This window comes from Thalassophryne amazonica, chromosome 8 (assembly GCF_902500255.1).
Source record: "Thalassophryne amazonica chromosome 8, fThaAma1.1, whole genome shotgun sequence".
Lineage (NCBI taxonomy): Eukaryota > Metazoa > Chordata > Actinopteri > Batrachoidiformes > Batrachoididae > Thalassophryne > Thalassophryne amazonica.
This window is the reverse complement of record NC_047110.1, coordinates 51022382-51562484: the sequence shown is the minus strand read 5'-3', so window position 1 is coordinate 51562484 and position 540103 is coordinate 51022382. Positions and strand designations below refer to the sequence as shown.

General features: G+C 42.4%; 4 protein-coding genes and 1 long non-coding RNA gene across 18 annotated transcripts; 2 read left to right on the top strand and 3 right to left on the bottom strand.

Annotated features, from left to right (window-relative positions):
• Window positions 1–9437: 9437 nt before the first annotated feature.
• Window positions 9438–33918, bottom strand: galk2 (galactokinase 2). Of its 2 annotated transcripts, none has more exons than XM_034176233.1 (10): window positions 33758–33918; window positions 33588–33676; window positions 26471–26594; window positions 26272–26365; window positions 25998–26144; window positions 25274–25372; window positions 21802–21954; window positions 14838–15048; window positions 14384–14585; window positions 9438–9792 (listed from the first exon to the last, which is right to left on the bottom strand). In XM_034176233.1, the coding sequence occupies exons 1-10, from the start codon at window positions 33799–33801 to the stop codon at window positions 9585–9587; spliced, it is 1371 nt and encodes a 456-aa protein (XP_034032124.1). In that variant the 5' UTR covers window positions 33802–33918; the 3' UTR covers window positions 9438–9584. The 2 variants fall into 2 exon arrangements, with proteins under 2 accessions (XP_034032124.1, XP_034032125.1); XM_034176234.1 differs by having other exon boundaries at window positions 26471–26541; window positions 33758–33779.
• Window positions 33919–56695: 22777 nt separating this feature from the next.
• Window positions 56696–68069, bottom strand: LOC117515088. Its single transcript, XR_004562041.1, has 3 exons — window positions 68060–68069; window positions 65486–65490; window positions 56696–56801 (listed from the first exon to the last, which is right to left on the bottom strand). It is a non-coding gene; the product is annotated as an uncharacterized LOC117515088 (long non-coding RNA).
• Window positions 68070–72590: 4521 nt separating this feature from the next.
• cep152 (centrosomal protein 152) lies at window positions 72591–125517 on the top strand. Of its 4 annotated transcripts, none has more exons than XM_034176231.1 (28): window positions 72591–72802; window positions 73167–73268; window positions 84373–84473; window positions 84588–84648; window positions 84738–85031; window positions 85274–85424; window positions 87707–87847; window positions 88416–88555; window positions 89081–89281; window positions 94742–94889; window positions 95206–95297; window positions 95409–95572; window positions 95804–96005; window positions 104794–104898; window positions 105032–105162; window positions 106147–106275; window positions 106352–106467; window positions 107021–107199; window positions 107280–107540; window positions 115009–115140; window positions 115233–115874; window positions 115991–116066; window positions 116206–116373; window positions 116472–116556; window positions 122678–122760; window positions 123802–123958; window positions 124044–124147; window positions 124262–125517. In XM_034176231.1, the coding sequence occupies exons 2-28, from the start codon at window positions 73182–73184 to the stop codon at window positions 125050–125052; spliced, it is 4941 nt and encodes a 1646-aa protein (XP_034032122.1). In that variant the 5' UTR covers window positions 72591–72802; window positions 73167–73181; the 3' UTR covers window positions 125053–125517. The 4 variants fall into 4 exon arrangements, with proteins under 4 accessions (XP_034032122.1, XP_034032120.1, XP_034032121.1 ...); XM_034176229.1 differs by having other exon boundaries at window positions 106352–106487; window positions 107026–107199; XM_034176230.1 differs by lacking the exon at window positions 72591–72802 and adding an exon at window positions 73044–73058 and having other exon boundaries at window positions 106352–106487; window positions 107026–107199.
• A 12024-nt stretch (window positions 125518–137541) lies between these two features.
• Window positions 137542–166506, top strand: zgc:101540 (hsFATP2a_ACSVL_like domain-containing protein). Its single transcript, XM_034176227.1, has 10 exons — window positions 137542–138138; window positions 149779–149988; window positions 153934–154092; window positions 154178–154302; window positions 154380–154574; window positions 154667–154757; window positions 154836–155034; window positions 159159–159256; window positions 159364–159494; window positions 164101–166506. Exons 1-10 carry the CDS (start codon window positions 137649–137651, stop codon window positions 164275–164277), a joined length of 1875 nt encoding a protein of 624 aa, XP_034032118.1. The 5' UTR covers window positions 137542–137648; the 3' UTR covers window positions 164278–166506.
• A 337-nt stretch (window positions 166507–166843) lies between these two features.
• tjp1b (tight junction protein 1b) lies at window positions 166844–416487 on the bottom strand. 10 transcript variants are annotated; one of them, XM_034176217.1, is made up of 30 exons: window positions 416021–416487; window positions 369767–369908; window positions 238516–238572; window positions 237279–237403; window positions 237040–237142; window positions 236506–236821; window positions 236064–236170; window positions 235220–235388; window positions 233211–233355; window positions 229093–229220; window positions 228519–228624; window positions 224958–225108; window positions 223292–223400; window positions 222983–223202; window positions 222550–222734; window positions 221657–221752; window positions 221489–221571; window positions 221171–221381; window positions 220970–221070; window positions 220529–220879; window positions 219994–220221; window positions 218109–218972; window positions 214120–214211; window positions 213459–213674; window positions 213202–213338; window positions 211812–212280; window positions 211440–211657; window positions 205580–205723; window positions 167739–168044; window positions 166844–167208 (listed from the first exon to the last, which is right to left on the bottom strand). In XM_034176217.1, exons 1-29 carry the CDS (start codon window positions 416170–416172, stop codon window positions 167950–167952), a joined length of 5520 nt encoding a protein of 1839 aa, XP_034032108.1. In that variant the 5' UTR covers window positions 416173–416487; the 3' UTR covers window positions 166844–167208; window positions 167739–167949. The 10 variants fall into 10 exon arrangements, with proteins under 10 accessions (XP_034032108.1, XP_034032110.1, XP_034032111.1 ...); XM_034176219.1 differs by having other exon boundaries at window positions 205619–205723; XM_034176220.1 differs by having other exon boundaries at window positions 205640–205723.
• Window positions 416488–540103: the final 123616 nt, after the last annotated feature.

The window sequence follows — 540103 nt, the reverse complement described above, 5'->3', positions numbered from 1 at the left end:
TGTCAATCGAATTATACTGAGTGTTGGCCAAAAATTGATTGTATATATTACACTTTTTCTCAATTGCTAAAACACTAAACTCTATTGAACCAAATGCTCAGTTGCTTGAACCCACTGATTGAACCAGTCACTCTTTTGGCAAAACCAGAAGCACTTTTCACCTGTTTAGACATAACTTGCCAACACATTTTTATTGTGATGCACCTGTGTTGCATAATGGTGAGCACAGGTGGCAAATGTCAATCACAGTTAAAGCACTGGTGTCACCGGTTGAACACAGCAACTCAAAATTGATCACACTGGTGGTCAATGATGTGAGGGAACATATACAAGTCAGTTCAGAGAGCACTAGTTTGTGAGGCATTACAATGGATAGAAATCTGAGAGGAGGAGTTGGTGAGAGAGGTGGTCGTAGTGGTCAAAGAAGACAAAGAACAGTAATATCTGATGAAATCAGAGCTACTGTGATTGACCATGTTCTTGTCCACGGTATGAGCATGAGGGAGGCTGGACAAAGGGTACAACCAAAATAACCTATAATAACCATAATCTCAAGATTTAGAGAATAGAACAGATTTTTCTGACATTATAGTATGTAAATGTTGACAGGAATTACTGTATGACTATACTATATACTGTACCACAGTATACTGTAAGTAAATACATGTTTCAGTACATCACTGCGCCAATGTACTGTAGTATTGTAATGGAGGGTTAGTCTAACTGTTTGTAGGCCTAGTATTACATGTATATTTTTGTACTTTATTTTTACATAGGCTTACTGTATACAAGTGCTAAATGCACATGATTTCTGTTAGTTTTTGTACTGTACAAGTGCTACATGTACAACCCCAGTTCCAATGAAGTTGGGACGTTGTGTAAAATGTAAACAAAAACAGATTACAATGATTTAAAAATCCTCTTCAACCTATATTCAGTTGAATACACCACAAACACAAGATATTTAATGTTCAAACTGATAAACTTTATTGTTTTTGTGCAAATATTTGCTCATTTTGAAATGGATGCCTGCAACACGTTTCAAAAAAGCTGAGACAGTAGTATGTTTACCACTGTGTTACATCACCTTTCCTTCTAACAACACTCAATAAGCGTTTGGGAACTGAGGACAATCATTGTTGAAGCTTTGCAGGTGGAATTCTTTCGCATTCTTGCTTGATGTACGACTTCAGTTGTTCAACAATCCAGGGACTCTGTTGTCGTATTTTAGGCTTCATAATGCACCACACATTTTCAATGGGCGACAGGTCCGGACTGCAGGCAGGCCAGTCTAGTACCTGCACTATTTTACTACAAAGCCAGGCTGTTGTAACATGCAGAATGTGGCTTGGAATTGTCTTGCTGAAATAAGCAGGGACGTCCCTGAAAAAGAAGTTGGATGGCAGCATGTGTTGCTCCAAAACCTGGATGTACCTTTCAGCACTGATGGTGCCATCACAGATGTGTAAGTCACCACCCCATACCATCACAGATGCTGGCTTTTGAACTTTGCGCTGGTAACAATCTGAATGGTCTTTTTCCTCTTTTGTCCGGAGGACATGATGTCCATGATTTCCAAAAACAATTTGAAATGTGGACTCATCAGACCACAAAACACTTTTCCACTTTACATCTGTCCATTTCAAATGAGCTCAGGACCAGAGAAGGCGGCGGCGTTTCTGGATATTGTTGATATATGGCTTTCGCTTTGCATGGTAGAGTTTTAACTTGCACTTGTAGATATAGCGATGAACTGTGTTAACTGACAATGGTTTTCTGAAGTGTTCCTGAGCCCACACAGTAAGATCCTTTACACAATGATGTCGGTTTTTAATACAGTGCCGCCTGAGGGATCGAAGGTCACGGGCATTCAATGTTGGTTTTCGGCCTTGCCGCTTACGTGTAGAAAGTTCTCCAGATTCTCTGAATTTTTTGATTATATTATGGACTGTACATGATGGAATCCCTAAATTCCTTGCAATTGAATGTTGAGAAACATTGTTCTTAAACTGTTGGACTATTTTTTTTATTCAGGCACTTGTTCACTAAGTGGTGATCCTCGCCCCATCTTTGCTTGTGAACGGCTGAGCCTTTTGGAGATGCTCCTTTTATACCCAATCATGACACTCACCTGTTTTCAATTAGGTGTTCTTTGAACATTCATCAGCTTTCCCAGTCTTTTGTTTCCCCGTCCCAACTTTTTTGAAATGTGTTGCAGGCATCCATTTCAAAATGAGCAAATATTTGCACAAAAACAAAAAAGTCTATCGGTTTGAACATTAAATATATTGACTTTGTGGTGTATTCAATTTAACCCCTTAACGCCTGAATTTATATAGCTGTATATAAAAAAATGTTTTGTGTGTGTTTTTGCCTTTAAGTAGATGGTAAATAATGTTGAGATTATTAATTTCACTTTTGCACAAAAACTATATAGTAATATTGGGTATTCTGGTAATGACTTTATGTTATAATGTTATAATAATAATGATGGTATGTTGCAAATTTGCGACAACAGGCATACAGGTCAGTTTGGTAAGTTGCATATTTGAGTCAGAGATTAGAGCATATATGCGACGATGGTCGTTAAGGGGTTAATATAGGTTGAAGGTGATTTGCAAATTATTGTATTCTGTTTTTATTTACATTTTACACAACGTCCCAACTTCATTGGAACAGGGGTTGCAAATGCACAGGAATTCTGTTATTTGTACTTTTTTTACTATGTACAAGTGCTAAATGCATAGGTTTTTGTTTTGCAACATGCATTTAGCCTACAGTGAACAATAAACATTTATTTCTACAGCTTCATGTCCTGATCACTGTATTTTCTATATAGTGTTTAGAGACTGCTCAGTAGTGTTTTTAATTTTGATTGCCTTGGGGCACGATTTGACAACATAGTTCAGTTCTGAGCACAGATTGAACTGTTTTGACGTGAAAGTTTGGTTTTGCAAGAAGAATCTGGGGTTTTGTGAATGTATCTTGAAAACTGGGTTTTGTGTTCACAGTTTAGAGAAAAAAGAGAGCAGCATTCATGAAATGTGTCTTTGCAACTGAGAAAAACTGTAATTTCGACTCATTGAATTGTTGTCATTTTGGCCACTCCCGTTTTTGTTCAGGGTCACCACAGCAGATACAGCCAGATCCCCTTCCTGATGCAACTCCAGTTTACACACACACAGCCGCTGGTGTTCCGAAGAGGTCTCCCATCCAAGTAATAACCAGATGCTGCACTGCTTAGCTTCTGAGATCTGACAGGATCAGGCTGACACAGGGCACACCGCCTATGCCAATATCACCTCATACGCATTGAGAAGTACAAGTAAAATTTAAACCCATGTTCGACAGTTCTCACAGCAGTAAAAAGTAAGTCCCTTCAGTTTGTCCCTTTTTTTTCCAACTCAGGGTCTCCACAGCAGATCCAAGATGGATGCGCATGTTGATTTGGCACGTTTTATGCCGGACGCTCTTGTGAACTCAACATTACTATATTTATGGAGAACGGGCAGGGGTGAACCTGAATTCTAATCAATTACATTTTTTTTCCGCAAACCTGATTGGTTAATCATGTGAGATTTCAGACCGTACAATATGGGGGTAACGGTGGCAAAATATTCAACTGTTTCACATTTAGGGGTGATTCTTAGACTACGGGCACTTATTATGTCCTTTGATCATATTGTATGAAAAACAGAAAAAAGGGAAATTTCACACTTTTATAGTTATCTTTACAATGAAAGTGTGTTAAGAAATTTGTTCTAGTAGTCTATGATGACTTTTTCACCTTTTTTCAGCATCATTAGATGCAAATATTGCCATTTTGTGCTTGTCCCACACACAGACTTTTGATCTTCAATGATAAAAATGAACGGTAAAGAAACGTTTTTTTTCTAATGTTTTAAAATATCTCTGAATAAAATATCGGTAAAATAATCAAAACATAATTTGGGTATTCAGTGACATACAACTGTTGTGATTTTTTTAAACAAAATGTAGTTGTCCCACACTATTGCCGTAATTTCCACCACAACACTGTAATGTCCCTTTAAACAGTTTGTATGAAAGATTGTTTGGGTAGTTTCTATGGAGATAAACAGTGACATCAGAGCACATGTATATAGCGCCAAATCACAACAAACAGTTGCCCCAAGGTGCTTTATATTGTAAGGCAATGGTGTGGTGGAAATTACATTTACAAGGCCAAAGGTGCCCGTAGTTAAAGAATCACCCTTAGTTATATTACTCCGTGCCCTGACCGGTGTTCTGACGAGATGTCATTCCTGTCGACAGGCTAGCCCTCCGCGCAACTGCAGATGCATGCGCAATATTGTTGGTACGCGGAACTGTCGAGACACACAATTCGACAGAACATTGGCTGCATGCACTGCTACGCAGATGTCATAATGGCACTGTCAGCTGAGCGTGAGAGAAAGTCACGTACCGCCGCCACAACCAAAATGGGTGAATTTAAGCTACAAGTACTGATGTGGAGTCTGACACAGAATTACCATTTCACATTTGATGGATTTTCACATTTAATGGATTACTCCGTGCCCTGACTGCTGTTGGAGCGATGCTGCCTCACCATAAGCCTCGCCGACCGAATTACCTACAGAAAAATAAACCTTGCAAACAATGGAATTGGATTAGAATGGGAAAAACCCCCTTGTGTCTGATGATTTGCGGATGTTCACGCTGTTACACGGTCGCAAATATCTGTTTTACCGACTCTGCTAACGCGTTGCCTGTCAACCTCAATTTGCGACTGTATAACCAGCATGAATGTCTGCAAATCATCAGACACAACAGGGTTATTCCCTAAACAGGATCCTTCTGCTCTGGAAGCAAGAGCACTAACCACTTGGCCACCACGCTTCTCGTAAATCACACACACACACCAAAAATAAAGAAATAAATTAGCTTTACTCTTTAAATGAGTGAAATGCAAGTCACTAAAAAACCTTTATGCACGAGACATGACACATGATTAGAAATCAGTATTGCTGGATGACTACCCTTTTATTTGGTGCCATTAGCTTTTTTGGCACTGCAGTGTAAAAAAAAAAAAAAAAAAAAAGAAGTTAAATCAGTCTTAAACTTGGCCAGACTGAAGATATGGCTGTGTCTCAGGAATATACATGCATTTGACAAGTGGACTCGCAGGCATGAATAGAACCAGCGATGCAAATGGATTGTGGGAGTTCTTCCACAACCAGACCCCAGAGTTGTTGTGGTTTGTGTTGGAGCTGCCAGTGTCAATAGAAGTAGCTGTTTCATACCAGAGGACTCGTAATGCGAGACGTGATGACAATCTTAGGCTCTACAGAGTTGTAGCCACCAAGGTGGATCAATGTATACACCTTTTTCCAGGGAGTGCTGCTGTAGAAACAATTATGGGTGCAACTTCCTGCGAGATACAGGAAGTAGCAGTGTGCCAGTGGTTGCTAGCGGTTTGCATTTCCTGTACCATGTGAGGAGCTCAGCGTTTCCCCTGCCATCACTGCGTATGCATCACTTCGGAGCATCAGCAGCAATTCACCAATTATCGCCTCATTTCTGCTTAAAAGTGCACTTAAGTCATCATCTATCTCAGTGCCATATAACTGAAGCTTTTATACAATCATTTCCACATAAAATACGGGGGAGCGATCACAGCAGCACATCTGAGACTCTCTCTGAGTCTGACTCTCTACACCCAAAGCAATCAAATGGAATAATGTGATTATTAACCATCAGATGACAATGTAAAACCTCTTAAATCATCCTAAAATCAGTTTTAAGCAAAAACGAGGCGATAATCTGTTAATCGCTGCTAATGCTCCGCCACGATGCATGTGCAGTGAAGGCAGGGGGTTACTGGATCTAGGAGAGTGCTGAGTCCCTGACACCGATTTATTTGAAAGTTTGTTTTCTTCTCTAAAAACGTTGATCAGCTCCCATAGCATTTAAAAATGTCCTTACGCAGCTCGAGAACATGTTGTGCTGTTTGCGGTTGTACTAACAACCAGATGAACTTCCTACTTTTAAATTCCGATAAGACTGAAGTTATGGTTCTTGGTCCAGCGAGGTATCGGCATCAATTTGATCAGCTAGCATTTAGCTTAGGTTTGTGTGTTATACGGATAAAGTGAGGAACCTTGGAGTAATTTTTGATCCTGCGTTGTCCTTTGATCTCCACATTAGAGACATTACGAGGACTGCTTTCTTCCATTTACGAAATATAGTGAAGATTCGTCCCATCCTGTCTATGGCTGATGCTGAGACTTTGATTCATGCATTTGTCTCTTCTAGATTGGACTATTGTAATGCTCTGTTTTCTGGCTTACCACAGTCCAGGATTAGGAGTCTTCAACTGGTTCAAAACGCTGCTGCCAGACTTTTGACACAAAGCAGAAAGTTTGACCACATTACGCCGTTTCGGCGTCCCTGCACTGGCTTCCAGTTGCTGCAAGATCGGATTTTAAAGTAATGTTATTAGTTTATAAAATTGTTCATGGACTTGCACCTCCCTATCTGGCTGACCTGGTAAGCCCTTATGTACCAGCTCAGGCCCTGCATTCTCAGAGTGCAGGATGTCTGTGTGTTCCCAGGGTGAATAAAAAGTCTGCCGGTCACAGCTTTCTCCTACCGTGCCCCAGCTCTGTGGAATGATCTCCTGGCACACATTCGGCAGTCTGATACTGTGGAGACTTTTAAATCACATTTAAAGACTCATTTGTTTTCCCTGTTTTATCATGGTCCATAACAGGTGGAACTAGTTCTTTTAATTAAAAGTCTGGTCTGTAGATGCTTCAGTTACATTGTAAGGTTGATTGGTATAAAAGCACCACAAAAACATTATGCTTCATCTCCACTTGTTTATTGGCAAGATATCTCAAGCATTCATAATCATTTTAAATAGCAAGTTCATTCAGTTTTTCCCTTTTTCACTCAGGGATGCCACAGCAGATCCAAGATGGATCTGCATGTTGATTTGGTACGTTTTACACCTGATGCCCTTCCACATTACATAGAGAACGGGTGTGGGTGATCTTGAACCGGGAACCTTCTGCTTTGGAAGTAAATGTACAAACCACTTGGCCATTATGCTGCCCATTTACCATCATTGTTTTGAAAAACAAATTTTAATTTAAAAACATTCCTTTTTTTTTTTTCAAAACAAACGTCTAATGAAATCATTCGTCCCTAACAAAGCAATTGTCCAACATGAGCGCAGTGATTCAGAAGTTTGATTAATGGATGGATGGATACAAACTCATGTATGGAGAAGTCTGTACTGTGAGAGTTATGGCCCTGTCACACATTGGCGATTTAGCCAGTGTATGCCGACCATAGAAAAAGTGCTTGGATACGCGGGCGTATTAATAAATTATGCAGCTATCACACCTTGACAATTTAACCAGTGTATGCTGACAGTCCCGTTTCCACCGAGCGGTGTCAGAACGATGAAGTCTGGCTTGGTTTGCGTTTCCACCGCCAGCAGAACCCTTTTGTTTGGCAGGTGGAACACTTAAATACTGATGAGCACATTAGTGAGCACACATACGCTGCTGTGTGGCGTCTCTTCTCCAGAGGCAAAACAGAGTAGATTATTTTATGTTATTTTATTTTTGTCTTGATGGATCATGAGATTTATTTTTATCATGTGCAGAATGCTGAAGAGCCGAGTGATGTCTTTGATAAACACTGAAGTGAATAAATGAGGAGCTGTGACTCTTTAAACTTTTAAAATAAGTTAATTGTCTTGTGGCCATGGGCGCAATTTGGTGGGGGATAGTGGGGATATGCCCCCGCACCTTTTCAACCGGGGGGACAGAATATGGTATGTCCCCCCACCTTCTGACATATATGTGTGTACTTGAAACATGCTTTGCCAGTCTTATGTGCAAACCATGTCAGTCTTATGTGCAAAACCATGTCAGAATAGTATCTTTGTTTCTGCAAGTTTGTATTTTTAGCAGCATTGACTTGTTTACAACACCCGTTTCTTGTTTGTCACATTCTGAATTTTCTGGGACTGCATTTGCCCAGATTTGAAACCAAAAATAGTTCCCTCTAGGGACTAGTGTCTACACATAAGTATCAATGGACCATATGCTAATTTACTAAATTCTGAAAGTTAGAAAAGGAAATCAGAAAAGCTATCTGGGACCTCAGAAAGCTCATCTGCAATATTGCTTGATCTCCAAAATCAGTCTATGCGAGCGAAATTATATTCAGTATGAGTGTTGTCATTAGTGCTACTTCGAAAATTAAATTCATGATAAGTAATTTATCCTAAACTTATGATCTGTTGTTTTTTCAAACTTATGCAAAAACAAATCTTGAGAAAAAAAAATACAGTATACGATAGTTAATAATTATTAAGAGCCTGTTCTTTCATATTTATGAATACATTTTACCACATTGCAGTTGTTTTTTTTAATGAAAACTCAACCTATAATTCTTTTTGAGTTCTACACATGTGGTGATACCTTATTTACACCAGGATGTTAATAAAATCAATGCTGGCTATTCTCTGAATAAACTACTTATATCCACAGTTTCAAACTGCATAAGTCAAATGGTGTCCACTTTATGATCTCCTCAAAACATTAAAATTACTGTTCTGGATGCTCAGAATGCATCTGAGCTTATCTAGAAACCGCTGGTTTCTGGGAGCCTAAAGCGGCCCCCACACCCCCGGCCTATGGGCTTCTGCCCTGCGGACCTCGCACTTTGTCCCCCCCAATTTCTAGTTCTAAATTGCGGCCTTGATTGTGGCACAAAGTGCCACTGTTCTCTGGTTCAGGTTGACAAATGCACAAAACAGAGAGGGACTTCTTTCAAAAATGCTACATTTCTTCAACCACGACAAGGAATTCAATCAGGACGCTTTATGTGGATAAGCTTTCGTCAGGCTGTGATAATGAATCCGACTGAAATGAGCAGGTAAGATTAAGACTTTATATTTACTCCATGTGTGAATGGTTTTAATATTTGAAACAGTCTGTTTGCATGAGGACTGTAGCCTTGAGCCAATCAATGAACAGCATCAATGGATGTATTTCGACTTATAAGTTAAGAAATGTGTGTCAATAATTGCATAATTTACCTACAACTTATGTCCTGCATATGCGGAACGTATGAGACATACGCTGGCATATGTTGAAAATATTGTGCATGCCCAAAATCTTTAGAGGTACTCGGTGTATTACGAAGTGTATCAGTGTGCTTCAACGTGCTCTTAACTTATACAGCATTTACCCATAATTTATTAGAAGTATGCCAGCATTATTAATCCAGTCAGCATACGCTGGCTAAATCATCAAGGTGTGACAGGGGTGTAACATATTTTTTGATTAAAATTATATCATCTAAACTAAGTAAGCAAAGATAAAAAAAAAATTTGAGTTACAAAAATCAGTTCATGACAGAAATGCCCATATCCATAATTTAAAAACACAAAGAACATTCCATTAATTTTTGCCCCCTCCACTTTTTTTTTTTTTTTTTTTTGAGAATAATGTTGAAAATCAGTTGGATATCAGGTTGCATTCAATTTGGGTCACAGTGCTGTTAACTGCTGTGGACAATGCATTTCAACCCTCAACAAACACTGTAGCTCCTCCACCCGGCTTTGTCACAAATAAACTTTGCTTTTCAATTGCTGCCCTGCGTGAATCAGGATGGTAGAAGGCCTCTCTCACTGCTTGTAGGAAAAATTCCACCCTGTCACTGGGAACCATAGAAACAGCACATCCGCCCCAACCTGCTCCCGTCAGCCGGGACCCAACAGCCCCAGACCTCCTGCAAGGAAACAGAAAAAAACTGTGAACTACACTGTTTGAACTTCAGGTGGAGAGGGTGAAAGATGAACTGGACTGCCAAAGGAAAGGTGCGCTGACACTTGCATGACTTTGATGCACGCACTTGCACACCCCGTGTCCTGCAGGACAATAAACTCATCTTTAATGGGTGTCAACTGAAAGTGAGAGGGGCGTTGGCGCATGCAACTGCGCAAAGAGAATTCTGAAATGTTCAAAAAGTCTTTCACGCATAAATGTCGTGCAACGTGGCGTGATCTGCTCGCGAACACTACATGCAGCTCGTCGAGTAAAGAAGTGAACAGAGCGAGTGGTTGTGTCAACACACTGCATCAGAGCGCAGCTCATCTCAACGATTATAATGAGATGTTAAATCTATCATAAACATACTTTTACAGCTACACACAAGAAGGAAAGAACATGCAACTGTTTTACCAAGCCATGACAATGTAAACATGACAAATAATTATCTTTTTAGACGGCTCCAAAGGCTTTCTCCAGCTCATTCAGTGCGCGTGCGCGCACGAATGGCTCCGGCTGGAGCTCGCCTCTGTGATTGAGGAAGCGATTACAGCAGTTTTCAGCAGCAAACTTGCAGAGACAATGATTAATTCCCTATGAAATAATTATTTCATATATGCAGCGTCCAGCGCAGAGCGCATGGCAGCCGGTGGAACAAAGCACAGTGTCCAGCTGGGTACACAGCAGGTGGGATCATCACGACGACATGCGTGCAAGTGCCAGGATCAAAGTCGTGCAAGTGTCAGGGCACCTAAAGTCTTTCTAAATCCACCACAAAGAGCTACATAAAACCATGTACAACAGCCAGCAGATCTCTCAACAATGCAAAAACATTCTGTGAAAGGAGGGTGGGGGGTGGCTCTGCCACTTACTGGAAAAAAAAGTGTTATGCTGGTATTGGGCACCGTAGTCTTGTTTGAGGGTGGGTGATAAAGGGGTTAAATGAAAGAGCTTATGACGCAAAAGCTGGACTTCCGGAGACAGCCCCATTATCATTATTTACATTAAATCTCGTTAAAACTTACTGACACAACCTCTCCTATTTGCCTTGTCTTCCCTTCTCCACTGGGAACCGAAAAACCTGCACTTTTCGTGACTTCTTCGGTAGTGATGGGTCCAGCAACACCGATGCATCGATGCAAACGTCGAGCTCATAGAGCGAAACCCGTGTCAGTGTGCGTATCGCTTTGCGAAAGTCACGTGACCGATACAGGAACTGTTTTGAACTGACACTGACGTGCCAAAGTGGCCAAACTATGTTTATAAGGAAGAGTAACTGTCAACGGGATGCATCTGCCAAAAGGATCTTGGATCTTTTGTGGTGTATCATCAAATTCACCTTACGTCGTGGACAGTGATGCCGGTAACGCGTTACTCTAATCTGACCACTTTTTTTGTGGTCTTTTTTTAGTAACAAGTAATCTAACGCGTTAATCTTTCCAAATCAGTAATCAGATTAAAGTTACTTCTCCAAGTCACTGTGCGTTACTATTATTTTTGCATTGTGGGTCAATAGCAGCATTAAACTTGGTCTGTGGGCAGGAGGTCGGGGGTTCGACTGAACTGCCCACTTTAAGCGGGCTGCGAGCTTTTCATCCGTGGTTTTCTGCAACAGCTACGACTCGTCCTCACCTCTTAAAGCGCGGTGACAATAGCACACCTGCACTGAGCTTTACAAAGACATTTTTATGCTTTTTTTTTCTCCGAGCCGCTCCGTATCTGCTGCTAAAAACAGTTGATCCTCCGTGACGCGTCAACAACTAACACTATTTTCCACTCAAATGCACATAAACTCTTTGAGGACCACATGATGTGAAAACGCAATAAAACCTTCTTACCTGTAAATCTGCTCATGTTTTCTGCATAAATAAATGTTATCCATTCTTTGTGTTCAAATGCCAAAGCAGGGGCGAATCCAGATGGAATGGGGGTGTGGGGCAAGGATGTGCCCCCACAACACCCCTAGATTAAAGGTCCAGTTTTGAAGCCATTTTTTTACTACAACTACTAATACTACTTAAAATAATAATAATTTTGACAAGTAAAATGTTTAGAGAGAATTTAAATGTTAGAAAAATGTTAGAATGAATTTAATAGTTACATTTATAAACAATGTAGGTTAGAAATTGCAAGTTTTACTGTTACAGTGCTGTCAACAGTTAAACATGAGGTCAAGAAAGAGGTCTTTATTTTACTTTTTATAAAACAAGTATTTATTTTCATTGAAGCCAAGAAAGGGTGACTATAAAGTGAGTTTTGGCAAAACAGGCATCGTCATGTTAAGGTGGCAGAGGGTTGTTGTCGGCAGCTGGGGAAAGTAACTAAAAAAGTAACTAGTAATCTAACTTAGTTACTTTTCCAACTGAGTAATCAGTAAAGTAACTAAGTTACTTTTTCAAGGAGTAATCAGTAATTGGATTACTTTTTCAATGTAACTGTGGCAACACTGGTCATGGAGTAGCAGTAAACAAAAAGGAAAGTTTCCACCATGTGGGATCATTTTGATGTCATATCGGAAAATAAGGTATGTTTTAATTTCCTTGTTTCATCCAGCTCCTCTAAGAGTTTCCACTTGATCTGTCTGAATTCGTATTAATTTCAGAGTGACTCTTAATTTACTATTCATATTATTTTCTGCAGGTTAAATGTCGCATTTGTTCAGTAGACTGTTCCTATTTAAACAAAACCACCTCCTCAATGCCGAGACATTATAGGGCCAGGCATGAGAATGAAGTCCCAGATACACCCAGGATGAACTCAAGTATAGAGCCATTCTACAACTTACTCACAGTTAATTTATTGATAATTAATTCCTATTAATTTATTCTTTACCTCATTTTTAACCATCAAGCTTCCAGGAAGCACACGCTGGATGAGGCTCTGCTGAGTTTCATCCTGAAGTACTACCAGCCCCTCAGCACTGTGGAGAGTGAAGGATTCAGGGAACTTGTTCAGGTCCTTCAGCCCTCATATTCAGCATTATTTGTTTGTTGTTGTTTGGAAATCATGTACTAAATGCCACATTGTTGTTTTTAGATGACCTTAGGCAACATCTTGACATCGAAGGAGACAGGCAGACCAAAAGTGCCACAGCTGATGCCATTCAGGAGGTACAGAGGTACCTGGCAAAGGCCAATATTGTCAGGTCCCAGGATCTTCTAAGATACTGGGACAAGACAGTATATCCAAACCTCTTCCAGCTGTCATTACAGTTTCTCTGCACTCCAGCCTCATCTGTGCCCTGTGAGTGGATGTTTTTGAAAGCTGGACAAGTTGCATCAAACAAGCCTAACAGACTCAAATTCAAGACTTTGGAACAACTTCTTTTTTTGAATAAAAATTTGTAAACGAAATAAAATCCCAGTCCACAAGCATCCTCAATCACAACACGTTTACTTAGATTTTCACGTTATGATGCATGTTCACATTATTTATTATTAAAGATTTTAAATTTAACTGAAGATAGAAATTGATACAAAATGACATACAATGACTTAGATTATATTATTGTATACTAGGCCATGAAATCAGTGTCAGTTGAGAGTGTCAAAGCAGGTGCCTGTAGGGATTTTTAGGTCCAGAAGGTGTCAGTATTCAGTGACACAGTATCGACACAGTATCAATACAGTTTGGCAATGTGCTCAAACGCTTCATGACACCCATCACTATGCTTCGGTGATCGCAGGTGAAAACAGTACACTAGTTTTCCATTTAAAGTGATATTGTGTTTGTGTTGCACACTGGCAGGCTGTCCCCAAAAGTAATCAATGGACTAACCCATTTCGTCAAATATTTACAGGCTGCTTGTTCTGCGCACGCTCAGAGCTCGTTACCTTCATAGCACAGATCTGATATTAAACTCAAGGAGTTTGTGTTACGTAAAATTTTTATATCACTCTGTTCACATAAACCTAATGATACAGCCTTTGAAATCATGTGATCATGTTTGTGTCAGTGTCTCTCACTGATCAACAAATTTATTCCAATTCCTTAGAGTTAAAGGAATATTAAACTGGCTGTTCCTATCCAAACCATGGCCGAGTGTTAAATTATCCATTAAGTGTTGAATTAATTGACTCTTTCAGTGTGAAAATACTATGATTGGTCCTAAGCCACGTGTCTTTCAACAATGGGAGGAAGCCAGAGTGCTTCCACCAAGGCCTGATGAGAACTTGTAAACTCTACATGGAGATGCCACAGGCGAGGTTTGAGCCTACAATCTGCTGAATGTGTGACTGCAGCAGCACAGTGAACTCGGTACTGATAAATCTTAGTGTTTCACCCTGCAAGAGGAAGCCAGATAACACCATCAGACTTAATTCAAAAGTGTTAACTTAACACTCAGCCAGAGTTTACAAGAAACCTCTAATTCAGACTTCATTTAACTAAAACTTACAGTTTCCAATTTGCACTGTGCATCTTCTGTGACATGCATGGAAAGGCTTTCTGATTATAAAAAAGTGGTCCAATTTTGTTTATTTATGAGCATATTGTCTGTATTTAAAATCCAGGAGTATTCCACTAACACAGTAGTAACACATAGCTGTACTCACAGACAAATGTCCACCAGCTGGTCCAGTTCAGTGCAGCTGCACTTGTACAGATCTCTGCAGCTTGCGTGGCTCTGGTTCATCAGGTCTCCCAGCAACTGTACGGAATCAGCAGGTTCTGAATCACAGACCTTTTTAAACTGCAACACCCGCGCAGCTTCACCATAGACGTGTTTGGCTCGTTGGTACAGCTTAAAGTGCATCACTGAGAGAAGGAGAAAGAGAGACATGCTACACGCCAACCAATTCTTTTATGCAGACATTATCATAAAAAGTCTGTTTGGCTGTTTTTTTCTCAACCCTAAATATGTCAATATATAACTACAAAACATGATGTAGTAATGCATTTTTTTGAAAACAAAGAAAGCAACGAGTCATCAACCACCTTGTCTCACAATGTCTAAAAAATAATAGAATTATTTAGCAGACAAAAGTTTTACTACTTGCTGATGCTCACAGTGCTGAGTGTTGGAGCTCAGCAGATCTGTAGAAAACTTCTCTGAGCTGATGCCCAGGATTTTGCAGATCTCCTCTCGACTGTAGGGCTCAAGATGCAACTTCTCCTCCACGAGAGCCAACATCTCCTCCAGGGAAGCCTGCAGCTCCGTTTGAACATGGACCAGCTTGGATAATGTGCTCGGGTCCAGACCCCGTGCCTTGGCCAGGATCTGAGAACACACCAGCCAAGACATCATGCATAATCATTTATGTCATATTAGATTACAATCAGTGTTGCCACAGTTACTTTGAAAAAGTAATCTGATTACCGATTATGCCTGGAAAAATAACATTACTTTACTGATTATGTTATGTGTCGGACGCAGCTCGGAGAACCGACCAGCGTTTGAAGGACCCAGTATGAAATAAGCAGAGCACGGTACAAAGGCTAACTGAATTTAATACATAACAGTGATGTGATACAAAACAACAAAAGAGTGTGCGGTCTGGCGTGGTGGTGATACGGTGCGCTCCCAGCAGCGCTAACGGTCCGGAGCCAGAAGCTGTTCGGACCCAAGGACCCCGCCGACACCCCCCAGGTGGCCGCAACAAACCGAGTCTGTGAAAGAAGGAACCATTATGTGAGTCCACACTCTACACACAGAGAGACCACTCAAAGGTGTACATAAACAGCAAACACTTCCTGGCTTAATTACTAATCAGCTTCCCAACCTGCAGGCATGGAACATCCAGTTCACAAAACTCCACTGCAGTGGAAGCCGATACATGACTAACGTACAGCTCAATATAATAAGGTGTGAGGGACACCACATTTACTGACTGTATAAATGTTAGTCACAAAATCTAACGTACCTCAGGAAGTGTGCTGACGAGCGTGAGACCTCACCCCCTCCTCTTTCACAGACCGTGCATCAAACCCTGGACGTTCTCTGCATCCACTGATGATGAGATGGCTCCCGAGACGACGATCTCACCCGTCTGGTCACAAGGTCGAGTCTCTGGCAAATACACACTGTATACTCCAGTCTTAAATGCCACCATGTTCCAATCCATATAGATGCACCACAGCTGTGAGTCCTGACGAGCCGCAGGTGATCAGGGTGAGGTCCTGATAACCTCAGCTACACAGCCACTCAGTCCCAAATGCAAGCCACCTGGAAGGAAAACCAAAAGACAGAAACAAAAAGGCAGCCAGGCCCCCCCAGCCATACAACAGTACCCCACCCTCACGGGAAGCCTCCCGGCGACCACACAAACCTGGCCCAGGAGAAACACCCTCCTCCAGAGACCATGGCTGGAAACCGCATCTGCATTCGTCTTCCAACAGAATGGTTGATGTCCTCTCCTCTGGCTGCATCCTTGCCTTTGTTTCAGTCAGTCACTTAGCACAGGTGTGGCCAGGAGTTCTTAAACCTGTGCGGTCAGCCTTTATCCAACCATGTTCGGTCTTTAGTCATAAAACAAAAAAGACAAACACAAACAACCAAAACACCCCCCCTCCCCAGGGGACCGTCCCATCAAACCCCGGGAAGAGGAGAAAAGAAAAACCCCAAATTTAAGCTTACAAATAAAAGTGCTAAAACACCCCCCCCCCCCCCCCAAACGACATGTAGGGACCAACACCCCCCAGAGGACTTCCCGCCAGCTCCAGGAGTAATAACCACAGCCGAGGTCCCTCTGGGATCCAACGTCACCCACGGGGACTCCCAGCGCCTCCCAGAGGACCACTCGTCAACCCCAGGAGACGCCTCCCCTCATGACCAACGGACCCAGCCCCGGCCGTCTATGGCTAGATGGACCCACAGCCCTTTCCCCCCCAGAGGACACCACAGTCAAACCCTGAGGGCGGAAACTGGGGGGAAAAAACGAGAAAAAAAAAAAAAAAAAAAAAACATACAAACAAACCAACCCCACCCCCTTGGCGCAGTGGAAACTGGAAGCACGTCCAGTGTCACCAACCGTGACTATACCCCAGAAGCCAACCGGGAGGAGTGGAACAACGGTTATGGCAAACGGCACAAAACGGCGCCACTCCTCCGACTTCTACACCAGCCACTAGCTGCGGGTATATCCCACTGCCCCAAACCTCAGCCACGCCGATGGCAGACGGCCAAAGGCGTGCTGAAGCCGGAGGTGGAACAGGGAATCAAAAAACACCCCCCCCCCCCCCCCAGGTGCAGAGGTTACCTGGGAAACGCCCAGTATAACCAAACTGCACCACTCCAGCAACGCCGACACTACGGCTCACCCGGCTGGAGCCAGAGGAGAAGAGAGGGAAGAAGAAGATTCCTCGGCCTCCTTTAGCAGTAACGGTACTTGTAATAAGTGTAGCTTATTCGTAGCTTTGGAGGCCAGGCTGGGCGAATTGGAGACTCGGCTCCGCACCGTGGAAAATTCTACAGCTAGCCAGGCCCCTGTAGTCGGTGCGGACCAAGGTAGCTTAGCCGCTGTTAGTTCCCCCCTGGCAGATCCCGAGCAGCCGGGAAAGCAGGCTGACTGGGTGACTGTGAGGAGGAAGCGTAGCCCTAAACAGAAGCCCCGTGTACACCGCCAACCCGTTCACATTTCTAACCGTTTTTCCCCACTCGACGACACACCCGCCGAGGATCAAACTCTGGTTATTGGCGACTCTGTTTTGAGAAATGTGAAGTTAGTGACACCAGCAACCATAGTCAATTGTCTTCCGGGGGCCAGAGCAGGCGACATTGAAGGAAATTTGAAACTGCTGGCTAAGGCTAAGCGTGAATTTGGTAAGATTGTAATTCACGTCGGCAGTAATGACACCCGGTTACGCCAATCGGAGGTCACTAAAATTAACATTAAATCGGTGTGTAACTTTGCAAAAACAATGTCGGACTCTGTAGTTTTCTCTGGGCCCCTCCCCAATCAGACCGGGAGTGACATGTTTAGCCGCATGTTCTCCTTGAATTGCTGGCTGTCTGAGTGGTGTCCAAAAAATGAGGTGGGCTTCATAGATAATTGGCAAAGCTTCTGGGGAAAACCTGGTCTTGTTAGGAGAGACGGCATCCATCCCACTTTGGATGGAGCAGCTCTCATTTCTAGAAATCTGGCCAATTTTCTTAAATCCTCCAAACCGTGACTATCCAGGGTTGGGACCAGGAAGCAGAGTTGTAGTCTTACACACCTCTCTGCAGCTTCTCTCCCCCTGCCATCCCCTCATTACCCCATCCCCGTAGAGACGGTGCCTGCTCCCAGACTACCAATAACCAGCAAAAATCTATTTAAGCATAAAAATTCAAAAACAAAAAATAATATAGCACCTTCAACTGCACCACAGACTAAAACAGTTAAATGTGGTCTATTAAACATTAGGTCTCTCTCTTCTAAGTCTCTGTTGGTAAATTATATAATAACTGATCAACATATTGATTTATTCTGCCTTACAGAAACCTGGTTACAGCAGGATGAATATGTTAGTTTAAATGAGTCAACATCCCCGAGTCACACTAACTGTCAGAATGCTCGTAGCACGGGCCGGGGCGGAGGATTAGCAGCAATCTTCCATTCCAGCTTATTAATTAATCAAAAACCCAGACAGAGCTTTAATTCATTTGAAAGCTTGTCTCTTAGTCTTGTCCATCCAAATTGGAAGTCCCAAAAACCAGTTTTATTTGTTATTATCTATCGTCCACCTGGTCGTTACTGTGAGTTTCTCTGTGAATTTTCAGACCTTTTGTCTGACTTAGTGCTTAGCTCAGATAAGATAATTATAGTGGGCGATTTTAACATCCACACAGATGCTGAGAATGACAGCCTCAACACTGCATTTAATCTATTATTAGACTCTATTGGCTTTGCTCAAAAAGTAAATGAGTCCACCCACCACTTTAATCATACCTTAGATCTTGTTCTGACTTATGGTATGGAAATAGAAGACTTAACAGTATTCCCTGAAAACTCCCTTCTGTCTGATCATTTCTTAATAACATTTACATTTACTCTGATGGACTACCCAGCAGTGGGGAATAAGTTTCATTACACTAGAAGTCTTTCAGAAAGCGCTGTAACTAGGTTTAAGGATATGATTCCTTCTTTATGTTCTCTAATGCCATATACCAACACAGTGCAGAGTAGCTACCTAAACTCTGTAAGTGAGATAGAGTATCTCGTCAATAGTTTTACATCCTCATTGAAGACAACTTTGGATGCTGTAGCTCCTCTGAAAAAGAGAGCTTTAAATCAGAAGTGTCTGACTCCGTGGTATAACTCACAAACTCGTAGCTTAAAGCAGATAACCCGTAAGTTGGAGCGGAAATGGCATCTCACTAATTTAGAAGATCTTCACTTAGCCTGGAAAAAAAGTCTGTTGCTCTATAAAAAAGCCCTCCGTAAAGCTAGGACATCTTTCTACTCATCACTAATTGAAGAAAATAAGAACAACCCCAGGTTTCTTTTCAGCACTGTAGCCAGGCTGACAAAGAGTCAGAGCTCTATTCAGCTGAGTATTCCATTAACTTTAACTAGTAATGACTTCATGACTTTCTTTGCTAACAAAATTTTAACTATTAGAGAAAAAATTACTCATAACCATCCCAAAGACGTATCGTTATCTTTGGCTGCTTTCAGTGATGCCGGTATTTGGTTAGACTCTTTCTCTCCGATTGTTCTGTCTGAGTTATTTTCATTAGTTACTTCATCCAAACCATCAACATGTTTATTAGACCCCATTCCTACCAGGCTGCTCAAGGAAGCCCTACCATTATTTAATGCTTCGATCTTAAATATGATCAATCTATCTTTGTTAGTTGGCTATGTACCACAGGCTTTTAAGGTGGCAGTAATTAAACCATTACTTAAAAAGCCATCACTTGACCCAGCTATCTTAGCTAATTATAGGCCAATCTCCAACCTTCCTTTTCTCTCAAAAATTCTTGAAAGGGTAGTTGTAAAACAGCTAACTGATCATCTGCAGAGGAATGGTCTATTTGAAGAGTTTCAGTCAGGTTTTAGAATTCATCATAGTACAGAAACAGCATTAGTGAAGGTTACAAATGATCTTCTTATGGCCTCGGACAGTGGACTCATCTCTGTGCTTGTTCTGTTAGACCTCAGTGCTGCTTTTGATACTGTTGACCATAAAATTTTATTACAGAGATTAGAGCATGCCATAGGTATTAAAGGCACTGCGCTGCGGTGGTTTGAATCATATTTGTCTAATAGATTACAATTTGTGCATGTAAATGGGGAATCTTCTTCACAGACTAAAGTTAATTATGGAGTTCCACAAGGTTCTGTGCTAGGACCAATTTTATTCACTTTATACATGCTTCCCTTAGGCAGTATTATTAGACGGTATTGCTTAAATTTTCATTGTTACGCAGATGATACCCAGCTTATCTATCCATGAAGCCAGAGGACACACACCAATTAGCTAAACTGCATGATTGTCTTACAGACATAAAGACATGGATGACCTCTAATTTCCTGCTTTTAAACTCAGATAAAACTGAAGTTATTGTACTTGGCCCCACAAATCTTAGAAACATGGTGTCTAACCAGATCCTTACTCTGGATGGCATTACCCTGACCTCTAGTAATACTGTGAGAAATCTTGGAGTCATTTTTGATCAGGATATGTCATTCAAAGCGCATATTAAACAAATATGTAGGACTGCTTTTTTGCATTTACGCAATATCTCTAAAATCAGAAAGGTCTTGTCTCAGAGTGATGCTGAAAAACTAATTCATGCATTTATTTCCTCTAGGCTGGACTATTGTAATTCATTATTATCAGGTTGTCCTAAAAATTCCCTAAAAAGCCTTCAGTTAATTCAAAATGCTGCAGCTAGAGTACTGACGGGGACTAGAAGGAGAGAGCATATCTCACCCATATTGGCCTCTCTTCATTGGCTTCCTGTTAATTCTAGAACAGAATTTAAAATTCTTCTTCTTACTTATAAGGTTTTGAATAATCAGGTCCCATCTTATCTTAGGGACCTCGTAGTACCATATCACCCCAATAGAGCGCTTCGCTCTCAGACTGCAGGCTTACTTGTAGTTCCTAGGGTTTGTAAGAGTAGAATGGGAGGCAGAGCCTTCAGCTTTCAGGCTCCTCTCCTGTGGAACCAGCTCCCAATTCAGATCAGGGAGACAGACACCCTCTCTACTTTTAAGATTAGGCTTAAAACTTTCCTTTTTGCTAAAGCTTATAGTTAGGGCTGGATCAGGTGACCCTGAACCATCCCTTAGTTATGCTGCTATAGACGTAGACTGCTGGGGGGTTCCCATGATGCACTGTTTCTTTCTCTTTTTGCTCTGTATGCACCACTCTGCATTTAATCATTAGTGATCGATCTCTGCTCCCCTCCACAGCATGTCTTTTTCCTGGTTCTCTCCCTCAGCCCCAACCAGTCCCAGCAGAAGACTGCCCCTCCCTGAGCCTGGTTCTGCTGGAGGTTTCTTCCTGTTAAAAGGGAGTTTTTCCTTCCCACTGTAGCCAAGTGCTTGCTCACAGGGGGTCGTTTTGACCGTTGGGGTTTTACATAATTATTGTATGGCCTTGCCTTACAATATAAAGCACCTTGGGGCAACTGTTTGTTGTGATTTGGCGCTATATAAAAAAATTGATTGATTGATTGATTGATTTCATTTCATTATTTATGTACATCTTGATCATCTGACTGGAGTGCTCAGCCTTTTTGGGAACATCCATGTTTATGCTTCAGCATATTAAAATGTATCTGTAACTTCAGCTCATCGTTTTAGCAGTTTATCGGTAAAATATTATCACAGTTAACTTTTCAGTGAGTGGATTATCGGTTATTCCAGCTACTTTTAGGTTAGCTGTGTCCACTGAGTTCTCATCATATTTAGGGACACAGTACTGATGGTCACGGGATCCACACCGCGCTACAGGTCAGCAGTTCTTTTTTTTCTCCTGTTCCCTATACAGTCTTTCGTCCCAACAGAATCACATGGAATTGGGTGTAGGTGGACAGTACCTTTGTGGCAATTCGACACTCCACCACACGAATGTTGTAATGTGAAGATGCAGCTTTGTTCATCTCCACACAGCAGTTGGAGATCACAAAAACAGCCCCGTCTGGGAGTTTAACATCAGTAGCCCGCAGAGGCTGGAATTCGATCAGTTTAGCCTGAAGAAAAAAGGATAATTTAACAGAAATCAACATGACAAACTGTCAACTGATGACAACTACTGAATTTCCAACATGACCAAGGAGATATCTAGTTATGACCTTACAACAATCTAACATACACTTTTTAAGACTACGACTGATTTTTATTATCATTTATTCTGTAAATATTATCTCTGTTAACAGTTTACAGGAGTTACACGTCCCTGAGTCAATAAAGGCCTCAACAAACATTTGATAGTGATCAGAAACTTTTCCGTTTTCCTTATTGTGGATAGCAAAACAAGTTCTCTCTAATTTAATCAGGTTAGTTCAAGTCATGCAAATTCTATATATATATATATATATATATATATATATATATATATACACACACACACACATTATAAACTAGGTTAAATGTATTCAGAGATGTTTAAATGCTAAAATCAGTCTTTGGTGTGGAAAAGTTTGAAACCTGACAAAGCCAGTTTATCTCAAATAAAACAAAAAAGCAATTTTCCATTTGATAATGAGATTTTGTAAGCTATTAAAAACAAGGTAAGCCCATGAGCGTGCTCAAGTGTAAATCTCAAGCCGTTCGTGTCATATTCAGTACACTGACATGTCTCACCCCACATAGTTACCACATACATCCCACGAAAACACACAATCTACAAGACCCACTCAACAAAGATGCAAATTTACCAGCTCCCCGTCTGCCTGTAATATAATGCCACAGCTGCATCCACGTTGCTACTGCTGCTCAACCCCATTTACACTCCAGCATCCACCTGTGCGCTCGATTAGTAAATGGTAAATGGACTTCATTTATTTAGCACTTTTCCCTCTGCATCAGATGCTCAAAGCGTTTTACACATCAATGCCTCACATTTACCCCGATGTCTGGCTGCCGCCATGCAAGGCGCTCACTACAGACTGGGAGCAACTAGGGGATTAAGGACCTTGGCCAAGGGCCCTTTGTGATTTTCTGGTCAGGCTGGGATGCAAGGAGTGATGACGTTGGAGCCTAAATGCCAACTCTGCTGCCACAACAATTATGCTTCACTGTGAGTTGTCTGACTGAACTGCATCGATATATTAAAAGCCAAGTGGCCTCTGTGTACGTGTATGCGTGTGTATTTCTTCAATCTCAGAGAAACTGGGGAGAGCTGACATTTGCTGTTTGGTGTGTGAATGGACTGCATTTATATAGCGCTTTTCCATCTGCATCAGACACTCAAAGTGCTTTACAATAATGCCTAACATTCACCCCAATGTCAGGGTGTTGCCATACATGGCGCTCACTACACACCAGGAGTAATAGGGGACTAAAGACCTTGCCCAAGGGCCCTTCGTGATTTTCAGTCAGGCTGGGACTGAAACTGAGGATCTTCTGGTCTCAAGCCCACTTAACCACGAAACCATCACCTGTTTATGTATTTTGGGTCAAGGATGATCGCCGCAAAAACAAAAAGCTGATAGGACTAATATTTTTGGAGAAATTGTGGATATTTTGTAATAACAGTGAACAATGGACGTTGATAATTAAATTCTGGACTCGCATGCAATTCCAGCAGGGGGTGGTAAGTCATCTACACATTAAAAGCCAAGTGGCCTCTGTGTACATGTATGCGTGTGTTTAACTTCGATCACAGGGAAACTGGGGAGAGCAGGCATTTGCCGTTTGGTATGCTTACGTATTTTGGGTCAAGGACGAATGCCGCAAAAACAGAATGTTGATAGGACAAACACTTTTGTAGAAATTAGGGATATTATGTAATAACAGTGAACAATGGAAGTTGATATTGCCATTAACCAGTCTCTGGTAACCAGATAAGCTCTGAACAAAGGAAATATTCCAACCTTGCCAATAAAAACAAATAGTCACAAAACTTTCTCATTTTAATTTCCTGCACTTTCAATTAAAATCATTATAGAAACTTTGCATAATTTATTACCACCCTTGAAAAATGTCAGCTACCTATTTTATAAACACTACCCAATCTAGAGCCCGTGGATCCCCACGGGCAACACACCAGTTTTTATATAAATTCTCCAGCACTGTGTGAAGCAGTGGGATCGCCGCACTAATCCCACCTCTTACAAACCGTGATGTTTTAATTGACCTCGTTTTTGGACTCTGTGCTTCCACAAGTTTACAAACTACAAGTCACATGAAGCTCATCAACATTTTTACAGCGGCTGGATGTTAAATTTGTATGTTCACAGAGGTAAGGAGGGTACTCTCCTCTTTTTAAACCATTATCAAACAGAATGCAAAGCTTTTTTAGCAAAGTGGCTGTTTGTAATCGAATCACAAGCAGTGATGGCAACAGACAACAAGGACAAACTACTTTATCATTAATGATGAGGAGGAAAAAGCAGCAAGAGCGATGGCTTATTTAAGTGCGTCACCCGGTTTTAATGTGGTAAACGTTCTATAATTTGTTTGGCATTACAGAGAAGAATCAAGCTGCATTGTCACAAAAAAAACTTTAAGTAAATTGTCATATTGTTAAATGACCATCTCAGTTCTGCCACTGCAGACGACAGTAAACCTGCAATAATGAGTGTTTTACTACCACTAACAACTCTGGGAGCTTTTATGTGTGTGTGTGTTACAAGTGAACAGCAGAATAGCAGTCAGACTTCCAGCTCAGACACCTCTAATCTTGGTGAAAAATAGCTAAATGTATCCAGTAATGTAACTCAGTGTGACGTCACCTCCACAAGTTCTATTAACATGATGTAAATTACTGTAATTACTTCCAACATCAGCATGAATACAGTATATGATCCAACATGTGCCTGTGGTAATACTGTAGCTTGTCCAGTGAATCACAAATGAACACGGTCAACATTTGTCACTGATATAACCTCTAAAAAAAAATATGGTTTTCTTTACTGCATTTGGACAACAATGCATGAGAATATCTATTTTGTTGTAATCCCAGTGTTTCATAAAAAAAAAGATTGTTGTATAAACTAGATGCAAATTACAAATTCAGACAACCTTCACACAATGAAGCCTTGATTTTAATAAATATGACTCCATAAACACTTATTCTTTTGTTTGCCTTAACTTTTCCAATCCTGTGAAAACACAGTTGTTCAATTCAAAATAATAATTATTAATTTGAATATTGCTTTATAGTATTATAGCATTAAAACATGTTTCAAAACCAGGTTGCTGTATATATATATATATATATATATATATATATATATATATATATACACACATATACATACACACATATACCAAGCAGCCACATTATTTAAAAAAAAACAAACAAAAACACCCACTCACAACCAAAAAACTAATTTGAGTACATACAGTTCCCCTCTCTGCCAAGAATGAGATGGACTGATCCATGCCGCCTCCTTCTGTACCGATGTAGTGCTCACATTTTGCGCATATCTCAGCCAGTGCCACCTGGGGGAATTCAGCATTTTATTACAATGAAAAAAGTGCATTGCAATATCAAATTCTGAAGAGTTGTCTAGAAAAACAAACAGACAAACAAACTAAATAGGTTCATCATTTGAAAATGAGAGCCCTTGTTTAGATTAAGCATGTATGCCCTTTGCTTGAAAATTTTCTGCTGGAAGAATAATTCAGATTTTTCTATTACTACCTGGTTTATACAACCCAGTCTTTATTTTGTTTTTTTGTTTTATTTTTCTGTGCTTCCATCACAAAATGTCACATTCTCGTGATGAGTTGTTTTTTATCTTACTATTACTAACCCTACCCCTCCCCTAACCCGAACCATTACCTAACCCTACCGCTAATCATAACCACCCCCCTATATCACTTTTCATTTTGTGTTCCCGTCACAACATGTATTTGAATAAGTTTGTGCTCCTGTTACAAAAATGTGGCACTTTTCATGACAATATCATGAACCAACAGATTAATGTATATTTCGTGATGCTGTCGTAAGATATGGTAGGGTTTATGCCAGACATCAACATTATTACACCCCCCCACCCCACCCCACCGCCCCAAAAAAGAAAAATGCACATTAAATGATTTGAAATCAAACTAATTACTTTACCTTAGAGAGTGACTTCTTATTTGCCTCCATTGTTACGAGTCCAGCACAACAAACTAAAGCACTAGAACTTGAAAGACCAGAGCTCGGAGGAATGGTTCCATCAATGAGACAGGACATCCCAGCCAAGTGAGAAATCCCAAACTTCTCCTTGTTATAAAGACACAGCAGAACATCCAAAGCTGAATTCCACAGGGTTTCAGTATGTACAGTAAGTTACATTGTTATTCTTTCCAGACAATGCATCAACAATCAGTACAGCTGAAATGTGCTTCACCTGGATACCTTTAACCCCACAGAGAAAATAATAATACCACATCGGATTGTCTTTGTCTATGACAATGTCCTGTAAACAAGGAAGTGCGAAATCCCTGCAAAGTGAAAACAGTAAGCACAGTGAAATCACATGGTAAAGTCTGTAAATTAACACTCTAAAATAATAACAAGCAGATTTAGAAAGTGTGCATTTTTCTCACTCGTATTGTGGATTTATGTTGGCCAACTGGATCACCCCTGATTGGTTCACTGAGACGGCTGCAAGGATGTTCTGCTCAATAGCCATTGGAAGGACAGAATAGCCACAGTAATCAATATGCTCACCTGTCACATGTGAGGCAAGGAATAAAATGAATAAAATTATGTTTAAAAAAAAAGCAAACAAATTCTACTGAAAATTTGACCAAAAATATCAGAATCAAAATTGGAGTAGCCCAATATGGTTTTGAAGGACATTACTAGCATAAATTTTTAATTGTAGCTGTTTGTAGCTGGTGTTCAGTATCTTAAACAGGCCGCATTGTACACACTGTAAAACCTGATAGTTAATTAAAATACGGGAGTGACTATTCACCCAATGGCCGGGCACACACAGCCGAAGTTTGCTATTCGCCCAGCTGCTGTCTCTCTCTGGTCGGTGTGAGGGGCTCAGCACTCCCCTCACACCGTGAGTCACAGCTCCGTCCCCGACCACACTGACGGACAGTCTCTGAAATAAGAGCCTCTCAGCAGAAGTCTGTCACTCTTTCTTCTGTTTTGTGCTCAGACTTGCAGACTGAGTGTTTCGCTTTTTTGGAGAACACACAACACTTTACAGAGCTGCGTGTCGTCAGAGCGAGCTGCAAAAAGTTTGTACCTGAGTTTTCAGAGGTGGTGTTTGTAGTTGCCATCTGCCACGCCGGTGTTTGCCAACCCGGACAGTGGGAATACCACCTCAACCGGCAACTTAGCCCCGCGACTGGACAGCAACAACGTCCGAGGCCCGCCCAACGTGGTAAATTCACTGAGGCCGCGCGCTGCCTCATTAAAGCCGCGCGTCACGAGTGCCGCTTCCCCGAGGCCTCGTGCAGCCACCGCGGATCCATCAGCGCGGAAACACCGAGGCCGCGCGGCACCAGCGCAGTGCAGATCCATCCCGGTGACAAACAACGCAGGCTGTTAACATCGGCGATCGACAAGCTGCTCATAAGCCGACCATGGGGCCAAAGAAGGTTCTGACAGCGGAGGAAGGTGACGATATTAAAAAATCTCTGGACTTTCTATCAGAGGAGATTTCTGTTGTGAAGCAGCAACAGAAATCAATTATGGATCTGGTGGAGGAGGTGAAGGCATTACGGCTCCAGAATGCCGAGAAAGACCGGCATCTGGTGCAGCTGGAAAATAGAGTGGCTGAATTGGAGCAGTACACCAGAATTAACGACGTCATCATCACAGGTCTTCATATCAAACCACGGTCCTACGCACGGGCGGTAACAGATGAGAGCGGAGGGGAGCCCAGTGAACAGGAGGTCAGCTCTGTGGAAAAACAGGTTGCTGATTTCCTCCTATCTAAAGGTATAGAAATGGATTTAAATAACATTGAAGCGTGCCACCCTCTGCCCTGGAGAAATGACGGTGATAAACGAACCGTCATCATGAGATTCATCAACAGAAAACACAAAACAGCACTGTTAAAACAAGGAAGAAAACTGAAAGGGACAAACGTATTCATCAATGAACATCTCACCAAACGGAATGCCGACATCGCCAGGAAAGCACGCTTCTTAAAGAAACAGGGAAAAATCCAGCACACATGGACTTCAAACTGTAAAATATTCATCAAACTGAACGGATCACCAGAACAAGCAAAAGTCATGGCAATAAGGAACATCGAGGAGCTGGACAAATATGAACAATAGTGTTTCTTAAAGCGAGGATCTGGACAAATATGACCAATAAGGTATGAGGACACAAACACATCACAACACCATGACACAGACCAGAGGAACCTATTCATCTACTACCTATTCATCTACATCTGGAGACAAGAAGGATATAACTCAAAGGATTGCTGATCATGGAAAAGTAGAACCGAGAACATTTAAATACACAGACCACAATGTACTGGACTTGGAGCACGATATAGACCCGGACAATAATTTCTTCTCAAATATCAATGACAGTTGTTGCTATTATACAGATGAACAGTTTAATCGGATCATTAAAACGGATAACAAATTATCAATAATCCATTTCAACAGCAGAAGTCTATATGCAAACTTTAACAACATTAAAGAATATTTAAGTCAGTTTAAAAAAATATTTAACAATTGCTATATCAGAAACATGGATCAATGAAGATAAAGGAATGGATTTTGAACTGGATGGATATGAATTTAATTGTGTAAACAGAAAAAATAAGAGTGGAGGAGGAGTGGCTGTGTATGTGGATAAGAACATGGATTATAAAATAGTAGACAATATGACAACTGTGATTGATAACTTATTAGAATGTATAACTATTGAAATATGTGAAGAAAAAAGCAAAAATGTATTAGTCAGCTGTATATATAGAGCACCAGGATCTAGTATTGAAACATTCACTGACTGTATGGGAAAAAATGTTCTCAAAAACTAATCAAAAAACTGTGTTCATTTGTGGTGACTTAAATATTGATCTGCTCAATCCAAATAAGCATAAAATAACAGATGAATTTATCAGTATAATGTACAGTATGAGTTTATATCCAAAAATCACCAGGCCAAGCAGAATTACATCCCATAGTGCCACCTTAATTGATAATATATTCAGCAATGATATTGAGAATAACACTGTGAGTGGATTATTAATCAATGACATTAGTGATCATCTACCAGTTTTCATCGTTTATAATAGAAACCATCGGCGGAATCAGCCAGAGGAGAAAATAAAATACAGGCGAGTGCGGACAGAGGAAAACATGAACACACTAAAGAAGGATTTACAGGAGCAAAACTGGGAAAAGGTATACAGTGAAAGTGATGTTGATAGTACATATGAAACTTTTTTACAAATATTTACATCATTATATGATAAAAATTGTCCAATTAAACAAGACTACAGAAAACAAAAAATCCAAGCTCGACCATGGATGACGAAAGGGTTACGAAATGCATGTAATAAGAAAAATACACTGTATAGAGAATTCATAAAACTAAAGACTAAAGAGGCAGAAAATAGATATAAGAAATACAAAAATAGATTAACTAATATTATACGGGTATGTAGGAAGGAATATTACAGTAACATATTATATAATAACAAAAACAATATTAAAGGAATATGGGATATATTAAATAGCATTATCAAAAATGGTAATAAAAAACAGAGTTACCCTCAGTATTTCATTGATAATAATGTCAAGAAGGAAAATAAGGATGAGGTAGTCAACGGTTTTAATAATTTTTTTGTAAATATTGGACCAAGCTTGGCAGAAAAAATTCCCGATTCCCAACCTGAGGATTGGGATAATAATCTCATAGAAAGAAATCCCTGTTCAATGTTCCTCACAGCAGTGGATGAAAATGAAATTATAGACATTGTGAATAATTGTAAATATAAAACATCTACCGATTTAAATGAAATTGATATGGTGGTGGTAAAACAGGTCATTGAATGGATTGTAGAACCATTAACATACATCTGTAACTTATCATTTCAAACCGGTAAATTTCCCAATCAAATGAAAATAGCTAAGGTTGTGCCGCTGTATAAGACTGGGGATAGACACCACTTCACAAATTATAGACCTGTTTCTTTGCTTCCACAATTTTCCAAATTATTAGAAAAGTTATTCAATAATAGATTAGACAAATTCATAAACATAAATTACTTACTGATAGTCAATATGGATTCAGAGCACATAGTTCAACATCACTTGCATTAATAGAATCAGTTGAGGAGATTACAAACGCCATAGACCACAAATTACATTCAGTTGGAATATTTATAGACCTTAAAAAGGCTTTTGATACAATTAATCATGACATATTAATCAATAAACTTGAACAGTATGGGATTAGGGGGTTGGTGTTGCACTGGGTGAGAAGCTACTTAAGTAACAGAAAACAGTTTGTGAAGTTGGGGGAATATACATCATCATGCTTGGGCAATGCTTGTGGCGTCCCACAGGGGTCAGTATTGGGTCCAAAACTGTTTCTAATTTATATAAATGATATTGTTAATGTTTCCAAAATATTAAAATTAGTATTATTTGCAGATGACACAAGCATTTTTGTTCAGGGGGGGATTTGCAGGAGTTACTGAGGAGGATCAGTACAGAAATGGGAAAATTGAAAATATGGTTTGACAGAAACAAATTATCATTAAACTTAAGTAAAACAAAATACATGTTATTTGGCTATTGTAATACAGACATACAGGTTCAGTTACAAGTCGAGGGGGTAGATATTGAAAGGGTACATGAAAATAAGTTTCTGGGGGTGATAATAGATAAGATAAACTGGAAGACTCATATAAAACATATACAAAGTCTGTCAAGAAGCATTTCAGTTCTAAACAAAGCGAAACATATTCTGGACCACAACTCACTCCGCATTCTTTACTGCTCACTGGTTTTACCATATTTACAGTACTGTGCAGAGGTATGGGGTAATACTTATAAAGGTACAACACAATCACTATCAGTAATGCAGAAAAGAGCTATAAGAATTATTCATAATACTGGCTATAGAGATCATACAAATCCACTATTTTTACAATCCAAATTCTTAAAATTCACAGACTTGGTTCATTTTCAAACAGTACAAATTGTGTATAAAGCAATAAACAATTTACTTCCAGCAAATATTAAAAATATGTTTTTTAACAGATCAGGGGATTACAGTCTGAGGGGGAAATTTAATTTAAAGCATCAGTGGGCACGAACAACATTAAAAGGTTTCTGTATTTCTGTCTGTGGGGTGAGGATGTGGAACAGATTGGGAGTGGGGCTCAAGCAATGTCCAAGCATGAACCAGTTCAAACAGCGGTACAAAAATATGTTTTTTTCTGGGTATAGGGAGGAGGAAGGGTAATGAGGGTTAGGGTTGTTTTTGTTTTTTGCTTCGGCTTGTAAATATATAGTATTTTGTATGTAAGTAGGTATGTGTAGGTGTATATTTATGTTTGTGTATATATATGTGTATATATGTATATGTGTATATATGTGTATGTATGTTGATGTGTGTATGTATGTATGTATGTGTATATATATGTATATATATATATATTGATATCGGTTTAGGTGTGTAGGAATCTATGTGTATATGTGGCAAAGGGTATTACTGGTTGTGGGGAAGAAGGGGTAGGGATAAATAAGCTGATGCTTCACCCTACCCCTTTTCGGACATGTTGGGTACGCAGTAGGAACTTTTTTGTTGTTGTCTTTACTGATCTATCTTGTAATTGTTGTTGTATCAAATGTTCGAAATAAACAGTTTTCATTCATTCATTCATTCATTCAAACATGGTAACTGCAAAACAACAACAAAAAAAAAGTGACTGCAAGCTTGCTTGTTAAACCTCCGGCTGAAATGCATCTAGTGAATCACAGAGAACAAGGGATTAAAAAAAAAAAAAAAAATCACGAAGAGACCCAGTCTACCAGCCTTAAAAAAGAAAAGAAAAGAAAAAAAAAAAAAACTGAAAAATTGTTACATTTTACAAGTTGGGGAAAAAACAAAAACAGAATGCCACATCCCATCATCAATCAATCAATCAATTTTTTTATATAGCGCCAAATCACAACAAACAGTTGCCCCAAGGCGCTTTATATTGTAAGGCAAGGCCATACAATAATTATGTAAAACCCCAACGGTCAAAACGACCCCCTGTGAGCAAGCACTTGGCTACAGTGGGAAGGAAAAACTCCCTTTTAACAGGAAGAAACCTCCAGCAGAACCAGGCTCAGGGAGGGGCAGTCTTCTGCTGGGACTGGTTGGGGCTGAGGGAGAGAACCAGGAAAAAGACATGCTGTGGAGGGGAGCAGAGATCGATCACTTATGATTAAATGCAGAGTGATGCATACAGAGCAAAAAGAGAAAGAAACAGTGCATCATGGGAACCCCCCAGCAGTCTACGTCTATAGCAGCATAATCATCATTTCCATTCAGCTAAATGTCAAGACTCTGGCCAGACCATGATCGGGCGAATAGACTATTTGTGCCTCATTCAGCTGATGATCGGGCAAATAGACATTTTGCCACAGCTTTGCGTCCCCAGCCGCTGGGCGAATAGACTCAGCCTTAAAATACTGATAACTAATTTGCAGCATGACTTAGTTTCAAACAAGTGGAACATAGGTGTTGCACTTTTTGTTAGCAGGGAGACCAGCATCTATTCACTGGGCGATTTTTAATAACATGAACGAAGCAACGGCGTCACAGGCGCCAGCACGCTCTATAGGTAGAGCAATGCCAAAACCAGAAATGCCAAAATGTTGAGTCGATACTCAAACCAGAAATACCAAATGTTGAAATCTTCCTGGAGTGATAATAGAGATCTCGGGCGAATTCAGTGGACAGTCGATACTGAAACCAGAAACGCTAACCTTAGAGGTAGCGCACACCTCGACAGCCCTTGAAGTCAGTCAGGGACTTAGCGCGGTGCTATCCAAAGTATTCCAGAAAGGGCCAAGAGGGTGCAGGTTTTCTTTGCAGCCACTGACTCCAGCAGGTGATTTCACTGAGTCAGTGGCTGCAAAGAAAACCTGCACCCTCTTGGCCCTTTCTGGAATGGGTTGCTGCGGAGCCATGTCACTTCTGGCGAAGTGGCTAATCTGAAGGCGAGAATTCGTACTTACGTGACTGGCTGCCCAATGTAAACCATCTGGGGCTGCATTGATTGTCTATTGAAATCAGTTTTGTTTTGTCTCTAACTTGCTTCTAACAGCCATCTGACAGCTCTCACTGCCTGAAACGATGAGATTTGTACACCAAGCCGACCTGAAATGAACCATTGCACACTGACTTTATTGACGAGTCTGACCCCTTTGAAAAGTGACCAAATTACATATTTGCATTGAGCTCGGCGATGTTTTCATCGGCCAGAAATGACCACCAGAGGGCGCTCGGTGTAAAGTCCGCCGCAACCCATACTTTGGACACCACTGATGTAGAAAATAAGTACATTTCTGGACCCTGAATAATCAAAATTGATACTGAAAAAAGTCTGAAGGACTTAAATGCCATGGTGAGATGGTGAGGAGCTTCGCTCATTAATGTCGGCGACATGAAACATATTAATTAGTTGAATAAATATTTGAAAAACAATCTATGTGAAAGCTGAAATAAGCTTACCTATTAGATTTACCCGTCCAGGTGCACACGCATAGAACAAAGGAGACTCTCCAAACTTTGTTTCAAATGAAGTTTTCAAGTTTTGCAGCCTGTGGAAAGTAATGGAGAGAAAACATTTAACACCAATGACAGCGTCTCCTTAGAAATAACTGCATATTTTACATTCTCACCTTCCATCAGCAGTACACTTTAATTTTGGTGGGTTTGTGGCCATTTTTTGCCGGATTCAAACAAGCCCCTCAAAAACACCCCTGCCTCTCTCAAAGCCTCTCTCGCCCAAAGGTTTCATTTGCATATCCTGTTCGAATCAGATGATGGTCAGAAGCGCATCCCACTGAACTGAGGTCAGTTTAAAATCAGGAGTTGTGGACATAGATGTCTATGGTTGTGGAGGCCAACGTCACACCACCTGACTCTGGATCAGCTGACGAGAAGCACAAACCCGGAAGACTTTGAGGGCGGCATTAAACACAGCACGGTTCACTGTGCTCCGTGTGAACGCCAAACAACAATAAACAAAGTATCAAACGTCCTATTTCTGTGTGTGTATACAGTCTGTTGTGTTTTTGAAAATGGTTAATAAAGTGAGTTCAAAAAGAAGAAAAGCCGAGTATTTCGCATAATATTTAAACAGCCGAGTTGCCAAATCCTGTTATAATACGCAACTTTGGATTAAATGTGTGGTTGTTTGATATGACAATGTGAAAATCGACTTATTTTTTAGTTAATAATTATTAATGAGACTATCGTAATAATAACAATAATAGGGCTACGGCACAATCCCCCACATGCAGCCTCCTCCAGAGTTGCCAAATCCGATTCTAATTAGTTAAACAATTTAATAAAAAATTACAATTCAGAATGAATTTATTAGTGTGTAATAAAAATGAACATAAAAGCAAACACCATAAGAACAACTACATATAAACTAAAAATAAATCAGTGGTCTAGCTGTAGTCACCTGAAATTTAAATTATAAATAATATCCATAATGACAGTGGAAAGAACACTTTGAGGATATCCTCAACCCTACTGACATGCCCTCCGTCAAGTAGGCAGACATGGACGACTCGGGCGGTGACCTCCGATGTGCACTGAGCAGGTTTGAATGCGAGTGGGATGAGAATCAGCACCTCTAAATCTGAGACCATGGTCCTCTGTCGGAAAATGATTGTCTCCTCTGGGTCAGGAGAGCGTTGCTGCCCTAAGTGGAGGAGTTTAAACATCTCAGGGTCTTGCTCATGAATGGGGGTAAATTGGAGTGGGAGATCGACAGACAGATTTGGGCGGTGTCTGAAATTTTACGGATGTTGTACTGGTCCATTGTGGTAAAGAAAGAGCTGAGCCGGAAGGTGAGGCTCTCAATTTACCAATCGATTTACACTCCTATCCTTACCTATGGTCATGATCTTTGGGTAATGACTGAAAAAATAAGATTGTGGATACAAGCATCAGAAATGAGATTCCTCCATTGAGTATCTGGGCTTACACTCCTGGCCAGGGAAGCTTCACTATCTGGGAGAGACTCAGAGTAGAGCCACTACTTCTTTGCATCAAAATGAGCCAGTTGAGGTGGTTTGGGCATCTGGTGAGGATTCTCCCTGGTCGTGTCCCTAAGGAGGTCTTCCAGGTATGTCCAACTGGGAGGAGGCCCCGAGGAAGACCCAGACCATGCTGAAGAGATTATATTTCCCAGTTGGTTTGGGAATGCCTTGGGATCCTACAGTTACAGGACTTGGTAGAGGAGAGGGAAGTGTAGGTTGAGCTGCTTCATCTGCTGCCACCGCGACCCAGACCTGGATACGCAGCTAAAAATGAATGAATGAATCCATAATAACAATTTTTTGGTAATAATTCTTAAAGCACATTACACCTGGGGTTGTAACAATGAATTCTGGTAAGCTATTCTATGAACAAGTAACTCTATCACTGAAAAAAAAAAATCCTTGAGCCTGGTTCTGCTGGAGGTTTCTTCCTGTTAAAAGGGAGTTTTTCCTTCCCACTGTTGCCAAGTGCTTGCTCACAGGGGGGCGTTTTGACCATTGGGGTTTTTCCGTAATTATTGTATGGCCTTGCCTTACAATATAAGGCGCCTTGGGGCAACTGTTTGTTGTGATTTGGCGCTATATAAATAAAATTGATTGATTGATTGACTGTTACTTTAACTTGTAAAAAATATGACAATGACCAGGGGTGGATCTAGCTTCAGTTTAAGGGGGCAGGAGGAGGTGACTTTGTTTGTTGGTTGGGTGTGCCGAAGCCACGCCCCTATAGGGGTGTCCAGCACTGTTTATCAATCTGCCTTTGTTTATGCAAGACCTTTTCCATATTTTATCACACCTTTGGTCAGTGGTTCAACCCCCACTCGAGGTCTGCCACAGATGGCCTCGTAATCTCTGCTATCGCCACCTTGGAAAGTATCAAACTACTTTCACTAAACCAATGAAACCTCGTTTAAATCTCCCCTAATTCTATATTCTAGCAACATGGTATCCATTCAGATGCTCCTGATTCATTCGAGGTGTTGTGCCGAATTCAGCACCCCTGGCGTGAAAAGCACCCCCTTTGCGGGAACGCGTATTTGAACCTCGATCGTCACATTTAACAGAACAGATACACAGTTTGCACCGACAAAAACGTACACAAATCAATATGATTCTTATTCTACGAGGTCTGTCAATAAAGTATAGGTCCTTTTTATTTTGTTCAAAAACTATATGGATTTCATTCATATGTTTTTACGTCAGACATGCTTGAACCCTCGTGCGCATGCGTGAGTTTTTCCACGCCTGTCGGTGACGTCATTCGCCTGTGAGCACTCCTTGTGGGAGGAGTCGTCCAGCCCCTCGTCGGAATTCCTTTGTCTGAGAAGTTGCTGAGAGACTGGCGCTTTGTTTGATCAAAATTTTTTCTAAACCTGTGAGACACATCGAAGTGGACACGGTTCGAAAAAATAAGCTGGTTTTCGGTGAAAATCTTAACGGCTGATGAGAGATTTTGAGGTGATACTGTCGCTTTAAGGACTTCCCACGGTGCGAGACGTCGCGCAGCGCTCCCAGGCGCTCCCAGGCGCCGTCGTCAGTGTTGGGGAAGTGTAATGACACGGACCCACCACAGGGGGCGCAAATGAACGGTCAATGGGTAGTCAAATAAATACAATTTATTGTGACAAATGTGCACAACAGGTCGAATACTATTTTTAGACAGTCAATTACAAATGTCAACAGGTGACGTGTGGGCAGGTCCGAGGGTAGGAGACGCCTATCCAGAGAAGAGCCGGGGCCCACAAGGTTCCGCCGCCAACGAAGACCTGCAGCAAACCGAAGCCGCCAAGTCCCGAGTCCCCAGGTGGCCTCTACTTCAGCTGTCAGATCCGGTACTGCTGGCAGGAACAGAAGACAGGTTAATGGTGGGTGTGTGCACACCCAGCAGAACAATCAGCAATTCAGTTCAGTTCCTTTTGTGGGAGAATCTCCACCTCCGACACAAAAACACAGTAGTGCAGAGCCTGAGAGCTACTTATCCGTTTTGGCGTGAGGGGTGAAGAACGTCACTCCTACACAGACCACAAAACTCAGCACCAGCTGAAAGCAGTCACCAGGATCTCCTGCAAACACTCAGAAAAAGATCACGTGCGTACGGCACAGTCAAACGGCTGAGAGTTTACCTGAGTGGTAAACTGATATCTCGGCAGAGATGTGGTGTCTCCTCCAGTCTTATATGGGATGGGATGATGATGAGAGATTTCTGACAGCTGGTAGTCCTGGCTCCTGGGTGGTGACTGCGCCCTCTGGTGCCTGAAACCCGACTACAGGCAGGGCGCCCTCTGGCATTGGCCAGCAGTACCTCCTCTTCGGGCTGCCCACATAACAGTCAGCCTGTTTCAAGCTGAAAACCTCCACATTTCAGGCTCTATTGATCCAGGACATCGTGACAGAACAGGGAAGTTTCAGAAGAAGTTGGTTTCAGCATTTTATCCGGATATTCCACTGTTAAGGAGATTTTTTTTAATGAAAGACGTGCGGGCGGATTGCAGCGTCGGCTCGCAGCCGCTGCGACGCTCTGCCACAGGAAAAACACCTCTGTTGGAAGCCTTAAGGACAAGTTGGAACATGTCCAGCTGTTAAACAATTTCTCAGATGCTCACTCCACTGAAAGCCATCAAAAGCCGCCTGGATTTTACAAATGGTTATCAACACGGAGGTGTTTTTCCTGTGCCGCCGCACCGCGCCGGCTGCGTCCCGACGCGCGGACCCGTCCGCACGTCTTTCATTAAAAAAATCTCCTTTAACAGTGGAATATCCGGATAAAATGCTGAAACCGACTTCTTCTGAAACTTCTCTGTTCTCTCACGACGTCCTGGATCAATAGAGCCTGAAATGTGAAGGTTTTCAGCTTGAAACAGGCTGACGACTGTTGTGTGGGCTGCTGAAGAGGAGGCACTGCTGGCCCACCACCACCAGAGGGCGCCCTGCCTGGAGTGCGGGCTCCAGGCACCAGAGGGCGCTGCCGCCTCACAGGAGTAGCCGGGGTGACAGCTGACACTCATCACCTATGACAGCTGTCACCACTCATCTGATCAGCATCGGTATATCAGCAAGACGTCATCTCCACCTCTTTGCCGAGATATCGCTTTACCAGGAAGGTAACGTTCTCAGCTGGCTGTGAGATTTTTTTCGACAGTAACCTTTTGTGACCTTTTGTGTATCGTATAGCAGACTCTTTTTCCAACAAGAGGTGGAGTTGGTTTTCCTGCCGTGTGGATTGCTGGGTGCATACGCGCCCACATTTAATTGTTTTTTTTGTTCCTCGCCAGCAGTACCAGGTCCGACACACGGAGGCAGTGGCCACCTGGGAGTTCGGGACTTGGCGGCTCCAGTATTCCCGGGGTCTGGTGGCGGAGGAAATCGTGTGGTTCCGGTTCTGCTTTGGACAGACGTCTTCTATCTTCGAGCCTGCCCACACGACACCTTTGTGATTTGACCTTTTGTCTATTGTTGTAATCTGTTGTGTTTGTTGTGCCCTTTCACAACAGTAAAGTGTTGTTATTTGACTTCCTCCATTGTCCGTTCATTTGCGCCCCCTGTTGTGGGTCCGTGTACCTACACTTTCCCAACAGGATATCTCGGCCAACGTCATGGATCCCGAGGGGCGTCAACCGGCTGTTGAATGGCCAATGGAAGAACAGGGCGCACAGGCGTCCGCAGGAGGAATGATCGGTGAGTTGCAGTGGATCCTCACCGCTTTCACGGCTCGGTTGGATTTAATGACCAAGCAGAACGTCCTCCTTAACCGCAGGGTGGAGGCTCTCGCCGCGCAGGTGGAAGCGCGCCCTCAGGGCGCTGCTGCGGCTCTCCCTCCTGTCGACCCTGTGCGTAACAGTGACGTTCCACAGGTCGTTCAACGACCCCTCCCACCTTCCCCGGAAGCATACATAAGCCCTCCAGAGCTGTACGGAGGTTGTGTGGAGATGTGCGCGGACTTCCTTATGCAGTGTTCGCTCGTCTTCGCACAACGTCCTGTCATGTACGCGACTGATGCCAGCAAGATAGCTTATGTAATAAACCTGCTTCGCAGTGAGGCACGCGCTTGGGCTACAGCGTTCTGGGAGCAGAATTCACGGCTCCTTCAGACATATGATGGGTTTGTGAGGGAGTTCAGAACAGTGTTCGATCACCCAAATAGAGGAGAGACCGCTTCAGCTGTGCTGCTGTCAATGAGACAGGGGCGCCGGAGCGCAGCTGCCTATGCAGTTGACTTCCGCATCGCGGCTGCGAGGTCCGGCTGGAATAGCACTGCCCTCCGCGCCGCCATTGGTACTAAAGGAGCACCTGGTGGCTAAGGACGAACCGCGGGATTTAGATGGGCTTATTGATCTCATAATATGATTAGACAATCGGTTAGAAGAACGCCGTCGGGAACGAAACGAAGGGCGTGGCCGGGCACGCGCCGTCCCTCTCCCTTCTGGTTCCGACCGCGTTCCGCCCTCCCCACGCTCCACGGCCCCTGCGCTCCGTGTGGTTACAGCTCCCCCTGCTGACGAAGCTATGGACACGAGTAGGGCCACATTTAGGGCACCAGATAGACAGAGGAGGCTGGCCCGCGGAGCGTGTTTTGTTTGTGGCTCGATAGAGCATCAGGTAAGAGACTGCCCCGAGCGGTTAAACACCAACGCCTGCCCCTAGAAACTGGGCTAGGGGTGGGCCGAGACATTCACGTGGGACACACCCACATTGCCACACGACTCCCAGTTACAATCCTTTATGAGGATTAACCCTGAAGGCCCCAGCACTGGTGGGACACGGGCTCTGAAGGGAATCTGTTAGACAGCAGATGGGCCAGGGAGATAGGGCTCCCTCTGGTGGCGCTTACCTCACCTGTGCAGGTGCGGGCACTAGATGGCTCCCTACTCCCTCCAATCACACATAAGACACCACCTGTAACTCTGGTGGTGTCAGGAAATCACCGGGAGGAGATCGAGTTTTTTGTGACTCCTGCTACCTCCCGTGTGATTTTAGGGTTCCCCTGGATGTTAAAACACAATCCCCGGATCGATTGGCCGTCTGGGGTAGTGGTTCAGTGGAGCGAGACCTGCCATCGGGTATGTTTAGGTTCCTCTGTTCCTCCCGGTTCCCAGGCTAAGGAGGAGGTCAGAGTCCCGCCCAATCTAGGGACGGTGCCGGTGGAGTACCACGACCTTGTAGATGTGTTCAGTAAGGATCTGGCACTCACCCTTCTCCCCCACCGTCCGTACGATTGTGCCATTGATTTGGTTCCAGGCGGTGAGTTCCCGTCCAGCAGGCTGTACAACCTCTCACGACCTGAGCGCGAATCAATGGAGACCTACATCCGGGACTCTTTAGCCGCCTGGTTGATCCGGAATTCCACCTCCCCGATGGGTGCAGGTTTCTTTTTTGTGGGTAAAAAAGACGGCGGACTTCGTCCATGCATCGATTATAGGGGACTGAACGAAATCACGGTTTGTAATCGATACCCGTTGCCCCTGTTGGATTCAGTGTTCACGCCCCTGCATGGAGCCCAAATATTCACTAAGCTAGATCTTAGAAATGCGTATCACCTGGTTCGGATCCGGAAGGGAGACGAGTGGAAGACGGCATTTAACACCCCCTTAGGTCACTTTGAGTACCTGGTCATGCCGTTCGGCCTCACAAACGCCCCCGCGACGTTCCAAGCTTTAGTTAATGATGTCTTGCGGGATTTCCTGCACCGATTCGTCTTCGTATATCTAGACGATATACTCATCTTTTCTCCGGATCCTGAAACTCATGTCCGGCATGTACGTCAGGTCCTGCAGCGGTTGTTGGAGAACCGGCTGTTTGTGAAGGGCGAGAAGTGTGAGTTCCACCGCACATCTTTGTCCTTCCTGGGGTTTATCATCTCCCCCAACTCCGTCGCTCCTGATCTGGCCAAGGTTGCGGCGGTGAGAGACTGGCCCCAACCCACTAGCCGTAGGAAGCTGCAACAGTTCCTCGGCTTTGCAAATTTCTACAGGAGGTTCATTAAGGGCTACAGTCAGGTAGTTAGCCCCCTGACAGCCCTGACCTCACCAAAAATCCCCTTCACCTGGTCGGATCGTTGCGATGCCGCGTTCAAGGAGTTGAAACGGCGCTTCTCGTCTGCACCCGTTCTGGTGCAGCCTGATCCTAGTCGCCAGTTAGTGGTTGAAGTGGACGCCTCGGACTCAGGGATAGGAGCTGTGCTTTCCCAGAGCGGGAAGACCAATAAGGTCCTTCACCCGTGTGCCTATTTTTCCCGCAGGTTGACCCCGGCCGAACGGAACTATGACGTCGGCAATCGAGAACTCCTTGCGGTGAAAGAGGCTCTTGAAGAGTGGAAACATCTGTTGGAGGGAACGTCCGTGGCCATTCACGGTTTTCACTGACCACCGGAACCTGGAGTATATCAGGACTGCCAAGCAGCTGAACCCCAGGCAAGCCCACTGGTCACTGTTCTTCGGCCGGTTTTGACTTCCGGATCACCTACCGTCCCGGGACCAAAAACCAGAGATCGGATGCCTTGTCCCGGTACATGAAGGTGAAGTCAAACGGAGTTGTCGGATCCACCGGAACCCATCATCCCGGAGTCCACTATCGTGGCCACCCTTACCTGGGACGTAGAAGAGAGAACCGTCCGGGAGGCCCTGGCACGAAGCCCGGACCCCGGAACTGGGCCGAAGAACAGACTCTACGTCCCACCAGAAGCTAGGGCTGCAGTTCTGGACTTCTGTCACGGCTCTAAGCTCTCCTGTCATCCAGGGGTGCGAAGAACTGTGGCAGTTGTCTGGCAGCGCTTCTGGTGGGCATCCCTAGAGGCCGACGTCCGGGATTATATCCAGGCCTGCACCACCTGCGCCAGGGGCAAGGCTGACCATCGCAGGGCTTCGGGACTGCTCCAGCCGCTGCCCGTGCCCCATCGCCCCTGGTCCCACATCGGCCTGGATTTTGTCACGGGCCTCCCGCCGTCCCAGGGCAACACCACCATCCTCACGATAGTGGACCGATTCTCCAGGCGGCCCACTTCGTGGCCCTCCCGAGCTCCCGACGGCCCAGGAGACAGCGGACCTCCTGGTCCACCACGTCGTCCGCTTGCATGGGATCCCAACAGACATCGTCTCCGATCGCGGTCCCCAGTTCTCCTCGCACGTCTGGAGGAGCTTCTGCCGGGAACTGGGGGCCACGGTGAGTCTCTCATCCGGGTATCATCCCCAAACCAACGGGCAAGCAGAACGGGCCAATCAGGAGATGGAGCAGGCCCTGCGTTGCGTGACAGCCGCGCACCCGGCGGCCTGGAGTACCCATCTGGCCTGGATCGAGTATGCCCATAACAGCCAGGTGTCGTCAGCCACCGGCCTCTCCCCTTTCGAGGTATGTCTGGGGTACCAACCTCCTCTGTTTCCGGTGGTTGAGGGAGAGGTCGGTGTGCCCTCGGTCCAGGCCCACCTACGGAAGTGCCGTCGGGTGTGAGCGTGCCGCCCGTTCTGCCTTGCTGAGGGCCCGGATGAGGACGAGGCCCATGCAGACCGTCGGCGGACCCCGGCCCCTACGTACCGGCCAGGGCAGGCAGTGTGGTTTGTCTACTAAGGACATTCCCCTTCAAGTGGACTCCCCTAAGCTGCAGGACCGGTATATCGGTCCGTTTAAAATCATCAAGGTACTCAGTCCAGCCGCAGTGAGGCTTCAGCTTCCGGCCTCACTGCGGATCCATCCCGTTTTTCCAACGTGTCCCGGAATCAAGCCCCATCACACCTCACCCCTCTGTACTCTGGGTCCGGCACCACCTCCTGCCCGGATCATCGATGGCGAGCCGGCTTGGACTGTGCGCCGGCTCTTAGATGTCCGTAGGATGGGCCGGGGCTTCCAGTATTTGGTGGACTGGGAGGGGTACGGACCTGAAGAACGCTCCTGGGTGAAGAGGAGCTTCATCCTGGACCCGGCCCTCCTGGCCGATTTCTACCGCCGCCACCCGGACAAGCCTGGTCGGGCGCCAGGAGGCGCCCGTTGAGGGGGGGGGTCCTGTTGTGTGGGCCGCTGAAGAGGAGGCACTGCTGGCCCACCACCACCAGAGGGCGCCCTGCCTGGAGTGCGGGCTCCAGGCACCAGAGGGCGCTGCCGCCTCACAGGAGTAGCCGGGGTGACAGCTGACACTCATCACCTATGACAGCTGTCACCACTCATCTGATCAGCATCGGTATATCAGCAAGACGTCATCTCCACCTCTTTGCCGAGATATCGCTTTACCAGGAAGGTAACGTTCTCAGCTGGCTGTGAGATTTTTTCGACAGTAACCTTTTGTGACCTTTTGTGTATCGTATAGCAGACTCTTTTCCAACAAGAGGTGGAGTTGGTTTTCCTGCCGTGTGGATTGCTGGGTGCATACGCGCCCACATTTAATTGTTTTTTTTGTTCCTCGCCAGCAGTACCAGGTCCGACACGCGGAGGCAGTGGCCACCTGGGAGTTCAGGACTTGGCGGCTCCAGTATTCCCGGGGTCTGGTGGCGGAGGAAATCGTGTGGTTCCGGTTCTGCTTTGGACAGACGTCTTCTATCTTCGAGCCTGCCCACACAACACCTTTTGTGATTTGACCTTTTGTCTATTGTTGTAATCTGTTGTGTTTGTTGTGCCCATTCACAACAGTAAAGTGTTGTTATTTGACTTCCTCCATTGTCCGTTCATTTGCGCCCCCTGTTGTGGGTCCGTGTACCTACACTTTCCCAACAGACGACGGCGCGATCCGTGGGAAGTCCTTAAAGCGACAGTATCACCTCAAAATCTCTCATCAGCCGTTAAAATTTTCACCGAAAACCAGCTTAATTTTTTGAACCGTGTCCACTTCAATGTGTCTCACAGGTTTAGAAAAAATTTTGATCAAACAACGCGCCAATCTCTCAGCAACTTCTCAAAGGAATTCCGACGAGGGGCTGGACGACTCCTCCCACAAGGAGTGCTCACAGGCAAATGATGTCACCGACAGGCGTGGAAAAACTCACGCATGCGCACGAGGGTTCAAGCATGTCTGATGTAAAAACATATGAATGAAATCCATATAGTTTTTGAAAAAATAAAAAGGACCGTGACTTTATTGACAGACCTCGTATGTCACGTTGTCTCCAGATCTGTGGGAGTGAAGAGAATATGTTCACATTTACGAACACTGTTTAGTCGGAACGTCTGCTATTATCATATTTATTCTATGACGTTTCATCACACATAATTGTGTTTGTTTTCCTGTTTATTTGCTAAAATGATTTTAATTTTATTCATTGACGTTATGAATGAATATGCAGCTTGAATCACTGTGGAACATTTGAGGACCCTGTTGAAATTAGCGTCCATTCCTAGTTATCTGTATATGTATTATGTTTATAATATATTATATATATATTAATTTATTCAGAGTATCATAATCATTATCATCATCAGAATTATTGTTATGATTATTATTAGTATTAGTATTATTATTCTTATTGTTATAAAAATGTACACAAAACAATGGTTGTCATTCCATGTTACTTAATTTCCAAATACAACAATAACATACAATACAACAACATAAAATACAACAAATATTTTTGGAAGTGTGTGAATTTTTTTTTCTGTCTAACTAGCTACATGGAAACAGATTTATTGGCGGGGAAGGGGAGAGCAGTGGCGGTTCTACAATGAATTACTCCCCGAGCGAGACCCCCTTCAAGCCCCCCCCCAAAAAAACCCCACAAAATATTGCACAAACAGCGATTATTTTATTATTTTATTATTTTATATCATTATTATATTATATTATACTTTATTAATCTGTCTTTCAGGGAGGAACAATTAGCTCTTTATTAATATGCATATTTGTCTCAACATTTAGCTAAATATGTAACTTGATGTTTGTAATTATTCAGCTAAATGTGTAAATACTGAGCATTAACTCATCTAAAAAAAGTTTTAGGTTTGACAGAAATGTCATGTGACACTGTAGTGTTTTCCTTTTTGTTTCCCTAGTTTTTGGTCTTCATCTGTGGGTCAAAAGAAAATTTAAACTGAAATGTTACCAGCATTCCCATGTCAATGAAATCAAAAGTATTTCTTTTTCTCCATCAAATAAACCAGTCATTTATGAAGATAAGCCTCATTTTACATGTTTTATCTTTTACATGATAAGCCTCATTATACCATACATTCTTCTTCTTATTATTATTATTATTTTGCAGTGTCTTTTGGCTCCTCGGTCAAATTGTGAACATGGATTTTTACCCTCCTTAAAGTATATAAAACATAAAAAGTAGGTGTCATGTAAGATTTTTTTTTTTTTTGGGGGGGGGGGGGGTGCATTTGTGGTCAGACCTGGCTTTGCATAAAATTTGCAACAAAAAAAACAAAAAACCTGCACCCCCGAAAGTTGTCACATTGCTGAAATTTGCTGTATCTATCCGTATTCTGTGCTATGAATGCACTCCTAAAGCATTTCACGCTGGGACTAACAGAACAATATTTTTTAGTGGGGTGCATTTTACAGCAAGCCTGTCTGTGTCAGGACGGGCAGGTGGCAGGCACCTGAATTGTTGGACCCAAAATGCAACACTCTCGGACTAAGCTTGGATGTAGAAGAAATCTGGTCTTTAATTCAGGCTCTGGTTCGGTACACAGGTGATCAGTCAGTGAGGCAGAGGCACAAACAGGGTCAGGCAAAAACGCAGTCATGGTTAGCAGGGTTTCAGAGGCACGAGCAGACACAGACATCATGGGCGAGGCAAGAGTCAGAATACAAGGCAGGATCAGTATACACAGCAAGCAAAAACTGGACTGGAAACAGAGCTGGTAAGTGTACTAAGACAACAAACGAGCAAGGGTGTGGTGGCTGGGTGGAGATTAACTAAGACAGGTGTTAACAAGGTGCACATGAGGAACAATCAAGAAGGGCGTGGCTAGTGAACGAGGATACTACATTGTGCAAAACAGGGAGGGAGGACAACACAAGGTGGAGTGAAGAAAAGACAAAGATTAGTGAACCGGTGTCAAAGTGTGACTAAATGAAAAACACAAAGCAGATTCAGAGTTAAAATGAGAGGACGGGACACATGGCAGGTGCAGACAGAACTTAATCAACTGGCTGTGAGAGATGAAGACAGGAATGCAGGTGCAGGATGTGGAGTGAAACAGAAATAAGTACAAAGCTACAACTGAATATAATATTACTGAATAGGAATCAAACATGAACATGAGGACTAACTAAACAAGAACTGGCAACACGGACTAGAACACGAGACATGGAGCAAATACTAAAATGACATTAAACACAAACTGACTAAAGAAAACTAGGCAGTAAGACAAACCATAAGAAGAAGTAGCGAACAAACAATAATCAAAACAAATCCTGACATAACAGTACAACAAATATTATAACCAAGAGGAACAAGTGATAAGTAAATAAACAATGACTGAAAACTAGAACAGAACGAAAGGCCAAAGTAAAAGTAACAAAGAACACAAAGTGACAAAACAGAGAATACCATATGATGAAATGAAATAACTAGTGAATCATAAGAATAAAGTGGCAAGAAAAACATGACAGAATAAAACATGATGAAAATAATTACTAATAAATCAAGGCCGCAGCAGACGGGAAACCATGAAAAGGGGCAAAATAAGGGCTCAGCGCCCTGACCTGGCCCAATCCCTGACAGTCTGCCATCTATTATGTAACTTTAACAGGGATTTCATGTAAATCTTCTTGGATATAATCATAATTTAACAATGACAAAATGGGGATGATATAAGTCACAACTGTAAGTTATGCTTGTCAAGAGAAATTGTTGTCCTTCCATCCATCTGTGCGGCAAAACCTTCTGTGTCCTAAAACTCAAGAACAGGAATACTCTCTAAATCAAAATATCTATATTATAACAGCCAAGTGGCCTCTGTGTGCGTGTGTGTGTACGGCGTGTGTATGTTGTTATTATGGTTCATGTTAGTTTAACAGTGTTGTGTTATTGATTTATTGTGTTTTTGTAGTTCAGTTGGTTTAGGCAGCTTAGTTAAGTGTCATGTTGTCATTACCGTGAGTGAAAAGATTATTCCTTGTGATGTGTTCTGCCACCCTCTCTGTTTGTACATGTGTAAAAATTAAAAGCACCTGCTTGCATCATAATGCAGAAAAGACAAAAAGCTCTGCGTGCGTATGACTGGGGACAGCTGGCATTTGCCGTTTAGTATGCTTATGTATTTTGGGTCAAGGATAAACGGCACCAAAATGGAACATTGATAGGACTAATATTTTTGGATATTAGCTAACGTTGCTAATTACATTCTGGATTAACACGCCATTCCAGCAAGGGGTGGTAAATCATCTTTATATTAAAAGCATGAGTGTGTGAGTGAGTGCATGCATGATTTTATTTAGTAAGTAAATGTGTTAAAAACATGGATGACACAAGAAAACACTTATTTCCACGGGGGGAGGTGATTGGTCTAGTAGTTAAGCGTTGGGCTTGAGACAGAGGATCCTTGGTTCAATCACAGTGTTGTGTGGGCCGCTGAAGAGGAGGTACTGCTGGCCCAACCACCACCAGTCGGCGCCCTGCTTGGAGTGCGGGCTTCAAGCATGAGAGGGCGGCCGAGACAGAGAGTGACAGCTGTCACTCATTTACACCAGCTGTCACCAATCACCACCGTCCCTACAAAGCCGGATTATTACTCCACCTCCTCGCCGAGAAATCAGCTACCGTCTAAGGTAACCTTCTCTGCTGTGATTATCGTTGTATCTAACATTGTTCTGTGTGCAGCCGTGTTCCTGCGGGCTCTGTCTGAAGCTGGATTGCAGATAGTGGGAGGGCGACGTTCTTCGCTTCTCACTCCATCCAGGGACGAGGACCTAACAGGAGCTGCACGGGTGAAATTGTTTCTGGAGGTGGAGGTTTTCCTCCTTGAAGATCTGTAGGTGAAGGAAGTACTGGGTGTGTGGATACACACTCACCATTGACTGTTTTTCATCTTCTTCCAGCAGTACCAGGGTCTGCAACAGAAGACGGTGACCCCCTGGGACTCAGGACTGGCGGCTCCGGTGGTCTTCAGGCCGTTGGTGGTGGAAGCTGTGTGGGTCCCGGCTCTTCGATCGCCAGAGGTCTCCTATCTTCGAGCCTGCCCGCACGTCACCTTGTGTTTAATTGGCATTGTATCTTTGTCTGTATCCAGTTGTGCGTTCACACACATTAAATTGTTACTCTTTGTCTTATCCATTGTCCGTTCATTTGCGCCCCCTGGTTGCGGTCCGTGTTACGACACATTCCCAACAGGATTTCTCGGCCATTCTGTCATGGATCCCGAGGGCGTCAACCACAGCTTGAACAGCCAAGGGAGAACAAGGAGCGCAGGCAGTCAGCAGGAGGTGTGGTAAGTGATCTGCAGCAAATCCTTACCGCTTTCACAGCTCAGTTAAATCTGGTAAGCCGAGCAGAATGCAAGTCCCAATCGGAGGGTGGAGGCTCTACACCGCCAGAGTGGAATGCGCGCGGATCTGAGCAGCTGCTTGCCCAGTGACTCCTCCTGCTGGCTCTTGGGCCACCAGACAGACGTTCCACTGGCCGTTCAACAACCCCCCCACCGTCCCTTGAAGCTTACATAAGCCCTCCAGAACCGTCGGAGGCTGTGTCGAATGTGCGTAGACTTACTTAATTGCAGTGTTCGCTCGTTTTTGCACAGCGTCCAGTTATGTACGCATCAGATGCCAGCCGGGTGGCTTATGTGATTAATTTGCTTCGAGGTGAGGCACGCGCCTGGGCTACGGCGCTTTGGGAACAGAATTCGTGGCTCCTGACGTCATACGCTGGGTTTGTACGGGAATTCAAACAGGTGTTTGATCATCCCAACAGAGGCGAGACCGCCTCGAGCGTGCTGCTGTCAATGAGACAGGGGCGCCGGAGCGCGCTGATTATGCAGTCGACTTCCGCATCGCGGCTGCGAGGACGGCTGGAATAATGTTGCGCTCCGCGTCGCCTTCGTAAACGGACTGTCTCCGGTCCTGAAGGAGCATCTGCTGGCTAAGGAGGAACCGCAAGATTTCGACGGGCTTATCAATTTGGTTATACGCTTAGACAACCGGTTGAATGAACACCGTCGGGAGCAGGCCGGGGGGCGTGGTCGGGCTCAAGCCGTCCCTCTTTCCTCCGGGTCCGAAAGGGTGTCGTCGTCCCCACGTTCCACTGCCAGAGGGCTCCGTGTGGCTACAGCTCCCCCTGCTGACGAAGCTATGGACACGAGCAGGGCCAAATTAAAATCAAATATCAGACAAAGGAGGCTGGCCCACGGGGAGTGTTTTTTCTGTGGCTCTTGTGAGCACAGGTTAAAAGACTGCCCCAAACGATCAAACTCCAACGCCCATCCTTAGGAACTGGGTTAAGGGTGGGCCATAATATGTACACGGGGAAAACCCATAAATCAGCACGAATCCCAGTAACAATCCTGAGTGGGGATTTAACCCTTCACGCCCCAGCACTGGTAGACACGGGTCAGAAGGGAATCTGCTGGATAGCAGATGGGCCAGGGAAGTAGGGCTTCCTCTGGTGGCTCTGCCTTCACCATTGAAGGTGCGAGCACTAGATGGCACTCTACTCCCGTTAATTACACATCAGACACAGCCCGTGACCTTGGTTGTGTCTGGGAATCACAGGGAGGAGATTGTGTTTTTTGTGACACCTTCTACTTCACGAGTGATTCTGGGATTTCTTTGGATGGTGAAGCACAATCCCCGGATTGATTGGCCGTCTGGGGTGGTGACGCAGTGGAGCGAAACCTGCCACCGGGAGTGTCTTGGATCCCTCGGTTCCACCCGGAATCACAGCTAAAGAGGAGGTCAAAGTCCCCCCCAATCTGACGGCGGTGCCCGAGGTGTACCACGATCTTGCTGATCTTCAGCAAAGATCTGGCACTCACTCTTCCCCCACACCGACCGTACGATTGTGCCATCGATTTGATCCCGGCGCTGAGTACCCGTCCAGTAGATTGTACAACCTCTCACGTCCGGAACGCGAATCGATGGAGACCTACATCCGGGACTCCTTAGCCACCGGGTTGATTCGGAACTCCACCTCCCCGATGGGTGCGGGTTTCTTTTTTGTGGGTAAAAATACGGCGGACTCCGTCCATGCATTGACTACAGAGGGCTGAACGAGATTACGGTTCGCAATCGATACCCATTGCCCCTGTTGGATTCGGTGTTCACGCCCCTGCATGGAGCCAAAATGTTCACCAAACTAGATCTTAGGAATGCGTACCACTGGTTCGGATCCGGAAGGGAGACGAATGGAACACGGCATTTAACACCCCGTTAGGTCATTTTGAGTACCTGGTCATGCTGTTCGGCCTCACTAATGCCCCCGCGACGTTCCAAGCATTGGTTAATGACGTCCTGCGGGACTTCCTGCACCGGTTTGTCTTCGTAATCTGGATGATATACTCATCTTTTCTCCGGACCCTGAGACTCATGTCCAGCATGTACGTCAGGTCCTGCAACGGTTACTAGAAAACCGGTTGTTTGTGAAGGGCGAGAGTGTGAGTTCCACCGCACTTCTTGTCCTTCCTGGGGTTCATCATCTCCTCCAACTCCGTTGCCCCGGATCCAGCCAAGGTTGCGGCGGTGAGAAATTGGCCCCAACCAACAAGCCGTAGGAAGCTGCAACAGTTCCTTGGCTTTGCAAATTTCTACCGGAGGTTCATTAAAGGTTACAGTCAGGTTGTTAGCCCCTGACTGCCCTGACCTCCACTAAAGTCCCCTTCACCTGGTCGGATCGGTGCGAAGCCGCGTTTAGGGAGTTGAAATGCCGGTTTTCGTCTGCACCAGTTGTGGTGCAGCCTGATCCTACTCGCCAGTTCATAGTGGAGGTGGACGCCTCTGACTCAGGGATAGGAGCCGTTCTGTCCCAGAGTGGGGAGTCCAACAAGGTTCTCCATCCATGTGCCTACTTTTCCTGCAGGTTGACCCCCGCTGAACGCAACTATGACGTGGGCAATCGGGAACTCCTTGCGGTGAAGGAGGCTCTTGAAGAGTGGAGACACCTGTTGGAGGGAGCTACGGTGCCTTTCACGGACCATCAGAACCTGGAGTACATCCGGACCACCAAGCGGCTGAACCCCAGGCAAGCCCGCTGGTCCCTGTTCTTCGGACGCTTTGACTTCCGGATCACCTACCGTCCCGGGACTAGGAACCAATGATCCGACGCACTGTCCCGGGTCCACGAAGAGGAAGCCAAGGCCGAGTTGTCAGACCCCATCGAGACCATCGTTCCCAAGTCCACTGTCGTGGCCACCCTCACATGGGACGTGGACAAGACCATCCGGGAGGCCCTGGCAAGGAACCCGGACCCGGGGAACGGTCCTAAGAACAGACTCTACTTCCCACCAGAAGCCAGGGCTGCCGTCTTGGACTTCTGCCACGGATCCAAGCTCTCCTGTCATCCCGGAGTGCGTAGGACCGTGGCAGTGGTCCAGCAGCGCTTCTGGTGGGCGTCACTGGAAGCCGACGTCCGGGACTATGTCCAGGCCTGTACCATCTGTGCTAGGGGCAAGGCGGATCATCATAAGATCAGGGCCTCCTCCAGCCCCTGCCTGTGCCTCATCGCCCCTGGTCTCACATCGGCCTGGACTTCGTCACGGGCCTCCCGCCGTCCCAGGGCAACACCGTCATCCTCACGATAGTGGACCGGTTCTCCAAGGCGGCCCACTTCGTGGCCCTCCCGAAGCTCCCGACGGCCCAGGAGACAGCAGACCTCCTGGTCCACCACGTCGTGCGTCTGCATGGGATACCATCGGACATCATTTCGGATTGTGGTCCCCAGTTCTCCTCGCAAGTCTGGAGGAGTTTTTGTAAGGAACTGGGGGCCACCGTGAGTCTCTCGTCCGGGTATCACCCACAGACGAACGGCCAGGCAGAGCGGGAACCAGGAGTTGGAACAGGCCCTCCGCTGCGTAACATCCCGCATCCGGCGGCTTGGAGTGACCATCTGGCCTGGATCGAGTACGCCCACAATAGCCAAGTCTCATCTGCTTCCAGCCTCTCCCCTTTTGAAGCGTGTTTGGGGTATCAGCCCCCATTGTTCCCACTTGTGGAGGGAGAGGTCGGGGTCCCCTCGGTCCAGGCCCACCTGCGGAGGTGCCGCCGGGTGTGGCGGACCGCCCGTTCTGCCCTGTTGCAGGCCCGGACGAGGGCTAAGGCCCATGCAGATCGCCGGCGTTCCCCGGCCCCTACATACCAGCCTGGGCAGGTGTGGTTGTCAACTAAGGACATCCCACTGCAGGTTGAATCACAGAAACTCAAAGACCGGTTCATCGGACCTTTACCTATAGTCAAGATCCTCAGCCCGGCCGCAGTGAAGCTGAAACTCCCAGCTTCACTGCGGATTCACCCAGTGTTTCATGTCTCCAGATTAAAACCATACCACGCCATCACCACTCTGCACCCTGGACCGTACCACCCTGCCGTATCATCGACGGGGAGCGGCATGGACTGTTCGTCGGTCCGACGTCCGTCGGAAGGGCCGGGGCTTTCAATATCTGGTGGACTGGGAGAGGTACGGACCTGAAGAATGCTCCTGGGTGAAGAGGGCTCATCCTGGACCCGGCCCTCTGGCCGATTTCTACGGCGACACCCAGACAAGCCTGGTCGGGCGCCAGGAGCCGCACGTTGAGGGGGGGGTCCTGTTGTGTGGGCCGCTGAAGAGGAGGTACTGCTGGCCCACCACCACCAGTCGGCGCCCTGCTTGGAGTGCGGGCTTCAAGCATGAGAGGGCGCCGAGACAGAGAGTGACAGCTGTCACTCATTTACACCAGCTGTCACCAATCACCACCGTCCCTACAAAAGCCGGATTATTACTCCACCTCCTCGGCGAGAAATCAGCTACCGTCTAAGGTAACCTTCTCTGCTGTGATTATCGTTGTATCTAACATTGTTCTGTGTGCAGCCGTGTTCCTGCGGGCTCTGTCTGAAGCTGGATTGGCGGATAGTGGGAGGGCGACGTTCTTCGCCTCTCACTCCATCCAGGGACGAGACTAACAGGAGCTGCACGGGTGAAATTGTTTCTGGAGGTGGAGGTTTTCCCTCCTTGAAGATCTGTAGGTGAAGGAGTACTGGGTGTGTGGATACACACTCACCATTGACTGTTTTTCATCTTCTGCCAGCAGTACCAGGGTCTGCAACAGAAGACGGTGACCACCTGGGGACTCAGACTTGGCGGCTCCAGTGTTCTTCAGGCCGTTGGTGGTGGAAGCTGTGTGGGTCCGGCTCTTCGATCGCCAGAGGTCTCCTATCTTCGAGCCTGCCCGCACGTCACCTTGTGTTTAATTGGCATTGTATCTTTGTCTGTATCCAGTTGTGCGTTTCACAACATTAAATTGTTACTCTTTGTCTTATCCATTGTCCGTTCATTTGCGCCCCCTGTTGTGGGTCCGTGTTACGACACCTTCCCAACACAGCCTAACCAGAAAAATCACTAAGGGTGCCTGTCAAGGATTTTATACAGTTCATGCTCATATTATCATTATTTTCTTTAGTTTATGCTTATATTATATATTTTCTTATAGTTTATGCTTATTATTTTTCCTGTTTGTGAGAAGAGGAGGTTTTAGAAAGAAAGACTTGTTGTCTGCATTCTTCATGATTGAGCAAAGTATTTTTCATTTTGCCTTATCCTGCTTTGACGAGCCACAAGGCTCATGTTGCAGGAATGGAAGGTTTCAGCTGTCACCTTGCTTTGCTATCACCCTGTTGCAGACATGACTCATGTGTAACCTCTCCCGACTGTCCTTGTTTGTTTTTTCTCATGTTGATGAACTAAATAAAAGGCTGGGCCAGAGGAGGAGATTTTAGGAGAGCTTTGAAGCTGAGCACTTACAAGCTGTTTCTTGTTCTCCTCCTCTGCGCAGAGCAAAAAAATATATATATTTGTCTCTCCTGACTGGTTTCTTTTCAGTGTTTGTGCTCATTTCTTTAAAAACAGGGTTCAAACCCAACAGTGCCCTTGGGCAAGGTCCTTAATCCCCTAGTTACTCCCGGTGTGTAGTGGGCGCCATGCATAGCACCAACATGACACTGGGGTGAATGTGAGGCATTGATGTGTAAAGCACTTTGAGCGTCTGATGCAGATGGAAAAGCGCTATATAAATGTAGTCCATTTACCATTTCATTGTGGTCCATTTAAAAATCTAATTACAAAATAGAAGTAATAAAAATATGATAATAATAATAATAATAATAATAGTGTGTATATAATAACAAGGACATACACAATTTATAAATACATTAAGACAGTAAATTAACATTAAAAAATTACATTTAACAGGAAATAAAAAGGATGATTTCCTCTTCTAAAAACTGTTGAGGTCTAAGGTTCTAAAAAAAAAAAATCCTGAACTCACACGCCATTCCAACTCATTATATAAGCTTTGCTTAATTTATTACCACCCTTGAAAAATGTCAGCTACCTATTTTGTAAACACTACCCAATCTAGAGCCCATGGATCCCCACAGGCAACATACTAGTTTATACATTAATAGTGGGAGGTCAAAGCTACACCTGTCCCCCTCCCAAAAAGATTATGCATTTATGACATTTATAAATGCCTTTTCTGCTAAATTTGGGTTTCAAGTAGGAAATGTATAGAAGCCCTGAAATGCTCACATCACCGCGAAGATGGCAACAAAAACTACTCAAATCTGACTCTTTATTCTTTTGAAAAGTATACTTTTGGTTAAAATAAGATGGGCTGACAGCTAAAAGTCAGATTGCATTTGTGTCACTTGCCCCTATGGGCAATTTATTTGTTTTGTATCCTCTGTTAAAAAACAAAACAAAACAAAACAAAACAATCATGATGCAGAAATTGTTGCCTGCAAAACACTGTCCCCAACAGAAATCCTTGGGGAACACCTGTCAACCATGATTATTTTGTACATTCCGTGGACATGCATTCTCTCTATAAGAACATTTTAAACACAGGCACTGAAGTTTCTAAAAAAAAGAGAGACAAATCTTTCATAACTTCAAGATCACAAAAAACTTTTTTTGTCATTTGAATTTAAGTCTGTCATGAGAAACACCATCAAATGTTTTCTGAAAATTTTAAGTAAACATAAAAAAGCAGGTTGTTGTCCATCAATTTACAATACTCGAGTCTTTTTTGGTGTTGTCATTATGAGGTGTTGTGAGTACCCCAGTTAACATGTTTCTGAGGCCACAAGCAGCAATATGTTTTTGAGGCTGTGGTTACTTTTTTGTCTCGCGCGACATGGCAACACTGGCTCTCTTATCCATCCAGGAGTGAGCTGTGGACTATTGATGCTCGTACTGGTAGTTTTTCAACCGTTTTAGAACCATGCTTATTTCAAGTCTTTTCGAAGCTGAAATCTCTCCTATCAAACGTATTTTGCACTTAGAATTAATATTTTAATGTTCCATGAGGCGGAGGGTTAGCGACAGAAGCGCAGCGGTTTGGCGCTGCGGATACGCGCGACTTTTGAAAGTGCGCTGCTGCTGCTGTAAACATGTCGGCTAGCCGGTGTTAGCCTTTACCCGACGATGTTCATCGCTTGGCTGACATGAACGAACCAAAGGTACTTTTTGGGTGAATCGATATTTTCGATGTACTGTTTTATAAAGCATGAGCGGACTGTTTAGTAAGGCTGTGGAGCTCATTTGTTGCTAAACTGTCGTTAGCCAGGTACAGGCTAGCTGTTAGCTAGCTGCTCGGACTGGAATGCATTTAACTAGCGGGGAGCAAACATCACTAATGTAGCTGAACAAAGGAAACTGTTTCCCACGTTTTTCCAAAAGGTAATAACCACGAGTCTATTGAACGAATGTAATTGCTAGATTGCTAAAAGCGTAAAATCATTACAGATCCTGGTTGTTTCTAAATGTGCTTTTTTTTCTCCACGTAGACCTCATATATCAGCATGTCCATAGATTTTGACAGCGCTGCTCTTCAAACGCAACATGATGAGGAAGAGTACGACCAAGAGGACTATGCCAGGGAGCAAGAGGTACGCCAAACGGTGCACAGACAAAAGCTGACAACCTTACTGGAAAAAGAGACTAAAGCTCACAACTTTGGAAACAAATTTACTTCTTATAATGTCAAAATATGGAAATGACACAGTGACAAGTTATGTCAAGTGAATTATTGTACACTACTGGAGGCGTTTATACCACTCACTGTATCATCTGAGCCTGGTGTGATATCTGACTGCACTGAGAAAGTCCTCCATTGATCTGTGACTGGCCACAAAGTCCATGCACAGTGTCTGTAAATGCTTCTGCAACTCCTTGTAAGCTCTTCTCTGCCACTTCTTCATGGGCTGTGTCCCCTGCTGTGCTGAAGGAGCTGGGTCCTCCTGAAGCAGCCCCTCTGCTGCTGTCCAGAAAGAAGGATGGTGGTGACCAATGAGCTGGGAGAAAGAAGTATAGTAAAACTCACCCAAACTGTCATCGTATAAACCGAATATTTGCACTAAATGGACAAAAGCAAAAGTCTCAATGCTTTTGTATGGTTTTCCATATAATAAACACCATATATAATGGATTTTGCGTAACTGATTTTTTCTCGCATTTGAAAACGTTCCATCCAATCGCAATACATTTTCATTAAAAACCCTTTGCATATACCGGACAGAACAGTCTGGACGTGCCTAGTAACAGAGATATGAAATGAAATTCAGCACTTGCTGATTTGAGGAAAGTGGGCACCCAATTTCCATGATTAAAAGACTGGCCTTTATTTTTTCAAAATGTGCTCAGACCCGTTGCCTAAATGAAGCAGGGTGCATGTGCAAACATCATAGTCCATGGAGACTCCTGTATGATTTCATCCATCAACCTGTCCATCACCATTGCAAACAAGCAAGGACTCTAAGCTGACACTTGGTGTAATTCCACCTCCAGCTTGAATGAATCTGTCATTTCTACTGCGCATCTCATCGCTGTCACACTGTCCTTGTACATGGCCTGCGCTATCCTCACATACTACTCTGGGGCGATTCCACATGAGAAGGTAAAAAAAAAGGTTAATTTAAAAATTACTCAAAAATGACTGATGCATTGTGTGCTTAAATACTTAAGCTTCAAAGACCAAATAGATTTTTTCCTCCCAGTCACCAGGAATTGGATATTTTGGGGCAAAATGACAGAATTCTGAATTTTTCTCAAATTCTGAAAAATAAGATTATTGTAACTTTTTGTCCCACATTTTTTAACAGTTAATTGCTGCAGCTTTTTCATTGTTATTAGTTAATAGGGGAGGGCACTGGCTATATCCACCCCACCCCCTGATCATGTGACTTCACTGCATTTGGCAGGAATTGTCATATTCGATTTGGGACCATGTCCCGTACGTCATACAGAAATGTAAAAAAAAAAAATCCCCACATCTCATTTTTCAAGACCAAAGCTTACAACTACAGATTCTCTAACTTTGGCCAATAACTATTCATTTGACATAGCCTTAGTTAATTATTTTAATTAGTTATTGTATAATTGGTTTTTAAAAGATGTCCCGTATGACACATCACACTCTGTCATGGATTTTCAAGTCTTTGCAGAAGCAATTTCTCACCAATTCAAATACACTTGCAAAAGCTAACAGATAACCATGGGTGATGAGTAGGCCAAGCAAGGTAAGCATGCACATAACTGGTACTCATGGTGCTGGTACATGCTAAAAATAAAAGATGCGCAGCAGAAAAACAAGGGAAGCACTTCATAGGACAAAAGCAATGACAGATCCCTCTGTGTGCTGTCTGCTGTGCATCAGTGATTTTTTTAGCACACATGAGCATGATGAGTACCAGTTTTGTGCACCTGTCACACTAGGCCCACTTAAAGTTGCGTCGTGCGCATCATGATGACGCCACGTGGAAGCAACCCAGTGCTCAACACCAGAAGAGCGCGAGGGACGCAAAGGACGAAGTGAATCGGACGCCAGAAATTAAACATGTTTAATTTTTTCTGCGTCGCGCACAGGACGCAGAAATTAAGTGGTTTCAGCGCAAGTCAGAGCAATGCGACGGTACTCAAGATGACTGGTAGCCACACCCTCACAATACAATGTTACCTGATGCCAGTTTATGATTCCTGCTGTGTTCCATTATTCCCGAAGTATAAATAAGGCAGGATTGTTTTTATACCGTGTACACAATGCAGTGAAACTGAGCACAAAAAAAAATGCTGATTGCAGCCTAAGCTGCTGCAGCTCCTCGCTCTTCTCTCACAGCTGTGTTTAAATAAAGTCCATAAAAGTCTTCCTCACAGACTGATTGCCAGAGACAGGACATGTCCACATCCAGTAAAAAAAATCCAGACACCTCCAGTCCACTCACAGATGGTTCGTTCGCACGCACATGTGAACAATAAACAAAAAAACTGGCTGGCTGCCGCAGCTCCGCGCTCTCCCCTCAAACTCTCTCATAATTGTGTTAAATAAAGGACAAAAAAGGACATAAGTCCTGCTCACAGACTGATTGCCAGAGGACATGTCCACATCAACTATAACTCCAGACATCTCCACATTTACACACGGACGTTCGTTGACGTGCGCACGCAGCTCACGGTCATAGGAAGAAAGATAAACTATAACAGAAGTCAGAGCGCAGACCTGCAGCTCAGCACAAGAACATATAAACTAGAAGAGAAATCAGAGTGCACAGTTTGGCTGCAGCCAGACTGTGCACTCTGATTTTTCTGTGCAGAGGACCTGCAGGCTGCGTCCTCACCTCCTTTCTGCCCCCCTGCTGCGCACACCTCCTGCGTTGTGATGACGCTACATGAAGCAACTCGAAGCAGCCCCGTGTGAAAGGAGCTTATGTGTAGCTTTGACATACCATAATACCGGTAGACAATGGAAGTTGAGTTTTTCATAGATTTTTAAAATCTTGTTTGTTGTTCTCATGTTCACATTTTGTCTAAGAATTCAAGTTATAATTATCTGTCTTCTTACCAAAAACAAAGTATTTTCTATTTAAGTTCTAGACCATTGTATTAAAATGTACGTTGCTTGAAAACCTGCTAGGATTGAGGTCTTTGTAGCGTTGTAACATACATGTTAAGTCGTTTGTCCCATACGACACATTCTTATGTCCCGTACGACATACAACCTCAGTTTTTCCACACGTGGTAATAAGATAATTTATCAAGCACAAAATCAGTCACTCAGATATTCTACAGCATATGCTGCAACAACCTTAACTGAAATGACAGATTATAGAACTGTTTTGGGATAAACCGTATCATTTTTCAGAGCGTCTCGTACAACACATTGCCCTGTACTTTTGTAAAGTCTCTGCATTTAATAAAAAAATAGTATTATATGAGAAAAGGTTTCATTTGGCTTCTTTTCAGACTCTAGGGAACAATTCCAGCATGGTTACATGAATCTGTCTCCATTCAGCTCAGACTTTTTGTGTTGAATTTAGTGGAAAGAATTTTATCAGTTTTCTGTGTCCCGTACGACATTTTGATTTTTTTTTTTTTTTTTTTTTTCCCCTTTCGAGGTATTCTGGGGTACCAACCTCCTCTGTTTCCGGTGGTTGAGGGAGAGGTCGGTGTGCCCTCGGTCCAGGCCCACCTACGGAAGTGCCGTCGGGTGTGGCGTGCCGCCCGTTCTGCCTTGCTGAGGGCCCGGATGAGGACGAAGGCCCATGCAGACCGTCGGCGGACCCCGGCCCCTACGTACCGGCCAGGGCAGGCAGTGTGGTTGTCTACTAAGGACATTCCCCTTCAAGTGGACTCCCCTAAGCTGCAGGACCGGTATATCGGTCCGTTTAAAATCATCAAGGTACTCAGTCCAGCCGCAGTGAGGCTTCAGCTTCCGGCCTCACTGCGGATCCATCCCGTTTTCCACGTGTCCCGGATCAAGCCCCATCACACCTCACCCCTCTGTACTCTGGGTCCGGCACCACCTCCTGCCCGGATCATCGATGGCGAGCCGGCTTGGACTGTGCGCCGGCTCTTAGATGTCCGTAGGATGGGCCGGGGCTTCCAGTATTGGTGGACTGGGAGGGGTACGGACCTGAAGAACGCTCCTGGGTGAAGAGGAGCTTCATCCTGGACCCGGCCCTCCTGGCCGATTTCTACCGCCGCCACCCGGACAAGCCTGGTCGGGCGCCAGGAGGCGCCCGTTGAGGGGGGGTCCTGTTGTGTGGGCCGCTGAAGAGGAGGCACTGCTGGCCCACCACACCACCAGAGGGCGCCCTGCCTGGAGTGCGGGCTCCAGGCACCAGAGGGCGCTGCCGCCTCACAGGAGTAGCCGGGGTGACAGCTGACACTCATCACCTATGACAGCTGTCACCACTCATCTGATCAGCATCGGTATATCAGCAAGACGTCATCTCCACCTCTTTGCCGAGATATCGCTTTACCAGGAAGGTAACGTTCTCAGCTGGCTGTGAGATTTTTTCGACAGTAACCTTTTGTGACCTTTTGTGTATCGTATAGCAGACTCTTTTTCCAACAAAGGTGGAGTTGGTTTTCCTGCCGTGTGGATTGCTGGGTGCATACGCGCCCATTTAATTGTTTTTTTTGTTCCTCGCCAGCAGTACCAGGTCCGACACGCGGAGGCAGTGGCCACCTGGGAGTTCAGGACTTGGCGGCTCCAGTATTCCCGGGGTCTGGTGGCGGAGGAAATCGTGTGGTTCCGGTTCTGCTTTGGACAGACGTCTTCTATCTTCGAGCCTGCCCACAACACCTTTTGTGATTTGACCTTTGTCTATTGTTGTAATCTGTTGTGTTTGTTGTGCCCATTCACAACAGTAAAGTGTTGTTATTTGACTTCCTCCATTGTCCGTTCATTTGCGCCCCCTGTTGTGGGTCCGTGTACCTACACTTTCCCAACAGACGACGGCGCGATCCGTGGGAAGTCCTTAAAGCGACAGTATCACCTCAAAATCTCTCATCAGCCGTTAAAATTTTCACCGAAAACCAGCTTAATTTTTGAACCGTGTCCACTTCAATGTGTCTCACAGGTTTAGAAAAAATTTTGATCAAACAACGCGCCAATCTCTCAGCAACTTCTCAAAGGAATTCCGACGAGGGGCTGGACGACTCCTCCCACAAGGAGTGCTCACAGGCAAATGATGTCACCGACAGGCGTGGAAAAACTCACGCATGCGCACGAGGGTTCAAGCATGTCTGATGTAAAAACATATGAATGAAATCCATATAGTTTTTGAAAAAATAAAAAGGACCGTGACTTTATTGACAGACCTCGTATGTCACGTTGTCTCCAGATCTGTGGGAGTGAAGAGAATATGTTCACATTTACGAACACTGTTTAGTCGGAACGTCTGCTATTATCATATTATTCTATGACGTTTCATCACACATAATTGTGTTTGTTTTCCTGTTTATTTGCTAAAATGATTTAATTTTATTCATTGACGTTATGAATGAATATGCAGCTTGAATCACTGTGGAACATTTGAGGACCCTGTTGAAATTAGCGTCCATTCAGTTATCTGTATATGTATTATGTTTATATATATTATATATATTAATTTATTCAGAGTATCATAATCATTATCATCATCAGAATTATTGTTATGATTATTATTAGTATTAGTATTATTATTCTTATTGTTATAAAAATGTACACAAAACAATGGTTGTCATTCCATGTTACTTAATTTCCAAATACAACAAATAACATACAATACAACAACATAAAATACAACAAATATTTTTGGAAGTGTGTGAATTTTTTTTTCTGTCTAACTAGCTACATGGAAACAGATTTATTGGCGGGGAAGGGGAGAGCAGTGGCGGTTCTACAATGAATTACTCCCCGAGCGAGACCCCCTTCAAGCCCCCCCCCAAAAAAACCCCACAAAATATTGCACAAACAGCGATTATTTTATTATTTTATTATTTTATATCATTATTATATTATATTATACTTTATTAATCTGTCTTTCAGGGAGGAACAATTAGCTCTTTATTTATGTGCATATTTGTCTCAACATTTAACTAAATATGTAACTTGATGTTTGTAAATATTCAGCTAAATGTGTAAATACTGAGCATTAATTAATCTAAAAAAGTTACGTTTGACAGAAATGTGACACTGTAGTGTTTTCCTTTTGTCTCCTTAGTTTTTGGTCTTTATCTGTGGGTCAAAAGAAAATTTCAACTGAAATGTTACCAGCATTCCCATGTCAATGAAATCAAATGTGATTCTTTTTCTCCATCAAATAAACCAGTCATTTATGAAGATAAGCCTCATTTTACATGTTTTATCTTTTACATGATAAGCCTCATTATACATACATTCTTCTTCTTATTATTATTATTATTTTGTCAGTGTCTTTGGCCTCCTCGGTCAAATTGAACATGGATTTTACCCTCCTTAAAGTATATAAAACATAAAAAGTAGGTGTCATGTAAGATTTTTTTTTTTTTGGGGGGGGGGGGGGTGCATTTTGTGTCAGACTGGCTTTGCATAAAATTGCAACAAAAAAACAAAAAAACTGCACCCCCCGAAAGGTGTCACATTGCTGAAATTTGCTGTATCTATCAGTATCTGTGCTATGAATGCACTCCTAAAAGCATTTCACGCTGGGACTAACAGAACAATATTTTTTAGTGGGGTGCATTTTACAGCAAGCCTGTCTGTGTCAGGACGGGCAGGTGGCAGGCACCTGAATTGTTTGGACCCAAAATGCAAACTCTCGGACTAAGCTTGGATGTAGAAGAAATCATGGTCTTTAATTCAGGCTCTGGTTCGGTACACAGGTGATCAGTCAGTGAGGCAGAGGCACAAACAGGGTCAGGCAAAAACGCAGTCATGGTTAAGCAGGGTTCAGAGGCACGAGCAGACACAGACATCATGGGCGAGGCAAAGTCAGAAATACAAGGCAGGATCAGTATACACAGCAAAGCAAAAACTGGACTGGAAACAGAGCTGGTAAGTGTACTAAGACAACAAACGAGCAAGGGTGTGGTGGCTGGGTGGAGATTAAATAAGACAGGTGTTAACAAGGTGCACATGAGGAACAATCAAGAAGGGGCGTGGCTAGTGAACGAGGATACTACATTGTGCAAAACAGGGAGGGAGGACAACACAAGGTGGAGTGAAGAAAAGACAAAGATTAGTGAACCGGTGTCAAGAGTGTGACTAAATGAAAACACAAAGCAGACAGAGTTAAAATGAGAGACAGGGACACATGGCAGGTGCAGAGAGAACTTAATCAACTGGCTGTGAGAGATGAAGACAGGAATGCAGGTGCAGGATGTGGAGTGAAACAGAAATAAGTACAAAGCTACAACTGAATATAATATTACTGAATAGGAATCAAACATGAACATGAGGACTAACTAAACAAGAACTGGCAACACGGACTAGAACACGAGACATGGAGCAAAATACTAAAATGACATTAAACACAAACTGACTAAAGAAAACTAGGCAGTAAGACAAACCATAAGAAGAAGTAGCGAACAAACAATAATCAAAACAAATCCTGACATAACAGTACAACAAATATTATAACCAAGAGGAACAAGTGATAAGTAAATAAACAATGACTGAAAACTAGAACAGAACGAAAGGCCAAAGTAAAAAGTAACAAAGAAAACAAAGTGACAAAACAGAGAATAACCATATGATGAAAATGAAATAACTAGTGAATCATAAGAATAAAGTGGCAAGAAAAACATGACAGAATAAAACATGATGAAAATAATTACTAATAAATCAAGGCCGCAGCAGACGGGAAACCATGAAAAGGGGCAAAATAAGGGCTCAGCGCCCTGACCTGGCCCAATCCCTGACAGTCTGCCATCTATTATGTAACTTTAACAGGGATTTCATGTAAATCTTCTTGGATATAATCATAATTTAACAATGACAAAATGGGATGATATAAGTCACAACTGTAAGTTATGCTTGTCAAGAGAAATTGTTGTCCTTCCATCCATCTGTGCGGCAAAACCTTCTGTGTCCTAAAACTCAAGAACAGGAATACTCTCTAAATCAAAATATCTATATTATAACAGCCAAGTGGCCTCTGTGCGTGTGTGTGTACGGCGTGTGTATGTTGTTATTATGGTTCATGTTAGTTTAACAGTGTTGTGTTATTGATTTTTGTGTTTTGTAGTTCAGTTGGTTTAGGCAGCTTAGTTAAGTGTCATGTTGTCATTACCGTGAGTGAAAAGATTATTCCTTGTGATGTGTTCTGCCACCCTCTCTGTTTGTACATGTGTAAAAATTAAAAGCACCTGCTTGCATCATAATGCAGAAAAGACAAAAAGCTCTGCGTGCGTATGACTGGGGACAGCTGGCATTTGCCGTTTAGTATGCTTATGTATTTTGGGTCAAGGATAAACGGCACCAAAATGGAACATTGATAGGACTAATATTTTTGGATATTAGCTAACGTTGCTAATTACATTCTGGATTAACACGCCATTCCAGCAAGGGGTGGTAAATCATCTTTATATTAAAAGCATGAGTGTGTGAGTGAGTGCATGCATGATTTTATTTAGTAAGTAAATGTGTTAAAAACATGGATGACACAAGAAAACACTTATTTCCACGGGGGGAGGTGATGGTCTAGTAGTTAAGCGTTGGGCTTGAGACCAGAGGATCCTTGGTTCAAATCACAGTGTTGTGTGGGCCGCTGAAGAGGAGGTACTGCTGGCCCACCACCACCAGTCGGCGCCCTGCTTGGAGTGCGGGCTTCAAGCATGAGAGGGCGCCGAGACAGAGAGTGACAGCTGTCACTCATTTACACCAGCTGTCACCAATCACCACCGTCCCTACAAAAGCCGGATTATTACTCCACCTCCTCGCCGAGAAATCAGCTACCGTCTAAGGTAACCTTCTCTGCTGTGATTATCGTTGTATCTAACATTGTTCTGTGTGCAGCCGTGTTCCTGTGGGCTCTGTCTGAAGCTGGATTGGCAGATAGTGGGAGGGCGACGTTCTTCGCTTCTCACTCCATCCAGGGACGAGACTAACAGGAGCTGCACGGGTGAAATTGTTTCTGGAGGTGGAGGTTTTCCCTCCTTGAAGATCTGTAGGTGAAGGAGTACTGGGTGTGTGGATACACACTCACCATTGACTGTTTTTCATCTTCTTCCAGCAGTACCAGGGTCTGCAACAGAAGACGGTGACCACCTGGGGACTCAGGACTTGGCGGCTCCGGTGTTCTTCAGGCCGTTGGTGGTGGAAGCTGTGTGGGTCCCGGCTCTTCGATCGCCAGAGGTCTCCTATCTTCGAGCCTGCCCGCACGTCACCTTGTGTTTAATTGGCATTGTATCTTTGTCTGTATCCAGTTGTGCGTTTCACAACATTAAATTGTTACTCTTTGTCTTATCCATTGTCCGTTCATTTGCGCCCCCTGTTGCGGGTCCGTGTTACGACACCTTCCCAACAGGATTTCTCGGCCATTCGTCATGGATCCCGAGGGGCGTCAACCACAGCTTGAACAGCCAATGGGAGAACAAGGAGCGCAGGCGTCAGCAGGAGGTGTGGTAAGTGATCTGCAGCAAATCCTTACCGCTTTCACCGCTCAGTTAAATCTGGTAGCCGAGCAGAATGCAGTCCTCAATCGGAGGGTGGAGGCTCTCACCGCCAGAGTGGAAGCGCGCGACTCGAGCGCTGCTGCAGTGACTCCTCCTGCTGGCTCTGGGCCACAGACAGACGTTCCACTGGCCGTTCAACAAACCCCCCCACCGTCCCCTGAAGCTTACATAAGCCCTCCAGAACCGTACGGAGGCTGTGTCGAAATGTGCGTAGACTTCTTAATGCAGTGTTCGCTCGTTTTTGCACAGCGTCCAGTTATGTACGCATCAGATGCCAGCCGGGTGGCTTATGTGATTAATTTGCTTCGAGGTGAGGCACGCGCCTGGGCTATGGCGCTTTGGGAACAGAATTCGTGGCTCCTGACGTCATACGCTGGGTTTGTACGGGAATTCAAACAGGTGTTTGATCATCCCAACAGAGGCGAGACCGCCTCGAGCGTGCTGCTGTCAATGAGACAGGGGCGCCGGAGCGCAGCTGATTATGCAGTCGACTTCCGCATCGCGGCTGCGAGGACCGGCTGGAATAATGTTGCGCTCCGCGTCGCCTTCGTAAACGGACTGTCTCCGGTCCTGAAGGAGCATCTGCTGGCTAAGGAGGAACCGCAAGATTTCGACGGGCTTATCAATTTGGTTATACGCTTAGACAACCGGTTGAATGAACACCGTCGGGAGCAGGCCGGGGGGCGTGGTCGGGCTCAAGCCGTCCCTCTTTCCTCCGGGTCCGAAAGGGTGTCGTCGTCCCCACGTTCCACTGCCAGAGGGCTCCGTGTGGCTACAGCTCCCCCTGCTGACGAAGCTATGGACACGAGCAGGGCCAAATTAAAATCAAATATCAGACAAAGGAGGCTGGCCCACGGGGAGTGTTTTTTCTGTGGCTCTTGTGAGCACAGGTTAAAAGACTGCCCCAAACGATCAAACTCCAACGCCCATCCTTAGGAACTGGGTTAAGGGTGGGCCATAATATGTACACGGGGAAAACCCATAAATCAGCACGAATCCCAGTAACAATCCTGAGTGGGGATTTAACCCTTCACGCCCCAGCACTGGTAGACACGGGGTCAGAAGGGAATCTGCTGGATAGCAGATGGGCCAGGGAAGTAGGGCTTCCTCTGGTGGCTCTGCCTTCACCATTGAAGGTGCGAGCACTAGATGGCACTCTACTCCCATTAATTACACATCAGACACAGCCCGTGACCTTGGTTGTGTCTGGGAATCACAGGGAGGAGATTGTGTTTTTTGTGACACCTTCTACTTCACGAGTGATTCTGGGATTTCTTTGGATGGTGAAGCACAATCCCCGGATTGATTGGCCGTCTGGGGTGGTGACGCAGTGGAGCGAAACCTGCCACCGGGAGTGTCTTGGATCCCTCGGTTCCACCCGGAATCACAGCTAAAGAGGAGGTCAAAGTCCCCCCCAATCTGACGGCGGTGCCCGAGGTGTACCACGATCTTGCTGATCTTCAGCAAAGATCTGGCACTCACTCTTCCCCCACACCGACCGTACGATTGTGCCATCGATTTGATCCCGGCGCTGAGTACCCGTCCAGTAGATTGTACAACCTCTCACGTCCGGAACGCGAATCGATGGAGACCTACATCCGGGACTCCTTAGCCACCGGGTTGATTCGGAACTCCACCTCCCCGATGGGTGCGGGTTTCTTTTTTGTGGGTAAAAAATACGGCGGACTCCGTCCATGCATTGACTACAGAGGGCTGAACGAGATTACGGTTCGCAATCGATACCCATTGCCCCTGTTGGATTCGGTGTTCACGCCCCTGCATGGAGCCAAAATGTTCACCAAACTAGATCTTAGGAATGCGTACCACTGGTTCGGATCCGGAAGGGAGACGAATGGAACACGGCATTTAACACCCCGTTAGGTCATTTTGAGTACCTGGTCATGCTGTTCGGCCTCACTAATGCCCCCGCGACGTTCCAAGCATTGGTTAATGACGTCCTGCGGGACTTCCTGCACCGGTTTGTCTTCGTAATCTGGATGATATACTCATCTTTTCTCCGGACCCTGAGACTCATGTCCAGCATGTACGTCAGGTCCTGCAACGGTTACTAGAAAACCGGTTGTTTGTGAAGGGCGAGAGTGTGAGTTCCACCGCACTTCTTGTCCTTCCTGGGGTTCATCATCTCCTCCAACTCCGTTGCCCCGGATCCAGCCAAGGTTGCGGCGGGTGAGAATTGGCCCCAACCAACAAGCCGTATGAAGCTGCAACAGTTCCTTGGCTTTGCAATTTCTACGGAGGTTCATTAAAGTTACAGTCAGGTTGTTAGCCCCTGACTGCCCTGACCTCCACTAAAGTACCCTTCACCTGGTCGGATCGGTGCCGAAGCCGCGTTTAGGGAGTGGAAATGCCGGTTTTCGTCTGCACCAGTTGTGGTGCAGCCTGATCCTACTCGCCAGTTCATAGTGGAGGTGGACGCCTCTGACTCAGGGATAGGAGCCGTTCTGTCCCAGAGTGGGAGCCAACAAGGTTTCTCCATCCATGTGCCCTACTTTTCCTGCAGGTTGACCCCGTCTGACGCAACTATGACGTGGGCAATCGGGAACTCCTTGCGTGAGGAGGCTCTGGAAGAGTGGAGACACCTGTTGGAGGGCAGCTAACGGTGCCTTTCACGGACCATCAAACCTGGAGTACATCCGGACCACACAAGCGGCTGAACCCCAGGCAAGCCCGCTGGTCCCTGTTCTTCGACGCTTTGACTTCCGATCACCTACCGTCCCGGGACTAGGAACCAATGATCCGACGCACTGTCCCGGGTCCACGAAGAGGAAGCCAAGGCCGAGTTGTCAGACCCCATCGAGACCATCGTTCCCAAGTCCACTGTCGTGGCCACCCTCACATGGGACGTGGACAAGACCATCCGGGAGGCCCTGGCAAGGAACCCGGACCCGGGGAACGGTCCTAAGAACAGACTCTACGTCCCACCAGAAGCCAGGGCTGCCGTCTTGGACTTCTGCCACGGATCCAAGCTCTCCTGTCATCCCGGAGTGCGTAGGACCGTGGCAGTGGTCCAGCAGCGCTTCTGGTGGGCGTCACTGGAAGCCGACGTCCGGGACTATGTCCAGGCCTGTACCATCTGTGCTAGGGGCAAGGCGGATCATCATAAGATCAGGGGCCTCCTCCAGCCCTGCCTGTGCCTCATCGCCCCTGGTCTCACATCGGCCTGGACTTCGTCACGGGCCTCCCGCCGTCCCAGGGCACACCGTCATCCTCACGATAGTGGCCCGGTTCTCCAAGGCGGCCCACTTCGTGGCCCTCCCGAAGCTCCCGACGGCCCAGGAGACAGCAGACCTCCTGGTCCACCACGTCGTGCGTCTGCATGGGATACCATCGGACATCATTTCGGATTGTGGTCCCCAGTTCTCCTCGCAAGTCTGGAGGAGTTTTTGTAAGGAACTGGGGGGCCACCGTGAGTCTCTCGTCCGGGTATCACCCACAGACGAACGGCCAGGCAGAGCGGGCGAACCAGGAGTTGGAACAGGCCCTCCGCTGCGTAACATCCGCGCATCCGGCGGCTTGGAGTGACCATCTGGCCTGGATCGAGTACGCCCACAATAGCCAAGTCTCATCTGCTTCCAGCCTCTCCCCTTTTGAAGCGTGTTTGGGGTATCAGCCCCCATTGTTCCCACTTGTGGAGGGAGAGGTCGGGGTCCCCTCGGTCCAGCCCACCTGCGGAGGTGCCAGCCGGGTGTGGCGGACCGCCCGTTCTGCCCTGTTGCAGGCCCGGACGAGGGCTAAGGCCCATGCAGATCGCCGGCGTTCCCCGGCCCCTACATACCAGCCTGGGCAGGAGGTGTGGTTGTCAACTAAGGACATCCCACTGCAGGTTGAAGCACAGAAACTCAAGACCGGTTCATCGGACCTTTACCTATATTCAAGATCCTCAGCCCGGCCGCAGTGAAGCTGAAACTCCCAGCTTCACTGCGGATTCCACCCAGTGTTTCATGTCTCCAGATTAAAACCATACCACGCCTCACCACCTGCACCCTGACCCGTACCACCGTCCTGCCCGTATCATCGACGGGGAGCCGGCATGGACTGTTCGTCGGCTCCTGGACGTCCGTCGGAAGGGCCGGGGCTTTCAATATCTGGTGGACTGGGAGAGGTACGGACCTGAAGAACGCTCCTGGGTGAAGAGGGCTCACCTGGACCCGGCCCTCCTGGCCGATTTTCTACCGGCGACACACCCAGACAAGCCTGGTCGTGCGCCAGGAGCGCACGTGAGGGGGGTGTCCTGTTTGTGTGGGCCGCTGAAGAGGAGGTACTGCTGGCCCACCACCACCAGTCGGCGCCCTGCTTGGAGTGCGGGCTTCAGCATGAGAGGGCGCCGAGACAGCAGAGTGACAGCTGTCCCTCATTTAGCACCAGCTGTCACCAATCACACCACCGCCCTACAAAAGCCGGATTATTACTCCCCCCTCCTCGGCGAGAAATCAGCTACCGTCTAAGGTAACCTTCTCTGCTGTGATTATCGTTGTATCTAACATTGTTCTGTGTGCAGCCGTGTTCCTGCGGCTCTGTCTGAAGCTGGATTGGCGGATAGTGGGAGGGCGACGTTCTTCGCCTCTCACTCCATCCAGGGACGAGACTAACAGGAGCTGCACGGGTGAAATTGTTTTCTGGAGGTGGAGGTTTTCCCTCCTTGAAGATCTGTAGGTGAAGGAGTACTGGGTGTGTGGATACACACTCACCATTGACTGTTTTCATCTTCTGCCAGCAGTACCAGGGTCTGCAACAGAAGACGGTGACCACCTGGGGACTCAGGACTTGGCGGCTCCGGTGTTCTTCAGGCCGTTGGTGGTGGAAGCTGTGTGGGTCCCGGCTCTTCGATCGCCAGAGGTCTCCTATCTTCGAGCCTGCCCGCACGTCACCTTGTGTTTAATTGGCATTGTATCTTTGTCTGTATCCAGTTGTGCGTTTCACAACATTAAATTGTTACTCTTTGTCTTATCCATTGTCCGTTCATTTGCGCCCCCTGTTGTGGGTCCGTGTTACGACACCTTCCCAACACAGCCTAACCAGAAAAATCACTAAGGGTGCCTGTCAAGGATTTTATACAGTTCATGCTCATATTATCATTTATTTTCTTTAGTTTATGCTTATATTATTATCATTTATTTTCTTATAGTTTATGCTTATTATTTTTCCTGTTTGTGAGAAGAGGAGGTTTTAGAAAGAAAGACTTGTTGTCTGCATTCTTCATGATTGAGCAAAGTATTTTTCATTTTGCCTTATCCTGCTTTGACGAGCCACAAGGCTCATGTTGCAGGAATGGAAGGTTTCAGCTGTCACCTTGCTTTGCTATCACCCTGTTGCAGACATGACTCATGTGTAACCTCTCCCGACTGTCCTTGTTTGTTTTTTCTCATGTTGATGAACTAAATAAAAGGCTGGGCCAGAGGAGGAGATTTTAGGAGAGCTTTGAAGCTGAGCACTTACAAGCTGTTTCTTGTTCTCCTCCTCTGCGCAGAGCAAAAAAAAATATATATATTTGTCTCTCTCTGACTGGTTTCTTTTCAGTGTTTGTGCCTCTCATTTCTTTAAAAACAGGGTGCAAACCCAACAGTGCCCTTGGGCAAGGTCCTTAATCCCCTAGTTACTCCCGGTGTGTAGTGGGCGCCATGCATAGCACCAACATGACACTGGGGTGAATGTGAGGCATTGATGTGTAAAGCACTTTGAGCGTCTGATGCAGATGGAAAAGCGCTATATAAATGTAGTCCATTTACCATTTCATTGTGGTCCATTTAAAAATCTAATTACAAAATAGAAGTAATAATAAAATATGATAATAATAATAATAATAATAATAGTGTGTATATAATAACAAGGACATACACAATTTATAAATACATTAAGACAGTAAATTAACATTAAAAAATTACACATTTAACAGGAAATAAAAAGGATGATTTCCTCTTCTAAAAACTGTTGAGGTCTAAGGTTCTAAAAAAAAAAAATCCTGACTCACACGCCATTCCAACTCATTATATAAGCTTTGCTTAATTTATTACCACCCTTGAAAAATGTCAGCTACCTATTTTGTAAACACTACCCAATCTAGAGCCCATGGATCCCCACAGGCAACATACTAGTTTATACATTAATAGTGGGAGGTCAAAGCTACACCTGTCCCCCTCCCAAAAAGATTATGCATTTATGACATTTATAAATGCCTTTTCTGCTAAATTTTGGGTTTCAAGTAGGAAATGTATAGAAGCCCTGAAATGCTCACATCACCCGCGAAGATGGCAACAAAAACTACTCAAATCTGACTCTTATTCTTTTGAAAAGTATACTTTGGTTAAATAAGATGGGCTGACAGCTAAAAGTCAGATTGCATTTGTGTCACTTGCCCCTATGGGCAATTTATTTGTTTTGTATCCTCTGTTAAAAAACAAAACAAAACAAAACAAAACAATCATGATGCAGAAATTGTTGCCTGCAAAAACACTGTCCCAACAGAAATCCTTGGGGAACACCTGTCAACCATGATTATTTTGTACATTCCGTGGACATGCATTCTCTCTATAAGAACATTTTAAACACAGGCACTGAAGTTTCTAAAAAAAAGAGAGACAAATCTTTCATAACTTCAAGATCACAAAAAACTTTTTTTGTCATTTGAATTTAAGTCTGTCATCAGAAACACCATCAAATGTTTTCTGAAAATTTTAAGTAAACATAAAAAAGCAGGTTGTTGTCCTACATCAATTTACAATACTCTGAGTCTTTTTTGGTGTTGTCATTATGAGGTGTTGTGAGTACACCCCAGTTAACATGTTTCTGAGGCCACAAGCAGCAATATGTTTTTGAGGCTGTGGTTACTTTTTTGTCTCGCGCGACATGGCAACACTGGCTCTCTTATCCATCCAGGAGTGAGCTGTGGACTATTGATGCTCGTACTGGTAGTTTTTCAACCGTTTTAGAACCATGCTTATTTCAAGTCTTTTCGAAGCTGAAATCTCTCCTATCAAACGTATTTTGCACTTAGAATTAATATTTTAATGTTCCATGAGGCGGAGGGTTAGCGACAGAAGCGCAGCGGTTTGGCGCTGCGGATACGCGCGACTTTTGAAAGTGCGCTGCTGCTGCTGTAAACATGTCGGCTAGCCGGTGTTAGCCTTTACCCGACGATGTTCATCGCTTGGCTGACATGAACGAACCAAAGGTACTTTTGGGTGAATCGATATTTCGATGTACTGTTTTATAAAGCATGAGCGGACTGTTTAGTAAGGCTGTGGAGCTCATTTGTTGCTAAACTGTCGTTAGCCAGGTACAGGCTAGCTGTTAGCTAGCTGCTCGGACTGGAATGCATTTAACTAGCGGGGAGCAAACATCACTAATGTAGCTGAAACAAAGGAAAACTGTTTCCCACGTTTTTCCAAAAGGTAATAACCACGAGTCTATTGAACGAATGTAATTGCTAGATTGCTAAAAGCGTAAAATCATTACAGATCCTGGTTGTTTCTAAATGTGCTTTTTTTTTCTCCACGTAGACCTCATATATCAGCATGTCCATAGATTTTGACAGCGCTGCTCTTCAAACGCAACATGATGAGGAAGAGTACGACCAAGAGGACTATGCCAGGGAGCAAGAGGTACGCCAAACGGTGCACAGACAAAAGCTGACAACCTTACTGGAAAAAGAGACTAAAGCTCACAACTTTGGAAACAAATTTACTTCTTATAATGTCAAAATATGGAAATGACACAGTGACAAGTTATGTCAAGTGAATTATGTACACTACTGGAGGCGTTTATACCACTCACTGTATCATCTGAGCCTGGTGTGATATCTGACTGCACTGAGAAAGTCCTCCATTGATCTGTGACTGGCCACAAAGTCCATGCACAGTGTCTGTAAATGCTTCTGCAACTCCTTGTAAGCTCTTCTCTGCCACTTCTTCATGGGCTGTGTCCCCTGCTGTGCTGAAGGAGCTGGGTCCTCCTGAAGCAGCCCCTCTGCTGCTGTCCAGAAAGAAGGATGGTGGTGACCAATGAGCTGGGAGAAAGAAGTATAGTAAACTCACCCAAACTGTCATCGTATAAACCGAATATTTGCACTAAATGGACAAAAGCAAAAGTCTCAATGCTTTTGTATGGTTTCCATATAATAAACACCATATATAATGGATTTTGCGTAACTGATTTTTTTCTCTCGCATTTGACAAAACGTCCATCCAATCGCAATACATTTTCATTAAAAACCCTTTGCATTATACCGGACAGACAGTCTGGACGTGCCTAGTAACAGAGATATGAAATGAAATTCAGCACTTGCTGATTTGAGGAAAGTGGGCACCCAATTTCCATGATTAAAAGACTGGCCTTTATTTTTTCAAAATGTGCTCAGACCCGTTGCCTAAATGAAGCAGGGTGCATGTGCAAACATCATAGTCATGGAGACTCCTGTATGATTTCATCCATCAACCTGTCCATCACCATTGCAAACAAGCAAGGACTCTAAGCTGACACTTGGTGTAATTCCACCTCCAGCTTGAATGAATCTGTCATTTCTACTGCGCATCTCATCGCTGTCACACTGTCCTTGTACATGGCCTGCGCTATCCTCACATACTACTCTGGGGCGATTCCACATGAGAAGGTAAAAAAAAAAGGTTAATTTAAAAATTACTCAAAATGACTGATGCATTGTGTGCTTAAATACTTAAGCTTCAAAGACCAAATAGATTTTTTCCTCCCAGTCACCAGGAATTGGATATTTTGGGGCAAAATGACAGAATTCTGATTTTTCTCAAATTCTGAAAAATAAGATTATTGTAACTTTTTGTCCCACATTTTTTAACAGTTAATTGCTGCAGCTTTTTCATTGTTATTAGTTAATAGGGGAGGGCACTGGCTATATCCACCCCACCCCCTGATCATGTGACTTCACTGCATTTGGCAGGAATTGTCATATTCGATTTGGGACCATGTCCCGTACGTCATACAGAAATGTAAAAAAAAAAAAATCCCCACATCTCATTTTTCAAGACCAAAGCTTACAACTACAGATTCTCTAACTTTGGCCAATAACTATTCATTTGACATAGCCTTAGTTAATTATTTTAATTAGTTATTGTATAATTGGTTTTTAAAAGATGTCCCGTATGACACATCACACTCTGTCATGGATTTTCAAGTCTTTGCAGAAGCAATTTCTCACCAATTCAAATACACTTGCAAAAGCTAACAGATAACCATGGGTGATGAGTAGGCCAAGCAAGGTAGGCATGCACATAACTGGTACTCATGGTGCTGGTACATGCTAAAAATAAAAGATGCGCAGCAGAAAACACAAGGGAAGCACTTCATAGGACAAAAGCAATGACAGATCCCTCTGTGTGCTGTCTGCTGTGCATCAGTGATTTTTTTAGCACACATGAGCATGATGAGTACCAGTTTTGTGCACCTGTCACACTAGGCCCACTTAAAGTTGCGTCGTGCGGCATCATGATGACGCCACGTGGAAGCAACCCAGTGCTCAACACCAGAAGAGCGCGAGGGACGCAAAGGACGAAGTGAATCGGACGCCAGAAATTAAACATGTTTAATTTTTTCTGCGTCGCGCACAGGACGCAGAAATTAAGTGGTTTCAGCGCAAGTCAGAGCAATGCGACGGTACTCAAGATGACTGGTAGCCACACCCTCACAATACAATGTTACCTGATGCCAGTTTATGATTCCTGCTGTGTTCCATTATTCCCGAAGTATAAATAAGGCAGGATTGTTTTTATACCGTGTACACAATGCAGTGAAACTGAGCACAGAAAAAAAATGCTGATTGCAGCCTAATAGCTGCTGCAGCTCCTCGCTCTTCTCTCACAGCTGTGTTTAAATAAAGTCCATAAAAGTCTTCCTCACAGACTGATTGCCAGAGACAGGACATGTCCACATCCAGTAAAAAAAAATCCAGACACCTCCAGTCCACTCACAGATGGTTCGTTCGCACGCACATGTGAACAATAAACAAAAAAACTGGCTGGCTGCCGCAGCTCCGCGCTCTCCCCTCAAACTCTCTCATAATTGTGTTAAATAAAGGACAAAAAAGGACATAAGTCCTGCTCACAGACTGATTGCCAGAGGACATGTCCACATCAACTATAACTCCAGACATCTCCACATTTACACACGGACTGTTCGTTGACGTGCGCACGCAGCTCACGGTCATAGGAAGAAAGATAAACTATAACAGAAGTCAGAGCGCAGACCTGCAGCTCAGCACAAGAACATATATAAACTAGAAGAGAAATCAGAGTGCACAGTTTGGCTGCAGCCAGACTGTGCACTCTGATTTTTCTGTGCAGAGGACCTGCAGGCTGCGTCCTCACCTCCTTTCTGCCCCCCTGCTGCGCACACCTCCTGCGTTGTGATGACGCTACATGAAGCAACTCGAAGCAGCCCCGGTGTGAAAGGAGCTTATGTGTAGCTTTGACATACCATAATACCGGTAGACAATGGAAGTTGAGTTTTTCATAGATTTTTAAAATCTTGTTTGTTTGTTCTCATGTTCACATTTTGTCTAAGAATTCAAGTTATAATTATCTGTCTTCTTACCAAAAACAAAGTATTTTCTATTTAAGTTCTAGACCATTGTATTAAAAATGTACGTTGCTTGAAAACCTGCTAGGATTGAGGTCTTTGTAGCGTTGTAACATACATGTTAAGTCGTTTGTCCCATACGACACATTCTTATGTCCCGTACGACATACAACCTCAGTTTTCCTCCACACGTGGTAATAAGATAATTTATCAAGCACAAAATCAGTCACTCAGATATTCTACAGCATATGCTGCAACAACCTTAACTGAAATGACAGATTATAGAACTGTTTTGGGATAAACCGTATCATTTTTCAGAGCGTCTCGTACAACACATTGCCCTGTACTTTTGTAAAGTCTCTGCATTTAATAAAAAAATAGTATTATATGAGAAAAGGTTTCATTTGGCTTCTTTTCAGACTCTAGGGAACAATTCCAGCATGGTTACATGAATCTGTCTCCATTCAGCTCAGACTTTTTGTGTTGAATTTAGTGGAAAGAATTTTATCAGTTTTCTGTGTCCCGTACGACATATTTGATTTTTTTTTTTTTTTTTTTTTTTTTGCCTGTTTCCCCCCAAAAACATTTCTGATCAAAAGTATGCACAAGGCAATATTGCCCAGTGGTATCACAACCTATCTGCACCCAAATGTAGGTACTTGCTCTAACACTGTCTGACCAGGCTGGAAATGCATCTCTGAATGTTCCGTACGACACATATGGAATCGCCCTCTGCCACTCCAGACTTCCTCACACAATAAGCTTTCTTTAAATCTACAAACACACAATGTAACTCCTTCTGGCCTTCTCTATACTTCTTCATTAGTACTCTGAGTGCTCTTTCTCAGCATGAAACCGTATCACTGCTCACAGATCTTCACAACTTTTCTAAGCCTAGCTTCTACTACTGTCTCGTAACCATGCTTTGACTGATCAGGTTAATGGCTCTGTAATTGCTGCAGCTATACTTAGCGAGTACAAAATTTGTGATAATGGTGTATTTGCTGATCTATACAATACAAAATGGCAATGATTCCTAACATTTTATCAAACTCTTATGTCAAACACATATAATTGAGGTTTGATGTTTTACAATTTGAACATGAGCTTTATTATAAATAACTAACTAGAAATATAACCAACAACCAGCATATGTCACTCAGATTGGCAATCGCCATGTCACATCACTCATCATTTGCCTAAAATAGACTTCTTGTCTATTTTGGCACCGCCTAGCTGGCGTCACAGTAACCACTTGGCTGCTGTTGCTGTAAAACACCCAGTTTGAATGAATGAAAATGAACGGCAGCTTGTCACTTTGCTTCTGTCACTTGTAGCTAATGTGACTAAAACCTGACTTATGCTTCTACAACTCCGTGGCCATGCAATGACAGTGACGTGGGCGTGACCCTTTCGAAGCTGTCCGTAGTGTTGGTGGATGTCACAATGCAATTTACCACTGGAATAGTAGGGGGCACGACACGAGAACAAGGCAGGGACTTTCGTTTTACCTGCTCCGCCTGTTCCTGGTTGTGTTGTAGTTTCAATTTTGGGAGGTGCACGTTGGGCTACGGAGAGGGGCTCAGAGAGGGGATGTAGCGATGCAGTGCCTTCTACATAGCCACAGAGCTGACTAGACAGACAAGCATAAATCAGGCTTAAGGGGTGATAGGGGTTTCTAACCATGCTTGACAGATTGACACTCCCTCTGCTGGACAAACTGTGTAATGACACCATTTCCAACAGGCAAAGTGGTTTTCTGCCATGCTTATGCAGTAAAATAAAAGTTTTCATAACAAAAATAATGCAGACACCGATATGTTTGTGAAAGGTTCATGTTCAGGTTGTTCAGGGCTTGAGTTTTACTCTATGAACTTTCAAAACTATAGCACAATAAAGGTGAAAATAATAACATTAAACATGAGTAAAACCATGTTACTACGTAGACTCTGCACTCATGGTAGAAGCACAAAATTCAAGGAAAAATTACCAAATCAAGTACACAAACACTCTTATTCTGAAATGCTGAAGATGGGATTTAGAAAGCTGCACCCAGTGGAATCAGTGGGCTAGTCATGTTTTGAAACTTGTGAATTAAAATTTGGCTAAATAACAAACAAAACTTTTAATTCCGGTGTTGCCGATCAAACGGTCCCCCCTAAAAATCGGTCTGCCTTGCCTTCACTGCACATCCGTCATTAGCTGCGGTTCACCTCGTTTCCACTTCAAACTGCACTCCAGTCATCATCTATCTCAGTGACAGATATCTGAACAATCATTTCTGAACACACTTATTGTTCAGATATCTGAACAATAAGTGTAGCTTATTCGTAGCTTTGGAGGCCAGGCTGGGCGAATTGGAGACTCGGCTCCGCACCGTGGAAAATTCTACAGCTAGCAAGGCCCCTGTAGTCGGTGCGGACCAAGGTAGCTTAGCCGCCGTTAGTTCCCCCCTGGCAGATCCCGAGCAGCCGGGAAAGCAGGCCGACTGGGTGACTGTGAGGAGGAAGCGTAGCCCTAAACAGAAGCCCCGTGTACACCGCCAACCCGTTCACATCTCTAACCGTTTTTCCCCACTCGACGACACACCCGCCGAGGATCAAACTCTGGTTATTGGCGACTCTGTTTTGAGAAATGTGAAGTTAGCGACACCAGCAACCATAGTCAATTGTCTTCCGGGGGCCAGAGCAGGCGACATTGAAGGAAATTTGAAACTGCTGGCTAAGGCTAAGCGTAAATTTGGTAAGATTGTAATTCACGTCGGCAGTAATGACACTCGGTTACGCCAATCGGAGGTCACTAAAATTAACATTAAATCGGTGTGTAACTTTGCAAAAACAATGTCGGACTCTGTAGTTTTCTCTGGGCCCCTCCCCAATCGGACCGGGAGTGACATGTTTAGCCGCATGTTCTCCTTGAATTGCTGGCTGTCTGAGTGGTGTCCAAAAAATGAGGTGGGCTTCATAGATAATTGGCAAAGCTTCTGGGGAAAACCTGGTCTTGTTAGGAGAGACGGCATCCATCCCACTTTGGATGGAGCAGCTCTCATTTCTAGAAATCTGGCCAATTTTCTTAAATCCTCCAAACCGTGACTATCCAGGGTTGGGACCAGGAAGCAGAGTTGTAGTCTTACACACCTCTCTGCAGCTTCTCTCCCCCTGCCATCCCTTCATTACCCCATCCCCGTAGAGACGGTGCCTGCTCCCAGACTACCAATAACCAGCAAAAATCTATTTAAGCATAAAAATTCAAAAAGAAAAAATAATATAGCACCTTCAACTGCACCACAGACTAAAACAGTTAAATGTGGTCTATTAAACATTAGGTCTCTCTCTTCTAAGTCCCTGTTGGTAAATGATATAATAATTGATCAACATATTGATTTATTCTGGCTAACAGAAACCTGGTTACAGCAGGATGAATATGTTAGTTTAAATGAGTCAACACCCCCGAGTCACACTAACTGTCAGAATGCTCGTAGCACGGGCCGGGGTGGAGGATTAGCAGCAATCTTCCATTCCAGCTTATTAATTAATCCAAAACCCAGACAGAGCTTTAATTCATTTGAAAGCTTGTCTCTTAGTCTTGTCCATCCAAATTGGAAGTCCCAAAACCAGTTTATTTGTTATTATCTATCGTCCACCTGGTCGTTACTGTGAGTTTCTCTGTGAATTTTCAGACCTTTTGTCTGACTTAGTGCTTAGCTCAGATAAGATAATTATAGTGGGCGATTTTAACATCCACACAGATGCTGAGAATGACAGCCTCAACACTGCATTTAATCTATTATTAGACTCTATTGGCTTTGCTCAAAAAGTAAATGAGTCCACCCACCACTTTAATCATATCTTAGATCTTGTTCTGACTTATGGTATGGAAATAGAAGACTTAACAGTATTCCCTGAAAACTCCCTTCTGTCTGATCATTTCTTAATAACATTTACATTTACTCTGATGGACTACCCAGCAGTGGGGAATAAGTTTCATTACACTAGAAGTCTTTCAGAAAGCGCTGTAACTAGGTTTAAGGATATGATTCCTTCTTTATGTTCTCTAATGCCATATACCAACACAGTGCAGAGTAGCTACCTAAACTCTGTAAGGGAGATGGAGTATCTCGTCAATAGTTTTACATCCTCATTGAAGACAACTTTGGATGCTGTAGCTCCTCTGAAAAAGAGAGCTTTAAATCAGAAGTGTCTGACTCCGTGGTATAACTCACAAACTCGTAGCTTAAAGCAGATAACCCGTAAGTTGGAGAGGAAATGGCGTCTCACTAATTTAGAAGATCTTCACTTAGCCTGGAAAAAGAGTCTGTTGCTCTATAAAAAAGCCCTCCGTAAAGCTAGGACATCTTTCTACTCATCACTAATTGAAGAAAATAAGAACAACCCCAGGTTTCTTTTCAGCACTGTAGCCAGGCTGACAAAGAGTCAGAGCTCTATTGAGCTGAGTATTCCATTAACTTTAACTAGTAATGACTTCATGACTTTCTTTGCTAACAAAATTTTAACTATTAGAGAAAAAATTACTCATAACCATCCCAAAGACGTATCGTTATCTTTGGCTGCTTTCAGTGATGCCGGTATTTGGTTAGACTCTTTCTCTCCGATTGTTCTGTCTGAGTTATTCTCATTAGTTACTTCATCCAAACCATCAACATGTTATTAGACCCCATTCCTACCAGGCTGCTCAAGGAAGCCCTACCATTATTTAATGCTTCGATCTTAAATATGATCAATCTATCTTTGTTAGTTGGCTATGTACCACAGGCTTTTAAGGTGGCAGTAATTAAACCATTACTTAAAAAGCCATCACTTGACCCAGCTATCTTAGCTAATTATAGGCCAATCTCCAACCTTCCTTTTCTCTCAAAAATTCTTGAAAGGGTAGTTGTAAAACAGCTAACTGATCATCTGCAGAGGAATGGTCTATTTGAAGAGTTTCAGTCAGGTTTTAGAATTCATCATAGTACAGAAACAGCATTAGTGAAGGTTACAAATGATCTTTTTATGGCCTCGGACAGTGGACTCATCTCTGTGCTTGTTCTGTTAGACCTCAGTGCTGCTTTTGATACTGTTGACCATAAAATTTTATTACAGAGATTAGAGCATGCCATAGGTATTAAAGGCACTGCGCTGCGGTGGTTTGAATCATATTTGTCTAATAGATTACAATTTGTTCATGTAAATGGGGAATCTTCTTCACAGACTAAAGTTAATTATGGAGTTCCACAAGGTTCTGTGCTAGGACCAATTTTATTCACTTTATATATGCTTCCCTTAGGCAGTATTATTAGACGGTATTGCTTAAATTTTCATTGTTACGCAGATGATACCCAGCTTTATCTATCCATGAAGCCAGAGGACACACACCAATTAGCTAAACTGCAGGATTGTCTTACAGACATAAAGACATGGATGACCTCTAATTTCCTGCTTTTAAACTCAGATAAAACTGAAGTTATTGTACTTGGCCCCACAAATCTTAGAAACATGGTGTCTAACCAGATCCTTACTCTGGATGGCATTACCCTGACCTCTAGTAATACTGTGAGAAATCTTGGAGTCATTTTTGATCAGGATATGTCATTCAAAGCGCATATTAAACAAATATGTAGGACTGCCTTTTTGCATTTAGGCAATATCTCTAAAATCAGAAAGGTCTTGTCTCAGAGTGATGCTGAAAAACTAATTCATGCATTTATTTCCTCTAGGCTGGACTATTGTAATTCATTATTATCAGGTTGTCCTAAAAGTTCCCTAAAAAGCCTTCAGTTAATTCAAAATGCTGCAGCTAGAGTACTGACGGGGACTAGAAGGAGAGAGCATATCTCACCCATATTGGCTTCTCTTCATTGGCTTCCTGTTAATTCTAGAATAGAATTTAAAATTCTTCTTCTTACTTATAAGGTTTTGAATAATCAGGTCCCATCTTATCTTAGGGACCTCGTACTACCATATCACCCCAATAGAGCGCTTCGCTCTCAGACTGCAGGCTTACTTGTAGTTCCTAGGGTTTGTAAGAGTAGAATGGGAGGCAGAGCCTTCAGCTTTCAGGCTCCTCTCCTGTGGAACCAGCTCCCAATTCAGATCAGGGAGACAGACACCCTCTCTACTTTTAAGATTAGGCTTAAAACTTTCCTTTTGCTAAAGCTTATAGTTAGGGCTGGATCAGGTGACCCTGAACCATCCCTTAGTTATGCTGCTATAGACGTAGACTGCTGGGGGGTTCCCATGATGCACTGTTTCTTTCTCTTTTTGCTCTGTATGCACCACTCTGCATTTAATCATTAGTGATCGATCTCTGCTCCCCTCCACAGCATGTCTTTTTCCTGGTTCTCTCCCTCAGCCCCAACCAGTCCCAGCAGAAGACTGCCCCTCCCTGAGCCTGGTTCTGCTGGAGGTTTCTTCCTGTTAAAAGGGAGTTTTTCCTTCCCACTGTAGCCAAGTGCTTGCTCACAGGGGGTCGTTTTGACCGTTGGGGTTTTACATAATTATTGTATGGCCTTGCCTTACAATATAAAGCGCCTTGGGGCAACTGTTTGTTGTGATTTGGCGCTATATAAAAAAATTGATTGATTGATTGATTTCCACATAAATTCTGAAGCTACTGTGGTCCCAAGTGACGCATGCGCAGTGGAGGCAGGTGGACCGATTTTTGGGGGGGCCTTTGGCCTGCGACATCGGTATGTCCCTCTGGATTAATTTTGTTGTTGTTTGTGTGTGTTGTGTTGGTGGTGGGGTTTGAAAGGTGAAGTGTATGAATTGCGCAATAACTGTGCTTCAGTGCTACAGAAGCATGCAGTGTTGTTACTCACACCCACTCTTTATTGCACTATGAACCCGAGCTATTATTGGTTCAAGGAAAGACCTCCTTCTAGGTGTGTCACAGTGAAACTAACCATGCGCTGTAGATTTCCTACTTTCTCATTATTTAGGTTACTTTGGTTCTGAGATTGAATCGAGTTTTACATGAAGAGAGCTAGGAAAAAAATGGGCTTGTCACTGGATGCCTTTCTAATGAGCTACAACAGTAACAGGAAAGGGACTGGAAAAAACTAACAATGAAATTGATTTAGTATGCTTTTTTTTTGATGATCTTGTGTTGTGTGCAGGGGTTAGTCTCGTGGAAATTGTCTTTGATCGGTAATTGCAGCATTTCTGCTCCAGTTAACTTTTCTTTATGTTTTGTCTAAACAATGGAGCTTTTTGGGAGCTGAAACACAGTGGCAGGAAGCTGACAACATGCCAGGCATGTTTGGAATGTTTCTCACAGAAGATAATGTCTGCAGAATGGTTAGATGAGGTTGTTGGGCAGTTTTCACAGCGAAAGGCCAGAATGCTCTTCAGTCTGCAGTAAACCTGCTGTGAGGGGGATAATATGGGTCCTTTGGTTGTGGACACAGTGGATGATTTGAGGACAATTCAGCAGTCCTTGTTGGAAGTAAGTCCAGCTGATTTTGCTTATTCCATTACTTGTGGTTTATAAGGAGAAACTGGCAGTTTTGCAGGTGATGCATGAGGTTTTTAAATGTTTGTGTGTGATGTAAAGATATTAACTGTATTGACAGAGAGAAAGTAGACATTTATTTAAATTTTTGGGGGGATTATCTGCATTTGTTATGCAAATAACTTTTTCTTGAGCTGTACTGCATTTTATTCCTTACAATACACTTCTGCATTGTTTATTACCAACAAGCACTTAGTAGACTGTTCGTAGTAGCAACATGAGAAGTTGTCAAACATAAGCTTAAAACAATTTTGAAGAAAAATGTCTCTCATTTTTTTGCCTCCATGAATTCACAATTGTGTAAAAATATATGCAGCTTATATAGTGATGTTTTATCTAAATTCTTGAAATAAACTTTTACTATCGGATATCCAGTACATCCAATATCATCGCATCTGAACAAAATCCGGAAATCAGTTTCATAGCTGCACTTCTGGTCTCTTTTTGTTTGTTTGTTTTCAACATAGTTTGGAAAACAACTTTTTAATGTGGCAACAGGAGAAAAATCCAAATGAACCTCCTGACATTTTCTGTCTTGGGATTTAAATGATTGCTTCTCTGTGATGTTTTTTTTTTTTTTCTTTGTTACTTTATAACTCGGTTGTGAAGCAACGCAATGACTCATTTCCCCGTGCTGTTTTTCTGCAGCTACACAAACTGCTCACAGACCTGCCTGATGACATGCTGGAGGACAGCAGGGACTCCTCCCTGGAATATTCTACCTGCAGTAATAAACATATTGGCAATAGGTAACACATTTGTCTAGCAAGATGTAAGCAATTCCTGACAAAAAAAGTGAATGCATTTCAAACAGACAGACATTGTCATATATTTATACCTCTTCCACCCCCCTGCCTGCTCAGTCCACAGTCCACGTGGACGCATCAATGGACAGATCATCCAGGACCAAGCTCTTGTAAAGAGGTAGGCCATTAGTTTGTTTTCACTGACAGTTTTTGCTGTCTTGGCATGATTTAAAATGCTTACTAATTGTGGTCAACGTCTCTTTGAAGAACTATAATGCTGACTATGGCACTCATGAGGATCAAGCTGTTCAGGTCAGCGGACATGGAGGTCACACTCGGAGTCATCCTCTGCCGCACACCTGGAGTCAGCAGGCACAGGGTCACCAGTTCAACCAATATATTGGCACAGAAAGATCAGCAGAGACCAGTGATTTCTCCACACACGATTATGAATCTCAACAGTATCCTCAAAGTGCCAGTAACCCTGAGGAATATAACGGTGAAGTAGGGAGACGGGACAATCAAAGCTGTGGGGACCATGACACCAGGAACCATTTTATGGTAAGTGGAGTTATTTGATGTTTTTTTGTTGTTGTTATTTCGTTGTCCTGTTTTTAAAGAAACATCCTGGTGAAAGACATTAAATTTTTTGTTCTTTATGAAATTTGTCCCTTTTTCCCTCTTAACTGAATAGTGCTGATCTTATCTTGGTGTCTTAAATTGTGAGCAGATTTGTATTAGATCATTCTCATATTGTTGAACACAGCCACTTTCTTTTTTTTTTTTTTTTCTTCATTTTGAAGTCTACGGTAGCTGACAGAGGAACAGCTCAGTATCAGGCTGCCTATAATCCTCAACGCCCTGCCTGCCAACCCACAATGTTTAACTCGCAGGGCGCCCAACAAGAAGCTCAGTTTGATCACCTGCAGAGAGAATTTCTTGATTCAGCACAACGTGAGTTTTGCAGTCAAAACACATCATGCAAATGTGGCGGTCGGTTTCTTAACCCTTTTTCCACCAGTGCACCCCACTCTTTGGTTATTACCACCCACAAAGTGAGAGTTAGTATGTTTTCAGATCTGTTGCCAACTGATAACAATAACTTGAGAGCCATTCAAATTTTCAGCGCCACATTTACAACTGTGTACTTTGCCATAACATCTCAGATGAGTCTGCATATGAAGTCGTTAGAGGTTTTTTATGTATTTATTTTCTCATCTTTTGTAAAAATCTTGTAAATTGTTAGAATGGCCCGAGCAGTGGGTCACCCCTCTGAGTCTGGTCTGCTTGAGGTTTCTTCCTCAGAAATGCTGGAGGGAATTTTTGCTTGTTAGATCTTACCCACGTGAAGCACCTTGAGGCAGCAGTGTTGTGATTTGGCGCTTTAAAATTAAATGAATAAAATTGAAGTGACTGCCATGGTGACTTAGTGGGTTAGCACTGATGCCTCACAGCAAGAAGGTCGTGGGATCGCTTTCCACCCTTTCTGTGTGAAGTTTTCATGTTCTCCGTGTCTGTGTGGGTTTCCTTTGGGCACTCCAGTTTCCTCCCACAATCAAAAACATGCTTATTTAGGGTCTGTTCCTTTCTCTGCCCCTGACCAAGGCAGCATCTCTACATCTGGAGTTGGTCCTCGGGCACCTGACTGTGGCTGCCCGCTGCTCCTAGGGGTTGGATTGTGTCTAACTGTATTAGGTTGGGTTAAGGACAAACTTCGTTGTTTCTCTGTAAAAATCGTTGTATCAGCTCCATGAGCCCACGCTATTGAATAGCGAGACAGACGTGCTGTTGATGACAGAAAAGAGACTTCTTGCATATTTAAAGTGAAGCAGTGTGTTTTGTTTGTAGTTTGCGTATTTTTAAAAACTGTGTTTGTCCCTGCAGCAAACACTGGCTGCCCGCCCCACCTTACATATGAAGGGTGCACTGTTTTTTAGTGGATAAAGTTTAACTGGAAAAAAAAACTTTATTAGGCTGATTTTAATTGGATTCGGCCAGAGTTTTGAGCTACCTTCCTCAACAAGGTGCACAGTGGATTTATCATTGTGGTGTTTGAGGAAATCAGTGCAGAAAAGCTGCACTTCGCAGCCGTGGGCCTCAGAGTCGCCACAGCAGATTTGAGGTGAACCTGATTGTTGATTTGGTACAAGTTTTGCACTGGATGCTCTTCCAGAAGCAACTCAACGTTACATGGAGAATGGACAGGGGTGGCCTTGAACTCGAACCTTGCGCTCTAGAAACAAGCGCACTTGACCGCTTGTAAATTTGTTTAGTTATTTATTACTATAGCAGCCCTACAAACGTCACTCAGCCAATATCAGGTTTAAACATTAGCTAATTCCAGTTCAGTTTTTCTCATTCTAGACCTCAGTTGGGGAGCACCTTTGATTGTACAGAGTACCATAGGACCCCAGGTCAACTGGGTGATCGCCAGTCAGGTCCAAAAGTAGTTTTTCTGCATGGTCAGTACCACATTGCCCCACACCAGCAAATGCTCCTGGACATAGCTGTTTTATATAACCTAAATAAAGTTTGTCATATCTTTTCTGATGAGGGTTTTTTTAATGAGACTATCTTGTTTTAAATGAAGCTTATATGACACAATTTATATATATATATATATATATATATATATATGTATATGTATGTGTATATGTATATATATATATATATATATATATATATATATATATATATATATGTATATATATATATATATATATGTATGTGTATATGTATATATATATATATATATGTATGTGTATATGTATATATATATATATATATGTATGTGTATATGTATATATATATATATATGTATGTGTATATGTGTATATATATATATATGTATGTGTATATGTGTATATATATATATATGTATGTGTATATGTATATATATATATATGTATGTGTATATGTATATATATATATATATGTATGTGTATATGTATATATATATATATATGTATGTGTATATGTATATGTATATGTATATGTATGTGTATGTGTATATGTATATGTATATATATGTATATGTATGTGTATATGTATATGTATGTGTATATGTATATGTATATGTATGTGTATGTGTATATGTATATATATATGTATGTGTATGTGTATATGTATATATATATATATATATGTATGTGTATATGTATATATATATATATATGTATGTGTATATGTATATATATATATATATATGTGTGTGTGTGTGTGTGTATATGTTTTAGATACTGCTGATAGGGAGAAGCTTGCTCAGTTGCAGATCTTGAACAAGGCTCAACAGAGGCAAATTGAAGATTTGGAGAGAAAACTGGAAGACTCAAAGCGCAATATGAGATACCTTGAACATCAGTTTGCAATTGTCAAAGGTATGTTTGCAAAAAAAAAAAAAAAAAAATCACTTACAAAACAAGCAAATGCTCATTTGTGTTACTGCATCATTAAAGGTACCTGTGATCAGTAATAAGCAGTTAAATAGTCAAAGTGCTGAAGGGTTAACTGCAAATTTCACTGCTAGTTCCCACCTGAAGTTATTAATTTTACACCCTGCACCCACAGTCTCTAAATCACAATACCACTCCTACTCACATGGGCATGTTGGCCTACAGAGGGGGTTATCAAGCTCAGAACTGGCACGTTGATATTGTTCATCACTTGAGGACATTTGCACTTTACGCCATCAAGGACCATTAAGTCGAGCATTATACAATATAACTGTAAAGTGCAACACTCCTCACATTCACAGTAGGCATGCACTCTGCCTGGCTTTTGATGGGTGTATATGCCTCCTTGTGGAAGTTAAGCGCTATTGCAATGTACGTGTGATTTTTTTTTTTTTTTTTTTTTTTTTTTTTTTTTTTTTTTTTTTTTTTTTTTTTTTTTTTTCCCCTGAACGTGTTGCTCTTGTTAACATATACATGTTGCTGAATTCAATAGATGAAAAGGATGGTCTAGCAGTCAGCCTTAAGGAGTCAACCCGACTGATTGAAGAGGCCAAAGAAAAAGAGACTCAAATGCAGAAAAAATTTAAGTCAATGGAACAGCAGATACATGTCCTAAATGAACGAGACCAAGAGGTAAGTTATGTGCCGTTATGTGCTGCTTGCTGCTGTTTTCTCCTGAATTTAAGCAAAGTGCATAATTTGTTGCATCTCCCTCAGCTGCCAAACAACAGCTTAGTTCACATTAATTCACTTTATTTATAGACTGCCAAATTACAGCAGAGGTCCTCTGAAATGAGTTATTTTATGAATATAAGCACTTTAAATATATGTTCTCAAGCAATTAAACAGAGGTTGGAAACATGGGGTAGCTCATTCAAATGCACTTGCCTTGTTTTGACCATACAAACACTAATTTGACACATTTCGACCCTATAGACCACCTTCTGAACTTGTCAGTTGTTTATTACAAATACTGATACTTGCCATCATTGATTTGCAATGTCTTGAAACAATACATATTGTAATATAGTGAAATATGCTATTATTGTAGTCTTCTTGTCAGTCTCTGAGAATTAACTAATGAAGTTTTTAAGAACAGATTTTTTATTTTAATTTTATTTTTTTTTAATTTTGACATTTGATGTGTTTTGGTTGTAGAACTTGAAGAAGCAGCGTGTGGCAGAGGCTGCAGTCGACAGCATGAAGCAGCAGATGCTGGATCTGTGCTCCTCTGACACTCTGTCCAGACTGAGGCAGCAGCATGATAGAGACCTTGCAGTTACAAAGGAGCAGCATGAAGCTGAAGTGTTAGTGCTGCAGCAGAAGCTTGAGTCCAGCTCTGAAACACTAAAGGAACAGGTTAGTGTTACTGATGGCACAACCATCAAGAGATATTGAGTTTAGTCATCAACATTTATCATTACATGTTATAAATTCAGTCATAGCAACTGGCGACAAAGGAAAACCATGAAATGAGTGATAAAACATGGTCCTGTACAGTGTTTAATTTGAATTTAAGATACTATAAAACTGCATAAACAGTTTTGTCCTGCAGCTACAAAAGATTCTGCAGACGAAATGCAATAACACCTGTATTATTTCAGAAGAACTGAGGAGGATACATTTAAATAAAAAGTAAGTCCCTTCGGCTGCTCCCTTGTTTGCACTCTGGGTCGCCACAGCAAATCCAAGGTGGATCTGCATGTTGAATTTGCACAGGTTTTACACAGGATGCCCTTTGTGACGCAACTCCACATTACATGGAGAAATGTGGCAGGGGTGGGATTTGAACCCAGAACCTTCTGAACTGAAACCAGTGTTGGATGTTATTTATTTGTCTCCTGTCTTGTATAGAGTAGTCATAAGGCAATTCTCCTGACTGCATATTGTAAAAAGCAACCCAGAATGCATTGCCACATCAACATCTGGTTTATTTTTCCAGTCAGCCAAATTTCCTGTCCCATTATCTACAGTGCTTGACGTCCCCCTTTATTTTTCAGGGCTGTGAAAACTCTGTGGATCTGCGGGATTCTGCGGATTTCATCATGGGCGGGGGGTGTTAGTGATGTACTCTTTAATCGTGATCGTTATTGAGTTTTTAAAATGCTTATTGCAGTGTTCTTTTTTTTTTTCTTTTTTTTTTACGACATCGTGCAAGTTTTATAAGTCCGCGGACACTGATCTGTGTGTTACAGATACAAATCAGTTTCCTCTGATTCGCGGAGGAAAAATGGCACTCAAAGCCTGGCTGTTACGACAGTTGTCGTAAAGCTGGACTGGTTGGTTGCTGCGATGACACTCTGTGGCTCCTGTGCGAAGCTTAGCTAAATGTAGCATGTGGACATCGCACACTTTTAGAACTTTAAAGTTTTTAAAATAAGAATTTTGCAGCATGTCTGTGTCACGGAGCAACATCAGACAGAGCGAAGATGGCAAGAAAGACGGTTTGAAAAAGTCTGATAAGGACAAGAATCCGTGGAATTGTTGCTGGCTTCATGAACACACCTGAAAGATAAATGGGAAAAGTGAACTGGTAAAAATTTTTTCTCTCTGGAAAATAAACATTGTGCTGTTCAAACAGGATTTCAGAAAAGATTATGTGCTCTTTTTTCTTTTATTAATCTACACTTTCTTTCATTGAAAAAAGACATTGTGGCTTTGAATGAATTTAGGCTACATGAGTTTACGCAACAATGTAAATTAGTTTTTATTAATGTAGACTTTTTTCATGGGAAAAAAGACACTGTGGCTTTGAGTGGATTTACAGGAATTTACACAAGAATGTGTGGCTATTTTACTATAAGGTATGTTACTGATATTTTACCATGATTTTTAAAATATTCTACAATCTTTAGCTGTGGTTTTTGACATGGTTTAACAGTCTTTTCAGTCTTCATGAATTTCATGTAGTTTAATTGTTCTGAGTTAATGCATAATTTGGTTTACAATTAAAAGGAAAATCATTCCAGGTCCTACTTCCACGTCGTATTCTGTTATTTCAACATGGTCATTGATGGTTAAAATGAAAGGTTGAATCTAGGATCATTTAAATATGCACTAATTTTGAGATTTGTTCTTCCAGGAGATGTTGAAAATGTATCAGTAGATGAAAATTTAATTTGGTTTCTGGGGCCCCACAAGGCCCTAGACCCCCTGCAAATTTTCCTCGGATTTTCATTTCACAGCCCTGATTTTTACATGTGTCTAAGAGAAAACTGCACAAGGTTTTCTGAATTTACAACAGTGTGAACATGAAAGTTTGTAGAGGGAGCGACGCCTGGTTAACGATCTCGTCAGCTATGGTATGGATGCAGGACTTTGAAACCGTTAGCACAGCTACCTGTTAGCGATAGCTATGCTTACTGGCTTATTGACTATGACTGGACAAATGAAATAATTAAAAGACACAAAGGTGACATCGGTAATTGGATGTTTAATGACTGTCATGTACAATTTGTGGAAATTTATGTATTTATTATTTTTTACTTAGTTTGTCCAATCTGGTTTACACTTCATGGATGTACATTTGTGGTCGGACTTTTACATATACTTACTCTGGGTATGAATGTTATGGTAATTTTGGGGTTTAATCATTTCTTTGAATGGTTCTTTTGCCAGGGTGGAATGATTTTACAGCATACATCATTATTGACTTTAGAAAAACAAGAAATGGGCGCACAAGCAAGTTGCACCTTGACCAGATGCTTTCTGGCATAATTCTGGCTGGATATTTGAACACTCTTCATGGCAGAATCGGTCAAGTTCATTTAAATTGGTTTCCTTTTATAAACATGCCTTTATAAATGTAGTGCACAAATTTTCCTTTGGGTTGAGGTCGCGATTTTGGGGAGTCCATTCTAGAAGCTTAATGTTATCCAGCTTTATCCAACACACAGCCAGTTTTGATGTGTTTGAGATCATTGTCCTGTTGTTACACCCAGTTGTGGCCAAGTTTCGACCATCTAGCTGTGAATTTGAGGTGTCCTTAATGAATTTGGAGGTAGTCCTCCTTTGTTATTCTATCCACTTTGTGCAGTGCACCAGTTCCACTGGCAGCAAAACAGTCCCAGGTCATGATGCTACCAGCACCATGCTTGACAGCTGGTACAGTGTTATTAGGTTTGAAAGCCTCACCTTTACTCCTTCAAACATACCTCTGGTAATTGTAGCCAAATAACTCAAGCATTGTCTCGTCTGACCATAAGTTCTCCAGAAGACATTTGGCTTGTGCATGTAGGCAGCTGCAAATTTCAGTCTAGCTTGAAGGTGTCGATTTTGGAGCAGTAGCTTCTTTCTTCATCAGCACCCTCCCATTACACGACTATTTAAATTCGCTTCACTGTGGACAGTGGTGGTGGTGGGGATCTAGCAGTTTACAATTCATGGCAGGCCTGAGTCTTGTGGTTCCTGGTTTGTTCCTGAACATCCTAACCGACGTCCTCTCATGTGAGGGTGACCATTTGGGTCTTCTTCCAGACCTTGGCAAAGTAGCAAGGCCTGGAATTAAAGTTGCCATGACATTCATGCCCATGATGAGTGAATATAAACGTCTGAGCACAACTGTATTTTTAATGTTAGCTGTGTCAGTTTGAGTACAACTGAAAGAATGGCTAACTGTAAACCTTGTCAAATAAGGTAAATAATAATAATACTCCCCCTTTGGTGCCTGGATGTGACTACGAGTGGTAGAGAGAATTGAGTCTCTGTCTCCTTTTTTTCCTTCTTTTAAATGCAAGCTGTCATGTTTTATTTGAAACTTTATTTCCATGTACCAATAATGTACAAAAGTGCTGAATTACTTGACAAACAGAATTTTCAGTTTTCAGATTGCCTTTTTTTTTTTACAAATGAAAAAAAAAGACATTTACAAATACAGATTTATTTCTAAGAACCAACACACACGTTACAGTAACTTGTGTTGTTTTTTACGTGTATATATATATATATATATATATATATATATATATATATATAAACCAGTGGAGGGCAAAGTTCAGCTAATCTGATAACCCATGATTATCAAAGGTAATGTTTTTTGCTAGGGGATAAGCTTTTCAGATAACTTTTAAAAGCATCAGCGGACCAATTACCTTCAGATAAATTTAGTTCCAATAACTTTCAGTCCGCTAACATTTTTTTTTTTTTTTTGCCGGTAAGTGAGCAAAGTTTAATGGTCAAAAATGTTTGTAAACCCTAAAACCAAACATTTTAGTTGTGGCTGTCGCTTGCTGATGACGTCATCATTAAGCGCAAAACGTGATTGGCCGGTTGACGCAGCGAGCATTGTGGATAGTGTAGTTCAGGTTCACTTTGGATGTTACAGTGAGTGTTACCGTCCGCTCGACGCAGAAACAAAATGGACTAATTTTAAACATTTTATTTTATTTCTTTGTGGCTGACGGCATAATTGAATCGCCAAGACTCGGTGGAAGAGAGGAGATCTCACAGTGCAGCTGTTTTACACAGGGACTTTTCTTAGACACCGTGTTGGATAATCAGGATTATGTGGATTATTTCTTCAGAATTTAATGAACTCCACTGAATGTAACAGGTAAGAATTTATATTGACTATGTGTCTTTTACTCTGACAATCAATGCATTAATGGATGTATTTTGGTTGTTTAAGCCACAGGGTTCAAAGCGTGTAAAAAAAAAAAAAAAAACAGCTTTTAGTTCGTAAATGACGTTGTACATAATGCCAAGATAAACTGAGTTCTAATACTGTCTTACTGCTTTTAAAAGATGATGACAGTGTTTGGGGTTTTATTTATTTATTTATTTTTTAAATTCATCCATTTTTCGTGCATTCTGTTTGTGTTTGTGATCCTTGAATTTACCCAACAGCCCCTGCGGTGCTTAAAGTGAAACTGGTTTATCATAAGCTGACAGTGTAATCTGGTGTGGTCGCGTCCTAATCAATACTAAAAGTTATCAGTTGTCTGTAATAAAGATAATTTTTTTTTTTTTTTTTTAAGCAGTTTATCAGTTTAGCGTCATAAAAGGTAACATTTCAGTTATCAGATTAATGGTTATCGAAGCTAACCTTTTGGTTAATTGTGCCCACCACTGATATAAACTGAACAACCACTGATGACAGGGAGGTAATTTTCCCATAATGCCTTTTGGCATGTGTGTCTGTAAACGGTCGAAACCTTCAAAATTAGTGCATTACTTTAAAACTAAAATATGTAGCTGATATTTTCACTTTGTAAAAATGACAGTTAAATGACGTTAATTTCGATAACTTGTCCGGAATTTGTTTAAAATTTTAATCGTAAGTCAAAACTACCTTGCTGTGCATGTCTCCTGCGACAAGACTGTATGGCTGTGAAAATAATCTTTTTCTTTTCTCTCTCCTTTTTTTCCCCTCTCTGGTCACCAGGTCTCTTTTGCTGAGAGAAGGCTGATCTTAGACAGAAACGCTGGCTCTTTGTTTTTTGTGATTGCCTTTGAATTTACTCAGAAGTATCAGTAGCTGCCAGTGTACTGGAGCCAATACTAAAAGTTATCGGTTTAGCTTTTTGCTGTCACTTTCACTAAATTTTTTAGGGGTTTATCTGTTTAGCTTTGTAAAAGTTAACTTTTCAGTTAGTGGAAACAATTATTGAAGCTAACTTTTTGGTTAGCTGTGCCCACCACTGCACTTGCATGTGGAGGGTTGTTTCCATGGTGTGTCAGGGACTTCTGGCTGGTACAGTCAGCCAATCATAGGCTGAAAGAGGATTTCTAATATGTATATTTGTTTTTTCCTTTCCATAACAAGATGATTACAGTGAAGTGTATGGTAACCAGGGAGTGTTGTTGTTTTGGTGTTTCCAGACTGATGTTGGTCAGAGGTTACGAGAACAGCTAAAACAGCTGGAGCACCAGAGACAAGAGGAACAGCTGGAAAAGGCCAGAGTGGTCAATGTCCTGACGCAGCATCTGGAGGAGAGTCAACAACAATGTGCCAAGCTGCTGCAGACGAGTGAGTGAATCGTTTATAACTACCAGCAAAAAATGCACATTGGGGTCTGCTCCTTTCTCTGCCCATATGCAAGGCACCGTCTCTTGATCTGAAGTTGGTTCCCGGGCGCAGCACAATGGCCGCCCACTGTTCCTAGTGATTGGATTGTATCTTACTGTAATTACGATGGGTTAAGTACAGTCTTCATACAGTTGCTACAGAAGGCATTAACAGAATATGAAGAAGCGACTTCTGAGCACATGTACATAATTACTTTAATAGGATTATTTTTAATGTGGCCTTTCAGTCTTGACTGCTGCTGTTCTCTCTTGCCCAGGTTCAGTGCATGAGATGACTCAACTGCAAATCAAACTGCAGCAGGCTCAGTCAGCCAAGGCACTGAGTGAAAACATGAACAAAGCTTTACAGGTTTGTTTTTGCATCATCTGAGCACTGTATAACTGAAGGGAATTGGTTGTAAACATGATTAAACTTTGAGTAATTTATATCTCGAAAATGTTTTGACATTTTATCCTAAAGGAGGATCTGCTGGATTTGAAGGAGCAGATTAATCTGTATGAATCAGCTGTGAAGCATGGGGTCATTGCATTTGAACTGAGTGGTGACTCGGAGAACCAACTCTCTGACTCCTGCATGGATTTAGGACTAAAGAAGTCCAACTGGAAGAACACCATGATTCATTGGTGGGTCATAAATACGCAGCACAGCCACAGTCTTTATGTTCAATGTCAAATGTGATGATCACTCACATTTCAAGTAGCATGCAGTTTTATATATGCATATTCTGGTAATTTGTGGTGTTGTGTTTGCACTTTATTTTGTCACTGTACCATGGGCCACTTTTTAAATTTTTATTTATTTTTAACCAATTTGTCATTGCTTCTTAAAATTATGATCTGTCTCTGTTTGCTCAGTACTGCGCTGACAAACCTGTTGGACCCCCAGCTGCCCAAGGAAGAGGCTTTACAGCAGCTACGAGTGGAGATGCAACGCTGTCTGGCCAGCCTGAAGGGCAAGCGACAAAAAATTAGCCGGCTCCAGGAGGAGCTTCATTGCTGTCAGAACACAGTGCACGAGCTACAGACCCAGTTATCTGAAGCCCAGCTCAGCTCTTCTGTGAGGTTTTTCACTATTTGAGTGTAAAATTTTATAACATAAATTTACAGTACCTCTTTGATACAAACCATAGATAAGTTAGGAACCATCCATTCTATCTAGAAAAGCATCTTACCAGAAAGTACAAAATGTTTATGAATCCCGTAATGGGGTTTTCCTTCAAACCATTTATGTTTTCAGCCATTTTGCAACCTTAAAAGAAAAGATGAGGTTTAACAGAGAAGTGTAAGCCAAATATCACATGTATAAAAGCGCTGTTTTAGTATCTTCACTGCAGAAAAGGGGTATCTAAAAACAAGATAAAAACACTAAATCTGAGGGAAATTACACTATGTAACACAATTTTTGTTCCTGGCTTCTAAGTGTTGTATTTCAACTGCTTATGTCTAAAGTCTATGGAAAAATGACTACATTCAGCACAAACTTTGATTTTATTTTTTTCAACGTTCTAGAAAGTCATAAAAGTTTCTTGAAATTTCTAGATAATTCTGGAAACTTCTAGAAAATTCTGGACAGTTCTAGCAGTTCAAGAATATTCTAGAAGACTACTCAGTAGTAGTGAAGGTGAATCGAGAATTTTCTTAAACAGACACATTTCAAAATATCACTGTCCTGATCACAGAAGCAAAGTTTCTGTGGAATAACAGCTATTTTCTATTTATTTAAGGCATAACGGGTTAGGAAAACACACTGTGTACCCAGGAACAAAACAAAAATAAAAATTTGTTACATAGTGTTATCTTGCTGCATGGACAGATAATTTCACTTGACAAGATGTCTTGAATTAAGTTTGTTAAATCTAGAAAGAAGCATTCAAACACTTAAAATAAGAAATTATCTAACACTAAGAAGTATTTTTCCAGAATACTGTTTTTTTTCTGGATGAAGTATCCCTGACTTTATTCAAGTGTGTCTTTGGCTACCAAAATAAGGCTAAAAAATGGGTATAATTTTGCCTAAAAAGTAGGAACTCCCACAGCGGGCCCCAGACCCCCAGTCGAATTTGAAGATGCCTCATTGTTATAATTCTGAGTTAATTGGGAACCTTTGTCTGAACATGTAAGACTTGCGCATGACAACTGGGAACCTTGGTTGGTTTACGTGTTGGCATCAGAATTTTGGCTCTCTGTTGGGACTGTTTACACAGAGACTGCTACCTGCTGCTTTGGACTTGAATTAACAGTCTTTTTCAAGACTTTTTTTACTTTTTTACCTTTTTACTTTTTTTTTGTTTTTTTTACTGTGCTCCAACGCCTAAGGAAGACCTCTAACGGTCGAAACATCGCGACGGAGCACTTTTATCAGCTAACTTTCATCAGCGTTGGCAAGCTAACTAGCTTGCTATCGCTTTCGTTTTTATTTTTTTTATTTTATTTTTTTTTTCTCTTTTAGCACTGTTGTGCGTTATCTGTGCTGCTCCACAGCGTGTTTAGTTGATTTTTATTTTATTTTAGCACCGTTGTCGTGCGTTCGCTGTCGTCGTGCGTTGCCTGTGCTGCTTCATGGCCTGTTTGGTGCCTTGATTGGGGCACTCCTTCTGCTGAATCACCTTTAAATTATTTACACATTATTCACTTTGTGTGTTTTTAGGAATCCGCTAGGTTGCGTTGCTACTAGCTCTTAGCCGATTTAGCATGGCGGCTTCTCCTGTCTCTCCCGTACTTTTCTGCTCTGGGTGTGAAATGTTTAGTTATTCCTCGGCCTCCTTTAGCAGTAATGGTACTTGTAATAAGTGCAGCTTATTCGTAGCTTTGGAGGCCAGGCTGGGCGAGTTGGAGACTCGGCTCCGCACCGTGGAAAATTCTACAGTTAGCCAGGCCCCTGTAGTCGGTGCGGACCAAGGTAGCTTAGCCGCCGTTAGTTCCCCCCTGGCAGATCCCGGGCAGTCGGGAAAGCAGGCTGACTGGGTGACTGTGAGGAGGAAGCGTAGCCCTAAACAGAAGCCCCGTGTACACCGTCAACCCGTTCACATCTCTAACCGTTTTTCCCCACTCAATGATACACTCGCCGAGGATCAAACTCTGGTTATTGGCGACTCTGTTTTGAGAAATGTGAAGTTAGCGACACCAGCAACCATTGTCAATTGTCTTCCGGGGGCCAGAGCAGGCGACATCGAAGGACATTTGAAATTGCTGGCTAAGGCTAAGCGTAAATTTGGTAAGATTGTAATTCACGTCGGCAGTAATGACACTCGGTTACGCCAATCGGAGGTCACTAAAATTAACATTAAATCGGTGTGTAACTTTGCAAAAACAATGTCGGACTCTGTTGTTTTCTCTGGGCCCCTCCCCAATCAGACCGGGAGTGACATGTTTAGCCGCATGTTCTCCTTGAATTGCTGGCTGTCTGAGTGGTGTCCAAAAAATGAGGTGGGCTTCACTGATAATTGGCAAAGCTTCTGGGGAAAACCTGGTCTTGTTAGGAGAGACGGCATCCATCCCACTTTAGATGGAGCAGCTCTCATTTCTAGAAATCTGGCCAATTTTCTTGGATCCTCCAAACTGTGACTGTCCAGCGTTGGGACCAGGAGGCAGAGCTGTGGTCTTATACACCTCTCTGCAGCTTCTCTCCCCCTGCCATCCCCTCATTACCCCATCCCCGTAGAGACGGTGCCTGCTCCCAGACCACCAATAACCAGCAAAAATCTATTTAAGCATAAAAATTCAAAAAGAAAAAATAATATAGCACCTTCAATTGCACCACAGACTAAAACAGTTAAATGTGGTCTATTAAACATTAGGTCTCTCTCTTCTAAGTCCCTGTTGGTAAATGATATAATAATTGATCAACGTATTGATTTATTCTGCCTAACAGAAACCTGGTTACAGCAGGATGAATATGTTAGTTTAAATGAGTCAACACCCCCGAGTCACACTAACTGTCAGAATGCTCGTAGCACGGGCCGTGGCGGAGGATTAGCAGCAATCTTCCATTCCAGCTTATTAATTAATCAAAAACCTAGACAGAGCTTTAATTCATTTGAAAGCTTGTCTCTTAGTCTTGTCCATCCAAATTGGAAGTCCCAAAAACCAGTTTTATTTGTTATTATCTATCGTCCACCTGGTCGTTACTGTGAGTTTCTCTGTGAATTTTCTGACCTTTTGTCTGACTTAGTGCTTAGCTCAGATAAGATAATTATAGTGGGCGATTTTAATATCCACACAGATGCTGAGAATGACAGCCTCAACACTGCATTTAATCTATTATTAGACTCTATTGGCTTTGCTCAAAAAGTAAATGAGTCCACCCACCACTTTAATCATATCTTAGATCTTGTTCTGACTTATGGTATGGAAATAGAAGACTTAACAGTATTCCCTGAAAACTCCCTTCTGTCTGATCATTTTTTAATAACATTTACATTTACCCTGATGGACTACCCTGCAGTGGGGAATAAGTTTCATTACACTAGAAGTCTTTCAGAAAGCGCTGTAACTAGGTTTAAGGATATGATTCCTTCGTTATGTTCTCTAATGTCATATACCAACACAGAGCAGAGTAGCTACCTAAACTCTGTAAGGGAGTTAGAGTATCTCGTCAATAGTTTTACATCCTCTTTGAAGACAACTTTGGATGCTGTAGCTCCTCTGAAAAAGAGAGCTTTAAATCAGAAGTGTCTGACTCCGTGGTATAACTCACAAACTCGTAGCTTAAAGCAGATAACCTGTAAGTTGGAGAGGAAATGGCATCTCACTAATTTAGAAGATCTTCACTTAGCCTGGAAAAAGAGTTTGTTGCTCTATAAAAAAAGCCCTCCGTAAAGCTAGGACATCTTTCTACTCATCACTAATTGAAGAAAATAAGAATAACCTCAGGTTTCTTTTCAGCACTGTAGCTAGGCTGACAAAGAGTCAGAGCTCTATTGAGCTGAGTATTCCATTAACTTTAACTAGTAATGACTTCATGACTTTCTTTGCTAACAAAATTTTGACTATTAGAGAAAAAATTACTCATAACCATCCCAAAGATGTATCGTTATCTTTGGCTGCTTTCAGTGATGCCGGTATTTGGTTAGACTCTTTCTCTCCGGTTGTTCTGTCTGAGTTATTTTCATTGGTTGCTTCGTCCAAACCATCAGCATGTTTATTGGACCCCATTCCTGCCAGGCTGCTCAAGGAAGTCCTACCATTATTTAATGCTTCAATCTTAAATATGATCAATCTATCTTTGTTAGTTGGTTATGTACCACAGGCCTTTAAGGTGGCAGTAATTAAACCATTACTTAAAAAGCCATCACTTGACCCAGCTATCTTAGCTAATTATAGGCCAATTTCCAACCTTCCTTTTCTCTCAAAGATTCTTGAGAGGGTAGTTGTAAAACAGCTAACTGATCACCTGCAGAGGAATGGTCTATTTGAAGAGTTTCAGTCAGGTTTTAGAATTCATCATAGTACAGAAACAGCATTAGTGAAGGTTACAAATGATCTTCTTATGGCTTCGGACAGTGGACTTATCTCTGTGCTTGTTCTGTTGGACCTCAGTGCTGCTTTTGATACTGTTGACCATAAAATTTTATTACAGAGATTAGAGCATGTCATAGGTATTAAAGGCACTGCGCTGCGGTGGTTTGAATCATATTTGTCTAATAGATTACAGTTTGTTCATGTAAATGGGGAATCTTCTTCACAGACTAAAGTTAATTATGGAGTTCCACAAGGTTCTGTGCTAGGACCAATTTTATTTACTTTATACATGCTTCCCTTAGGCAGTATTATTAGACGGTATTGCTTAAATTTTCATTGTTACGCAGATGATACCCAGCTTTATCTATCCATGAAGCCAGAGGATACACACCAATTAGCTAAACTGCAGGATTGTCTTACAGACATAAAGACATGGATGACCTCTAATTTCCTGCTTTTAAACTCAGATAAAACTGAAGTTATTGTACTTGGCCCCACAAATCTTAGAAGCATGGTGTCTAACCAGATCGTTACTCTGGATGGCATTTCCCTGATCTCTAGTAATACTGTGAGAAATCTTGGAGTCATTTTTGATCAGGATATGTCATTCAAAGCGCATATTAAACAAATATGTAGGACTGCCTTTTTGCATTTACGCAATATCTCTAAAATCAGAAAGGTCTTGTCTCAGAGTGATGCTGAAAAACTAATTCATGCATTTATTTCCTCTAGGCTGGACTATTGTAATTCATTATTATCAGGTTGTCCTAAAAGTTCCCTAAAAAGCCTTCAGTTGGTTCAGAATGCTGCAGCTAGAGTACTGACGGGGACTAGCAGGAGAGAGCATATCTCACCCGTGTTGGCCTCTCTTCATTGGCTTCCTGTTAATTCTAGAATAAAATTTAAAATTCTTCTTCTTACTTATAAGGTTTTGAATAATCAGGTCCCATCTTATCTTAGGGACCTCGTATTACCCCATATTACCCCATTAGAGCGCTTCGCTCTCAGACTGCGGGCTTACTTGTAGTTCCTAGGGTTTGTAAGTGTAGAATGGGAGGCAGAGCCTTCAGCTTTCAGGCTCCTCTCCTGTGGAACCAGCTCCCAATTCAGATCAGGGAGACAGATACCCTCTCTACTTTTAAGATTAGGCTTAAAACTTTCCTTTTCGCTAAGGCTTATAGTTAGGGCTGGATCGGGTGACCCTGGACCATCCCTTGGTTATGCTGCTTTAGACGTAGATTGTGGGGGGTTTCCCATGATGCACTGTTTCTTTCTCTTTTTGCTCCGTATGCATCACTCTGCATTTAATCATTAGTGCTCGATCTCTGCCCCCCTTCACGGCATGTCTTTTTCCTGGTTTTTTCCCTCAGCCCCAACCAGTCTCAGCAGAAGACTGCCCCTCCCTGAGCCTGGTTCTGCTGGAGGTTTCTTCCTGTTAAAAGGGAGTTTTTCCTTCCCACTGTTGCCAAGTGCTTGCTCATAGGGGGTCGTTTTGACCGTTGGGGTTTTTCATAATTATTGTATGGCCTTGCCTTACAATATGGAGCGCCTTGGGGCAACTGTTTGTTGTGATTTGGCGCTATATAAGAAAAAAGTTGATTGATTGATTGTCATCCCTGAGAAATGTAGATTAGTCAGTTAGTCCATTCCAGCCAGCTTGTGTAGACAATATTCAAAAATGAATGTTATGTTCTTATAACTTAAATTTTGGCTATGTGGTGCATCTGTGCATGATCCAGCACATAGGTGCCTAAGTGTTGAGGGCTCCATTGGCTGGAAAATGCCAAGGGGACACCTATGCTTCACATAGCTGTGGCAGATAGATGGTTGTTTTAGAGCTATCGTCTGTCTGGGTGATTGCCATCCAGGACCCAAGGTGATAACATGGTGTCGTGGATGCAGCAAAGCACAGAGTCAGTGATGCTTCCAGAGTTGACTTGTAGCTTATGGTGTTAAAATAACATGAGGACAAACTGTATTGCATCTAATGAACTTTGATGCATTAGATCAATCGAAGGAGTAACTTTACTTTGCCTCAGTAATACCCTCGAAAAGTACTGCCACCTGCTGGATGCTTATTGGATGCTGAATAAATGATCAAAAATTGCAAACAGCTGCTGTTGGAACTCGCATGTAGTTTGTCTCCTAAACTCTGGGCATATCATGCGGTTATCAGTGTGTTCTACCCAATTAGCAAGCTAGCAGCAGGTGGGAGAAACATGACTTTTCAAAAGGAACATTGTTCCATATTCTGTATCAACAGTCATTACAAGCTGCGCTAAATGGAGACTGAATCATAGACTGTGTGTGTATACACAGTTGAACCCCATTAACTCGCGCATATATATATATATATATATATATATATATATATGAATATATATATATATATGAATATATATATATATATATATATATATATATATATATATATATATATATATATATATATATATATATATATATATATATATATATATATATATATATATATGAGGTCTGTCCAAAAAGTAATGGACCTTTTTATTTTTTTCAAAAACTATATGGATTTGAATCACGTGTGATTGCATCAGCCAAGCTTGAACTTTCGTGCGCATGCGTGAGTTTTTTCACGCGTCGGTTGCGTCATTCGCCTGTGGGCAGGCTTTGAGTGAGCACTGGTCCACCCCCCTCGTCAGATTTTCATTGTCAGGGAAATGACAGAGCGACTGCCGCTTTGCTCCATGAAATTTTTTTCAGAAACTGTTAGAGACAGCCAGTTGGAAACCATTCGAAAGATTCAGATGGCTTTTGGTGGCTTTTCAGTCGAGTGAGTATCCGAGAAATTGTGAAACAGCTGGACATGCCACAACGTGTCCTGTGAGACTTCCAACACGGAGATGTTTTTTTTTGTTTTTGTTTTTTTTGCGCGCCGTGAGCGGCTCTGTGCCGATGCGCGAAATCCTCCGCATGTCTTTCATTACAAAATCTCCTGTAACAGTGGAATGTGCCGCAAAAGTGCTATGTCCAGCTCTCTTGCCATTTCTGTGGTAATCACACGATGTCCCGGATCAACACAGTGTTCAGTTTGGAAATGATCTGGTTGTTCCAGCCTGTTGATGGCCGCTGCGTGCACCGCGCGCCCTCCGCCGGTGGTGGTTTTAACACTCCTTAATCCGTGTGACGCCGACAGAATCTTCACCAAAAGCCATCTGAATCTTTCGAATGGTTTCCAATTGGCTGTCTCTAACAGTTTCTGAAAAAAATTTCATGGAGCAAAGCGGCAGTCGCTCTGCCATTTCCCTGACAATAAAAATCCGACGAGGGGGCTGGACCAGTGCTCACTCAAAGCCTGCCCACAGGCGAATGATGCAACCGACAGGCGTGAAAAAACTCACGCATGTGCACAAATGTTCAAGCTTGGCTGATGCAATCACACATGATTCAAATCCATATAGTTTTTGAAAAAAATAAAAAGGTCCGTTTTGGCTTTACTCATGGTCGATTTGTGGACCCCAAACATTTAGACTACTGAATGTTTTTTGCCAACCTCATTAATTCATGGTTTCAGCTAACGTGCGGTTCGATTTTGTGGACCCTAACTAACGTGAGTTAACAAGGTTCATCTGTGTATATATAACCAAACCTTGCGTGACATCATCCATAGGTTTTCTGTAGAGACCCAGAAGAACAGTTTTGATACGCAAAAATTGCTGCTCTGGGTATCATCATGTTGGTACCGCTTACTCTGCCTACGTCATGATGAACCCATGAATGGATAAAGACGAGTGTGAGCGAGACCCTGTGTGACGTGGGAGGGATGAATGAAGCCAAAACACGCCCTCATCTTAGTTACCAAGCTAACTAAGCTAACAGGTTAACCTTGGGTTGGGTGTTTATTTAATCATATTTTTTGGGACTGTTCAGAATGGACAGACACAGTCCTCCACAACAACTAGTAACTGGCTAGCAGCCTCTGTATGACTAGAGCACTGAGCTTCACTCAGTAGTACACATTAGCTTTCACACAAAGCAGCCACAGCCCTTATTATACATAACTTTCTGGCTTAAAGTTTACTAAACTAATGAGTTAAAAAAAAAAAAAAAAAAATCAGTCCTTGGGGAAATGCTATAGAGACCAAAATGTTTTTGTACCAGGCTGTAAACGTTTTTCTGCTCTGAGTTTGGACATTTTAACGTCGGCTGCAATAGGAACCTGCTCCTTTTGAATATTTCACCAACTTATTCAAAACAAATTTTCAGTTGATTTGTGATCTCTGAATGAACAAGTATTTTTGAATTTCATATTTAAAGACTACAGAGAGTGCAGGGTCTGTATGTGCATGAGCACTTGCTTTGCTTGTATACAAAAGGAGATAACAAAATTTGTATGTCTGAGCTCACAGGTACGAGAGACCAGCCAGAATAAGTGTGTAGACATAAGCGGAGTGTCGCAGAAAGAGTTGATGAAACTACAGGAAGACAAACGACAGCTGGAGGAAAAAGTGGAGGTTAGTCACAATTTATCAAATCATTGATGTGCATTTTGTTTATACATTTTCTGTGGAATGTTATTGATGAACAGGAATTGATGAAATTTTAAAAAGCTGTTTTCTTTTGCCCCCATCCAAAAAACCCCCCCAGGAACTGGAAAATAAGATTCAATTGCTAGAACAGAGTGAAGAAAAGGTGAAGACTGCCAACTTAGAACTGTGCACAAAAATGAGGGAGATGATCCAGGAGTTGGACCAAGAGAAGCAAGAGACTGCTCAGAGGTAAGGTGGCAACTAATTTCAGAGTAGCACAAACCTGTGAAAATCACCAGAGTCAGGAAATGTTCCTGGAAAATCTTTTGTCAAACGCATTATCATAGGTATGCAATAAGTACAGTAAACATCTGATTTATATCTGAATAATTTTCATACAAATTACATCTTGAATTAATTATTATTTACTGCAGTGCTGATGATGATAATGTGCACATATGAAAAAGATAGTACAGCCAAGCTACTGAAATTATTTTAAGTACATAATTGTGGCAACTTGCTGTTTTCTACACAAAATGGCACATTACATGCAAAGCCCTACCTTATGGCAGTCAGGCACTGCTTGTGTTTAAATGTTAATCAATTTTTAATTGACTATTGAATTAATCTCCAACTATTTTTATTATTGACTAATCATTTTGAACCATTCAAATTCTTTGTTTTCAGCTTCTCAAATGTGAAAGTTTTCTAGTTTATTTTACTAGCTGCTTTTCTCCAATCTGGCAGTAGACTGAATATCTTCAGGCTATGGGCAAAACAAGGCATTTGAAGGCATCATCTTAGGCTTTTGGTGACATTGATGGACATTTTTCACAATTTTTGACATTTTATAGCCCTAACAACTAATTGAGCACTCGAGAAAATAATCAATTGATTATGAAAATAATAGTTGCGTCCCTAATGTCAGTGCGCATCATCAGTGAGCGCCAAAACAAAGCTGTCTGCAGTATGACATGGAAGATGGAAAAATGAAAGCAGCTTTGCATTAAATTCCATGCACCGATTTTTGCAAATAACCCGTGTAGGAAATGAGATTTTCCCAGTGCATCAGACCATAGTAGCATGAATCCAACAGTAACAATATCCAAGTAGGAGGTTTAATTACAAGCTCCAAAAATAATCCTTTTAATATAAAGATTCCATTTGTTTTTTGACATCTTTAATGAAGTATGCGTACTTAATAATTAATGTGTCCACATTCTGTTTGTTCAGGTTTGAAAGGATCCAGCAGCAGTACAGGGATGATGTGGTGAACCGGGTCAGAACGGAGCTCACGATGGAGCACAAAGCTGAGGTTGAACAGCTGAATACACAACACCAACAGCAGATCCAACAGCTCCAGTAAGTTGTCAGTACCCATCACTGAGCATTTAAAGTGTGTGAAATGTGCTGCTCGTTTACTTTGCTCCCTATGCAGAACCCATCTGTCTGAGGTTAGTGACAAGATGCTGGCTGTGCAGGAGTGTTACATAGCTGTCTGCAAGGAGAAGGACATGATTGAAGAAAGCATACGCAACAGAGACAAGGGAGAGACGCTGAGGAGAGAAAATGAGGTATCAACTTGAATGAAGATTCTTACAGCTTATAAATGCTTTCTTAATGACCATATTTCATAATTATTTTTTTATCGGTTAAATTGCACTTTTGAAAAGCCCAAAACCACAGAAGAAATAAAATTTAAAAGCATGGTCTGAACACTGTGTACATGTAACACTTAAATACTCTTTATTGCCATGAGTACACCCATGAGAAGTTGTGTGGAATTCAGATATGTTGAGACTTTCACAGAACGGTTGAGTTATTGCTGGTAATTTTTGGTTATAGGTTGAGGTGTGTATTTGCCTACAAGCATGAGCAAAATGCACTTTTTTAAAATGTCAGAAATGAAACTGTCAGTTTAATGAAATTGTTTTGATGTATAGTTGCTCTTTGTGATTGATTTTCCAGAATAAGTTATCTCTAGATGGTTTGTGATAATGGGCTGTTCTCATGGGAGTAATTATTCCACTTTGAATTGCAACTTGGTACTAAAAAATGCTGTGTAATTAAACTTGTTCTTGTTGTTAGTATTGTTGTTTTTATTGCTCCCAGGAAAAGATGAGGGAGGAGAATGATAAAGTTGTGAAGACTCTGAGGGCTGAACTGGAGGCTCAGCACCAAGCATCAGTAGAACAGCTCAAAGCTCTGTGGTCCAAAGAGAAGGAGACTGAGATCCAACAGCAGGTCTTATCAGCTCAGGCTGCCTGGAAAGAGGAGATGAAAAATGTACGATTTCTCATATCTGCTGCCCAGCTTCTTCAGCCCTCTCATTATCATTTTTAAAAGTTGTTACTGTTTCTGTACAGATGGAGAGAACCTGCACCCAGAGACTGGAGGAAACTAAGAACAGTAAATGCAGAGAGACGGTTGAGGCAACCTGTCAGACGGATGAGCTTCATATCAGCATTATGACAGTTACTGTTGAAGAGCTGGACTCCAGGCTCAGTGCCCAGAAACGACACCTGCAACTGGAAGCTGACAGTATCAGACAGAAGGCTGTGGAGGAAGCCAGAAAACAAACCCAGCAAGAACTGCATGAGAAACATCTGGAGGACATGGCCAGACAGGTCTGTGATCTTTTTTAAAATGATGCCACGTAAGTGGTCACGTGCTGCGCCTTTTCAGGAAGCTAATATGGGCCAGTGGAGGTTTTAATATTGTGACAGTTCTAAAGGCAAATTGCTGTTTGGTTACACCTGATGGCGTAGCCCCTGTACAGCCCCAGTTCTGTTAATAGTTCTGTACTTTAGCTGCAGGAGCTAACATTAGCCTCACACACTGACTGGATGCATGGCTGGGGATGAATTTTCAGAAATGTTAAGTAATGTTAAAGTTTGGATATTGGAACTACTCAGTTTCTACATGTCATGGGAGCAAATTGTGGGATTTTTAGAATCAATCAATCAACAACTTTATTAATCCCACAAGGGGCAATTTGCTCCCATGACATATAGAAACTGAGTAGTTCAGATATCCAAACTATAACAACAATAAAACTAATAAAAGGGTGTTTTTACCCTCTGGGGTTTCGAGTCTACTTTTTGTCTTATTTCTATTAATAAATTGATGTCAGATGAACAGAATGTCAGATTTTGTTTGACCACTTCCTGAAACTGCATTTCATCTTTTGTTTCTATCTCTGCTCTAGATTGTTTGATTTAGAGCCCATCCTAGAGGCTGGAGAATACCACATGCTCTGCTTTCCTTTTCCTCCTCTCTCCATTCCTTTCTCTCCTTTCCTCCTTTGTGTTAGACTTTATAGTTGTCAATTTCTCATTCTCACTGACAAAATAGACAAAGCAAAGCTTATAAACTCAAAAGGAGCCTCTGTGTAAAGACTAGACAAAACTTTAATTTGGATTATTTTGTTCAGAAAAGGAAATCATTGGGGAAGAACACACATTGAGGAATTTTTTTTTTTTTTCATGTAGATGGAGCTTTTTCCATTAGTTATTTCTGTTATATAAGTAAAGATCACTGATGAATATGAAGAGGAATATGGGTGATTCTACCAAAAAAAAAATGTAACAGGGTGGGGATGTCACAATACAACCCCTGGCAACAATTATGGAATCACCGGCCTCAGAGGATGTTCATGCAGTTGTTTAATTTTGTATCGAAAATCGATTCTGAATCGAATCGTCAGTTGTTGTACGATTCACATCCCTATAAATTAACCAATTCCATTTATGCTTCTAAAGTTTCTGGGTGGAATAATGCATTCGCTTGCTTCAAATGGCTGGTTCGCTGTTCCCTCTGTTCGACTCACACACAGAGGGCAGGCTGACAAGGTTGATCCCACCTCATCCTGTACAGATCATGAGATCAGAAGGATACAGTGCAGTTTGGTGAACTGACGGTAATTTGCAGACACAAATATGCGTGTGTGTACAATCATACTATGCAGAATCGTACCGTGTATTCTGTGTACAGTTCTGCTCACTGAAACACTGCGTGTGTGTGTGTACCATATGGTTCAATACAAATACATGTACAACCCCTGGCAAAAATTATGGAATCACCGGCCTCGGAGGATGTTCATTCAGTTGTTTAATTTTGTAGAAAAAAAGCAGATCACAGACATGACACAAAACTAATGTCATTTCAAATGGCAACTTTCTGGCTTTAAGAAACACTATAAGAAATCAGGAAAAAAATGGTGGCAGTCAGTAACGGTTACTGTTTTTAGACCAAGCAGAGGGAAAAAAAATATGGAATCACTCAATTCTGAGGAAAAAATTATGGAATCATGAAAAACAAAAGAACGCTCCAACACATCATTAGTATTTTGTTGCACCACCTCTGGCTTTTATAACAGCTTGCAGTCTCTGAGGCATGGACTTAATGAGTGACAAACAGTACTCTTCATCAATCTGGCTACAACTTTCTTTGACTGCTGTTGCCAGATCAGCTTTGCAGGTTGGAGCATTGTCATGGACCATTTTCTTCAACTTCCTCCAAAGATTTTCAATTGGATTAAGATCCGGACTATTTGCAGGCCATGACATTGACCCTATGTGTCTTTCTGCAAGATGCATTATCATCTTGGAAAATGATTTCATCATCCCCAAACATCCTTTCAATTGATGGGATAAGAAAAGTATCCAAAATATCAACGTAAACTTGTGCATTTATTGATGATGTAATGACAGCCATCTCCCCAGTGCCTTTACCTGATATGCAGCCCCATATCATCAATGACTGTGGAAATTTACATGTTCTCTTCAGGCAGTCATCGTTATAAATCTCATTGGAACGGCACCAAACAAAAGTTCCAGCATCATCACCTTGCCCAATGCAGATTTGAGATTCATCACTGAATATGACTTTCATCCAGTCATCCACAGTCCACGATTGCTTTTCCTTAGCCCGTTGTAACTAGGGCTGCAGCTATCGAATATTTTACTAATCGACGATTATCCGAGTAATCGGATAAAAAGTACTTCTGCGTTTTTAAACATCAATAGTCCAGAGCTCTCCCTAAGCAATGGCACAATGCCACTGCGCCAAAGTGTTGACATTTTGCTGAAATGGTGATGGGATGTGGCTTTCTGTTTTGTTTTCTCCAACTTGTAAAATGTAACCATTTGTAAGTTTTTTTTTTTTTTTTTTTTTTTTTTTTAATAAAGGTTGATGGACTGGTCCCTGATTTTTTTTTTTTATTTATTTTTTTTTTTAATCCCTCTTTCTCTGCAATTCAGCAGATGTATTTCAGCTGGAGGTTGAACATGCAGCCTCAGTCAGTTTTTTTTATTATTTATTATTATTTTATTTAAGTTACCGTGTTTGTGAAGTGTTGTGTGTTGCCCAAAAAAGCAAAAATTAAAAAGTCAAACACTCAGTGTAAGTCTGAGGGAAACACAGAAGAAAGAGTGGACTTCTGCTGTTTGTCAATGTAGCCGGGGACAGAGCTGTGACTCGCCTGGTCTGAGAGCCCCTCACACTGGGTCGTGAGAGACAGCAGCTGGCCATTGGGTCTGTGTGTTTTTTAAAAATACACAAACACACTGCTTCGCTTTAAATGCACAGTAAGTCTATTTCAGATGATCAGCATGGACCATCTTTCTCTTAAAAGGCTTTATTTTACTCTGTGTCACGTTGGAAAGCGGTAGCTATCGTTACTATTTGATTAGCTGTTATGCTCCAGTCTTCTTCTGTTTTTTCTTTTTCCTGCGGCCGTTGCAGCGCCACACACAGGCCTGGCATATGTACTACAACGTTAAACGAAGCTTCGAGGCACAGAATTTGCCTCGAACATTTTTTGTAATTGAATTATTCGAGTTACTCGATTAATCGTTTCAGCCCTAATTGTAACATTGTTTTTTTCTGTTTAGGTGTTAATGATGGCTTTCATTTAGCTTTTCTGTATGTAAATCCCATTTCCTTTAGGCGGTTTCTTACAGTTCAGTTACAGACGTTGACTCTAGTTTCCTCCCATTTGTTCCTCATTTGTTTTGTTGTGCATTTTCGATTTTTGAGACATATTGCTTTAAGTTTTCTGTCTTGACACTTTGATGTCTTCCTTGGTCTACCAGTATGTTTGCCTTTAACAACCTTCCCATGTTGTTTGTATTTGGTCCAGAGTTTAGACACAGCTGACTGTGAACAATCAACATCTTTTGCAACATTGCGTGATGATTTACCCTCTTTTAAGAGTTTGATAATCCTCTCCTTTGTTTCAATTGACATCTCTCATGTTGGAGCCATGATTCATGTCAGTCCACTTGGTGCAACAGCTCTCCAAGGTGTGATCACTCCTTATTAGATGCAGACTAACAAGCAGATCTGATTTGATGCAGGTGTTAGTTTTGGGGATGAAAATTTACAGGGTGATTCCATAATTTATTCCTCAGAATTGAGTGAGTCCATATTTTTTTCCCTCTGCTTGGTCTAAAAAAGTAACCGCTACTGACTGCCACAATTTTTTTTTTTTCCTGATTTCTTATAGTGTTTCTTAAAGCCAGAAAGTTGCCATTTGAAATTACTTTAGTTTTGTGTCATGTCTGTGATCTGCTTTTTTTTTTCTACAAAATTAAACAACTGAATGAACATCCTCCGAGGCCGGTGATTCCATCATTTTTGCCAGGGGTTGTACATGTACTTGTATTGAACCATATGGTACACACACGCAGTGTTTCAGTGAGCAGAACTGTACACAGAATACACAGTACAATTCTGCATAGTATGATTGTACACACACGCATATTTATGTCCGTAAATTACCGTCAGTTCACCAAACTGCACTGTATCCCTCTGATCTCATGATCTGTACAGGATGAGGTGGGATCAACCCTGTCAGCCTGCGCGCTGTGTGTGAGTCGAACAGAGGGAACAGCGAACCAGCCATTTGAAGCAAGCGAACACATTATTCCACCCAGAAACTTTAGAAGCATAAATGGAATTGGTTAATTTATAGGGATGTGAATCGTATACAACTGACCATTTGATTCAGAATCAATTTTCGATTCAAAGAGCTCTGAGAAATAGTTACATTACTTAAAAAATGTTTATGTTTAAGAAAATGCAGCTTTACTTGGTTAATCAAGTGATTCTAGATGTAAATTTACTTATCTGCTTTGGTCGTTTGGAGTTAGCTGGCAGTTTAGCGACGCGCTGGTCAGTAGTCGGCAGATAACGCTGCTCCCCTCTTTTAGCTCTGGGTGATGGCATAGCATGTGGGCTTGCGGATTTGAAGTGTTTCCAAAGTACTTGACTTTCATTTTGCAGATTTTGCACATTGCATAAGTCATGTCAAGCTCCTTCTTACGCAGCAAATAATAAAATCCAAAATGCGCCCAAACATTTGCCTTCAGCAAAGATGGTGCTGGCTGAATTAGCTTTTCCTCCGCCATGCTAAGCTACAGCCACTGAACTCTGGAGCTCATGAGTGTTTGACGCACGCCTCCCCCACCCCCGTGGGGACGCTGTAGTACAGAAGCCGTTGCATGACAAACAGTACATGCAGCGAGTAAGCAAGAAAATGTTTTTAAAAATGCTTTTTAAAAATCGATTCTTGGACATTTTGGATCGATTCAGAATTGTAATAAATAAGAATCGCGATTCGGACGTGAATCGATTTTTTTTTTTTTTTTTTTTTCCGACACCCCTATTAATTTACTTTTTCCTTCTGAAATATGAACCTAAAAGCCAAATGATACTGATGCACATTTTTGTTGAATCGATGTCCCCAGATGTGATGAGTCCAATCATTCAAGTTTAGAAGGAAACGGTAAATTAATATATACAGTATACAGTAGTGTTCAGAATAATAGTAGTGCTATGTGACTAATGTGACTAAAAAGATTAGTCCAGGTTTTGAGTATATTTCTTATTGTTACATGGGAAACAAGGTACCAGTAAATTCTCACAAATCCAACTAGACCAAGCATTGATGATATGCACACTCTTAAGGCTATGAAAATGGGCTATTAGTAAAAGAAAGTAGAATAATAGTAGCATCTGCTGTTGACGCTACAAACTCAAAAAAATTATTAGGGCCTGACTAGGACAACGTCCTACGAGGACCCTGTTGTAATGTTCAAACTGCTTTTTTAGCAATCCTGTGAATCACTAAACTAGTATTTAGTTGTATAACCAGTTTTCCATGATTTCTTCACATCTGCGAGGCATGGAGTCAGTGAACTTGTGGCACCTTTCAGGTGTTATTCCACTCCAAGATTCTTTAACAACATTCCACAATTCATTCACATTTCTTGGTTTTGCTTCTGAAACAGCTTTTTTGATGTCACCCCACAAGTTCTCAATTGGATTTAGGTCCGGGGATTGGGCAGGCCATTCCAAAACATTAATTTTGTTGGTTTGGAACCAAGATTTTGCTCGTTTATTAGTGTGCCTGGGGTCATTGTCTTGTTGAAACACCCATTTTAAGGGCATGTCCTCTTCAGCATAAGGCAACATGACCTCTTCAAGTATTTTGACATATCCAAACTGATCCATGATACCTGGTATGCGATATATAGGCCCAACACCATAGTAGGAGAAACATGCCCATATCATGATGTTTGCACCACCATGCTTCACTGTCTTCACTGTGAACTTTGGCTTGAATTCAGAGTTTGGGGGTCGTCTCACAAACTGTCTGCGGCCCTTGGACCCAAAAAGAACAATTTTACTCTCATCAGTCCACAAAATATTCCTTCATTTCTTTTTAGGCCAGATGATGTGTTCTTTGGCAAATTATAACCTCTTCTGCACGTCTTATTTAACAGAGGGACTTTGCGGGGGATTCTTGCAAATAAATTGGCTTCACACAGGCGTCTTCTAACTGTCACAGCACTTACAGGTAACTCCACTTACAGGTAACTTACAGGTATTCTTCTATCCATTTTGATGGTTGTTTTCCATTTTCTTCCACGCGTCTGGTTTTTTTTTTTTTTTTTTTTGTCCATTTTAAAGCATTGGAGCTCATTGTAGATGAAAAGCCTATAATTTTTTGCACCTGCGTATAGGTTTTCCCCTCTCCAGTCAACTTTTTAATCAAACTACACTGTTCTTCTGAACAGTGTATTGAACGTCCCATTTTCCTCAGGCTTTCAAAGAGAAAAGCATGTTCAACAGGTGCTGGCTTCATCCTTAAATAGGGGACACCTGATTCACGCCTGTTTGTTCCACAAAATTGACAAACTCACTGACTGAATGCCACACTGCTATTATTGTGAACACCCCCTTTTCTACTTTTTTTTTTTTTTACTATTAGCCCAATTTCATAGCCTTAAGAGTGTGCATATCATGAATGCTTGGTCTTGTTGGATTTGTGAGAATCTACTGGTACCTTGTTAATCTTTTTAGTCACATAGCACTACTATGTGACTATATATATACACAAAGCCAAAACCCACAAAATTTATAATAATTCCTACAAAGGTACTTAAATCCTACTTAAACTTCAGTCTGTGTACAGTCATTTCCCAAAGTTTCAGTTATTTTGGCTGCTTTGCATAAAAGTCATGTTCTTTCAAAATCATTCTCCAAATAGTATGATTTGTTGGTGAAATAGGCCTCCAGGTAAAATGTCTTTTCTGTGGTTAACCAAAACATGTTGTGGACGACTATTAGAATAATCATCTTCCCTGTTTGAAACTGCCAACACCTGTTGGGAGTGTCAAAGTGGTGGATTCGGTGATGTGCACCAATGAATGCTCCTTGACCTGACCTGTGTCACTGTTTGAAATGAGGGAATAATCATGCCAGTGGGCTTGGTAAAAGATTGTCATTTATTCATTATGTGTTTAACACCAACAGGGATTTTGTTGTTTAAAAGGTTTATTACAAAATTAATGTACTGCTGAAATGTTTGGGCTAACATAGACAACAGAACATCTTGTGGCAGATCCAAAAAAGGAGTTTATGGCATTTTAAAACATTTCCTGTCCACTCAATCTACTTCTCTTTTTAGAATTTCTTCTTCTTCTTTTTAGTTTTTTCCTCTCAATACTTGAGGCGGTTTTATTTTCTTATGATTTATTGTTGAGATGAACATGTGTCATAGCTGACATAAATGTGGCATTGTCACAGGTTGAAGGGGCATTAACCAGAGCCTATAGTCGCTGGATTGAAGAGCTGACTTCATTACCAGAGTATCAAGCTACTGTCCAAACAGAGAAGGAGAAATGGGAAGAGCTCCAAGAAAAATACATACAGCAGCGGGTGACCCAATCTTCCATCTTGTTTACTTCAAAATCACCTGACTGGTGTAGAGTTTTTGTGTTCTGATTGTGCGTCTTTCTTAACTCTGTCAGGTGTCACAGGCCTTGAAGGAAGCAGAGGAGCAGTGGAATAAGAGGGATAAGGAGCAGCTGGAGGATCAGAGCTCTGGGGCCCAGAGGGTGAAGATGCTCCAAGAGGAGGTGGTGATGCTTCAGAATCAGTTAGAAAGAGTGAGGAAAGAGCAGGCTGCCCTGCTGAAGGCTGAGCTGGCTGGAGCTCGAGCCGCCTGGAACCGAGACAAACAGCAGGAGATTTCCATCATCCAGGCCCGCAGTGAGCAGCTGTATAACACCAAACTGCAACAGCAAGCCAAGGCTCTGGAGCAGGATTTGCAGCAGGCTAGAGAGAAGGCTGAGCTCCAGAAGAAGGAGACGGAGGCTCAGCTGCAGCAGACTCTGAGGGTCCGACAGGAGGAGTGGAGCCGTCAGCTGACTGAAAAGGAACAGACCCAGACAAAGAAGATAAGGGAGGATTTGGTAGCAGAGCTTCAGATTGAGCTTGCAGAGATCCAGTCACAACTCTGCAGGGATTCCCGAAAAGATCAGCAGAGGGTCGAAGAAACCAGCAGGATCAGCAGAGCCTCCTCAGTTGGCTCATTAGCACCCATCATCCAGAGCTTCTGCAAAGACATAATCAGCAGGGCTGTGTCTCAAGCTAAAAAGGAGTGGAAAAAAGTGAGTTTTTGGGGGCGGGGGCTGCTGTTCAAAACTGGAATAAATCAGTTAGTCATTAATTCACTTACAGTTTTATGAGGTGCTTTTATGTTTGTGGCTGCGTTTTACTCTCATAGGTCACTGAGGACAGGATCAGCCGCATCTTAAAGGAAACTCAGGAACAGCATCAGAAAGAAGTTGAGAAAATTCAAAGTATGTCATCACAATGACTCCATTTACTCTCAGCACTGAACACGACACTGTTACAGCTCTCGACTTCAAACCATGTGACACGCACAAATAAGACATTTAAATGTCCACTGGAGGCTTACACTTTGCTGTCCTGTCACAGACTGTATCTCACGGAAGAGAGACGAGGACAGTTGCAAAACAGAGAATGCTGAGGCTGTAGCTAAACTCCAGAAAAAGGTCCAGGAGCTCCAGAGACATCTGGAAAAAGCGTGTTGCCAGCTGCAGAACAGCGTACGTGAGCACAAGGCTGCCATACAGCGTCTCAACGGTATGTTAAATACTTTGCTCAAGGGTATTCTTTTTTTTTTTTTTGGAGCGTGCACTGCATCTGTTCATATTCATGGGATGCATGACTATTTATTGCAGAGGAACATGAACGTGTTTTACTGAAGGCAAAGGAGGAGCATCTGCAGCAGCTGGAGGAAGTGAAGAAATCCAAACAGTCCTCAGGGTTTGTCTTTTTCTGTTGTTTCTCTGCTTAGTCAAAGCTCCCATAAAATATAATATGTCTGCTGTTCTAGTTTTTTACAGTGAGGAAAATAAGTATTTGAACATCCTGTGATTTTGCAAGTTCTCCCACATAGAAGTCATGGAGGGGTCTGAAATTTTCATCTTTGGTGCATATCCACTGTAAGAGACATAATCTAAAAAAAATGCGGAAATCACAATGTATTTTTTTTTTATAATTTATTTGTATGTTACTGCTGCAAATAAGTATTTGAACACCTACCAACCAGCAAGAATTCTGGCTCTCACAGACCTGTTAATCTTTCTTTAAGAAGCCTTCTTATTCTGTACTCTTTACCTGTATTAATTGCACCTGTTTGAACTTGTTACCTGTATAAAAGACACCTGTTCACACACTCAATCAATCACACTCCAACCTGTCCACCATAGCCAAGACCAAAGAGCTGTCTAAGGACACCAGGGACAAAACTGTAGACCTGCACAAGGCTGGGATGGACTACAGGGCAACAGGCAAGCAGCTTGGTAGAAGACAACAACTGTTATGATTATTTATTAGGAAGTGGAAGAAACACAGGATGACTGTCAATCTCCCTCAGTCTGGGATTCCATGCAAGATCTCACTTTGTGGGGTAAGGATGATTCTGAGAAAGCTCAGAACTACACAGGAAGACCTGGTCAATGACTTGAAGAGAGGTGGGACCACAGTCACAAAGATTACATTAGTAACACATGATGCTGTCATGGTTTAAAATCCTGCAGGGCAGCAAGGTCCCCCTGCTCAAGCCAGCACATGTCCAGGCCTGTTTGAAGTTCACCAGTGACCATCTGGATGATCCAGAGGAGGCATGGGAGAAGGTCATGTGGTCAGATGAGACCAGAATAGAGCTTTTTGGAATCAGCTCCACTTACCATGTTTAGAGGATGAGAACAACCCCAAGAAAACCATCCCAACCGTGAAGCATGGGGGTGGAAACATCATACTCTGGGGGTGCTCTTCTGCAAAGGGGACAGGATGACTGCACCGTATTGAAGGGAGGATGGATGGGGTCATGTATTGTGAGATTTTGGCAAACAACCTCCTTCCCTCAGTAAGAGCATTGAAGATGGGTCATGGCTGGGTCTTCCAGCATGACAATGACCCCAAACACATAGCCAGGTTAACTAAGGAGGGGCTTCGTACAAAGCATTTCAAGGTCCTGGAGTGGCCTGGCCAGTCTCCAGACCTGAACTCAGTAGAAAATCTTTGGAGGGAGCTGAAACTCCAAACCTGAAAGATTTGGAGAAGATCTGTATGTAGGAGTGGACCAAAATCCCTGTTGCAGTGTGTGAAAACCTGATGAAAAACTACAGGAAACGTTTGACCTCTGTAATTGCAAACAAAGGCTACTGTACCAAATATTAACATTGATTTTCACAGGTGTTGAAATACTTATTTGCAGCAGTAACATGCAAATAAATTATTTAAAAAATCATACATTGTGATTTACGGATTTTTTTTTTCTTTTTCTTTTAGATTATGTCTCTTGTGGACATGCACCTAAGATGAAAATTTCAGACCCCTCCATGATTTCGCTGTATGTCTGCTGTACACCTTTGCATGTCGAGAGTGTTTTAAGCATGTTTAAAGTGCCTTAAACATTAGCACAGTTATGGAAAAACTGCTAAATCATATTTGAATTAATCCAAATAAGTACAATGTGTGGCTACTTTTCACTTTCAAAAAGATATACTGGTTATTTGTGTTAGTAATTTCTTACATAAACTGTGGTCTTTCACCTTGATCAAAGGAAGTGCTTGGTTCAGCCAAGTGAGGCTCTCTTTTCTAGATTCTGCCCACCTGGCCTTTAGGTTACACATTCGTAGTTGAAATAAGATGGGTTGATTACATTATCTGTGAACTCAAAGTAATATACACATCAGATCAGTGAGGACCTTTTTTCTGATATTATCCTAATCCAGGGGCATTCAACTCATTCCAGAAAGGGCCGAGAGGGTGCAGGTTTTCTTTGCAACCACAGACTCCAGCAGCTGATTTCACTGATTAACTGAATCCATCTGCTCAAAATGATGATAATCAGTGAAATCACCTGGTATAGTGGCTGGTTGCCAAGAAAACTTGCACCCTCTCGGCTCTTTCGGGAACGAGTTCAATGCCCCTGTCCTAATCCATGCATCAGTGATGGGAGTTTTCTGTAAATTCCCAGAAATCCAGTTTTATACTTCCGTGGCGAATGTTTCCGGGTTATTTTTGATTTCCTGGCCTGCATTGGATTTAGTCTCTGGTCTGACTTCATAATGTTCATATTTATAAAAATCATTTGAAAATGTCTCTGGTGAGATGCCACAGTGGATATTAAGTCTCACATTTTCATGTCCTGATCCGAGACTGAAGGATAAATGCAACATCCCGTCACTTGTCCACACAGCAACCAATGAGAGACGCAGTTACGGATTTTACAGTGAATTCCACATCATGTTGAAACTACAAAGCAGATGGATGGAAATGTTCTGCTGCAGGGAGACTATTTAAAGTTCATCAAGAATAAATTGAAATGGGCCTGGTTTGAGCAAAAGGACCAAAACTGACCCAACTTTTTTTTTTTTTTTTTTTTTTTCTCATCGTTTGTAGAGAAAAGCCAACACTCCCAGTAAGTCTTTGATCTTACTATATCATGTTTTTGACGGAATTTGTTATTCAAGTTACTTCACACAAATCAAAATCGGTCTTTGGGATAAATTTACTTAAAACTGCCTCCATGCAAAAGTGATATGTTGGCCTTCTAAATCTGCATTTTATGGTTTCTTCTGTTAGATGGGTGTGAAATATTCATGTGGAGAGAAATATAATTAACATTTAACATGCTCGTAGAAGTCAAATGTAGATGTGAAAAATATTTGTGCGTCGTTTTGCATGACACATGATTTGTCAGTATCTCAGAAATGCTGACATCAGCACATGATCTGAAATCTGTTATTGCATTTCACAATCAGAATTGAATTTATTGCCAAGTAAGTTTTCACATACAACAAATTCCATCTGGTGTCATTGGTGCATAAACAACAATAAAAAGAAAAGGAAAGAATACTTCTGTAAGAGGTAATTGGTGCATTAACAACAATAACAAGAAAAGAACATAATACTTCTGTAAGAAGTAAAGGAGTCAAATAGGCAAAACTGTGTTCACTGCCAAGTAAATGGGACTGTGCAAAGGCATACAGATGTACAGACCTTTCAGTGCAGGGATGTTCAATCTGTACTTTGTGGGAGTTGGGGGTGCAGGGTAAATGCGGTCTCTGGCATTATTTATAAGTCTTCCTGTGGACAGAAAGAAGCTCCTTTTGTGTCTTGAGGTTTTAGACCTCAGCCGTAGGGGAGGGTGACAAAAAATTTGTGTCCTGGGTGAGAGTGATCATCCACTATCTTCCTTGCTCGCCTCAGGTCTTCGGAGGTGTACAGGACCTGTAGGGATGTCAGATTCCAGTCGCATTTGCATTTCCCATTTATATAACTGAATAATAATCAAATGTAAACCCAAATTGGTGTTCCTGGGAACTAAATGTAAAATTAGTAACTTAATGAACAGAAGCTTTACTTTACTTGGATCAAATTTTATGTTTATTAATTTTCAGAGACTATCGGCTGATATAAAAGCACAACTTGACGAAGTCAAATGTTTAGAAAATGTAGAGATGGAACAGTAACAGTCCAATGCAATTATGGAGTTTTCTGAAATAATAATTATACTGTATTCTAACCATATATTGTCATTTTGCCAATATGAGAAAATATGCTTTTTATGACTAAAATGAGCAAGAAAATTGGACTAAGAAATGGCTCTCATTTAGCTTATTAGTTGCACCAAATTGCATGCAATATTTCAACATTTTTTGGGGAGAGGTCCCTCAGACCCCCCACTGTGTGCTGCAGCCCAGACAACAAGCTATTTTGACATCTACTCCTAATGTATATATTTAGCGTAAAAGTTACTTTACTGACAGCTGCATTCTATAGTGTAGGATGAATGTTAAAAACACTTTGTCCTAATTTTCATAAGTTCCACTGGCTTTAAACAACTAGCTAGACTTAGGACTGACCACCAACCTGAAATCATCAGAGGAAAATTAACAAATTTAAAGTATTGTAATATTTTGTGTTATTAGTACTGTGTTGCATACTGATCATTAAGTGTTAGCTTGCGGCACATTCATGTTTTGCAGAGAAAATAAAACAGAAAAGTTTACATTTACCTATGTGATAAGGATTTAGAAATTGAACACAGAAGAAATGCAGTTGGGTTTGTGTGTTTGTGTTTTATGGAATCTAAATTGAACTGGTTCTCTTCAGCGGTCAGATTGGCAGTACACCCATCCATAAAGTGTTATACGAGGTCTGTCCATAAAGTAACGGTCCTTTTTATTTTTTCCAAAAACTATATGGATTTCATTCATATGTTTGTACGTCAGACATGCTTGAACCCTCGTGCGCATGTGTGAGTTTTTCCACGCCTGTTGGTGACGTCATTCGCCTGTGAGCATGCCTTGGGAAGGACTGGTCCCGCCCCCTCGTCGGAATTCCTTTGTCTGAGAAGTTGCTCAGAGCGCTGCGCGACGTCCCGCTCCGTGGGAAGTCCTTAAAGCGACAGAATCACTTCAAAATCTCTCATCAGCCATTAAAATTTTCACCGAAAACCAGCTGAATTTTTCGAACCGTGTCCACTTCGATGTGCCGCACAGGTTTTGAAAAAATTTTGATCAAACAAAGCGCCAGTCTCTCAGCAACTTATCAGACAAAGGAATTCCAACGAGGGGGCTGGACCACACCTCCCACAAGGCGTGCTCACAGGCGAATGACGTCACCGACAGGCGTGGAAAAACTCACGCATGCGCACGAGGGTTCAAGCATGTCTGACGTACAAACATATGAATGAAATCCATATAGTTTTTGAAAAAAATAAAAAGGACCGTTACTTTATGGACAGACCTCGTATTTATTTATTTATTTATTTATTTTCTGACAGTAAGTGCTGAGAAACACTTTATCAGCACTTTCTTAAAAAAAAAGTTCCTCATTAGACCCCCCCCCTTCTATGATAATTAACAGGTAACAACTATAAGATAAGATAATACCTTATTGTCACATCAGAGATCCAGAATTTGTCTTACGTATTCAGTAGCTCCATTACAACACAATGCATAAACAACACAAATAAGACACAGATATTTCACAAACAATCAATACAACAAAAATTTACTCGCATTGCGGCCTTGATAATGTTGCTATGGCTCCTTATTTAGTTTAAGTATCGACTGATGCAGAAAAGAATGTTTCAGTCTGACCTTATTAAACCATCGAACACTGTATCGGCATCCAGATGGAAGGACATATTCACTGCTCAGAACATGGTTAGTGTCAGAGATTGTTTTTTTGCCAGCCTTATTGTGTTGTTGGGATGATATCTGATAATGTGTAGTGAAATTTTTAATTGTGATAGATTATGTTGTGTGGCTGTCGGCTGACTGGACACAAACAGCAAAAGCGAAGCTCTCCTTCCTTAAGGGTTAAAGGTTTTGGTCTGTCTAACTGGTTACCTGACACAATGCTGCAGTAATGTCACAGCACCTTTCTGAAAAGTTCAGAGATTTTCATCTTAATGTGCTCTGTGCGCCCACACAGGAAAAAAAGGTAAAGCTCTCTGAAAAAACACAAAGATTACAGTGTAACTAAATGTGAAATCCTTGAGTCAGTTATCAGCATGAGAATACGCCACGAGTAAACACTTCCCAGTCAACTCACACCATAGTTTTAACTATACAGAAGTGTAAAAATACATGACTATTATTAAATAAATAAAAAACAGGGAAAGTACTTTTATGTTCTTTACATTCGTATCATGTTTTGTAAAGTGGTTTCCAGTGATGTAACCTGTGTGTTCATATTGAGCTCAAAGCTTAAAATGAAGAAATGATCAGTTACAGATGCATTTACATGACAGCTTTAACATGCCACAAACTGCTTTCCTGGGAAGGAAAATGAGGGGTTGTTATTGCTTTTAGTCACAACAAAATGTTAATGACCTCAGATTTGTTGTTATTGTTCTTTAAAGGAGTCCTGATCACCAGCAGAACCTGCAACTGGGTCTGGAGGAGATGACACAGCAGTACTTAATGACTGTGGAAAAGATCAGAGGTTTGTCCTGATGCTGTTCAATAATAGTGCAGCAGATGACAACAATCCTTCAAATGGTGATAAAAGCGCCAACTTTGGTACAAATGCTCCTGCCCTGTATGTTTTCCATGTCAACCTACTCAAGTCACACCTGTTTTTTTGTTTTGTTTTAAGTGTCTGCTGTCAGTTGTTGATTGGCTGAGCACACCTGATAGTTAATTGCCTGAGAGTGGATCAGGGAGAGTTCAAAAACATGCAGGGCAGGTGTCCTCCAGGAACAGGGTTGGAGACCCCTGGTTTGGACTGTCTGTGACTGAATGTTATGGAGTTATGGGGTAAAGACATCTAGAATGGTGACAAAGGTCCATTTCAGTTTGTACAGGGGTCAAAAGTTAAAGTTGCTCCAGTTTTGGTAAAAAGTGCAGATTATTGGTTGAACTAATAATTTGCTTCACTTTTACCAAAATGACCCCTGTACAAACTGAAACTGACCTTAGTCACCAGTGACTAGTGCAGTAATTAGTGCTGTTTTTACCCCATAACTCTATAACATTCAGTTACAGACAGTCCAAACTATACCTTTTTGGAATCTTTATGATCACACAAATAATGTGGTGCAGTTTTCAGTATGACTGGTGCATGTTTTAATTTTGACCCTGTGTAATTCTTCTATTGACCCCTACCTGACTGAAAATTCAAGTGGCTAATCTGTGTTTTCAAAAGGGGAATGTCTAAGGAGTATTTGTGCCAGATTTGATGCTTGTATCACCATTTGCAGTATTCCACTGTCAATATTCTTTTATCTGCTGCACTATAAATGTTTGTAATCCACAGTTTAGACAGTTGGTTGTTTTTGTTCAAGATTGTGTTCTAAAATACACAGACCTCTGAAACCTTTTGTGTATCACAAGCAGATGACTATTCATCCCAGCAGAACATTTAAAACTACACACTCTTGTTCTACAAGTTGATGTTAGTGTGAGATGGACTTCTCTGTTTGTATGTGCTTTCGTCTGACTATAGCACGTGCGCCTCGATCTAAGAATATGGTTTGTGTGGCAGGAGACATGCTACGTTACCTCCAGGACAGCAGGGAGCGAGCAGCAGAGATGATCCGTGTGGAGGTGCAGAGGGAGCGGCAAGACACTGCCAGGAAGATGCGGCACTATTATTTGACCTGTCTGCAGGAGTTACTGCAGGACGGAGAAAACGCTACAGGGTAAGACACCACATGTAACCCAGCAGTGTGTTTGCTTCAGCACAGTGCCTCAAACTGACGGTGCCCGTCTGCCTGTCGTCCTCAGGGCCGAAAAGAAAATCATGAATGCAGCGAGCAAGCTGGTGGCCATGGCCAAAGTGCTGGAGACGCCAATCAAAAGTAAATCTGGAAAGAATTACAGTTTACCAGGTGAGTGCTTGTGCAGGAATTGTGAGAAAGACATATCAGTGTGGGCTAGATTTACACACGCACGCACGCACATATAAAATCACTGCAGTAATTATGTTTGTGTTGTGTTGGCAGGTTGTTCTACAGCTGTTATCACGTCTGGTTGCACGCCGAGTAGAAAGGCAGATCTCAGTAAGAATGCGTCCACAGCGACAGCTGACATCAGACCAGGAGAGAGAAACCACAAAGAAAAGCCCGACTCGGGCCTGAATCCCGGCGCTGCAGTGAGGACTAAACCTGTGACTCAGACAGGCCACCAGAACAGTTCTACATGTGATGAGGGTTTAGCAAATATCCAAAAACTTTTCAGCACTTCCAAACCCGCTCTACACAAGGAAGTGCTGTCCCACTTGCAGTGTCACACAGTGTCTATTAGCAGTAAGAGCAGGGAGCGCTACCTGCAGGGGGGAGACACTAAGGTGTCAGAAAACCGTCCCAGGTCACAGCCCTTTCTCCTCACGGAGGCTCCCATCAGAGAGGAGAGGCAGGCTGACTGGAGCATAACCAGCAGCGACTCTGAAACAGGGTTCCATGTCCCCAGAGTCTCCTATTCAGGGAGGAAAGTGGAACCAGTGAAGCCGTTTTCAGTGTCAGGCAGGGAGTCTGGAGAGTTTGGAATCCTCACACCAAACCCGCCGGACATGACTATTTACGACGAGATCGCCAAGCTGTCTCCACACACTCAAACGTTACATTTTCCCGTGGTGAAGATGAGTGCCCACAGAGAGCCCACCCCTGGTTCTGAGGCAGAGACTCAGCGTGCAGTTTGTTCTGCGGCGTTCTTTGAGCTGAAGCAGTCGCAGCAGGACAGTGGCTTCGAAAGTCCTGTATACCGACTCAAAGGACAGAGTGAAGGAGAACTCTGAGCGCAGAGACTGACGTCTGATTGGAGTCGACAGATTCAGTCATCTTAGCAAATAGTGCCTTTAAAAAGTGTTTACTGTTTACGCGTTGGTTGACGTGCGTGGAGGGTTGTTGTCCCGTGTTAATCAAACACGGCTTGCTTATCTTAACCGTCAGTGCTGACGTGCTGATCTGTTAACCTCTGAGTACGTCCAGTGTTCAGACGTGTTCTGTGCCTGACAAGCAGTCAGTAAACAGCATGCACAGTGAAGAACGTCAGGCCAGATTTAGAATCTGCTCACAATTTCTAACAGTCACATTGTGAACTTTGTGGCCTCTGGATAAGAGCAGGGTTCCTTTTCTCTAACGTGACTCCATATTTAAAACATTTCATATCACATTCATAAGATGCTGTGTGTGCATAGTACAGATGTTTTTTTATATATATATTGTTTAAATGTTTTAATAAATCTTAAGTTTATTTTATGAAATCTGAAGGTTTATTTGTCATGAGCTAAATCTCAACAGCAATGCAAACTGTTGAGACAGTGAGAGCACTTAGAGTTCATACCTAGGCCAAAGTCCAAGTCATATTTTATCTGTGCTTAAAGCACAAGTGCCCTTTTTAATAACCTTAGTTATATTAAAACATTTAATAGCCACACCTCTGTTCCACTCAACCTTGATAATTGCATTGTATGAGAAATCATGCTTTCAAAAATATTGTTGCAAAATGAGAATCAATAGTACTCAAACAGCAGAGCTGTAAATTATACTCAAAATTCTTTGTTTGTACCTTAAAATTGCACCATCTAGTTTTGAATGTGTTGCATTTTATAATCACAGCATGTGCTGCTGGTGATGATATACTCTGGACAATAATTTACCATGTGCTGTATCTGCTGGAGCTAATTTAATTTAGTGCCAAATCACAACATAAGCCACCCCAAGGCCCTTCACAGGAGTAAATTCGAATCCTAACAACCCCTCTGAGCAAGCACATAGGCAACAGTGGTAAGGCGAAAAATTCCCTCAGGTGTTTTTTGAGGAAGAAACCTCAAGCAGAACAGATTTGGAGAAGTGACCAACTGCTTAGGCCATTCCAGCAGCAAATCTCAAACAAAATACAGCAAAGACTTGTCAAAGCAAAAACAAAAACATTCATATTGTAAAATGTCCATTTGCCATCGTGGCCCACAGTTCTTCACAAATGGTAGAGATCATCCTCCTGGAAATTCACTCCAGAACATCCTCAGACAGGATCACTAGATGGTTACTACTCTCCACTGCAGCCATCAGCAAAGGGTCCGATGATCACTTCGAACACAGGACGAGCCCAATTAATCAGCCGGAACAAACCACTCGCAGAACACTATTTCTCAGAAGAAAAATAGCAGCTCACCCTACAGTCCCAGAATTCAGATAGTGAGTATAAGTTCTCCATTATTCTCATCAATATTATGATGGAGGAGAAAAATAGTTAAGTACACTCTAATATATTTAGGTCATGGGTCACTCGTCTGGCGGCTGAGTGTGTAAACATCCCAAAAACACCTGGACCAGTGAAGCTGAAACTTGTTGTGCATGTGCCTACCCATGAGGACACCAAAGTTTGAGGTGTTTTGATCCAATCTCAAATATGGCCGCTCTGGTGGCCATCTTGAAAATCTCATATGCAACCGTTTGTCAGCCAATTTTGCAGCAATTGAACTGAAATTTGCCACATGGGTAGCAAACAGTAAGCCTGAAAACATATCCAACAAGTTTTGGTCTTGTTTCAAATATGACTGCCATGGTGGCTATATTGAAAATGCCACCTAGAGCCATTGATCAGCAGTTTTAAAGATAATTTGGCTGAAATTTGGTACAAAGGTAGCTAGTTGGTAGCTCCAAAACATATCTGATGGGCTTTTAAGATTGTGTGTGTGTGTCTGACCTTGATACAACCTTTGGAGTTTGGTCATGCCCATTTCTCCTATCTGAAACTGATGTGTCATCCAGGTGCGCTACAGTCCCTGTGGCACTATTTTTTCATGAAACTGAGAACAGGTGAGTCTTTAGTCTGGCCTTGAAGAATTTACTGGAATCAAACAGAATTTTATCTCAGCAGGCAGATTGTTCCACAGAACAAGTGCACGGCAAAAGAAAGCTCTGTGGCCTGCTGACTTCTTTTTAATCTTTGCAATACACAGTAATCCTACCTCCTGAAAACAGCACAGGCCAGTACAGCCAGATAGGGAGGCATAAGTCCATGGAGGACTTAGTATGTTAATAACAGAATCTTAAAATCTGACTTCACACAGACAGGAAGCCAGTGGGAGGCCAGAAGTGGGGTAATATTTTCAATGCTTCTTCTAGTCAAACCCATGGGAGCATCATTTAGAACCAACTGGAGACCTATGATGCTGGACTGCTGTAAGCCAGAGAAAAAGGATATTGCAGTAATCCAATTGAGGAGAGACAAAACATGTCTGTCAGCCACAGACGGAACAGGTAGAATAATTGCAGTATTACTCATGTATTTCTGTTGTTGGTTATAAGATGTTGGGATCAAAGGTTGCCCTGGGATTTTTCACTTTATCAATGAGATGATCTACAAGCCCAAGGTTAACATTAGCTGGTGAAACTGATGCCCTTGTCTCAGGGTCGATGACCACCAACTTGTAACACTCAGCTCTCAAGTCTCACTCATTTGGAGTGAGACTCACACTTTAAAACGGTCCTCTCAGGTCTCATGTATTTGGTGTGAGACTCTATGTTGTCATGCTAATGCGTGACATTCCACAGCTATGACCTGCAAGACAAGATTTGGTGGAAAATAACTCCATGAGCATATTTCAACTTGAGAGCTCAACACTGAAGGTTTGATATAAACTGTTATATTCACAAAATATATTCGGCTGACCATATATTTTTTTTCTTTCTGGGTGTTTTGTACCACTAAGGTGTGTTTTGTTTTGTTTTGGGTTTTTTTGTTGTTTGTTTTTGGTGAATTTTCTCCTTTAACAGTTGAATTGCAGGTGGGGGTGCTATTTAGCAAAGTGTAAGTAACCTGAAAATCAATGGGACACTTACAATTACTAATTAAATATGACTAGACTTGTTGAAAATTTAGAAACGTTCCTTAACCTCGCCACTGAATGTCACTGAAATTTGTGAGGTATTCCACTGACGAAAGAGAACAAATGGAAATTAAAACAATGGCTTTGACAGCGGTACTTATTAGTCCGAATGTAACTGTCAAAATGCATATCAAGCTATGTATCTTCATACAGTTTTAATGAACAAAACATAAGCATTGATTATTAAGATCTAAGTTGTGAACAGGCCTCGGCTTGTATTAAAGATAACGTGTGAAAACGGTGACAAAGCACAAGTTGGGGATGGACACACAAATCCAAAAGAGTGTAAATATCTTTCAGTTTAGTAAGAAATATAAACAACATGGCACACCTGAGGAACTGTAGCTGTATATGAAAGAGACGTGATAACTGAAGGAGTTAGAAGCTTCAGTGGTTGTAACTGGAGGTATTCTAATCTCAACTCTGAGCAGATGTGTGGATGTATAAGTGCAGGTGCATTGTGTCGTTCCAGGATGTACAGTGTTCAGCACCATGGACAGCACAGTCTGTGTTTAAACCCTGTCTGTTCCTCTAGCTCTTGTCGGATAACTTTGTCTGTGGAAGTTGAGTGGGTTGAGCTCCCTGCTGCACCGGTCACACTGCAGCAGCTTTTCTGTTGAAGCTCCATGTGTGACTCATCACAAGTAAAAGTGGCTGAGCAGCTTTCTTCAGGGTGCTTTGTGTGAGTGGACCAATGGCTGTTTGTCTTTTTGGACTCGCTCTGGTTCGCTTTCTTCTGTTGCCCAAATATGCAGACCAGTGGTGCAGCTCTTGTCCAACCTTGCACCTGCCAGGTTAAAATAAAATACTAATTTTAAAGCTTCACATAAAAGTACTACTGTACATTAAGTGACACAGAGGCAATATTATACAACTTTTTTGAATTTAACATCCACATATTTTAATATTCTCCATTTAAATATGTACACTGAACAAAAATATAAACACTTTTGTTTTTGCTCCCATTAGTCATGAGCTGAACTCAAAGATCTAAAACATTATCAAAATACACAAAATACCTATGTCTCTCAAATATTGTTCACAAATCTGTAAATCTCTTAGTGCGGACTTCATCCCACCTCGCCGGTATGGCAGATCAAGATGCTGATTAGACAGCATGATTACTGCACAGGTGTGCCTTAGGCTGACCACAATAAAAGGCCACTCTGAAATGTGCAGTTTTGCTTTATGGGGGGGCAGAAAACCAGTCAGTATCTGGTGTGACCACCATTTTCCTCACAACTTGAATTTTCGTTTATATAGCGCCAAATCACAATGAAATTGCCTCAAGGTGCTTCACACAAGTAAGGTCTAACCTTACCAACCCTCAGAGCAGGCACACAGGCGACCGTGGTAAGGAAAAACTCCCTCTGATGATTTGAGGAAGAAACCTCAAGCAGACCAGACTCAAAGGGGTGACCCTCTGTTTGGGTTCTCACGCAATGCAACACATCTCCTTCGCATAGAGTTGTTCAGCAGCCAGTCGCCATCGACTGTGAGCATTTGCCCACTCAAGTCAGTTACGATGATGAACTGCAGTCAGGTTGAGACCTTGATGAGGATGTCGAGCATGCAGACAGTTTCTGACAGTTTGTGCAGAAATTCTTTGGTTCTGCAAACCGATTGTTTCTGCAGCTGTCCGCGTGTCTCAGACAATCATGGAGGTGAACATGCTGGATGTGAAGGTCCTGATTGGTGTGGTTACACATGGTCTGCGGTTGTGAGGCTGTTTGAATGTACTGCCAAATTCTCTGAAACACCGTTGGAAATGGCTTATGGTAGAGAAATTAACATTCGATTCAGAGGCAACAGCTCTGGTGGACATTCCTGCAGTCAGCATGCCAATTGCACGCTCCCTCAAAACTTGTAACATCTGTGGCATTGTACTGTGTGATAAAACTAAACATTTCAGAGTGGCCTTTTGTTGTGGCCAGCCTAAGGCACACCTGTGCAATAATCATGCTGTCTAATCAGGGGCAGATCTAGGTTCCTCCAGAGGGGGAGGGAGGATGCTAAAATTAAGGGTGCATTTTCCTGCAGTCTTAGGTCATTCAAACGTATTTTTAACAATTTGAGATGGATGATGCATAAAAAAATTAATTCAGTTTCTGACATCAAATGTCACAATATTGTTTTATACTCTGTATAATGGTCAGGTTCCACACTAACAACCAGACAGGCAAGTAAAAAGTTGTAAATAGCACATCATTATTTGTATATATTAATGAGTCTTCACTCAAATGTGCACCTGTATTTGGCAAACGTGCAGGTGGGTTTTAGATTTGCCCATATAAGGTTAAATTTCAGGCTCTTTTCATTTTTGTTTTCATCTGCTTTGCAGATCCGCCAATGCTATCAGCATCTTGATATGCCACAGATTTATGAACAATATTTGAGAGAAATAGGTCTTTTGTGTATATGTAAAATGTTTTAGATCTTTGAGTTGAGCTCATGAAAAATGGGAGCAAAAACAAAAGTTTTGCATTTATATTTTGTTTAAATTGAATCTCAGTGAAGGTGTCAGAAGGTGATTTACAGCTTCATCGAGCCCAGAGTAAGAGTGATATTCAAAGGGCTCCTGTTCCTTCAAGAAGTTCTCACTGAAACCGAGAAGAGCCTCAGCCGGCTGATCCGGTTCCGGATCCTCTCCTGGAAACGGATCTGGTCCGTCCACATCAAACTGTTCATCCGCTTCTTCTACGGTCGCCATCACTTATGAACGCAACAGTGAACTCACTTTTTTTTTTTTTTTACATGTACAGAAACATATAAAAGTAGACTATAAAAAAATCTAATCACTTAACGTCTTTCAAACCAAAACTACTTCAAACGGTTCGGAGAACTCGGCGTGATGACGTCACGAACTGATTCATGGACACGCTTAAAAAAGTAAACGACCGAAATTTAATTAAACTTGAAAGTCCACAAATCTAAGTTTTTACCGAAAAAAGCTTCGCAAAAAAGTTTAAGTTTGTAAATAATATTCACAAGAAAAGTACATTTAGTATTAAATTCATTCCAGACAGCAAAAATATGCGTTAAGATAATATTGTTGTTCACTTTCACAATTCATGACTGATATGAAGTGTGTCTGTATACATGGAGATGTTTATTGTTTCTGTTAAATATTACTTATTTATTTGGAGCATATGTTTATCTTTAATTTTGTTTATTGTTTTTGTTCACATAAGACGTCTATGGCGTTTCTCATCCGCTTATATAATGTGTGTGTGTGTGTGTGTGTGTGTGTGTGTGTGTGTGTGTGTGTGTGTGTGTGTGTGTGTGTGTATGAGACCTCTGTTCCCCAGGTTGTGGCAATAGAAATCCAAATATGATGCAAGTTTTTAGTCAAAATACTCCTTATGCCTTGCACTAGGTGTGTTTATGTTTGTTCATTTTGTTGTAAAGTGCACTATGCCAACCAGGTTTTTTTTTGTTTTTTTTTTGGTCATCAGAACTTGCCATATCCAGTCAGCCAATCGCAGAGCTTTTTCCAAGTGATTTATTTATTTATTTGTTTTTCTTCAGTATGGTTGTCTATATGGGCAGTATAGTGGCCTAGTTGTTAGCTCTGTTGCCTCACAACAAGGAGGTCGTGGGATCAATTCCCACCTGAGGCCTTTCTGTGTGGAGTTTTTTATGTTCTCTCTGTGTTTGCGTGGGTTCCCTCTGGGTGCTCTGGCTTTTCCCCACATCCAAACACATGCAGATGGATTAGAAACTTTAAACTGTCTGTAGGGGTCCGTGCGGGGTGTTAATGTATGTATCTGTCTATATGTGGCCCTGCGACAGACTGGCGTCCTGTCCACATATCACGCCTCATGCGTTGTGACTGCTGGGATTGGCTCCAGCTCCCCTATGACCCTTACAGTCACTGGAGTAAGCGGGAATAGGGAATGAATGGATGGTTGTCGATGTGCCCACGCATTGATGGCTGCACCAGATTTTTTTTCTCCTATTTTAGTTGATTGTAAATGTGAAAATAAATTATGCTGATGAGACAGAGGAGCCTGTTGAATTGTCAAAAGTGAGTTGAAAGTGTAGAAGGCAGCAAAAGAACAGTCAGAGAATGGTGGTGGAGGGAAAATACCCTATCAATTCAGTTAAAAAAAATTACATATACCCGTGTCCTTTGGATCCTTTGTTTTAAAGTGGTATGCACATTTTATGTCTTTATTTGCTGGTTTAAATGTTTCAAGTTGTAAGTTTTGATGGTGAAATCCTGACGGCACCATTAGTTCAGTGTCAGAGCAGGAGGAGCAGGTTCATCCTGGATTTCAGGTTTTTGATCCAGTCTCATGGGTGTGAGTCCTGATCTCAGACAAAGTGCAGAAGCCACAGTTCAAACCCCATTTTTAGTTGTTTGTCAGGATCAGTTTGTCACTCAGAACAAAAACCTTGATACCTGATGCAGGACATCTAACACCTACACGGGGCACTCGCGTACGGTTTTTGGTCACTTCTTAAGTTTTTGTGTGTGTGTGTGTGTGTCCCTCCCACACACATAAATTTTGAGACACCATTTCTTGCATGCATGTGCCAGTTGACACAAGGTGTGAAATGACAAACAAAAATTAAGATAAATGTTTAATTAGACTTTTAATTACTCTTAAAAAAAAAAAAACTTATTTTATATCTAGAAAACTGAAAATGCAAGGAAACAATGTAAAAATTTTTTTTTAATAAAAATCTTGCCTAATTTTCCCATTCAGGAATGAAATGCCCCACAGGCTAAAAGAACTACAAGGTAAACCTGTGGCAAGTAAAACCTGACTGAAAATTGGTTATTGTTGCCCTTGAACAAAGAAAAGTGTCATGAGACGTGTCTGAGGGTCTCTGTGGAGGTGCTGTGAATCTGTGTTTAATAAATGCAAACAAACCTTTTAGAATGACAGATTGTACAGGCAGCAACTTACTTTAAGGCCCCGTCACATGGCAGTAATGAAGCCCAAATGAAACAAGAAAACTGGACATTCTGAGGCATCATTTAACCTTCGTTCAGCTTCGTTCCCACTGCTGGCACGTCGTCAGTTTTTAAACTGCTGAAATATTAGAACAAATATCGCCGACAACCTCAGTTCGTCCGTATTTTGCTTTGCTTTCGTTCTTGACGGTTTGTTTTTGTTTGCTTAGTTGTCCTATTGTGTTTTGTTTGACTTTAGTCCAACTTCTTTCAACCTCCCAAGTCTGATGTATTGAACAAAGTTTGAGAAATGCAACAATATCTGAATGAATCTGTAACTAAAGCTTCGAGAAGCTGAACAAAACATCCTTGTATCGCTAATGAATCGTTCATTTTTGGGACAAAATGCACACCAAACAATGGCGTCAAGAACGCTTTATCAACTACTTTAACTATTTACGCACGTTTCAACCGTTTATGTCTGGGTTTGCCAGGGTGTGCGTGAGTATAGCCTTCGTCTGACACACTGGTGGACAGTTCCCCATGGCTGATGCCATGGACGGTGATGATCCCCAGCATGGCGATGAGTTAGTCCACCTTGTCGACGAGTATGAGATGGCTGTTCTTCAGGCCAAAGTTGACGATGACAAACTCATGGTCAACACGTACCTGCAGGACCAGCAGTGGTGGCGAAGGGGACAGCGACGGAGATGGTGGACGAAGCCATGGATACAGCGCTGGAGACAGATTGGTTTTATACCCACTTTCGGTTCTGTGATTGTGAATGTTGCGTTTTGATTTCGTCAAGGTTGATGTTCGTTTCGTTTTTCTTACGTTAGTTTTGGTTTTGTTTCATTCAAACCTTCGTTGAATATTGTTCACCTTTTCTTGATGATCTTTCACTTTTTGACTTTTCATCCTTCATCCAGCTATCGCGGTTGCTGTGTTACCGGGGCATTAGCCTTAGCTTTTGCCTTAGCCTGTAGCCATTCAAGCTAAGTCTGTACAAATTGATTGTGAGTAAAGGGCTCGTTCTTTTGCTTATAACGGGAATGAGCCTTTCATCAACGATAGTGACAGACTACCCGTGTCATATCCAAAAGAGTAAATGTTTTACTCGCGTTAGTTGCGCCATTAGCTCGACTACACTAGCTGAGCTTATTTTGGATTTCAAACTATTTTTACTAAGGCTGTGGTTATTCATACGGCTGCTGTGGTTGTTCTCAGATTTTCTATGCATTCCGGTGAATGAAAGTACATAAGAATAGCTCACCACTTGCACATTGCAACAGTTATAGTCTGTAAAAACCTGTAATAAATGATGCTTCGGTACCTGATTCTTTGCAGCATCATTGCTCTTTGAACTTCAGACATGTAGAGTCACGAAATTTATCTTCTTCTTTTGTGCTGACACTGCAGAAAATGTTTCAAAATCAGAAGTACTGAGCCTTTGTTGATCTTTTCTGGGGTCATCTCAGTGTCTGCACATGAGCAGTCCAGAGGCGTGACAGTCTTGGACTGTGCACCCGCGACCGGAATCCCTAAGACCAGAAAATCAAACGATCGCAGTGGCTGCAAGAACAGACAATTTGTTTTCACTAACCTGAAAGCTACGCTTTCTACATGCTAACATTTATTTAATTTCATTTTTTAACTTTAGTCTCAGTGGTACAGTAATTTGTCACTGAACAATTTTTGGAACTTTTAAAACATGTAATTTAGCATTTACCTCTCCCCCCCACTGTGTGCACATTCTAAACTCTAAACTGATTGGCTGCATGTGCAAAGGTCAGCAGGGTGCACAAAGTGCACCAAATTCTGTCGGTCAGAATTGTATTCCTCTGTGCAAAACTGTCACAACGTACCAAGTACATAGTGAAACATGGAAAATATGTTTTACAGTGATAATATGTCATCTACGATTTTAGGTTTTTAATCCCACTTCACCTGCTGATGTAGGTGATTGAGATCATGTTTCACACTGAATACACAGAAGCTTTGAATAACATTTTAAATGATTTTCCATAGAGTTCCACTGTTTCACGCCCGCCACTGAAACACACATTTGCTTCAGTGTAGTTCTAGCAAAAGGGGTTTTAAAATCATATCTTCTTTGGCTTGTCTCACTATCTACAATGAAAAGTGTTTGCAGACTAAGTGGTAACAGAAAAAGTTTGGCTTTATGAAGAACTAATAATGTTTTTAAAACAACCAAGTCCTTCAGTTTTAATAGTTGTGACCTCAGAAACAGATCTGTTGTATGTGCTGTCGGAGCAGCTCTATTAATTATCCTTATAGCCCTCTTCTGTAAAATAAATAAAGTCTTTAAGTTAGTAACATGTATTGTCCCATGCCTCCAAACAATACGTCAGGTATGGCAAAATCAAAGCACAATAAAGGAGTCTCATCGCCTTGTAATTTAACATATACTTGACCTTGCTCAAAACAGCAATATTTTTACAAATTTTCTTTTTTACATCTGCTATGTGTGACTTCCATTTCAAGTTTTCATCAATGAGTACTCCAAGAAATTTAAATTCAGACACTCTCTCAATATCAATGCCATTAAAATTCAACTTAAAAATTATCAGGGCATTTATGATTTGTAAACAGCATATATTTTGTCTTACTCAAATTCAATGACAATTTATTTTTAATCAACCATTTCTGAAGTAATATCATTTCATGTTCAACAGTCTTCTGAATTGTTTTTAAATTATTCCCAGACACAAAGAAATTAGTGTCATCGGTGAAGAGGACAAAGCGTAATACCTTAGATACATCACAGAGGTCATTAATATATTAGAGTTTTGGCCCCAATACCGAACCTTGGGGGACCCCACAAGAAATTAGGTTTAATATAGATCTCTGGCCTGCATATTCTACATATTGTTGTCTATTTTCTAAATAACTAGTAATCCAGTTTAATCCAATACCTCTAATTCCATATGACTGTATCTTAACTAACAAAATTTTATGATCAAGAGTATCAAAAGCTTTTTTAAGGTCAGTGAAAACTCCTACTGTATGATTTTTATTCTGAGGTTCAGTAGTAATGTCCTCTGTGATTTTCATTAATGTCATAGCCATTGAACGGACCACAGCAGCTCGTCTGAGACGGAGTCTCTTCACCCAAAGCAATTAAATGGATTAATGTGATTATTAACCATGAGATGATAAAGGTAAAACCTCTTAAATCATTCTAAAGTCAGTTTTAAGCAAAAACGAGGTGAAATTCTGTGATGCTTTGAAATGACTGATGCGCAGTGCACGCATCTGATCACTTCTGCCGCCTTTTATGATTAAATAATGCTGAATTTATGTGGAAATGATTGTTGGGTGATTCTTAGACTACGGGCACTTTTATGTCCCTTGATCATATTTTATGAAAAAAAGAAAAAAGGGGAAATTTCACACTTTTATAGTTATCTTTACAATGAAAGTGTTTTAAGAAATTTGTCCTAGTAGTCTATGATGACTTTTTCACCTTTTTTCAGCATCATTATATGCAAATATTGCCATTTTGTGCTTGTCCCACACCCAGACTTATGATCTTCAATGATAAAAATGAATAGTAAACAAACGTTTTTTCTAATGTTTTAAAATATCTCTGAATAAAATATCAGTAAAATAATCAAAACATAATTGGGGTATTCAATGTCATACAACTGTTGTGATTTTTTTTTAAAGAAATGTAGTTGTCCCACACTATTGCCGTAATTTCCACCACAACAATAATGTCCCTTTAAAAAGTTTGTATGAAAGGTTGTGTGGGTAGTTTCTATGGAGATAAACAGTAACATCAGAGCACATGTATATAGAGCCAAATCACAACAAACAGTTGCCCCAAGGCGCTTTATATTGTAAGGCAATGGTGTGGTGGAAATTACATTTACAAGGCCAATAGTGCCCATAGTTAAAGAATCACCCTGTTGCGCAAAAGCTTCAGATATCTGTCGCTGAGATAGATGATGACTGGAGTGCAGTTTGAAGCAGAAATGAGGTGATAATCTGTGAACCGCATCATCGGGGGAACGATTTTTAGGGGGACGGTTCGGTCCGCGACACCGGTTTGGGAATTATACTTTCTTGTTCAGGAACATCAATTTTGGGATGGAACCCAAAGTAAGAAAAGTTAGAAATGCTGTTTCTGTTTGGAACGAACCAGCTGGGAAAAAAAATCTGGTTCAAAGTTCAGGTTGGAACACGTGACCTCCAGGGGGAGCAGGGCAGTGACTCCTGCTCCAAAGCCTGCACTCTTAGTGCCCCTGTGGTTTATTTCTGCAGTCAGCTGGTTGTTGAGGAAGTTAAACTATTTTTCACTGCAACATTTATTTGTTCCCTCAGAAAACAAGCAACAGCCACAAAAAAAAAAAAAAAAAAAAAGTGTGTGAAAACAAAGCCACGAGAGACAGGTGAGGAAATAAGGGAGAGCAGGTGTACTGTCACTCCGGGGGGTGGATTGGGAAACGCCCGGTGTGAGAGCCGGGAGGAGCCGCTCCGGTCCGGAGGAGGGCTCGAACACGAAACTTGAACTTTGTCTCCAGTCGGACAGAGACACTTTGTTTTCTGCGCCTCGGGCTCCGGCTGCACCATGTCTCTGTGGTGGACGGTTCCAGCCGGTCTGGTTGTGGTTCTGGTGTCCGTCCTGTCAGTTCTGCTGCCGCAGTTCTTCCCGTATTTTGGCGCAGACTGCGCGTACACGCTCAGGACTCTGCGGCTTGGCCTCCGGCTCGCCAAGTACAAGAAGGTACGGCCGTTCTACAGCATCCTGGACCGCTTCTTGGACGTCGTTAGGGCGCAACCCGGGAAGGTTTTCGTGCACTTTGAAGGCGAGCAGTACTCGTACGGGGAGGCGGACAGGCAGAGTAATAAAGTGGCCCGAGCCCTGCGGGCTGAGGTCCGGCTGCAGGAGGGCGACACCGTGGCCCTGTTTCTGCCCAACCAGCCCCTGTTCATCTGGGTTTGGCTCGGTTTGGCTAAGTTGGGCTGTCCGGCTGCTCTGCTCAACTTTAACATCAGGTCCAAGTCTCTGCAGCACTGTTTCTCCTGCTGCGGGGCCAAACTCCTCCTCACGGCTCCAGGTAAGACTTTAACCGGCTCCCAGGGCCGGAGCCGCGCCCAGGAGGAGCCTCCCCCCCCACCCCCCCCCCGTCAGAGAAAAACAACCCCAAAGAGAAAAATACATCTCAAGTGTTTCTAAAAGTACAGTGAGCTCAACAAGGGTTCACTTAGTCCCTGTCAGAATTTATTACCTCCGTCAAGGAGGTTATGGTTTCGGTCGCGTTTGTTTGTTTGTCTGTCTGTTTGTCAGCAGGATAACTCAAAAGGTTTTGAACGGATTTTGATGAAATTTTGTGGAGTGGTTGGAAATGACAAGAGGAACAAGTGATTAAATTTTAGGGGTGATCCGGATCACGATCCGGATCCAGGAATTTTTTTAAAGGATTCTTCACCGTTGTGGGATAGGGGGAATTTTGACATTCTAGTTTCTAACTCCACAAAAACAAGGCAAAAGGCTTGAAAAAAAAATAGGGTGTAACATAGTCAAATGTTCTATCAAACAACAAAGTTTGGTGATGATCGGATCCGGATTCCGGATCTGGTGATCCAGAATATGCAAAAATATAGGGAAAATAGAAAATGCGTCAGTGTGAGGTGACAAATGAAGCTAGAGATGCACAACTAACACCAAATTGTAGCTGAATCTGTACTGATTCAGTAAGGTGTCATCAGATTTGATGTAGCTTCAAATGTTATGGAGCTAGATCCAGAAGAAAACCGCCATTACTGAAAAATCGTTTTTATACAATAACTTTTCAACTAATAAAGACATAAAAGTGATTCCAAATTATAGTGGTATGTTTTCATGGTCAAGGATGTCAAATATAAAGGAAAGAAAAGTGTATGTATCATAGTTTTGGTTGTAACACTGAATTGTTGAATAGATCACTGTGCCAAGGAGGGAATCTCTTTAGGGTCAGTGACCCTATGGCCTTGTTTAGAGAAGTGTTTCATAAATGTTAAAAAAATTCATATATTTGCAGTTTAGTTGAATAATAAATTGAATTTTGTCTCATTTGTTTTTGTCTATAAGCACATGCAATATCAATATCAGTGCTCAGATGACAGTAGCTTCTGGGAAAGGTGCAAGTTGCAGTAAACTGTGATGCCAAGAGCTAAGAATACATGCTATCAGTCACAGCAGATGAAACTTTTTTTTTACTACTGAGCAAACATCATTGTTAGACTTTTTTAGGTTCAATGATTCCACGGCGTGTAGATGTTATGGCGTCAGTGACCCCATGGCCTTGGCGGAGGTTTGCACTCTCTGAGTGCTTCTAATTTTTTTTTTCATTGTTTTATTTCAACATTAATGAACAGCCTACATATAGTAAATAGCCTGATGACCAAAATGCAGGTATGTCTTATGCTTTTTTGTGCTATCCTCAGCAGTTTTATATACTGTATTGTTTTTACGTTCATGTATTTTATTGCAAAATAAATAAAATCAAATAGAGTATAAAAGACAATCAGGGGGAATATAGACATAATATAAAATACGTGAAACAAAGGACTTTCAATAGCTTATAGCATTATTAAGGTCTTTGGATCGCTTCCCAGTTCCACCTGATCCTTTCTGTGTGGAGTTTGCATGTTTTCCCTGTGTTCTCAGTTTGTTGTGCTTTGACCATGACCCTTGATTGGAGCTTGATCTCACTGCAGCATTCGATACAGTGGATCACTCCATCCTCCTGAACCGTTTAGCCCAGCAGGTGGGCTTTCAGGGTCCCGTGCTGCAGTTGTTCAAGTCCTATTTAACGGACAGGCACTTCTCTGTTTTCATCAATGGCCACTCCTCTTCTACCGCCCAACTGTCTTCTGCTGTCCCGCAAGGCTCCATTTTGGGCCCAGTTCTGTTCTCTTTACATGCTGCCTCTGGGTTCAGTCATCTCTAGCCATAATGTGTCTTTTCATATGTACGCCGATGATCTTCAAATCCATCTACCAGTCTCACCAGATTCTCCAGATGCTATTCAGACCATCAACACCTGTATGGATGACATCAAGCACTGGCTCACACAGAATTTCCTGAGTCTAAATGAATCCAAAATGGAATTCTGTCTATTTGGCACCACAAGCCCACTTGCCGCTGTCTCAAACGGTCACTCACTTCCTCACCATAACACCGTAATCAGAAACTTGGGAGTTCACTTGGACACTGGTCTAAATCTCCATAAACAAATTGACTCTGTTGTTAAGACAAGCTTCTTTCAGCTCCGCATTCTCACAAGAGTGAAACCCTTCCTCAGTTGTTGTGACCTGGAGAAAGCAATCCACACATTCATCAGCTCACGCTTGGACTACTGCAATGCTTTGTACATCGGACTCAGTCAAACATCTTTACACAGATTACAACTGGTACAGAATGCTGCTGCCCGGCTCCTCACAAATTGTCGTAAACATCACCATATCACACCTGTTCTGCGCTCTCTCCACTGGCTGCCAGTGCAATACAGGATCCAATACAAACTTCTCCTGTTTGTTTTCTGCTCCATCCACAGCTTCGCACCTGCGTATCTATGTGAGATTCTGACTCTTCACCAGCCCAGCAGATTTCTATGATCTGCACAGCTCTACTTGTTGGAGCAGCCCAGGTCTCGAAGCAAACAGTGGGGTGATCGTGCTTTCGCAGTAGCAGGTCCTAAACTTTGGAACTCGCTGCCCCTTGACTTGCATGCCATCTCGGATCTGCCCCTTTTTAAAACAAAACTCAAAATGTATTTGTTTAGATGTGCTTTTGATACTTAGTCTTTTTAGACTTGAGAATAAAATGAATCCGTGTTCCTCTTTTTAACTATATTTTAAATGCGATTTTTATATGTACAGCGCTTTGGTCAACTTAGGTTGTTGTAAGGCGCTTAACAAATAAAATTTGATTGATTGATTGATTGAGTAAGCGGGTGCTGATTTGTAAAATTACAGATCTGTCCAGCCATGCAAATCTTCTTACATATTTACAGATTCTTTTCACCTTCATTGACCTGATTGCACACACATGGATATACAAACCTCAGCATGCATTTCCAGACTCCGTCACACATTTACGAATCTGAGTATACACACACACACACACACACACAGACTGAGATGCAGTTGCCCAACTTTTCATACATATTTGTAAATAATTTGGCTACAACAGTGGCCCCGTACAATAAGACCAGTTCAGTCAGAGAATGAGGAAGATATGATTTTGAATGGTAGATATTTTTTTGGTGGGTTTTGTTGAGCTAATGAAACTATGGTGGCTATAGCCCCATCAATGCCCCCCCGCCCCCACCTCATGAGAGCAACCTATCTCAGGGTCAAGTCCAGCGTTCTAATTAGACCCCTAATTTGACCAAATCACACCCAAGTCAGGTTCAAATGTGTGTTCCGTGTGTCAGTATGTCTCATGATATGAGTGGATGTATCAGATCCAGATCTAATCATGTTTTGTAACAATGTGTGCAGTAAAACATTTGTTGCTAAAGTAGAGTGTGACCAGGTATTCTGACATCTCAATCTACAGCTTTTTCTTACATTACTAAATTTGTTGAAATTGAATGCAGTTTGAGTTGACTGCTTAGTTTATTTATTAATTTAAGAAATATATAATGCACCTTTGGTTTCAGTATGATTTATGTGTGTGTGTGGGGGGGTCATGTCCTGTCCACCTTTTAAATGTATTACGATAATTTTGTCCTACTCACATCTTTCTTTCTCTATATATTTTCCATAAGGTATGGAAGTAATTCTCTGTATGTTACAGTGCATCCAGAAAGTATTCACAGTGCTTCACTTTTCCACATTTTGTTTTGTTACAGCCTTATTCCAAGATGTAGTAAATTCTTTTTTTTTCTCCTCAAAATTCTACACACACCATACTGACAATGTGAAAATTTTCTTTTAGATTTTTTGCAAATCTAGTCAAACAAAAACAAGCAAAAAAAAAACCAAACAAACAACAACAAAAAAAAAAACAGGCAACTAGACGATCACATAAGTACATAAGTATTCACAGGCTTTGCCGTGAAGCTCAAAATTGCACCTGAATTGAACTGTGGGACCTTATATGTAGACAGGTGTGTGTGACTTTCCAATTCATGTCCAGTCAACTGAATTGACCCCAGGTGGACTCCAGTTAAGCTGTAAAAACATCTCAAGGATGCTCAGTGGAAACAGGATGCATCTGAGCTCAATTTTGAGTTTCATGTGAATACTTATGTACAACCCCCGGCAAAAATTATGGAATCACCGGCCTCGGAGGATGTTCATTCAGTTGTTTAATTTTGTAGAAAAAAGCAGATCACAGACATGACACAAAACTAAAGTAATTTCAAATGGCAACTTTCTGGCTTTAAGAAACACTATAAGAAATCAAGAAAACAATTGTGGCAGTCAGTAACGGTTACTTTTTTAGACCAAGCAGAGGGAAAAAATATGGAATCACTCAATTCTGAGGAAAAAATTATGGAATCATGAAAAACAAAAGAACGCTCCAACACATCACTAGTATTTTGTTGCACCACCTCTGGCTTTTATAACAGCTTGCAGTCTCTGAGGCATGGACTTAATGAGTGACAAACAGTACTCTTCATCAATCTGGCTCCAACTTTCTCTGATTGCTGTTGCCAGATCAGCTTTGCAGGTTGGAGTCTTGTCATGGACCATTTTCTTCAACTTCCACCAAAGATTTTCAATTGGATTAAGATCCGGACTATTTGCAGGCCATGACATTGACCCTATGTGTCTTTTTGCAAGAAATGTTTTCACAGTTTTTGCTCTATGGCAAGATGCATTATCATCTTGAAAAATGATTTCATCATCCCCAAACATCCTTTCAATTGATGGGATAAGAAAAGTGTCCAAAATATCAACGTAAACTTCTGCATTAATTGATGATGTAATGACAGCCATCTCCCCAGTGCCTTTACCTGACATGCAGCCCCATATCATCAATGACTGTGGAAATTTACATGTTCTCTTCAGGCACTCATCTTTATAAATTTCATTGGAACGGCACCAAACAGAAGTTCCAGCATTATCACCTTGCCCAATGCAGATTCGAGATTCATCACTGAATATGACTTTCATCCAGTCATCCACAGTCCGCGATTGCTTTTCCTTAGCCCATTGTAACCTTGTTTTTTTCTGTTTAGGTGTTAATGATGGCTTTCATTTAGCTTTTCTGTAGGTAAATTCCATTTCCTTTCGGCGGTTTCTTACAGTTCGGTCACAGACTCCAGTTTCCTCCCATTCCTTCCTCATTTGTTTTGTTGTGCATTTTCGATTTTTGAGACATATTGCTTTAAGTTTTCTGTCTTGACACTTTGATGTCTTCCTTGGTCTACCAGTATGTTTGCCTTTAACAACCTTCCCATGTTGTTTGTATTTGGTCCAGAGTTTAGACACAGCTGACTGTGAACAACCAACATCTTTTGCAACATTGCATGATGATTTACCCTCTTTTAAGAGTTTGATAATCCTCTCCTTTGTTTCAGTTGACATCTCTCGTGTTGGAGCCATGATTCATGTCAGTCCAGTTGGTGCAACAGCTCTCCAAGGTGTGATCACTCCTTTTTAGATGTAGACTAAAGAGCAGATCTAATTTGATGCAGGTGTTAGTTTTGGGGATGAAAATTTACAGGGTGATTCCATAATTTATTCCTCAGAATTGAGTGAGTCCATATTTTTTTCCCTCTGCTTGGTCTAAAAAAGTAACCGTTACTGACTGCCACAATTTTTTTTGCTGATTTCTTATAGTATTTCTTAAAGCCAGAAAGTTGCCATTTGAAATGACTTTAGTTTTGTGTCATGTCTGTGATCTGCTTTTTTTCTACAAAATTAAACAACTGAATGAACATCCTCCGAGGCCGGTGATTCCATAATTATTGCCAGGGGTTGTACATGTATTTGTATTGAACCATATGGTACACACACGCAGTGTTTCAGTGAGCAGAACTGTACACAGAATACACAGTACGATTCTGCATAGTATGATTGTACACATTGTACACATGTAATTATTGCCAGGGGTTGTACATGTGATTTCTTAGCTTTTTATTTTTTAATAAATTTGCAAAAAAAACCAAACAAACAAAAAAAAAACAAAACATTTTTTTAGGGATTCACCGATACCACTTTTTCCCCAGATCGAGTACAGGTACATTTGGGTATTTGTATCGATACAGAGTACCGATACGAATACTTAATGATACCGTTACAGTTTTATGGTGACTTTGGAAATGTTTTATTCATCAGTTGTTCCTTACTTTTTGACTGTAACTGCTACCAATATCATTAGCTTTGTTTTTATTTACAAACATTTCACTTAAATCATGTAACTTCACTTTGACTCTAACAAATTGTGCTTTAACATTAACTGTGTGTTTCTTAACAAACACACTGCCAGACATCTCAGTGAAATGTGACCTGTGAACTTCAGCACTACAAACTATACAACACCAGGAACAGAACTGAAACTGTCCATCACTAACTTTACTTTTGTCTATGAGCACCAGTGTTGCCACAGTTACTTTGAAAAAGTAACTTACTTTACTGATTGCTCAATTTTTTTTTATTATAAATAACTAAATTAGATTACTAGTTACCCTAAGCAGCTGCTGACAACACCCCCCGCCACCTCAACATGAAAATGATAACCAGTTTTGCCAGTACTCACTTTATAGTCACCCCTTGACTTCAATGAATATAAATACTTGCTTTATAAAAAATAAAATAAAGACATCTTTCTTGACCTCATATTTAAATGTTGACAGCACTGTAACAGTAAAACTTACAATTTATAATCTACATTTTTTTATAAATGTAACTATTACATTCTTTTTAACATTTAAATTCTTTAATTGGGCTTCATAGATAATTGGCAAAGCTTCTGGAGAAAACCTGGTCTTGTTAGGAGAGACGGCATCCATCCCACTTTGGATGGAGCAGCTCTCATTTCTAGAAATCTGGCCAATTTTCTTAAATCCTCCAAACTGTGACTATCCAGGGTTGGGACCAGGAAGCAGAGTTGTAGTCTTACACACCTCTCTGCAGCTTCTCTCCCCCTGCCATCCCCTCATTACCCCATCCCCGTAGAGACGGTGCCTGCTCCCAGACCACCAATAACCAGCAAAAATATATTGTAAGCATAAAAATTCAAAAAGAAAAAATAATATAGCACCTTCAACTGCACCACAGACTAAAACAGTTAAATGTGGTCTTTAAATATTAGATCTCTCTCTTCTAAGTCCCTGTTAGTAAATGATATAATAATTGATCAACATATTGATTTATTCTGCCTTACAGAAACCTGGTTACAGCAGGATGAATATGTTAGTTTAAATGAGTCAACACCCCCGAGTCACACTAACTGCCAGAACGCTCGTAGTACGGGCCGAGGTGGAGGATTAGCAGCAATCTTCCACTCCAGCTTATTAATTAATCAAAAACCCAGACAGAGCTTTAATTCATTTGAAAGCTTGACTCTTAGTCTTGTCCATCCAAATTGGAAGTCCCAAAAACCAGTTTTATTTGTTGTTATCTATCGTCCACCTGGTCGTTACTGTGAGTTTCTCTGTGAATTTTCGGACCTTTTGTCTGACTTAGTGCTTAGCTCAGATAAGATAATTATAGTGGGCGATTTTAACATCCACACAGATGCTGAGAATGACACCCACCACTTTAATCATACCTTAGATCTTGTTCTGACTTATGGTATGGAAATTGAAGACTTAACAGTATTCCCTGAAAACCCCCTTCTGTCTGATCATTTCTTAATAACATTTACATTTACTCTGATGGACTACCCAGCAGTGGGGAATACGTTTCATTACAGTAGAAGTCTTTCAGAAAGCGCTGTAACTAGGTTTAAGGATATGATTCCTTCTTTATGTTCTCCAATGCCATTTACCAACACAGGGCAGAGTAGCTACCTAAACTCTGTGAGTGAGAGAGATTATCTCGTCAATAGTTTTATATCCTCATTGAGGACAACTTGGGATGCTGTAGCTCCTCTGAAAATGAGAGCCTTAAATCAGAAGTGCCTGACTCCGTGATATAACTCACAAACTCGCAGCTTAAAGCAGATAACCCGTAAGTTGGAGAGGAAATGGCGTCTCACTAATTTAGAAGATCTTCACTTAGCCTGGAAAAAGAGTCTGTTGCTCTATAAAAAAGCCCTCCCTAAAGCTAGGACATCTTACTACTCATCACTAATTGAAGAAAATAAGAACAACCCCAGGTTTCTTTTCAGCACTGTAGCCAGGCTGACAAAGAGTCAGAGCTCTATTGAGCCGAGTATTCCTTTAACTTTAACTAGTAATGACTTCATGACTTTCTTTGCTAATAAAATTTTAACTATTAGAGAAAAAAATTACTCATAACCGTCCCAAAGACATATCGTTCTCTTTGGCTGCTTTCAGTGATACCGGTATTTGGTTAGACTCTTTCTCTCCGATTGTTCTGTCTGAGTTATTTTCATTAGTTACTTCCTCCAAACCATCAACATGTCTATTAGACTCCATTCCTACCAGGCTGCTCAAGGAAGCCCTACCATTAATTAATGCTTCGATCTTAAATATGATCAATCTATCTTTATTAGTTGGCTATGTACCACAGGCTTTTAAGGTGGCAGTAATTAAACCATTACTTAAAAAGTCATCACTTGACCCAGCTATCTTAGCTAATTATAGGTCAATCTCCAACCTTCCTTTTCTCTCAAAAATTCTTGAAAGGGTAGTTGTAAAACAGCTAACTGATCATCTGCAGAGGAATGGTCTATTTGAAGAGTTTCAATCAGGGTTTAGAATTCATCATAGTACAGAAACAGCATTAGTGAAGGTTACAAATGATCTTCTTATGGCCTCAGACAGTGGACTCATCTCTGTGCTTGTTCTGTTAGACCTCAGTGCTGCTTTTGATACTGTTGACCATAAAATTTTATTACAGAGATTAGAGCATGCCATAGGTATTAAAGGCACTGCGCTGCGGTGGTTTGAATCATATTTATCTAATAGATTACAATTTGTTCATGTAAATGGGGAATCTTCTTCACAGACTAAGGTTAATTATGGCGACATAAAGACATGGGTGACCTCTAATTTCCTGCTTTTAAACTCAGATAAATCTTAAGTTATTGTACTTGGCCCCACAAATCTTAGAAACATGGTGTCTAACCAGATCCTTACTCTGGATGGCATTACCCTGACCTCTAGTAATACTGTGAGAAATCTTGGAGTCATTTTTGATCAGGATATGTCATTCAATGCACATATTAAACAAATATGTAGGACTGCTTTTTTGCATTTGTGCATCTCTAAAATTAGAAAGGTCTTGTCTCAGAGTGATGCTGAAAAACTAATTCATGCATTTATTTCCTCTAGGCTGGACTATTGTAATTCATTATTATCAGGTTGTCCTAAAAGTTCCCTGAAAAGCCTTCAGTTAATTCAAAATGCTGCAGCTAGAGTACTGACAGGGACTAGAAGGAGAGAGCATATCTCACCCATATTGGCCTATCTTCATTGGCTTCCTGTTAATTCTAGAATAGAATTTAAAATTCTTCTTCTTACTTATAAGGTTTTGAATAATCAGGTCCCATCTTATCTTAGGGACCTCATAGTACCATATCACCCCAATAGAGCGCTTCGCTCTCAGACTGCAGGCTTACTTGTAGTTCCTAGGGTTTGTAAGAGTAGAATGGGAGGCAGAGCCTTCAGCTTTCAGGCTCCTCTCCTCTGGAACCAGCTCCCAATTCGGATCAGGGAGACAGACACCCTCTCTACTTTTAAGATTAGGCTTAAAACTTTCCTTTTTGCTAAAGCTTATAGTTAGGGCTGGATCAGGTGACCCTGAACCATCCCTTAGTTATGCTGCTATAGACTTAGACTGCTGGGGGGTTCCCATGATGCACTGAGTGTTTCTTTCTCTTTTGCTCTATATGCACCACTCTGCATTTAATCATTAGTGATTGATCTCTGCTCCCCCCCACAGCATGTCTTTTTCCTGGTTCTCTCCCTCAGCCCCAACCAGTCCCAGCAGAAGACTGCCCCTCCCTGAGCTTGGTTTTGCTGGAGGTTTCTTCCTGTTAAAAGGGAGTTTTTCCTTCCCACTATCGCCAAGTGCTTGCTCACAGGGGGTCGTTTTGACCGTTGGGGTTTTTCCGTAATTATTGTATGGCTTTGCCTTACAATATAAAGCGCCTTGGGGCAACTGTTTGTTGTGATTTGGCGCTATATAAATAAAATTGATTTGATTTGATTTCTCAACATTTTAATTGTTAAAATTATTATTATTTTAGTATTAGTAGTAATATGAAAAATTGTCTTCAAAAGTGGACCTTTAACCTAGGGGTGTGGAGGGGGAACCACGCTCCCCCCCTTACCATCTGGATTCGCCCCTGGATGGCTGTCTGAGCAGGAGGAATTGACCAGGTGTATTTATCGGAAAAGCACAACCAGATTGAGAGGCAGGAAATTTTTTTTCCGTTTTTCAGCATTTTTGTAAGTCATGTCATCCTCAGAAAGAGACTTTAGGTGCATTTGGGTAGAAAAAACAAGTGTTGTTAATGCGTGCAGATCCGAACTTGTTTTTAGCGAGGACCCACACGGAGCAGCACAGAGTTTTAAAGAAAAAAAAAGTAAAAATGCCTTAATAAAGCTCAGCGCAGGTGTGCTGCCATCAGCGCGCTTTGAGAGACAACAACTGTTTTTAACTTGGAGTCGGAGTTGCGCTGCAAGAAACAGGTGAAAAGCTCGCAGGATCAAATGCTTTGTGGGCAAAGTGGGCAATTCCGTCAAACATAAATTACAGGTTGACATCACGCTGCTTTAAAAGTGTATCGGGTGTCTGGTATTGCATCAGTTTTATGGGTACAAGTACAAGTACATACATACGGGATTGGGCTGATACCCGATACTTGTATCGGCATCGGTGCATCCCTAATTTTTTTCATGTTGTCATTATGGGGTGTTGTGAGTAGAATGTTGAGGGGGAAAAAATAATACACTGCATTTTAGAAAAAGCCTGTAACATAACAAAATGTGGAAAAAGTGAAGCACTGTGAATACTTTCCAGATGCACTGTATCAGTTGAGCGTCTCCAGCAGCTCTTTAGAAAAGATTTACTTCACATTTCAACCCAGTCTGCTCATATTTTTATATAAAACATCTACCATGGTTACAAATCCACACCAAAATTTTCCAGTATCCAAAGATCTCATTGTAATGTACATGCTGTGCTTTTATTTTGAAATACAAATCAGAGTCACTTTTACAGGTGTTGTTTAAATAAATAAGCACAAGTGATTAGACCCAAATTAGCACTGCAGTAAGTAGCCTGGCTGTGGGTTTTATTAGTGTCATGCCAGATGAAATCAATGTTCCATTCAAAGCATCCTGTCATCAGGATAAACAAACCCAGTCTATGTTTGTGCGACACACAACAGGCCATCTACCAGTAATAAAGATGATCATTTACAGTTATTTTAAGGATGATACTTGAGATAAATTTATTTGTTCTTATGTCACATGTTAACGCTTTATGCACATCAAGATGACCACCTCATCAAACTGCATGGAAGATTCTAGGTCCCAGAAGATATGATAAATGTATTGAATTACATGCCAAAGCCTCTGAATGAGTAATTAGTGTAATTCAGGGTTAATTGCTTTCTGCAGAGCTGCTGGATATTGTGGAGGAGGTTTTACCAACACTCAGAGAGCAGGGCATCAGGGTTTACATCCTGTCAGACACCTGCCACGTGCAGGGCATCAAACCTTTGTCTGATGAGATCTCCAGAGCGTCAGAGCAGCCGCTGCCTCGAGACCTGAGGGCCAACATTGGCATCAAGACCACAGCCCTCTACATCTACACCTCAGGAACTACAGGTAACACAGGAAGTGACACAGAAACCGAAGCATCTTTTAATACCGACACACACACACAAAAAAGATATATTCTATGCAGTTGGGTCCATTATATATTTGGATATTGATAAAGTTGTTCTTATAGCTGCCACAGAAAATGTGTTATGCCTCATTATGTCAGCAGATATAAATCCTAGAAATAATTTCAGGTGTTGCATAGCCTTCAGAGTTCAGTTATATATCACTTGCATGGAAATGATTGTGGGTCTTTGTAGAGCGAGATGTGCTGAAAACATAACCACCGTGCACAATGTGAGTCACTGAGGTTAGCCACCAAAAGAAGCATGGACATTAAGTTGCAAAATATGGGTTTTGTGGGGAGGATCTCCTTAGTCAAACAGTGAGAGCAAGGCATGTTCCAATCAAGTTTTTTTCTTTTTTCCTGGATCCAAGAATTTGAGTGTCTGCCAATACCAAGACTCAATCCAATAATTGTATCTTCCCCAGGTATTACACTTGCACAGGTCACACTGCAAACAGATTAAAGTCAACTATATAAAAGTATATGCTTATCAACTGAACAGCTCTCCAGTATATTTGAATAGGGATTAAGTATCTTGCTCAAGGGCACCACAGTGATGGTAATAAGAGTAAGACAAGTGTGCTGTCTACTTGACAGCAGCACAGACTTTAATATTTTTGACCATTTTATTTTGTTGGATAAGCGCTTTTATTTATTCATTTTTGAAGCCACTCTATTTTGATTTTAATCTTCTGTAAATCTTCTTCTGATATCATTAGTGCCCACGCATCATGAATTAATATGGCATCTGGTGTCCCACAAGGTTGCATTCTAGAGCTGTTTTTGTTTCCTTTCCGTGTCCCTCTTGGACAAAATAATCTACAGCAGTCACAGTACACATTATAGTGAAAGAAAACGCAGCAGAAAATGAATGAATTATAGCTACTGTGATGTTACATAAATCTAATAATAACACAATAAAACTCATACTTGAATATTATGGTGCCTTTGACTTTAGATTCTTGTATAGAACTTTGTGTGCATCTCTGTTGGATTAACCCTATATGTTTCACATTTTTATGTCTTAATTGATATTTTAATAATTACCTCCACCAAAGAGGTTATGTTTTCATTGTTTCTGATTACTTAGTTACAGTAGTTTATTAAAGATATTTCTTTCAATCCTGAATCGTTTGATCCTGATTACAGAATCAAAATAAGAGAGACACACTAGACGATATAGACTGAAAACTGCATTCCATCATTACCTCCGCCAAGGAGGTTATGTTTTCGTTCGCGTTTGTTTGTTTGTTTGTCTGTCTGTTTGTCAGCAGGATAACTCAAATGTTTTGAACGGATTTTGATGAAATTTTGTGGAGTGGTTTGAAATGACAAGAGGAACAAGTGATTAAATTTTAGTGCTGATCCCGATCTGGATCCCGATGCTAATGCGTTAGCATGTCTATGGCATTTTCAATGTTAAAAGTTAGCATTAAGCAGTTGCAGCTGTCATCACGTTCGGGTGCATTTGTTTTCAAATTGTAATATTTCTTAAATTTATTTTTACCTCTGCCAAGGAGGTTGGAAATGACAAGAGGAACAAGTGATTAAATTTTAGTGCTGATCCGGATCACGATCCGGATCACGATGCTAACGCGTTAGCATGTCTATGGCATTTTCAATGTTAAAAGTTAGCATTAAGCAGTTGCAGCTGTCGTCACGTTCGGGTGCATTTGTTTTCAAAATTGTAATATTTCTTAAATTTATTTTTGTTTATATACACTCACACAAAAATATAAACGCAACACTTTTGGTTTTGCTCCCATTTTGTATGAGATGAACTCAAAGATCTAAAACTTTTTCCACATACACAATATCACCATTTCCCTCAAATATTGTTCACAAACCAGTTTAAATCTGTGATAGTGAGCACTTCTCCTTTGCTGAGATAATCCATCCCACCTCACAGGTGTGCCATATCAAGATGCTGATTAGACACCATGATTAGTGCACAGGTGTGCCTTAGACTGCCCACAATAAAAGGCCACTCTGAAAGGTGCAGTTTTATCACACAGCACAATGCCACAGATGTCGCAAGATTTGAGGGAGCGTGCAATTGGCATGCTGACAGCAGGAATGTCAACCAGAGCTGTTGCTCGTGTATTGAATGTTCATTTCTCTACCATAAGCCGTCTCCAAAGGCGTTTCAGAGAATTTGGCAGTACATCCAACCAGCCTCACAACTGCAGACCATGTGTAACCACACCAGCCCAGGACCTCCACATCCAGCATGTTCACCTCCAAGATCGTCTGAGACCAGCCACTCGGACAGCTACTGGAACAATCGGTTTGCATAACCAAAGAATTTCTGCACAAACTGTCAGAAACCATCTCAGGGAAGCTCATCTGCATGCTCGTCGTCCTCATCGGGGTCTCGACCTGACTCCAGTTCGTTGTCGTAACCGACTTGAGTGGGCAAATGCTCACATTCGCTGGCGTTTGGCACGTTGGAGAGGTGTTCTCTTCAAGGATGATGCGAAGGAGATGTGTTGCACTGCATGAGGCAAATGGTGGTCCCACCAGATACTGACTGGTATCCCCCCCAGTAAAACAAAACTGCACCTTTCAGAGTGGCCTTTTATTGTGGGCAGTCTAAGGCACACCTGTGCACTAATCATGGTGTCTAATCAGCATCTTCGTATGGCACACCTGTGAGGTGGGATGGATTATCTCAGCAAAGGAGAAGTGCTCACTATCACAGATTTCGACTGGTTTGTGAACAATATTTGAGGGAAATGTTGATATTGTGTATGTGGAAAAAGTTTTAGATCTTTGAGTTCATCTCATACAAAATGGGAGCAAAACCAAAAGTGTTGCGTTTATATTTTTGTTGAGTATATTAATAATCTAATGATTATTATATACAATTTTTAGAGAAACAGACAAAAAGAAATAGATCACTGTGCCAAGGAGGGAATCTCTTTAGGGTCAGTGACCCTGTGGCCTTGTTTAGAGAAGTGTTTCATAAATGTTAAAAAATTCATATAGTTGCAGTTTAGTTGAATAATAAATTGAATTTTGTCTCTTATTTGTTTTTGTCTATAAGCACATGCAATATCAATATCAGTGCTCAGATGACAGTAGCTTCTGGGAAAGGTGCAAGTTGCAATAAACTGTGATGCCAAGCGCTAAGGATACATGCTATCCAGTCACAGCAGATGAAACTTTTTTTACTACTGAGCAAACATCATTGTTAGGCTTTTTTAGGTTCAATGATTCCACGGCGTGTAGATGTTATGGCGTCAGTGACCCCATGGCCTTGGCGGAGGTTTGCACTCTCTGAGTGCTTCTAGTTTTATGGGATTTTTTGTTGCAACAATGTAAATGTCTCACAGTACTTTGGCTTAGTCTGGCTTATGATGTTCAGGACTTTCAGTTGAGGGGAGGAGCTCATTAGTAAAACCACTTACCGATGAGCTCGGTTGCAAGCGAAACCTGCACCTCAGAAGACTGTTGGTGTTGGACCTTGGCGGGTATATGCACTCTCTGTGTGCCCTTCTTGTGTTATTAATATTATATTATTTTTAAGGATTCTGTAGTAACTGAGCTATTTTCTTGGATTCTTTTATCCACTGTGAACAGAGGTGTAAAACTCCAGCTTCAGAAAGTAAAAACCCTCCCATGTGTTGCTTCTACCTGTGCACCTAAAACAGGTGATTGCAATAATCAGCTCATCCACCTACTTGAAGAGTTGAATTAATTACAGTCAGCTGGTTTATTAGGAAATATGGAACAAATATGTGGCTGGACGTTTACTTTCTGAAGCCGGAGTTTTACACCTCTGACTGTGGAGTATTTTGAGTTGCCTTTTGTATGAAATTTGCTTTGTGTGGATTCGTATCTCAGACACTGGCATCCTTTGTTGGTTTATTCCTCATTTACAGGTTTGCCTAAAGCTGCCGTGATCACACATGAGAGGGTTTGGGCCGGTGCCTTCATCCAGGCAGTGTGTGGAATCACAGCTGAGGACGTCCTCTACATCAACCTGCCTCTTTATCACAGCGCCGGCTTCCTCATAGGGCTGAGCGGTGCCATTGACAGAGGTAACGGTTGTCTTAATTTGGATGGAACACACTGAGCGTGGTAGCTAATGTTTGCACTGACAAATGATGACGTGTTTGGTTGCAGGTATAACTGTTGTTCTGAGGAGAAAGTTCTCCGCTTCTCACTTCTGGGACGAGTGCAGGAAGTACAGTGTGACAGTGATGCAGTACATCGGCGAAACGCTGCGCTACCTGTGCAACACACCCAAGGTAAGCGGAATTTAGACTAACCTACAGGGAATTTAGACCAGTGCAGTGAGACCTGCCTGTCTATGTGGTGTCTGCAGAAAGACAGCGACAGGCACCACAGAGTGAGACTCGCCATTGGCAACGGTGTTCGGACAGACATTTGGACAGAGTTTCTCAATCGCTTTGGTGACATCAAAGTCAGAGAATTGTACGCTGCCACTGAGGGTAACATTGGCTTCATTAACTACACTTCCAAGATCGGCGCAGTCGGCCGCATCAATTTCTTGCACAGGGTGTGTAGACCAACATGTTCAAGTGTGCAAAACTACAAAAATGTCATCACAAGTGAGGATGAGCCTGTAAACGTTTGTTCTCTTCTTGGCAGCTGTTTCTTCCTTACAAGCTGATCAAGTTTGACATTGAGAAAGGGGAACCTGTGAGGAACTCTGAGGGTCTGTGCATCCAGGTCGCTAAAGGTGAGCCAAACTTCTTTTGTCTTCATTTAAACCAATAAATGGAGTTTAGTTCTGCATTGTTCTTTCTCTGCTTCCCAGCTGAGACGGGACTGTTGGTGGGAAAGATTACAAAGAGATCTCCTTTCATCGGTTACGCTGGCAACCAGCAACAGACCGAGAAGAAGAGGCTACGTGATGTCATGGAAAAAGGGGACCTGTACTTCAACACTGGCGATCTGCTTCGGATTGACCATGATAACTTTGTGTACTTCCAGGATCGAGTTGGTGACACTTTCAGGCAAGTTTCAGACCAGACTAGCAAGAACAAAGGGATGCTTTACCCCCCCCCCCCAAAAAAATGTGTAGCAACAAATGTAAAATTTTTTATGATTGGCAACCTCCCCCCCCCACACGGAAAATTGAAAAGCGATTCCCCGCACAGTTGACAGAAGCTTCACCTCCTCAATGATGTAGCACCTCAAACGTTAGATCTTAGATTTTATGCAGAAAAAGAAACTCTTTTCTTGCACATTGCAGCCTTTGTTCACCACCGCTGCAGGTTGTGCATCAGGTACAAGCAAGACGGCACACTTCCAAACAAACAAACAAACAAAAACATAATGTAAAACTCTACCAAAACCATTTACACCATTCCTTTTCCTGAACAACAATAAATGAACAAATTCTGAGATTTGTGATTGAGGCTCAAGTCAGAAAATTTTTTTGATAAACGACAATTTGTTATTGATGATTAAAATAGTTGCAAGTGTTGAAGGGCTTCCATGCTTGACTGCTTTAATAAGCATTTTATCACCTCTGGTTCCCTGTTCTCTAAATCTTCCCCCCCCAACTGTCTTACCAGCCTCAGGTCCAGTGCCCCCTGTTCCAGATGATGGTCACATACCTGTTGGTCAGCCTGTTTGTTTCACATTGTTCACAGTGGAAGAAGTTTATAGAGCTCTCCTTTCTCTGGATATTACAAAATCTCCTGGCCCAGATGGTTTAGAACCTTGGTTTTTAAAGTTAGCTGCTGATTTAATTGCTAAACCTATCCAATGTATTTTCAATCTCACAATCACCAATAATTGTATCCCTGCAATTTGGAAGGTCACTCATGTTCTTCCTCTTTTAAAAGGGGGTGATCCCATCTGTTTGAATAACTATTGACCTATTTCTAAGTTATGCATTTTGTCAAAGGTCCTTGAGAGGTTGATGACTAATCAGCTGAAGGACTTTCTCCAAAAAAACACATTCTCTCTCCATATCAATCCGGTTTCAGGAAGCAACATAGTACCATCACAGCCTCACAAACGACATTATAGAATCATTGGACAAGAAACAATTTTGTACAACTCTCTTTGTTGACCTCTCTAAGGCCTTTAACACTGTGAATCATTCCATCTTGAAACAACGATTGCTGAATAATGGTCTGTCAAAGCAAGCAGTGGGTTGGTTTGCGAACTATCCCACCCAAGGCGTTCCCAAGCCAGCCGAGAGATGTAGTCCCTCCAGCGTGTCCTGGGTCTTCCCCGGGGCCTCTTCCCAATGGGACGTGCCCGGAACACCTCTCCAGCGAGGCGTCCAGGGAGCATCCGGAAAAGATGCCCGAGCCACCTCAACTGACTCCTTTCGACGTGGAGGAGCAGCGGCTCGACTCCGAGCTCCTTCCAAGTGACCGAGCTCCTCACCCTATCACTAAGGGAGCGCCCAGCCACCCTGCGGAGGAAACTCATCTCGGCCGCTTGTACTCGCGATCTCGTTCTTTCGGTCATGAGCCAAATCTCATGACCATAGGTGAGGATAGGAACGTAGATCGATCGGTAAATCGAGAGCTTTGCCCCCCTACTCAGCTCTCTCTTCACCATGACGGTCCGATACAGTGATTGCATCACTGCAGATGCTGCACCGATCCGTCTATCGATCTCACGCTCCATCCGTCCCTCACTCGTGAACAAGACCCCGAGATACTTAAACTCCTCCACTTGAGGCAAGGACACTCCACCGACCTGAAGAGGCCAAAGCACCTTTTTCCGGTCGAGAACCATGGCCTCGGATTTGGAGGTGCTGATTTTCATCCCGGACGCTTCACACTCGGCTGCAAACCACCCCAGTGCATGCTGAAGGTCCTGATTTGAAGAAGCCAACAGAACCACATCGTCCACAAACAGCAGAGACGAGATTCTGTGGTTCCCAAACCAGACCCCCTCTACACCCTGGCTGCGCCTAGAAATTCTGTCCATAAAAATAATGAACAGAACCGGTGACAAAGGGCAGCCCTGGCGGAGGCCAACGTGCACTGGAAACAGGTTTGACTTACTACCAGCAATGCGAACCAAGCTCCTGCTGCGGTCGTACAGGGACCGGATAGCCCTTAGCAAAGGACCCCGTACTCCCGGAGCACTCCCCACAGGGAGCCCCAAGGGACACGGTCGAACGCCTTCTCCAGATCCACAAAACACATGTGGACTGGTTGGGTGAACTCCCATGAACCCTCTATCACCCGATGGAGCGTGTAGAGCTGGTCCAGTGTACCGCAACCAGGACGAAAACCATACTGCTCCTCCTGAATCCGAGGTTCAACCATCGGTCGAATTCTCCTCTCCAGTACTGTGGAATAGACCTTACCGGGGAGGCTGAGGAGTGTGATCCCCCTATAGTTGGAACACACCCTCCGGTCCCCCTTCTTAAACAGAGGGACTACCACCCCGGTCTGCCAATCCAGAGACACTGTCCCTGATCGCCACGCGATGTTGCAGAGGCATGTCAGCCAAGACAGTCCCACAACATCCAGAGACTTAAGGTACTCAGGACGGATTTCATCCACCCCAGGAGCCTTGCCACCGAGGAGCTTTCTAACCACCTCGGTGACTTCGGCCTGGGTAATGGATGAGTCTGCCTCCCCAGTCTCTGCTTCCTCTTCGGAAGACGTGACAATGGGATTGAGGAGATCCTCGAAGTACTCCTTCCACCGCCCGACAACATCCCCAGTCAGGGTCAACAGCTCAACCACCTGCACCGTAAACAGTGCTGGTGGAGAGCTGCTTCTGCCTCCTGAGGGTTCGGACGGTTTGCCAGAATGTCTTCGAGGCCGACCGATAGTCCTCCTCCATGGCCTCCCCAAACTCCTCCCAGACCCGAGTTTTTGCCTCTGCGACTGCACGGGCTGCGGCACACTTGGCCTGCCGGTACTTTTCAGCTGCCCCTGGGGTCCCACCTACCAACAAAGATAAGTAGGACTTCTTCTTCAGTTTGACGGCATCCCTTACTTCCGGTGTCCACCACCGGGTTTGGGGATTGCCGCCGCGACAGGCACCAGAGACCTTGCGACCACAGCTACGAGTGGCCGCATCGACAGTGGAGGTGGAGAACATGGTCCACTCAGACTCCATGTCTCCAACCTCCCCCGGAATCTGAGAGAAGCTCTCCCGGAGGTGGGAGTTGAAGACCTCGCTGACAGAGGGTTCTGCCAGTTGTTCTCAGCAGACCCTCACGATATGTTTGGGCCTGCAAGGTCTGACCGCTTCCTCCCCTCCCAGCGGATCCAACTCACCACCAGGTGGTGATCGGTTGACAGCTCTGCCCCTCTCTTCACTCGAGTGTCCGAGCCAAGTGGCCGAAGGTCAGATGATACGACTACAAAGTCGATCATCGACCTCCGGCTCAGGGTGTCCTGGTGCCACGTGCACTTATGGACACCCTTGTGCTCGAACATGGTGTTCGTGATGGACACCATGTTCGTGATGGCAGAAATGTCCCTGATGCTAAATTCCATTTTTATGCTGATGACACTTATTTACTGTTGTGGCTCTACCCTTGCTGAGGCCATTGGCTTTTTACAGTCCGCCTTTAACCTTATGGAACATCACCTTGTAAATTTGAAACTCGTTCTTAATGTTTCTAAAACCAAATTTATGATTTTTTTCAAATGGCAGGAAGACACCCAAGCCCGCCCTGGAACTCACTACAGAGATCTTTGAACTTGAGGGAACTAACTTCTCTTGGAGCATTTAAAAACATTATGAGGAACATAGTATCTGCCTCATATCATTCTTGTTCCTGCTTATGAAAGCCCCACATTAACTCAGTTGACCAGACCAGATTGTATTTGTCTGTTTTTTGTTGTCTGATTCTGTGTTCTCTCTTTGAAACTTTGTTTTTAAGCTGCTTTCTTGGCCAGGCTTCCCTTGGAAAAGAGATCTTTGTGTCTCAATGGGATTGACCCCGTTAAATAAAATTTTAAATTTAAATAAAAAACATCAATATATAACAATACAGCTTCATCCATCGTGCACAGACAAATTCTCATTCATGCATCATGAAACAAACACACGTTTCAGGTTTGGTCCAGTCAACAAATCATGGAATATGAATTCCAGACTTTAAGCTTATGAGTTTGCTGTTTTCTTACTCATGTTGCTGCAGATGGAAAGGAGAGAATGTGGCCACGTCAGAGGTTGCAGATATTCTCACAATGGTTCACTGCATTTTGGAGGCGAATGTCTACGGTGTTAAAATTGAAGGTAAATACTTCTGTTGGAATGCTTTCTACATTTACAGACACCACTTACACAAATATGTGGTGAATTTTAATATTTTCTATTTACCTTGACTCAAACATTCTGCTAAGGTCATGAAGGACGGATTGGCATGGCAGCTGTCACTTTGAGAGAAGGGGAAGATTTCGACTGTTTAGACACCTACAAGCAAGTCATCAACTACCTCCCGAATTATGCAAGACCGTATTTCATCAGGGTTCAGGTAAAACCAGCTATTTAGATAGGAAATGTGGAAAATACAGTAGAGCACATACATCTGCCAACACTCAAAATAGACCTTTCTCTAGTTAGATATCAAGAGTTTAAATCATTTGGAGCCTGTGCTTTTTGTTTATTGCATGGTTGCGCAGTTTCAAATGGTTTAAAGTGGTCAGTTTTTGAAAAAGTGGACATGGAGATGAAAGAAAACAGTTCTTCTGATTTCCAGTAGTTATTAGAAGATCATCAAACAAAAGCTGTGTCAGATTGTTTCTGCTCGGGATCCCCAGGGCAGATATCCACGAATTCCTCTATGTCAGGTTTGTTTTTGTCAGCTAGATTTACTGTGTAACCCTAATCTTAATTTCATTATGGATAGTCCAAACCTGATAGTTAACTAGACCCTTATAAGTTTGATACTGAGCCACACAAATTCCAGTTCAATACTTTTTGTCACATATTTCAGAAAGTGCAGATATTACATGTTCCAGACTAATTAAATATAAAATGTTTCAAGAATTTGTTTTATTTTAATTATGGTCTTAAAAAATAGAAAAAAAACCCATCTCAAAATATTAGAATATTTAATTTCAAGACACTATTTATGCAATATCCATACTATGAATTTCTGACTCTGGTTCATTACACACAACCACAGTCATGGAGAAGACTGCTGACTTGACAGATGTTCAGAAGGCATTCACTGACACCCTCCACAGGGAGATAAACCCCATAAGGTCATTGTTGAAATGGCTGGCTGTGTGCAGAGTGCTGTATCAAAGCATATTCATGGAAAGTTGACTGGAAGGGAAAAGTGTTCTTGGAAAAAAATGAACAAGCAACAGGGATAACTACAGCCTTGAGAAAATAGTTGAGCAAAGCCGATTCAAGAACTTGGGGGAACTTCACAAGGAGCGGACTGAGGCTGGAGTCAGTTCACAGAGAGAGAGCCACCATGCAGACATGTCCAGCAAATGGGAGACAAACGCCACATTCTTTGTGTCAAAGCACTCCTGAACCAGAGACAATGTCAGAAGCATGTTACCTGGAGTAAGGAGAAAAAGAAAGAGACCATTACTCAGTGGTCCAAAGTTCTCTTTTCAGGTGGGAAGTGATGTTGGTCCACTGTGTTGTAAGTCCAAAGTCAATGCAGACATGGAGGAGATTTAAGAGCACTGGATGCTTCCATCTGCTGACAAGTGGACTTGACACCTACCCACAGTACCAAAACTACTAGTATCTGGTTTGCTGAGCATCATGTTACTGTACATGATTGGCCCCACAGACAGTACCTCAAAGATTCTTTATGGGATATTGTCAAGAGGAAGGTGAGAGACACCAAAACCAACAATACAGACGACATGAAGGTTGCTAAAGCAACCTGGACTTCCATAAGACCTCAGCAGGGTCACAGGCTGATCACCTCCATCACACCCAGCATTAATACAGTAATCATGTAGACGGAGCCTCAACCAAGTACTGAGTGCATAAATTAACATACTTTTCAGAGGTTTTACATATCTGTAATATGAATCCTTTTTGTGGATTGATCTCATGAAATATTCTAATATTCTGAGTTACACGTTTTCTGTTTTTTTGGAGCTGTAAGCTGTAATTACCCCCCCCCCCCCCCCCCAAAAAAAAACAACCAACCAACCAACCAAAAAACCCCCCAAAAAAACCAAACAAAAAACCCCCCCACAAACAAACAAACAAAAAAACACTTGGAACATTTTAGTTTATATGCAGTCAATCTAGAAGATGGAAAATTTTCACTTTCTGAAATACTTAAACGTTATTTTACTTTTTCATGATATTCAAATTTTTTTGCACTTGTATTTCTGTGATATTCAGTAATGGTCGTGTGTGGCCTTGACATTTGATTAATTCTGTCTCAAACTGAAGCACTTAATCATTTACTAACACACAACCCTTTTGCCATGTTTAAGCTGTATTGGCTCCAAACCGTTTTAACAGTTTGGAGCCAATACAGCTTTGTTTTAATAGATTGGAGTTTGACCTTTAAAAGTCAACCCAAGGTCAAAGGTCATGTGACCAGCAGAAAGGTGATATAAGTTCACTTTAGTTTATCCTTTACAAATTACTCAAAGTAGCCATATTTCATGTCAATGCCACCTTTAGAAATACATTTACTGAGAAAAAATTATGATAACCTTGGCTGACCCAAAAATCTCTTCAAAAGGTTTGGTCCAAATTGGATTAAAACTCAGCTTATTTTGATTACACATGGACAGACACACAGGAAGAAGACAAGTCCTTGCAGTCCCTGTGTAACAATTACTTCATTCAGTGCCTCATTCACAAACACATGCCCTTTATAACGGGTATTTACAGTGGAAATGGTCAGCTGATTGTTGTTTGTAATATTTTTGGCTGCGGGAGAAGAGTAAGTATTCACAGCGCTTCACTTTGTCCACATTTTATGTTACAGTCTTAATCCAAAAGAGTAAATTCATTTTCCCCCTCAAAATTCTACTCACAACACCCCATAATGACTTATTTTATTTTATTTTTTTGCAAATTTATGAAAAATAAAAAACTAAGAAATCACATGTACGTAAGTATTCACACCCTTTACTCAATACTTTTGTTGATGCACCTTTGGCAGCAATTACAGTCAAGTCTCATTCAAGTCTTCTTGAATATGATGCCACAACCTTGGTGCACCTATCTTTGGGTAGTTTTGTCAATTCCTTTTTGCAGCATCTGTCAAGCTCCATCAGGTTCAAGCGTGCTCTGGAGCAGGTTTTCATCCAGGATGTCTCTGTACATTGCTGCATTCATCTTTTCCCTCAATCCTGACTAGTCTCCCAGTTCCTGCCTCTGAAAAACATCCCCACAGCATGATGTTGCCACCACCATGCTTCACTGTAGGGATGGTGCCTGGTTTCGTCCAAACATGACACCTGGCATTCACGCCAAAGAGTTCAAGCTTTGTCTCATCAGACCAGAGAATTTTGTTTCTCATGGTCTGAGAGTACTTCAGGTGCCTCTTGACAAACTCCAGATGGGCTGCCATGTGCCTTTTACTAAGGAGTGGCTTCCATCTGGCCACTCTACCATACAGGCCTGATTGGTAGATTGCTGCAGAGATGGTTGTCCTTCTGAAGGTTCTCCTCTTTCTCCCCAATTAAGCTGTAGAAACATCTCAAGGATGATCACTGGAAACAAGATGCACCTAAGCTCAATTTTGAGCTTCATGGCAAAGGCTGTGAATACTTAAAAAATAAAAATAAAAACGTGGAAAAGTTAAGTGCTGTGAATACTTTCTGGATACACTGTAGGTAACTGACAAAGCATAACCATATTTATACATTGTGCAATGTCTGTGCCAAAATCACTGACCAAACAGCAATCCACACCATCAATATTGGCCAATTTAAGTTGACATGGACATGCCTTACTGTCATCAGTGCTGAAAATGTTGCAGTTGTTACCGTGGTAACATCAATATTCTATATTTGCTGATCAACTATGATAGCTGCTGGTTGTAGTGAAGGACCAGATGTTACTTTCACTTCAGTTCACTTAAAACAGTTGTTCTAATTCGTCCGCCAGCGCCTCCTTATGTCATGCCGTAAATGTCAGTCAGGTCTCTCCTTGACTCATTGGAGGGCTGAATGTATAGCCAGACCCACAACAAGTGAAGTAACCTGAGATCTGGTGAACGATGAATAATATGGTCCTTACAGGTTAAGAGTGCAGAGCTCCGTCACCTTCAGTCCTTCATGAAAATGAGAAGTTTACATAACCTGGCTACTTGTTCTTTTTGGAGGGGATGGTCTAGTGCTTAAGTGTTGGGCTTCAGACCAGAGGTCCTCAGTTGAAATCCCAGCCTGACCGGAAAATCACTAAGGGCCCTTGGGCAAGGTCCTTAATCCCAAAGTTGCTCCCAGTGTGTAGTGAGCACCTTGTATGACAGCACCCTGACATCGGGGTGTTTGGGTGTATGTGAAGCAGAATTGTAAAGTGCTTTAAGCATCTGATGCAGATGGAAAGCGCTATATAAATGCAGTCCCTTTACCATTTGTTCTTCACCAAAACCAAAACTCAGGCACTGATATAAGCTGAACCTGCAGGCGCACAAAACATAAACCTAGCTGCCGGAAAAGGTGCTGAAAAAGCTGAAAATGGCCGTTCGAAGAAGAGTTTAAGGTTGACAGCAGAGATGAATGTTAATTATACTGGTAACAGGATGGATTTGACTACTGGCAGGCTAACTGGTTAACCCCAACATAACACCACGAGGCTACCTGCAACAGATGGTAACTGCAGTTAGTATTTCCGTTTAACGCGGCTTGTCAGCAGTCGGTGTAATTATATCAGCTGTGAGTAGCAGTACGCCTAGAAATAGGTGATTCTCTAAAATTGTTTATACTGAAAATGTGATTTTGTTTCCACTCAAAGACCAAAATCTTCCTCTAAGACTGATGATAAACTCGCTCATGAATATTTGAGTTTCTAAAGGTACAAAAAATATATCAGAGTTCAGGCTGGGCAGCCTGTTAAAACATCACAGGTATGGGTTAAGTGTTTTTATGCCATTAAACAAAAAAAACAAAAAAAAACTGTAAATTGTGTTTTGGCAGCCAAACCTGGAGATGACTGGGACCTTCAAGATGAAGAAAGTGAAGCTGGTTGAGGAAGGATTCAATCCAGCTCTCATCAAAGATCCTTTATACTTCTTACATCCTGAGAAAAAGACGTACGTCCGCCTCAGCCAGGAGCTGTGCAAAGAAATAACTTCTCACCAAATCAAATTCTAACACACAGCATGTTTGTAACTTTTTTATATATACAAAAGGTGTGTAATATTTAACTCAAACTTATCAATCAACCAATCTCAGGGACAAACATGTCACCACATTTGAAGAAGTGTTTTTCTAAATAATTATAGATTTTGTAAATTTATAATGCTGACAAGGTGTCATTATTCTTTATGTTTAGTATTTAAATTTTGCTGCCTTTTGCCTCGACTTTACTAAGTGCACTCGTCTGGGTAAACTGGAGCATTTCATAAAATTGTGTGAAGCTTTTCTGTTTTTAAAGGAAGATGCAGAAAGTGTCCTTCTGCTGCACAAACACTGAATGAATGAAGTATTTCAGTCAGACATAAAAAATGAATAAAGGTTTGAGCCTCACTGCTGCCACATGTCATACGGTTTATCAGCAAACTTTGGCACAGATACAAAGTGCAGCAAATCTGACCAATCTGTGCACTAAAGGCACATTCCGTCTAACGTACACACTCATCAAACAGGCTGGGTGAGTAAACGTCTGGTTGTGTTTTGATGGACAGATCCAACACGTTTCAGCAAGTCGAGGATTTTACGATCACTTAATACGTGAAATCAAATTCAAGATATCCAGACATAACTCAAAACTAGAACCATCAGAGAGCAAACTTTTTCAAAGTATCAACAGTCTTATTAAAAAGAAGAAGAAAAAAAAGAGCCTTTTTTTTAATGTCATCATTTGGAAACCACTTTGAATCAAGATTATTTACAGTGACGTCTATCAGCGATCAATCAGGTGGACAACTCAGCTGTGCAACAAAGTGCTCTCCAATTTTAAAGCTTTTGGGGGGGTTGATACAGGATTTTCTGCACAAAACTCATCTTCAAATGCTGATATCAAGAGAATTTGACCCAAACCTGCATCACAGAGCCCACCCTCAAACGTGCAAGTTCTAATACCCAATTTGATCACAATCCATGAAGACCCTGTGGTGTTCTCACATATGCTAGGTTTCAGCGACTCTACCCCCAGGTGGCCAAAATTATAATCAAAACACACCTAACTTTGAACTTGTCCAAGGTCTTGAGGTGACCTTGTGTGCTAAGTTACACCTTGGTATACAAAATCTTTGTCACATATCGTTTATGCACAAGATCTCAAAGACTGTACTCCCGTGGCTGAAATTACAATCAAAACACTCCAAATGCCCAACTTGTGCAAGTTCATAGTGACTTAAACTTGTGCGCCGAGTTTCACCTTGATACACAAATTGGATTTTACAGTTGTCCCACAGATGCACAAGTCCAGCAGTTCCTGGAGCACAAACCAATTCAAATCTGGTGAACGTTGTACCAAATAAACAATAAAAGCAACTTTGTTAATGCCTTTGTATTATGGCAGAGTGTTTGCCTCCTGCTGCATGGACAGTGGATGTTGGATTGATGATAAATTAGGAGCAGGTGTGGTTGTCAATGACAGACCATTTTCACTGAAAGGTACTTAAGAAATGTGAACCGTTTTTCTGATTAACATCGACAACTCCGTGGAAAGGATTTTGTATGGATGTAGCCAAAGCTGACATTCTGTCACATGCAGCTTGATTATTATTATTATTTTAAATAATAGTCCATAGTGGTGGCCACCGCGGCTCATCTTGCTAACAGACAAACATGGGCTCCATTTTGGAGGTGATTAGAAAAGGGGTACTGTTGTATTCAGTTCACAATGAGTGTGTGCTCCTGCTGACGAGTTTCAATGACACTGCAATGAGGAACAAAAGTAATTCCTCTTTCACTTTAACTAAAGTGGTTTGTCACAATGTGCTGAGCGACAGCAGATTTTAATCACATGACCATTATTAACAAGTTATTACAAATAAAACATTAGATTATTAACAAATAAAACTTGGTAACAGGCATCCTAAATGCAGCACACAGTAGCTGGCAAATAATTACAGTATGATCAGCAGATTGCTAAATTTACAGAATTACATGGGTGGGTGTGTGTGTGTGGGGGGAACTAAGGAAGAATGAATTAGTTTCATGTCCTTACAAGACCACCTGACTCAAAATGCTCAAATCCACAGAGCAGTTATTTCAAAAATGAATTTATTTATTAATACAGCTGTATATTTAGAAATATGCTGCAAAGAAACAAACAAAAAAGACAGAACTGAAAAATAAATAAATAATAACAATAAAGAAAACAGTCAGCCACACCGGAAAATAAAGTAGTGTTGGGATGAAGCTGTTATATCAAAAGAAAAATCGTACTGATGTGCCATAATAAATTGTCTATTAGTACAAAAATACATTTCAGGGCACACAATACAGCATCCAGTATCACAAAGGAAGAGCCCACAACTCAGAGCGGGCGCCTCAAGTACATCTTTTTAAAATCATTAAACCAAGCACTTATCTAGTTTGTAAATAAGAATAAAAAGTTTTCTGACTGTTAAAAATGCCTTAAGTAGTGTGTATGTATATGTTGGTAAAAAAGTCAGACTAATTACTGCTTATGTCAGTTCCAAGGCTCCAGGGTATCACCAGAATACAAACCCATGTAACTGCTCGTTCTCTTTTTAAACAAACATTTTTCTCTTTTATACAAAATAACAAAGATGTACAAAAGTTCATTTACAGTGAACCAAGGCCAGATGCTAGCAATATGTACAGCCACTATTTAAACGTCTTCTAATTTTTGTGTTTCCTCAGACTTCATATGCATAGCAATAAAACAAAAGCAGACCGTTTCTTCAGCCTCGGTTACTCTCGTGTGCTAAAAATCCACCGTTAAATGCAGAGACAACTCGTCCGTAGTGATCGCTACAACCAAAGGGTCCGACGACTTAAAAGTTAATATGCGGATAAGGCATCACTGCTCGCAGTGTACGATGGGATTTCACGTGTCGAACATAGTAGCAGGCTTCTGGACCTGAGTCATAGCACATGCATAGATCTCTAGACAGCAGGAGTTTGAAAAACAAAAAAACAAGTCATTATATTTAGCTACGATAAAACGTTGCTACAAAACATCAGTTTTAACAAACTGCATTTGACTCTAATACTTAACCTCGACTCTTCATATATAGATATATATTTTTAAATCTTCATGATGCCTAGATTACACCTCCATCAATATGTCTCCTCACAGAGCCTTCATGAGTGAAACACATGACCACTCACAGAACTCACAAATAGAGGTTTTGCATATACCAACTTCCCGGTTTGTGATTTTTTTTTTTTTTTTTTTTTTTAAACACTATGCAAAAATTGCACTACAGTATGAAATGTTTCCAAAATTCTCTTGCAGTGTTCTGATGTTTTACAAAAACTACATAAAAAAAAAAGAAAAAAATTAGATATATTGATCATTCAGTCTGTGGCACTGGTCATGCATTCCAACATCTCTTCCATTGACATGTTTTTTTTTGCAAGCCTTGAAAGCACCAAAAAAAAAAACAACAAAAAAAAAAAACAACCTAACGTACAGCGTTGGGGATGCTGGACTCCACCCACTTCTTTCTTCTGTGTTTTTTGTCTTTCAATTCCTCTTTAATTTTTTTTTGGGGGGGGGGGGGCACAGTAAATGTGTGATTATGAGTTCACACTTTGTTGATCCCCGAGCGCAGCGGCGGGATCACAGCAGGGCTGCACGGCCCCTGTTGATCACACTCAGTAACAGGCCAGCTGTTGCCCTCTTCAGAAGTGGTCAATGAGCACAGACACACAGTTTGCACCCACCAGGTAGTTCGGGTCTCCAGGGAGAGATTTGTTCTGCCAGGTTTTGGGATCACCTGCAGGAAGTACAGACAGTGTCAGCAGCCGTTAGCAACAAGGGTCCAAATGTGTCAAGACAATGGCTAGTGGATTAAAAAGAAAGGTGGGCAAATGGAAACAACACTTGCCTTAAATAAAAGGAACACTATTTGACAGTAAGTCTCAGAATGCATTTACTCTAAGAATATCATCAAACTAAAGCCTGGCTTGATTTAAACCAACAGATTACATATTTTGGCATTAAATAGTGAAGAATTTTCAAACCATCTCTCCTAAAGAAAGCTCAAGAGCTGTTTGGAAATGGCTCATCACATACCAACGTGACACTAAGGGCTCCAACAACATAAAGCGAAAAACAAAAACAAAAAAGCAGAGACAAAGCGACAGTTTGCCAGTGAAGCTGAAAAAGAGTCAAATGCAGAATCAGGAGCGGAATGACTCGAACAGCAGCCGTTGGACAATTAAATGCCCGACTTCCAGAAGATTACGAAAGTAGCGCTGTGGGCCGGTGAGACAGCGGCGGTAAGAGATGCAATTCATCAAGTCATTTAGTGAATAAGTAAAAGACCACAGCTCCTCAAGGAGCAATTAAAGGTTATCTAAGGGTGATTCTTAGACTACAGGCACTTATGTCCTTTGATCATATTGTATGAAAAACAGAAAAAAGGGGAAATTTCACACTTTTATAGTTATCTTTACAATGAAAGTGTTTTAAGAAATTTGTTCTAGTAGTCTATGATGACTTTTTCACCTTTTTTCAGCATCATTATATGCAAATATTGCCATTTTGTGCTTGTCCCACACCCAGACTTTTGATATTCAATGATAAAAATGAGTGGTAAAAAACATTTTTCTAATGTTTTAAAATATCTCTGAATAAAATATCAGTAAAATAATCAAAACATAATTGGGGTATTCAATGTCATACAACTGTTGTGATTTTTTTTAAACAAAATGTAGTTGTCCCACACTATTGCCATAATTTCCACCACAACACTGTAATGTCCCTTTAAACAGTTTGTATGAAAGATTGTTTGGGTAGTTTCTGTGGAGATAAACAGTGACATCAGAGCACATGTATATAGCGCCAAATCACAACAAACAGTTGCCCCAAGGCGCTTTATATTGTAAGGCAATGGTGTGGTGGAAATTACATCTACAAGGCCAGTACTGCCCATAGTTAAAGAATCACCCCTAAATGTCTGTCTGGGTGGGTGCCAACCAGAAAATCAGTACGGGTCCATATTCTGACAGATGCCTCAACACGTGACACCAAAGTACCCTCCCTCACCTGACCTGAATGTATAGACCTTCATGTGATCACCATCTTGGAAGACATGAAAATTTTGCTCCAATTCGACCAATTAAATCATTAATCCTGTTCTTCAATATTGTCATTTGAACCTTTTTTTTTTTAGTTTTCAAATATACGAAAACAGAGGGAAAAAAAACAAAAAAACAATAAAAGACAATGGGGAAGAGTGCTATTACATTTGGTCAGAAAATGAATAATCAGTATTCATTGATAAAAATATTGTTCAAGTAAAGTCCGATCTTGTATATTTCACATATTCTGTCCACTTTGTTCATGTTTCGTAAAAAGAGTCTCTTTGGTTCCGAATGATGGAGGATAGTTTTTCCATCTCATAGTTATCCTGGACTATTTCTATCCATTCTTCCACCGAGAGAGGGTCTGCCTTCAACCATTTTCTTGTGATGGCTTTTTTACTTGCTATTAATAGGATCGCCAGTAATTTTGTTTCATCCCTTCTCCAATTCTGAACATTTACATCTCCCAAATATAAGCATTCAAATGTAAACGACACTTTAGAGCCAAAAACATAATTTACATGATTGCAAATCTGTGACCAGTATGATTTGAGAATACTGCAATCCCAAAAAATGTGATAGTGGTTGGCCCCAGAGGAGCCACAGAGCCTCCAACATGAATCCCCACTCCCTCTGTGTCTTTTTTGAACAGGTGTGGTAAAGAACCTCATAATACTCTTCCATCCAAACTCTCGCCATGTATTAGATCCTGTGGTCTTCCACTGAAGATGACAAATCTTTTCCCAACTTTCAATTGAAATATTCAGATTGCCCTCAATTTCCCATTTTTTCTTAATGTACTCTGTGTTACCATCTTTACTTAACTGAATTGCTTTATACAAATTAGATATTATATTGTTCATAGAAATTGATTTTGTTAGAGTTAAAAAGGTGTGTATAAATCCTAATTCACTGTTTTCCCATAAGACTTTGATGTTTTGATCGAAATGATGTCGGATTTGTAAATATCTATAGAAGTCATCTTGACGAAGACCATTTGTTTTCCTTCAGTTTTTCAAAGCTCATGAACACCCCCTTGTGGATGAAAGAGTAGTACGAAGTTAGACCCTTTGAGATCCAAGTTTTAAACCTGTTATCTTGAGTATTTGGCAAAAAGTCTGAATCATACACTATCCATCTTAATATCCCAGAGATTTTCTCCAGTTTACAAATTTTTAGTACCCCATCCCAATATTTCAGCATAGATTCATACATAAAATCCTTCATGGTGTTAAATTTGTTTCTTAATTTTTTTATCTGACAATATTGCCATAATTGGTATTTTTTCTGTTTGTACCCTTTCAACTTCCTTCCAGCTGGCTGAGTTAGGTTGGGGAACCTAAACATATCAGAGGTCTAAGTTGGGCCGCATAGTAATATTCTTGAAGGCAAGGTAGCCTGAGTCCACCTTTCTCCTTCATCAACTGTAGTGTTTTATATTTAACTCTAGCTTTTTATTTACCCAACATTCTATCCCATTCATCAAAAATATTTCTGTGATATCCAAACTGGTAAACAATGAAATAAATACAGTAATCGTGGAAGGATGTTCATTCTGATTGATTCCACACTAGAGTGCAAGCTCAAAAAGGGGACTGTGCTCCACCTCTGTAAATCTGTTTTAATTTTTGAGATTAATGGACCATAATTTGCATCAAAAAGTTGATCAAAATCTTCTATTAAAACAACTCCCAAATATTTGATGTTATTTGAGTCCCATTTCCATTTATGGGTGATTCTTTAACTACGGGCACTATTGGCCTTGTAAATGTAATTTCCACCACACCATTGCCTTACAATATAAAGCACCTTGGGGCAACTGTTTGTTGTGATTTGGCGCTATATACATGTGCTCTGATGTCACTGTTTATCTCCATAGAAACTACCCAAACAATCTTTCATACAAACTGTTTAAAGGGACATTACAGTGTTGTGGTGGAAATTACGGCAATAGTGTGGGACAACTACATTTTGTTTAAAAAAAACCCACAACAGTTGTATGACATTGAATACCCCAATTATGCTTTGATTATTTTACTGATATTTTATTCAGAAATATTTTAAAACATTAGAAAAACGTTTCTTTACCATTCATTTTTATCATTGAAGATCAAAAATCTGGGTGTGGGACAAGCACAAAACAGCAATATTTGCATATAATGATGCTGAAAAAAGGTGAAAAAGTCATCATAGACTACTAGAACAAAGTTCTTAACACACTTTCATTGTAAAGATAACTATAAAAGTGTGAAATTTCCCCTTTTTTCTGTTTTTCATACAATATGATCAAAGGACATAATAAGTGCCCGTAGTCTAAGAATCACCCTTATATGTGTTTTTTATACTTATTGGTGGCTTATAGTTTAGTTTTAACACTTGAGTTTTATTTATGTTGATTTTATATCCAGAGAGAGAACCATATTTATCCAACACCTGCATTAGTTTGGGTAGAGATTGCGAGGGCTCAGTCAAAAATATCAGTATGTTGTCCTCAAAAAGGGCTAGTTTTTGTTCACCCGAGTCAAGGTTTACTCCTTTGATTTCTGTAGTCTGTCTTATAACTTGGCTCAAAGGCTCAATGAATAGAGCAAATAAAAGTACGGAGGCTCCACACCCTTGACGAGTGCCTCTCTCCAAGGTAAAAGTTTTGGTCAAATCCCCGTTAATTTTTATTCTGGCAATTGGTGTGTTGTATAACGCAGCAAAAGTGTCAATAATATTATGATGGAAGCCAAATTTAGCCATTATTTTATATAGAAATTCCCATTGTACCGAATCAAATGCGTTTTCAGCATCTAAACTTATCATGAGTGTTTCCAAATTACATTTTTTGACATGTTTCATAACTAATAATGTTTTTCAAATATTGTCCTGAGTCTGTCTCTGTCTAATGAAACCCGTCTGGTCTTTGTTTATAAGGTCTGGTAGAATTGTCTCTAATCTTTTGCATAAAATAGAGGTAAAAATTTTGTAATCTATGTTGAGCACACTTACAGGGCGATAGTTTCCACATTGCATTTTGTCTTTATTTTCTTTTGGGATTATGGAAATGATGGCTTCTTTCCAAGAAGGTGGTATACTTTTCTTGTCAATAATCCAATTGAACATTTTCACCAATGTTAAGACTAGATGTTCTTGCATAGCTTTATACCACTCTGAATTAAATCCATCAGCCCCTGGGCTTTTGCCATTTTTCAATCTCTTTATTGATGCTGAAACGTCTTCCTTTGCTATTTTTGATGTCAATCTCTTAGTTTGATCCTCTGGGACTTTAGGTAAGTTTAGGGATAATAAAAATGTGTCAATGTCTTCACTGCTCCCTAATTGTGGTTGAGAATACAATTTCCGGTAATATTCTTCAAAGCATTCTTGTATTTTTTCAGGGCTAGTCTCCACAGCATTTGTTACTGGGTGGTTTATTTTATGTATTGTCCATTCTGCCTTTTGTTTTCTTAATCTGTAAGATAAAAGCTTGAGTGCTCTCCTGCCTGTGTCGTAATATCGCTGTTTTGTAAAAAGGAGCTTTTTTTGAATCTCCTGTGTGTTTATAGCATCTGTCTCATTTTTCACTTCTTTTATTTTTAATTTGACCAAATTATTTAGTGAAGTGGAGTGTTCTTTCACAAGTTCTTTAAGTTTGGTTTCTAATTCTTGTATTTTTTAAATTTTACGCTTCTTTAGAGTAGCAGAGATTATTATCTTTCCTCGAATTACGGCTTTCAAAGCATCCCATAGTATTGCAGGGGAGACCTCATCAGTGTCATTGTATTCAAGATAAGACTGAATTTCCATTTTCAGGGTGTTTTGAATGTCAGTATCTTTCAAGATATTGGAATTTAACTTCCATAGGGTGGATCTAATCCTGTTGCTAATATTGACTGTTAAATACAGTGGTTCATGATCTGATATGGCACAAGTTCCAATCTCACAAGTCAATACTCTATGCATATCATTCTTGAACATTAAAAAAAAAATCTATTCGTGAATAAACATTGTGAGCTGAGGAATAATGAGTATAGTTGCGCACTCTATGGTTATTTTCCCTCCAAACGTCAATTATTCCCACTTCTTTCATAAAATTATTAACCATTCTATAAATATTTTTAGCATCTGGGCTGCCATTTGAGCTGTCAGTCTTTGGTTGTAATCGAATGTTGAAATCACCTCCGCATATTGGAATACCTTGCCATTTAGTTGTAAGTGTTTCAAGTACATGTTTATAATTTACCAGTCACTGCCAGGTGGCATGTATACATTTAACAGACTCACTAATGTTCCCTCCAGTTTACCTATGACCAAAAGGTATCTTCCTTCTTTATCCTTACATTCAGAAATACATTCAAAATTCACTGCGTTGGACAACAAAATTGCTACTCCTCTACATTTCCCAGAGCTGTGAGAAGAAAAATATACTTTAGAGTATCCCATTTTGTTCAGTTTGGCATGCTCACAATCATCCAGGTGAGTCTCCTGAAGAAATGCTATCTGGACTTCCTCCCTTTTCAATTGTGTTAATATTTTTGATCCCTTAATTGGATTGTGTATCCCATTTATATTTAGTGAAACAAATTTTACAGACCGGGCTGACATCTGAGTGTATTAGCAATTAACAAAGTCATTAAACATGGCACTCTTCCCCTCCCTGCAAAGAACAACAGACTGTAATACAACACAACAAAAAGAACAGAAATGAACATGACTCCCTATGTTGGGGTCTGTGCAATAGACCCTCTTGTGTCCCAGGGGGCGCTCTAAGACAATGACCCTGCTCCTGTTAACAGTGCAGGGGATCCTTATGGCTATGACAGTGTTATGTCATAGCTTATCTCCAACCTTCCTTTTCTCTCAAAAAGTCTTGAAAGGGTAGTTGTAAAACAGCTAACTGATCATCTGCAGAGGAATGGTCTATTTGAAGAGTTTCAGTCAGGGTTTAGAATTCATCATAGTACAGAAACAGCATTAGTGAAGGTTACAAATGATCTTCTTATGGCCTCAGACAGTGGACTCATCTCTGTGCTTGTTCTGTTAGACCTTAGTGCTGCTTTTGATACTGTTGACCATAAAATTTTATTACAGAGATTAGAGCATGCCATAGGTATTAAAGGCACTGCGCTGCGGTGGTTTGAATCATATTTATCTAATAGATTACAATTTGTTCATGTAAATGGGGAATCTTCTTCACAGACTAAGGTTAATTATGGAGTTCCACAAGGTTCTGTGCTAGGACCAATTTTATTCACTTTATACAAGCTTCCCTTAGGCAGTATTATTAGACAGCATTGCTTAAATTTTCATTGTTACGCAGATGATACCCAGCTTTATCTATCCATGAAGCCAGAGGACACACACCAATTAGCTAAACTGCCGGATTGTCTTACAGACATAAAGACATGGATGACCTCTAATTTCCTGCTTTTAAACTCAGATAAAACTGAAGTTATTGTACTTGGCCCCACAAATCTTAGAAACATGGTGTCTAACCAGATCCTTACTCTGGATGGCATTACCCTGACCTCTAGTAATACTGTGAGAAATCTTGGAGACATTTTTGATCAGGATATGTCATTCAATGCGCATATTAAACAAATATGTAGGACTGCTTTTTTGCATTTGCGCTCATGCATTTATTTCCTCTAGGCTGGACTATTGTAATTCATTATTATCAGGTTGTCCTAAAAGTTCCCTGAAAAGCCTTCAGTTAATTCAAAATGCTACAGCTAGAGTACTGACAGGGACTAGAAGGAGAGTGCATATTTCACCCATATTGGCTTCTTGTTAATTCTAGAATAGAATTTAAAATTATTCTTCTTACTTATAAGGTTTTGAATAATCAGGTCCCATCTTATCTTAGGGACCTCATAGTACCATATCACCCCAATAGAGCACTTCGCTCTCAGACTGCAGGCTTACTTGTAGTTCCTAGGGTTTTTAAGAGTAGAATGGGAGGCAGAGCCTTCAGCTTTCAGGCTCCTCTCCTGTGGAACCAGCTCCCAATTCGGATCAGGGAGACAGACACCCTCTCTACTTTTAAGATTAGGCTTAAAACTTTCCTTTTTGCTAAAGCTTATAGTTAGGGCTGGATCAGGTGACCCTGAACCATCCCTTAGTTATGCTGCTATAGACTTAGACTGCTGGGGGGTTCCCATGATGCACTGAGTGTTTCTTTCTCTTTTGCTCTGTATGCATCACTCTGCATTTAATCATTAGTGATTGATCTCTGCTCCCCTCCACAGCATGTCTTTTTCCTGGTTCTCTCCCTCAGCCCCAACCAGTCCCAGCAGAAGACTGCCCCTCCCTGAGCCTGGTTCTGCTGGAGGTTTCTTCCTGTTAAAAGGGAGTTTTACCTTCCCACTGTCGCCAAGTGCTTGCTCACAGGGGGTCATTTTGACCGTTGGGGTTTTTCCGTAATTATTGTATGGCTTTGCCTTACAATATAAAGCGCCTTGGGGCAACTGTTTGTTGTGATTTGGCGCTATATAAATAAAATTGATTTGATTTATGTAAACTCCCATAGTAGAACCTTCAATATTACAATATTTTACTCACCCAGTCATTTCAAACTTATCATATTTCAATCAAAGGGACATTTTCATTCAAAAGACCTCGCAGTCTTAAACCTTTACTCCGTGCTTGGGCTCGGGGATGTTCTCCGGAATGCGCGTAGCTTCTCCTTGTAGCTGGGGTCCCACTCTGAATCAGGTGCATTCTTCCTCGCGCGTCGGTCCACCCGGGTCCAGGTCATCTGTTGGATGCGTTCCACAAGTGATGTTGGTGTCTGTATGAGCTTGACTGCGTATCCCCGTTTCACCATATCCTCTGCTGCCTCCGCTGCCGTGTCATAGAAAATAACTTCATCGCCATGTCTCACACGCAGCCTGGCGGGGAAGAGTGTTTGAAACCGCACGCCTTTCTCTTTTAACACTTTCCGGATTTCAGCGTATTCTCGCCGCTTTCCAATAATGGCAGGTGGAAAGTCCTGGTCCAGGGTTACTTGTTTATCTTTCCACTTGAAACCTTTCATTTGCCAGGATTTACGCAGCACCATTTCCTTGGTTTGGAAACGTAAAAACTTCACAATACTGGAGCGGAGTGGAGTGCTTGGAGGTGGCATTGGTCCCAGGGAGCAATGTGCTCTTTCGATATGTAACTCCACGTCATTTGGCAGCTGAAGACCCTCACGAAGCAGTTTTTCCACAAAAATTCCCATTTCTGATGCCTCTTTCTCTGCATTTTCACTGACCCCATGGATCCTCACGTTTTCTCGCCTGCCATGGGCCTGCATGTCGGTTAGCTGTTCTTCTAACTTCGAGCATAGCTTTAGCAAGCCAGTAGCTATGTCCTCGATTGTTTGAATTCATTCTTCGACCTTTTCTATTTGGTTTTCCGTCGCCTCTAGTCTGTTACTGACTGAGGAAATGTCACGTTTCAACTCTTCAAATTGGCCCCTGCTTTCTTGTCGAAACTGTTTTAGCTCGTGTAGGATCTCAGAGTCCGCCATCGTGGGATTTGCTGAGCAGGTGTTAGTTAGCCTTGTCCATGGAACCCAAAATGTGCTTTTCTTTCCTTTTTTTGTGAAAAAATAGTATATGATGATGTCCGGCCCCCCTTTTAATACTTTATGTTTATGATATTTCTCATAAGAATGGGCCTTTTTATAAGATTTCTCGGGTCCGCTCAGGAGCCTATCTACTGTGCTGCCAGCGTTGCGGTGTTCCAACCGGAAGTCCTCATTTGAACCTTTTGACTCAAAGGCCACATAACACATATGGTGGCATCAATCAACATGGACAACAGGAGGATCGCTCATTCTGGAGATTTCTATCAGATGCAGAAACACAAGCTAAATGATTAGCAGCACTGTAGCAGGAGCAGCCACTAACAAGGAAAGTTCTAATTTGCTTAAATAGTATCAGACAATTTAGATAAAAGTGCGAAGGGTGTATTTCTAGTTCAACAGGCGGGACGAAGTTCCTCCAATCACAGTTACACAAATCTTTAACTCATTCAGAGTTGTCTTGGTGGCTTCCCTCATTTATCAGCCTCTTGCACAGTCACTCCGTTTTTTGAGAACTGCCTATTCCAGACAGATTTACTGCACAATACCAAACTGTATTTCTTAATCACTGATGTAAATCAAGTACAAGACATATTTAGTGTCTTGGAAATGTTCACGTGTCCTTCACCTGACATCACTTTTACACCCACTTTTCCTCTGAGGATTTGTTTTTAGCAATAATCCTGATATTTATTTTGTCTAATTAATTACTGTGTCTGAAAATTGAGGCACTACATATTATAATGTTCTTAATTCATAAGTGGCTAATGTTAATGGCCAAGTCTCCTGAATTGATGTCTACACTACAAGTACATTCTGATTGTTTCATTTTAAACACGACTCTGTTGTGGAGGCGTATAGAGGCAAAATTACAAAAATGGTGTCACTGTCACTGTCCACTTATGGACCAGACCATATTTTTGATCATTTCAATAATCTCAGTTTACTTTTGGACCAGGTGTCTATTTTTTTCCCACCGTTTTTTGGGGGGTTTAGAGTTTATGTACTTCCTAGCGTAGCTCAGTTCATACTTTGTTAGTTATGATGCACAGTGACAAGTTGAACCAGTTGTACTTGACTGTTGTGCAGTTGAAGTGTCTCAAACGGCAGATTCCTGTCTGTACACTCAGACTGTGATCATCTTATCTGTGCACCAAGTGAGCAAAATCCAGCATCTCTCTTACTCTCCAAATTGTCACCTTCAACAAAAGTCATATGACTGTATGACATCTACAACCCCTGGCAAAAATTATGGAATCACTGGCCTCGGAGGATGTTCATTCAGTTGTTTAATTTTGTAGAAAAAAAGCAGATCACAGACATGACACAAAACTAAAGTCATTTCAAATGGCAACTTTCTGGCTTTAAGAAACACTATAAGAAATCAGGAAAAACAATTGTGGCAATCAGTAACGGTTACTTTTTAGACCAAGAAGAGGGAAAAAAAAAATATGGAATCACTCAATTCTGAGGCAAAAAATGATGGAATCATGAAAAACAAAAGAACGCTCCAACACATCACTAGTATTTTGTTGCACCACCTCTGGCTTTTATAACAGCTTGCAGTCTCTGAGGCATGGCCTTAATGAGTGACAAACAGTACTCTTCATCAATATGGCTCCAACTTTCTCTGATTGCTGTTGCCAGATCAGCTTTGCAGGTTGGAGCCTTGTCATGGACCATTTTCTTCAACTTCCACCAATGATTTTCAATTGGATTAAGATCTGGACTATTTGCAGGCCATGACATTGACCCTATGTGTCTTTTTGCAAGAAATGTTTTCACAGTTTTTGCTCTATGGCAAGATGCATTATCATCTTGAAAAATGATTTCATCATCCCCAAACATCCTTTCAATTGATGGGATAAGAAAAGTGTCCAAAATATCAACGTAAACTTGTGCATTTATTGATTATGTAATGACAGCCATCTCCCCAGTGCCTTTACCTGACATGCAGCCCCATATCATCAATGACTGTGGAAATTTACATGTTCTCTTCAGGCAGTCATCTTTATAAATCTCATTGGAAATCTCATTCACTGAATATGACTTTCATCCAGTCATCCACAGTCCACAATTGCTTTTCCTTAGCCCATTGTAACTTTGTTTTTTTCTGTTTAGGTGTTAATGATGGCTTTCGTTTAGCTTTTCTGTATGTAAATCCCATTTCCTTTAGGCAGTTTCTTACAGTTCGGTCACAGACGTTGACTCCAGTTTCCTCCCATTCATTCCTCATTTGTTTTGTTGTGCATTTTCAATTTTTGAGACATATTGCTTTAAGTTTTCTGTCTTGACGCTTTGATGTCTTCCTTGGTCTACCAGTATGTTTGCCTTTAACAACCTTCCCATGTTGTTTGTATTTGGTCCAGAGTTTAGACACAGCTGACTGTAAACAACCAACATCTTTTGCAACATTGCATGATGATTTACCCTCTTTTAAGAGTTTGATAATCCTCTCCTTTGTTTCAACTGACATCTCTCGTGTTGGAGCCATGATTCATGTCAGTCCACTTGGTGCAACAGCTCTCCAAGGTGTGTTCACTCCTTTTTGGATGCAGACTAATGAGCAGATCTGATTTGAGGCAGGTGTTAGTTTTGGGGATGAAAATTTACAGGGTGATTCCATAATTTATTCCTCAGAATTGAGTGAGTCCATATTTTTTTCCCTCTGCTTGGTCTAAAAAAGTAACGGCTACTGACTGCCACAATTTTTTTTTTCTTGATTTCTTATAGTGTTTCTTAAAGCCAGAAAGTTGCCATTTGAAATGACTTTAGTTTTGTGTCATGTCTGTGATCTGCTTTTTTTCTACAAAATTAAACAACTGAATGAACATCCTCCGAGGCCGGTGATTCCATAATTATTGCCAGGGGTTGTACAGCTGATAGCATCAACCCTGAACCAGGGTGGGTTTTGGCTAGACAATGTGCACCTAACTGGAAAACTCACAATGTCTGCAAGAAAACACTGTAATGGACAATGAAATTAAATTGGGGCTTATTTTACGTGCTTTAAATATCTACTTATAAATATTAGAAATAATTGCCATTTATTTATTTAACTTACTTTTACTAATTGACAATAATGGGCCGCGTCACAGCGCAAAGCAGCCGATTTCCCAAACTGTTCACGACTGGCTGCGTTCAGAGCAGAACTGTCCTCGCCATTCTGCAAAAGTCAGGAAAACTTCTTTTTCAGTCTGAGACTTCAACGCATGACCATGCATCCCCAGGCAAGCGAAATCTTATATTAATTTTTTCTGTATTCTCCAACAAAACTGGACGCAGAGTTTGACACGGTCTGGGCTGCTCTGAGCTGAGCAGCAGCATAATATCTGTCTCGGTACAGTCTGCTGGTGTGCGCATTATCTTCCTGCCACATTTCAACAGTAGTGTAAGAAGAGCTGCTTGTGAAAATTTCAACAGAAATTTTTCTGGCTCCTCGCAACATGAAGGAGCGGCGGCTCTACTCCGAGCTCCTCACGAATGGCAGAGCTTCTCACCCTATCTCCATAGAAGCTCATGTTGGCCGCTTGTACCTGCAATCTATTTCTTTCTGTCATGACCCAACCCTCATGACCAGAGGTGAGAGTAGGAACAAAGATTGACCAGTAGATCGAGAACGTCACCTTTTGGCTCAACCCCCTTTTCGTCACAACAGTACGGTAAATGTAATGCAATACCGCCCCTGCTGCACTGATTCTCCGGCCAATCTCACACTCCACTGTCCCCTCACTCATGAACAAGAACCTGAGGTACTTGAACTCCTTCGCTTGGGGCAAGACCCCATTCCCTACCTGGAGTAGGCAATCCATTGGTTTCCTGCTGAGAACCATAGCCTCAGATTTAGAGGTGTTGATCCTCATCCCAGCTGCTTCACACTCGGCTACAAACCGATCCAGTGAGTGTTGGAGGTCACAAGCCGATGAAGCCAACAGGACCACATCATCTTCAAAAAGCAGTGATGAGACCCTGAGCCCACCAAACTGGAAACCCTCTTCCCCCAACTACGCCTTGATATCCTGCCCATGAATATCACAAACAGGACTGGTGACAAAGCGCAGCCCTGGCGCAGGTCAACACCCACCGGAAATGAGTCCAACTTACTGCTGAGCACCCAAACAAAGCTCGAGCTTTGTGAGTACAGAGATCGGATAGCCCTGAGAAGGGACCCCCTCACTCCATACTCCCTCAGCATGTCCCACAGTATCTCCCGGGGTACCCGATCATATGCCTTCTCCAAGTCCACAAAACACATGTAGCCTGGGTAGGCATACTCCCAGGCACCCTCCAGGATCCTTGTGAGAATAAAGAGCTGGTCAGTTGTGCCACAGCAGGACAGAACTTGCATTGTTCCTCTTCAATGTGACGTTCGATTACTGGTCAAACCCTCCTTTCCAGCACCCTGGAGTAGACTTTTCCAGGGAGGCTGAACAGTGTGATCCCCCTGAAATTGGCACACACTCTCTGGTCCCCTTTTTTAAATATGGGGACCACCACCCCAGTTTGCCACTCCTTAGGCACTGTCCCAGACCTCAACACAATGTTGAAGAGACGTCTCATCAAGACAGTCCCTCCACACCCAGAGCCTTCAGCATATCTGGACGGATCTCTTCAACCCCCGGGCCTTGCCACTGCGAATTTGTTTGACTACCTGGTGGTTGGCTCTCACTGCAGTATTGTATCACTTCCTGTTCCGGAGCACAGCGGTGTTTTTCTGTATCTGTTAGCTGTTTAATCTGCGCAGTTAGATTGATCTAGTTATCTAGATTACGATTTGTTTCCCAGTGTAATCTTTACGTGCCTTAACTAAAGCACTCCTTCTGCTGAATCACCTCTAAATTATTTACACATTATTCACTTTGCGTGTTTTTAGGAATCCGCTAGCTTAGCGTAGCTACTAGCTCTTAGCCGATTTAGCATGGCGGCTTCTCCTGTCTCTCCCGCACTTTTCTGCTCTGGGTGTGAAATGTTTAGTTATTCCTCTGCCTCCTTTAGCAGTAACGGTACTTGTAATAAGTGTAGCTTATTCGTAGCTTTGGAGGCCAGGCTGGGCGAATTGGAGACTCGGCTCCGCACCGTGGAAAATTCTACAGCTAGCCAGGCCCCTGTAGTCGGTGCGGACCAAGGTAGCTTAGCCGCCGTTAGTTCCCCCCTGGCAGATCCCGAGCAGCCGGGAAAGCAGGCTGACTGGGTGACTGTGAGGAGGAAGCGTAGTTCTAAACAGAAGCCCCGTGTACACTGCCAACCCGTTCACATCTCTAACCGTTTTTCCCCACTCGACGACACACCCGCCGAGGATCAAACTCTGGTTATTGGCGACTCTGTTTTGAGAAATGTGAAGTTAGCGACACCAGCAACCATAGTCAATTGTCTTCCGGGGGCCAGAGCAGGCGACATTGAAGAAAATTTGAAACTGCTGGCTAAGGCTAAGCGTAAATTTGGTAAGATTGTAATTCACGTCGGCAGTAATGACACCCGGTTACGCCAATCGGAGGTCACTAAAATTAACATTAAATCGGTGTGTAACTTTGCAAAAACAATGTCGGACTCTGTATTTTTCTCTGGGCCCCTCCCCAATCGGACCGGGAGTGACATGTTTAGCCGCATGTTCTCCTTGAATTGCTGGCTGTCTGAGTGGTGTCCAAAAAATGAGGTGGGCTTCATAGATAATTGGCAAAGCTTCTGGGGAAAACCTGGTCTTGTTAGGAGAGACGGCATCCATCCCACTTTGGATGGAGCAGCTCTCATTTCTAGAAATCTGGCCAATTTTCTTAAATCCTCCAAACCGTGACTATCCAGGGTTGGGACCAGGAAGCAGAGTTGTAGTCTTACACACCTCTCTGCAGCTTCTCTCCCCCTGCCATCCCCTCATTACCCCATCCCCGTAGAGACGGTGCCTGCTCCCAGACTACCAATAACCAGCAAAAATCTATTTAAGCATAAAAATTCAAAAAGAAAAAATAATATAGCACCTTCAACTGCACCACAGACTAAAACAGTTAAATGTGGTCTATTAAACATTAGGTCTCTCTCTTCTAAGTCCCTGTTGGTAAATGATATAATAATTGATCAACATATTGATTTATTCTGCCTAACAGAAACCTGGTTACAGCAGGATGAATATGTTAGTTTAAATGAGTCAACACCCCCGAGTCACACTAACTGTCAGAATGCTCGTAGCACGGGCCGGGGCGGAGGATTAGCAGCAATCTTCCATTCCAGCTTATTAATTAATCAAAAACCCAGACAGAGCTTTAATTCATTTGAAAGCTTGTCTCTTAGTCTTGTCCATCCAAATTGGAAGTCCCAAAAACCAGTTTTATTTGTTATTATCTATCGTCCACCTGGTCGTTACTGTGAGTTTCTCTGTGAATTTTCAGACCTTTTGTCTGACTTAGTGCTTAGCTCAGATAAGATAATTATAGTGGGCGATTTTAACATCCACACAGATGCTGAGAATGACAGCCTCAACACTGCATTTAATCTATTATTAGACTCTATTGGCTTTGCTCAAAAAGTAAATGAGTCCACCCACCACTTTAATCATATCTTAGATCTTGTTTTGACTTATGGTATGGAAATAGAAGACTTAACAGTATTCCCTGAAAACTCCCTTCTGTCTGATCATTTCTTAATAACATTTACATTTACTCTGATGGACTACCCAGCAGTGGGGAATAAGTTTCATTACACTAGAAGTCTTTCAGAAAACGCTGTAACTAGGTTTAAGGATATGATTCCTTCTTTATGTTCTCTAATGCCATATACCAACACAGTGCAGAGTAGCTACCTAAACTCTGTAAGGGAGATAGAGTATCTCGTCAATAGTTTTACATCCTCATTGAAGACAACTTTGGATGCTGTAGCTCCTCTGAAAAAGAGAGCTTTAAATCAGAAGTGTCTGACTCCGTGGTATAACTCACAAACTCGTAGCTTAAAGCAGATAACCCGTAAGTTGGAGAGGAAATGGCATCTCACTAATTTAGAAGATCTTCACTTAGCCTGGAAAAAGAGTCTGTTGCTCTATAAAAAAGCCCTCCGTAAAGCTAGGACATCTTTCTACTCATCACTAATTGAAGAAAATAAGAACAACCCCAGGTTTCTTTTCAGCACTGTAGCCAGGCTGACAAAGAGTCAGAGCTCTATTGAGCTGAGTATTCCATTAACTTTAACTAGTAATGACTTCATGACTTTCTTTGCTAACAAAATTTTAACTATTAGAGAAAAAATTACTCATAACCATCCCAAAGACGTATCGTTATCTTTGGCTGCTTTCAGTGATGCCGGTATTTGGTTAGACTCTTTCTCTCCGATTGTTCTGTCTGAGTTATTTTCATTAGTTACTTCATCCAAACCATCAACGTGTTTATTAGACCCCATTCCTACCAGGTTGCTCAAGGAAGCCCTACCATTATTTAATGCTTCGATCTTAAATATTATCAATCTATCTTTGTTAGTTGGCTATGTACCACAGGCTTTTAAGGTGGCAGTAATTAAACCATTACTTAAAAAGCCATCACTTGACCCAGCTATCTTAGCTAATTATAGGCCAATCTCCAACCTTCCTTTTCTCTCAAAAATTCTTGAAAGGGTAGTTGTAAAACAGCTAACTGATCATCTGCAGAGGAATGGTCTATTTGAAGAGTTTCAGTCAGGTTTTAGAATTCATCATAGTACAGAAACAGCATTAGTGAAGGTTACAAATGATCTTCTTATGGCCTCGGACAGTGGACTCATCTCTGTGCTTGTTCTGTTAGACCTCAGTGCTGCTTTTGATACTGTTGACCATAAAATTTTATTACAGAGATTAGAGCATGCCATAGGTATTAAAGGCACTGCGCTGCGGTGGTTTGAATCATATTTGTCTAATAGATTACAATTTGTTCATGTAAATGGGGAATCTTCTTCACAGACTAAAGTTAATTATGGAGTTCCACAAGGTTCTGTGCTAGGACCAATTTTATTCACTTTATACATGCTTCCCTTAGGCAGTATTATTAGACGGTATTGCTTAAATTTTCATTGTTACGCAGATGATACCCAGCTTTATCTATCCATGAAGCCAGAGGACACACACCAATTAGCTAAACTGCAGGATTGTCTTACAGACATAAAGACATGGATGACCTCTAATTTCCTGCTTTTAAACTCAGATAAAACTGAAGTTATTGTACTTGGCCCCACAAATCTTAGAAACATGGTGTCTAACCAGATCCTTACTCTGGATGGCATTACCCTGACCTCTAGTAATACTGTGAGAAATCTTGGAGTCATTTTTGATCAGGATATGTCATTCAAAGCGCATATTAAACAAATATGTAGGACTGCTTTTTTGCATTTACGCAATATCTCTAAAATCAGAAAGGTCTTGTCTCAGAGTGATGCTGAAAAACTAATTCATGCATTTATTTCCTCTAGGCTGGACTATTGTAATTCATTATTATCAGGTTGTCCTAAAAGTTCCCTAAAAAGCCTTCAGTTAATTCAAAATGCTGCAGCTAGAGTACTGACGGGGACTAGAAGGAGAGAGCATATCTCACCCATATTGGCCTCTCTTCATTTTCTTTGCAGTCAGCGCTGTGACCACGGATTGTGCTCCATAACAATCCCGCAAAGGCGGGATTTGTAAATCTTCATTGGCTTCCTGTTAATTCTAGAATAGAATTTAAAATTCTTCTTCTTACTTATAAGGTTTTGAATAATCAGGTCCCATCTTATCTTAGGGACCTCATAGTACCATATCACCCCAATAGAGCACTTCGCTCTCAGACTGCAGGCTTACTTGTAGTTCCTAGGGTTTTTAAGAGTAGAATGGGAGGCAGAGCCTTCAGCTTTCAGGCTCCTCTCCTCTGGAACCAGCTCCCAATTCGGATCAGGGAGACAGACACCCTCTCTACTTTTAAGATTAGGCTTAAAACTTTCCTTTTTGCTAAAGCTTATAGTTAGGGCTGGATCAGGTGACCCTGAACCATCCCTTAGTTATGCTGCTATAGACTTAGACTGCTGGGGGGTTCCCATGATGCACTGAGTGTTTCTTTCTCTTTTGCTCTGTATGCATCACTCTGCATTTAATCATTAGTGATTGATCTCTGCTCCCCTCCACAGCATGTCTTTTTCCTGGTTCTCTCCCTCAGCCCCAACCAGTCCCAGCAGAAGACTGCCCCTCCCTGAGCCTGGTTCTGCTGGAGGTTTCTTCCTGTTAAAAGGGAGTTTTACCTTCCCACTGTCGCCAAGTGCTTGCTCACAGGGGGTCATTTTGACCGTTGGGGTTTTTCCGTAATTATTGTATGGCTTTGCCTTACAATATAAAGCGCCTTGGGGCAACTGTTTGTTGTGATTTGGCGCTATATAAATAAAATTGATTTGATTTATGTAAACTCCCATAGTAGAACCTTCAATATTACAATATTTTACTCACCCAGTCATTTCAAACTTATCATATTTCAATCAAAGGGACATTTTCATTCAAAAGACCTCGCAGTCTTAAACCTTTACTCCGTGCTTGGGCTCGGGGATGTTCTCCGGAATGCGCGTAGCTTCTCCTTGTAGCTGGGGTCCCACTCTGAATCAGGTGCATTCTTCCTCGCGCGTCGGTCCACCCGGGTCCAGGTCATCTGTTGGATGCGTTCCACAAGTGATGTTGGTGTCTGTATGAGCTTGACTGCGTATCCCCGTTTCACCATATCCTCTGCTGCCTCCGCTGCCGTGTCATAGAAAATAACTTCATCGCCATGTCTCACACGCAGCCTGGCGGGGAAGAGTGTTTGAAACCGCACGCCTTTCTCTTTTAACACTTTCCGGATTTCAGCGTATTCTCGCCGCTTTCCAATAATGGCAGGTGGAAAGTCCTGGTCCAGGGTTACTTGTTTATCTTTCCACTTGAAACCTTTCATTTGCCAGGATTTACGCAGCACCATTTCCTTGGTTTGGAAACGTAAAAACTTCACAATACTGGAGCGGAGTGGAGTGCTTGGAGGTGGCATTGGTCCCAGGGAGCGATGTGCTCTTTCGATATGTAACTCCACGTCATTTGGCAGCTGAAGACCCTCACGAAGCAGTTTTTCCACAAAAATTCCCATTTCTGATGCCTCTTTCTCTGCATTTTCACTGACCCCATGGATCCTCACGTTTTCTCGCCTGCCATGGGCCTGCATGTCGGTTAGCTGTTCTTCTAACTTCGAGCATAGCTTTAGCAAGCCAGTAGCTATGTCCTCGATTGTTTGAATTCATTCTTCGACCTTTTCTATTTGGTTTTCCGTCGCCTCTAGTCTGTTACTGACTGAGGAAATGTCACGTTTCAACTCTTCAAATTGGCCCCTGCTTTCTTGTCGAAACTGTTTTAGCTCGTGTAGGATCTCAGAGTCCGCCATCGTGGGATTTGCTGAGCAGGTGTTAGTTAGCCTTGTCCATGGAACCCAAAATGTGCTTTTCTTTCCTTTTTTTGTGAAAAAATAGTATATGATGATGTCCGGCCCCCCTTTTAATACTTTATGTTTATGATATTTCTCATAAGAATGGGCCTTTTTATAAGATTTCTCGGGTCCGCTCAGGAGCCTATCTACTGTGCTGCCAGCGTTGCGGTGTTCCAACCGGAAGTCCTCATTTGAACCTTTTGACTCAAAGGCCACATAACACATATGGTGGCATCAATCAACATGGACAACAGGAGGATCGCTCATTCTGGAGATTTCTATCAGATGCAGAAACACAAGCTAAATGATTAGCAGCACTGTAGCAGGAGCAGCCACTAACAAGGAAAGTTCTAATTTGCTTAAATAGTATCAGACAATTTAGATAAAAGTGCGAAGGGTGTATTTCTAGTTCAACAGGCGGGACGAAGTTCCTCCAATCACAGTTACACAAATCTTTAACTCATTCAGAGTTGTCTTGGTGGCTTCCCTCATTTATCAGCCTCTTGCACAGTCACTCCGTTTTTTGAGAACTGCCTATTCCAGACAGATTTACTGCACAATACCAAACTGTATTTCTTAATCACTGATGTAAATCAAGTACAAGACATATTTAGTGTCTTGGAAATGTTCACGTGTCCTTCACCTGACATCACTTTTACACCCACTTTTCCTCTGAGGATTTGTTTTTAGCAATAATCCTGATATTTATTTTGTCTAATTAATTACTGTGTCTGAAAATTGAGGCACTACATATTATAATGTTCTTAATTCATAAGTGGCTAATGTTAATGGCCAAGTCTCCTGAATTGATGTCTACACTACAAGTACATTCTGATTGTTTCATTTTAAACACGACTCTGTTGTGGAGGCGTATAGAGGCAAAATTACAAAAATGGTGTCACTGTCACTGTCCACTTATGGACCAGACCATATTTTTGATCATTTCAATAATCTCAGTTTACTTTTGGACCAGGTGTCTATTTTTTTCCCACCGTTTTTTGGGGGGTTTAGAGTTTATGTACTTCCTAGCGTAGCTCAGTTCATACTTTGTTAGTTATGATGCACAGTGACAAGTTGAACCAGTTGTACTTGACTGTTGTGCAGTTGAAGTGTTTCAAAGGGCAGATTCCTGTCTGTACACTCAGACTGTGATCATCTTATCTGTGCACCAAGTGAGCAAAATCCAGCATCTCTCTTACTCTCCAAATTGTCACCTTCAACAAAAGTCATATGACTGTATGACATCTACAACCCCTGGCAAAAATTATGGAATCACTGGCCTCGGAGGATGTTCATTCAGTTGTTTAATTTTGTAGAAAAAAAGCAGATCACAGACATGACACAAAACTAAAGTCATTTCAAATGGCAACTTTCTGGCTTTAAGAAACACTATAAGAAATCAGGAAAAACAATTGTGGCAATCAGTAACGGTTACTTTTTAGACCAAGAAGAGGGAAAAAAAAATATGGAATCACTCAATTCTGAGGCAAAAAATGATGGAATCATGAAAAACAAAAGAACGCTCCAACACATCACTAGTATTTTGTTGCACCACCTCTGGCTTTTATAACAGCTTGCAGTCTCTGAGGCATGGCCTTAATGAGTGACAAACAGTACTCTTCATCAATATGGCTCCAACTTTCTCTGATTGCTGTTGCCAGATCAGCTTTGCAGGTTGGAGCCTTGTCATGGACCATTTTCTTCAACTTCCACCAATGATTTTCAATTGGATTAAGATCTGGACTATTTGCAGGCCATGACATTGACCCTATGTGTCTTTTTGCAAGAAATGTTTTCACAGTTTTTGCTCTATGGCAAGATGCATTATCATCTTGAAAAATGATTTCATCATCCCCAAACATCCTTTCAATTGATGGGATAAGAAAAGTGTCCAAAATATCAACGTAAACTTGTGCATTTATTGATTATGTAATGACAGCCATCTCCCCAGTGCCTTTACCTGACATGCAGCCCCATATCATCAATGACTGTGGAAATTTACATGTTCTCTTCAGGCAGTCATCTTTATAAATCTCATTGGAAATCTCATTCACTGAATATGACTTTCATCCAGTCATCCACAGTCCACAATTGCTTTTCCTTAGCCCATTGTAACTTTGTTTTTTTCTGTTTAGGTGTTAATGATGGCTTTCGTTTAGCTTTTCTGTATGTAAATCCCATTTCCTTTAGGCAGTTTCTTACAGTTCGGTCACAGACGTTGACTCCAGTTTCCTCCCATTCATTCCTCATTTGTTTTGTTGTGCATTTTCAATTTTTGAGACATATTGCTTTAAGTTTTCTGTCTTGACGCTTTGATGTCTTCCTTGGTCTACCAGTATGTTTGCCTTTAACAACCTTCCCATGTTGTTTGTATTTGGTCCAGAGTTTAGACACAGCTGACTGTAAACAACCAACATCTTTTGCAACATTGCATGATGATTTACCCTCTTTTAAGAGTTTGATAATCCTCTCCTTTGTTTCAACTGACATCTCTCGTGTTGGAGCCATGATTCATGTCAGTCCACTTGGTGCAACAGCTCTCCAAGGTGTGTTCACTCCTTTTTGGATGCAGACTAACGAGCAGATCTGATTTGAGGCAGGTGTTAGTTTTGGGGATGAAAATTTACAGGGTGATTCCATAATTTATTCCTCAGAATTGAGTGAGTCCATATTTTTTTCCCTCTGCTTGGTCTAAAAAAGTAACGGCTACTGACTGCCACAATTTTTTTTTTCTTGATTTCTTATAGTGTTTCTTAAAGCCAGAAAGTTGCCATTTGAAATGACTTTAGTTTTGTGTCATGTCTGTGATCTGCTTTTTTTCTACAAAATTAAACAACTGAATGAACAGCCTCCGAGGCCGGTGATTCCATAATTATTGCCAGGGGTTGTACAGCTGATAGCATCAACCCTGAACCAGGGTGGGTTTTGGCTAGACAATGTGCACCTAACTGGAAAACTCACAATGTCTGCAAGAAAACACTGTAATGGACAATGAAATTAAATTGGGGCTTATTTTACGTGCTTTAAATATCTACTTATAAATATTAGAAATAACTGCCATTTATTTATTTAACTTACTTTTACTAATTGACAATAATGGGCCGCGTCACAGCGCAAAGCAGCCGATTTCCCAAACTGTTCACGATTGGCTGCGTTCAGAGCAGAACTGTCCTCGCCATTCTGCAAAAGTCAGGAAAACTTCTTTTTCAGTCTGAGACTTCAACGCATGACCATGCATCCCCAGGCAAGCGAAATCTTATATTAATTTTTTCTGTATTCTCCAACAAAACTGGACGCAGAGTTTGACACGGTCTGGGCTGCTCTGAGCTGAGCAGCAGCATAGTATCTGTCTCGGTACAGTCTGCTGGTGTGCGCATTATCTTCCTGCCACATTTCAACAGTAGTGTAAGAAGAGCTGCTTGTGAAAATTTCAACAGAAATTTTTCTGGCTCCTCGCAACATGAAGGAGCGGCGGCTCTACTCCGAGCTCCTCACGAATGGCAGAGCTTCTCACCCTATCTCCATAGAAGCTCATGTTGGCCGCTTGTACCTGCAATCTATTTCTTTCTGTCATGACCCAACCCTCATGACCAGAGGTGAGAGTAGGAACAAAGATTGACCAGTAGATCGAGAACGTCACCTTTTGGCTCAACCCCCTTTTCGTCACAACAGTACGGTAAATGTAATGCAATACCGCCCCTGCTGCACCGATTCTCCGGCCAATCTCACACTCCACTGTCCCCTCACTCATGAACAAGAACCTGAGGTACTTGAACTCCTTCGCTTGGGGCAAGACCCCATTCCCTACCTGGAGTAGGCAATCCATTGGTTTCCTGCTGAGAACCATAGCCTCAGATTTAGAGGTGCTGATCCTCATCCCAGCTGCTTCACACTTGGCTACAAACCGATCCAGTGAGTGTTGGAGGTCACAAGCCGATGAAGCCAACAGGACCACATCATCTTCAAAAAGCAGTGATGAGACCCTGAGCCCACCAAACTGGAAACCCTCTTCCCCCAACTACGCCTTGATATCCTGCCCATGAATATCACAAACAGGACTGGTGACAAAGCGCAGCCCTGGTGCAGGTCAACACCCACCGGAAATGAGTCCAACTTACTGCTGAGCACCCAAACAAAGCTCGAGCTTTGTGAGTACAGAGATCGGATAGCCCTGAGAAGGGACCCCCTCACTCCATACTCCCTGTCCACAAAACACATGTAGCCTGGGTAGGCATACTCCCAGGCACCCTCCAGGATCCTTGTGAGAATAAAGAGCTGGTCAGTTGTGCCACAGCAGGACAGAACTCACATTGTTCCTCTTCAATGTGACGTTCGATTACTGGTCAAACCCTCCTTTCCAGCACCCTGGAGTAGACTTTTCCAGGGAGGCTGAACAGTGTGATCCCCCTGAAATTGGCACACACTCTCTGGTCCCCTTTTTTAAATATGGGGACCACCACCCCAGTTTGCCACTCCTTAGGCACTGTCCCAGACCTCAACACAATGTTGAAGAGACGTCTCATCAAGACAGTCCCTCCACACCCAGAGCCTTCAGCATATCTGGACGGATCTCTTCAACCCCCGGGCCTTGCCACTGCGAATTTGTTTGACTACCTGGTGGCTGGCTCTCACTGCGGTATTGTATCACTTCCTGTTCCGGAGCACAGCGGTGTTTTTCTGTATCTGTTAGCTGTTTAATCTGCGCAGTTAGATTGATCTAGTTATCTAGATTACGATTTGTTTCCCAGTGTAATCTTTACGTGCCTTAACTAAAGCACTCCTTCTGCTGAATCACCTCTAAATTATTTACACATTATTCACTTTGCGTGTTTTTAGGAATCCGCTAGCTTAGCGTAGCTACTAGCTCTTAGCCGATTTAGCATGGCGGCTTCTCCTGTCTCTCCCGCACTTTTCTGCTCTGGGTGTGAAATGTTTAGTTATTCCTCGGCCTCCTTTAGCAGTAACGGTACTTGTAATAAGTGTAGCTTATTTGTAGCTTTGGAGGCCAGGCTGGGCGAATTGGAGACTCAGCTCCGCACCGTGGAAAATTCTACAGCTAGCCAGGCCCCTGTAGTCGGTGCGGACCAAGGTAGCTTAGCCGCCGTTAGTTCCCCCCTGGCAGATCCCGAGCAGCCGGGAAAGCAGGCTGACTGGGTGACTGTGAGGAGGAAGCATAGTTCTAAACAGAAGCCCCGTGTACACCGCCAACCCGTTCACATCTCTAACCGTTTTTCCCCACTCGACGACACACCCGCCGAGGATCAAACTCTGGTTATTGGCGACTCTGTTTTGAGAAATGTGAAGTTAGCGACACCAGCAACCATAGTCAATTGTCTTCCGGGGGCCAGAGCAGGCGACATTGAAGAAAATTTGAAACTGCTGGCTAAGGCTAAGCGTAAATTTGGTAAGATTGTAATTCACGTCGGCAGTAATGACACCCGGTTACGCCAATCGGAGGTCACTAAAATTAACATTAAATCGGTGTGTAACTTTGCAAAAACAATGTCGGACTCTGTAGTTTTCTCTGGGCCCCTCCCCAATCGGACCGGGAGTGACATGTTTAGCCGCATGTTCTCCTTGAATTGCTGGCTGTCTGAGTGGTGTCCAAAAAATGAGGTGGGCTTCATAGATAATTGGCAAAGCTTCTGGGGAAAACCTGGTCTTGTTAGGAGAGACGGCATCCATCCCACTTTGGATGGAGCAGCTCTCATTTCTAGAAATCTGGCCAATTTTCTTAAATCCTCCAAACCGTGACTATCCAGGGTTGGGACCAGGAAGCAGAGTTGTAGTCTTACACACCTCTCTGCAGCTTCTCTCCCCCTGCCATCCCCTCATTACCCCATCCCCGTAGAGACGGTGCCTGCTCCCAGACTACCAATAACCAGCAAAAATCTATTTAAGCATAAAAATTCAAAAAGAAAAAATAATATAGCACCTTCAACTGCACCACAGACTAAAACAGTTAAATGTGGTCTATTAAACATTAGGTCTCTCTCTTCTAAGTCCCTGTTGGTAAATGATATAATAATTGATCAACATATTGATTTATTCTGCCTAACAGAAACCTGGTTACAGCAGGATGAATATGTTAGTTTAAATGAGTCAACACCCCCGAGTCACACTAACTGTCAGAATGCTCGTAGCACGGGCCGGGGCGGAGGATTAGCAGCAATCTTCCATTCCAGCTTATTAATTAATCAAAAACCCAGACAGAGCTTTAATTCATTTGAAAGCTTGTCTCTTAGTCTTGTCCATCCAAATTGGAAGTCCCAAAAACCAGTTTTATTTGTTATTATCTATCGTCCACCTGGTCGTTACTGTGAGTTTCTCTGTGAATTTTCAGACCTTTTGTCTGACTTAGTGCTTAGCTCAGATAAGATAATTATAGTGGGTGATTTTAACATCCACACAGATGCTGAGAATGACAGCCTCAACACTGCATTTAATCTATTATTAGACTCTATTGGCTTTGCTCAAAAAGTAAATGAGTCCACCCACCACTTTAATCATATCTTAGATCTTGTTCTGACTTATGGTATGGAAATAGAAGACTTAACAGTATTCCCTGAAAACTCCCTTCTGTCTGATCATTTCTTAATAACATTTACATTTACTCTGATGGACTACCCAGCAGTGGGGAATAAGTTTCATTACACTAGAAGTCTTTCAGAAAGCGCTGTAACTAGGTTTAAGGATAAGGACACAGTGCAGAGTAGCTACCTAAACTCTGTAAGGGAGATAGAGTATCTCGTCAATAGTTTTACATCCTCATTGAAGACAACTTTGGATGCTGTAGCTCCTCTGAAAAAGAGAGCTTTAAATCAGAAGTGTCTGACTCCATGGTATAACTCACAAACTCGTAGCTTAAAGCAGATAACCCGTAAGTTGGAGAGGAAATGGCGTCTCACTAATTTAGAAGATCTTCACTTAGCCTGGAAAAAGTCTGTTTCTCTATAAAAAAGCCCTCCGTAAAGCTACGACATCTTTCTACTCATCACTAATTGAAGAAAATAAGAACAACCCCAGGTTTCTTTTCAGCACTGTAGCCAGGCTGACAAAGAGTCAGAGCTCTATTGAGCTGAGTATTCCATTAACTTTAACTAGTAATGACTTCATGACTTTCTTTGCTAACAAAATTTTAACTATTAGAGAAAAAATTACTCATAACCATCCCAAAGACGTATCGTTATCTTTGGCTGCTTTCAGTGATGCCGGTATTTGGTTAGACTCTTTCTCTCCGATTGTTCTGTCTGAGTTATTTTCATTAGTTACTTCATCCAAACCATCAACGTGTTTATTAGACCCCATTCCTACCAGGCTGCTCAAGGAAGCCCTACCATTATTTAATGCTTCGATCTTAAATATGATCAATCTATCTTTGTTAGTTGGCTATGTACCACAGGCTTTTAAGGTGGCAGTAATTAAACCATTACTTAAAAAGCCATCACTTGACCCAGCTATCTTAGCTAATTATAGGCCAATCTCCAACCTTCCTTTTCTCTCAAAAATTCTTGAAAGGGTAGTTGTAAAACAGCTAACTGATCATCTGCAGAGGAATGGTCTATTTGAAGAGTTTCAGTCAGGTTTTAGAATTCATCATAGTACAGAAACAGCATTAGTGAAGGTTACAAATGATCTTCTTACGGCCTCGGACAGTGGACTCATCTCTGTGCTTGTTCTGTTAGACCTCAGTGCTGCTTTTGATACTGTTGACCATAAAATTTTATTACAGAGATTAGAGCATGCCATAGGTATTAAAGGCACTGCGCTGCGGTGGTTTGAATCATATTTGTCTTATAGATTACAATTTGTTCATGTAAATGGGGAATCTTCTTCACAGACTAAAGTTAATTATGGCGTTCCACAAGGTTCTGTGCTAGGACCAATTTTATTCACTTTATACATGCTTCCCTTAGGCAGTATTATTAGACGGTATTGCTTAAATTTTCATTGTTACGCAGATGATACCCAGCTTTATCTATCCATGAAGCCAGAGGACACACACCAATTAGCTAAACTGCAGGATTGTCTTACAGACATAAAGACATGGATGACCTCTAATTTCCTGCTTTTAAACTCAGATAAAACTGAAGTTATTGTACTTGGCCCCACAAATCTTAGAAACATGGTGTCTAACCAGATCCTTACTCTGGATGGCATTACCCTGACCTCTAGTAATACTGTGAGAAATCTTGGAGTCATTTTTGATCAGGATATGTCATTCAAAGCGCATATTAAACAAATATGTAGGACTGCTTTTTTGCATTTACGCAATATCTCTAAAATCAGAAAGGTCTTGTCTCAGAGTGATGCTGAAAAACTAATTCATGCATTTATTTCCTCTAGGCTGGACTATTGTAATTCATTATTATCAGGTTGTCCTAAAAGTTCCCTAAAAAGCCTTCAGTTAATTCAAAATGCTGCAGCTAGAGTACTGACGGGGACTAGAAGGAGAGAGCATATCTCACCCATATTGGCCTCTCTTCATTGGCTTTCTGTTAATTCTAGAATAGAATTTAAAATTCTTCTTCTTACTTATAAGGTTTTGAATAATCAGGTCCCATCTTATCTTAGGGACCTCGTAGTACCATATCACCCCAATAGAGCGCTTCACTCTCAGACTGCAGGCTTACTTGTAGTTCCTAGGGTTTGTAAGAGTAGAATGGGAGGCAGAGCCTTCAGCTTTCAGGCTCCTCTCCTGTGGAACCAGCTCCCAATTCAGATCAGGGAGACAGACACCCTCTCTACTTTTAAGATTAGGCTTAAAACTTTCCTTTTTGCTAAAGCTTATAGCTAGGGCTGGATCAGGTGACCCTGAACCATCCCTTAGTTATGCTGCTATAGACGTAGACTGCTGGGGGGTTCCCATGATGCACTGTTTCTTTCTCTTTTTGCTCTGTATGCACCACTCTGCATTTAATCATTAGTGATCGATCTCTGCTCCCCTCCACAGCATGTCTTTTTCCTGGTTCTCTCCCTCAGCCCCAACCAGTCCCAGCAGAAGACTGCCCCTCCCTGAGCCTGGTTCTGCTGGAGGTTTCTTCCTGTTAAAAGGGAGTTTTTCCTTCCCACTGTAGCCAAGTGCTTGCTCACAGGGGGTCGTTTTGACCGTTGGGGTTTTACATAATTATTGTATGGCCTTGCCTTACAATATAAAGCGCCTTGGGGCAACTGTTTGTTGTGATTTGGCGCTATATAAAAAAATTGATTGATTGACTACCTCGGTGACCTCCACCAGGGAAACTGCTGATGATCTCCTATCAGCTTCCAGCTCTGCCTCTACTACAGAGGGCACTCCAGTCTGATGTAGGAGTTCCTCAAAATGTTCCTTCCAGTGCCCGATTACCTCCTTAATTGAGGTCAACATCCTTACTGTATGTAGCTTGGATGGTTCCCCCTTTCCCTCTCCTGAGGTGCCGCATGGTCCTCCAGAAGTACCAAGGTGCTGACTGAAAGTCCTTTCCATGGTGGCTCTAAACCCCTCCCACACCTGTTGCTTTACCTCCCCCACAACAGAGGCTGCCCGCCTTTGGGCCTGTCGGTACCTTGCAACTGCCTGCGGATTACTCTGTGACAACATATCCTGGAAAAACTCCTTCAGTCTTCCCTGACCACCGTTGTTCATCATGGTGTTAAAGGGGTACCGCCCCCTTGAGGCACCTAAGACCTTCAGTCCACAGCTCCCTGCAGCAGCTTCAGCCCCTCCACTAGGATGCTAGACAAGCTCTGCTGGAGGACTGAGTTAAACATCTCTTGGGCAGTGGGCTTCTCCAGACGCTCCCCTGTTCACCTACACTATCAGTTTGGGCTTACCAGTTCTGTCCAAAATCCTCCTCATCCTCTGATCCAACTCACCACCAGATGGTTAGCAGCTGACAGCTCTGCCTCTCTCTTCACCCGAGTGTCCAGAACATGTGGCCTCAGATCAGATGATACGATCACACAATATAAATAGCTCATTGACCTTCAGCCTAGGGTGCTCTGGTACCATGTACGCTTATGAGCATCCTTATGTTTGAACATAGTGTTCATTATGGACAGTCCATGACTAGCACAGACTTCCAATAAACAAAAGCTCGGATTTAAAGCTACTCCCAGCAACTCACTTTAGAGACTCACTTCAGAGACCTTCATTCTTCTTCGTATCACAACCTATGTGAGGCATATGCACCGATGATATTCATCATCAGCCCTTCAATTTCCAACTTCACACTCATCACCCTGTGAGACACTCGCTTTACCTCCAGACTCTTAACATACTCTTCCATTAAAATGACCCCAATACCATTTCTCTTTCCATCCTTTCCATGATACAACAACTGATCTCACTGCCTATGCTCCTGCTCTTACTTCCCTTCCACTTGGTCTCTTGCACACACAATGGACCTCATGTATCAACGTTGCATACGGTGATATTTGAGCATATATGGGGTGTACGCCAAAACAGCTGCGCTACTTGGCATTTGTCAATGTGGTCGTTGGCGTACGCTGCGCTGAAAATATACACCAGGTCGAGAGGTGGTGTAAATTATACACCAAAATGAACCAGTGCTGGAATCCACATAAAAATGAAGATGATCAACATGATAAACAGTGCCATTATACAAATCAATGCATATGTTACATATATAACACTTTCCTGATTATACTACATAATAATCAATACAAATCCCGCCTTTGCGGGATTGTTATGGAGCACAATCCGTGGTCACAGCGCTGACTGCAAAGAAAACGCTGCTCACCCTTTTCTCCAGACTTCGAGCCTGGAGCCAGAGCAGCGCTGAGCTTAACTTTATGTGGTGTGATCGTTTTAGACAATGAAATTAATAATAACAACTGTAGTTTCGTCATTCCCTTAATTCGCCCGTGCTGCAATCAGGTTTTGTCATCTCCATTTGGTTGTCACAATAAAATCAATACAGAAATACATTTAAAAAATAAAGAAATCTGACAGATTAGGCGTGTCTTATTAATTGAGCGAGCAAATATCCACATGTCAAGAATTACTGACATGTGAAAAGAGAAGACAGTGGTCCCTCGCTATAACGGCGTTCACCTGTCGTGGCCTCGGAGTCTCGCGGAGTATTTAGTCCAATTTTGCATGCCTTTTTTTTTTTTTACAGTGTTCTGTGTTCTGCATATCTGTTTATAAGAATCTTGTTGCCCAGAAGAGAAAAGAGCGCCAACAACTACTCATAACTGTGTTTGTCACTTGGAAACAAACACCTGCTGCAGCGAGATGTGAGTGGGAAAAGGCGTTGATCGTTAAAATTAATTCGTTAGTTCTAAATGCCATCATAATTATTTATAGGAAAACGTTCTATTTTTATTTCTCAAACAAATATTTGGGCCTGAAAACAGTTTGGTATTATTTTCCTACTAAGGTTTGAACTTTGAGAGTGTTTACACACGAGAGAAAAGTGAGAAAATGTTCATGCCTGATTGAGAAAGTGTATAAACTGTGTAGTGAGGGGTTTTACAGCTTTGAAACGTCTATAATAATTGTAAAAAATAACGCTGACTACGTCGCGGTTTCGCGTATTACGGGCTATTTTTTAGGACGTAACTCCAGCAATTGAGGGACCACTGTAACACTTTATTGATTATATACTACAAAACAACTGATACGACGGCCGCTTTTGACGCTCTATTGGCACGCGTTGTGATTGGTGGAGTTCTTTTTCATTGCCGTCTCCCGGCTTCAGTGTCGTAAAATGAGGGTGTGTCTGAAGCGGAGTCTGAATATTTATGGGCGTGTTTATTATAATTACGATCGTTTCCACCTGCCGCATTTATCAAGATCACGTCAGGCGTACGCCAGAAATGGGCAGGTGCGCACTGCTTGATACATGTCACGGCGACTTTGGTGTATTTCAAGTTTACGCCGTAAATTTACGCCACAAGTGCGCAACATTGATACATGAGGCCCAATATGTCTACCTTTCTTCCCTCCATCATATCAGCCAGCACTCTCCTTTTACCAGTCAAAGTTCTGACTCTCACTTCCACCTATTCTAGTTTTCTGTCTGTGGACGCGTTATTCTCCTCTTCTTTACCGAGCGGTAGCCCAATTTCCTCCGGCACCCTATTGAGAAACAGCACCGGTGACGGTCACTGTTAGCACGGGCCTCAATCTATCGAGTACGGAAAGTCGATTTGTACTCTGCATGTTTATTTTAGCTTGTTTTTTGCTGGATGCCCTTCCTGACGCAACCCTCTTCATTTATCGAGACTTGGAACCAGCACTCAGAATATACTGGCTGCACACCCCATGTGGCTGAATTATGACTGGTCACAATATGCGCAGTTATTGTCAGCATATTTTTCCACTAGCCACAATACAGTTGATGATAAATTGATTGTTGACGGTGATATTATGTGCACCAACACATTAAGGTGCAGTTGTGATATTATTAACCTGGTTTGTTGGAATTTGAACTGCTTTAAATCAAGAGAGGAAATTCTGCAACATCAAGTTTGTATTTTAAATCCGGACAACTGAAGGTCACAAATGTGTCTTCCAGTGAGAAAATAATCACGAACCTACATCCAAGCCTGTGTAGTAGTTATTTAGAGTAAAGGTCACAAACTGCACTGTTTACTCATGTCCTGGATATCCCTCTAATACACACTGGTGGGTTACTGTGGATCAAAGGTCCAAGAGAGACATTGGCCAATTAAAAACAGCTCTGGTTTCTGTAGGAGAAATTCGTTGAGACTTACTCAAATTTTATTGTAATTATTATGAATATAAAAACACAGGACATACACACACTTTTCTAAATACCCACGTTAGCCAATACTGGTGATACACATATCCTGTAAATGTGTTTTGTTTTCTGTGCTACCTTCTCAATGATATGTCATTCCATCCTCTCTGCTGCAGTTTGTGTCACAGAGTTGCAGATGATTTTTTTTATGTCACACAAGTGTTGGTCTCAGTGGAGTCATTCCAGGCTTGCCAGTTATCATGAGGAGTGCAGAATATTTAGCTTTTAATGGAATCTGGATGGAGCAGTTTATTTTTGGTGGTTTATTAAATGAGATTTTAGATTGTATCAACTTTGATGAAATATTACTATGTTAAGCTTAGATCCCAGTATTTTTTTTTTTTTTGACAGAGTTTTGTGCACATGGCAAATTGAAGAGCCACTGGAATTTTTGGAAACTCCACAGGACACAGATGATACTGCCCTGACAGTACGGGGTACCAACGCCAAGGATATAGTGCAAGCACTCTCCTTGAACCTTTAATCCGGCATTAGACCTTACTTGTGTGAAGCGTCTTGAGGCAGCTTTGTTGTGATTTGGCACTGTATAAATGATTTAAAATTGAAATTATACCTGGTCACAGTCAGTCAATCAAGTATACGTAAACTTCAGTTTAACAGTTTTACTTAACTCCTATAGCAGTCAAAAGCCATCTTTGTTGATACAGTGCCCTCCAAAAGTATTCAGCCCCTTGGTATTTCACACATTTTAATTTATTTATGCCATTTCAAATACAAAAAGTATATCAGACTTCTCAATATAGTAATTTCTACAACCCCAATTCCAATGAAGATGGGACTTTGTGTAAAATGTAAATAAAACAGAATACAATGATTTACAAATCCTCTTCAACCTATATTCAATTGAATACACCACAAAGACAAGATATTTAATGTTCAAACTGATAAACTTTATTGTTTTTGTGCAAATATTTGCTCATTTTGAAATGGATGCCTGTAGCATTCTTCAAAAAAGCTGGGACAGTGGTATGTTTACCACTGTGTTACATCAGCTTTCCTTCTAACAACACTCAATAAGCATTTGGGAATTGAGGACACTAATTGTTGAGGCTTTGTAGGTGGAATTATTTCCCATTCTTGCTTGATGTACGACTTCAGTTGTTCAACAGTCCGGGGTCTCCGTTGTCGTATTTTGCGCTTCATAATGCGCCATACATTTTTAATGGGCGACATCTCTGGACTGCAGGCAGGCCAGTCTAGTACCTGCACTCTTTTACTATGAAGCCACGATGTTGTAACGTGCAGAATGTGGCTTGGCATTGTCTTGCTGAAATAACCAGGGACGTCCCTGAAAAAGACATTGCTTGGATGGCAGCATGTGTTGCTCCAAAACCTGGATGTACCTTTCAGCGTTGATGGTGCCATCACAGATGTGTAAGTTGCTCATGCCATGGGCAACTTACACACCCCATACCATCACAAATGCTGGCTTTGGAACTTTGCACTGGTAACAATCTGGATGGTCTTTTTCCTCATTTGTTCAGAGGACATGACATCCATGATGTCAAAAAACAATTTGAAATGTGGACTCATCAGACCACAGCACACTTTTCCACTTTGTGTCTGTCCATTTTAAATGAGCTCGGGCCCAGAGAAGGCGGCGGCGTTTCTGAATGTTGTTGATGTATGGCTTTTGCTTTGCATGGTAGAGTTTTAACTTGCACTTGTAGATGTAGCAATGACCTGTTTTAACTGACAATGGTTTTCTGAAGGGTTCCTGAGCGCACGCAGTAAGATCCTTTACACAATGATGTCGGTTTTTAAGGCAGTGCCGCCTGAGGGAATGAAGGTCATGGGCATCCAATGTTGGTTTTCAGCCTTGCCACTTACATGTAGAAAGTTCTCCAGATTCTCTGAATTTTCTGATTATATTATGGACGTTGAGAAACGTTGTTCTTAAACAGCTGAACTATTTTTTCACAAAGTGGTGATCCTTGCCCCATCTTTGCTTGTGAATGGCTGAGCCTTTTGGGGATGCTCTTTTATACCCAATCATGACACTCACCTGTTTCCAATTAGGTGTTCTTTGAGCACTCAACAACTTTCCCAGTCTTTTGTTGCCCTGTCCAAACTTTTTTTTTAAAATGTGTTGCAGGTATCCATTTCAAAATGAGCAAATATTTGCATGAAAACAACAAAGTCTATCAGTTTGTACATTAAATATCTCGTCTTTGTGGTGTATTCAAATGAATATAGGTTGGTCCTACAAATTGGTCCGCCCTGCCTTCGCTTCGCATACATCATTTGGGACCACAGCAGCACGTCTGAGTCTGACTCTCTACACCCAAAGCAATCAAAGGGAATAATGTTATTAACCAGCAGAAAATGAAAACCTCTTAAATCATTCTAAAGTCAGTTTTAAGCAGAAACGAGGCGCAGCTGCACGTCAGACGGCCGCCGTGCTGCTGCTGCGCTCTGATTGGTCTGCTGTCTTTTATTACTAAATGATACAGAATTTATGCAAATGATTGTTGCACAAAAGCTTCAGATATCTGTCGCTGAGATAGATGACTGGAGTGCACACACACACACCCACCCACCCACCCACCTTGTGCCTGCGCTACCAAAGAAAGACTGTGTATGTCCTCAGTGCAGCGGGAAAAAAAAAATCACGTCAGAAATGAGTCCAGCTTTCCTTCTCTCTTCCTGCTTACAGCCTCCAGGCAGCACAGTGGATTTGTTTTGTGTACGTGCGCGCGTGCGTTGTGCGTGCACAAGCATGAGTGCGCGCAATCACGTATGCGCGCGTGCACGAGGACATGTGCCCGTGCAGAGTGAAATGGTACCAAACGTATGGAACCAAATTTGCACTCTAAATGGAAACAAGCCACACTCTAAATGCAATGCAACACAAATGGGATGAATTAATCCACGTCATGTGACATACAAATTATATAACTCAGCCGTTATATAATTAGAAATGACGCATGCGCAGTGAAGGCAGGGGGGACTGATTTTTAAGGGGGACCGTTTGATCGGCGACATCGGCTACATCGGCACTCAGAATGTACTGGCTGCTCACCCCATGTGGCTGAGTTATGATGGATCACAATATGCAGTTATTGCATGCTATCAGCATACTTTTCCACTAGCGACAATATAGTTGATAATAAATTGATTGTTGACGGTGATATTATGTGCTGCAACATATTAAGGTGCAGTTGTGATATTATTAACCTGGTTTGTTGGAATTTGAACTGCTTTAAAACAAGAGAGGAAATTCTGCAACAACCAGCTTGTGTTTCAAATCCAGACAACGGAGGGTCACAAATGTGTCTTCTAGTGAGAAAATAATCACAAATCTACATCCAAGCCTGTATAGTAATTATTTAGAGTAAAGGTCACAAACTGTACTGTTTACTCATGTCCTGGTCATGGACATCCCTCTAATACACAGTGGCGGTCTACTGCGGATCAAAGGTCCAAAAGAGACATCAGCCAACTAAAAATATCTCTGGTTTCTTTTGGAGAAATTCGTTAAGTCTTAATGTAATTACACTGAACAAAATTATAAATGCAATACATACTATTCAGTGACATGGAAATGTTCATGTATCCATCCTCTGACTTGTCTGAAGAAAACTGGCAATAAAATTGATTTATAGGCATTGTACCAAAGGGGCCCATTACTTATGCAACCCATCATCTTTGCTTTTATATTTTTTATTAATTTATATCAAGTTGCAGAGATTTGCTTTGAGTTCAAGGAAGACAATTTTCTAAAATTTTATATTGAGAAGTCTGATTTACTTTTTGTATTTCAAATGGCATAAACAAATTAAAATGTGTGAAATACCAAGGGGCCCAATACATTTGGAGGGCACTACACATTATCAGTTTTAAATCCACTTTACAATCAACTTCAATTCAATTTATTTTTATTTATACAGCACCAAATCACAACAATGCTGTCTCAAGGCACTTCACACAAGCAAAATCTAACCATACCAACCTACAGTTTTTTATTTTGTGTTATCTATTTTTTGTTTTACAACTCAGGTTTATTTACAATTAAACTTTTATTTTGTTATTATGTTTTATTATGTTATTAGTCTTTGATTATTCTGGTAATTCTATTAGTGTTTCTGTGTTGATCATGTTATCTAGTTACTGTCCACAATAAGTGCTTGCACCAAGTGCTATCCATTAATTATAATATACAACGCCTAAATACATCCTTGTCATTTGTATGTCACGTGATGTTGATCATTCGTCCCATTTGCCAGAGTGTTCTATTTATCGTGGAATTTTGGTACCATTACCGTGCAAATTTGGTTCCATAACGTTTTGTACCACTACACGCTGCGACCACCGCGCGCTCACACTAGCGGTGATGGTGCTTAGCTTCAAAACAAACATGGCAGGTATGGTGCTCATTCTTCTAACACAAAAAACAAATACAGTACGTAAGCCATCTGGAGGCATTTGCAGTATTTGCTTGGATGTCTCTAGTTGAAAGTTGAAGCGCTGTCGGATGAAAAGCTCTACAAATTTATGTCACAATTTTTGATGGACTGAGGAAAACAGATGGCAGTCTATACACAAAAGTCAGTGCACGGCATCAGGTACGGACTACATCATCAGGATTGTTTTTGAACTATCTGACTGTTTTTGCGAGTTGACTGAGAACAATTTTGGATTGGATTGCTATTTAAAGTTTGTGTTGTACTGTTTGGAACCTCTTGACCTCAAAGGACCACTGATGCACACTAATATGTAAGGCCCTTTTCTCTTGTTTATAAACTAATAAAATATCAAATGACAAGGATCTATTTTAGGTGTTACATATTACAAATAATGAATGTATTTTCATTAGTGCAATATTAAAAATATTTCATGAGGTTGAAATATTCTTACCATTGCACGGATGAAAATACATGCATCATCATTATTATTGTATGTTGCATACTATGTCACTGTAATAATAAAAGACTTGAATACATTTTTCTCATGCCTCTTTTCCATTCCTTTCAGGGAGTGTGCCACTAAATGCAATGGTATATATTTCCAGGCAAGCTCTAACTCTGTCACAACTTTCATAGAAATCAGTTCATTAATTTTATCACAACCCTGATAATTCAACAAAGAGGTAAAAATAATCAAAACACAGACTAAAACAAAAACAAACAAATCTTTTAAGTTTTAGAATAGATCACTATTCTCAAACATGAACTCTATAAACTGCAAAATTGAGAAAAAAAATGTGTTAAACAAGATGTGCACTTGATTAGAAAGTGAAAAAGGCAGTGATTCTTCATTGCAGTTATAAACAATCACAGTATCCAAATAAACAAACTACCATAGTGGTTGTGATTTGTGATTGTTCTGGTGTTTAAGAAACAACACATGTATGCAGAAATAAAGGGAATACGAAAGCAGCTGAGAACAATTAAATGAGAAAGACATGCAGAAACTCCTTAATGACCCAACCACAGACCCAAAAGGACAGAGAGAGGACAGCATACCCGACGAGGAGTCGGAGGATTTTAGAGCAAAAGACCAACCATCAGGGGTCATAGACGCACAGTGAGGTAATCGCAGCTCCACCGGCTTCAGGAACTTGAGTCCATGAGGGCCGCACATCACCAGTGGGCTTAGCAGCGTTTCTCCTGCAACAACACAACAAGAATTCATCAGATAATCTACAATGACTAATCAGGACAATAAAGATCTGCCAGGGCTGCGCTAAATTGAACATGCCCAGGCACAGAACATGCACGTGGCAGTGCATTCATGCAATCACAGACAACAAACCCAACCCATCATCTGAGGTGTAGGATCATATCCTTTCTAATGGGCCTTTCACACTGAACGCATCAGACGTGGCAGACAACGCTTCCCAATGCGTCGCGCTGAATGCGGGGGGGGGGGGGGTTCTATGTCATACTCTGGCTTTTTCCAAAGCCCTAAAAAGCTGAGCAATCGCCATCTTGGATTTGCGTCTGTAGAACCACAAAAAAAAAAAGCTAAAACAGCAGTAGAAAGAGTCTCCCATCATCCTGCCGGGAGAAGCTTTTTTTCCAGCTACTTTTCGGAGTGACACCGAGCCGAGGGAGGACTGATGACTTGGTGGGGTATCAATCGAGCCGCAACAGCATGCAGAGCCGCGCGGAGGAGCCGGAATTCAGGCCTCATTCCATGGCAGAGCCAGACACACAGCCGTGGTGATGGAGCAGACCCCTCAAGCCGAAATTCCACACTTTTGGATATATACAAACACTCACTTTGACCAACGGAGCTTAATTCTGCATCTTAGTCTGAGGTGAGAATAATGTAAAAATAAAATGTGACGTTACTGCACTGCTGAAGGTTTAATGCTCAGCTAATATTAGCTTAGCCTTTTAGCACAGCTGAGCTGAGTGAATGCTTTAATTTGTAAATGGTTCAGTCTATTTTTATTTTTACCAAATAAAGCTACAGCATTTTTTGTTGCTTCTGAGACCACAAAAAACTCAACTTTAAAAAATAACTTAGATTATTTTTAATTTTCTTTTTTTTTTACTGCTTAGTGTTTGTTGATATTTTAAGATTTTTTTTTTTTGTCCCACAATCAGGAATATTTGCTCTACAGGCAACCTAAATACAGACGCACTTCAAAAACTTCCAGTGATGAGCTGAACACCATGAAGTCCAGTCAGAAGAAAACATCTCTGCTCTTCAAAATGGGAGACAAGTGTCTTCAAAAACTCCACCAGAGGTCAAAGCTGCAGAAGAAACCTTCATCTGGTTAAATGTCCTGGGAGTCCAGCAAACCAACATCTGCTTCTACGCTTGTAAATAAACCAAAGGGTCTTTAAACAGCAATTATTACTATTTTATTATTTTTAAAAAGCTGTTTCATTTATATTTTAACATTAAATGAATGGATCATGAAATATGTCCATGAAGTCAAAGTTCAGTCAAAAGACATTTGCACAGGCAGAAGCCTCGCCCCTGTTGTACACAATTTTAAAACATTGACAATCACTAGTCAAATTCATATTTTAGAAATTACTTTATCCTCATCACAACATTAAAGGCAATCACATATTCTGATGTAATTACAAGTTGAAATCAACTCAATTAAAAAATTATTTCATCATGAGGTTTATGTCACATTAAGAAATCCAACTTCACAATCACACTGCAGTCATTGTTAAATCATCTCCTGTTGCATTTGTAATAAACATTTGTATTTATTTACAGTATCTCTTTCTGGTTGAAATGCAGATAATCTCCCAGACTTAAAATTGTACACATTCATTTCCATTCTATTTTATATTCATCTAAAAATAAATGTCCAAGGGTCCCCATTTTAATCAAGAAATCATCAAATCTGAAACAACAGGTAAGTATGGTTTTAATTTACAGATGAAGAAAGGTTTCTAAATAATCTTTTACTATTTTAATTGCAAGTGTTCTAATGTAAGAAACTTTTTTTTTTTTTTTTTACAATAATCAGAAATTAATTTTGAGGTAAAACATTTGCAAGGATTTTCTTCAGAAAACTGCTGTGTATAAATGAGCAGTTCTGTAACATGTTTCTGAACTGTAGTCTTCCGTGTTTTGGCCTGATGCCTCGTTTCTATTGGACAGCATGAAGCTATATCACAGGTCACAGCGGCGAAAGTTGGATTGGGTAGAACTTTGACTGTGGCAGCTTGATGACAAGTGGCAACGAGTGCTCCCGGAGAAGCGTGGCTTTAGCTTGGCTTTTAAAAATGCAAAATATCGAACTGAAAATAATGCTTTTTAGACTGATCTGCAACGCGTCTAACACCGTCAGCGGTTGTAGTGTGAAAGGCCCATAAGAAGCCGAACTCTCTTTATGCGTGGTTTGGGGAGCCTGCTGCCCACTCATCCACTGGGACTAGAAGAACACCTACGTTAGGTCACCTGCTGCTCTTCCTGGCTTGGTACTCAACACAGTCATCCCACAAAAACCAACTATGAAGATATCTTATCTGGGCTTCAACCTGGATTGTGAACTTTTTCCGTGGTCAGACTGCAGGTTGTAAGCCGGTCAACAACACATTAAGCTTTGCACCAGATCTTCTTGAAGTTGTGTGCACTATGTCCTTATGACAAAAGACTGCTGTACAAGCTATTCTTTGACTACAAATTTTAAGTCTGCTGATGACAAACTGCAGTGGGTCTCATCAGTCAGGAGGATGAGAGGTGAGCTGGCGGACTGGTGCCGCCCCAAAAACTTCATTCTCAATGTTGCCAAAACCAGAGAGATAGTGGTGGACATCTGAAAGAACAAGTCTGACTCACCCACACCACAGATCAGCAGCTCTCTGTGATAGAAAAACAAACAACATAACAAAATGCCTAGGGAGCCAAACTGCCCACATCACCTTATACGGGTGAACATGCCACCACTCATCCTCAATACCTTCTTCCATGGCATCACTGAGAGCGTCTTTAAGCTACAGCTCTATTAGCCCATGAGCCAGTAGTCAATTTTGACCTTGATCAATATCACTTAAGGGGACTATATGACACTTATTATCCAGCCTCAGTGTACCATGGCCTTCACAAAAATGCATGATTGACATCCCAGGGTGGTAGCGATAGCCAGGTAGGGGTCAATGAAGAATTACACAGAGGTCAAAATTGGAAAATACCACATTATTTGTCTGATCATCCAAAAAGATATAGTTTGGAATATTATAAAGTTATGGGGGTAAAAACATCAAAAATGGTGACAAAGGTCTAGTGTTAATTTTGCCAGACAAAACTAAATATCTTCGTCAATGACCATTTTTTTCATATTGAAAATGAGATGATGACGATACTACGTCGATGTTCTAAGACACTGACTAAAATGAAATTAATATGCATTATTACCTACGCAAAAAGACCAGACTAAAATGTTTTGCATGAAATAAAAACTGAAACAAAATCTCTCTCAATTTTTGTCAACAAGCTCTTATGCTATGAAAATGTTTCCAAAATGTGTTGCATTCCAAACCAATCTCACAATGCTGTCCTGGGGGAAGTTTGATCATAGATCTGTAAAGGCCACTAGAGTGGACACCAGTGTTGAGAAAGTTAACCTAACCTTAACCCTAACCCTTTTTCTTACAAACCAGGAACCTAATAGCTAAAATGTTTGTGTTTAATAACAGCGCGTTTAAGAAGACAACGGCACTAAATTACATTACACGTCAGCGGATTAATAAAAAAAAAAGGAAAGAAAAAAGAAAAAAGATAAATGTGCTGCAGAGAAAATTTTGTCTCACAGTGTTAAAGTGTCTGATCAGATCTCTGAGGCTCAGATTAAAGTTACTGCATGTCAGATTAAAGTTACTGCATGTTAGTTTACATTTACTCTCTCTCACAGTGTTAAAGTGTCTGATCAGATCTCTGAGGCTCATATTAAAGTTACTGCATGTCAGATTAAAGTTACTGCATGTTAGTTTACATTTACTCTCACAGTGTTAAAGTGTGTGATCAGCTCTCCGAGGGCCAGATTAAGTTACTGTATGTTATATTACATTTACTCTGTGTCACAGTGTTAAAGTGGCTGATCAGATCTGGGGAGGTGATGGTCTAGTGGTGAAGCGTTGGACTTGAGACTAGAGGATCCTCGGTTCAAATCCCAGCCTGACCGGAAAATCACTAAGGGCCCTTGGGCAAGGTCCATAATCCCGGAATTGCTCCCGGTGTGCAGTGACCATCTTGCATGGCAGCACCCTGACATTGGTGTGTGAGAGTGTATGGGTGAATGTGAGGGATAATTGTAAAGCGCTTCGAGCGTCTGATGCAGACAGAAAAGGGCTATATAAAGGCAGTCCATTTACCATTTAGCTCTCTGAGGGTCAGATTAAAGTTACTGTGTGTATATTTTTAACACAGCAGCAAAAGCTACATTCATCCAATATCAATTTGTTTTTAACATTATTTATGACTAATATATAACAAATAACAGGAAATACAAAATGATACATGAAGTGTGCATTATATTTAAATTAAATTGGCTCAAGCTGTGGCTCTTACAATAAATAAAAACATTACAAGTCTTGAATTATTGATTTTATTTTATTCTGCTTTGCTTTCACAAATTTCCAGCCAATTCTGAACGTGCAAACAGAAAAACTAGATCCAACAAATAGTTAATTTAAAAAGACCTGCACACCTATAGTTCTGTGGATTTATAAGAAAACTGATTGTCTAACTGTATCTGAGGGGAAGCCTTTCTGAATTAAAATATTGTGGAAAAACACCACAAACCTTCATTCATTCAACAAGTGTATTTTGTCAGGTGATAACATTCATTATTTCAGATGTATGAAACACTATATTGACTGAAAGGTAATCAGAAATAATCTAATGTGTTTTTTTTAATCAAAAAGACTAAAATGTCTCAACTGAAACGACAATGAAATACATTCAGTTCTCTTTTGACTAAAACTAGACTAAAAATAAGACTTTTAGTCAACTAAAGCACAACTAAAAAATATGTGGATGACTTAAATATGACTAAATCCAAAACTGACATTTGACAAAAGACTAAATTAAAAACAGGTGACAAAATTAACACTACAAAAGGTCACTTTCAGTTTGTACAGGGGTCAAAAGTTACCAAAACTGGAGCAATTTTAACTTTTGACCCCTGTACAAACTGAAATTGACCTTTGTCACCATTTTTGCTGTTTTTACCCCACAACAGTTAGTTCAACCTAAACCTTTTGGAATTGTTATGATCAGACAAATAATGTGGTATAGTTTTCAATATCATTAGAACATTTTTAAATTTTGACCCCTGTGTAATTCTTCATTGAGCTCTACCTGGCTAAAGCTACAACACTGAGATGGCTAACATACATTTTTGTGTTAGTCATGGTACACTGAGGCTGGATTGTAAGCGTTGCTTAGTCCCCTTAAGTGATATGAAAAACCTGCTTGGCCCATGGACTGTATGTGGTTCAGGTCCTGATACTGAGCAAGAATAGACAGGACACGAACTGTGGAGAGGATCATTGGAGCAACCTCAGCCTGCTATCATAATGCATCCACAGGGGCAATGGCATGTAACTGACTCCTCAGAACCCACCTATCATCCCAGCAATGACATATGATATCTATCCGTGGTGAAAATTTAGTGAGAATGCGTGAAGTAGTTTTGATGTAATTTTGCTAACAGACAGACAAATAAATAAATGCTAATGAATTTATTACATCCTTGGCAGATGCAACAAAATCAGACAAAACAACAGGACAAACCTGGAGTCAAGTGATCATTTAAAATTTTCCTTTCACAAATTGAGCATTTTTTTTAAAGGTTTAGATCTTCTGACTGCCTGTTAATTGATGTTCGGAATACAGAGGAGAACTGACCTTTCTCCTTGTCAAGGGGAGGCAGGATACTGTTGTCCCGGCACACCTTGAAGTAGATCTCCTGCTCCACACTCTCTGGAATTGCACCCTGGGGGATAATAATGCTGACACCTGTCTCAATAGAGCTCAGGACTCCACCATTGCAGTTGAAGATCCCCCGGGCTGTGGCCACCACTGTGTGACCTTCATCTTCATCATCATCATCCAGTGCACCAGGGCTGAGGGATGGTGGTAACAACAGTCAGTATCATCATTCAAAATAGGTTATCTACTGCTACAGTTAACTGATGGTTAATAAAAAAAATGTGAGCACAAATAAACCTGTCTCTGAGAAACTATACTAAAACAATCTCCAGTTATAAAATACATTACCTTACAGGTATGGCCTTGGGGATAGCGTTTATATTATTGTGCTGGTATTTGAGCCTGTTGTCCATAGTGCGAGTGAAGGTGTCCAGGCCGCTGTCATGGTCCATGGGCTGTGGAGACAGGTGAGACTTTCCACCGCTGTTGCCCATCATGCTGGACTTGCTGAGGTGGTCCGACTTTACCTGTGTGTCATTAGGCAGCAGGTTGTGGTTGAACTTGGGGCTGTCAAACTTGCGCTCAAAGGGCCGAGCTGAGCTGGTGTAGGGTTTTGGAACATAACGGTTGTAGTTTATGGGAGCAGGAGCACTCAGGGCCTTTGGAGGTATGTCAGTTCCATTAACTGGCGACTTGTCAGGAATGATCCTGGGAGGTAGATATCCTCCTTGTGTTGACTCATCCCTGATGGCAGGTCTGAGTGCCACCAGCTCAGATTTAGGATTTGGCGAGTTCAGTGGATCAGGGATGGAGTTTGCTGCAAAAATTACGAGTTGGACACAAGCACTTTAGTACAGTATTACATAGTGACACTAGCATTTGTCTAATGTGCAAATTTTTTATTATCTGTTGTAAACAATCTAAAAGTCTTAAAATAATAATTGCCGGACCAGGCTGGAACAGCAGAAGTGACATACTGTTGTGTCCTTCGAGTGCAACTGTACACTTGATTACGACAAGATTCAATGTGAGTCCAGCAGGAAGAACACTGTGAAAGCTAGTAGGGGTGCCGGAAAAAAATTGTTTCACGTCCGAATCACGATTCTTATTTATTACGATTCTGAGTCGATCCAAAATGTCCAAGAATCGATTTTTAAAAAGCATTTTTTAAAACATTTTCTTACTTACTCGCTGCGTGTACTGTTTGTCAGGCAACAGCTTCTGTACTACAGTGTCCCCGCGAGGGGAGGGTCCGGCGTGCTTCAAACATTCGTGAGCTGTAGCTTAGCATGGCGGACAAATAGCTAATTCAGCCAGCATCGTCTTTGCTGAAGGCAAATGTTTGAACGCATTTTGGATTTTATTATTTGCTATTTCATCAGTGTGCAAAATCTGCAAAATGAAAGTCAAGTACTTCGGAAACACTTCAACTCCGCAAGCCCACATGCTACGCTATGACCCAGAGCTAAAAGGAGCGGAGCAGCGGTATCTGCCGACGACCGACCAGCACTTCGCTAAACTGCCAGCCAACTCTTAACGAGCAAAGCAGATAAGTAAATTTACATCTAGAATCACTTGATTAACCATGTAAAGCTGCATTTTCTTAAACATAAACATTTTTAAGTAATATAACTATTTCTCAGAGCTGTTTGAATCGAATCGTCACCCCAAGAATCAGAATCGAATTGAATCGTGAGTTGCTGTACGATTCACATCCCTAAAAGCTAGTATTTTTTACCATCACTGGGGCTGAGTTTGGGCAGCATATTGGGTGGAATGGCAGATGGTGGTGGCCCATACTGAGAGGAAGGGCTGATCTGAGGCAGGGGGTCATATCTTTTCTCCACTGAGCTCACTTTCTCTACAGACTCCACTCTGCAGTAGACAGAGACAGTACAGCTTCATCAAAAGAGAAACATTAACTATAAGAATAATAGAGCATTGGCATTAATAAAGCCAAAGTCAATGTACCCATAGTCACCGAGTGTTTTATACCTGCTGTAGGGGTATGACAGCTGAGCTGGTTTGGGCAAATCATGAAACCGATTAATGCCAGGGCTGGGTTGGCCCATGGCTTTACTGTCAAAGCTACGTCTATCAAAGTAGGATAATTGTTTCCTGTAATATTCTTCATCTTCATCTGGATCGCAGTGGTTGGAACGCACTACATCATCCAGAGGTTTTGAATGAGGTTTCTGTGGCTCTGGAGCCCTGCGGATAAAACAGGACAAGATAAAGCTCAGTCGAGATTCAACAGCAGGGACAAACAGGACCCATTGGACAACATACATGCGAGACACTTCCCATTATTACTGTAATTTAGTCACAATGTTGAAGAAGTCCCATATTCAAACTTGATCAATGACAAGGAAACATGAAACAAACTACAAAGCCACAGCTGCCCATTACACGGAAATTAGGATCCGGGGTCCGGTGTCACTAAGACACTAAAACAGGATTCAAGTTTGGTCATCTTAGGGGTGGTTGGCCTTTTGATGATAAAGTATCAAGTTTGCTGCATAAAGATTGGTGTCCACTAGGTGGAGCTCAAACAATAATGAATGAATCAAAAGTATCAAGACCCTTTTCAAGGATCTTAAAATAAGTCAAAAACCCCTATGCTGCAGTCTGGAGCAGTGTGACGAGGAATACGTACCTATAGGAGGACTTTTCCTTCTCCAGGTTACTAAGGGAATTTGCTTTCAGAACAGGGCCAGGTGCACACACAGGTTTAGGAATATCTGCAGGCTGAAAGCAAAGAGAATACACATTTAGCATTTAGAGTAATAAATCTAATTCAGAGCACATCCTTCCTATTTTTATATGAATGGGTTCCTTATGTATACTCTAACATCTACTGCAGGGCTTTTGACATCTCATAAAGCAGACTCAGACAAATTGGTCTTTGAATGAACTTGTTCCTGAATGTTTTGGGTGATCAGAAATGACCATTTTTTTCCTACCTTGCATTCCTGTTTTTTTTTTTTTTTTTTCACATAAGGTGGAAAAAGATGTAACATATAAGGACTGATGCTAATTATCAGTGTGTGATGAAATGACACTTGTGAGCGAGTCTACTTCAGTTGTACTGGCCCAAATGTCAGCAAATTTGGTTTATGCATTAGCATTACGCAGAGGGCCTATAAAAAAAAACAACAACAAAAAAAAAAAACAACTTTGTTTCCAGTAACATAAAAAATAGGGTATGTATGTAGGATTTTTTTATTTTTATTTGTGGGGTCTAGTGTGTTGGCATGAGTGGAGTCTGTATTGAATCTCAGACTTTATTTTCTGTTTAAAAATTTTGGGATGCGTCCAGTGTGTGTTAACATTATTTATAGCAACAGTTATTAACCTTACCATAGTCAAATTCAAATCGTGGTGGCTTTCCTCACTAGTCTCCTTATAGCATGATTACTCAGTTTTTGAGAAGTGCCTACTTGACACAGATTTACCATACAGTGCCATACTGTAATTCTTAAGTGAATGAAGTTCAAGACATTCATCCATCCATTCATTCATTTCTATTCCTGCTTACTCCAATTAAGGGGAAGATGTATTGAATGACTTGGAAATGTTCATGTGTTCATCCAGACTTGTCTGAAGAAGATTGGTTGTAAAAGTTTAGAATAAACTCCCCGTTCTAACATTTTTTGGACTGTGTAGCAGGCCTTAAATAAATGAGGAAATGGATTAGCAAATGAAGTTGACCACACAAAACATGAAATATCTTTGGTTCATAATGTGTGCAATGTACAGCCAGTCTGCTCTGTGTAAGCCTAATACTGCCAGATCTCGGAAGCTAAGCAGAGTGGATCCTTGTTAATAACTGCATGGAAGAACTCTTCGGAAGGCCAGGGGCTGTGTGTGTTTCTCCAAGTGAAAACTGGAGTTGCGTCAGGAAGGGAGTCCGCTGTAAAACTTGTGCTAACTCCCAATGCAGCTCTGTACTGGATCCACTGTGGTGATCCTGTACAACTGGGAGCAGCTGTAGCTGTTAATTTTAAAAAAATTTTATTTGCATTTTCAATATTGTGCCAATTTTTTCTGATTTGGGGTTGTATAATGTTGTACACAGGGTTTTTTTTTTTTTTTTTTTAAAGAATATTAGTACTTTCTTGTCCACACAACACAAAATCTATGTTTTCAAATAGTGTTCCATAAACATGCCTTGTTGTTTAATGCTGAAAAATTATACTGTATTTGTTGTCTTTCTGATGCCTGATTCTGTTTTTTTCCTCTTTTTTTGAGGTGCAGCTCCATCCAGAGATGGGAGTGGTGTCTTCTGTAACCCTCTCATCCTGTGCACCGGCAAAACTTCCTGATATTCATTTTGTAACTTGTTTTGTCAATTGTGTCTGTAGCATGGCCCAAGCAGAGGGTCGCCCTTTGAGTCTGGTCTGCTTGAGGTTTCTTCCTCAAATCATCATAGGGAGTTTTTCTTTACCACTGTCACCTGTGTGCTTGCTCTGGGGGTTGGTAAGGTTAGACCTTACTTGTGTGAAGCGGCTTGAGGCAACTTTGTTGTGATTTGGTGCTATATAAATGAAATAAATTAATTAAGATTTCAAGATCTATCTTCGTTCACACTAAAATGCTCAAATTGAACCCCCCCCACCCCAAAAAAAACAAAAACGCTGCAGTAGCTATAGTACATATGCCAGGCCTGTAAGTTGCGCTATGTGCTGCGTGAGTGCAAGCGCGACCCTTTTCCGTCATTCACTGAACTTTCTACAGCCGGAAAACAACAGAAGGAGAGAGACAAATTACCAGCTAAAAACAAGCTAAATATTAAATCTGGCGTGCCCAACCAATTGATTGCAATCAAGTTCCAGTCGATCGCATGACACTGGTGCTGTAATGGACAGTGCTGCTATAATGGACTGATGCAGAGGGTGGCAGCAATGCACCAATAAGGACACCTTTTAACCTGCTGTTAAATGCTATAAAACAAGAAGAGGGCTCTTCTTCTAACCCCCCCCAAAAAAACAAAAAACAAACAAAAAACATTTTTGAAGCAACATAACAGCTTAAAGAGCCAAAATAAGTTACAATGTGGACAAAAAGGGCATGTAAACAGTTCAAAAGTCAGTATTTTTTTTATTTATTTTTCGAGCATTTGTTTTGTGTTTGTGAACGTAAATATGGGTGAGTTGTTAACTGCCATAAACTGACTATTAATTCTGTGATTTACTGCTTTTGTTAAAGATGACTGCGTTTGGGATTAAATTTTTTATTTTTCATGCATTTATTTAGTGTAATGTTTACAAACGCAACACGGTTGAGGGGTTCCTAACTTGGGATTTAACTTTGATTTCACAAATCATGGGATAAAAGAAAACAGATGGTGAGTCCACATAAACTTTAATGTACCTATTAATATATTAACACGTTCCATGTGAGGTGTTTTGTGCAGGTGCTTCAGGCTCACGGCAGTTTAAAAAAAATGCACACGCCCATGATAAATCCAAACTAAATGCACTGTACAGAAATGTGGAAAAGGGATTAATTTAATATAGTTTTGTCTGCCGTGACGACAGCTTGCTAGGTGATACTACAGGTTGTTGTCCTAACAGCAATCTGGATTACTTATGGGCTGCTGTGGCTAGACAGGTGGTGCTGGGACATAATCCTTTCAGAAACATTCCGTATTGCTTGTGCACACGGAGATGCAAATTCAGCATTTTCAGATTTATCCACTCTGGGACCTGTTTTCAAATACTATAGTTTTCGGCTGCCCAAAACACTATTTATGTGTGGATGAATTGTCAAGGATACAAAACTTATGTAGATACACCTAAATCTGTTGCTGTGTGGAACACCCCAGTCAAGGCTACAGGTTTTTTTTTTTTTTTGGCTGTTGTGTTTTTTTGTAGTAAAACAGCTTCAGCCAGGCATGTGAAATAGGGTCGGTCAGGTTACTGGAAACAAGAATTTTTTTCCAGTAGGTCTACTGACCTCAAGAAACCCACTGATATTGGGGTCAAAAGGTCAAGGTCACTGGAGGATACTTTGTAAAAATCTTGTGAGTGCAATGGCGTCTTTTTTTTAACTGTCACCAAATGTGGTATGTGTTTTAGGTATATTTACCCCAAGAAGTCTATTGACTTTGCGGTCAAATGGTCGAAGATCAAAGTCACTGGAGCACACCTGTAAGTGCAATAGCTTCTTCCTAATTGTCTGATTGTCACAAAACCTGGTGTGTTAGACATGGTGACCCAATTCACTGAACTGGACTGTGCAAAATCATTTTTCTGAAATGTGCTACTTGTCAATGGTAAGCTTATCAATGTTTGTCACGGGTGCTGTGGGTTAGTTCAAAATATGAGCTTGTTATCTCTGTTGCTCAGTTTCAAGATTAAGAACGAATTTTACCATTTGGCCATCATGGCATTTGCGGTGTCACTACACTACAATCACTACATTTTGGAGCAAACCTGAATAAAACTGGAGCCAGGAAAAAATGGCACCATATTCATACATTGCATAATTGGGGGTTATGGATCCTGGAAAATGTATGGAGTTTCATATTAGGACTCTTCTACGGTTATTCAGTTCCTTATTCCTAGGCTGTAGTGAAGACTATTGCTGCTGGGGAGGAGAGCTTGTTTTCTACAAAGCTGTATACATTAATGAGGAACTCACTCGAATTACTGATGGCTCTCCTTCCTTCGCTCGATCCACAGAAACAGAACGCTTATTCTCAAACATCTTCACTCTGTTCAGAACTGACTGAGGTTTCATTGCTGGGTCCTCTTCAAGATCTTCCTGTGGTGGAGGAGGAGGAGGAAGAGACTTGGAGACTACAGTGTTTACCGTCTCTCCTGGGGAGGGCTGAATCTCTGGTTTAGGTGGGGGAATAGCGGGTTCAGCATTCATGATAGGCTCATGCATTCCAGGTTTATATGTCCGGTTCTGGGGACCAGGAATGTAGGTAGGCCTCAGCCCAGAGTCACCGTAATATTGCTTTGGTGGCTCTGGTGACCGAGGTGAGTTTATGGGGAAGCCGTGGAGTTCTGCCTCGTAAGGAGAGCGTGCATCATAGCCTGCTGGGGGTGGAGGTGGGGGCTCATCATAACGAATAGGACCAGGTTTACTGTGACGTGGCCTGCCATCATAGCCCACTGGTGGCACATCATCAAAACGTGGCTGAGGGGGGCTATAGTCTCTTCCTGGTCCATCCTCATAGGGGGAACGAGGGTTGTAGCCCATGGGTTGCTGGTGGCCTGGTTGGTAAGCTGCAGGCTGGGGTGAGGTTTGCTGGTCATAAGGGGGCCACTCTTCATTGTAATGAGGCACACGGTTGTCGTAGTGCAGGTGAGAGTCAGCGTTGTGAGGCTTTGGTTCTGTGTAGCCGCCATCTCCATCGTATCCATAAGGCGGATGGATGTATTCGTGGTATGGCTGCTTGTCCTGGTACGGTGGCTGGTGAGTGTAGCTCATAGACTGCTTCAGGCCATGGTTAACACGTACAGATTCCTCCATGTTGTACAGATCTTTCTTGTACATCTGAAGAAACAACGGTTGGCGAATAAAACAATTTGCACAATCACCATTTTGAGGCTAATCATATCAAAAGAACAGAAACTACTCAGGAAATATCAATTCCCAATAACAGTTTAAAAATAACTTTCAGATAATAGTCAATAATGGAAATTTATAGAAATTTTTAGGAATTAAACACATACAAGTCACCAAAGGATTAAAGTGCATTTACACAAGCAAATCTCTATCTATTGTAAAAAAGAAAAAAAATGTTCTGAATGCTTGTTTGACAAGGTGCCTTTCAAGAATGACATCAGTCTATATTATTTACAGTTAGCTCTTACACATTAGCAATTTCTGTGATTGGTGTACCATCAAGCAATTTGTACATTTCTGAAAGGCACCATTTCAAACTTGTGTGTAGCCTGTAGACAGCAAATACAGTTTCTGTACTTCCTATAGGAAGAAAGTTGACATCTGCTCAGGACCAATCTACTGTACTTGACAGAATATATAATGGGTGTGTAGATGTATTATTTTTCCATAGGGAGAATTACTCAATTGAAAATATCAAGAAGAGTACTGTCTGCAGGTTAGCGTTCATCATGCAACCAACATTCAGTTTGCGTCTAATGCAAATCCAACTACTGGCACTACAACAGACAACACGTCTACTACTTCAATGCCACTATAAGTGCGACTACTACTGCTGATCTACAGAACAATGAAAGCTGATGGAACCCATAACATTAGGAGCCATGCAAAGGAAGTAAGGCAAGAGTTAGGGCTGGCTGTGGAACTCTTCACCCTGGTCAAAGACTCAAATGTACCAGTCCTTCTGGTCTCCCAGCCCTCTACGATGCATGTGGACTAATCTGTCACACATTTGCTCTGGGAGCCAGAGGCACACAGTGGGCTCGGTAAGTCACACGGTGTGGGTATGTCATGCAGAGAGCAAGTGGAAAGCATGTGCGAAAAGACAGGCAGTAAAAACAGCAGGCTGGGGCCCAGGCCCGGTCCGAGTGGCTGGAGAAACAGCAGGTACCTTTGGTTCTGGACCAGGTGGTCCAGACGAGTGGGGTTCGTGTGGTGATGGGGGCTGAGTAAGCTCAGGGGCAGGGCTTGGGCTGCTAACTGAATCAGCCTGAGGAGCTGCAGCTGCAGCAGGCGGCTCCTCTAGGTGCATACCCTCTAGCTGTACAGGCTGCTCAACAGCAGGGGGTGTTACCATCGTCGGAGGCAAGGAGGGCATGGACAGAGCTGCCTCATTTTGCTGTGAAGTATTGTTGAGAGACATTTATAATACAGCCTGCTAAGGGCACAAACAGTACAGCTCCCCTCAATTCCATGATGTTCTTCCTCACACTGAACTGGCCAGAAAATGCAGTTGCAAAAATGTGTAAAACATAAAAAATAGCTTTGACAAGAGGTTTATCACGTAGCAAAGGACACTTACAGGTGAGGACATGACGATGAACACAAATACACTATTCTGCTGTTCTGCAGTCATATCTTAGCCATATATCCATGATAGGATCAGCCATTGGTATCCCACCTGAAAACCTCAATAGGAACGTTACCTGCTGGGGAGCAGCCATCTTGAACCCAGCCGGGTCTATGCGACTGGCTGGGTCAGTTTGTACAGGGTGATGGTATCCGGGGTAACCAGGGGCATCCTGAATTACGGGTGGGTCTTCTCGCACAGGCTCAGAAGAGCGAGTAATGGCGGGCTCTGTCGGCAGGCCCACTTCGTCGTTCAAGGTCTCATCCAATTCCTGGTCTGTATATGCTCCACCTTCTGTGTCTGTGTCCTCATAGTCAGAAGTATGGCGGCTGTCTGTGCTGTACATAGAATATTCACTTCCCGGAGCAGACAGGTAGGACAGACGGTCGTCATGGATATCCAAGTCATCCTCGGCAGTGCCATCCGCCTGAGCAAACAGAAGTTATTATATAAGTAATGATGAACAGGACAGTTCGAAGTTATGGAATTAAAAAAGAATGCAAGTGCTCAGTCTGACCTTGCCCTCTGACACCCACACTAACTGGTTCTGCTGTTGCTGGATTATCTCTTTCAGAGCCCCGTACCAGCCATCATTCATGTTGTTCAAGTTGATGGTTGCTAAAAGGAATGTTTGGGTTCAAATTTACAGAAACAAAACTACTTAAAAGTAATTTAATACTTTTTATTTACATTGCTTTCAAATTTTATGGCCACTCACTGGTAAACAGGTGATGATTATTTTTCCTCAGTTTGATAGCTCGCTCATACAGCTTCCTGGCACTCTTTCTGGACTCTGGACACAGTCTTGTCCTCATGTTCTTCACTCCCTGCTTATTGTCGGGATTTAGGAAGACAACAATCGGGTACCACTGAGCGTAGTTCAACCTGTCCACAGCATTCGGAGTGATGTCCAGCACAGCATGTTTGTCCTTTATAGGATAAAAAAGGGGGCAGAGAGTGGATGAGGAATAACTCTGTGATCAAATAATCACAGTTCACTATGTATTAAAGTACTTGAATTCAGATCATCACTAACTCGGTCAATGATCTGTTTGATGGTGTGAAGGCGAATGATTCCTGAACTACGCTGGTCTGTTCCTGCATCTCTAGGTTCACTTTCTGCAAAACATGGTTCATTGGATTTGTAAAAACTTTTCTGTACTAATATTTTGGCAAAATCTTTGTGATGAGATATACAACATACTTGCAAGCTCAAAAAGATCTGGCTCTTCTCTGGACAATTTCTCTCGAGCAACATCAGCGATGGGCCCAAATATCACAACAGGTCTCAAGAAACCAGCTACACCAAAACAGACAAAAATATTAACAGACTCAACACAGCGATGTTCTCACTCACATCAACCTACAGCAGGGGAATTCAAATTGTTCCAGAAAGGGCTGAGAGGGTGCAGGATTTCTTTGCAATCACCCACTCCACCAGGGCCCAGTTTCATAAAGCCGTCTAATCTTGTTTAGTCAAATAAACTCAGTTAGTGTACTAATTTTTTTTAAGTTAGTCGTTGCACAAAGCACTTAGTTGGCTAAAGTTTCATGTTAACTGACTAAAGTTTTTAGACTGGTCCAGTGGAGGCTAATATTTTAGTCAGCAAAGTTTCAGTGTCTTACCTCAAAAAATGCCAGTTATCAGGTACCAACACTTGATGGAACACTCAAGAGCACCCCATACGTCGCTTGTATGCCTTCAAAAGGAGAGCTTCCTCTGCTTTTCGCCATGGTTGTTACAACTGTCATGAAGTGTTTGTGACCGTTCTCACATTAGCCAACAGGTGTCGCTGTTACCCAGAGCAGCGTTGTGTGCACAAAACTTGACTGAAGTGTAGAAGAGGCAACTGAAGAGTGACTGACTAACCACAGTCGACTAAGTATGTTTAGTAGACTTAAACATTAGATTGCTTTATGAAACCGGGCCCAGGTGATTTCACTGATTAACTGAATCCATCTGCTCAAAATGATGTTAATCAGTGAAATCACCTGGTGGAGTGGGTGGTTGCAAAGAAAACCTGCACCCTCTCAGCCTTTTCTGAAACAAGTTGAATACCCCTGACCTACATGCACTCACAACCGTCAGATTCTCACCTTCTCTTAGTACAACTCTTTCATATGCTGGGAACTTTGTTTGGACCGGTTGGGAGGAGAGATCTTCTCTGCTCTTTCTTAGATTCCTCTTTGAGCTGCGCAGGCCGCGGAACCTCCAAAAATCAGCTCTGTCTCCTCCTGCTGTTTTCGGAAGCGTGTACTGCACACTAGAAAGCTGTTCCGCTCTGATGACAAATTGCAGGAACACAAAGAATATTTAGTATAATACAAGCTAATGGAGAGGTCACATACTTGGCACCACTAAACTCACTACTGCCAGCAGCTACAAATGCTCCACTGCAATGACCATAAGTGTGGCCAAAACAGCAGGACTTATCTAATGTTGTGACAACCTTTGTCCAGGGTGCAACTATTTCAGAAAACAATGGCAAGATTCAAGCCAAGCCAGGCATGTCTGTGATGGTGCTGTCACCTGTTTTTGTTAGGAATAATGCCTCTTTCCACCTCCTGGTGGTTCTTGCCAATGCGAATAGCCAACCAGGACCCCAACTTGCCATTGTAGAGGGTGTCCACCACCCGGAACACTTCACCTTTGTTAAAGCTTAATCCATACGGAGATTCCTTCTCGTACTCAAAGTGTGTACGGATGTAAAAGGAGTCACCAACATCTGACTCCACAATCCGCCGATACACTGAATAGGACAGAGTGGTGAGGGAGATGTATCCAAAAATTAACACACTTGTTTACCTCCAATTTCATCTCCTTGCTCATTTCACTTACCATCTTTCTTCTTCTGGGCAAGAATGGTAACCTCTTCACCCTTAGGGAGGTCTAGGAGAAACAGCACCGCCTCCTCTCTGATTATGTTTGCAAAATCTACATTATTTACCTGGAATGTGACAGAACACAGGTTACAGCTTTTGTAGTAATAGTAGTGTTAGCTTTAACAGAACTATGCTTCTCAGTCTTATCAATTTAATGCACACTGCCATTTAAAAGTTGGCCAACAGCAGACTTTTCGTTTATCTCTGCCAATGCCACATTTTAAGGAGGAGGAATGAAACACACCCTGTGCACGCACAAATTACTCTGTGCTGCATTATATTTTCAAACATATTTTCATAACATCACTCATACCATCTGATTACACATGATTTATGGACTGATCTGTCAAGGCAACTCCAGACAGAAACTGATACAAACTCATCTGACTGATACGAACTCATCTCATTTGCACACGATACTCATGATTACAGTAGTAGTAGTTCATTAGGCTGCTCCCGGTTTTGTTTGGGGTCGCCACAGCAGATACAGTCCGATCCACATTGGTAATTGGCACAAGTTTTACGCCGGATGCCCTTCCTGACGCAACTCCAGTTTTACCTGGAGAAACACACACAGCCACTGGTGTTCCAAAGAGGTTTCCCATCCAAGTACTAACCAGATCCTGCTCTGCTTAGCTTCTGAGATCTGACGGGATCAGGCTGACACAGAGCAGACCGATACTCATGATTACAGAGTTTTCAAAAATTCAATTCAATTTATTTCATTTATACAGCACCAAATCACAACAAAGTTGCCTCAAGGCGCTTCACGCAAATAAAGTCTAACCTTACCAACCCCTAGAGCAAGCACACAGGTGACAGCAGTGACACAGCTTGTCTTTGTGTTTTTGGTACACTGAGCAACAAACTATCTGTGGCTCTGAAGTCTTTATCAGCAAATTATCTAAGTGCATATCAATGATTTAACAAGGGTGAACTCTATGAATACACCTGCAGTACAGAAAAATATAAACATATTAAAATGCACCATTACCCTAAAAGGAAGCCAGCACAGAGACGCTACGAAAGGAAGCTTGTCAACGTTTTTCTAAGTGCTTGTTAAAACTCAACCAAATCCCTTTTGATGTGCTTTGCTTCTGTGGCAGGATTCCTCTTTTTTCTTTTCAAATATACACGTATTAACCATAATCCTAGATATGAGTCTGAGCTCCACTGTCACAAATTTTAAATTCCAACCAGTTACCAGCCGCACAACGTCCACAGGCTGAGGCTTGATTACAAGTAGCTGGGCTCTTCCCACTTTGCTCGCTGCTAATAAGGGGGATTCCCTCAGGACTGCGTGACGTCAGCCTGTGGACTCACTCTGACTGGTTGACTGACTGAGAATTTCTACAGTAGCAGCGAGCGAAGAGGAAGAGCCCAGCGCCAAATCCCCATCCAACAGGCGGGCGCAGGAAATGTGGTGTATGGAAGACCGCCGCTGGTCCACTGCAGCCTGGGGGCCTGAGTCCTTCTGATCAAGGCTTAGCCTGTGGACGGTGTGGGGCCGGGGTAGTCAGTCAGCCAGCCAGCTAGTCAGAAAGTATATCGTGCAGAAACGTAACATTTGCAACTCATCTATTCATCTATGGGGGAATAAATAGGAAATAAATAAATCTCACCCTGAGAATTTGGTCACCCTCCTCTAGACCTTCTTTAGCAGCTGGACTATCCTCCAGCACTCCAGCTACAAAGATGCCCACATCATTCCCCCCAGCCAGTCGTAACCCCACACTCTCCCCCTTCTTGAACTTCACCAGCTTCATGCTTGGCCTGAGAATAGAAGGGGTACAAACAACAGTTATGGTGATTTCTATGACCTGTACAGTGTTTCCATAGTTTACATATATTACAGACTTTCTTCCCCTCCGCATTGGTTCCATTTTGTTGTGAGAGCGTTCACTGTTGCCATTTCAACATTCAGTACTAATAATAAAATGCAATTTGTACACAAACACCTTGCACATAAACAGTCATATTTGTGAGTTCTATTATACACTCAACAAAAATATAAAGGCAACACTTTTGGTTTTGCTCCCATTTTGTATGAGATGAACTCAAAGATCTAAAACTTTTTCCACATACACAATATCACCATTTCCCTAAAATATTGTTCACAAACCAGTCTAAATCTGTGATAGTGAGCACTTCTCCTTTGCTGAGATAATCCATCCCACCTCACAGGTGTGCCATATCAAGATGCTGATTAGACTCCATGATTAGTGCACAGGTGTGCCTTAGACCAGTGTTTCTCAACCTTTTTTGAGTCGTGGCACCCTTTTTATATTTACAAAATCCTGCGGCACACCACCAACTAAAATAATATTATAATGCTATTACCTCTGGTTTTGCGCAAAACCCAATTATCGCAATAGAAAATCGATACAGAAAACATCGCATTTCAAAAATCCTCAAGCATTTTGCGCTCTGATCTCAAGTAGGGCTGTCACGATTAGAAATTTCTGGAGACGATTAATTGTCAGACAAATAATTGCGATGACGAATATATTGTCTATTTTTTTTTTCTTTTTTTCCCCTTCTTTATATTCTACTATTGTAGTATAATTACACAACTCTGGAAGAACGTTTGGCTTCTGTGAGTGGAGAAACTGGGAATGGTGCAACATTTTTATTTTTATCTTCATTTTACATACAGTCCCAACTTTTTCTGATTTGTGGTTGTTTCTGTTGCATTTCTGAAATTGTTTCTCCTCATCAGTCTCGTTTTGTGCTTAAACACTACATTAAGCTCAAGACTGAACAAATAAATACCTTTGGAAAATAACAGCTGTTAAAGTTCAGAGTTCTCACCTGCTTTTTGTGATCTGTGCGTCTGAACATTGGTTTTTTTTGTGTATCTCAGTTCATTCATATATTCTCATTTTTTTAAATATGTTTTTAAAGATATTTGACCGTTTATTTCATCTCATGATCTCATAAATTCAGCATATGACGCGCACATGGTGTGAACAGGACGGTAACGGCAGAATCACACCTTTAGAGAAAGTTCAGAGAGAAGTAAAAGCTTCACGTTTTCGTTTTGTTAACATGTTCACTCCATTTAAAATCCTCTCTCTGCTCAGCGCTCGCTGCGCACTGAACGTGTCGCGCCTGCATTCAGGAATCTCCCTCACCCACCCCCTCCCCTCCCTGACCCACCCCCTCCCTCGCAGTCTGCAGCCTGTTAACTCCGCGCGCGTGCACACACAGGCACAGACACACACACCGACAGCTCCGCATTTTAGACGGCTTTTGATGGAGACGGCAGTTTTAATTGGCCGTCAGCCTCCTTGTTATTGTCCCGCCTTAAGACGAGAGCGAGGCTGCAGCACAATGACGTCAGATTCTGAGTCGTTTTATGCTTTGTGGATAAAATAAATAATTCACGGTAATCGCGAATATGAAAAATACCCACGGCACCCCTGACCCTAGGGTGCCGCGGTACCCCGGTTGAGAATCACTGCCTTAGACTGTCCACAATAAAAGGCCACTCTGAAAGGTGCAGTTTTGTTTTATTGGGGGGGGATACCAGTCAGTATCTGGTGTGACCACCATTTGCCTCATGCAGTGCAACACATCTCCTTCGCATAGAGTTGATCAGGTTGTCAATTGTGGCCTGTGGAACGTTGGTCCACTCCTCTTCAATGGCTGTGCGAAGTTGCTGGATATTGGCAGGAACTGGTACACGCTGTCATATACGACAGTCTGGAGCATCCCAAACATGCTCAATGGGTGACATGTCCGGTGAGTATGCCGGCCATGCAAGAACTGGGACATTTTCAGCTTCCAAGAATTGTGTACAGATCCTTGTAACATGGGGCCGTGCATTATCCTGCTGCAACATGAGGTGATGTTCTTGGATGTATGGCACAACAATGGGCCTCAGGATCTCGTCACGGTATCTGTGCATTCAAAATGCCATCAATAAAATGCACCTGTGTTCTTCATCCATAACAGACGCCTGCCCATACCATAACCCCACCGCCACCATGGGCCACTCGATCCACAACACTGACATCAGAAAACCGCTCACCCACATGATGCCACACACGCTGTCTGCCATCTGCCCTGAACAGTGTGAACCGGGATTCATCCGTGAAGAGAACACCTCTCCAACGTGCCAAACACCAGCGAATGTGAGCATTTGCCCACTCAAGTCGGTTACGACAACGAACTGGAGTCAGGTCGAGACCCCGATTAGGATGACGAGCATGCAGATGAGCTTCCCTGAGATGGTTTCTGACAGTTTGTGCAGAAATTCTTTGGTTATGCAAACCGATTGTTTCAGCAACTGTCCGAGTGGCTGGTCTCAGACGATCTTGGAGGTGAACATGCTGGATGTGCAGGTCCTGGGCTGGTGTGGTTGCACGTGGTCTGCGGTTGTGAGGCTAGTTGGATGTACTGCCAAATTCTCTGAAACGCCTTTGGAGACGGCTTATGGTAGAGAAATGAACATTCAATACAGGAGCAACAGCTCTGGTTGACATTCCTGCTGTCAGCATGCCAATTGCACGCTCCCTCAAATCTTGCGACATCTGTGGCATTGTGCTGTGTGATAAAACTGCACCTTTCAGAGTGGCCTTTTATTGTGGGCAGTCTAAGGCACACCTGTGCACTAATCATGGTGTCTAATCAGTATCTTGATATGGCACACCTGTGAGGTGGGATGGATTATCTCAGCAAAGGAGAAGTGCTCACTATCACAGATTTAGACTGGTTTGTGAACAATATTTGAGGGAAATGGTGATATTGTGTATGTGGAAAAAGTTTTAGATCTTTGAGTTCATCTCATACAAAATGGTAGCAAAACCAAAAGTGTTGTGTTTATATTTTTGTTGAGTGTATTTACAACTGCTTATTGAAGTTTTCATTTACTCAGTGTGTGCCATCGGGCATTCATTACAAAACTGAATCTTATGCAGTGTAGCATGCCAAAATGGCCCTGCTTTGACCAGACAACAGAGGGCTGGATACAAATAGAAGCCTTTCAATAGTGTCAACTGCTATTTTAAGATGTGCTGCTGCTATGTGAACTACAGGATAATGCATTTTACTCACATTTTCCTTTCTACTTGAAAAATGTAACTTTTACACTTAATCACTCAAATAATTGCATTAGTTCTGCTTTTAAGGACTGAACAAGAAAACCGTACAAATCCTGTATATTATGCTCCTGATATTACCGTAGGATGCTGTCGTCATGGGCAGCACTTGGCACAGGGGCATCAGCAGGACTGACTGGGAGGTCTACATCTGGCTGTCCAGGCTGAGCATACACTGGCTTAGGCTCTATGGAAACAAAAATAAACAAGGATGCATAATGTGTAAAAACGCACACCAGAAACTCTTAAGACATTTTTATGTGCACGCACGCATGCACGCACAAAACTGTGCAGGGAGGTCAAACAGAAAGGCAGCAGAGTGCTGCAGGCTAAGGAGGAACGTCAGACTCAGTCAACTCATACAGAGTGTTTTCACTTGGCTGCAGGCAAACAAACTCAGCTAGACACAGCAGGCATCTGAATTTAACTTATTTTAGAAACCTCTGCTTTCAGAAAGGGCAAAAAAAAACAAAAACAAAAGAAAAAAAAAGAAGTGGCAAATTTCTACATTACTAATATGACGAGAATTAATGTTCTATACTGCTAATGAGGAACAAAGAAATGGCTTAATACTTAAAATGTTTGAAGAGTAAATCTCACAGCCACAGACACACAGAAAAAGATAATGTTTAAAGCTAATATTTGGAACTCTGACCTGGTAGTGGTGGAAGCTGCTTCTCCTCTCTGACTGACTCCTTCGGTTTTGGCAGAGGCACATCCTCCACGGCCTTCGCTGGTGTTGAAGCAGGCTTTGAGAGTCGTTCATCATCTCGACTTCCGTGACTACAGACAAAAAATGGTTTTGTATAAAAACAATAGCAAATGATCGTAAACTGTGAATTTTAGAGACGTGAAAGCGGTAGAACACTGTTGACTACATGCAAATGAATACAAAAGTCTGACGACAAGAAAACATTTCTTGCCTACAGCAACATGTGAGAAAGAAAAAAAGAAACAAACCAAAAAAAAAAAAAAAAAAAAAAAGTACAGCTTGGCTCTGTGGCGGCATCACGGTTCTGAAGGTCAACACTTTGTTTTTCTCTTCTTTTATATTCTTTTATTGTGCAGGAGTGGATTATGTCCTGCACGTGAATATTACTCTGTAGGCGTGGCTTAAGAAAAAGGAAAGTTTGACTTCATTGGCAGTTACAGTAAGGCCATGCAGAAAGTCCTGGATGGTTTTATGTGCCTACTTTTTGAAAATGCAACACCAGATCACAGGTTACTGCTCAGGTTCAGATAAAATCCTGTCCTAATAAGTAGCTTTTTAAATTTCCTTTATTTATCCTCCTGACTACCAGGACTGTGTGTGTGTGTGTTCTCCCCTATGCTTGTGTGTCATCCCGTCATGGTGCACTGGCTTCCTTCCACTTCCAAAAACATGCAGGTTAGGTGAACTGGAAAACGTTAAACTGGCCGTAGGTGTGCGTGTAAATGCATTTGTCTGTCAATATGTGGCCCTGTGATAGACTGGCGTCCTCTCCAGGGTGTACACCACCTCTTGCCACTGACTGCTGGGATAGGCGACAGCCACCCCCGACCCTTAACAGGTATAGAAAATGAATAATACATACATACATACATTTTCTTGATAATTAGCAAAAAGGATGGATTTAGAACAGAAACTGAAATTTTAACAAAAAGGCACAGCAAAGAGACTTTAAAATTTAAAATGTGACATTGCAGTTTAAATTATAATAGATTGTACAAATGTGTCAACTGCTGTTTATTTTATGCATCTTGAGAAGTATAAAGAATAATAACAGGCACAGAGGAAAAACTGAGGGTAAAACTGAGTGTCACATCCACAGACAGAGAGAGGCCCTTGCAAATGCTCAGCCACATGAAATAATGGAGGAATCTGGTGACGATGATCGCTGGTGACAGCCTGCTGCTGTCACACTGTTGGAAGCATATTGTCCTTGTGCAAAACATGACGCTTGCAAAACCAAAACAACAATAAACAGACAGAGATTATGTGACACTTTCAGAAAATTTCTAATCCATATCAGCTGTAGTATGGAATATCTGACGTCAAATAATGTAGCAATATATTATCATCAAGTAATTACCAATTTCTCTGGAATTCATTCCTCTAAGAGCTTGATGGCTTCGGGTATATAATAACACCCAGCATAACACCTAAACCTGTTTAATCTACTTTAAATACATTACTGAATAAAGAGCAATACAAGATTTCTGATGTCCGCCAATCCGGATCACCTCCAAAATTTAGTGGAGTCTTCCATGCCCTAATATCTATCTGTGTGCAAATTTGGTGAGAATCTGTGAAGTTCCTTTGACATAATCCTTCAAAGAATATATAAAATTAGCTCAATCCAGAATTCAGATCCAGATCGCCTCCTAAATTCAGTGGCGTCTTCCTTGCCCAAATTACAAATGTTAAATCAAGTAAACTCATTTTTATATTGCTCATCAATTAAACTTAGTCCAGAACTATAGTAAAACTTTGGCCCAGGTTAATAATGATTCAACATTTTAGTTGTTAAAATTATTATTATTAAGTAGTAGCAGTAGTATGAAAAATGTCTTCAAAAGTGGACCTTTAATCAAGGGAAACAATCAAGAATATGTGTACATGTCATTCATAACCCCCACTATGTGGATGACACCACACTGGTAGGCTGTATCACTGGAGGAGATGAGTCCACCTACTGGGATGAGGTGGAACAGTGTGGTGTAGAGAAAATAACCTGCTCCTGAACACATCGAAAACCAAGGAACTAATCATAGACTTCAGGAGAAACAAAACAGATATTCAGCCCATTATCATGGTTGGGGGGTGGACCTGTGTGGAAAGGGTCAGGGGCAGTGTTGTATAGTAACGAAGTAAAAATACTTCACTACTGTACTTAAGTACGTTTTGGGAGACTTTGTACTTTACTTGAGTTATTTAAATTCAGCTTACTTTCACTTTTACTTCACTACATTTCCGACCTTAATTGCATACTTCTACTCTGATACATTTCCTATGCACCATGCCGTTACTTGTTACAAACACACACACACACACACGAAAAAAAGTCGTGTTTTCACCCAGAGACACCACTGATTACTAGTGACTGCAACGAAGTCAGGCCTATTTGTCATGAGGCATGTCCGGTAGGCTTTTTTGCAGTTGCGCACTTGTGCCGTGTTTGTCAGGAAAATGATAATGTCTCTACATTGATTACAGACCTGCAGTGGGTCTGTAATCATCTTTTCTGCAGCGCGGCTTTGCTTTGAACCTTGAACCAATCGAAGCAGTGATTCACAGATCGAAGCAGTGCTTCAATCTACGATATACGATATTTCGCTTTATCCTAATTTTTCCCCACTAAAACCCTGAAGAGCATATGTCTGTGAGTAATATTTAATATTTTTATGTTAAACCGATCTGTTATGGTCTTCTGAAACAGTTGATAGATGTATTTTATAACTTAAAAACGGGACCGATGCTAACGCGTTAGCATGTCTATGGCGTTTTCAATGTTAAAATTAGCATTAAGCTGTTCGCATCAACACGTTTGTGTTGATTTGTTTTCTATATAATTAATGGCTCAGCGTTCGTTGTCATAAGAGTCAAATTGTAATTTTTGTAATTTATTTTTATTCATATATTAATAATAATAGCAAAAACAATAATAGTCTACATAATAGACAATAATAATAGACTAATAATGTTACAATACAATTTTGTAGAAAGAGACAAAAAGAACCTAATGAAACAAAACACAACAGAAAAGATAAAAGTGAGCCCAGCATCGTCTTGCTGTGAGACAACAGTACAACCACTAATCCACCGTGCGGCCACCCAAACTGATATGGTAATTTTATTTACCTAGGCCATCAGTGCAGCATTGCTTTAAGAATAGACACTGGATTTGATGGCAATATGACTGCAAAAGTGCAACATTTGCCAAAAGCATGTCAATTATAAATGCCATTGTATATAGACAGTATAGTCTGAAAATATTATATTTTCTATACACGGATTAATCAAATAACAGGAGCATTTTTCAATACAACAGCACAAATACAAAATTCTAATTGGCAGAGATGTAACTGTCAGTTTTGTACAGTACAGTTTATAACGTATGGCATATGCTTTAATAACTGTAGGCATTTGTTATGTCTATTTGTTATGCTTGACTCACCTTATTATAGCAGAGTGCACAATGTATCATATACTGATGTATCAAAATGATGTGTTCAAAAGGGTAGAAGAAACTTAATTTACAATAAGTACAGCAAAGTCTGACCTCTGGTTCAACCCTCATTCTGCCATTGTACAGCAACAAAAACAAAGGACAGTTGCCTCAGTTTTTTCATCTGACTTATCATTAAGAAAAACAGAACAAAATCTGGCACACTTAACAAGCCAGCTGAGCTGTAACTGCATGTGAACGTGCAAAATAAGGATTTATTTCTATTCTACATTAAATAATAATACTTTAATTGATTGAGTATCCTTCTCATACACAAATGTACACCGCAGGTTTTCACTGGCACATGCATGTGTCTATCCTAATCAACCTTTGACTTTTTATGGAAGTGGAGAGGACTCCTGTCTGCACCCCTGATTACAGTCTGGTGTAGTAAAATCTCATCTCTGATCCTATGTAGACCGATGCTGTGCTGTGTGTGATTTCTGCAGTTTAGACTGCATTGAAGTTAAGTATCCTCCACAAAACACTTCACACATTTTACAATGTTGTTTACTTATTATGACAGATAATTGCCTAAAACAACTTGTGGATTGATGATCCTTACCTGCCATTGCTGGTTTGTTGGGAAGAGTGTTTGGAGTGATCTGAGGGTTCAGATCGTCTGTCTGGGGAGCGGGAGCGGCTCCTACGATGTCTCTCATGTGATCGGTTGGAATGGTCGGATGCCAGAGAATGGATGTCTGAAATGTCTGATCAAACAGAAACCAATATTCATTGAGTGCAGTGTGAAAAACATGCAGTTATTACCTCCGCCAGGGCGGAGGTTATGTTTTCATCCATTTGTTTGTTTGTGAATTCATATTTGACACCATTATGTAGTATGGTATTCTTTGTTGACTGACAAAGTTTGATATGGATCTGATTCAGATTACGGATTTTGTGGCCATTTAAATTTAACACTGAAAACACAATTTAATGTATATTTTACGAGGTCTGTTAGCAAACTATCCGACCTTTTTATTTTTTGCAAAAACTATATGGATTTGAATCATGTGCGATTGCATCAGCCAAGCTTGAACCTTCGTGCGCATGCATGAGTTTTTTCACGCCTGTCGGTTGCGTCATTCGCCTGTGAGCACGCCTTGTGGGAGGAGTGGTCCAGCCTCCTCGGCGGATTTTCATTGTCAGGAAATTGGCTGATCGACTGCCGCTTTACTGCCTCAAAATTTTTTCAGAAAGTGTGAGAGACAGCCAGTTGGAAACCATTTGGAAAATTCAGATGGCTTTCGGTGAAGATCTTATGGGGATCACACAGATTAAGGAGTGTTACAGCCGGTTTAAAGACGGCGCACAATGGCGGAGGGCGCGCCACGCTCCAAGCGGCGATCGACAGGCTGAAACCACCAGATCATTTCCAAAGTGAAGGCTGTGTTGATCCGGGACGTTGTCTGACTACTACAGAAATGGCAGAAGATGTGGACATAGCACTTTTTCCGCACATTCCACTGTTACAGGAGTTTTTGTCATGGAAAGAGGAGCAGAGGAATGCACCACGGAGCCGCTAATGGCGCGGGACAAAAGCACCTCCGTGTTGGTCTCACAGGACATGTTCTAACATGCCCAGCTCTTGCACCATTCGGAAGATTCAGATGGCTTTCGGTGGCTTTTCAGTCGTGTGACTATCCGAGAAATTGTGGATGAGCTGGACATGCCACAACATGTCCTGTGAGGCTTCATCACGGCGTTGCTTTTTGTTGTGCACCTCCGTCCCGATGCGCGAATTCCTCCGCACATCTTTTCATGCCGAAAAAGTGCTGATGTCCAACTCTTCTGCCATTTCTCTGGTAGTCAGACGACGTCCCGGATCAACAAAGCGTTCACTTTGGAAATGAACGGCACATTCCACTGTTACAGGAGTTTTTTGTCATGAAAAGACGTGCGGAGGAATTCGCGCATCGGGACGTAGGCGCACAACAAAAAAGCAACGCTGTGATGAAGCCTCACAGGACATGTTGTGGACCACTGCTCCCATAAGGCGTGCTCACAGGCAAATGACGCAACCGACAGGCAAGAAAAAACGCACGCATGCGCACGAAGGTTCAAGCTTGACTGATGCAATCGCACATGATTCAAATCCATATACTTTTTGCAAAAAATAAAAAGGTTGGATAGTTTTCTAACAGACCTCGTACATTATATCTTAATCAAACATGCCCCGTTCACTCTCATATTTGAAAGCCAGGTGCAGACTGGCACTCACTATCACCTGACAAAGTTTGATCCAGATCTGAACCGTACTGCAGATTTAGCAGATATTTGATTTTAACATTGAAAAGTCCTTTTGATCTATATTTTGTATAATCAGAATCAAATTTATTGCCAAGTAAGTTTGCACCTACAAGGAATTTGATCTGGTGTTATTGGTGCATAAACAATAAGAAAAATAGATTAAAACACTTCTGTAAGAAGTGAAAGAGTCAAATAGGCAATACTATATTCACTGTTAAATAAATATAACTTAGTGGAATGGGACTGTGTCTATAATACTGTAGGCTTATGAAAAGCCATTTCTAACAGGACTTTGACCTTGAATCTACTTAATGCCACTCTCACCGTCTCTGTCAGAGGCATTGGCTGAAGGAATGCTGTCATCAAGGTCTGGGATGTTCAGCAGTGTCGCCCTCTCATCTCTTTGAACAACCATTTTTAGCTTGCCCTTTGATCTTTCTATCAGCTTCTTGGCGTCAATCAAGGAGAGGTTCTCGGTCACTGTGCCATTAATCTGACAGAACCAGAAAAACACAAAATTACAAAGTTTACATGAAAGAATAGTCTACAAAGCTAGCATCGGTGTTAGCAAAACAACAACAATCATTCAATGGAAATAATCGCATTAGCTTTATTTGAAGTTTCAAAGTTTAGATTGGATAAGAAAGAGACCATTTTATGCACAAAATTATATGCACATCTTGAACTACATTCTGATAATGTTGCAGTAAAATAAATTTATAAAGCCAAGAAGCAGTCTAAATGTAAAAATTTAATATGACGACCACTGATGTGAAGTTAATTTTCAGCACTAACACATGAAAATTCAAAATTGCAATAGATGGATACACTACTTTGGGAGAAATCACTGATGCCACTGAAAACATTTTATAGAACTTTACATCCTTCAAAATGTAAGAAAAGATGTGAGCTACATCAATCAGATAAACTTCACTAAAACACTGTTATGTAACACAGGATAGTGCGCTTTACCAAAGCCACATATAGAACTAAACAAAGAAAACATTAAAACTGCTATATTTATAAACATTAGTTCCATTCAGAATAATTTTTAATAGATTTCTATCAATATCAAAACGGCAAAATAACTCAGCATTGTCAGCTGGTTTATACACCTGCAACGCTATTAACATCAAATTTTCAGTATGTTGTTTATGCTCTTCCTCACCTTCAGTACAACATCCCCTTCCTGGATGTTGCCGTCCTTGGCTGCCAGGCTCTCGGGGGAAATATCCTTGACAAAGATGTGGCTGGCCAGGCGCAGGCCATATTCTGCTTACAAAGTGAACGACAGCAACAAAGATAATGTTAGCACAGACTTGATGTGATGTCACACTTAGCCTTCAGTGGCTGCACCCACGGGGATTAAGAATACCGATTAAAGAAGATTAGTTGAACTTCTGCTGAGATTTACTTCAGTTAACATGGATGTTTGTTGTAGCTGGTACATTTATTCTGGAAGTTGACCAGTGTTGATTTGGACATCTTTTTCTTTTCTAAACAGCTGGATAAAGCTGTAGATAAAATGGCCTGAGTACACTTGGATTGTCAGTCAAACAGAAAATACATTTTCTGCCCCGCGCATCTTTCCCCGACTTTGTGAGCCTCACCTTCATTTTTGCGTGATTTCACAAGTGTGACTTTGGCAGGACGAGGTGGCAGGTTGTGTGAGCGGCGGTCTGAACGAGGAGAGAGACTTCTCTCCCTTGAGCCACTGCGTTCCCTTTCTCTGTCTCTTCGCCCGTTGCTTCGACCACCACGTCTGCCCATGGCCCCACCTACACCACTGTAAGCACCACTGCGCCCACTCCGGGTCTCATATATCTCTTCATCAATGCTGTCCTCTTCCTCATCATGCTCCGACATGGTTTCCCTCTCCCCGAGGCGGCCCATGGGGACATGCACCTTTCTCTTTCGTCTGATTGTCTTCCCAAGGCAAATGAGTTTAGTATGACAACAAATCAATCAACAACAAAATATGTAAAATGCTTTAAGAACAACAGATTAACATGTCATACAATGAATGTTAAATTGCGAGTAACATGCATGTTACTAGCTCATTGCAGTTCCTCATTCTAGCTTCACTTTGAACAACTGACAATTTTCTACAAAGTTATACAGAGAATTTGAACAATTCAACTTACAATTTTGGCAATTTTCCCACTTTTCCTAAGCTGCTGCACTGCATACGCATGCTCCACGTTGTCCATGGAGACAGCATTGACCATAACAACTCGGTCATTTTCCCTAAAGAAGGAAGAAAAAGCAGGCATTGTGGAATCTTTTGGGGCAGCCAAAGTAATTTAATCCCTACAACTAGCATTCGGACCCAGCTGTCAATAATAATAATAATAATAATAATAATAAAAATAATTATTATTACTGTAGTAGGCCTTCTGCTGGGCCTCCTTTCAGCACATCAGAGATGACAATTGAAGTCTCCCCACTCTGAAAATGAGGGTTATCCCGCCCTCCTGATATGGCTATACCAAAGCCAAACCCTGGTGCCTGCAAAACATATATGTGATGAACACAGTGATGAATTTGTGTGCATAAAATGGTTCCATAAACCCATTTCTTAGCTAATTTAATGCAGAATGTGAAGTTGTGAGTGGATAGGAAAAACATGTAGTAGACGTCATGTTGCATCTCCTTAGAATGTAAAAAACAACATAATCTTTTTCAGGTAGCAAGTGCACAACCTGTACTAGCTATAGCCAAATTCTGTGTAGTTTCCTTCTCTAGAGAACACAATGGGTCTGAACGATTAATCAATTTTTGATTTTCATAAAGACTTTGGTTTCCACAGATTACTAAATAATGTAATCAAGATCAAGTGACTGTTTTGCTGCATTACGTTTTCCAATGATACTGTCCTTCTGCCAAATGTGATAAACCCAAGCAAGCAATTTCAGCACATTTGTGCTGTGTGCACCCAACAGTTTGGTGATGTTAGCTTCAACGATGGTGCCACAGTTACTGAGGAAATTTACTGGTGATAATTTTAAATATCCGTACTAAAGGCACCAGTTCTGAAAACCACTGCCCAGGCTGCCAAAATATGCATTAAAGTAGAGTGAGCCTGGTACAGAGCTTGCTTAATAACTACAAGATGGGGAATATGTTCAGGGTTTATTCAGATATTTTCTTGTTTTTCGGGGTTTATTTGATGAAAATTTTTCAATTTAAAACTGAAGTTATATAGACAGAAAATCCATGGTTAAAATGCAAGCAAGTTCAGTATAAGCAGGATAAATCTAAACTGAATGAAGAATGATTAGATTAATTTTGGTCAAAATAATTATGAGTTTTCCTTGAACACCAAGCAGCATCATATTCTGCATTTTTATTGTACAAATGTGAATTCTATAGCCAAAAAAAAAAAAAAGGACAAAAAATGATACAGGAGCAAAGCTACAATGACGGCTTAATTTGTTCTTCCTGAAAAGGTACACAGGTACCACAGTTCCTTAAGTGTTATAGAAAAGCTAGAAATGATAAAAAAAAAAAAGGGGAACAAAGATAGCCAGCCAGACATTGCACAGAGATAACGTGACCAGAGCCAAATTTAAAACCAGATTGTGGTCGAGAGTGTGTGAGAGGCGATAACAGATACGCACCCTGTGTAGTGTTACTGTGTGCTGTTCCCAAATGACCGTCTCCTCCATTGCAGCACTCTTTAAAGACAAAGAAACAAAACAGTGTTGTTTACATGACAACTTCAAAGCAGCTGTTTCGTAGACCAAAGAAAAGTAACAAGATTTATGCCTGGACTAACAATCCAGTGATGATCACATAAAGTTTCTGTTGACAGAAAAATGGTCCTGCAAGAGTTTTCATATGCTACCAGACAACTTTGTTATCAATCATTGTAGGTGTCAGCATGAGCTTGAAAATATCAATTTAACATTGATGCCATGTCCAATATCATTTCCAAAGGACCAAGCCACAGACCATACTCATTTATGTACACAAAATCTAATTGCTGGAGGGACAAGTTTTAGAAAATGCAACCTGTGTCAGTTTGCCTTTGAAATAAATGCAAATTTCTAATCGATCTGTTACTTTATCCCAAAGGTAACAACCAAGTTCACAGCATGGCTCATTTATTCCTCATTGTTTTTACCTCCTCAAGTACTTCCAACACAAAGCCTAAGTTCTTTGATTCACTCATTTTCTATACCTGCTTATTCTGGTTAAGTATCACGGACGAGGGGGACAGAGCACATCCCAACAGTGATCGGGTGAGAGGCAGGTACATCCTGGACAGGCCAACCGTCTATTGCAGGGCTGACACTTATAGACAGACAGACTCATTCACATGTATGGTCAATTTAAAGTCGCCAATTCACCTGATCTGCATGTCTTTGGAAGTAGGAGAATGCCGGCGCACCCAAAGGGTACCTACACAAACATGACGAAAATGTGCAAACTCCACACAGAAAAAACCAGATCAGAAGCGAACATGGGACCTTCTCACTTTGAGGCAACAGTGCTCACCACTAAGACACCATGCTGCCCAAAGGGTATGTTTTTGCTTAATTTTGTTTGCGTGTGGATAATGCCCACTTATGGTCATGGTAATTTACAATGTTCTGGATTTCTGTGAATTAGGCTCTTCTGAAAATCCTGTGGTAGGTTCAAATGGAGAGGCAACCTGGCTTCTCCTGGCTTCACTTATGCTGTATTCACCATCTTTGTCAAGGTGTAGTCACACTGTGACGGGCTGAGTAAACTGATTAGTCACGGACTGACATAATTTGTAAAGTGGCACAAATAGCCTAATCCATTGGTCTCTGGATTTGGGGCACTAATGAAATGAGTGGACAATCACCAAATGTGGGTGCACATCTGTTTGTCTTGAACAAGACAAACAGATAATGTACAAATAAAACTAATGTCTCCACATCCACTGGCAAGCTAACGAACAAGTACAGGACAAAACGATAAACAAATGTGCAACCACAGAGAAAGCTCTCCATCTAATATACAATCAAAGTTTTGAGCATGCACAAAACTTTCCGATGGCCTCGCCAGACATCAGCTGACAAGGAACACATAATTTTGTATCTGTTACTCATACGTGTCCTCAGTCCATCACAGTGCAACACAGATTGGCTGATACCTGATTCAGTTAGTTCTGTGTATAGGCCATACAACACCCCCCCACCCCCCAAAAGGCCTTCTTGCACATTTTGACAGGATGTGGCAGACTGTAAGCTTGATGCGCCATTGTTTGCACAAAGAATTTCACCACTACTGGCTGCGAGAGTAGCAGCTGTGCACTGCAACAGAACATGTGGAATAGTGGTACAAAATAAAAAATAAATGTTTTCTGTTTGTCACAGCAATACAAACCAAATTACAAATATACATTTACATTATTGCTTGATTAGCATGGATTAAAGAGTTTCCATGGGAAAATAGTTGTTCAGGTGGGGTTAGCTCCACTATTTTACTGTATCCACTGAGGTAAGAAGCAGCACTACATGTAAAAGTGTTTGCCCCAACTTCTTGGAACAATTCAGTCATTGTCTACCTCTTTTATTATTATTATTATTATTATTCATATTAAAAAAAGGTTAAGTTTTTTACTTAACAGCAGTCTATCCTAAATGCACTCCTTGTCTACTCTTGTCCCATGTTTTCCATTTCAATCTACTCTGCTGATCCAAATAGTGACTCGATGAACACACTTTACGCAGCTAATCAAGCATATGTAGAGCAGAAAGAAACGGAAAACCTGCAAGCAGGGGTACACAAGGTCCAACATTGGGAGAAACTGCTGTACAGTAGAAGCAGTGTCATTTCCTGCTAGCCCCAGAACCTACCCACTTAGTTTGGCAGGGTGACACAAGGGGCAAATGTAAAAACCACTGTTCAACAGTAATCTTTAAAGTGCACTGAGAAGATTAGAAGTACTGGTTTGGGTGACAGCTGGCCTTGATCAAGTCGGTTTTACATCTCATCATGGAAGGTTCTTGCTTTCAAACAAACTACCAAACTGTAAATCACAATTAAAAAAACAACAAAAAAAAAACTTGTTTGGCTGGACCTGTTAAAAATGATGGCAATATCTGCATGTGTGACAACTGAATGCAGATCCAGTGAACCCCTACTCGCACTCATTGTGTTTACACTTTGGAGGATAGCCGCAATGGAGGAGGACAGCTAAGGTAAGGCTAACTGTATAATTGGCTATTTCAAAAAGTTTTTTTTTTTTAAATAAACATTTAATGACGTAAACATGCATGTTTAGTATCGTATTGAATGGGTCTGAACATCCAGGCACTTTTAATTTCGTATTCACCGGTTTAGCGGTGAGAAGGAACAATTTACTCAGAGTTCTTTTTGCCTCGTAGAATAACATTAATTTTCCTTCTTGGTGCATGAGGTCGTTGGCACCAGGTTCCACAAACAAATGGCGCTTATAAGGCTGATGAGGCGCTCATACTTCATGACTTTTTCCCCCTTAACAGATGCGACTAATATTCCTGTGTGACATATCATCCATAAAATACAGTATGTGAAAAATGTGTGCATGCAGGGTGCCAGAGAGCTCTTTATCATTGTTAACCTTTGATGAGAGTTTGATACATGACAGAACAAACGACATGGATCAAAGCCTACAAGAATGGGGTTCTGTTATATGCATAGTCTTCAAACACTTTTTTTGTTTGTTTGTTCCAGTGTTGTATAGAAATTTTTACATGAAAGAAAATGCACATAAATAATGAACAGCAAAATGAGGAGAGAGGGTCACACACCTGACCTGACAGTTAAGTATCGTGCATTTGCAGGCAAGTAAGGGACAGTCAAAGAACCAACACGAGGTAGGACAGTTTGTTCAGTGAACAGTATGTGAAAGAGGCATAAATAAATATCTGAGTTCCTCCCCGCCACCCTTCTTTTCATCATACCTGCATTGCACCTGAAAGCAATTTAAAACAACAGACTAAGCCATATTCCAAGTCTGAATTGTTGTATTCAGTAAAATAAAATTACTGCGAGCAAAGTCACATGCTCTCGAAGAAGAACCACCACCACCCAAGGAAACCACTAATGCACATACAAAACTTGAAAATATAGTAACTTACAGTTTAATTATAACCCTTTACCACTTAATTTCCTCTAACAACTAAAAGTTTATAGTGAAAGGACAAGACGTGGTCAAAGTGTGTTTGGATTCTCTCAGAGGTGAAAACTTCTAGACTTAACTAGACTCTGAATTCTCTCACGTTCGACAATATAACAGAAATGTTGACACATGCCACACAGTTCTGTTCAAAATTATAAGTGTGTTTAATAAAGTGAGTAAAGCTCAAAATCCTTATAAAAGCTCTTATTTCAATACACACAAATGCATTGAGAACACTGCACATTCTATTCCAAATCACAACATGAAGAAAAATTTATCAGCTTCTTTTTACTTTACAGAAAGTGAAGAAAAAGTGATATTAGGCTGTTCAAAAAAAGAAAAGAAAAAAAGAAAATAGCAGTGTCTGCATTTTTCTTTCTGTGACCCTTATAGGTGGCCCTTATTTAAGGTAGAGATGGGTCCAATCCAATCCAATATCGTATCAGGTTCATATAGTAACATAATTCGTGGATCGGAAATTTCCGATACAACCTGCAGAGTATGGATGCACCAATCCACAATTTTTCACTTCCGATCTGATCCCGATACCTAAATTTGGATGTCTGCAGATAACGATACTTTGGCGACCCGATACCAGAGCTCTGTTTATTATTAATATTATCATTATTGTTGATTTTATATGAGGATTTTCTTAAAAAGGAGACCTTTTTAATGTTCAGCTACAATTTGCCAGAAGGTGTGTCTAAGATGAAAGCCTAGATTTGATGTTCTGGTGAAAGAATTAAGTACTTTTATTTTTTTATATCCTTAATTTTACAGAATTAAAGAGAAAAGACAGCACTCTCTGTCCTTCTCAGTTTTCCATTTCAATGGGGCTTTATTGACATGGCAAACATATGTTTAAAGTGTTAAGAGTACAAATTAAATTCTCTCTTCAGCACACATTTTCAGCAACAATTCAGTTCATTTTTTGGAAAATCCGCGCTCGACGAACAGACAATTTGAACCCCTAGAGCCGGGCGGAAATTTGTTGCTACCCGCAGCTAGAACACTGCAAAAGAGAGCTCTCTTAAATAGTTCAGCTTCAGAAACCTCCCAATGCTTGGCATCAAACAAAGCAGAGCAGAAACAGCAGCAGTTGAGAGGATTCACAGTGGCTCCTCCTGTATCGGAAAACATCACAGGTTGGATCGGTATTTTCCAATACTTGAATTATGTCGGTATAGGAAGCCGATCCAGACACCGTATCGGATCAGATGCAACCTCACTGCAGAGTTTTCCGATCCAGAGCCATGTCTGTGTGTGTCTGCTTCAATGTCTTGCTGGCTGCGGGGAGGTCCCTTCCATAGCTTGCAGCCAGCAGAACAGGGGACCATTAAACCTTGGTCCCACCAAATAATGAAGGATGAATAATGAGCCACGCAGCATGTTTTTTTTTTTTTTTTGCTACGAGAGGGTTTATTCAACTATCGTGGGAGAATGGTGGCTCTGAGAGGCATTATCTTCAGTTAACGAGGCTCCACTGTGAGCGTATTGCTAATTTCAAGATGTTCAAAATTTAGCAACAACAGCGTGGGGCAGTTTGTGTACGAGTTACTGCGACGACTAACAAGGATTTTAGAGGCATGTGCACGTGATGCTTACGAGGCTGCTAAAAGCCCATTATCCCAGCGCCTGGGAGCTATGCAGGACCTGAGAGGCTATTTTTGGAGTGGCTGCCCTCTTGCGCACACAATTCCACCTGCTCTGTGCTCCAGACGCTGTATATAGAATAATTATTCTGTAGCGGATTAATCATTTTCTGCCAAACCTTGGATGCTGAAAACATCTCTAATCGCTTCCGGAATCACAGATGACTGTTTCACCTGGCTGCTTTTTTCCTCTCTTTCCTGCTCCATGAGGAAAAAAGGGTGTGTGTGTGTGTGTGTGGGGGGGGGGTAAGGACCAAACATGTGCAATCGTGCACCGATGACGCGCTACCCGGCACTGCGTGGCTCTACGTGGCTGATACGAGCCATTTGAGGCTCTAAAGCCCTTTTCACACCGGGCCTGCTTCGAGTTGCTTCCTGTGGTGTCAAGACAATGCAGGAATATCTACATCAGGGTGCGCACAGCAGGGGAGCAGAGGGGAGGTGAGGACGCAGCCTGCAGGTTCTCTGCACAGAGAAATCAAAGTGCACAGTTTGGCTGCAGCCAGAATGTGCACGGTGACCTTTGACAGTGAGATTTGCGCGCGTGTGCGTGAACAAACCATCTGTCAGTAAATGTGGAGATGTCAGGAGTAATACTTGATGTGGACATGTCCTGTCTCTGGCAATCAGTCTGTGAGCAGGACATATGTCCTTTTTTAGCACAGTGAGTAGGGCTGTCACGATTAGGAATTTCTGGAGAAGATTAATTGTCAGGCAAATAACTGTAATTGACGAATATATTGCCTATTTTTTTCTTTTTTTCCCTTCTTTATATTCTACTATCGTAGTATTACACAACTCTGGAAGAACGTTTATTTTTATTTTTATCTTCATTTTACATATAGTCCCAACTTTTTCTGATTTGTGGTTTTTTCTGTTGCATTTCTGAAATTACCGAACTGCTATAAAGAAAAGTGTGAACATTTTATTGTGTTTTAAAACTTTGTGGAGCAAACGCAAACACCAAACTCTTATAAAGAAGGAAAAAACACGCGCCCACGCGCACACACACACAGACACACACACACACCCACGCGCGCGCACACACAAACACACACACACATCCCCATGCGCGCACACACACACGTGGCTCACTAGAGGCTGCTACGTGGCACATGTGGGGTACAGGCACATAGAGGCGCCTTAGTAGTGGGTATGTAACAGATGAAAACGTGAGTCATTCTTCGAATGCGTGGCTCAATATTCATGGCTTATTATTTGGTGGGATCGAGGCTTTAACCTGAGCAACTTTTCAACACGTCCGCTGGAAATATATTATACTAAAACCATTGCAAAGCAAGACAGTGACATGCAATGTTTGCAAAGCTGTTGTACCGAGAGGCGGAGGCGACCTACAATACAGCGAACTAAATCAGCATGAGGATTTTTTTTAAACCAGGACCAGAAACACAAAGTGAGCTGGGAGGAAGGCGCTGACAATTTACCAGACTTACCCAGACAGACTCCAAATATGAGGAAATAAAGTACTTTTATTTATTTTTTGGTGGTTTGTTGTGGCATTTTGGAAACGCGGAAATGCACTTTGTCCTAAAAAAAAAAAAAAAAAAAAGGTCAAAGGGACTCCACTGCACACCAGGCGGGTCTGCCATCTAGTGTTTAAGAGATGAAACTTCAGCCACTGACCCAACAATGGCCCCATTTTACTTGTTTACATAAATGTACATTTATTTCATTCTTTTTTATTTGCATGTGTTTCAGAGTTCTAAAGAGCTAATTTCTTGGAGAGAGAGACAGAGAGATGGGGGAAAAGAGAGCACTGTCATTTCTTTATAAAGTTGCATCTTAGATGTACATTCTGGCAAATTGTAGCTGAACTTTGAAGGTCTTCTTTTTAAGAAAATCTTCCTCTGTACAACTTCATCACGAAGCTGTATAACTGGGGATACAAAATATCCTCATATAAAATCAACAATGTCAATAATAATATTAATGCAAACACAGCTTTGGTATCGGAACAGTACTGGTATTGGCAGACATCCAAATTCAGGTATCGGGAACAGATCGGAAGTGAAAAAATGTGGAATGGTGAATCTCTAATTTAAGGACAAAGGCAACAAATGTTGTACATGCTGGTTGTTGTGCATTTTTCTCTGAAAATCTGAGTAAAATGGGTCATTCCAGACATTGTTCAGAAGAACAGCGTACTTTGATTAAAAAGTTGATTGGAGAGGGGAAAAAAAAACATAAAGTGCAGAAAATGATAGGGTGCTCAGCTAAAATGATCTCAAATGCTTTAAAATCACAACAAAACCAGAAAGAAGTGTAAAAGTACCCTGACACTTGCACGACTTTGACCTGCGGACTTGCACGCACATCGTCATGACAATCCCACCCGCTGCGTTCCCAACTGGATGCCGTGCTTTATTCCACTGGATGCTGAATGCTGCATATATAAAATAATCATTTCATAGTGGATTAATCATTTTCTGTTGGAGTTGGCTGTTGATAATGGCTCTAATCACTTCCGGAATCACAACGGACTGCTCCAACAGCAGCTTTTCCCTCTCTCGCACACATGCACTGAACGAGGTGGAGAATGGATTTGAAACTGTCTAAAAAGGTAATTATGTGTCATGTTTGTATTGTACTGGCTTGGTAAAACAGTTGCATGTTCTTTCCTTCTTATGAGTAGCTGTAAAAATGTGTTTATGATAGATTTAACATCTCGTTATAATTGTTCAGATGAGCTGCGCTTTGACGTGGTGCACTGACACAACCACTCACAGTCCCACAAAGTGTTTTTGACTTGTTTGTGCAATGTTCACTTGAAGTTCATGTCATTAATGCATGATGGAGATTTTGAACATTTCAAAATTTTCTTTGCGCACGTACATGAAGCCACGCACAGGTTACTCCGGTTTACAACAAGCTTTAGATGAGTTTACTCTCATACACGGCAGAGTGCATGCAAGTGCGCGGATCAAAGTTGTGCAAGTGTCAGGGGGCCTTAAGAAAATGTAAAAAACAAAAACCAAAACAAAACAAAAAACGTTAAAATGAATCCAAGAATAGCCAGAATAGCAAAGACTCAGCCAATGATCAGCTCCGGGGTGATCAAAGATCTAAAGTTACCTGTGAGTACTGTAACAATTAGAAGATACCTGACATGAAGCTATGAGCAAGAAGCCCCCAAAAAGTCAGACTTTTGGAAAAAAAAAACATGTGTTGAAGAGATTAGAATTTGCCAAGCAAGACACTGACTGACCGAAAGAGAAATGGCGCAATATTTTGTGGACTGATGAAAGAAAGATTGTTCTTTTTGTCTTTGTCCCTGACCAAGGCAGCATCTCTGCATCTGGAGTTGGCCCCCGGGCGCTGGACTGTGTCTACCTGTAATTAGGATGGGTTAAATGCAGAGGACAAATTTCATTGTATGTATGTATAAATGTACAATGACAATAAAGGCGCGCCTGCGTCATTAAAGATTCCAATGACTTTTAACTTGTATGAATGACCTGTAGAAGTTACCTCAAGTTATACTAATCGAGTGCGAATTCTCCATGTGGAATTGCGTCAGGAAGGGCACCCGACATAGAACTTGTGCCAAATCAACATGCAGATCCACCTCGGATCTGCTGTGGCAACCCCAAGTGAAACCAGGGAGAAGCTGAAGGAACTTACTTACTATACGAATTCGGTGCAAAGAGAGACAGACGTCAGTAAATATTATGAAACTGGTCTGAATTCTACAACACTTTTCCATCTGATGCACACGCTCAAAGTACTTTACAATGATGTCTCCCATTCAGAAACACACAGACACATGTTGTGGTCAGCATGGTGCTTTACAGGGCACTTAGTGAGAGTAGCTTGGAGATGGGAGACCTTGCCAAAGTGACCTTAGTGACTTTCCTGACTTGATGGGGAATCAAAACAGAAATCCTCTGCTCACAAGCCCATCTCTTTAACATCTAAACCAGTGGTGTGCATGAAGGGCAAAGACAATGCAGATTTTCCTTGCACCCACTCATCTGAGCAGGTTGATCAGGACTTTATAATATGATACTATAGAAATGGAGACTTCCAGTGTTTCCTTCTGTTAAGGATTTTATATATATATATATATATGTTATCACTGTTAAACATTTGTACCTTCGTCTTCTTTCTTATGAAAATGGTGTTGTGCTGTTTGCACTTCACCCTGAGAATGTATGTGTTATTCAACCTTGTTTTAGCTTTGTCTTCTTTCTCATGAGAACGGTGTTGTGCTGTTTTGCACCTGTCTTAACCAAGCCTGAGAATTCAATTTTGTTTTAGCACTCTGGGGTCAATCTGAACTGGGAATGAAGGACTGGATGTACTTATTGTTATAACATAACTTTGTTTTCGTAGCCGCTAACGACTGGGAGTAAAAGAACTGAAGGTTGAATTTTGACTGATTGTGATGCTTAGTGTTCCAGGCAGATGCAAAACAGCTGATAACTGCAACAGACGAACGAGATGTGCTGACCTGAAGTGTTCTTCCTTACAGCTGCACTTGACGTATGCGTTTATGTTATGGGAAGAAACTTGTCTTGCGTCATTACCCCCACCCTTAGGACAAGTTTCTTGTTTATGTGATGAGGGCGTCTCTTAATAAAAAGAGCGGAAAAGCAGGCCAGACTTTACTTTAGTGTAGCTTTGGTGTATAGCCTGGCCGCACTCCGCGCGTAATATTTGACTTTCTGTCTCACTGGTGTTTCTTGACTCTGTTTGTCTTGTTAAAGGTTTTAAAAATGTTTGGAGGAGAAAATACCCAACATTGACTGGGGGCTCGTCCGGGATCTCAACAATACCGGAGGTGTCCAGCGGAGGTCGTCAAGTCCAGACGTAAATCCTTGGCCAAGGTCCGATCGATTGATCGTGTCTGCAATTGTCGACCACCGTTGGCATCGTCTGGTTGACGAGATTTTCCCGAAGAAGACAGACAGGAAGTCGAGTCAGTGAGTAGAATTTCTTTGTAAATAGTACCGAGTGAGTGGTGATCAGATCACATAAACAGTTAAATTCCGCAAGCGATGATACAGAATCGTCTGTTAATGCAAAGCAGTTAAACTCTGTAAGGAGGGTGCGGACTCCTCTGTTTATATACGCGTACCGGTAGGGGATAAAAGTGATCACATAAAACAGTTAAACTCCGTAAGCGATGGCGTGGAATCGTCTGTTAATGCAAAGCAGTTAAACTCCGCGAGGAGGGCGGACTCCTCTACGGTTGCGAGGGACGCAAGTAGTTAAATTCCGGAAGGAGGATACGGACTCCTCTGTTTTAATACGTAAAGGAAATCCCGGGTAGAAATATGTGCACTGTAAAAAGTAGTTAAATTTGGCAGGGACGGCGGAGTCCCCTAATGCAGGACATTAGTTAAATTTCACGGGAGGGCGAGCTCCCCTGACATAAGAATGCGCGTACGATTATTAGGAGTGTTTCTATGTGTAAATAGTGTTTTGTGTAAGTGTAAATAACTGTGTGAAAGTGTAATACTTTGGACAACGTTAGTGACAACCGTGCGTGTGGAAGCAGAGGCAAGTGATTCCGCTTCCTACGGGGAGGTGAAAGGAATCAACCACACGACGGCAAATTAATTGTCACGTCCAAAGAAAGTGTGAAAACTTCAGATTTAGAACACCCTAGGTGTGCCCCCGTCTGAAGTCCAAATTATAACAAGGGATAATAAAAATGGGGGGTAAGACGTCTATAAATAAGGAAAATTTATCAACTGACGACTGGAAATTTATGGAAGCAAAAAAAAATCCAAAAACAACAAAAAATTGGAGACCTGGATTAATAAACATGACTTTGACGGACGACTGAACCTGATCAGTATACAGAAGCTAAAGAAGGAGTTAGAACAGCAACATAAAGGTGATGAGAAAAAGATGCAGAAAGTAGGGGCAGATTTAGTGGCATTTTGGGAGGAGGAAGCAGAGAACAGACAGAAGGGAGCAGAGAAGCAACGATTAGAGAAAGCAAGGAAAAAGAAAGCTGTAGGTAAGGCAGAAGAAGATGTGATAATTCAGCACAGAGAACCAGAACAGCCTCAACAATCACCGCTGGCTGGATCGTCGGTGACAACAACACCTTTATCTCCTCTACCAGAGGATGACGATGTACCGCCACCACAGTATGATTTAGCAGTAAAACCTAAGGTAAAAAGTGAAAAACCAGAAAAACCACAAACACGCAGTCAAGCGAAAGTGCCCACAGCCCCTCCCATGGTAGAACACAGTGACCAGGGAGGTGCCTATCCTATGATAGAAGTACCAAATCCTCGTGCAGGAACAGCAGGACAGCGATCAACCATGCTTGTATATCGAACATGGAATGCTGATGATATCAAAGCAGCAGTCGACATGATACCATCGCCACATGTCAATATTGAGGGATTTATGCAGGATATAGAAAACATTAGAAATTCTTACCACCTTAGTGGACCTGAAGTCCAACAGGTGTGGATGAAAGCATGTGGCCCTAAAATGGAGTCAGATACGCGGAGACTGGAATCCTGCAGACCAGGATGGCGTACCATTGCCACATGATGATCCAGTCTTGAAAACAAGAGTGGAAGCTATGATTACACGGGCAAAAGGTGTGTTAGGACCAAAGATAAATTATACTGAAATTACCAGGACAACTCAGAAAGAAGGAGAACCATGGATAGAGTTTAGATGCAGATTTGAGAGTGTATTTAGAGTCCATAGTGGCATATTGCCAGGAACACCAGTGTATGAAAACAAATTGAAAAATGTTTCACCTGTGAAGCTGACAATGACCGATTTGATTCATGATGGCAACTCAACAGCTGTCATAACAGTAACAGGTGCCACTGAAGATGTTTTAAAATTGAGATTCACAGGTATGCCATTACATGTGTCACTTTGTAAACCATATTTGACAGAATGGCAAGAATTGGGACTGACAGTCATAACAGCTTTGTCAGCCACTGATTGGAGCAGAGTTGGACCACGAACGGAGTTCAGTCCATCAACTAAATTGTATAAAGTGCCAGTTAATGTCTCATTGGTGCTGACAGCTGGAACACACATTGATGTGTCCGCTTCACAATCCTGAGTGTTTCAGTTGAGTCCTGAAGAGGATGATCTTCTCTCTTCTGTACCATCAGGATTGTGGACAACAGGTCCTTCAGACGTAGGACTGATAAAAAATGCACAACCTGTAGTTATAAGAACAAAAACAGAATACAGACCATGTGTAAGACAGTATCCATTGAAACCTGATGCAATTGAAGGAATCAGGCCAGTAATAGAGAATTTATTAACAGCAGGAGTAATAGTGCCATGTCCAGATTCACCATGTAACACACCCATATTTCCTGTAAAAAAAGGCTCCGCCCTCAGTGGGATGGAGAATGATTCAAGATCTGCAGGCAGTAAATGCTGCTGTAGTAAAAAGAGCTCCATGTGTACCAGATCCGCACACACTGTTAAGCTCATTGAGATTAAATTCTAGTTGTTTTTCTGTAATAGATATCAGTAATGCATTTTTTTTTTTCCGTACCAGTACACCCAGATAGTCAATTCTGGTTTACTTTTACCTTTAAAGGACAACGATATACATTCACCAGATTACCGCAGGGTTACGCAGAGAGCCCAACTATTTATTCTCAAGTCATGTCAGCATGCTTAGCCAATTTTGTTCCACCGGCAGATAGCCAACTATTAGTGTATGTCGATGACATTTGATTGCCTCTGACACACGAGAAAACTGCATAACTGACACAGTAGCATTATTATGTTTCTTATTTGATAATGGCCACAAAGTGAGTAAAAACAAAGTTCAGTTGTGTAGGGATAAAGTAAAATATTTAGGACATGAATTATCAGCCACAGGGCGCACGATCCTGTCTGACAGGAAGGAAGCAATTTTGCACGCTCCAAAACCACAAACCAAAAAGCAGATGATGTCATTTTTTGGACTGACTAATTACTGCAGGGCATGGATTCCCTGTTATGCAGAATTGACTAGTCCACTTTCTGATTTGATGTACAAGGATGATATTTCAATGTCAACCGTGTTGGAATGGAACAAAGATGCTGAGGAAGCTTTTGTAAAAGTAAAACAAACATTAGTGTCATCCACAGTTTTGGCACTACCAGATTATAGTAAACCATTCATTCAAACAGTTGATTGTAAGAATAAGTTCATGACTAGTGTTTTGGTTCAAGTGTATGGCTCCAAATTGAGGCCAGTTGCCTACTACTCATCTAAATTGGATGCAGTAGCAAGTGCTTTACCACCATGCGTACAGGCTGTTGTTGCAGCCTCTATGGCTGTTCAAAGTAGCAGTAATGTTGTTCTATTCCATCAGTTGACACTGAAAGTTCCACATGCAGTTTCTGCACTTCTGTTGCAGACAAACATGAGCCTTTTGTCCCCAGCAAGACATCTTTCGTGTATGTCCTTGCTATTATCACAACCACACCTTACGGTAGAGCGCTGTACAACATTGAATCCATCCACATTGATACCCTTACCTGAGGATGGTGAGCCGCACAATTGTCTTGATGTAGCTACGGTCTGTACGAAAGCACGCCCAGACCTCCAGGACACACCCATCCCAAACAGTACAATTGTGTATGTGGATGGTTCTTCCACTGACAAAGCTTATGGACAAACACAATCTGGATATGCTGTTGTCACAAATTCAGAAGTATTGGATTCTGCTTCATTGCCATCGTCATTTTCAGCACAAGCAGCTGAATTAGTTGCTTTAACTGCAGCTTGCTATCTGTTTAAAGGTACGGCTGTATCAATTTATACAGACAGCCAGTACGCTTTCAACACAGTGCATGTGTTTGCAAAACTGTGGGAGGAGCGTGGAATGGTGACATCATCTGGAAAGCCAGTGACTCATGCCACTCTCCTAACTGCCCTACTGCAAGCTGTGAAGTTGCCTCAACAAATTGCTATATGCAAATGTGCGGCTCACACCAAAGGCTCTGACAGTGTTTCAAAAGGAAATGACGTTGCTGACAAAACCGCAAAGGCGGCAACAGCTCTTTCTATTTTTCTCCTATATGACACCCCTCCGGATATGACCACAAAAGAAACCCATATTGCCAAAAAATATGTTTAAATGGGCAGCTATTATGAGCCATGGCGTGACGCATGTCTCATCAGGGGGTATGATATCGCAATTGCAATCTATTTTTTGTCTTTATGGGTTCGATGCATATGCAAAACAGCATTGTAGAGCATGCATGATATGTGCAAAACACAACTCACAAGGCAATTTGAGACCCCAAAGAGGCAAATTTCCAACACCACAATATCCCTTTCAAGTGATTCATATGGATTATATACAGCTGAGTAAACATGAAGGGAAGGAATTTTGTTTAGTCATAATTGATGCCTTCTCAAAATGGGTAGAATTGTTCCCTACAAAACATGCAGGTGCACTTACAGTGGCTAAGGCATTGTGCAAAGACATCATTCCATGATTTGGAATACCAGAAACAGTCTATTCAGATAATGGAGCGCATTTTGTTAATACAATAGTGCAATACGTAGGAGAAGCGCTACAGGTCAATCTCAAAAATCATTGTGCTTATCAACCACACAGTGCCGGATTAGTGGAAAGGACAAAGGGCACATAAAAGGGCGCAATAAAAATAAGATTAAGGAAATGTATAGAAGAGACAAAACAAACCTGGATTGAATGTTGGACCTAGTAAAATTGTATATGAGAATAACACCAACACCATCAGGGTTAACACCATTTGAGATACTTTATGGACGACCATATCGTCTACCAATTTTGACATGGATACTAAAACAGCAGATGAGGAACAAACATTAGCACATTTTATGAAAAAGACATTAACACAGAAAGAGATAACTTAAACACATTTACTGCCGAATAATTTTGATCTTCCACAGGACGGCCTTCCGGTAGTCTAGCCAGGAGACTGGGTGTTCATCAGAGTCCAGTCCTCGTTGGGAAGGTCTATACCGAGTGCTGTTAACAACACCAACTGCAGTAAAGATAGCGGAGAGATCAACGTGGATACATCACTGTAAGATACAGCGTGTGTTGGCGGCCTCCACAGTGTAAGGGGAAGTCTGGCTACAAAGGGAGTCTATTTAATTAGCAATAGATTGTCTCAATGCCAGTGAAGCAGGGAGATCCTTGCACTATTAGGTGAGGTGGTTAACAACACTGTATCCTAGCAATCATGACTGAACTACAGCAGACCCCGGAGCGGCGTGCTCAGCGCCGCCGCTGCCGGACTGTTGGTAGGGCAGCCGGTTGCGTTGTGATCTTAGTGTGTTTCGTGCTCCTCGGATTCCTGGCCTGGTGGTTGACCCAAGAATTGCAGCTCACTGTGGACCGAGCCAGAGAACAACGCAAGCAACGTCAGAAGAGGTTTATTCATAATGTGAACGAGACAGATGGACACCCTCATATATACCATACTAATATGTGGTACAGATATGTTCATTTATTGGCTATGGAATTACGTTACTAATTGTTATGTTTGTTCGCAAATACCTATATCCTCAACACACCCAGCTCTGACAGCTAAACCGTACCCTGCTAGGGTGACAGAATGTCTTATCATACGGATACATAATCAAACTGTATTTCGGGGGCAGCAGTTCTCAGCAAATCTGATAAGATGTAACACCACTTGCCTCAGTGCAACCACTTATATGATAGGGATTTCAACAGAGGACGTACAAGCGTGCCCAAGTGCTGCTCCATTGACTAGACTGAAGGGAAACGCAAAAATATCATCACGTTAAATTGTCATCACAACGGCCATTCCCAATTTGCTTTTACGGGACAGGGAATAAAAATGTAGGTAAAATTAAGAAACGTCTGTGTACCCAAACGTATGTTTTATCAAATAATTTAAGCCTAACCAAAACATAATATGTGGATGGTACTTATCTTCATCACATTGGATGGGGATGTAATTATACAGGCTCCTGTCCATGGGGAACGGATGAATCATGTGCTTATGTTAGTAAGTTTTTGCTACCACCTGTAAATGGTACTCCGGTGTATGATGACATCTATTGGCTTTATGGTTCCAGACTGTACATGAGTCTCCCACCAAATTGGGGTGGTGTGTGTGCACCTACCCAGGTGACTGACCATACATATGTGGTAGGACCTCCACAGAGAAGAATGGCAGCACCAGACGGAGGAGATTGATATACCCAGATGTGTTACCACATAATCACATGTGGGGCTCGGATGTACTAAAGGACCAAAAAAATTGTGGTCTGTAGGAGATAAAATAGCACATTCATTGTTCCCCTGGATAGGAGTGGGAAAAAAAATTCATTAATGATTGAAACTCTGAATTATTGATTGGGTCTGTTCATGAATGTAACTAAAAAAATAGTAGCAGCTCAAAACACTGAAATAGATGCTTTACGTACCATGGTGATGCAAAATCACATGGTTTTAGACTTGCTTACTGGTTCACAGGGAGGAGTTTGTGTTCTGCTGAACACAACATGCTGTACTTTCATCCCAGACTCCATTCATTCAGTGGATATGCAGGACGCATTGGAAGAGCTGAATAAACTTCGTGATGCAATGCATAAAGACACCCTAGCCGTGAACCGGTGGAATCCCTGGTCCTGGTTGACTTCAGGACCATGTTGGCAGTTACTATTGAAAATGGTGACACCAGTTATTATAGTCCTAATTCTGATTGGACTTTGCATGTGTTGTGTGATCCCTTATATCAAAACAATGGTTGGCAAAATGGTGTCAAATACATTTGTACAGTGTAATCTGGCCTTCCAACAAACTATGCCAAAATATCAAGCATTGAAACAGTCAGACCTTAGTGGAGAAAACTGTAATGACTGTACTGAGAATTATGATGATATTGAAAAGCTCACAACTCCAGTTCAAGCTTGAACTGTTGACGTGATGAGTTAACACACTCTTAGCCTATGAAGCTTTAGCTGAAAAAGTAATAAGACAAGTGGTGTAGTCGAATAATACAGAAAAAACAGTTCATTTATACCAGTCGGTAGGAGTGATGTATGGTGGTGGTGTGGTGATAACAGAATCTTTGACAGACTGCCACAAAATGTGTCAGGTTATTGTGCATTAATATTATTGTTACCCATGACCCCTGAAGACGTTACGACATATGCAGCCTCTCTTATTCCTGAGGATTGGCAGAAAGGCATAGCCAGACATAGAGTAAAAAGAGATTGGAAAGGAGTAGGAAATCCAACATATATTGACGCAATAGGAGTCCCCAGAGGAGTGCCTGACGAGTATAAACTGGTTGATCAAATAGCAGCTGGATTCGAATCTTCCATCTGTTGGTGGTGTTTAATTAATAAAAACGTGGACAGAATAGATTAAGTTAATAAACTAACTAACTAAGCTGGGTGATGCCTACTGTATGTTTAACAGGTGATAAACAGGTGGGAAATGTTAAGGATTTTATATATATATATATATGTTATCACTGTTAAACATTTGTACCTTCGTCTTCTTTCTTATGAAAACGGTGTTGTGCTGTTTGCACTTCACCCTGAGAATGTATGTGTTATTCAACCTTGTTTTAGCTTTGTCTTCTTTCTCATGAGAACGGTGTTGTGCTGTTTTGCACCTGTCTTAACCAAGCCTGAGAATTCAATTTTGTTTTAGCACTCTGGGGTCAATCTGAACTGGGAATGAAGGACTGGATGTACTTATTGTTATAACATAACTTTGTTTTCGTAGCCGCTAACGACTGGGAGTAAAAGAACTGAAGGTTGAATTTTGACTGATTGTGATGCTTAGTGTTCCAGGCAGATGCAAAACAGCTGATAACTGCAACAGACGAACGAGATGTGCTGACCTGAAGTGTTCTTCCTTACAGCTGCACTTGACGTATGCGTTTATGTTATGGGAAGAAACTTGTCTTGCGTCATTACCCCCACCCTTAGGACAAGTTTCTTGTTTATGTGATGAGGGCGTCTCTTAATAAAAAGAGCGGAAAAGCAGGCCAGACTTTAGTGTAGCTTTGGTGTACAGCCTGGCCGCACTCCGCGCGTAATATTTGACTTTCTGTCTCACTGGTGTTTCTTGACTCTGTTTGTCTTGTTAAAGGTTTTAAAAATGTTTGGAGGAGAAAATACCCAACACCTTCAAACATGGCAAGGATTTAAAGTGTATTTGAAAGACAATCAGCCTGGCAACAACAGAGATTTGACATTCACACTTTGGTTTCATTTATGCAAAATATCTGTTTTGATCCATTCACACATATAGAGCTTTAAAGTGTGATGTTGCATACCCACAACAACGCTCAAGCTGGTTTGAAACTATATTTCAAAATGGCTATTCTGCGTTTTGAAGAACAAACTAACGGCATTCATTTTTTCCCCCTACCAGCCATTTGTGTAGAACTATCTAAGCAGTTGACAAGGGCCTGTGACATCATTGCTTCACAGCTATATTACGACATCAGAATCTGAAATCATACCTCTTCAGCTCAGCACCACAACTGTGCTCCCCTACTGTGCATCTTCTGTAGCATGAAAATTAAAAACACAGTGACACCTTAAATACAATAAAGTCACTGGGATGGGATGTTTATTTAGAGCTTGTATGAGATGTGTTCAGACCACCTGCTCTGCTTTGGCAAACAGAGCTCACCTTTGCACACAGCGCAAACAGTCCACAAATACATAAATATAAAAATCATTAAGTGGAACAGGGAAGAAAAAACAAAACAACAAAACCCATTAAAAAATTATAATTATTAATAATCATTTTTAAGGCTGCAGATGGAGAGTCAGGCCTGTTTATTGACAAGCCACTGCCACCTCTTTGCTTTATACCAAGATTTCTTATCCCGTGCAAATCTGCCATAAATACTAGTCAACCTGTGGTAAAATTACATTACAATCTGGGGACAACAAAACTTTTGAAATGATGGGCCGTTGCCTTACTGTGTCTATTGAAATCATGACTTATTTGAAACAACGTGCCAAACTACTGCCAACATTTGGAAGATTGAGCAGATAAGTAAAGTACCATCTATGCATCCCAGACATTCCTGCCTTTGCAGTAACAGTCAGAAACATTTATGGTGGGTCTTGTGCAAGAAGAGAGAATATAAGTTTGACAAGCAAACTCCCCCTGGCCTTCTACAATGAATACAATGCTGTTGAGAAAAAGAGGGGAAACGAGCCAAGTGAATGTTAACGAGACTGCTGGAAAAGGCTACAGATTGTTTCAAGAAAGGTTCCTTTATGGGGAGGATAATTTACGTATGTTTGTGTATAGTCAGTTGGCACTGTGGAAGTGATGCCAAGAACTCTCAGACTTTGGCCCAATCCTCTAACTTTGCCCTATGGCAAAGTGGTAGGGCAAAGGATAGGGGTGCTGAAAAAAGATCGATTTACTTCAGAATCGCAGTTCATATCCTTAACAATTCACAATACATTCAAAACTTTCAAATCAATCAATCAATCATTTTTAAATAACATCGTCTCCATTTTGATTGAGTTTCTCCTCATTACTGTGAATGTAGAGTTGCTGTTGCATGTCCTTGGCTTCCATAAAACAGTTCGTGCTGAGTTAGCTATTTAGCTCAGCTCATTAGCATGGAACACCAACAAATTCATCCCACTCTATCAGTTAAAAGCTAACATTTGGACGCATGCACTTTGGATTCTATAATATTCTAGCCAAGACGGAGTTTCATATGATCAATACAATATGCAATATGCGCAAAATGAAAGTCAAGCATTTCGGAAACATACCAAATGACAAGTTGCATTTAGCATGTCATCAACCCGAGTTGTAATAAGTTAAACACTGCATCACTCTAGCAAACTCCTGGCGAATTCTGATTGTGCAAAAAACAAAGAACTAAATCTCTAGCTCTATCACCCATTTCATCTGAACAGACCAACACCCATACGGTATCACCGAAAATAAATACCTCTGTTCATAAATTTCCTTTTGCTCACATTGCCTTTTTCAAATATAAAACTGCATAATCTTAAGACACTACATTCATGGCAGAATTTTCCACACCAACTTTCTTAGCTCACTTGAAAAAAAATCCTGAAATTACCATGTACTGAATCAATTTTTGAATCCAAAATCAATTTTGGAATTGAATCATGACGTCATGAATCAGAATCAAATTGTGTAATACTGGAAGATTCACACCCCTAGAGAAGTGAGATTATGTGACTGGGCCTTCATCTATATACAGTAAAACGTGCATATAATGGATTCAGTTGGACCAACAAATTTTGTCTGTTATAATCAAAAATCCGTTATATGTATAAAATGAACAAAATCTCTCACTCACTCATCTTCAACCGCTTATCTGGGATTGAGTCTAAGGGGCAACAACTCCAGCAGGGGACCACAGAATTCCCTTTCCCAGGCCACATTGACCACCTCTCACTGTGGGATCCCGAGGCGTTCCCAGAACGAATAATCTATAAGTAATCCCCAGCACCAATTAGGCTTACATATTTCCTTGATTAAACACCTGACCTTCAATCAATCAATCAATTTTTTTATATAGCGCCAAATCACAACAAACAGTTGCCCCAAGGCGCTTTATATTGTAAGGCAAGGCCATACAATAATTATGTAAAACCCCAACGGTCAAAACGACCCCCTGTGAGCAAGCACTTGGCTACAGTGGGAAGGAAAAACTCCCTTTTAACAGGAAGAAACCTCCAGCAGAACCAGGCTCAGGGAGGGGCAGTCTTCTGCTGGGACTGGTTGGGGCTGAGGGAGAGAACCAGGAAAAAGACATGCTGTGGAGGGGAGCAGAGATCAATCACTAATGATTAAATGCAGAGTGGTGCATACAGAGCAAAAAGAGAAAGAAACAGTGCATCATGGGAACCCCCCAGCAGTCTAAGTCTATAGCAGCATAACTAAGGGATGGTTCAGGGTCACCTGATCCAGCCCTAACTATAAGCTTTAGCAAAAAGGAAAGTTTTAAGCCTAATCTTAAAAGTAGAGAGGGTGTCTGTCTCCCTGATCTGAATTGGGAGCTGGTTCCACAGGAGAGGAGCCTGAAAGCTGAAGGCTCTGCCTCCCATTCTACTCTTACAAACCCTAGGAACTACAAGTAAGCCTGCAGTCTGAGAGCGAAGCGCTCTATTGGGGTGATATGGTACTACGAGGTCCCTAAGATAAGATGGGACCTGATTATTCAAAACCTTATAAGTAAGAAGAAGAATTTTAAATTCTATTCTAGAATTAACAGGAAGCCAATGAAGAGAGGCCAATATGGGTGAGATATGCTCTCTCCTTCTAGTCCCCGTCAGTACTCTAGCTGCAGCATTTTGAATTAACTGAAGGCTTTTTAGGGAACTTTTAGGACAACCTGATAATAATGAATTACAATAGTCCAGCCTAGAGGAAATAAATGCATGAATTAGTTTTTCAGCATCACTCTGAGACAAGACCTTTCTGATTTTAGAGATATTGCGTAAATGCAAAAAGGCAGTCCTACATATTTGTTTAATATGCGCTTTGAATGACATATCCTGATCAAAAATGACTCCAAGATTTCTCACAGTATTACTAGAGGTCAGGGTAATGCCATCCAGAGTAAGGATCTGGTTAGACACCATGTTTCTAAGATTTGTGGGGCCAAGTACAATAACTTCAGTTTTATCTGAGTTTAAAAGCAGGAAATTAGAGGTCATCCATGTCTTTATGTCTGTAAGACAATCCTGCAGTTTAGCTAATTGGTGTGTGTCCTCTGGCTTCATGGATAGATAAAGCTGGGTATCATCTGCGTAACAATGAAAATTTAAGCAATACCGTCTAATAATACTGCCTAAGGGAAGCATGTATAAAGTGAATAAAATTGGTCCTAGCACAGAACCTTGTGGAACTCCATAATTAACTTTAGTCTGTGAAGAAGATTCCCCATTTACATGAACAAATTGTAATCTATTAGACAAATATGATTCAAACCACCGCAGCGCAGTGCCTTTAATACCTATGGCATGCTCTAATCTCTGTAATAAAATTTTATGGTCAACAGTATCAAAAGCAGCACTGAGGTCTAACAGAACAAGCACAGAGATGAGTCCACTGTCCGAGGCCATAAGAAGATCATTTGTAACCTTCACTAATGCTGTTTCTGTACTATGATGAATTCTAAAACCTGACTGAAACTCTTCAAATAGACCATTCCTCTGCAGATGATCAGTTAGCTGTTTTACAACTACCCTTTCAAGAATTTTTGAGAGAAAAGGAAGGTTGGAGATTGGCCTATAATTAGCTAAGATAGCTGGGTCAAGTGATGGCTTTTTAAGTAATGGTTTAATTACTGCCACCTTAAAAGCCTGTGGTACATAGCCAACTAACAAAGATAGATTGATCATATTTAAGATCGAAGCATTAAATAATGGTAGGGCTTCCTTGAGCAGCCTGGTAGGAATGGGGTCTAATAAACATGTTGATGGTTTGGATGAAGTAACTAATGAGAATAACTCAGACAGAACAATCGGAGAGAAAGAGTCTAACCAAATACCGGCATCACTGAAAGCAGCCAAAGATAACAATACGTCTTTGGGATGGTTATGAGTAATTTTATCTCTAATAGTTAAAATTTTGTTAGCAAAGAAAGTCATGAAGTCATTACTAGTTAAAGTTAATGGAATACTCAGCTCAATAGAGCTCTGACTCTTTGTCAGCCTGGCTACAGTGCTGAAAAGAAACCTGGGGTTGTTCTTATTTTCTTCAATTAGTGATGAGTAGAAAGATGTCCTAGCTTTACGGAGGGCTTTTTTATAGAGCAAAAGACTCTTTTTCCAGGCTAAGTGAAGATCTTCTAAATTAGTGAGACGCCATTTCCTCTCCAACTTACGGGTTATCTGCTTTAAGCTACGAGTTTGTGAGTTATACCACGGAGTCAGACACTTCTGATTTAAAGCTCTCTTTTTCAGAGGAGCTACAGCATCCAAAGTTGTCTTCAATGAGGATGTAAAACTATTGACGAGATACTCTATCTCCCTTACAGAGTTTAGGTAGCTACTCTGCACTGTGTCCTTATCCTTAAACCTAGTTACAGCGCTTTCTGAAAGACTTCTAGTGTAATGAAACTTATTCCCCACTGCTGGGTAGTCCATCAGAGTAAATGTAAATGTTATTAAGAAATGATCAGACAGAAGGGAGTTTTCAGGGAATACTGTTAAGTCTTCTATTTCCATACCATAAGTCAGAACAAGATCTAAGATATGATTAAAGTGGTGGGTGGACTCATTTACTTTTTGAGCAAAGCCAATAGAGTCTAATAATAGATTAAATGCAGTGTTGAGGCTGTCATTCTCAGCATCTGTGTGGATGTTAAAATCGCCCACTATAATTATCTTATCTGAGCTAAGCACTAAGTCAGACAAAAGGTCTGAAAATTCACAGAGAAACTCACAGTAACGACCAGGTGGACGATAGATAATAACAAATAAAACTGGTTTTTGGGACTTCCAATTTGGATGGACAAGACTAAGAGACAAGCTTTCAAATGAATTAAAGCTCTGTCTGGGTTTTGGATTAATTAAGCTGGAATGGAAGATTGCTGCTAATCCTCCACCCCGGCCCGTGCTACGAGCATTCTGACAGTTAGTGTGACTTGGGGGTGTTGACTCATTTAAACTAACATATTCATCCTGCTGTAACCAGGTTTCTGTTAGGCAGAATAAATCAATATGTTGATCAATTATTATATCATTTACCAACAGGGACTTAGAAGAGAGAGACCTAATGTTTAATAGACCACATTTAACTGTTTTAGTCTGTGGTGCAGTTGAAGGTGCTATATTATTTTTTCTTTTTGAATTTTTATGCTTAAATAGATTTTTGCTGGTTATTGGTAGTCTGGGAGCAGGCACCGTCTCTACGGGGATGGGGTAATGAGGGGATGGCAGGGGGAATCAGGACCTGCCATTTAATGACCAGGTCAAAACTTTGCCTGAAGAAAATATACTCAACAAAAATATAAACGCAACACTTTTGGTTTTGCTCCCATTTTGTATGAGATTAACTCAACGATCTAAAACTTTTTCCACATACACAATATCACCATTTCCCTCAAATACTGTGCACAAACCAGTCTAAATCTGTGATAGTGAGCACTTCTCCTTTGCTGAGATAATCCATCCCACCTCACAGGTGTGCCATATCAAGATGCTGATTAGACACCATGATTAGTGCACAGGTGTGCCTTAGACTGCACACAATAAAAGGCCACTCTGAAAGGTGCAGTTTTGTTTTATTGGGGGGGATACCAGTCAGTATCTGGTGTGACCACCATTTGCCTCATGCAGTGCAACACATCTCCTTTGCATCATCCGTGAAGAGAACACCTCTCCAAAGTGCCAAACAGCAGCGAATGTGAGCATCTGCCCACTCAAATCGGTTACGACGACGAACTGGAGTCAGGTCGAGACCCCGATGAGGACGACGAGCATGCAGATGAGCTTCCCTGAGACAGTGTCTGACAGTTTGTGCAGAAATTCTTTGGTTATGCAAACCGATTGTTCCAGCAGCTGTCCGAGTGGCTGGTCTCAGACGATCTTGGAGGTGAACATGCTGGATGTGGAGGTCCTGGGCTGGTGTGGTTACACGTGGTCTGCGGTTGTGAGGCTGGTTGGATGTACTGCCAAATTCTCTGAAACGCCTTTGGAGACAGCTTATGGTAGAGAAATGAACATTCAATACACGAGCAACAGTTCTGGTTGACATTCCTGCTGTCAGCATGCCAATTGCACGCTCCCTCAAATCTTGCGACATCTGTGGCATTGTGCTGTGTGATAAAACTGCACCTTTCAGAGTGGCCTTTTATTGTGGGCAGTCTAAGGCACACCTGTGCACTAATCATGGTGTCTAATCAGCATCTTGATATGGCACACCTGTGAGGTGGGATGGATTATCTCAGCAAAGGAGAAGTGCTCACTATCACAGATTTAGACTGGTTTGTGCACAGTATTTGAGGGAAATGGTGATATTGTGTATGTGGAAAAAGTTTTAGATCGTTGAGTTAATCTCATACAAAATGGGAGCAAAACCAAAAGTGTTGCGTTTATATTTTTGTTGAGTATAAATGCCTGCTTTAAATAAGCACCAGGCATTATGTGCATTAAAAAGATTACATTTGGTTGAGTCACTCTTTTCTAAGTCCACTGTGGAGTTTTACCTTAAAATCTTAAAGCCTGAATTATACTTTGCCAGCTCTGTAACTCTGTGGCCATGCAATGACCTTTTAAAATTCTCTGTTGCATCTTTATGCAATTTTCCGCAGGAACAGTGGCTTTTTCTGGATTAATTTGTCCCTCTATAAGCTCCACTTCTTTATACAATCATCAACCTCCAAACCAATGGCACGTTACGTGTAATTTCCTCCATGAGTTGTGGGTCATTTGAGCTTCTTGTTCTGACTCCGTGTTGTAAAGTTGGTCATATCTGCCAACTTTTCTACCTAACATAATTGATCCATGATCGAAATGTAATCAGTGTGCACACTGCAACAACTTTTAAAATATAATGGGAGAGGAAGGAGTGAAACTAAAAGTAACAAATCACAGCCCTTTGCAGCCTCTGTCATTTCACAGGAGTGCGGGTTCACAGCCATGCAGAGGGCTGGAATCTAAAGCGGCTGTCTTTGGTTTGTCACACCCAGAGATATGTGTGAAACTGAACACCACATTACAGTGCAGGTAGCAAACAGCATTTTGTTAATAATCACAGGCCTTGAATTACTCCCTGCCTTCTTTAGGTCCCGTGTCTGAGCACGGTTTGAAAAAAATTAATGCCCGGGCTTTTAATCAAGGAATTATGGAACCCAATTTCTTCAACTTTGGGAGTGTCAATGCTGACTGCTCTGTCCAGGACACACAAGGGCTTATACTGAAAATGCATTTGCATTGCAATCCGACAGGATGTTTTGTCCGATGTGAGTGGATAACCCATTTTACAAAATCCAGTATATATGGTGTTTATTACATGGAAAACCATACAAAAGCATGGGGGCTTTTGCTTTTGTCTGGTGAGTGGGAATATCTGGTTTATATGATGACGGTTTAGGCGAGTTTTACTGTATATATAGACTTTTGCTACTAAACGAAAGGTTCAACAATACAACAATGGGCAATTCCATGGAATATTCAACTACAAAATAGCAATCAAACTTTTATACGATTATTTTTATTTCCATGCCTAAGGACTGAAATTTAACATCGTTACATTACAGCCTTTTAAGGCAGTTGTGATTTCTATACTCCAACAGCATTATACAGCATTGGTAAATAAGTCCCTTCGGCTGCTCCCTCGTTTTTCACTCTGGGTCGCCACAGCAGATCCAAGGTAGATCTGCATGTTGATTTGACACAAGTTTTACACCGGATGCCCTTCCTGATGCAACTTCACATTACATGGAGAAATGTGACAGGGGTGTGGTTTGAACTGGGAACCTTCAGCACTGAAACCTAGCACACTAACCACTTGGCCACCACTTTATCTATGTGTTATCTTGAGACCTATCAATCAGTCTTTTCGACACCCTAACCTGGAAATTGACTGGTAATTTTCTGCAATGATGGGGTTCAATAGCGTACTCCCATTGGTCAGCGCTGGACACAGCATCCAACTAGAGTCCTTATTTCATACTGCAGCCTAGGGATGGGTATCGAGAACCGGTTCCTTTCGGTATCGTTACGAAATGATTCGATCCACCGACATCAATAAGCTTTGTGCTTAATGGTTCTGTTATAGGTCCATCAGAGTGGCCGTTGTTTTGGCGGGTGTCTGTCAGGAAAATGATCATTTCTCTACATTGATTACAGACCCTGCAGCGGGTCCTTAATCAACTTTTCTGCAGCGCGGCTTTGCTTTGAACCTTGAACCAATCGAAGCAGTGGTTCGCAGATTGAAGCAATGCTTCGATCGATTGCTTCCTTTATTTCTTTCTTTCGCTTAATTTTCCCCCGCTAAAACCCTAAAGAGCATACGTCTGAGTATTATTTACCTTTTCTATGTTAAACCGACCTGTTATGGTCTTCTGAAACAGTTGATAGATGTATTTTATAACTTAAAAACGGGAGCAATGCTAACGCATTAGCATGTCTATGGCATTTTCAATGCTAAAAGTTAGCATTTAGCAATTGCAGCCATCATCACGTTCGGGTGCATTTGTTTTCAAATTGTAATATTCCTTAAATTTATTTTTGCTTATATATTAATAATCTAATGATTATTATATACAATTTTAGAGAAAGAGACAAAAAGAACCTGAATAGAAACACAACAGAAAATATAACTAAAATAAAACTAACAATGAACATAAATAAATACATACAGAAATAAATGTTTCCTGTGAACACCTAGTGACTCTCACACCTCCATTTCATCCCTGTCTTATTTAAGTTTAATGACAGTTTGTTTCGGTCAAACCATATTTTCAGTTTGTTAATTTCTTCAGTGATTTCCTCCAGAACTATCTGCCAAACTAGAAAACTGCTACATCCTAGTAAGAGCAGAATACTACTGGAATGAATCTGAATAAGGAAAGCTGTATTTTTTTTTTTCTCACCTAAATGGATACTTCAGTTTATCGTCTAGAATAGTCCCAGATTGCATTTCAGAGCTTCTAGAATTGAAACATTTTCGTGCAGGTGGTGTTGGGGGTAATTTTGGGTTTCAGCTTTTTTTGTTTTTCACCACTTTCATCCCTGAATATGAGTTCTGATTCACTTTTGAGCGGATTAAAGTTACTAACTGGGACTCCTGTCTCGTTGTGAGAAAGAAACGAGAATTATCCTCCGTTCTGTTCACACAGCTCCAAACATTGAGCGGCTCTCTGACAAGTCAAGATAGAATGATAGAATACAGTCTGAATTAATAACTTCAAAGCGAAACACCGTTTTATTTTTATTTATGTCTAGAGATCAAGGATACAGTGACTAATTTCATATTTATTTACTTTAAGGCTCAAGGAAATAGATAGAAAACCTGTAAAGCCTACTTTTAGTACAAAATTCATGAGGAATCGATAAGGAATCTGATCAATAAGCAGAATCGATAATGGCATCGCTATCGATAAAATCTTAATACCCATCCCTACTGCAGCCAGGTTCCTTTGTACACCATGTTGTTGCTGAGGACACATTTTTGTGATGGTGATGCTATCCCCTGCTGCAAAGCAAGTCACGATTTCTGTTTTTTCAAGTGTTAACCACCCCAAGCAGCTAGATGTGGAAGGAGCACCTCCGGAGGACATCCAGCTTGCTGAAGATACTGATGTGATACAAGTAACTGTCTTATAAGGAAATGACAAACAGCATCTTCAATCAGGATCACAAATAAATTATTTCAATTTCAATAATAAGCCTTGTATAACTGAACAATATGGGTAGGTGGTTGCTCGTTTTGTTTCATATATGTGGATTGAGCAGGTTAGTCAGAGCTGCTGTTTCTGTTGTGTGGGCCGCCAGAAGAGGAGGTACTGCTGGCCCACCACCAGAGGGCGCCCTGCCTGAAGTGTGGGCTTCAGGCACGAGAGGGCGCTGCCGCCATGGACACAGCCGGGGGTGACAGCTGTCGCTCATTACCTCTTGACAGCTGTCACCCATCTACTCAACATCATCTCACTCCATAAAGACCAGACGTCATCTCCACCTCGTTGCCGAGATATCATACTTCATAGGAGGTAATACTCTCAGCCTTTTTGTGAGATTTGTAACTCTGTTATTGTGAGAATCTGCAGGAGAACCGGTCGTTTGTGAGGAGGCTGTGCAAGACGGCGCTCCTTTTCAGCTGAGACCGCTGCAACATATTGAATGAGAGGTGGAGGTGGCATTCCCACCGTTGTTGTTACTGGGTGTACACACACCCACACTTGACTGTCTTTGTTCTTCGCCAGCAGTACCAGATCCGACAGTCGGGGACGGTGATCACCTGGGAATTCGGGACTTGGCGGCTCCAGTATTCACCAGGTTCTGGGGCGGCGGAAATCATGTGGTTCCGGCTCTTCTCAGGACAGACGTCTTCTATCCTCGAGCCTGCCCACACGTCACCTCTGTGTATTGACTGTTATGATATTCTGTGATTGTCTGTATGTTCGTTGTGCACATTCACAACATTAAATTGTTACTTTTTGGCTCATCTATTGACCGTTCATTTGCGCCCCCTGTTGTGGGTCCGTGTCACTACACTTTCCCAACAGGATATCTCGGCCAGCGTCATGGACTCCGAGGGGCGTCACCCGGCTGTTGAACGACCAATGGGAGAGCAGGGAGCGCAGGCGTCTGCAGGAGACGTGATTGGTGAGCTGCAGCACATTCTCACCGCCTTTACGGCTCGGTTGGATCAAATGACTGAGCAAAACATCCTCCTGAACCGCAGGGTGGAGGCTCTCTCCGCACAGATGGCGGCGAGCGCTCAGGGCGCTGCTGCGGCTCGTCCTCCTGCCGACCCTGTGCAGGATATAAACGTTCCAGTGGTGGTTCAACAACCCCTCCCACCATCCCCTGAAGCATACATAAGCCCTCCTGAGCCGTACGGAGGTTGTGTGGAGACGTGCGCGGACTTTCTTATGCAGTGTTCGCTCGTCTTCGCACAACGTCCCGTCATGTACGCGTCAGATGCTAGTAAAATAGCTTATGTGATTGCTCTGCTTCGGGGTAAAGCACGCGCCTGGGCTACGGCGCTCTGGGAACAGAACTCACGGTTGTTATCAGCATACACTGGGTTTGTGGGGGAGTTCAGAACAGTGTTTGATCACCCTAACAGAGGAGAGACCGCTTCAACTGTGCTGCTGTCAATGAGACAGGGACGCGAGAGCGCAGCCGCTTATGCAGTCAACTTCCGCATTGCGGCTGCGAGGTCCGGCTGGAATAACGTTGCGCTCCGCGCCGCCTTCGTAAACGGACTGTCGTTGGTTCTGAAGGAGCAGCTGGTAGCTAAGGAGGAACCGCGGGATTTAGATGGGCTTATCGATCTCGTTATACGGTTAGACAATCGGTTGGAGGAACGCCGTCGGGAGCGAGGCGAAGGACGTGACCGGATACGCGCCGCCCCTCTCCCTTCCGGGTTCGATAAGGCGCCGCCCTCCCCACGCTCCACAGCCGCAGCGCTTAGTGGGGCAACAGCTCCCCCTGCTGACGTTGTTAGGGAAACGCACAGGGCCAAAATGGGGAGGCTGATCCGTGGAGAGTGTTTTCTCTGCAGCTCAACTGAGCACACACAGAGAAACTGCCCCAAACGGCCAAAACGACAACAACCGCCCTTAGAGACTGGGCTAAGGAGGGGTCAAACCATTCAAGTGAGACACACACAAATTGCCACACGACTCCCAGTCACAATCCTGAGCGGGGATTTAACCCTTCAAGCCCGAGCACTGGTGGACACGGGGTCAGAAGGGAATCTGCTAGACAGCAGATGGGCAAGGGAGGTAGGGCTCCCTCTGGTGGCGCTTCCTTCGCCATTGCAGGTGCGGGCACTAGATGGCACCCTTCTCCCTTTAATCACGCACAAGACACAACCTGTAACTCTGGTGGTGTCTGGAAACCATCGGGAGGAGATTGAGTTTTTTGTGACTCCTTCTACCTCCCGCGTGATTTTGGGCATCCCATGGATGTTGAAGCACAATCCCCGGATTGATTGGCCGTCTGGGGTGGTGGTTCAGTGGAGCGAAACCTGCCATCGGGGGTGTTTAGGATCCTCGGTTCCTCCCGGTTCACAGGCTAAGGAGGAGGTCAAAGTCCCTCCCAATCTGACGGCAGTGCCGGTTGAGTACCACGATCTTGCTGACGTCTTCAGCAAGGATCTGGCACTCACCCTTCCCCCGCACCGTCCGTACGATTGTGCCATTGATTTGGTTCCAGGCGCTGAGTTCCCGTCCAGCAGGCTGTACAACCTCTCACGACCTGAGCGCGAATCAATGGAGACCTACATCCGGGACTCATTAGCTGCCGGGCTGATCCGGAACTCCACCTCCCCGATGGGGGCAGGTTTCTTTTTTGTGGGCAAGAAAGATGGCGGACTTCGTCCATGTATTGATTACAGGGGGCTGAATGAGATTACGGTTCGCAACCGATACCCGTTGCCATTGTTAGATTCCGTGTTCACCCCCCTGCATGGAGCCAAAATCTTTACTAAGCTGGATCTTAGGAATGCGTATCACCTGGTTCGGATCCGGAAGGGAGACGAATGGAAGACGGCATTTAACACCCCGTTAGGTCACTTTGAGTACCTGGTCATGCCGTTCGGCCTCACCAATGCCCCCGCGACGTTCCAAGCCTTGGTTAACGACGTCTTGCGGGACTTCCTGCACCGATTCGTCTTCGTATATCTGGACGATATTCTCATCTTTTCTCCGGATCCTGAGACCCATGTCCAGCATGTACGTCAGGTCCTGCAGCGGTTGTTAGAGAACCGACTGTTTGTGAAGGGCGAGAAGTGCGAGTTTCACCGCACGTCTTTGTCCTTCCTGGGGTTTATAATCTCCTCCAACTCCGTCGCCCCTGATCCGGCCAAGGTTGCGGCGGTGAGAGATTGGCCCCAACCAACAAGCCGTAGGAAGCTGCAACAGTTCCTCGGCTTTGCTAATTTCTATAGGAGGTTCATTAAGGGCTACAGTCAGGTAGTTAGCCCCCTGACAGCCCTGACCTCTCCAAAAGTCCCCTTCACCTGGTCGGATCGGTGCGAAGCCGCGTTCAAGGAGTTGAAACGACGGTTCTCTACTGCGCCAGTTTTGGTGCAGCCTGACCCTAGCCGCCAGTTCATGGTTGAAGTGGACGCCTCTGACTCAGGGATAGGAGCCGTGCTGTCCCAGAGCGGAGAGACCGATAAGGTTCTTCACCCGTGTGCCTACTTTTCCCGCAGGTTGACCCCGGCTGAACGGAATTATGACGTCGGCAATCGAGAACTCCTTGCAGTGAAAGAGGCTCTTGAGGAGTGGAGACACCTGTTGGAGGGAGCGTCTGTGCCATTCACGGTTTTCACTGACCATCGGAACCTGGAGTATATCAGGACCGCCAAGCGGCTGAACCCCAGGCAAGCCCGCTGGTCACCGTTCTTCGGGCGTTTCGACTTCCGGATCACCTATCGCCCCGGGACCAAGAACCAGAGATCGGATGCCTTGTCCCGGGTACACGAAGACGAAGTCAAAACAGAGCTGTCGGATCCACCGGAGCCCACTATCGTGGCCACCCTCACCTGGGACGTGGAGAAGACCGTCCGGGAGGCCCTGGCACGGAGCCCGGACCCTGGAACCGGTCCGAAGAACCGTCAGTACGTCCCACCAGAGGCCAGAGCTGCAGTCTTGGACTTCTGTCACGGTTCCAAGCTCTCCTGTCATCCAGGGGTGTGAAGGACCGTGGCAGTTGTCCGGCAGCGCTTCTGGTGGGCGTCTATGGAGGCCGACGTCCGGGAATATATCCAGGCCTGCACCACCTGTGCCAGGGGCAAGGCAGTACATAAGAAGGCCCAAGGACTCCTCCAGCCGCTGCCGGTGCCTCATCGCCCCTGGTCCCACATCGGCCTGGATTTCGTCACGGGCCTCCCGCCGTCCCAGGGCAACACCACCATCTTCACGATAGTGGACCGATTCTCCAAGGCGGCCCACTTCGTGGCCCTCCCGAAGCTCCCAACAGCCCAGGAGACAGCAGACCTCCTGGTCCACCACGCTGTCCGTCTGCATGGGATACCCTCCGACATCGTCTCTGATCGTGGTCCCCAGTTCTCCTCACACGTCTGGAGGAGCTTCTGCAGGGAACTGGGGGTCACCGTGAGCCTCTCGTCCGGGTACCATCCACAGATGAATGGACAGGCAGAGCGGGCCAACCAGGACTTGGAACAGACCCTCCGCTGCATCACATCCGCGCACCTGACGGCCTGGAGTAACCATCTGGCCTGGATCGAGTATGCGCATAACAGCCAGGTGTCTTCTGCCACCGGCCTCTCCCCATTTGAGGTGTGTTTGGGGTATCAGCCCCCGTTGTTTCCCGTGGTGGAGGGAGAGGTCGGTGTGCCCTCGGTCCAGGCCCACCTGCGGAAGTGCCGTCGGGTGTGGTGCTCCGCCCGTTCTGCCTTGTTGAAGGCCCGGACGAGGGCGAAGACCCATGCAGACCGCTGGCGATCCCCGGCCCCTGCTTACCAGCCCGGGCAGGAGGTGTGGCTTTCCACGAAGGACATCCCCCTCCAGGTGGACTCCCCAAAACTTCAGGACAGGTACATTGGCCCCTTCAGGATCCTCAAAGTCCTCAGTCCTGCCGCAGTGAAGCTCCAACTCCCGGCTTCACTGCGGATCCATCCGGTTTTCCACGTATCCCGCATCAAACCTCACCATACCTCACCCCTCTGTGCTCCCGGACTGGCGCCGCCTCCTGCTCGGATCATCGACGGGGAGCCGGCTTGGACGGTGCGCCGGCTCCTGGACGTCCGTCGGATGGGTCGGGGGTTCCAGTACTTGGTGGACTGGGAGGGGTATGGACCCGAAGAACGCTCCTGGGTGAAGAGGAGCTTCATCCTGGATCCGGCCCTCCTGGCCGACTTCTACCGCCGACACCCCGACAAACCTGGTCGGGCGCCAGGAGGCGCCCGTTGAGGGGGGGGTCTTGTTGTGTGGGCCGCCAGAAGAGGAGGTACTGCTGGCTCACCACCAGAGGGTGCCCTGCCTGAAGTGCGGGCTTCAGGCACGAGAGGGCGCTGCCGCCATGGACACAGCCGGGGGTGACAGCTGTCGCTCATTACCTCTTGACAGCTGTCACCCATCTACTCAACATCATCTCACTCCATAAAGACCAGACGTCATCTCCACCTCGTTGCCGAGATATCATACTTCATAGGAGGTAATACTCTCAGCCTTTTTGTGAGATCTGTAACTCTGTTGTGAGAATTTGCAGGAGAACTGGTCGTTTGTGAGGAGGCTGTGCAAGACGGCGCTCCTTTTCAGCTGAGACCGCTGCAACATATTGAATGAGAGGTGGAGATGGCATTCCCACCGTTGTTGTTACTGGGTGTACACACACCCACACTTGACTGTCTTTGTTCTTCGCCAGCAGTACCAGATCCGACAGTCGGGGACGGTGATCACCTGGGAATTCGGGACTTGGCGGCTCCAGTATTCACCAGGTTCTGGGGAGGCGGAAATCGTGTGGTTCCGGCTCTTCTCAGGACAGACGTCTTCTATCCTCGAGCCTGCCCACACGTCACCTCTGTGTATTGACTGTTATGATATTCTGTGATTGTCTGTATGTTCGTTGTGCACATTCACAACATTAAATTGTTACTTTTTGGCTCATCTATTGACCGTTCATTTGCGCCCCCTGTTGTGGGTCCGTGTCACTACACTTTCCCAACAGTTTCAGCAATCTCAGCACACGTTTTCAAAGTGGTGCCACATTTTAAAATTACAATTGCAACACTCTCTCAGTGTCACTCTCTGTCTAATAAGCTCAGTGCTGAAGCAGTGATAACAGCCCACATCTGTTATCACTCAATGTCAGAGTTATGCAGTGAAGCACGGGGTATTTCATGCACAGAGAAATGTGAGGTGGCCACCTCAATCACATTTTGTGCCACCTCTGTCTCAAGCTGGCATCAAGTCAACACTGGGCTTTGCCTGACGTAAAGGTTCGGGCCCAAATAATTAAGTCTTCCATAAACACACACACACAGTAGGGCTACACGATATACAGGGCAATGACAGCAAACAATATTTTATTATTTATACATACATACACACACACACACACACGTATATATACCGTTTGAGGGTGGGCATTAAAGGGGTTAAATGAAAGAGTATAACTCTACTTCCGGGGACAGCTCTTGTCTGTCCCCATCAGAAACATGGCACTTTCTCTGAGTTTTTGGGCAATTTACACAGCAAATGGCAACATTATGCTCTGCCTTGTTTAGGTCCAGTGTCTGAGCACAGTTTGAAAAAAATTAATTCCCGGTCTTTTAATCACGGAAATACAGTACCCACTTTCCTCAATCGGCGAGTGTCAGCACTAAACTTCATTTTGTACCTCTGTTACTGGGCATGTCCAGACTGCTCTGTCCGGTATATGCGAGGTTTTTTTTTAATGAAAATGCATCAGACAGGATGTTTTTGTCCAATGTGAGCAAAAATCCATTAAACAAAATCTGTTTTATATAACGGCTGAGTGGATCCTTGTCATTTGATTGGTGCTTTGTAGGTCACTTGACATGGATTAATTCATCCCATTTGTGTTGCATTGCATTTAGAGTGCGGCCTGGTTCCATTTAGAGTGCAAATTTGGTTCCATACGTTTGGTACCATTGCACGCTCATGTGCACGTGTCATCATGCGCGCGCATGAGTACACACGCGCGCATGTTATCGCGCATGCATGTTTTGTGTGTGTGTGTGCATGCACGCGTGCAGGGGACAACTCTCCCAAGACATAATTTGATTGCGCTGAGGCTGCTAATTCACACACACACACACACACACACACACACACACACACACACACACACACACACACACACACACACACACACACACACACACACACACACACACACACAACAAATCCACTGTGTTGCCTGAAGGCTGTGAGCAGGAAGAAAAAAAGACAAGCTGGACTCATTTATGACATTTTTTTTATTTTTCTCACTGCACTGAGGACAGTCTTTTTTTGTTGTACACGCACGCACAAGTGCCGACCAGGTTCCGTGTGTGTGTGCGCACTGGACGACTCTCCCAAGACATAATTTGAACTAACTAAGGCTGCTAATTCACACACACACACACACACACACACACACACACACACACACACACACACACACACACACACACACACACACACACACACACACACACACACACACACACACTGTGCTGTCTGCAGGCTGTGAGGAGGAAGAAAGACGATGATTTGATTGAGCTAACTGACACTGCTACACACACACACACAAAATCCACTCCACTGTCAGCCGTCTGGATGCATGAAGACCTGTTCACATGATACGCTGATGTGATTTTTGGCTGGACTGAGGAATTACACAAAGTCTTTTTTTGTGGAAGTACGAAGTCAGTGCACAACATCACTGGACTACACATTACAGTGGAACACCAAAATGTAAGTCCCCTTTCTGTTGTTTATAAATTAATAAAATATCAAATGATAAGGATCTATTTTAGCCATTATATAAAACAAATAATGATTGTTTTTACATTCTTTCAATGGAACAAATATTTAATTTGGTGAAAGCTGAACATACCATTCAACTCAGCTTCACCTCATTGAATGGTATGCTCCAGCTTTCACCTCATGAAATATTCATACCATTGAACTAAAACATTCATTATTTGTATAATATACAGTGTTTATTACATGGAAAACTGTTATGTGCCGACGCGGGTTGAGGAGCGGACCTGCGTCTGACTGAACCCAGCGCTAAATAACCAGAAAGCGGTTCCAAAAAACAAAACAATTTTATTATCCCCCTCTTGTGCAAAACTCGGTGTACAACATAAAGTGCGTTTGTCTGGCGGAGTGAAGGACGGCGCGCTCTCCAGCGCCCAAAGGGATCGAAGCCCGGCGCTTCTGGACTTACATTCACCGCCAAACACCCCCCAGGTGGACACGACAAACTGACTCTGTGAAGGATAGAAGAGGTGAGGTAAGTCAACAGCTACAACTAATATCCTTCAAAGGCACACACTATCAGCAACACATTCAGGTCTGAATTTAAGCTTTATGTAAATGAGCAGCTTCTCACAACAGGTGGAGGATCATCTGTCCGCACGCCACGGCCGTGAGAAGCGAGCTGCACAACTCTCATCAATATTCACATATACTGCGTAACAAAATACCAAATTACTGTTAACACTTATTCAGACAATCAATCACCTCTGATATGTGCTGACAGCATGTGTCCCTCACCCGTCCTCCTTCACAGGCACGATGTGTCAAACCCAGGCGCGGTCCTCAGCGTCTCACAAACGAACGTCACAAGGTCGAGTTCCCGGCAATTCTGCTTGAATCACTCATGGCTTAAATGCAGAACGCCATCTCATTATCTGCTTCAGCTGAAAGTCTTTAAGGTTGCACGTGAGCATCATCCACAGGTGCTGCAAATCATGCTGATGAGGGTGAAGGACTCTTCTGCCAGCACCTTCTCCACAGACAAAAACCAGTTTGCATACCACCTGGAGAGCAAAGAAAAGAAAAGAACACCAAAATGTCCAGCCAAACCCCCCCAACACACAACAGAAAACCATGCAAAAACATTGGGACTTACACACACACACGCACACACACACAACCAGTCAAAAGTTTGGACACACTATTCCATTCAATTGAGTGGGGCAATTGCGCACCCCCCCCCCCAGGGCACCCTGCTGTTATAATGCCATCCAGCGCCACTATGCTGTGGTGTCATCTCACGATACTTTCGTGTAAGACTTGGTGGGAATCTAACTGCATGCAAACACATTTTTTAGATAAAATTTCACATAAAAAATTCCGCTTTTTATTTTATCCTGTTTACATCTAGACGACACAAACCATGACGAAACGCAAGTGTTACACAAAGCCCGATGATCAGAGGATGATCTCTGCATTTTTGTTTCATCTTGGTGGTGACCACAACCTGCATAGCAAGGAGGAGCAGCCAGAAAAACGTCCCAGCGTGCAGGGCGCTGTGAAAAAACTTAGTGTGAGTGCACATCCATTAATCGACTTAGCCTATAAGAAAAAAAATCTGTGTGATCAGACAACCTGAAAAACAGCAGAGAGGTCCACGTACATGGTGTGCGCTGCTCCGTTACAGAACGGACTTGCACACATCAAGACAGACTCTCTCAAAGTAAAATAAAAATAAAGCCTACCAGCTCCACTGAGCAGAACAAAATACAAAAGGGGAAAAACTCAACAGGGCACTCACCCACTTGTAGAATTATTTCTCAGATTAAATATATAAAGTCCATTCCACCAAAGAAGTCCCCACACATGGATCGCACGTGCGATCGCAACCCAATATCGCAGAGCTCCTCATAATGTTCTCTCATGATTCTGACACGTTAGATAGAAAATCCATTATGTAAATGGTAAATGGACTGCATTTATATAACGCTTTTCCACCTGCATCAGACGCTCAAGGCGCTTTACAAATAATGCCTCACATTCACCCCGATGTGAGTGTGCTGCCCACTACACACCAGGAGCAATACAAGATTAAAGACCTTGCCCAAGGGCCCTTAGTGATTTTCCAGTCAGGCTTGGATTTGAACAGAGGATCTTCTGGTCTCAAGCCCAGCGCCTTAACCACTAGACCATCACCTCCCCATTATCTCCTGAAACTAATGTATTCTGACTTTTTTTCCAATGAAAGAACTCCATCTGTGTGTTCAGGCAGCCTGTAAAAACAGCGCCGTGGAGACATTCTGAATGCACGGTCATGGTGGCAGTAAAATAGTGTCCTGTGATACGGACAGCAGCGGCCATACACATTAGAATCCAAAATCCGACAGACTCTGAAAAAATTAAAAGTTTTGGGGTGAAGTGTGTTGTCTACTCTATGGACATTCTACGTAAATCTGAGCCATCACTTTCGAATGAAAGCCCAGAAACTTCGTTTCACTCTATCAGCCATCAGGGTGTTTCTGCTTTTCATAAAATGTACATCACATGTTGATAAATGCCAAGTAAGATGTCTTCCAGAAATGCACCTGCTGACTTGCAGAGCAAGAGGAATAATTAGCAATGCAATACATCAGCGACCACTAATTATTACTGCATGTGTGCGGATAGACTTACAATCATGAATACTTTGATGCTGTGTTTCTAACTTGGATGTTAAAGGAAAAAAGAAACAAACAATAATAAAAAAAAACAATCAGCACATCCACAGCACACGGATTAGCTGTTGTTCTCTGCCGTGAGGAATATAACAGCCTCATTAATGTTCCTGCTCAGCAACACATATAGGTAAAATAATGTTAAATGCTTCTCATAACAAAATAACTTGCTTTGAAAACTGTCATTGTTACATCTCAAATTTGCGTGTGTGTGTGTGTGGGGGGGGGGGGGTGCCCAATTCTGACGCTGATTAGACTTTGGCAATCATTAATTAGCAGCCACAGAGTTCTCACAGGCTTAAAATAGTCTAAAAATGCTTGATTCATGATGTTTTTCATCTACATTTTATTGTTAAATGAGCAGATTTAAAAATGAAATGACCTTGGTTCCAATAATATAGTTATTAAAGAGGTCATACTGTGCCAAATCACTTTGCTTTTTTACATTTTCATGTGTTTGATAATTAATTATCAACATCTCTAAAGCCCCACAATTCTGAGTGTTTTCACAGATACTCGTGATTTAAGATAAATTTATGACTGACACAACTTGATTAACAAATCTGTGACAAAAGTAACAGAAATAACCACTTCCCAGTTCAGATGCGCTTATCTTACCTCAGATTATTAAAAGCCCCCCACACAAACACACTTTCTCCATAGCCCAGGTTGACAGCTTTATTCCAAAAATCACAAAAACCCCCGATGTGCGAAGTGAAAATTGCTACATCACACACCACCACCTTAGTTGAAGTGCTAAGATTTTTCAGAATACATTTTGTAGTGCAGCAGTAAATCATGTTGAGTATGTTCATGATGCGTCATTTTTGCAAAGTTTATAGATTGCAAATTGTTATACATTGTTTCCTTAATTTTTTCTAAGTTCTTTTCTTCATTGTTAATTTATTAGAACCTGTAAGTGCATTTTGAGGGGTGACATTTAAAAAAATAAAATAAAATAAAAAATTGTACTTGCGATTAATACGGGGTGCCCAAGTTCGGTCCTCGAGATCTACCTTCCTGACACTCTTAGTTGTCTCCCTGTTCCAACACACCTGAATCCAATGAAAGGCTTATTAAAAGCCTGCTAACGAGTTTTTCATTTTCATTTTTCAACAATTATTATAGACGTTTTAAGGCTGTAAAACCCCTCACTCCACACTTTATACACTTTTCTCAAACAGGCATTAACGTTTTCTCACTTTTCTCTCGTGTGTAAACACTCTCAAAGTTCAAACCTTAGTAGAAAAATAAGACCAACCTGTTTTCAGGCCCAAACATTTGTTTGAGAAATAAACATAGAATGTTTTCCTATAAATAATTATGATGGCTTTTAGAACTAACAAATTTAATTTTAATGATCAACCTACGAGGTTGGACACATAAGAAATTATTAATAGTGACTGACCAGCATTTCACAGTTCCTCTGATCGCGCCTCTTCCTCCTGGCGCCGTGCCACTGTCACGCCTTTTTCCACTCACACCTCGGTGCGGGTGTCTTTTTCCAAATGAAGAACACAGTTATGGGTAATTGTTGGCACTCTTTTTTTCTTCTGGGCGAGAAGATTCTTATAAACAGACACGCAGAACACAATGCGCGTACTCTCCCTTTGCGGTGTCGCAACAGGTGTCCTGTCATCTTGACAGAACACTGGCCTGCTTGATGAGGACACAGAGCACAATGCGCTGTAAAAAAAAAAAAAAAAAGCATGCAAAATTGGACTAAAAAGATCCGCGAAACTGAGAGGCACTATATTTTCTAGTATTTCTTTTTTATTTTATTTTTGATAACTCACATCCGAGGGGACGAGGTTGATGACATGAGGGGGCGTCGCCCCCAAACGCCCCCTCGTGGTGCCGGGTCCGGTATTATAACATTTGGAAAGAGGTGTCATTTGATTTAAAATAGCGTTATTAATTAGCGTTAAATTAAATTAAATTAGCGTTATTATTAATAATTATTAAAGTTATTAATTCTGACCAAATCTGCACAGTTCTTTGGAGCTGTGCACTTAGTCCCACAAAACAGACGATATCATTATTAGCAGTAGTATTTCCATTACCTGACGGACAACTTCAGTTTATGCACCGGCTGGTGCTCACACCAGAGAACCATCATGTACAACTCCACACTTTAATCCACACAAAGGTGACTCACGATTGACATCTTTAAATGGCTTTAAGAGGGGTTAATGAAAAAATTGCAGACTTGCCGCTTCTGAAAACCAGCGAAGCAGAAAATCAGTGAACAGCGGGTCGAAGCGCTGCTTCTTTGCTTCAAGCAGACCCGTTGCAGTCTGCAATCAACATAGAGAAATGATCATTTTCCTGATAAACACCCTCAAAAACAACGACCACTCCGGTGTCTCAAACTTAACCCCTTAACGCCTACTACATTATTTGACTCAAATATTGACTGCCTCTACTGGTGGTTGGCTCTCACTGCGGTATTGTATCACTTCCTGTTCCGGAGCACAGCGGTGTTTTGCTGTATCTGTTAGCTGTTTAATCTGCGCAGTTAGATTGATCTAGTTAACTAGATAACGCTTTGTTTCACAGTGTAATCTTCATGTGCCTTAACTAAAGCACTCCCTCTGCTGAATCATCTCTAAATTATTTACACATTATTCACTTTGTGTGTTTTTAGGAATCCGCTAGCTTAGCGCAGCTACTAGCTCTTAGCCGATTTAGCATGGCGGCTTCTCCTGTCTCTCCCGCACTTTTCTGCTCTGGGTGTGAAATGTTTAGTTATTCCTCGGCCTCCTTTAGCAGTAATGGTACTTGTAATAAGTGTAGCTTATTCGTAGATTTGGAGGCCAGGCTGGGCGAATTGGAGACTCGGCTCCGCACCGTGGAAAATTCTACAGCTAGCCAGGCCCCTGTAGCCGGTGCGGACCAAGGTAGCTTAGCTGCCGTTAGTTCCCTTCCAGCAGATCCCGAGCAGCCGGGAAAGCAGGCCGACTGGGTGACTGTGAGGAGGAAGCGCAGCCCTAAACAGAAGCCACGTGTACACCCCCAACTCGTTCACATTTCTAACCGTTTTTCCCCACTCGGCGACACACCCACCGAGGATCAAACTCTGGTTACTGGCGACTCTGTTTTGAGAAATGTGAAGTTAGTGACACCAGCAACCATAGTCAATTGTCTTCCGGGGGCCAGAGCAGGTGACACTGAAGGAAATTTGAAACTGCTGGCTAAGGCTAAGCGTAAATTTGGTAAGATTGTAATTCACGTCGGCAGTAATGACACCCGGTTACGCCAATCGGAGGTCACTAAAATTAACATTGAATCGGTGTGTAACTTTGCAAAAACAATGTCGGACTCTGTAGTTTTCTCTGGGCCCCTCCCCAATCGGACCGGGAGTGACATGTTTAGCCGCATGTTCTCCTTGAATTGCTGGCTGTCTGAGTGGTGTCCAAAAAATGAGGTGGGCTTCATAGATAATTGGCAAAGCTTCTGGGGAAAACCTGGTCTTGTTAGGAGAGACGGCATCCATCCCACTTTGGATGGAGCAGCTCTCATTTCTAGAAATCTGGCCAATTTTCTTAAATCCTCCAAACTGTGACTATCCAGGGTTGGGACCAGGAAGCAGAGGTGTAGTCTTACACACCTCTCTGTAGCTTCTCTCCCCCTGCCCTCCCCTCATTATCCCATCCTCGTAAAGACGGTGCCTGCTCCCAGACCACCAATAACCAGTAAAAATCTATTTAAGCATAAAAATTCAAAAAGAAAAAATAATATAGCACCTTCAACACTGCACCACAGACTAAAACAGTTAAATGTGGTCTATTAAACATTAGGTCTCTCTCTTCTAAGTCCCTGTTAGTAAATGATATAATAATTGAGCAACATATTGATTTATTCTGCCTTACAGAAACCTGGTTACAGCAGGATGAATATGTTAGTTTAAATAAGTCAACACCCCCGAGTCACACTAACTGCCAGAACGCTCGTAGCATGGGCCGAGGCGGAGGATTAGCAGCAATCTTCCATTCCAGCTTATTAATTAATCAAAAACCCAGACAGAGCTTTAATTCATTTGAAAGCTTGTCTCTTAGTCTTGTCCATCCAAATTGGAAGTCCCAAAAACCAGTTTTATTTGTTATTATCTATCGTCCACCTGGTCGTTACTGTGAGTTTCTCTGTGAATTTTTCAGACCTTTTGTCTGACTTAGTGCTTAGCTCAGATAAGATAATTATAGTGGGCGATTTTAACATCCACACAGATGCTGAGAATGACAGCCTCAACACTGCATTTAATCTATTATTAGACTCAATTGGCTTTGCTCAAAATGTAAATGAGTCCACCCACCACTTTAATCATATCTTAGATCTTGTTCTGACTTATGGTATGGAAATTGAAGACTTAACAGTATTCCCTGAAAACTCCTTCTGTCTGATCATTTCTTAATAACATTTACATTTACTCTGATGGACTACCCAGCAGTGGGGAATAAGTTTCATTACACTAGAAGTCTTTCAGAAAGCGCTGTAACTAGGTTTAAGGATATGATTCCTTCTTTATGTTCTCTAATGCCATATACCAACACAGTGCAGAGTAGCTACCTAAACTCTGTAAGTGAGACAGAGTATCTTGTCAATAGTTTTACATCCTCATTGAAGACAACTTTGGATGCTGTAGCTCCTCTGAAAAAGAGAGCTTTAAATCAGAAGTGCCTGACTCCGTGGTATAACTCACAAACTCGCAGCTTAAAGCAGATAACCCGTACGTTGGAGATGAAATGGCGTCTCACTAATTTAGAAGATCTTCACTTAGCCTGGAAAAAGAGTCTGTTGCTCTATAAAAAAAGCCCTCCGTAAAGCTAGGACATCTTACTACTCATCACTAATTGAAGAAAATACGAACAACCCCAGGTTTCTTTTCAGCACTGTAGCCAGGCTGACAAAGAGTCAGAGCTTTATTGAGCCGAGTGTTCCTTTAACTTTAACTAGTAATGACTTCATGACTTTCTTTGCTAATAAAATTTTAACTATTAGAGAAAAAATTACTCATAACCATCCCAAAGACGTATCGTTATCTTTGGCTGCTTTCAGTGATGCCGGTATTTGGTTAGACTCTTTCTCTCCGATTGTTCTGAGTTATTTTCATTAGTTACTTCCTCCAAACCATCAACATGTCTATTAGACCCCATTCCCACCAGGCTGCTCAAGGAAGCCCTACCATTAATTAATGCTTCGATCTTAAATATGATCAATCTATCTTTATTAGTTGGCTATGTACCACAGGCTTTTAAGGTGGCAGTAATTAAACCATTACTTAAAAAGCCATCACTTGACCCAGCTATCTTAGCTAATTATAGGCCAATCTCCAACCTTCCTTTTCTCTCAAAAATTCTTGAAAGGGTAGTTGTAAAACAGCTAACTGATCATCTGCAGAGGAATGATCTATTTGAAGAGTTTCAGTCAGGTTTTAGACTTCATCATAGTACAGAAACAGCATTAGTGAAGGTTACAAATAATCTTCTTATGGCCTCAGACAGTGGACTCATCTCTGTGCTTGTTCTGTTAGACCTCAGTGCTGCTTTTGATACTGTTGACCATAAAATTTAATTACAGAGATTAGAGCATGCCATAGGTATTAAAGGCACTGCGCTGCGGTGGTTTGAATCATATTTATCTAATAGATTACAATTTGTTCATGTAAATGGGTAATCTTCTTCACAGACTAAGGTTAATTATGGAGTTCCACAAGGTTCTGTGCTAGGACCAATTTTATTCACTTTATACGTTTCCCTTAGGAAGTATTATTAGACGGCATTGCTTAAATTTTCATTGATACGCAGATGATACCCAGCTTTATCTATCCATGAAGCCAGAGGACACACACCAATTAGCTAAACTGCAGGATTGTCTTACAGACATAAAGACATGGATGACCTCTAATTTCCTGCTTTTAAACTCAGATAAAACTGAAGTTATTGTAGTTGGCCCCACAAATCTTAGAAACATGGTGTCTAACCAGATCCTTACTCTGGATGGCATTACCTTGACCTCTAGTAATACTGTGAGAAATCTTGGAGTCATTTTTGATCAGGATATGTCATTCAATGCGCATATTAAACAAATATGTAGGACTGCTTTTTTGCATTTGCGCAATATCTCTAAAATTAGAAAGGTCTTGTCTCAGAGTGATGCTGAAAACTAATTCATGCATTTATTTCCTCTAGGCTGGACTACTGTAATTCATTATTATCAGGTTGTCCTAAAAGTTCCCTGAAAAGCCTTCAGTTAATTCAAAATGCTGCAGCTAGGGTGCTAACAGGGACTAGGAGAGCATATCTCACCCATATTGGCCTCTCTTCATTGGCTTCCTGTTAATTCTAGAATAGAATTTAAAATTCTTCTTCTTACTTATAAGGTTTTGAATAATCAGGTCCCATCTTATCTTAGGGACCTCATAGTACCATATCACCCCAATAGAGCGCTTCGCTCTCAGACTGCAGGCTTACTTGTAGTTCCTAGGGTTTGTAAGAGTAGAATGGGAGGCAGAGCCTTCAGCTTTCAGGGTTCCCATGATGCACTGAGTGTTTCTTTCTCTTTTTGCTCTGTATGCACCACTCTGCATGTAATCATTAGTGATTGATCTCTGCTCCCCTCCACAGCATGTCTTTTTCCTGGTTCTCTCCCTCAGCCCCAACCAGTCCCAGCAGAAGACTGCCCCTCCCTGAGCCTGGTTCTGCTGGAGGTTTCTTCCTGTTAAAAGGGAGTTTTTCCTTCCCACTGTTGCCAAGTGCTTGCTCACAGGGGGTCATTTTGACCATTGGGGTTTTTCCGTAATTATTGTATGGCCTTGTCTTACAATATAAAGCGCCTTGGGGTAACTGTTTGTTGTGATTTGGCGCTATATATATAAAATTGATTTGATTTGAAATATGCAATATATCAAATTGACCAGTATGCCTGTTGTCGCAAATTTGCAACATACCATTATTATAACATAAATTATTACCAAAATACCAAAATTACTATTTATTTTTTGTGCAAAAGTGAAATGAATAATCTCAACATTATTTACCATCTACTTAAAGGCAAAAACACACACAAAACATTTTTTTATATACAGCTATATAAATTCAGTCGTTAAGGGGCTAAGGACAGATAAGGGAATTGTTAAGCAAAAAGGTTATTGATGTCATCATGTTTGTTGTGGTAGAAATGTGCTTTCTGGCTTCCGTTCACGGTGTATTCAATGTGCCTCTGGGGAGGGGGAAAAAAAAAAAAAAAAAAAAAAATCGATGCAAGCAGGCAGCGAGCGATGCAATACGATTTCACGTGTCAACTGAATCGATGCACACTGAATGAATCGATACACTTGCATTGCGCACGTTTGTATCTACCAGGACTATGAAATGAAAATTGTGAAATCTGAGAAACATTTGCAGGGGGTCAAGCCGGGGTTTAGGGCCCAAACTAATTTTGTATCTAATGATACATTTTCACCATCTCCTGGAAGAAAATATATCTCAAAAGAAGTGCATATTTAAATGATCCTAGACTCAATCTTTCATTTGAACTGTCAATGATAATGTTGAAATAATAGAATATGACATGGAAGTAAGACCTGGAATGATTTTCCTTTTAATTGTAAGTAAGGATTAAACAACTCGAAGCCGTGCATTATACGGTTTGAATGCACGACGCGGAGTCTAAAACACTTTCCATTCCTCAAACATTTTATTTTGGCCAAAAATATTAAAATTCACTTGGAAATCCATGTTTTATCGCATTTCTGTCATTCACCTGTCAAAACACAGCTGATCTGTGCCAACTGATTTGCGCGTTGCTATGGTGACAACCTGAGTGGAGTGATTATAACAGTGACTTAACTCGCCGAGCTACGTGTGTGTGTACACAAAAATAATGCACGCCAATTAGACATGGAATTCTCACTGACCATGGTATAAACCAAATTATACATTATCTCAGAACAGTTAAACTACAAGAAATTCATGAACACTGAAAATACTGTTGAAGTATTTCAAAAACTACTGCTAAAGCTTGTAGAATATTTTGAAAATCAGAGTAAAATATCAATAACATACCCTATTGTAAAAATGTCACATATTGTTGTGTAAATTCCTGTAAATCCACAGTGTCTTTTTCCCATGAAAAAAGTCTACATTATAAAAAAAATAATTTATATCCTTGTGTAAATTCCTGTAAATCCATTCAAAGCCATAATGTATTTTTTCCAATGAAAGACAGTCTAGATCGGTGGTCACCAACCCATCGATCGCGATCGACAGGTACATCTATAAGCCTTTCCTAGTGGATCTCTTAAGTCTCAACTAATTTGGTTGAAGCTGTCGCAGCAGATCTATGAACATAGTTTTCATTCATTCAATAGGATGGGTTACAATGACCGAGTGGCGCTCTATGTGTTCATCAAGTCCAAAAAAGAGTGAAGAAGAATAAGTTAAAGCAAAAAAAGAAAAAAGAAAAAAGAAAAAGGCAATGTCAGATACCTCGCGAAAAAAGTCAAAGACCTACCATTTTCATCCAGAATAGGAGGAGGAATTTATTTTTACCATGGTGAAGGACAAGTGTGTTTACATGTTATGCCACCAACTGCAGGCGCTTTCTAAACGAGGGAACCTGCAGCGGCACCACGAAACCAACCACCCAAAGTTTAGAGAGCTACCCGCCAAAGAGCTGTATTCGTCTAAAAAAGGTTGGCAAACTGAAAACAGCACTGAAAGCCCAGCAGTTGTTTTTCACCAAACCTTCACCTCAACAGAAGGCGGCCACAGCTTTGTTTTGCGCGAGTCATATCTTGGCTAAACACAAAAAGCCGTTTACAGACATGATTTGTTTAAAGAAGTCATGCTCGCTACTGCAGAGACTATATTTAATGACTTCAAAAACCAAGACTTCAAGAAACAAATTCTGTTTCAGAATGCTTAAAACACCAAATTAGCTCATTGCTTCAGAAAACATTGTTTTCACTAATTCTGAAGCATTTGGTCTTTCGAGCATTCTAAAACAGTGAATTTATTTCTTGAAACAAATGTGTCATTTATAGTAGTATAAAATATAAAGCTTGTTAAATCTTTGTAAAATATTACACAAAACTATACCAAAAACAGAAAACAGTTCTCAATTCATTGAATTTCTGAATTGTATTCAAATAATATTCTCAAAAACTGTTAAAATAAAGAATTTTCCTTTTGGAAGTATTATTGTTCTTGTGTATTTTTGTTTACAGTACAGTTGGCAGATCTTGTCTTCTTCTCAGGCAGAGCTAGGGGATCTTTGGCTTAAAAAGGTTAGTGACCACTGGTCTAGATTAATAATAAAAAAGTCACATAATCTTGTCTAAAATCCTTTTGAACAGCACAATGTTTATTTTCCAGGGAGAGAAAAATTCTTACCGAGTTTTTTGATGGCACAGTTTGCTTTTCCCGTTTATTTTTCAGGTGTGTTCATGAAGCCAGCGACAATTCCACAGATTCTTATCCTTATCAAACTGTCTTTCTCGCCACTTCGGTCTGTCTGATGTTGCTCCGTGACACAGACATGCTGCAAAATTCTTTTAAAAACTTGGGAGGTCTAAAAGTTTGCGATGTCCACATGCTACGTTTAGGTTAATCGTCTTGCAGGACCCACACAGCATCACCGCAGCAACCAACCAGTCCCACTTTACGACAACTGTCGTATGCTATGCTATAGGGGTGCCGGGAAAAAAAAAAAAAATCGATTCATGTCCGAATCGCGATTCTTATTTATTAAGATTCTGAATCAATCCAAAATGTCCAAGAATCAATTTTTAAAAAGCATTTTTTAAACATTTTCTTGCTTACTTGCTGCGTGTCTGTTTGTCAGGCAACGGCCTCCGTACTACAGTATCCCCACGAGGGGACAGTCTGGCGTGCTTCAAACATTCGTGAGCTGCAGCTTAGAATGGCGGACGAAGAGCTAATTCAGCCAGCACCGTCTTTGCTGAAGGCAAATGTTTGGGCGCATTTTGGATTTTATTATTTGCTGCGTAAGGAGCTTGACATGACTCATGCAGTGTGCAAAATCTGCAAAATGGAAGTCAAGTACTTCGGAAACACTTCAAATCCGCAAGTCCACATGCTACGCCATCACCTGGAGCTAAAAGAAGCGGAGCAGTGGTCTCTGCCGACTACTGACCAGCGCTTCGCTAAACTGCCAGCCAACTCTGAACGAGCAAAGCAGAGAAGTAAATTTACATCTTTAGAATCACTTGATTAACCTTGTAAAGCTGCATTTTCTTAAACATAAACATTTTTTTTAAGTAATATAACTATTTCTCAGAGCTCTTTGAATCGAAAATCGATTCTGAATTAAAAATCGATTGATTTGAATCGTCACTCCATCGTCACTCCAAGAATCAGAATTGAATTGTGAGCTGTTGTGTGATTCACATCCCTACTACGCTATGAGTGGCATTTTAACTCTGCGAAGTTCCACGGATTCGAGGACACAGATTTGTATCTGTAACACACAGATCAGTGTCCACGGACTTATAAAACTTGGCGATTCATCTCCACACGCCTAGTACCTACCATTCATTAACAGTCACCAATACGACTTTCAGTTCTCAGCAACACTGATTTTGATTTACATTTTATTCTCATTCACATATAAGTAAGTCCCTTCGGCTGCTCCCTTGTTTGCACTCGGGGTCGCCACAGCAAATCCAAGGTGGATCTGCATGTTGAATTGGCACAGGTTTTACGCCGGATGCCCGTCCTGATGCAACTCCACATTACATGGAGAAATGTGGCGGGGGTGGGATTTGAACCCGGAGCCTTCTGAACTGAAACCAAGTGCATTAACCACTTGGCCACCACCCCCATTCTCATTCACATATATAGATGGGAAAGTTAGTAAGATTTTTCAGCCCAGTGCTGATGTAAGCATTTCTGAGGTAACTACAATTTAAGTGTAGTGCAAAACAGTGCATAAAATTTTATCACATCAATATTTGACTGCTATGACCATGTTAAATGTTTTTTTTTTTACATGAATATTTCATACACATATAACAGAAGCAGCCATAAAATGCATATTTTGGATGCTACGTTAAAACATAAATAAACATCTAATTTGCATCCTAAAATTAAAAACTTTGATAGATTTGTGAAATGAGTGATGTCAACTGAAAATGAATTTGTGAAGAATATTACCCCTGTGCCATCAACAATACAAAAAAAAAAAAAAAGCTTACTTATGACATCTAATCCAATGGAGAATATATTTGCTTCAAATATTCCACGAAGAATATGCTAATTTAAAAGCACTGAATTCAATTAACAGATTTAGCAAAGCCTTACAATATACAAGTTTGTTTCATCCTTCCTCTCACACAGTTTTTTCTTTGAAGGGATGTAATTTTGCTTTCTGCTCCTGTGTAGTTGTTGCTCTGGTAACAGAGCGGGAACAGTATGGTGTTGTTCAAATGGTCTGACATTTTCAGGCCGTGTCTGAAGCGTCCTCTCAACTGTGGGAATTTTATAAAAAAAGAAAAGAAAAAAAGAGAGCTGAACTGAAAATAAAGCCGCTTTGCCTCACAGATAAGCACTAAAAAGTCTGATTATGTTAATGCATTAAAAAGAAAGTAACTTTCAGAAATGTCACGTTTCTGCACACAGATTTTTTACTATTATTATTATTACTAGCATATAAAACAAGAGCAAACAAAACACCACTTTCAGTCTCTTAAAGTAGACATCTTGAAATGCCATTTTGTCTGACCAACAGTAGGACCCTCTGGGGTCTAAGGGCATTTTTTGGACAGTTCACTCGCCTGGCATAAATGTTTTATTATTGCTGTTAACAGCTCTCCCTGCATTCCACAATCGAGTTTTATGTCTTTTTTTCAGGACAACCTGTGCTTTCGGAATATATATGTTTTTGTTGTTTTATAAGTGTCATAAATGTTTACAATCAAAAATAGGCAAGGAAAAAATAAAGCGAAAAATAGTTTTGAGATATACTTTATTGATCTCACAGTGGAGAAATTATGATTACACTCCAGTTACAGCAATTAGTCCACAGTTATTACTTGTTTACCGTAATAATGGCACACATCAGAATTAAAGACAGCACATACACATTTGACATTGTTTATGTGCACTAGCTTTGAAGAAGTCCCTTATCCGAACTGAGGCAAGTGGGTGAAGGCCACGCAGCAACCCTGAGATGCGCCGCCGTCAGCTTGGGGGAAGAACATGGGCTGCAGCTAAAACTGCACCACCCTCGCCGAAGGGGAAAGGAGTGACGTTAAGCAGGCGCTGGAAAGAGGCGTGTTGCTGGGGGGTAGGAGGCGGGTGGGGGGAGGTAATGGAGCATGCTTCAGTCCTGTGAAAAGCAGTTTATTGTCTTTGTGAGTTGAGATAGGAAACAGCCAATGTTTTCCACACACATTTATTCAAAACACACAGCAAACTATAATAAACAACTGTTTTGACACTTTATAAAGGTAATTTGAGGTCTTATGTGAAAGACTGGACAACAGAAAGGTTCAAACAATAAACATAAATGCACATTTTGAACAATATATACAAAATGGTCTATGCGTTTTGTTGTCCATTGATATGGTAAACAGTGCTTTACACAGAGAAAGCAACAGAGTTATCCAGTAACATTCACATGCAAACTAGTGGAGCAATCCTGATAGTTACACACTCTTTGAGCAAGTGAGATTGTCATCAGAGGCTCTCCGTCTGCTCTTGCTTTCACTGATCACTGTGCGTAATGGCGCAGGGCACATTGAGTATGTACTAATAGTATGTACTCACTGGAGCACCCACGGGGCTATTCAAACGGGCCAACTAGTAACATATCACTCCTGAAAACGATCTTTGGCTTTTGACCTGAGGTAAATCTGCGCTATGATTGGATTTTGGAAAACCATGTGACGGTGAACCAATTCCGATTGGATATTCACATTGCGCACTTCATCACACAGCTTCTATGAGGAGTACAAAGATGGCTGATGGTTGGCTCGAAAGTCCGCGGAGTTAACTTTTCAGCAAAAAAAAAAAAAAAAAAAAAAAAGTAAGTTTCTATCTTTTATCATTCAAAAGTTATTTATAATTTAGTAAAGCTTGGTCTTAGCCGTCGTATACAATGGTGTCGGCCCCAGAGGGTTAGGTTATATAAAAAAATTAATTAATTAATAAATAATAAATAAAAATCCTCTCAATGTGAGAAGTTGAAACCAGTGAACACTGAGGAACACTGTTCAAAGACTTAATTAATCATTACTAGTGGCGCAAGGGATCACGGTTAATCCATGAGCTGTATGCCCCCGCCTCCCCCCATGGTTCAGTACACGTGGGAGCCACGGAGTAATTGCATAGTATACATAAGTGTGATTTCATGTCATGGTGACTTGTTTTCAATGTGATAACTGCATTAATTTTGATCCAGTTAGGGTAAAATTACAATGAATGAAAGAAATGCAGCTGCTCTACGCTCACACAGCCTGTTTAAAAAAGAAAAAAGCAGCCACACAGAGAGACTGGAGCTCCTGACATAGCTACACACTGCACAGCTCATGAAGCCTTGTGATCCACTATAAACAGGGTCAGGGCAAAAAGAAAGCACTAAGAAATAATCCAAAGAGGTTTCCCACCCCCAGTACCATGGCTCTCATTTATGGCTGATCAACTGAAATTGTCTCCACGACTATTTTCATGTTATTATGCATTGTGGTGCAGTGCTGAAGCTCATGTGGTTCATCCCAAACTAGTTCAATTAAAAGGAAGCGTGCATGCACAAGAAGTGAACACGGCATGTTTTCTGCAGTTTTGAGTGTCATCAAATCAGCAGTGTAACAAAGTTTCACCATTATCACAACACAGAATCCTGTTTTAATTATTCAGGCATGAGTACAAAGTGCATTACTGCAGCAGAGCCTGTGTGCACACACCTGTGCATCGTGATGAGGTGCACATAGCAGTTTACCTTTTACTTTGGGGGAGGTGATGGTCTAGTGCAGTGGTGTCCAAACTATTCCAGAAAGGGCCGAGATGGTGTAGGTTTTCTTTGCAGCCACTGACTCCAGCAGGTGATTTCACTGATGAACTCATCCCACCTGCTCAAAGTGATGTTAATCAGTGAAATCACCTGCTGAAGTCAGTGGCTGCAAAGAAAACCTGCACCCTCTCGGCCCTTTCTGGAATAGTTGGACACCACTAGACTCTAGTGGTTAAAGCGTTGGGCTTGAGACCAGAGGATACTCGGTTCAAATCCCAGCCTGACTGGAAAATCACTAAGGGCCCTTGGGCAAGGCCCTTAATTCCCTAGTTGCTCCCGGTGTGTAGTAAGCGCCTTGTATGGTGACTATGAGGCATTATTTGTAAAGTGCTTTGAGTGTCTGATGCAGATGGAAAAGCGCTATATAAATGCAGTCCATTTACCATTTATTTTCCTGGAGTGGTAATAAACCAAACACAGAGTCAATCACATATATGAACCCACAGTAACACAGGCAGTGGAAGCAGGTGGGCTGGGGAGGAGTGACAGCCCCACTGGGTTTTAGAATCAGTGAATACAAACCCCACCTGTGCAAATATGGCAGAGTTGTTAAGGAACGTATTGGAAGTGAATTCATTAGGGGCCATTACAAATATTTTGCTTTGAAAAATACCAAGTAGTACGTGGAGGAAAAAAAAAAAGAAAAAAAAAGAAATCCTGCATGTGTTGGGGAGGATGCATAAAGATTCATTGATAATCATTTTATAAATGAATCCTAGTCCTCTAAATCATAACTGAGTAGAATCGGGGTGCCTAGATATTCCCACCACTAACTACCCCATCCAACTGTATATTTCAAAAAGCAGTAGCTGCAGTTTGAAGAAATTCTGTGGCAAGATAGTCTGAATAATAGAAGAGTTCATTCAGCTTTTAAATAAACATACATACCTGTTTCGTTCTTTTTCAACATTCTAAGATAGGACATTTTTAGACATTTCAAAATTTAAAATGTTTTTTTTTTTTCTAGAAGCTTGTTTAAGCCAAGTTAGATGTAACAAATTCTGTATTGAAACTAGATAGTAAAGTGTGATGGAAACTGTTCAGCTCTTCAGCTTAGCTCTGTGGTGTACTTATTTATAGTCATTTTCATGCTCAGCATGTGATATTTTCTACACATTTGGCCAAGGATCGTCATCTGTGATGGGGTAAGACTACTAAAGTTTCTGTCTTTGTAGCAAACATGCAACAATATTGTTTACCCCATGTATAATTGCTCAGTCCTTGTGGATGTATGTGATCCTTAAGTGCCTTCTGTAATGAATAACAATCCCTTTTCAACAAGTTTATAATAATGCCTAGGTTACATGGCAAAATAATTAGGCCGATATCTGACCCGATCTTCACCTTCCGACAATCTTAAGGACACCCCAACTATCTTGATGGCTCTAAAGATATCTTATCAGATATCAGATATTTCTGCTGTGTGTAGTGTGTTAAGAGCACTCTAGTCTGCTCCGAAGGCTGCTGGGACCACTCAGACCTCAAATCGTGGATATTCAACAGTTTGGATTGTCTTGGCTCGATATTGCATCGTGTGTGGTGTCCCCCGAGCACACGGCCTGGTGGATATGATGTATAGCTAATCAGAAAGCAAGGTGCCAGACGTATGGATGGGAATCCAAAATCAAAATCACTGTTATGGCTTACCAGAAAGTCTGGTGGTTGCGCTGTCTCCACTCCTTTAACGAATGCCTCTTCTTTTTATATCATGTTTTCTCAGTTAGAAATAGTCCACAAACTATCTCTGTTGCTTCTTCCTTGTCCACCATGTTTGTTTACTCATTTGCTCTCGAGAGGTTTTGTGAGATTTCCTGTCTGACCTGGGAATGCTGGTGTGTGAGATTTGTTTGTGTGTGGTGTGTTGTCCTTACTGTGTGGCTACACACCACAGGGGTATCAAACCAATATAAGAGGAGTCCCCAAAATTCTGTAAACTGTTATATAAAGTAGAGATGTTAATTTATCCACTCCTGAAAATTTTGTTTAAAAAGGCTGATGGTGCGGGCCACCAGGTGGCGTAAAACTTTCTCAAAATTTGGCAAGTCGAGTACTTTGGTGCCCCCTGGTGGCCAGCGCCATCAAGACCCCAATGTTTTTTCAGTTGCATTTGATAGAGTAGGGCCTATATTTGTTGATAACATCTGGTTGGGGTCTTTATGGCGCAGAGGGTTATCAGCCTTTAAATACAGCCAATTTCGCAAAATGGCCAGACTTTGTGCCCCCCCTATATTCAGCACCATCGATCCCCCAACCTAATATGTATGTAAAATGAAAGAGTTTGCCTCCATAAGTCATTTGATAGTTAAACTGGCTTGGGGACTTGATGACGCCGAATGTTACACCACTTGGAAGATGGGGATCAGTTTTTATCAGAAATATCAGTTTTTGTGTATTTTTGCCTTGAAATTTGATGACCCCTGGCAAAGTCACCATTTGGTTTTCGGTCAAAATTTTTTGGGAAAGTTTGTTTCTTGGTAGGTTCGATCTCTGAGCCATGTTTTGTTGAAATCCGAGTTGGCTTGAATCACAGTCCGCCTGATCTTTAAAAAAATTGGCTCTTAAATCCTAATACTGGAGCACTGCATCATTGATGACAATCTTTTGTCATGCAATTTTTTGATGCATCTGGTGTGACATCTTTAAGAATTTGTATCCAGTTGGGCAAGCATGCAATGACTGAGAAGATTTTGTAGCAATTGTATTGTGTATGCCCTTTAATGCTACAAAACAACTGATGCCAACACAAGCACATGCTACAAACTGCAGCCAGGGCTGGCGACCTCATCACAGTAGAGCTGAACCGTGTCTAGTGGGTCGTGTGTGTGTGTGGGGGGGGGGGAGACAAGCAGGCAGATTGGGAACCAGCACTATGCAGATGGATCACACAAGTGAGAGCTAACGAAGAACAGGAAAGCAGCTCAAATGGACCACTCTGACTCCAGCCCAGTCTGTTTTTTGTGCTCCCGTTATGAAATGAGTAATATTTTCATGACACGTTTTTTTATTTTACCATTTCTAATCCTACCCCTACTCTTAACCTAACCCTCTCCCTACCTTCCACAGACCCCCTCGTGTCACCCCGCATTTCATGACACGTCACAAAATGAATCTGTGCTCCCATCATGAAAATGTGGCACTTTTCATGATGTGTCAGGAACTAATGGATTTACTTTTCATGATGCCATCACAAAATGGTATGAAATCGGGTCGTTGAATCATCGCACAAATAATAACAACCCATCAAACAATAACTTGTCAAAGTAGTTTTGCCATAACACAGCAACTTGCATATTATGAGTTCTCCTAATGACACTGAAATGCAAAATAACTGGAGCCAGGACACATTTGTGGCTAATATCAGGTTTTGTCATCACTTCAACATCATACCCAGGATTTAACATTTGTTTAAGAGTAGATCAGAAATTTATTAAGTTATAAAGATGTTCACTCACGGGGCTGCACTGCAAGCACTAAGATCCACTCTGCCTACCTACTCACTTTACATTCTCTAACCTGCACCAAAACCCCCTAATACCTGTAAAATTTGACTATAAGCCAACACGTTTTCTTTATTACTTATACATTATCCATATGTTGGAAAATATAACCCAAATGGATGTACAGTGCAACTGAGGACTCATCATGAAGCTTCAGGGTTTCACCACCAACATCAACGGATTTAGAAGAAAGATGGCATCCAGCTGAGTTGGTGACTGAAATCCTCTTAAAGTTGCATTTTTTTTCGACATGTAGACAAAATTTCAAATGACCGTTTTGTGAATGTTTGGTAAAGACGTGCGCAGCACAGAGCATAAGCTGATTTATCAGTGTGTCTGTCTGTTTCTGTGTTCGACAAGTGACTGTACAATAGTTGTAGTTTTTCAAAATGATCATAAATTCATAAATCCCTTTGTATTAGATATATGCGGTGTAAAGTCAACATAAGTGATGAATATGAACAGGAACATAGGCGATTGCCATTTGATCTAAATCACTCAAAAATTTGCTAATATATAGTAACACACACACACACACACACACACACACACACACACACACACACACACACACACACACACACACACACACACACACACACACACACAACAGACACACACCTTGAACCGCTTAGTCCAATTAAGGGTCGCGGGGGGCTGGAGCCTATCCCAGCAGTCATAGAGCTTGAGGTGGGGTACACCCAGGACTTTCACTTAATATGTGAAATTACATATTTTAATATTGTACATTTTCACTGATCTACAATAGATGGTCTGGAGTCCTACCCAGGGTATACCCTGCCTCTTACCCCATGACTGCTGGGATAGGCTCTCCCCCGGGGACCCTTAATTGGAGTAAGATGGATGAATGATTGACAATTTTCTTCATATATTACACTACTTTTGTGAGCTAGACTTTGGTGAACCCATCTCTAGCAACAAAACAATTCGTTTACATGAATAAAAGGTGTATTTTCAATAAAAGTTTGAAGAATTTTCTAATAAACCAAAAACAAACTACATTTTTCTGATATAGAGCCAAATATTTTTTCTATACAGTGTTCTAAACAAATATGTCACATTCTGAAAGCTAAGACTCTTAAGAACATTTTGATATAAAGAAAAAAAAAAACAAACACCTTTAAAAGGGGAATTATTGAAAGTATGGAGAAGGAAAAAAGAAGGGGGGGGGGGGGGGTAAACAAAAATCGAGAAAATACCCCTGGACCTCAGAGTGTTAAATACAGTGATCATTACAATGTGATCTCACATCACCCATAAAAACAAAGGCAATGATTGCCATTTCACTTTGCATTCACGTTAAACTATCATCAACAACTGCAGTCTCACCGACTCAGCCAGAATGAGAGAGGAAGACAAAAGTGGTATAAAAATAAAGATAATGAGATATTCAATCCCATGACTATAAGAATTAGTTTTATGCTGTAGTATGGTTTAGGCATGAGGCAGAACCTTATTCAATTTTGACAGCTCTGGGGCCCAGAGTACCTAAAAATAGTACCCATTAATTCTGCTGCTGTGATGCTGCAACAGAGTGATTTAAGGGAAACTTGCAGTACCCACGCTGGAGAAGGCTTAATAACTGCTTGTTCTTTTAAATGTCAAAGACTGACTGGAAAAAAAAGATGCAATACAGAAAACTAATTTGCTTTCTCTTGACCATATTAGGTAGAAATATCTTTAAGATACATTGAAACCAAAGCTTATACAGCTGTAGGGAAATGAAAATAAGGCTAGTACATGAACAAGCATTTGCTGGAAGTACAGTTTTTAAGTAAGTTAGTGAGATTTTTATTATCATTTCAACCATCGACTCAGTACACAGTGCAATGAGACGTTTCTCTAGGACTACGGTGCAACAATACAGCTTAATACATGCTCAATTAAAAAAACAAACAAAACAAAACAAAACAAAAAACAAACAATAAATAGGGCAGAGTATAACACGGGACTAGATAAATGCTGTATTTTTCCAAGTATGTTTCTCTAGTTTTATTTGTGGCATTCATTTGTGGTAGTCCAAAACTGTTTTCTGGAGGAGTCTTGTCTGGGACCCAATTGTGATTCCAAAATTCAAAGAGAAAAAATATAAAAGGTGAAAGGAGCTGCATGATCAACAATAAAAGACAGTCGTCATTTGTATCATGCCTTGAAATGTTGCAAGTAATCAGGAACCTTAATGCAGCCATCATCACCCAGGAAACACACTGACACAAATAATTAATCGTTTTTTGTGCAGAGTGTATTCTCTGTTTAAATACCATAAGGATCACACTCCACCATGACTACTGGCACTGAAGCAGCAAACAAGCAGAATAAAATGAATGATCAGTTCTGAAATAGAAAATGATGAGCCAGTATTGCTGACAAATGCCAAATCTCCCCTGCCTGGGAAATTGGAGTCGGCGACTAATGAGGGTCTATATACCATAGCACCAGTAGGGAAGTGGGGGATTCTTGAAAATTAAGTGACACACTGCACATACAACACGGTCAGACACTGTACTGCATAATTCTGACAGGAGACACGAGGAGAAATGTAGCAGTTCCTGACTGATAAGTACAAGAGATAAAGCCATTACAGCTGTAATTAAAAAATAAATAAACTGATCACAACTGTGAGCAACACACACACAAATATTATACAATGCTATAAAAAACATCTCCACCACATCACCATCATGTTTTGGGTACATTTCATAAAATCTTTGAAAAAAAAAGTATTCTGGATGTGCAGATACTTACATCAGTTCATGTTGGTTAACACAGAGAACACATACAAAAGCGGTTCTTCCACCGCCGGCTTCAGTTCTGTAAAATCAGCAGACTCCCACAGGCACGAATCAGCAGCTTCAGCACATGACTGCAACCATTAAGGCTGAGAGGCACAAACCCCTGCTTTTCATTTTTCTTACCTCTGAAACAACTCAAATCACTTCTACAGGTGAGGATTATGAAGCATCCCACAGCTACACTAATGGTTCTTCTGTCCCACACAGCTCTGTGTCCTCTTTTGACATCTTTGTTCAAGCTTTCACAATCCTTCCAAATCTATACATGCTTTTAAGACCCAAGAAAATCCCCTCTGGTGTGGCAGCAATCTATGAGGGAACTGCAGTACCACTACAGCATGGAACTCCTCAGTACTAGCGAACAACCATCTGCAGTGTAAACTGCTGTATAGTACTTAACTCTTTAGGTGCATTGTTGAACCATAGCTGTTTCCATCTAATCCCTCTCCATATGGGATGCTGTTATGCCCCTCCTTCACAGGTGCACTGCATTACGTGCATATATTAAGCTCATGATGTAAATGGCACAGCATCATTGACGGACCATTAAAATAACCAAAACATTTATGACTTTGTACATTTTTTTGTTTGTTTGTTTTTTTAAACAGCAGCTCATCACTGAATTAAAGGCAACAGTCAGTGAATTATCCCGACGGCATATAGACAGAAGAGGGGGAAAGAAGAAAGCTGATAAATGCACTTCCGATAGCATTTACGATGAATATGAATGATTATTTTCTTTCAGCAGCACCTAGCTAATACACTTTATTTTGTAATTATTTTTAGTTTTTGTATACTGTTCACATGTGTTATCCCCAAGTCTGTCGTCAAGGAGGAGCATGAAAATTTCAGGAATATGACAGCTGAAAACGTAACTCTCTGTAAGGGATGTTCCCTGCTGTGGAAAACTATGCCGGGAGCCACTGAGTCTCGCAGGAGAACTGTGACGTGGCTGCCTGCTGTTCATGTCAGCGATATGTATGTTTACCTGCTTATTGACTGTGGACGGACAAATGAACGAATCAAGTGTGATGGTGGTCATCTGATGTTTACTGACTAGCTTGTGGAACTCTGAGAACTTGGAAGTAGAGAAGGGGACACTGACTTTGTTTACATATGAAGCTGTGTGAAACCAGAGCAGTGCCAGACAGCAAAACGATATTCTGCATGACTGCTGTGTGCCAACACAGAATAAGTAAAATCAGAGATGTGTTTGTGTTTCAGGGTATGCATTTATTACAACTTTGTTTGTGCTTATCCAATCTTACTGGTATTTGATTTTTATTTATTTATTTATTAGCTATGTTAGTACTCGCTTTCTGAATACACCAAGGGTTACAAAGGAACCAGAGCCGTAAATACAATCCTCGGAAAAATTCAGGGAAAAACAAATAGTCAACCCCATACGGCGGTACGTAAGCACCTATATGCAGCAGTGAGATTTGTACCACTATCAAAAACCAAAAAAATTATTTGATGTTTATTACACCAAAATTGTACACTCAACAGGGCTACGGAAGAAAAAGTGGGAACTACAAGTTCTTGAAGATCCTTCAAGAACTCAGAAATGAAGAATTTGGGGTGGATTTCACTGTTTTCACCACAAAAAAAAATCCATATTTACCTTAAAATTTAAAATTCTGAGGATGAATTGTGAACAATGCTTAGATGAAGCAAATAAAACATCAGCATCAAAATCCACCAAGAACTGAAGGAGAACAAGCATTCTGAATGGATATCAGTTTTCATCCAAAAAAAGCCCTTATGTTCCCCAAAATTTAAGATTTTCTAAATTCAGCAAAAAAGAATTGTGATACAATTAAATCTGGAAAGTAATAAATTCATCATGAGGGCCACAAAGACTGTAATCAAATCCATTATCAACTCAGAATTTATCAAAATGTTAACAGCACAGACATGCATATTCCTACGCTTGGTGGAATCCCATTTTATTGAGTCTTTGAATGCTTAATAATCAAATCAAAAGAAACTAGTGATTCACAAACTTGCACCCCTTCTCTGCCATATAATTTCCTGCATGCAGTGTTCACAAACCCATTAAGATTAAATACCTGTATTAGCAAGACGTCAACCTCAGTATCGAAAAGTCCAACAGGTGTGTTTACACATGAAACTAAAGGCCCGGTCACATGGCACGTAATGAAAGGCAACGGAGCCCAAATGAAACAACAAATCTGGACTTTCATTGGCATCGTTTAACCTTTGCGCAGCTTTGTTCCTGCAGCTGGCGCTTCGTCAGGATTTTTAAACTGCTGAAAAATTTGAACTAATGCCGCCAAAAGCCTCAATTCATCTGCATTTCATTTTGCTGTAGTTCTTGGTGGTTTTTTTTTAATCATTTGCTTAGTTTTTGTAACGTTAGTGTTTAGTTTGACTTCGTTCAACCAGCTGAAGCCGGTTTGTAAGCGCTGCTACTGCCGCTGTGTTCATGTACCATCGGAAACTACTGGGCAAACAGCCTGTTTGCTTGGATTTTTTTTTATCTGGGTGGTGGATCAGCTTCACTGCGCTCAGGCACCTTATATAGGCCAGAATTAATATTTTGTGTGGATACACTGAATTATTTTACCAAAAATTAATGAAAACCAAGCTCCTGCCACAAGCAACTGCTGAATTTGAAACAACAAAAAAGTCATGTAATTTCCGATGGTATGTGAATGCAGCGTCAGCAGCAGCCATCACCTCCTGCGTGCACTTATTATTTTTTATTAAATATAACAATATGAGTGTAGGAATGACAGTTCAACCCTTCTGTACATGTGGCATCATCACTTTTTCTTTCCATTTTCACTTTGTTTGCCATGTAATTTGCTCAAAAACTCAGAAAAAGTGCCATGGTTCTGCTGGGGACAGACAAGAGCTCCAGATGTAAGATTACTGCGTCCTATGCATCACATTTTAACCCTTTAGCACCCACCCTCAAACGAGACTGTGGTGCCCAATTTTGGCTTTTATTGATGTCTTTGAACTGTTGTTTAGCCAGGGCGGAATGATTATACAGCATACATCATGAATGACTGGAAAAAAAGAATTAGGGGCAAAAATTTGAATTTATTTTGGATCTTCTCTAATCCACACAGGGTCAAAATCATACATACAGCCTCTAATACATAGCTACATTCACTCAAATCTTTTAATAAGTGGTGCTGAAGGTTCTACAGTGTCTTTTAACATGACACAGCCAAGGCCAATTAACTCCAAGTTAGTGATCATGATTGACTACAACTGGTAGTTTCTCTTTGCTAGCATAAAAAGGATGTGTTTGACAGCACTCATTGAACTGACCAACACTCAGAACAGCAGGAAAGCCCAAGGAACTCTGAAGATCTAAGAAGGAGAATTGTGGATTTACACAAGTTGGGAAGGTCTCTTGGAGCCATTTCTAAACAACTGCAGATACCAAGATAATGAGATCAAACAAATGTATGCAAGCTCAAGTTAGTTGGACCAAACTGTCACCTTCAGATAAGAGAAAATGTGGTTACAATGATACGGAACAACCAAGGAATCACCAAGGCTCAGGCCTGCCATGAAATGGAAACTGCATCACTGTCCACAGTCAAGAGGGGTTCGCATCACCATGGACTGAGCGGGTGCCAACCAAGAAAGAAGCCCCTGCTCCAAAATCAACACCTTCAACCTAGAATGAAATTTGCAGTTGCTCACATGGACAAGCCAAATGCCTTTTGAAGAAACGTTTTTTACAGTCAGACAAGACAAAGACAGAGCTATCTGACCACAATGACAAGAGAAATGGTTGAAGAAGTAAAGGTGAGGCTTTCAAACCTAAGAACACTGTACCAACTGTCAAACATGGTGCTGGTAGCATCATCACCTGGGACTCTTTTGCTGCCAGTGGTACTGGTGCATTGCACAAAGTGGATGGAATAATGAAGGAGGACTACATCCAATTCTTCCACATCACCTCAAATAAACAGCTAGACAGTTCAAACGTGGCCACAATTGGATGTCCAACAGGACAATGATCCCAAACACACATCAGAACTGATTATGGGTTGGATAAAGCAAGCTAACAAACTTCTGGAATGGCTTTCCCAAAGCCCAGACCACAACCCTATTGACAATTTGTGTACTACACTGAAAAGCCAGATCCATACCAGGAAACCAACCAATTTAAATGACCTCTACCAATTCTGTTAAGAACAGTGATTAAATATCCAGCCACAATTATGTCAGAACCTTGATGGCTACCATAATTGTCTGGTCAAGGTGCAGTGTGCTAAGGGACATTTGACCAAATACTAGGTATATGTATAATTTTGAGGCTGTATATATAATTTTGACTCTGTGTGGATTAGAGAAGGTCCTAAGTAAATTCTAATTTGTACACCCAATTCTTGTTTCTTTTTTGAGTCATTAATGTATGCTGCACAATCATTCCACCCTAGCAAAGGAACAATTCAAAGAGATCATTAAAAGCTTAAAATTACTGTAACACTCATGCCCATGATGAAAGTACGTAAACGTCCGACCACAAATGTACATTGCTCCACCTCCCCATATAAGAATAAACCTCTCCAAATAGAGCTTCACTGTCTTCCCTCACTAGTCTCCATTTTGCACACTCACTCAATTTTAGGAAGCTGCCTCCTCCAGACAGTTTTGTCGTACGAATGAAGAATGCAGTGCCACACTGTTTGCATTTACTAATGAATAATGTAAATGAAGTCCAAGACATATTCAGTCATTTGGAAAAGATCAGGTATCCATCCCAACTTTGCTAAAGAAACACAGCTGTAATAAAAATCACAATTTAATTATGTTGCACAAACAGGGGCATGTACATGTACATGACATTGTTTTGGCTTTGATTTGTTTTTTTTACATAGAATTTCTGTTGTGTTGTAGAGATTGGTTTTAACTGTGAGTTTAAAGGGGATTTAATATTTTGCTATTACCCATAATGCAATGGTGCAAAATCATGGTAAGAGTTTCCGTTAGGCGCTGTGCTCCAGGGTGGTCCTTATATTGCAGCATTTTGAAATGTAATACTCTGACCCCGTGAATAGGAACCAACTGATGAAAAACATGCTGTGTAAAATTTTGTTTGTATAAATAAATTTTTAGAGGTAGCGCAAAAGCATTGAAATACTGCTATTTTATGCTATATAAGGCTAAACAAACTAAGCTTAATGGTGCCCCAACCCATCCTAAACAACATATCAACAGGCCCGATGAACCCTCCTGGAACTTCCTTCAGAAATTCAAGATGGCCTCCACAGGTGATTTTCAAGCTTTAGTTAGTATAGCATTATATAGCATGAAAATAGCAAAGCCTCTATCTCCCACAGTCTGGTGAAGCATGGGTATGCCTTTGACCCTCTCAAGCCACTGGGGTCCTCAACACTCAGGCACCTATGCGCTGTATCATGCACAGAGAAACATGCCACATGGCCAAAATATTGAAGCTGGTGGTCCTTCACAATGCAACTGATACTCCTCATCTTAGTCTCCCTTAGTAACTTCTTCTTTGACACAAAGACATTCCGGCACTACCCTCCAAATGGACCAAGGACCAAGACATCCAGTCGTCGCCTTAGGTCACTAGTTAACGTCAAAGTCTCACATCTAAGGATGGGTATCGAGAACCAGGTTCTTTTCAAGAATCGTTAAGAAATAATTTGATCCACCGACATCAAAAGCCTTTGTGCTTAATGATTCCCTTATCGGCCGTTGTTGAGGGTGTCTGTCGGGAAAATGATCATTTCTCTCCATTGACTGCAAACGTTGCACCGCTATCTGCTGAGTCAAGTTAGAGTCCAGCGGGAATTAAAAACTTCAAAGTGAATCACCGTTTTAAATCAAATGACCCCTCTGTCCAAACACTGCAATACAAACAATAAACTACAACAAACTAAAGCATTTTTTTTTCCTCCCAAAATGAGACGTCCTGCGTTCTTTATGAATTACACTGATGCTGACGTGCAGCGCAGCCGGCTGAGCTCAGCTCAGAGTCTATGGAGTGACATTCATGCCATTAATGTCTGAAAGGAAATGCTTTTGACAAAAACTACAGATTTTGTTTATTTCTATTTATGTCCAGAGATCAAGGATCGAGTGACCAATTTCATATTTATTTACTTTAGGACTCAATAAAATGTTGTTGACATACACAACTTGTAAAGCCTACTTTTAGTACAGAGAAAATTAACAAGAGGTACTGATAAGGGAATCGATAAGGAATCAGATCGATAAGCGGAATCAATACTGATAAAATCTTATCAATACCCATCCCTTCTCACAACCATACAGTACGACAGGTAGCACAATGATCTAAAAGACTCTGACTTTCATTCTGCTGCAATGATATCACCATCGCCAAACACAATGACAATGTGACTCCATGTAAACAGAAACGCAAACTGGAACTCTTCCAATGACTTTGCATACATGCATAGTTGTGTACTGATATGTTGCCTTATAGGTAACAACAAAACAGACTAGCTAACTTTAGAAATATTATAAAGAAGCCTGAAATTCTTATTAAGGAAAATTTGATGTTGTAAAATAAATCTGAACATGTAAAAGCTGAAAGGAGCACAACTATAATGTTTATTAGTGTCACTTGAATGATAGTCTCCTAATGCCTTGATGCTGAATATAGGTGCTACTTCATAATGAAGGGCAAACATATACCAAACACGGGTGCGACGATTTACCCGAACTGACCCAGACTGACTCCAACAACGGACCCAAACTGACCCAGACTGACCCAAATATGACTAAATAAAGTACTTTTATTTATTTTCGGAAATGTGCTCCATTCTCAAAATGGTACATTAAAAGCAAATGGCACTCACCTTTGCAGATGTACAGTGGGACACACTGCTGCCTGCCTCGTCAGGGCTCATAACATCAGCTATCACAGTTCAGACTCCTATGTATGTTGCCCCCCCCCCCCCAAAAAAAAAATCGCCAGTACTCACAAATGTACTTTAACATCCCTTGTAAATGTTTCAGTATTCTGTCTAGTAATGTACCACTTTGAGAACGGAGCGCATTTCCAAAAACAAAAGTACTTCATTTAGTCATATTTGGGTCAGTCTGGGTCAGTTTTGGTAAATCGTCCCACCCCCAAACGGTACCGTCCCAACCAGATTTGCTACTGAATGTGCTGAATTTTGTTTCGGGTTATCCACTGCTGAGAAAAATGAGTGGAACAAAAACTACAAAGACAGCTACAGTCAGTTCCAAAGGGAAAATATATAATCTTTTGGCCATATTTTGAACATTTTCCAGGTGAAAAGCGCACTTAGTTCAAACTAAACAGTCCACTTGAATCAAACCTATTTGGATACCTGGATGACTGAGAATCTCCACAGATGCCACAGCTGTGCTAAGATGTAATCTGATAATTAACAGGTGATTTCTGTTTACCAAACTGTTAATTACAGTCAAGCAGTAATCTTAGCCAAAGTAGGCCCCCACCGTAAAACCACAGTGCATGTCATGCCAGTGTGGAGGACAAGCGGTTCATTTGTACATCACCATAACTATTTCATGAACTAACATTAGCCAGACAGCGTCAGCTGAGATCCACTTACTGACCAAGTATCACAACACAAGGCACCGCAAGACCTCTTCCACCCAGAAAACCAACGTCACACCTCCAGAAGCTGATCAAACGTTACCACGTCCTTCTCTCCTCCCGCAGTCTGACACTTCAAACATCTCCTCCTTTACACCCATCCGATAAAAACCTACACCAAGCCGGCCGACATTTTGTTGTAGCAGCTAAGCTAACCTAGCTCACCCGAGCTAACGTTACCTGGACGCTCTGCACCGCTCGGCGTGTGAACAACAATCCTTCCACTCGGTGACAGCTCGACAGCACGGTACGCTCTCATTTAATAACGCATCTTCTGTACGTCCCGCGTAAAATAAGGCAACATACATCATTATAACGGCTTTATTACTAGATAACTAGCTAGCTACCCGCTAATCAGTTAGCACAGCGCGTAGGTTTGCTAGCAGAGAAGTTCCCTCGGCTTGGACCGTTATCGCTCGCAAGGGGGGCGGAGGGAGAGACACACACACACACGCACACGCATCTACTCACCTCCCTGCGGCTACAAAACCTATTCACAGATCAGGCGAGAAATCCATTCACCTTCGCTAAATCAGCGGTCCACACGGTGTGCTTGTGCGGAGGAGCGGGGAGGGGAAAAAAGCTGCCAGTAAGATCTGCCTGGTGTGGGTCCAGAGCAGCAGCAGCCGCCGCACTGCAATGGCAGGCAGTGGATGAAGTCGCTCCTCTGTCTCCCTCTCTCTTTTCTCTCTCTCTCTCTCTCTCCCCCCTCGGTGCTCACATTTCGCCTGCCTTCTCCACCGCAACTCGGGCCGGAAGAAACCATTCGGCTGCGGACGCGGGGTGGTGAGAGAAGTAGGGATGCTGATGAGAGCAGTCGACTGCTGCAGCTGCAGTCCAACAGCATCGAGCGCCATTGCGCCGCCGTTCCTCCATCACACAGTGAAAAGACGTGTAAGGATGTAACACATGAAACGACTATTGCCCTAAAGTGGAAAAACGAAACACTTGAAGGCAGTGAAATAACTAGAAGAGCACTCAAACCAAACACCTCCATCAAGGTTGTCTGATTCCACCTCTGTTGATGTTTTCCTATAACCTCTTTCGTTGAGAAAGAGTTATCCGTTTGAACAGGAGTATTCTGACATTGTAACGTGACCGGCATGGTAACCTATGGTGATAACCAGACTTTAGGGCCTTAAAGCCATTTCGATGTACAGTGGGGGAAATAAGTATTTGATCCACTGTCAATTTTACAGGTTTTCCCACCTAGAATGGAGAGGTCTGTAATTTTTATCGTAGGTACACTTCAACTGTGAGAGACAGAATAATAAAAAAAAAAATCCAGAAAATCACATTGTATGATTTTTAAATAATTAATTTGCATTTTATTGCATGAAATAAGCGTTTGACCCCCTACCAACCGGCAAGAATTCTGGCTCACACAGACCTGTTAATTTTTCTTTAAGAAGCCCTCTTATTCTGCAGTCTTTACCTGTATTAATCGCACCTGTTTGAACTTGTTACCTGTATGAAACACACCTGTTCACACACTCAATCAATCACACTCCAAACTGTCCACCATAGCCAAGACCAAAGAGCTGTCTAAGGACATCAGGGACAAAACTGTAGAACTGCACAACGCTGGGATGGACTACAGGACAACAGGGAAGCAGCTTGGTAGAAGACAACAACTGTTATGATTATTTATTAGAAAGTGGAAGAAACACAAGATGACTGTCAATCTCCCTCGGTCTGGGACTCAATGCAAGATCTCACCTTGTGGGGTAAAGATGATTCTGAGAAAGCTCAGAACTACACAGGAGGACCTGGTCAATGACCTGAAGAGAGCTGGGACCACAGTCACAAAGATTACATTAGTAACACATGATGCTGTCATGGTTTAAAATCCTGCAGGGCAGCAAGGTCCCCCTGCTCAAGCCAGCACATGTCCAGGCCCGTTTGAAGTTCACCAGTGACCATCTGGATGATCTAGAGGAGGCATGGGAGAAGGTCATGTGGTCAGATGAGACCAGAATAGAGCTTTTTGGAATCAACTCCACTTGTCATGTTTAGAGGATGAGAACAACCCCAAGAAAACTGTCCCAACCATGAAGCATGGGGGTGGAAACATCATACTCTGGGGGTGCTCTTCTGCAAAGGGGACAGGACAACTGCACCGTATTGAAAGGAGGATGCATGGGGTCATGTATTGCGAGATTTTGGCAAACAACCTCCTTCCCTCAGTAAGAGCATTGAAGATCGGTCATGACTGGGTCTTCCAGCATGACAATGACCCCAAACACACAGCCAGGGCAACTAAGGAGGGGCTCCGTAAGAAGCATTTCAAGGTCCTGGAGTGGCCTGGCCAGTCTCCAGACCTGAACTCAATAGAAAATCTTTGGAGGGAGCTGAAACTTCAAACCTGAAAGATCTGGAGAAGGTCTGCATGGAGGAGTGGACCAAAATCCCTGTTGCAGTGTGTGAAAACTTGGTCAAGAACTACAGGAAACGTCTGACCTCTGTAATGGCAAACAAATGTTTCTGTACCAATTGTTAAGCTCTGTTTTTCTAGGGGATCAATTACTTATTTCATGCAATAAAATGCAAATTAATTATTTAAAAATCATACAATGTGATTTTCTGGATTTTTTTTTTTTTTTAGATTCTGTCTCTCACAGTTGAAGAGTACCTACGATACAAATTACAGACCTCTCCATTCTTTATAGGTGGGAAAACCTGCAAAATTGACAGTGGATCAAATACTTATTTCCCCCACTGTATATAAACAGTAGTGCACAGAGTGTCAGGGCAGTAGCGTTTTTTTGGTATGGGCAAACCGGGCAGCCACCCGGGGTGGCATTCATGGGGTGGGCAGCTGTGGGCATGAACACTTAAAAAAAAATCATCTACACTGCAAACCGGTTTTCGTGTCACTGTGTGTGGAATTGGCAAATTGATGCCCCCTGCAGCTGCACAGGTGCCCTTGCTGAGAAGGACGGTACACAGAAGCAGTGTGAGAAAGGGGAGGGGCATGCAGCAGCTGACCTCTGGGGGGAGTTAGTGGGCTACAGTCGTTCCAAATAACACACATCTCATTCATAATATTATAAATACAGGCTGTGTTGTGCTGGGTGGAAGATTGGGAACCAGGTTTGAAGATTCTGGTCCTTTCTGGTGTACTGGATAACTACTGGATGTCTCTCAGAATCTTTGTGTACCTTTGAAATTACTTTGTGTCAAATGTGTTTTTAATTTAAGGAGACCTAGTTGTGGCCTGTTACACTTTCCAATAGATCATGGTTATATAAATGTTTGGCTGGTCTTGTGAATTATATTTTGAAGTGACGTCAGAAATATTCTGCTCGATCATCTTTGGCCACAAGATGGCACCCTCCATATGCATGATAAATGAAGGCTTAATAAATCATGCTCTCAAAGGGAAAGTCCATGCTGTTAAATAAAGACAGGGAATAACCTTCATGCACTGTTGAAAAAATACAGGTAATAACTAGGGCTGCACCTATCGATTATTTTAGTCATTGAGTATTCTATCGATTATTCTGGCAATTAATCGAGCAATTGGATAAAAAGTATTTTTGCATTTTTAAACAACATCAATAGTCCAGGGCTCTCTTAAGCAATGCCACAATGTACCAAAGTGGGATTCAAACCCAGATCTATATATTAGCAGACAGTTAAGGCAGGGGTGGTAGCCAAGTGGTTAGGGCGCTTGGTTTCAAGCACACCAGCTTCTTACATTCTCACCCATCTGCATGTTTAACTCCACATTGACATTTTTGTCTGCTTAGTGGCAAGAAGTAGTTTACCCTTGAGTACCTTGTGCCTTGTATAATAAAAACAATTTGCTTGTTAGCTTCTGCTTGCAAATCAGTGTTTGAGTTATAAATAAATGTGTTGATCAAATTAATTTTGTTTCTTGTTGCATGAAATGGTACCACCATGTTTCAAAATAAATGTGTCTTGTACACCGCACATGTTTTTTTTTCTTCTTCATGGTGCATTTTTTGACATATGCAACTAATACACTGGTGCAACATATAGTCAGGAAAATATAGTGGTACTGCTTTTGTGTTGTTGACTGACATTTTAAATCTTAAATCATTTGTTTAACTTTGGTATGTTTATTGTAGTCTGGAATTTTATTCAAATTTAAAACGTAAACTGTTCAAACTGAAAACACTGAAAAACCAGAGAAGTTAATTTAACCAAAAATAAATAAATAAATAAAATGTTGAAACTTATTACATAAATGTTTTGACACCAACTAATTTTTAAAAGATGCTTAATAAAGGATGTTCCTTTAACTTAAAACAGTAGTTGGTGATGCTTACATTTTATTTATTAGTTGCAAGAAATATTTTGAGTTAAATGAAGGTATCGGGTTTTACAGTGTTGTCAAACTGAGAAACTGTAATGAGGATAAACTTGTAAAAGGAAATGTGGCAAAAACTCAAATACAATACTGTTTTCTGCTGACAGTCACCAGCAAGCCTATGGACCAATGTACATATGAAGCTGTAAAGGTTTTGCCTGTGCTGCATATGAACCAGGGGGTTCATATTGCATCTTCAAATAGCTTGTAACAATTATCTGACTCAGAGAGGTAATAAATTGGTATGACAGAGAGAGTTCTGGGATTGCAGTGACTCTCCGGTGATCGTAGCAGCTCTATTGAAGAATACAAAAACAAGCTCATAATGTGCAAAATGCTTTCCATTAATGTTCTATTAGCTTGACTGTAAAAGAAGCTTAATATCACTTTCATCAAACAAATACTGTAGGGTGTTGGGCTTCTTAATGTGTTATTGCATAAATCCATTTAAAATGCAGAAGGCAGAACAAATACCCACTGCACAGCCACTGTATTCAATAGCCATTCCCATGGGATATACAGATTTAATCAATGTACAATAGAATCTAAATTACTCACCTCATATGCTGTTTATTTTTGTGCTACTTATCTATAAGTTCTTAATTCTATATGCAGCAAAGCTTTCTGCTGTGTATTTTATCACTTTGAGCTTGTGTGACCGTTCTTGTCACCTCTACCTCTGGCACTAATGAGCGCAGGAGAAGATAGGGCCTGAATATAATACTGGAGGAGTGCAGAGGTCCCGCAGTGTTGGTGACGTAAGGAGACCTGCAGATCTCATTGGAGGACAGGAAGGGGGTGGGGGGCATCTTGAACGGAAGAAAGCAAGTTGGAGAAGGTCACAACAATTAGATAAACAAGGGCAGTCTTACAGGATATAATGAAAACCAGGATGTGTCATAAATACAAAAGAACTGTAAATTAACAATTCATCTCTTGTGTACCAATGACCTGTACACGGTTATGTTTTTGCAGCTTTGCTAATACCTTAGAATACATATAGATGAAAGAGTCAAGATAACAGCTCATCATCCTTCGGGTTAAAGTTATTTCTTGAAATCCAAATATGTTATTGCCATGTGATTAAACTGACTCATATTTTATGAGATTATGCTGCTTAATGCATTTCAGTTGAAGCCCTTGAAACACCCTCTGCCAGTGCTATGGCAGAGTTTCATCACTGACTCCAGTGGCACAGAGGGAGTTTCACATGCTGAGCAAAAGAATTATGCTCCCCCACACCATCAGCACATTTAGACAGAGACACCATCCAAAGCACGGGTGTGACTGCAGGAAAAAAATCACACGAGCGGAAAAGCAAATTAGGAATCCACAGCAGGTGGACTGTTAGAGTGCAATGGCTCTGATGGTGATGAGTGCGTCACCTTTTAGCTGCACAGGTCAAAAGAAGGGCGCAGTAAGCAAAGGTTGGCTTTAATGATTGCAGCTATCGAGTGGCATGACGGATGTTACACATAGACAGAGGAGGATAAATTCTATTATTTGATATCATCGCAAGAGAGAAATACTATTATGTGACCATGATACCAAAGCTACAGGATGACACATGAAACTACAGGTGTGCTTGGCATTCAATTGCAACAAACTAGAGTACCATCTTTTCTGGACTGTATGTAGCATTGGAGCATTAGTCACACCTGTCCAAAATTGTGTCACAAAGAGGACAAAAAATTCTATACATCACATTTATTTTTGGAATGTGGTGCTACTGATTCATACAACAAAAAGTGAAATGAATGGAATTGGTACAGTATTTATTTATAATGCAAACATTGTGTTAGCAAGCAGAAGCTAATGGCCTAATTATTGTTACTGTACAAGGCACAAAGAATTCAAGCATTAACTGCTTCTTGTCACCACTTAACAGGCAAAAACATGAAAGCAAAGCTAAACACATGCGTGTTTACCTCGCTAAATTATGCATTTTTAAATCATTATAGTTAGCTTTGTCTTAGCCTAGCCGTTCTCCTTGTTGTCCTTCAGCTGTTCCACAAAATGCAAATAAGTCAAACGCTGAACATTATGAAGGTTTATTCCCTCTCTTTATTCAAGACTGTGGTTTTTCAGTTTGAGAGCATGCATGGGCGCAATTTGGTGGGGGATAGGGGGGACATGTCCCCCCCACCTTTTCAACCAGGGGGCACAGAATATGGTATGTCCCCCCCACCTTCTGACATATGTGTGTACTTGAAACATGCTTTGCCAGTCTTATGTGCAAAACCATGTCAGAATAGTATCTTTGTTTCTGCAAGTTTGTATTTTTAGCAGCACTGACTTGTTTACAACACCTGTTTCTTGTTTGTCACATTCGGAATTTTCTGGGACTGCATTTGCCCAGATTTGAAACCAAAAATAGTTGCCTCTAGGGACTAGTGTCTACACATAAGTATCAATGGACCATATGCTAATTTACTAAATTCTGAAAGTTAGAAAAGGAAATCAGAAAAGCTATCTGGGACCTCAGAAAGCTCATCTGCAATTATTGCTTGATCTCCAAAATCAGTCTATGCAAGCAAAATTATATTCAGTATGAGTGTTGTCATTAGTGCCACTTCGAAAATTAAATTCATGATAAGTAATTTATCCTAAACTTATGATCTGTTGTTTTTTCAAACTTATGCAAAAACAAATCTTGAGGGAAAAAAAAAATACAGTATGCGATAGTTAATAATTATTAAGAGCCTGTTCTTTCATATTTATGAATACATTTTACCACATTGCAGTTGTTTTTTTTAATGAGAACTCAACCTATCATTCTTTTTGAGTTCTACACATGTGTTGATACCTTATTTACACCAGGATGTTAATAAAAACAATGCTGGCTATTCTCAGAATAAAGTACTTATATCCACACTTTCAAATTGCATAAGTCAAATGGTGTCCACTTTATGGTCTTTTGAAAACATTAAAATTACTGTTCTGGATGCTCAGAATGCATCTGAGCTTATCTAGAAACCGTTGGCTTCTGGGGGCCTAAAGCGGTCCGAGTCCCCCGACCCCGACTTTGTCCCCCCCAATTTCTAGTTCTAAATTGCGCCCTTGAGAGCATGAGTTATTAATTTAAGATCATTTTAATTACTGTTAATTGAATTTGTTCTTTAAGACCAAGCACATCCTCCTCATTCAGATCTTCTTCGTTTTCCTGTTTTATGGCAGTTTGCATCAAGCATTAATGCCACCTTCAGCTGCAGAGTGAGGATCAGTTCAGTATACAGCGGTAGCTTGTCACGCATTTAGATATTGCTATCTTTTGATCATAAAGCATAATGCAGTACTTTCTGACATGCACCTCACTCTGAAATATAATTTACAGGACCAGCAAAACAAGTAAAAGCAACCAAAAATGTGACTTATATTCCCATAATGAAGTGCGTTGCATGAATTTTTGTGATTTCTACATTGTTCTTTGTCGGTACTACTGACCTCTAATAGGAGAAAGCAGCACTTTAAGTATTTTTAACATCAAACCCATCAGTTGCAGACAGCACTGCCTTATATAGGGCTTTGTAATGTAACACAATTACTCGGCATAGCTTTGGCCTCTCCAGAGCTGACAAGAATCATTGCAACCTTGAACATTAACACCTTGTAAAGTGAGAAGTAAACTAGAAAGGGCACTCAGAGAGTGCAATACTCGTACCTTCCATGTCTGACAAGGATTCACGCAAAATACTACTTTGTGATTCAGTGATAAGGCGTCTGTCTAAAATTGAACCACTGTCTCATTGTTGAACACACAACCCTTCTACCATGATTAATTTATGTAGTCTCCAAACGGTTTAACAGATATGACCTTAAGTGTGACCTTTCAAGGTTATCCAAGGTCAAAGCTTATGTGACAAATAGAAAAGTGACATATTATTTCTTATAAGTATTTGGCCAAAATCCTCAAAATCCAATCACATTAGCTGATCTTCAGTCACCCCACCTGTCAGGATTTGCCACACCCGGGTCTGCTTTGTGTACTCGTCTCCTGGTTTTATCTGTCTCCCCTTCTGTGATCCTCTTTAGGCTCATTGGTTTTGATGGTTTGTGTTATATTATTCTCTGGTTTTGTTTATCTTGAATGTTTTATTATCTGGGTACGTTCCTGTTATCATTTGTGTTGTTCTCAGTTATCGTTTATCTTGTGTTTTGTCATTCACTGCATTATCTGTTTCACTGTAGGCTCTGGTTTTGTTTCTGTTCATTATTTATTTTCTGGTCACTCCATAGTTTGTGTTGCTATCTTATTTTCTATGTTGGTTTTACTTTTTTTTACTTCAGCCATGTTCATTTCTGTTCTAGTTTTGGTTACAGTCTTTTCTATTTTGTTTTCTGTTTGTTATAACGTTTATACTTCTGCCATGTTCAGTTCGGTTCTAGTTTTGATTATAGTATTTTACTGTTCTTGCTCGCTTTTTAGGTCTGACTCTCTAGATCATAGTTTGCCCTTTATTTTGTTCATGTTTCCTTTTGTTAGTCTTTGGGCACGTTATGTTTTCAGCATTGGTTTTTTCAGTCACTGATTCCTCTTGCTTCTGATCTGCTTTGTTTTGCACTTACTCATGCTCTTGCCTCTCTTCCTGTTTCTTTGCTTCACCAGACAACACCTCCTTCCAGAACCTTCGCTTACATGTGCATCTTGTTACATCACCTGTTATTTAAGCCCTTCACTTTCCTCACTGAGGTGCCAGCTCACTGATCTTTTGTATCCTCGTTCCAGCCTCGCTCTTGTCTCATTTTGCCTCTCAGTGTTTTTGACCTCCTTCTGTTTACCTGGATTTAGCCTTTGATATTGTGTCTCTCCGTGCCTCTTGATACCAGACTGTTTTTGACCACGTATTTTTGCCAAGCCCTTATCTGTACCTTTGCCACGCCGCCTGCCTTTCTGTGTACCGGTGTTCTGTCGAGATGAGATGCGCCGTCGAGATGAGGTGCCTTGCGGAACTGCATATATGTGCACTGAAAAAAATTACTTGACGAAGTTCGCTTATTTTGATGGGCAAGTAAATGTATAAATTGTTCATTCGAACATAGTAATGTATAAAATCTACTCACTATAAAACGATAAGTATTTTTAACCTGGAGTTAGCTTATTTCCACAGGCAAAATATACATATATATACATTTATGCTCCTAACGTAACATACAGAAAATGTTTTACTTACTAGGCTGTAAATACACTGAATACAATTAATAAATAAAAAAAACTTTGACGGAAAAGACAAAATGCGCATGTGCAGTTGCACGTCAAGCGAGTTACATCATCTCCCCATGTGCAGTTGCGCGAGGCACCTCATCTCGACGGGTGACGTCTTCAAGTCCAGGGTAGAGCGATGTGCGCATGCGCAGTAGCATGACGCACCTCATCTCGACGGGACACCGGACCCTGGACTGTTTATAAGATAAAGCTTATTTTTACCTCCTACCCTTTGTCCGAGAGTTTGCACTTTGTGCCCACCCACCTTCTGTGCCTCACAACCACGTATCCCGACACCACCAGGTTTTGTCCAAATCAAGTCAAATCCAGCTATGAACGCACAACATTTCATGACGCTTTTTTTGCTTTATTTTACTATTTCTAACCCTACCCCTGACCATAACCCTCACAGACTCCTCCCCAGTCCCTGCATCACCCCACATTTCATGACACCATCACAAAATGAATTTGTGCTCCCATCACGAAAATGTGGCGCTTTTCATGATGGTACCACAAACCATAGATTAATTTACTTTTTGTGATGCCATCACGAAATGAAGTGACATTGGGTTGGGAATAATATGGCTTGTTCTGTGGTGAAATGGCTGAATAGATCCCTGCTTCAGTATTCGCTCTGAGTGAAATTCTCATTTAATGTTGTATGCTAATGGTGTCAGCACTCATGGAACTATAGACCTAGAATGGATGTGCGTCCCTCAGTCTATTAGCGTTGCTCAAGACAGGAAGGCACCATTGCTAAGGGTGGAGATGTGCAGATCATAAATAATAAACTGACCGCTTTTGCACACTAGTGCTATTTCTTAACGGATTTTAATAAATGTGTGCTTGGTTTAAAGCCCTTTGAAAGCTCTTTCCAGTGAACCTATGCATGTGTGGGTGAAAAAAAACTTTTATGTAAAATGCAGAAATTTGGGGAAATTATGACAAACTGTGCTGCTTTTCTTGCTCTATTGTCGCTATTTGTTAACAGATTTTAATAAAATTTAATTAAATTTAATTACTCTTTCTAATGAACCCATACATGTCTGGTAGAAAAAAAAATGTTTTATGTAAAGTGTGGAAATTTGGGGCAAAATATGGCATTCTGTTCATTTACTGTGATGTCATCATAATTCTCGATGGATTTTTATAAATAAAGCCTTGTAAGTTGTATTCAAGCTGATTAAAAGCTCTAATGAACCCATACATGCCTGGATAAAAAAAATCCTCATGTATTAAAATATAAATCTGAAGTATGCCTTGCCATTGTGCTTATTTACTTTGCTGCATTTTCCACTGTAATATTATTGCTTGTCTATATATATCTCCTCTCCCCAATCTCCTGATGTTTTTTTTAATATTTATTGAAGTATGTGTATGGGTGAGTGTGTTTGAGGGTGGTCATTGTTTTTGAGGATGCACAAGAAAATTTCATTGTGTTGATTGCTGTGCAATGACAATAAAGGTGATTCTGATTCTGATTCTTATATATATATATATATATATATATATATATATATATATATATATATATATATATATATATATATATATATATATATATATATATATTCCGTATTTGTATGCATATGAATGCAGCTTAATGAAAAGAACTTATGGCGTTGACTTATAGTCTCAGTATCAATATCCTCTTCAGCCCAGGCAAAATTATAATCTTTTTTACACATTTTACAAACTTCATGTCTTGACAGTAGCAAGGCTCCCATTTTGACTTAAATGGGAATTGGTTGGTAATTCATGCAGATACAGTTTGTCCACATAGGTTCTGTGATGAATGATATGTGCACAACTTAATCATCGGTCTTACCAGACAGTTTCACCATGCAGCAAAGTACAGAAGAGTTGGGAGGGAGAGGATTAAATTGCGACATAACAACTTTAAAATAGACATTTGTTTTACATAATTACTCTACATTAAGGCTGTTGTACAGTTCATTTTAGTGCAGTTGATGGCGAAGCACTGGCTGCCTTTTTTCCTCTCATTTCGCTTCTGTTTAACAGGTGCCATAACTGGCTCAAGGTGCTCTCTCCACCCTTAGTAATGGCCGCCGTGCGACACGCCGCTAGTCACGTGATGACCATTCCAGGTATATATTTCCATGTCAGCACTTTTAGCAGCTATCGGTAGCCTGGTGCGTTGGGTCCATGTAATGCACAATTACTGAGAAAATAAGTGGCTCATAACATTTTATGCTCACACTAAAGCAAACCATTATGAGAACCACTGCACAATGCCCAAAAATATGGTTTAATAAACATCTGAACCGAGTTTAGTGTGTCAGTCTAGCTGGTTCAGACATGATGCAGGCTAAAACCAGTGGTCGAATAGCTGCTTCACTGACCGACTACTAGGGTTGGGTATCAAGCTCCAGTTCTTTTCGAGTATCGTTAAGAAATGATTCAATCCACTGATATCAATAAGCCACTTCAGCATTACAAGTACGCATGCACAGCGGTCGTTGGCTATCAAGACAAACATAGCCATGTGCGCAGCTGTCAGTTACGGAAGTGTATTGCATTCACTGGATAAAAACAACATTTGACCGCTGATCTCATAATTACGAGAAAAGATCTCATAATTACGAGATCAGGCTATTTTTCTGTTTTTTAATTTATTGTGTGTGTGTAATCACTTCCGTACAATGTGCTTCCGTACTTCCACTCCCTTGGTAAAGACAAGCGTGAGAATTCCCGAATCATAATGATGGACTACCCAGCAGTGGGGAATAAGTTTCATTACACTAGAAGTCTTTCAGAAAGCTCTGTAACTAGGTTTAAGGATATGATTCCTTCTTTATGTTCTCTAATGCCATATACCAACACAGTGCAGAGTAGCTACCTAAACTCTGTAAGTGAGATAGAGTATCTCATCAGTAGTTTTACATCCTCATTGAAGACAACTTTGGATGCTGTAGCTCCTCTGAAAAAGAGAGCTTTAAATCAGAAGTGCCTGACTCCGTGGTATAACTCACAAACTCGCAGCTTAAAGCAGATAACCCGTAAGTTGGAGAGGAAATGGTGTCTCACTAATTTAGAAGATCTTCACTTAGCCTGGAAAAAGAGTCTGCTGCTCTATAAAAAAGCCCTCTGTAAAGCCAGGACATCTTACTACTCATCACTAATTGAAGAAAATAAGAACAACCCCAGGTTTCTTTTCAGCACTGTAGCCAGGCTGACAAAGAGTCAGAGCTCTATTGAGCTGAGTATTCCTTTAACTTTAACTAGTAATGACTTCATGACTTTCTTTGCTAATAAAATTTTAACTATTAGAGAAAAAATTACTCATAACCATCCCAAAGACGTATCGTTATCTTTGGCTGCTTTCAGTGATGCCGGTATTTGGTTAGACTCTTTCTCTCAGATTGTTCTGTCTGAGTTATTTTCATTAATCAATCAATCAATCAATTTTTTTTATATAGCGCCAAATCACAACAAACAGTTGCCCCAAGGCGCTTTATATTGTAAGGCAAGGCCATACAATAATTATGTAAAACCCCAACGGTCAAAACGACCCCCTGTGAGCAAGCACTTGGCTACAGTGGGAAGGAAAAACTCCCTTTTAACAGGAAGAAACCTCCAGCAGAACCAGGCTCAGGGAGGGGCAGTCTTCTGCTGGGACTGGTTGGGGCTGAGGGAGAGAACCAGGAAAAAGACATGCTGTGGAGGGGAGCAGAGATCGATCACTAATGATTAAATGCAGAGTGGTGCATACAGAGCAAAAAGAGAAAGAAACAGTGCATCATGGGAACCCCCCAGCAGTCTACGTCTATAGCAGCATAACTAAGGGATGGTTTAGGGTCACCTGATCCAGCCCTAACTATAAGCTTTAGCAAAAAGGAAAGTTTTAAGCCTAATCTTAAAACTAGAGAGGGTGTCTGTCTCCCTGATCTGAATTGGGAGCTGGTTCCACAGGAGAGGAGCCTGAAAGCTGAAGGCTCTGCCTCCCATTCTACTCTTACAAACCCTAGGAACTACAAGTAAGCCTGCAGTCTGAGAGCGAAGCACTCTATTGGGGTGATATGGTACTACGAGGTCCCTAAGATAAGATGGGACCTGATTATTCAAAACCTTATAAGTAAGAAGAAGAATTTTAAATTCTATTCTAGAATTAACAGGAAGCCAAGATTTCTCACAGTATTACTAGAGGTCAGGGTAATGCCATCCAGAGTAAGGATCCGGTTAGACACCATGTTTCTAAGATTTGTGGGGCCAAGTACAATAACTTCAGATTTATCTGAGTTTAAAAGCAGGAAATTAGAAGTCATCCATGTCTTTATGTCTGTAAGACAATCCTGCAGTTTAGCTAATTGGTGTGTGTCCTCTGGCTTCATGGATAGATAAAGCTGGGTATCATCTGCGTAACAATGAAAATTTAAGCAATACCGTCTAATAATACTGCCTAAGGGAAGCATGTATAAAGTGAATAAAATTGGTCCTAGCACAGAACCTTGTGGAACTCCATAATTAACTTTAGTCTGTGAAGAAGATTCCCCATTTACATGAACAAATTGTAATCTATTAGACAAATATGATTCAAACCACCGCAGCGCAGTGCCTTTAATACCTATGGCATGCTCTAATCTCTGTAATAAAATTTTATGATCAACAGTATCAAAAGCAGCACTGAGGTCTAACAGAACAAGCACAGAGATGAGTCCACTGTCCGAGGCCATAAGAAGATCATTTGTAACCTTTACTAATGCTGTTTCTGTACTATGATGAATTCTAAAACCTGACTGAAACTCTTCAAATAGACCATTCCTCTGCAGATGATCAGTTAGCTGTTTTACAACTACCCTTTCAAGAATTTTTGAGAGAAAAGGAAGGTTGGAGATTGGCCTATAATTAGCTAAGATAGCTGGGTCAAGTGATGGCTTTTTAAGTAATGGTTTAATTACTGCCACCTTAAAAGCCTGTGGTATATAGCCAACTAACAAAGATAGATTGATCATATTTAAGATTGAAGCATTAAATAATGGTAGGGCTTCCTTGAGCAGCCTGGTAGGAATGGGGTCTAATAAACATGTTGATGGTTTGGATGAAGTAACTAATGAAAATAACTCAGACAGAACAATCGGAGAGAAAGAGTCTAACCAAATACCGGCATCACTGAAAGCAGCCAAAGATAACGATACGTCTTTGGGATGGTTATGAGTAATTTTTTCTCTAATAGTTAAAATTTTGTTAGCAAAGAAAGTCATGAAGTCATTACTAGTTAAAGTTAATGGAATATTCAGCTCAATAGAGCTCTGACTCTTTGTCAGCCTGGCTACAGTGCTGAAAAGAAACCTGGGGTTGTTCTTATTTTCTTCAATTAGTGATGAGTAGAAAGATGTCCTAGCTTTACGGAGGGCTTTTTTATAGAGCAACAGACTCTTTTTCCAGGCTAAGTGAAGATCTTCTAAATTAGTGAGACGCCATTTCCTCTCCAACTTACGGGTTATCTGCTTTAAGCTACGAGTTTGTGAGTTATACCACGGAGTCAGACACTTCTGATTTAAAGCTCTCTTTTTCAGAGGAGCTACAGCATCCAAAGTTGTCTTCAATGAGGATGTAAAACTATTGACGAGATACTCTATCTCCCTTACAGAGTTTAGGTAGCTACTCTGCACTGTGTTGGTATATGGCATTAGAGAACATAAAGAAGGAATCATATCCTTAAACCTAGTTACAGCGCTTTCTGAAAGACTTCTAGTGTAATGAAACTTATTCCCCACTGCTGGGTAGTCCATCAGAGTAAATGTAAATGTTATTAAGAAATGATCAGACAGAAGGGAGTTTTCAGGGAATACTGTTAAGTCTTCTATTTCCATACCATAAGTCAGAACAAGATCTAAGATATGATTAAAGTGGTGGGTGGACTCATTTACTTTTTGAGCAAAGCCAATAGAGTCTAATAATAGATTAAATGCAGTGTTGAGGCTGTCATTCTCAGCATCTGTGTGGATGTTAAAATCGCCCACTATAATTATCTGAGCTAAGCACTAAGTCAGACAAAAGGTCTGAAAATTCACAGAGAAACTCACAGTAACGACCAGGTGGATGATAGATAATAACAAATAAAACTGGTTTTTGGGACTTCCAATTTGGATGGACAAGACTAAGAGACAAGCTTTCAAATGAATTAAAGCTCTGTCTGGGTTTTTGATTAATTAATAAGCTGGAATGGAAGATTGCTGCTAATCCTCCGCCCCGGCCCGTACTACGAGCATTCTGACAGTTAGTGTGACTCGGGGGTGTTGACTCATTTAAACTAACATATTCATCCTGCTGTAACCAGGTTTCTGTTAAGCAGAATAAATCAATATGTTGATCAATTATTATATCATTTACCAACAGGGACTTAGAAGAGAGAGACCTAATGTTTAATAGACCACATTTAACTGTTTTAGTCTGTGGTGCAGTTGAAGGTGCTATATTATTTTTTCTTTTTGAATTTTTATGCTTAAATAGATTTTTGCTGGTTATTGGTGGTCTGGGAGCAGGCACCGTCTCTACGGGGATGGGGTAATGAGGGGATGGCAGGGGGAGAGAAGCTGCAGAGAGGTGTGTAAGACTACAACTCTGCTTCCTGGTCCCAACCATGGATAGTCACAGTTTGGAGGATTTAAGAAAACTGGCCAGATTTCTAGAAATGAGAGCTGCTCCATCCAAAGTGGGATGGATGCCGTCTCTCCTAACAAGACCAGGTTTTCCCCAGAAGCTTTGCCAATTATCTATGAAGCCCACCTCATTTTTTGGACACCACTCAGACAGCCAGCAATTCAAGGAGAATATGCGGCTAAACATTAGTTACTTCATCCAAACCATCAACATGTCTATTAGACCCCATTCCTACCAGGCTGCTCAAGGAAGCCCTACCATTATTTAATGCTTCTATCTTAAATATGATCAATCTATCTTTATTAGTTGGCTATGTACCACAGGCTTTTAAGGTGGCAGTAATTAAACCATTACTTAAAAAGCCATCACTTGACCCAGCTGTCTTAGCTAATTATAGGCCAATCTCCAACCTTCCTTTTCTCTCAAAAATTCTTGAAAGGGTAGTTGTAAAACAGCTAACTGATCATCTGCAGAGGAATGGTCTATTTGAAGAGTTTCAGTCAGGTTTTAGAATTCACCATAGTACAGAAACAGCATTAGTGAAGGTTACAAATGATCTTCTTATGACCTCAGACAGTGGACTCATCTCTGTGCTTGTTCTGTTAGACCTCAGTGCTGCTTTTGATACTGTTGACCATAAAATTTTATTACAGAGATTAGAGCATGCCATAGGTATTAAAGGCACTGCGCTGCGGTGGTTTGAATCATATTTATCTAATAGATTACAATTTGTTCATGTAAATGGGGAATCTTCTTCACAGACTAAGGTTAATTATGGAGTTCCACAAGGTTCTGTGCTAGGACCAATTTTATTAACTTTATACATGCTTCCCTTAGGCAGTATTATTAGACGGCATTGCTTAAATTTTCATTGTTACGCAGATGATACCCAGCTTTATCTATCCATGAAGCCAGAGGACACACACCAATTAGCTAAACTGCAGGATTGTCTTACAGACATAAAGACATGGATGACCTCTAATTTCCTGCTTTTAAACTCAGATAAAACTGAAGTTATTGTACTTGGCCCCACAAATCTTAGAAACATGGTGTCTAACCAGATCCTTACTCTGGATGGCATTACCCTGACCTCTAGTAATACTGTGAGAAATCTTGGAGTCATTTTTGATCAGGATATGTCATTCAAAGTGCATATTAAACAAATATGTAGGACTGCTTTTTTCGTTTTGACCGTTGGGGTTTTTACGTAATTATTGTATGGCCTTGCCTTACAATATAAAGCGCCTTGGGGCAACTGTTTGTTGTGATTTGGTGCCATATAAATATAAATAAATAAATTAAATAAATAATCGAAATTCGGTCAATTTGTAACCTCTGACACTGCACTGTGATCACACACCACGGCGCACAAGTGTGGATTTCCCCCTATACTGTTCCTGAATGAATGAAACTCCTCCAGCGAGGCGGGGCACAGGGCCCACAGACTTGCATGCGCCCGGGTGGGAGTGAGCCCCGCTGTGTCCCTCAGTGGTCGGTGGGGCTGTGTGAGTTAAAGCTGAAAGACGCCCCGTGCTCCTACCTGGACATTCATCCGGGAGCACTTCAGGGGAAAATCTACATTTTGTGTTTAATTGCAGTATGTTATCATTGGCTTAGCTCAGCCCACATCTTTACTGAGGGACTGGAAGTACGGAAATATATACATAAAACAATTTAGACACTTGATCTTTTCTTATAATTACGAAATCCTGATGCCGTAATTATGAGATCTTTTCTCTTAATTATGAGATCTTTTGTTGTAATTACGAGATCAGCAGTCAATTTTTTTTTTTTTATTCAGTGAATGCAATATGCTTCCGTAAAACACAGCCCAATGTACTGGGAAACATTTATTATGCTTACTTTTGATAAGAAATACCATTTACTGCATGCAGTAGTGAGCGATATTACGTTGAGTACGCATCCGCAGTCAAGCACATATATTTGTTTGTCCCGATGCTTTCCCATCAGCCCCTGTGCGCCCGAGATGCTGAAGTGGCTTATAGCCTTTGTGCATAACGATTCCCTTATCGGTCCTTCAGAGCAGCCGTTGTTTTTGAGGGTGTTTGTCGGGAAAATGATCATTTTTCTATGTTGATTACAGACTCTGTAGCAGCGCAACACCACTTTGAAGCGTGAACCAATGAAGCAGTGCTTCGATCCACTGGCTCGTTGGTTCTTTGATTCGCTGCTCTTCAGAAGTGGCAAGTCCGCTTCTTAACCCCTCTCAAAGCCATTAAAATATCATGAGTCACTTTTGTGTGGATTAAAGTCACTAACTGGGACTCTTGTCTTGTTGCAGCCAAGAAACAAGAATCGTCCTCCGTTCCGTTGACACAGCTCCAAGCGCTGCACGGCTCTCTGCTGAGTCTGGTCGGAATTAATAACTTCAAAATGAATTGCCACTTTAAATAAAATTACACCTCTTACAAACATTATAATACAGACAAGAAACTACAATCGACTAAAATTTTTTTCCTCCCAAAATGAGACGTCTGCATTCTTTATAAATTACATCCTGACGTGCAGCACAGCTGCAAGAGCTCAACTCAGATGTATGAAAAGACATTCATGCCAATAGTGTCTGAAAGGAAATGCTTTTGTCAAAAACTATAGATTTTGTTTATTTCTATTTATGTCCAGAGATCAAGGATCCACCATGTGAGTTTATTATGTCCAGAGTTTAAGGATCCAGTAACCAATTTCTTATTTATTTACTGTAAGACTCAGTAAAATGTTATTCAGTTTCAATTTAATCAGTGTATAAAGCTCCATATCACAACAAAAGCTGTCTCAAGGCGCCTCACACAGAACAGTTCAACATAGAAAATTAAAATAAATACCTAAAAATTAAAAAATTCAAATAAATAATTAAAAAAATAAAAGAATAAAACAGACAAAAAATAAAAACTATTCATAAGAAAGAGAATAAAAATAGGTTTTAAGTCTTGACTTAAAAATGTCCACGGACTCCGACTGCCTCACGGTCGCAGGAAGACCGTTCCACAGGGTGGGTGCACGATAAGAAAAAGCTCTTTGGCCCGCTAACAAAGAAAACCTGTAAAGCCTACTTTTAATACACAAAAAATTCACAAGAGGTATCGATAAGGGAATCGATAAGGAATCAGATCGATAAGCGGAATCAATAATGTTATTGATATCGATAAAATCTTATCGATACCCATCCCTACCGACTACCATTTGACACTTTTTGTGCTTGAAATCCTTCTGCGTTCTCTTTCTTTACTCCAAAAATTACCCGTGGCTCTCTCTCTCGCTCTCTCTCTCACACACACACACACAGACACACACACACAATGCATTCTGTGTCAATTGTAAATTTCTCTTCTTTCTTGCCTACTGTTTCCTGATTTAACCACCTGGCATGATTGAACTGTGTTTTGACCCTTTGCCTGTTTCTCTGGATTGTGTTTGCTGCTAGCCTCATGGACAGCGTTGCCCATCGGACTACCTTCCCATGATACAAAATTCCGCCTGTGTCATGGACTCTGCTATCAGTCTGTTTCCACACGGACCATATTGTTGATCGGACTACTGACTCTGTGTGCATTTGCTACATTGTTCCCATCAGCAGCAGATAAAAGCTGTTTGCACTATATACCAGTGTGGTTCTCTGCTCAGGGATTTTCGGAATACCCAGATTCGTTACATTCAAGTTTGGTTGAATTCCTGTTTTGTAATATTGATTCCATTACAGAAGGGTTTTAAGATGCATCTGAATGTGTGATGCTGTGCATATACAGGATTTCATTCACAAACCACAACTTTTGATTCATAAAATTTGCAGGTAGAAGAGAAATCCATGTTCAGCACAGGAAGTCTGCATTTTTTTCAAGATTCTCCAAATGGACCTCTAATCTTCATTTCATATCCACCGAAAGCTAAGAGCCCAGACATATCAGGTGACATGAAACAACCTCATATCCACAGTGTCCAGCTCACGTGACAACAGGCAGGCTGTTAATACGGGCCACCGACAGCCCAAATCCTCTGTGGATCAGCTCATGTGCAGGAGCAAAAGAAGCAATCACCTAAGTATGTTTATCCCAGGAGGCGTTCAAAACAGCTAATAAAGATGAACAATCCCAATCAGTTAATGCAGATGTGTGTGAGAGAGGCCTTTTGGATAATTTTGCTTTTGACCACCCTCCCACAACATGGACTGCAGCACTAAGCATGAAGCTGAATTCCTCAGGGTAATAAAAGCTTTTAGAGCTGCAGGAACCTGCTCAATCTAATTGTGATTTCACAGATAACCTGAAATTGGTGATGGCGGCTTAATTATCCACATTAATTAACCAGAAAGACTCTACTCCTAAGAGCCCGGAGAGACGAGACACTCCTTCTCCTAAAGGCAAAAAAATTATGAAATACTAACTGACATGTCTGAATTTTACAGCATCCAATGCTGTCATTATTTCATTTAATCTAGATTACTAAGGGGCTGTATTCATCGTATTTCCCAAGAGAGCACCCTCTGTCAGGATAACATTAAAGCATTTAGTGGGCTTGGAGACTTGGGATCAGGTGTTCGGTTTGGACCACACTGAGGGGGTACCGGGAAGGGCAGATGATGGGGTAATAGAGAGAGGAAGACAAATGGAGAAAAGTCACTAGAGGGTAATTTACCGCACTGCGGAATGAGGCCAGACTCAACTATAAATCTTTTCAGGTTGTCAGTTTTACAGGAAATTACTGTAAGACCCATTTGTAAAGCCACAAATGGAACCTGAAACAGACAGACAGAAAAGGGTAAAAACACACAAACAAACTGCTTCAAACTGGGGTAAATAATGGAGGCAGATTTCCACAACCACCCATTAGATGGCCAAGAATATTAAACTGATCTTTCCCTTCCTGTAACTGTACATTTGTTATTAATGTCAATTATCTTCTCAAACAGTATTCAGCCAAACAGACTATCCCAAAAGCATCCATGCTCTTCCTCTGTCATCAGCCGTGCAAACACAGATGGTTCACGGTGTTCCTTTACAATCAGGTAAGTAGTAAAACTCTGCCCTCTGCAGGACTTCAGTCAAACATTTGTAATCTGCCTGCGTGTGCACATAGAAATACACCAGGAGGGAGATTAATAGCAGCTACAGACAAATTGGAAAGGCAGGATTTTATTTAAACCTGTTTGGTGGATGAAGCACAATTCAAGCGATGGAAGGAGACTGAATACGTTGCTCGCCGTTGTGATGTTCCTTTAATATGTTCCTTTAAATATGTACGGTGCCTCCATCAGCATCCACGTACCTACACAGCATCACAGCAGGCTGCATGATAAAGAACAGATACGTCTAAAAATGAGACACCCTGTTGTGAACTAAGTATATTTTGCTATATTTTCCTCAGTTGTGTTGCATTTAATCCATGCTGCTGTTTTTATCATAAAACATAAAACATTTGATCATACTGTAAATGTTGCATTTTGCGACATGTTAAATCACCAAAGATTAATATTACACTGTGCATGATGTAGTCAGCAATTAAATGGAGGCTGAATCATCTCTGAATGATGACACCATTACTGCTGATTTTCAGATAACTTTGAAAACCATCATCGGACCACTTATCTTCAAATAAATTTTGGTCCAATCATTTTTAGACCAGTAACATTTTTGCAGATGTAGTAAACAAAGCTAACAGTTACAAATATTTATGAAGTCTAAAATCAGTTGAGTACCTACCTGTTAAATGTTTTGTAGTATGTGTGCAGTTCTATCCTCTACAAACAGAGAAGAGCTGGTTCTAAAAGCTGCTCTAGCCACTGAAGGGAAAGGAGAACTGGTCATAGAAAAGATAAAGCTCATTTCTTTTGACCCCATACTGATATGCTGGCAATATTACCTAAGTCATCCAGAGGCATACAGTTTTAACTTATGGTTAAAATTTTAACCAAACTAATTTTGGACAAGTTATTTAAATTAATGTCATGTCTGAAGTTTTATAAAGTGAAAATATCAGATATATGTTTTAGTTTTAAAGTAATGCACTCATTTTGAAGGTTTTAGTGTGGACATGCTGTACCCAGTGCATTATGGGTAATCTCAGTACATTCACAACAGAAGAAATGGATTTGAGACGCTCTGATCAGGCTCCACACTGACAGCAGCATTAAACTCTTTGTATACTGTGCCTAAAACTCTCGTGAACATATTCTCTGGGTTTATAGACATTGTTCTTGTGTTTTATGTAAAAATGCCAGAAGAAGTCCAGGTTGCTTCTCCATTATTTTCAGTTGGAATCATTGCAATCAATTCCTGTTTGCTCTTTAACATCGTGCTTATGTCAAACACTGTCTGTCGTCTTTGTTCCAGAGTAATATATATAAGATGTCTGAAATTCAGTTTGCATTTATAAAATTCCACTCACCTTAAATGTAGCAGACACGGATTATCTGGAATTTTGTTTTGGCAAGTTTTCCCGGTCTCTACTACCATCTACTGGCCAGTAGTGTTCATGGCAGTATTCACCCTAAGTACTGAGCGTCTGGGTACCAGTAGATGGCAGTGTTCTATTTATTTTGAGACCGGTTATCTAATTACAATTTGGCTTTTTTTTTTTTCAAATGCCTTTTTTTGTTTTACAAAATAAAAAATGGCATATTTTACAAAAGCACATTTATATGTAAACACCAGCACACACATCACATTAACGTGTCGGTTTTTACATAGAATGAATGAGTCAACCAATCAGTGTTAGTGGAGGCACATTTTACCCATAAACCCTTTGGCACCTGTCTGTGTTTGTTACAAAACTTCAGAATTAGTGCATTATTTAACATTAAAATGCTATATTTTAACTTTGTACAAATGGCAGAATTGACATTAATGGAGTTATTCTATTGGTATTAATTTTATTTATAACTCAAAACCATAAGTCAGCACTGCTTTATTTTCCAAGACCTCCACCTCACGATGCTGTTGTTGAGTAGAGAGTTGAGCTCTTCTCAACTGTGGCTCTGCTGGAAGCTATGTAGTAAATAGGAGCTTCCAGCAGTGGGCAGGGTGCTCAAAGACAGAAGTGCTGACTCATTGTTTTGGTCTGTGGTTTCCTTTGACGCTACCAGAAGCAATCGTGGTGTTAAAACTGAAAATCAGCTTGTTGCAAGTGTACCAGAGACAATACTGGAAGTTATCGGTTAGCTGTAGCTTCTGATAAATTTTTGGGTGGTTTATCGGTTTAGCTTTATAAAAGATACCTTTTCAGTTAGCTGATTATCTGTTATTGAAGCTAACTAAATATGCTGTATTGTAAATTATATAATGACTGAGTGGATCCTTGTCATTTGATTGGTGGCTTGTATGTCACATGACATGGATTATTCATACCATTTGTCATTGTGTTTCATTTACCGTGCAATAGTTATTTTTTAGCGTGCAATTTTGGTGCTACATGAAATTTGCTATTGCATGTCCCGACCACTGCACTCGCTCACACTACCGGAGGCGGTGTTTAGCTACAGATGGCGGAGTTTGTTCTGCTGATGGACGATGATTTACAGGAGCTAATTGATGGTGCTAATTTTTCTAACACACGCACACACATGCATGCATGCACGCACACACACATACACACACAAATCCAGTACACTGTAAGCCATCTGGAGGCATGAAGAGCTGTTAGGATGAAAAGCTGGACTAATTTCTGATGTGATTTTTCGCTGGACTACAAGTCTTTTTTTTTTTTTTTTTGGAAGTACACGAAGTCAGTGCATGGCATCACGGACTGTTTTTCCAAGTTGACTGAGAACAATTTTGGACTCTAAATTAAAGTTCATGTTGGACTGTTGACAACAAAACACCAATGGAACACCAAATGTAAGTCTATACTCTGTTATTTAGAAATTAATAAAATATCAGTGAATGATTAAGTTGTCTTTGCACAACCTTCCCAGTGTTTCATCGTTCTTCATGTTTGACGTCCCCACCATGGCCACCATCTCCAGTCCTACAAACATTACATCATCCTTCTGGGTGTCCTTCACTTTAATCCCCCCCTGAACTACACAATAACATGAGTAACAAGCCCTTCTCAAGATAAGATGATAATTGCAGACAATGGCTTATATTGTCAAATGAAATGATCAAAAAGGTATTTCTGGAACAGAAAATGATGTTTGCTGTGTCCTTGTGGTCAGTTGTGACTAATCCTCAGCAGCTGATGGTGCTTACTGTCAGCGTCTCTCCTCCTGCCATAAATCATAGGAGAAAGTCAATAGACTTGTTTGGATTTATGGCAGTTCGAGCCTTCCCTCTCTTAAAATGATTTGTTGCAGATGAGGGACACAGGACGGCCCATAAAAACAATTCAAAAGCACAACTCATGTTCTTCAGACCTCCCACTGACAGCTGAGGACTCTGCTCTTTAAAATATGTAGACCCAACAACAGCCTTTAAAGGCTAAAGTATTTTTGACACTATTCTGTCTCTGAGAACTGCAACAAATCCATCATGAGTATGATCACAACTTATGGATAGAGTATTACTGTGTAAAAATATTCAACCTAATTGAAACAATATATACAGGAAAACATGCATCAAAAATAAAACAAAGCTGCCATTTGAGTTAAAAATGTAATTTTAAGGAGGACTCATGTTGACCTACTCCTTATTAATTTATTATTATCTCCTGTTTGTTGACTCTGGAATTATGCATTGGGATTGGCACATATGAAGTATACGTAATCATGTGAATAAGTATGTATTCATGGGTCACGTTTTGGTCTCTGTGTTACTCTGATTGCAGTTGTATCACCTGTACTGTTACACCCGCCAAGGGCATAATAAAATCATCTGTGTTTATTTACGAGGTCTGTCCAAAAAGTATCGGACCTTTTTATTTTTTGCAAAAACCATATGGATTTGAACCACGTGTGATTGCATCAGCCAAGCTTAAACCTTCGTGCGCATGCGTGAGTTTTTTCACGCCTGTCGGTTGCGTCATTCACCTGTGAGCAGGCTTTGTGTGAGCAGTGGTCCACCCCTCTCGTCGGATTTTTATTGCGAATAAATGTCTGAACGATTTGGAGCTTTGCTGCATCAAATTTTTCCAGAAACTGTGAGAGACCTCCAGGTGGACACCATTCGGAAAATTCAGATGGCTTTCAGGGACCATTTTATGGGGATTACACAGATTAAGGAGTGCTCCAGCCGGTTTAAAGACCGCCCACAGTGTCTGAGAGCGCGGCGCACTCCGACAGGCTGACACCCCGCTGAAACAACCAGATCATTTCCAACGTGAAGGCTTTGTTGATCCGGGACATCGTCTGACTTCCACAAAAAAGGCATAAGGCGTGGACATCAGCACTTTTTCGGCACATTCCACGGTTACAGGATTTTTTTTCATGGATAAAGAAGCGGACGGATGCGCCACCGTGCCGCTCATTGCGCGGGACAAAACCACCTCCGTGTTGGTCTCTCAGGACGGCTTTGAGATGGATTTCAGACGGCTGTCGGTGGCTTTTTAGTCGTGTGACTATCCGAGAAATTGTGCATGAGCTGGACATGCCCCAACATGTCCTGTGAGGCTTCATCACGGCGTTGCTTTGCGCCATGCGGCTCCGCCGTGACGCGGAATTCCACTGCTCAACACTATAGGTTTATCAGGACTGAAGGTCAAATCGCCCGACTGTTTTCCCTCCAGAGGAATTTATTCGGTCTGCGGAACATTTGGCTGTTTCTTATCTCAACTCACAAAGACAATAAACTGCTTTTCACAGGACTGAAGCATGCTCCATTCCCATAAACAATGTCAAATGTGTATGTGCTGTCTTTAATTCTGATGTGTGCCATTATTACGGTAAACAAGTAATAATTGTGGACTAATTGCTGTCTGAGGTAACTGGAGTGTAAACATAATTTCTCCATTGTGAGATCAATAAAGTATATCTCATCTCTCTCTTATACAGGCTTTGAAGGATTACGTCAAAACTCCTTCACAGATTCTCACCAAATTTTCACAACAGATACATATTAGGCCATGGAAGACTCCATTAAATCTTCATGATCTGTTTCCGAATCCGGATTCTGGATCAAGATTTCACTTTATAGACTTTTTGAAGGATTATGTAAAAACTACTTCACGGATTCTCATCAAATTTGCACCACAGATAGATATTTGGGCATGGAAGACACCACTGAATGTTGGAGGTGACCCAGATCCAGATTGGCGGACGTTAGAAATCTCTGATTGCTCTTATTATTATTATTATTATTATTATTATTATTATCTTGGTGTATTCTTTGCTCTCTGGTGATTATTACTGTGTAAGATTATCTCTGTGTTCTCTTTATTTTGTCCTGTGTTACATTTTCTCCAGTGCTCTTCTTTCACTACATGCATAACTGTTTCTGGTTTTCCAGGTTCACATATCGCTGTACTACTGAGTTTAACTGTTTACTGGCCTCTTAACCCCTGTCAGAGTGTTAATCACCAGGCTGTCTAGGTTTGTACCTGTTATCTTGTGTTCTGTTTGCCGAGTGATTACCTTTGTGTTATTCTTTGTGTTGTGTGGTTTTCTGCATTGGGCTCTTCTATTTAAGCTGTTACATAGCATTACTTTATTTGATATACTATTCTTCTTGATAAAATAGGCAAAATTCTATAAAACACTTGATTATTTATTAATTTATTTTAAATTAACATTTGAAAATTTCGAATGTGATCTTTCATTGATACAGTAATACAAATCCATTTACACATAACCATTAGGTTGCTTTACGCTTATCTATAGTGCACTATAAATTTTGTTTGTCTCATTTTCCTCATATAAGATAGAAGTAAAACCCCAAGTTAATTTTATGTTTCTTGAAAACATTCACTTGATTTGTATTTTACTACTAAGTTTACTTGGAGAAAGTGAGTAAATCTGGTTCCCAATTTTTTTGAGTACCCCAAATTGAACACTGCTTTTAAATGCACAATCCTAATAATATAGTAATAAGTAAAATGCTACTTAGTACAATGCTGGTCTGTGTCTTTAATTATACTTGACAACTACAGTAATCAATATACAAACTATAAATACACTTAGAAGAAGAGTTCATTGTTCTGCAAAGTCACGTGATGATCATGTCACTAGTTTGTTTTTTGTTTTTTAAATAATTACCCAATAAACCAACAAACAGATGCAGATGAAATTAATTCCTTGGCTGAGGTCATGCGTTGATGTTGCTATGGTAACCCTTCCCACCACATGGAATGCCTATGTACTAAGGTTGGTTGCCTGTGTCCAACTGGCTCTGGGGACAGGGAGCTGCATCAAGGGCATGTCCTTTGCAGTGGGAGCAATGACATTCATTCACGTAGTATAACCCTATGTGCTACATGTACATAAGTATGAAGCTGATTCCAGTGCACAATTGAGTGAAATTGCATGGCAGCCTGGCACTGGTGTCTGCATGTAATGTTTTAAAATGCACTGAGTGTCTGCCACAGATGGAAAAATTATGATAGAAAATCTGGTTTTAAATACTACATACAGTCAGAACTGTTCACCCAGTATCAGGCTTGATGGTCAGGAATGGCTGGACTCAAGTGCAGAGCTCAGACAATAGAGGAATATGGTTAAAAGGCTTTACTGGGTAAACAGGCAAAAAACGGTACATGGTTAGGCAGTCCAAAATTAGCAACAGTAACAGGAACATAAGGCTAAGGCGTGGTCCAAAATGAGCAGCTAGTCAAAAACACAGCAAGGCAAAAACGGGTGAACAGAGCAAAAAACGGTGCTGGAAGCGAAGACACAAAGCACAACGATCTGGCGGGGAGCTAGTGCAACCATTGAAGCTTATATACACCCTGGTGATGAGCTACAGATTAGAAACAGATGTGTGGAATCTGGTTGTTGGCTGTTGTGTGGCTCTAGAATAGGGTGTGGTCCAAACAGTGTGCACCACCCACCACCAAGCACCAAGAGAGGCAGACGAGAGATAAAGAAACACAAAGCCCGAGCAGGAAAAACCCAGCAAGAGAAATCACATACAGAAAAACAACCAAACCTAAGTAAACAGAACAAACATAATACAAAAGTCCAAATCCTGACACCCAGACTATGCATAACATCTGGTGCAATGGGTGGCTTTAGCAGAAAGGCTGAAAGATTAGAAAAAGACTGACAAATATTTTAATGATGAAATCATTTTTAACATGTTGCATATAAAGTAAGATACTGCAGTTGTATTTCAATCAATGGATGGCTGTCGACAATGTAAAGTACATATAAAGTCAGTCTGAGAAAAAATGCTGGGTGCAAAACAGTATAGAGCTGGTAATGTGGGGGAACAATTTACAAAGCCACAGTTTAAAAATGCAGACATGTTGGAGTATCTGTAAAGCACTAGCAAAAAGTAAAAGTTCTGGTTGGTAATCACTCAAGTAGACAACTGGTTGATCTCCTCCTCTAGGAAGCAGCCACATATCAGCTGCGTGAAGCAGATGAGTCTGTATGACTTCCCCTGGGTCGTACACAAGTCTAGCTTGTGTCCTTAGATGGTACAGCTGGTTGGAATGTGACAATGCAAATGAAGTTTTATGTCCAAGGGCATTGACAGCCTTGAGCATGAAGTGCCTTGTCTCTGGAGGGTGGTGACTGGTGTGCTGCTGAGGGGCTGTCTATAATTATGAGTTGGCTCATGTAGATGGGCATCTGTAACATTGCTTCTCTTAGTAAGGATCTTCTCATAGAGAGTTGAATTAACACTCTCTGGGCCATCTATAACAGGGGCCCTCAACCCCCAGGTGGATGGTAACTGGCCATGGACTGGGCCAAACCAGGCCACAAAAATCTGTACACAGTAAAATCACCAGTTTAAAACTAACACCGTCAGTGTTAGTTTTACACTGGTGAAAAACTACTCTGGTCCCACTCTGACCAGAGTAGGATCTTATGTACACTGGCAGTGTTAATTTAACACTGGTGATTTTACTGTGTAGAAAACAAGACGGGGATTAAGTGCATTGTCCTGCATTTTGTTGTGTTATTTATTTTCCTGGAAATATCAAACTACATTCAGAAGTCAAATATTTAACAAATAGATTTCATTTAGTTAAAGGATTAAATAGGTGAAACATTGAGAACATTTAACTGGTGTCATCATGTGAGGATCAAGGTCACAGAGATAAATAAATGTTGGAGAGGACATCGTCATAGCAGCCAGTAGGGAGGAGCCAGGGGTTGATTGACACCTAGCAGATCGCGGGTTTTGGTGTTATGCATTAAATGTATTTGATGGATGTTGACTTGAGTGTTGTGCATCTTGCTGTTGCTGTCAGTACAGTGATGAGTCACATAATCTTGACAATCCCTCTCTCAAGATGTTAGCTCCAAAAAAAAAATTGAAATCTCTATGAGCAAAGCGAGTTTAGCAGAGATGAAGTTAGCTGGCTAGTGAGAGCAAAAATGAATAACGAAAAAAAAAAAAAGAAACAAAGAACAAACTTTTTTCTGCAGGGAAAAGACTCAGAGACAGTGAATATTCATTCCTATCAATGGAAAGGATTCATCTCTCACATGAGCACCAGAGGTCAAAGTACTGGAGTTAAAAAAAAGATGGAGGAATAAAGAATTTTAACCCAAGTTACTAAAGGAGAATACCTAGAATTTGCCACAATAGAATTACTTATGTCTCTCTCTCACACACACTATGACCACTTTGTCTCTGGAAAAAGTCAGGGCTGCACTGATGGTAAATCATTGATTTTCATGTGTTTTGTTTTGCACAGTGGTTAAGGTTCAATTATACTTTTACTATACTTTAAAGGATATCTTAATGTGACATTAGTACTAGATTACTTTCATGTCTGTAGTGCCCCCACCCCACCCAGACTGGCCTATCAGAAATATGGCACCAGCAGTCAAAAAGGTTAGGAAACCCTCATCTAAAACAAATAATGTATTTTCAAAAAAGAAAAGTGGTCACGCATTTCATTAATTTTTTGTTGTGATGGTCAAGTAGTTAATGCACTTGCTTCCTGGTTTGAGACCACCCGTGTCCATTCTAAATTTAACATGGAGTTGCATCCAGCATAAAACCTGTCTGTGGGAAAAAGAAGAGAAGCCAAAGGATAAAGTTATTTAGCAAATTTTCATGATTTTAGCCACCCACATTTTGCAGAATACTCTTTATCTGGGGTCACACCACCTGTGCTGATGGAGATCACCTGCTGTGCATGATTTCCAACTTTCTCTGTTCCACCCGATGCCAGTTAACTAAGTCAGGTGTGCTCTGCTAATCAAGATCTAGGAAACACCAGTGGGTTGAGCGGGTACACGTTTAACAGGTGATCTCCATTTAGTAGGGTTGGACAGTCCTACCTACTCAGTCATGGTTGGGGGATTGATCCTATGTTGGTGTACACTACAGATCACCTGCTCAGAGGGTCTCATTCTGTAAATCACATGCCTTTTAAGAAATGCATTTATTTTGTTTTAGGACTTAAAGGAGAAAAACAAAACATAAAGCACTGATTCCTGACTGCAAACATTTGCAATTAGATACGTGACATGGTGGTAGACACACATTGCAGAGGCAGACAGCGATCTCCCATATATCTCATCAGACACCACAGTCACAGCCTCCAGAAACGTACTGAACATCTGTCAGCACCGCCACGCAGTGCAGTCGCAAACAGCCTTCAGGCAGAGTTATACATGACGCATGGCCAGCTTGACTTCTGCACCACAAGCACGAATCAAACCCTGACTCTTCCTCAGTGGTGTAGTAACTTTGGCACAGGGCCCCAGTGAAAGATATACTGACAGTGCCTATGTGCATGTAGTTATTAGGCGTATGCATGCAATCACGCACATGCACGCGCCCACCCACACTATGAGGTCTAGATAAGATAAGATCAACTTTATTTATCCCAAAGGAAATTATTTTGCCAGAGTACTGAAACAGTTGATTTTTAGATTTTTACCAACAGTATTTTGGATTTTATCAAATAATCAAATAATTGTATTAGAAACTTTTTAAGAGGTCAAGAATCTAGATTTAACACCTAGCTCTGAATTGCAAGTGCGCAATCTGCAGCCAACATACCTCATCATTGCAGGGGAGGAGCTGTCTAATTTATGGTGGTGCAGAAATGACTACAAAATCATTGTTCTTGCAAAGTCAAGAGTGAACCCCAACATGATAAACCTGAAGGCAAGAAGAGATAATAAAATGAAGCCTATAGCATGACACGAAAGAAGAGAGATATTGTTTTATTTTTTTGACACTTTATTACGTCTGCCAAGGACATAATAAAATCACCTGCGTTTGTTTGTCTGTTAACAGGATAACTCAAAACGTTTTCAACGCATTTTCAACACAAATATGTCCAGGATCAATCAATTAAAATTTGGTGATGATCCGGATTAAACTCTGGAATATAGCATAATGTATTAGTTTGCCCTTTTGTGAATCCACATCCTTCAATATTGATATGTGTTGTGGCGGAGATATGCACTCTACAGAGTGCCCTTCTAGTTTGTCTGTCTGTCTGTTAGCAGGATTATGTCAAAACTGCTGCATTGATTTTGACTACATTTTCACCGCAGATACATAGTAGGCCATGGAAGACTCCATTTTGGAGTTGATCTGGATCCGGATTCTGGCTCAAGTTTCACTTGATATAGGCTTTGAAGGATTACTGTTTGCAGGATTGCGTCAAAACTACTGCACAGATTTTGACAAAACTTTTAAAACATATACATATTAGGCCATGGAAGATTCCATTACATTTTGGAGGTGCTCTGGATTCGGATTCTAAATCAAGTTTAACTTTATATAGTCTTTGAAGGATTATGTCAGAAGTACTAATTGGACAATGACATTTTTGTGACAGTGTCTTTGTGTGCCCGCACAATGGAGTTGAAATTAAATCAGAATGATGTGCCTGTCAAATTCAATGGTTTAACAAAACATTGTGTTAACATTTAGGAATTACATCTTTTATTTATGTATTTATTATTAAAGTAGACCTGCCTTGAAATAAATGTGGTCAGATTTCAGAAAGAAATAGCTGATATGTATTTATAAGACCCTTGTGAATGCAGTAAAGTAAATCTGTAAACCCAAATTTGTAATTCAGCGGAGAAATCTTCGTTTAAAAATGACAAATTTGCAGCTAAAATTTAGCCCTCTGTGAAAACAGTTTGTACAGCCGGATCATTTCCATGACGTCGGGGACAAGACGACGCGCTCCCGCCTTCAGTCCGATCCCGCATTGAAATTGATTTTATCTGTTAGTAATGTTACTTATACACATCCTGGTTTCAACATCCAAAAGTAAGCTGCAATGAATGTGAGATACAGATCTGTGTGCTCAGATCAGCAATGACATTGACAGCGGGCGCCGTTCTTCCTCTCCCGCTCTCTGCCTCCGCTGCGCTTATTAAGTCTGCGGGCTCATTAACAAGCTCGTTAACCGCCGACGCGGGCCACTCACACCGCCCGTGTCTGCTTTGCAGCCGGTTTTGTGCCAGATTCAGCGCACAACACCGGCATCACCTCTCTGTCTACTGAATAGAGCTGCAGCACACTTGGCACAAGTCCTGAGATTACGCTCGCTGTTTTAATGCGAAGCGGCCGGTACACCTGTTGCTGCAAGGACAGACTTCTTGCGGCAAAATCCACAGCACCGCACGTCTCGGCAATCGGAGCCCCAGAGCTCCATGGATGCTGAGAGAGGTTTATATATTTTTAATGACTGGGATTCTTTGCGGGTCTCGCCTCCATATCCTGCGATGGTACCGGAGGCGAAAGACAGTAGATTTTCATTGCGACACCACTCAATCAAACGGGCGTATGAAAAAGTCCCCCAAAATAATTTTCAAGCACAAATAAAAGAAATGTGTACTCACCAAACGTGCCGCAAGACAATATGAAGTTTTAAAAAAAGTAGATCCTTCCGTATAAGACAAGAAAAAGGTGCAGATGCAAACTGACATAAATCCACAAATTACATTTGGTGCAATGCATGCTGGGAGAGGGTCTTGTCCGTGACGTCTCGGCAGCGTCCATGATGAGAGGTACAATTTGCGGAGGGCTAAATTTTAGCTGTAAATTTGTCATTTTCAAATGAAGATTTCTCCGTTGAATGACAGATCTGGGCTTGCAGATTTACTTTACTACATTCAGAAGGATCTCATGTGTAAATGTAAGTCATTTTTTGTTCAAAAAATCTGACTGCATTTTTTTCAATGCAGGTCTCCTTTAAGAAAGTCCCTCCAGTTTCAGGGCCATGAATAACTGGAGGAACTAAATGTAAGTATTATTGTGAACACAAACAATCAGTTTTCTAGCCAGTTTTCTTCAGACATTGTCTGTCCAATGTCTAAAGAAAATTCTACGTAAATGTGATGATTTGTTTTAAAAAAAAAACCCCATTTATATTTAGTTTCTCCAATTACTTATTCCCTCTGTAAATAGATGGACTGCATGTAAAAATGGCTGTAATCTCCCAGTGGTTATGGTTTGTATGCCTGTAATCCCAGTGAGTGTGTCAGTGAGGGTATCTGCTTTCTTTCAGACATGATAACACCAAAATGAAGAATGCCAGCATCTTTTTATTCACTGTGTCACATGCTGGCATGTAAGAGATGATGTGATTAACTTTTTATTAGTATAGATGTTGGGTATCATGGTCAAAAAAATTGATTGGTTGCTTTTAAAAGCACCTATTTCCAATCAAACCAGATTTGGTGCTGCCAATAATTTAGGCCTATATTACATGTACTTAACTGTCCTGAATTATTATTGATTTTATATGATCAATCAAGTCATCAAAGTTTATTTATATAGCCCTTTCCACAGCCCAGAGGGTGAACAAAGTTCTTCACAGTCAAATAAAAAAACATAGAGAATAACCTAACACAATAAGCAAATTTAAAACATACCATACCATATACCATACCCTTTATTTATATAGCACATTTCACAAACATAGTTTCCAAAGTGCTGTACAACAAAACACACACACACAGAGGACCACACACTCATGTGGTGTTAAAAGCCAAAGCATAAAAATGGGTCTTTAGACTTAAAACACTCTACAGTGGGGCTGTTCGGATGTTAAGGGGCAAAACGGACACATCAATAAAAATATACATCCAAAATATTTGCAGATAAGAACTGAATAAAATGTCAGAGCGCTGCTGGTTGTGCGAAAGCCATTCTAAAAAGGAAGGTTTTTAATTTAGATTTTAAAAGACCCAGGTCAGTGGTGTTGTAGATCTCATGTTGGGGGGCAACAGAGAAAGCCCGGTCTCCCCAGTGGCAGTATCTGGACCTTGGAACCTCTAGTGCACACTAGAAGATCTCAAAACTCTGGTTTGGTCCCTATGTGTCAGCTCGGCAAAGTATAGTGGGGCCAAACCATTCAGAGCTTTAAAAACGAACATAAGAACTTTAAAATCAATTCTAGCCCGAACTGGAAATCAATGCAGAGTGCAGAGGACTGGGGTGATGTGGTTGTGTCTACGTGTGTTAGCTAACAGACGTTCTGCAGCATTTTGGACCAGTTGAAGTTGACTAAGGGAAGACTGGGAGACTCCAATGTGAAGCCCATTGCAATAGTCCAGCTGAGAACTAATAAAAGCATGAATGGCTTTTTCCAGATCTACTTCTTCTTCTTTCAGCTGCTCCTGTTAGGGGGTGCCACAGCAGATCAATCGTTTCCATCTCACCCTGTCCTCTGAATCTTCCTCTGTCACACCAACCACCTTTATGCCCTCTCTCAGCACATCCATAAACCTTTTCTCCTCCTACCTGGTGGCTCCATCCTCAGCATCCTTCTCCCTATATACACTGGGTTCCTCCTCTGCCCATGTCCAAACCATCTTAATCTCACTTCTCTGACTTTGTCCCCAAACCGCCCCACCTGAGCTGTCCCTCTGATATGTTCATTCCTAATCCTGTCCATCCTCATCACTCCCAAAGAGAATCTCAACATCTTCAGCTCTGCCACTTTGCTTTGCTAAAAGCTGTAGTTGATAAAAGCTCGATTTGAAGACAGGGTCAGTTTGTTTGTCAAAGTTAAAACCACTGTCAAATATCACCCCAAGATTTCTGGCCATCCAACCAACCAACAATCTCCCAACGTCCATTCGTCCACTCAGTCTTGTCTTCATTTAGGTGTAAGAAATTCAAAGACAGCCACTGTTTTATTTCTGTGATACAGCAGAAATAATTACATTACATTACTTTGATTTTATCAAAGCCTGTAAAGTGAAAAGCTGTGTCACTGACTCTAAATTCTTGTGTACCTGACTGTAGTACTTCTGTTCTTACATAAAAGTGACCCGAGTCCCCTAAAGTACATCATCTGCTGCACCCTCTCCCTGAACGTCGACCCTCCGCTCCCCCAACCTCCTCCCTCCCTCGCAGCCTCATACTGTATCAATTATGGTAAATCTGCTGCGAGCACCTATTCTTTCCTTTTCTCTCCCCCAGTCCTTGTTGTGTGTCCCATTCAGGTCCGGACCCCCACCCCCACCCACATGCTGTTCTCCAGTTTCTTCATACAAGAACAGTCTCCGGCTAACTGGCCCTGAATATGCAGATTGCTTATTTCAGCTGCAGTTGCTGTCTCTGTAAATGCATCTGCAGCACTTTTCAAAGACTGAGCAGCGAATAAATGCTTACACTGTTTTTTTTTGTTTTTTTTTTGGTGGTGGGGGGGGTGCCTCTGTCCACAGCAGACTGCAGCCTAAAATGGGATTTTAGGAGTGGGATGGAGGAAGCGGAACTAATAAGAGATTAGGACTTTGACTAAGGCAAAGGCCCAGTTAGTGACTGATCTGGATTTAAGGACTAATTAATTTAACTGCGCCCTTTATCTGTGTTTAGTCGCATCTGCTTCTGCTGATGCTCCCCCAGTCTCTCTGCAGCTCACCTGCCTCTGTAGCAAACATTTGTTTAACAAAATAGCTGAGATGGCAGGAAAAATACTGCTTTCAAAACAGATTTTTCCACAATATCACTGCATGTGAAATGTTTGCAGGAACAAAAACCTCAGTTTTGGAAGTGTGATTAATTAGTGGTGGGGTGACTGAATTTGGTGCAAATGTGCCGATATGTATTTTATACTTGATTTTAAGTGCTGACTACATTCATCACTGTTAAAACCCACTGACAAAACAGTAGACTGAATATTAGCAGCAACTGGTGTAAAACCATCATCACTGCACTTTTGTGAGGACAATCATTGGGGCCAGTGGTCACAACAAACCCAGTATTTAGCTTCAATAATTGCTGATCCACTAATTTAAAAGTATAATGCTAACTTGATAAACTGATAAAACATCAGCTCACTGCTAATTACTACCATTTACGGTATAACTTTTAGCTTCCGCTTTTTTGGGGGGGGTGGGGAACCGTGAAAAACAGCTACGTAAAGCAAAAATTTTAATATGTTGAAACATAAATATGGGGGTTCCCAAAGTGTTTTAGAATGCCAAGCTCAGATGATGATCTTGAGTACATAAATAACTAAATGAAGAATTAAATGTTATTCACAGTACAGACAATATCAAATCAAAAAGATGTAAAAATACACATGGAAAATTATTTTAATAATTGAATTAATGTACTGATTCGGCTTGAACTCCTGCTGCTCCATCTCCTTGAGGAGATGTTTGTTTCCTTTATATGATATGTCTTATTGGATAAGTGTGTACAAATAAAATACATTTTTATGGCCATTGGGAATTGCAAAGATTTTGCATCCATCTGTCCGTCCGCCTGTGTTCAGCATAAGTCCAGTGTTATTAGTGTCACAGTCTTCAAATTCACAAGGAACATTCTTGGGACACAGATCTTGGATAAGTTATAAGTTGGCTAACCTTGACCTATTTTAAGAAGTATTTTCAGAGGTTAAAAAGTCACATTCTGTTTCATACTGTTCATACTGTTTTGTTTTTTGTTCTTTCTTTTTGAGAGGCGGGTGTGACAGCTAATCAGAGTAGAGCGACAGTGACATCAGTAGCTGGTCTAGCGAGCTGCAAACTCTGTTTCGTTTGTGTGGAAATATAACCTCTTTCTCGTATATTATGTAAAGCTAGTGAGAAACAAACACTTCTAAAACTGAAAACGCTGTTTTTGTAACCTGATAACATCTCTGGAGTGATTTACAAGACATTTCGTGGACGTCAGCGTGCACGCTAACTTCTGCAAAAGCTCAAGTATGCACACACATGCCCTCCTAGAGGCTGTTAGAATGTCAGTATTGTTTATGATTGATTGATTGATTGATTGATAGAGGGCTTTATTGAACATGTATGAATTGTATGTAAGACAATAGGATCTTAATAATTAATGTAAGATATATATATATATATATATATATATATATATATATATATATATATATCTCGCTTGGTTTCAGTTCAGAAGGCTCTGGGTTCAAATCCCACCCCTGCCACATTTCTCCATGTAATGTGGAGTTGCATCAGGAAGGGCATCCGGCGTAAAACTTGTGTCAATTCAACATGCAGATCCACCTTGGATTTGCTGTGGCGACCCCGAGTGCAAACAAGGGAGCAGCCGATGGGACTTACACACACATATACATATATGTTTTTACTAGACATCACACTGCCCCAGTTGTTAATTATTAGTCTGACATTCAAATTTCAATTTAGTTCACGCCTATATTGATCATAGACTCCAGACTATTTTTAAGGCAGAGGTGCCACAAAGTTACACTGTCACACGGGAGTTCAGTTTGGAGTTATATTACTTGAATGTACAGTAAATTCGCCTTCGCACACACTCTAGCATCACCAACCTATCCCAAGGACCTAGACCTTCCACAGGTCTAGCTACCCAGAAAATTGGCAACTGCAGGTGCAAAACTGATATATATATATATATATATATATATATATATATATATATATAAATGACCTGGGTCATGACCCAGTCCCAGTTTGTAATGCTGACCGAGATGTGGTCCAGGTGGAAGTGTTTCAGCTATAAATGACAAATCAGCGGTGGCTTTGAATCTGTGTTCCACAGTGAACATAAACCTTAATCTGTGTCGACCCGCTGTCTTCTTATACCCTGTCTGTCCTGTAAGCTGTGGAAGGTGACTGAAGAGATCCTGGTCATTTGTCTTTATGGCCTGTCACTCAGGGGACATTTCAAATGACTCAGAAGGCCTCTATCTCACAGGAGACTGAGCGCTAAGGCCTCCTGGCCTTTCCACAGCATATTTCTTTTGTAGAGCCTGTGTGTGCACTACAGCAAAACTTGCTGACGTGCTCGAACTCAAATGCAGCTGATGGAAGTAGCAGTCCGCCTTACAGTGAGTGATGAGACTGCAGGATGCTGAGCTCGGGAGCAGCTTCCATTGCATCCTACTAAAATGTCACAACACACACAGGACTGGTGTCGGTGAGGTGTAGTTACATTCTCATAAAATCTCACCTGATCACTTATTTTAAAACAAATGTAAACATCTTAATCTACTGATTGGATTAATTTAGGCCCATAACTATTATTTGCCATCAGTGTAGAGCTAAATAATCAATAGTAGTTAAGACTTTGTTTATATTGATTCTTTATTTTGATTGCTTTTCCCTCCTGATAGCCAGCGGAGGACTTTGGCGCTCAGCCCATACCCGCTGTCATTTGTGTTGGCAAACACAACTCTTGTTCGCAGAAAGCTTGAATCACATTTTAGTGCTAAGGCTGCAGAAAGCACAGCAGAGATGAAACTACAGTATTTTATCCACCCTGTGCCTTTTGTGCATACCAGGGGTTACCCCCGCCCCAACACACACACACACACACACACACACACACACACACACACACACACACACACACACACACACACACACACACACACACACACACACACACACACACACACACACACACACCTGCATTCATCAACAAAACATCTTCCCATTTCAAAAGAGAATCATATATTACATTTTGTGTGTGTGTGTGTGTGTGTGTGTGTGTGTGTGTGTGTGTTTCAGCATGTATTCGTCCATCTGTTCTCTCCTATTACACTTGCTGTTGTCATTACTTACACAATTACTCTCTGGTGTCTGACAGCACGTTCAGACATTTTTCCACAAAAAAAAAAAACACTCAGGAGTCACGATATTAAATGCTGCATTGATAGATAGATAAACTTTATTGATCTCACAGAGGATAAATTCACGTTACATCAGCTCTTAAGACAACACAAGGTGGGTGCAAGTAGAGGAAAATGTTCATCAAACAGCGTGTGCAAGGATAAGCAATAATAATACTTGTAACAGTACAAGACATAAGAAATGAGGTAGAAATAGAATATGTATGTATATATATATATATACACACACGCACTCACGTGCGTATGTATATGTATATATATATATATATATATATATATATATATATGCGTGAGTTTTTCCACGCCTGTCGGTGACGTCATTCGCCTGTGAGCACTCCTTGTGGGAGGAGTCGTCCAGCCCCTCGTCGGAATTCCTTTGTCTGAGAAGTTGCTGAGAGACTGGCGCTTTGTTTGATCAAACTTTTTTCTAAACCTGTGAGACACATCGAAGTGGACATGGTTCGAAAAGTTAAGCTGGTTTTCAGTGAAACTTTTAACGGCTGATGAGAGATTTTGAGGTGATACTGTCGCTTTAAGGACTTTTCACGGTGCGAGACGTCGTGCAGCGCTCTCAGGCAGTGTCATCAGCCTGTTTCAAGCTTAAAACCTCCACATTTCAGGCTCTATTGATCCAGGACGTCGTGAGAGAACAGAGAAGTTTCAGAAGAAGTCGGTTTCAGCGTTTTATCTGGATATTCCACTGTTAAAGGAGATTTTTTTAATGAAAGACGTGCGGGCGGATTGCAGCGTCGGCTCGCAGCCGCCGCGACGCTCCGTCACAGGAAAAACACCTCTGCTGGAAGCCTTAAGGACAAGTTGGAACATCTCCAGCTGATAAACAATTTCTCATATACTCACTCCACTGAAAGCCATCAAAAGCCAACTGGATTTTAACAAATGGTTATCAACACAGAGGTGTTTTTCCTGTGCCGCCACGCCGCGTCAGCTGCGTCCCGACGCGCGGACCCGTCCGCACGTCTTTCATTAAAAAAAATCTCCTTTAACAGTGGAATATCCGGATAAAATGCTGAAACCGACTTCTTCTGAAACGTCTCTGTTCTCTCACGACGTCCTGGATCAATAGAGCCTGAAATGTGGAGGTTTTAAGGTTGAAACAGGCTGATGATGCCGCCTGAGAGCGCTGCACGACGTCTCGCACCGTGGGAAGTCCTTAAAGCGACAGTATCACCTCAAAATCTCTCATCAGCTGTTAAAATTTTCACTGAAAACCAGCTTAATTTTTCGAACCATGTCCACTTCGATGTGTCTCACAGGTTTAGAAAAAATTTTGATCAAACAAAGCGCCAGTCTCTCAGCAACTTCTCAGACAAAGGAATTCCGACGAGGGGCTGGACGACTCCTCCCACAAGGAGTGCTCACAGGCGAATGACGTCACCGACAGGCGTGGAAAAACTCACGCATGCGCACGAGGGTTCAAGCATGTCTGACGTAAAAACATATGAATGAAATCCATATAGTTTTTGAAAAAAATAAAAAGGACCTATACTTTACGGACAGCCCTCGTAGCTGCAATTACTAAATGGATAATGTGAGAATTTTGTGGAATTCCTTTAATTTGAGATGAAAATCTACACTTCAGTTAGATCTTTGTTTCTTTTCAGTTCTGTTGTGGTAGTGTACAGGGTTAAAACAAGAATTGTGCCACTGTCCAAAAATTTATGGATCTCCCTGTATCCAATGACAAGATTCTGAAAAAGTGCATTCTCAATGTGTGTATTTTGTTATCTGACGTGGAAAACACACGTTGTAGTTGTGTTAGGATGAACATAACCACAGAAAAAATTTAAACCTGCCATTTAAAATACTGTTAACTTCTGTTTCTCATGTTTTCTCACTGATCTGATGCTGTAACACCCACAGTTACAGTCTGACATTGTCTGTAGAGCACAATGAGCAAAGGGTGCCCAAAAGTCAGCACCATATTATAGGTTCTTTTTTCCTCACGATAGTGGACCGGTTCTCCAAGGCGGCCCACTTCGTGGCCCTCCCGAAACTCCCGACAGCCCAGGAGACTGCAGACCTCCTGGTCCACCATGTCGTGCGTCTGCATGGGATTCCATCGGACATTGTCTCAGATCGTGGTCTCCAGTTCTCCTCCCAGGTCTGGAGGAGTTTCTGCAGGGAACTGGGGGCCACAGTAAGCCTCTCGTCTGGGTACCACCCCCAGACGAACGGGCAGGCAGAGCGGATGAATCAGGAGTTGGAGCAGGCCCTCCGCTGCGTGACCTCCGCGCACCCGACGGCCTGGAGTGACCATCTGGCCTGGATCGAGTACGCTCATAATAGCCAAGTGTCATCTGCCACCGGCCTCTCCCCATTCGAGATATGTTTGGGGTTCCAGCCCCCATTATTTCCGATGGTGGAGGGAGAGGTCGGGGTGCCCTCGGTCCAGGCCCATCTGAGAAGGTGCCGTCGGGTGTGGCGTACCGCCCGCTCTGCCCTGCTCAAAGCCCGGACGAGGGCCAAGGCCCATGCAGACCGCCGGCGTGCCCCGGCCCCTACGTATCAGCCCGGGCAGGCGGTTTGGCTGTCCACTAAAGACATTCCCCTACAAGTGGAATCCCAAAAACTAAAGGACAGATATATCGGACCCTTCACCATCCTAAAAGTCCTCAGCCCAGCCGCAGTGAAGCTGAAGCTGCCAGCTTCACTGTGGATACATCCGGTTTTTCATGTGTCAAGACTCAAACCCTGCCACTCCTCTCCCCTCTGTGCCCCCGGACCGGTGCCGCCGCCTGCCCGGATCATTGACAGGGAGCCGGCTTGGACTGTGTGCCGGCTTCTGGACGTCCGTCGGAAGGGCCGGGGGTTCCAGTATTTGGTGGACTGGGAGGGGTATGGACCCGAAGAATGCTCCTGGGTGAAGAAGAGCTTCATCCTGGACCCAGCCCTCCTGGCCGACTTCTACCGGCGGCACCCGGACAAGCCTGGTCATTGGGGGGGGTCCTGTTGTGTGGGCCGCTGAAGAGGAGTTACTGCTGGCCCACCACCACCAGATGGCGCCCTGCTTGAAGTGCGGGTTTCAAGCACGAAGGCGTCATAGCAACCAGGAGTGACAGCTGTCACCCGTCTTCAGCACCAGCTGTCACTCATTCACATCATACCACCACCACCATAAAGGCCGGACTGCAACTCCACCTCCCCGCCGAGAAATCAGCTACCTTGGAGGTAACTTCTCTGCTGTATTCAACTCTGACAAATAGTCTGAACTCTTTTTGCAGCCATTTTCCTGTGGTGTTGCCTTATCTGGGGAATTGGCGTTTGGTGTGATCAGCGACGGCTTCGCTTCACACTCCAACCAGATAAGTGGTTAAACAGGAGCTGCACGAGTGTGTGATTGGAGGTGGAGGTGCTCCCTCCCCAAAGAACACAGACGGTGGAATTACTGAGTGTGCGAACTCACACTCATCTAAACTGTTTCTGTTCTCTGCCAGCAGTACCCAGTCTGACAGCTGGAGACGGTGACCACCTGGGGCTCCAGGACTTGGCGGCTCCGGTGTTCTTCAGATCCGTTGGCGGTGAGGGCTGTGTGGGATCCGGCTCGGTTCTAGACGGACGTCTCCTATCCTCAAGCCTGCCCACACGTCACTCAACATTTAATTGTCTGTGGTACCAAAACTGTGTTTGTCTGTATTCCATTGTGCACTTCACAACATTAAATTGTTACTGTTTGGCTTATCCATTGTCCCTTCATTTAGCACCCCCTGTTGTGGGTCCGTGTTCCTACACTTTCACAACACACTCATACTTAGATATAGAGTTGAGCATTATAGATAGACAGTTTAAAACAGCCGTTTTCGGCAAACGGGATGATTTTAACTTTCATATTGTAAAACTTCCTTGTATGAGCAGTAACATACCGAGTAAACCTAGCTACATACGGTGTTTACACCTCTTAATTAGTCAGAATTGGTCACATCTGTGATAATTACCAAAGTTTTTCCACTAGACACCATAAACTTACTAGTAGATTAGTTAAACGAGGGTTTCTGTATAACAAATTGGTTCTTCAGTTCAAAAGATTTTCTAATAGACATCAAGAAATAATGTCTAAGTTTGGGGTTCCCATTAAAAAACATGTAGAAGATGGAATTTCTTCTACCTAGATTAGCTAACCATAACCTAACAAATAGGGTAAACCTCAGATAAAACCTATAACATATTATATCTGAGCCTTTGTTTTTACAGTTATACTGCTACAATTATAGCTTAGCCTATTAGCTATTGATTATCTAATAGGCTGCCTCACCATCATTCACCTTATATATATATATATATATATATATATATATATATATATATATATATATATATACACATTACATGTGTTCCCACACGAGGGCGAAGCTACTGAATACTGTTTTTTTTCTCTACTACTGAATAGCTACTGAATACTGTTTTTGTTGCCGTTTTTCTGCAAATATATGTACTTATGTCTCCATATACATTTCTACACGCTTTACTTTTTCTTGTTCCCCCCTTTTTAATATTATTATATTTAAGTAAATATTGGAGGAGTGGGGTATAATTAGTTATACCTAACAGCTAACGTTACCTTATCTAGCCGGCCTTAGCAACGTTCATCGTAGCTTACAAAATAGTTGGTTCCTTTGTGTTTGATAACAATCTTCTCCTGTGATGTCTTATCCTTCTTATGTCTTATTACTTATTATATCATATATACCTTTTTCTTGAGCAGAAAAACAACAAAATATGCATCCTTCAGTATTTGCTTTGTTATATGCTACTGTTTCATTCTGCAACAACTTGAAAAAATCTTTCAAAATGCCATTTTGCTGTACGCACTCAAATTTTCATTTCACTCATCACAGAAGAAGTGTGAACATTCTCACTGTCTACATTTGAAACAAATTATTTTAAACCACAAGCTTTCATTGAAAATGCGCATGTGATGATTCAATGTTTCACTGGGTTTTTACATTCTTCTAAATTCAAGGTTAATTAAAGTTTTGGTGAGATTTCAATTCAGTTTCAATTTATTTCATTTGTACAACAACAAATCACAACAAAGCTGCCTCAAGGCACTTCACACGCAGAAGGTCTAACCTTACCAGCCCCTAGAGGAAGCACACAGGCAACAGTGGTAAGGGAAAAACTCCCTGCAAGCAGACCAGAGTCAAAGGGGTGACCCACTGCTTAGGCCATTCTAACAGTTGCAAGGTTTTTACACATTTTTTACCAAGCTGAAGAAACAGGAAGCAGAAAAAACAGGATAGCATCAAAACAAAGTGCATTATTGAGATGAGCACAGTTTCCTCCAGCACCCTGGGATGTGGGGCCAGCATCCATCCATCACATCATCATGTAGTTGTATATTCTAAAAAGTGTTTATTTTGATAGTAGTCAGAAACGTATCCAGTCCAAATGAATAGCCGTGTGTTCAGTGGAAAACCTGTACTTGATAACGAAAAGACAGTGACAAACACAACAAAGCTGTGATGGCATCCAGACAGCAAATGCAGTTCGAGAAGAATTGCTATCTACTATTTTTGTCGGTCAGAAGGTGCATATTAAATGTGAAATATAACACCCCCCTCACCCTTCTCACACTGAATGCCATCCGAATGAAAATTCTATGTACGTGCACCTCCACTAGATCCCATTTGGGGTTTGCAAAGGAGATATATTTTATGTGCAATGTCTGTGGCACACATTTATCTTGTGAACTACATGTGGACATTGCGCAATTAAACCGAAGCCACGGTAGGTCCTTGCAGGTCAGTGCGTCCCACAGTCACGGAGCACAGCACACCCATCTGACTGGGGTATTATATCCATAATAAACCTCAGATTACAGATACATTGTCATGCCATCTCATGAGTTGGATAATGTATGTGGATTATCATGATCATCATAGCTGTAACACCATGTGGAGCTGCACGGCGCTGCGTTGCTGCCCCATGGCCAGTCATGAGCATAGCCAGTCACTGCATTCCAGAGGCTCTGCACGGCACACCACAGTGCAGCTGACCGAGGTCACAGCTGCAAAACACATATTGTGACGTGAACACCATCTACCTCTGTACATGCCACGACAATGCACCTGTGTGGGCAAGCCATTATATAAAAACTCACTTTTGGAACGCCTACAGCTACGTCTAATGGCGCAGGCTGGGCCATGTGATAAAATCTGTGTCATCCTATGATAAGTCAACTGGCGACAGCAACTGCCACATCCACCATGAAATATATATTCCATATGACACGCCATGCCGTGGCACAACACGCGCCATCCAGCTGGACAGCGTGACACACAGCCCTCCATGTGCCCCGATTCCTCACATCGTCGCTCTGCTGCGTGCACCTTGTAATGTCCGATGGCACAGTGCTGATATTCTGTCATGTGTGGGGCGCACATGTTCATTCTGAGTGTCCTGCCAAAAGGTCAGTGCGCACAAGGGACGGAGTAAGAGAGCGAGGCACTGAGTGAGTGAGTGAGTGAGTGAGTGAGTGAGTGAGTGAGTGAGTGAGTGAGTGAGTGAGTGAGTGAGTGGGTGAGGGTATGTGAAAGACAGCTTTGACACATGTGACATGAATCAAGTCCTTAAGTTGGATGTACAAGGTCTATTAGAAAAGTATCCGACCTTATTATTTTTTTCAAAAACCATATGGATTTGAATCACGTGTGATTACATCAGACATGCTTGAACCCTCGTGGGCATGCGAGAGTTTTTTCACGCCTGTCGGTTATGTCATTCGCCTGTGGGCAGTCTTTGAGTGAGGAGTGGCCCACCCTCTCGTCGATTTTTCATTGTTTAGGAATGGCTCAGAGACTGCTGCTTTGTTTGATCAAAATTTTTTCAAAACTGTAAGGCACAACTGAGTGGACACCATTCGATAAATTCAGCTGGTTTTCGGTAAAAATTTTAACGGCTGATGAGAGATTTTGGTCTGGTAGTGTCGCTTTAAGGACGGCCCACGGCGCCTGACGGCGATCTGTGCTTCGAGGCGGCAGCGTCTCGCCGTTTCAAGTTGAAAACTTCCACATTTCAGGCTCTGTTGACCCAGGAAGTCATCAGAGAACAGAGAACTTTCAGAAGAAGTCGGCATGAGGAGTTTATTCGGACATTCCATTGTTAACGGACATTTTGTAATGAAAGAACGTGCGGGCAGAGTCGCATGTCGGGCCGGACCCGACCGCGGGGGGTCGCGACAGGAAAAACACCTCCGTTGGAAACCTTAACGGGCAAGTTGGAACATGCACAAGCTGTTAAACAGTTTCTCAGTTACCCACTTGTTGAAAGCCATCAAAAGCCGCCTGAATTCTACAAATGGTTTTCAACACGGAGGTGTTTTTCCTGTCGCGGCGCACACAGATTCGCCGAGTCGTCACGGAAACGACTCGACGAATTTGCGCGCACGTCTTTCATTAAAAAATGTCCTTAAACAGTGGAATGTCCGCATAAAGTCCTCATGCCGGCCTCTTCTGAATCTTCTCTGTTCTCTCACGACGTCCTGGGTGAATTAAGCCTTAAATTAGGATGTTTTCAGGTCGAAACAGGCCGACGACGGCGCCTGGAGGCGCTGCACGACGTCCCGCTCCGTGGGAAGTCCTTACACCAACAGAAACACCCCATAATCTCTCATCAGCCGTTAAACTTTTCACTGAAAACCAGCTTAATTTCTCAAATAGTGTCCACTCAGATATTCCTCACAGGTCCAGAAAAAATTTTGATAAAGCAACGCGCCGTCTCGAGCAGCGTGTGAAACAAAGGAATTCAGCCGAGAGAGCAGGACCACATCTCAGTCAAGGCCTGCCCACAGGGAAATGACGTCACCGACACGCGTGAAAAAACTCACGCATGCGCACGAGGGTTCAAGCATGATTGGAGTAATCGCACATCATTCAAATCCATATAGTTAAAAAAAAAAAAAAAAAAAAGGTTTCGGTTTATTATCTAATAGACCTCGTATGTCCATATCCAGTATGGGCAGGTCTTGTGCAAAGGACGGACACAGTGCTGGTGTTTGCCCTCCAGACTTTTAGATATCGGGTGGCAACCAACCGCATTCGTCTGGCAGTTGGAGTGTTTTCTTTATACAGTTGTAATCTTAGTGCATTCTAACAGCATTCTGTGTATTCGTACTGTTCTCCAACTATGTTTGGACTGTGAGGTGTGCAAGAATCAGTTGAAGCGGGATCTGCCCACATTCTAAGTGGTCATATGTCATTCATACACAGCTGTCCGAATGTCTGTCCCTCCCAACTGCTCCCATTCGGCCTGATTCGCCTTCATTCATGCTAAGTGTGACGGGGCTCTAATGTTCATATCATATATTCATGTAATGTATACTTTCAATTTTAAGAGAGAAAATAAATTCATGAATGCCATTTAGTATTCACTGATACATACTTTAGTATACACTGATGAAAATGATGAAGAGTTTTATATAATTGCATAAATATATAATCAATCAATAAATAAATAATTAAAGAATTATACATAAAAATGCTAAATATTTGAAAATCATGCAAAAAGATAGCTTATATTGAAAGATACATATTTTCCCAGACAAATCCACTCTTTAACAAAAGTATTTTCTGTTTTAATTCATGGCTACATAATTAATTTGATGCAATAAAATGAGATTTAAAAGGGTCGAGGGTGGGTGTTTTTGAGACAATTTTAAGGAATGTTCCCTTAGCTATATTTTTCTATACTTTTCATATGTTCTAGTATTTGAAATTTTGCTCAAGATGCAACAATTGGGAAAACTTGTGCAATTAGTGGTAGGTTGACCCCCAATTTTACAATATATTTACTGGACTATGTATGGGAATGTGATGTACCTGGATGACATTTGGATGATTCTGTTCCACACCGCTGGCATGGCTTGGCTCAAGGTTGACTGGCACACTCCTGACTGACTGGCCAGCACAAAACCTGTGTGGTGTATATGTTGTTCTCTGAGTGAACTTTAGTGATACTTTCTAAGTATCTATTACACTTCTTTATGCACTGTGTAAAATATTTATGGCGTAATGACAAAAAATTCACAAAGCAAAAATGTTGCAAAAATAGGGCTGGGCAACGTTAACGCGCTAACGTTGCGTTAATTATTGAGGTCATTATCGCCGACAATTTTGTTCCTCCCCTTAACGCTGCGTTTTTTTGTTTTTTTTTTAGCCTTTTATGACTGTTGCTCGTTGCCTTTTATTTTGAAAGCATCAGTTGGGGGTGAGCTTATGCTGCTGCTTCCTGCTCACACAGAAACGACACGAGGATCGAGAAAAGTACAGGCTATGCAATGCACAACAAAACAAAATGCAGAAAGACGCCGAACTTTTGAATGGACATTTTCGGTACAAAGTTCTACAGGATCAGGCCCGGATCCAGACCGGTTTGGACTGATGCAGCTGCATCGGTCAAATTTTTTTTACGCATCGTTCGTCATCGGCAAAAAAAAAAAAATCTTGAATAATCTCGAATAGCCGAACGTGTCCCCGCGGTGAACACAGCTTTTCGGTGGTTTTCATGTCAACCTATAGTCCGTAAATTATACGGATTTTTCCGAGTTTCAGAGTCATACGGACGTACAAATAAAGTCGGATATTCAGGGTTTTTTATGTTTGCCCACCCCTATGCAAAAATAATGAAAAGTTTCTCAATATAAAAAAAATAATGATAAATCTTTCTAAGCATTAAAGATTAAATAAAATAAATGTCCAGAATGAAAGGCATCAGAGGGCTGATGCAAACCCTGCGTACTCTGCACACTAGGATATATGCATGTCCGATTGTTCATGTTAATAGTACAAGCAAACTGTACACAGCATTTTGATTACAAAAACCTCTGGTGATAATTTGATCCTTAAGCCCCGTTTACACATAGACCAGGGGTGGGCAATCATGTGCCATAAAGGGCCGAGACACTGCAGGTTTTCCGTGCAACCAGTCACCTCAGCAGGTAATTTCATTAATGATCAGGTGTCTCAGCAGGTGATTTCATTGACAACCAGGTGTTTATGTTCAGAGGAGAAGCTCATCAGCAACCCACCTGCTGAGGTGAATGGTTGCATGGAAAACCTGTAGTGTCTCGGCCCTCGATGCCCACCCCTGACATAGACGGTAAGAGCTCCTGGAAGCCTCCCGGAAGAGTTTTTGGCTCCTCCGGGCCGTCTTAGGGATCAAACGCCGTTGTTAACGCCGGCGCTAGGGGGCGTGGCTTAGTTCCGGCTTCACCGGGAATACTCGAAAAATTATTCAACATGTCGAATAATTCCGGGAGCACTCCCGGAGAATTCGCGTGACGACAGAGACAACGCGAACAACTGTGTTTGATACTTTTTAATTGCCTTTTCATCCTGTCCCTTCCTGTAGTGCCGCAGTTTACACCGCCGTTATTCGGCGGCCGGCGTTGTATCCCTAATCAACGGCGTATAAAATGGAGATAGAGCCCACATCGGCGTACACAACAGCGTTTTAACTGGCGACAGAGGCAGACAAAATGGCGGCGCTAGCGGACAGTACGCCGTTCTACACGCCACCTCGCGGTTAAAACGGTGTTCCAAATGGCCGATAGGCGGCGGTCAGTATAAAAACGCTAGCGCACTGCATGCAGGCCTCTCACTCGTGGCCAGCTCCAGATATTTTTGCAGAGAAGCTCCAGTATGCCTCCTAAAAGAAAGTTGGCAGCGGCAAGGACTTAAAGAAGAAGGAAACCAAGAGGTCTGGTTCAGAAGCAGAGGGGAGGCCTGTGGTGGAGACGGAGCAACATGTTGAGGAGGGGAAAGGAAGGAGAAGAAAAGGCTGAGGATGATCTCCCTCACCCTACAGTGACAGAGGCATGTATTCCTGCTGTTTCAGCCTATTATACTCTGGGGGCGGTGCCTATATGCAAATGATCCTGGAGTAACGCAGGATTTGCCTGGATAAAAACCTGGGTATTAACCAGCGGTACACAGGGCATTATCGGTGGCAGCAGAACACCGCTGTTCTCACATGCGTATTAACCTGCGATTGTAAAGGATAGAACTGAGTATTAACCCCCGTTGCCTGACATGTGCCGGATGCTACGGCGTCAAAACGCCACATTATTCGGCGGATTTAGCGGCATTTTATCCACCTATTTGCGGATAGTACGGCGGTCAAAACGCCGGCGAAATGCTCCACCCCTTTCCACCGCGAAAACAGCCGGAACTTCAGTCTACGTACTACCTGCCGACAAAACCGTCTATGTGTAAACAGGGCATTAGAATCCTCCAACCTTTTGTTGAAAGGTAACGCAATATCCACTGTTTATTATCCTTTCACTCCAAAACCACTCATTTATAAGCAGGGAACATGGTAACCTCAATGAGAGGGATTGCAAATCAGCTCGATCTAACACTATCTAATGAGCAGCATTGCCACAGTAACTTTGAAAAGTTACTTAATTAGTTACTTTATGCAGTTACATTTTCCAGTTACTTTATACAGTTACTTCATTAGTAGTTGCAGCTGTAACTAATAAAGTAACTAGTAATCTAACTTGGTTCTTCTTAAGACTGAGTACTCAGAAAAGTAAGTCTTAGTTACTTTACTGATTAGTTACTTTACTGATTACTCAATCTTAAGAGTAACCAAGGTAGATTACTAGTTACCTTATTTGTTACATTACTTATTAATTACAAGTTGTCAGCAGCTGCTAATAAAGTAAGTGCATAAAGGTGCTAATGAAGTAACTGTATTTAAAGTAAGTAATAAAGTAACTTTTCAAAGTAACTGTGGCAACACTGCTAATGAGGATATTTTCTGTATACATGAAAAATACAATTTAGTGAACAAACAGGACTTATTTTTCTAACTTCCTTGTGACTTCATCATGACATTACTTATACCAATTAATCATAAATATTTTGCTGATAAATATAAACTATATACCAGGCGTCAGTGTTCTAGTGTTCTTCTGACTCGCACCTGCCACAGTGCAGACTGCAATACAGATCACTCACTAGTATGCACCAAGGTGAGAATGCACTTGAAGAAGTGGCACCACTCAAAGAGGGAGGCAGTACCTCGAATTAACACTATTAGCTGCAAAGATCCAGCTAAAGTTGATGAATTCATTGATAGCTTGCATCATGCCTTTACTGCTAAAGACTCTCAACATGACAACGCAGCTCTCGAGTGGGAAGACATCAGAAACATTACTTACCAATCTGCACTGAGGGTGTACGGAAAGCAAAAAAAAGAAAAATGCCGACTGGTTCAACCACTTCTGGCCAGAAATGAACAAGGTGATAGAAGCAAAAAGAGCTGCTCTACTAAAGTACAAACAATATCCTACAAAACAGACCCGGGAACATCTCAGATCAGCCAGGGAAGCTGCGCAGTGCAGTGCCCATCAGTGCGCCAACAAATACTGGGTACAGCTATGTGAGGGCATTCAGTCTTGTGCTGATACAGGAAACATCAGAGGGATGTTTTGTTTGAAGGTATAAAGAAAGCCACCAGGCCATGCCAATCCAAGACAGCCCTCCTTAAATCCAAAAGTGGTGAGCTCATCACTGGCACAAATGAACAAATGGATCGCTGGGTGGAACACTACCTTGAAATATACGGTACTGAAGCGCTGTGTTGGAGGCTGCTCTGTGTGCTATTCTAGAACTCGATGTCATGGAGGAACTGGATGTTGAACCAAGTCTCAGAGAATTAGAGAAAGCCATTAACTGTATTTCCAATGGCAAGGCCCCAGGTAGTGACGGCATCCCCACTGAAGTAATAATAAAGAGCGGTGGATTAGTCCTCATCCATCACCTGCACAACCTACTGACACTGTGTTGGGCAGAACGCTCAGTTCCCCAAGAAATGAGGGACTCTACCACCATCAAGCTATTCAAGAACAAAGGTGACAGAGGTGACTGCAACAACTACAGGGGGATATCCTTACTGATAACAATTGGGAAGGCATTCGCAAGAGTTATTATTGCTGACTGCATATACCCAGAATCACAGTGTGGATTTAGGTCTTGCAGGTCAACAACAGACATGATCTTCTCCATCAGACAGCTTCTGTTGTGGGCTGGGGTGTTTGGCTGGCTTTGTTTTTGTTTTCTGTTTCTCCCACCAGGTGGTATGCATTCAGGACTGAGTGGCTGAGTATTAAGACCTCACCCTGAACATCTGAGGCTTGTTTTCACGTGCAGGTCATCAGGACTCACAGCTGTGGTGTATTCTGTCTTGATCAGAGATTGCTGCACTTAAACCTTGAATGCACAGTGTGTGATTGCCAGAGAATCGACCTTGTGAGCAGACGTGTGAGATCGACGTCAGGAGAACAATCTCACCATTACGGACGCAGAGACCGCTCCAGGTTTGACGCCACAGTCTGTGAAGGAGGATTGGGTGAGGTCTCACGCTCTTCAGCACACTTCCTGAGGTAATTTGGTTTTGGTGACTTTTATGAAGTAATGACAGTGGATTTGGTGTCCCTCACACCTTGTGTTATTGAGCTGTCACGTTATGCTAATTGTCTAATCAGCTTCTGCTGCAGTGGAGATTTGAGCTGAGTTGTTCCGTGCCTGCAGGGTGAGAAGCTGATATACGAGGGCTGTCCATAAAGTATAGGTCCTTTTTATTTTTTTCAAAAACTATATGGATTTCATTCATATGTTTTTACGTCAGACATGCATGAACCCTCGTGTGCATGCGTGAGTTTTTCCACGCCTGTCGGTGACGTCATTGGCCTGTGAGCACTCCTTGTGGGAGGAGTCGTCCAGCCCCTCGTCGGAATTCCTTTGTCTGAGAAGTTGCTGAGAGACTGGCGCTTTGTTTGATCAAAATTTTTTCTAAACCTGTGAGACACATCGAAGTGGACATGGTTCGAAAAATTAAGCTGGTTTTCAGTGAAAATTTTAACGGCTGATGAGAGATTTTGAGGTGACACTGTCGCTTTAAGGACTTCCCACGGTGCGAGACGTCGCGCAGCGCTCTCAGGCGGCGTCATCAGCCTGTTTCAAGCTGAAAACCTCCACATTTCAGGCTCTATTGATCCAGGACGTCGTGAGAGAACAGAGAAGTTTCAGAAGAAGTCGGTTTCAGCATTTTATCCGGATATTCCACTGTTAAAGGAGATTTTTTTAATGAAAGACGTGCGGACGGGTCTGCGCGTCAGGACGCAGCCGGTGTGGAGCGGCGGCACAGGAAAAACACCTCCGTGTTGATAACCATTTGTAAAATCCAGGCGGCTTTTGATGGCTTTCAGTGGAGTGAGTATATGAGAAATTGTTTAACAGCTGGACATGTTCCAACTTGTCCTTAAGGCTTCCAACGGAGGTGTTTTTCCTGTGGCGGAGCGTTGCGGCGGCTGCGACCCGTCCGCACCTCTTTCATTAAAAAAATCTCCTTTAACAGTGGAATATCCGGATAAAATGCTGAAACCGACTTCTTCTGAAACTTCTCTGTTCTCTCACGACGTCCTGGATCAATAGAGCCTGAAATGTGGAGGTTTTCAGCTTGAAACAGGCTGATGACGCCACCTGAGAGCGCTGCGCGACGTCTCGCACTGTGGGAAGTCCTTAAAGCGACAGTGTCACCTCAAAATCTCTCATCAGCCGTTAAAATTTTCACTGAAAACCAGCTTAATTTTTCGAACCATGTCCTCTTCGATGTGTCTCACAGGTTTAGAAAACATTTTGATCAAACAAAGCGCCAGTCTCTCAGCAACTTCTCAGACAAAGGAATTCCGACGAGGGGCTGGACGACTCCTCCCACAAGGAGTGCTCACAGGCGAATGACGTCACCGACAGGCGTGGAAAAACTCACGCATGCGCACGAGGGTTCAAGCATGTCTGACGTAAAAACATATGAATGAAATCCATATAGTTTTGGAAAAAAATAAAAAGGACCTATACTTTATGGACAGACCTCGTATATTTAAGCCAGGAAGTGTTTGCTGATTGTGTGCACCCTTTGAGCTGTGTCTCTCTGGGTGGAGAGTGTTGGACTCACCTCATGTTTTCTTTCTTCACAGACTCAGTTTGTCGCGGCCACCTGGGGGGTGTCAGCGGGGTCCCTGGGTCCGAAGTGCTGTGGCTCCGGACCGTTTGCGCTGCTGAGAGCGCGCCGTGTTTTCACCTCACCAGACCGCTGACATTTTTGGTTGTTTATCATTGCACTCATTATGATTATTAAATTCTGTTATCTTTTGAACCGTGCTCTGCTTATTTCGTGCTGGGTCCTGTCAAATGCTGGGTCGGTGCTCCGACCGCGTCCGACACATAACGGCTTCAAGAAAAATGCCGGGAGCAATGCCAACCACTCCTCATCGCCTTCATAGACCTCACCAAAGCTTTTAATTTAGTCAGCAGGGATGGGCTCTTCAAAATTCTAGAGAGAGTGGGATGTCCTCCTACCCTCCAAACCATCATTAAATCCTTCCATGAAAACACCCATACTGTGATCAGTGCAAACAGCACCCTGTCAAAGCCTTTTCAAACCATCAGTGGAGTGAAACAAGGTTGTGTTCTGGCACCCACCCTGTTTGGAATCTTCTTCTCTGCAATGCTATCATTTGCCTTCCAAGATTTAGTACAGAAACAGCATTAGTGAAGGTTACAAATGATCTTCTTATGGCCTCGGATAGTGGACTCATCTCTGTGCTTGTTCTGTTAGACCTCAGTGCTGCTTTTGATACTGTTGACCATAAAATTTTATTACAGAGATTAGAGCATGCCATAGGTATTAAAGGCACTGCGTTGCGGTGGTTTGAATCATATTTGTCTAATAGATTACAATTTGTTCATGTAAATGGGGAATCTTCTTCACAGACTAAAGTTAATTATGGAGTTCCACAAGGTTCTGTGCTAGGACCAATTTTATTCACTTTATACATGCTTCCCTTAGGCAGTATTATTAGACGGTATTGCTTAAATTTTCATTGTTACGCAGATGATACCCAGCTTTATCTATCCATGAAGCCAGAGGACACACACCAATTAGCTAAACTGCAGGATTGTCTTACAGACATAAAGACATGGATGACCTCTAATTTTCTGCTTTTAAACTCAGATAAAACTGAAGTTATTGTACTTGGCCCCACAAATCTTAGAAACATGGTGTCTAACCAGATCCTTACTCTGGATGGCATTACCCTGAGCTCTAGTAATACTGTGAGAAATCTTGGAGTCATTTTTGATCAGGATATGTCATTCAAAGTGCATATTAAACAAATATGTAGGACTGCTTTTTTGCATTTACGCAATATCTCTAAAATCAGAAAGGTCTTGTCTCAGAGTGATGCTGAAAAACTAATTCATGCATTTATTTCCTCTAGGCTGGACTATTGTAATTCATTATTATCAGGTTGTCCTAAAAGTTCCCTAAAAAGCCTTCAGTTAATTCAGAATGCTGCAGCTAGAGTACTGACGGGGACTAGAAGGAGAGAGCATATCTCACCCATATTGGCCTCTCTTCATTGGCTTCCTGTTAATTCTAGAATAGAATTTAAAATTCTTCTTCTTACTTATAAGGTTTTGAATAATCAGGTCCCATCTTATCTTAGGGACCTCGTAGTACCATATCACCCCAAAAGAGCGCTTCACTCTCAGACTGCAGGCTTACTTGTAGTTCCTAGGGTTTGTAAGAGTAGAATGGGAGGCAGAGCCTTCAGCTTTCAGGCTCCTCTCCTGTGGAACCAGCTCCCAATTCAGATCAGGGAGACAGACACCCTCTCTACTTTTAAGATTAGGCTTAAAACTTTCCTTTTTGCTAAAGCTTATAGTTAGGGCTGGATCAGGTGACCCTGAACCATCCCTTAGTTATGCTGCTATAGATGTAGACTGCTGGGGGGTTCCCATGATGCACTGTTTATTTCTCTTTTTGCTCTGTATGCACCACTCTGCATTTAATCATTAGTGATCGATCTCTGCTCCCCTCCACAGCATGGCTTTTTCCTGGTTCTCTCCCTCAGCCCCAACCAGTCCCAGCAGAAGACTGCCCCTCCCTGAGCCTGGTTCTGCTGGAGGTTTCTTCCTGTTAAAAGGGAGTTTTTCCTTCCCACTGTAGCCAAGTGCTTGCTCACAGGGGGTCGTTTTGACCGTTGGGGTTTTACATAATTATTGTATGGCCTTGCCTTACAATATAAAGCGCCTTGGGGCAACTTTGTTGTGATTTGGCGCTATATAAAAAAATTGATTGATTGATTGATTGATTTCTACCAGGATGTTCTACTCAACAGTAGATTGAGTGGTAAGCTGTTCAATCTATCCAGACTCTGTTCCAAAACCAAAGTGCGGCAAGTCATGATCCGCAAGCTCCTTTTTGCAGATGATGCAGCCCTTGTAGCTCACTCAGCAAAGGAACTCCAGAGTCTTCTGGATAGATTCTCTTATGCTTGCAAGGAATTTGGTGTTACTATAAGCACCAAGAAGACCAAAATTCTGAGTCAGGATGCCTCACAGCCACCTTTACTAAAAATTCACCACAAGCCACTGGAAGTTGTCAACTCCTTCACATACCTTGGCTCCACCATCACTAGCAACATAGCACTCGATGAAGAAATCTGCATGAGAATTGCCAGAGCTTCAGCCACAATGTTCCGGCTAAAGAAAAGGGTATGGGAAAACAAGAAGCTCACCCTCGATACAAAGATTTGAGTATATCGCTCTTGTGTTCTAAGTACCCTACTCTACAGCAGTGAAGCATGGACGACATACACCAACCAGGAGGCTAGGCTCAATACCTTCCACCTTCGTTGCCTGAGATGCATCATGGGTATATTTTGGAGTGACAAGATCACCAATACCGAAGTCCTCCTGAGAGCCAAAACTTCAAGCATGAATACCACACTGTCCCAGCGCCGCCTCCACTGGCTTGGCCATTAAGGAGGCTCGAGGATGGTTGAATACTAAAGGGCATAATGTATGGTGAATTAGCTCATGGATCAAGACCCAGAGGTCGTTCCAGACTCAGATACAAGGATGTGTGTAAGAGAGACATGAAGCTCTTTAACAAAGATTCTGGAAACTGGGAAGAGATGCCGAGGATAGAGTAGCCTGGAGAGGTGTAGTGAGAGAGGGAGTAAAGCTGGCAGAGAAAACCAGGTCCCTGATGGCACAGCATAGGAGATCACTGACAAACTGACAAGCAAACCACAATCTAAGTGCTTCCATATTCCTCTGTCAAGATTGTGGGCATGACTGCCATTCTAGAACTGGCCTCCACAGTCATAGAAGACACTGTAAAGCCCGGAGTGTCGACTTGTGATAATCCATCGTCTCCTGGGATGGACGGATGCCATGAATGAATTTTGCTGATAAACATAAACTCAGATTGTGTCTCCAGCTCTATTGGCTGTGGAGATATAGTAGAAAATAAGTTTTTCGCACCATGTTTTTGTTGACATTGACCTTTGTTGATCCTCTCCAAAAGTTAATCATTTTGAGATATCTGTCCAAGTAATATTCCCACCATGTTTGGGGAAAACAGCATAGTTTGATTAAAAAGTTGTTGGAGAGGGGAAAACTTATACGCAGATGCAAAAAATTATAGGCTGTTCTACAATGATCTCCAATGCTTTAAAATGGATGTGTGGAAGAAAATGGAAAACAACCATCAGAATGGATAGAAGAATAACCAGAATGGCAACGGTTCACCCACTGATCAGCTCCAGGATGATCAAAGACAGTCTGGAGTTACCTGTAAGTGTTGTGACAGTTAGAAGACGCCTGTGTGAAGCTAATTTATTTGCAAGAATCCACCGCAAAGTCCCTCTGTTAAATAAAAGACATGTGCAGAAGAGGTTACAATTTGCCAAAGAACACATCAACTGGCCTAAAGAGAAATGGAGGAATATTTTGTGGATTGATGAGAGTAAAATTGTTGTTTTTGGGTCCAAAGGCCGTAGACAGTTTGTGAGACGACCCCCAAACTCTGAATTCAAGCCACAGTTCACGGTGAAGACAGTGAAGCATGGTGGTGCAAGCATCATGATATGGGCATGTTTCTCCTACTATGGTGTTGGGCCTATATATCGCATACCAGGTATCATGGATCAGTTTGGATATGTCAAAATACTTGAAGAGGTCTTGTTGCCTTATGCTGAAGAGGATATGCCCTTGAAATGGGTGTTTCAACAAGACAATGACCCCAAGCACACTAGCAAATGAGCAAAATCTTGGTTCCAAACCAACAAATTAATGCCTTGCAGATGTGAAGAAATCATGAAAAACTGTGGTTATACAACTAAATACTAGTTTAGTGATTCACAGGTTGCTAAAAAAGCAGTTTGAACATAATCGTTTTGAGTTTGTAGCGTCAACAGCATATGCTACTATTATTGTTGAACACCCCCTTTTCTACCTTTTTTTTACTAATAGCCCAATTTCATAGCCTTAAGAGTGTGCATATCATGAATGCTTGGTCTTGTTGGATTTGTGAGAATCTACTGAATCTACTGGTACCTTGTTTCCCATGTAACAATAAGAAATATACTCAAAACAAGCCCGGCGCCAGAAAAAAAATATTAAGGGGGCGATGAGTTTATCACAGGTGGCGGGGTCGCCCCCCCCCCCCCCCACAAAAAAAGTGCGCACCGGAGGGGACGTGCCTCTGAGCATGCGTAATGAATTGGGTGCGCTCCTGGAAAGCTCATGTATTTAGGCTACACCGTTGTAAGAGACTGACTGACTAAGAGTAAAGAGTGATGACAGTATTTTTTTATTATTATTTGAATGTATAGACCCTCGGTCAAGTGATCTCCTGCATACCACAAAACCAAACCAACAACTGATCTGAGAAATGACACGAGACAGTAGATTAACCCCACATACAGACCTCCATCACAAGCGCAAACACAGCGCAATTGGGCATGTGCGTCACTCCATGGCACAGAGCCCAACTGCGCATGCAGTCACAAAGTTCTTCTGAAAAACTGGAGCGATCTGAATTCGGATGGATGAATATGGGTGTGTGTGGAGACAATTCACCTTGTTCACAACGTGACAGAACTTAACAATGCGCTGTTACGCGCAATAGCGCGCAACAACACGGAACACTATTCTTGACCGTACGTAATAGTTCCTGATAATTCTCCAGCAACACGTGCCATTAATCGTAACGTGTGGTAACAGGTTGCAGCAGTTCCTGAGGACACCTGACATCTCTGCCCCGAATCATCACATTCGTGATCAGCGGCCAAGAATGTGTACTTCGTGGCATTCGTGACTTGTCGTCGTTATGTGTAAACGCAGCATTAACACCCTCCCCAAGTGAGTCGTGCTGCATGATCTGCCTTTTGCTTGGTGGACTTGATGAATCCCAGGAACTCCAGCTCTGACACTGCTTGAATAAATCAAGCATGCTTTAGTTCGTCCACCTTGCCATAATCGCTGGACTCAGGATCCTTGCCCTCTGCCGCACTGACAAGCGCAACCCTCAACCTATCAAATCGCTTGAACACAGACACACGCCATATCCCTTTGTTTTAAAATTAATTACTTTAGTTAATTATTTTGGTTTATTTGTTAAATACGTGATATTAGTGAATAACTAATATTTTGCTATATTTTCCAGTATTTCTTTTTCTTTCTTTTTTATTTTTATTTTTTGATAACGCTCACATCCGAGGGGGTGGGGTTGATGACGTGGCGGCGGGTCTGACTCAAAACCTGGATTAATGTTTTTAGTCACATAGCACTACTGTTATTATGAATACTACTGTATATTCATATTTCTAAAATGATGGCCTTTAAACTCACAGTGAAAAGTAATTTCTACATCATGAATTTAAAACAAATACAAATATAAAAGCCAAAATGATGGTGTGAATAAGTAAATGCACCCTTTAGAATATACATTTTACTTCTCCACTTCCAGCTTCATAGTGGAGTTGAGCAGAGAAGGATTTTCAAACAACAAAACAGATCAAATGCATCTCACATGTGCCTTCTAGCAAACTGTAGTTGAATTTCTTTTTAAGAAAATTCTTCTCTATACCATTTCATGATGAAGCTGGATAACTGGTGAAGAAAATGTGAAACTTGCACTGTGAGCAATTTCACCCATAGCAAGCACAGAAGCTGGTAATATCTTCACGGTTGTCTTTTTGTCTTGGTGGCTTTCCTCACCAGTCACCTTCTTGCACACTCACTCATTTTTTTGGGACCTGCTGCCTCTGGACAGATTTACCGTACAGTACCATACTGTTTATATTTCTTAGTATCTGAGGTAAATGAAGTCATAAATACATAATCAGTGTCTTGGAAATGTTCATGTATCCATCCCCTGACTTGTCTGAATAAAACTGGATGTAAAAGTGATGCTATATAAGTGTTATACTAAATGGTGCACTTACTTATGCACACCATCATTTTGGGTTTTATAAATGTATTTCTTTTAATTCATAATGTAGCGATTACTTTTCACTGTGAGGTTAAAGTGTTATGTGTCGGACGCAGCCCGGAGAACCGACCAGCGTTTGAAGGACCCAGTATAAAATAAGCAGAGCACGGTACAAAGGATAACAGAGTTTAATGAACATAACAGTGCTGTGAAAAAATATAAAAGTGCGCGGTCTGGCGTGGTGGTTTTGCGGTGCGCTCCCAGCAGCGCCAACGATCCGGAGCCAGAACCAACCCGGACCCAAGGACCCCACCGACACCCCCCAGGTGGCCGCGACAAACCGAGTCTGTGAAAGAAGGAATCATTATGTGAGTCCACACTCAACACACAGAGAGAACGCTCAAAGGTGCACAAACAGCAAACACTTCCTGGCTTAATTACTAATCAGCTTCCCACCCTGCAGGCATGGAACATCCAGTTCACAAAACTCCACTGCAGAGGAAGCTGATTACACGACCAACATACAGCTCAATATAATAAGGTGTGAGGGACACCACATTTACTGACTGTATAAATGTTAGTCACAAAATCTAACGTACCTCAGGAAATGTGCTGACGAGCGTGAGACCTCACCCCATCCTCTTTCACAGACCATGCATCAAACCTGGACGTTCTCTGCATCCACTGATGATGAGATGGCTCCCGAGACGACGATCTCACCCGTCTGGTCACAAGGTCGAGTCTCTGGCAAATACACACTGTGTACTCCAGACTTAAATGCCACCATGTTCCAATCCATGTAGATGCACCACAGCTGTGAGTCCTGACGAGCCGCAGGTGATCAGCCTCAGGTGATCAGGGTGAGGTCCTGATAAACTCAGCTACACAGCCACTCAGTCCCAAATGCAAGCCACCTGGAAGGAAAAACAAAAGACAGGACAGAAAACAGAAACAAAAGGCAGCCAGGCCCCCCCAGCCACACAACATAAAGGGCATCACTTTACAAATTTTTTGCAAGTTTTAATATGAAAAGCCAGAATTTCTTGTTTTGTTTTTTTTTTTTTTTTTGGTCATAAAAAATCCAAACATGTAAAAGCTCAAGGGTGCACAAACGATTTCACATCACTGTATGTCTTGAGTCAGAAACAGCAAGTTGGAGTGCTCAGTTCATCTTATTGCACAAAAGCAATAAGCTTATAATGTGCTTCTATGCACATTCATGATTACAAGTGACCTGTATGTGAGTGAACGCAACTGGACCCTAAAACAACTCACATGGCAACATTCAACAAAAAAATCATAATCCTCCTGTGATCATGTGGATTATTACAACAACAAAAATGTCATTTATGAGATATTGAAAATAATAAAACTGGGTCATAAAGCAGTACAACCACACGTGTGGGTGGTAGCTGGGTTTATCGGCTACAACACGTACATGTTACATGACTGTGGCTCTTGTTCTTGTTACCAGGCTGCAAGGTGAACTGACCTGATTGCTCTCATCAGAACAAAGAGCGGATACAACCCACATCAAGGACCAAATAACAACTGTGATGAAAAAGTCAGATTCAGCACTGCTTGGTGGTGGTGGGGGGGTGTCAAACTACAGTGCCTTTATTCAGAGAATAGCGACATGACGAGTCAAAAAAAAAAAAAAAAATCCAAAACAACGGTCACGTGACTCATGGTGCCATCTTGGTTCCAAAATAGCATTTGCTGTTAATCTGTCTGCATGTAAATCCAGCTATTTTATTTATTTATTCCCTGAAAATGCCGGGTTGTTGTGCATTTGGATGCACAAATAGACACAACAAGGGCTTCAAGATGCACAGATTGTCTTCAGATCTGAACAGAAGAAAAGGTTAGGAAAATAAAGTCAGCCATGTGGCATGGAAGCCGACATCATCATCAAAGTTTTACGAGGTAAATTTATTGTTCAGTCCCATGTACAGTAAAACTCACCTAAACCGTCATCATATAAACCGGATATTCGCAGTCACCAGACAAAAAAGTCCCAAAGTTTTTGTATTGTTTTCCATGTAATAAACACTGTATATGGTGGCTTGCAAAAGTATTCAGCCCCTTGGTATTTCACGCATTTTAATTTGTTTATGACTGTGTATAGTGACTATGTTGAAGTCGCTATACCGCTCTGTTGAAGTCGCTATACCGCTCTGTTGAAGTCGCTATACCGCTCTGTTGAAGTCACTATACCGCTCTGTTGAAGTCACTATACCGCTCTGTTAAGTTGCTATACCGCTCTGTTGAAGTTGCTTTACCACTCTGTTGAAGTCGCTATACCGCTATGTTGAAGTCGCTTTACCGCTCTGCTGAAGTCACTATACCGCTCTGTTGAAGTCACTATACCGCTCTGTTAAGTTGCTATACCGCTCTGTTGAAGTTGCTTTACCACTCTGTTGAAGTCGCTATACTGCTATGTTGAAGTCGCTTTACCGCTCTGCTGAAGTCACTATACCACTCTGTTGAAGTCGCTATACCGCTCTGTTAAGTTGCTATACCGCTCTGTTGAAGTCGCTTTACCGCTCTGTTGAAGTCGCTATACTGCTCTGTTGTTGAAGTCACTATACCGCTATGTTGAAGTCACTATACCGCTGTGTTGAACTCACTGTACCGCTGTGTTGAAGTCACTATACCGCTGTGTTGAAGTGACTATACCACTCTGTTGAAGTCACTATACCGCTGTGTTGAAGTCACTGTACTGCTGTGTTGAAGTCATTATACAGCTGTGTTGAAGTCACTATACCGCTGTGTTGAAGTCACTATACCGCTATGTTGAAGTCATTATACAGCTGTGTTGAAGTCACTATACCGCTATGTTGAAGTCACTATACCGCTATGTTGAAGTCACTATATCGCTATGTTGAAGTCACTATACCGCTATGTTGAAGTCACTATACCGCTATGTTGAAGTCACTGTACCTCTGTGTTGAAGTCACTATATCGCTATGTTGAAGTCACTGTACTGCTGTGTTGAAGTCACTATATCACTATGTTGAAGTCACTATACCGCTGTGTTGAAGTCACTATACAGCTGTGTTGAAGTCACTATACCGCTATGTTGAAGTCACTATACAGCTGTGTTGAAGTCACTATACAGCTGTGTTGAAGTCACTATACCGCTTTGTTGAAGTCATTATACAGCTGTGTTGAAGTCACTATACCGCTATGTTGAAGTCACTATATCACTATGTTGAAGTCACTATACTGCTGTGTTGAAGTCACTATACCGCTGTGTTGAAGTCACTATACAGCTGTGTTGAAGTCACTATACCGCTATGTTGAAGTCATTATACAGCTGTGTTGAAGTCACTATACCGCTATGTTGAAGTCACTATACCGCTCTGTTGAAGTCACTATACCGCTATGATGAAGTCACTATACTGCTATGTTGAAGTCACTATACTGCTATGTTGAAGTCACTATACTGCTATGTTGAAGTATGCTATGACAACATTAACACATTTCCTAAATAGCTACAACTTGTTACCTTTCAAATGATGTCACGTCCACTCAGGCTTTTTGCTGACTTCTTATTTCTTCCTAGTGTTTAAACTGTTGTTTCAGGTATATAATGTGATCCCTTTGTTGTCGCGTGGCAGGTTTGTTGTTTTGATATTCATTACCTGTCAGCTGACCTCATGTGATACAGCACTCGCGTGTGTTGTCAGTCACTTCACTTACATTGGAGTCCAGGAGATCGATGCTGTCCAGGCTCTTGCTCCTGTGAATGCGGCCCTTAATGCGGCGGAGTGATGGCTTGCCCTGAGCGGTGCTTGCTGAGGAGGCTGCTGTGGTGGAGCCGGCGGTTGGGCTGGGGTGTATCCTGAGGTCACCGCAGGCAGAGAACAAGGACAGAAAAAAAATTGTACATCAGGGCAAGAAAGTACACAGTATTCTTGTCTCACAGCAGGAAAAAATGGAGGTGGTTCAAACTTCAGGAGCAGGGCAGACATCAGTCAGGCTGTTGCTGGGTCACGGGGAGACGTGCAGAGGAGGCGCACTTGGCTGACCTATCACTGACACTCTCAGGACATGTTCTGCACTTCTCAGATGACACACTTAGGCAGTGCTGCTGACCACATTAACACGCTCGGCCTCTCTCTGCACCGAGGTACCATGTAGCATGAGCAAATTACCAGACTTGCATTTGGCATCAGAGTCGGAGGCTAAATGCTGCTGCTCAAACTCCCAGTCCAGAGGGCCAAGGCCGGGATGTGGTTGAAGACCACATCTCTGTCCACTGGATGGATCTGGAACCTGCTCCAAAGGCTCTATTGCAACTGCAAAAAAAAACACCACTGTGTAGGTGGCAAGTGTTCATGTAGAAAAAGTGCTTTGCCGTGCACAGATGCTTGTGGTTGCACCAACTGCACCAACATGTAGAATACTTATGGCAGTGAGACTGACTCAAGTAATGAAGATTGAACACTCTTTGAACACTCTAAACATAATGTTCATGATATGTTACAGAAATATATCTAAAGAGAGATGTGAGACAGGCACCTGCAAGTACATTATGTGGAAACACAACAACGACATTAGATATGATAGCTTGTTATTTTTATGTTTAAAGTATTTGGGTTAAACCTACTGTGCTTACATGTACAAAAGTAAGAAATAAGAACTGACTAATTATGCACTTTATACTATGTTATGGTTCTAACAACTGTTTGGCACATACCTGTGTTTTTGATAAGTTTAACAGAATAAAGTTTGACAGAATATATGAGTGATCTACACTCATATAATATAGTACTTTCACTGCACCTTTTAGTATCACCTCAGCTCGCTTGGAACTGTGACGGAGGCGAGACTAAAAACAGGATTAGGTATCAGGACTGATCAGTGGAAAACTGAAAAAAGTGGGTTGAGTGGAATCAGTTCAGGCAGGTACTTCTCAGCGGAACAGCATCATATTTCTTCTGTAATCCATGTGGGCGTCTCTCACTGACCAAACAGGAAACAGCAAACCCTAAATGTCGTTTGTCTGTATGTGAATGGCAGAGAACTATGAGTGTTTGAAGATGTTTTACTTGAAACCCCAGCTATATATAACTGTAAAAGTTGGAAAAATAACCCAGTTTTGCACATTATGACCCTTTGTAAGAATTCAGGTCAATATCTACACTACTTTAGTTGTTGTAATTGCCATCTTCCAGTCTTTGGCATGAGATCAGGGTAACTAAAATCAGTGTATTTATGTTATGTCCCTTGTACTTATTACATTAATATCTTGTTTGCAAAGTGCGGTTTTGAGACTGAAAATAATCATTAGTGTGCTCAGCAGTGGGCCCTGAGGAGCGACTGTTTGTAGATTCAGTAAAGGGAATTATGAGGATAGTCTTGGGGGGGTGAATAAAGAGAACATCATCTTCTACGGAATCCAACAGTCACTAAAAGAGGTGTAAAGGTGCTTTCTTACAAGATGGAAATGCTACTTAACAGCATGCAACAATACACATAGCCACTTACCAGGGACTTCACAACGTCCTTAGACAATAAAGCAAAAATAACTAAATGAGGAAATGTGCACAGACTGTGGCACAGGCCCACCTCCATGTTCAGGGGATCATTTATTGGATGTGAATTCTGAAATGGCTGTCATCCAAAACACTACAGGGCACAAATGCAGAATGTAGCAAAGTGCCAACAATAGAGCTGAATCAGATATACAGTGTGGTGAATCATTTCACATCACTTTGCTGATACTTCTCTGTCAAATACGCAGGTATATCCACCGGAGAACTGAGGGAATTCATAAAACGCTGAGATTTAACGTTACATGCCCTTTTCACTTATCAGTTTTATGGGTGCAGCTTAATTTATAGATGTTGGCACAAAATAATACTGCTAAAGTTATGGAAAGTCATCATTGTGCTTTATGAATGTATTTGTGCTTCAGGACATCATTTTTAAGTTGGACATTGTGAAGCTCAAAATACAAAGCAGATTTACTTTTCTCCTCTCAGACTGAGCAAAGAGTCAGTAACATTCCAAAACAGCCAGTAAACTACATTTACAGGAGCATCCCACTGTCCACTAGATGTCACTAGATGGTGTTTCAAACTTTTCAAAGCACTGATTTACTAAATAGTCCATGAGCCAAGCAGGTTTTCGGTACCACTTGAGGTGACAAAACGACACTTAGAATCCAGCCTCGGTGTACCATGGCCTACACAAAAATGTATTACAGCCAATCCAGGGTGACAGCTGTAGCCAGCGAGGGGTCAGTGAAGAATTACACAGATGTCAAAATGTAAAAATGCTTCAATCATGTTGAAAACTATACATTATTTGTTTGATCATAACATTTCCAAAAAGGGTATAGTTTGGACTATCTGTGATTGAATGTTCTGGAGTTATGGCTTAAAAACAACACAAACAAGGGGGAGTGAGGGGGAGATACTGCTGTGTTGTCCAAAGTATTCCAGGAAGGGCCGAGAGGGTGCAGGGTTTCGTTGCAGTCACTGACTCCAGCAGGTGATCACTTTGAACAGAGGGGATGAGTTCATCAGTGACTGCAATGAAAACCTGCACCCTCTCTGCCCTTTCTGGAATACTTTGGACACCACTGGTCTAGTAGTTAAGCGTTGAGCCTGAGACCAGAGGATTCTTGGTTCAAATCCCAGCCTGACTGGAAAATCACTAAGGGCCCTTGGACAAGGTCCTTAATCCCCTTGTTGCCCCCGGTGTGTAGTGAACGCCTTGTATGGCAGCACCCTCACATCGGTGTGAATATGAGGCATTGATGTATAAAACGCACTGTTGCCTCACAGCAAGAAGGTCATGGGCTCGTTTCTCACCTGGGCCTTTCTGTTTGGATTTTGCATGTTCTCCCCGTGTTCATGTGGGTTCCCCCCAGATGCTCTGGCTTCCTCCCATGTCCAAAAGACAAGCAGTTAGGTGAATTGGAGACTCTGAATTGACCATAGGTGTGAGTGTGAATGTGTCTGTCTGTCTATATTTGGCATCCTGTCCAGGGGGTTCCCCGCCTCACGCCCTGTGAGTGCTGGGACAGGCTCCAGCCCCCACGTGACTCTTAATTGGAGTAAGCGGATATACAAAATGGATGAATATTCCTAGTGTTTTGATTTTGTTTTGTTTTTTGGCGCACTGCTGTTTGCATGTTTGTGTTTTTGAAATTTTAGTTCAGGGATCAATTTACTCTTTGTATTAATTATCATGGGTACATGTATAATTTTATATACATAGGTATAATTTTTATTTTTGGTTAAAGGGGTAGGCGTTCATAAGCTTTTGCTTCTGCCTACACCGTTTTGGGCGTATGGGTGCATTGACGGATTATTTTCTTTCTTTCTTTGTATGTTTTTTGTTGTCTTGGATCTGTGTGTGCTGATTAAATTAATTCATTCAGTGTGTGGAAAGCCCAAATATAAAACATTATAATAATCACTTGTTGATCACACACACACACACACACACACACACACACACACACACACACACACACACACACACACACACACACACACACACACACACACACACTATAGTGTGAGTTAAAAACCAGATTCAATCCCATATCTCTCTAGAATCAAAAACTGATATCAGGGAATGATAACATAATTATTTTACTTTCATGTGGTTCAGTGGTCATTTATATTCGGTGTGTGTACAGCGGGAGGGGAGGCATGTCGGAGGACATGGTCAATGATGGTACCTCATAAAAAGTTAGTCTGGAGTAAATGTCTTTTTCATTGAAATCCTGTGTCATAATTTACAATGCAGTGTGCATATACTGTAGATTTTTTTCTTGGTTGTTAAACTTCCAGCAAACATTGAGTGAATAACATACAGCTCAAACTACACAAAATCAAAACCTGGATAAAAGCAATTTTGACAAATTTGACATGACAAAATTGATTGTTGAGCAGTCAGCTGTGACCCAATATGGATGATTAATGTACCACATGAAAGTAAAATAATTATGCTTTCATTCCCTGTCATCGGTTTTATATATACAGTGAGGAAAATAAGTATTTGAACACCCTGCGATTTTGCAAGTTCTCCCACTTAGAAATCATAGAGGGATCTGAAATTTTCATCTTAGGTGCATGTCCACTGTGAGAGACATAATCTAAAAAGAAGAAAAAAAAAAAATCCGGAAATCACAATGTATGATTTTTTAAATAATTTATTTGTATGTTACTGCTGCAAATAAGTATTTGAACACCTGTGAAAATCAATGTTAATATTTGGTACAGTAACCTTTGTTTGCAATTACAGAGGTCAAACGTTTCCTGTAGTTTTTCACCAGGTTTGCACCCACTGCAGCAGGGATTTTGGTCCACTCCTCCATACAGATCTTCTCCAAATCTTTCAGGTTTGGAGTTTCAGCTCCCTTCAAAGATTTTCTATTGAGTTCAGGTCTGGAGACTGGCCAGGCCACTCCAGGACCTTAAAATGCTTCTTACAGAGCCCCTCCTTAGTTGCCCTGGCTGTATGTTTGGGGTCATTGTCATGCTGGAAGACCCAGCCATGACCCATCTTCAATGCTCTTACTGAGGGAAGGAGGTTGTTTGCCAGAACCTCGCAATACATGACCCCATCCATCCTCCCTTCAATACGGTGCAGTTGTCCTGTCCCCTTTGCAGAAGAGCACCCCCAGAGTATGATGTTTCCACCCCCATGCTTCACGGTTGGGATGGTTTTCTTGGGGTTGTTCTCATCCTCTAAACATGGTAAGTGGAGTTGATTCCAAAAAGCTCTATTCTGGTCTCATCTGACCACATGACCTTCTCCCATGCCTCCTCTGGATCATCCAGATGGTCACTGGTGAACTTCAAACGGGCCTGGACATGTGCTGGCTTGAGCAGGGGGACCTTGCTGCCCTGCAGGATTTTAAACCATGACAGTATCATGTGTTACTAATGTAATCTTTGTGACTGTGGTCCCAGCTCTCTTCAGGTCATTGACCAGGTCCTCCTGTGTAGTTCGGAGCTTTCTCAGAATCATCCTTACCCCACAAAGTGAGATCTTGCATGGAATCCCAGACTGAGGGAGACTAACAGTCATCTTGTGTTTCTTCCACTTTCTAATAAATAATCATAACAGTTGTTGTCTTCTACCAAGCTGCTTGCCTGGTGTCCTGTAGTCCATCCCAGCCTTGTGCAGATCTACAGTTTTGTCCCTGGTGTCCTTAGACAGCTCTTTGGTCTTGGCTATGGTGGACAGGTTGGAGTGTGATTGATTGAGTGTGTGAACAGGTGTCTTTTATACAGGTAACAAATTCAAACAGGTGCAATTAATACAGGTAAAGAGTGCAGAGTAAGAGGGCTTCTTAAAGAAAAATTAACAGGTCTGTGTGAGCCAGAATTCTTGCTGGTTGGTAGGTGTTCAAATACTTATTTGCAGCAGTAACATACAAATAAATTATTTAAAAAGTCATACATTGTGATTTCTGGATTTTTTTTTTAGATTATGTCTCTCACAGTGGACATGCACCTAAGATGAAAATTTCAGACCCCTCCATGATTTCAAAGTGTGAGATCTTGCAAATCGCAGGGTGTTCAAATACTTATTTTCCTCACTGTATATATACGAGGTCTGTTAGAAAACTATCCAACCTTTTTATTTTTTGCAAAAACTATATGGATTTGAATCATGTGCGCTCAAGCTTGGCGCTCATCAGCCAAGCTTGAACCTTCATGTGCATGCGTGAGTTTTTTCACGCCTGTCGGTTGCGTCATTCGCCTGTGAGCACGCTTTGAGTGAGCAGTGGTCCACCTCCCTCGTCGGATTTTCATTGTCAGGAAAATGTCTGAATGATCTGGAGCTTTGCTGCATCAAATTTTTCCAGAAACTGTGAGAGACAGCCAGGTGGAAACCATTCGGAAGATTCAGATGGCTTTCAGGGACGATTCTATGGGGATCACACAGATTAAGGAGTGTTACAACCGGTTTAAAGACGGCGCACAATGGCTGAGGGCGCACCGCGCTCCGAGCAGCGATCGACAGGCTGAAACGACCAGATCACTTCCAAACTGAGTGCTGTGTTGATCTGGGACGTCGTCTGACTACCAGAGAAATGGCAGAAGATGTGCACATAGCACTTTTTCGCCGCATTCCACTGTTACAGGAGTTTTTGTCATGGAAAGAGGAGCGGAGGTTCGCCACGGAGCCGCTAATGGCGCGGGACAAGAGCACCTCCATGTTTGTCTCACAGGACATGTTCTAACATGCCCAGCTCTTGCACCATTCAGAAGATTCAGATGGCTTTCGGTGGCTTTTCAGTCATGTGACTATCCGAGAAATTGTAGACGAGCTGGACATGCCACAACATGTCCTGTGAGGCTTCATCACAGCGTTGTTTTTTGTCCCGCGCCATTAGCGGCTCCGTTCCGACGCTCAAATTCCTCCACACGTCTTTTCATGACAAAAACTCCTGTAACAGTGGAATGCGGCGAAAAAGTGCTATGTCCACATCTTCTGCCATTTCACTGGTAGTCAGACGACGTCCCAGATCAACACAGCATTCAGTTTGGAAATGATCTGGTCGTTTCAGCCTGTCGATCGCCGCTCGGAGCGCGGCGTGCCCTCTGCCATTGTGCGCCATCTTTAAACCGGTTGTAACACTCCTTAACCTGTGTGATCCCCATAGAATCGTCCCTGAAAGCCATCTGAATCTTCCGAATGGTTTCCACCTGGCTGTCTCTCACAGTTTCTGGAAAAATTTGATGCAGCAAAGCTCCAAATCATTCAGACATTTTCTTCGCAATAAAAATCCGACGAGGGGGGTGGACCACTGCTCACTCAAAGCGTGCTCACAGGTGAATGACGCAACCGACAGGCGTGAAAAAACTCACGCATGCGCACGAAGGTTCAAGCTTGGCTGATGCAAGCGCACATGATTCAAATCCATATAGTTTTTGCAAAAAATAAAAAGGTCGGATAGTTTTCTAACAGACCTTGTATATATATATATATATATAGAGAGAGAGAGAGAGAGAGAGAGAGAGAGAGAGAGAGAGAGAGAGAGAGAGAGAGAGAGAGAGATTTTAGATTGAATCTGGATTTCCTTTTTAAACTCACATTAGAGTGCTCCTAAAATAAGAAACTTTCATAAAATTATTCTCCAGGTTTTCATTGTTTGATCCCAACTGAAAAATGGCCACAGCTGACATTTTAGCAAGAAAAAAAAAATCATATTTACTGCTTGTTTAACTCAATCAAACTTTTTTTTATTATTTATGTTATTTTATTCACAAACAAGACAAATCATGAAATATTAACTAATGAGGAACAAAGTTGTTATACCAATGTAACATTACACATGTACTCAGAACAGTCATTATAGTCAGTGAGCATTGATAAAAATGATTATTTTTATCAATCTTTGTTTCATAGCCTCTTTGTTTTAATGTGCACTATTGTCCACATCAGTAACTGTTTATCTTCATTGGATTTGGTGTTCCTCTGGAATATTTCACTTTCCTATATTTAGACAAATAATTTGGATTTTTTTTTTTTTTTTTTTTGTCTGTAGCTGCAGACTTTGTGCCAAGAATTTGCGTTCCTCAACTACTTGTAACAAGTATTGCTTTCGCTCCTCACTGCATGTCAAAGAACTGCTGAACTCTTGTATTAGAGCAACTGCAGGCTCTGCAAGATCATTGACTACCTTCACAGACTGAGCAACCACTTGGTTCTTTCTGTCTGCTTCCTGAAATACCCATTAATTCTGAACAAAATCAAAGAATTCCTCTGACAAGCCAGTGATCTGAAAAATTAAAATAAATTGCACTGTTGATGTGACAAAATCATGATGTCCTTTCTTTGATGGTTCAGTGAATGGTGGGATACACTTTGGTGGTTCCTCTAACCATTGACATTCTCTGAGAGCCAGAACCATTAGTTGCTTTCCTTTGACTGACACCTCATCATCAAAGAAAGCAAATCCAGCATTGCATCACGGTGGAGGATGTCAAAAAGGCCTTCAAGGCTGTCCTGGAACATCTGCTGATTTAGAAGGTTTGTAGTTGACTTACAATTGAGTTAGGGTTTTGAGTTTCTCTGAAAGCTGAAAAAAAATTGGGAAGAATTTTCAACTGCATTGAGCAAGTAATAAAATATTCTTCTATCTTCAAAGTATTTTAGATATCGAGTCCCCATAACACATCATAAAATGGTGGGGACCAGAAAGTTACTAAGAGCCCTTGGGCAAGGTCCAAGTGTGCAGTTGAGTGCTTTGCATGTCAGCATGCTGAAATTAGTGAATGTGAGGCATCATTGTAAAGAACCTTGAGCTTTTGATTCAGGTGGAAAAGTGCTTTAAAAAAAATGCAGTCAATTTATTTCACTCTTCATTTGTTCCTTCTGTTCTGTCTTAATAGAATGGCCATGGCAGATCGTTGCCCCACTGAGTCGGACTTTTCCTCTTATAAATGTGCTTGCTCAAAGAGTGGCTGATTTATACTTGCTGTGCATCGTACTTTAAGATTAATTACTTTTTTGCTAAAATTATTCACTCTGTGTCGGAAAGCGGTGTCGTGACTCGTCCAGGTTATCACTAAAGGTGTCATTAAAAGCCCTATCTGCTGCTTGTTTTCACCCAAATATGTTTGAACATCATATGTGATAAGATGCTTGTGTTTGAGTCTTTGACCTTTAACAGTCTTTGTCCACAGCGGAAAATGAAAATGATGACCACTGATGGTTGCACTGTTCAGTACATAATGTGATGTGCAGTTATGACCATGACACCGAAAAGGTCAGGAGACACACATTAATCAGTTTGAGGTTATTGTGGAGTATCTGTGCTGCCTTTGCCTCAGTCTGCCTCGTGGAACCTTCAGGTAAGATTAGTTTGAACATTATTGGCCAGTGTTTAATCAGCAGGTCAGTAGTAAATGTACTTCATTCCTCCCATTTTTCTGATATCACACTTAAGAAAGAGGGCAGTCCTAACCAGAGAACATTGAAAAGGGATAAAACACATTACCACAAGGGCTTTATACCAGAATTTTTTCATTCAGAAGTACTGATTCATAACATACCGTAGAACACCATGTCATAACAATATGTATCTTTTGAACATGGATATGGGTTGTATATATTTAACTCTATAGTCTCTCGCAAATGCTGCTGTTAAAAGGACCCCTGATTATAAATACATGTTTATTCTATATGACTTGTTGTGATATTAGTAACATAACTATGGGACAAAATTTGCAAAAATAATGTCAAGTTTTATGATATTTTAAGAAACTTTATTTCCACGTAGGTTGCCATTGTTGTTTGTAACGCAATGCATTCTGGGTAGTGACGTCAAACGGCTGCAGGGCTTCCCGTGTTTACATTACAACTAGCGGCGATTAGTAACGATGAGCTCCTCTGTTCACCCTTTTCAGTTGGAACCAGAGCGTGATCTGCAGTGTGAGGAAGAGAACTTTGAAAATACTGTCAGAAATGAAGATCAGCGCTCTGATCAAGCAAGAGTTGGCCATTGTAGGTGGTGTCTGTGTGGGGGCTGCTTGCCGATGCCGACAGAGAAAGAGAGCGTCTGCTACTCTTTCGCGTGTTTTAGTCCTATTTTCACTAGTTACTCGTGGACAATTTTTCTTCTTGTGGGGAAATATGACGTGCACTGCATCAGGTTTAAGACGTCGTTTGTATCCAGAAACACCAACAAGCTCCCTCATTAGCTGAGGTCGATGAAAAGCCTCAAATGCATCCGCATTGAAGTGACGTGAGCACAGCCGCGGGTCTTTCGGCAACTGCACTCTTCCGCAAGCATCCTCCCACTTTTTCCTTAACTTTCTTTCTTTTGGAAAGCAATGAAGGCTTACCTCGCTTTCTTTGTTGCCCTTAGACTGAAAATTGCAACCAAAAGCCGCGCAATGTGGCATTTTATCTCGGTAGAAGAACTAGCTTTAACACTGTTTTCGCTTGCATGAAAGATTTCAGAAACCTTTCCACGTCATCACCCCCAGAATGCATTGCGCAGGCAAAAACATGGCGGCCGCGTTGTATTTAAATACGTGATAAACGCTATTTTACATCATTCAAGACTTGTTTATGCACTTCTAACTATATATTATAATAGCAGACGTCAGTGTTTCAATTTTTTGACAAATTTGATGTTATAGTCGGGGTTCCTTTTAACAGGTTCGGCTTATACCGGCCACCTTGTTTAGCCCATAGACATGACAAACACCTAGAGCGCATATTGTCATTGGCTGAACCAGACAATTAAGAGTAGCTTGGTCCTTCATATTGTTAAATTGAAATGAGTAAAGTTTCACGATGTAAACAAAAAGGAAACTGCTTCCAGCTAGCGCCCCTTTATACAGAGAATAGCGACAGCTGAGAACACGGTGCCATTTTGGGGCCAATTGTGCTGAACTACTGCACTCAAAAAACTGATTCATTGGATTCTATTTCCATGTAATACATTTATGTAGTCCCAACTAAATTAAATTGAATTATCTTGCATGGATGTGCTTTATTTGAGTTACATATATTTATTAGATGGAAATCCTGCACATAAGTGAATTGAGTTCATTTTTTTGACTGTGAACGAACCTTTTGTGTTTTTTTTTCTAATCATTTAACCCCATACAGCAATACAGCCAGGTACAAGTACTATCAAAATACATATAAAATAGTTACAGTTTATGATGATTTATTTAATTATTTTAAAGCCTGATTTATGCTTCTGCAACTCTGTAACTCTGTGTCATACAATGGCGTGTGTGACAATTTTAAAGTTCTCTGTCACTGGATTATGCTTTATTCTGGATTTAGGGAGGGATTTGACCCTCAACAAGCTTTTCTTTCCAATCAACTTCCAATTTAAAGGTAAGATGTACAATTTCCTCTTTTTCCGACTCCGTGTTGTAAATTTGCGGACTTTTCTACCAAATGTACTTGATCCATTATCGAAATTTAATCAGCATGCGCACTAGAAAAACTGTTAAAATATGAGAGGAAAGAGTGAAACACGAAAAGTGTCAAATCACAGCCTTTTGCTGTGTCTAATTTAACAGGTGCACATCAGGCTGCGAGTCTGCGCACGGTTTGAAAAAATAAACGGTTGGGCTTTTAACCATGTAAATAACTCCGATCCCACTTTCCTCGAATCTGTGACTGACAGAGCGCTTAACTTTAATTTTGTACGTCTGCTCAGGGTTTTTAATGGAAATACATTGCACTTGGAAAGGACATTTTATCCGATATGAGCAAAATCCATTATATACAGTGTTTATTACATGGAAAAACATACAAAAACATCCGGTTTATACAATGACAGTTTAGGTGAGTTTTACTGTACATGGGACTAATCCCTAAATATACCTTGCAAAGCTTTGACGATGATGTCAGCTTTATTTTCCCAAATTTTTCTTGTGTTTGGATCTGAAGGGAATCTGTACATTTTGAACACCTTGTTGTGTCTATTTGTGCCTCCAAATGCACAGCAACCCGGCATTTTCAGTGAATAAATAAACAGAATACCTGGATTTACATGCAGATAGCTTAACAACGAACGCTATTTTGGCCCCAAGTTGGCACCATGAGTCACGTGACCGTTTTTCTTTTTTTTTTTGGCCCGTCATGTCGCTACTCAAGGGACTCTACTTACAGCACAAGCATTAAATACTGAATTATAACGATGCCACAGCCATTGCCTGGGTGACAACAGAGCCAACTGGAAGTCTGAAACCATCATAGTGATGGAAAACCAGAGTGCACAGTAACACCTGAATGTCTCAAGTCAGATTAAGTGTTTATGAAAAATGGAATGGAACACTTACTTGGCATTTGTACTCCATGGGCCTCGTTTGTCAAGCATATACACGCAAATTTGTGCTCTAAAAGTGTGTACAACCATTTCTAGGCAAAGTATGGAATTTATCAACTTAGAAAAGTTTCTAAATATATGTACAGCTCTGACAAGCACCTCAGTATCCATGTGCTCATTCAAGGCATAAAGGAAATAGCTTCTCTCCTGCAATATTATATAAAAGAATTGCCCATGTTACTTTTGCTGCTCAAATTTCAATAGGAATAATATTGTCTTTATAAAGAAGGCAGCCAGGGACATCACAGGAGTTCAAGGGATTCTGGGAGAAATGTATTGACAAATAATTGTCTAACTATTCTATTAATTGCAAAGTTTTATACTACCAGTTCTGATGGCATATTGACAATTGTTACAGCTTGTCAAAATTATGGTAATGATTTTGATGTCTTAAAAAAACATACACACACAACATAACACTATAAGTGTATGGTTGGTCTGTGTCTTCAGTTTAAAAATTATAGATGGACAGACTGTTCCAAGCTAATGACACATTTATTTTACTTATTTCCTCCAACGACCGCAGGTGCGCGGTCTTCACCATGTAGTCGTGATGGAATTACTAAAGCTTTGTTACCATGGTTCTTATGGTCAATATTCCTTCCTCCTGACAAAGTGTGTGCAGGTATTTGTTGGAGATGGTCTTTGGCCAGTGGATTTGTTACAGGCAGGTCATGTACAAGACAGATTATTTCCATCATGCATTTGCAAACTGGCTTTTTCCAAAATCTCTTAAGTGTACAAATCATTCACTGCCTACTTAAATTATAACATATGTTGTGCATTTGTTACAATGACAGGTGTAGTGTCAATTCTGTTGTAAAATTTGATGATTTGTTGACATTAACACCTGACATTATTGTTGGGAAAGTGTAGTGACACGGACCCACAACAGGGGGCGCAAATGATCGGACAATGAAAGAGTCGAATATGAACACTTTACTGTTGTGAAAGAGCACAACAAAAACACAGAGGATTACAGAATTTGAGCAAACAGTCAATCCACAAAGGTGACGTGTGGGCAGCCTCGAGGATAGAAGACGTCTGTCCTGAGAAGAACCGGAACCACACGATTTCCTCCGCCACCGAACCTGGAGAATACTGGAGCCGCCAAGTTCCGAGTCCCCAGGTGGCCACCGTCTCTGAGTGTCGGAGCAAAAACAGTCATATGTGGGTGCGTGCACACCCAGTAACAACAATGGTGGGAATTCCACCTCCACCTCTAACACACACTTGTGCAGCTCCTGTCTAACCACTTATCTGGTTGGGGTGTGAAGCCAAGCCGTCGCTGATCACACCAAACGCCAATCTCTCAGATAGGGAACACCACAGGAAAGTGGCTGCAAAAAGAGTTCAGACTAAGACACAGTTAAGGCTGAGAATATTACCTTCACAGGTAGATGATATCTCGGCAACGAGGTGGAGATGACGTCCGGTTTTTATGGAGTGGAATGATGAAGTGAAGATGGGTGACAGCTGTCATGAGATAATGAGTGACAGCTGTCACCCCCGGCTGTGTCCGTGGCGGCAGCGCCCTCTCGTGCCTGAAGCCCGCACTTCAGGCAGGGCGCCCTCTGGTGGTGGGCCAGCAGTACCTCCTCTTCTGGCGGCCCACACAACAATTATAGTGAGAACAAATGTGCCGATGCCAAGATTTTGAACAAACATGGCATTTTTGAGTTTTTAACCACAATTTTTTTTTTTTTTACCACAAATGATATTCATATGGGTATCTTGATTAAATTGGCCATTTCAGTCAATACTGCACTCATTAACACTGTGTGTTCGTACTCAGTGAAGTGATGGGAGTTCCATACCGCTGGAGATCAAACTCTTTTCATTACTTTCATTGAAAATTTAATTATAGTGACGAATATACAGCTGCTGTGAAGTAAAAACACAAAAAAACTGATCTCTTGCACATCCTTATGTTCAGATTCAGTTTTAAATTATGTACAATGCATCTGGAAAGTATTCACAGCGCTTCACCTTTTCCACATTTTGTTATGTTACAGATTATTCCAAAATGGAGTACATTAGTTTGTTCCCTCAAAATTCTACAAACAATACCCCATAATGACAACATGAAAAGGTGGGTTTTTTTTATATTTTTGCAAATGTATTAAAAATAAAAACTAAGAAATCACATGTAAGTATTTATACCCTTTGCTCAATACTCTGTTGATGCACCTTAGGCAGCCTCAAGTTACTTAAATTACAGCCTCAAGTCTTCTTGAATATGATGCCATATGCTTGGCACACCTATCATTGGGCAGTTTTGCCCATTCCTCTTTGCAGCACTTCTCAAGCTCCATCACATTGGATGGGGGTCATCCGTGCACAGCCATTTTCAGATCACTTCAGAGATGTTCAATCGGATTCAGGTCTGGGCTCTGACTGGGCCATTCAAGGACATTCACAGAGTTGTCCTGAAGCCACTCCTTTGATATCTTGGCTGTGTGCTTAGAGTCATTGTCCTGCTGAAAGATGAACTGCCACCCCAGTCTGAGGCCAGGTTTTCATCCAGGATGTCTCTGTACATTGCTGTATTCATCTTTCCCTCAATCCTGACTAGTCTCCCAGTTCCTGCCACTGAAAAACATTCCCACAGCAAGATGCTGCCACCACCACCACCAATCTATGTTTTATCAGACCAGAGAATTTGGTTTCTCATGGTCTGAGACTCCTTAAGGTGCCTTTTGGCAAATTCCAGGTGGACTGCCATCTGCCTTTAACTAAGAAGTGGCTTCTATCTGGCCAATCTACTATACAGGCCTGATTGGTGGATTGCTGCAGAGATGGTTTTCCTTCAGGAATCTTCTCCTCTCTCCACATGGGAAGGCTGGAGCTCTGACTGAGTGACCATCAAGTTTTTGGTCACCTCCCTGACTAAGGCCCTTCTCCCCCAATTGCTCAGTTTAGACGGGTGGCCAGCTCCAGGAAGAATCCTGGTGGATCCGAATTTCTGCCATTTATGGATGATGGAGGCCACTGTGCTCATTGGGACCTTGAAAGCAGCAGCTGCAATGTTTCTCTACCCTTCCTCAGATTTCTGCCTTGAGACAATCCTGTCTCGGAGGTCTGTAGCAGTGGTGTCCAAATTATTCCAGAAAGGGCAAAGATGGTGCAGGTTTTCTTTGCAGCCACTGACTCCAGAAGGTGATTTCACTGATGAACTCATCCCATTCACTCCAAGTGATTTTAATCAGTGAAATCACCTGCTGGTGTCAGTGGCTGCAAAGAAAACCTGCACCCTCTTGGCTCTCTCTGGAATACTTTGGACACCACTGGTCTAGAGACAATTCCTTTGACTTCATGCTTGGTTTGTGCTCTGACATGCACTGTCAACTGTGGGACCTTATATGTAGACAGGTGTGTGCCTTTCCAATTCATGATCAATCAACTGAATGTACCCCAGGTGGACTCCAGTGAAGCTGTAGAAATATCTCAAGGATGATCAGTGGAAACAGGATGCACCTGAGCTCAATTTTTCAGCTTTGTGAATACTTATGTACATGTGATTTCGTAGTTTTTATTTTTAATAAATTTGCAAAAATCTAAAAAAACAACAACTTTTTCAAATTGTCATTATGGGGTGTTGTGAGTAGAATTTTGAGGGAAAAAAATGAATTTCCACTATTTTGGAATAAAGCTGTAACATAACAAAATGTGTAAAAAGTGAACTGCTGTGAATATTTTCCAGATGCACTGTACATCTGCAGCATTAATTCACCAGCATCAAATGACGAGTGGCTTCCTGCTCTGCTGCGAGTGACGCATCACTCTGTCACAACTCTTTCAATGAAACTCTGCAAATCACATTCCTCAAAAACGATAAGACGTACGATTCCACTTGGCTTTACTAAAGATGGAATAGCAGCAGCTCTGTAATTCAGGAGACATCTTTGCAAACAGATGTTCCTCTTGCCTGCAGTCTTAAAAACCCACTCACTCTTGCATTGCAAACATTAGCATTAATTTGACATAATGAATTTTCTACTCTGTTGGAAGCCCAGAGGGAGAACGTAACAAGTCAACTGTGTTTGTGAAACGTTTAGCTTTTATTTAACATCACCCTTTTTGCAGCAAAGAAAAGCGGAAACCATTAAGATTCCCGCGTTACAGCTTGGAAATTAAAGTCGGAGTCATCCGAGGCGCCCGGCTGTATGTGTGTGCTGATTTTAGTCAGTACACCTTCACGCCTGCTTGTTAAAGCAAATATCTAATCAGCCACTCATGTGGGAGCAACTAAAAGAAATGTGATCTGAGGAGCTTTAATGGTGGAAGGATTATTAGTGCCAAAGTTTGAGGAGAAGAAAAACTGCTGACCTTTTTGGATGCTCGTACAGAACAGGATATAAAGTGGTTTAAAAATAATATCCACTGAGTGGTGATTCTGATGGTAAAAGCACCATGTTAATGGGACACGGTCAGACTCAGTGTGATGAATACAAGCCGAAAATACTGTCACTATTTAACATGATGGACAACTGTGCCCATTTTAGAGCAGCTAAGGAGATACACTCAGTGGCACATTATTATACTTTATTCGCACATAATACATGGCACAAGTACAGATAAAACAAAAATGTGTTGCACAAAATTATGTTGCTGCACAAAGTTTTGCATATGTGTAAGTACAAAAAAAATCTGTGTTTATTAAACAGGCAGATGCTGTGTGATAAATCAGTAAGTATCAGCAGTTGAAAAATCTGTAAATATCAACAGTTGATAAATCAGTAAGTATCAGCAGTTGAAAAATCACTAAGTATCAGCTGTTGATAAATCAGTAAATATCAACGGTTGATAAATCAGTAAGTATCTGCTATTGATAAATCAGTAAGTATCTGCTGTTGATAAATCACTAAGTATCAGCTGTTGATAAATCAGTAAGTATCTGCTGTAGATAAATCAGTAAGTATCAACGGTTGATAAATCGGTAAGTATCAACGGTTGATAAATCTGTAAGTATCAACGGTTGATAAATCGGTAAGTATCAATGGTTGGTCAAATAGTATCAGTTGTTAATAACTCAGTAAGTACCAACGTTTGATAAATCAGTAAATAACAACGGTTGATAAATCAGTAAGTATCTGCTGTAGATAAATCAGTAAGTATCAATGGTTGATAAATCGGTAAGTATCAACGGTTGATAAATCTGTAAGTTTCAACGGTTGATAAATCTGTAAGTATCAACAGTTGGTCAGTTAGTATCAGCTGTTAATAACTCAGTAAGTACCAACGTTTGATAAATCAGTAAATAACAACAGTTGATAAATCAGTAAGTATCTGCTGTAGATAAATCAGTAAGTATCAACGGTTGATAAATCGGTAAGTATCAACGGTTGATAAATCTGTAAGTATCAACGGTTGATAAATCGGTAAGTATCAATGGTTGGTCAATTAGTATCAGCTGTTAATAACTCAGTAAGTACCAACACTTGATAAATCAGTATCAGCTGTTGATAAATCCCACGTTATAAAGCTCATGCTCATACATGTCCATGGTCATTTGATTTTAGAAATGCCCCAATGAAACATATACCATAACAAAACATCTGTTTTGCTTTTGTGTTCCTGACCAGAAAAACAATCAAGAGTGAAGAAAGTCAACTTTTGTGAAACAGAGCTTGAGGTGTTTGCGTGACAGCACAGCAGAGAGGTTTAATGTATGAATAACTAGAGGACCGCGCTCACAGAGCGCAAACCTCCGCCAACACTCGTTTCGAATTCCACAAAATTTTAGCTAGGAAAAAATTTTTCAAGTTTAAGACGTGGCTTTTCATAAGTTAAATTAATGTGATCAAATGTCAGGAGTATGTATTTAGTTCATGCACTTTTTTTTCAACTTTTTTTGGTTTCTGAATTCTTTTTCACATAATTTTCACAGAACATTGGTTATCTCTGCTATGCACAATTTGTTATTGCTTTTTGGCAAATGGTTTCCAACTGGTAAACTGGAAGATAGACAAACAGGCAGAAAATTGGAACCTCCATCCAATTTTGGTGGTGTAGGTAAATCATAACAGAACAATGAGAGTGATTGAGGCAGTTTTGATTGAGATATAATGCAAAATGTGCACCAAATGGGCTTTTCAATATTAAATTCAAATGTCCACAAAATCTACAATCCGGATCAGATCTGAATCAAACTTTTCAGATGACAGTGAGTGCCAGTCTGCACCTCACCTTCAAATGTGAGCGTGATTGGGGCAGATTTGATTAAGATATAATGTAAAATATACATTAAATGAGGTTTTCAATGTTAAATTAAAATGGTCACAAAATCTGTAATCTGGATCAGATCTGGATCAAACTTTTTCAGTTGATAAAGGATACCATCCTATATAATGCTCTCAAATATGAAAGAAAGGTGATCTTTTTTAACAGAGTTATGAAAATTCTTTCAATGAAAAAGATAGAGATTTTCCAGTTTTCCCAAGATTTTTCCTGACTTTGACCTATGACCTTGAAAATTTAATAAGTTGTTGCCTATCAGGATATGAATCAACAACCTCCTCCGAGGTTGTTTTTTTGTCTGTTTTCTTTTAAACAGCCTTTTTCATATATCATTATGAAATATTTCTGAAGATTAAGATGATTAACATCACTTGGAGCAGATGGGATGAGTTCATCAGTGAAATCACCTTGTGGAGTCAGTGGCTGCAAAGAAAACCTGTACCCTGTTTGCCCTTTCTGGAATACTTTGGACACCACTGCTGTAGACCTCCGAGACAGGATTGTCTCAAGGCAGAAATCTGAGGAAGGGTAGAGAAACATTGCATCTTCTGCTTTCAAGGTCAGGGAGGTGACCAAGAACTTGATGGTCACTCAGTCAGAGCTCCAGCCTTCCCATGTGGAGAAAGGAGAACATTCCTGAAGGAAAACCATCTCTGCAGCAATCCACCAATAAGCCTGTATAGTAGATTGGCCAGATAGAAGCCACTTCTTAGTTAAAGGCAGATGGTAGTCCACCTGGAATTTGCCAAAAGGCACCTGAAGGACTCTCAGACCATGAGAAACAAAATTCTCTGGTCTAATAAAACACAGATTGAACTTTTTGGTGTGAATACCAGGCGTCATGTTTGGAGGAAACCAGGCACCATCCCTACAGTGAAGCATGGTGGTGGCATCATCACACTGTGGGGATGTTTTTCAGCAGCAGGAACTGGGAGACTAGTCAGGATTGAGGGAAAGATGAATACAGCAATGTACAGAGACATCCTGGATGAAAACCTGGCCTCAGACTGGGGTGGCAGTTCATCTTTCAGCAGGACAATGACTCTAAGCACACAGCCAAGATATCAAAGGAGTGGCTTCAGGACAACTCTGTGAATGTCCTTGAATGGCCCAGTCAGAGCCCAGACCTGAATCCGATTGAACATCTCTGAAGTGATCTGAAAATGGCTGTGCACGGATGACCCCCATCCAATGTGATGGAGCTTGAGAAGTGCTGCAAAGAGGAATGGGCAAAACTGCCTAATGATAGGTGTGCCAAGCATGTGGCATCATATTCAAGAAGACCTGAGGCTGTAATTTAAGTAACTTGAGGTGCCTAAGGTGCATCAACAAAGTATTGAGCAAAGGGTGTAAATACTTACATGTGATTTCTTAGTTTTTATTTTTAATAAATTTGCAAAAATAAAAAAAACCCCCACCTTTTCATGTTGTCATTATGGGGTATTGTGTCTAGAATTTTGAGGGAACAAACTAATGTACTCCATTTTGGAATAATCTGTAACATAACAAAATGTGGAAAAGGTGAAGCGCTGTGAATACTTTCCAGATGCATCGTACATAATTTAAAACTGAATCTGAACATAAGGATGTGCAAGAGATCAGTTTTTTTGTGTGTGTTTTTACTTCACAGCAGCTGTATATTCGTCACTATAATACATTTTTCACTAAAAGTAATGAAAAGAGTTTGATCTCCAGCGGTATGGAACTCCCATCACTTCACTGAGTACGAACACACAGTGTTAATGAGTGCAGTATTGACTGAAATGGCCAATTTAATCAAGATACCCATATGAATATCATTTGTGGTAAAAAAAAAAAAATTGTGGTTAAAAAGTCAAAAATGCCATGTTTGTTCAAAATCTTGGCATCAGCACATTGGTTATCATTATAATGTCAGGTGTTAATGTCAACAAATCATCAAATTTTACAACAGAATTGACACTACTCCTGTCATTGTAACAAATGCACAACATATGTTATCATTTAAGTAGGCAGTGAATGATTTGTACACTTAAGAGATTTTGGAAAAAGCCAGTTTGCAAGCGCATGATGGAAATAATCTGTTTTGTACATGACCTGCCTGTAACAAATCCACTGGCCAAAGACCATCTCCAACAAATACCTGCACAAACTTTGTCAGGAGGAAGGAATATTGACCATAAGAACCATGGTAACAAAGCTTTAGTAATTCCATCACGACTACAGGGTGAAGACCGCGCACCTGCCAGGACCTTTGTTGTTGCCATGCACACCAATGTGTGCGATGGTGGTGATTTAAAGTAGGTTTATAGTCAATGGCACTCGGCAGTACATTTTCTATGCTCTGTAGCTATACCCTCACACACAGGTATTATTTTTTGTTCATATTCAAAAACAATGGGATGTCAGCTCTTGTTTGTTTTGCTATGTGAAAATTCAGTAAGGTATATCTAATATATTATATTCCAATTCTAAGGTGGAACTATGTTAGTATTATACTAAGGTATATCTAAATATCAAAAAAGGAAGAGTAAAATAGAAGAGTAGAAAAGAGTAGGGTAGAGCCACTTAGGTGCCTGGTCTTGAGAACCAGGGATGGTAGGTTTATGTGTTATTGTATGGCAACAAAAGATGAGAAATTGTGAGAATGAAAGCATGACTTAGCGTATAAGTAATAGGGATGGGACACCTAATGAAAATCATTAGTCGACTAGTTGGGTACCATTAGTCATCGACTAGTCAACTAATTGGTGACTAAATTTGACATTGAATGAATTAAGCCAATTTCAAATCTTCATGGTGAAACTCAAATGTGATATTTATTTTAACAAATGTAAGCACAAAACCACAAATACAAACCCCCCCCCCCCCCCCCCAAAAAAACAAAAAAACAAACAGCATTAGCATGAAGACAATACTAGGCATGGACTACCCATGTGAGCTGACTAATTCACCTGCCAAGGTTCACACACTTTCTTCTCTGACTGAAGGGAGTGGTGGCAGCTCCAGCAGGACTAATCTTTTAAGGGTTAAATGAACTTAATAAATGGCTTTCAACTCGCTGACTAATAAAAAATAGTCGATTAGTCGGTGTTAGCTAGTCATAGTAGACTATTACGACTAGTCGTCCCATACCCAATAAATGCTCTCACGTATTTCTTAATACCTAAGCTCTGGAAAGGCAACATTTCTTCTAGTACCACTTTTACTGCTATCAAATAAAGTTGAGTTGCTAGTGCCACTAGCTAAATATTCTATATGCATTTTTTACCCCGGTTCTTTCTGTAATTTACTGCCCCTTACCAAAAACCAAACCACTGTATTCTTCATTTTGACTTTATTAAAGGTCATGTTAGAAGCCAAGCCTGGGAACCTCACAGACAGTGTCCATCTTGTGAAAGGCCTAGAAATGGGTCATACAGCACTTTTATACAATGTGGGTATTTACAGTGGGTGTGGTTGAGTATCACAATGTTACTGGGTCGCACCAAGAAGGGTGGTCTCCCTGTATGTGTTGGAAGTGAAACTTAACTCATATATTTCTCAGAAACTTCCAAACAAATAACACAGACAAACACTTGATAACTAACATAGAATAAGGAATTAGCACAGATATTATCTAACATATACAACCTGGTTTTTGGAATCTCATCTCAACAGATGTGGCTCAAAGTTGGCATAGTGGTCCTCTAGAGCGCATGCTTCAGTTTTGCCAAGAATGGCTACTGCCTTAACCCCTTAACGCCTGAATTTATATAGCTGTATATAAAAAAATGTTTTGTGTGTGTTTTTGCCTTTAAGTAGATAAATAATGTTGAGATTATTAATTTCACTTTTGCACAATAAATAAATAGTAATTTTGGTATTTTGGTAATAATTTATGTTATACTGTTATAATACTGGTATGTTGCAAATATGCAACAACAGGCATACTGGTCAATTTGGTATGTTGCATATTTGAGTCAAATATTGTAGCATATATGCGACAATAGGTGTTAAGGGGTTAATGTCAGGGCTTGAGTTTTGTTGCTTTTGTGTTATCAGGGTTTTGGTTTGTTTATTCTCTTGTTGGGATTTTTCTGCTTGGGTTTGTCTGTCTTTGTTTCTCTTGCCTCTCTCTTGGTTCTTGGTGAGGGGTGTTTCTCTTTCTCTCTCTGGCCACACCCTGCTTGTGGTGCTTTCCGTATGCACTTGTTCCCGATTTGCTGATTGCCACCTGGGGTTTTATAGGCTCACTGGATGGTATTGCTCTCCGGCAGTTTGTCGTGCCTTGTGCCTGCATTCCAGCTCTGTACCTGCGTTCTTGTTCCTGCCTGCCTCATAGTGTATACCTGACCTCCTGCCTGTTGCTTTGACCACGCCACTTTGCCTGATGATTTCTGTACAGCTGCTTTTGTTGGACTGCCTGCTCGTGTACCGACCACTGCTTTCTCCTTCAGTAAAGATTACCAAGAAACAGAGCTGTCTGCTAGAGCCGTGCATTTGTGTCCTACCATTCCTGAGCATCCCGCCTGTCACTTAAAACTGATTGTGGTTCAAACATCTTATTACCTTTTTCATTGTGACATCATAAAGCAGAGTAATATAATGAACGTTCTAATTCCACCAAGATATGAACATTTGTATGTGTTTGCTGGCAAGCAGCGGCCTAAGGTTAGACAGTGTAGCATGTGCCATCACACTGGGGCCCTGAATATACAGAGACCCTTGAATTTGTCTGAACTAATTTACATTATCATTGATGTGCACTGCACACAGCATGCATAAAAGTGCACATCGTGAATATTGCGCAGCTGATTCATTACGTTATAACAGTGGTGTCCAAAGCATTCACTGACTAACTGTTGTGTGGCTGGGGGGGCCTGGCTGCCTTTTGTTTCTGTTTTCTGTCCTGTCTTTTGTTTTTCCTTCCAGGTGGTGCGCATTTGGGACTGAGTGGCTGTGTAGCTGAGTTTATCAGGACCTCACCCTGATCACCTGCGGCTCGTCAGGACTCACAGCTGTGGTGCATCTACATGGATTGGAACATGGTGGCATTTAAGTCTGGAGTACACAGTGTGTATTTGCCAGAGACTCGACCTTGTGACCAGACGGGTGAGATCGTCGTCTCGGGAGCCATCTCATCATCAGTGGATGCAGAGAACGTCCAGGTTTGATGCATGGTCTGTGAAAGAGGAGGGGGTGAGGTCTCACGCTCGTCAGCACACTTCCTGAGGTACGTTAGATTTTGTGACTAACATTTATACAGTCAGTAAATGTGGTGTCCCTCACACCTTATTATATTGAGCTGTATGTTGGTCGTTTAAATCAGCTTCCACTGCAGTGGAGTTTTGTGAACAGGGTGTTCCATGCCTGCAGGGTGGGAAGCTGATTTGCAATTAAGCCAGGAAGTGTTTGCTGTTTGTACACCTTTGAGTGGTCTCTCTGTGTGTTGAGTGTGGACTCACATAATGATTCCTTCTTTCACAGACTCGGTTTGTCGCGGCCACCTGGGGGGTGTCGGCGGGGTCCTTGGGTCCGAATTGGTTCTGGCTCCGGACCGTTAGCGCTGCTGGGAGCGCACCGCAATCCACCACGCCAGACCGCGCACTTTTATATTTTTTCACATCACTGTTATGTTTATTAAACTCTGTTATCCTTTGTACCATGCTCTGCTTATTTTATACTGGGTCCTTCAAACGCTGGTCGGTTCTCCGGGCTGCGTCCGACACATAACACTAACATCACTTTGAAAAGCCTGAAAAGCCTTCAGTTAATTCAAAATGCCACAGCTAGAGTACTGACAGGGACTAGAAGGAGAGAGCATATCTCACCCATATTGGCCTCTCTTCATTGGCTTCCTGTTAATTCTAGAATAGAATTTAAAATTCTTCTTCTTACTTATAAGGTTTTGAATAATTAGGTCCCATCTTATCTTAGGGACCTCATAGTACCATATCACCCCAATAGTGCGCTTCGCTCTCAGACTGCAGGCTTACTTGTAGTTCCTAGGGTTTGTAAGAGTAGAATGGGAGGCAGAGCCTTCAGCTTTCAGGCTCCTCTCCTCTGGAACCAGCTCCCAATTCGGATCAGGGAGACAGACACCCTCTCTACTTTTAAGATTAGGCTTAAAACTTTCCTTTTTGCTAAAGATTATAGTTAGGGCTGGATCAGGTGACCCTGAACCATCCCTTAGTTATGCTGCTATAGACTAAGACTGCTGGGGGGTTCCCATGATGCACTGAGTGTTTCTTTCTCTTTTTGCTCTGTATGCACCACTCTGCATTTAATCATTAGTGATTGATCTCTGCTCTCTTCCACAGCATGTCTTTTTCCTGGTTCTCTCCCTCAGCCCCAACCAGTCCCAGCAGAAGACTACCCCTCCCTGAGCCTGGTTCTGCTGGAGGTTTCTTCCTGTTAAAAGGGAGTTTTTCCTTCCCACTGTCGCCAAGTGCTTGCTCACAGGGGGTCGTTTTGACCGTTGGGTTTTTCCGTAATTATTGTATGGCCTTGCCTTACAATATAAAGCGCCTTGGGGCAACTGTTTTTTGTGATTTGGCGCTATATAGATTTGATTTGATTTTGAGCTGATGAGATGAGCTCAGTGAAATCGCCTGCTGGAGTCAATGGCTGCAAAGAAAACCTGCACCTTCTTGGCTCTTTCTGGAATACATTGGACACCACTGCCTTATAGCCTTGAAGCAAACCTGTCTCTGTCATGGTTTCCCAAGTGGTAAAATAGCTAAGCACAATATATTTCAAAATGGTGTGTTTTTTTTAATGAATAATAGGCTAAATGTACAATAAAGAATACTCAGTTAAAAGAAAAACATAATGTCTTCTGGGATATTTCATAAGATGCTATGCAATGATGAATGTTGGGTAAATATAGGCTGCATCCATTTCAACCAGTGACATAGCTACATTTATGACTACTAGTGACACCAAAGACCTTGTGGAAAAATGTCTTCCTACAAAGATAAACCCAGCAATAATACCAGAAAGGACAGAAAAGAAAGAGAAGACAAGCGAGTAAAGTTGTCTAAATTAGTTTAGAATTTTCCAGCATGGCCAGTCAGTGTCAGCAGCTCACAGTCAAGTCTAGGCCCAGGCCACTCCTCTTGTTTCTGATGTTGCCGGTGACAGTGACGTCAGCTGAAAGATCTTTGTCCAAATTAAAAAATGATCAAGACATACCTGAGGAGCTCCATGGGCCAGGGGCGGCTGAGTGGCTTAGCTATCCTCTCCATTGAAAACTCGAGAGCCAGGGAGTTGGACATTGGAGATGTAATCGAGGATTTTGCCCAACACAAGGTTCACAAGATGCCCTTCCAGTGAACCAAATATTTTTCAGGGAACTTGCGGAATCTTATAATAACCTGATTGTGGCTGGTTGCCATGCCCTTTCTCTGTTTCATCACTGCTGTGCGCCAGTTTCACAGGGGCTCTGTGTTTTTCAGGCACCTTGACACTTGCACAAATTTGACCCCCCCATCTTATCTCAAAGGAAATTATTTATAAAACATATATTGTAATGGATTGGTAAAAGAGTTGCATTTTCATTAGGTCTGAGTTATAAGTTAGATGATGAAGTGGCCTTTTATTGTGGGCAGTCTAAGGCACACCTGTGCACTAATCATGGTGTCTAATCAGCATCTTGATATGGCACACCTGTGAGGTGGGATGGATTATCTCAGCAAAGGAGAAGTGCTCACTATCACAGATTTAGACTGGTTTGTGAACAACATTTGAGGGAAATGGTGATATTGTGTATGTGGAAAAAGTTTTAGATCTTTGAGTTCATCTCATACAAAATGGGAGCAAAACCAAAAGTGTTGCGTTCATGTTTTTGTTGAGTGTATAATGTTCTGTCTATTATAGATGTAACATCTTGTCATAATCTCAATTTCAAGTTGAGATGCACTGGGCGCCACGACACGCAGTGACATGCAATGTTTGCACAATGTTCATGACTACTTCATGAAATTAATGTGTGCCAGAAGTTTTGAACATTTCAAAAATTTCTTTGCACACTCGCACACACCCGTGAACAGTTTACAACAGTTTACAATGGGTTTACTCATTGGCACACCAGACTGTGTGCCTGTCGAAATTTGGTATGTGCTTGTGTTTGTTTTTAGTTATTTTATGTGAATGTTTTTGTGTGTGTTTATTCTCTTGCTAGTGTCTTTCCTGCTTGGGCTTTCTCTTTCCCTATCTCTCTTGGTGCTTGGTGGTAGGCATGCCACTCTGTTTGGCCACACCCTTGTTCTGGTGCTTTCCATACACCTGTTCCTAATCTGCACCTCATTACCTGGGTATATATAAGCTCCACTGGTTGCACTTGTCACTTGCCAGATTGATGCACCTTGTGCCTTCTCTCCAGCTCTGCTCTCGTGTTTTCTTGTCCTGCCAGTCTCATTGTGTTTTCGGATCACCTGCCTGTTTTTTGACCATGTCTTTGCCTGATGTTTTTTGTACTGTTGCTTCTCCTGGACTGCCTTACTATGTACTGACCACAGCTAAGTTCTTTATTAAACCGTTTTCCCCTACAAAGCTGTGTTTTCGAGTCATGCAGTTGTGTCCAGCCATTTCTGTCCACGACGCTTGATAGTGCCAGTGCGGGGATCAAATTTGTGCCAAGGTGCAATAAAGTGGCAAACAAACAACAACAAAAAAAACCCAATAATATCTCTTTCTCTTGTCATGCTATAGCCTTCATTTTTATTATCATCTCTTCTTGACTTAAGGTTTATCATGTAGGTAGTGAAAGTAGATGACTTTAAATACTTGGGGTCAAGTGCCCAAAGTAATGGAGAGTAGTGGGAGTGTGTGGGTGGAGAAAGGTGGCAGGAGTGATTTGAGACTGAAGAATATCTGCAAGAGTGAAGGGGAACGTTTACTAGACATATTGAGCCCAGCTATGTTGTACGGCTTAGAGACGGTGGCACTAACAAAAAGACAGGAGGCAGAGCTGAAGATCTTGCATTCTCTTTGGGAGTGACAAGAATGGGCAGGATTAGGAATGAGCATATCAGAGGGACAGCTCAGGTGGGACAACAGTTGGAGACAAAGTCAGAGAGGTGAGATTGAGATGGTTTGGACATGTGCAGAGGATGGACCCAGAGTATATAGGGAGAAGGATGCTGAGGATGGAGCCACCAGGCAGGAGAAGAGGGAGGCCAAAGAGGAGGTTTATGGATGTGCTGAGGAAGGGCTTGCAGGTGGTTGGTGTGACAGAGGAAGATACAGAGGACAGGGTGAGATGGAAAGGATTGATCTGCTGTGGCGACCCCTAACAGGAACAGCCGAAAGACAAAGATGAAACCTGTGTCAGCATACTTTTTCTCTCAAATTTGACTGAATGCCAGAAAATTATTGGCCATTTACTGGAACCTGCTCCACCCAATTCGGACCCCCTTCATCGAGCAGAACCCCCTATGTTTTTTTATCATCCCCTTTCACTGGAGTTGGGTGTTTCTCTTCCAGAACCATTACTTTGCTTTTGCATTTCACTTCAGCACAAAGTGTATTTATGCAGCACCAGATGAATGTGGCCATTAATCGCATAAAGATTTGTATATTTCTAAAATTGAGGTTTCCATATATAATCTCAGACGTTCTTCAACAGGTATGACTAAAATTTGTCACAGTCGACCTGTATAGACTGGAACAGTGCATACATCAATTATGTTGCAATTCTACCAGAACTCAATAAATGATTGGAGTGCAACATTTTTCCCTCTTGGTTATAAAGGTTCCCAGAGCCCCACTTCTCCCCTGTTTGATGAATTTCCTTTAAATTTGGCACAAAGCTTTACCCATATTTCCCAGGGTATACTCAATTACACTGAGATCCTATCAGAATCATAAATATTACTGGGGATCAAATGATCCCCATTTTCGCCTATTAGATTTATTATTATTATTTATTTATTATTAGATTTCCACAGTGCACTTTGCTCTAGCATGAGACATCTCCATCAAATCTGGCTAACAGAGTTAACCCATCATTGTTCAGATAAACTCGATTTAAATTGCAATGCTATTAGAACCTTAACTGTTAGCATGCTTCAATTTTTTTTTATTTTTTTTATTGGACATACAGGTTTCTAGATTAGATTAGATAGAACTTTCTTAATCCCTTGGGAAGACTCCCTCAGGGCAAATGAGGTTCCAGCAGCATTGTATAGCAGCACACAGGGCAAGAAGCACACAGAGCATTAAAAAAAATACAATTTGCAAATATAAATACCAGCCATACTGATCGCTATTGGCTTACTGGCTACTACTGTTCCTCTCCTTCCCATCCTCTGTCCTGTTACTCCTCCTCTCCCCCAAGTGAGAAGTTGTACATCCTGATGACCTGAGGGACAAATGAGTTTTTCATTCTAAAGACCCACTTCAATCCCATTTCAGGCAGCTCTTTCAAATTTGAAAGTCAGTTTTACCTCAGTGTTTGCCACTATTTGCTTAATGTTTATTGCAATCTTACCATAACCCTTGAAGTTGTTTGGGATCAAACATATTTCATATAGGCCCTATGTTGTTCCTGTGTTAGATATAAACTTAGAATTGGTAGACAACTTTACCTCAATGTTGGGTCTGATCATTTGTAATTTTAATCACAATCATACCTCAATTCTAACCCTATGGTCACATTAGCTACAAGCAACAGAACAGTGGTGATTTGCCATTTATTTTCAATCAGACTGGTCGTTCTGCAGCGGCAAAAGACAATCTGTGCCGCCTGCTAGGCAGGCCGGCAATAGACCAGAAGTCTATTTTATGCAGTATATTCTATAAAAGTTAGCAAGAAATAAACACATCTAAATCTAAAATGTTGCTTTTGTAACCAGATAACACCTCTGAAGTGATTTACAAGCCATCTTACAGAGATGTTAGCGTGCATGCTCTGGGAAAGTCCATAAAGCGACAAAGCGAACTGCTTCTCAACATCACTTGTAACTAATGTGACAGTAGGGTAAAAGTTATTGGAGTTTAAATACATGCAAACACACACGCTTTCCTTGAAGTTCAGACCCGATCTATAGGTCCAAACCCTGTGCCACAAAGACACTCGCCCTTGAGTGGAGCTCTTCCATAATTCCTCACACAGCTCACATCCAACACATATCACGTTTCTTCCAGGCTCATGGACAGACTACTATAATTTTTAAAAATGAAAGTCTACAACATCTGGGTTGGGTTTGGAACTGAGGAGTGTCCTAATTTCAGCGGCTAGCCTGGCATCGATGCAATTGCTGACTGACTGGTATGGCTGGGTCTCCGGTATTCACCTCTGGGTTGTCGTTTCAGGTCATGTATCATGATGAACACTGGACTACAAATGGTTGCTTCACTGCAACATTGCTCATACTGCATCTTCTGAAAATTCTGTTGTTTTTTATTTTATTATGGCCAAAGCAGATGATTACCCCACTGTGTCTGGTCTGCCTGAGGTTTTTTCCTGTAATCAAAAAATCCAGTCAGAATCAGAAATTCCCTTTCCACTGTGGCCAGTGTGCTTGCTCACGGGGTGGATAAGGTTTCTGTTAAAATATGAAAATCATCAGCAGACCTTTGATATTTGATGTAGATAGTTCATTGCAGTGAGCATCAACCCAGCCTATAATTTATTGTCAAGGCTTAATAACTGCTGTGTGATCATGCATGTTTCATGCAGATTCTTTTAAAACATACTGTCACATTTTAATGATAATGTGACTATAATAATAATAATAATAATAATAATAATAATACATTCCATTATTAAATATCTATTTTCATGTAATATTTATATATTCCATTATAATAAATATATTATTGATTATTAATGCTACTATCAATACTACTACTACTAGTAATAATGATAATATAATAATAGCCATAATAATAACAGTAATTATTATTATTAGTTTTACTGTTATTATTGTTATAAAATGTTTCAAATGTTAAGGGGAAGCTCACTGTGATTTGTCCAGTTTGCTATTTGTTTAAAATGGTGACAGCTCTGCTTCAAATGGTCTATCAAGCAAAACAAAGCCTGCTACAAAGACATAAACGTGCACAAATGAAAAGTATCCCTGTGTGGTAGCGATGGTTTTTAAAGATTATATTAACATGGAAATTAGGTCAAACAGATCACCCATGGATTTTGGCAGGATGTTTGCCTATGCAGTGCAGAACACTAAAATTAGACCAAAAAAATCAGTTTATGTCATAAAAAAACATTTTACAATGAAAAAATACTCGTTCTTCGGTGTTTTCAGCGGCATATTAAGTGTATGTGCATTTTTACATCATCTTTTAAATCTTGGTGCTTTTGTGTTTCACTGTCGCTGTAAAAATACTCAAACAACAAGGTCAGAGTTTGCTAAGGTTACATAACTACTTTAGTCCTTTGTACCAGTGCACTAGATGAGGCCACATAACACACAATTGGAGAATGAACATAAAAGAAATCCTGTTGCTGTGAAATGCTTTCTCTTCTCCGAGGGAGCAATTAGGATAATAAGAGAATGCCAATATTTAGTCGGTGACCACGAGATGAAATGCTGCCTGAGATAACCTTTGACCCCTGCTAAGGTGAGAGCAGCACTTTGGAGAGAAACCTTGCCCTTATAGAGGATGACAGCCATGTACTTTATGTTTGATTCAGTGCACACAAGAACAAGAGCAATCAGAAATTTCTGACATCCCCCAGTCTGGATCCAGATCACCTCCAAAATTCAGTGGAGTCTTCCATGTCCGAATATCTATCTGTGGTGCAAATTTGGTGGGAATCTGTGAAGTAGTTTTGAAGTAATCCTTCAAAGCGTGTATAAAGGGAAATCTTGATCCAGATCCAGATCCAGATCACCTCCAAAATTCAGTGGATTCTTCCATGTCTTAATATCTATCTGTGGTGCAAATTTGGTGAGAATCTGTGAAGTAGTTTTGAAGAAATCCTTCAAAGCCTATATAAAGCGAAATCTTGATCCACAATCCGGATCCAGATCTGGATCACCTCCAAAATTCAGTGAAGTCTTCCATGCATTAATATGTATCTGTGGTGTAAATTTGGTGAGAATCCATGAAGTAGTTTTTAAGTAATCCTTCAAAGCGTGTATAAAGTCAAATCATGATCCAGAATCTGGATCCGGATCACCTCCAACATTTAATGAGTCTTCCATGGCCTAATATGTATCTGTGGTGTAAATTTGGTGAGAATCCATGAAGTAGTTTTGAAGTAATCCTTCAAAGTGTGTATAAAGTGAAATCTTGATCCAGAATCTGGATCTGGATCACCTCCAACATTTAATGAGTCTTCCATGGCCTAATATGTATCTGTGGTGAAAAGGTGGTGAGAATCTGTGAAGTAGTTTTGACGGAATCCTTCAAAGCCTACATAAAGTTAAACTTAATCCAGAATCCGGATTCGGATCCAGATCACCTCCAAAATTTAATGGAGTCTTCCATGGCCTAATATGTATCTGTGTTGAACATTTTGTCAAAATCCGTGCAGTAATTTTGACGTAATCTTGCTAACAATAATCCTTCAAAGCTTATATAAAGTGAAACTGGATCCAGAATTCAGATCTGGATCACCTCCAAAATTCAGTGAAGTCTTCCATGCCCTAATATCTATCTGTGGTGTAAATTTGGCGAGAATCCATGAAGTAGTTTTGAAGTAATCCTTCAAAGCGTGTATAAAGTGAAATCTTGATCCAGAATCTGGATCCGGATAACCGCCAACATTTAATGAGTCTTCCATGGCCTAATATGTATCTGTGGTGAAAAGGTGGTGAGAATCTGTGAAGTAGTTTTGACGGAATCCTTCAAAGCCTACATAAAGTGAAATTTAATCCATAATCCGGATTCGGATCCAAATCACCTCCAAAATTTAATGGAATCTTCCATGGCCTAATATGTATCTGTGTTGAAAATTTTGTCAAAATCCGTGCAGTAATTTTGACGTAATCTTGCTAAAAGTAATCCTTCAAAGCTTATATAAAGTGAAACTGGATCCAGAATCTGGATCTGGATCACCTCCAAAATTGAGTGGAGTCTTCCATGGTCTAATGTGTACCTGTGGTGAAAATTTCCTCAAAATCCATGCAGTAGTTTTGATGTAATCTTGCTAACAGAGATAAACACTGATGATTTTATTACTGTACGTCCTTGGTCGGGAGGTGATGGTCTAGTGGTTAAGCTGTTGGGCTTGAGACCAGAGGATCCTTGGTTTAAATCCCAGCCTAACCGGAAAATCACTAAGGGCCCTTGTGCAATTGCTCCCGGTGTATAGTAAGCGCCTTGTGTGGCAGCACCTTGACAGTGGGGTGAATGTGAGGCATTATTGTAAAGCGCTTTGAGCGTCTGATGCAGATGGAAAAGTGCTATATAAATGCAGTCCATTTACCATTTACCTTGGCGGACATAATAAACACAACATGTTGCAGCACATTAATATAACACCATTACTTGCTGTGAAAAAGCTTTTTGCTGCATACATTCTATGTGCACCGTATGCAAAAGTTTAATGCGTGGATGTAATTTCACGTATTAGAAAACTCAGGCAGATTGTGGGGTATTTGTGCAGCAGTGTTGGTCGTGATAATCTAGAACGGCTTTGATGCGCCGGTGTTCTCTCCATAATACAGTCATGATATTATCTTGGATTTAAATCTGTGACAGCAGCAGCGTGCGGCCTGCAGCCATGCAAAAGCAGCATTATGGGGGAAAGAAGAACCACTGTGAGTTTGTGGGAAATGCTATCAGACTCCCATTGAGCCTATTGACTGCTAATTAATCGTCTTTGCTTTCAAACACTATGGTAATGCGGCTGTAATTAATAATACAATGTCACATGGCGGCAGGATTCTGTTTACAACCAGAACGAAAGGAAGACTCTCTTAAAGTAAACAAATAAACAAGGCCACAGGAGGAAAAGAGAGGCGGCCGCTGCAATATAACGCGAGGAGTAATGAGGACAATGAGTGTAGACAAGACACAGACACACATGCTGAGAGTAATGTGCGCAGAAAATGTTTAATAGACATGAAAAGCATAGAGATGTTTAGACACATGGAAATAAAAGCACAAGAAATGACCATCATTCATGCTTTATGTTTTATTAAACAATGACAAAACAGCAGTTTCAAGACAGTGATTGGTGGTGACTGATTGGGGAGACCGGGACAGTTGTAACACGTTTTGCTTTACACCCTTAAAACTCTATCTACATCTACCTACTCAAAAAAAAACAAAAAAAAAAACGTATTTAATACCTGATCAAATATTTCATAAATGTATGTATAGAAAAAGAATATTATTAGTTTACACTGTGACAGCAGCTGTGTGTTGCACCAAAATAAGCTGTAGAAACTGAGCTAGGCTAGCGCAGAAGCTACCTTGATAATAGGTTAGTAATTACTTACACTGCAACATATACTGAGCTATTGTTGGAACATTTTAGGTCCTGTTTTAAGGACGGATGCAAAAACAGGCTCTGCAGAAGGCGCAAATACATTTGGAGTGTGTCGGAGGGCGCTTGCTATTTAATTGTCAGTTCATTTGCTGTTTTAGTCGGAACATAATGTCTCCCATTTAGAGTGGCATCTGTCCTTCCCTTTAAACTGAAGTGCAATGGGCGTACAGCATTATCAGCATCGTGACTGGTGTCAAGACAGTGGACACATTTATGGTGATTAATACATAAGATCCTTGTTGCATTTTGTGGTTGGGGATAAAACCCTTATTTTTTATTGTTGTAGTTAAATTTTGTCCAGTAACCATAACTGTGGAGGACTGATAATTTATGCTTATACACTCTAAAAAGGAACTGCTGTCTCAACTAGAAAAGTTACAATGTTACAATTTGCATTGATTTTTCTTATTTCAACTTAGTTAGTTCAACATTCAACTGAGTTAATACCACAAGACTTCTCTAGTTAAGTTGAAATAACTTTTAAAAATCTATGCAAATTATTACATCATTTTTTTTCTCATTGAGACAGTGGTTCATTTTTACCCAAGGCCAAAATATGGCTATCGGGTATGGTGAAAGCTTTTTGTCCATCCGGCCGTCTGTCTATCAGTGCTCAGCATAAGTCCAGTCCTATTACTGCCAGAGTCTTGAAATTCACAGGGAAAATTCTTGGGACACAAGCCTTGGACAAGTTCAAAGATGGTTAACCTTGATATATTTTAAGAGGTATTTTAAGAGGTTTAAAAAGTTGCATTCTGTTAGAATCTGATCCGTTTCATGTTTGAGTGACTCGGGTGACAGCCAATCAGAGTAGAGCTGCACTGTGACGTCAGTCACTGGTCTCTTCAAAACCGCTTCATTTTGTGTGTTTATATACATGTTTGTCATATATTATGTAAAAGCTACTGAGAAATAAGCTGTTTTTGGAACCTATTAACACCTCTGAACTTATTTATAAGATATTTTATGGCAATTAGCATGGTGACATCACATCCAAGTTTAGCAACTTGCTAACTGCTTCTTTTCTGGTATATTGTGTAAAAGCTAATGAGAAATAAGCACAATCATGCACAAAGCTGAACCTGGAGCAGGCTGCTTTTATGGCTCATGGCCGTGGGTACACATAATCCTTCTTGGAGCTGCAGCTTTTACCATGACTGCATCAAAATGAACAGTTTTTACTTAAAAACGAGTCATCATAACACGACATCACACTTATGTAAACTTAGGAATTAATCTGCGCCTCACTTCTTAACATTAGCAGCTACATTCCACTGAAGCGCACACTGGGATGCTTCTAGTAGCTACGTTACTTGTTGGAAACACACTCAACAGTACTTTGTTTTTGGAAGTCTCCGCAGCTGTTTGCTGCGAACGCCGTATACTTTGAAACCGGTCACGGAAGTGTACAAAGTAATCCCGGTGGATCATTGGATGGTCACTAACAGCCTAAATCTTAATTGTTATGATTTCAGGGTGACATGTCCTTTAAACAACTGCAAATTATAAAAAACACAATGCCCATACGACCGAGGATATTTTAGCATTGCATTATATTTTAAAGTGTAGAGATGCCCTATATAAATCATTGTAATTGAGGTGGACATCAGTCTTGCACAATCTTAGATATCTGCCGATCTGAGGCGAATTCTCGTGTGTATTTCAATTTCACTGTAACACACCACATAATTGCATTACTATTCACCAAATGTACCTGTGCATTTTTAATACAGATGAAATATTAAACATGTTATGCACAGAGGTCAGATTATTGCTGAATAATTTGGTGCTGACAGCAGAATATCTTTATTGTCTTGTTGTTGAGCTCACACCAGCACTTCTAACATATAGAGCTCTGAAATGTTGATGTCACAGCTTCGTGACAACTGCTCAGGTGGTTCTACACAGCTGGTTGCTAGGGGAAAATAAATGCATTCAAAATAGCCTCATTAAGAACCCTCTTTTCTGATGATCTGAAATCACTACAGCGAGGGAAAACCTACTACAAACTGGACCATGTGTGCTAATATTTTCCAGGGGATTGTGAGAAATTGTGCGAGCTATCATGCTATCATGAAAGAAAGAAGGCACAGCTTTGTAGTGAGTGTTGCTATATATATATATATATATATATATATATATATATATATATATATATATATATATATCAGTGTCATTCGCCTGTGAGCAGGCTTTGTGTGAGCACTGGTCCACCCCTCTCATTGGATTTTTATTGCGAATAAATGTCTGAACAATTTGGAGCTTTGCTGCATCAATTTTTTTCCAGAAACTGTGAGAGACCTCCAGGTGGACACCGTTCGGAAAATTAATATGGCTTTCAGGGACAATTTTATGGGGATTATACAGATTAAGGAGTGTTACTGCCGCTTTAAGGATGGCCCACAACTGCTGAGAGCGCGGCGCGCTCCCACAACCAGATCATTTACAACGTGAAGGCTTTGTTGATCCAGGACCTTGTCTGACTTTCACAAAAAGGCAGGAGACGTGGACATCAGCACTTTTTCGGCACATTCCACTGTTACAGGAGTTTTTTTCATGGAAAGAAAGCGGAGGAACGCGCCACGGAGCCGTTCATTACGTGGGACAAAACCACCTCGGTGTTGGTCTCACAGGACGGCTTTCAGGTGGATTTCAGATGGATTCCAGTTGCTTTTCAGTCGTGTGATTATCCAATTGTGATTGTGCATGAGCTGGACATGCCCCAACATGTCCTGGAAGGCTTCATCACGGCGTTGCTTTGCGCCATGCGGCTCCACCGCGACGCGCAGAACTCCTCCGCACCTCTGTCTTAATGTGCCAAAAAAGTGCTGATGTCCACGTCTTTTCACAATTCCTGTGCTAGTCAGACAACATACCGGATCAAGACAGCGTCCAGTTTAGAAATGAACGGCACATTCCACTGTTACAGGAGTTTTTGTCATGGAAAGAGGAGCGGCTCCACTGCGCATCGCGGTGGAGCCGCATGGCGCAAAGCAACGCTGTGATGAAGCCTTCCAGGACATGTTGGGGCATGTCCAGTCCCTACACTATTATTATTATTATTATTATTATTGTCGGTGTAGCACCCTTAAGGATTTAGCATAGGCATGAGGTGGTTAAAAACAGGTTCGAAAGATATGGACAAATAACTTAAATAAGGCTTAAATGTGAGAGATTGTTACAGTCAGTGTTATTATTATTTTATTTTATTATTACTTCTATTTTGGCATTTGATTTTAAATGGACCACAATGGAAATAAGTGCTTTCACTTTCTTGTGTCATCCATGTATTTTTATTAACGTATTTACAATTATATTATGTACTTACATTGAGCAAACTAAATAAAATCATGCACGCAAACACACACTCACGTTTTTAATATAAAGATAATTTACCGTCCCCTGTTGGAATATGTGTTAGTCCAGAATGTAATTAGCAAAGTTAGCTAATATACATAGTTTCTCAAAAAATATTAGTCCTGTCAACGTACCATTTTCGCATGCATGCACAGAGAGCTTTTTGTCTTTTCCATATTCTGCTGCAAGTGGGTGCTTCTAATTTTACACATGCACAAACAGAGGCGGTGGCAGAAGCCAGCAAACGCAATATTCTTTTCACTCATGTACCGCCAACATAACACTTAACTCACTCATGGTAATGGCAGCATGGCACTTAACTAAACTGACTAAACCAATTGAACAACAAAACACAATAAATCAATAACAACATTGTTAAACTAACATAAACCACAACAATAACATTTAAAAACCCCAAACCCCAAACTCCCATGGTGCAATACAGCACAACATCTAATCAAAAAGATGCTTATTTAGGGTCTGCTCCTTTTTTGCCCCTGAGCAAAGCAGTGTCTACATGTGGAGTTGGTCCCCAGGTGCCAGACTGTGGCTGCCCACTGCTCCTAGTGGTTGGATTGTGTCTAACTGTAATTAGGATGGGTTAAATGTAGAGGACAAATTTCATTGTATTTATGTATATATGTGCAATGACAATAAAGACTCTATTCTATTGTTTACTGGTTAGCTAAAATGACCACTTTCTCAAAACATATTTGTATTATATATATATATATATATATATATATATATATATATATATATATATATATATATATATATATATACGAGGTCTATTAGATAATAAACCGACCCTTTTATTTTTTTTTTTAACTATATGGATTTGAATGACGTGCGATTCCACCAATCATGCTTGAACCCTCGTGCGCATGCATGAGTTTTTTCACGTGTGTCGGTGATGTCATTTCCCTGTGGGCAGGCCTTGAGTGAGATGTGGTCCCGCCCTCTCGGCTGAATTCCTTTGTTTCACACGCTGCTCGAGACGGCGCGCGTTGCTTTATCAAAATTTTTTCTGGACCTGTGAGGAATATCCGAGTGGACACTATTCGAGAAATTAAGCTGGTTTTCGGTGAAAAGTTTAATGGCTGATGAGAGATTATGGGGTGTTTCTGTCGGTGTAAGGACTTCCCACGCAGCGGGACGTCGTGCAGCGCCTCCAGACGCCGTCGTCGGCCTGTTTCGAACTGAAAACATCCTAATTTAAGGCTTAATTCACCCAGGACGTCGTGAGAGAACAGAGAAGATTCAGAAGAGGCCGGCATGAGGACTTTATGCGGACATTCCACTGTTTAAGGACATTTTTTAATGAAAGACGTGCGCGCAAATTCGCCGAGTCGTTTCCGTTGCGACTCGGCAAATCTGTGTGCGCCGCGACAGGAAAAACACCTCCGTGTTGAAAACCATTTGAAAAATTCAGGCGGCTTTTGATGGCTTTCAACAAGTGAGTAACTGAGAAATTGTTTAACAGCTTGTGCATGTTCCAACATCTGTTAAGGTTTCCAACGGAGGTGTTTTTCCTGTCGCGACCCCCCGCGGTCGGGTCCGGCCCAACACGCGACTCTGCCCGCACGTTCTTTCATTACAAAATGTCCGTTAACAATGGAACGTCCAAATAAACTCCTCATGCCGACTTCTTCTGAAAGTTCTCTGTTCTCTGATGACTTCCTGGGTCAACAGAGCCTGAAATGTGGAAGTTTTCAACTTGAAACGGCGAGATGCTGCCGCTTCGAAGCGCAGATCGCCGTCAGGCGCCGTGGGCCGTCCTTAAAGCGACACTACCAGACCAAAATCTCTCATCAGCTGTTAAAATTTTTACCGAAAACCAGCTGAATTTATCGAATGGTGTCCACTCAGTTGTGCCTTACAGTTTTGAAAAAAATTTGATCAAACAAAGCAACAGTCTCTGAGCCATTCCTAAACGATGAAAAATCGACGAGAGGGTGGGCCACTCCTCACTCAAAGACTGCCCACAGGCGAATGACGTAACCGACAGACGTGAAAAAACTCTCGCATGCCCACGAGGGTTCAAGCATGTCTGATGTAATCACACGTGATTCAAATCCATATGGTTTTTGAAAAAAATAATAAGGTCGGATACTTTTCTAATAGACCTCGTATATATATATATATATATATATATATATATATAAAACACACACCCTGGCAGAATTTGCTTGACTCATTTTTCTGTGAAAGCCTTCAGCTGTTTATTTCCAGTCTGTGATGTTTGAATTTTTTCCATATTGTAAGCAGAAATCATGCACAGTATAAACTCTACATTTTGTATCCCCACTCTTAGCTTCATAGCAGAGTAGAGCAGAGAAGGTTATTCTTTCACCAGAACAGATCCAATCTAGGCTTGCACCTTCGATATACCTTCTGGCAATTTGTAACTGAACTTTCAGGTCTTCTTTTAAGAAAATCCTCCTCTATCCCACTTCATCATGAAGCTGTATAACTGGTGATACAAAAGGCAAAATTTATACTATGCACAATTTTTCCAATCACAGCCACTTCATTATATTCATAGAGTTCATTTTTAAAGTTTGTTGACATCCAAAAATTTGCTTGTGATTTTTTTGTTGTTTTTGTTTTGTTTCTCAACTAATGGTGTTTTGTAACTTAAATTCTATGTTAAAACTATGTTAATATTTACAGTGAGGAAAATAAGTATTTGAACACTGCGATTTTGCAAGTTCTCCCACTTAGAAATCATGGAGGGGTCTGAAATTTTCATCTTAGGTGCACGTCCACTGTGAAAGACAAAATCTAAAAAAAAACAAAAACAAACAAACAAACAAAAAAAACAAAAACGGAAATTACAGTGTACGAGTTTTTTAATAATTTATTTGTATGTTACTGCTGCAAATAAGTATTTGAACACCTACCAACCAGCAAGAATTCTGGCTCACACAGACCTGTTAATTTTTCTTTAAGAAGCCCTCTTATTCTGCACTCTTTACCTGTATTAATTGCACCTGTTTGAACTTGTTACCTGTATAAAAGACACCTGTTCACACACTCAGTCAATCACACTCCAACCTGTCCACCATAGCCAAGACCAAGGTCTCACTTTGTGGGGTAAGGATGATTCTGAGAAAGCTCCGAACTACACAGGAGGACCTGGTCAATGACCTGAAGAGAGCTGGGACCACAGTCACAAAGATTACATTAGTAACACATGATACTGTCATGGTTTAAAATCCTGCAGGGCAGCAAGGTCCCCCTGCTCAAGCCAGCACATGTCCAGGCCCATTTGAAGTTCCCCAGTGACCATCTGGATGATCCAGAGGAGGCATGGGAGAAGGTCATGTGGTCAGATGAGACCAGAATAGAGCTTTTTGGAATCAACTCCACTTACCAAGTTTAGAGGATGAGAAGCAACTGGCCCACTTGTAAAGGTGGGCCAGTTGCGATAACCCTATTGTATTTTATATAGAGAGAGGATGAGAACAACCCCAAGAAAACCATCCCAACGGTGAAGCATGTGGGTGGAAACATCATACTCTGGGGGTGCTCTTCTGCAAAGGGGACAGGACGACTGCACCGTATTGAAGGGAGGATTGATGGGGTCATGTATTGCGAGATTTTGGCAAACAACCTCCTTCCCTCAGTAAGAGCATCGAAGATGGGTCATGGCTGGGTCTTCCAGCATGATAATGACCCCAAACACACAGCCAGCGCAACTAAGGAGGGGCTCCGTAAGAAGCATTTCAAGGTCCTGGAGTGGTCTGGCCAGTCTCCAGACCTGAACTCAAAATCTTTGGAGGGAGCTGAAACTCCAAACCTGAAAAATCCAGAGAAGATCTGTATGGAGAAGTGGACCAAAATCCCTGTTGCAGTGTGTGAAACCTTGGTCAAGAACTACAGGAAACGTTTGACCTCTGTAATTGCAAACAAAGGCTACTGTACCAAATATTAACATTGATTTTCACAGGTGTTCAAATACTTATTTGCAGCAGTAACATACAAATAAATTATTAAAAAATCATACATTGTGATTTCTGTATTTTTTTTTTTTTTTTGGATTATGTCTCTCACAGTGGACATGCACCTAAGATGAAAATGTCAGACCCCTCCATGATTTCTAAGTGGGAGAACTTGCAAAATCGTAGGATGTTCAAATACTTATTTTCCTCACTGTATGTTAAGACCAGTTAACACAGACATGAACTATGCCAAAAGTACGCTGCATGGTGGGACCCTGAAAGACAGAATTGAAGAAACAAGTATAGCAGAATGGTGTGCGTAATGCAGGCTGTCAGTGAATGAACAAAGGGATTGGTTCATTTCATGTAGTACAAAAATGACCATTTTGCACTGCTAAAAAAAAAACAAAAAAAAAACAACTATTTTTTAACGATTAAAAAAAGCCCAGCAGGTGTGGTTGCCAGAATAATTCTGTAAAAAATACAGCAAAAATTTGTAAATAGTTTTACAGAACCTGTAATTTTTACCTGAGGCCATCAAATATGACCATCGGGTATTGTGAAGATTTTGCGTCCGTCCATCTGTCTGTTGGTTTGTCCGTCCGTCTGTCCGTCCGTCTGTGCTCAGCATTAGTCCAGTCCTATTACTGCCAAAGTCTTCAAATTCACACAAAACATTCTCGGGACTCAGACCTTGGACAAATACAAAGATGGCTAACCTTGACCTATTTTAAGAAGTTAAAAATTCACATTTTTATTCAGTTCCCTTTTTTTTTTGGAGGGGCGGGGGTGACAGCCAATCAGAGTGCAGCAGCACCATGACATCAGTGGCTGGTCGAGATAGCTGCAAACCCTGTTTAGTTTGTGTGTAAATATAACCCCTTTGTCATATATTATGTAAAAACTAGCGAGAAATAAACACTTCTAAAACTGAAAATGCTGTTTTTGTAGCCTGATAACACCTCTGGAGTGATTTACAAGACATTTTCTGGTGTTAGCATGCATGCTAACCTCTGCTAACTCAAAGCTAACTTCCTGTGGAGTTGAATTTGTCTCATTAATACCAGCAAATGCACAGAGGGTGATGTAATATTCCTTGTTTTGCACAAGTTCCTCTCTTATCAAAAGCTCATGGACACGAACATGCAAAGGTCTCCTGCAGACGGCGTTGAAACATAAATATTATTTTTGATTGATTGATTGATAGAGGGGCTTTATTGAACATGTACAAATTGTACGTAAGACAATAGGAGCTTAATAATTAATTAAACAACTGTAAAATATAAAGAACACAGTGCTCATAAGGCCGAGGGTATTTTAGCATTGCATTATATTTTTACTGTGTGTGGAGAACCCTGATGCTGTGATACAATGCTGAGTGCAAAAGAAGTGGAATGGCTCATAAATTTTTGAACCCTGTGTCAAATAGTTTGTTTAATGTAGAACAACGTTTTATCGTACTGAACAACATACTGTTGATAAACCAGATACGACTCTTTGACAGAGAAAACTTGCATATATTTTCTCCCTTAAAAGATATTTAATTCAGCTGCGAACAATTCATCACTAGAAACAGGTACTGTTCAGTGGTGGGCACCCTGCAGCTAATCCGATAATTATTATCCAATAATAATTATCTAAGATAGTGTGTTTTTTTTTTGTTTTTTTTTAGCAGCTTAGCTTTCCATATATGTTTTAAAACCATCATCGGGCCAATTATCTTCCGATAAATTTAGTTCCGATAAATTTCAGTTTGCTAGCATTGTTTTTTTGCTGGTATAGTGAACAAAGTTTAACAGTCAAAAACGTTTATAAACCCTAAAATTAAACATTTTAATCCCTGTTGTGTAGATCAGTGGTTTATGGCAGACTGGCTATCGCTTGCTGGTGACATCATCATTAAGCGCAAGATGCGATTGGCTGGTCGACGCAGGGAGCATTGTGGGTAGTGTAGTTCAGGTTCACTTTTACACTGTTACCATCCACTCGACACAAACAAAACTGACTAATTTTAACATTATTTTATTTTATTTCTTTTTGGCACAGGATAATTTAATCGTCAAGACTCAGTGGAAGAGAGGAGATCTCATGGCGCAGGTGTGAGGGACTTTTCTTCACTGTTTACACACCGTTTTGGATAATCAGGACGCTTTATGTGGAATATTTTCTTCAGAATTTTATGAATCCCACTGAGACTAACAGGTAAGAATATATATTCACTAAAATCTTTTACTCTGCCAATCAATGCATTAATGGACGTATTTCGGTTGTTTAAGCCACAGGGTTCAAAGCGTGTGGAAAAAAGCATCAGCTTTTAGTTTGTAAATGATGGTGTACAGTGGTCCCTCGTTATACTGCGGTTCACCTTTCTCAGCCTCGCAGTTTCGCGGATTTTTTTGTGCAATTTTGCATGCTTCTTCTTCTTTTTTTTTTTAACAGCGCATTGTGTTCTGCATCCTCATCAGGCGGGCCGGTTGGCATCACCGCGATTGCTCTCACTGCCTCCGATGCGCTTACGCCACTCACACCACCCCCTGTCTGCTGTGCAGAGTTACGACCAAAATCTGGCAACAGGTCCAGAGACTACACTCGCTGTTTTGATGTAGAGCGCTCCAGCAGCCCGCAAGGATAGAATTCTTGCGGAAAAATCCGCAGCGCTGCATGGTCTCTGTAACTGCAGCCACAGAGCTCCGCGGCCACTGTTTGTATCTTTTTAATGACTTGGATTCTTTGCAGGTCCCGCATCCGTCCCACAACAGTAACACCGGAGGCAGTGAGCGAAGAAAGAGCATGTGCATTGTGTTCTGCGTGTGTCTATTAATAAGAATCTTCTCACCCAGAAGAAAAAAGAGCGCCAACAACTACCCATAACTGTGTTCTTCACTCGGAAAAAGACACCTGCACCGAGGTGTCACTCGGTGGAAAAACACGCTGCGGAGCAGCGCCACGATGAAGAGGCGCGATCAGAGGAACTGTGAAATACTGGTCAGTCACTATTAATAATTTCTTATGTGTCCAACCTCGTAGGTTGATCGTTAAAATTAAATTTGTTAGTTCTAAAAGCCATCATAATTATTTATAGGAAAAAGTTCTATTTTTTATTTCTCAAACAAATGTTTGGGCCTGAAAACAGGTTTTGATCTTTTTTTTCCATTCTATAATACTGGACTTATTTTTCTACTAAGGTTTGAACTTTGAGAGTGTTTACACAGGAGAGAAAAGTGAGAAAATGTTAATGCCTGTTTGAGAAAAATGTATAAAGTGTGTAGTGAGGGGTTTTACAGCCTTAAAACATCTACGAGGTCTGTTAGAAAACTATCCGACCTTTTTATTTTTTTTAAAAACTATATGGATTTGAATCATGTGCGCTTGCATCAGCCAAGCTTGAACCTTCGTGCGCATGCGTGAGTTTTTTCACCCCTGTCGGTTGCGTCATTCGCCTGTGGGCAGGCTTTGAGTGAGCACTGGTCCACCCCCCTCGTGCGGAGACGTGCGGAGGAATTCGCGCGTCGGGACTGAGCCGCAATGGAGCGCAACAAAAAGCACGTCCGTGTTGGAAACCATTCAGAAGATTCAGACGGCTTTCGGTGGCTTTTCAGTCGAGTGAGTATCCGAGAAATTGTGTAACAGCTGGGCATGTCACAACTTGTCCTGTGAGACTTCCAACACGGATGTGCTTTTTGTTGTGCGCCATTGCGGCTCCATCCCGATGCGCGAATTCCTACGCATGTCTTTCATTACAAAATCTCCTGTAACAGTGGAATGTGGCGCAAAAGTGCTGATGTCCACATCTTCTGCAATTTCTCTGGTAGTCAGACGACGTCCCGGATCAACACAGCGTTCACTTTGGAAATGATCTGGTCGTTTCAGCCTGTCGATGGCCGCTCGGAGCGCGGCACGCCCTCCGCCGCTGTGGGCCGTCTTTAATCCGGTTGTAATGCTCCTTAATCTGTGTGACGCCCAGAGTATCCTCACCGAAAGCCGTCTGAATCTTCCGAATGGTTTCCACCTGGCTGTCTCTCACAGTTTCTGGAAAAATTTGATTCAGCGCTGCTCCAATCGCTCAGCCATTTCCCTGACAATGAAAATCCGACAAGGGGGGAGGACCAGTGCTCACTCAAAGCCTGCCCACAGGCAAATGACGCAACCGACAGGCGTAAAAAAAACTCACGCATGCGCACGAAGGTTCAAGCTTGGCTGATGCAAGCGCACATCATTCAAATCCATATAGTTTTTTTTTTAAATAAAAAGGTCGGATAGTTTTCTAACAGACCTCGTATAATAATTGTAAAAAATAAGGCTGACTACTTCCTGGATTTTGTCTATTGCAAGTTATTTTTAGAACGTAACTCCCGCTATAAACGAGGGACCACTGTATATAATACCGAGATAAACTGTGACTTCTAATACTGTGTTTTACTGCTTTTGAAAGATGATGACTTTGGGGTTTTATTTTTTTATTCACTCATTTTTCGTGCATTCTTTTTGTGTTTGTGATCCTTTAATTTACCCAGCAGCCCCTGCCACGCTTAGGTGAAACTGGTTTATCAGAAGCTGACAGTGTAATCTGATGTGGCCTCATCCGAATCAATACTAAAACTTGTCGGTTATCTATAATAAAGATAAAAATTTTTTTTAGCAGTTTATCTGTTTAGCATCATAAAAGATAACTTTTCAGTTATCGGATTAATGATTATCAAAGCTAACTTTTTGGTTAGCTATGCCCACCACTGGCGCTGTTACAATTTATTCCCGCGTTACAACTGCTCCCGCTCTCCCCTATCACATGGTCGGCTCCAGCAAAAAGCGCACAGTGTAGGCCAGATAATCAAACACAGGAAGTTAGAGGCAAAATGCACGAAAGATGAGGCGGACGACATGATTCAACTTCACAAAGTGATGACAGAAAGGATGTGGTGGACACGGTGTCACGCACACACGCACACTCCCAGCATGCGGAGTAGCGGCGTTTGTGCACGTTTGACTGTAACATGGTGCAGGCGGGCTGCAGTGGCTGAAATAAACGTTACTGTGCAGACCGAACGGCCCACGCACACGAGCCGTGGGAGGCGACAGCTCGGCAACCTGCATCTCACCATCATCACATCATCACCATCATCCTCCGCACCAACGTTCATACTCACCACATTCGCTTCCTGGGCGGAAGACAATGTTCTTTGTTGGAGGCGGTCACCCCCAGAGCCAGCTGCATTACAGTAATGTATTTCTGATAATTCACCATGGTACTGTCCGCCGCGACTGAAAATCCAACCCAAAGAAAAGCGCAGGTGATCATACAGTTCTTTATTTCCTGGCATCCGCCTCCGCTGCGTCTTCGGCGCTCAGCATCACATCGCCATTTCCAGCGCTGAAAGACTGACAGAGGAAACACTCCCCAAGGAGCTGAGCGAAAGGCGCCGTACCGCTGCGACCCATGTCTGCAATCACCACTCTGTCTGACCGCCTCTCAGCGCACGCGAACGCACCGCCGATCCATTCGCGCTGAATTTGTGATATTACTACAATTATTAATTTATTTTTTCAACAAAGGCAGGATTTCCAACATGATCTGCGTTCCTCCCGCCCTCCCCTCTGTCCCTCCAAAGCGGGGCTGGAAACACTCTCTTATTAAAAAAAAAGAAAAAAAAAAAGAAAAAAAAGCTGCAGCGTCCAAGCGTCAGAGAGGAGAGAGCGTAGAGGGAGGAGCGTAGAGGAGAGGAGAGGAGAGGAGAAGAGCTCTGTGGGAGCATCCTTTCATTAGAATCACGGAGTTTCACTTTAACGCTGCCGAAAGTTACATTCTTTTATTTTTTACTGAGTGGGTACCAGACTATGACTTGGACGTTGCTGAAAATTCCGCATTCCCTGAACGCCTCATGGAGATTTTTTGTTTGTTTTGTTACTTGAAGATGTTTGTGTAGTAGAAACACGATTCATTGTGTGTGTGTGTGCGCGCGTGCGCGTGTACGCGCATATATGGGTAAGGGCTGGTCACACTTAAGTCCATAAGTATTTGGACAGTTTTGATCATTATTAGTTGTCTGTCTCAGCATGTTGGATTAAGTCAATAAAGCAGACATGCATGCAAATCGCTTTTCTTTTCTTTTCTTTTCTTTTTTTACTAGTTTGGGAGGTCGTATATACTCGGGTGTGACTTAGCCTATATACCAAAAACTCACACGATCATGATTAATAATAATAATAATAATAATAGTAACTATAACTATAAATTGTACTATAAAGCGTACTTGCTACACCTCACCTGTTCCTTATTCAATCCATTGGCTTCCAGTTCGTTTTAGAATCGATTTCAAGATTTTGTTTATTTTTAAAGCCATTAATGGCTTTGGACCATCCCACTAAGACCGTTCGGCTGTTCCCTTGCTTTTTTCCACTTGGGGTCACCACAGCAAATTCTATGTGGATCTGCATGTTGATTTGGCATACGTTTTACACCGAATGCCCTTCCTGACACAACTCCACATTACATGGAGAAATGGACAGGGGTGGGGTTTTTACCAGAAACCTTACACACTAAAACCACGTGCACTAACCACTTGGCCACCATTCTACTTGCTTGACAGTGTAACTCTCCGCACTTACAGTACACAGTAAATTTTGCAGAGTAAAATATACTCTTCTGGGATAACATTTGGTCCCGGTCTAAACAGAGTAAAATACGCTGTATTATAGAGTGAAATCAGCTCTACTGTCTTGTCAAATCAAGTTTTTCTACTCCAGTAACAGTCATTCATTTACTGTGTAGGTACTGCAGTCGTCTGGTCAACATTTTAGCACTTTAGACACCTTTTGGCTGCTGTAAAGGGCTATATAAATAAATGTAGGTCTGATCATTGCAATGTTACACAAGTGAAAATGGGTCGTCTTAACGACGTCCCTAACATGCAAATCAAAAGACAGTGATGGATCAAAAGTCATACAGAGGTTTTTTTTTAAACTTTTTCACTCTTTAAATAACTATTGTTTTCCCAGTATTTGCAGTTCCCCCCCCCCCCCCCCCCCCCCAATAATTTTATTAGGCCAATACAGAGTATTTTTCAATAAGCTCATTCTCTGACTAATGTAATATGGTCACTTCACCTGCATTTGTTTTCTATATTGCATTATGCATTCTAACCAACTGGCACTTCTACTAGTTATTTCAAATCAGCAGATAAGTGAGATGAGTATATGTAACGGTGCAGCCAGAAAGTATTCACAATGCTTCACTTTACCACATTTTATTATGTTACAGCCTTATTCCAAAATGGAGTAAATTGATTTTTTTCCCTCAAAATTCTACACACAACATCCCATAATGACAACATGAAAAAGTTTTCATTGAAATTTTTGCAAATTTATTAAAAATAGAAACTAAGAAATCACACGTACATAAGTACTCACCCCCTTTGCTTAATACCTTGTATAAATACAAGGTATTAAAGTACTTTGGCGGCGATTTCAGCCTCAGGTCTTCGTGAATATCAATCAATCAATTTTTTTATATAGCGCCAAATCACAACAAACAGTTGCCCCAAGGCGCGTTATATTGTAAGGCAAGGCCATACAATAATTATGTAAAACCCCAACGGTCAAAACGACCCCCTGTGAGCAAGCACTTGGCTACAGTGGGAAGGAAAAACTCCCTTTTAACAGGAAGAAACCTCCAGCAGAACCAGGCTCAGGGAGGGGCAGTCTTCTGCTGGGACTGGTTGGGGCTGAGGGAGAGAACCAGGAAAAAGACATGCTGTGGAGGGGAGCAGAGATCGATCACTAATGATTAAATGCAGAGTGGTGCATACAGAGCAAAAAGAGAAAGAAACAGTGCATCATGGGAACCCCCCAGCAGTCTACGTCTATAGCAGCATAACTAAGGGATGGTTCAGGGTCACCTGATCCAGCCCTAACTATAAGCTTCAGCAAAAAGGAAAGTTTTAAGCCTAATCTTAAAAGTAGAGAGGGTGTCTGTCTCCCTGATCTGAATTGGGAGCTGGTTCCACAGGAGAGGAGCCTGAAAGCTGAAGGCTCTGCCTCCCATTCTACTCTTACAAACCCTAGGAACTACAAGTAAGCCTGCAGTCTGAGAGCGAAGCGCTCTATTGGGGTGATATGGTACTACGAGGTCCCTAAGATAAGATGGGACCTGATTATTCAAAACCTTATAAGTAAGAAGAAGAATTTTAAATTCTATTCTAGAATTAACAGGAAGCCAATGAAGAGAGGCCAATATGGGTGAGATATGCTCTCTCCTTCTAGTCCCCGTCAGTACTCTAGCTGCAGCATTTTGAATTAACTGAAGGCTTTTTAGAGAACTTTTAGGACAACCTGATAATAATGAATTACAATAGTCCAGCCTAGAGGAAATAAATGCATGAATTAGTTTTTCAGCATCACTCTGAGACAACACCTTTCTGATTTTAGAGATATTGCGTAAATGCAAAAAAGCAGTCCTACATATTTGTTTAATATGCGCTTTGAATGACATATCCTGATCAAAAATGACTCCAAGATTTCTCACAGTATTACTAGAGGTCAGGGTAATGCCATCCAGAGTAAGGATCTGGTTAGACACCATGTTTCTAAGATTTGTGGGGCCAAGTATAATAACTTCAGTTTTATCTGAGTTTAAAAGCAGGAAATTAGAGGTCATCCATGTCTTTATGTCTGTAAGACAATCCTGCAGTTTAGCTAATTGGTGTGTGTCCTCTGGCTTCATGGATAGATAAAGCTGGGTATCATCTGCGTAACAATGAAAATTTAAGCAATACCGTCTAATAATACTGCCTAAGGGAAGCATGTATAAAGTGAATAAAATTGGTCCTAGCACAGAACCTTGTGGAACTCCATAATTAACTTTAGTCTGTGAAGAAGATTCCCCATTTACATGAACAAATTGTAATCTATTAGACAAATATGATTCAAACCACCGCAGCGCAGTGCCTTTAATACCTATGGCATGCTCTAATCTCTGTAATAAAATTTTATGGTCAACAGTATCAAAAGCAGCACTGAGGTCTAACAGAACAAGCACAGAGATGAGTCCACTGTCCGAGGCCATAAGAAGATCATTTGTAACCTTCACTAATGCTGTTTCTGTACTATGATGAATTCTAAAACCTGACTGAAACTCTTCAAATAGACCATTCCTCTGCAGATGATCAGTTAGCTGTTTTACAACTACCCTTTCAAGAATTTTTGAGAGAAAAGGAAGGTTGGAGATTGGCCTATAATTAGCTAAGATAGCTGGGTCAAGTGATGGCTTTTTAAGTAATGGTTTAATTACTGCCACCTTAAAAGCCTGTGGTACATAGCCAACTAACAAAGATTGATCATATTTAAGATCGAAGCATTAAATAATGGTAAGGCTTCCTTGAGCAGCCTGGTAGGAATGGGGTCTAATAAACATGTTGATGGTTTGGATGAAGTAACTAATGAAAATAACTCAGACAGAACAATCGGAGAGAAAGAGTCTAACCAAATACCGGCATCACTGAAAGCAGCCAAAGATAACGATACGTCTTTGGGATGGTTATGAGTAATTTTTTCTCTAATAGTTAAAATTTTGTTAGCAAAGAAAGTCATGAAGTCATTACTAGTTAAAGTTAATGGAATACTCAGCTCAATAGAGCTCTGACTCTTTGTCAGCCTGGCTACAGTGCTGAAAAGAAACCTGGGGTTGTTCTTATTTTCTTCAATTAGTGATGAGTAGAAAGATGTCCTAGCTTTACGGAGGGCTTTTTTATAGAGCAACAGACTCTTTTTCCAGGCTAAGTGAAGATCTTCTAAATTAGTGAGACGCCATTTCCTCTCCAACTTACGGGTTATCTGCTTTAAGCTACGAGTTTGCGAGTTATACCACGGAGTCAGACACTTCTGATTTAAAGCTTTCTTTTTCAGAGGAGCTACAGCATCCAAAGTTGTCTTCAATGAGGATGTAAAACTATTGACGAGATACTCTATCTCCCTTATAGAGTTTAGGTAGCTACTCTGCACTGTGTTGGTATATGGCATTAGAGAACATAAAGAAGGAATCATATCCTTAAACCTAGTTACAGCGCTTTCTGAAAGACTTCTAGTGTAATGAAACTTATTCCCTACTGCTGGGTAGTCCATCAGAGTAAATGTAAATGTTATTAAGAAATGATCAGACAGAAGGGAGTTTTCAGGGAATACTGTTAAGTCTTCTATTTCCATACCATAAGTCAGAACAAGATCTAAGATATGATTAAAGTGGTGGGTGGACTCATTTACTTTTTGAGCAAAGCCAATAGAGTCTTATAATAGATTAAATGCAGTGTTGAGGCTGTCATTCTCAGCATCTGTGTGGATGTTAAAATCGCCCACTATAATTATCTTATCTGAGCTAAGCACTAAGTCAGACAAAAGGTCTGAAAATTCACAGAGAAACTCACAGTAACAACCAGGTGGACGATAGATAATAACAAATAAAACTGGTTTTTGGGACTTCCAATTTGGATGGACAAGACTAAGAGACAAGCTTTCAAATGAATTAAAGCTCTGTCTGGGTTTTTGATTAATTAATAAGTTGGAATGGAAGATTGCTGCTAATCCTCCGCCCCGGCCCGTGCTACGAGCATTCTGACAGTTAGTGTGACTCGGGGGTGTTGACTCATTTAAACTAACATATTCATCCTGCTGTAACCAGGTTTCTGTTAGGCAGAATAAATCAATATGTTGATCAATTATTATATCATTTACCAACAGGGACTTAGAAGAGAGAGACCTAATGTTTAATAGACCACATGTAACTGTTTTAGTCTGTGGTGCAGTTGAAGGTGCTATATTATTTTTTCTTTTTGAATTTTTATGCTTAAATAGATTTTTGCTGGTTATTGGTAGTCTGGGAGCAGGCACCGTCTCTACGGGGATGGGGTAATGAGGGGATGGCAGGGGGAGAGAAGCTGCAGAGAGGTGTGTAAGACTACAACTCTGCTTCCTGGTCCCAACCCTGGATAGTCACGGTTTGGAGGATTTAAGAAAATTGGCCAGATTTCTAGAAATGAGAGCTGCTCCATCCAAAGTGGGATGGATGCCGTCTCTCCTAACAAGACCAGGTTTTCCCCAGAAGCTTTGCCAATTATCTATGAAGCCCACCTCATTTTTTGGACACCACTCAGACAGACAGCAATTCAAGGAGAACATGCGGCTAAACATGTCACTCCCGGTCCGATTGGGGAGGGGCCCAGAGAAAACTACAGAGTCCGACATTGTTTTTGCAAAGTTACACACTGATTTAATGTTAATTTTAGTGACCTCCGATTGGCGTAACCGGGTGTCATTACTGCCGACGTGAATTACAATCTTACCAAATTTACGCTTAGCCTTAGCCAGCAGTTTCAAATTTCCTTCAATGTCGCCTGCTCTGGCCCCCGGAAGACAATTGACTATGGTTGCTGGTGTCGCTAACTTCACATTTCTCAAAACAGAGTCGCCAATAACCAGAGTTTGATCCTCGGCGGGTGTGTCGTCGAGTGGGGAAAAACGGTTAGAGATGTGAACGGGTTGGCGGTGTACACGGGGCTTCTGTTTAGGGCTACGCTTCCTCCTCACAGTCACCCAGTCAGCCTGCTTTCCCAGCTGCTCGGGATCTGCCAGGGGGGAACTAACGGCGGCTAAGCTACCTTGGTCCGCACCGACTACAGGGGCCTGGCTAGCTGTAGAATTTTCCACGGTGCGGAGCCGAGTCTCCAATTCGCCCAGCCTGGCCTCCAAAGCTACGAATAAGCTACACTTATTACAAGGACCGTTACTGCTAAAGGAGGCCGAGGAATAACTAAACATTTCACACCCAGAGCAGAAAAGTGCGGGAGAGACAGGAGAAGCCGCCATGCTAAATCGGCTAAGAGCTAGTAGCTACGCTAAGCTAGCGGATTCCTAAAAACACGCAAAGTGAATAATGTGTAAATAATTTAGAGGTGATTCAGCAGAAGGAGTGCTTTAGTTAAGGCACGTGGAGATTACACTGGGAAACAAATCGTAATCTAGATAACTAGATCAACCTAACTGCGCAGATTAAACAGCTAACAGATACAGAAAAACACCGCTGTGCTCCGGAACAGGAAGTTATACAATACCGCAGTGAGAGCCAACCACCAGTAGAGGCAAGCCAACATATGATGCCACAAGCTTGGTGCATCTATCTTTGGGCAGTTTTGTCCATTCCTCTTTGCAGCACCCCTCAAGCTCCATCAGGTTGGATGGGTAACATCGGTGCACAGCCATTTTCAGATCTCTCCAGAGATGTTCAGTCTGATTCAGGTCTGGTCTCTGGCTGGGCCACTCAAGGACATTCACAGAGTTGTCCTGAAGCCACTCCTTTGATATCTTGGCTGTGTGCTTAGGGTCATTGTCCTGCTGAAAGATAAAGAGTCACCCCGATTTAAGGTCAAGAGTGCTCTGGAGCTGGTTTTCATCCAGAATGTCTCTGTACATTGCTGCATTTATCTTTCCCTCAATCCTGACTAGTCTCCCAGTTCCTGCCACTGAAAAACATCTCCACAGCATGATGCTGCCACCACCATGCTTCACTGGTGCCTGGTTTCCTCCAAACATGGCGCCTGGCATTCACACCAAAGAGTTCATCTTTGTGTCATCAGACCAGAGAGTTTTGTTTCTCATGGTCTGAGAGTCCTTCAGGTTCCTCTTTGACAAACTCCAGGCAGGCCGCCATGTGCCTTTTACTAAGGAGTGGCTTCCGTCTGGCCACTCTACCATACAGGCCTGATTGGTGGATTGCTGCAGTGATGATTGTCCTTCTGGAAGGTTCTCCTCTCTCCATGGTGGAAGGCCTGAGCTCTGACCGAGTTACCATCAAGTTCTTGGTCACATCCCTGACTAAGGCCCTTCTCCCTTGATAGCTCAGTTTAGACAGGCTGCCAGCTCTAGAAGAGTCCTGGTGGATCCAAACTTCTTTCATTTATGGATGATGGAGGTCACAGTGCTCATTGGGACCTTCAAAGCACCAGAAATGTTTCTGTACCCTTCCCCAGATTTGTGCCTCGAGACAATCCTGTCTTGGAAGTCTACAGCAGTGGTGTCCAAAGTATTCCAGAAAGGGCCAAGAGGGTGCAGGTTTTCTTTGCAGCCACTGACTCCAGCAGGTGAATTCACTGATGAACTCATCCCATCTGCTCAAAGGGATGCTAATCAGTGAAATCACCTACTGGAATCAGGTCTACAGACAATTCCTTTGACTTCATGCTTGGTTTGTGCTCTGACATGCACTGTAAACTGTGGGACCTTACATGTAGACAGGTGTGTGCCTTTCCAAATCATGTCCAGTCAACTCAGTTTATTCCTGGTAGACTCCAATTAAGCTGTAGAAACATCTCAAGGATGATCAGTGGAATCAGGATGCACCTGAACTCAAGTTTGAGCTTCATGGCAAAGGCTGTGAATACTTATGTCCATGTGATTTCTTAGATTTTTTTTCTTTATTTTTACTAAATTTGCAAAAATCTCAAAAAAGCTTTTTTCACATTGTCATTATGTGACAATGTGTGTTGAATTTTGAGGGAAAAAAAAGAATTTCATCCATTTTGAAGTAAGGCTGTAACATAAAATGTGGAAAAAGTGAAGCACCGTGAATACTTTCTGGATGCACCATACAGACAGACAGACAGACAGACAGACAGACAGACAGACAGACAGACAGACAGACAGACAGACAGACAGACAGACAGACAGACAGACAGACAGACAGACAGACAGACAGACAGACAGACAGACAGACAGACAGATAGATAGATAGATAGATAGATAGATAGATAGATAGATAGATAGATAGATAGATAGATAGATAGATAGATAGATAGATAGATAGATAGATAGATAGGCTTATTTTGATTAATTATCTTTGTCTTTTGCAGCTTTATGTTCCTTGAATGTTTTGTGTGGGCCGCCAGAAGAGGAGGTACTGCTGGCCCACCACCAGAGGGCGCCCTGCCTGAAGTGCGGGCTTCAGGCACGAGAGGGCGCTGCCGCCACGGACACAGCCGGGGGTGACAGCTGTCACTCATCATCTCATGACAGCTGTCACCCATCTACACTTCATCAGGCTACTCCATAAAACCCGGACATCATCTCCACCTCGTTGCCGAGATATCTTTGACCTGTGAAGGTAAACTGCTCAGCCGTTTGTTTTGTCTTTCACAGACAGTTTTTGCTTTTGTGTTGTTTGCAGTCGGTTCTGTGAGTGCTTGCAGCTGGAGGCTGGGTTTGTGGTACGTGGAGGGCTGACGTCTTCGCTCCCCACACCAAACGTTGATAAGTACTCACTAACACTGCAGGTGCCAGGGTTCTGGATTTGAGGTGGAGGTGGAATCTCCACCTTTGTTGTTACTGGGTGTACACACACCCACATCTTATTGTTTCTGCTCCTTGCCAGCAGTACCAGATCCAACATTCGGAGACGGTGGCCACCTGGGGACTCGGGACTTGGCGGCTCCAGTATTCTCCAGGTTCGGTGGCGGAGGAAATCGTGTGGTTCCAGTTCTTCTCAGGACAGACGTCTTCTATCCTCGAGCCTGCCCACACGTCACCTTTGTGATTGACTGTTTGCAAAATTCTATATTCCTCTGTATTGTGGTTGTGCTCATTCACGACAGTAAAGTGTTCATATTCGACTCTTTCATTGTCCGTTCATTTACGCCCCCTGTTGTGGGTCCGTGTCACTACACTTTCCCAACAGGATATCTCGGCCACCATGACGGATCCCGAGGGGCGTCTCCCATCTGGTGAACAGCCAATGGAAGAGCAGGGTGCACAGGCGTCTGCAGGAGGCGTGATTGGTGAGTTGCAGAAAATCCTCACCGCCTTTACCGCTCGGTTGGATCTGATGACCGAGCAAAACGTCATCCTTAATCGCAGGAAGGAGGCTCTCACCGCGCGTGCTCAGGGCGCTGCTGCGGCTCCTCCTCCTGCCGACCCAGTGCAGGATATAAACGTTCCACTGGTCGTTCAATGAATCCCCCCACCATCCCCTGAAGCATACATAAGTCCCTCAGAGCCGTACGGAGGTTGTGTGGAGACGTGCGCGGACTTTCTTATGCAGTGTTCGCTCGTCTTTGCACAACGTCCCGTAATGTACGCGTCTGACGCCAGTAAGGTGGCTTATGTAATTAACTTGCTTCGTGGTGAGGCACGCGCTTGGGCTACGGCGCTTTGGGAGCAAAATTCACGGCTCCTTACCACTTATACTGGGTTTGTGAGGGAGTTCAAAACGGTTTTTGATCACCCAACAGAGGAGAGACTGCTTCAACAGTGCTGCTGTCAATGAGACAGGGGCGCCGGAGCGCAGCCGAATATGCAGTCGACTTCCGCATCGCGGCTGCGAGGTCCGGCTGGAATAACGTTGCGCTCCGCACCGCCTTCATAAACGGACTGTCGTCGGTCCTGAAGGAGCACCTGGTAACGAAGGAAGAACCGCGGGATTTAGATGGGCTTATTGATCTCGTTATATGGTTAGACAATCGGTTGGAGGAACGCCGTCGGGAGCGAGACGAAGGACGTGGCTGGGCACGCGCCGTCCCTCTCCCTTCCGGGTCCGAAAAGGTTCCGCCCTCCCCACGCTCCACAGCCTCAACGCTCCGTGTGGCTACAGCTCCCCCTGCTGACGAAACTATGGACACGAGCAGGGCCACATTTAGACCACCTAACAGACAGAGGAGGTTGGCCCGCGGGGAGTGCTTTGTCTGCAGCTCGAGTGAGCATCTGCAGAGAGACTGCCCCAAGCGGTTAAACACCAACGCCCACCCTTAGAAACTGGGCTTAGGGTGGGCCAAGACATTCACGTGGGACACACACATATTTCCACACGACTCCCAGTTACAATCCTGAGCGGGGATTTAACCCTTCAAGCCCCAGCACTGGTGGACACGGGGTCAGAAGGGAATCTGCTAGACAGCAGACGGGCTAGGGAGGTAGGGCTCCATCTGGTGGCGCTTCCTTCGCCATTGCAGGTGTGGGCACTAGATGGCACCCTTCTCCCTTTAATCACGCACAAGACACAACCTGTAACTCTGGTGGTGTCTGGAAATCATCGGGAGGAGATCGAGTTTTTTGTGACTCCTTCTACCTCCCGCATGATTTTGGGTTTCCAGTGGATGTTGAAACACAATCCCCGGATTGATTGGCCGTCTGGGGTGGTGGTTCAGTGGAGCGAAACCTGCCATCTGATGTGTTTCGGTTCCTCGGTTCCTCCCGGTTTACAGGCTAAAGAGGAGGTCAAAGTTCCTCCCAATCTGACGGCGGTGCCGGTTGAGTACCACGATCTTGCTGACGTCTTCAGCAAGGATCTGGCACTCACCCTTCCCCCGCACCGTCCGTACGATTGTGCCATTGATTTGATTCCAGGCGTGGAGTTCCTGTCCAGCAGGCTGTACAACCTCTCACGACCTGAGCGCGAATCAATGGAGACCTACATCCGGGACTCATTAGCTGCCGGGCTGATCCGGAATTCCACCTCCCCGATGGGTGCAGGTTTCTTTTTTGTGGGCAAGAAAGATGGCGGACTCCGTCCATGCATTGATTACAGGGGGCTGAATGAAATCACGGTTCGTAATCGATACCCATTGCCCTTGCTAGATTCCGTGTTCACCCCCCTGCATGGAGCCAAAATCTTTACAAAGTTGGATCTTAGGAATGCGTATCACCTGGTTCGGGTCCGGAATGGAGACGAGTGGAAGACGGCATTTAACACCCCTTTAGGTCATTTTAAGTACCTGGTCATGCCGTTCAGCCTCACTAACTCCCCCATGACATTCCAAGCTTTGGTTAATGACGTCTTGCGGGACTTCCTGCACCGATTCGTCTTCGTATATCTGGACGATATACTCATCTTTTCTCCGGACCCTGAGACTCATGTCCAGCATGTACGTCAGGTCCTGCAGCAGTTGTTGGAGAACCGGCTGTTTGTGAAGGGCGAGAAGTGCGAGTTCCACCGCGCTTCTTTGTCCTTCCTGGGGTTTATCATCTCCTCCAACTCCGTCGCCCTGATCCGGCCAAGGTTGCGGCGGTGAGAGATTGGCCCCAACCAACAAGCCGTAGGAAGCTGCAGCAGTTCCTCGGCTTTGCAAATTTCTACAGGAGGTTCATTAAGGGCTACAGTCAGGTAGTTAGCCCCCTGACAGCCCTGACCTCTCCAAAAGTCCCCTTCACCTGGTCGGATCGGTGCGAAGCCGCGTTCAAGGAGTTGAAACGACGGTTCTCGACTGCACCAGTTCTGGTGCAGCCCGACCCTAGCCGCCAGTTTGTGGTTGAAGTGGACGCCTCTGACTCAGGGATAGGAGCTGTGCTATCCCAGAGCGGAGAGACCAATAAGGTTCTTCACCCGTGTGCCTACTTTTCTCGCAGGTTGACCCCGGCTGAACGGAACTATGACGTCGGCAATCGAGAACTCCTTGCGGTGAAAGAGGCTCTTGAGGAGTGGAGACACCTGTTGGAAGGAGCGTCTGTGCCGTTCGCGGTTTTCACTGACCATCAGAACCTCGAGTATATCAGGACCGCCAAGCGGCTGAACCCCAGGCAAGCCCGCTGGTCACTGTTCTTCGGACGTTTTGACTTCCGGATCACCTATTGCCCCGGGATCGAGAACCAGAGATCGGATGCCTTGTCCCGGGTACACGAAGACGAAGTCAAAACTATGCTGTCGGATCCACCGGAGCCCATCATTCCGGAGTCCACTATCGTGGCCACCCTCACCTGGAACGTGGAGAAGACCGTCCTGGAGGCCCTGACACGGAGCCCGGACCCGGGGACAGGTCCGAAGGACAAGTTGTACGTCCCACCAGAGGCCAGGGCTGCGGTCTTAGACTTCTGTCACGGTTCCAAGCGCTCCTGTCATCCAAGGGTGCGAAGGACCGTGGCAGTTGTCCGGCAGCGCTTCTGGTGGGCGTCTATGGAGGCCGACGTCTGGGAGTACATCCAGGCCTGGACCACCTGTGCCAGGGGCAAGGCAGACCACAAAAGGTCCCAAGGACTTCTCCAGCCGCTTCCTGTGCCTCATCGCCCCTGGTCCCATATCGGCCTGGATTTCGTCACGGGCCTCTTGCCGTCCCAGGGCAACACCACCATCCTCACGATAGTGGACTGATTCTCCAAGGCAGCCCACTTCGTGGCCCTCCCGAAGCTCCCAACGGCCCAGGAGACAGTGGACTTTCTGGTCCACCACGTCGTCCGTCTGCATGGGATACCAACTGACGTAGTCTTGGATCGTGGTCCCCAGTTTTCCTCTCAAGTCTGGAGGAGTTTCTGCAGAGAACTGGGGGCCACCGTGAGCCTCTCGTCCGGGTACCACCCACAGACGAACGGACAGGCAGAACGGGCCAACCAAGAGTTGGAACAGACCCTCCGCTGTGTGACATCCACGCACCTGACGGCCTGGAGTAACCATCTGGCCTGGATCGAGTATGCACATAACAGCCAGGTGTCTTCTGCCACCAGCCTCTCCCCATTTGAGGTGTGTCTAGGGTACCAGCCCCCATTGGAGGGAGAGGTCGGTGTGCCCTCGGTCCGGGCCCACCTGCGGAGGTGCCGTCAGGTGTGGCGCACCGCCCGTTCTGCCTTGTTAAAGGCCCGGACGAGGGCTAAGGCCCATGCAGACCGCCGGCGGTCCCCGGCCCCTGCATACCAGCCCGAGCAGGAGGTGTGGTTATCTACGAAGGACATCCCCCTCCAAGTGGACTTCCCTAAGTTGATGGACAGGTACATCGGACCATTCAAAATCCTCAAGATCCTCAGCCCTGCCGCAGTGAAGCTCCAACTCCCAGCTTCACTGCGGATCCATCCTGTTTTCCATGTGTCCAGACTGAAACCACACCACACCTCACCCCTCTGTGCTCCCGGTCCGGCGCCGCCTCCTGCCTGGATCATTGACGGGGAGCCAGCTTGGACAGTGCGCCGGCTCCTGGACGTCCGTCGAATGGGCCGGGGGTTCCAGTATTTGGTGGACTGGGAGGGGTATGGACCCGAACAACGCTCCTGGGTGAAGAGGAGGTTCATCCTGGACCCGGCCCTCCTGGCCGATTTTTACCGCCGACACCCAGATAAACCTGGTCGGGCGCCAGGAGGCGCCCGTTGGGGGGGGGTCCTGTTGTGTGGGCCGCCAGAAGAGGAGGTACTGCTGGCCCACCACCAGATGGCGTCCTGCCTGAAGTGCGGGCTTCAGGCACGAGAGGGCCCTGCCGCCACGGACACAGCCGGGGGTGACAGCTGTCACTCATCATCTCATGACAGCTGTCACCCATCTACACTTCATCATGCTACTCCATAAAACCCAGACGTCATCTCCACCTCGTTGCCGAGATATCCTCGACCTGTGAAGGTAAACTGCTCAGCCGTTTGTTTTCTCTTTCACAGACAGTTTTTGCTTTTGTGTTGTTTGCAGTCGGTTCTGTGAGTGCTTGCAACTGGAAGCTGGGTTTGTGGTATGTGGAGGGCTGACGTCTTTGCTCCCCACGCCAAACTTTGATAAGTACTCACTAACACTGCACGTGCCAGGGTTCTGGATTTGAGGTGGAGGTGGAATCTCCACCTTTGTTGTTACTGGGTGTACACACACCCACATCTTATTGTTTCTGCTCCTTGCCAGCAGTATCAGATCCGACATTCGGAGACAGTGGCCACCTGGGGACTCGGGACTTGGCGGCTCCAGTATTCTCCAGGTTCAGTGGCGGAGGAAATCGTGTGGTTCCGGTTCTTCTCAGGACAGACGTCTTCTATCCTCGAGCCTCCCCACACGTCACCTTTGTGATTGACTGTTTGCAAAATTCTATATTCCTCTGTATTGTGGTTGTGCTCATTCACGACAGTAAAGTGTTCATATTCGACTCTTTCATTGTCCATTCATTTACGCCCCCTGTTGTGGGTCCGTGTCACTACACTTTGCAAACAGAATCAGTCAGTTGTTCTTTTTGTCTTCTATTTCTATAAGGACAAGTAAATAAAGAAAATAGTTTCTTGTACCCATCCATGCCCAAAAACCATGGCATGCCTGTTTCCATTTTATTTTTCAATTTCCTGACCACAAATGTCACCAAAACACTTTCAAGAATGCACATTGATGTCCACTGTCATCTGTTTATTGACAGACCTGTGTGCACACAGCTTGGTCTATTCAGTCTATATCCGCGTGGAATAATGAGAATGTCGTTTTTTCTTGTTGAGTTCACGTGCAGTGTCGACAGCATATGGCCATATTTTTTCGGAGTTGCGTACAATTTATTCAATATGGTGCAGACTGGTAGCTTTGATGCCAGCTCACAAAGTATGTGTGACCATGGTCTCTTGATTTGGAATAATAATAATAATAATAATAATAATAATAGCAGATGATGTGGTCCTGTTGGCTTCATCGGCTGGTGACCTCCAACACTCACTGGATCAGTTTGCAGCCGAGTGTGAAGCGGCTGGGATGAGGATCGGCACCTCTAAATCTGAGGTCATGGTTCTCAGCAGGAAACCAATGGATTGCCTACTCCGGGCAGGGAATATGGTCTTGCCCCAAGTGAAGGAGTTCATGTACCTCAGGATCTTGTTCACGAGTGAGGGGACAATGGAGCGTGAGATTGGGAGGAGAATCGGCGCAGCAGAGGCGGTATTGCATTCGCTCTACCGTACTGTTGTGACGAAAAGGGAGCTGAGCCAAAAGGCGAATGTCTCCATCTACTGGTCAATCTTTGTTCCTACTCTCACCTATGGTGATGAAGGTTGGGTCATGACTGAAAGAACTAGATCGTGGGTACAAGCAGTCGAAAAGGGCTTCCTTAGCAGGGTGGCTGGTGTCTCCCTTAGAGATAGGGTGAGAAGCTCGGTCATCCATGGGGAGCTCGGAGTAGAGCTGCTGCTCCTTCGCGTTAAAACGAGCCAGCTGAGGTTGTTCGGGCATCTGGTAAAGATGCCCTCTGGGCGCCTCCCGAGTGAGGTGTTCCAGGCATGTCCATACCCCGGAGAAGACCCAGGACTAGGTGGAGAGATTATATCTCCACATTGGCCTGGGAATGCCTTGGGAACCCCCAATCAGAGGGGGTCAATGTGGCCCGGGAAAGGGAATCTGGGGTCCCCTGCTGGAGCTGTTGCCCCTGCGATCTGATCCTAGATAAGCTGTTGAAGATGAGTAATGAGTGAGTGATAATATTTGCTAATACTATTTTTTTTAAGTGCTCCCCTTACCACTTTATCAATAAGCCTCTGATTAGAAATGTGTTTTTTATTTTTATTTTTGACTTGGCCTGCCGTGCTGCCATGGTTCTCTACATGGAGTCAAATGGCTGCACATGTAAGAATTGTTGACAGAAAAGACCCAGATCTTTTAATTCAATCAAGAAATTTAAGAATTAATATATTTAAGCTGGGCATCACTGAACCATCACTATACCCATAGAAGTAGAGAGATGGAACACCAACTCCTGATCTTGGAGGCTGAGGTTGTGCCGCGCATGTGCAACAAGAGTTTGGGTTCTTCACTTCCGATCTGTTGCTCTGCAGCCAGCGCTTCGGTCACAGGTATTATAAACTCCAATATTCTGCGAATTGACGATATCAAACATCACAAAAGGTTAAAGGTTTTGATCAATTAATCTGAATAATTTACAGAGCCTTACATTTTGTAGCTGCCCTGATTATCGCTTAGAGTCACGCTGTTCTCAAAATAAAAATGCTTGGTTGGTGCTGTGCTGTTATTGCTGCGAAGGTTTGGACACAACCGGTTAGATTGAAAGATCAAGACATAACCCACATATCCCACACGTCGGGAACTATTCAGCTAAAATATATCTTATATAAAATATATATTTTACAGTCGATTAGCAACAAAGCAAGTTTTAAAAGACAGTTAAAGTTAAGTTTATTCAGTTTGCTAAGGGAAGAGGATCACACCACCTTTTTTAGTTATTTTTATTTTTTAATGGGATTTCTGGTCCAAAAGATGAGCTTATCTTCTAGTCCATTATTTTCATGTCCAAAACATGGTGCTAAATTTGTTGTCTACACTTCTACAGAGATACAGTTGTTATTTATTTTAATTTATTAAGATCTTATTGTTCTCTGTTCAATTAATACTTATTTTATTTAATTGGTATCCCAGTGTAAATTGTAAATTATATATATATATAAATTACACACTTATTGCTACTTACATTAACTGATGAGATTATAATGTCTTTGCAATCTTTACATGTTTAATCGAGCGCCTCAGTGTTGTCAAGTTTCAAGCTTCGGAATAATTAAAATACAGCGTTAAAATGCGATATATATATATATAATTTTTTCAGAACCTGTGAGGCACATCGAAGTGGACACCATTCAAGAAATTCAGCTGGCTTTCAGTGAAAATTTTAACGGCTGATGAGAGATTATGGAGTGTTACTGTCGCTTTAAGGACTTTCCACGGAGCAGGACGGCGCGCCGCGCTCCAAGCCGCCGTCGCCAGCCTGTTTCAAGCTGAAAACCTCCAAATTTAAGCCTCTGTTGACCCAGGACGTCGTGAGAGAACAGAGAACTTTCAGAAGAGGTCGGGTTCAGCAGATTATCCGGACATTCCACTGTTAAAGGAGATTTTGTAATGAAAGACGTGCGGACGGATTGGAGCGTCGGCAGGCAGCCGGCGTGGTGCGCCGCCACAGGAAAAACACCTCCGTTGGAAGCCTTAAGGACAAGTTGGAACATGTCCAGCTGTTAAACAATTTCTCAGATACTCACTCAACTGAAAGCCATCAAAAGCCGCCTGGTGTTTACAAATGGTTATCAACACGGAGGTGTTTTTCCTGTGACGAGATCCTGAGGCCCATTGTTGTGCCATACATCCAAGAACATCACCTCATGTTGCAGCAGGATAATGCACGGCCCCATGTTGCAAGGATCTGTACACAGTTCTTGGAAGCTGAAAATGTCCCAATTCTTGCATGGCCAGCATACTCACCGGACATGTCACCCATTGAGCATGTTTGGGATGCTCTGGACTGGCGTATACGACAGCGTGTACCAGTTCCTGCCAATATCCAGCAACTTCGCACAGCCATTGAAGAGGAGTGGACCAACATTCCACAGGCCACAATTGACAACCTGATCAACTCTATGCAAAGGAGATGTGTTGCACTGCATGAGGCAAATGGTGGTCACACCAGATACTGACTGGTATCCCCCCCCCCAATAAAACAAAACTCCACCTTTCAGAGTGGCCTTTTATTGTGGACAGTCTAAGGCACACCTGTGCACTAATCATGGTGTCTAATCAGCATCTTGATATGGCACACCTGTGAGGTGGGATGGATTATCTCAGCAAAGGAGAAGTGCTCACTATCACAGATTTAGACTGGTTTGTGAACAATATTTGAGGGAAATGGTGATATTGTGTATGTGGAAAAAGTTTTAGATCTTTGAGTTCATCTCATACAAAATGGGAGCAAAAGTGTTGCGTTTATATTTTTGTTGAGTGTATATATATATATATATATATATATATATTATGTTTTTTCCAAAACAGAGTTTATTCATGTTTGAGAGGTCACGCTCACATTTTTGAGGTGCAAATATGCAGATATGACTCAAGAAAATATTTTACATTTAGTGGTAACTTTGTGGAACAGCCTCCCTCATCATGTAGTAAATGCTCCAAGTGTTATTACTTCAAAGGATTACTGTGATTATTTTATGGAGTTTGATTTTTATTGATTGATGATTTTATTATGGTGACTTACTGTGCTATTTATGAGTTCTATATGAGTTTTACTATGATGCTTTTTTTAAATGACGAATGATGTGTACTTTTTTTTGTAAGTAAGTATTGTTTATTTATATAGCACCTTTCACAGACAAGGGAATTCATAAAGTGCTTCACAGAAGGCACACACCGATAAAAAGTCTATGAAAAATACAATTTACATCACAATAAAATAACACTAAGACACACACAGTAGTCATAAAACAGCCCTCTCACTACTATGGTTTGAATGCCTGGAGAAACAGATTGGTTTTAAGTTTGCTCTTAAAAAAATTATTTTTATACGTTTTATGAATAATTAATGATCACTGATCGTATATATCTTAGATCTTGTTCTGACTTATGGTATGGAAATAGAAGACTTAACAGTATTCCCTGAAAACTCCCTTCTGTCTGATCATTTCTTAATAACATTTACATTTACTCTGATGGACTACCCAGCAGTAGGGAATAAGTTTCATTACACTACAAGTCTTTCAGAAAGCGCTGTAACTAGGTTTAAGGATATGATTCCTTCTTTATGTTCTCTAATGCCATATACCAACACAGTGCAGAGTAGCTACCTAAACTCTGTAAGGGAGATAGAGTATCTCGTCAATAGTTTTACATCCTCATTGAAGACAACTTTGGATGCTGTAGCTCCTCTGAAAAAGAGAGCTTTAAATCAGAAGTGTCTGACTCCGTGGTATAACTCGCAAACTCGTAGCTTAAAGCAGATAACCCGTAAGTTGGAGAGGAAATGGCGTCTCACTAATTTAGAAGATCTTCACTTAGCCTGGAAAAAGAGTCTGTTGCTCTATAAAAAAGCCCTCCGTAAAGCTAGGACATCTTTCTACTCATCACTAATTGAAGAAAATAAGAACAACCCCAGGTTTCTTTTCAGCACTGTAGCCAGGCTGACAAAGAGTCAGAGCTCTATTGAGCTGAGTATTCCATTAACTTTAACTAGTAATGACTTCATGACTTTCTTTGCTAACAAAATTTTAACTATTAGAGAAAAAATTACTCATAACCATCCCAAAGACGTATCGTTATCTTTGGCTGCTTTCAGTGATGCCGGTATTTGGTTAGACTCTTTCTCTCCGATTGTTCTGTCTGAGTTATTTTCATTAGTTACTTCATCCAAACCATCAACATGTTTATTAGACCCCATTCCCACCAGGCTGCTCAAGGAAGCCCTACCATTATTTAATGCTTCGATCTTAAATATGATCAATCTATCTTTGTTAGTTGGCTATGTACCACAGGCTTTTAAGGTGGCAGTAATTAAACCATTACTTAAAAAGCCATCACTTGACCCAGCTATCTTAGCTAATTATAAGCCAATCTCCAACCTTCCTTTTCTCTCAAAAATTCTTGAAAGGGTAGTTGTAAAACAGCTAACTGATCATCTGCAGAGGAATGGTCTATTTGAAGAGTTTCAGTCAGGTTTTAGAATTCATCATAGTACAGAAACAGCATTAGTGAAGGTTACAAATAATCTTCTTATGGCCTCGGACAGTGGACTCATCTCTGTGCTTGTTCTGTTAGACCTCAGTGTTGCTTTTGATACTGTTGACCATAAAATTTTATTACAGAGATTAGAGCATGCCATAGGTATTAAAGGCACTGCGCTGCAGTGGTTTGAATCATATTTGTCTAATAGATTACAATTTGTTCATGTAAATGGGGAATCTTCTTCACAGACTAAAGTTAATTATGGAGTTCCACAAGGTTCTGTGCTAGGACCAATTTTATTCACTTTATACATGCTTCCCTTAGGCAGTATTATTAGACGGTATTGCTTAAATTTTCATTGTTACGCAGATGATACCCAGCTTTATCTATCCATGAAGCCAGAGGACACACACCAATTAGCTAAACTGCAGGATTGTCTTACAGACATAAAGACATGGATGACCTCTAATTTCCTGCTTTTAAACTCAGATAAAACTGAAGTTATTGTACTTGGCCCCACAAATCTTAGAAACATGGTGTCTAACCAGATCCTTACTCTGGATGGCATTACCCTGACCTCTAGTAATACTGTGAGAAATCTTGGAGTCATTTTTGATCAGGATATGTCATTCAAAGCGCATATTAAACAAATATGTAGGACTGCTTTTTTGCATTTACGCAATATCTCTAAAATCAGAAAGGTCTTGTCTCAGAGTGATGCTGAAAAACTAATTCATGCATTTATTTCCTCTAGGCTGGACTATTGTAATTCATTATTATCAGGTTGTCCTAAAAGTTCCCTAAAAAGCCTTCAGTTAATTCAAAATGCTGCAGCTAGAGTACTGACGGGGACTAGAAGGAGAGAGCATATCTCACCCATATTGGCCTCTCTTCATTGGCTTCCTGTTAATTCTAGAATAGAATTTAAAATTCTTCTTCTTACTTATAAGGTTTTGAATAATCAGGTCCCATCTTATCTTAGGGACCTCGTAGTACCATATCACCCCAATAGAGCGCTTCGCTCTCAGACTGCAGGCTTACTTGTAGTTCCTAGGGTTTGTAAGAGTAGAATGGGAGGCAGAGCCTTCAGCTTTCAGGCTCCTCTCCTGTGGAACCAGCTCCCAATTCAGATCAGGGAGACAGACACCCTCTCTACTTTTAAGATTAGGCTTAAAACTTTCCTTTTTGCTAAAGCTTATAGTTAGGGCTGGATCAGGTGACCCTGAACCATCCCTTAGTTATGCTGCTATAGACGTAGACTGCTGGGGGGTTCCCATGATGCACTGTTTCTTTCTCTTTTTGCTCTGTATGCACCACTCTGCATTTAATCATTAGTGATCAATCTCTGCTCCCCTCCACAGCATGTCTTTTTCCTGGTTCTCTCCCTCAGCCCCAACCAGTCCCAGCAGAAGACTGCCCCTCCCTGAGCCTGGTTCTGCTGGAGGTTTCTTCCTGTTAAAAGGGAGTTTTTCCTTCCCACTGTAGCCAAGTGCTTGCTCACAGGGAGTCGTTTTGACCGTTGGGGTTTTACATAATTATTGTATGGCCTTGCCTTACAATATAAAGCGCCTTGGGGCAACTGTTTGTTGTGATTTGGCGCTATATAAAAAAATTGATTGATTGATTGATTGACCGTGATTTTCCGCCGCACTTGCTGACAGTCTGCATGCTTTTACCGATAATATTAGCAAGTTTTGTTCTGAATAAGATTTCACATTAAAAAGAACTTAATTCAAGCTACACTTTGAACATACTTTGTGGGCATAACTTGTTGAAGCCACGGGAAAAAGCGCAAGAAAACACGCAGAAAGTGCCCTTTACAAGCGCATCTGGTGTTATTGCTGGCAGACGACCGGAAGTGAAGTACTCCAACTCTTACGGCTGAGTGGCTGAAATCTTGCGGTTGCAAGCTCACAAACAGAACTCAGTGGAACTGTTGTGTGGGCCGCCAGAAGAGGAGGTACTGCTGGCCCACAACCAGAGGGCGCCCCGCCTGAAGTGCAGGCTTCAGGCACGAGAGGGCGCTGCCACCACGGACACAGCCGGGGGTGACAGCTGTCACTCATTATCTCATGACAGCTGTCACCCATCTACACCCATCTACACCCATCATACTAATCTCCACCTCGTTGCCGAGATATCATCTACCTGTGAAGGTAATATCCTCAGCCAGAAGCTAATTGTGTCTTAGTCTGAATTCATTTTGCAGCTGCTTTCCTGTGGAGTGCCTTATCAGTGAGGTTGGTGTAATCAGCGACGGCTTCGCTTCACACCCCAGCCAGATAAGTGTTGAGACAGGAGCTGCACGAGTGTGTTTGAGAGGTGGAGGTGGAATTTCCACCATTGTTGTTACTGGGTGTACACACACCCACTTCTTATTGTCTCTGCTCCTCGCCAGCAGTACCAGATCTGACATTCAGAGATGGTGGCCACCTGGGGACTCGGGACTCCAGGTTCGGTGGCGGAGGAAATCGTGTGGTTCCGGTTCTTCTCAGGACAGACGTCTTCTATCCTCGAGCCTTCCCACACGTCACCGTTGTGGATTGACTGTTTGCAAAATTCTGTATTCCTCTGTATTGTGGTTGTGCTCATTCACAACAGTAAAGTGTTCATATTCGACTCTTTCATTGTCCGTTCATTTACGCCCCCTGTTGTGGGTCCGTGTCACTACATTTTCCCAACAGGAACGAGATCCTGAGTTGGCATTCCAGTCTCTCTATTTCTATGTCCCTAGTCTTTTGACTCCTCCTCCCCCATGTTCAAACATCACTAGTTCTCAGTCACAGAAAGAACTGGATTCGACAACATTTTAAATCTTTGGTTTTATAAAATCAAAACCAGGGACTGTGCCAGATTTTTCTCTTTCAGTGGAAATTCAACACTCAAAAGAAAAAAGATGAGACGAGTATTGTTAATGTGTTTATGCCGCCAATGGCAGAGCTCCCATCCGGGTCTATGTTCACATTGCAGGACAAATAAATCCTCTTAAATTTAGCCTCTTAAATTTTCTTGGCTCTACCCCAAAATTTGATGGTAACCCAGATGTTGCTCTCTCTAGCCACACACACTCCTTCTTGTAGAGGATCCAAAGGCATTCCCAAGCCAACTTTGCACTGGGATTTGCTCTCAGGTACACATGCCCACAAAACATGAGGTGTACCGCAGCATCCAGGTTCCTCCTTGCAACAAGAAGGAGCAGCAGCTTGATTGTGGAACAACAAAGCGCTGGAGGTCTCTGAGGACAGCCGAAAAATACTGCCCAAAATTGTATGCTTGTGGTGCAATTAACTAATCAAAATGAAAAAAACTTGTAAATTCTTTCTCTGACTTTGCAACCTTGCCATGAAAATGAAAGGATTTATGTAATGCTTCCGAACCTTGGTGTTATGATACCTTACACAGGGTCACCGAGTGCCATTGGAAAATTGTGCAAAAAATATATATTTAGAAAAAAATGAGGAAATATAAAATTAATTGGAAAATAGCACATGTGTCTGTTTGTATTGTAAAGCCAACTTGAACTTTGATTTGCATAAAAAACAAAGCATAGTTTGAGGCTTTAGGAAAACTGGGGTATGTTCCCTCTAAAATACAGTGAGTGAACAGATAAAGTTACACATACAGATGGACAAACAGATGCATAGACGAGAAGACAAATAGAAGAGTCTATCCCCTAGATTGTGAACACGTTAACTCTAAAAGAATACATGGTATGTTTTTTTTAATGCTCTAAAATAAAAGGCCATATAATGAGGATGCCCCAGGTCAATTGAAAAAGCAACTTTGCTTTGCTTTAGTAATCTTCCATAGACATGTCTGCTACCTGCTGGATGATTAGTTGATGCTGGATTAATGATGGATTAGGAATAGGTGTGGCTGTTTGTGAGAAACAGACTGTTTCTGCATAGATATCAGAGAGAGAGAGACACCCACCACCAAGAGCCAAGAGAAAGAGACAAGAAAAAGCAGGACAGAGAAAACCCAAGCAGAAAGACAGAGCAAGAGACGGACAGAACACAAAAACAACCCAAACAAGACAGTAACGGAAAACATAATCACCCAACAGTCCAAAAACCTGACAGTAACTCCCCCTCAAGGGCCGACCCCTGACGGCCCAGAAGCAGAAGGGTGAGAAGCATGAAACTCATATATAAGACCGGGGTCCAAAATAAACCGGGAGGGAATCCAGGGCTGCTCCTCGGGGCCATAACCCTCCCAGTCCATCAAATACTGAAAGCCCCAACCCCGCCCGGGGAAGCCAGGAGGCATTGCACAGAGAAGACCTGTCTTTTCTGTGCATCCACAAACTGGGCGGACGGCGGGGGATCGGCAGGCGAGCATAAAGGGCTGGAACGGACTGGTTTCAGTTGGCTGACATGGAAAATGGGATGAACCTTCATGGACCTCAGGAGACGAAGATGGATAAAGACAGGATTAATGATCTTAGCTACGGGGAACGGGCCAACGAACCTAGGAGCCATCTTCAGAGGCACACCCCGAAGTGGCAGGTGTTATGTGGACAGCCAGACCCGCTGTCCCGGAACGTAGGTACACACCACCGACCGTTTGCGATCAACCGCTTCTTTGTAACTCTTGGAGGACCAGAACAGGGTCCTCCGGGCTGCCGGCACCGCATAATGAGTCCCAGAGCAGATGGTACAAGTGAGCGCAGATCTGTGGAGGTGAACAGAGATGGTTGGTGACCATAAACAGCATGGAAAGTAGAAACACCAGACGCAGAAGTGGGCAGTCTATTATGTGCTAGTTCAACCCATGGCAACTGAGAGGACCAGGAGGCAGGGAACTGGGAGGACAGGATACGCAGACCTTTCTCTAGTTCTTGATTAAGTCATTCTGTCTGGATGTTATCTTGAGCATGGCAATCAGATGTTAGACTAGACGTGACCCTGAGAAGCTGGCAGAACTCCCTCCAGAACTGTGAAATGAACTGGGGACCCCGGTCTGAGACTATGATCTGAGGCAGGCCATGTAACTTAAAAACATTTAACAAAAGTGCCTCAGCAGTTTCCTTAGCCGACGGGAGCTTAGGTAAGGGTACAAAATGGACCATCTTGGACAATTGGTCCACCACTGTCATAATTACAGAGTTGCCCCTAGAGGGTTGCAAGCCAGTCACAAAATCCACTGAAATATGAGTCCAAGGCCGAACAGGAATGGGTAATGACAACAATGCTCCCGCCGGTGGACGCGTTACAATTTACATACAGAGACAATACAGAGACAATTTATGCATGGCACAGGTGGAACAAGCATTTACATGCTCCTTGATATCTGACAACATTTTAGGCCACCAAAATCTTTGTTTAAGAACATATTGGGTTCCTCTGGCCACTCGGGTGGCATGAAAAATGACTATCATGTCCCCAACGAATAACCTCCCCCCCTAAGAGAAGCTGGAGTGAATAATCTGCCGTTGGGACAAGCTGGAAGTACGGGAGTATTACCTAACACTGACCTAATCTTGGATTCAATATTCCAGGTAAGAGCAGACACGAAACAGGTTTCAGGAATAATCGGTTCTGGACTGGGAGCAGAGTCGGTGGACTCGCCTATGCAGGAAAGCATGTCAGGCTTACCATTCTTGGACCCTGGATGATAAAACAAAATTGAACCTGCTGAAGCAGATGGCCCACCGAGCCTGACGCGCATTAAGTCTTTTGGCGGTGTGAAGATACGCCAGGTTCTTATGGCCAGTCCAGACCAAAAAAGGTAACTGTGCTCCCTCCAACCAGTGATGCCACTCCTCCAAGGCCACTTTTACTGCCAGCAGTTCGCGATCTCTGATGTCATAGCTGCGTTCTGCAGCAGTGAGTTTTTTTTGACAGAAAAGCACAGGGATGCAACTTGTTGTCAGTGGACCCTGTTTGAGAAAGCACTGCCCCAATACCAATATCAGATGCATCAACTTTGACCACAAACTGCCGGGTGGGGTCAGGAAGGAGCAGCACGGGGGCCGTTGTGAAACAATTCTTTAAGTTCTGGAACACTTCATCACACTCGGGAGTCCACACAAATGACCAAAGTGAAGAGGTTACATTATGTAATGGAGCCACAACAGAGCTGAAATTGCAGATAAATTTACTATAAAAGTTGGCAAAACCCAGGAACCTCTGAACGTCCTTACGACATTTAGAAACTGCCCAATCGTGGACCACGGCCACCTTAGCTGGGTGCATCTGAATCTGACCTTCGGAGATCAAAAAGCCTAAAAATGACACTGTGGAATGGTGGAATTCACGCTTTTGTGCTTTGACATAAAGATTATTTGGAGAACGGAACGAACCTGTTGAGTGTGAGACTCTAAACCAGGAGAGTAAATCAAAATGTCATCCAGATAAACAAAGATGCACTTGTTCAGAAACTCACGCAGGACGTCATTAACAAGGTTTTGAAATACTGGGGGAGCGTTGGTGAGTCCAAATGGCATTAAATATTCATATTGACCAGTGGGTGTGTTAAAGGCGGTCTTCCATTCGTCCCCTACATGAATGCGAACCAGATGATATGCTTTTTGTAAATAAAGTTTAGTAAAGAACTTAGCACCTTCCACCAGCTCGAATGCTGATGAAATCAACGGCAGGGGATATCGGTTCTTAACCGTGATGTTGTTAAGGCCACAATAATCAATGCAGGGGCGGAGAGTCTTATCCTTCTTTTCTATGAAGAAAAACCCGGCCCCGGTAGGCGAGGACGAGGAGCAAATCAAATCGGCCGTGAGTGATTCCTGTATATAAGCGTTCATGGCTTTGCGTTCTGGTGCTGAAAGAGAAAACAATTTTCCCCGGGGGGAGCAGTCCCCGGGAGTAGATCAATAGTGCAATCATACTCGTGGTGTGGTGGAGTGATTTAGCTTTAACCTTGTTGAATACTTCTGCGAGATTATGGTAACAGGCAAGGACCCCTTCTAGATCTGACTTGTTTACACTAGAAGTGCTGACCGGCTTAGTCAAACAGACATTATTACAAGCCGGTCCCCAAGACTTGATCTTTCCGTGAGACCAGTCGAAACAGGGTTTGTGGCGTTGCAGCCAGAGGTGCCCCAGGATTACCGAGTGAGTCATTTTGTCAAAGATGTAGAAACTGATTAGTTCTGAATGATGGTCAGGAATGGTCATAAGAACTGAGTGCAGAACTCAATTTGGCCCAATTGGCGACCATCCACCGCATGGACCACCAGGGGGCGTGATAGACGGTAGAGTTTAAGGTGGAGGGACCTGGCAAGAGAGGATAACATCAAATTAGAATCAGCACTGAATCAATAAACACAGGACAAAACAGTGTGGTATGATCAGACTTCAGTTCTGCGTTAATCTCATTCTGAGAGGAGGGAACAATTGAGCTTTGACTCACCCGCACTACTGCTCTCTGCTGCACCGGGGCACCTCTGACAGGACAGTGTGTGAAAATATGACCTGATAGTCCACAGTAAAAACAGAGCCCTTCCATACAGCGGCGCTCCTTCTCCTCGTTAGTGAGATGGGTCCATCCCACTTGCATGGGTTCTTCGACGGAAATGGAGGAGAGGGCACCCGGATGACTGGAAGTGAGAAGCCGGTCAGGTGCTGGGATGAACCGTGGAGCAGAATGATGACAGTCATGGCGTGGACAGTCATGGCGTGGACAGTCAGACAGGCGGCAGTTGGTGAGAATAGCCAGATTTTTGGGCAGGTCCACCACAATAAGCTGACTTTGGTTGCTGTCGTTCAGTCCCTGAAAGAACACGTCCTGGAGTGCTGCGGGATTCCACTTGCTCCTCGTGGCCAAAATGCCGAAATCTATGGCGTAATTGGATGCTCAGCGGTTGCCTTGCTTCAGCTTCATCAGTGAGCGCACTGCCTCACACCCAGGGGAGGTTTGCTGGAATACCTGCAGGAGAGATTAGGTGAAGGCTGCCAAGGAGGAGCAAAATGGTGAATTGCGGCTCCATTCAGCTGTGGCCCACGCTGCTGCCCTACCAGTCAGGTGAGTGATGACGAATGCTATCCTCGCCCTTTCAGTTGGGAACATTGGCACCATCAACTCAAAGTGAACTTCACATTGAGTAATAAAGGGTTTGACGTCCCCGGACTCACCCGAAAAATGCTCAGGTCATGAGAGTTGGTTGCAGACCTCTGGGACGGGTATGGGAGCCAGTGAGGCAGTTGATGATCCCGGAAGTGGTGTGTCGGCAGGAGTCGTGCTGGTCATAGCCTGATTTTTCAAAGTGTTAAGAAGTTGCTCCATCTGAGCACTCACAGAGTCCATAAAGTTCTCTTGCCGTTTTGCCAATTCGCTGATTCTGGAGCTTAGTGCGGCAAGTTGGTCCTCTTGTTGGGCTAACTGCTGGCTGTGGTGGCGTACCGCCCACTGGAAAGAGTCTGCGTCTGCTGTGTCCATGGTTGGCCAGATCGATCTATCAGATTTGATAGGCAGGACAGGCTGGACACAAATACAGGACCCAGGTACACAGCTCAGTGGAGTAAAAGCGTTTACTAAGTTAACAGGCTGGGGTCGGTACACAGAGATGCAGTCAAAACAGAGCAACAGCAGCAGACCCATCAGGCAAAAAGCGTGGTCGAGGTACACAAGCAGTTAGTCAAAAAACACAATGAGGCAATCAGAGCAAGGCAAAAAAATACAAGAACTGGGCTGGAAGGAAGGCACAAGGCACATCGATCTGGCGAATAACAAAAGCAACTGTGAGGCTTATAAAGCACCCAAGTGATTAACTACAAATACAGAACAGGTGTGGAGAACTCCCAGAACTGAGGTGTGGCCAGACAGAGAGAGACACCCACCACCAAGAGCCAAGAGAAAGAGACAAGAAAAAGCAGGACAGAGAAAACCCAAGCAAAAAGACAGAGCAAGAGACAGATAGAACACAAAAACAATCCAAACAAGACAGTAACCGAAAACATAATCACTCAACAGTCCAAAAACCCGACAATAGAAATATTCTATATGTGAGAAATAAACCATTACTTTCAAATAGTTGCACAGTGGTTATGTTCTAAAGCTTAAATAAGACAGTCATACACCCACACAACCTCACAGATAGGATTTTGTATGAATTTCGCAACAAAAGAAAAAGCGCAAAGGAGATGATCAAGTGAGGTACGCAGTGACTGGGGTGAGAGAGAGAGAGAGAGAGATTTCTGCATAGAAATTTACCAGAAGTATTATTTTTTTGTATTGTTTATGTATACCATATCACATGTCTGTTTATGTATCACACCCTGTATTATTCATGATGCAGGTTGTGATCATAAACAGACATGTGATAAGATATTTCTCACATATTACAACAAAAATAAAGAACAATAATCATACACATGAATCATGTAGAACGAATAATGCAGGTAAATCATGTAAATATGTAAATTATGGAATGTTCTTATGTCTAGGGAGACTAAAACTCTCTCACCTTGATCAGACATCTTGGTTGAATGAAATGATCTGGATCCTGTATCAGGATCCTGTACTTGTCACCAGGGTAACACAATGGGGGTGTGTCATTGATGGGGCCGAGAAATGGGGCTCTTGATTGGATGAAAAGCAGGGCGATACATAGCCTGGTATTTTCAATGTCTTTTTTTGTATGGCCCTGTTTTAAGATTTGTATCGCCCTGATTTTATTGCCACAGTTTCCAGGGGAGTAACATTGATAGGAAAAGTGTATGATTTATCAGCCCTATTTTTTCTTGTATCTCCTGAGGGCTGGTTTACGAGTATAGGACAGATTTTTGTTGTAATATGTGATAACAACAGTTACATACTACATATCCTGCCTGAGTAGTTCCCATCCAGGTCTCAGGATGGTTCCATGGTGTGGTGGACGTGGCATGGTGTGGTTACCCACACATGCTGCCACACCTCATCTGATGTAAAACTCAAATAACATGGTCACAAATTTTAACTTGGGTGGTTGGGTGGGGGGGGTTGACATTTAACATAGTATCTTGAAACCTTTTTTCTTGAGAAAAGGGTCACGCTTGACATTTTGTCTGCTATACCAATTCTAGAATGTTGTTTAAAGCTAACAGTTCCATTCTGTTTAATTTATTTATCCAGTTTAGAATCTGATTGAGATTCAGGATCTCATTTGCATTTACAACTGAGACTTGACAAAACATCTTTTTACATACGGTACATACCCAACATTACAACCAAGTGCACAATCAAAGCGCTGACATGTTGATATGACTTTTGAGTTTCTCAAAGTTAGAATGCTTTGAAGTCCTCCCACGATTAACTTTCCCTTCAGTTTGAAGTCTCTCTGCAGCTTGTTCCATGATGACGGAGGTGTGTATATGAATGCCTTTTTTTCCCCAGTAACTCCACTGTGACTTTTGGACCCTGGCACAAAAATAAGAACCTTGGATCACAGAGCATAATCAGAATGACAGGTTGGGGTCATGAAGTCACAAATGTAAGACGCAAACAATAAGTCAGGGAAGACCAGCCAACCACAGCGTAGGTTATAGTGACATCATATATGCTGAACCACAATGCACTGTGATCCACATGGTACAGTAATTTCATACAGTGCCTTACTGCCTGCATGTACATGATATCACCTCTTTCCTGAAAAGATAATTAGGCCAAAATGCATTTTTAATGGACTATCATGGCTCGCCTGCACTAACGCCTCAGCCTGCACTTTGGGAATCACTTATCTATGAAGTAAAACCTGTGCAACATGAATAACTTGCAAGACATAAAATACATGAAATAAACATTACCACTATTCAGATGAAACCCTCACTAATGTTGTATGTCGCCTCTCCATTTCACCATTTTATGAAACATACCGAGTTGCACCTCATTGTGCCACTGCAGCAAAGACAATGTACAAGGGCTGTCCATAAAGTATAGGTCCTTTTTATTTTTTTCAAAAACTATATGGATTTCATTCATATGTTTTTACGTCAGACATGCTTGAACCCTTGTGCGCATGCGTGAGTTTTTCCACGCCTGTCGGTGACATCATTCGCCTGTGAGCACTCCTTGAGGGAGGAGTCATCCAGCCCCTCGTCGGAATTCCTTTGTCTGAGAAGTTGCTGAGAGACTGGCGCTTTGTTTGATCAAAATTTTTTCTAAACCTGTGAGACACATCGAAGTGGACACGGTTCAAAAAATTAAGCTGGTTTTCGGTGAAAATTTAACGGCTCATGAGAGATTTTGAGGTGATACTGTCGCTTAAGGACTTCCCACGGAGCGAGACGTCTCGCAGCGCTCCCAGGCGCTGTCGTCAGCCTGTTTCAAGCTGAAAACCTCCACATTTCAGGCTCTATTGATCCAGGACGTCGTGAGAGAACAGAGAAGTTTCAGAAGAAGTCGGTTTCAGCATTTTATCTGGATATTCCACTGTTAAAGGAGATTTTTTTTTGATGAAAGACGTGCGGACGGGTCCACGCGTCGGGACACAGCCGGCGCGGAAAAACACCTCCGTGTTGATAACCATTTGTAAAATCCAGGCGGCTTTTGATGGCTTTCAGTGGAGTGAGTATATGAGAAATTGTTTAACAGCTGGACATGTTCCAACTTGTCCTTAAGGCTTCCAGAGGAGGAGGAGGTGTTTTTCCTGTGGCAGAGCGTCGCGGCGGCTGCGAGCCGACGCTGCAATCCGCCCGCACGTCTTTCATTAAAAGAATCTCCTTTAACAGTGGAATATCCAGATAAAATGCTGAAACCGATTTTCTTCTGAAACTTCTCTGTTCTCTCACGACGTCCTGGATCAATAGAGCCTGAAATGTGGAGGTTTTCTGTTGTGAAAGTGTCATGACATGGACCCACAACAGGGGGCGTTAATGAACAGACAATGGATAAGCCAAAAGTAACAATTTAATGTTGTGAATTGTACAACGACGTACAGACAATAACAATATGGTGACTGTCAATCATACACCAGGTGACGTGTGGGCAGGCTCGACGATAGAAGATGCCTGGCGAGAGAAGAGCCGGATCCCACACAGCTTCCACTGCCAACGGAGCTGAAGAACACCGGAGCCGCCAAGCCCTGCGCCCCAGGTGGCCGCTGTCTTCAGCAGTCAGACCCGGTACTGCTGGCAGAGAACAGAGACAGTCCTGATGAGTGTGAGGTCGCACACTCAGTAATCCCACAGTCTGTACACAATTAGGAGGGAGAACCTCCACCTCCAATCACACACTTGTGCAGCTCCTGTCTAACCACTTATCTGGCTGGGGTGTGAAGCGAAGCCGTCGCTGATCACACCAAACGCCAATCCCACAGATAAGGACACACCACAGGAAAACGGCTGCAAAGAAGTTCAGACTATTAGTCAGTGTTAAGTCAGCAGAGAAGTTACCTGGATGGTAGCTGATTTCTTGGCGAGGAGGTGGAGTCGCAGTCCGGCCTTTATGGAGATGGTGATGAGTTGGCTGAGTGACAGCTGGTGCTGATGAAGAGTGACAGCTGTCACTCCCAGTGGCTCCGGCGCCCTCTCGTGCTTGAAGCCCGCACTCCAAGCAGGGCGCCATCTGGTGGTGGTGGGCCAGCAGTACCTCCTCTTCAGCGGCCCACACAACAGTTTTCAGCTTGAAACAGGCTGAAGACGGCACCTGGGAGTGCTGCACGACGTCTCGCTCCGTGGGAAGTCCTTAAAGCGACAGTATCACCTCAAAATCTCTCATCAGCCATTAAAATTTTCACCGAAAACCAGCTTAATTTTTCGAACCGTGTCCACTTCGATGTGTCTCACAGGTTTAGAAAACATTTTGATCAAACAAAGCGCCAGTCTCTCAGCAACTTCTCAGACAAAGAAATTCCGACGAGGGGCTGGACGACTCCTCCCACAAGGAGTGCTCACAGGCGAATGACGTCACCGACAGGCATGGAAAACTCACGCATGCGCACGAGGGTTCAAGCATGTCTGACGTAAAAACATATGAATGAAATCCATATAGTTTTTGAAAAAAATAAAAAGGACCTATACTTTATGGACAGCCCTCGTATCTTCATTATTTTCTCTGTCATCCTAGAAATTTCCATTTTGCATGGTTGCATAAATGTTCAGACGTTGCCATCTGAAATCACAGAGGCTCTCAGAGGAAAGAGGAGGGCAATTGTCCAAAGCTACAATTATCTTTTGCTCTATAAAATTCAAGAAGTGGGAATACACATAGAGTAAGTAAAATGATGGGATGCTGTAGAAGTGACAGTTATGTATGAAACATCAGGTCCACAGGCTCATTGGTGCAATCTGACTGACACACAAAGACAGGTTATTGGACAAATGATTTTCTGGTTCACACAGGTTAACTGAGCTATTTTGCCAAATTTATTTTTATTCAACCTTTTATTTGGACCCATCATTTTTTTTGAATGAGTTGGTGGAAAAGTAGCAGAAGTGATTTGGGATAGAGGCTTTCTACAAGACTAAAAGGAAAATTTACAAGACCGCTGTGACACCAGCTATACTGTGTGCATTTGAGGGGGCAGCACCAACAAAAAGACAGGACGCAGAGTTGGAGATGCTGCCATTTGACTTGGTAGCATTGAGAATGGGCAGGATTAGGAACGAACACCTCAGAAGGACAGCAAAGGTAGGACAGGTTTGAAGACAAAGTCAGAGAGGTGAGATTGAGGTGGTTGGACATAAGTAACCAAAAGAAAGGAAGAAAGCAAAAAAAAAAAAACAGTCCCCCCACCCTCAATTTATAACTCAATAACCACAGTGGCTGGACAGTAGATATTGGATCCAAACATCTCATAGATCCAAAGTCCCTAGGCTTGGAAAGGCTTACGCATGTATTCTGTAAAATGCAGTGAGTTTAAAGATACTAATGGCCCCTTCACACATAACACGAAGTTGGGCGAAAAGGCAGAATTGGCGAACCACGAAAAATTCCAGTCATTGTTGGGAGAAACAGACGGTCGGACAGCCGTGTGTGAATGCGGTACGGCCCCAGGGCAACGGTTTTGTGCATGCTCGTGTGCACGTGCACGAACACAGTGCAACCACGTGAGAGGTGTGATGCCACATCACACTCACACAGCAGCTGAAGCAATTAAATCAAAGAAAATGTGTAAGGACAACATAATGAGAGAGCACAGAACATTATAAGAACAAGGACTGTACTGTTTAATTGTAAGACAATCATGTCACAATCATGTTAAATTGCTGGTGGCACACTGGTGCTGTGACGCACAGCTGGAGCAGCTGGGTTTTTACTTTTATCTCTGTTGTGGTAGTGTGTGCATGCGGCTGGTTGGTGATTACACCTCCAGCAGGACATACTGGATATGCCATGATGGGTGTTCCACGTCTGTCAGCTGTTCCATCATGGACATGACAGCCGTCCAGATGTGCATGCTGTGCTGGACAGCGATCGCACTGCACTCCGGCCACCGTTTGAGCTTTCGCCACCTCAGCCGCACCTCGACAATGTAATTGTGGTGTGTGTGTGTGGGGGGGGGGGGGGCACAACACACTCACACGCCATTCATGTTGCTGGGGAGAGGGCGGCACACTCGCACGCCATTTGTGGTGCTCGGGGTGGGCATGACACACTGACTGCCCTTTAACCTTTCAACCACGTGGACTGCACCTCCAAAGTGGTGTCCTGCACTCTACATTTGTGCTGGCCGTGCAAATGGCTCCTCATTTTGTAAGTGCCCCGTGAGTGGTGCTGGAAGTTCGTGGGTGGCACCTGGACTCCGGCCAAGATTGGGTCGAATGGGTACTTGCCCATCATTCACCGTCATTCGGCTGCTGGTGTGAAGGCTGCCCATTCGGCCAGCGTTTGACGTGGCTGATGATTTCATGGAGCCCTTCGGCCGTGGCCTGATTTATCCAATCTGCATACGAGATGCCATACGAATGTTGCGACCATGATCAGATGACAGTGCAACCTCATCTTGGCCACTGATCGAATGGATTCCTGGTGCGAACGACATGCAAATGTACAGTGCATGTGCTGTGGCCAAATGGATGTGGCGACTGCTGTATGAGGCATTCGAGGTGGGTCCAAATTTTCACGAGTGCCATTCGAATCCTCCTCCGTGTGCTAGTCAGCGTCAATCGTGTTTTGTGTGAAGGGGCCATGATATGAGTCTATCCTTTCCTATTTGTAAAACCATAATTGCAATCATCTTGTACATTGTGCTGTCCCGTCCGAGGAGAGACATACACGATTATGTGCTCCATGCTACAGAATCTGAAGATAAGCACAGGCAACAAAGGGCCTGGGGATCTACATAGGACTTCTTCTTCTGGAACAACTCCAAATTACAAGGGCATACATGAAACATGAAATGTCAGTTGTTAAATTCTGGTGCATCAGTAAGGTGTGGAGCAGGTAGCTCAGTGGGATAGGAGTTGGACTACCAATATGTGGTTCTACGTTTGATTCCCAGTCGTGCTACCTGTCTTTGAACTTGGACAGGATGTTTCATCTGCATTGTCCCAGTCCACCCAGCTGTAAATGGGTACTGGCCTTGGCTGTGGAAGTAAGTTGTGATGGACTGCAGTCCCACTCAGTGGGAGTCGTCAACTCTCATTCACTTCATGCTATGGAATCTGTGGATAAGCACCAGCGCCAAAAGGCCTCAGGATCTGCATAGGATTTTGAGTAACTTTGAGCAGCAGATGCAGTAGATGCTACTTTGGCTAACAGATGAACCTGTTGTCTGTCTGGTTGGTTGCCAACCAGGACCCAGGGTAGTTTCACAGTATGGAATCTACAGACATGCTCAGGCACCAATGGGCCTTGAGTCCTATAAAAGGACTCAACTCTTCTTCAGTACCTAGACTAATGTAACAATCTTGACTTAATTCTGTAATGTTTGGTAGTGGGATTACTTGTCAGTTTGTAATGCCAGCAGTTATTTCAAGTGCAGGAATTTATTTTTAGACAGATGTGGCACATGGCAGCAGGTCATCCCGCCTCACCGCGGCACACTGAGGTGCCATTGTTTCTTCTGTTACTATGGGCTAACACACATCTGAACCTAATCTACAAAGTAAGTCGATGAGCCTTTAAAGTCTAGCAGAGAGAAGTGCCGTCTCACCTGGGTAGATGAGAGTACTTTTCAGTCTCAGACAGGCTTAACACACTGACGGCAAACGCCGCAGGGGGTCTGAGAATGCTGCATGGATAGAACCACATGGTCTGTTTTCTTCTGTGTGATGTTATAATGGATTATGAGGTATATTTATTAGAGAAAATTCATTCTGAAAATTAAATGTGCCGTGTTGAAGCCAAACAGTGTCAAGGGAGCAAATTCCACTGTGGCTCACTGTTGTGCTCAATGAATAAAAGCAACTACGGCTGATACAATATATTACAGTATCGAGGTGAATTTGAAGTATTACAACCCCTGGCAAAAATTATGGAATCACCGGCCTCGGAGGATGTTCATTCAGTTGTTTAATTTTTGTAGTACAAAAGCATATCACAGACATGACACAAAACTAAAGTCATTTCAAATGGCAACTTCTGGCTTTAAGAAACACTATAAGAAATCAAGAAAAAAGATTGTGGCAGTCAGTAACGGTTACTTTTTTAGACTGAGCAGAGGAAAAAAATATGGAATCACTCAATTCTGAGGAAAAAATTATGGAATCACCCTGTAAATTTTCATCCCCAAAACTAACACCTGCATCATATCAGATCTGCTCGTTAGTCTGCATCTAAAAAGGAGTGAACACACCTTGGAGACCTGTTGCACCAAGTAGACTGACATGAATCATGGCTCCAACACGAGAGATGTCAATTGAAACAAAGGAGAGGATTATCAAACTCTTAAAAGAGAGTAAATCATCACGCAATGTTGCAAAAGATGTTGGTTGTTCACAGTCAGCTGTGTCTAAACTCTGGACCAAATACAAACAACATGGGAAGGTTGTTAAAGGCAAACATACTGGTAGACCAAGGAAGACATCAAAGCGTCAAGACAGAAAACTTAAAGCAATATGTCTCAAAAATCGAAAAATGTACAACAAAACAAATGAGGAACGAATGGGAGGAAACTGGAGTCAACGCCTGTGACCGAACTGTAAGAAACCGCCTAAAGGAAATGGGATTTATATACAGAAAAGCTAAACGAAAGGCATCATTAACACCTAAACAGAAAAAAACAAGGTTACAATGGGCTAAGGAAAAGCAATTGTGGACTGTGGATGACTGGATGAAAGTCATATTCAGTGATGAATCTCGAATCTGCATTGGGCAAGGTGATGATGCTGGAACTTTTGTTTGGTGCCTTTCCAATGAGATTTATAAAGATGACTGCCTGAAGAGAACATGTAAATTTCCACAGTCATTGATGATATGGGGCTGCATGTCAGGTAAAGGCACTGGGGAGATGGCTGTCATTACATCATCAATAAATGCACAAGTTTATGTTGATATTTTGGACAATTGAAAGGATGTTTGGGGATGATGAAATCATTTTCAAGATGATAATGCATCTTGCCATAGAGCAAAAACTGCAAAAACATTCCTTGCAAAAAGACACATAGGGTCAATGTCATGGCATAGGGTCAATGTCAATGAGCAGATCTGATTTGATGCAGGTGTTAATTTGAGGGATGAAAATTTACAGGGTGATTCCATAATTTTTTTCCTCAGATTTGAGTGATTTCCATATTTTTTTCCTCTGCTTGGTCTAAAAAAGTAACCGTTACTGACTGCCACAATCTTTTTTTCTTGATTTCTTATAGTGTTTCTTAAGCCAGAAAGTTGCCATTTGAAATGACTTTAGTTTTGTGTCATGTCTGTGATCTGCTTTTTTTTCTACAAAATTAAACAACTGATATGAACATCCTCTGAGGCCGGTGATTCCATAATTTTTTGCCAGGGGTTGTACTATAGTTAATGGATTAAATGTACATCGATAACAAATATAAAATTATACAAGTCTATATAAAGCTTCAGTGTTTTAGAAATTATATAATTTGCTACAAAGTATATATAATGCAAAGACAGAGCTGTGGTCTTCTCTAAATTTAAATAAAATAGGCTTGTTAGGTTCATTGCCAGTTAGTTACTTCTGGAAGACTGGCAGCAGAAAACCATCAGGGGCATCAATGAATCTAAATCATCTCGTGCTCTCGCTGCACGTTCAAATATTCCTCCATGTAGAAACTGCTGGTGAGCACAATTCTGTATACTGACACTGAAATAGGTTCACTTGGAGGACAAATACAAACGAGGCATCTACTGTGGATAAAGAATGTCTACACACTGTAAAAAAAAAAACAGGTGAGAAAAACTTAAAAACTAAAGTTTTTTTTTTTTTTTGCATTTACTTAACAACACAAAATATACCAAAAGCACAAGGACTAAAAATACAAAATTGTGAAACCTTGAAAGCTAACCACAACCTGCAGCATAGATTTTTTTTTTTTAAATAACGCAACATACTGTAAAAACAGTGAGATGTTATGTGTTTCGGTTGCATAATCTCTAAAATGTCTGTGTAGCAGGTTGCTGTGAGTTTTGAAGTTTTCTCAACTCTTATTTTATTATGTTGTACATACCCTGGATCAAACTTAGTGTAATGATTGAGGGTCAGCTAATGACAAATGATTTTGATTTCCTATACCTTGGACAATCTGGCAGTCCAAGTTTGGTCCAGTGCTAGGGAATATTTAGAAATGCTATTGTGAGGAACTGGTTAAAGATACAACTATGGTTATTATTAAAAACTAATGTGAAGTCATATATATCACCTTTCTGTTGATTCCCGTTGACCTATCACTGTAGCTCACCCTGAGAAATCAAACTAATTCACATAAGTATTTTGAGGAAAGTTACGAATTCTATGATATCACCATGGTTACTAGTATATGCTAATGTGAAGACTTTTGATACCGTTTATTGGTCGCATGACCTTTGATCTTGAAAGGACAAAGTCATTTTGAAGGACTATTTAAAGAAATTGTTACAGATACAGCTATGGTTAATATTAAACACTCATATGAAGTCATATATATTGTGTTTCTCTTGGTCACATAACTTTAGTTATCAGTAATAACTGTAGCTACTATCAAACACTAATATATACTAATAAATCACCTTTCTCTTGGTCACATCACTTTTGACATTGGGTGACAGTAAAAGGCCAAACACAAGGTCATAAGTGTTAATTCAAACAGTATTGTTTAAACATGGTGGAAGAGTTATGTGTTAGTCGAGGATAAAGTTAATTATTTTTGGCCAGAATTGATCAAATGTAAACTCCACATAGAACCATACACTCTGCATTTTGAAGGACCAGAACTCACCACAAACAAATCCTTTACAGAAGTCCTGACTAATGCCAAATTTTGTTCTTCCAATCATAGGGGACATAAGAAAACAACTGTCGTCACAAAAGCTCCTATTTTGACCATATACAAAGTTAACATCAAATCTGCTCATGAATGTTTCATGAACGAGGCCTGAAACATAAAGGGGTCTTTCCCGCACAAATATGGTGACATCATTGCTTCCTGTTAGTAGCACTCAACACTCAGCTAAATCACCACTAATGGAATGGTCTAAGCAGAGGTGTGTGTCGACAAAAACACAGAAAAAGAATTGTGTTAATTCGCATTGTGGAGGAATTCACTGAGATAATTTTCAAACACAAAGGACTGTCACTATCAGGCAGAGTTTGAGAAGACTGCTGCAGATGTTCTCAACCTTTAATAGAAATGTGTGCATATTATTGTATTTCCCAGAGTCAAAATTGCACCAGAATATAAGTTTCATCTTTTTCTATATGTGAAAATGACTTTATAAAACAACATTTCCCAGGCGATGAATTTAAACAATGGACAGGAGCTCAGTGTACCACATGTGCACACCACAGCGTGTGCTGTTACCTAATATAAGGACTTTTGAATTTGACAAATGAGAAAAGTGGACAAATAAATGTGCAATGGACAACATATTGAATGTTATTTGATGCAGTTTGGACAACAAAAAGCATCAGAAAAACATGGATGGAGAACTGAACAGTACATTTTTGCAGGAAACCCTCAGTTTGTGGAGTGTGCCATGAGGACTTTTAAATTCTAAAAATAAGCAAGATGGAAAACTATGTTGTGAGTCCATGCATATTGTTGTGTGCCATGTTTTCGTTCATCAGATCTTTCCTATAGCTCATTATTCCCCCACATTTGAATACTTTGATTTGTTTTTCTATGAGTTGGGCTGTAAGTCAGTTCACCCTCAGAACAGCCCAGTGGATTTAATTCAGTTTAACTTACTTATATAAAACGCCAAACCACAACAAGGCGCTTCACATGGGTAAGGTCTAACTTTACTCCACTTGCCTCTCTGTGACATGCCGGTGAGTAAACAGATGCTCCATCTGTCACTTAAGGCACCTTGACACTTCCATGAGTTTGATCCACGCACTGCCGCACAATTCAATGTGCCAATGGGTCCCACTGGACGCCACACTGTATAAAATAATCATTTTGTAGCTGATGATGCATTTGCTGTCAGAACTTGACTGATGAAACCATTCTGTCATCGCTCCCAGAATCACAGACAAATTATCTACACCTACAGGTTGTCTTGTGCTTGTTGTGTGGTGAAGAATGCATTTGGAATCTTGTCTTATTTATAATATATTGTAATGGTCGGTAAAAGAGTTGCATTTTCATTTCTTCTTAGGAGATAGATAATGTATGTGTAAAGTTATGCTTATTGTAGATGTAACATCTTGTCGTAATCCTTCACATGCCCTGTGAGCAATGACATGCATTGACATGCAGTGTTTTCAAATAGGTTGCGCAATGCTCACGAGTTCTCACAAGAGGCACGAAATTAATGTGTGCCAGAAGTTTAAAACATTTCAAAATTTTCTTTGTGCACAGTTTACCACAGTTTACGACAAGTTTACTCATTGGCATGCCAGATTGTGTGCCAGTGCGGGGATCAAATTTGTGCAAGTGTCAAGGTGCCTTTAGGCTCCATGCAAGTTTGCTGATCTGCATTTTTCTTCTTGTCTCTGCAGTCTAGTGCCTTGCACCACTTGCGTGTTTTCCATGAACATTTGTGTATAATCAGCTATTAGCCCTTCCATGATCTTAATGTGTTCGTAAATTCAGCTTGGTTACACTCCTTATTGCATGGTTACTCTGTGGGCTATGAATTCCTGTCGTAATTAGCTCCAGCTGCTGCTTACAAGAGCTGCTTCATCAGCTTCCTCTGCCAGATTGTTGCAATTCATTCCACCTTCTAGCACTTCCTCTGTTAGCATCAATTATAATTTCCTGTCGGAACCTTTCCGACCTCTGCCTGCCCTGGTGACCTTGATTATGTCTCATATTTTTTGTTACTGTTACCCTCTGTTTTATTGCTGATTTAGACCTCAAAAACATCTTAAAAATTGCCCTGTGGATTGCTCTCTGCCATTGATTTTACTTTTTTCAAAAGGGTGCTGATTATTATTTGCAAGACTGATTCTGGCTGAAACAGCATATTCAGTTAGTGTCACTCATCCATGCAGGTGGAGTTTTTGTTTCTAAGGAGTGAGATGAACTGTGTGTTGTAATCAGCGGCTTATTTTTGATCGACTATGCTTCTTATTTTCTATAAAGAGCTTTACTCACTGCAAAGGGGTCTCTGTCTCATGACACAAATACACATGTGGTGTACTGGATGTTATTTGATTCAGATGAACATGGACTGCTGAACCACAGTGTTAATTAAATGTACTACAATAAAAATGTGAGTTCATCTGGCTTTTTTAAATCAGTGCTTTAATTTGGGATTTTATGCATTGTTGTAGTGTACTTATTCTGGGAGTTCTGTTGTGTGGGCCGCCAGAAGAGGAGGTACTGCTGGCCCACCACCAGAGGGCGCCCTGCCTGAAGTGCGGGCTTCAGGCACGAGAGGGCGCTGCCCGCCACGGACACAACCGGGAGTGACAGCTGTCACACATCAACTCATGACAGCTGTCACCCATCATTTCATCACTCCATAAAGCTGGATGTCATCTCCACCTCGCTGCCGAGATATCATCTACCTGTGAAAGTAATTCTCTGCTAAACTGAAAACATTGACTAACAGTCTGAACTTCTTTGCAGCCGTTTTCCTGTAAGTGTTCCTTATCTGTGGGATTGGTGTTTGGTGTGATCAGCGACGGCTTCGCTTCACCCCCCAACCAGATAAGTGGTTGACAGGAGCTGCATGTGTGTGTGATAGAGGTGGAGGTGACTTTCCACCTTCTGACGTTTTGTTACTGGGTGTGTGCACACACCCACATCTCACTGTTTGTGCTACTCGCCAGCAGTACCAGATCCGAAGTCGGGGACAGTGATCACCTGGGAATTCGGGACTTGGCGGCTCCAGTATTCTCCAGGTTCTGTGGTGGTGGAAATCGTGTGGTTCCGGCTCTTCTCAGGACAGACGTCTTTCTATCCTCGAGCCTGCCCACACGTCACCTTGGTGTATTGACTGCTGTCAGATTCTGTGATTGTCTGTATCATCGTTGTGCACATTCACAACATTAAATTGTTACCTTTTGGCTCATCTATTGACCGTTCATTTGCGCCCCCTGTTTGGGGCCCGTGTCACTACACTTTCCCCAACAGTTTTCTTTTGTTTAGTGTGTTGATTTTGGGAAACCCCTATAATAATAATAATAATAATAATAAACAAGATTTTTCAGGATATAAACTGTACTGGAATATAGGTCACAGGACCTCCAAAACTACTTAAAAAAACCTCCCCAAAAACCAACAACTTATACTCTGGCAAATACAGTAAATGGAGAACCAGTAGTGATCATAGTGTGTCAGTGTGGAAGCACAGAGACAGCAGTGGGTCAGTGTTCATGCTGCAGCATGAAGCCCGCTGCACAGCCGTGCACTCTCCACTGCAGCACTTTGATTTCACATTGGCATCCCCCCTGCTGCATCTCTGAGCAGCCTGCCCCATCTTTACCCTTCTCACATGAGAACCCGCTGCTGACATGTTTTATTATTGCCCGCAGACACGAGCAAGCTCGCACACGGATGCACAGGCACACACGTGCTGAGTGTGCTAAAGTACTTTTTTCTTTTTGTCAGCACATAAATAGGACATATGGGGCTGCCCTTCTTTCTCATGTCCTAAGACTCTCTTGTCCACTCTGATCCACATGACAAAATCAAAGCCGGTTTGTAGGACTCAGAGGCTGCTCCCGGAGGAGACAAACCTGGATGGAAGCCCTAAGAACCACTACCGCTGTATCCCTGTTATTTATTACTTTTGCACTGAACAAAGAGGAGAAGTTCTCTTCCTATGAATGCAATGCGCCAAGATGAACAAGAGTAATGAAACACATGCGCGCACACAGTGTCTCACACCTCGGTGCTGTCGCAGTGCTTTCTCTCCATGTGCTGTTAGGTGAGTCATCAGCAAAAAGCAGCGCAGAACCTCACAGTTTCAGATAATCTCTCTGCTCCTACTCCTCCTCAACCTGCCAGCATCTCATTTTCTCCACTTATGGGTGAAGACACTGTGACTTACATCACTGCTGCAGCCTCACGTATACTGTACATATAAGGCCACAGACAGGAACAAGCCTGGATGAAGCACAAACAGGCACGAACTCTGCAGGAGAAAGTATTCCAAAAAACACAGTCAGTGTTACATGTGCAGTTTGTGGCTTAACAAAAAGGGAACAAGGAAATACAAGGCTTCTGTCAAAGATTTGCGCTTACATTCGTGTAAAGTTGCCTTGTTTTCAAAGCTGTTGGGTTTGATCAGGATAAACTGCCCCATGTTTCTCTCCAGAACCAAAATACTAGTAACACAGTATGATTCATGATGTCCGTCAGGGTTCTATCTTGGCGGCGATCACAGAATGAGAGGTGCAGATGATTTGGGGCATGTCCAAATTCTATTTGTTACAGAGAGGTTGGATCAATGGCTCACAGAGCTGGATAGAGAAATAGTGTGTGTGTGTGTGTGTGTGGGGGGGGGGGGGGTAGCATAACTGAATGAATGACATCACTTCTCTTAGTGACCTCACATCTCAACCGACGCCAATGACAATTATGTGAGCTTCGAACATGGCTGTTTATTCATATTGTCATATTACTGATTATTTGTGTCTGAGCAGGTGGTGGCCAAGCAGTTAGTGCGCATGGTTTCAAGTGCAGAAGGTTCCCAGTTCAAACCCTACCTCTGCCACATTTCTCCGTGTAACATGGAGTTGTGTCAGAAAGGGCATCCGGTATAAAATTTATGCCAAGTCAACATACACCGCCAACTTGGATCTGCTGTGGTGACCCCGAGTGCAAACAAGGGAGCAGCTGAAGGGACTTTGTGTTTATTGTGTGTGTTACATTGTATTAACTCTATTATTGATCCAACAATTCTCCCCTGCCACTTATAGAAAAATCAACCCAGAATGCATTGCATCGTCAACATCCGTTATTTTTTATTTATTTATTTTTTCATAGCCAGTAACTGCACTTCCAGTAGCAATGATTAGTGTTTGTCTATTGTTAGTTTCACATACGTTATCTGTCTGTTGTCATGTAGGAACGTGAAAACTTTAGGAATTTGACGGTCCCGCGGCTGAAAAAAGTTTCTCTTTGTAAGGGGTGGTGCCTGCAATGGAAAACTATGTCAGGACCCGGCGAGCCTTGCGGAGAAAGCAGCCGCACAAGTTTATTCGATTTTGGAGAAGTGTTGACCAAGAGTCAGAAAGAAAGTGACAGGGGTGATGATGGCAGGCGGCTGTGTTCACGATCTTAACGGGCGAGCTATGACGTGGACACGGGGACTTGAAACAACTACCAGCTGTTGTGTTAGTGATGTGTACGCTTACCTGGTCACTGACTGTGGACGGACGAATGAAAGAATCAAGCCACACAAATGTGACGATGGCCATCGGATGTTTACTGACCATCTTGTGGAACTCATAGAACTTGGAAGTATTGAAAGGAGGATAACGAGTTTGTTTACATATGAAGTCATGTGAAGCCGGAGCAGCACCAGCCAGCAGAATTAGATTCTACATGTCTGCTGTGTGCTAACACAGGATAAGTAAAATCAGCGAGATGGTGTTATATTTCAGGGTTAGTATTTATTACTACTGTGTTTGTGCTTATCCAGTCTTACAGGTATTTGATGTTTTATGTTTGTTCTGAATACACCGTGCATTATAAAGGAGTTGGAGCTGGAAATATGGTGGCCAGAAGAACCTCTGAAAATTCAGGCAAAACAAAGTGCGCCCCCTGTGGTGGTACATAAGATCCTGTATGTAGTAGGGAGGATTGAAACATTTGTTTTATGGTTGTATTATGTTTTGATGTCGGCCAATATGATATCAATGTCACTCCAACAAACTCAGTGTTGATGTGTTACTTATTGATTTTTAAAATTTATTATACGAGGTCTGTCCAAAAAGTAACGGACCTTTTTATTTTTTTCAAAAACTATATGGATTTGAATCATGTGCGCTTACATCAGCCAAGCTTGAACCTTCGTGCGCATGCGTGAGTTTTTTCACGCCTGTCGGTTGCATCATTCGCCTGTGGGCAGGCTTTGAGTGAGCACTGTCCTCCCCCCTCGTCGGATTTCATGTCAGGAAAATGGCCCGAGCGACTGCTGCTTTGCTCCATGAAACTTTTTTCAGAAACTGTGTGAGACAGCCAGGTGGAAACCATTTGGAAAATTCAGATGGCTTTCGGTGAAGATTCTGTCGGCGTCACACAGATTAAGGACCATTACAACCGGATTAAAGACAGCCCACACCGGTGGAGGGCGCGCCGCGCTTCGAGCGGCCATCGACAGGCTGAAACGACCAGATCGTTTCCAAAGTGAAGGCTGTGTTGATCCGGGACGTCCTGTGACTACCAGAGAAATCACAGAAAATGTGGACATCAGCACTTTTGCGGCACATTCCACTGTTACAGGAGATTTTGTAATGAAAGATGTGTGGAGGAATTCGTGCGTTGGGACGAAGCTGCTCATGGCGCACAACAAACTTCCACCATTTTGGAAACCATTCTGAAGATTCAGACGGCTTTCCGTGGCTTTTCAGTCGAGTGAATATCCGAGAAATTGTGTAACAGCTGGGCATGCCACAACATGTCCTGTGAGACTTCCAACACGGACAAAGTTTGTTGTGCGCCATGAGCAGCTCCGTCCCAACGTACGAATTCCTCCGCACGTCTTTCATTACAAAATCTCCTGTAACAGTGGAATGTGATGACATACAGTGAGGAAAATAAGTATTTGAACACCCTGCGATTTTGCAAGTTCTCCCACTTAGAAATCATGGAGGGGTCTGAAATTTTCATCTTAGTTGCATGTCCACTGCAAGAGACATAATTAAAAAAAAAAAAAAGAAAAATCCGGAAATCACAATGTATGATTTTTTTAAATAATTTATTTGTATGTTACTGCTGCAAATAAGTATTTCAACACCTGTGAAAATCAATGTTAATATTTGGTACAGTAGCCTTTGTTTGCAATTACAGAGGTCAAACGTTTCCTGTAGTTTTTCACCAGGTTTGCACACACTGCAGCAGGGATTTTGGCCCATTCCTCCACACAGATCTTCTCTAGATCAGCCAGGTTACTGGGCTGTCGCTGAGAAACACGAGTCTGAGCTCCCTCCAAAGATTTTCTATTGGGTTTAGGTCTGGAGACTGGCTAGGCCACTCCAGAACCTTGATATGCTTCTTACAGAGCCACTCCTTGGTTATCCTGGCTGTGTGCTTCAGGTCATTGTCATGTTGGAAGACCCAGCCATGACTCATCTTTAATGCTCTAACTGAGGGAAGGAGGTTGTTCCCCAAAATCTCGTGATACATGGCCCCGGTCATCCTCTCCTTAATACAGTGCAGTCGTCTTGTCCCATGTGCAGAAAAACACCCCCAAAGCATGATGCTTCCACCCCCATGCTTCACAGTAGGGACGGTGTTTTTGGGATGGTACTCAGCATTCTTCTTCCTCCAAACACAGCAAGTGGAATTAAGACCAAAAAGTTCTATTTTGGTCTCATCTGACCACATAACTTTCTCCCATGACTCCTCTGGATCATCCAAATGGTCATGGGCAAACTTAAGATGGGCCTGGACGTGTGCTGATTTAAGCAGGGGAACCTTACGTGCCATGCATTATTTTAACCCATGACGTCTTAGTGTATTACCCACAGTAACCTTGGAAACAGTGGTGCCAGCTCTCTTCAGGTCATTGACCAGCTCCTCCCGTGCAGTTCTGGGCTGATTCCTCACCTTTCTTAGGATCATTGATATGCCATGAGGTGGGATCTTGCATGGAGCCCCAGTCCAAGGGAGATTGACAGTCATGTTTAGCTTCTTTCATTTTCTAATAATTGCTCCAACAGTTGATCTTTTTTCACCAAGCTGCTTGGCAATTGCCCCGTAGCTCTTTCCAGCCTTGTGGAGGTCTACAATTTTGTCTCTGGTGTCTTTGGACAGCTCTTTGGTCTTAGCCATGTTAGTAGTTGGAGTCTTACTGATTGTGTGGGGTGGACAGGTGTCTTTATGCAGCTAATGACCTCAAATAGGTGCTTCTAATTTGGAATAATAAGTGCAGTGGAGTTGGACTTTTTAGAGGCAGACTAACAGGTTTTTGAGGGCCAGAATTTCTGCTGATTGGCAGGTGTTGAAATACTTATTTGCAGCAGTAACATGCAAATAAATTATTAAAAAAATCATACATTGTGATTTCTGGATTTTTTTTTGGGGGGGGGGGGGGGGGGGATTATGCCTCTCACAGTGGACATGCACCTAAGATGAAAATTTCAGACCCCTCCATGATTTCTAAGTGGGAGAACTTGCAAAATCGCAAGGTGTTCAAATACTTATTTTCCTCACTGTAATCTTGATTACAGATAATCTGTTACTACCCTACCCCGCATATAAACATCACAAAACCTCTGCACTTGAGTTTGGATCAGTGTTTTGTTGGTGTATGTGGCAGTTGCTTTCTGCTGCCGCTGATGACACCAGCACACGCCATATTAAGAGTCAAAACACCCATACGTGCACAGATGAGCACACCTACAGATGCATTTGTGCTGCACATCCTGGGTGCCGGTGTGAGGATAATAAGCGTATCTGCTGCAAACTAGCATTGGCATTTGCCCTGCGAGCTGCTTTGTGCTGAGTGTCACACAGGGTCCACTCTGTGGGGGCCACTGCATTTTCACTGTTGAACCATGAAATGATCTGACAGCAGGAAGTCAAAGAATTAGCCTCACTGATGTCAAAAAGCCAACCCACAAGAAAGGACCCACAGCTTGCAGCAGATATGACATAAGTCAGGCGTACATAAAAAACTGAATGAATGAGTCTTTAAAAGCCCACACAGGCGGCTCTGGAACATGAACTGTACATGCAGCACAATAATACATTGACTGTAAATCCACTAAGAGGAGAGTACTGCTTGTTGCTCAGAGACTTGAGAGTTGTGCAAATGTCACGGTCACCAGCAGCTCTTAAACTGGATTCTGTCTGTTTCTGGATGAACACAGACCCTAATTGTCCTTTAAGACAGCAGCCCAGAGATGTGATTAAATGCTGCCTGTTCCCCGTCTCCCCGTCAGTCGACAGGGACGCTCACCAGAGGCAAACTCATAAACACAGCGTCCCCTTGATGCAACACAGCTGACAATCAAACTGTGCTTCCACAGTGGATCAAACAAAGTGTGCACAGCAGAAGGATCTAACGTGCACGGCTGCAGGTGAGCTTCTCCCTGACGCCGGGGACACATAGTAATGCACAAATTCTCACACTAAGCATCCATTTTTCAGGCTCATGAGGGTAATTAACCACGCTGCTCAGTGTCGCTCTCACTGGACTGACATCTCTGCTATTTAGGCCTTGTGGGCCCCCAGATTGAGCTCACGGGACTACTTCACCACACTGCTCAGCATGTTGCTCTCGTTGGAGCAACAACACACAGAATGTGTCTCTTCCCAGATAGATCTCTTTCAGTGCAGCTTCTTTTTCTGACTTTAACACCCAAGTCTTTCATCACCAACTGTAAATGATAATCAAAACATTCCAAACGTATCATTCTGAACTCTTCTGCATCAAACTCCCATCGTGTCACTGTTTACAATGTGCTTGAGCAAATAACAGATGAAGTTGCTCATAAACTTTAAATTTCTTAAATATTTATTAAGGCTGCTATTCAGTTATCTTTGTAATTTTATTACTGCTAAAGTTTAGAATTAATTTAGATGAGATATATACATTATCTCACAGGAATTATCACAATTATCTGGGAACTACTTTTTGCGCAGGAATTCATCAAGCAGTCAGCCGAGGGCGCGTACTAACACAGAATACCCCAAAACTGGCTAGAAGTTCGGCCAAAACGAAAGCGTCCACTTTTAACTTACCATAAGATAAGATAGTGGTGCTTGTGAGAGTGTGGGTAATTAACAACAGATTAAAGGGTTCCGGGTGTCCCCCTAAAAATCGGTCCCCCCGATGACACAACGATGATGCGGTTCACGGATTAAACACCTCGTTTTTGCTTCAAACTGCACTCCATTCATCATCTATCTCAGCGACAGATATCTGAAGCTTTTGTACAACAATCATTTCCACATAAATTCAGCATTATTTCAAAATAAAAGACGGATGAAGCGATCAGAGCACCGCCGCAGGTAAACAAGCTGCGAGGTGATGCGTTCACTGCGCGTCAGATATTTCAAAGCGTCACGGAATTTCACCTTGTTTTCTGCTTAAAAGGTCCAATTTCTGCTTAAAACTGACTTTAAAATGATTTAAGAGGTTTACCTTTATCATCTGATGGTGACTAATCCCATTAATCCATTTGATTGCTTTGTGTGAAGAGACTCTGTCTCAGACGAGCTGCTATGGTCCAAAATGACACATGCGCAGATGCAAAAGTTGGACCGATTTTTAGGGGCGGACCGTTCGGCAGGGGCGTGCTGGGAACATTTTTTTAGTCCTGCTGTGTGGACCGCCCGAATAGGAGGTACTGCTGGCCCAACGCCAGAGGGTGCCCTGCCTGAAGGCGGGCTTCAGGCACCAGAGGGCGCAGTCGCCGCCAGGAACTGGAATTGACAGCTGTCACTCATCACCTTCATCACACCTCACCCATAAAGGCCGGGAGAAGACACCACATCTCTGCCGAGAAATCGTCTAAACCATTCAGGTAGACACTCAGCCATACTTATTGACTCAGCTAAGTTGTGACGTCTTTCACATCTGAGCTGGTAGCTATTGTACCTTTTGAGTTTGCAGCTTCTCCACTGACTGCCGAGTTGGAGGGAGTGGTAAGAGTTGGCGTTCTCCACTCTTCACTCTTACACTTGTTAAGTGGAGTCTGCACGGATAACCGGAGGAAGTAGTGAGATAAGGAGGTGGTGTTTTCTCCCTCCACCAGGAATAATCTGCTGACTGTTTTACTGGGTGTGTGCACACACACCCACACTTGACTGTTTCTGTTTCCTGCCAGCAGTTCCCGATCTGACAGCTGGAGACGGTGGCCACCTGGGGACTCGGGACTTGGCGGCTCCGGGGTGTTCCAGATCTGTTGGCGGTGGAAATCGTGTGGGTCCCGACTCTTCTCTGGATGGGCGTCTCCTATCCTCGAGCCTGCCCACACGACACCAACTTTATAATTGACCGTAGTATTGAATTGTATCTGTATCTGTTGTGCACATTTCACAACATTAAATTGTTACTTCGTATTTCCATTGACCATTCATTTACGTCCCCTGTTGTGGGTCTGTGTCATCACACTTTTCACAACAGGATTTCTCGGCCAACGTCATGGATCCCAAGGGGCGTCAACCATCATGTGAACAACCAATGGAAACACAAGGTGCACAGGGGCCAGCAGGAGACGTATTAGGTGAGCTACAGCAAATCTTAACGGCCTTTACTGCTCAGTTGGACTTGGTAACCGAGCAGAACGTTATACTCAATCGGATGATGGGGGCTCTCACCGCTCAAGTGGAAGCGCATGCGCAGGGCGCTGCTGCTTTTTGCTTTGATTGGTTGGTTGCCTCTACTGGTGGCTGGCTCTCACTGTGGTATTGTATCACTTCTTGTTCCGGAGCACAGCGGTGTTTTGCTGTATCTGTTAGCTGTTTAATCTGCGCAGTTAGATTGATCTAGTTAACTAGATAATGATTTGTTTCACAGTGTAATCTTCACGTGCCTTAACTAAAGCACTCCCTCTGCTGAATCACCTCTAAATTATTTACACATTATTCACTTTGCGTGTTTTTAGGAATCCGCTAGCTTAGCGCAGCTACTAGCTCTTAGCGGGTTTAGCATGGCGGCTTCTCCTGTCTCTCCTGCACTTTTCTGCTCTGGGTGTGAAATGTTTAGTTATTCCTCGGCCTCCTTTAGCAGTAATGGTACTTGTAATAAGTGTAGCTTATTCGTAGCTTTGGAGGCCAGGCTGGGCGAATTGGAGACTCGGCTCCGCACCTTGGAAAATCCTACAGCTAGCCAGGGCCCTGTAGTCGGTGCGGACCAAGGTAGCTTAGCCGCCGTTAGTTCCCCTCTGACAGATCCCGAGCAGCCGGGAAAGCAGGCCGACTGGGTGACTGTGAGGAGGAAGCGTAATCCTAAACAGAAGCCCCGTGTACACCGCCAACCCGTTCACATCTCTAACCGTTTTTCCCCACTCGGCGACACACCCGCCGAGGATCAAACTCTGGTTATTGGCGACTCTGTTTTGAGAAATGTGAAGTTAGCGACACCAGCAACCATAGTCAATTGTCTTCCGGGGACCAGAGCAGGCGACATCGAAGGAAATTTGAAACTGCTGGCTAAGGCTAAGCGTAAATTTGGTAAGATTGTAATTCACGTCGGCAGTAATGACACCTGGTTACGCCAATCGGAGGTCACTAAAATTAACATTGAATCGGTGTGTAACTTTGCCAAAACAATGTCGGACTCTGTAGTTTTCTCTGGGCCCCTCCCCAATCGGACCGGGAGTGACATGTTTAGCCGCATGTTCTCCCTGAATTGCTGGCTGTCTGAGTGGTGTCCAAAAAATGAGGTGGGGTTCATAGATAATTGGCAAAGCTTCTGGGGAAAACCTGGTCTTGTTAGGAGAGACGGCATCCATCCCACTTTGGATGGAGCAGCTCTCATTTCTAGAAATCTGGCCAATTTTCTTAAATCCTTCAAACCGTGACTATCCAGGGTTGGGACCAGGAAGCAGAGTTGTAGTCTTACACACCTCTCTGCAGCTTCTCTCCCCCTGCCATCCCTTCATTACCCCATCCCCGTAGAGACGGTGCCTGCTCCCAGACCACCAATAACCAGCAAAAATCTATTTAAGCATAAAAATTCAAAATAAAAAATAATATAGCACCTTCAACTGCACCACAGACTAAAACAGTTAAATGTGGTCTATTAAAGATTAGATCTCTCTCTTCTAAGTCCCTGTTAGTAAATGATATAATAATTGATCAACATATTGATTTATCTGCCTTACAGAAACCTGGTTACAGCAGGATGAATATGTTAGTTTAAATGAGTCAACACCCCTGAGTCACACTAACTGTCAGAATGCTCGTAGCACGGGCCGAGGCAGAGGATTAGCAGCAATCTTCCACTCCAGCTTGTTAATTAATCAAAAACCCAGACAGAGCTTTAATTCATTTGAAAGCTTGTCTCTTAGTCTTGTCCACCCAAATTGGAAGTCCCAAAAACCAGTTTTATTTGTTATTATCTATCGTCCACCTGGTCGTTACTGTTTCTCTGTGAATTTTCGGACCTTTTGTCTGACTTAGTGCTTAGCTCAGATAAGATAATTATAGTGGGCGATCTTAACATCCACACAGATGCTGAGAATGACAGCCTCAACACTGCATTTAATCTATTGTTAGACTCGATTGGCTTTGCTCAAAATGTAAATGAGTCCACCCACCACTTTAATCATACCTTAGATCTTGTTCTGACTTATGGTATGGAAATTGAAGACTTAACAGTATTCCCTGAAAAACCCCCTTCTGTCTGATAATTTCTTAATAACATTTACATTTACTCTGATGGACTACCAGCAGTGGGGAATAAGTTTCATTACAGTAGAAGTCTTTCAGAAAGCGCTGTAACTAGGTTTAAGGATATGATTCCTTCTTTATGTTCTCCAATGCCATATACCAACACAGGGCAGAGTACCTACCTAAACTCTGAGTGAGATAGATTATCTCGTCAATAGTTTTATATCCTCATTGAGGATAACTTTGGATGCTGTAGCTCTTCTGAAAAAGAGAGCCTTAAATCAGAAGTGCCTGACTCTGTGGTATAACTCACAAACTCGCAGCATAAAGCAGGTAACCCGTAAGTTGGAGAGGAAATGGCATCTCACTAATTTAGAAGATCTTCACTTAGCCTGGAAAAAGAGTCTGTTGCTCTATAAAAAAGCCCTCCGTAAAGCTAGGACATCTTACTACTCATCACTAATTGAAGAAAATAAGAACAACCCCAGGTTTCTTTTCAGCACTGTAGCCAGGCTGACAAAGAGTCAGAGCTCTATTGAGCCGAGTATTCCTTTAACTTTAACTAGTAATGACTTCATGACTTTCTTTGCTAACAAAATTTTAACTATTAGAGAAGAAATTACTCATAACCATCCCAAAGACATATCGTTCTCTTTGGCAGCTTTCAGTGATGCCGGTATTTGGTTAGACTTTTTCTCTCTGATTGTTCTGTCTGAGTTATTTTCATTAGTTACTTCCTCAAAACCATCAACATGTCTATTAGACCCCATTCCTACCAGGCTGCTCAAGGAAGCCCTACCATTATTTAATGCTTCAATCTTAAATATGATCAATCTGTCTTTATTAGTTGGCTATGTACCACAGGCTTTTAAGGTGGCAGTAATTAAACCATTACTTAAAAAGCCATCACTTGACCCAGCTATCTTAGCTAATTATAGGCCAATCTCCAACCTTCCTTTTCTCAAAAATTCTTGAAAGGGTAGTTGTAAAACAGCTAACTGATCATCTGCAGAGGAATGGTCTATTTGAAGAGTTTCAGTCAGGGTTTAGAATTCATCATAGTACAGAAACAGCATTAGTGAAGGTTACAAATGATCTTCTTATGGCCTCGGACAGTGGACTCGTCTCTGTGCTTGTTCTGTTAGACCTCAGTGCTGCTTTTGATACTGTTGACCATAAAATTTTATTACAGAGATTAGAGCATGCCATAGGTATTAAAGGCACTGCGCTGCGGTGGTTTGAATCATATTTATCTAATAGATTACAATTTGTTCATGTAAATGGGGAATCTTCTTCAGACTAAGGTTAATTATGGAGTTCCACAAGGTTCTGTGCTAGGACCAATTTTATTCACTTTATACATGCTTCCCTTAGGCAGTATTATTAAACGGCATTGCTTAAATTTTCATTGTTACGCAGATGATACCCAGCTTTATCTATCCATGAAGCCAGAGGACACACACCAATTAGCTAAACTGCAGGATTGTCTTACAGACATAAAGACATGGATGACCTCTAGTTTCCTGCTTTTAAACTCAGATAAACTGAAGTTATTGTACTTGACCCCACAAATCTTAGAAACATGGTGTCTAACCAGATCCTTACTCTGGATGGCATTACCCTGACCTCTAATAATACTGTGAGAAATCTTGGAGTCATTTTTGATCAGGATATGTCATTCAATGCGCATATTAAACAAATATGTAGGACTGCTTTTTTGCATTTGTGCAATATCTCTAAAATTAGAAAGGTCTTGTCTCAGAGTGATGCTGAAAAACTAATTCATGCATTTATTTCCTCTAGGCTGGACTATTGTAATTTATTATCAGGTTGTCCTAAAAGTTCCCTGAAAAGCCTTCAGTTAATTCAAAATGCTGCAGCTAGAGTACTGACGGGGACTAGAAGGAGAGAGCATATTTCACCCATATTGGCCTCTCTTCATTGGCTTCCTGTTATTTCTAGAATAGAATTTAAAATTCTTCTTACTTATAAGGTTTTGAATAATCAGGTCCCATCTTATCTTAGGGACCTCATAGTACCATATCACCCCAATAGAGCGCTTCACTCTCAGACTGCAGGCTTACTTGTAGTTCCTAGGGTTTGTAAGAGTAGAATGGGAGGCAGAGCCTTCAACTTTCAGGCTCCTCTCCTCTGGAACCAGCTCCCAATTTGGATCAGGGAGACAGACACCCTCTCTACTTTTAAGATTAGGCCTAAAACTTTCCTTTTTGCTAAAGCTTATAGTTAGGGCTGGATCAGGTGATCCTGAACCATCCCTTAGTTATGCTGCTATAGACTTAGACTGCTGGGGGGTTCCCATGATGCACTGAGTGTTTCTTTCTCTTTTTGCTCTGTATGCACCACTCTGCATGGAATCATTAGTGATTGATCTCTGCTCCCCTCCACAGCATGTCTTTTTCCTGGTTCTCTCCCTCAGCCCCAACCAGTCCCAGCAGAAGACTGCCCCTCCCTGAGCCTGGTTCTGCTGGAGGTTTCTTCCTGTTAAGTGAGTTTTTCCTTCCCACTGTCGCCAACTGCTTGCTCATAGGGGGTCGATTTGACAGTTGGGGTTTTTCCGTAATTATTGTATGGCTTTGCCTTACAATATGAAGCGCCTTGGGGCATCTGTTTGTTGTGATTTTGCGCTATATAAATGAAATTGATTTTGATTTTTGATTTGATGCGGCACCTCCTCCTGCTGCCCAAGTGCCAGATACAGATATTCCAGTGGTTGTTCAACGAACCCCCTCCCGTCCCCTGAAGCATACATAAGCCCCCCGGAGCCGTACGGGGGTTGTGTCGAGACGTGCGCGGACTTTTTAATGCAGTGTTCGCTCGTCTTTTCACAGCGTCCTGTTATGTATGCGTCTGATGCTAGCAGGGTGGCTTATGTGATAAACCTGCTTCGAGGAAAGGCACGCACCTGGGCTACGGCGCTCTGGGAGCAGAATTCATGGCTCCTAACAACATATACTGGGTTGGTGCGGGAATTCAAACAAGTGTTTGATCACCCCAATAGAGGCAAGACCGCTTCGAACGTGCTGCTGTCGATGCAACAGAGGCGTCGTAGTGCAGCCGAATATGCAGTTGACTTCCGCATCGTGGCTGCGAGGTCCGGCTGGAATAATATTGCACCACCTTCGTAAATGGACTGTCTCCGGTCCTGAAGGAGCATCTGCTGGCGAAGGATGAACCGCGGGATTTCGATGGGCTTGTTGATCTGGTTATACGGTTAGACAACCGATTGGAGGAACATCGTCGGGAGTGAGGCGAAGGGCATGGCCGGGCTCAAGTCGTCCCTCTCTCTTCCGGGTCCGAAAGGGTGCCGCCGTCCCCCTGCTCCACTGCCAGAGAGCTCCGTGGGGCAACAGCTCCCCCTGCTGATGAAGCTATGGACACGTGCAGGGCTAAAGTAAAATCAGAGAATAGACAACGGAGGCTGGCCCGCAGGGAATGCTTTTTCTGTGGCTCGAGTGAGCACATACAGAAGAATTGCCCCAAGCGGTTAAACTACAATGCCCGCCCTTAGAGACTGGGCTAAGGGTGGGCCATAACAATCACGAGGGGAAATCCCGAAAATCCGCACACATCCCAGTGACGATCCTGAGTGGGGATCTCACCCTTCACGCCCCAGCACTGGTGAACACGGGGTCGGAGGGGAATCTGCTGGATAGCAGATGGGCAAGGGAGGTTGGGCTCCCTCTAGTGGCCTTACCGTCACTTTTGTCGGTACGGGCACTAGATGGCACCCTTCTCCCATTAATCACACACCAGACACAGCCAGTGATATTGGTCGTGTCTGGGAATCACAGGGAGGAGATTGTGTTTTTTGTAACACCGTCTACCTCCCGGGTGATTTTGGGTTATCCATGGATGTTAAAGCACAATCCCTGGATTGATTGGCTGTCTGGGGTTGTAACGCAGTGGAGCGAAACATGCCACCGGGAGTGTTTAGGATCCTCGGTTCCACCCGGTGTAATAGCTAAGGAGGAGGTTCAAGTCCCCCCAATCTCGCGGCGGTGCTGCTGAGTACCATGATCTTGCAGACGTCTTCAGCAAGGATCTGGCGCTCACGCTGCCCCCACACCGTCCGTACGATTGTGCCATTGATTTGGTACCGGGCGCTGAGTACCCGTCCAGCAGGTTGTACAACCTCTTACATCCGGAACGCGAATCAATGGAGACCTACATCTGGGACTCCCTAGCTGCCGAGTTGATCCAGAATTCCACATCCCCGACGGGGGCTGGTTTCTTTTTTGTGGGCAAGAAGGACGGCGGACTCTGTCCATGCATTGATTACAGAGGGCTGAATGAGATCACGGTTCGCAACCGATACCCGTTACCTCTGCTGGATTCAGTGTTCACACCCCTGCATGGAGCCCAAATCTTCATAAAGTTGGATCTTAGAAATGCGTATCACCTGGTTCGGATCCAGAAGGGAGATGAGTGGAAGACGGCATTTAACACCCCCTTAGGTCATTTTGAGTACCTGGTCATGCCGTTCGGCCTCACCAATGCACCCGCGACGTTCCAAGCTTTGGTTAATGACGTCTTGCGGGACTTCCTGCATCGGTTCGTCTTCGTATATCTTGACGATATTCTCATCTTCTCCCTGGATCCTGAGACCCATGTTAAGCTCGTACGTCAGGTCCTGCAGCAGTTGTTGGAGAACCGGCTGTTCGTGAACGGTGAGAAGTGTGAATTCCACCGCACTTCTTTGTCCTTCCTGGGGTTCATTATCTTTTCCAACTCCGTCGCCCCTGATCTGGCCAAGGTTGTGGCGGTGAGAGATTGGCCCCAACCAACAAGCCGTAGGAAACTACAACAGCTCCTTGGTTTTGCAAATTTCTATCGGAGGTTCATTAAGGGCTACAGTCAGGTTGTTAGCCCCCTGACAGCCCTGACCTACACTAAAGTCCCTTTCACCTGGTCGGATCGGTGCGAAGCCGCGTTTAAGGAGTTAAAACGTCGGTTCTTGACCGCACCAGTTCTGGTGCAGCCTGACCCTGATCGCTAGTTTATTATCGAAGTGGATGCCTCTGACTCAGGGATAGGAGCCGTGCTGTCCCAGAGTGGGGAGTCCGATAAGGTTCTCCATCCTTGTGCCTACTAGGAACTATGACGTCGGCAATTGGGATCTTCTGGCAGTGAAAGAGGCTCTTGAGGAGTGGAGACACCTTCTGGAGGGAGCCACGGTCCCCTTCACGGTTTTCACGGACCATCGGAACCTGGAATACATCCGGACCGCTAAGCGTCTGAACCCCAGGCAAGCCCGTTGGTCACTGTTCTTCGGTCACTGTTCACTGTTCTTCCAGATCATGTATCACCCTGGGACCAAGAACCAATGGTCCGATGCACTGTCCCGGGTGCATGAAGAGGAGGTCAAGCCAGAGCTGTCGGATCCACAGGACACCATCATCCCCGAGTCCACTGTCGTCGCAACCCTCACCTGGGACGTGGAGAAGACCGTCCGGGAGGCCCTGACATGACACCCGGACTCCGGAGATGGACCTAAAAACAGGCTATACGTCCCACCAGAGGCCAGGGCTGCGGTCTTGGACTTCTGTCACGGTTCCAAGCTCTCCTGCCACCCAGGGGTGCGAAGAACCGTGGCAGTGGTCCGGCAGCGCTTCTGGTGGGCGTCACTGGAAACCGACGTCCGTGAGTACGTCCAGGCCTGCACCACCTGTGCCAGGGGCAAAGCTGAACATAGAAAGGCCCAAGGACTCCTCCAGCCATTGCCAGTGCCTCGTCGTCCCTGGTCCCACATAGGCCTGGACTTCGTCACGGGTCTCCCTGCGTCCCAGGGAATGACAACCATCCTGACGATAGTGGACCGGTTCTCCAAGGCGGCCCACTTCGTGGCCCTCCCGAAGCTCCCAACGGCCCAAGAGACTGCAGACCTCCTGGTCCACCACGTTGTGCGTCTGCATGGTATCCCCATGAACATAGTCTCGGATCGTGGTCCCCAGTTCTCCTCGCAAGTCTGGAGGAGTTTCTGTAGGGAACTGGGGGCCACCGTGAGCCTCTCGTCTGGGTACTACCCTCAGACCAATGGACAGGCAGAGCGGGTGAATCAAGATCTGGAACAGGCCCTGCGGTGTGTAACTGCCACGCACCCGACGGCTTGGAGTCAACATCTGGCCTGGATCGAGTACGCCCATAATAGTCAGATCTCCTCGGCTACCGGCCTCTCCCCCTTTGAGGCATGTTTGGGGTATCAGCCCCCATTGTTCCCAGCCATAGAGGGAGTGGTCGAGGTCCCCTCGGCACAGCCCGCTCTGCCCTGCTGAAAGCCCGGACGAGGGCTAAGGACCATGCAGACCGCCGGTGTACCCTGGCTCCTGCATACCAGCCCGGGCAGGAGGTATGGCTGTCAACCAAGGACATCCCTCTGCAGGTCAAGTCACAAAAACTGAAGGACAGATACATTGGACCGTTCACAATCACCAAAGTCCTCAGTCTGGCCGCAGTGAAGCTGAGGCTGCCAGCTTCACTGCGGATACATCCAGTCTTCCACGTGTCCCGGATCAAGCCTTGTCACTCCTCCACCCTCTGCACTCCCGGACCAGCGCCGCCTCCTGCCCATATCATCGATAGAGAGCCTGCATGGACTGTCGGCAGGCCTCCTGGACGTTCATCGACGAGGCCGGGTGATTCCAATATCTGGTGGACTGGGAGGGGTACGGACCCGAGGGACGCTCCTGGGTAAAGCGGAGCTTCATCCTGGACCCGGCCCTCCTGGCCAACTTCTATGACCGTCACCCCGACAAGCCGGGCCGGGCACCAGGAGGCACCCGTTGAGGGGGGGTCCTGTTGTTTGGGCCACCCAAAGAGGAGGTACTGCTGGCCCAACACCAGAGGGCACCCTGCCTGAAGGCGGGCTTCAGGCACCAGAGGGTGCAGTCACCGCCAGGAACTGGAATTGACAGCTGTCACTCATCACCTTCATCACACCTCACCCATAAAGGCCGGGAGAAGACACCACATCTCTGCCGAGAAATCGTCTAAACCATTCAGGTAGACACTCAGCTGTACTTATTGACTCAGCTAAGTTAAGTTGTGACGTCTTTCACATCTGAGCTGGTAGCTATTGTACCTTTTGAGTATGCAGCTTCTCCACTGACTTGCCGAGTTGGAGGGAGTGGTAAGAGTTGGCGTTCTTCACTCTTACACTTGTTAGTGGAGTCTGCACGGCTAACCGGAGGAAGTAGTGAGAAGGAGGTGGTGTTTTCTCCCTCCACCAGGAATAATCTGCTGACTGTTTTACTGGGTGTGTGCACACACACACACACACTTGACTGTTTCTGTTTCCTGCCAGCAGTACCCGATCTGACAGCTGGAGACGGTGGCCAGCTGGGGACTCAGGGTGTTCCAGATCCATTGGCGGTGGAAATCGTGTGGGTCCCGACTCTTCTCTGGACGGGCGTCTCCTATCCTCGAGCCTGTCCACACGACACCAACTTTATAATTGACCGTAGTATTGAATTGTATCTGTATTCGTTGTGCACATTTCACAACATTAAATTGTTACTTCGTATTTCCATTGACCATTCATTTACACCCCTGTTGTGGGTCCGTGTCATCACACTTTTCACAACAGTCCGGGAGTTCATATCCAACCGGCCCACAAAACCGCCAGCACACAGGGATAATAAGAGTTCTGCTGTGGCATTTAAAATCCAGCATTTATGTGCTGACTGACTGTGAAAATGGGTGGCTTATAATAGAAAGAAAAAGTTAGTTAAAACAAGAATGGTATTGTGTAACTCACCAGTACAACCACTCTTGCGGTTTGAACTTTTAAACCCTGCTGTTTTGTCGCACAGTTTGAGCTGGAGCCAAGTACAACGATTGAAATATCGTACAGTGTATGTCCGGCTTAAATCAGTGAAGTCTGTAAGTAGCTGGAAGAGGTGGTACTACAAATGTTTGATACGGCTGACCTCCTGGCATCAACAGGCATGTAGCCTGTTTTGCCCGGCCCTATTTACCATTTCCCTCTTCGCTCTGTCTTCTTGAAAAAATATCTGAGCTTTGCAGACTTGGCAGCATCTTCCTCCAAAGCTTTTCTTTTTCTTAATTTAGCTCCACCTGACTTTTTTCTGTCCATCTTTTCACTCATGGGACACTCCTCCTATACTTGCTAGTAGCGCAAGTCCCATCTGGGTGCACAGGGCTTGATTGGACTGAACTAACTGTAATGAATGCATAGGGGTGTTAAACGTGTAATGGTAAATGGACTGCATTTATATAGCGCTTTTCCATCTGCATCAGACGCTCAAAGCGCTTTACAATTATGCCTCACATTCACTCCGATGTCAGGGTGCTGCCATACAAGGCGCTCACTACACACCGGGAGCAATAGGGATTAAAGGCCTTGCTCAAGGGCCCTTAGTGATTTCCAGTCAGGCGGGGATTTGAACCCATGATTTTCTGGACTCAAGCCCAACACCTTAACCACTAGACCATCACCTCCCCCAATGGTAATGGTATGTCCCTGCCTTAGGCTTTGGAAAAGATAACAGCGTTGCAAAAGAAGCAGTCTTAAGTTATTTTCTTGTGAATTTTCGTGATTGTAATATATTTATAACACTTAATGTCTTCTCTTTAAGATACAGCAGCCCAAGTGTCTTGCTGTGTAGCCGTACAGTTAGTGGTGGTCATATATGTATGCTATATTAACACCCCCCTCACAACGGCCCCAGGTTGGACCAGCCCACCAGAAAACTCTGCGACTCTCCCGATTACCCAGCACGCGGTAGCTGTTCAGTCTGCGACACCGGCATTTAAATATGAGAATTTGCTTCTCAGTTTGTAATCATGTCAGTGAAACATTTTGTTGTTTTGTTCTGTCATTTCTTACTTCAAACACACTGAGATTCAAACATTATACAGATTCCAACACAAAACACCAAGTGGATCAGGACAGATTTGCATTGGCGACTGGCAATTAAATTTTATGCTCTTCGTGATACAATCGAGTTATACCTGGAGAACATACACAGTGCCTAGTCTTCCGATGATTTCTCCCATCCAAGCACTAACCAGGACCTAGTCTTCTTATAGACCTGGCAGCATCAGGCATACAAAGAGCAGACAGGCTGCCCACTTCTCTCTCTTCGTCACACACATCACACATAGATATTATTATGTCATCTCCCAACACCCAAAACTCCCCAACACAGCCAGCAGGACCCCCATCACTCCCCCAGCTTCCCATCCACTCCTTCAGGACCCCATCCCAAGCACCAAACAGCCCCGCAGCATGGTGCCGGGGCCCCCCAGACAGGCCAAACCCACCACCCAGCACCCCCCAGGCATGGAGGTGCACCCACGCACCACAAGGGAGGACGCCGGAAGTAAGCACGGTCCAGCACCCAACCCACACCCCAGAAGCCCAAAGAGCGGCCAGTCATCACCAGAAAGCAACACCCCCAGACCCCAAAGCCCCACCCCAACTCCAGATCCCCAAGCAAACCCAGGACCCCACTATCATGACAACCAAACCATCCCTGTATGCATCAGACCACACAGCACAATCATAATCGAGGTGCCACCCACTTTAAAAGATCGCCTTTTGGCTCAGCTCCCTTTTCATCACAACAGTATGGTAGAGAGAATGCAATACCATCCCTGCTGTACCGATTCTCTGGCTAATCTCACACTCCATTGTCCCCTCACTCGTGAACAAGACCCGAGGTACTTGAACTCCTTCACTTGGGGCAAGACCAAATTCCCTACGCAGAGTAGGCATTCCATCACTTTCCTGCTAAGAACCATGGCCTCAGATTTAGAGGTGCTGATCCTCATCCCAGCTGCTCGACACTCGGCTGTGAACTGATCCAATCAGTGCTGGAGTTAACAGGCCGATGAAGACAACAGGACCACATCATCTGCAAGAAGCAGTGATGAGACCCTGAGTCCACCAAACTGAAGACTTTCTTCCCCGACTATGCCTTGATATCCTGTCCATATATCGCAAACAAGACTGGTGACAAGGTGCCACCCTGGCAGAGGTCAATTCCCACCAGAAATGCTACTGAGAACCCAAACACAGCTCTTACTTTGTGAGTACAGAGATTGGACGGCCCTGAGAAGGGACCCTCTCACTTCATTCTCCCACAACTCCTCCCCAATATTTCCCGGAGTACCCGATCATATGCCTTCTCTAACTCCACAAAACACATGTAGCCTGGATGGGCATACTCCTAGGACCCCTCCAGGATTCTTGTGAGAGTGAACAGCTGATCTGTTGTTCCACAGCCAGGACAGAACCCGCATTGTTCCTCTTCAATCAGAGGTTCGACTATCGCTCTTCAGACGTTCCCAGTTCACCCGCACTATCCGTTTAGACTTACCAGGTCTGTCCAAAGTCCTCCCCCACCCTCTGATTCAACTCACCACCAGATGGTGATCAGTTGGTAGCTCTGCCCCTTTTTTCACACAAGTTTCCAGAACATGCGGCCTCAGATGAGATGATATGATCACAAAATCAATCATCGACTTTTGGCCTACACTTATGAGCATCCTTATGTTTGAACATGGGGTTCATTATGGACAGCCCATGGGCACCACAGAAGTCCAATAACAAATGACCACCCGGGTTTAGATCAGTTCCTCCCAATCACAACTCCCCAGGTGTCTCTGTCATCGCCTATGTATGCATTGAAGTTCCCACAGAATAATGGAGTCCCCCCACCCCATGCAGGACTCCACTCAGCGATTCCAAGAAGCCTGAATATTCCAAACTGCTGTTTGGTGCATACGCACAAACAACAGTCAGAGTTCCCCCGCCACCCTAAGGACTTACCTACCGGGTAAAGTCCTACCTGGGTAAAGTCCAGTGTAACGACGCACAGCAGGGACCCGTGAGTCCATGATATGAGGAAGCTAACTGGATCTATTCAGGTGTCATATAAAACAAATACTGAATGTTTTACATCTTATTAGCATATGTATGCAGCGGCAATGCCCCCTCCCCCACATATGTAGCGTAGCTTGATAGCTTTGATAGATGGGTAGTTTGAAAAAATATTTTGAAATATTTTGAATAAATGTCTGCAATCTTGAAAGACAACCATCGTCAGGATCCATCTTTCAACACATCAAAATAATCTTACTACTGCCAATTATAAACATTCATTATTTATATAATGTTACACTAAATAGATCCAATACTGTAACCACATAGTCAAGGCAACGTCCATGTGTTATAGATGGCTTCCTCACGCAATGGACTACTTTTCTATGCATTCATTCATTCATTCAGTTAATGTACATGGATCTACTTAGTGTTATATAAATTGCATTATTATTCTTCCTGACATGTTATAACTGGTGAAGCTAAAACAAAAGCAATCCAGAGCAATCAATAATGGATAAAATTGTTAGTTATAGCTCTTAAATTTTTAAGACACGCTATCAACCTTCTCTGACATTTGTTTTGATGGTTGTACATGAGTCACAATCTACAAGAACAAGTGATACAAAATAGACAAGTGCAATCTCAAGATCCTTTCATCATCTCATGCAGCTGGCCTAACATGGCGCGGAGATATCTGATGAGGAAACATGAAACAAAACTGGACTTACATTGCCCTGCTCGCATACTGCAATCTCTTGTGGGCGACTCTGTGAGCATTCTGGTTGTGCGTGCTGCTGTGTTGCTCTGTTTCTGTCACTGCCCATGGCTACCTCACTGGGACGGCTGACTCCACGCTGACTTAAAGAGGCCTCCTTAACGTTCTAGGAAGCACATCAGCCTGTCGGTCACGTCACTAGTGGTGACACCCAAGCAAAACCGTGCACCAATCCTCTGCACACACACACACACACACAAACACACACACACACACAGAGTCATCTGTGGAGGCTGGGCCAACGCTACTAGCACCTCCGGGGTCAACATGCACACACCACACGCACACACATGCACACACACATACACAGAAAAATCCCAACATCTCAGTGCAGACGTTGTGCCGTGCTTGACGTGTGTAAGTACAGTGCTCGCTCGTACACTCCATCACATAAAAAAGAACAGCAGCTCTGCAAATGTCAATTTCTTGTCTCCTCTGTTGTTTCCTTTTTTTCCTTTACATCAAGGTAAGTCAACATGTAAACACATGGACAAATTTCTACCACAGACTTATGTATGAAGTGAGAAAACATGCAGTAATCAGACACAGAATAAGAAAAGAGGTGCTGCTTAAAAAACTGCAGATCAAGTCCTTAAAAATTGGAATATTCAGTAGAATTATTCTGACTGAAACCACAGCAAGGGTGAAGTTGAAAGCAAGTAATTGATAAGATCGTCATCCTTCTTCTTCTTCTTCTTTGTGTCTCAGCTGCTCCCGTTAGGGGTCGCCACAGCAGATCAATCATTCCATCTCACCCTGTCCTCTGTGTCTTCTTCTGTCACACCAACCACCTGCATGTCCTCCCTCAACACCTCCAGCAACCTCCTCTTTGGTCTCTCTCTTCTCCTCCTGCCTGGTGGCTCCATCCTCAGCATCCTTCTCCCTATATACCCTGAGTCCCTCCTCTGCACATATCAAGACTTTCATCTTTAATATGATTATTTTTACATTAAGAACAGGTGAATGCTGCAAAATTATGTTTGCGTATATTTGTACATATATGCCCCAATATTGTTTGTTGTTTGTCAACAAGTACAGACTGGATGCATGTATTGGTGCTGCTGCATCCATCACACTACAAAACCGCCTCAGGTCATGCATGGCAACCATCCAGGCAGGCAGCTGGTCCATCCCCACTGCTTGAAAATAACTATTTATCTGCAGCAGCCAGGTGGAATGGGGGCGTGTCCTTGGCCTTCTCAAGGTGATGGAGTCCAAATATTGAGGCAGGTGCATTCCAGATCATGCCCAGAGAAACACACCACATATCCAAAATGCTGTCGCTGACGTTCCCTCACAGAGCAAGTGATGCTGCTCATGTCAACATAATACCTCAAAAAGAGATTTTGATTTTGATAAAAGTGCAAATTCATGCACTTATTTTCTTTCCACACAGTAAATTTTGCTGAGTAAAATTTTCTCTGCTGGGATAACATTTGGTCTCAGTCTAAAAGGAGTAAAATACACTCTATTATAGAGTGAAATCATCTTGTCAAATCAAGTGTTTCTACTTCAGTAAGAGTTTATTTTACATTCTGATAGAGTTGATTTAGCACTGTGATAGAATATATTTAACTCTATGGACTGGCACCAAATGTTATCCCAACAGGGTAAATTTGACTCTGCAAAATTTGCTGTGCAGTTTTATTTCTTGAAGAATAATAGTTCATGGATCACAGAGTAATAATGAAAATCAAACACAGTAGACTGTCATTGTATAATTTCTTGTAGATCCAGATAACAATCCAAAATGAGTGTGTCAAAATGCATAACTGTAGTTGGACAAATTTAAAACCTACCCCACTAACTACTTAATTCTGCTAAGACAGTTATTAATTAATGTTTTTAAAAGTTTTCCATTGAACTCTATTTCATTTGTACTTTGGTGGAACAGTGCCCCCACTCACACAGTAATTTGGATAAGGACAAATAAATTATTTGTGCAGTCTTAATCCTTCATGATCCCAACAATAATAATAATAATACTTGGCTGGGAGAATGCTCAAGTACACAAGGAGCTGTGAGCATGTTTTTCCTTGTAGAAGTAGAGTTACATCAGAAAGGTGTAAGGGTGTAAAGATTGTGTCAATTCCCCAATTGGGATGTCTGCCACATCAGCTGTGGCAACCCCGAGCACCCAGAGGTAGTCAAAAACAGATTAACAGTTGGATGTTGGGGCTTTCTGAGTGTCTTCTTGTTACCTTACTATTTAAAATTAAATCCCTTCATGAGAACTTGCCAGATCAAAAGCACCCTTCAAGATGCAGATACAGCTGTGTCACTCAACAATTAAGAAACACGTGTGCAGAAAAGAGGTCTCAAAAGAAAAAAATTCATTCACATAATAATAAAAATGCAGCCGGTCTGCTCTGTGTCAGCCTGATCCCGTCAGATCTCAGAAGCTAAGCAGTGCAGCATCTGGTTAGTACTTGGATGGGAGACCTCTTTGGAACACCGGCGGCTGTGTGTGTTTCTTCAAGTAACACTGGATTTGCGTGAGGAGGGCATCCAGTGTAAAACTTGTGCCGAGTACCAATGCGGATCTATCCGCTGTGGCGACCCCGAACAAAAACATGGGAGCAGCCGAATGGACAACAACAACAACATAATAATAATAAAAATACATTCACAAAATAAAAAAAAGTAATTAATAAAATGCCTGTACAGTTCTGGAAGAACATGCTGTGTTTTGATGAGACAAAGCTCAACTTGAAACAGGCTGGACTGGTGGAAAGAGCAGCGGAAGAAGAAAGGAAGGGAGTGCTCATGAACAAACAGCCCACCACCTAATTTGGGAAACATGATGGAGGTATTGTTCATGTAAGACCTGCACATGGAGTTAGCTTCCTCATATTAACTGAAGATTATTATACAACCCCTGGCAAAAATTATGGAATCACCGGCCTCGGAGGATGTTCATTCAGTTGTTTATTTTTGTAGAAAAAAAGCAGATCACAGACATGACACAAAACTAAAGTCATTTCAAATGGCAACTTTCTGGCTTTAAGAAACACTATAAGAAATCAGGAAAAAAAAATTGTGGCAGTCAGTAACGGTTACTTTTTTAGACCAAGCAGAGGGAAAAAAAAATATGGAATCACTCAATTCTGAGGAAAAAATTATGGAATCATGAAGAACAAAAGAACGCTCCAACACATCACTAGTATTTTGTTGCACCACCTCTGGCTTTTATAACAGCTTGCAGTCTCTGAGGCATGGACTTAAAGAGTGACAAACAGTACTCTTCATCAATCTGGCTCCAACTTTCTCTGATTGCTGTTGCCAGATCAGCTTTGCAGGTTGGAGCCTTGTCATGGACCATTTTCTTCAACTTCCACCAAAGATTTTCAGTTGGATTAAGATCTGGACTATTTGCAGGCCATGACATTGACCCTATGTGTCTTTTTGCAAGAAATGTTTTCACAGTTTTTGCTCTATGTCAAGATGCATTATCATCTTGAAAAATGATTTCATCATCCCCAAACATTCTTTCAATTGATGGGATAAGAAAAGTGTCCAAAATATCAACATAAACTTGTGCATTTATTGATGATGTAATGACAGCCATCTCCCCAGTGCCTTTACCTGACATGCAGCCCCATCATCAATGACTGTGGAAATTTACATGTTCTCTTCAGGCAGTCATCTTTATAAATCTCATTGGAACGGCACCAAACAAAAGTTCCAGCATCATCACCTTGCCCAATGCACATTCAAGATTCATCACTGAATATGACTTTCATCCAGTCATCCACAGTCCATGATTGCTTTTCCTTAGCCCATTGTAACCTTGTTTTTTTCTGTTTAGGTGTTAATGATGGCTTTCATTTAGCTTTTCTGTATGTAAATCCCATTTCCTTTAGGCGGTTTCTCACAGTTTGGTCACAGTCGTTGACTCTGGTTTCCTCCCATTCGTTCCTCATTTGTTTTGTTGTGCATTTTCGATTTTTGAGACATATTGCTTTAAGTTTTCTGTCTTGACGCTTTGATGTCTTCCTTGGTCTACCAGTATGTTTGCCTTTAACAACCTTCCCATGTTGTTTGTATTTGGTCCAGAGTTTAGACACAGCTGACTGTGAACAACCAACATCTTTTTGCAACATTGCGTGATGATTTACCCTCTTTTAAGAGTTTGATAATCCTCTCCTTTGTTTCAATTGACATCTCTCATGTTGGAGCCATGATTCATGTCAGTCCACTTGGTGCAACAGCTCTCCAAGGTGTGATCACTCCTTTTTAGATGCAGACTAACGAGCAGATCTGATTTGATGCAGGTGTTAGTTTTTCCTAATTTCTTATAGTGTTTCTTAAAGCCAGAAAGTTGCCATTTGAAATGACTTTAGTTTTGTGTCATGTCTGTGATCTGCTTTTTTTCTACAAAATTAAACAACTGAATGAACATCCTCCGAGGCCGGTGATTCCATAATTTTTGCCAGGGGTTGTATAAGCAACCCAGTACTTTTTTTATGAGATATCAGTGAAATATTATGTATTTGCCAAATGAATCACCTTCTCTAGAAATGAGCAGCGCTTCACTTACAGTACTAAAGGCAAAACTGAAGGTAAAACACCACAAAAAATATGTCAAACATCACCAGGAAAGAAAACAAACATCTGATGTCACTGGTTTCCAGAACTCAAGCTGATTGCTAAGCGTTTGCAACCAAATATTAAAATGTTGCTTTAATTTCTTGTTATATCAGTTTAACCATTAATTTTGATGAATTCTTTTATGGGACTTTTTTTCATCACAGAGATTCAACACGCATCCGACGTGGTTTTCGGTCTTATCCCACACAGAACATTTTACGTATCAGATGGTGATGAAAATTAAAGAAAAACATCCACATACAGTGGGGAAAATAAGTATTTGAACACCCTGGGATTTTGCAAGTTCTCCCACTTTGAAATCATGGAGAGGTCTGAAATTTTCATCTTAGGTGTATGTCCACTATGAGAGACATAATCTTAAAAAAAAAAAAAAGAAAAAAAAATTCGGAAATCACAATGTATGAGTTTTTAATAATTTATTTGTATGTTACTGCTGCAAATAAGTATTTGAACACCTACCAACCAGCAAGAATTCTGGCTCACACAGACCTGTTAATTTTTCTTTAAGAAGCCCTCTTATTCTGCACTCTTTACCTGTATTAATTGCACCTGTTTGAACTTGTTACCTGTATAAAAGACACCTGTTCACACACTCAATCAATCACACTCCAACCTGTCCACCATAGCCAAGACCAAAGAGCTGTCTAAGGACACCAGGGACAAAACTTTAGACCTGCACAAGGCTGGGATGGACTACAGGACACCAGGCAAGCAGCTTGGTAGAAGACAACAACTGTTATGATTATTTATTAGAAAGTGGAAGAAACACAAGATGACTGTCAATCTCCCTCGGTCTGGGATTCCATGCAAGATCTCACTTTGTGGGGTAAGGATGATTCTGAGAAAGCTCAGAACTACACAGGAGGACCTGGTCAATGTCCTGAAGAGAGCTGGGACCACAGTCACAAAGATTACATTAGTAACACGTGATGCTGTCATGGTTTAAAATCCAGCAAGGTCCCGCTGCTCAAACCAGCACATGTCCAGGCCCATTTGATGTTCACCAGTGACCATCTGGATGATCCAGATGAGGCATGGGAGAAGGTCATGTGGTCAGATGAGACCAGAATAGAGCTTTTTGGAATCAACTCCACTTACCATGTTTAGAGGATGAGAACAACCCCAAGAAAACCATCCCAACCGTGAAGCATGGGGGTGGAAACATCATACTCTGGGGGTGCTCTTCTGCAAAGGGGACAGGACAACTGCATCGTATTGAAGGGAGGATGGATGGGGTCATGTATTGCGAGGTTCTGGCAAACAACCTCCTTCCCTCAGTAAGAGCATTGAAGATGGGTGATGGCTGAGTCTTCCAGCATGACAATGACCCCAGATACACAGCCAGGGCAACTAGGAGGGGCTCTGTAAGAAGCATTTCAGGTCCTGGAGTGGCCTGGCCATCTCCAGACCTGAACTCAATAGAAAATCTTTGGAGGGAGCTGAAACTCCAAACCTGAAAGATTTGGAGAAGATCTGTATGGAGGAGTGGACCAAAATCCCTGCTGCAGTGTGTGCAACCTGGTAAAAAACTACAGGAAACGTTTGACCTCTGTAATTGCAAACAAAGGCTACTGTACCAAATATTAACATTGATTTTCACAGGTGGTCAAATACTTATTTGTAGCAGTAACATACAAATAAATTATTTTTAAAAAAAATCATACATTGTGATTTCTGGATTTTTTTTTTTTTTAGATTATGTCTCTCACAGTGGACATGCACCTAAGATGAAAATTTCAGACCCCTGCATGATTTCTAAGTGGGAGAACTTGCAAAATTGCAGGGTGTTCAAATACTTATTTTCCTCACTGTATTTAAAGAGAACACTGTGCAGTGGTTTGGCTGATGTGAAAAGGTTTTCATATGTTGTGAAGAGGTACTCTCACCTGGAGTCAAACACGGGTACCGTGTATGTGGGAGGGGTACACTGGGGTCGCACTGCTGGTTGTTTGGGGGCACAGACAGACCCCCTTTTCTGGACCATCTTGGAGTGCCATCTGTAGGAACAGATTTGTTTAGTGTTGTGCAGTAGTGTTGTTAATGTAAAGTTGGGTCTATAGGCAATGACACAATATTTAGGATGTTGCTTCTGTACTCCGCCATGATGGAGGTGAAATTCCTACCAGTTTTTATACATAGGTCCTCTATTTTCAGAGGCCATTAGCAACTGCACAGAAACCCATAACCCTCTTAAAGATGCCATGGTGGACTTGGTGGCTTCTTTCACGGTCACTCAGTTTTATAGTTGTACCTACTCCATACAGCTTTATCACATAATACCATACTATTTGTATATCTCATATTCACTCACTCACTCACTCATCTTCAACTGCTTACTCCAATTAAGGGTCATGGGGGGCTGGAGCCTATCCCAGCAGTCATAGAGTGTGAGGCGGGGTATACCCTGGACAGGACGCCAGTCTGCTGCAGGGCCACATATAAACAACCAAACAAACACATTCACACCTGCACGCACACCTAACCTGCATGTCTTTGGATGCGGGAGGAAGCCGGAGCACCCGGAGAGAACCCATGCCAACACGGGGAGAACACACACAGAAAGGTCACAGGTGGGAATCAAACCCATGACCTTCTTGCTGTGAGGCAACAGCACTAACCACTAAGCCACTGTGCTGCCCTGTCTCATATTCAGTGATTTGGAAATGTTCATCCATCATCAAGAAAACTAGCTGTAAAAGTGATGACTTGTAGTAACAAGCAGCAGCATGGTGGCTTAGTGGTTAGCACTGTTGCTTCACAGCAAGAAGGTCATGGGTTCGATTCCATGTCCGTGTCGGGTCCGTGTTTGCTCCGGTTTCCTCCAACATTTAAAGACATGCAGGTTTGGTGAATTGGAAACTTTATAATTGCCCAGGTCTCCCTTGCAAAAGACGTTTCGATCTAAATGGGACTAACCTGGTTTAATTAAACAATAATCCTTATATTCAGTTTGTCCAATTATTTATGGGCTCTGAAAATGCAGGGACTGTATGTGAAAATGTCTGCAATGGGTAAATGGTTTATGCAGTATTTTTGATAAACCCCTTGAATTAAAGTTGAAGGTTAAAGTTGAAGGTCAGCACGACAAGCACATCTTGATTGTTTCATTTCAACTCCATTGTGTTGGAGTACAAAGACAAAAGCACAAAAACTGTGTTACACAGTAAAATCACCAGTGTAAAACTAACACTGTCATATGAACATATGGTTCTACTCTGGCCAGAGTGGGACCATGTGTTCACTGTCAGTGTTAATTTAACACTGATTTTACTGTGTGCTGTCCAAATACTTTTGGACTCAACTATGTTTCAGAGGCAGTGAGTAAGAGGACAACTGTCCTCACGGGGATCACAGGTACAACAGACACTCTGAGTTGAAAATGTGAGCCATTTTGATGCGGTTGCTTGGTATTATGTTATTGTAAGTACAGTGTAATGATTTGTAACGGTGCACCACTTTAAGATGCTGCACACTGAGGCCATATGCTGTCAGAGGCTACACGGACGCTGGCTGTGCTCTAATCCCCTCAGTCATCCAGATTTAAGAAGCTATTTTTGCTGATACTCCTGGCTGGTTGCAAAGTTGTCTTTTTATATTGCCCCTCCACTCCCCCCCAATTTCTCTGAGAAAATTAACTGCAGCACAAGGTAAGTGAAAACGCTGAACAATAAAGTGGAAATCCACTCCGCATCGATTAGCTGTAACACTCTCCTGCACTGTGGAACGCACGCTGAAATCCCTTTGTGCAGCGTTGCACAGCCTCCTGCAACCTTTGCTTCTTGTGCATTCAGAATTAAACGCTGCAGGTTTTTTTTATTATTATTATTATTATTATTTTGGATTTTTTTAGTGCATGGTTAAATTCATGGTTGTACCTTCACCGTCCAGTAAGAAGCAGGTGAGCAGGTGGGGACACACTTCCTCTAAAACAGAGCAGAAAGAAGAAAACGCGGCAGGCCCCTTGGAGGAGAGATGATCCAGGAAAATCTCTGTCCTTTTCTTGCTGGAGTCCTGTCCCAGTATCTCCTTGTACTCCCCCAGTGAGAACACCTTGTCGTACACCATGTAAGGGAGCACGGTGTTGACATCCAGCTCACTCAGGATCCTCTGTCTGTGCTGTTTGAGGATCTTAGCTGCCCATCTTTTCTTCTTCCTGGTGCACGGCTTCCTGCCAGACCTCTGCTGCTTCTTCTGCTTCTTCACAAACCATTTCTTGATGCTGCTGCCAAACATTTTTAAGTCACAGAGGCCGACCAAAACTTCATCCACAGCTCTGTCAACACAGTTCCCAAAGGGACGGAGGTGCATATTTCATGGCAGTGAAGCCGACACGCCACATATTTCCACGAGCACCTCTTTGTTTATCTGGAGCAGCACGACACATAGTAGCTGATTTCTAGCTGGGTACTTATAGACACTAAGAAGATTATCTGTCTCTTAAGTGCGCCAATGCAGACTGCTCACCACTGCACAGACATACACAAAATAACCCATTTGGATTGTCACGCTGAATGTTTCAAGACAGTCTCCTTGTTTAAAATGTGTCTAATGGGGAGACAGTGAGGTCTTCAGGTCAGGTCTGGCAGCATGTGTTGGTGCCACACGTCGCTGCATCCACCACATCATGGGATCATCCTGGGACCTGAATGGCAACCACTCAGGCAGACAACCGGTCCACCCACCTTCTAGAAAGTCCATCTATCTATCACAGCCAAGTGGCAAGCCGGCATCACCTTGGTCTTCTCCAGCTGCTGGGGTCCTCAACACTGAGGCAACTGATGCAGGGTTACATCCCAGGAAAATTATCACATGGCCAAAATCTTGCTCCATCACAGTACAAGTGATCTTACTCACCAGGCTGTTTTACAATCAGAGTTCATAAGTTGATTTTAAAGATAAAGCTTGATTTAATGATGAGGTGGAAACGACCAAAAAAGTTTCATTTGTAATACATGGATAACTACTACGGGTCTATCAGCAGCAGTGATCATTTGGTTTGATATCCCCATTTGTTCACTAGCAGAACTCTAAATATATCAGTTTTAAGCCAAAACAGGGCAGCACATCTCCTTTGAACCCTTGCGTGATATTGTGGGATTGACCACATCTGGGGACAGCAGACAGTGTGGTAGTTTCAGCACAAACCATTTGGCCCGGCTTGGTAAACTTAAAAGCATTCTCGCCATCACCTAGCGGACGTGCTGGTTTAAAATGGTTTAAGCTGAAACCCCCATCCTCCGAATGGTTTGTGCTGACACTCCCACAGTCCGTCCGGGTATTACTCATATACGGCTCTGTGGTTTCTCCTCACAAACAGCGTCACTTGTAATGGAAAAATGGTGCACCGTTTTGTTTTCGGCTGCAATCACTGAAGCAGTTGCAAAAAGTGCAGTTTTTTCAGTTCAGAGTGGAGAAGGGGGAGAGGTCGTGTTGGTGTTAGCCTACACACCAAGCCAGGGTAGCTGCTTTCTCTCACCTCAACCGCCTCGACACATTTGAACTCCGGGTCATAAACAAACCACCACACATGCCCACTTTCCACCACATCTTCACATTTTCTTTGCATTTTCACGAGGTTTGCCGTGTAAATTGGCCAAAAATTCAGAGAAAGTGCAATGTTTCTGCTGGGGACAGACAAGGGCTGTCCCCGGATGTAGATAAATTGCGTCATATGTGTCATATTTTACCCCTTGAGCGCCTGCCCTCAAACGAGACTGTAGTGCCCAATATCCATGTCATTTCCATGATGTCTAATTTTGATGGGCTGCCAGCACTATTATTTATTTACAACCCCAATTCCAGTTAAGTTGGGACGTTGTGTAAAATATAAATAAAAACAGAATACGATTTGCAAATCCTCTTCAACCTTTATTCAATCGAATACACCACAAAGACAAGATATTTAATGTTCAACCTAATAAACTTTATTGTTTTTGTGCAAATATTTGATCATTTTGAAATGGATGCCTAAAATCACCGGGTGGAGTGGGTGGTTGCAAAGAAACCTGCACCCTCTTGGCCTGTTCTGGAATCAGTTTGAGACCTCTGCCATAACTAATTACCAAACTAAAAAGGAACTACAAAGTAACAAAGTATAAAACCAAGGAACAAAGGCTAAAAACTAAAGTGGAACTCAAGAACGGCTAAAATGCGCAAACAGGAAAATATCACAACTAACAGACAAAACACGGACAGACCACAACAAGATCCAACAACCAGAACGCCAGACAGGGACAACGGGTGGAACACAACAGCAAGTGTGGCCAGTGTGACCCTTCCAAAAGTGGGTGTTCCTCTCCAATCATCTCCGCTATTGTGGTGTTCTCCCCTTGCAGTTCATGCATGTGGCCCAGCCCCCTCCCACAGTTCTTTCATAAATCTGTCATGTTAGGAGTTGCAGCGAGTACATTCAGAGGGTCCCACGACATGAGCCATGGCTCCAGGATCATACTGGGAAGAGCCTTGTTGCCTCGGCAACTTTGAAAAATTCTAAATCCAGGTGCAACGCTTAACCCTAACACCCTGCAAGGGAAGAGTGCCACGCAGCGACTGTCACACAAAATCAAACAATTTCTCTCACAATTGCTGTTCAAAGGCTGTCGCAGCCCAGTGAGATATGAGCCTTACATTAACCTTTTCATGTTATGTGAGCTCAGTTAAAATACACAAAAATAAATTAATAGTACACTTCATGCATTCATTGCTCATATTTGCTTAAATATTCTACAGTAAAATGAAAAAATGTCAGTTTTGAAAGCACCTTCTAAATAGTTTGCCATCAAACCCTTGTGGCACCAAAGTCTCAGCATCCTGAGTTTCTCATTTCTGTTAAAAGTAACAGACTCACACAGGGGAAGGAAAAAAAAACCATGAAAGGTTGAAATCCTTGACTCATCTTGTAAAAATCTTAAAGTGAATGTGTTTTTTTTTCAGGATGTATGTACCTCTGAGCAAGGCACCTAACCCTGTGCAGTCAGAAATACACCACCGATGCACAGGCAACCAGGCTGTGATTGAGAATAAGACCTGATAAAATCAATTGGACACAGTCTGGCTTCAGTTACAGTGAGATCTGAAGTTATCTGAAATATTAATATATAACAAAAAGCAGCAGGGGTCCTGAAGGAGGAGCTGTGTGTTGTCACAAAAATCTATTTAAAAAAGTAATTTAACAGTCAGTAAAGTGACTTTGAAAGTGTAACATGCTGTGTAAAAGGATGGACGGTGACTTATTATTTGCCAGAAGAGGGCGCCATTTGACAGCGTGCATCAAAAGTAAATTATGGGCTGAAAACTACCACTGATTAAGCAGGTATAGAAAATGAATGAATGAATGAATGAAATAAAGATGCATCAAGATAGTATTATACGAAATTTGATCTCCATCCATCATAGCGACAACTGAGAACACAACACCATTTTAGAGCCAATTGTGCTGAACGACTGAATGAACCTTTTATGTTTTCAACGTTTTTTATGAATCAAACAGCAACACATCCAGGTACAGGTACTATCAAAATAAATATAAAAATAGTTAAGCTATAGAATGTACAATTCATAATGATTTATTTAATTAATTTAAAGCCTGATTTATGCTTCTGCAACTCTGTAACTCCGTGTCATGATGTTGACGAACGTGACAGTTTTAAAGTTGTTAATCACTGGATTATAATTTATTCTGGATTAATTTGACCCTCAACAAGCTTTTCTTTCTGCAGTCGTCACCTTCAGTTCAAAGGTAAGGTGTATGATTAACTCTTTTTCCAACTCCGTGTTGTAAATATGAGGAGTTTTATGTCATCATCGTGCGCACTGCAAAAGCTATTAAAATACGAGGTCTGTCAATAAAGTAACAGTCCTTTTTTTTTTCAAAAACTATATGGATTTCATTCATATGTTTTTACGTCAGACATGCTTGAACCCTCGTGCGCACGCGTGAGTTTTTCCACGCCTGTCGGTGACGTCATTCACCTGTGACCACGCCTTGGGAAGGAGTGGTCCCGCCCCCTCATCGGATTTTCATTGTCTGGAAATGGCGGAATGAAAAGGACTTTTTTTCCATCAGAATTTTTTCAGAAGCTGTTAGAGACTGGCACCTGGAAACCATTCAAAAAAATTTATCTGGCTTTCGGTGAAAATTTTACAGGCTTCACAGAGAATAAGGTCTGTTACTACAGCTTTAAGGACCCCTTTAAGGATGCTCGGCGCTCCGAGCTGCGCCGGACCATTTCTAAACGGATGGCTCTGTGGATACGAGACCGTCGTGTGCTCTTTCTCTGGTTATCACAAGAGCTGGACATCAGCCATTTTCTGGCAGATTTCACTTTTAGCAAGAGATTTTGTCATGGAAAGCCGCGCTGAGGCTTCACACATAAAGACTGATTCGCTTTGGAAGCGAGACAAAGGAACACCTCCGTTTCGGCGTGTCAGAGGACAAGTTTGGACTTGTCCAGCTCTCCACAATTTCACTGATACTTACTGGACTGGTAAGCATTGAAAGCTGAGATAGACAATTCTGATGGAAAAAAGTCCTTTTCATTCCGCCATTTCCAGACAATGAAAATCCGACGAGGGGGCGGGACCACTCCTTCCCAAGGCGTGCTCACAGGCGATGGCGTCACCGACAGGCGTGGAAAAACTCACGCATGCGCATAAGGGTTCAAGCATGTCTGACATAAAAACATATGAATGAAATCCATATAGTTTTTGAAAAAAATAAAAAGGACCGTTACTTTATTGACATACCTCGTATGAGAGGAAAGAGTGAAAGCAGAAAAGTGTCAAATCACAACCTTTTACAGTGTCTGATTTAACAGGTGCACATCAGGGTGCGGGTCAGAATCTGAGCATGATTTGACAAAAAATAAATGGCTTTTAATAATGGATATTACTCTGGTCCCACGTGAGGGGATTTTAATGATTGCGATGAGATGGGACATCTTATCCGATGTGAGCGAAAAATCTGTTATACAGAATCCATTATATACAGTGTTACAAAAACACTGGGACTTTTTTGTCCGGTGAGAGCAACTATCTAGTTTATACAATGATGTTTAGGTGAGTTTTACTGCACACGAGACTGAACAATAAATTTACCTCTCAAAGCATTGACAGTGAAGTTGTTTCCATCCCACATGGCTGTCTTCATTTTCCAAAATTTTTCTTCTGTTCTGTTCTGAAGGGAATCTGTACATCTTGAAGCCCTTGTTGTGTCTATTTGTGCATCCAAATGCACAACAACCCGGCATTTTTAAGGAATAAATAAGTTGGATTTACAGGCAGATAGATTAACAGCGAACACTATTTTGGCCCCAAGGTATCACTATGAGTCACGTGACTTTTTTTTCGGCTTGTCATGTCGCTACTTTCCGAATAAAGCAACTCCAGTAATCATGCAAAATGACGACATCAACAATCAGATAAATTTACAAAAATAATTTATTTTATGTTCAGTCTTACAAACACCACTATTTACAGAAATGTCTGACTGTATGTCCTATAACCATTATTTTTTTTTGGGGGGGGGGCACTTTTCCCCCACACATCTTGTGAGATTGTAGACTAGGTCCAGCCATGTCTGCTGCTTCATGTGCCAGATGTTCCAGGAACTCCTCATGTTGCCTCTGACCCTTTCAAATGACGCAAAGTGTTGTCCACTGTCAAAATGCTTCCTCCAAAAATAAAGAATGTTGGACATGAAATGACAACATAACAGAAAAAAAAGTTTTACTTCAGGTTTACTTTACAGTTAAACAGTTTTCTGGTATCAGCTGTTACTTACAGTGCAGGTCTTACATCCTCAGATTCTGAGCCAGTCTGTTGAGTTCCTGTGACAGAACTGTAACCGTGTCCAGGATCCTCTGTTTGTCCTTCTCATCCAACCGAGCTCCACATCGCTGAGAAAATCTATCAGGATGCCACATGACCTGTTGCGTCCTGAGCGCTTTGTGAAACTCTGGCACGTTGCTGTGGTCAACGCCGTGAAACATGACAGACACCATTTGTTGGACGGTGCCGTTTGGAACTGGCCAGGGGACGTCACTGTAGCTTAGCTTTGTTGTCAGCAATGAAGCGTAGCTGTAGAACTTAGCGTCACACCGCTCATCATAACGACGTTTCTTCACCTCCCGACTCTCTTCCTTGTGACGCACAGATTCAAGACATTTTCTCTGAAAATAAAGAACAATATAAGTTACTTTCCTGTAAACTGTCTGATTTTGCCATATTTATATTGCTATTTATTATTTTTATTGTTTTACATTTTGACTATCTTGTAAATAAAAGGATTAATAAATGAAATAGTTTTGACTGTGTTGAATGTTTGGTCTCCAAAGTAAAGGTCAAACAAGGTTGACGTCCATTGGATTCTATGTCGTGTGACATATGTTACCCTGTAACATGATAACTAGCACGACAGATGGTGTAAACTTTTCCTTTTCGCGGTGGTGCCGCATGGTGCACAGCAACACCGTGATGAAGCCTCACGCTACATGTTCTGGCATGTCCAGGCTCATCCACAATTTCTCGGATAATCACTCGATGGAAAAACCACCGACAGCTGTCTGAACGCCATCTCAAAGCCTACCTGTGAGACCAAAACGGAGGTGGTTTTGTCTCGCTCCAGTAGCGAATCCATCGTGACGCGCGAAGCCTCCGCTCGGCTTTCCATGACAAAATCTCTTGTTAAAAGTGAAATCTGCCGGAAAATGGTTGATGTCCAGCTCTTGTGATAACCAGAGAAAGTGCACACGATGGTCACGGATCCAGACAGCCATCCGTTTAGAAATGAAATGGTCGTTCAGCCTGTCGATGGCGGCTTCAGAGCGCGGCGCGCCCCACAGCCGCTGGAGGCCGTCCTTAAAGCGACAGTAACACTCCTTATTCTCTACCAAGCCCGTAACATTTTCACCGAAAGCCAGATACATTTTTTCTAATGGTTTCCATCTGCCAGTCTCTAACAGTTTCTGAAAAAATTCTGATGGAAAAAAAGCCCAAATCATTCCATTTCCTGACAATGAAAATCCAACGAGGGGCTGGACCACTCCTCACTCAAAGCCTGCTCACAGGCGAATGATGCAACCGACAGGCGTGGAAAAACTCACGCATGCGCACGAGGGTTCAAGCTTGTCTGACGCAATCACATGTGATTCAAATCCATATGGTTTTTGAAAAAAATAATAAGGTCTGATACTTTTCTAATAGACCTCGTATATATGCCCTACTAGTTAAGATTAAAAATTATGATTTGGAAAAAGGCCACAATCCCAGTTAAAAACAGTCCAAATCCTAACATTTATTACAAATAAACGGTGAAAAAACTTCAGTACAGGATCCGCTCTGGTGACCTTAAACAACCGGGAGCCCCGTGTGGTTCCTGTCAGTGGTTCTCGTTCCTTCTTACCTGCTCCTCCGTGTCTCCGCACCTTCTTGGCCACGTGGTGAAGGGGCGTGTCTCCTCTGAAGTCTCCCACAGAGGCGCCGGCTCTGTGGTTCAACAGAAACCGGAGCACAGAGTCCTGATCCAGCTCACAGGCCAGATGCAGCAGGGTTCTGCGCCGCTTTCCCCGCTGGAAGTTCACCTCCAGGCCCGGGTTCTTCCTCAAGTGCCACTTAAGTTTGATCAGGTCGCCCTCCTCCACCAGCGTCCACAGCTTCTCCTGACTGTCACTCAACATGATGCTGCCAGAGACTAATCCGAAATCAGGACCAAATGTTTCTGTACTTGGAAATGTTGCAGCGAACCTCCGAGGATCAGAAAGTGTGAAGACTGAGGTCAAAGACTGTTTGCTCAAACGTCATAACGTTCTCGTAACGTTCAGAATTCAATTAAGGGAGGGGAGGTGGAATTCAAGCATTAAAAATACGTCATAAAGTCAGATGTTAAATGTTCCATTTCAACGGTTTTTTTTTCACCATAGCTGTTTTTAAACATCTATTCAATGGTAAAATGTTCCATTTTGGAGATCATGACATCTCTCTCTCTCTCTCTTTTTTTTTTTTTTTGTTAAGTCCTGTGTAGGAAGGTGAAGTCAAACATCATTCTGGCCGTTGAGAGACAATTCGTCAGTCGTAATAGTTTCTAATGGACAATAAATAAATAAACACCTTATAGGCTGTAATGAATCTAATTAGCCAACAATTTAAATACAACATGAACAATGTATTTAAAATGACACTTTGGGATAAACAGTTTTCGTGAATATTAAATCTTTCCATAAATTTACAAAGAAATTATATTCTTAATAAGAAAAGAATCAGCTATTACAATATAAAAAAATTAAACAGTGCTACTTGTTTTTGTCAAAGCCACACACCTGTTTCACCTGTGTGATACAAAAGTCGAAGCTTATAATCAAATTGTTGACAAAGATGGCCAAAATTAAAGAGAAAACATGAACTTGTTCTGGTCTTGTTGGGCACAAGTCAATCAATCATGTGTCACTGTCAGTACAAACTGATACAGATTACAGGTGAGAGCTTGTTTGGGGTTTAAGAAATGAAAAAAGTAAATTTTTTCTGCATTCACTGGAGTTGACTTCATTTAGAATTGTTGTGTGTTTTTTCTCTGCCACTGGACTTTATTCCTGGATGGAGTGTGGCTGCTTCTCTTGTCACCACTGAGGACTGTTCATGTTTTATAGATGTTTACAGATTGTTTTACATTTGCTGTTTAAAGTTATAATTCCAGTGCCGTCATTTGTATCTATTTCATTACTTTCCAGTTAAATCTTCGAGAGATGTAATTACAGTGACGTAATGCTGACTGATCTTATGTCTTGACATTCATTTAAAGTGTGTTTCTTGTTCAAATTATTGGCATTTCATATTTGTCATGTGTAAAATGAGGACATTTGTTCGTACAAATCCTCTCATTGTTTTTGAAGTGTGTAATGATCAAGAAAAAGTTGTTTGAAATATTAGACAGAAATAAAGCAACTGATTGCTGAACTTTTAATTGTAATTTAGAGTATTAATATTTTAAAACTTTTTATTGATATTAAATTAATTAATAAATGTATTAACAGAAAAGTGTTGCATATAATTATGGTTTTGACAACACATTAAATATTAAAATGGCATTACCAGATTTAAATGACCAAATCTTGTTGCAATGAAAGACTGAATTGTGTTTAAAATTTTGTTCCATTAAAATCGTGAAAGTGGTTCATTGACCTCACTGAATCAAATTTCAATAACCTTCTGCCAACACAAAATACGTATGATGGTTGAACATGAACAGCTTGTGTTGATTTTTTTTTTTTGGTATGTGCACATTCAAATATGTTTTCTTTATTTTTTAGAGTCTTACAAAGAACAATTAAACATAGAAAATATACTGCACACATAGAACTTATAACAGGTGGGTCACGGGGGGGACAGACAGCAGATTTGAATAGCAACGGGTTACAATAAACCTTGATAAAATGCCAAGTATAAAGGAATTGGGGCATTGGCTCGAACCCACCCACCTTGAGCATGTGGACCACCTCAGTAGGTCCGTCCAGTACGAATCAATGGCGATGGTGTCCCCTGGGGCCGTTATATTAACATGGATTAATCAACTCAATTTCAGGAAGTTCACCGATGCGAATGTACTGCATGGTTTACTGCAAAAATAAATAAGTAAAAGGGGGGGTGGGCATTATTTCATGCTACTTTCACCTTTGTATATGTTAACCATTTTGACCAATATTTTTGGGCCTTGTTACTATTGAATCTTAGGGAAAAGGTAAGCATTTCAATTTCACAAATTTCTTCTAAGGTTCCTGACCATTCGTTTATTGTCGGTGGGTCCCCATTAAGCCATTTCCTTGTTATTGATTTTTTTTCCCCCCTGCTATCAGTAGTATTTACAAAAGGTACTTATCCCCAGGGCTAATTTTGTTTGTTAAGTAAGTCCCTTCGGCTGCTCCCTTGTTTTTTTTTGTACTCTGGGTCGCCACAGCAAATCCACAGTGGATCTGCATGTTGAAATGGCACAAATTTTACGCCGGATGCCCTTCCTGACGCAACTCCACATTACGTACATGGAGAAATGTGGTAGGGGTGGGATTCGAACCAGGAACCTTCCGCACTGAAACCAAGTGCATTAACCACTTGGCCACCACCCCTGGCTAATTTTGTGTGGTAGATTACGTAAATATATAGTTTGAAAGTTATGTTGAATTTCCAAGCCAAGAATCTTATCTCTGACTACATTTAATCAATCAGAGTGAATCAATGGGCAACCCCAGAAAATATGAAAATGGTCCGTCTTCACATTGTTACAATGTCTCCAACAATGCCCAGATTCTGCCCTGCCTGTCTGAGAATATGTCCTTTTGGGAGTTATAAAAACCTAACAATATTCTTCCACGCAAATTCCCTCCATTGCCCTGAGCTTGTGGTGGTGGAATTAATTTGGCATATGTTGAGCCAGTCATTTTCTGTCAGTATTGTTTCTGCATCCTTTTTCCATGTACTTTTCATGTATAGTGTTGATGTTTTTTTGTAGGCCTGTAGGCACACATATATTCTGGATAGCCTCTTCTTATAGGATATACCTTTGTAGGCATCAGTAAAGATGTTAATGAAATCTTGATAGTTGTTTTCTAATGTTTTAATGTTTTTATTAAAATGATTCCTGAGCTGCAAATATCTGAAAAAGTCTCGCTTGTCGCAATCAAATTTTTCCTGCAGTTGTTGGAAACTTTCAAGGTCAGATCCAGAAGAGATTACACAGTATGAGGTAATGCCTTTTCTGGTCCATTCCTTAAATCTGAAGTCAAGTTGTGCTGGTCTGAAATCCCTGTCGTGGTCGATCCATTTTAGTAATCATGTTCCTCTCTCTAAAAGGGGATTACAGAGCTCTCTGAACCAGCTTGTGTTGATTTAACACAGTTTTAACTGCAATAAAAACAAGTGGTCAGTGTGCAGCCACTGTCCATCATTCATTCAACTCTTTAAAAGGAAAATGTGTAGATTTTAGATGTTAAAAATTATGTCACAAATTTGGCAGTTTTTGTTTTCTTAATGTGTCCAAATGATTGAAGAACTGCTCATTTAAAATCCATGGATGTGATGTTGAGATGTCTGAGACACTCACTCTGTGTCTGAGCAGGGGGCCTCATGTACAAAGTGTGCGTACGAACAAAAACCTGCCATATGCCCGTCTCCACGTCCATGTGCAAATGGATCAAACGTGACGTGAGCGTGGAAATGTGCGGTGCGTAACGCAAAAATCCAGGCTGGCTTACATAAGTTTCTACAGCTATCGTGTCATCGCTGACACGTAGAGGTGACACAGGGAACCGTCAACAGTGTGAAAACATGAAGTGATCAGAGTGATGTGCACATCAGAGACACCCTGATGAACAATTAGCACAATTTGCAATTATATGGGTGGATATAAAAGCATGCGCAAAGTGATGTGTAAAATGGCACTAACAGTGGCTACGTTAGTGTTGTTAGAGGACCTTGCAAATGGTGGAATCGGACATGAGTGTGTATTCAGGGAACGCGAGGATTTATTAGCAAATGACAACGAGTGACTCATAAGCCGCTTCCGATTACCAAGGCAGCTGTTACTAGAGCTGTGCGCAGAACTGCAGCCGGCCTTTCAGCGCACTACGGCGAGGATCCAGCGGCTGTTTGTGCCCACACAGACAACAGGGGCATTCCAGCGGGAGCTCACTGACCGGTCAGGAGTGTGCCAGTCAACCTTGAGTCGAGCCATGCCAACTGTGTGGAACGCAATCATCCGATTGTCATCACAGTACATCACATTTCCATACGACGATGTTGAACAGGCCAACATCAAAATGCAATTTGCAGCAAGAGCCGGTTTCCCGAATGTAATCAGAGCTATTGACTGCACACATGTTGCCATAAAGGCACCATCACATGATGAATTTGTTTTTGTTAAAAGGAAGCAATTCCATTCCATCAATGTGCAAATCATATGTGATGTGCAAATGCACCTGACTAACATGGTGCTCGGTGGCCTGGCTCAACACATGATTCATTCATACTGACCAATAGTGTGGTCGGGGAGAGGCTACAGGCTGGCATTGTGCACGACGGGTGGCTGCTTGGTGAGTCTCCAGTGGAAACCAGCGCAGCCACATTTGGCCATGTGCGCAGCCTAACATGGTGTGTGTTATCATATCTTGTGTCTATGTTGTTTGTTTGTGATGTGATGCTGATGCTTCAGGTGTGGGGATCCTTCACACACCCACAACTCGCTGTGTTCAGTACAGTATATGCTAATGAAGGCGTGCGTAAAGTTGTGGATGTCACCGACCTCCAGGCGCAGCGCACCTCTGCATTCATTAACAGTGTGGTCAGTATTGTATTTTATATAACGGCTGAGTGGATCCTTGTCATTTGATTGGTGCTTTGTATGTCACATGACATGGATTATTTGTCCCATTAGTGATGCATTGCATTTAGAGTGCAGTTTGGTTCCATTTAGGGTGCAAATTTAGCTCCATGTGTTTGGTACCATTGCACTCTGCACACACACATAACGCACGCTCATGCACACAAAAAACAAATCTCACACACACACACAAGCGAGACGACGATTTGATTGAGCTAACTGACGGTGCTAATTCTTGTAACACACACATACACATATGCACACAAGAAATCCACTCCACTGTAAGCCGTCTGGATGCATGAAGAGGTGTTCAGATGACAAGCTGAAAAGCTGAAGTGATTTTTGGCTGAGTTGATCTTTGCCAAATTATATTCTTTAAGGGCAATTTCATGGTCCTTTATTAATGTAGCAAGTTTTGTAGAAATCAGCAGAACAATGTGGGAGGAGCCAGTCAACAAACAGGCAGATATGACTTTGGCACCAATGATTGACCTTTGCCACATTTGACCTTGCTGGGCATTTCCAAAACCAAAGTCAAGGTGTATTATTTTTGGTGCAAATCATCACAAAGAAATTTAATTTTTTTTTTACCTTTGACCCCAATGAGTGGTCTTTAGTAACTTTGATGTCACCTGAGAAATTCTCAAACCCACATGGGTTTAGGTTGGGGAGGTGATGGTCTAGTGCAGGGGTAGGCAACCTGTTCCAGAAAGAGCCATGAGGGTGCAGGTTTTCTTTGCAGCCACTGACTCCACCAGGTGATTTCACTGATTAACTGATTCCATCTGCTCAAAGTGATATTAATCAGTAAATTCACCTGGTGGAGTCAGTGGCTGCAAAGAAAACCTGCACCCTCATGGCTCTTTCTGGAACAGGTTGCCTACCCCTGGTCTAGTGTTTAAAGTGTTGGGTTTTGGACCAGAGGATCCTCAGTTCAAATCCCAGCCTGACCAGAAAATGACTAAGGACCCTTGGGCAAGGTCCTTAATCCCCTAGTTGCCCCTGGTGTATAGTGGGCACCTTGCATGGCAGCAGCCTCACATCGGGGTGAATGTGAGGCATTGATATGTAAAGTACTTTGAGCATCTGATGCAGGTGGAAAACCACTATATAAATGCAGTCCATTTACCATTTTACCATTTACCACATACAGTGGGTGCACAATTATTCAGCAAGTATTTTGACCATCATCAGTTTTATGTCATCAGTTTTATGCATATTTTCCAACTCCAAGCTGTAAAAACTTGACTGCATATTGGATTTAAGGATCTCAGGTGATGTGTATTTATGTAATGATGGAGGGTGTGGCCTAAGATGATCAAAACCCTATATCAAGGTGTGCACAATTATTAAGCAGCTTATTTTTCTCAGGCAAAGTGGGCTAAAAAAGAGATGTAACTGTTTCTGAAAATTCAAAAACCGTAAAAAGTCTTTCTGTTATGTGGGCCGCTGAAGAGGAGGTACTGCTGGCCCACCACCACCAGAGGGCGCCCTGCTTGGAGTGCGGGCTCCAAGCACGAGAGGGCGCCAGACCCAGAAGAAGTGACAGCTGTCATTCATCCTCTGCACCAGCTGTCACTCATTCATCATCATCATCATCATCACCATAAAGGCCGGACTGCAGCTCCACCTCCTCGCCGAGAAATCGACTACTGAAGAGGTAATTTCTCTGCTGACACATACGTTGTATAATAATCTGAACTTCTGTTGCAGCCGTTTTCCTGGTGGTTTTCCTTGTCTGTGGGATTGGCGTTTGGTGTGACAGTGACGGCTTCACCTCACACTCCAAACCAGATAAGTGGTTAACCAGGAGCTGCACGAGTGTGTGATTGGAGGTGGAGGTGCTCCCTCCTACCTGTGTACAGACTGTGGATTACTGAGTGTGCGGACTCACACTCATTCATCTTGTCTCTGCTTTCTGCCAGCAGTACCAGGGTCGACAGCCGAAGACAGAGGCCACCTGGGGACTCGGGCTTGGTGGCTCCGGTGTTCTTCAGACCGTTGGTGGTGGAAGCCATGTGAGACGCAGCTTCTCTCTCGTCAGGGGTCTTCTATCTTCGAGCCTGCCCACACGTCACCTGGTGTCAATTGACTTTACAATTTCTGTGTATTTAGTTGTGTATTATCACAACATTAAATTGTTACTTTTTGGCTTATTCATTGTCCGTTCATTTGCGCCCCCTGTTGTGGGTCCGTGCTACGACACCTTCCCAACAGGATTTCTCGGCCAATCGTCATGGATTCCGAGGGGCGTCAACCCGAGCTTGAACGGCCAATGGAAGAGCCAGGAGCGCAGGCGTCAGCGGGAGGCGTGTTGAGTGAGCTGCAGCAAATCTTAACCGCCTTCACGGCTCGGCTGGATTTAGTGGCCGAGCAGAATGTTCTCCTTAACCGGAGTGTGGAGGCTCTCACCGCCAGGGTGGAAGCGCGCGATCCGGGCGCTGCTGCAGCCACTCCTCTTGCTGGTCCTGGGCCTGTAACAGACGTTCCACTGGTCGTTCAACAACCCCCCCCACCGTCCCCTGAAGCATACATAAGCCCTCCGGAACCGTACGGAGGCTGTGTTGAGACGTGCGCAGACTTCCTCATGCAGTGTTCGCTCGTCTTTTCACAGCGTCATGTCATGTACGAGTCAGACGCCAGCCGGGTGGCTTATGTTATTAGTCTGCTTCAAGGAGAGGCACGCGCCTGGGCTATGGCGCTTTGGGAGCAGAATTGACGGCTCCTAACGTCTTATGCTGAGTTTATACGGGAGTTCAAACAAGTTTTTGACCATCCCAACAGAGGCGAGACTGCTTCGAGCGTGCTGCTGTCAATGAGACAGGGGCATCGCAGCGCAGCCGAGTATGCAGTCGACTTCCGCATCGCGGCAGCGAGGTCCGGCTGGAATAACGTTGCGCTCCGCGCCGCCTTCGTAAATGGACTGTCTCCGGTCCTGAAGGAGCACCTGCTGGCTAAGGAGGAACCGCGGGATTTTGACGGGCTTGTCGATTTGGTTATACGCTTAGACAACCGTTTGACTGAGCATTGTCGGGAGCAGGCCGGGGGGCGTGACCGGGCACGAGCTGTCCCTCCCCCTTCCGGTTCCGAAAGGGTGACGTCGTCCCCACGCTTCACTGCCAGAGAGCTCCGTGTGGCTACAGCTCCCCCTGCTGAGGAGGCTAGGGACACGAGCAGGGCCAAAATAAAAACAAACGTCAGACAAAGGAGGCTGGCCCGCGGGGAGTGTTTTGTCTGCGGCTCTTGTGAGCATATGCAGAAGGACTGCCCCAAAACGGTCAAACTACAACACCCGTCCTTAGAAACTGGGCTAAGGGTGGGCCATAACACGCACGCGGGGAAACCCCGCAAATCTACATGAATCCCAGTAACGATCCTTTGTGGGGATTTAACCCTTCACGCCCCAGCACTGGTAGACACGGGGTCGGAAGGGAATCTGCTGGATAGCAGATGGGCAAAGGAAGTAGAGCTCCCCCTGGTGGCTCTGCCGGCACCATTGCAGGTGCGAGCACTAGATGGCACCCTGCTTCCATTAATCACACATCAGACACAGCCAATGACCTTGGTTGTGTCTGGAAATCACAGGGAGGAGATCGTGTTCCATGTAACACCTTCTACCTCCCGAGTGATTTTGGGATTTCCATGGATGGTGAAGCACAATCCCCGGATAGATTGGTCGTCCGGGGTTGTGACGCAGTGGAGCGAAACCTGCCACCGGGAGTGTTTAGGATCCTCGGTTCCTCCCGGTGTAATAGCTAATGAGGAGGTTAAAGTCCCCCCCAATCTATCGGCGGTGCCAAAGGAGTACCATGATCTTGCTGACGTTTTCAGCAAAGATCTGGCGCTCACTCTTCCCCCGCACCGACCGTACGATTGTGCCATCGATTTGGTCCCGGGCGCTGAGTACCCATCCAGTAGGTTGTACAACCTCTCACGTCCGGAACACGAATCAATGGAGACCTACATCCAGGACTCTTTAGCTGCCGGGCTGATCCGGAACTCCACCTCCCCGATGGGTGCTGGTTTCTTTTTTGTGGGCAAAAAGGACGGCGGACTCCGTCCATGCATTGATTACAGAGGGCTGAACGAGATCACGGTTCGCAACCGATACCCGTTACCTCTGTTGGATTCAGTGTTCACGCCCCTGCATGGAGCCCAAATTTTCACTAAATTGGATCTTAGAAACGCGTACCACCTGGTTCGGATCCGGAAGGGAGACGAATGGAAGATGGCATTCAACACCCCGTTAGGTCACTTTGAGTACCTGGTCATGCCGTTCGGCCTCACTAACGCCCCCACGACGTTCCAAGCTTTGGTAAATGACGTCTTGCGGGACTTCCTGCATCGGTTCGTCTTCGTATATCTGGACGATATACTCATCTTTTCCCCGGACCCTGAGACCCATGTCCAGCATGTACGTCAGGTCCTACAGCGGTTGCTGGAGAACCGGCTGTTTGTGAAGGGCGAGAAGTGTGAGTTCCACCGCACTTCTTTGTCCTTCCTGGGGTTCATCATCTCCTCCAACTCCGTCGCCCCTGATCCGGCCAAGGTTGCGGCGGTGAGAGATTGGCCCCAACCAACAAGCCGCAGGAAATTGCAGCAGTTCCTCGGCTTTGCAAATTTCTACAGGAGGTTCATTAAAGGCTACAGTCAGGTAGTTAGCCCCCTGACTGCCCTGACCTCCACCAAGGTCCCCTTCACCTGGTCGGATCGGTGCGAAGCCGCGTTCCAGGAGTTGAAACGCCGGTTCTCGACTGCACCAGTTCTGGTGCAACCTGATCCTGATCGCCAGTACATAGTGGAAGTGGACGCCTCTGACTCAGGGATAGGAACCATGCTGTCCCAGAGCGTGGAGGCTGATAAGGTTCTCCATCCTTGTGCCTATTTTTCCCGCAGGTTGACCCCAGCTGAATGGAACTATGACGTCGGCAATCGGGAGCTCCTCACGGTGAAGGAGGCTCTTGAAGAGTGGAGACACCTGCTGGAGGGGGCATCGTTGCCTTTCACGGTTTTCACGGACCATCGGAACCTGGAGTACATCCGGACTGCCAAGCGGCTGAACCCCAGGCAAGCCCGCTGGTCTCTGTTCTTCAGGCGCTTTGACTTCTGGATCACGTACCGCCCCGGGACCAAAAACCAAAAATCAGATGCATTGTCCCGGGTGCACGAAGAAGAAGCCAAAGCGGGGCTGTCGAACCCCACCGAGACCATCATCCCCGAGTCCACTGTCGTGGCCTCCCTCACCTGGGACGTGGAGAAGACCGTCCGGGAGGCCCTGGCAAGGAGCCCGGACCCGGGGACCGGCCCCAAGAACAGAATGTACGTCCCACCAGAAGCAAGAGCTGCCGTATTGGACTTCTGTCACGGGTCCAAGCTGTCCTGTCATCCCGGAGTGCGTAGGACCGTGGCAGTAGTCCAGCAGCGCTTCTGGTGGGTATCCCTGGAAACCGACGTCCGGGACTACGTCCAGGCCTGTACCATCTGCACCAGGGGCAAGGCAGACCATCGGAGGACCTCGGGACTCCTCCAACCCCTGCCGGTGCCTCATCGCCCCTGGTCTCACATCGGCCTGGACTTCATCACGGGCCTCCCGCCATCCCAGGGCAACACCGTTATTCTCACGATAGTGGACCGGTTCTCCAAGGAGGCCCACTTCGTGGCCCTCCCGAAGCTCCCGACGGCCCAGGAGACGGCAGACCTCCTGGTCCACCACGTCATGCGGCTGCATGGGATACCATTGGACATTGTATCAGATCGTGGTCCCCAGTTTTCTTCGCAGGTGTGGAAGAGTTTCTGTAAGGAGCTGGGGGCCACCGTGAGTCTCTCGTCCGGGTACCACCCCCAGACAAACGGCCAGGCAGAGCGGGCTAACCAGGAGTTGGAACAGGCCCTTCGCTGCGTCACCTCCGCGCACCCGGCGGCCTGGAGTCACCATCTGGCCTGGATCGAGTATGCCCATAACAGCCAAGTCTCGTCTGCTACCGGCCTCTCCCCTTTTGAGGCATGTTTGGGGTACCAGCCCCCATTGTTCCCGCTGGTGGAGGGAGAGGTCGGTGTGCCCTCGGTCCAGGCCCACCTCAGGAGGTGCCGCCGGGTGTGGCAGACCGCCCGCTCTGCCCTGTTAAAGGCCCGGACGAGGGCCAAGACCCATGCGGACCGCCGGCGTTCCCCGGCCCCCACATACCAGCCCGGGCAGGAGGTGTGGCTCTCGACCAAGGACATCCCTCTTTGTGTTGACTCCCCGAAACTGAAAGACAGGTTCATTGGTCCGTTTCGTATCCTCAAGATCATCAACCCGGCCGCAGTGAAGCTCCAACTCCCGGCTTCACTGCGGATTCACCCTGTTTTTCATGTTTCCCGTCTGAAGCCACACCACACCTCACCCCTCTGTGCTCCGGGACCTACGCCGCCTCCTGCCCGGCTCATTGACGGGGAGCCTGCCTGGACAGTCCGCAGGCTCCTGGACGTCTGTCGTAAGGGCCGGGGGTTCCAATATCTGGTGGACTGGGAGGGGTATGGACCTGAAGAACGCTCGTGGGTGAAGAGGAGCTTCATCCTGGACCCGGCCCTCCTGGCCAATTTCTACGCGAGACATCCGGACAAGCCTGGTCGGACGCCAGGAGGCGCCCGTTGAGGGGGGGTCCTGTTATGTGGGCCGCTGAAGAGGAGGTACTGCTGGCCCACCACCACCAGAGGGCACCCTGCTTGGAGTGCGGGCTCCAAGCACGAGAGGGCGCCAGACCCAGAAGAAGTGACAGCTGTCATTCATCCTCTGCACCAGCTGTCACCCGTTCATCATCATCATCATCATCACCATAAAGGCCGGACTGCAGCTCCACCTCCTCGCCGAGAAATCGACTACTGAAGAGGTAATTTCTCTGCTGACACATACGTTGTATAATAATCTGAACTTCTGTTGCAGCCGTTTTCCTGGTGGTTTTCCTTGTCTGTGGGATTGGCGTTTGGTGTGACAGCGACGGCTTCGCCTCACACTCCAAACCAGATAAGTGGTTAACCAGGAGCTGCACGAGTGTGTGATTGGAGGTGGAGGTGCTCCCTCCTACCTGTGTACAGACTGTGGATTACTGAGTGTGCGGACTCACACTCATTCATCTTGTCTCTGCTTTCTGCCAGCAGTACCAGGGTCGACAGCCGAAGACAGAAGCCACCTGGGGACTCGGGACTTGGCGGCTCCGATGTTCTTCAGACCGTTGGTGGTGGAAGCCGTGTGGGACGCGGCTTCTCTCTCGTCGGGGGTCTTCTATCTTCGAGCCTGCCCACACGTCACCTGGTGTCAATTGACTTTACAATTTCTGTGTATTTAGTTGTGTATTATCACAACATTAAATTGTTACTTTTTGGCTTATTCATTGTCCGTTCATTTGAGCCCCCTGTTGTGGGTCCGTGCTACGACACCTTCCCAACACTTTCAGAGAGATGCAGCAATGTTGAAACTGCTAAGATATTGGAGGGTGATCACAGAACCATCAAATGTTTTGTTGCAAATAGTCAACAGGGTTGCAAGAAATTTGTTGAGAACAAAAAAGATGCAAATTAACTGCCAAAAATTTGAGAAGAATCAAATTTGAAGCTACCAGGAACCCATTAACCTCCAGTGCTGTCATATTCCAGAACTACAACCTACCTGGAGCCCCCAGACGTACAAGGTGTTCAGGGCTCAGAGACATGGCCAAGGTCAGGAAGGCTGAACTCTAACCACCGCTGAACAAGCAGCGGTGGGCACAGCTAACCAAAAATTTAGCTTTGATAAGAATATTCCGCTAATTGAAAAGTTAACTTTTACCTGTAATGCCACATCGATAAACCGCTAAAAAATTTTGCAGAAGTTACAGCTAACCTTTCGTATTGACTTCACGCCACGTCTGTCGGCTAATGATAGGCCAGTTTTGAGTATAAGTGCTGCAGGGGCTGCAGGATCACAAACACAAAAGAAATGCACGAAAAATAAATAACTAAAAAATAAAACTCCAAACACAGTCATCATCTTTATCAAAAGCAGTAAATCGCAGTATTAGAAGTCACATTTTGTCTATATATTGAATGGTAAACAGACTGGATTTATATAGCACTTTTCCATCTGCATCAGATGCTCAAAGCGCTTTACAATAATGCCTCACATTTACCCTAATGTCAGGGTGCTGCCACACAAGGTACTCACTGCACACGAAGAGCAACTAAGGGATTAAGGTTCCTTAGTGATTTTCCAGTCAAGCCTGGATTTGAACCAAGGATCCTCTGGTCTCAAACCCAACGTTTAACCACTAGACCTTCACCTCCGCCTCCCCCATATTATATATTTATTAAACCGTTAACAGAGCTGCGTTCACAAACACAAAACAAATGCAAGAAAAATAAGTAAAATAAAATCCCAAACACGGTCATCATCTTTATCAAAAGCAGTAAATCACAGTATTAGAACTCACATTTTGTCTATATATTGAATGGTAAAAGGACTGGATTTATATAGCACTTTTCCATCTGCATCAGATGCTCAAAGCTCTTTACAATAATGCCTCACATTTACCCCAATGTCAGGGTGCTGCTACACAAGGCGCTCACTGCACACTGGGAGCAACTAGGGGATTAATGGCCCTTAGTGAATTTCTAGTTAAACTGAGATTTGAACCAAGGATCCTCTGGTCTCAAACCCAGCACTTAGCCACTAGACCATCACCTCCCCTTCCCCCATATTATATATTTATAAACCATTAACGGAGCTGCGTTCACAAGCACAAAACAAATTCAAGAAAAATAAATAAAATAAAATCCAAAACACGGTCATCATCTTGATCAAAAGCAGTAAATTGCAATATTAATAGTCAGAGTTTATCTCTGTATTATATTTATAAACACAGGAACGGCTCACCCATGTTGCGTTCAATGCCCCTAGTAAAATCTACACCTCATCCATCGCGTTGAGCTTCCCCACCAAAGAAAACCCACGTTTGTTTTGTCTTTACATGTACATGCTGTCTTTAAAGCAGACACACTGTTGATTTACGCTACGGGAGCTCATCTCGACAGAACAGAATGTTGCAGACACACAACAGACAGGAACTAATGCATGATTTTAGGGTTTACAAACGTTTTTGACTGTTAAACTTTACTCACTTTACCAGCAAAAAACATTTTTAGCGGACTGAAAGTTAGCTGAACTAAATTTATCGGAAGCTAATTAGTCAGCTAATGGTTTTTGAAGTTAGCTGAAAGCCTAATCCACTAACAAAAAGTTAGCTTCACTAATTAGCAGTTAGTTGATTAGCAGAACCATGCCCACCACTGTGAACAAGAAACAAGCAGAAAAGTGTCAAATGGTTGGGCTTTTACAGAAATTACTCTGGTCCCACTTTCCTCAAATCGGCGAGTCTCAGAGTGTTGAACTATACCTCTGTTGCTGTGCACATCCAGACTGCTCCGGGTTTTTAATGTAAATACATTGGAATCGGACGGGACATTTTATCCGATGTGAGCGAAAATCCACTATACAAAATCTGTTATATATGGTGTTAATTACATGGAAAACAGTTCAAAAACACTGGGTCTTTGACTGTGAATATCCAGTTTATACGATGATGGTTTAGGCAAGTTTTACTGTACATGGGACTGAATAACAAATTTATCTCACAAAGCTTTGATGTTGAAGTCGCTTCCATCCCACATGGCTGACTTTTTCCCAAATTTTTCTTCTGTTATGATCTGAAGGGAATCTGTACATCTTGAAGCCCTTGTTGTGTCTATTTATGCATCCAAACGCACAACAACCCGGCATTTCAGCGAATAAATAAATAGCTGGTTACACACGCAGACATTTTAACAGCGAATGCTATTTTGGCCCCAAAGATGGCACCACGAGTAACGTGACCTTTTTTTTTTTTTTTTTCGGCTTGTCATGTCACTGCTCTCTGAATAAAGGGACTCTAGTTGAGCCTGTTCCAGAAGTCACTTAGGAAAAAGCTGTACACTCAAGGAGAGGTGTGATAAAGGACAAAACTGAAGCCATGAAGACATCATCCCGTTTGAGGACACTGTCTTGAGTGCAAAGTAAGGGGCACGGTGCAAAGTGCCTGTACCGGTAATTATTATCTTAATTACACTCAACAAAAATATAAATGCAACACTTTTGGTTTTGCTCCCATTTTGTATGAGATGAACTCAAAGATCTAAAACTTTTTCCACATACACAATATCACCATTTCCCTCAAATATTGTTCACAAACCAGTCGAAATCTGTGATAGTGAGCACTTCTCCTTTGCTGAGATAATCAATCCCACCTCACAGGTGTGCCATATCAAGATGCTGATTAGACACCATGATTAGTGCACAGGTGTGCCTTAGACTGCCCACAATAAAAGGCCACTCTGAAAGGTGCAGTTTTATCACACAGCACAATGCCACAGATGTCGCAAGATTTGAGGGAGCGTGCAGTTGGCATGCTGACAGCAGGAATGTCAACCAGAGCTGTTGCTCGTGTATTGAATGTTCATGTCTCAACCATAAGCCGTCTCCAAAGTCGTTTCAGAGAATTTGGCAGTACATCCAACCAGCCTCACAACCGCAGACCACGTGTAACCACACCAGCCCAGGACCTCCACATCCAACATGTTCACCTCCAAGATCGCCTGAGACCAGCCACTCGGACAGCTGCTGAAACAATCGGTTTGCATAACCAAAGAATTTCTGCACAAACTGTCAGAAACCGTCTCAGGGAAGCTCATCTGCATGCTCGTCGTCCTCATCGGGGTCTCGACCTGACTCCAGTTCATCGTCGTAACCGACTTGAGTGGGCAAATGCTCACATTCGGTGGTGTTTGGCACATTGGAGAGGTGTTCTCTTCACGGATGATGCGAGGGAGATGTGTTGCACTGCATGAGGCAAATGGTGGTCACACCAGATACTGACTGGTATCCCCCCCAATAAAACAAAACTGCACCTTTCAGAGTGGCCTTTTATTGTGGGCAGTCTAAGGCACACCTGTGCACTAATCATGGTGTCTAATCAGCATCTTGGTATGGCACACCTGTGAGGTGGGATTGATTATCTCAGCAAAGGAGAAGTGCTCACTATCACAGATTTAGACTGGTTTGTGAACAATATTTGAGGGAAATGGTGATATTGTGTATGTGGAAAAAGTTTTAGATCTTTGAGTTCATCTCATACAAAATGGGAGCAAAACCAAAAGTGTTGCGTTTATATTTTTGTTGAGTATAGTTGTGGAAGGAGTTAAACCAGTCAGATTATCATCTATTGTTTCCTTGAATAGCGGTGTGCACTTGAATCTGGCACATTTAGTTACATGTGGACTCAGTGGGTGACAGAAGTGAGAGGTTTTCTACAGAGGGAACAGATTTGTGCACAAAGTATCAAAGCATGCAGCAAATCAAGGAGCGGCATCCACCGAATAGCCCTGAGGTGAGGCAGTTAAGCCTCTCATTCCTGCAACCCCCCCACCTGCATCCATGAGATTACTATACACTGAACTGCCTAAAAATGGGAAACTTTAACCCTGTTGATGTTTTGTGTGGTAACAAACAAGTTCTGTTTAGGCTCCAAGGCCCAGTGCTCTGGTGCTTATCCCATGTACCATAGGATGAAATGATTAACAGTCTTGAATTCCCCCTGGACGAGACACCAGTCCATCTTAGCTCACCTCCCCAGCAAAGACTGGTACTCAATTACAGCTTGGTGGATTTCGACAATAAAGATGTTTTGTCCAAGGACACAGACAAGCAGTGTGACCAAGAACCGAACCCAAACCTACATACTGGTATCCCAGCTCCTTATCCTGCTTATCTACCTGCTGTGTGCTGTCTATCGTCATGTTCCTACTTTTTTCCTTTTTCCTTAATATTGTTCAGAACACTATACATTTGAAGTTATACATCTTAATTTTGTAATATAATACTTTTTATATTTAAAATGATCTATTTTCTTGAAAACATAATCTGCACTGATATTTGATTTGGCAGACATTTACCACATTAGGATTCTGGAATGTCAAATTGCAACAGGCTAAATTTTCAAAGAATTGCAAAACCACAGAAGTTGAATTTGGCTGTTTAACCACATTCCTGTGGTTCGCGAGATTTTGTCACAAATCCATCATTTGTGGCCTCCTCCTTGAAAACCGTGTGTGTTTTGGCACAGACACAAATGCAGAAAGCTATTCAGTTTGTCTCGTCTTAATTTTAACAATAGCGCCTTATCTGACTGCTAAGTGGCTTAATATTGCAAAGTACATGCCATACATGTGATTATAGAGCAAAGATAAAAGAATGTCTGCAGACACATATCAAGATTTCATTCTGGATCAGTGTGTCAAAGGTTATACAGACTGTGATGTCAGCAGTTAAATTAATCTTGTTTGGAACAAAGGGAACACCTGATATTTATATTTAAATATTTTATATGATTTGGCTGTTCAGTAAATATTTTAGAGTTCTAAGATTTCTTTTTAGGAACAAAGTTGTAATTGTAATGCTTATTTCATTTTTTTAAAAACATTTATTTATCATTTTTTTCATCAAAAAACTGTTGGGAAAGTGTAGGAACACGGACCCACAACAGGGGGCGCAAATGAACGGACAATGGAGTAAGTCAAAATAACAACGCTTTACTGTTGTGAATGTGCACAACGAATACAACCAATCACAGCAATGGACAACAGTCAATTCACAAAAGTGTCGTGTGGGCAGGCTCGAAGATAGGAGACGCCTCTCCAAGGTAAGACCGGAACCACACGGCTTCCTCCGCCACAGGACCCCGGGAATACTGGAGCCGCCAAGTCCCGAACTCCCAGGTGGCCACTGCCTCCGCGTGTCGGACCTGGTACTGCTGGCGAGGAGCAAAGAACAGTTAGATGGGGGCGCGTATGCACCCAGGACTCCGAACAGCAGGAAAGGTACCTCCACCTCTCGTTGGAACAGTAATCCAAAAAACTAGCTCAATCCAAAAGATGCACTCTATTTGCTTTGATACGTTACCTCTCTGGTAGAAACGATATCTCGGCAAATGAGGTGGAGATGCCGTCCTGCTGATATACCTCCGTAGTGATTGGGATCAGCTGTCTCCGGTGATGGGTGACAGCTGTCATCCTGGCTGCTCCTGTAAGGCGGCAGCGCCCTCCGGTGCCTGGAGCCCGCACTCCAGGCAGGGCGCCCTCTAGTGGTGGTGGGCCAGCAGTACCTCCTCTTCAGCGGCCCACACAACAGGACCCCCCCCCTCAACGGGCGCCTCCTGGCGCACGACCGGGTTTGTCAGGGTGGCGACGGTAGAAGTCGGCCAGGAGGGCCGGGTCCAGGATGAAGCCCTTCTTCACCCAGGAGCATTCTTCGGGGCCGTACCCCTCCCAGTCCACCAGATACTGAAAACCCCGGCCCATTCGTCGGACGTCGAGGAGCCGGCGCACGGTCCAAGCCGGCTCTCCGTCGATGATCCGGGCAGGAGGTGGCGCCGGACCCGGAGTGCAGAGGGGTGAGGTGTGATGGGGTTTAATCCTTGACACATGGAATACCGGGTGAATCCGCAGTGAGGCCGGAAGCCGGAGCCTCACTGCGGCGGGATTGGTGACCTTGAGTATTTTGTAGGGGCCGATGTATCGTTCTTGCAGTTTCGGGGAGTCCACTTGAAGGGGAATGTCTTTGGTGGACAACCAGACCTCCTGCCCTGGACGATACGTGGGAGCCGGGGCCCGCCGCCGGTCTGCATGGTTCTTCGCCCTCGTCCGGGCCTTCAACAAAGCAGAACGGGCGGCACGCCACACCCGACGGCACTTCCGTAGGTGGGCCTGGACCGAGGGCACACCGACCTCCCCCTCAACCACCGGAAACAACGGGGGTTGATACCCCAAACACACCTCAAAGGGGGAGAGGCCGGTGGCGGACGACACTTGACTGTTGTGCGCGTACTCGATCCAGGCCAGGTGGGTACTCCAGGCCGTCGGGTGCGCGGCTGTCACACAGCGCAAGGTTTGCTCCATCTCCTGGTTTGCCCGTTCTGCTTGTCCGTTGGTCTGGGGGTGGTACCCGGACGAGAGACTGACCGTGGCCCCCAGTTCCCGGCAAAAGCTCCTCCAAACCTGCGAGGAGAACTGGGGACCGCGATCGGAGACGATGTCTGATGGTATCCCATGCAGACGGACGACGTGGTGGACTAGGAGGTCCGCTGTCTCCTGGGCCGTTTCAACTCCTTAAACGCGGCATCGCACCGATCCGACCAGGTGAAGGGAACTTTTGGTGAGGTCAGGGCTGTCAGGGGGCTAACTACCTGACTGTAGCCCTTAATGAACCTCCTGTAGAAATTAGCAAAGCCTAGGAACTGTTGCAACTTCCTACGGCTTGTTGGTTGGGGCCAGTCTCTCACCGCCGCAACCTTGGCCGGATCAGGAGCGACGGAGTTGGAGGAGATGATGAACCCCAGGAAGGACAAAGAAGTGCGGTGGAACTCACACTTCTCGGCCTTCACAAACAGCCGGTTCTCTAACAACCGCTGCAGGACCTGACGTACATGCCGGACATGAGTCTCAGGATCCGGAGAAAAGATGAGTATATCGTCTAGATATACGAAGACGAACCGGTGCAGGAAGTCCCGCAATACGTCGTTAACCAAGGCTTGGAACGTCGCGGGGGCATTTGTGAGGCCGAACGGCATGACCAGGTACTCAAAGTGACCTAAGGGGGTGTTGAATGCCGTCTTCCACTCGTCTCCCTTCCGGATCCGAACCAGATGATACGTGTTTCTAAGATCAAGCTTGGTAAAAATCTTGGCTCCATGCAGGGGCGTGAACACCGAATCCAACAGGGGTAACGGGTATCGGTTGCGAACCGTGATTTCGTTCAGCCCCCTATAATCGATGCATGGACGAAGTCCGCCATCTTTTTTACCCACGAAAAAGAAACCTGCGCCCATCGGGGAGGTGGAATTTCGGATCAACCCGGCAGCTAACGAGTCCCGGATGTAGGTCTCCATTGATTCGCGCTCAGGCCGTGAGAGGTTGTACAGTCTACTGGACGGGAACCCACTGCCTGGAACCAAATCAATGGCACAATCGTACGGACGGTGGGGGGGGAGTGTGAGCGCCAGATCCTTGCTGAACACGTCGACAAGGTCGTGGTACTCCACCGGCACCGTCCCCAGATTGGGCGGGACTCTGACCTCCTCCTTAGCTTGGGAGCCGGGAGGAACCGAGGAACCTAGACACACCCGATGGCAGGTCTCGCTCCACTGAACCACTACCCCGGACGGCCAATCAATCCGGGGATTGTGCTTCAACATCCAGGGAAAGCCTAAAACCACACGGGAAGTGGCCTGAGTCACAAAAAACTCGATCACCTCCCGGTGGTTTCCTGACACCACCAGCGTTACAGGTGGTGTCTTATGTGTGATCGGAGGGAGCAGGGAGCCATCTAGTGCTCGAACCTGCACAGGCGAGGTAAGCGCCACCAGAGGGAGCCCTATCTCCCTGGCCCATCTGCAGTCCAACAGATTCCCCTCAGAGCCCGTGTCCACCAGTGCTGGGGCCTTCAGGGTTAAATCCTCATACAGGATCGTGACTGGGAGTCGTGTAGCAATGTGGGTGTGTCCCACGTGAATGTCTCGGCCCACCCCTAGCCCAGTCTCTAGGGGCGGGCGTTGGTGTTGTAACCGCTCGGGGCAGTCTCTCACATGGTGCTCTAGTGCACCACAAACAAAACAAGCTCCATGGGCCCGTCTCCTCTGTGCAGCTGGTGCCCTAAATGTTGCCCTACTCGTGTCCATAGCTTCGTCAGTAGGGGGAGCTGTGGCCCCACGGAGCGCAGGGGCCGTGGAGCGTGGGGAAGGCGGAGCGCGGTCGGAACCGGAAGGGAGAGGGACGGCGCGTGCCCGGCCACGCCCTTCGTCTCGTTCCAGCCGACGTTCTTCTAACCGGTTGTCCAACCGTATGACAAGATCGATAAGCCCATCTAAATCCCGCGGTTCGTCCTTAGCCACCAGGTGCTCCTTGAGAACCAAAGACAGTCCGTTTACAAAGGCGGCGCGGAGGGCAGCGTTATTCCAGCCGGATCTCGCAGCCGCGATGCGGAAGTCGACTGCATAAACAGCTGCGCTCCGGCGCCCCTGTCTCATTGACAGTAGCACGGTTGAAGCGGTTTCTCCTCTATTAGGGTGATCGAACACGGTTCTGAGCCCCCTCACAAACCCATCGTATGTCAGAAGGAGCCGTGAATTCTGCTCCCAGAGCGCTGTAGCCCAAGCGCGTGACTCACTGCGAAGCAGGTTTATGACATAAGCTACTTTACTAGCATCGGTCGCGTACATAACGGGACGCTGTGCGAAGACGAGCGAACACTGCATCAGAAAATCCGCGCACGTCTCCACACAGCCTCCGTACGGCTCTGGAGGGCTTATGTATGCTTCCGGGGAAGGAGGGAGAGGTCGTTGAACAACCAGTGGAACGTCAACGTTACGCACAGGATCTACGGGAGGGAGAGCCGCAGCGGCGCCCGGAGGGCGCGCTTCCACCTGCGCGGCGAGAGCCTCCACCCTGCGGTTCAGGAGGACGTTCTGCTCGGTCATGAAATCCAACCGAGTCGTGAAAGCGGTGAGGATCCGCTGCAACTCACCGATTACCCCTCCCGCGGACGCCTGCGCGTCCTGTTCTTCCATTAGCCGTTCAACAGCCGGTTGACGCCCCTCGGGATCCATGACGCTGGCCGAGATATCCTGTTGGGAAAGTGTAGGAACACGGACCCACAACAGGGGGCGCAAATGAACGGACAATGGAGTAAGTCAAAATAACAACGCTTTACTGTTGTGAATGTGCACAACAAATACAACCAATCACAGCAATGGACAACAGTCAATTCACAAAAGTGTCGTGTGGGCAGGCTCGAAGATAGGAGATGCCTCTCCAAGGTAAGACCGGAACCACACGGCTTCCTCCGCCACAGGACCCCGGGAATACTGGAGCCGCCAAGTCCCGAACTCCCAGGTGGCCACTGCCTCCGCGTGTCGGACCTGGTACTGCTGGCGAGGAGCAAAGAACAGTTAGATGGGGGCGCGTATGCACCCAGGACTCCGAACAGCAGGAAAGGTACCTCCACCTCTCGTTGGAACAGTAATCCAAAAAACTAGCTCAATCCAAAAGATGCACTCTATTTGCTTTGATACGTTACCTCTCTGGTAGAAACGATATCTCGGCAAATGAGGTGGAGATGCCGTCCTGCTGATATACCTCCGTAGTGATTGGGATCAGCTGTCTCCGGTGATGGGTGACAGCTGTCATCCTGGCTGCTCCTGTAAGGCGGCAGCGCCCTCCGGTGCCTGGAGCCCGCACTCCAGGCAGGGCGCCCTCTAGTGGTGGTGGGCCAGCAGTACCTCCTCTTCAGCGGCCCACACAACAAAACGAAACATTTACAGATCACTTACAAAGTGAAAATATAAGGAAAAGTTGGGAAGAAACGCTGATGTGTAAAGAGTGCCATAAAATTATTTTAAAACATAATTCATTTCAGTTGGGTCAGATGCCAAAGCATCTGATGTATTTTTTATTTGTGCAATTTGGTGAGTGGCCACGTGACGCCTGAGTTGGTAGGCCAATAAGCAAGTAAGTTTATCACCATATTCATAGTAGCTACTATGAGACTGCAGTAATAACTGCTCAGCTTCCCTTGTCGAACTCAAGTTGCAAATTACGACATTGCTTAAACTTGTGGGGAAGGTTTCTGGGCATGCAGATGGTCGACTTTTAAAATTTCTGTAATAAAATCTTTTTGTATAGTTCTCCTGGACCTGGACAGTTCACTGAAAAAAGAGCATGTTTGAACCAACTTAAAAAAGTGTTACAATTTGTAAAGTTGAAAGTTGAAAGTTAAATCAATTCTAACTTGTAAAATTAAGTTCAAACAACTTAATTCATTCAGGTTTTTACAAATTGTAACACTTTTTTTAAGTTGGTTCAAACATTCTCTTTTTTCAGTGTTGAGATGAATAATAAATAATTTGGCCTCTAAAATAAGCCTTTAGAGTTTCCCGTAATAAAGTGTTCGACATGGCATCAAATTTGTTAGTAAATAAGTTATTGATAGAAGATGACATATAATCACAGAAGGTAGAGTCAGCGAGTAGCGATACATGGTAATTTTATAAAAATAAAACTGGGATTCAAAACAAAAAGTATGAGGCTTGCAAGGCAAAAAAAATTGAACAGTGCAGCGGAGCTAAATGTGTGTCTACTCACTGAACACCATACCAGAAGTCCCCACATTTATTTCACATTTGAATGTATGTATTTCAATCTTAATTTTGAATCTTTTAAAAAATAAATTTTATTTGTTAATCAACACATTAAGAGGCAAGAAGAGAATTACTGTTGAACCATTCAAAACAGATCATTTAAATCAGTTTTAAATAATGTACACATTCTTCACCAATCAACAGAAAGCTGAATATTGTTTTTGGCCAACAGAACAATAAACCCTCAGTGTAAATGACCTTTCACCAAGTTCCAGTGATATCTTTAATCTCATTTTCCTATCAATAAATGTTTCCTCACATCTTAACAATGATTTTTGATTAAATCGGCAAACATTAATGACAGACTAATTGTTGAATTACAGCTCTCTTTGTTTACGCCCTTTTCTGGAAGTGAGCGTGAAATTCTTGGTTTTCTTTCTTCTCTGTAATTGCTGTTATCAGTTTATACACAGAAATAAAGACAGTCTGTACCGTAATACTTTTTTTCCTCTTGCCAGTGAGTCATTACATAAATGTTCAGACACATATCACCCAAGTTTTATTTGATTAGTTGAATGCTTTCTTTTTGGCAGAATGTTTGTGCAGCAATTGTATCTACACGTGTTGGCAAACAGGTGAAAGTAACAACGATAAACCAGAAACTGGAGTCATGACGTGCACCAGGTATCAGCTTCATCAGCCTCTGTCGCTCTCCATCTTTGGTGGTTTTGTCTTTTCTCAACACTTCAGCCAAGAAGAAAGTGAGAAAGTACAACAAACACGATAATGAAGTAGAAGGTGCTTCAGTTCGTTGGTACTTCCACAGTATGAACCACTGACTCACCCGACATGTCCTGTTAACCGACAAAATGGACATTGTATTTCACGTGCAGTGACTCTGTGGGAGTCATTAAACTGATTTTAGCAATACTCACCCACAATTCCATGAAGAATGTGTGATTTAATATAGTCTTGCAACTTATTACAAAGTATAGAGATCTGTTTGTAAAAGTGTTTGTACTTCAGTACACCATCATTTAAAAAAAAAATTGGATTACTTGTTACCTCAAACAGACGTTTGCAGTGACTGGACCTTAAAACAAGTTAGCGTGTAGGGCAATATGGTAGTAGTGGCTGTTTTTGACTGGCTGATTTAACTTTGGTCAGGTTAACCTGTAATGATGAGTTCCTCCGCGATCGCTTCAAGGTAGAAGCGTGGAAATGTTGCTTTTTGTTTGGAAGAATCTGAAATAGAATATCAGCTATTTGACACGTTTGCAATGTATCCGCAAAGTATTCACAGCGCTTCATTTTTTCTACATTTTGTTATGTTACAGCCTTATTCCAAAATGGAGTAAATTTATTTTTTCCCTCAAATTTCTGCTCACAACATCCCATAATGACAACATGAAAAAGGCTTTTTAATTTTTTTGCAAATTTAATAATAATAAATCACGCGTACGTAAGTATTCACACCCTTTTCTCAATACTTTGTTGATGCACCTTTGGCAGCAATTACAGCCTCAAGTCTTCTTGAATATGATGCCACAAGCTTGGTGCACCTATCTTTGGGCAGTTTTGTCCATTCCTCTTTGCAGCACCTCTAGAGCTCCATCAGGTTGGATGGGGAGTGTCACTGCACAGCCATTTTCAGATCTCTCCAGAGATGTTCATTCGGATTCAGGTCTGGGCTCTGGCTGGGCCACTCAAGGACATTCACAGAGTTGTCCTGAAGCCACTCCTTTGATATCTTGGCTGTGTGCTTAGAGTCATTGTCCTGCTGAGAGATGAAACGTCACCCCAGTCTGAGGCCAAGAGCACTCTGGAGCAGGTTTTCATCCAAGATGTCTCTGTACTTTGCTGCATTCATCTTTCCCTCAATCCTGACCAGTCTCCCAGTTCCTGCCACTGAAAAACATCTCCACAGCATGATGCTGCCACCACCATGCTTCATTGTAGGGATGGTGCCTGGTTTCCTCCAAACATGATGCCTGGCATTCACACCAAAGAGTTCAGTCTTTGTCTCATTAGACCAGAGAATTTTGTTTCTCATGGTCTGAGAGTCCTTCAGGTGCCTTTTGGTAAACTCCAGGTGGGCTGCCATGTGCCTTTCTGTCTTTCTGTTCTCCAACTCCTCCCAGGCCCTTATTTGACTGATTTCCTCCAAACAGGAGGAAAATTGCCCTAAAAGGATTTGTGTAGGCAAAGATCTTGGAATTGTGGGTTGTGGAATTGCCCAGCAAGATCATATTTGCCAAAGGTCAGTTCCTGGGGTCAAAGGCTTTCTGCCTGTTTGTTGGGCTTCACCTCACAGCTTATCTGCTGATTTCATACAAACCTGATCACCAAAGGCTGACCCTGAAACTGTCCTTAAAATATTTATTTTGGCCAAGGACAATGAATTGTATTTGCAACCTGATTTGGACTAAATGATGGATTCCAGAACTGCCCCAGCAAGGTCAGACAGCAGTCAGTCATTTGGGTGAAGGTCAAGATCACTGGGGTCAAATGTCAGGTTGCCGTAGCTCCTAACTGTGTTCATGCCCCACAACTACGTGGTTTTAAGAATGACACTGAATCTTTCTGTAGTTCACTCGGGTATTTGTGGGGTAACAAAGCTTCCACTTATACGAACCTTTAAACTTTTAAGGACCATGTGATGGCTATCAAAAAAGAAACGATTTTACAAAAAGAAGCTTGTCAGCTTGCAGCATCTACAGCACAGAAACGAAAGACTGACGTGGAGAAACACACAGATAAACTCTCAGGACATTAAATAAGATTATAAAAGTCTACTGGAATTTAAGATAACACATGAAGGAAGTGATTAAAGAAAATATCGTGTGTGTGTGTGTCTGTCTTGTGGTACAATTCCTGTTACATGATAGAAAACTCTGCTGAGTCAAGACAAATGGAGCAGCATTAAGTCACAGAATGTCCGCGACTCAGCACACACACGATAAAAGAAGTAAACGCACGATTCTGGATAACTATATTCACTCAAAGTAAATATTGACAGGAGGTGTGTCCTCCCACTGAACCAGCTGTGGAAATCTGTGGATCTCGACAGTCCAGCTGTGGCGATGTGCTGTAGCGAGCGAGCGCACACACGGTGTGCACATGGACATGCTGCTCCCATCAGATCAGAACATGCAGCAGGCGATCTCACTTTCACGTCTCCCACATGAGCTCTGTTCCACATAATGCGGTGTCCTGTGATGCATCGTCCGAAAGACGCGCGCGGCTGGTTGGAGACACGCCAGCAGATGTGGACATGAATGAGACAAGCAAACTGCTTCTCATTCATGTCATTTCATGACTGTATGTCTGTGACCATGGGTCATTTACAGAGGAACAGACGGATCATATTTGTATTGCTCACTTGATAAATGTGGTGTTTTTATATAGTGTGTGATTTTATTTTATTTTTGTAATACTTCCATGTCCTTCCTGATACGAGGCAGATTCCCACAGCTTTCAAAGAACAGCTGTGTAGCTCAGTGGTAAAGTCGCTGACTGGTAATCAGAGCTTTTGAAAGGTGTGAGCATGTGTCCAGTGGGTGGTGTGTTTTTCTCTTCTTTTTTTTTTTAATTATTTCACCTCCATGAGCAGTAAAAAATCAAGGACCGAGACGTCACCCGGTATGGCGGAGCCAGGGCCCCACCCTGGAGCCAGGCCTGGGGTTGGGGCTCAGCCCGAAAGAGCGACGTGGGCCCGCCCTCCTGTGGGTTCACCACCTGCAGAGGGGGCCATGGGGGTCGGGTGCAGAGAGGATTGGGTGGCGGTCGAGGGCGGGTGGCCCGGCGGCCCAGTCCATGCTCACAGCCCCTGGTTGTTGGGACATGGAATGTCACCTCGCTGGGGGGGAAGGAGCCTGAGCTTGTGCGGAAGGTTGAGACATACCGACTAGAGATAATCGGGCTCACCTCCACGCACAGCTTGGGCTCTGGTACCCAACTCCTGGAGAGGGGCTGGACGCTTCATTTTTCTGGCGTTGCCCACGGGGAGAGGCAGAGAGCTGGGGTCGCATTGCTTATTGCTCCCCAGCTCAGTCGCCATGTGTTGGAGTTCACTCCGGTGAACGAGAGGGTCACGTTCCTACGCCTTCGGGTCAGGGACAGGTCTCTCACCGTTGTCTTGGCCTATGGGCTGAGCAGCAGTGCAGAGTACCCGACCTTCCTGGAGTCCCTGGGAGGGGTACTAGATAGCGCTCCGACTGGGGACTCCATTGTTCTCCTGGGGGATTTCAACGCCCACATGGGCGGCGACAGTGAGACCTGGAGGGGGGTGATCGGGAAGCACGGCCTCCCCGATCTGAACCCGAGTGGTGTTCAGTTGATGGACTTCTGTGCTAGTCACAGTTTGTCCATCACGAACACCATGTTCGAGTACAAGGGTGTCTATAAGTGCACGTGGCACCAGGACACCCTGAGCCGGAGGTCGATGATCGACTTTGTAGTCGTATCATCTGACCTTCGACCACGTTTCTCGGACACTCGAGTGAAGAGAGGGGCAGAGCTGTCAACCAATCACCACCTGGTGGTGAGTTGAATCCGCTGGGAGGGGAGGAAGCCGGTCAGACCTGGCAGGCCTAAACGTATCGTGAGGGTCTGCTGGGAACGACTGGCGGAACCCTCTGTCAGCGAGGTCTTCAACTCCCACCTCCGGGAGAGCTTCTCCCAGATCCCGCGGGAGGTTGGAGACATGGAGTCCGAGTGGACCATGTTCTCCACCTCCATTGTCGTCGCGGCAGCAATCCCCGAACCCGGTGGTGGACAACGGAAGTAAGGGATGCCGTCAAGCTGAAGAAGGAGTCCTATTTATCTTTGTTGGTAGGTGGGAGCCCAGAGGCAGCTGACAGGTACCGGCAGGCCAAGCGTGCCGCAGCCCGTGCGGTCGCAGAGGCAAAAACTCAGGTCTGGGAGGAGTTCGGGGAGGTCATGGAGGAGGACTATCAGTCGGCCTCGAAGAAATTCTGGCAAACCGTCCGACGCCTCAGGAGGCGGAAGCAGCTCTCCACCAGCACTGTTTACGGTGTGGGTGGGGAGCTGTTGACCCTGACTGGGGATGTTGTCGGGTGGTGGAAGGAGTACTTTGAGGATCTCCTCAATCCCATCGTCACGTCTTCCAAAGAGGAAACAGAGACTGGGGACTCAGAGGCGGACTCATCCATTACCCAGGCCGAAGTCACCGAGGTGGTTAGAAAGCTCCTCAGTGGCAAGGCTCCTGGGGTGGATGAAATCCGTCCTGAGTACCTTAAGTCTCTGGATGTTGTGGGACTGTCTTGGCTGACACACCTCTGCAACATCGCGTGGTGATTGGGGACAGTGCCTCTGGATTGGCAGACCGGGGTGGTGGTCCCTCTGTTTAAGAAGGGGGACCGGAGGGTGTGTTCCAACTATAGGGGGATCACACTCCTCAGCCTCCCCGGTAAGGTCTATTCCAGAGTACTGGAGAGGAGAATTTGACCGATGGTCGAACCTTGGATTCAGGAGGAGCAGTGTGGTTTTCATCCTGGTCACGGCACACTGGACCAGCTCTATGTTAAGGATTTTGTATATATGTTATCACTGTTAAACATTTGTACATTTGTCTTCTTTCTCATGAGAACGGTGTTGTGCTGTTTTGCACTTCGCCCTGAGAATGTACGTGTTATTCAACCTTGTTTTAGCTTTGTCTTCTTTCTCATGAGAACGGTGTTGTGCTGTTTTGCACTTCACCCTGAGAATGTATGTGTTATTCAACCTTGTTTTAGCTTTGTCTTCTTTCTCATGAGAACGGTGTTGTGCTGTTTTGCACTTCACCCTGAGAATGTACGTGTTATTCAACCTTGTTTTAGCTTTGTCTTCTTTCTCATGAGAACGGAGATGTGCTGTTTTGCACCTGTCTTAATGCAATCCTGAGAATTCAATTTTGTTTTAGCACTCTGGGAATGAAGGGCTGGATGTACTTATTATTATAATATAACTTTGTTTTCGCAGCCTCTAACGACTGGGAGTAAGAGAACGTTTTGACTATTGTGATGTGGTGTTTAGTGTGAAGGAGTGTGAAAGACAGGACACTTCAGGCAGATGCAGAACAGCTGATACCTGCAACAGACGAACGAGATGTGCTGACCTGAAAGTGTTCTTCCTTACAGCTGCACTTATTGATGTATGCGTTTATGTTATGGGAAGAAACTTGTCTTGCGTCATCACCCCCACCCTTAGGACAAGTTTCTTGTTTATGTGATGAGGGCGTCTCTTAATAAAAAGAGCGGAAAAGCAGGCCAGACTTTAGTGTAGCCTTGGTGTACAGCCTGGCCGCACTCCGCGCGTAAAATTTGACTTTCTGTCTCACTGGTGTTTCTTGACTCTGTTTGTCTTGTTAAAGGTTTTAAAAATGTTTGGAGGAGAAAATACCCAACATTGACTGGGGGCTCGTCCGGGAGCTCAACAACACCGGAGGTGTCCGGCGGAGGTCGTCAAGTCCAGACGTAAATCCTTGGCCAAGGTCTGATCGATCGATTGATCGTGTCTGCAATTGTCGACCACCGTTGGCATCGTCTGGTTGACGAGATTTTCCCGAAGAAGACAGACAGGAAGTCGAGTCAGTGAGTAAAATTTCTTTGTAAACAGTACTGAGTGAGTGGTGATCAGATCACATAAAACAGTTAAATTCCGCAAGCGATGATACAGAATCGTCTGTTAATGCAAAGCAGTTAAACTCTGTAAGGAGGGTGCGGACTCCTCTGTTTTAATACGCGTACCGGTAGGGGATAAAAGTGATCACATAAAACAGTTAAACTCCGTAAGCGATGATACAGAATCGTCTGTTAATGAAACACAGTTAAACTCTGTAAGGAGGGCGGACTCCTCTGTTTTAATACGTAAAGGAAATCCCGGGTAGGAATATGTGCACTGTAAAAAAGCAGTTAAATCTGGCAGGGACGGCGGAGTCCCCTAATGCAGGACATTAGTTAAATTTCACGGGAGGGCGAGCTCCCCTGACATAAGAATACGCGTATGATTATTAGGAGTGTTTCTATGTGTAAATAGTGTTTTGCGCAAGTGTAAATAACTGTGTGAAAGTGTAATACTTTGGACAACGTTAGTGACAACCGTGCGTGTGGAAGCAGCAGGCAAGTGATTCCGCTTCCTACGGGGAGGTGAAAGGAATCAACCACACGACGGCAAATTGATTGTCACGTCCAAAGAAAGTGTGAAAACTTCAGATTTAGAACACCCTAGGTGTGCCCCCGTCTGAAGTCCAAATTATAACAAGGGATAAAAAATATAATAAAAATGGGGGGTAAGACGTCTAAAAATAAGGAAAATTTATCAACTGACGACTGGCAATTTATGGAGGCAAAAAATCCAAAAGCAACAAAGAAATTGGAGACCTGGATAAATAAACATGACTTTGACGGACGACTGAACCTGATCAGCATACAAAAGCTGAAGAAGGAGTTAGAACGGGAACATAAAGGTGATGAGAAAAGATGCAGAAAGTAGGGGCAGATTTAGTGGCATTTTGGGAGGAGGAAGCAGAGAACAGACAGAAAGGAGCAGAGAAGCGACGATTAGAGAAAGCGAGGAAAAAGAAAGCTGTAGGTAAGGCAGAAGAAGATGTGATAATTCAGCACAGAGAGCCAGAACAGCCTCAACAACCACCGCCGGCTGGATCGTCGGTGACAAAGAGACCTTTATCTCCTCTACCAGAGGATGACGATGTACCGCCACCACAGTATGATTTGGCAGTAAAACCTAAGGTAAAAAGAGAAAAACCAGAAAAACCACAAACACGCAGTCAAGCGAAAGTGCCTACAGCCCCTCCCATGGTGGAACATAGTGATCAGGGAGGTGCCTATCCTATGATAGAAGTACCAAATCCTCGTGCAGGAACAGCAGGACAGCTACCAACCATGCTCATTTATCGGACATGGAATGCTGATGATATCAAAGCAGCAGTCGACATGATACCATCGCCACATGTCGATATCGAGGGCTTTATGCAGGATATAGAAAACATTAGAACATCTTACCACCTTAATGGACCTGAAGTCCAACAGGTGTGGATGAAAGCATGTGGCCCTAAATGGAGTCAGGTACGCGGAGACTGGAATCCTGCAGATCAACAAGGCGTACCACTGACACATGATGATCTAGTCTTGAAAACAAGAGTGGAAGCTATGATTACACGTGCGAAAGGAGTGTTAGGACCAAAGATAAATTATACTGAAATTACCAGGACAACTCAGAAAGAAGGAGAGCCATGGACAGAGTTTAGGTGCAGGTTTGAGAATGTATTTAGGGTCCATAGTGGCATATTGCCAGAAACACCTGTGTATGAACAACAATTGAAAAACGCTCTGATCCAACATTCCAATAAGGATATAAAAGCTTGGATACAGAAACATTGGATTGGATTGCCTACAGGCACATTGGAAGAAACACATACACACTGCTGTCATGCAAAAGAAGTCTTAAAGCAGAAAAAGACAAGAAACAGCGACAAAGGAGTGTATGTAGCACATGGAGATGATGAAATATATTACCAGCAGGGTAACTTGAGACAGCAGAAGCAGTGCAAACGCCCCAAAAAGCCATGGCAAATAGACAAGGTGGACAGCCACAACGTCAAGGACCATGGCAACCACAACAGCAGCACAGACAGGGAGGGCCACCACGTGGTCCCCTGATTTGTTGGAACTGTGGAAGAGAGGGACATATGTATAGAAATTGTCCGAATCCACCTACTGAGGGAGCAGCAGGGAGAATTCCACAACGGAATAATCCTCCGCAGCCACAGTATCCACAATGACTAGAATCCATAATCCATGATTCCACATCAGATAGGCAGTCTGATTGTGATATGGATCTGTGTGCCTTGCTGGGAAATCCGGTACCAAAACCAGAAGTGACTTTGTTGGTAAATGGACGACCAGTGACATTCCTTTGTGATACAGGAGCATGTAGAACCACATGTAATGACAACATACCTGTCCATCAATTAAGCAACGAAATCTTTAGGGTTCGCTCTGCAAATGGACAAACATCAGACGTCCCTATCACCAAACCCATAACGTTGACAGATCCACTTGGCCTGACGTGTACTATGTCAGTGTTGAGCATGCCACAATGTCCAGTTAACCTCCTAGGACGAGACGGATTGACTGCATTGGGCTTGTCCATAATTGTGGAACAAGGGAAATTAGTTGTTGAACGCACAGGAGGCGTTAACATGGTAAGAGAAGAAAGCGCTGACCCCACATTCCACTATTACTATACATTTGACATTTCAGAAGAAGATGCTGCAGGATGGGGTAAAGATGTCGTCTTGCAAGCGACAGCCCTACTAAAAAATCCTGAACAACAGATGTCACCACCTGACCTGCATGTCACAATGTGGCATAAAGATCCTCCAGGTCCGGATGGTGACTATGAAACTAAATTGAAAACTGTTTCACCTGTGAAACTGACAATGACCGATTTGATTCATGATGGCAACTCAACAGCTGTCATAACAGTAACAGGCGCCACTGAAGATGTATCAAAATTGAGATTCACAGGTATGCCATTACATATGTCACTTTGTAAGCCATATTTGACAGAATGGCAAGAATTGGGACTGACAGTCATAACAGCTTTGTCAGCCTCTGATTGGAGTAGAGTTGGCCCACGAACGGAGTTCAGTCCATCAACCAAGTTGTATAAAGTGCCAGTTAATGTCTCATTGGTGCTGACAGCTGGAACACACATTGATGCGTCCACTTCACAATCCTGAGTGTTTCAGTTGAGTCCTGAAGAGGATGCTCTTCTCTCTTCAGTACCGTCAGGATTGTGGACAACAGGTCCTTCAGACGTAGGACTGATTAAAAATGCACAACCTGTAGTTATAAGGCCAAAAACAGAATACAGACCATGTGTAAGACAGTATCCATTGAAACCTGATGCAATTGACGGAATCAGGCCAGTAATAGAGGATTTATTAACAGCAGGAGTAATAGTGCCATGTCCAGATTCACCATGTAACACACCCATATTTCCGGTAAAAAAGGCTCCGCCCTCAGTGGGGTGGAGAATGATTCAAGATCTGCAGGCAGTAAATGCTGCTGTGATTAAAAGAGCACCATGTGTCCCAGATCCACACACCTTGTTAAATTCGCTGAGACCAAATTCTAATAGTTTCTCAGTAATTGACATAAGTAATGCATTTTTCTCTGTGCCAGTACATCCAGATAGTCAATTCTGGTTTGCTTTTACCTTTAAAGGACAACGATATACATTCACCAGATTACCGCAGGGTTACGCAGAGAGCCCAACTATTTATTCTCAAGTCATGTCAGCATGTTTAGCCAATTTCGTTCCACCGGCAGATAGCCAACTGTTAGTGTATGTTGATGACATTTTGATTGCCTCTGACACACGAGAAAACTGCATAACTGACACAGTAGCATTATTATGTTTCTTATTTGACAATGGCCACAGAGTGAGTAGAACAAAGTTCAGTTGTGTAGGGATAAAGTAAAATATTTAGGACATGAGTTATCAGCCACAGGGCGCACGATCCTGTCTGACAGGAAGGAAGCAATTTTGCACGCTCCAAAACCACAAACCAAAAAGCAGATGATGTCATTTCTTGGATTGACAAATTACTGCAGGGCATGGATTCCTTGCTATGCAGAATTGACTAGTCCACTTTCTGATTTGATGTACAAAGATGATATTTCAATGTCAACCGTGTTGGAATGGAACAAAGATGCTGAGGAAGCCTTTGTAAAAGTAAAACAAACATTAGTGTCATCCACAGTTTTGGCACTACCAGATTATAGTAAACCATTCATTCAAACAGTTGATTGTAAGAATAAGTTCATGACTAGTGTTTTGGTTCAAGTGTATGGCTCAAAATTGAGGCCAGTTGCCTACTACTCATCTAAATTGGATGCAGTAGCAAGTGCTTTACCACCATGCGTACAGGCTGTTGTTGCAGCCTTTATGGCTGTTCAAAGTAGCAGTAATGTTGTTCTATTCCATCAGCTGACATTGAAAGTTCCACATGCAGTCTCTGCACTTCTGTTGCAGACAAACATGAGCCTTTTGTCCCCAGCAAGACATCTTTCGTGCATGTCCTTGCTATTATCACAGCCACACCTTACGATAGAGCGATGTACAACATTGAATCCCTCCACATTGATACCTTTACCTGAGGATGGTGAGCCGCACAATTGTCTTGATGTAGCAACAGTTTGTACAAAAGCACGCCCAGACCTCCGGGACACACCCATCCCAAACAGTACAATCGTGTATGTGGATGGTTCTTCCACCAAAAATGCTTATGGACAAACGCAATCTGGATATGCTGTCGTCACAAATTCAGAAGTATTAGATTCTGCTTCATTGCCATCGTCATTTTCAGCACAAGCAGCTGAATTAGTTGCTTTAACTGCAGCTTGCTATCTGTTTCAAGGTACGGCCGTATCAATTTATACGGACAGCCAGTACGCTTTCAGCACAGTGCATGTGTTTGCAAAACTGTGGGAGGAGCGTGGGATGGTGACATCGTCTGGAAAGCCAGTGACTCATGCCACTCTCCTAACTGCCCTACTGCAAGCTGTGAAGTTGCCTCAACAAATTGCTATATGCAAATGTGCGGCTCACACCAATGGCTCTGACAGTGTTTCAAAAGGAAATGATTTTGCTGACAGAGCAGCAAAAGAGGCAGCAGCAGCTTCTTCTATTTTTGTTGTACAGGAAACTACTCCAGATTTGCATTTAGGTCATACACTGCTTGCTGACATGCAACAGCAGGCAACAGACAGAGAAAAACAAATGTGGATAGCTAAAGGAGCTACGTATGCAAATGACTTGTACGTATGACCACAAAAGAAACCCATATTGCCAAAAAATATGTTTAAATGGGCAGCTATTATGAGCCATGGCGTGACGCATGTCTCATCAGGGGGTATGATATCGCAATTGCAATCTATTTTTTGTCTTTATGGGTTCGATGCATATGCAAAACAGCATTGTAGAGCATGCATGATATGTGCAAAACACAACTCACAAGGCAATTTGAGACCCCAAAGAGGTAAATTTCCAACACCACAATATCCCTTTCAAGTGATTCATATGGATTATATACAGCTGAGTAAACATGAAGGGAAGGAATTTTGTTTAGTCATAATTGATGCCTTCTCAAAATGGGTAGAATTGTTCCCTACAAAACATGCAGATTCACTTACAGTGGCTAAAGCATTATGCAAAGACATCATCCCACGATTTGGAATACCAGAAACAGTCTATTCAGATAATGGAGCGCATTTTGTTAATACAATAGTGCAATACGTAGGAGAAGCACTACAAGTTAATCTCAAAAATCATTGTTCTTATCATCCACAAAGCGCCGGATTAGTGGAAAGGATGAATGGAACAGTAAAAAACAGACTTAGAAAGACAATGGAGGAAACAGGCAGACCATGGACGCATTGTGTAGATTTGGTAAAAATGTATATAAACATAACTAGTACCATGGGGTTGACACCGTATGAAACATTGTTTGGCAGAAAATATCGATTGCCATATTATGGACAAATTTGGGATGTACCTGAGGAAGCCAATTTGGCGGATTACATGAGAAAAATGTTAGAAGGACAACGAGGGAGAGTTCCAAACACTGATGATCCCATTTCTCCACAGGAGGACCCTAAAGTGGTACCTGGAGACTGGGTGTTGATAAGAAGCATCAAGAGAAAACACTGGCATTCACCTAAATGGGAAGGGCCCTATCAAGTACTACTCACAACACCCACAGCTTTGAAAATTGGGGAAAGAAGTACATGGATTCATTTAACTCACTGTAAGAAAGTCATTTCTGCAGACACAGACAAACAGTAAGAACAGTAGGACAAGACTAGTAATAGTGTGTGAGCTTGGTGTTAAGATCCAGGTTAGACACGAAAGCTAGCAGAAGACATTAAGAAGCCACTGTTCTGAACATAGGTGTGCTGTAGTGTGCAGAAATGGCGAAAGAAAAAATAAAAAGAACGAGGGTTTCTGGACCCCACGGACAGTCCTTGTTATGCTACTTTTCTTTTTTGAATTGGGATTATTATTAAAAGCCATGAGCACGGGACATGATAATAAGGATCACATCCACAGATTGCAGAGACCAAAAAGAAGTAACGAAGACCCCAGTCCGATAATAAATGCCACAGTACATAGCTGTAATGGGAATAATGCGTACCGATTTGGTGTACAAGCCTGCATTCCTAGAAATACATCTGTGATCATCTCTGTACCATATAGTGGTCTTACCCATGGAATGCCGGATGGTGACAGAGGGACTAATTACGGAAATAGTTTCTCATGGTATATGACCAACGATCAACAAGATAGGAGATGGGAAACGTTGGTAGCCGATGAATGGAGTAGATGGACACCAAGATGGGCACAAACCGAGTGGGCTAAGTACCAGAGTCAAATTCTCAAAATGTATCAAACAGATGATAAGCTGTCTATAGTGGTGAATACCACAGAAAAAGGAACCATATTCCCACCTGATATAGAGGGAGACTGTTGGTTGTTCCTCCTTTGGGTATACAAACAAGGAAAAGATCCGTATTTCCATTTCTTCCTCTGTGAAACAGATAGAGTACAGCAACCAATATTGACCGAATTAAGTACGTCAAAGGGGGTGCCCATACAAGCAAAGGGGGTGCCCATACAAGCAAAGGGGGTGTCTGTACAAGGCACAAAAGACATGAAGGCAGATGACTGGTTCCTAGTAACTACAGGAATTAGTGGACAAAATAACAATTGGCTTTTAATGGCAGAACAAGCAGGACTAGCAGCAAAGAAGGACTGTGTTGTATGTATGGGACCCAGACCTATATTACAGGTAATACCGGCAGCATTACCCAAAGACTGTCTACTGACTGCTATGACACAGACATACATTGCGGCAAACAACAATTGTTCTAAGTGGGACAAGATCTATCCAGTGACCAAATTGACTAAGATTAAACCTTTATTCTCAAGCAAAGTTGGGCATGCTAACCATACATGTGTACACTTGACAGGGACAAGTAAGACTTTGGGTAGCTTAAACCACACCGCCTGGTGTAAGAATGTGGTCCATAGTACTCCCACATTCAAACCTGTCGGGAGGAGTGACATATGGTGGTGGTGTGGGGATAACAGAATCTTTGACAGACTGCCACGGAATGTGTCAGGTTATTGTGCATTAATATCATTATTGTTACCAGTTGAAGCCATACCCATGACCCCTGAAGACGTTACGACATATGCAGCCTCTCTTATTCCTGAAGATTGGCAGAAAGGCATAGCCAGACATAGAGTGAAAAGAGATTGGAAAGGAGTGGGAAATCCAACATATATTGATGCAATAGGAGTCCCCAGGGGAGTGCCTGACGAGTATAAACTGGTTAATCAAATAGCAGCTGGATTCGAATCTTCCATCTGTTGGTGGTGCTCAATTAATAAAAACGTGGACAGAATAAACTACATCCACTACAATGTACAGAAATTAGGAAATTGGACTGAGGAAGGATTTAAGGCTGTCCATTCACAGTTAGAAGCCACGTCCCTTATGGCCTTCCAGAATCGTATTGCTCTGGATATGTTGTTGGCAGAGAAAGGAGGTGTTTGTGCCATGTTCGGAGAACAATGCTGCACATTCATTCCCAACAACACGGCTGCAGATGGCAGTCTCACTCAAGCCATTGACAAGCTGAGGACGTTGAACAGGAAGATGAAAGAGCACAGTGGAGTAAACACCGAAGGCTGGGATTGGTGGCTGGAAGGGATGGGAAAATGGAGGTCTTTGATTTCTTCACTATTAGTGTCTATAGCAGTATTTGCTGCAATTCTAACATTGTGTGGATGTTGTTGTATTCCATGTCTCCGAGGCCTTGTAAATAGAATGATAACCACAGCAATAAGTCCAGGACCAGGAGGGGGTCCGGCATCATATCCACTTCTGGGGACAGACGACAACGAGGAGGACGATGGCTCTCCTGACCTGTACCCAGACCAATGGAAGTATGATGACCCAGACACCGATGATGGTGACAATGACGACATCACCTCTGGGGTGTAAGCCTAGAGAGAGAACATACCATGATGAACCTCTTAGTGAAAATCTCAAAAAGAAGTGCTAAGCTGAGTGATGCCTACTGTATGTTTAACAGGCGATAAACAGGAGGGGAATGTTAAGGATTTTGTATATATGTTATCACTGTTAAACATTTGTACATTTGTCTTCTTTCTCATGAGAACGGTGTTGTGCTGTTTTGCACTTCACCCTGAGAATGTACGTGTTATTCAACCTTGTTTTTAGCTTTGTCTTCTTTCTCATGAGAACGGTGTTGTGCTGTTTTGCACTTCACCCTGAGAATGTACGTGTTATTCAACCTTGTTTTAGCTTTGTCTTCTTTCTCATGAGAACGGTGTTGTGCTGTTTTGCACTTCACCCTGAGAATGTACGTGTTATTCAACCTTGTTTTAGCTTTGTCTTCTTTCTCATGAGAACGGAGATGTGCTGTTTTGCACCTGTCTTAATGCAATCCTGAGAATTCAATTTTGTTTTAGCACTCTGGGAATGAAGGGCTGGATGTACTTATTATTATAATATAACTTTGTTTTCGCAGCCTCTAACGACTGGGAGTAAGAGAACGTTTTGACTATTGTGATGTGGTGTTTAGTGTGAAGGAGTGTGAAAGACAGGACACTTCAGGCAGATGCAGAACAGCTGATACCTGCAACAGACGAACGAGATGTGCTGACCTGAAAGTGTTCTTCCTTACAGCTGCACTTATTGACGTATGCGTTTATGTTATGGGAAGAAACTTGTCTTGCGTCATCACCCCCACCCTTAGGACAAGTTTCTTGTTTATGTGATGAGGGCGTCTCTTAATAAAAAGAGCGGAAAAGCAGGCCAGACTTTAGTGTAGCCTTGGTGTACAGCCTGGCCGCACTCCGCGCGTAAAATTTGACTTTCTGTCTCAATGGTGTTTCTTGACTCTGTTTGTCTTGTTAAAGGTTTTAAAAATGTTTGGAGGAGAAAATACCCAACACTCTACACACTCCATCGGGTACTCGAGGGTTCATGGGAGTTCGCCCAACCAGTCCACATGTGTTTTGTGGATCTGGAGAATGCGTTCGACCATGTCCCTCCGGGAGTACGGGGTCCGGGGTCCTTTGCTAAGGGCTATCCGGTCCCTGTACGACCGCAGCAGGAGCTTGGTTTGCATTGCCGGTAGTAAGTCAAACCTGTTTCCAGTGCACGTTGGCCTCCACCAGGGCTGCCCTTTGTCACCAGTTCTGTTCATTATTTTTATGGACAGAATTTCTAGGCGCAGCCAGGGTGTAGAGGGGGTCTGGTTTGGGAACCACAGAATCTCATCTCTGCTGTTTGCGGACGATGTGGTTCTGTTGGCTTCATCAAATCAGGACCTTCAGCGTGCACTGGGGCGGTTTGCAGCCGAGTATGAAGCGTCCGGGATGAAAATCGGCACCTCCAAATCCGAGGCCATGGTTCTTGACCGGGAAAAGGTGCTTTGCCCTCTTCAGGTCAGTGGAGTGTCCTTGCCTCAAGTGGAGGAGGGACGGATGGAGCGTGAGATCAGTAGACGGATCGGTGCAGCATCTGCAGTGATGCGGTCACTGTATCGGACCGTCGTGCTGAAGAGAGAGCTGAGTAGGGGGGCAAAGCTCTCGATTTACCGATCGATCTACGTTCCGATCCTCACCTATGGTCATGAGATTTGGCTCATGACCGAAAGAACGAGATCGCGAGTACAAGCGGCCGAGATGAGTTTCCTCCGCAGGGTGGCTGGGCGCTCCTTTAGAGATAGGGTGAGGAGCTCGGTCACTCGGGGGGAGCTCGGAGTCGAGCCGCTGCTCCTCCACATTGAAAGGAGTCAGTTGAGGTGGCTCGGGCATCTTTTCCGGATGCCCCCTGGACGCCTCGCTGGAGAGGTGTTCCGGGCACGTCCCATTGGGAGGAGGCCCCGGGTAACACCCAGGACACGCTGGAGGGACTACATCTCTCGGCTGGCTTGGGAACGCCTTGGGGTTACCCCGGAGAAGGTGGGGGAGCTGTGTGTGGATCGGGAGGTCTGGGCGGCTTTGCTTGAGCTGCTGCCCCCGCGACCCGACTCCGGATAAAGCGGAAGAAAATGGATGGAAAATTATTCCACATAAAGCGGTGCGATGTGGTTCCACAGGTACCGGCTGGTTTTTATTTTTTTATTTATACCACATAAGTGGCACGATGTGGTTCCACAGGTACACGCCTGCCCGTCAGCGTGATGTTTCGTGCGCTAATTTCGAACCATTTCACGCTGTTTCACTGTTTTCGTCCAAACTCCGTCCAAACTTTGCCCTATGTGTGAAGGGGCCATTAGATTTACATGATACATTGTTTTTCAGTGCTAGATTTTTATGTTTCCATGGTCCTAATGCACCTAAGATCCTATTTTTCCAGACTTCTATGTTCCCAAGATCCAATGCTATATACTTCTAAATAGGACATAATGAGGACCATGGGTCCTATGTTCCCCAGCACTAGATTTGCAGGTTCCCAGCTCCACATAGCACAAATTGGAACCTGAAAAGATGTCCCCCAGTTCTGTATTCACATGGACTATGGTGGTAACTCATCAAAGGTGTTCTTTGCTCAACAGAACTACTGCATGACTTTGTATATATAGTAATAGGTTTACACTTGACGGGACATATTAAATGGTTAGAGGGGAAAAAAGCACATGTTCACAAGGAGGGAATTGGAAGCCCCACTAATCAAATTAAAAACACACCCTCAAACAATTAACGTCATACTGAGGGCTGCATCCTCAAAATGGTCCAGAGTGGGTGAGTTAAAGCTGGAGTTAGATTTCAGCATAAGTGAGGACTGGGACATGTTTATACTTTTGTGCATTGTTTGAACATTTGCTCTTTTAATTACCTCCGCCAAGGAGGTTATGTTTTCAGTCGCGTTTGTTTGTTTGTCTGTCTGTCAGCAGGATAACTCAAAACGTTTTTAACGGATTTTGATGAAATTTTGTGGAGTGGTTGAAAATGACAAGAAGAACAAGTGATTAAATTTTAGTGGTGATCCGGATCATGATCCAGATCCAAGAATTTTTTTAAAGGATTCTTCACCGTTGTGGGATAGGGGGAATTTTGACATTCTAGTTTCTAACTCCACAAAAACAAGGCAGAAAGGCTTGAAAAAAAATTAGGGTGTAACATAGTCAAATGTTCCATCAAACAACAAAGTTTGGTGATGATTGGATCCGGATTCCGGATCTGGTGATCCAGAATATGCAAAAATATAGGGAAAATAGAAAATGTGTCAGTGTGAGGTGACAAATGAAGCTAGAGATGCACAACTAACACCAAATTGTAGCTGAATCTGTACTGATTCAGTAAGGTGTCATCAGATTTGATGTAGCTTCAAATGTTATGGAGCTAGATCCAGAAGAAAACCGCCATTACTGAAAAATCGTTTTTATACAATAACTTTTGAACTAATAAAGACATAAAAGTGATTCCAAGTTCTAGTGGTATGTTTTCATGGTCAAGGATGTCAAATATAAAGGAAAGAAAAGTGTATGTATCATAGTTTTGGTTGTAACACTGAATTGTTGAATAGATCACTGTGCCAAGGAGGGAATCTCTTTAGGGTCAGTGACCCTATGGCCTTGTTTAGAGAAGTGTTTCATAAATGTTAAAAAAATTCATATATTTGCAGTTTAGTTGAATAATAAATTGAATTTTGTCTCATTTGTTTTTGTCTATAAGCACATGCAATATCAATATCAGTGCTCAGATGACAGTAGCTTCTGGGAAAGGTGCAAGTTGCAGTAAGCTGTGATGCCAAGAGCTAAGAATACATGCTATCAGTCACAGCAGATGAAACGTTTTTTACTACTGAGCAAACATCGTTAGACTTTTTTATGTTCAATGATTCCACGGCGTGTAGATGTTACGGCGTCAGTGACCCCATGGCCTTGGCGGAGGTTTGCACTCTCTGAGTGCTTCTAGTTTGTTTTATAGGTTACTGTGTAGTATTTCATTATTTTGTTGCATACATTTGACTATTGTTTATGTCGTTCTTAAAATAAAAATCATAATTACATCCTGCTGCAGTGAAATGTAGTCTTTGATTCAAATGCGTGTTGGTGTGAGAATCTACTGTATTGGAGCCAAAGCAAAAACAAATAAAAATACAGATGTTATTATCTTACAGTTTGTCAGAAAATCAGAATAATGTAAAACCTTTAGAAAAGCTTACGTAACTCATACTTTGCTAAAAAGCATATGTTGTTTCTGTGTCATTTGTTGGTCAAGTTTACCGTTTTCTTAATTACTGTAATCTCAGCTTTTTGGAGACTTTTAAAAACATGTAAAATGATAACCTTTAGTTTTTTGTGCTACCTATTTTGAAGCCTTGTTCCAATTCTTATTATTTTTTTAAACGGTGGAAACAAATGTGTGAACAGAGATTTGCACAGGGGAGCCATGGAGAGCGCATAATGCTCTGGAAAAATAGTTGCTACACCTTCTGTGGTCATATTTGTCTCCCTTCAGGGGATTACAATTATTGCTATTACATTCCTTTCCAAAAAGATTAAAAAGAATGGGATTGACCTCATGTTCAAAATGTTGGCGAAGATCATATTAGCAAGTAATGTCATGTAATTTAATACAATTATGCCCTACCAAAGTATAAACTATGCTAAAACAGATTGATATAATTTGTAGTTAGGTGTAAGACTGTACTGGATATTACAAATACACTCCATGTAATTAACTTATCATTTGGATAATAGCTGCTACAATGTCCCTCCATGCTAGCATAGCTAGTTAGCCTAGCTCTGAAATTAGCCTACTAAACTTATTTATGAGTAACTAATAGGTTGTGCTCAATGGATAACATCAACATGCTACCCAGTTTGCAGTTTTAGAAATGACATAACCTTAAGATTGCATATATTTATGTATATTTATAAAGACTGAATAAAATGATCATTTTGCCACTAATAGACTGCAGCTTTTATTAAGGACTGAATGCACTGAATGAATGTGGCTGAAAATTAGAAGAAAAGTACAAATACTTTTAGCTTTGTGTGCTTTCTTCTTCTTCTTTCTTTCACTAATACCTCATGATCAATGATTCTTTTTAAAGGTTATCATCATTTCATAGCTAATGCAACTTTATGTGACTGTAACTCTGCTAGCGGCAAACTATTTTCTACTTTG

Excerpts from the sequence above, each read along its gene's own strand:
- galk2 (XM_034176233.1), bottom strand. The coding sequence starts at position 33,801 with ATGGCCACAAACCCACCAAAATTAAAGTGTACTGCTGATGGAAG. Across the intron at positions 21,955-25,273 it reads TCTTGGCAGAGAGGGGAACT|GCTAAACTGATCGAATTCCA; the intron begins GTATGTACTCAA and ends TTTTTTCTTCAG. Across the intron at positions 15,049-21,801 it reads AGTGTCGAATTGCCACAAAG|ATCCTGGCCAAGGCACGGGG; the intron begins GTACTGTCCACC and ends GTGTGTTCTCAG.
- cep152 (XM_034176229.1), top strand. The coding sequence starts at position 73,182 with ATGTCCATAGATTTTGACAGCGCTGCTCTTCAAACGCAACATGATGAG. Across the intron at positions 107,200-107,279 it reads GGAAAGAGGAGATGAAAAAT|ATGGAGAGAACCTGCACCCA; the intron begins GTACGATTTCTC and ends GTTTCTGTACAG. Across the intron at positions 124,148-124,261 it reads AAAGAATTACAGTTTACCAG|GTTGTTCTACAGCTGTTATC; the intron begins GTGAGTGCTTGT and ends TTGTGTTGGCAG.
- zgc:101540 (XM_034176227.1), top strand. The coding sequence starts at position 137,649 with ATGTCTCTGTGGTGGACGGTTCCAGCCGGTCTGGTTGTGGTTCTGGTG. Across the intron at positions 138,139-149,778 it reads ACTCCTCCTCACGGCTCCAG|AGCTGCTGGATATTGTGGAG; the intron begins GTAAGACTTTAA and ends TGCTTTCTGCAG. Across the intron at positions 154,093-154,177 it reads GAGCGGTGCCATTGACAGAG|GTATAACTGTTGTTCTGAGG; the intron begins GTAACGGTTGTC and ends GTTTGGTTGCAG.
- tjp1b (XM_034176217.1), bottom strand. The coding sequence starts at position 416,172 with ATGATCACCTGCGCTTTTCTTTGGGTTGGATTTTCAGTCGCGGCGGAC. Across the intron at positions 238,573-369,766 it reads TCGATCTCCTGGACTCCAAT|AGTGCTGCAATGGAGGAGAC; the intron begins GTAAGTGAAGTG and ends TTGTCTTTAAAG. Across the intron at positions 168,045-205,579 it reads ATCCTCCGACTCCTCGTCGG|GTGATCCCAAAACCTGGCAG; the intron begins GTATGCTGTCCT and ends TACTTCCTGCAG.